At 40.8% G+C, this 445,000-nt stretch overlaps 7 protein-coding genes, 2 long non-coding RNA genes and 1 other non-coding gene across 21 annotated transcripts in view; 7 read left to right on the top strand and 3 right to left on the bottom strand.

Moving 5' to 3' along the window:
• The window catches only part of LOC136826299 (protein APCDD1-like), a 205,208-nt gene extending 147,450 nt beyond the window's left edge, over positions 1 to 57,758 (top strand). For all 3 annotated transcript variants that reach the window (XM_067083527.1, XM_067083525.1, XM_067083526.1), the window contains 5 exons: positions 32,837 to 33,040; positions 34,358 to 34,442; positions 37,077 to 37,412; positions 53,865 to 54,031; positions 54,436 to 57,758. In XM_067083527.1, coding sequence (XP_066939628.1) covers positions 32,837 to 33,040; positions 34,358 to 34,442; positions 37,077 to 37,412; positions 53,865 to 54,031; positions 54,436 to 55,012 — 1,369 coding nt within the window. In that variant the 3' untranslated portion in view covers positions 55,013 to 57,758. The remainder of the gene's footprint in view (positions 1 to 32,836; positions 33,041 to 34,357; positions 34,443 to 37,076; positions 37,413 to 53,864; positions 54,032 to 54,435) is intronic.
• Positions 57,759 to 62,613: 4,855 nt separating this feature from the next.
• Positions 62,614 to 96,675, top strand: LOC136826298 (gastrula zinc finger protein XlCGF7.1-like). Its single transcript, XM_067083523.1, has 3 exons — positions 62,614 to 62,783; positions 88,160 to 88,282; positions 92,506 to 96,675. The coding sequence occupies exon 3, from the start codon at positions 93,027 to 93,029 to the stop codon at positions 94,014 to 94,016; it is 990 nt and encodes a 329-aa protein (XP_066939624.1). The 5' UTR covers positions 62,614 to 62,783; positions 88,160 to 88,282; positions 92,506 to 93,026; the 3' UTR covers positions 94,017 to 96,675.
• Positions 96,676 to 108,379: 11,704 nt separating this feature from the next.
• On the top strand, positions 108,380 to 163,623 carry LOC136826297 (uncharacterized). Its single transcript, XR_010849585.1, has 3 exons — positions 108,380 to 108,508; positions 125,598 to 125,724; positions 163,486 to 163,623. It is a non-coding gene; the product is annotated as an uncharacterized lncRNA (long non-coding RNA).
• Positions 150,300 to 386,795, bottom strand: LOC136826296 (uncharacterized). Of its 2 annotated transcripts, none has more exons than XR_010849584.1 (5): positions 386,614 to 386,795; positions 332,412 to 332,562; positions 191,814 to 192,038; positions 153,097 to 153,217; positions 150,300 to 151,952 (listed from the first exon to the last, which is right to left on the bottom strand). It is a non-coding gene; the product is annotated as an uncharacterized lncRNA (long non-coding RNA). The 2 variants fall into 2 exon arrangements; XR_010849583.1 differs by having other exon boundaries at positions 191,897 to 192,038; positions 386,614 to 386,765.
• LOC136826292 (RNA polymerase II-associated protein 1) lies at positions 203,667 to 265,966 on the top strand. Of its 6 annotated transcripts, none has more exons than XM_067083518.1 (12): positions 203,667 to 203,805; positions 217,843 to 217,989; positions 218,155 to 218,250; positions 226,456 to 226,589; positions 228,646 to 228,838; positions 244,864 to 245,351; positions 248,099 to 248,261; positions 253,228 to 253,385; positions 253,545 to 253,739; positions 254,511 to 254,617; positions 254,773 to 255,016; positions 263,681 to 265,966. In XM_067083518.1, the coding sequence occupies exons 2-12, from the start codon at positions 217,848 to 217,850 to the stop codon at positions 265,847 to 265,849; spliced, it is 4,089 nt and encodes a 1,362-aa protein (XP_066939619.1). In that variant the 5' UTR covers positions 203,667 to 203,805; positions 217,843 to 217,847; the 3' UTR covers positions 265,850 to 265,966. The 6 variants fall into 6 exon arrangements, with proteins under 6 accessions (XP_066939619.1, XP_066939615.1, XP_066939617.1 ...); XM_067083514.1 differs by having other exon boundaries at positions 217,843 to 217,995; XM_067083516.1 differs by having other exon boundaries at positions 203,693 to 203,800; positions 217,843 to 217,995.
• Positions 287,799 to 317,736, top strand: LOC136826293 (gastrula zinc finger protein XlCGF57.1-like). The gene is made up of 2 exons (XM_067083520.1): positions 287,799 to 288,350; positions 313,975 to 317,736. The coding sequence occupies exon 2, from the start codon at positions 314,615 to 314,617 to the stop codon at positions 316,139 to 316,141; it is 1,527 nt and encodes a 508-aa protein (XP_066939621.1). The 5' UTR covers positions 287,799 to 288,350; positions 313,975 to 314,614; the 3' UTR covers positions 316,142 to 317,736.
• LOC136826294 (zinc finger protein OZF-like) lies at positions 331,173 to 361,248 on the top strand. Of its 2 annotated transcripts, none has more exons than XM_067083522.1 (2): positions 331,173 to 331,287; positions 358,244 to 361,248. In XM_067083522.1, exon 2 carries the CDS (start codon positions 358,928 to 358,930, stop codon positions 360,236 to 360,238), a length of 1,311 nt encoding a protein of 436 aa, XP_066939623.1. In that variant the 5' UTR covers positions 331,173 to 331,287; positions 358,244 to 358,927; the 3' UTR covers positions 360,239 to 361,248. The 2 variants fall into 2 exon arrangements, with proteins under 2 accessions (XP_066939623.1, XP_066939622.1); XM_067083521.1 differs by having other exon boundaries at positions 331,191 to 331,635.
• LOC136826394 (5S ribosomal RNA) lies at positions 344,725 to 344,843 on the bottom strand. The gene has a single exon (XR_010849597.1). It is a non-coding gene; the product is annotated as a 5S ribosomal RNA (ribosomal RNA).
• A 27,707-nt stretch (positions 386,796 to 414,502) lies between the features above and the next one.
• Positions 414,503 to 445,000, top strand: part of LOC136826288 (uncharacterized) — a 181,465-nt gene continuing 150,967 nt past the window's right edge. The window contains exon 1 of one of the 2 annotated variants that reach the window (XM_067083505.1): positions 414,503 to 414,907. The gene's annotated coding sequence lies outside the window, so the exon portion shown is untranslated. The remainder of the gene's footprint in view (positions 414,908 to 445,000) is intronic. The other variant, XM_067083506.1, reaches the window with a different exon arrangement.
• The window catches only part of LOC136826291 (uncharacterized), a 22,467-nt gene continuing 19,362 nt past the window's right edge, over positions 441,896 to 445,000 (bottom strand). For both annotated transcript variants that reach the window (XM_067083512.1, XM_067083511.1), the window contains one exon: positions 441,896 to 443,015. Coding sequence is in view for 1 of the 2 variants with exons in the window: in XM_067083511.1 (XP_066939612.1) it covers positions 442,773 to 443,015 (243 nt within the window). In the remaining variant the exon portion in view is untranslated. The remainder of the gene's footprint in view (positions 443,016 to 445,000) is intronic.

Raw genomic sequence — 445,000 nt, 5'->3', positions numbered from 1 at the left:
TAGTGAAGCTAGTAATGCCTACACTGCACCACGTGAGGCGCACTGACAGCACTGCCGCCTATCTTCCTCTCCATAAATTCTGATCTCGGATTTATCTGATTGCTTTGGGTAAACTGGTGTAACAATGCGTTGGTCAACGGCTCTTGGGATTAATGTTTTCTTTGAAAACAAATAAAAAAACATGGTGAAAAAATTGACAACAGAAACCAAGTGTGGCAGTGTTTAGCCAAGTGCGTGCTATTTATATTTGGGTATCTATAAACATTTAGGTCCCCATTCTGTTTTTGTTTTATTCTGACTTTTATGTGATTTCTATTCATTCGTTTTCATTTACTGTTTTTCCTATATCAATTATTTTTTCCTAAATATATGTCAGTATATATATGTATATATATATATATATATATATATATATATATATATATATATATATATATATGTGCGTGTGTCTGTTTCTATACATATGCACACACTCACACCACGTATATATTCAGAATCAGCACCATCACCTCTAACACTGTTGTCGGAACTAAGCTGAAATTGTCACGCACTATTCTCTGTGTATATACTTATATATATATATATATATATATATATATATATATATATATATATATATATATATATATATATATATATATATATATATATATATATATATATACATATATATATACATACATATATATATACATAGAGAATAGTACGTGACAATTTCAGCTTAGTTCAGGTAGGCACCAGAAGAACTTGATGACACCTATGCCTACTTAAATGAGGACAGTGAGAAGCGAGGCCGGAGATCTACTAGTCACTTTTTACCAGATAAATATGTAATTATAATAACCACAATTCTTTCCTGACTTCTCGAATTCTTCACACTTTGGACCTAATGCTTTGTAATGACAAGCGTATCCAAAAAGTGTGACGAATTCGAGAAGTTAAGAAGGGCTTGTGGTTATTACAATTACATAAATGTGTGCATATGTAAATATATACAGGTATATACCAATATGTATATATATATATATATATATATATATATATATATATATATATATATGTGTGTGTGTGTGTGTGTGTGTGTGTGTGTGTGTGTGTGTGTGTGTGTACACTGCTCACTTAAGAGTTGATATTCTTTGGTTTATCTAGTCTATACTCTTGAACTCATCTCCACCTCCTTTTACCAATGAATCGCTCAGTCACTAAACTAAACTATAAAACATTCACCTTATTCTATCATTAAATTCCTCATAGTCTTATAAGCAAATAAACTTCTGAAAATACAAATGATTTATGCGTCTGTTAATCACCGTCACAGCATCAAGGGCCCACCCAGTTTTAACCGACATCATTCTTTGCTTGTTTGCGTGTACAGTGCATCACACTGATATCGTTACACAGATTGCTAACGACTCCGTAGGTCACTTCATAAAAGAAGGTGCGCGCATGTATTCTATTCATTGATATGATAATCATTCATTCATGATTCCATAGTACGCCCTAATGAACAGCTAAACGCTCACAGTAAAGAATCGAAGCCAACACAAAAGCTTGTTCACTCTACGGGATTCTCTCATACAATTCCGTGTATCGCTACGAAAGCTTTATTTCTTTCTGTCAATAAAAGTCTTCAGCTTCTTCTTCTTCTTCTTCTTCTTCTTCTTCTTCTTCTTACACGAATTTAGTCCCATCTCCTCCTTCGGGTCGGCCGCTCGAGTCTTTCGCCTCCCAAAATTTTGATACTGGCCTTCAATATCATATGTTCCTGGTGTCAACATGCTTCTATCAATATTTCCCCACCTGAACTTTTCCTACCTTTTCCGTCTCTACGTTGTGCGTCGATGTTCCAAAACACTGAGCCACAGATTCAGTCTTGAAGAATATACTATGATCTACCACCCACCCAGTCAGTTGAGTTTATAATTTCTGTGTGTACTAACAGGCTATAATAAGACAGACACACACGCACACACATACATACGTACACACGCACGCTCACGGAGTTTTTTCAAGTTTGTCAATCTTGCTAAAATCCCATTTCTGTGTAAAATCGCCTTTGTGTGTGTGTGTGTGTGTGTGTGTGTGAGAGAGAGAGAGAGAGAGAGAGAGAGAGAGAGAGAGAGAGAGAGAGAGAGAGAGAGAGAGAGATAAAAATGGTTTTTTAATGCAAAATTATTACCAATAGAACTAAAATTAAGCATTTAGATAATCTTGTCTGCATTAGTATTGTAATCTATCGGGGAACATTTGACAATCAAGGTTATATTTATGTGCGTAATGACACAGTCACAGAGATTCATATGTGCATAGAAGTGGTGTTTTACAGTAATTTCCTCAACGAAAAACGTTAACTCAGAGTGACTCTCAAATATTCATGATGACTCCACCAGTGACAATGATGCATAAAGAAAAACTGTAACCTTCAAGGTGAGAAAAAGTAAGGTTAAAAGACTTTACGTGAGCCCCTTATCAAGAAAACTGGCTCATGCCATAGTCTGGCTAATAGTACGTTATTCGCTTGAGAGAGAGAGAGAGAGAGAGAGAGAGAGAGAGAGAGAGAGAGAGAGAGAGAGAATTATTCAAAGAATACAGTTAGGATTTACCAATTTGCTATTTTTTTGGTCACTTAAAGGATTCATCTTTTCTAACCTTGCAAGGGCTTCCAAATGATTTAATTCGTTTTACTCAACAGCTTTCCAAGACATTTGGCTAAAAGCTCTTGGCTTTTCTTTAAAAAAAGCTTAGTATTTTGCTTCAAGTACTGGAGGGTTCTAATGACTTCAGAAGGTCATGTTGGTGCGCCGTAGTCATTCAGGTTCGTTAGCACGATGACTTTGAGATGGCTTTGCTGGGGTTGATGAAGTTACAAGGGTCCTGTCAGCATGATGATGATGTTAAGAGGGCTCCTTGGCAGAATGAAGCTAGGAACGCCTCGTTATCATGAGGACCTCGAGAGGGTCCCTTTTACTGTAACGAGGTCCTTAGGCTGCCTTTGATGTGATTAATTTTAGTTGGTCTTGTTTGCCGGATGAAATCACATTGCTGTTAGAAAGTGAATAACATGAGAGAGGGGCACATAGATGCCAAGATGTTAAAAGGATCCTGTTGGCTCAGTGAAATCATGAAGGTCACATTAGCGAGATGCCTTTAAGAGGACGTCGTTGGAACAGTTATATGATGAGGGTCTTACTGGTGCAATGAAGTTATGAGATATCACTGGTATGAGGATTTTCAGTGTGTCCTGTTGGCACAATGAAAATGTGAGAGTTCCATTGCTGTGCTGACTTTCAAAAGGTCCTATTGACCTGGTGATGTTACTAGCAACACATTAATGTGGTAGGTTCGAGAGGATTTTATTGACAGAATGATGCTATGGGGTCCCACTGATGTGACTTGAAACCGTCCTACTGGCATCTTGATGATATTGAGGTCCCACCGTTTTGGTGACTTTAACAAGGTCCTGTTGGCTCACTGAAATTATGAAGACCCTACTAGTGTAATGAATTCTATAGTCCTGTTGAGGTCCTCCTGTTGCGATGGCTTTTGAGGATTCTTTTGGCATAAAGTTATCAGGATCAGATGAATGCAATGAATTTGACAGGTTCTTGTTGGTATGATGAAGTTATGAGGGGTCCCACTGGCGTGGTGCTTTCAGTGACTCTGACTTGGTGTAATTACTTTGAGGGGATCTTGTTGGCATAAAAAGGCTTTAAAAATTTTACCTTGAAATGGTCTGTGGATCCCACTAGTGTGATGACTGTAAGGGTGCCATGGAGCTATAATGAAGTTCTGGGGTTCCCACTGGTTTGATGACTTTAATAAGGCTCTGATGGCATGATGAGGCTTTGAGAACTTCATTGGTGTGTTAACTGTGAGAAGGTCATATGGACCTTCTCATGGTGTGGCAACTGAAAGATTCCTTCTTACACATGAAAGTGAAACGATTTCAAAAGGGTTTAGTTATTGTGATAAAGTCACAAGGGTGTCGTTGGAGTGGTGGAGTGACATCAAAAGAGGCCTGATGACGCAATGTTGCAATGTGCTAAAGAGTTCCTATTTGCACAAAGAGGCTGCAAGTAAGGGATTCGAGTGTGTGTGATGACATAAGGAGGGTCACACTAGCACACTAGAGTCTTGGGGTTCACCTTAACATAATGACATTAAATTTACTAGAGGGTCATTCGTATGATGATTTAACAGGGGCCTGTCGGCGTCATAAGTTACAAGAGGCCCATTGAAGCATTGACTTTGAGGGAACCCTGCCAATTTTAAAATGACAAAGGTCCCGTTGGTAGTATGAGTCACCTTCCAGGAAGGGAAGAATATGGTTGTAAAAATGGGGAGAGTACGAAATTCTCCTGTAACGAACAAGGAGGCTAGAGAAGTTCTCTAAAGGAAGGTGATACTAGGGCAGCAAGTGGTATTAGTAGTGTCACAGACTGAAAGAAGAGGACCGTTAGTTATTTGTCAATCATAGACAGAGAGATCTCCATAACAATTTTAGCATGACACGACTTCATTTTTAATTTTTTTTTTTTTTTTTTTGCACCAGAGATGAAATACTCTGTAACTGGACTAGGGAAGAAGATGGCGAAGTATTTTTAGTTACCTTATAAACTTGCTGGATTTTCTGGGGTATCATCTTGTCAATGAGTTTTCATGATCAGCTACAGGCCCAGAATTAATACATACCAAAGATTTCAGGTCAAGTGATACCAAGTGAGTCTGTCCTCTTTTTTTTTTTTTGTTTGATATACTTCAGTTCTTTCTCTTCCTTTAATATTCTTGGACCCCTTTACCTATCTCATTACTGTCTCTATTCTACTCCAACTCAAGGTACGAGCACTACTTGCCTAAAGGCCATTAGGTAGGGCATCCCAGGTCTAAATAAAACAAGAAAAAGAATGTTCTAGGATTTATGGGAAAAGTGTTTTTTATGAATTTAGGCTGTGAAGCCAAGCAATTGGGCACTTTCGACTTTTCAACGATGAAAACAGTGAAAAGAGGTCGTTGGAATGTTTGGGCAGAAAAATAAAACGATCCAGCAAAATAAAGAAGATGAAATACAAGGATTAAAGGTGGACTTAACAGTAAGCCCCACAGATGTACTAAATAAAAGTGAGAGAGTTCGGACAGAAAGACTGAAGAAAGGAAGAGGGAATGGAGATAAAGTAAAAGGCTAAAAAGTGGTTGCAGTTGGGCTCCAACGCTTGTACATACTAATTTCAGCATTGCTGACAGTAGCATCATTGAACATTTACATGGCCGGGCAGAATTTCCGATGAGTAATATCATAAATAATTTTTCAAAATCAAATAAACCTCCGTGAATTATGATCAAATGCCAAATCTTGATAAATGTTCAGAAAATGCGGTTAAATACACTTTCAGAGGCAAGATCCATTGGCTTTCATTTAATCAACATCAAAAGGTAGCTTCGGTATAACGCATGACTGGAGTTAATTGAAAGCAGGTGTCTCCATCATGCTCAGAGGATGGAAAAGGTGAAACTAATTAAAATTAAACACTAAAATTTTCTTTATTAAAGGAAATGCAATTCTGGGTCTCCTAGGTAGACCGTCTGTTTTGCCCTCTGCTCATTTTGAGTTTTCTGTGAAAGAAAACTATTGAGAAGGCTTTGACTGTCCGTCCGCATATTTTCTGTCTGCACTGTTTTTCTCTCCGCCCTCAGATCTTAAAAACTACTGAGGCTAGAGGGCTGCAAATTGGTATGTTGATCATCCACCCTCCAATCATCAAACATACTAAATTGCATCTCTCTAGACTCAGTAGTTTTTATTTTATTTAAAGTTAAAGTTAGCCATGGTCGTGCGTCTGGCAACGCGCTAGGACCAGCCACCACCGAGCCGTGGCTGAAAGTTTCATGGGCAGCGGCGGCTCATACAGCATTATACACTGTATGGAAAACTCGATTGCGCCGAAGAAACTTCGGCGCATTTTTTACTTGTTATCACAGAATATCATTTTTAATATATAACGTCACGAAAGGTTCTCGTTATGTTAAATTATTAACTTTTCGCCATAACTAGATTATGCATATTTTAATATAGTTTACCTATACTACAGTACATATTTCTGTGCAGCAGTATTTATTGCATACACTTCATAACCCGTAAGCAGTAGAGTTTAGCCTTTTATTTAAAGTTTTATGTTTGCTTATTTTTGCTAAACAAAGCATTTCTCCCCATTTAGTTGTAGTTCCTCGCCTGTCAGTTTTCTGATCTAGTCATAATATGAACACTGCCTCATTTTCTATCTTGCTCTGATCGCAAGTTGGGAAACCTATATCAGGTTCAAAATTATGAGAACGTTGCTGGAGTAATTTAGAGTAGCGCGGTTAAATGTATTTAGAAATGGCGGTTATTCCTTTCAAAAACAGGAACCCAGGAAAAAAGAAAAGTCAAATATTAGTAGAGAATCATTATTCTAAATTATTACGTATATGGCCATAATTGTTGTAGCCACCATCATAATAATGATGATGATGATGATGAATATTATTATTATTATTATTATTATTATTATTATTATTATTATTATTATTATATGATCAGGATTACCATAGATATGATAATATATATTAACATACTAAATACGATATCAAGTGTCATGAATACGTAGATGAAAGTTGTTACTGATATATTATAAAGGTTTGAATTTTTCGAACAATTAGCAATCCAAGCAATACAGTACTTTTGTATTTGTCGGCTTCTCATTTAATTTACCAAACTAACAAACTTCAAAGACAAAAATAAAGATGCTCCATCAAACTATCATCAGACTCATCACTATCGCCAACACCATCAGTCACCATCAGAATTAAAAGAAGTCAAAAATAACAACTCTTTAAGTATAGCCCGAATGGTGAGAGAAGAGTCAACAGAAGAGATTAGAAAAGTCAAGAAAAAAGCGAATGAAAACAGTCAACAAAATTACTTGGCCAAGGTACTTATTTGTACGTGAAACTCGTGGACGTACTGTACATATTATTGCACTCGTATGTGTATACAGGCCGTTGACACACACACACGCACACGCACATGCACACACGCACACACACAGAGTCAGAGAGAGAGAGAAAGAGAGAAGGTAATGTTTGCAAAATCCTTGGAAAGAGATTGTGCAATAATTATGTATAGAAATAATAATGACAAAGGAATACAATGGTGAACATATTGGAATAGAATAGAATAGAATAGAATGCCATGAAGTGAAAACTTAGGAGGGAGAGAGATAGAGAGAGTCTGATTTTGGAGGCAACGTCTGCACAATATTTAAAATAGGTAGTAAAGGAAATATGTATGGAAATGATAATGAAAAAATAATACAATGATGAACAGATGGGAATAGAACAGAATAAAATGCCATGAAGAGAAATGGTAGGTGTTTGTGTGTGTGTGAGAGAGAGAGAGAGAGAGAGAGAGAGAGAGAGAGAAAATAATAAAGGGATTTTCACTCTAACAGAATAGACAGACCTATACAACGAGAATTTTAACCACAGAATCAACAGGAACATATCAGTAACAAACTGTGTACGTTACATTTTGTTAAAATATTTCAGAGAGTAGCAAAATGACAGAAGAATATTGAGATTATATTATGCCATTCGCGTCTCTCTTATTTAAAACTTAGCGCTAGCTGCATGAAGTTAATTACCAGTTCGAAAGATTTGACTCGAAGATTATACAAAATACGAAAGATATATGTATAAATATATATATATATATATATATATATATATATATATATATATATATATATATATATATATATATATACATATACAGTATACATATGTGTCTGTCTGTATATGTATGTATATATATATATATATATATATATATATATATATATATATATATATATATATATATATATATATATACATATCAGTGTATAGATGTACACATAAATGTAGAGAGAGAAGTATAATGAAAAAGAATACGGTACAGAGATAAAAAGAAATTCTCCACTCAATGACAAGTAAATTCGTCGAGCTAAGACGTGACTCGGAATATGATTACCCCCACTTTCTATTTACATCCCCGACTCTTAACATGACTCTGTTAGTTTGGCCGGGTCACATCCACAAAAAAATGACCAGTGTAAGATTATGTGCACAAAAAATGGAAGCAAATAAATCGAGAAATTACTGTCATTGCGTGTTGTCATTTATCACAGACTTTTCATTTTATCGAAATTTGGAGTGAGTTGCGAATTTTATCAGCTTTAACGTGAGATCGGTCCCACGAGGGAGAAATTATTATTCTCGGTTCGAGAATAATCCATTTTGCATCTACTGCCCTTAGCAGTAATTATATCCATGATAGGTCACATCATGGTTGTAGAACCGTAAGGACAACTTCCATTGTAACCACCCCATATGTATATACATACATACATATATATATATATATATATATATATATATATATATATATATATATATATATATATATATATATATATATATATATATATATCTAATATATATATGATGCAAAAACCTATTGCTTTTTACATTTTTCTTTTTACATGCTTCTATCCCCTCTTTATTCAGTTTCTTATATTCGCAATTTATGTATTACATTTACAACACCAATCTGTTTATCTGTGTATCACTTTTGACAAAAAAGAATTCCGAAGATACCCTAAATTCTGTTGGATCCTAATTCCACGAACTCCTTTGACTAATCCCCAAAAGTCATTTCTGTAAGTTGAAATATCCACTCCTCTGATCATTGTGCCCTTATTTTACTAGATACGAAATTGGACTAGTTTATTTTCTTGGGACGCCTTGCCCTTGTGAAAGCGAATGACGTAGTCTACTTAAGGTTATTATAATCTTTGAAGGCAAGCTATCATATATATATATATATATATATATATATATATATATATATATATATATATATATATATATATATATATATATATATATATATATATATATAAGGTTATTATAATCTTTGAAGGCAAGCTATTATATATATATATATATATATATATATATATATATATATATATGTGTGTGTGTGTGTGTGTGTGATTATTATAACTTTTGTACGTGATTCATTTATCACACATTACCACAGGTGAAAAATGAGAAACGGGGTGTAGGTCCTGACCGGTTTCGACTTTATTTCCAAGCCATTGACGAAGGACTGATACAGAGTATGAGAAGTCACAAATATATATACTACAAGAACAGTACTACTGTCGCTTTCGTGTATTTTTTATCCACCTCATCTGGGTACAATATAAGAATGAAAAACAGCTTCGAAATTTCAAAGGTAAACATAAAAACGAAGAAAAGTAAAATACAGAACAGCCAAACAGCCTAACCAAGAAGCAAATGGTCCACAGCTAAGAATTACACTTAAAGGATAAATGCTAAAAAATGGAAATGAAACTACTAAGCAGTCTATATTACATATATACATATATATATGTATGTATATATATATACATATATATATATATATATATATATATATATATATATATATATATATATATATATATATATATTATATATATATATGTATCCATATCTGTATGTATATATATATATATATATATATATATATATATATATATATATATATATATATACATATACATATATGTCTAGCAGGTGTGAAAACGATAGCCAAGGTGTGATCTGTGCTAGGGTGAACCACAAAAATTCAGGCTTGCAGACTGGTGCTGCTCAGACGGTGACGTGGAGGTCTGCTCCCTCAAGGATCTTGCCCCTTCAGTGAAATGGATCGGTGGATAACCAAATCCAGTTTATTCGAGCCACTGCTACTTATGCAAGACTAATTCAGGGCTCCAGTATATTATCAGGAAAAGAATCTTGTTGAAACCACGAGTAATCGTTGTATCTTAGCTTTCTGATGTCCTCCAGGAGAGATAAACAAGGATCATCTTACCTCTGATACCAGAAGTCACATTCACGAAATGCCCCTTAACCGATGTCTCAAAGACTCATGCACAAGCACCCTAAGTTGTATGTTTCTTCTCTTCTTATCCCCATTGTTAAGCTTTTTTGCCAGTTATAAACTGTACATTTTTAGTTTTCTGTAAAAGAAAACTATTGAGATGGCTTTGTCTGTCTGTCCGCACTTTTTCTGTCCGCCCTCAGATCTTAAAAACTACTGAGGCTAGAGGGCTGTCAATTGGTATGTTGATCTTCCACCTTCCCAGTCATCAAACATACCAGATTGCAGCCCTCTAGCCTAAATAGTTTTATTTTAAGGTTAAATTTAGCCATGGTTAGTGCGTCTGGCACCACTATATTGCCAACAATACATGCCACCACCAGGCCATGGCTGAAAGTTTCATGGCCCGCGCTGACAGTTTTATGGGACGTGGCTGAGAGTTTCATACAGCGTTATACACTGTACAGAAAACTCGATTGGCCGAAGGAACTTCAGTGCATTTTTTACTTGTTTATTTTCGTAAACACTTCTCGTCCAACGTTTTCCTGAATAATCTTAATTTATGATTCATTAAGAAGAGTATTTTACCATTGTGGTGGCACAAAGATGAAAAATAACCGACGGCCAAAAGATTCATCTTAAAAAACGTAAGAAATACAAGGAGTTACAGGTAAGAGTGTTGATGTAAAGCCCAGAGGCTGTTTCACATTTGTTTGTTCTTCTTTTGATGCTGTGAAATCCTTGTTCTGTTTGACAGATGTAACAACTTGCCTGGTTTTTTAAAGGTAAACACACTAAGTCCATATTTCCTTGCCCAAACAGAACTTTTATAGGGCTTCGATGCCTAGTTCAATGATGTGGAATTTTCATAACAATATATATATATATATATATATATATATATATATATATATATATATATACATATATATACACATATATATCTATACATATATGTATATATATATATATATATATATATATAAATATATATATATATATATATATATATATATATAGAGAGAGAGAGAGAGAGAGAGAGAGAGAGAGAGAGAGAGAGAGACAGAGAGAGAGACAGACAGACAGACAGACAGAGAGCATTTTACAGTATATCTACATACATCCACGTGTCCTTATCTCTTATCTTTCTCTCGACCTCTATTTATTTATCTATATTTGTTCTCTCTCTCTCTCTCTCTCTCTCTCTCTCTCTCTCTCTCTCTCTCTCTCTCTTTGCACCCTTTCTTAAGAAAACTTTACCAGAAATTACTGTCGTATGGTCGAAGGCGACCTCAGATGAAGACGGACAGCTCAGCTTTTGCACTCTGTAGACTCATTACAAAAAATAATCATCTCTTATTGGTCGCAAAACCCATGACTTTTTTGGCGGGTCCGTGAAGGGGAAAGGCTGAAGGCGGGTGGGGGTTTATTCCTTTCGCTCATGTATAATCAGTCAGTATTGTGCTTTTCCTTTACAGTGTAACCTTTAACTGAAAGCTAAATAAAAATGAAATCGAAAACGCAAAACTCGTGTTTTTGGGGGGACGCCTGATAGGGGGAGGGGGAGAGGCTATTCCTTTCACCCATGTATAACCGTTTGTATTTAGCATTCCTTTACCGGGTAACCTTTAACTGAAAGCTAAGCAGAAATAAAAAACAAAATAAATTATTGCAGAGTGTTTTGCAATGAGTTCTCTGCGTCTGTTCAGAATAAGCAATTGCCGGGTCATTGACACGGGCGCTCATTAGGGCCTCATCTAATTGGGATTTTATTAAGCAAGGCGTCGTGTTTTTACTTTCTTTGTTTATTTATTGACGTTTATTTTGTTATCTCATATCGCATTTTGCTGGGCGCTCTTCAGAGAAATCTAATACAGAGCCTGTGAAGTCAAGCGCCTTGTTTATACTTTGTTTTTACTTTGTTACAGTTCATTAACTTACTGTCTTATGTTTCGTTTTGCTGAATTTGTTTTTAAGTTTGTTTTGTCCTATTCTTCATTTTTCTTATTTTATTCATTTTTTTTCATCTGCTTATGATTTCAGTTCTTTCTTCGATTAACATTCCATTTCTTGCACCCTTCCTTTTTTCGAATTAATTTTTATATCTTATTTTCCTGACTTTCTTATCCGTTTTTTATCCTGCTTTTTCATCTGTGCATTAAGTTTTGTTATTATATATCTTTTTTTTATTTTTATTTATAATTTATATTTTTCGTCCTTTTATGATTTTTATCACCTCAGTTCATATGATGCTTCTTTTACCACCCATTTTTCCTACTTCATTTATCTCCTGTACTCCTTGTTGTGATTTAATATCTCTCAGTTCCCAGATCTTATTCTTCTTCTTCTTCTTCTGAGTTCATTTTATTGTGAATGACATTTATTTCTTTTTTTATTCGTCTCGCCATGGCAATGTGATCTCCAAACGTCGTTGTCTTAATCCTTGTAATATGCAGCGTAATGGGTGTTTTGAAGTCTTGAGAAGGCAGAGAGAGAGAGAGAGAGAGAGAAAAGGGAGGGAGAGAGATCATATAATATATATATACATATGTATACTTATATATATATATATATATATATACATATGTATATATATATATATATATATATATGTATATATGTGTGTGTGAGTTTTGTTACGTATACGGTGACATTTTTATATTCATAAATAATAAGCTATAAATTCTTCTTCTTCTTCTTCGTTTAACGTTATCTTTTAATATCCAGTTCACTATACCTCGGGAATAACAGACACACACACACACACACACACACACACACACATATATATATATATATATATATATATATATATATATATATATATATATATATATATAAATGTGATTATTTGATAAATGCATACTCTCTCTCTCTCTCTCTCTCTCTCTCTCTCTCTCTCTCTCTCTGTGCTTCAGTACTAATCCTTTTGAAAATAAAGAAAGCAGCGCGGAGATGAATGCAAACAAAAGCATCACGCGAAGATGACCAACTGACTTTCACTGAGCGACGCATCTTGTTTTTCTTTTGCTTTTCGCCTGTCTGGATTGCATCCTCATCGTGAACTTTGGTACTTACGGTATTTTTTACCTGCGGCAATCATGATACGGATGGCTGTGGTTGTAATACCATCTTTTTTGATGAGGTTGATGAAAGATGCACAATAATTGATACTTGACACTAGGAGGGACAAGATCAGATGTGCTGTTCAATTATCATGAGACACAACAGTCCTTCCTATAATCAGCAGGTCGACTATTATCTTGGTAATGGGATATTTAGCTAAGGAAGGATGTACGAAAATAATACAACAACAATGATATTTTTTTATATTTTGGTATCAGGCAATCCATGACAGAAAGATGCCAGATTATCAATGAGTATAGTATGATAGGTTAGGCGAGGTTGTTGTCAGATGTCTGATGATCATGCGGAGCAATTTATGAAGGAATGCTGCCGGATGTACGATGAATGTATAGTGAGCAAGTTTGGATATGAAGACAGATGTATACACAGCTATGCTTTACATGGAAGTAACTCATGTTAGTTAAATCTTAAAAGCAATTTTATGGAGGAAAACTAAATAAAACTAAATAATTAAATCAGACCAGTTGATTTCACTGATGCAGTTCAGGTACGCTTTCATTGGTGTGACTCAAGTAGCATAATCGCATGTTCTAATTAAATATTTTATAATAAAATAGAACCCTTAAATCAAAATTTTAAAAAAATCTCTACCAGATCAACAGGATAATCTGATGCGTAAGATTAAAGACAGGTTGTGCCCTTTTGAACGTTCTGGCAACGAATAAAAGAAGCAAAGTGACGAACAGAGATGAAACATCCGATAAAACCCGCCTGAATAGAAATGACTCCAGGTACCGCAACTCTAAGCAACATTTACATCATGGGCGTCCTTCCTTCCTTCCTTCCAGGGCCGCTTCTGGAAGGAGGGAAAGTCATATCTTCTGGAACAGCTGATGGAACGAGTCTTACTATATATCATAATGAGCTTTATTATATGTATAATATAAACATTTTCAGAAGTCAAAATGGTTAATTTCTTCCGAAGCGAGGAGCGAATTCATTCCTGCTTCCTGTTGACGTCTCCTGAATTCAGGTATATCGGTTTCATTTGCATTCCCTCATATTTATTCATTTATCTCCTTTTCACATGACTTGTCTCTATGCAGGCTGATTTCCCTTTGGAACCCTCTTGGGTTTATGGTCTATTGACTCTGTTCCATCAGCATTTTCAGCTGAAGGTTTAAAAAAAGAAAGAAAGAAAGATACATTAAACACAATGGCATCTTGAAATCGATCGTCATTCATATTATTGTTAAGGATTCTATTCCACTTTGCGTGTGTGTTTGTATGTCGTTGTGACATTCACTCTGATCCTAAGTGCTGGTAAATAAATGTTAGTCCCTTTCGACTACTGTAAAGGGATTAGGCCGCAGCCTCAACTCTTGTGAAAGAGGCTTTTATCTCAACGCGAATCTGCAATAGAGGATCACACAAGGATCTGTAGTAGTTATGGGCGACTATGAAACACTTGGAATGGATGTTCGAAGCTAAGGAAAAATTATAATAAGCCTAAACGCAAAGAGAGAGAGAGAGAGAGAGAGAGAGAGAGAGAGAGAGAGAGAGAGAGAGAGAGAGAGAGAGAGTGACTCGAGTCTCTAAATTACGAGGATGTTGAGGAGGACGCGAAAGGAATACGTAGTGCTGTAAATTTAAACTCGAATTAAAATCTGAATAAAAATGAAGAGAGAGTTTATATTTTAAATAATTCAGGCTCGTTAGGGGTTTAGAGAGTTATGAAGGGGAATATATAATGTCTCATTAGGGCGCAAACATTCTGTAGCTCCAGAACAGCAGCAAATTCACGAACTGGAAGATTAAATTTGGATCTTATCTAAAAGTTGAAATCTTATCTAAAGATGACGTCACTTGAATAACATAAGGGGTTTAAGTGTAGGAGACTGTGCCAATTATCGGTAATCGTAACTTCTCAATGAATTCACCAAATTCATCTGCCATCTAGGAAACTGATCTGTGGCCTCAGACGAAATTAATGATGACATCAAAATCCATAATATAAAATTAATAAAATGAAATATCTCATTCGCACATTTCTGTGACTCAGATTTAAAATATGACGAATATCAGAGAAAACTTCTTCTTCTTCTTCTTATAAGGTGCTTTTTTTCCGATTTGTATGGGGTAAGCACGATGCCTTCTTTTGAAGGACTTTGATTTGGCTTTGGGGTAGACTTTGCAGTCTCGATCGGCTGCCCTGCCTGTCATCGCTTAGACTCCGGTAGCGTATGTATATGTATTGTACCAGTCACCAGCGCCTTTTCTCCCAGCAGCCGTTAAGGCAAAAATAAAAGAATTTTACTTTGTTATATTCTTAGCATTTTTTAAACAACAGTTGATGAATGCAAATGTTTATATGAATGAATGTTGATGAGTAATTCATCAAGAATTGAAGTTTTCTATAAAATTGTGGATAGTTAATGGAACAAGCGTCGAGGAATATAATCAAGTGACAAATTTTGCGAGAATTAATCAGTGAGTCCTTGACTAAAAAAACGTTGTTATTATTATTATTATTTTTATTATTATTATTATTATTATTATTATTATTATTATTTCCACAGACGAGCAGACTTTTTAGCTCTCCCAAAATGACATAATCTTTATACTTTTTTCAACTAGAATAACGAGAGAAAATAGCCGAACACAAATACAGACAAACGAAAACAGCTGCAAACAACAAGGTTAAAATGTACCGTAAGTTCCGCTCGTATGTCAGTGAGACGCTTAATATACTTTGCCCTTATTTATGCCTCCGTGTGATCGCACATAATAAATGAACATCCCTGAAAACCCGACTCTTTTTCAGGGCATCGCGTTGCCAAAATTCTTATCTGTACGAGACAGGAAGATAATGGTCTAAGATAAATAAATGTAATTTTTTTCCCCTTGGCGACGTAACGCATCAAGATTACCTTCAAGAAATCTTTTGTCAACGTAATTAAGTACATTTTGTTTAGACATTAGCTCCAAGAACCTTTGGACACTATCGGATGCAATCAGCTCATTTCGTTTCATGTTTGCACATTTGTCCAAGGCGCGGAACAAATACACGAACCCAACGTGTGCGAGTTTTGGCGGTTTTGCGGTTTTCTGTGCACATAATCCGAACCTTGATTACAAGGTAAATATCTTGTTCGTCAGTGTAGATAATTGGTTTCTTCATTTCCTGTGAAAAACGGCATTAATTCTAAGTTATAGATGTTGTCATTTTTTTATAATTATGTATTAGAAATACAGTAGATTATTTAAATTCTCTCTCTCTCTCTCTCTCTCTCTCTCTCTCTCTCTCTCTCTATATATATATATATATATATATATATATATATATATATATATATATATATATATATATATATATATATATATATAATATATATATATATATATATATATATATATATATAGTCTATATCTTGATTTATGTTTTTCTCCTCTCACTCCGTAAAGCCATGTCCTTCCTTATCTAAATCTATTATAGCTCCCAGAGGGAGAAGGAAAAACAGATAAAATAAGAAGAGGTTCGTTTCTTACTTCCAAGTGTCGACAGAGAGAGAGAGAGAGAGAGAGAGAGAGAGAGAGAGAGAGAGAGAGAGAGAGAGAGAGAAAGGTTCCTAAATAGCGAAGAGAAAGTGGCGCCATGTCAGTTGCATTGACACCTCGGTAAACATTACGCTCTTTGGCTGTCAACCTAGACCTAACACTCGAACGAACACACACATACAATGGACTCTATCTCTTCTTCTTCTTCTTCTTCTTCTTCTTCTTCTTCTTCTTCTTCTTCTTCTTCTTGAAATTAGTGGACTTTATATCTTATACTTTTCCTTTTTTAGAGCGCCTGAACTGAAAGAGCATTAGTTTTTCCGATCGAAGATTGTCGCATGTTTATCACTATATGTGGATGACTTGCCTCGATCCTCGCACACTTTAGGCCTACCCTCTAGAATAAATGGATCAGTTTCAAGTAAATTTGGCACATATGAGTAAAGAGGATTCTCGTTTGTTCAATTGGTGGCCTACACCCCCATACAAAAGGAGATAATTATGTAATATTGAATAAAGAGTGGGGTCTTTAAAAGGCCTTCTCCAAAACTATTTTTCCAGACATGACAAAACTTACGTGGGAAGGATAGGGCCACAACAGGACCCCAAATCTTTACAAAACGACATAAAAGAAAAATCTTTAAGAATATTATTCTCAAGAACAACAAATTAATCTTCAATCATCCACATGTGTAAAAACAAGTTCGTTTAAACCATCGCCCGGTAAGGTAAGTAAGGGTTGGGGCTGGCGGCAGCGTTTATACAACAGGGGTCCAAAATCTTACGTAGGATTATACTTCAATATATGGAAAATTTCAAATAATAAACCTTCGAATGCTGTAAGGTGACCCAGTAATATCACTGTGGCCTATGAGCAGCCTGATCTTATTCTCGGGACAATTTTTTACTGTTGTCAATGAAATTCTTATTCAGCCCTGTATTTAACTTACGTTTAAAGTCCTGATTTTCACAGTATTTGGACTTTTGCAATTTCGCTATATCTTCGTAATCTTCTTATCCACACATGATATCGAAAACATACAGGTCAACAGAGAAATGGACAAAATTAGATTCACTGAATAATGGCGGGATTAGGATTCACACAAAAAACTGGGCGAAGATGTACATAGTACCAAAATAATTAAATAATAATTCCAACAGGGACATCCAAATTTATGTCCTGTAGAATTGAAATAGACCAACAGATTAATATCTAGAATAATACTCATAAAAAAGATTGAAGGCAATACAGTACTGAAGTTGAATTGAACAAAATATTACACATAGAACACAATTAGGTCAAAAGAGCAACGATTAAAATAATACCTGTAAGAAAACAATTTCGTTACCTCAGTAACTGACAAGAAAACAGCTGTAGATATAATTTAGGTCCACAGGGTAAAGGCCAAACTAATACCCAATAGAAAGTTTTCGATTAACAGAGAAAGCCAGAATAGTACACTACAGAAAAGATTTAGGCCAATAGAGTAACAGCCAAAATAGTACCTGTAGCGAAGAATTGGGTCAACAGAAAAATGGTTCAAGTGACACCCAATGAAGAGAGAGTTCAGCAGATTAACCGACAAATAGTAACTATAGAAAAGGAATGCGTCTAAAGAGTAATGTCCAAAGTAATACCTGCAGTAAACAATTAGGATAACATAGTAAGTAAGGGCCAAATGAATACCTGTAGAAAGCTTGAGGCTGTTGGAGTGGCGACCAAAATCATACCCCTTGATAATGATTTCGTTACCAGATTAATAGCCAAATTATTACTTGTTTTAAGTATTAAGGTCAAGATAGTACGACCAAATTATAATATTTGCTTTTATCTATTTGACAGAACTAGGAAATGTGGAAATGTGATATTTCCGTGTTGTATCCCAGCAAAAATGGAAACAAAAAACTAAACCAATGATGCTAATAACGATGTTGATTTGTATTGAGTTTGAGAGAGAAAGAACTTATGAACATTATTATCGACAGAACCAGGAAGGCAGACTTCTTCACTGTGGAATGATTATAAAACATTTATTACCAGATTAAAATTTTAAGTAACTGTCTTTGCATCTGTATATACTCACAGGAGGAGCAAGAATGTTTCCAATTTTGCTTTGGGGTCTTGATCCACTTCTGATGGGGATTTCGTTGGAGTCTAGCTACAAGATGGAAGCTACCATGAGGAAAAAGAAATCTAGCTCTCAAATTTCCCCAAGAATCGGATTAATTTATGTTTGACATTTCCTTGAAATCTGCTACTTCCACTACTATCATTAATATGGCTCCAGCAACATGAATCCTGACGGTGTGCGCTCAAACGCGACTTTTCTCCTGGCACCTCCCCCACATCTCTTCACCAACACTACAGGTCTCTCTAATCCTAAAAAAATAAATTAAAAATCAAAAAACAAGAAGGCCGTTGGTCTCTTAAATATAGGTAAACTTACCAGTCTCTATTTGCCTCCTAGCTGATTTCCACTGAGAAGTCTGTTAGCAGATGTGCGTATGTTACTTGTCAGTTACGTTGATGCAAAGGACTGATATTAGTGTTGCAATAATGGTGTAAATTTGAGCCAAATTTTCTTGGATCTTGATCATTTTGAAGAGAAAATGTCATTGAAATTTATCAATAGGTTGGCGCCGTACCTTGCAAACAAAATCCCTAAGAAAAAAAAAAGCCCAAGCAAAAAAACTGAAATACAACGCCCCCACCCCCACAACCCCGTCCGCAACCCCCGCCTTGCAATGACGTCACCAGAGACAACGAACAAACCTAAGGAAAAAGAGAACCATTTCCGTAGAGGAGATCTTAGGATTGGACGACTGGGCGGCCAGTGTCAACACTTAAGGGAATGAGCGCGTTGTGGCTTCAGCTAAGATTTACTTTCAATGGGAGGAAGAGAGAGGGAGAAGGATGAGGAATTGGTGAAAAGTACGGACAGAAAAGTGAGGAGGAGGACAGACAGACAGACAGAGAAATTACATTTCTAAATGTTTTAGCTGGGAAAAGAGGTAAAGTAAGGAAAAATACTTTTAACCAAATAAGTAAATGAAAGTGACATTGTATGGTAAGGATTTACTTTCAGTGAGAGAGAGAGAGAGAGAGAGAGAAAAAATGAGCAATTGGTGAAAAGTATGCGCAGAAAAGTAAAGAGGAGGAGGAAGGAGAGAGAGAGAGAGAGAGAGAGAAATTACATCTCTAAATGTTTTAGCTGAGGTAAAGTAAGGAAAAATAAAGTAAGGAAAAATACTTTTAACCAAATAAGTAAATGAAAGTGACATTGTATGGTAAGGATTTGCTTTCAGTGGGAGGATGGAATAGAGAGATAAAACAAGAGAGAGAGAGAGAGAGAGAGAGAGAGAGAGAGGTAGTCAAGGAGAGTATTCTCGTAGCATTTAGGCTACACGACACCCCATATACCTCAACTAAAAAAAATAATTCTTCGATATATACGATAAATCTGAAATTAACGGAGTTTAGTCCGAACCTAATACACGTCGTTTACGTCAGTATACTCAGATACTACCTTGAATGTGAAACTTCATTAACAAATATTTTAAGCAATATAAAAGAGTAGAGGGAAGTCTGATTAGTTATTTTTTTCATGGAAAATTGATAAGGCATTTTTTTTTTTAATTCTTAAGTTCTGGACTATTTCCTTTTATTAATATCATAATTGACTTACTAGCTCTCTAGACGGACAGCTCTGTTCCCCTGATGATCGCAGAATGGAAAAATATGGACTAACTACTGTGGTCTTATCCCAAGTGCGCAGATTATTTTGCCGAATGTGTAACTAGAGATATGAAAATGGATGCAGCAAATTCATTGGTAACATTTGGCAACTGTATCACTGAAGTGTCGAAGCTTGTAATTTACTGCTGAGTCAAAGGACTTCATTGCTGTTTTATCTAATGAAAGTTTTTGAAGTGTGTACTTGTCTTTGGATAAAGAAATGACTTAATATGCATCACTAAAGCTTAAATGAAAATTTTACATTTTATGAATAACCTCGGTCTAATTTTTTTTTTATAAACAGTTTTTGGTTTGAAATATACAGCATATAAATCGCGACCAAGACGGCTTCTGTCAGTAAATTAAGGCGATACCTTGAAATTGTAGCCTAATACACCGAAGAAAAATTCTCTCAAGTGCATCATTTTTTCATGTACCCAATATTCAAGGTTCTTAAGACGACACTTACTTCCCTGGGTGGTTTTAATGGATAGCAATCTCTCTCTCTCTCTCTCTCTCTCTCTCTCTCTCTCTCTCTCTCTCTCTCTACTTCTATACTTTTCTCTGTTTGCCTTTTTAGCTTAGGTAGAATATTTAAGACTCTCTCTCGTTGGTAAAAATGTAAAGAAATGAAAGAACCTTTTTTTTTGCAATAAAAGGTAGATATATATATATATATATATATATATATATATATATATATATATATATATATATATATATGTGTGTGTGTGTGTGTGTGTGTGTGTGTATATATATATATAAATATTTCTCTCAGCCCAAAGCTACATAACATTAAGCGTTGAAAATAAACCCTTGTAAATTAATGATAAGTATTTGAGAGAGAGAGAGAGAGAGAGAGAGAGAGAGCGACTTTGGGGGGAAATGCCAGCAAGAAGCTGAACTTATTTAAATAAACTCCTGTCGCTGTCAAGCCCTTGCCTCAAATATCCCCTCTGATATATGCTCTATACCCTTAAACAAACACTGCCCCTAACAGCATCCTAAGGAGCTTGTTAAGTGAAGCCCGGGCTTATATACGGCCCCGAGAAGCGGGCAAAAACGATTAAACAAAGTTTTGAGGAAGTGAGTTAGTCGCGTGTTGACAGGGCGCGTTCCCTACACCCAGTTAAGTGGAATCACCCATTCGCCCCAAAATGAGGGCGCAAGAAACGCCCCCCAGCCAGCATTATGCGTGATGTAGAGCCCTTTTATCTGCGCATAAAGTCAAAACACAGGAGATTAAGCGAAACCAGAGAGTTCTCCCGCAATTTTACGCTCATTTTGCCATATTACTTAGAGACAAATACCGCCGCAGATTCACAAACGTACGAGTGGCAGAATCATGCTCAGCGTATTTTACAAAAATGTATATCCAGAGTTTTCCTTATCAACGTATATGAAATGATTTTTTACAAAAAGAGGTATCCAATAAAATGTAATAATTTCTAATAAAACGGGAATGTAGCCATTGCTGTAAAACTTGTACTAAAAATATATATATATATATATATATATATATATATATATATATATATATATATATATATATATATATATATATATGTATATATATATAATTATATGTATATTATATATATACAGAGAGAGAGATACAGAAATATATATACATATATATATATATATATATATATATATATATATATATATATATATATATATATTATATATATATATATATTGTAATTTCGAGGTAGAGTGAATTCAGTGGTTTTGACGACTTGTCTCGCTGGGCAAAAAATATATATATATATATATATATATATACTTGAATTCGATTCCTGGGCAAAAAACTTGAAAAAAAAACAAATATACCCTCGTTACGTAAAACGCTTAATACCTATCTTTACATAAGCAATCTTGAGTTGCGCTCTTTAAAAGGAATAGATGCTCAAGTGAATACAGAGGATAGGAGAGAGACAGAATAGAATGACACTTATGGAAGTGAGTATTGAGGTCCTACAGTAACTATTAATAGGTTTGAGAATGCGAAGGCACCAAGGGATAATGGAATTACAAGTGAGGGTTGCGAGACGGTGATGAAAGTGCAATTGATTGACTGACCAGGGCGTGAAAGGTATGTCTGGATGAAGAAAAGGTTCTGAAGACATAAGTGAGAGCAACTACTCCTTTGTATAGAAGTAAATATACAAGAATGGACTGTAACAATGATAAGGACATAACATTACGTAATATACCTTATAAAGTGTATGGTATGATTCTGATCAAGAGACTAAATCAAATAACAGATGTGAGGAAAAAAACAGTGTGAACTTAGGACAAAGAAGAGGGTGTGTTGAAAAGACATATGTGACAAACGTGAGTCAGAAAAAGCTTTTGGTAGATTGAACAGGGAGGCAATACGGAAGATGTTGAGACAGTATGTATGGGACAGAAGGTAGTTGTTTTCATAATGAAAGCGAAGCATTTGTTAAAATATGTTGACAAGAGAGGGGCTGATTCGCTGTAAAATTGGTCTGAGAAAAGGTGTGTTATATCTCCAAGGTTATTTAATAATTTTACAGATGGAGTTACGTGAAAGGTCAGAAAAGGAACATTTGATGTCGTTGCAATGTTCTCGGGTATTTGATGTAGAATAACCGATAATTCCAGATGATACATTACTGGTATGGAAGAAGTGCAGAGAAACTGAAGAAACAAGTGACTGAGGTTTAATGAGGCTTGCAAGATGAGAGTAAGGTATTATGGTAAAAGGCGTATAGGAATAAGGAGAAATGAATGTCAATATGAATGGTGAAGGAATGGAAGTGGCTGATTCACATAGGTAACCGGGAGTTTACAGATAACAACGATGGGGGAATGAAGAACAGGAGTCATAAAATAGGCAAAGTAAGGGAGGTACCTGACTGTGTGCTAAAGTTTGGGGGAAAACTTCGTGTCTTTGGAAGCCAATATTGGAATTAATGAAGGACTGTTGAGTCAGGTCTCTTTTATGAGGTGAAGTATGGATTTTGAATGTAAATAGAAACAAAAGTTGAAGCTGTTAATATCAATTGTTTGTGTAGTATGTGTGGCATAAGGACTGGAGAGGTGAGAAATGTGAAGATATATGAAGAGGTAAAAAGAATAAGCATAGGTGAATAAACGAAATTCGGGTATTATACGATAGTTCAGTCATGTGGATAGTAGGGAAGACAATAAGATGGTGAAAAGAGCATACAATTCGGAGGTGTTTGGGGAAAGGAGCTGAGTAAGACTTAGAAAATGCTACATAAATCGAAGCAATAGGAACTGGAAAAAAAGCAACATCTGTAAAATGCAAAAGTACTTGCAAGACAGAGATCATTGGCGCAGATGTGTACGAAATTCAAAACACAGCTGATAAGTTGATATAAGAGACAGAATTCAAGGGAGTTTTTTCCACAAAGGGTTCATCCATGTTTCAGCAGGTAGATTATGGATGTAGCAGTAACTATCTTGTTTATAGAGGTATCTGGAGGCGGTTCAATCTTACGTAACACTTTCTTTGCTCTCTCTCTCTCTAGCACAATCACAGCTTCCGCAAAGACAGAATCACTGCAAAGCTTTTTCTCTGTAGCGAACGAAGCTAATCATCAATTAGAGGGAGTAACGAGGTGGTTCTGAGTTAACAAGACCACCTGCTGCGGCCAATGCCCAAGGACCAGTACTTGTAGAAAAACCAGGTAGCCTGGGGTACTTCAAGGAGAGTATCTCTCTCTCTCTCTCTCTCTCTCTCTCTCTCTCTCTCTCTCTCTCTCTCTCTCTCTCATTTCCTTGTTACCTCGATTTTTTATGTGATTTACTTGGCAAATCCATGTGCATATGAGTAAAGCTAAGGCTTTCCATTAAAATAGTGAATTTAAGGAATTCCTCTGCCTTCTTGGAGTAGCATAAAGAAATTCTGTATGGAAATCTGATGATGGTAAATATTGCCAAAAAATTACTAGTTTACCTAGTGAGGGTAAGAAAACTTGTTAGGCCCGAAAATTATAGAGCATCCTTTATCACTTTTAATATTAAATCATCCAGATCAACTCCACTTGAAGTAGACTCGCCATATATCAAAAGGTTAGATATTAGGTCAACAAAATGTTCCCGCTTAAAGTACTGTGATGCAGATACACGGAGTTTATTTTTATCCAAAGAAGATTGTTTTAGTGTTTTCTGGAAAGGAAAGTCTCTCTCTCTCTCTCTCTCTCTCTCTCTCTCTCTCTCTCTCTCTCTCTCTCTCTCTCTCTCTCTGAAACCACCTCCGTCACATCGATACATGCCCACTCTCTCATTTAACGAAGTAACGCAACTTTTTCCCGGCGTTCCGAAAAGAGCGTCGACGCCCATGTGAAGACATCGCCAAGCGCTCCGTCGAAGAATCGGCACCCGGCGTTAGACGTTTATTACTCTTTAATTGGTTTTCGAACTAAGTTAATGAGGCAGTTATGGCGTCTCGGACGTCGCTTGATAATGAGTGAGAACATAAAGCGTGGAAATATGCTGTGTTTAAAAGCCAGACAAAGTTAATACGAAAAGAAAAGTCAGGGAGAAACAGAAGGCAGGTTAACTTGGAGGGTGTTAAACATGGTTAGGATCGGCAGTTGCCAATAATTGATAGTGGGAGAGAGAGAGAGAGAGAGAGAGAGAGAGAGTGCGAGTGCGACCTCCTGCCTTTCAGTGAACATTCCTTCTTCCTTGTTTTGTTTAGAATTAAGTACTGGTATCACGAGTTTTCTTTGTTGTTATTCATCCTGTTACTACTTAAACGAATATTTTCTGATCCAGGCACTAAGGGGTAAAATGGAAGGATGAAATGTTCGTTCAGTAATTTGTTTCTGATAAATTTCTTGAAATTGATACACACACACACACACACACTCACAATACACGGACATACACACCACACACTCATGCACAAACACACACACACACACACATATATATATATATATATATATATATATATATATATATATATATATATATATATATATATATATATATATATATATATATATATGTATATACATATATACAGTATATATATACATATATATATAACTATTGTTATAAATCATTTATGCGACAAATTCATAATGCATAGTAATAATTTTATGAAATAATATATATATATACTGTATATATATATATATATATATATATATATATATATATATATATATATATATATATATATATATATAAAATCTCAAAGTACCTAAAATGTGTCTCTTAAATTTCAGCTCATATTACAGAAATATATATTTGCCGGATAATAAGGGAAATTTTGACATGGCATTAAATTTCTGCAGCTTCTTCTCATGGTTATCACTTTTAATTCAGTAGTGGGAAAATGAAAATATAACTTAGGTGTTGCTCTTTTTCAAGCAATCCCTTTCGAGTAACGTCACTTTTTTAGATAAATACCTTTATTTTTTATGTACGTTCTAGCATGTGTGTGTGTTAGTACTTGGTAAATAATTTATGTGACTTCTTTTTAATGAGTTTTCACCAAGGCAGTAATAAAGAAAACACATCACATTGTATTTGTTTATGTTCTTCATTTTTATGAATAAGGAACTTTTTTTATCCAGCAATATATATTTCTATAATACGAATTTAAATGTAAGGGACACATTTTAGTTACTTTGAGACGGGAGGTGGCGAATGAAAACATAACCAGTAGCATTAACAGACAAGTAAAGAAAAAGACACAGAGAATTAATGAACAACTATGAAAAAAAAAATAGCAAAGAAAATCAAATATGATACAAAATAACAAATAACTTGAGTTACAATTTAGACTAGATAAGACAGCCGAGGGACTGCCACTTTGCTTATATCACTACTTAGTTATTATTATTATTATTATTATTATTATTATTATTATTATTATTATTATTATTATTATTATTATTATTAAACGAAAATAATATAATATGATGAAAACTATATGAAATATATCAACATCTCAATAACTTAATTACATAGTATGCAAAGCATACCAAAAGGAGCTCGAAAAAGAGAGAGAGACAAAGAGGGAGAGAGAGAGAGAGAGGGGGGGGGAGGGGGGGTTATGAAATAACAAGTTGAACTTTCAGATGCGGTAAAAACGTGATACCAGAATGAACCCCTTTCTGTGTTTAACCGCATCTCTTATTTTCCCACCGGACCGTTGTTCGGGTTTCTGCCTCTCGTCCGCCAATGTGTTAATGAAGGTGATATCCTTACCAGCGATACCCAACTGCAAAGAAGTCCTGGTGGGATCTAATAAGTGTCTGTTCGTTGAAAATATGCGCATAGTTCTGCTTATTGCAAGATTGAGTACATTTACGATTAATAAAAATCGTGCCTTAAGCATTCTTTTTATTAGTGTTGTCCCTTTCAAAATGGTTAGGAAACTTTCTAAAAATTTCATGACTGTTTTCATATATTATTATATTACAAATATTCTATATATATATATATATATATATATATATATATATATATATATATATATATATATATATTTACATTTATATATATATATGTGTATATATATATGTACATATATATATATATATATATATATATATATATATATATATATATATATATATATATATATACATACATATGCTTAATTGTCCCTAAATAGCGCGTGACAATATATTCAGCCAAGGCCACAGGAAAAATAAAAGAAGAAGTACCAAGCGCTTTCGTGTTGAAATAACACGAAAGTATCTAGAAGGAAACAGGAAAGTTTACTTGTGTTTTTTGGATCTTGAAAAGGCGTATGACAGGGTACCAAGAAGAGTAGTCTGTTGGTGTTTGAGAAAGAGGGGAGTACCAGAGAAGTTGGTAAGGTTAGTGAAGATGATGTATGAGGGTGCAAGAACTACTGCACAAACAAAATATGGGGAGACTGAGACATTCCCTGCGGAGGTGGGCCTCCATCTGGGATCAGCTCTGAGTCCATTCTTGTTCCTCGTCGTTATAGATACACTGACATCAGAATAAAGGAACAACGATGAACGGTGAGATCTGTTGTTTGCTGACGATTTATTCCTTATAGCAGACACAGAAGAAGAACTGCAAGAAAGGTTTTTAGCATGGAAAGGAACCCTAGAAAGGAAAGGACAAGTGGAAGATGGTACAGTGCCAAAGCAGAACAATGAGTTTAACTATTTGGGATCAATGATAACAGAAAAACGAGGTGGTGAGAAAGCAGTGAGACAGAGAGTGAACGAAGCATGGCGAAAATAAAGAGAAGTAACTGGAGTCGCCTTAGACAAGAAAATGCCATTAAAGCACAAAATGAAGATTTATAAGACAGTTATCAAGCCTGTACTATTATGTTTGGCAGAAACCTGGTCACTTAAGAGGAAAGAGGAGGGACTGTTGGAAAGAACCGAGATGAGGATGGTGAGATGGATTGCTGGAATATCACTACTGGAAAGGAGGGGCACTTAAGAGGAAAGATGAGGGACTGCTGGAAAGAACCGAGATGAGGATGGTGAGATGGATTGCTGGAATATCACTACTGGAAAGGAGGGGCACTTAAGAGGAAAGAGGAGGGACTGCTGGAAAGAACCGAGATGAGGATGGTGAGATGGATTGCTGGAATATCACTACTGGAAAGGAGGGCCACTTAAGAGGAAAGAGGAGGGACTGCTGGAAAGAACCGAGATGAGGATGGTGAGATGGATTGCTGGAATATCACTACTGGAAAGGAGGGGCACTTAAGAGGAAAGAGGAGGGACTGCTGGAAAGAACCGAGATGAGGATGGTGAGATGGATTGCTGGAATATCACTACTGGAAAGGAGGGCCACTTAAGAGGAAAGAGGAGGGACTGCTGGAAAGAACCGAGATGAGGATGGTGAGATGGATTGCTGGAATATCACTACTGGGAAGGAGGGGCACTTATGAGGAAAGAGGAGAGACTGCTGGAAAGAACCGAGATGAGGATGGTGAGATGGATTGCTGGAATATCACTACTGGAAAGGAGGGAGAGTCAAGATATAAGAAGAATGTATATGTAATGTAAAGTAGAAGGCTAGGTAAGCTCGTTTGAGATACTATGGCCAGGTAATAAGAGGAGAGGAGGTGGAACCAATCAAGAGAGCTAAGAACATGCCAGTGATGGGGAGGAGGAGTGTGGGGTGTCAGCGGATCAGATGGATGGATATAGTGAGGAGGGATATGGGTGAGGTGGGACTGGGGGAAGAAGATGCTAGGAATAGAAACAGATGGAGAAAGTTGACTCGAGCAGCCGACCCAGATATACAGTGGGACTAATAAGGTCGAAAGAAGAAGACTCCTTTTATTTTTCCTGTGGCCTTGGCTGAATATATATATATATATATATATATATATATATATATATATATATATATATATATATATATATATATATATATATATATATATATGTACATAATTATATATATATATATTGTTACGAAGTGATCAAGCACCTGGTTATTACACAAATAGGCTAACAAATCTGTTGTGCAAATGATAATACCAAAAGTTACCTCATATCGACCAGATGCTTGAAACCTCATAACAAAGAGTCGACTGAATATCTAAAGGTACAATGATACCATAAACTTACTTATCACTGGAGAAAATCAATGTAACTTTATCAAGTTATGGATGAGGTAACAATTATTAAGTTATATCCAGATTAGTGGAATATGGGTTTCACTTCAACCAGCACTGTAGCTGTCACTCTGGTTCTATTTTACCTAGATAAGTGTCAGGTGAACAAACAGATACATCACTTACCTTGTACACACTCATTAATGTCTGTAAGTACTGGTAATCAAAATGAAACGCTATGTTTTAAAAACTTTAAACAAACAGGTTTATTTCTAAGTTCAAAAGTTATATGTAAAGTTCACAATCTCAAAAGATTTATCATTAATTGACAACAGTGTAAGATTTAAGTATCTCTTAATCAAGTTTAATTCACAAAACTTTAATTTATCAAGAAAACAATCTGGTTAGGTAAAAATCAAACTATTAACTATCACTTAAGTGCCAAACATTTACCTGATTTAACAATTACAAACAATCACCAAAGTATTACTGATTGGAATCCACATAGCATTCTCTAAAATCTCTATAACAGTTAGGCACTAATAAAATATTAAGAAATCACCAGCAAAACACAGTAACAATAAAATCACAATAATATGATAGCACAAACATATAAGAATGCGTTATGCAAAAAATGAAAATACCACAATCACCAATAATGTGCTTAAAAATTATATCAATCTTTCACAAACTTTTACTTATGAAAGAAAAGTCAAACTCACGTCTTTCTAAGACTTATTCAAACACAACAGTTCTCTTTTACCAAGAATATCCCTTAACAAAACTCAACATTCACCACATTACCTTTTGTAAACATTAGACCAATATATATCTCCTCTTCAACACTTGCACAAAATAATATTCCTGATCACCCTCTACAAAATTAACACACTCCTGGGGTGAGTTTAACAAAGCTTTATAACAGATATTTTCTGTTATTCCCATATATATAATGGGACTATCGAGAGAGAGAGAGAGAGAGAGAGAGAGAGAGAGAGAGAGAGAGGCAGATATGTTTCTCTCAGAACCCTTTCTAGCCAACTACTGATGTCTTTTAGAAGACACTGGTTTTTAAGTCTTGTAGGCCAAGAATACACATAGGGTGTTCACAGAGAATACACATGTATGAATACACCTACACACACGTATACAGGGTATACCGGTACACACGATTGGGCTTCAAAGCGAAACCAATCTTATCTCTCATGATGGACACTTCCTGTCCAGGGCTACAAAATCTTTTGTCAGCCTGACCAGCTGGGTAAACAAATAAAGACGCTTTTAGACCAATGCGACACCACTCATCTGCTGTTCCTCTTTCTCTCTTTCTCAGATTACGAACAGAATAGGCATAGACAGAGTTAATAATGACGGAATAAACATAGAGTGATAAAGATATAAAAGTTAGCTCGCCGACTGGGTGACAGCTCGTCATGATAACACAAGTAAATGCTTTTTCCTTAAACACCTGATCAAACATGGAAGCTAGCCTTTATTCTCTCTCTCGGCAGACAGGATGTGGCGATCTGATAAGCATTTCAAAATACAATTTCAAAAGATTAAACAAAAAGGGAAAAATATCCCACAGAATCATAAGTTTACATAACGCACAACATATCTATGAGAAAAGACATTTTAAAATCACGTCTTCACAACAAATGACGAATCTAGCAAGCAAAAAATCAAAAAAATTTCACAGAGACATTATAAACAATTACAAAATGGTTATAAATATTATATCACCTTATAATAATATATATATATGTGTGTGTGTACATGTTTATATATAAATATATATGTATATATATATATATATATATATATATATATATATATATATATATATATATATATATATATATATATATATATATATATATATATATATATATATATATATATATGAATTTCCCTTCAGTGTTTATTCCAGATTACGTGAATTTGATATCAAACGGTATTTGCATCTTAATATTTGTGAATATAAAAAAGTGATGTCCTCAGGAGCGATATCCGACTGCAAATAAGTCTTGGTGGGATCTGATGAGGTTCTTTTAAAAATAAGCGACTTGTGATTATTAGAAGATTAAATGTGATTGGGATAGATTATAACAATCATTTGTCATTCTTTTACAATACCCCAGTAATCAGAATATTTATGTCTTCAAATTTATGACACAGTATAAGTATTTCTTGACTCTCTTCAAAGTGACAGAGGCAGATACAGATGTGACACTTCTTCTTAACAAAAATATAAAATAAATTATTAATAACTTCTCTATCTCTTCCATATATATATATATATATATATATATATATATATATATATATATATATATATATATATATATATATATATATATATATATAGACATAATGGAGCTGTGGAAATGCATTCTGTTTTCTATCCATTTATTAAAAGCCGACGTTTCGTATTACTTGATACATTTTCCAGGCTGATATAGCTATTAAAATAATAAACAGGCACTGGCCACCCTTGAATCTATAATGATCAAATTGACTGTCCCTACCCTCAATCACCAATCAGCATCAACCCAACTGTTCATTGCATAGTTTGCTCTTGTTTTTAGCCTCTGTGTCTGTGCTCCCCCCACGCCCTCTCGCTCTCCCCCTCCTGTTCTGCATTTCTTGTTAGCCTGGGTAGGTGTTTTGTGCTTCCTGCCTTTGCTTTTGGTTTTTTCCCCTTGTTCTGTTTTTTAACTGCTAATGTGGTATAAATAAGAATGTAATGTGTATATCTCTTATCTTTTATACGCAAATACTGTTTATTTTAATCGCTATTTCAGCCTGGAAAATGTATCAAGCGATACGAAACGTCAACTTCATAATAAATGGATAGAAAACAGAATGCCTTTCCATACCTCCATTATGTCTACTGTCTGAGTGTCTGCTCCCGCCTTCGTATATATATATATATATATATATATATATATATATATATATATATATATATATATATATATATATATATATATATATATATATATATTTATATAAATATGTATATATATAAATGTACATGTATAATATATATTTATATTATATAACCTGTTAAACCAATGTAGGTCTCCTTAATATGAATATAAAAATAACCTGCTAAAACCTTCTTGGTTTCTTCAGATATATATAAAATAATCTGTTGAACGGTATTTACACTCTTGTCGGTCTATTCATCATAAATATAGAACTGATAATTAAATCATTCTCAGTCTCCTCAACTTATAAAGTAAGCTGTTAAACCCAGGAAATGAATATAGAAAAAATCTTTAAATGATTTCAGGTGTCCTCAACGTAAGTAAAAAGTCTAGAACCTAAATATAAAATACTTCTGTAAACCCTTTTCTGTCTCCTCAGCATAGATATAAAACAAAATGTTCAGTTTTTCTCGGTACTCCACAGCATGAGTAAAAAAATAAACAGCATTGGGCTTTGGAAAATAGAAGTTGGGAGAGAAATCTTATAGTTTGGACGTGGAAAGGATAGAGTTCAGTCACGTGACTTCAGTTCAATTTAAATTATCTTGTTCCGTTAACAGGTAATTCTTCGCGATAGGAGAAACTAAAAGTATTTTAGAGACCTAAAGAATGGAGAGAGAAAAAGAAAACGAAGTTCAGTAGATCAAACAATAGAGAAGACTCTTCTCCTAATCCGTTGAGAGTTTTGTGGTTTTCTCCATAATATAAAAATCTCTAGAAGGATATATAATCCCCCCAGCAGTTTTAGCATATGACGCAGGCTACACAGCGAAGCTGTTCTTGAAAAGTTCAATAAGGAAGTGCCCCTTTACCCTACGTAGACTTACCCATAACATCGTTTTTAAGAATCAGAGAAAAAGAATCCCTAGAAAAGGAATCCGAGACGGTGGTCTAATTTGCATGTTTATATCTTTCAGCTGCGAGTCCCGCCCGGGTCCCCGCTACGTCCTGAGGTCCTACAGCTTCCACCGCGACAGCACCTTCCAGCTGGCACTCCACTTCTACAGGGACCCCTCTTGTGCCCACCCTGTCCACACCCTCTCCGCCCACGGCCACATAACTATGGGGCGCCCGTCCTGGGTCACACCGGGAGGAACGGAAGCAGAGTACACGCTGACGAAGTAAGGAGTTGCTGTTGTTGAATGTTACGGTGTGGTGTCAGTTTCATCAGAATTGCTTATTGCAACTGCAGTATTATCTCTTTCGATAACGACGCCTTCTGTTAACTGTTTAGCAGTAGCAGTAGGGCAGTGCGTCTATCAGGCTCTGCGTTTTTCAGCTACCATTAATGGATAATTAATTGACGTATTTTCTCATTAGTAAACATCCTAGCTCTTTCACATTTTAGTGATCGATTCTGTGAGCATTCATTTTTTTCTTCACCATTTCCATTGTAAGATCTACGATCCTCTATCGTTCCTTTCACCTTGCAAATTAACATTGCAGAATAAACAGTAGCTGGGCATTGTTCAGTGCTGACAACATTATTAAAAACGCCGGAACAAAGTGAGGCATGAATTCTGTTCATCTGTTGAACATTAGCGTAGTCTACAGGTCAACCAAACACCTCTTGAAGCCTCTCTCAAATTTTTCTAATTTCTGAGTTGAAATATTCATAAAGATACAATATTTATCAATTGTAGAATTACTTACTTGGTAGGTTGTGTTTACATAAAATCGACAAGAAATTTATGTAGTCAAGAATTTTATTTTTTTATATTTGCGAAATGCAGCTGCGATGTTTAGAGAGCTCGTTTTCAAGATAGCTTTCACTATACACACCATCAGACGTGCACGCACACGTAAACACACACACATATTTCTATATCCTTGAAACATTACCTGTGCATTATTATTTTTAAAGAGATCCTAGTCACTTCCCACTCAAGGAACGTTATCAAACATGTTTAAAATACCTAGACAATACTCCAGCTAGTCACTTTCCCTCAGCTGTCATCATTCCACTCGAGAATCTAACATAAAACTAACTTCAGAAGTAAAAAAAAAAGAAATTCGAGATCAATTTATCTCATTTTTAACAATGATCAGATCATATTCTATTAATAATTTTCCCATAGTTCACAGATAATAATGACTAAATGCCATATTATTTAATCTGTTCGTATTTATGCCTGTTTCTCCTTAGTGCTCGTCAGAAAATATTTACCGCACTCGTCCATTCTTTATTTACGTCAAGTTTATTTTTTACTATGATTTCATGTATATTTCAACATCCTAAGTGTATATAACTCACATCAATTAGTTCAAACCATCCCAGTTAAAATGACAGGTGACAATCGACCCATGATTTTATAGTTGTAAGGATATCCAACCCACATTTTAAATCCAACCTCATCGTTTTGCACGTCTCATCATTCCTTCAAATCATTTTAAAAATCACGTAATATCTTCTTCTGTTTCTCTTCCTATCTCCGCAGGGTCGAAGTCATAGCCCACTCGCACAGAGACGCGGCCTTGATAGCAGCCCAGGTCAACGCCACCTGTCCCGGGAAAGTGAACAAGGTAGGGAATATTCAGAGATAAAGAGTTGGGACTGATGGATGGACTCTCGAATTGTCTCTTGAGGTTCTTGAGAATTGATAAGGAGAATAATGCTACTTGTTTTGTGCTTCTGTCTGTGGGGATGTTTAGTTACAATATAGTAATAATCAAAATAATGGCAATAATACTATTAGGCAAGAAAATCATCATTTTTGGGAATTGTAAGTTCATGGTTTGTGATTAAAGCATTGAATTATTATTATTATTATTATTATTATTATTATTATTATTATTAGGCAATAATAATCTTAGGCAAGAAAATCATCATTTTTGGGAATTTTAAGTTCATGGTTTGTGATTAAAGCATTAAATTATTATTATTATTATTATTATTATTATTATTATTATTATTATTATTATTATTATTATTAATATAATCTTATCATCATTTTGGGAATTTTAAGTTCATGGTTTGTATTAAAGCATTAAATTATTATTATTATTATTATTATTATTATTATTATTATTATTATTATTATTATTATTATTATGGAAAAAGTTCCTCGTTGGACGAGTCGGTAGAGTTCTCGGATAGCACTGCTAGGCCCGAGTTCGAGTCTCCGACCGACCAATGAAGAATTAGAGGAATTTATTTCTCGTGATAGAAATTCACTTCTCGGTATAATGTGGTTCGGATTCCACAATAAGCTGCTGTAGGTTCCGTTGCTAGGTAACCAAATGGTTCTTAGCCACGTAAAATAGGTCTAATTCATCGGGCCAGCCCTAGGAGAGCTGTTAATCAGCTCAGTGGTCTGGTTAAACTAAGGCGTACTTAACTAATGGAAAAACTCCTTAACTAGGCTTAAATGAAATTGAACAAAAGTCCTTCAGAGGCCTTACAGAAGTTAATTGGGTCTAACCCGTTCTTTTTACTTTCACAGTCAGTAATTTTCTCCAATTCTCGCCATTACTAAATAGTGTCTCACTTCCAATTAGCTGAGCGGTTGGATCTCTTCCAGCCTAGCATTTCCCCACAGAATTTTTTGATGATCAAACCTTTTCAGTGACAAATGCATAATATTGACTGTTAATTTCTGTAGAAAATGAACAACACCTGACATGGCCTTTTGTTTCTATGGCTTCCCAGTGAATAAGCATAAAGCATTTATTACTTAACTGAGAGAAAATGTGGAGCTGAATTTCACTGGCGACGTTCCAAAACAGTCCACGAGGCTGCTTTGGAAAGTTATCAGTGGAGGCTACCTCTAAAAGAACATACAATGAGAATTTCATTGAATTCAGCGTTTGAATTTTCATTAAAAAAGAAGTTTTCAGGAAAAATTATTAAATAATTGTAACCTTAACTGACTGCAAAATATATAAGTAGCGCTTGACAAGAAAAATTGTCTCCATTAAAGTTCTCGTTTCAAAAACGAGGGCTTGGAAGTAACTAACACCTTGCCTTCATACTAGAATCTGCTTCTGACATGCTTGGAACCTTATTCCATCTAAGAGCCAATAAATCTTTGAAACTTACAAAATCTTGCTTGCTAGGCAGTGAAATTCCAGCCTCAGAAGCCCCGTCACTTTTTTCTATGTATATAAAATTTTTCTAAAAAAAAAAGTTTGAAACAGTATTCCAGAGCATTAAATAATTCTCGTTTTTCGTAGTGTTTTGTTTTAAATGCGCCTAAAGCCCCTGATTCAAAAGATTTACAGCTTTCTTTCTTATGAACTTAAACCCTTGCTGTCGACAAATTTAAAACCGTACTTCACAAAGATATCGGTTCTTGATTCCAAAATACTGAAAACCTTACTTTCAGAATTTTTAAAAGCTTGCTTCCAAAGAATTTAAGATAATTCCAAAATTTTGCTTTAAAATTTTCTGAAGTCTTAATTTCAAAGCATTTAAAGTCTCATAGCCAAAACACCTAGAGTTTTGCTTTATTCAAAACTCACTTATAAAGCATTTATGGCGTCACTCCCAAAAAATTTCATTATTTAATTTCTTTAAACCTCACTTACAAAGCACTGAAAGATCCACTTCCAAGGTATTTAAAGCTAAATTTCCAAAAACTTAAAACTTTGTCTCCAAAATAAGTGAAACTATTATACAAAACTTAAAAATTGCTACTATAATCCAGATTATTTTACTTCCTAAAACATTTAAAACTTTCGCCCAAGAGAATTTAAAACCTTGCTCCCAAACTGTTTATTGTTGTCTTCAAAATCATATAGTCTCGTTACCAGAGCATTAGAATGGCTTCCAAACCATTTAAGACACCATGTACAGAGTGATATCTTCAAACTCTGCTTCCAATAACAGGTAAAAGAAAGTAAAAGGGTAGACCATTACTTTGGAGTAAACACTGGTGTTGCTTCTGGGAAGGCGTCAATAACCCAGATGCTGTGACGCCGGTTTTAATAGCCACAAATCAGTCAATTACTTCTGGGAACATATTCTTTAGACATAACGTGGAATAGAACAGAGCAGTCGTCATGTCGAGAGAAACAGGAATATTGGTCTAGAAGTGAGGAGCACAGGAACAAGAAATGAAATACAGACAAGAGTAGGTAACAGGTGTGTTGTTTAATGATAATGCATGCAGCAGAAGTAACATTTTTATATCTGTTTGTATCTCTTTGCATCCACAGCCCTGGAAGCCCCACAGGCCTCACACGGTACTGGCCTACATGGAAACAACCAACGACGTCGCCCAGGACGAAGACTGCACCAGGGGCCTTGGAGGGGCGTGGCATGAGCTCCAGCTCTTGAGGGTCGAGGAGACGAGACTCTCAAAGCTCTCCGCTTCTTCTTCTTCTTCTTCCTCGAGTTCCTCCTCAGCTTCTTCTTCCTCTTCATCCTCCTCCCCCACCGTTACTTCAGGGGCCAAGAGAGAGCTGTTCCTCGGGGATCTCCATACGGATGTCAACAAGCAGGACCTCTACCGTCCTACAGGATACCAGACGCCTCTCGTCAATGCTAAACACGTAAAGCCGATTTTTCATTTCTAAGTTTTCCTCTTTCATTCATGAAACTGTTGTTTTTGTAGTGTTTAATGTCAAGAGCGTTCTTTTATGTGCTTGTGCGTGCGTGCATGTTAATGCATTCTTTTCTGCCTGTTCGCAGATCTGAAGTTACCTTCTGTGTTTGGTAATGATTTATGATTAAGGGTACCATTCATAACTGTATTTTATTTTATTCTTAGGTTTGTTAATGAAATGTTGGGTCTACGTCACTAAATTACAAACGTTCCAGGAGTTAGTAAGCCCAGTATGTTTAAAATAAAATATCAAATGTTTAAAAGAAAATATAAAACTCTCTCTCTCTCTCTCTCTCTCTCTCTCTCTCTCTCTCTCTCTCTCTACTTTAATGAAATGGGTGGCGCCATCTGGCATTCTGGCTTTTCCAGCCTTGGAACCGTTTGTTTTGACACAGAACGCTTCGGAATATGCACAATCTGTTGCGTAAAATAAATTATATGTATTGGTTATGTCTTCGCTTTCCCTGTCTAGCATATTTGAATTTTCTTCGAAATGAATTTCATATTTTTCCTTCCTGGTAGAGATGGCTGTAGGTATAATGTAAACGGCACAAGACGGCATATGTTGGTCTATTTTTTTTTTCTTAGGCACTTTAACCTTCTCTCTCTCTCTCTCTCTCTCTCTCTCTCTCTCTCTCTCTCTCTCTCTCTCTCTCTCTCTCTCTCTGCGTTGATGTGATGCCAAAACAAGATTAAAGTCAGTAAGTCAACAGATGAAATAGAAAATACAAAACTTCTACTCGAGAAATAGTGGGTCACTGAAACAAATCGAAGCATTATTTCTTCTGAAATTTATCACTGGACTAGAAATCTCCGAGTTATTAATAGATTAATTTATAGAGAAAATATTCAGTAAATTAGCCAGCTTTCATGTTCTCAGTTTGATTTATAGTTATAGATTGTTTTACAGGAAATTTGTGGTATTTCGAAAGTTGACTTTCCAGCAATCTTTGGTTTTCGGGCTAAGGAAAATGTACAGACATCCATGGAAACATCATTTACTGTATAATTTCATTATATGCACAGAGAATATACTAGACTATCCATGAAGAAATGAAGGATCAAATTAAAGAAGTAAAGTTCATTATTAGATTTATAATAAAAGTGCATCAACTGATAGACCTATAATCATCATCATTATTAGATGTTGGGTGGGACGTGTCCCTGTTTGCTCCCTGTCGGCTGACTGTTGACTTTAGCCCCGTTCGGTACACAACAAGACCCGGAGACGTGTCTTGGCTTATTGTCTCGAAGTCCACCTCCAATATTGTTCCAGAAACACCACTTTATTTTCTTGATGGAGGCCGTCTGCACTCTCTCTCTCTCTCTCTCTCTCTCTCTCTCTCTCTCTCTCTCTCTCTTTATTTATATGATTTGTTTCTTTCTTCCCAATAAGATGATACTGTTAGCAGAGTATCTGACCCACCATCAGCCTAAACACATTTCGTCACAGCCTGCGCGCTAAGAGCTCTTTCATGAGGGATCATCACTTTTTCTTTCATTTCACTGGCCCAAACCATTGATACTCCAAATTTATATAAAGAGAAGAAAATAACCACATAAGCTTATTTTATATTTTTTTCTGCCAAGTCAGATATTCATTTCCAAACTTATTTTATATTTTTTTCTGCAAAGTCAGTTATTCATTTCTTCAAAAACTAGAAGCAAAAAATCTCAGCTGTGTCCTTTCATTGGTATGCATGTTGCAGGATATAGCTCTCTCTCTCTCTCTCTCTCTCTCTCTCTCTCTCTCTCTCTCTCTCTCTCTCTCTCTGTAACAGGCATAACACGGATATCAACAAAAATCACACCATTCCTTTCTTTATATTCTTCCTAATAATTTCAAGATTCAAGAAAACATTCATGCTATAGTCACTTTTCGAATAAACATTTCACTTTCATGTAATTTCATACAATTGTATATCATCTTCACCTCATTCCACCGTAGTCTCATAGCATACACATAACGGTTATTGTCTGCGGAGCCGTTTTTTATACCAAGATAACGAACGTTCAGCTTCCCCTGTAACTCTGAGCCGAGTTGACAGCGGGATTTCAAAGACACGGAAACCATCTCGCCTTACAAGATTATTTGCGGCTATTTCTTCTTTTTATCTTACGAAATATTTGGCACTGCTGTAAGGACGCCTATGGCTGATCTAGCGGTAGTTACTAATCTCACAACATGGAAATGACATCCGTTAACAAGAGCTCTCTTCGGAGAGAGAGAGAGAGAGAGAGAGAGAGAGAGAGAGAGAGAGACTAGGACTAGTTATCGGCTCTAAGGATTTCCAATAACCATGTAGCTAACCATTGCCTTGTCTTCCTTTGGCTTCTTTCTTTGGCGTCGTGGAATCCTTTCTAGAATAAATCCCGGCCGGGGATTAGTCGTCCCCACAACACGGCCTCCCGGACAATGGCCCCTCTAATAATAATGTCATCCGGGAAATATTATGAGCAGGACTTAATCCCCTCGGGCGGGAAAGCCTTTCCCAGGTGCCCTGGAGGACGGGAGCCATCTTCCGTTCCCGTTTCTTCTCGGTCGCAATCCTTTCCCCCAATTACTGTCATTGTTTAACATCGAGCATAAGCGGATTCCATTGCTACGGTTATTGGGTCTACCAGTAGGCGTACACTTTTTTTTAACCTGTGTTTCTGGGAGAGTTTATTGCGGGTGTGTGCGCTTGTTTGTGTGTGTGTGTGTGTGCGTATGTGTGGGTTGGAGGCGTATATGGAGAACACAGAGGTATTATCAGCGCAGACGCATCGTTAAACCCCATGTTACCAAAGAGTTTCAATAAACATAAGATGACATATTTCCGACAAATGGAAAGAATTCAGAAGAGGTTACCTGTAGTTGTTTTCTATTATTAATTATTATAATACTAAGGAAAATTATAAACCGAAAAAAGTTCTGGTATCATTTGATTTGTCAAAAAGAAAGTTTACGTGATTTACATGATGATCATGCCCCAGTGTTCCAACATTAGAAATATATAAATACAAATTAATTGCAAGTTAATATGGGGGGTAACATTTGATTTCTTTTAAACACAATGTTGGAGCAAAAATACTCAGATAGGTGGTAACAAAACACTGCAGATTAGAGAGTTGATAAATGAGAAGTCATTTGATATACTACCTGCAGACGAAACGTGGCTTAATGATGACGCCCTTTCTCATACTTTCTGTCATTTTCCGAGAGAGAGTAGGCTTGGACCTTTTGTTCTTAACAGATGTTCTCATCTTACAGTTCTCAAGAAGATTTGGCTAACTAGCCTCGTATTTCTTGAGGCAAACTTTAGATTCTAGATCAGGGAATTTTATATGGGTTTTAATAGATCCCCACCGCCAAGTGTTAATTTTTTGTAACAGAAGACTGTTATACTCCTGGGAATTACTGACATGGTAGCGATAAAATTATATATCCGTGGGGACTTGAGTCTATGGATGGATGACCAGGGAAGTCACAATGCACTCGCCTTTAATAAATTATCGAAATCATATCAACTGGTTTTTCGGGCATTTAACAAAATTTGTAAATAACAGCATCAGACATTACCGTTGAGGAGAAGTGCACCATCTCTCCTGTGCATAAGCTTTTACGGTTAGAATACCAGCATCGAAAAGCAATGTGGCAAAAATAAATAAGTTCTCAGGAACAGATCGGATTTCTATCGGCAAGTTTTCATTAATGAAGAGACTCAGAGTATAAATGAAGATAAAGATACTCATTGTGGATCTAATGTGGACAGTGTAGATTGCCTTATGCGTGTTTATAATCGGGTGAATAAAAGCGCATTTAATATATGTGCCCTTTGATGAAAAAATGCATAACAGTTACGGACGCAGCCTTTTTCAACCGAGAGACTTAGGAACTAAGGAGGGGAAAAAATGACATAGATATGTAAAATGGTAAAAAACTATTCCAGTTACTTGATAACAAGGAGGAAAACTGAATATTACAATTAGGAAACCAGAGAATTTGCAACGAAAATTAATGGTTTCAGCGTTCAAGAACTGACTGATGGCTTTCTTGAAATTTTAAAAAACAGCTGTGACTTGTTTTTAAACGCAGAATCAATTTAGTACTGAACCTGATACCGGGGCAATACTGTCAATGTTTAATGTGGCAAATAATAATGACGTTATTTGAATTACTAGCAAAAAATTGCCATGGAAAACGTATGAAGAATGAAGGATTCGGGAAGTTGAGAGCTGACGGCGAACGGTCCATTTATGTGAACTGGGTGGGACACAATGCCATCCGGTGAAAAATATTCAAAAATAAGCTTACGACGGGCTTTATCAACCGGAAAATACTCTGAGTGCACTTTCAAATCATAGCTTCCGCGTGTAACAAACAGTTTTCTGATGCAGAAGAAACCGACACTTGCTGGCGTAATATATAAAGAAGTAAATTGTTGCAACATGTTTACGCGTGAACTTGGAAAGTATGACATTTCAGCAAATATAATGAATCATTTCCAAAGCTTTTATAACAAATGATTAGCCAACCAAACCTCCAGTAAAATCCTTTGTTAAATACATCTAAAAAACACTTTTTTTTTACCGAAAACATTATACAACAACCTATAACGAACGCACCAGGAAAATCTATAGCGGTAACGAAGATCTACGAGTATTGTCAACTCGGACGATACATGCGCTGATAAAAATCGAGTGTCCGAAGACCTCAGACGTCATTCTGTTAATATTTATGGGGTATTTACCTCTGTAGGACCACCAGCTGATTCTGAAGGATTCTCCCTTTTTGAAATGACGCCCAGGATCAACCACGAGGCGGTGGTCTAGCGGTGTCCTTCTTGTAAGCCACAAACTGGTTGCTTCTGCTATGCCTGACTAAAGTACGACTTAACCTGATAGTTATTCCCTTATTTCTTAGTAGATTGTTTCTACAATCGTTCTCACAAAGTTCTTGAACCTTTTCTACATCGTGCAATAAAAATATTAATATAATTAATGCTAAAATCCCTTATTAAACGTGCATAAGTGCATATTACAAACACGCAGCCACGTCTCATAATTCTGGCTGCAGGAATAAGCTAACGTAAGTCTAGCCAAATCCCCATCCATTACGGAGGACCACAGAGGCGTACCGAGAAGAAATTTACGATTCCCCAATTCCTAATGATAATTATTGTAAGAGGAGGTACATTTGCTATGCTGCGGCGGCTGTAACTTGTAGAGTAGGAGATATGGGAGGTTTAACTTAAAAGGACATTTATTTTGACTCGTTAAAACGGCATAAATCTTGGGATGAGAGCTGAGATGTCCAGGCGCATTATGGAGAGACGAGAAAAGGGATGTTTGGTTGGGGGTTCTGCGTAGACCTTGGGTCTATGGGTAACCAGCGGGAGGCTCTTCTCAATAGAGACGCAAATACATAAAAGGATCCTCGGTACGAGAGAGAGAGAGAGAGAGAGAGAGAACCAGTTTCAATGAAAAGGACTTAACACGAAGTGCAACAGATACCATTCGTAAGAACTTGACTTCGTTGACGAGAGAGAGAGAGAGAGAGAGAAGGGGGAGAGAAAATAAGAAAGACTTAAACATGTGAAAGCAAGAATTCCAGCTAAAAATGAGATCATTCATTATGATTTAGAAAAGTCTGTGCACTGAGAAACATTAAGCAATAGTCTCTTCTGCAGGTGTACCAGTAATAAAACTATATCATGAATTATGCCATAGATGCATCACTATTTTATATTTGTAGAATAAAACATTTCTAGAAATGTATTACACTGATCTTTGGACGTATTTTTGTAGATAAGTTTGTATCGGTCTCTGAACTTCTGTGGAGTATGTGGAGTATTTCTTAGCAAATAGGCACATTCTCTCTAACATTTTATTTATTTTATTTTTGTGAATTTATTTTATTTTTGTGACGGACACTTCTTCGCTCTCTTGTGAGAAAACAAGGAAAAATCCATCTTGACGAACAGTCAAGATGGATTTCTCTCTTGAATTTTGCTCGTAAATACATTCAGGGCTATTCATCAGCTGGGAAGGTACTAACTCACAGTGGTATTATTTGTCCAAAGGATTTTGTCTTAATATGATGTCTTGTCTACAAGATGAATATCAATAAAACATACCGAGTAGTGATTAAAAGTTATGCACATACTCTAGAATTATTGCTGAAGAATTTTACTGTAAAAACGCTTCGCGTGACAGATAGTTAACTGTCGAAGCTCATCTCTCATACCCGAATGACTGACATTTCCATATGAATGAGGCGTTTTTAAATATCTTCTTTCTTTCCGTCAAGAATTCTTGTCGTAGATTTTCTTTAGCCTTTTCAGATGAGGACATCACTTTTTCAAGTTAAATCTGCTTGAAGTAATCAGCCCTCACGCCCTCAAGTTCTTTCGGATAAAAGGAAGAAGACGATGCAGGAGTGATCGTTAAGACCAAGGTCTAGAGGTTAAGACTTGAAGAAGCATTCTAACGATTCTTTATGCTTGTAAATATTACTTGCTCGGTCATTCAACCCTTTCTTCACTGATATGTAATGTCTCTTAGTATTCAACTAGCACTTCAATCCCCCCCACCCACAACCTTTTTTTTAGATACCCAGAGCTACAACAACAACAACGAAATTTCTGTAGAGACACCAGTCCTTGGCACACGTTAGCTTCGTTTGACACACCTGATACGAATCTGGCCCATATTTCATAACCATGATATTAGATTTTCGTGCCTCTTTCAACCATAACGATCACTCTAACCCGTATCTTCGCCTTCCACCATGCCCTTAACATGGGCCTAGCGAGAGTGGGGCACCGGGCGACAATATCTTCCTCCAAATTTTGGCAGTTAGAAACGAACTAAATTATATGAAAATTATGAAGCTAAAAATGAAACTGGCTCATTACCATCTATGATATATACACTGCCATTGAAAACCGTAGCTTTGTAATTAGCATTGCTTTTTGAAACTAGCATATAGGACAATGTGTGCGAAAATAGATTTTTCCATCCCATTCCCATTGCGACTGAACTCACGGCTACTCCGAATCCCCTTAGTCCTAGCTCTTGGTGCTGACTAAGATAACTAACATGCAATGTGCAGTGTATGTGAATGGGGTAATACATTTGGTCTTTGTGGTAACTTACGTTAAGGACAGAGCACCCCCAATATATTTTTTGCCTCTTGCATCATACGAAAGCTCTAAGTGGTTCGCATCATTCAACAGTCATACGATAGTCAAAGATAAGTATGGTGTAAACCAAACCATCTGTGTGTTCATCTTGATCTCGCATAAACCTATTAGGCTTACGTGTTGAGACTATCTTTCAGTGCCTGCAATTTTCAGCCTTTTACTTTTTTTTTCAATATATACACCTTATTATCAGCATGATATTTAGGAAGAGTTGAAACACAAGTGTAAACAAAACTAGTGCTGGCGGCTAAAACAGCAGATTTATTTGATAAACAAGAGGGGATATGAAAGCCATCAAGATGTAAGAGACCACAACGAGGCAGAAGTGACAGAAAGAAACTCCTTACGTTGGTGTAAAAGTTATAGTATATTCTACATAATAAATTTTGTTCACATGCCGTCATATTTATTCTGATCACGTCTTGGTGGTCTTGTTTTTTCCTTTTTCTTCCTTTCTCTTCATCTAAAAACTGAAATATTTAAAAGATGCCTAGATTTATTGACGAAGGCTTCTCCAAATCACTGTCTGAGTCTGCGTTATATACTTATTAATATAATGCGTTACATAATTATGAATATTGTTTGCGGAAGAAATTGTGTTTATTTGGGTCACTATACTATATTGATGGCGCCAAATTTCACTTACACTATCTTATTGCCTTATCGATATCATTTGACAGTTTCATACTGTTGCTGAATTCTCTGTTAAAAAAAAAAAAGAATGTCACGGATTTTCAGTTATAAAAAGAAAATCTTTAATCTTGCCCCTGTCCAAGGAACCGTAAATCAAGATTTAAATGACAATAAATTCAAAACGACGAATGAAATAACTGTCAACATGCAAGTTGACTTTGAAGGACGTTCCTTCAACATCAAAACAAAACCAAACAAGTAAACAATGCGACGGAGTTTCTTCGGCGCAATCGAGTTTTCTGTACAGCGTATAATGCTGTATGAAACTTTCAGCCATGGAACTCTTAGCCGCGGCCTATGAAACTCAGCCACGGTCCGGTGGTGGTCTCAGCCACATCCCATGAAACTCTTAGCCACGGCCCATGAAGCTCAGCCACGGTCCGGTGGTGGCCCGTGTTGTTAGTACCTATAGCATGATCAACATATCAGTTTGCAGCCCTCTAACCTAAGTAGTTTTTAAGATCTGAGGGAGGACAGAAAAACTAAAAAGGGCCTTCAGTTTCATTGTGACCTGAAGTCATGTAAGCCTTGATTCTTTCTATCTCTTCAAAATTACATTTCACTCTTAAAAGAAAGACACTAATAAAAGCAATTATAATCTAGTTTTAGTAATAGTTACCATATAATTTTTTCGTGAATAATAATAGACATGTAGAATTTTACAAGTATATTAATTTATTGTTCGTTGCCTAGCTTTCTTGAACACACGCATTAGGAAATTATTGTTTTATGCGAATTCTTTACTTGTAAATGGGACATTCAACCTAATTCCATGTTGACAAAGTGAGGTTAATAGGTCGTTTAAGCTAAATTCATATAAAATTTTTTATAATCATTATTGGACTGCTGTTTCTCTTAAGACAAGCTTGAATCTTGGCTTTGAAAAGAATTTCTTCATTAAATTTCCAAATTTTCATTTAAGGCTTTTCAGTGAAAAACCATTAAAAATACTTGTGTATTAAGAAAGTAAGAAGTCACTTCTAATAGTCAAGATATTCGTCTCACTGGGAGAGGTCCAGGATCATTTTCCAAATGAGCTGGACCAAACACTCAGGTTCCGTTAAATCCTGATGTGCTTTTGTTGACCTAGGGCCTAGGCGGTGAAATATATGTATGTTAGTTAGTCAACTATAGTAGGCTGCTAATAAGATGTTTTATACATATATATATATATATATATATATATATATATATATATATATATATATATATATATGTGTGTATATATATACATACATACATACATATATGCATGTACATACGTGTATGTGTACTTGCGTGTGTGTGCAGGTGTGTGAATGTTGTACACAATCGAGCATGGTTGCCACCACAATGAAGCATTTGATACACCTAACTTAGGAATATGTAAAATATTAATAAATAAAAATGGAGTGTTACCCAACAATATTTCCACTTATTATTTTTTTACATCAAGTTATTGCTGGTTCTTTCCGAAAAAGGACTAAAATGAGAAACACTTGCGGTGACGTATAGGTAAACCTTATCTTGTCACTAGCTGGGATAATTCTCTCTCTCTCTCTCTCTCTCTCTCTCTCTCTCTCTCTCTCATATCTAGAAATAGTGTTAAATACTGTCTTGAAGCCACGTGGTCACAAATCAACTTCACATGTTTGAACCTAAACTGAGCCAGCCAATCCACGGGCATTGATTCCTCGTATACGTATACGTCTTCGCTTGAAACCGTAAACATTTGAATTAAACCGCTTCCAACACTTTGCGCTCACCGTATCGTCGTTAGCTTCCCTCCGAAACCCCTTTCACCGCTTCCCAAGTTTTTCTTCCGTCCTCATAGGAACCTACAAAGAAATTCTTATGCTAAATCTCACGCTTGAACCATCTGTGCACCCCCGTAGACGACGGGCTCGGAGAAGCCTAAACAGCCATATCGGCCTACGTACAGAAATGTGTGCGCGCTCGCTCGTGTGTATCTGTAGCCTGTCTGTATATGTGCGAGTATGAATGTGCTAGTGTGTGTGTGGGTGTGTTTGTGTGTGTGCGTGTGTGTTGGCAGGAGACGAGACACGCGCCATCAGACATCTGGGCTACATATTTGCATAGACCAGGTGTGGAGGGAGAAAGCGCAGTCATGATAAGACGTTTTTACGCCAGATTAAGAATGTGCCACTAGACGGATATGGTTCCGCCACAAACGCCGACGTACACACACCTTGCGTACAAACAGACACAATACACAAATCCGTTAATAATCACGCGTGCTACCACGCGCAAACACGAAATTGACCGTTCATGGGCGTGCGTGTCTGTTTGTGTAAACAATTGTGACAACGAGATTTCAATAAGATTTCTAGAGTATCTGCTTAAGAAAACGTTCTAATTGCAGTTTTTGCGATTTAATGATTCAGTAAGAATGTCAACAGAAGATAAATGTTGAAAAATTTTTTTTTTTTATCCATTCCAAAATCAAATCAAGACTCAGACCACGATAGCCTAATTTCCCTAGTGTGATATTTGCAGTTTCTACCCTGTTTCCTTTTCCACCTCTCTCTCTCTCTCTCTCTCTCTCTCTCTCTCTCTCTCTCTCTCTCTCTCTCTCTCTCTCTCAAATAGTAAGAAAAGAATTTTTTTGCAGGATATTAGGAAAAACAATTATTACGTACAGCGTCTAAGGAAATAGGAAAATAATTCCCACAGAATCAACGAAGGTCCAAAAACCTCTACCCATGGTTGTTGAAAGCGGAAGTTTAGTAACATTATCTCTCTTTTTTATCTCCTGAGTAGAACTAAGGAGGCACTTTTCCTGAAATCATAAGACCTTTCATAAATTTTATAAATTTACTGCATGATTTATATATTTATATGTAGATATACTGTATACTATACATACACACACACACACACACACACACACACACACACACACACACATATATATATATATATATATATATATATATATATATATATATATATATATATATATATATATATATATATATATATATATATATATATATATATAACATTAGTTTAATATCTTCATTAGAGGATATCTTCATGATATAGAGGATATCAGTCATGATATAACTAAGTCTCTCTCTCTCTCTCTCTCTCTCTCTCTCTCTCTCTCTCTCTCTCTCTAATCAACATCATCATCATCTATGACTTATTACTCAGACAAAAATACTTTAGAGAGAGAGAGAGAAAGAAAGAGAGAGAGAGAATAATGACTGACGCGACCCATAAACTCTTGCATTTCTGTCTTCATTCTTCCCCTGAACCACAAAGAAGAACAAATACACACATCTCAAAAGCCTTTTAGACATATGCCCAGATGTTTACATTCCATCACCACCACCTATTGGTGTCACCCAATTTAGGCACTGCTTAGAAAGAAGAAAATAGATTACCACATTTCATATGATTTTTTACCTCAAGGTTGAAGTATTTCGGTAAGGAAAAAGACATTGGCGAAAACCCTCTTGTTGGCTTTTGTTTCACAATGAATTTCTTGGCCTAGCGAGGGGTCTACAGACATCGAGTTAGCAGGAAAGGGAGGAAAAAAATAGTGAACAGTTGAAGAGAGATGGGGCAGGCCTTCTTGCTAATTTGGCGTTCATCAAAGAGATCCCGTAATGTAAAACCGACACGTAGGAAATCATTGTAATGTAATTCCTGAAATACAAGATAAAAAATGTAGTTTATTTCAGAGCAAATCATTCGGGTCTATCTGTGCCTCAATTGCTGAATTAAGATGGTATTATGAGATAATAGTCGTAATTCCGTTAAACCTCAAGGTATTAAATTTTCAAATTCAAATTTTCTTCAGTTACGTTACCAAATGTATAATAACTTCAGTAAAGGTTATTTCATACTAACTGAGATTTAAATAACTTAAAGTACTATCTGAATGTTTGTCATTCTAGAATGTTACACTGAATATGACAAAATAATTTCATTTGAGCATTGTCACCTACTGACTCGATTCTTGGAGAATTTCGCTTTGAGGTACCGGATACTATTAAAACTATATAATTAGCAATCCAAAAAATCTGTCACTTGGTGAAATATTTCGTTAGTCCAGCCTGATACTAGATGGAATAATTAACTGTATGATATAGATATGTTATTGGGTGTTGAGACTTTTGTGCGGTGTTATTGAGTGACGTCACAGATTTTGCATTGGTGGAGAATGACGTCATTCATCTCAAATTTTGCGCTTTTGCAAAACACTTTAATTCATGATAACTTTGAGATTTCATATAAGTTATATATATTCCAATCAATTTATATCATATAGGTTATAAATTATAATTTTATGTGGAGTTGTGATATGAAATTCAAAAGATCTCAAAATTCATTTAAATTTTCTGGTGCTAAACGTACTTTAACATTCATGATAGATATCTTTTAATACGTATAGGTCAAAGCTGAACAATTCCAACTTCACGCTGTCATTTCAGTAGGATATAACCAGAACAAAACAGTTTTATATAAAGATGGTAAGGAACCAGTTCTTCATTATTTCGCTCTGTTGGTGGCTATTTCAAGACTAGATTACTTCCACTTGATGAAAAGCTATCATTTTTTTATTTTATTTTATTTTATTTTTATTTTATTCTATTTTTTTAATATTTTGATATCCATAGATAATACAATAGCAATGAGTAATGCGACAGCGGAGTTATAAAGAAATATGTATAAATTTAATTTAATTTTCAAGTTTATGAATGACCACGCCTGCTCCCTTGACAATGACTTCATTCATTAGATGTGTTTATTCAATAAAATAAAGGTGCAGGAGTGATTATTTTTTGTTTGCTACTCTCCTATAAAGATTTTTTCCACTTACTATGCATAAGAGCATGCATAATCTTCTTATCCATTACAGTTTTATTGATCGAGTAACAACCTGTATTTACTGGTGTCAGATTAGTGTTAAGCCAATAATATTATTTTATCAATTTTATTAACAATTTTGAATCATTCCGTTTCATTAGCGGTGCTGTAGTTTCTTCCCAAATATCATTACATTTCTTTATGCACTAAATAATGCACTTCCATGATTAAAATAGTATTTTTTTTTTATTTATTATAGAAAAAGTAGAAAATCGTCTTTTAAGGAGAAAATTATACCAATCATCAGCTCAACTCTTATTTACAAATATAACTAAGGCAACTTTTTTTTCCCCACCTCCAGTGTCGTGGTCAGATGTTTTTGTGGCTTCATAATCAAATAGTTTTTTTTCTGCGTGGCTTACCTGTCAACAAAATAATGTTTACAAAGAAAGGTTCAAAAATAATTTTTCATCGAATATCGACAACTGTTCCGAATATCTTATAATTATTTTTCCAGCAGTCGAAGATAATGTTCTTCATGGGTGTGAAAAGTAAGAATATTCACGCATAAACTCGAGTTGGCAGATACCTAAATTTTAACCAGCCCAAACTATCCTTTTGACCGTCTGAGTATGTGTGCGTGTTTATTGTGCACAAACAGATCGTGATATATTTTTGCATGAGAAACTGATGTTTCGCTGATTTATGAGGCGGTCAAGACTAGGCTTACATTTAGAGCAGCAGCTTCCTTTCCATTTGTTACGATTTCCAAAGGACTTCGAAGTTTGGCAAGATCTACCCGAGGTCTCGTCTATCGACCTCAGATCTACCCGTCATGGAGATGGTCTTCGTTCTAGTGCCTTGATTTCGTCAACCGATTTCCCTTCCCTGCCGGCAGATCGAAGAATTAAGCGCGTTGGTAAAAGACGATGCTTGTTGCAAAATGGATGGTAAGGGATTCATTGCAAAAACCTCTCGTACGATATGGAATGAGAAACTGGAAAATGTCTATGTTCATTTTGAGTTATTTTTATGTATTAATTTATTTATTTATTTATTTATAACGTTTCCTTATTTTTTGCACAAAAACCTTTTTAATGGAAACATGTGGCTATTTTCATTTTTGTTTCGCTACTTATTTACTTATTTATTTATTTGTTTATTTATTCATCCATTTATTTTTTATTTATTTTTGCTCAGTTTCATCATCATCCAGTTATTTCGAGGGTGCTTCTTCCGGGCTACGTTTGGTCCCTCCAGCGGACCCCATTAGTCAGTTACAGTGCATAGTTTTCCTGAATGTCTCATTCATCCGTTGCGTAACTGATTTGATTAGATATGTCATTAGTTCCTCCTTAAACGTCTCATAACTTTTCACACCTTATTAGAGCTTGGCGTAACTAACTGAGTGTTCCGGGAACCACGTATTAAAGGGCCCTTTTTACAATAATTCTGTTGCATTTTTTACTCTGTTTGGCTATATTTGCCTATGCTCCCATGCGTATTTATGTTTTAGTTGGAATATTTCTTTAATAAAATCTTATAAGTATGTTGTGATTTTTTCGTTCTTTATCTTAATGCACTTTAATACATACGAGTATTTTACTTAAAATATTTCACTTACGAAATGGAATAAGTATGGGTAGATACAAGTCCCTGGGGATGTATACATCATTAATTTGGCTGCTTTATTGATTAAATCCTGCAGCCTCGTCAGTAATTAATTTAGTAGGCCATTACAGAGACTATTATAGTAGTCTAGTTTTATGATCACATAGTTAAATACAAGCATTTTTTAACGTATCATACTCAAGTGTTTCTTTATGAAGACTACATTTCAGACGATAATGTCCTGTTTTGGCCAGACTTGATATCTTATCTGTCATGCTTAGATTTTCTTCATTTCAGCTCCTAAATAAAAACTTAAATTGTTTTGATATCAAACTTTTTTAGACTTTTTTTATACTTAATATACATTCTGTTTTATCTCTATCCAGAATCTGTCTTTTTTTGTTCATGCAACTCTTTTGTCTTTCATATTTACTTATTCGTGTGTCTTTCATTATCCAGGATAATTCAATAGGTATACTCAGTAAGGTTCTAAGACACTTCCTTGAGGTACTCCGCTTAGCAGAGTTTTTTAAGCAGACGTGCAGTTTTCAGTTTGTCTTTTAAAAGTTCATCTAATGTCCATATGAAGTCTTCTGATAGTATCCTCGTGCATTGTTCCAAACCACACTAAACTTACTATTGTTAGTACTGCACACTTCTCATTATCTACAAGTTGTCTTTTATCAAAGAATAATACTGTTCCAGCAATGTGATTTTTTTTAATGAAAAGCTAACTGATATTCTTGTAAGATGCTGAGCCTTTCCAGATGTTCGACGAGGCACTGAAATAACACTGTTTCAATGTGTCTTCTTTGCGCAGAAATGATAAGTTTGATATTGGGCGATACGTTTCTGATGGTTATTTTTATGTCATTCTTGAAAGCTGGTTCTTCATGTTATTTTCTTCGTCCCGGTAGCTCTGTGGTTCTAAACTTACTTAACATTCGCTGTCTGCCACGGGAAATGGGTCATTGTCACAATATCTTTTTGGTTTACCGTATTTTTCCATAGAAATTTCTCAGTTTTTGGGGGTGGGAAGGAAGGTTCTGGGAGAAAGATATCTACCTAAATTTAATTTTATTCAAAGTCGTAATAAATATCCCTGATTTTGTCTTTCAAGAAATTTGCAAGCTTTCTGGAAGGCTCATTTTCTTTGCTTGTAAAATGTTCACAAAATGACACGACTTTTGTTCATGTCTGTTCTTGCCTTTGCTATTTTTATTTTGGGGAAGGCTAAAATGTTTTTTTTCCTCTTACTAAATCGTTCACCCCATTTCTCAGTCTTTTAAATGTCGCTTTTAACTCTTGAATTTTCTTTCTTCTTTAAGTATTTTCGGTGAGCCGTCTTTTTCTCCCGGTGTGTTTTATTTCATCGTGCCATCAGTGCTCCTCAGGCGGTGCACTTAAGGTTTTTTGCAGCGCTCCTTCGGCCCTTTTATTCCTTTTACTGGACCTCCGTTCATATCTCTCTTCCAACTGGCGTTCCACCCACTCCTAAAAAAAAATTTGTCATAGTGCAACTTCGAGGTTTTCCTCCTGTTCCACCTTTCAAACCTTCTTTACTCTCAATTTCCATTTCATCACTGAATGAACTCATAGGTCCCAGCGCTTGGCCGTTGGCCTAAATTTTATATAAATGGTGAATTTTCTTTTATTTCAATTTTTTGCGCAATGGTCAGAACGTATTAATTGCATTTTGAGCTAAACAATTTAACAGGAATTGGTTTTAAATAGGGAAGAATAAATGTTTTCCTTATATATTTCATAAACCGTCACACAAAAGATTATGCCTGACTGGTCTGAATGATTTGCTTGTTGCGTGGCATCGCAAACTTTGTTCACACGCGCAGGAAATTTTTGGGGCGTTAAATATTTCAGACATCAAGGAAACAATTCAATTAAAACCTTAAAATTCTGAGAAACAGTTTAGCCGGAGGAATCTTGAAAATACCTGCAAACAAACTTGTAGACAAAATTCTCGACGAGAAGTGGTCTCAGAACTTAATTTACTTTTTCTCCCGAAGAGGCATTTCTGATTTTTAAAACTAACCTATAACTTATTTTAAAACATTTATTGCTATGTTTTTCAGGCTGTGGATTGTGGCATCTGCAACGCCGTCGCCAGGAGCAGCGAAAGGAGTCCGCCTCACCTCCACGCAGGGCCAAACCTCCCGCTGATTTTGGCCGGATCTTGGGCCTCTTCGCACTGTGAGACTAGACCCTACGGCATGTTCCTGACGAGATATCTTACTTTCAGGTATATAAAAATCATGTGTGGCAATTCCTTAAATTTTCTGGGGTGCAGTTTTACCGCTGGAAAAAAGATTTACAGTAAATCATGGAAGACAGAGAAATTTAAAGCAATGTTTGTAAAATCGTAAAGTTCATCTGAAACTCATTCTGGGACTGGAGATTATCGTACTTCTAACAGCCATTTAACACAAATTTATGTTATTTCAAGTACAACTGATTTTTCATAGGTCTGTATGAGTTACATCTTTGCGTCCGTTCATCCATTATCGGAAGATATTGCAAATGTAATATTTTCTTCTTGCTGTCAGTCAAATTGAACAAAATGAGGTATCATTCAGATAGGATGCGACTAAAAAATGCTTGTATATGGTAGAGAACTAATTAACTAAAGCACCCATTCTATTTCAGTCCCGAAAAATCTGACTGGGCAATGACACTTCGATACTACCACGACCCGGAATGCTCCCGTCCATCGTTTACCCTGGCGGCCACAGGCTCGTACCGAAGGGCCAACCCGCCCCCCTATGCCTACGACATGAACGTCAACAGGCTGGTCCTCACGCCAGAGGACGCCGATCTAGCCAACGAACTCAACGCTTACAAGGGGAAGGAATGCGGCGACCCTGGGAAATGGGTGGCCAAGATTTCTCAGGACGTCACGCACACCGGAGGATGTCTGGCCGTGGGCGTGAGGGTTCCTACGGTCGAAAAGGAGATTATGCGCTCGGGAATCGACGACGCAGGAAGGATATGGCTCACACTGGGTCAGACAGCTACTTCTGCAAGACAAGAGGGAAACAATCCTAGGCCTACTAGCTGGGGTGCTCGTTTACTCCGCTGCCAGCCCTACGCCTCTCCTGACGATGATAACTCTCTCCTGCCCATGGTGGGAGCTCGTACGGCTTCTTCAGGAAGCCATAAGTCGGCCCTGCCACTGTTCGTTGGTGTCATGAGCTTCCTCCTTTTAAATTCGTTTACACCGTGAGAGCAAAAATTTCTCTTGAGTTTACCTCATTCTTTCACATAGAAAACGGAACATTGTTTTTTTTTTTCTCAACAAATTCTATTGGAAGATTTCGTTTCCAGTATCTACCGCGGACTCTTCGTCCACGACAAAAATATCTTGTCTGGATAATTATGAAATTCATGCCAGTCGGATCAGCAAATGAAGCAACTTAAAAATCGTTCCATTCAAAAACAAAATTTAAAAGTAAATACCAGGACCTGAGTCTCCTTGAATTAGAGACGAATACACATATACACACGCCTATACACACACACACACACACACACACATATATATACACTCAACTATAACCTCTTGCCCTCTTTTACATTATTAAGAGTAAATCCCGGATTTATGTTACAGTTTTTTTTATTAGAATAATGAGAAATGTATTTCGACAGAAACGAAAGTTTTGGCATGGCGCAAACATAGTGACTGCTTGCATAGGCCCAAGTATTAACGGTCAAGATGGATCTTCGATGCTTGTTTGACAGTCACATTCAATCAATTTTTTACAAACTAGAGTAAAGTAAGAAGTGTTTGCCCCCCATTTGATAAAAACAACATTAAATAAACACTCCATTCAAAATATAACTTTATGGAACACCGACAAGGGTAATTCTTATCAGGCATCAATTTGGATTCTAAAGAGTGCCATTTTCTCTGTACAATTTTCTTAGGTCATAAGAACGGGAAGCCAAAGCCCTTTTATTAAGCAGAAGGATTACGGGAGTAAATGAATAGATCAGTACTCATTTAGATACAAAAGTGTGCACGCCAAAGGCCTCAGTGTTATGGTCTGGGTTTGTAAGACGAGCAATAATAACCATTCGATCGTGCTGAGTTAACAAAGTTGCACACCCACCCCAAGCAGTAATGGTCGATGGAACAATTTATTCATTCATTTGACTTGGGTTAACAGATCTTAGAGAAACAACATACTATAACAAAAATAATAATAAGAAAAAGATCTACACCAATAAGTCAATGTTCTTGTTGAAACCAGATAGAAGCAAAAGAGAGCATTTGCCCCAAACGCAGTCTAACGAAAATTAAGGCCGTAAGTAAACAAAATTTGTGGTAATTAACGAGGAAATTATGACAAATTCAGTCAAAGATAAAGATTATCTTTATCCTAGATATAATAGATAATGTTTGATACTCATAAAGGGATGATTCTTGTGAATCGCCTGTAGATGTTTGTCCTCTGTTTGTGACTTAGATCTAGAAGTCTCTACCTTTCGATGTAATATTATTAATATTAATAATGATAATCATAATGATAATTTTAGATGCATTAGTGTTCACTGTTGTATAGAATTGTGTGTTCAGATAGAGATGTCATTTTGTAGGGCTTTCGAGTACTGCTTATTTTATTTCTTACATTTTCAGAAGAGATTAATTATTTTGTCTTCGCATTTCTGCTGTCCTTGATTGGATGCAATGACAGTAACTTATAAAAACTTGACTATTTGATTTTAATATGAATCCCTACCGTTACTCGTACGTATGACCTGCGTATCATGTCATTTCAGTTCCTGAACTTTGACCTGTATATTCTATTCAAAGTAGAAACCTGAAACCTTCTGACCTACCTCAATTGAAATGTCCATTTAGGTTGACCTATTACGTGTTTTTCATCGACATTTCCTTTTTTTTTGTAATGTTTCTCGTATATGTGTAAATTCTCGTGAATGTATATAGTAAAAAATTTCTTCTCTGTGCTCAGGCAGCTGTATAGATTTCTTAGGCAAAACCGTGCGTTGTGTTTCGTATCGTAGGATTACTCCTTTTTTTTAAGTAAACTTAAGGACATTATGATAAGTTCATAGGCCTAGGACGAACTGTACCTCCTTGTCTTTAGCTACGTGGGAGCGGTGGAAGATGGCCGAAGTCACACAAATCATTAAGCGGAATCTGTTTTCAATGACTTTTAGTGAGGGTTCCTTATTCAGATTTGTTTTTGGATGAATAATATTATTCTAAAGTGTATATCAAGGAAATTTATCCAGTGCTCAGAAACTCTTTAAGAAAGTAATTCCTTCTGTGTTACAGGCTCTCGGAAATGGAGTAATTTGTGTGACAGTTTGCTGATGTTTAACTGAAGTCACAGTTTTGAAGGAAAATTTATAAGCACTGTGGGTGACAAAGTGTGATTTCTTTTTGCCATTTCATTGTCCAAATGCAGCAATTGCTATTTCAGTATACGGTATTTAACATCTGATGTCCACCTTTTATATTCTCATGTGAAATTAAGAGGTACCTCTATAAAACCAATAGATATGAGTTAAAAATACAAGGATATTCAGATGATAAGCATTTTAGTATCAAGGATTTAAAACGTAGTAGTTTTCGACCTACAGTACATAGAAATATTGTGAATCTATCCTATGTAAAGTCACGAATTAAACCAGTGCCCTTCATTTCCATCTGAATAAGAAAGGTTCCCGAAACCAGAAAGTGGTCACCAAAACCCGTGATTGACTCTAGCCACCTAAAGAAGAGGAGGGACCTTTCCTTCTTGTTAGAACAAAGGCACAATAGTAATAATCTAAGAAGAGCTCCCGCCCATAGTTCATCTTTACATGTCACGTGTATGTAAGTAGTTTTGGGGGACGAATTTGCAAATTAGCTGTAAGTGGCTTCCATAGATGCGGTTTGTCATCTAGGCTCATGACTAATGATATCAAACAAAAATAGTGATGAATAAATCTGTAACCTGAAAGTCTTTTCCTTCGCCAAATTGTTTGTTTTTCCTGTGTTCTGACGTCAACTTTGGTTTCCATAGTACTGTTATCATGTGCTTTTCTTGATTTATGCCTCACCACTCTCATGGACTCACATTAGCCTAACGTTAAGAATCACAGAGTATTACCGTTGGCTTTTATGACTTTCGAGGGACTTCGAGTAATTTTTCGTCTTTGTGACTTCACATCAGGAAACGTGCCCCCTGTTTGAGAGATAATCTCTTGGTCAGTTCTCATCGAGGAGGTGACATCTGCAAAGGTCAGGAGAGTCCTCAGGAATGATGAAAATTGAAAAGCCACTTTTACATGAAAATACATTGTAAATACCTTTACTAAAAGGCAGGTGAGGAATGAGTGCGTTGTTGATCTGACCAGAATATATGAAAACGTGGCAAAGGAAGAAAATGGTACCGGGAGAGTAGGAAAAGTGTACTTTAACAATGATGCAAAGGAAAATGGGACAAACTTCATCACGGGAAGCAGTGATGAATATGATTTCTGGAGCTTGCTATGAAAGAGTCGTATAGTGTGCTTTGACAAAATAATGCTTAAACTAACAATTGTTACCGTCTCCTCTTTACCAGAGGAATCAATAAATATGGTATTCTTTACACTGAGGTTGCTGCAGGGGTTGTAACATGCGAACGACACATAGATTTATGGCTACTAAAACTGGCGTTACTACATCTAGGTTATTGACGCCGTGTAACATGCGAAAAAAAAAGATGTTATGTATGGATATTTGGCAGCATTTGATAAAGAACCAAGACAAGCAATCAGATGAACAGTGCAAAAATGGAGAGCATTGGTAAGGCTGTTTCTTATCGATGTTACCGAATACTACTATCATGTCTTCACTGAATTCAGTGAAATTAGATCAGAAGTGTAGTACCCACAAGCCAGCATGGAGTCATTTATTATCAGAGGAAAGGTCAAAGAAAAGCTTAAAAGACGGAAGAGCGGAAAGGAAAGGAGCCAACCGAAAATTAAAGAAGGCAAAACATAGCTGGCCTTAAATTACCTTAAACAGCCGTAACCTTGGATTCAGGTGATGACCTCGTTTTATTAAAGGAAGAAGAAAACTGCGCTCGGCAAGTTGTGTGCAGACTCCTCGACAGGATTGGCAACCATACATCACCTCACGGCTCGCTTTAGTATGAATCTTCATCAGGCTGGTAACACTGACGTGACTGCATGCTCGAGTAGATCAACCGTTCTTTAGATTACCATCTTCAGGAAAATCAACCTTGGAGAACGATTTCCACTTTCGAAGCGAGGACAAAGCTTGACCTGATACAAAGTCCCTATTTGAATCAAAATATTTTGGAATCCGGCAGGTATTAGGCTAGGTAGGAACTGAGGTTTTTTTCCCTTCTTTCATATCGTACATGGCAAAAACAATTAGAAGAAACATCACTTCAGTTCTGTACAAAAAGAATAGCTAATTAAATTTTCTTAAATTATTTAAATGTATATAAGAAATTTCAGTTCAGCTCTGTACAACAGGAATAGCTAATTAAAATTTCTTAAATGATTTACATTTCATATATGTAAGATAAAATTAGTAAAGCAAATAAATTCGGTTCTTTATATGCATAAAAACCAGGCAGAAGTAAAACAAATCAGTTTAAACCTATATACAAAGTTAAACTTGGACAGATTGAGAACAGATCTTTATCGAACAACCTGATTAGATGTAAAAAAAAATCTTCTCTGCAGAATCGATGTAAAAAATGAAATAATATTTTACATATGGAGGACACAGTGAGTAAATGTAAAACAAATCAATTCAGCTCTAGATCAGAAATTTAAAAGAGATGTAATTCAAAATTCAAGTCTAAATATTCGGAACAACCAGAGTAGATGTAAAACAAAAATTAAATTTTATTCATACACGATAAACAAAATAAAAATAGATTTAAAATCATTTCAAATCTATACAGGACAATAAAGATAAAGCGAGTGGATATAAAGCCAATGAAATCGGTTCAGTTCTATATAACAGCATATCTTGCATCAATCTTTGGTTTAATCATGTTTCACGCCTTTGTTTTAACCGTAGTTAATGTTGCAAAACCATTTCACGCTGATAGTTAGTTCCAATGGTAACAACAATTTGGTTGCCTCTTTTCCTACTTTTTGTGGAGCAATTGCAGGACAACTCATCCTGGAGGACTATAGGTAATGGTAACTATACTGTAGGGACACCTCCTCCCTGTAGGCTACTGTAGTGGAAAATTCTGCCAAAATTTTGCTAGCTAAATCTTGACGTCAAGCAGATGTTTTATTGAGAGAACCAACTGCACATCCTCTTGACCCTACTACCACATCCGTGGATTTCTCTTTTACGCATCCATCCTATTATCTCCTAGAAACCTTCAACTTTCTTGTTACAAGACCCCCTATAAGGTTCCTTCTTGTTGTTCACATAACGGTTTTACTCTCAACAAACTCGAGTACACGAGATCTGAACCCTGGTTACATTTTGTTCCCCTAAAGCAATGCCCTTGTATAACCAAGACAAATAAACAGTTGGAGGACAGCTTACCTTTTATGAGGTTTGAACCCGTGTCGCTTGTACTGGTATTCCCCTCAAGCACTCTCCTTTGCTTGTACAAGACAAGACACAATGTCTTGGATGGACAGTCGACCTCCTAATCCTTTTTCCACAGAGATGCCTATCAGACATCCCTGTGATCGAGCATGGCTTCAAGCATCAGTTGGTATAATTTTATTTTTTGCACAAATTTATAAAAATGGCAAAGTTATTGGTGTTTTCTATCCCCAGCCCTAGGGCACAATTTTCAGGAATCTGAAGGCGAATCAGCTTTGAAACTAGGGCGACCAGACGTCTTGCTTTTGAGCACTCTGTCCACTGGCATGTGCCACCTCCAAGAGGACGTTAATTTGACCTTCTTTATGGGGCCTGTAACAAAGACTTATATGAATTACTGATGTATTGATTATTATTATTGGGCAATGGTTGAATTTATCATCTGCTCTAATTAAACCCCTAAAGAAATCCCAAAACGAAAGCAACATTTAAATAGGAACGGAGCAAAGAATCTGGATTAATTGGTGAAGGCAGAATTTTCTACAGTATACCATTGCGATGTGGATATTAGAAGCATGGGAAAATTGTTGTTGAACAACATGCTGCCATAGTTAAATACAACTCTTAATTGCCAGAACGTCATCACTGCTGTCGTTTTTCCCTAAGCTCAATCATTCCATTAGTGATACAGAAGTGTTAATTGTTGGGTAAAAGTTGACAAAATATATAGTAGCGTATTGATGGCACAGTGAGTGGTGGAACATATGGAAAAACTGACACAAAAATTCTGTCCAGAAATATTCTGGTACAGTATTCTGCACAATACATGCGGAGTACATCGAAGGACATGGTTTGCTCTTTTCAGTAGCAACTGAAGCTTCAGGTGTGCAAAAACTACCTCTGAGACGCTTCCATGTTGGTCTCGTGTCGTAACTAACTTCCATGAGGGTCTCGTGTCGTAACTAACTTTTAATGGCTGCTATCTAAAATGAATGTCTAGTCGGATCTGAATAAACTAATCCAGCAAAATTTTGAGCAAACGATAGCCAGTTCTGTTTATCAAGAGCTGTACTTACATCAAATATAAGCACTATCGTTAAGGAAGTTACAAGTACGGTGAACCCTTCATTCGCGAGCTCTATCTATGACTCAGAAATTAATAACAAGAGACAAGAAATCGTACTTGAATCTGTAAGATCTGGCTTTTCGAGAAAGGTAGCTGACCTTTCTTTCCTGAACACAGCTCTTGATTTTTATAGACCTGAGTTAGGAGGTAACACGGGTGATCAGAATTTAATATATTCCCAAGAGAGCAAGCAAGAGAGAGAGAGAGAGAGAGAGAGAGAGAGAGAGAGAGAGAGAGAGAGAGAGAGAGAGAGAGAGAGAGAGAGCTGAATAGAACAGGTTAAAGCTTTAACAGTCCCCCAAAAACTTTAATACAGTGTATCTTTGATGCAGAAAATTATAATGAGGCTTGACATGAAAGAGGAAAAAATATCTTTGAGAACTGAACATTACTAATGAAAAATTATTTCATACAGAAAGATATAACATGTTTATATAACTGACAGGTCTTCCATGGTTAAATTTGTTTTAATAAAGAAAAAAGTACACAGACAGTGTGCTAACTGCAAAAAACCAGTGAAGGTGAGAGTCAAGGCTAAGAGCAACTGTGATTTACTTTTTTAATAAGAGCCTAAGGAACGCAATATTTTGCACGGAGAAGTAAAATATAAAGAGAAAGATTTATCAGCACAAGTATTGTAGAATAGAGGAGAAAACTGGATGATGGTGCCGAAAGTAAATCCAATCTTATGTCAAGGGGTGAGAGTTGTGGAGTTGTTGAACACAGATAGTAGAAAAATTGATCTGAATAATCACTGTAGTAATCCGAAAACAAATAGTTCTTAAATATTGAGGCCTAAATCTAATAATATACACAAACTTTCAATGACAGATATTATAAATAACACCATCAACTGAAAACTATCAAACGATGCGGTTCTGTGCTAACAAAAACAATTACTAACTACATCTTACGTTATTCTCCAAAATCACTATACACGAGTATAAGCAAAGCATGAAGATGTCAGTTGCACTCTATCTTAACAACATAAAAAAATCAGTTTCGTTTATATCATAAAAACCTTAAGAAATACGTAACTTTTATCCAGTCATTGAAACAGACTAAATAATAAAAGATTATATAAATTACAGTTCTTTTCAAACGAACTGCAGTAAGTGTATAACAAGAAGAAACTGCTGTTGTCCATGTCTGAGTCATTAAGCGAGTTCGGTTTAAAGAAGAAGAAGCATACCCTGTTAGAAATGTAAACATAGTTTGGAGGAAGTGGCAGATTGCTAGGTACCGTTTAAGGTGTTCGAAAAACTTAGCCGATTTATTGTATAAAAGACTCCATTCTGCGTTTGGAGGGGATCTTGTGTACAGGTACATATATACTGATGATAAGTTTAGTCATAGTTAAATAACTTACTCCCATTAGCTATTGTATAATGTGAACCATGTTTTCATTAAGGTAAGGTACTGTAGGCTAGGCTAACCTCATAGGCCAACGAATTTGGTCCAGCCTAAAGACAGATGAAGACTTCTGTAGGTTAAATGTGATGTTAAACAATTTTTTGATAAATATAAGACACATTACGGCAAATTTCTCACCAAACACATGAAGTAGCCTGTATTTATTCCTGTGGGAATAAAGAATAAATATGCTGACATTGGTCGTTGAAACTTGGTAACCGGGTAGGTAACTGGTAGTAGGTGAGTGGCGTTAACTCACTACTCACCTACTGTCATCAAGCACTATGTTTGTGGCCGGGGTCAAATTAGTTTAAGACTTCATGCTGCGCTCTGACTGACTGTCAAATCGAAACTTCTCTCATCCCTTATTATCATATGTATGGTGTTTATGTTGTTCGTTCAACATGGATTTGATGAGGTAAATGAACGGTGTAGAAGATATAAATGGGTATTTGGCTGCTCTATGTCTTTGTTGTAAGTGTAGGCTAACTAGTTTTGCATTTAGGCAATGCATTGGTGCTAAGAGTATACTGGATGGCATCCCTTAAATTAGAGTAGTTTGGCAGCAATGGAGGAAGGCCAAAAGATGTTCAACAGTCTTTTTGAAGTTAATTCAGTAGAAGTAGGTAACAGCTCCACATGGGGTATTACTTTGGAAATTGAGTTTCCTATATAGTATTTTGGTTGCTTATCAAGAATTGACCGTTATTTTTGGTGGTTGACTGTAATTAACCTGTAATTAACCTCAGAACTGATATGTTATAGTATGCTGGGCATCCTGGAATGCTAACGTGCATGTGCAGTGTTATAGGGGATCTTTTGGTAAAAATTGGAGTTTCCTTCACTGGGGGATCCAGTGGGAAGAGCCCCCGGCCAAGTAACACAACCTGCTAAATTAGGTTAGGTTAGGGTATGTTAAGTTAGTATAGTTCCTTTTGTATATAACAGGTTTCCTTAACCAATCCCCTCTTGAACATGTGACTCCCTAATGTGTTGTGCATGCATGGAACCATTCCATAACAACAGGGCAGTCCGGTCTTTCTCCCAACTTTTTCCCCCACCCAAAACTCTGCATTCCCAAAAGGTCCCCAACCTTGTTGGATAGGTATGAGGTTAATAATGATTGACCGACAATGAGCAACACCACCTTCTTCATCAGCAACAATCAATTTCCAAGGTAATATCTGTACAGAGCTGTTTTGTAGTTTTAGCATTAATTCCTTCACCTCTCTCTCTCTCTCTCTCTCTCTCTCTCTCTCTCTCTCTCTCTCTCTCTCTCTCTCTCTCTCTCTCTCTCTCTCTCTCTCTGTGCAAGGAAGTTACACATAAGGTAGGCAGCCAGTCCAAACTCTGCAACAGTACTGAATGAAATGCATGCGACAAGCTCTCCCCAGGTGAAACTGCAGTGCATGTTTGTATTTGTCACCACCTGTCAATGCTTCTTTTGGAGTGTCATGGGAGTACTAATAGATGTTTCTGTGCAGTATTTCAAGCAGTCTGTCTCTCACATCTGTTTTTGCTAAGGAACACAACACAGTTGAGCCTCCAGTGGCAATTGTCTGACCTGTAAGGATCCTGCTAAGTATCTTTTACAGGCTATATTCCTTTGCTATTGCTTCTTGAAGAGAGTAAGAATTGTGGACAGAGTATGGAGAAGGAACACAGGAGTGTCTCCTCTTCATTGTCTTCAGCAATGAGCTCTTTCTCCTCATCATCTCCTACTTCTTTCATATGCAAGAAAAAAGAAGTCTCAGAATCCCTCTCACGAGAGGTTCTATCGTACTTTGAGTGAGTGCCCTTCTTCTTCCCGGGGCAGGTGATGGCATTTGCTCACTTGTAAGTGGGATGTCTTCCATAGGTAAGGTTGACTTTGGGATCCCTGAGCATGCTTGTGAAACAGAGTCTTCCAATTTACAGCTGAAACACAAGGACTGTCCTGGACTCTCCTTGCTCATTCTTCAAGTGCGGTATGCAGAGATGAGCCTGAAACTGCTTTTGCCTCAACATGTCTTCTACTATAGCCAAGAAGAGTAAAACTGCTAGAACCAAGGAGAGTAAGACTTCTGGACATAGGCAGGGAAAGAATTGCATGTATGTATCTCCTCCTGTTTTTCTGCCTGTGCTTCCTTCCATGGGGAGAAGAAGATGAGGTCTCAGAAACCCTCTCACCAGAGGTTACATCAAATTGAATGAACATCTTGTTTCTTCAAGGGTTGACGAAAGCATTTGCTCACCTGTGGGCAGGATGTCTGCTTTAGTTAGAGTTACCACTGATCTCTGCAAGCATTCCAGGAATGCTTAATGGGTTTCTCAGAAGTGTTGAAAAGTAACAACACTACTGTGGTTTGCCATGCCAGTGAACTGTCTGAAAGAGTGAAATGGTCTGGCAGGCTAGATCTGTTGCTGGGATCAGGTAGTAGGGACAGAGTGATCCTTGAATGGTGGAAAGGTGGTTTGAGCTTGGGGCTCTGTTTATTTGAACAATTTTTCTGCCACACAGTTATAGGCACCATTGTCTGTACACCATGCCCATGGCAGGTGAGCTGGTCTGCAACAACATTTTCCTGCCCTGATATATCTGGCTGACAGCTCAGTGTCTTAGTAAGCCACCCACTCATGCATCTGCCTTATCAGCAGATGGAGAGGAAGGAAAAGTATCCCCATCCCCATGCTGATTCATAGATGCCACGGTGGTAGTGTTGTCACTCATCATGACTACGGAGTGGCCATAACTTGTTCTTGGAATACTGGCAGGGCTAGCAGCTCTGCTCATAATTCCAAAATATTGACGTGCAGATGAACACACTCCTGAAGCAACTAGGTTCTTCAGGTACACACCCTACCCCTCCATCTCTGGAAGTTCAGCAGAACGCCCACAGAGAGGTTCCTGTTGTTGAACCATCAGCTGAGGTTGTCACTCACTTTCTGGCCAAGGGACCCTCGATGAGAATGAGGATCACTGGATGCCAAGCACTGATACTTCAGGCACCACTGAAGTGGTCAGTGGTGGAGTTGCTTATGAGGCAAGAGGTAACCCAGAGACAAAAGGTATCTAAGAATGCTCTGCCAGAATTGTCGGTTGCTCCTGGTGTAACATAAACTTTGTGTCTCAGCATATCCAGGTATTTTGCCAGCTTGACATCCAACTTTTCCCAGTTTACCACAATCCCCTAATTGTGGAAAAATGTAAGTTGATCTCTGTCCAGGGAAATTGAACCTCCAAGAATGCCAGGACCAAGCAGTCGTCAAGAAAGTACAAGAAAGTGTGAGTGAAAGTGAAACTGAGGTGAACAGTCATATACGTAAACACCTTAGAAGCTTCACCAGTCCAAAGCACATAGCCTCGAACTAATAAGGGCAGTAAGAGGGGGTCTGCCCCTATTACTGCCGTGTTGCCCAATGGTATGTCATGCAATTTTCTTTTCAAGTCCAATTTTGACCTATACAAATCTTTCTTACTCTGTAACAAGATATCTATCCATTTCTTATCCCCTTGTTAGCCATAAAAAATATTAAACTTCTAAGTTGTGGTTCATATGGTTCCAAAGGTCTTTACGGTACTGTACATTGTGGGACTGATGGGTCATCGCACCTTAATAGCCACTTGGGTTATTGTAAAGTGATAGCTGTGATAATACTAGATAATTTACTTAAAACTTAATTTTATATACGTAACTTACCAAATAATTACATAGCTAGTAGTTTCTACTTTACGCTTCAGCTCAAAATTTAAAATTCGCATTAACGCTCTTTTGTTTTGGGTGTAGTTATGCTGCCCCACCCACTTTTGGGGAAGGATAGGTACAACACAGCTAAAGAGCTCATTTCATTTCTGCTGGTCAATGACTGAACTTTTGGTCATTGTCAGCTCTGATTTTGTTGTTTTTCACCGGACTGTTGCTGTTATCCTTCATTTGGTGAAGTACTTTGTTCTTTTTGGTAGCATGCTACTGTTAATTAGCTTAGCTGATTCAGAACTGTCTTTTTGTGACTTTCCAGTTGTTCGGACACAACATACAAACCGTCAGTCCTTTACGTTAGGAATTACTTTCAGTGGGGCTGGAAACGGCTGTTGAACTTTTGAACAAGGTGGTTATGCAGTTAACTACCATCTGGGAAGCAGGGGTGCCACCTGCCCGGATGTAAACATTCCAGTTTGCTTTCGGCCGTCGTGCGCTGCAAACGTGTTTTCTCACTCTCTGCCCTGATCGCCTTTGAGCTGTTTTTCCTGGTGGGATCTTTCTTGCTTTTGCTTGTTATTGAATGTGGACAAACCCCGTAAACCCTCCTTCCCCCAGCGTGTGTCTCCTGGGATGGGAGGGAAGAAATGTAATACTTTTTGTTCTAGCGTGGATTTGGACCCACACGCCCTCTGCCCCACCTGCAGAGGACGTGTGTGTTCACGTGTTTCTCCTTGCCGAGTATTGTTCCTGGTCTGCCGAGCAGTGGGCAAAGTTTGAGGGGAGGAGACAATACCGAAGGAAGCCCACTAAGAAGTCATGTGAGGGTTATACACCCCCAATGACTCCCTTGGTGGCTGACCCGTCGGGATAGTTTCTCCCTCCCAGCAAGCTTCCTCTTCTTGCTGCCTCTCCCTTGGGTGAGGACTCTCCCTCCCCTTCCCCATTCGTTTCGTCGGGTGTGGAAGGCCGCGGTGGAGTGGACGATCAGGACATACTCCCTGGGGCCTCTCCTCACTCCAGGAGTGAATTTTTCCCCAGAATGATTACAGTAAACCCCCCATATTTGCAGGCTGCTTACCGCACTTTTAAGCAAATAGCTAAAATCTGTGAATACTTAAAATCCCTCTAAAAACACTTAGAACTGCCTATTTTGATAATTTAAAACAAAAAAATCCCTCTAAAAATGCTTATACCTGAGTACTTTAATAGTTTTATCACAAAAAGTGCATTTAGTCATGAAAATTATATGAAAATACAGTAATTAGTGAATATTTCTCAATGAAAAATACCTTGAATGGGTGAATTTCCCGCAAATAATGTGTATGTACGTTCCACAGAGAAATCTGCTAATAGGTGAGTCCGCGAGTAGTGAGACCGTGAATACGGGGTTTACTGTAGAGGCTTCCGTATTTGACCCGACTTTTTCCTCAGGCTTGGCGGTGGAAGCGTCTCTTGGTAGCCAGGTATCTGACCGCACTTCTACCTGGCTGCACCTGGGTCTTCCTGGCATTCCATCACTGGAGGGTCTGGTATCCTATCTGTCAGGCGCTCTGGTGACGACCCACTCAGCCACCACATCCACAACCACTACCATCACCATGACATCATTCGGCAAGCTGCCTGTGACGGTGGCCTCACACCTGGGCACCCAGATATCCGCCACTCCTGCCACTCTCCATACCGTGCCACTGCCTCCTGGCTTCCTGGCCCCGCTGTCTTTGCCTGGCCCCTCAAGGATGGTGACTTCATTGGTGCCTTACATCTCCATGCGTGCTCCTGTTGCCACCCACGCTCGTTCCCGCTCGGGTTCTGGCTCCTGGTTACCCTGGCTTCCGCTCATGCTCCAACCATGTCCTCAACCAACGCACTGTCTTCTGGCTTTCCTGGCTCCCACGCTGCTCCACTTACCCCGGTAGCTGCTGGCCTGAGCACCAACATCTCCGCCACCTGGGTTACGCCCGCTTCCCTAGCTCCCCTGGCTGCGCCTGTGTCTTCTGCTGCTCCCTCGTGGATGGGGGACCTGACCATCATCCTAAAGAAGATGACAAAGAAGTCGAAGAAGAGGTCTAGGAAGGTGTCGTCGTCATCTTCGCTGTCCTCGTCATCTGCTGCCTCTTCCTCCTCCTCTTCTTCTGAGGCTTACCAGCCGAACAAGAAGAAGCCTGTCTCTCCCCCACAAGAAGTCTCGCCCCAAGACTTCTAAGGGACTGCCTCCTTCCACAGGGAAGGCAGTGGGATCTCTCGTTGGCTCTTCCCAGTCCACGGGCCAGGGAACCAATTTGTTGACCCCCAGGTCAGTCGTATTGGGAGCTGAGGGCATGCAAACCACCGTTTGTACTCCCCCTGCTGTGCCGAAGAAGCCCGCTTCTAAGGCCAGCGATTCTGTGTCAGACACTTGTTCTCAAGCTGCACAGAGTACCCAGGTCTCTAAGGAGACCTGAGTACCCCGGTCTGGTACTGGAGAAACCCCTCTCCATACCAACTCAGGCACAGGGTGGGAGAAAGAGTCCAGGCATGCAGGTGCTCCGACTCTTCCTGCTGGCACTTCTTCGAGTGCCAAGCCAGGTTCCCGGGAAAGTGCGCCGGTCCCTCAGGCCCAGACACCTGGTGAGGCAGAGAAGAGGTCACCTGCTCAGTCTTCCTGAGAGGTTTCGGCCTCAGAGAAGACTGGGGAGCGTCTAGAGGACAGCGCAAGTTCTCGCCAGCCAGCCGTGCACTCGACTCCCCCCAGTCCCCGGCCACGTTCGCATGGCCAGCCTGGCTCGGGGGAGCTGAGTGCGCAGTTCAACTCGTGTGAGCTGCTCTGCTCTCCTCGACACGGATTGCCGCCACCACCACAGGTTGGTGACCGCTCCTGGCCTGCTGCTCCTGTTGGTTCTGCCAGCAAGACCAGTGGGGGCGCCTGATCCTCCTCGCCTGTCCCCTCTACCTCCGGGACTCCTCCCAGGGGTCGTGAGTTGGACAGGGAGAACTCCGGCGAGTTGTCTCCCCAGAATTCTACCTTGGGGGTGTACCTGCCTGGCTCGGTCCTTGGCCCAGCCAGGTTGTACGCCCACATGGTGCAGGAAGGATCACAGGCTGTCTGCCTAGGTTCTCTCTCCTGCAGGGAGAGTAGATCGGGGGGACCACACCCTGGAAGGACTCGAGGGTCCTCTTCCCCAGGACGCGGACACCCCCGAGATTCAGAGGACTTTTGCCGAGGTAATTTCGCTGATTCGTCAGCATAACAACCTCTGGGAAGGGACCACGGCCTCATCTATGGATCATCCTTCGCGCCTCGAATCCTTTCAGGATCAAAGAAGGAACCCAAGGCTTTGGTGGGGCTACCATGGTCCACGCTTGCTGAAGGGGTTCTCGATCAAGTGAATGGTCTTGTGCCAGGGCAGGACAATTCCCTGCAATCTAACCGTTTGGACAAGCTGCTTCCCCCTCCTCTGCCTCGTCAGAAGCGCTTCTATACGCCATCGGAGAGGTCATTGCTGCCTAAGCAGGTTGACCCGGACCTGGTTCGTCTAGGCCCGGGTCTCTAGTTGCAGCAACTTACTGCGGAGAGTATTTCCCTCTCTCAGGAAGAGGCCACAACCCTGGAACCCACCACCATATTAGCTTTCCAGGCAGTCTCCTGGTTGGATCTGTTGTCATTCACAGTATCCAAAGTGGCTGCTCCCTCGGGCGCTATAATACCTGGGGAAGACTCCGCTTTCGGGAGACTGTGCCAGTCTGGAGGTAGAGCCATCTCCTACCTCTCCCTCCAGACGGCAAACCTGTGGGCCAACCTGGTCCTCTAGTGGAGACGCCATTCTTTCTCACTTCTCCAGGTCCGTGGGTCCCGAGTCGGCAATGACCCTGCGGAACTGACCCATGCTGGGGTCTGCCTCTCTCTTCCCTAGAGAGTTGGCGGACGCTGCGATGGACAAGCATCGAGCCAATGACAGTGACCACTTTGTTCACCAGGCAGTGGCCAAGACCTCCAGGTCTTCACATTCCATTGCAGCCAGGCCCTCGGGTCAGGCTAGCACTTCCTTGGCCCCTAAGAAGCCCCAGTCTTCGAAGGGATCCCGTGGGAACACCCAGCCTTCATCTTCCTCTGGAAAGGGTGGGTCCTCCTCTTGCCCCTTTCAGCCCACTTTCCAATCCAGTAAAGAAGGTAAGAGGAAGAAGGGGAAATGCTAGGGGCAGCGTTCCCCCCCCAACTGCTGCCAAAGGTGGATGGGTGCCTGTTGTGCCATTGGGCAACATGGCAGTGATACGGAGCCGAGACCTGGATAGTGGGTGTCCTTCGGGAGGGATATCTACTATCCTTCGAGTCTCAGCCACCCCTCACCAACACTCCAGTCTGTCTCCGCACCTACGTCCAAGGATCACTGAAGGACTCCGCACTACAGCAAGAAGTGCAAGCCATGCTGAGCAAGGGTGTTGTGGAAGTCGTGTTGAGTCGGTCTCCAGGCTTTTACAGCCATGTCTTCCTTGTAGAGAAAGCCACAGGGGCTTGGGGACCGGTCATAGACCTCTCTCCCCTAAACCGATTAGTTCTCCAGACTCGGTTCATGATGGAGGCAACGCGATCCATGCTCGCCTCCATCAGGGAGAACGACTTCTTGCTTACGGTGGACTTCAAGGATGTGTATTTCCAAATACCCATTCATCCGTCCTCTTGCAAGCTCCTCCGCTTTATCCTCAGGGAGACAGTCTTCCAATTCAGGGCACTCTGCTTCGGGCTCTCGACCGCTCCCCAGGTGTTCACGAAGTCTTCTCTCTCGTGTCAACTTGGGCCCATTCACATGGGACACGTCTACTGAGGTATATCGACGATTGGCTGGTCTTGGCGAGCTCCCACTCACAGTTGCTGCAGGACAGGGATCAGCTCCTCGGGCTTTGCCGCGATCTTGGGATCATGGTAAACCTCAAGAAGTCAGATCCCAACCCCAAACAGAGGATAAAGTACCGGGGCATGCTGGTAGACACGGTAGCAGCAAAAGTCTTTCCCTCGGACTCTTGTATCAGAAGGTTCAGGAAGGCAGCACAACTGTTCCTGTATCGACAGAAACAGCCAGCTCGGCAATGGCAAGTCGTCATCAGTCACCTATCATCACTGGAGAAGCTGGTACCTCATGGGCGTCTTCACCTGTGGTCTCTACATTGGAGGCTAAAGGAGTATTAGTCCCAGTCCCGAGACCCCCAGTCCTTTCTCATCCCTCTTTCCAAGGAGGTGAGAGAGGACCTTTACTGGTGGATGGACGACAGGAACCTCTTGATAGGAGTATCCCTACATACTCCCCCTCCGGACATGCTGCTGTTCTCGGACGCATCGACTGATAGATGGGGTGCACACCTGGAGGAGTTGCTGACTTCGGGAGTGTGGCACCGAGATGACAAGCACCTTCACATCAACATCCTGGAAATCAAGGTAGTCTTCCTGGCTCTCCAAGAGTTCCGAGGGAGAGTGATGGCGCACTCCGTGGTACTGATGAACAACAATACCACAGTAGTGGCATACATCAACAAGCAGGGGGGTCTAGTATCCCTCCCGCTCTACCAGTTGATGATGCAGGTGCACGAGTGGGCCTTGGCTCACTCGGTAGAGCTGTCAGCCAGGTACATTCCAGGCAAGAGGAATGTCATGGCAGACAAGCTCAGCCACCAGCATCAGGTGATCAGAACCGAATGGTCCCTTCACTCAGAAGTCACGGAAAAGCTGTTCAACCTGTGGGGGCGTCCAGTCATCGATCTGTTCGCCACCCGGCACAACAGAAAACTCCAGGGCTTCTGCTCAGTTGTGCCGGACCCATGGGCCTCTGCAGAGGACGTGTTCCAGCACCCATGGAACAACCTTGACGTCTACGCCTTTCCTCCTTTCTGTCTGATTTTCATTGATCAACCAGGCGATGATCACTCCGAATCTCAGAATGATTCTGGTGGCACCCAAATGGCCGCAGGCCGTTTGATATCCCGACCTGCTAGCCCTCCTCTCCGAGGCACCAAGAGAGATTCCCCCCTGGCCCAACCTGCTATGTCAACCCCACGTAGAGTGATATCACCAGGCAGTGCAGTCCCCATGTCTTCAGGGCTAGAGGCTATCCACCATCTCCTGCGAGCAGGAGGCTTTTAGCATCACGCAGCAACGGAGATGGCCGGGTACCTCAGACATTCCTCCACAGCAGTATACCAGGGAAAGTGGTCCACCTTCTGTGGTTGGTGTTGTGGACAGGGTATCTCTCCAGTCGGAGCTACTGTTCAGCAGGTCGCGGACTTCCTTGTCTTCCTTCACCAAGAGAAGCTTCTCTCCATTTCAGCTGTAAAAGGCTACTGGGCCGCACTTGGCTTAGTCTTGTAGATGAAAGGAGTAGATATCTCCTCTTCTTTCGAGATTCCCTACTGATGAGAAGCTTCAAAAGTTCTTGCCCACCCAGGGATCTCAGGCCCCCTGCGTGGGATGTGACTCTCATTCTAAGGAGCCTGACTCGTGCACCATATGAGCCTTTACGAGAGTCGTCAGACAGGGATCTGACCCTCAAGACCATCTTCTTGCTGGCCCTGGCACTGGCGAAGAGAGTTGGCGAACTTCACGGACTTTCCTTTGATGTTAAACACTCGAGGGGATGGGGATCAGTTACGCTCGATTTTGTCCCAGATTTTGTGGCAAAGACCCAGAATCCTTCGGTCCCTGACGCTCGGTTCGAGTCTTTCACGATCCCCTCCCTAGAAGACTTTGTAGGTAATGAACCAGACGAGATGCTACTGTGTCCTGTTAGAGTGCTGTGGCGCTATCTGAAGAGGACTCGACATCTCTGGCCTGAGTGTCAACGACTCTTCGTTAATACTGGCTTGACTAAGAAAGAAGTGTCCAAGAACAAAAGAACACGATCTCTTTCTGGCTTCGGCTTCGTGAGACGATAAGGAGAGCATATTCTGCTGCTGGAGAAGACGACACCGGTACGCTTCATCCGAGAGCTCACAAAGTCCTCAGCATTAGTCTGTCCCTCACATTCCGGAAGAACCTGTCAGTTCTACAGGTGTTGAAGGCAGGTGTTTGGTCCCAACAGACCACCTTCACTCCCTTCTACCTTCAGGATGTTCCACACAAGTCCTTACACTTTTTCCTTGGGTCCTGTGGTGGCTGCTCAACAAGTTGTGTAGCCTACCCGGCTCCTCTGATAGGACAGGTTGCGTCTCACCTAAAATGTACAGTTGTGATTGGGAGAATGAATGTGGAGTGACTGGCCTCTCTTCCTTCTCCTCATCTCGACTCTCTTCCCACAGGCAGGGAGCGGACATACTGTTACATGCTGGATCTGGAGGTCGATGCAGGTAAGCACCCAACTAGAGCTTCCGTTCTATTCCCATTCAGGATTATAGAAGCAACCCCTCTCCTTCCCCTTGCAAGGTGGGGGAGGAGACCATGACAATAAGACAAACCCAGTGGTTGTGATTGCCTTAATGTCACCGACTCCAAGTTCTTCCTAGCCTACTTTGCATGAACTGACGCTTCCTCTTTCATGCAAAGGGGCCCAGAAGTCTGACAATTGATCTTGCTTTTCCTACAACCCGATCATTTTGTCAGAGGCAGTTTTCCCTTCCTCGCTCTATTGACCAGGAAGGGGAACACAAGGTGTGGTGAACTCCAGTCAGTTCATAGAGACTCACTCAGATTCCTCCCCCCAACCAGTGAGTCTTCCTAATGTAAAGGACCGACGGTTTGTATATCGTGTCAGAACAAATCACAATTTTGTTCATGAGACTTACCTGTCAGATATATATATAGCTGTATTCTCCGAAGGACCGACAGAAGTTCAAAAACTTACGACACACGCAGTGGGGCCAGGTGGTTAGTACCCATTCCCACTGCTGGGAGGTGGGTATCAGGAACCATTCCCATTTTCTATTCAGATTTTCTCTGTCGCCGGTACTGTCAACACCCGTTGTCAATACCTCCATCGTTGGATTTCGAAAACTTTTTGGCACTTGAGCATTCTGATTGTCTTTTGGTTTTTTGACTTTGGAATTGTGGATAGGCATACGCTTTTGTGAACCGTTTTGATTTTGGCTTTGACTTTTCTTTGGTTACGATGTCTGGATCTAGTTCTGCTAGTTTCAGGGTATGTGGTGTGAAGGAGTGTAAGGTGAGGCTACCGAAAGCTGTAGATCCTCACACAGTATGCATGAGGTGTAGAGGGCATGCTTGTTTGATTGATGATCGCTGTAAGGAGTGTGAGACTTTGCCTGATGCCGATTGGAAGATTTATGATTCGCTATGAAGCGCAAGTTAGAGCGTGACAGGATCAGGTGGTCTTCCTCCAGGAGTGTGTCGGCTGGTGGGAGTCAGGGTAATATTTTGTCTCCTGTTAACCCTTCTGTAGACTTTGCTTCACCTATCCCTGTAGTGTTGCCTTATGTGAGGTTGCGTCTGCAAAGGTAATGCCCTGACGGAGATTTTGAACTCCATCCGTGCCTTGGAGTCGAAAGTGCTTGCCATAGAAAGTGTTGTGAAGTGCAGTGATCCCCCTAGTGTTGTGGAGGGGGCGTCAGATCGGCCCTATAATGCCTCTAGGCCTGGACCTCTGTCAGACTCCCAGGACTCAGGGAGTGGGCAAGTCGAAATAACCGCAAGAGGGTTTCAATTTAATTCTCCCCACCAATCTGACGTTCCTCGCAGGACCTGTTGTCGATTCCCAGGCTGCCAAGGATCGTGCTCGCGCACACATCCTTAAGGATTGCTTCTCGTCCTCCGAGGCGCCCTCCCCGCGCAAGGGGTCGAGCTCTCGGAGGGACTCTCACGCTTGGAAGAGAAGCTTCGGAGAGGAGGACGCTTCACGTCTTCTTTCTCGGAGTTTTTCTTGTTTCTTTGCCTGATTGGTTCGACGAGCCAAAACCAACTGCAGAAGAGGACCAGGACTTCTTCCGAGGAGGACGCTTTGAGCGTCCCAGTCGCTCCAAGAAAAGAGCTGTCGTCGCCTGGGAGAAGGAAGAGGCGTCCCCTCGCCCCTCATCTTCTCACAGGAGCAGCCCTTCGCCGGAGAGGGAGTCTTCTCCTTCTAAGCGACTTCTGCTTGACATGCAGCGGCAGTTGGCGTCCCTCCTTGCTGCAAAGGAGTCTGAGCCGCATCGACGCCGTAGTTTTTGAGGCTGCCTGTTAAGAGGTCGAAGAAGTCATCCTCTCCTGCTCCTTGTTCGTCTCTTCGCCGGCAGTTCTCCCGACGCCCTCATCGCTCGTTGGATCGCCATGACGCTCTGCATCGACCTGACGTTCCTCAAGCTGCTGGATCTGACGCTTCCCATGCTCGTCAGGACACCCCTCTCGCAACTCGGCAAGACGCTGGATGGATAGCGCGGCAGGAACCTGCTCGACACTGACTGGGCGCCTCCTCAGCACGCTCGCCAGACGCTCTACAGGACGCGCAAGACGCCGGGAAGCATTCTCGGCAGGACGCTCGTCAGGGCGCCTTTCTCAGTATTTATATTAACGCTCCAGAGCTTTCTGCATTAGATTCGCGGAAGAAGAGGTCCTTTTGCGGATCGGACCACAAGGCCTTAGACTTCCACAGGTTCGGAAGACTTCCTGTCGCTCCGTAAGAGGAGGGAGAGGTGTCTGAGTGAGTCGGAGTCTGCAGAGCAGGAGCAGCCTCCTAAGTCGTCTTCTACGGACTACCAGGTTTTGGCCAGCCTGCTAAGGGACTTGTTTGCGGATAAGTTTCAGCCTTCTGCCCCTCTCTCTCCCCCTTCGCAGTTAGCCTCTTCGAAGGTGAGAAAATCGCCGGGATTCCTTCAAATGAAGACGTCGCTTGCTACCAAGAGAGCGTTTAAGAAGGTCAACTCTTGGATGGACGATCGGAAGACACAAGGCAAGACTTCCTTTGCCCTGCCTCCGCCTCTAAATTCAACGGAAAGGCGGGAATGTGGTATGAGACAGGAGAAGAAATCGGTTCCAGAGTTCCTTCCTCTTCCCAAGGTGACTTCGCTAGTTTGGTCGATGCTCCAAGGAGGGCCCTCCTTTCTTCCGCGAAGGTGGCTTGGACACTTTCAGAGACGGACCATCACCTCAAAGGACTTTTCTGCACGATGGGAGTTTTTAACTTTTTGGATTGGTGCTTGGCGGCCTTGGACTTGAAGACTCGAAGTCCTGACTCGATCAGTCTGGGGGAGCTGTCCAGCGTGTTGGCGTGCATGGACAAGGCCGTCAGGGATGGCGCGGATGAACTGGCTGCTCATTTCTGCTCGGGCCTCTTGAAGAAGAGGGCCTTGTATTGTAAAATACACGGCTAAGTCAGTTTCTCCTTTGCAGAGGGCAGAATTGCTTTTTGCCCCTCTATCTAGCCATCTCTTCCCCCAGTCCTTGATCAAGGATCTCGCCTCCAGCCTTAAGGAGAAGGCTACTTAAGACCTCCTAGCCCAGTCTTCCAGACGTTCAAATGTCCCGTCCACTTCCTCTCAGGGACAAGCTTCTAAGAGGCAGAAGCCCTTTCATGGTAGAGCTTCCTCCTCAAGGTCTTTTCCTCGAGGAAGAGGGCTTTCCAGAGGCGGAGCCCCTTCTAATCCTAGGGGCAAGAAATGATGTACTGGACCTCCAGACACCAGTAGGAGCCAGGCTTCTTTTGTTTGCGAAAGCCTGGAGAGCAAGAGGGACGGACACCTGGTCCCTCAAATTCATCGAGAAAGGCTACAAGATCCCGTTCCTCGAGTTTCCACCACTGTGCTCAACGCCCAGAGATCTGTCGCCCTCCTACCACCCAGAGAAGCAACAGATCCTTTTCGATCTGCTCGACCAGATGCTTGAGAAGAGAGCCATAGAGCAAGTCCTGGAATTGGATTCCCCAGGATTCTACAACCGGCTCTTCCTGGTGCCGAAGCAGTCGGGAGGGTGGAGACCAGTCCTGGACGTCAGCAGACTGAACCATTTTGTAGTGAAGGAGAAGTTCAGGATGGAGACGTCTCAGTTGGTATTAGGAGCTTTAAGACCAGGCGATTGGATGGTTTCGCTGGACCTCCAGGACGCCTACTTTCACATCCCCATTCATCATCAGTCAAGGAAGTACTTGAGGTTTGTCCTGGGGGGACAAGTTTACCAATTCAGAGCTCTTTGCTTCGGGCTAAGTACGGCACCGATGGTCTTCACGGTACTGATGAGGAACGTGGCGCGATGGCTTCACCTAGCGGGCATAAGGATCTCGCTCTATTTGGACGACTGGCTCATTCGAGCATCGTCGGAGGAGAGGTGTCTGGAGGACCTGCATACGACGTTGGAGTTGACGAAGTCCCTGGGACTTCTGGTGAACTTCGAGAAGTCACATCTGATCCCTTCTCAGTCCATTGTATATCTGGGGATTCGGATGGATTCAGTGGCTTTTCGAGCCTTTCCGTCCCAGGAACATCAGCAGCACTGCTTAGACAAAGTTTCGGCCTTCCTGGGGAAAGAAACATGCTCGGTGAGGGAATGGATGAGTCTGCTGGGGACCATTTCATCACTGGAGAAGTTTGTTTCCCTGGGAGACTGCATCTCAGACCGCTCCAGTTTTTCCTTGGGAGAACTGGGCAGACAAGGAGGACTTAGAGGAGACTCTCAAGATCTCTCTCTGCCAAGGACCACCTAAGGTGGTGGCTCGATCCCACGAAGTTGGCAGAAGGGTTTCTCTCTACCTTCAGAACCCGACCTAGTGTTGTTTTCCGACGTCTATCCACGTCGGGATGGGGAGCAACACTAGGGGAGGAAGTGTCAGGCACCTGGAGAGGGGAACAGGTGTCCTGGCACATCAATCTAAAAGAATTGGGAGCGATTCAGTTAGCCCTCCAATTCTTGAAGATCAGGTTTCAGGCCGAGTGGTTCAGATCAACTCGGACAACACCACAGCCCTGGCGTACCTCAAGAAACAGGGAGGTACTCACTCTCGATCCCTGTTCTTGCTTGCAAGAGAGATCCTGCTGTGGGCCTATGCTCGGCAGATTACACTGCTCACAAGATTCGTGGCAGGAGTCGAGAACGTGCACGCGGATCTTCTCATTCGGCAGCGACAACTTCTTCCGACCGAGTGGACCCTGCACGAAGAGGTATGTCAGGAGCTCTGGAAGCTTTGGGGACGTCCCTTGGTAGACCTGTTCGCGACGTCGAGGATGAAAAGGCTGCCTCTGTACTGCTCTCCCGTGCTCGACCCAGGGTCAGTAGCAATAGATGCCCTCCTCTGGGACTGGAAGGGTCTGGACCTTTATGCCTTTCCCCCCTTCAAGATCTTGGGGGAAGTCATCAGGAAGTTTGCGGCTTCAGAAGGGTCAAGGATGACGTTAATCGCCCCCGTTTGGCCGTCGACAGAATTGTTCACAGAGGTCATGACATTCCTGGTGGACTTCCCAAGGACGCTTCCCATGAGAGTCGACCTTCTCAGACAGCCCCACTTCAGAGAGGTACCACAAAACCTCCCGCTCTGAGTCTGACTGCATTCAGACTATCGGTGTTGGTCAGAGCGAGGGGTTTTTCAAGACCAGTGGCAAGGGCTATTGCCAGCGCCAGGAGAGCCTCCTCCAATGCAGTGTACCAATCTGTGGGCCATCTTCAGGAGATGGTGTAAGGTCAAGGGGATTTCCTCAACCACGACCTCTGTGTCCCAGATAGCCGACTTCCTTTTTTATTTAAGGAAGGAACAAAAGCTGGCAGTACCTACCATCAAAGGTTATAGAAGTATGCTGTCAGCGGTCTTTAGGCATAGAGGCCTCGACCTAACAGACAACAAGGACCTTCACGATCTTTTAAGGTCTTTCAAACCACTAAGGTGGCTCAGCCAAGGCTGCCTTCCTGGAATTTGGACGTAGTTCTGAAATTCCCTATGTCCAGTTGGTTCGAGCCTCTACATTCTGCAACCTTGAAAGACGTGACTAGAAAGACTATTTTCCTAACTGCTCTGGCGACGAAGAGAGTTAGTGAACTTCAAGCTATCAGTAAGCATATAGGTTTTAGAGGCCATAATGCAGTATGTTCTCTAAGCCCTATGTTTCTTGCTAAAAACGAGAACCCCTTTTCTTGGCCCAGGACCTTCAAGATTAAGGGTATGACAGAAATTCTTGGACAAGAACCAGAGAGAATCCTGTGTCCTGTCAGGGCTCTCAAATTTTACTTGCAGAAGACTCAGAAAAGTCGAGGTCCTTCGGACAATCTGTGGTGCTCTGTCAAGAGGCCAGATTTGCCTCTGTCTAAGAATGCACTGGCGTTCTTTTAAGAAGCACCATTTTAGACGCACATTCCTGGAATCGTTCAAGACAGTGACATGAGTCTTTTGAAAGTCAAGGCTCACGAAGTGAGAGCCATTGCTACCTCAGTGGCTTTCCAGAGGAATATGTCTCTCAATGACATTCTGGGGCCACTTTTTGGCGAAGCAATTAGGTGTTTGCTTCAGACTACCTTACTGATGTGAAGACATCTTACGAGAATTGCTGTGCGCTAGGGCCTTACGTTTCTGCAGATGCGATTTTGGGGGCAGAGAGCGACACTCATCCTATCCTGTAGAAAATGGTTAGGAGTGTTTTTTATTTTGGTTATGGTGTTTTTTATGGTTGTTGGGTCAGCCACCGGGGGTGGACGTCCCAGTCCTTAGCTTATGTTATGGCATCATGACGTAGCTAGGCTTGGTCAGGTGGTTGTTTTTGTGTCGTTTGCCCTCATAGTATGGTCATATGGTCTAGTCACATTGTGGTCTCGCCCCCGTTGACAGATCATCTAGAACTCACCAGCTGTATAGGTCACTACCTTGCTGGAGACTAGTAAAACAGAAGCAGGCTTGGGTGACAGTAATCACGAAGTCAGCTATGCTAACAGGTAAGGAACCAAGGCGTCAATCGCCTACATATATTTGTTTTCCTAAATCCTATTCTATCTCTTCCCACCTCCAATGGTGGGATTCAGCTATATATATATCTGACAGGTAAGTCTCATGAACAAAATGATATTTTAATAATAAAATAAAGTTAGTTCATACTTACCTTGGGAGATATATAAATCATAGTGCCCACCCACCTCCCCTCAGGAGACAGTGGCACTAGAAAATCTGAATAGAAAATGGGAATGGTTCCTGATACCCGCCTCCCAGCAGCGGGAATGGGTACTAACCACCTGGCCCCACTGCAGTGTCATAAGTTTTGAATTTCTGTCGGTCCTTCGAGAATACAGCATATATATATATATATATATATATATATATATATATATATATATATATATATATATATATATATATATATATATATATATATATATATATATATATCTGCCAGGTAAGTATGAACAAACTTTATTTTATTATAAAAATATCATTTTTCAAAGTAAATTGTATTTTTCCTAACTATACAAACCCAAGGTCCTTTACATTACATTTCATGCCCACCTCATGCCACCCCTCAATCTGAAACCTGGGCCGAAAGGCAAATTTGAATGTTTACATCAGGGCAGGCGGTGTCCCCACCCCCCGGACGGTAGTTAACTGCCTAACCACCTTGTTCAAAAGTTCAGTGGCGATTTCCAGCTCCGCTGTAATTCCTAATGTAAAGGACTTTGAAAAATTGTGGTTTTTTAATATTTTGGTGTAGGTAACAGCTTTGTTATCTGGTTGTCTTGTGTCAGTACTGCGCCCTGGGCAGCGGCAACTTTGTGTAACTTGCTAGCATTCGGTGATGTCCTTCGCTGTAAGTCTCCCACTGATATAATAGGCGATCCAGGGCCATACCCCTCGCCTCTACTGAGTGACATGAGCGCCAACCAAAGGCAGTATCTTCCTGCAGCAGCTCTCTCACTAGGTAAGGAAACAACAAGCATTGTCCCAATGCGAGCAGATTTTCTGTTCTCAAATTCATTAGTACAGTGTTTTGGGGATAGAGAAGTTCATGTATCCCACCTCCTTTCATTGTGGAATCCGCTATGTAATTACTTGGTAAGTCACATATAAAAATGACATTTTTATAATAAAGTTTTATGTATACTTACCAAGTAATTACAGAATGAGAGCCCACCCTCCTCCCCTCACACGGACATAATGGCATAAACAAATTGAAGCCATTTGCTCAGTTGTTCCTCTTCTTCCCCGAAAGTTGGGGTGAGAGAGGACACTAGACACCTACACCAAAACAAAAGAATCGCTACTGCGAGTTTCAAATTTTAGCTGCTGATACTAGAAATTTTAGCTATGTAATTACTTGGTAAGTGTATATAAAACTTTATTTTATTATAAAAATGTCTTTTTTTTCATGTTGATGCAGGTGCATTTTAACAACCAAAAACCGAGTTTTTATATAAGTAACTTACCCATTAATTACTTAGCTAAGAGTGTCTAACTTAACGGCAGCTTCAATTTTGAAAATCGCGGTAGCGATAGTCTTTTGTTTTTGTTTATGTAGGTGACTAACCCTCCCACTTTCGGGATAAGAGAGAGAGGAACAACTCAGCCAAGAGCTTCACTTTTGTTTCTGCCAGCTGAACAGCAACACGGTGTTAAGAAAGCAGCTCGATTTTGGCTTAAGGTCTTACCATTTGGTGAAGTATTTTCTGCTGCGGTGGCCTTTGGCTTTTGTATTGAATTAGTTGACAGTGTTTTTTCCTTATTTTAAACAGTTGTTCTCTTGGGAGACTTGCTTATATTGACTTGTTTAACTAGTAGTTATGTCAGACTTTAGCGCATCGAGTAGTAGGTATTGCAGCAGAGACTGCAACACTCACTTAACTAAAGCATGTCATGACTCACACTTTATGTACGACATGTAGAGGACAAATTTGCTCGATTGACTTGACCTGTGAGGAGTGCTGTGAATGGGATGAGAAAAAATGGAAGACTTTAGCTTCTCACCTATGTAAATTAGAAAGGGATTGTAAGAGGAAAGCGGCTTCTAGGGCCGAAGTTAGGTCAGCTACTCAAGACATGACTCAGGAATCTAGTAGTGCTGATATTCCTACTGTCTCTTCCCCTGCTCAAGTAATCTCTCCTATTTCCAGCCCTCCACCGATCTCTGCTCCTGGTTCCCATGCTCCCGACCTGGATCACTATGCCAGCCTCGAATCAGAATTTGATAAGTTTGATATGCTAGCAAAGTGCCCAGAATTGAGTGCCCGGATTGTTCAGCACCCACTCCTGTTCTGTTATCTTCTTCATCGAAGTGCCTGGTGTCTTAGCCATCTCACTTGACTTCTGCTTTTCCATAAGGGAATATGGATTCTACAATGCCTCCCCAGTTTAGACTCCTCCTTGGTGCCACCTCAGAAGCAGTCAGATAGTATTTCAGGTCTTCTTAAGAAGTCAACTTCTTCTGCAGTAGCACCCGAAGATCCTTCATTGTCTCCAATCTCATCGGATGAAGAGGATTTAGGACAGGACTCCACTCCTTCGTATTATGCAGCTTTGCTGAAGTATTTGATAGTGAATTTTCTGGATTTCTTTTCTCCAGCAGCTCCTGTTGCTCTGGCTTCCTCATTTATGATGAGTGACCTGACTGCTGATTCATCCAGGCTTCCGAAGATGGTCTTATCATCCTCATCTAAGAAGGCAATGGGGGAAGTAGATAACTGGCTTTCAGAAATGAGACCTCAAAGCAAAGCGTGCTATGCTACTGGAGAGGTTCCCTCTTTTGGAGTGGCTGCCTCCTCTCAGGGGGACTTCTCCGGACTCATCGGTGCGACCCATAGTCTGCCTTCACTTCGGTAAAGACTGTGTTCTCTGTGCTGGAGATGGACCATTTACTGGAGAACCTGTTCAAGGTGTTTGAGGTTCTTAGCTTTGTGGACTGGTCCATAGGGGCCTTAGCAAAGAAGATAAGAGATGCTTCGAATCTTCCACAGGATATTGTGGCTGATTGGCATGATGTTCTCTCCTGTGCTGATAAGGCTGTCAGGGATGGTTCAATGGAGATATCTTCCTTTACGCCATGGGAATCCTGAAAAAGAGGGCGTTCTGGGTCTCCTTTTCATCTAAGGGCATGACTTCTCATAAATCAGCCCTTGAATAATACGCATCTTTTCCAGCAAGCAACAGTGGAGGAAATTGCTTCTCATCTTCACAAGAAATCAACACAGGACCTGCTTACTCAATCTGAGACACCTGAGAGAGTGGACTGCCGCCCTTAGCAAGTCATCTTCTCTTCAACCTTAGCCCTTTCGAGGTGGCAGGCAGAGGTCGCAATCAAGACCACGAGCAACCGTGCATTTCGCCTCACATGCATTCAAGAGATCCTCCTCCAAACCTACAGCTCGTAAATGAGGACTCAGTCCTTCATGCACCCATGGGGGCCAGATTTTTGGAAAAGTTGGAGAATGAAAGGGGCAGATCAGTGGGTGATCAAAGTTTTGAGGGAAGGGTATTCCATCCCCTTCAAAAAGAAGCCTCCCTAGTACAGCACTCCTGTCAAATTGACGGCCTACTCAGTAGGATCAAAGCGATATTTAGCTCTCTCGAAAGAAGCGTCTTCTCTCCTCAAGAGGAAAGCGATAGAGGTGGTGAACAGTATCGAGTCCAAAGGATTTTACAACAGGCTATCTGTAGTACCCAAAGCCACAGGAGGATGGAGACCAGAACTTGACTTGAGTGCACTGAACTTCTACATAACAAAGACGAAGTTTCACTTGGAAACTGTTCAGTCCGTCGTAGCAGCCATTCGTCGAGGGGACTGGATGATCTCTCTCAACATGAGAGATGCTTACTTCCACATTCCCATTCAGCAGAGTCAAGGAAGTATCTGAGATTTGTCTTTGGGGATCAAGTTTTCCAGTTTCGAGTGTTGTGTTTCAGCCTATCAACAGTACCACAGGTCTTCACCCGAGTGCTCGTCTCATTAGCCAACTGGCTTCATTTGCTGGGAGTAAATATTTCCCTATATCTGGACGATTGGCTGATTCGTTCACCCACGAAAGACAGGTGCATGGAAGACCTTCAGAAGACTTTGCTATTGGCACAGGATCTAGGTTTGCTGTTGAACCTTCAAAAATCCCAACTGAATCCTTCTCAACAGATTCTTTATTTGGGGATGGAGATCAATGCTCAGAATTTTCCAGGCTTCTCCATCCCCCAAAAGAATAGAAGACTGCCTGAAGAAAGTCAGCCTTTTTCTTTCTCTCCAAACGTGCTCAGCCACTCAATGGATGAGTCTCCTGGGCACTCCGGCATCCATCAAACAATTTATGAGGTTGGGAAGTCTGCACGTGAGACCTCTACAATTTTTTCTAAGAGTCAGTTGGGATCAAACGATAAATCAAGACTTGGTCTTATTCCTGATAACACAAGAGATAAAGGAGGACCTGTGTTGGTGGAACTCTGCAAGCAGACTATCAGAGGGAAAGTCTCTGTCCGTCGTGAACCCCGACCTAGACTTCTTTTCCAACGCATCAGATCTAGGTTGGGGAGCTCTCTTGAGGGGAAAAGAAGTTTCCGGAGTGTGGTCCCAACAGGAGAGAAGTCTTCACATCAACCTGAAGGAACTAAAAGTGATCCACGTAGGATTGCAACACTTTGCGAAGGGAATGCGCAACAAGGTAGTAACGGTATGTGCGGACAACACCACAGCATTAGCCTACATCAGGCTCCAAGGGGGAACCCACAATTCTCCCTTTGTGAGACAGCCAGAAGTGTCCTTCTTTGGGCAGATCAAAATCGGACTCAACTGTTAACACATTTCAATCAGGGAAAGTACAACATCTTAGCGGACAAGCTCAGCCGACGCAAGCAAATACTCCCTACAGAGTGGACTCTAGACCATCGGGTATGTTCCAACCTTTGGAAGTTGTGGGGAGAACCGACGGTGGATTTGTTAGCAACATCCAGAAACCACCATCTTCCATTCTGCTCACCCTATCCAGATCCTCTAGCCTGGGCGACAGATGCGATGATGCATAATTGGTCCGACCTGGATTTGTATGCCTTCCCTCCATTCAGGATGGTAAGAGAGGTCCTGAAGAAGTTCCAGTTGCACCAGAACACCAAGATGACCTTGGTAGCTCCTTTTTTGGCAGTGAAAAGAATAGTTCCCAGAGCTTCTCGAACTACTAGTAGACTTTCCACGTCTTCTTCCGGCAATCCCAAGTCTACTCAGAAAACCCCACTTCAGGAGGTTTTATCAGAACACATCCACTCTGGCCCTGACAGGGTTTTGACTGTCTGCAGACTCTTGCAAGTGAAGGGCTTTTCAAGAGCAGCGGCGGAAGTTGTCTCTAAATGTAGACAACATTCTACTAGCAAAGTCAACCAGGCAAAGTGGGCAGTCTTTAGACTTTGGTGTAAGAAGAATAACACTTTTTCTTCTAAAGCCTCTTTAACTCAAGTGGCAGACTTTTTTCCCTACTTGAGATCCACCAGAGGCCTTTCTTCTTCAATGATAAAAAGATATAGAGCTATGCTTAGCTCTGTCTTTAGACACTGAGGGTTAGACATTTCATCCAACCAGGTTCTCTCAGATCTTATTAGGTCTTTCGACATGACCAAGGTTAATAAGGAAGAAATGTGTCCTTGGTCCTTAGACGTTGTCCTCAGGTGGCTGTCAGATTCATGTTTTGAACCCATGCATTCATCTTTTCTGAGAAATCTTACTAAGACTACTTTTCCAGTGGCTCTAACCCTGTGAGGAGAGTGAGTGAGCCCCACGCAATAGACAAAAGAGTTGGTTTTTCCCTGGGAGGCACTGTCTGTTCTCTCACTCTGGGCTTCTTTGCAAAATACAAGAATCCCTCACAGCCTTGGCCTCATTCCTTTACCATAAAAAGTTTAATGGACATCCTAGGTCCAGAGGAAGAGGAAAGAGTTCTGTGCCTGGTAAGAGCGCTTAGATATTACATCAAAAGGACAGAGAAGATTAGAGACCCAACAAGGAATCTTTGGTGTTTGGTTAAGAACCCTTCCAAACCATTGTCTAAGAACACTCTTTCATTTTTTGTGTGAGGCCTAATTCTGGAAGCACACACTCAAATTGGAGAGGATATCCTACCTGTACTTAAAGTTAGAGCTCACGACATGAGAGCAGTTGCTACGTCAGTAGCTTTTAAGCATAATCTTTCCCGTGCTTCAATCTTACAGACTACATTCTGGAAATGTAAGTCAGTTTTTGTTCTGCACTATTTGCGAGATGTGGAGATGACTTATGAAGACTGCAGTACAATAGGACCATTGTCCGTGGCTGGCACAGTGTTCGGGAAGGGAACATAGGAAGCAACATTTACACTCTTCTGTCCCTTTGCCTTCATAGTGTGTTGAGCTCTTTAGGAGCCCGGAGGGTATAAGGTACCTAGAGTGCCCACCAGTTTTTTCTGTGTAGGGTGGTGGTTTTTTATATATACAGTATATGTTTTTTAATGTGGTGTAGGTGACTATATTCTCTGGTTGTTGTTTTTTTATTGTACTGCCCCCTGGGCAGGGGCAAATTCTTGTTGGCTTTTTTAATGATCGGATGTCTCCTTCATTGCAAAGTTTACATCATACAGTACTTCATTAGCGATTCCTTCGTTGCTGAGTCCCCCCACTTCAGTAGAGGCAATCCTGATGCCACGCCACTACTCGGTTGAGATGAGCACGAACCAGAGGCAGTATCTACCTGCAGCAGCTCTCTCACCAGGTAAGGAACAACAAGCATTGTTTCAATGCTAAGCCTTTTTATTCTGTTCTCATGTCATTAACACTATTAATGTTTTGGGGTACAAGATGTCCTGTGAATATGGATTCAGCTAAGTAATTACTAGGTAAGTTACAGTATTTATATAAAAATTATATTTTTTTGATAAAATAAAGTTTTATATACACTTACCCAGTAATTACGGACAGACCCTGCCCTCCTCCCTTCAAACGGACATTGGAGCACATACAAAAGTGAAGCTCTTGGCTGAGTTGTTCCTCTCTCTCTTACCCTGAAAGTGGGTTGGGTTAGTCACGTACATAAACAAAAGACTATCGCTACCACGATTTTCAAAATTGAAGCTGCCATCGAGTTAGAAACTCTTAGCTAAGTAATTACTGGGTAAGTATATATAAAACTTTATTTTATCATAAAAGTAATTTTTTTTTATTTCTGTTGCTTCCATCAGCTTTATTTCTGTTGCTTCCATCAGCTGATCTTGCTGTTTCAGTGCTATCAAGTAATGCACACCTACTCTCATATTCATGGAAGTCAAAAGATGCTCTTAAGAGAATTATTGTATTTGTTATTATTGATTTTGGGTCCATTTTAATAACCAACAAATGAGAATTCCTTTTTTATTTCCATTTTTTCTGTCAGCTGATTTTAAAAGCTGTTGTCATTTTTATAATTGAATTCAGGTGCATTTTAACAACCAACAAATGAAAGTTAAGTCAAAGAGAAAATCATTAATCTTATCATGAAAAAATGGAAAAGGTGGCGTACAAGGACTGATCACTCAAAGAGTGGGGTCTTGCTTGCTGTCAAGCATGCAAGATTTGAAATTCTAGCACAGTTGTGAATTCTGCGCTTAGTTAAACATTTTAAACAAGTGGACACAGAAGTTCTTGTCTTTGAAAGTTTGTCTGTAAAGGATTTCTTGTGTTCATAAAATTTAGCTTTTTGTTTCATGTTTATTTTCTTTACAGTAATGTGGATAGTAATTTTTGCAAAGGTAAAAGCATGGAAGATCTCATGTTTTTGTATTTACAGTTTTAGAAAATATAATGGAACCTGTGAACTGGACCAAGATTCCTGCATTCCATCCATTATAAGGTGCTGTAGCTTCTTTTTTTCCTGGGATGTATCCTGATATGCTGAAGTGAAGACTGTTAGGTAAGTCCGCTTTGTTTACCATACTGTACTGCTGCATAACAACTTAACGACTAGCTTCATTTATTAGCCAGTACTGAGATGCACTGCAGACTAGTTGTAAAAATGGTTTATTTCCTTACTGGCCTCTGAGGGTTGAGAATTTTTATTTTCTCTGTTCAGTGATATACTGTTGGTACAGTAATCTCAAGTAAGAATCTAGCCCATGATTACCTGTTAACATTTTGTAATCAGAATGGATATATGTAATATCATTTCAATCAGTCTTTTTACTGTGCAGAATAGAGTATATTTATTTGTTAAATAAGCTTTGCTTTCTTGGTTTTTAGGCTTATTTAAGTTGAATTGATGGGAACAACATTGTCATGCTCTACACGTGTTTCTTCAAGTACAGTACAGTACTTCAGCTTTAGAACACTGAATTTGCTTTCCTATTTTTATGTCAAGTTAAATTTAGTGAGGAACAGTAGATGATTGTAGCTGGCTCAAAGTGTCATCACCTTTATATGACTTGTCACAAAGACAAAAATTCTATATTCAGATTTACATTGAATAAAAGCCGAATTTAAATTAAAAAAAACTCATCATTTTGGAGCCTATCCATTTTTTATAAAAAGAGGACCAAACGGCAATTTATCTCACCTCATTGTTCGGTATAAAGCCCTAATTAGTGTATTGTTACTATAATCAGGAGCTTCCTAATAAGAGGCATAACTTAATGTAATTTTCCATAAGAATAAATGCTGAATAAAATAGTTACATTTTGGGCTTGTATAAAAACTTTTACATTGTAAAAATCTTTATTTAAATAGCTGTAGGCTGTTACATCACCAGTCACTTGTATGCAGTATCATTTCTAAATGTTCATTTAACAGAATTGTCTCAATTTTAGACATTTTTTGTATTAAATGTATGTTGTACAGCATTAAAGAAACATGTATTTGCATTTTCTTCTTTGTTTATTGGTTTATACTAAATCATAGTTAACTAGTAGTTTGGGTATCATGACTGATGTCTTAAGAAAGACCATTTCCTTGCTAAAATGCAGTATTTGTGTGTTTATTTCAAGTAAAATATGTTTGTTCCACCACAAACCCATTACTTTAAATACAACTTGTTTCATGCTCCAGGATGAAATCCTAGAAACCAGATTTCATATAGAAGCAAAAGGAAAAAGTTGAATGCTGGACATAGGCTAATGCATGTGCATTTAGTTCTCCCAGGCCCAAAGTACTGGTTCTCTGTCTTTTCATCTACTATCCAGTTTGCAGCTACAACAATCCTTAGACCTTAAGATTTTCATTCATTAATATTTAATGTTCCCACCTTTCTATAGTAGAATTTTGTGCAATGTCCTGTTTGATTTTATTGTGAGCTTTATAGTGGAATCCCAACTCTAAAGTCCATTATCTTCCTGAGATATATTCAGTAGGCTTGTCGTAAGTATGCCCTCTCTGCTCAGGAGTGATATTTTCTCCAGCTTGGCATTTTGGGCTGGTTTATTGTTCTGTAATTCTTCAATATACAGTATTACAATATTTATAGATCTTGAAAAGTCATTTAACAACAGAGCTCCAAGTTCAGTGGTTAAGTAGCTACCATGAAGGCAGAAGGTACTATCAGATTCTTCAAGCTAGTGATATTATTATACCCTAACACCAGATCAAGAGTGAAGGCTGTGTGGGGTGTCTCTCAAGAATTTGAGATCACTCTTCTATCCCTCAAGAGTCAACGCTGAGCTTTTTTTGCTGTTTATTTTCGCAATGGAGGAAGCTGCAAGGGAGTGCAGAAAAAGGGACCTTAATGAGCTACTTTGTGAGAAAGGTATGGTGGAAGTGTTTGAAGGGTGGAGGAGTTGGAAGGAGGGGAGAGAACTTAAATTCACCATAAGCCAAACAAAGCTGATGGTAACTAGAAAGGAAGCGAAGTATTACAAAAGCAGATCGGGAAGAGGAAGGAGATGAGAACCCTACCTTGGAGACAAACAGGTCTGTGAAGCAGGAATTCAGTGGGCAATATATAAGAAAGTAGCTGTAGCATCTATGAAAATGAGATATAACTAGACTACTGATAAATAAAAATATTAAGAAATTATTATTGTTTCACTTAAGTCTTACTATGGCCATGGTATTTTATGTGGTAATGAGTCAGTTGATACTCATCATTATGTGTATTTTTTTTCTATTAATACAACACTCATTTTGATGGCATTTTCAGTAAACTGGCACCTAAAATCTAAAATTCCCGCATCCTTTGTAGTTGTGCAAGTGGTCGCTGAATTTACAGTACCATGTTTGGATAAAAGATAAATTCTTGTGTATCTACTATGTGTTTTTAGGAACAGAAATTACCATCCACCAGGACTTGCATTAGAACATGAATTAATAGGAAAAAACTTGAAAGTGATGGTCACACAATTGAATTTTTTGGTCTGTCTTATTCTAATCTGTCATTCTTTCCTCTCTCTCAAGTTATCATCATTTAATGTACACTGTAATAAAGAAAATAACCTTTAATAAACTGTTATTGATACTCTAGTGCAATTCATCAAATTTACATGAAAATGTTCTCAGTTCATATGGTGATTAAAATAAGTTACAGCTACCATAAGGAATTGTATGAATGTCTGCTGTGTGTTAGTCTTTTTTCCCCCGTCCCTCTTCCAGTGTGTCATTAATATGTTCCAAGTTTTGAGAAAGTTGATATACCTAAATAACACTGTTTTGGGAGGTCTCATTTTATGAATTATCATACCTTACTAAATAAATAAAGGATTTTGACAAAGGAAAAATCTATTTCTGGGGAGGGGCCTGTGTCACCCGGTGAAATAATCCATTCAGCACTTATTTCTAGGTAATTCCGTTGCTAGATACCAGAGAAAAGCTAAATGTAAAGCTGGGGTTACTACCCCCTGAGTGAGCTCCAAGAAATGGAGTCGTATATGGTAAAGGGTGAGAGTGTCACAATCACGGGACCCTGCCCTATAAAGATTCCCAATGTCAAAAGTCCCAACGAGAGAGGTGCCGATAAAAGCCCATGCACCACTCACGGACTGTACACAAGGCAACACTAGTCGCATTCCATGTTAGCACCCACCCCACTAGAATGATGTTTACCATGGGAGGGAGAGAATGAAAAAACAGTGGAGGGTCACCAGGTGACACGGGCCCCTCCCCAGAAATAGATTTTTCCTTTGTCAAAATCCTTTTTCTGGATCGGGGTCCCGTGTCAGCCGGTGAAATAATAACAGAGAAATAAATATCATTCTTATGCTATTAAAGACTTTAAATAAAGATGTTGAAAACTAGGGGGGAATTCCACCCTGAACATTAGAAAGAGAATTCCACCCTAAACATGAGTAAGGTCCTCAAAATTCATGTAATGAAAATAATGTAAGTGGCCACCGTCTAAGATCATGAGCTTTAGAATTGAATCTGAATAGGCTTGTATTAAGAAAATATTTTCTGCCTAATAGCAGACACAATGACCGTACATATATCTTTAATATACTTCTTCTTTGCCTGTAGAGCCATGAGCTCTTACAATGAACCAGAGGGTTCTCAGGTGAATCTTACATTTGTAAATTAGAAAATTTTAGGTTCTTTGATTATTGAATCCTTCCCATCAAAATTGAGCTTGGGTTTCAGTATAAGTAAATGATTGGTCATGAAACAAATATTTTTGGGAAACAGTTTTTCACATAAAGCTGTTACTCACAACAGGGAGTTTCCTCCTCTTAACCCTGCTGTTTTCTTGCAGCTAATTATCAGACACCATAAAAATGTAGGCAGTTAACTGCTAGACTCAAAGATCTGTATACACACACATGGAGCTGTTGTCAGACTGCTGATTTTCTTTTATCTTTTTAAACAAGGGAATGAAGAATCTTTGACATTTGTAATTAGTGGGTTTGTATGTTAAAATTAATTTTGTCTTTAAAAATTACAATCTTTATCTTATAGTTATAAATCTGACTTTAAGAACTGCTGCCTTTGTTTTAATGTGTTAGTATTTGTCATGTATTTTTTTTTACTTACACTCCAGGACATTTTGTAGGCAGTGGGTTTTAACATAAAAATTAATTTTGTCTATCTTGTAGTGATAATTTTGACTTTATGCTGTGCTGCCTTTGTTCTGGTGTGTTAACACCTCTTTCATGTATTTTTTTAATTCATACTGGTATACGTGTCTGCATATTCTGATTTCCTTATACCTTTTTATTTCAGGGTATTCCAGTCAGTGAAAATGATCATCAGATTCTTCCCATAAAAACACTTGAATCCTTTTGAGTGATTTTATTTCATTATAATTTTTTCATTTAGTTTACAGCCTAATAAGAAAAAATAAAATTAATTTGTTTTTATAGATGATGATGAAAATATCAGAAATTTAAATAGTGTGAATTCCTCTGTAATTTTTCAAGTGATTTTTTATATTTTAAGGAACCTGTATGATGAAATATTGTTTAGTGTGTTAATTGTTATTTCCATGGAACTGAATTAATACAAGACCTGAGCTTTATAATAATGAAATTTTGGTAATATTCTTGTGAAATACTTTGCTTTTATGTGGGGGAAAATGTAGAAACTTATCAACTTGTGCATTTAATGAAGAATTGAATTGGTTTTCATAAATTTCTTCTGGGTGAATTGGATTCCCAAAAAGTATGAATTGTGAATGTAATATTTATGCTTTTGTATGATTAAAAGGTATTTAAAGGTCAAAATATTTAAGGACAAAGGTTAAAATGGATTCAGAGGTCTATCCTGAACTTCTTGTAAAGGTAGAAATTGCAGATCCATCTCCAGGTGAACATGAAAGTAGAGAGTTAGATGGTTACCATAGTACAACCACAAATGATACCCCTGTGTTTCTGGATTCATGCAGGGGAATCAAGACCGAGCCAGAAATATTTGAAGGTGATGGAAATGACATTCAGTACTCATTCAAAAGTGATTCCCCAGAGAATGAGGAAGACCAGGAAAGCTGTGATGGAGACTGTGGAAGTGAAGGAAGTGGAAAATCACTGACAGTTACCAAGCATGGATACAGTCAACTTTTCAAACTGAGTGAAAGTCAGTTTTATCAGAGAGAATGTCTTGAAAGTCAGCAGCAGACTCACAAAGGAAAAGAGGCTTTGTCATCCACACTATATGAAAAAAGGTTTTCAACAAAAGATGGTTTGAGGAAAGAGGGGTCTGCTCACACTAAGAAGAAGCCATTAATGTGTAGTGATTGTGGAAAACCATATTTTCAGAGAAGTGAACTCAAAGCTCACATGAGGATTCATACAGGTGAGAAACCATTCACTTGTACAGAATGTGGAAAGTCATTTTTAAGAAAAAGCCATCTTGTACGTCACATGAATATTCACACTCGAGAGAAATCATTAAATTGCAACATATGTGGAAATGCATTTTCACTGAAAAGCGAACTCAAATCCCACATGAGAATTCACACAGGAGAAAAGCCTTTCATTTGTACTGAGTGTGGGGAAGCATTTATGTGGAAAAGTCGTCTCATACCTCACATGAGAATACATACAGGAGAGAAGCCGTTCACTTGCAATGAATGCGGAAAGGCATTTTTGAGAAAAAGTCATCACAATGCTCATATAAAAATTCATACCGGAGAAAAGCCATTCATGTGTGATGACTGTGGAAAGGCATTTTATCGGAAAAGTCACCTTATGTTACATAAGAAGTCACACAGAAGAAAAGCTGTTCACATGATATAATTTTGGAAAGAGTGTTTCCAAAGATGTAGTCTTAGATCTCATGAAGTAAAATTACATAAAAACCATATACTTGCACAGAGTTTGATAAAGGGTTTTATAGAAAATAATTCTAGAAATAGTCTTAATAAGCAAATGATATTTATGCAGTTGAGAATTTTGTTACAAGTAAACAGGAAATGTACACCAAAATTCACCAAATAGTAACCATATGTAAGTAGTTAATGGTGAAGAATATTTCCATTAGGTTGAATATGACAGGCATGGGGGAATCCTAAGGGGCAGAAACAAAAGAAGCTAGTCATTTTCAGTGAATAATAGAAACTCTTTGTTTTGTATGCACCTTATTCTGCCAGTTGACAGATAGACAGGCCTAGACCCTCAGAAATAAAAGTAACTGCTTTTTGAGTACCAAAAATGACTACACAAGCATGGATGAGCTACCCTGGTAGTGGGAGTCACTGGCTTGCTACTGCACTAAGTGTCATCCTTATTGGTATCTCACTGAGTACATGTAACTGTATTTGTAGATCATCTACTTTTTGTACATTTAATCACTTGTTACTCATTGTTATGTGGACTGACTGACAAGGTTTTACCCCTTTTGTCACCTCAGAAAGAGTGATTGACAGATGTCTCCTCATTTGTGTTCTAAGCTGCCTACATACCTAATGTTTCATCACACACTGAGAGTTCCAGCAGAAGTTAAAACTTACTACTGTCAGTGGAGGTCTTCTATATCTAAAACAGAAGTGGTTTCCAGTCTCTTCTGTATTAAATGTTGTTTATCAGTCATCAAATTTGCTATGCTCAATGGCTCTTCTCTTGGTCACTGGCCAGCCTCTTAACTTTCTTTGAAGATCTAAAGAAGCTTTATCTCTCAGCTATAAAGGGGTACAGGACAACTTTATTTATTATGCAACATGATTCAGTTTGTTTCATGGCATCCACTCATTGATTGTTTTGAAATGATGGTCCTTCTAAGCCCTATCCATGTTGGGTCTGTTTTTTATTCTCCTGTGTCTTATGATTGCCTGTTGTGGACAGTACTCAAGCACAAAATGATGATGCTTTGTTAATTTTATTTGTCTACCTTGGGGAAGTTTTCCATAGAATTTATTATTTTTGTATAATTAGTCATTGACGAAAATCATTCTTGAATAGATAATACTACACTTTTATTTATGCATAACTCCATAGTAGAAGGGATGTTCAGTACTGGACTTGAGGATGCTTGCTCACCCATACTTACCTTGATGCCTTCATACACAGAATGAGGTGGTGGCTAGGCATGTAGCCTTAATTACTTTCACTTCATCTTCACTCACTCTGTCTTATTCTTCAGAAAATTCATACAACAGCCGAAGCGCGGGATGAGCGTTGAATTCTCCACATATGGAAGCGTAGGTTGATTTACCTATGAAAAATCAAAATGACTTTAAAAATTTTGTGTATTGTGGTTACATTGTCTGTTCATACTTATGAGTCAAGTTTTTAACACTTCCTAACCGTATGCATTACTTGACACATTTAGAGTTAGTAACTTGACCATTGCATTTGTGGTGGAGGGAGAGCAAGAGATAGTTGATTTTGACTTGTGAATAAACTCAGGTGTTATACTGTAGTTATAGCTACTTACCCGAGCTTTAACTTCAGAGATATGAAGGTGTCACACTGTTATTACCACTTTTGATTAACTAGTTTCAGCATGAAACTCCTTCCTTCTCATTGCAGTTCAAAAGATTCCTATCTTTCTTCAACAACCCATTTAAGCACATGTAATGTTTGAAAATAATTTCAGTGAAAGGACCATTTCAAAAGTCTGAAGCATTTCTGATGCAGTAACTTCACCCTTGTTTTTTAACAAAAATTCCCATCAGGTTTCATTTTTTTGTAGATTTTCTATTTTCATTATTAAAACTATCATAATACTTACACTATTGAACAGAGGGAAACCTGTTTTGTAGTTTTTACTGCACTGAAGTATGTTTTTTTTTTTCCTTGGGGAGGCTGCAATGACATGGGCTGAACTTGGAGTTTTTACATTCCCCAAATGGTCTTATGTTACCAATTTTAAAGCTCTATCTTTAAAATTGCTAAAGTTGTTCAAGCTTAAGGTCCAGAGAAGAGCAAGAGTAAAGTGAGCAATTATAATATAATTTTACATGGTGTGTTGATTAATAATTATTGGTAGCATGTTCAATGTTTCTACATCCTTACCATTCAAATGGACCATCCTGCCACAATGGAGTGATTTGCTTTATGTATATGGACCATTACTCTGCTTTAGAAATCTTTGCTTTTGAATTTCAGACAGTCTATTTCCCCCCACTTGTTGGATTAGTAAGGCACATGGAAAATTTAAGTTTGTTTTGGAAAATGCTATAGTACACTAATGCCAGGAAATAATAAAAATAATAAATTTTTAGAGTATATATCTGTAAGAATTTTTGTAGGATATTGGCAAGAGAAGGCATGTTTCTGTAGGTATACAGTACAAACCATATTCTTTACACTAAATAGACTATCCAGAAATTAAGCATTTTATGCATAGATGTAATGCTGTGATTATAGGTAAAGTTAAGTATAGCTTAGTTTTACCAGACCTCTCTGCTGATTAACAGCTCTCCTAGGGCTGGCCCGAAGGATTAGACTTATTTTACGTGGCTAAGAACCAATTGGTTACTTAGCAACAGGATCTACAGCTTATTGTGGATTCTGAACCACATTATAGCGAGAAATGAATTTCTATCACCAGAAATAAATTCCTCTAATTCTTCATTAGCCGGCTGGAGACTCAAACTCGGGCTTAGCGAGTACTAGCCCATAACATAGTGAGTTGTCACCTGAGGGAGCACTTTGTTCATCCACTGTTTGACAGTAGTTTTGTTTTTGGTGTAGAACAAATATTTATTCTGCTGGTTGCATTATCCTTTCACTTTCAATATTATTGATTTGTGTATACTGTATAACATAGATCTTTGCACTTAGCCAGTTATATCTTGCCATGTAAACATAAATATGTTTTGCTTTTTGTTGCTAATAAGCTGTTGATAATTGAAAAAGGGTCAAAGTACATGTCCTGTATTAGAAAGAGTCCCTGCAAAAGGCTCACATTTTAATCTGGATATTGACATTCATGATCGTCATACATTTTGCTGGAGATTAATCTTGTCGTAAAAGAATCATGTCATATATGCAAGTATTGTTTGGGAAATAAGACAAATGGATTGTATACCTTAGGTTCTAGGATGAACAGACAGACAAAAAATTATAAGAATATTTAAAGGCGTCAATCTTGCCGTTAATCTTTGCTATAACCCAGATTATGGTTTTGGTGGTCTCACTTTGGTTTGGCCATTAGCAAGAAGATCAAGTAGCAATGTGGAGATGAGAAAGTTTCTCTCTATGCCAGACTTTTCCCTGTAACAAACTTAGGGCCAAGATGAGAGTGAAATGTACATCCTAGGCAAGACATTGTTAATCTACTGGGCATTATGTATAATCAAAGCAAGTGTATTATGTCGAGACCAGAACCATGCAGAAGCTAAGTACAGGCGGTCCCCAGTTTACGACGGGGTTCCGTTCTTGCGCCGCGTCGTAACCCAAAAATCGTCGTAAGCCGGAAAATCGTCGAAAATCGTCAAAAATCATAAGAAAACCTTACTTTTAATGCTCTGGGTGCATTGAAAACGATGTAAACTGCATTATTATTGAGATTTACATAAAAAAAACCTTCAAATTATGATTATTCTGCCGTTTTGGGGCCATATTTCTTCCGTCGGATCGGCATACGATGCGTCGTAACCCCGGAACATGCGTCGTAAGCTGGGAAATAATTTCTGATGAATATATTTGAAAAGCGTCATAACCTCGGAACGTCGTAAGCCGGAACCGTCGTAAACCGGGGACTGCCTGTACAAGGTAGTCGGGTAAGGGAAGCACTGATTATTCCAGCAACAAATATGAACAGTGATGGTAAATGTACATTACGTTGAAGAATCATAAGATACTTTAAGTGTCTTCAGCCTGTGGGACGACACTCGGTAGGCATCTGTTGCCCTCGGTTCAGAACTGAAGTGAGTAACATTGCTACTTCTCAGCTGGACTTTATGACAGTTGACTCAAGGAAAGTATGAAAGCATTCTATAGGGAAGGATCAGCATTTGGACATAACCACTAACCAATTTGAAAATAAATGCAACATATTTTATGTATACATCCATTCAAGTTTTCTTCCCTGGACTCCCAGTCCTTATGAGTGCTGATGTGAGGAACTCGACTTGTGTACACTAAAAGGTTGCTAATCAAGACATATTGTCAGTGAATTGTCTAGGCCATACTTGTAAGGGACCAGCAAATACATGTAAAAGGCACTTCCACATCCTTGACCACTTGGGGAAGGAAAGCAAGCATGCCTGAGGTTTCATTACTCCTGTATCCTTAAGAGGTTCCACTAACAAACTTTAACCTCTAACCCACAATATTGAGCTAATGTGAATGCTAGTTGTAGCTTATTTGGCATGGATAAGAGATGCATAATTTTTCTACCACTTTACAGACCAGATTTACTGAACCCAGAGTCCTCTTCTGCCTGTTTACCATCTGCTGTGGTATACAGGCACTTGTTTCATGCAGGATACATAGATTCATATGCCTTTTTTAGTGATCAATTTAGGAATTGCAAGTCAGTAACAATGTAAAATTAGCTTCCTCACCCTAGTCACAGTCAGAAGTAGCACTAGCTTGGTTTTATGAATTGATAGGATTTGCTTCAGCCATGTCCAATTGAAGAAACACTAGTTCATTGTCGACTAGATGACTGGATAAGCTACACTCATGGTATGTGATGGGAGATGACTAGACACCGAGGTTTGGATCACTAAGGGTTCCACGGCATGTGCCTTGGACAAGGATGACATAATCAATAAAATGTCTGGCACAAATTGGACAGTGGCAAAGATCTAAGTAAGGCACTGGATAGGCTAGGCTCATTATGGTTATACCTACAGGTGTGATCATCATGGTTCTAGAACAGTGATAAAAGAAGATGGTTTGACTCACAGGTCTTATAGAAAACTAGTTGACATCATGATTATGTGACTACTGATGTGAATATATGAAATAGGTTTATTTTCATTCCCCCTAAGTTTGATGGTTATGATGAGACAGATTCTCACTTCTATAACCTGTAGTTACTTTTTTTGGTGCAAACTGCCAATGTAAGTCAGATCATCTTTAGTTCTGCTAAAGCTGATTGCAATGGTAAGTGGCTCGGCCACATCTTAAGACAGTCAGCCCTTTTTTTTTTCTTTTTTTTTTTTTTTTTTTTTTTTTTTCTAAAAGACATGTCCTTAGTCTTCCTGTGAATATTTCTCCTTTTCAATCTGCAGATCTATCTCTGATGAATTTTTCAAAAGGTTTTCGTGTTGTAACATTCAAGTACGAGAACCATTTGGCAGTTTAATTGGCTCTTCCAGTATTATCATAAAAAGATATATTTTTATGTTATTAGCACATTGCCTCTAATTTACTTCTAAACATCATTTTGAAAGTGTGGAAAAGACATGCATATTGAAATTCTTTTCAAACAATTTTCCAGTGGTAAGGTGAAAGTCTGGTTGGCAACTCTGTCAGAGAAATTTAAAGATTTAAAAATTTGATTTTAGTTAATATTCATGTTAGTGACAAATAATTTTTTGCTTTCTTTTAAAACCCCTTGAAAATTTAAGGTTTCTGTTGTATATTTTGAAGATTTTGCCCCTCCTCAAAATATTCTGTTAGCAGTAATAATATTATAGTACTGTACTGTATATGTTAAAAATAAATAGCTCAAGTATTTTACAATAGCACTGGCATTTGGACTTTACAATAGCACTGGCATTTGGACTTCTTTAGTAACATTCCACTTTTGTGGAGCATGGTTCATAGAACAAAAACATTGTGGCATTTGGCTTCCATCATCATGTAACCCATTTATTAATTTTTAAGAATTTTGTGTCAATTTTAGTAAATGCAATGCTTTAGTTTAATGTGTACTGTGTATTTAAAGACATTACACCCGGTAATTTTCATAAAAAATTAAAATGCCTCACTTTCTGCTAGAAATTTTAAAAGAAAAGACGTTGCATATGCAGCCATGAAACTAGTTCTTAGATTATTTAATCATTGTTCATTATTCTAAAATAATTTTTTATTCTTTGTATTTAAGGGCATTATATTATCACTGAAACAGTTAACACATTACACTGACTTTATGCTATACAGTAATAATTTTTGTGGTACAGTACTATGTATTTAGGGACAATTTGCTGTCATCATTGAAATAATTAATTTCATGACCACAGAATTTTTAGAGGCTTGTTCAATAATTTATGCATTTTTGTAATTTCTGTACACATATGTAAATTAGAATATTCATGAAAAAAAATTGGTAAAAATGGGGCTGACTTCACAATACAGGCAGTCTCCGGTTAGTGGCAGGCTCAGTTAATGGCAATCCGGTTTTATGGGGCTTGTCCAACGACGAAAATCTTCAATTTTTGGCGCCGATTTCCGCTTACCGGTGCCGATAATTGGGTATTGGCACCAACACATACCTAACAGAGGTGCCGATAACCGAAAATCACCAAATGCTGATAAGCCAGAAATCACCAAAAGCGGTCAGTGGCGATTTTCGGTTATCATCACATCCCCAGAACAGAACCCCCACTGATAACCGAGGACTGCCTGTATTGGAATGAACACTCTCTCAATGTTTTGGTGATGTTGGCATCTTTGAGATAAGACATACCTTCTTAGGGGACCATGATTCATTCACATTCCTGTAGTATATTGTCCTGAGTCAATTACTAGAGGATTTGAGGTTGAAAGCTGGATAGTCCTTAGTTCCCTTTTGACTAGAAAGCTATCTGTTGTATGTAAAATGATGATTTACACTTTGTATGAATATATAAAATTTGAAAGAAAAAGCTTTTGTAAACTATAAATTATATGAGCAGTGCCCTTCCTTCTCATAAATTTCATTTAGAAAATCACCTTGCTTAGAAGGTGCAAGAGAAAGTGAAAAATAGATAAATGAGAGTCATTAGATAAATGAGAGTCATAGTTCTGTAACCACTGCTAAAAAGGAAGTTTGAACCTGTCTGTTCGCTGGCGTATCAGTTATTAGTAGGCTGACCATTACAGGTTGTCACTCAGTCCCTCAGTCTTTACTGAGGATTGTGTAACATGACGGTTTATACGACCATAGAGATTTCTAAAAACTTAAAACACTTCCAAATGAAGTGTATACCGTATATTCTTTTTACCCCCCCTGTTTATTATGTGCTGTAAATTCTGCTTAACATGCATTTTTTACTATGGGAAATGGTAGTAACCAGCATAAACCTCTACAGTCATTTTATTCTAAACTGGCTATCATGAGAAAGTTCAGACACAAGTGAGGGAACATTGTAAGTCAGGGCATGAATGATATATTAGTTGATGGTACACAACAAAGCAGGGTTTGTACAATGAGAACTATTTCTGAGAATAAAAAATATGTTGGGACAATGATCTCTTAAAGCGAGGCCACGAAACTTGAGGATTTTCTTAAGACTATCTGACTGCAAGCAAGGAATATGGTAAATTGACTGTGTTAAGATTAGACTTAGTATCAACTGCAAAGGCAGCTGAGTGAGTGGGATAGGGTAACCTGATTAGGTTAGAGCAATACATTTTGGGCTTAAGTCAAACACTTTTGTAATAGTAACAAATCTCTGTTTGTTTCTTCATTTATGGTTTGTTCTGCCCACGTACTTGATTACACTTGAATATTAGGTGATGTGGTTCATTTTGTTATAATCCAGTTGTATGTTAGAATTCTCATTAAATTATTTGCACAACCTTGGGTCTCTTTTCTTCTATAATATCCTTTCTAAACTGCATTCTTTGTGTAACAGAAGAATGATGAACAACACATGGTAAACAATATAGTACAGTAATAGTTAATAACTTCAGTTCATTTCTGTACAGCATAATAAATTGATACTGTTTATAAGGAAAGTATCATATTTTGAAACATGGTGATTCATGAACTCCAGAAAACCTGTGATGAGCCAATTGTTTTAACACAAATCCCATCAGTCACAGTAGCACAAGACACCACAAGAAATAAGAACACCTCTCCATTAGCCAGGCAAATATCCAGGTACCTCAGCCTACTCTGTGAACAAGATTGCTATCTTCCTTTCCCTTTTGATAAAGGATTTAGTTTTATAAAAAATAGTCACTTTTATTGTAAATGTTACTGCCAAGTTTGCTTAACTGTGGTCCTAGTGAGGTCAGTGACCACTACGTGCATATTGTTATTGCTCTGAAAAGCATTTGTTCACCTTTCATTGGTAGTTAGATTCTTTGGTTATGAAGTTCCATTATTTTTAAATAATTTTTGTTCAGGAAGTTAGTTCTCTATAAACTTGACTTTGTACCATACCCCTGAAATTTTAGTAATTTTTTGTCATTTCAAATATGCAGTGCAATGTTTGACGTTATATGAAGTCGAGAATTATGCTTTAATGATGTTAGTAGTTTTGTTTTACATCAGTGCGATTACTGCTACTGTTATAAAAGATACTCGGTGTTCACATAGGATTATTGATAGTGTTGCAGCTATTATTTGTAAGTATTCATTATGGTGCCATGACTTTCTTTTACTCACAGTATTTGTATACTGTACCAGAGTCTCACAAAGAGCTTAAAGAAATAACTGTTTATTGTGCAGCACAGTACTTATAGTTGTCACTATGACCTCCTGACTTAGTTGTGGGGTTTTTAGGGATTTGCCACAATCACAATGAATTTTGCATAGCAGGAGGCAAAGGTGTAAGTTTAGAAAAAGGAAGTGAAAGGGTCATAATGTCACTTCAGAATCCTATAAACCACCTTCAGGTTTGAGAATATCAAAGTTATCTCTCATACAAGTCTGCCCCAAAGACCTGTGTAGATGTTTCTAAGCTTAGCAAACAGAAAAGTCTTCTAACTCCATCCACAAACAGATGAAAGGAAGCAAATTCAATTTTTTGCACTAGATATTTGCCACAGGATCCTTCAAATAGGGAGGATATAATTTTTCTAAATTTTGGAAGACAGTTTGCTTAGTCTGTAAGCCAACTGTTGTATAATACTTCATAATAAAATAAACTGCTTTGGGTAAGGCTGCTTTGAGATTAATCATAATTAACTTTACAAAACAACTTGTAATTCAAGTACAGTACCGTACTGTAATTTGTTAGACCTTTTGAACAGGGAATAGCCCTTTATTAGGTGTAGCATGAAACTTGAAATTTCTTGCATGTTACCAAAAAGCAGTTCAGATTTGCATCTTGAAGAACGTGATACTTGCCAAGTATGATTTACCTGCTGTCACCAACCAGGGACCTATTTAGGGATGGAAATAAAACTGTAAATTTTCATATCACATGAAATTATTCAAGGAGAGCAATGTAAAATGAAAAGGTGAAGGAAATATGCAGTAATGTTTTAAGACCTTTGTCTTTATGAACTTTAATAATTTAAGTCAGATACTTGGAAACTTCTAAATTGGCAAAGCAAATAAATAATATTAATGGCTAGCAGAAAAAGGATGTTCATTGGCAGTGCTTCAAACCTCTGTAAGTTAATTGCAGATGTTCCCTCTGTGAAATTGACTTTATTCAGTCCCCATTATTATTCCTTATTCCAATACCTAAAGGACATGTGAACTGAGCTTGCAAGATGCATTAACAACAAATTAAGCAATTAACAAATCAACAAGCTACCAAATTTGATCATAAAACAATTTAAAGGTGTGGTCACCAAAGAACTATATGATAACAGCAAAACCTTCCAACAAGTTACTCAAAATGTCATTCATTATACCCTACTTTCTAAAATGGTAATTTAAATACTATACTAGTATTCACAAAATTTCCAATCCTTTTATAAGTACAAACCAAAAAGTTATGTAATATGGTGTACAGTACAAGAACAACTTAACCAAAGACAGTATCATTACCCTCCATATTTTTAAATGCAGGTTTGGTCACAAGAGTCATTCAAGTAATAAATGGTACTATTATGGAAAAGCTTACAAGGCAAGTGCATCTTGCCCACTGCTGCCCTTTATATCAAATAACAGCCTGTTCAGAGTGAACTTAATAACGTCGTTGGCATTAACAATAAAAATTTTGTTTATTTGCCCTTTAGCAGCTTTTGACTATAATGATACTTTAACTGAAGGACTGGCACGGTCCTCCTTTGTTGATCTACCAGTACTGCCCTCTTCTGATCTCTCCATTTCATCGTCGGCTTCCATAACCCTACTGGAAGTGCCTAATTACCTTAAGAAGACTTTGGAAGTACTCAAGAATGGTTTGCCTCTTAGGTAAGTTTAGTAAATGGTAAATAATAATAAGATCCATAATTTCATACAGTGTTAGTAATGGAAAATATGCTATTCTTGAGCAATAAATTCACATTACTTTATAACAACATAACATAATCATACAACTAATTTTGAGGAAATTGTACAGAAAAATCCTCAATATACAGCATGTACAAGAAATGTGGTGAGGTCCACTTTGACTATTTTGTTGCAAGCATTCCCTGTCTGTATTTTGTATAGAACAGATCTGCACTGTAATTTTTTCAGGATTTTCTGGGTCTTTTTATGGGTTCTCATTGCTACTTCCATATCTACCAATTTTCTGCCTAGCAGGTCCACTGTGTCTCAGGGATTGTGGGAAAACATAAGCCAGTTGAGAGAAAATGTGCTACTTGCATATACCTGTGAGGCAAACAAACAGTATGAGGTATTATCTTACTTTAGGCCTAAGCCATTATTGCATTTTAGACTTGAAAACATCATTTGACTACGTTCTAATGCGTGCTTTAAACGTTCCTAACATTCGTTTCTTTAGTCAGAAACGCTCATAGGACACGTCAAAATATGGGTAAATGATATGTCAGAATTACCGTTATGTCCAAGCCCAAACTGCCATAATGTTTAAAGTAAAATTTCACCTTATAGTACTGTTTAATATCTCAGACCTAACCAAATGTAGATTAATATTACAGAAATTATTGTAACTGTTTACATCAAAAGTCACTCCAGGTCACATTAGTCAACGTGAAACTGCTTATGTTTCCTTAGGTAATAAATGCTTTGGTTATGACTTGGAGCACCGAGAGGGCTTTGGAGAAAGACGCCGTCACACCGCCTCTTCCTCTATCGCCAGTATCGCCAATGTGTCCTTAGAGGCAGTCGTGTATTAGCTCGGAATTCCTCATTATAGCGAGTGCAACCGAGTGACTATTGTGTGCGTGAAAGTTATGTTATTACTATTATTATTATTCGAAAAGAACGAGCATTTTTGAGGAACATTCGAGAGAACATCAAAACTGCTATCTTCTGCAGAATAGAATGCACATCTACGAAGGGATAAATAAGGCTTCGGAAATTTAAAAAATATATATATTTAGCAAATTAAACTTAAGATATAGATACTGTTCAAAGATGAACAGGTTTTTTGTCATAAAAGTGACCTTATTGGTATTTTTTTGGTGAATATGTGAAGATGTGCAGAGAAATACAAGTGTTCAGCATCCGAGGCCAAGAATAAGCATGAAAAATGGAAAGTATGCCGTGATTTTGTGATGTTGTTTCAAACACATTAAGTAGCACAGAGATAGTTTTAAGTTCATATTTATTTTATGTGCGTTTACATAGGTAGCTGTAGTGTCATTTGTCTACAGGGAAATATGATGCTTTTCCAGGGTCCATTCCTCAATGTTTTATCATAGAAAATATTTCGGTATGATGAGCAGAAAAGTGGGTGGATTAATATTATTTAAATATACTTTTAAATTTAGGAAGGAATGCTCCGGGATAGCCTACAGTCAATTGTTGCTAAAAGTATCTCATCCATAACCTTGACTCCAAGTTATATAGGACTTAAAATTGTTATTAACATATAAATAATTTTTGGTTCTTTCTCGGAAATACTTATCAGATCCCAAATCATAATTTGTCGTTAAAAAAATGTTTGCCTCATAGCTTCGCTGATGATTTTTTATAATATCAAAAGACCTCATGTTCGAACCTTACCTGCAGGGCCCATTAAGGCAGGAAAAGGCCCTGGCCAGCTTTTTGATTACCTGTTTGGAAATTTTGTTAATGGTTTAGCCAGATCACAGTTTAACTAAATGACAGGAATTTGTGGTGGATCTTATAATAAATGTTAGATTAATTATATACACAATTTCTGGAAGTGTTTTTTCTTTATTTTTATGCAATATTTGCACAATCTAGAAATTGAAACAAAGACAATGTTAAAGTAGTTACACAGCTACATGAGAGGGGATCATAAAGAACAGATGAGAGAAGGTAAAAGGAATATTTGAAACTTTCTACAATTCATATTTCAAAACACACTGCAGATGATCTTCTGTGGGGTGAAATAGTGATGGGAATACCTCCATATACATGCAAACAGAGTATGTGAGAACTATCTTACACATGCCCATTATCTAGTTTATTGCAACAGATTCATACCATGCTAATTTACATTTTAAATAGCATTAGTCTGGGAGATGCAGCATTTATGTGCTCCCATGAGTATCTCCCCACCTTTAACATCTTTTCTAGCGAATATTAATATAGCAGACTGACACAGCAATGAGGCTAAATTCCTTTTGATCCTATGTGACTTTCTTGAAAACATGAGAATCACTATTGCCATGCAATATAGATGTAATCCAGATGTTGACCTTTTACATCATGATATAAAACAATTAGAGATTTTTTTTTTTTTTTGTATGAGCTTGATTCTCAGGTAGACTGTCTGGGAGATTTATATGTTAAAGGAGCTCAGCATAGTTTATTTTGGTGGAATGCAATTTGATTCTTTCTAGTATGATTCTCGTTCTCAGCGTTGGTACTGATATTCAAATTCTTCCTTGTACAAATGTTTTAAAGATGATTTTCTGCAAATAAATTACACTTCATGAATACTGCATTTAGAATCAGATATCAGGAGTTAAAAATAGGATCGTGTTTTAAGATAAAGCCTTGTTGAATTTTCTCTTTTTCTTTCTGACATATTTACTAAAAAAAAATCAGCGGAGATCAATATAAAATATACTTTGAATTATAAACTTACAATCATAATTAGCAACAACCACGAATGTTGGCAATTTTGTTTAATGTTGAAATATCTAAGCAGGGTACTTATTCTTAAAAAAAACTATTTTAATATTAATAATATTAACTTTTTTGACAAGTAATGCATATAGAATGGTCTGGAAAAAATGGTGAAAGTTAGTGCCCATGGATATGAATGTGAAGGGTACTGAGGCATCCATAAATATATAAGGAAATTATACCTCCAGGGGTGTATCCATCTCCCAGGTTTTTTAAAATAAGATTTGGGAATGGATACACACCTGGAAGTATAGTTTGTTATTATTTACACACACACACACACACACACACACACACACACACACACACACACACACACACACACACACACACACATATATATATATATATATATATATATATATATATATATATATATATATATATATATATATATATATATATATATATATATATATATATATATATATATATATATATATATATATATATGTGTGTGTGTGTGTGTGTGTGTGTGTGTGTAAAATAGTAATAAACTATACTTCCAGGTGTGTATCCATTTCAGGAGTTTGTTTCTGTATATATATGTATATACACACACACACACACACACACACACACATATATATATATATATATATATATATATATATATATATATATATATATATATATATATATATATATAATAAAGTTAACCGGGCCATGTTTCAGCACGGGATCTTTTTTTAAATCAACTACGACGTTTAAAAGCGCTTCAGATACATGGTTGCAAACGCTAACTTTGAAAGGTGTAACATGACTTGAAGTACAGTTTTATTTGGCAAATATTCGCTATATTTAGTTGATATTTAACGCAGTAATTTCCGTGTTTACAACTAAATCTGTAATACAAAATCTTTTTTTTATATTTTTTTAATCCGTTAGTAGTTCTTATTAATTGACGGAAGCTTTTTATAAATTACTGATTTAAAGCAAAAAAAAAAAAAAAAGGGTATGCTGGCTCATATTTTATAAAATAGTGATTTATGCGAATATTCAGTAGACCTAATTATGTAGATAATGGATAGTATTATCATAAATTATTATAATATAATCGCTTTATATCATATAATGGATAAGTACTAATCAGTTAGAAGCTACGTACTTGTCGTAAAAGAACAAAGACTGAACTAGCGATGTATATATCCTAACCGTTTTCTATGATGGACAAGAACGATATTCTGACAAAGTCGCCAAAAATGGCCGTCCTTGATAAAAGGCCAAGTGTGACCCCTGTGTTACGCCGTAATTTGATTATTACACGGCTTTAGTAAGTGTTGGAACTTTATAATTAAATTTTAGTTTGTGTTTTTGGTAGAACTAGAGTTCTGCATGGGGTATTACTTTGGAAATTGATTGTTCCTAAAGTATTTTGGTTGCCTATCAAAAGTTTACCGTTATATTTTGGCGGGTGACTGCAATTAGACCTAACAGAAGTTGTACATTGGCCACCTGGAATGCTATCGCGCATGCGCAGTGTTCTAGGGGAGCTTTTGGTAAAAAAGTGGGTTTCCTTCACCAGCCCCACAGCTAAGTAACATGTCCTGCTAGGTTAGGTTAGGTTAGAGTATGTTAGGTGAGTATAGTTCCTTTGGTATTTATAGGTAAGAACTCCGCACAGACTATTACCTTGGAAATTGATTTGGTAATTCTATGTATTAGCTGCGCGCCTGTTTTTACCTTTTCAACTGTTCTGATACTGGCGGTGCATCTGTTTGTTGTTGGCCAAATGGAATGTCCCTTCGCCATGTTTAGTACTGGACCCCGGGGAGGTTGGGTACCCATATGTTAACAAGTTATTGCACTTGTCGGACGGGATATGAACTGTTCGAAACAAACATACCCATGCTCTGTCTTGTGAAGATTGCGTATGGAAACCCCTTGTAGGATGGACTTCAGGGGATAAATACAGGTTAATTACACTTGAGCGCCAAAAATTAAAGGTAAATTCATAATTAGCAACCAAAAAAACTGTAGTAAAAGTTAAGTTAGAAGGCAGTCGCCGCCACGGAGCTACTATATAGTTCTACCATTGATTTTTCCTATACTTTTAGTGTCGCTGATGAAGGAGGTGGTATTGTTTATTGTCGGTCAGTTAATATTAACCATATCTACCTAAAGGGAAGGGGACAATTTGGGTGGGGGAAAACATAGGGAGTATGAAGGTACCACTATCTTGTTGTTATGGAATGGTTCCGTGATCCACAGGTTGGTGCGAAAAAATTCAGTACAAGGGATTTTTTTGCTTCAAACTCCCACCGATTCTACGGGGCTGATAGAATGCCGGGAACTTACTAGACGAGGCATGTCATAAACACGACTGTTATTGCACATTTTGCTGAAATGCACGTATGGCCGCAGTATGCAACGTCATGTTTCGTCTTGTTGCTTGTTTGAGTGATTTGTTGTGAGTTTGGGGTCCTTAAGCCCAAGTAACTAGAAATGAGTTAGCCCAATTAGCAACCACCTGGACAGGGAAGTGAGACTGTCGCTCGCTGGTCTTGGTCTTGACGACATTCCAGAGTTCTCATTGGTGACAGATGTGTGGGTTGGGCTCCTAAAGGTTTTTGTAAAGTTAGCAACTGTGAGTGCTCCTGCATAGCTGTAATGAGAATGATTGGGTAAGAATAACTGTTTGAGCGTTTGTGTACTGTGGTGGCGTTGTGTTGGTTGTGGTTAGATTCCAGTGGTTTGTTTGAAGTTGAGGGCAGTTGTGTAGCCCAGGTGTTTCATGTTGCCGGTACGGAGATTGTAAGTTCGTTAGTGCATTTTTTTGTGTGATTGTTATGCAAGGGTGATGAATGAGATGATTTTATTTTTGTAAATAAATTGAGAAAACCTGGTACGTAATTTTTTTATACTTGCATGGGGGCTAAGTCACTTTCGTAGTTAGTGGGTTGATCGTGCAGTCTATCGGCACAATGAAAATACAGTGACGTCTGTCAAGGAAATTCCTTACACTGGTCATTAGGGAGCCATATGTTCAAGAAGGGATTGACTAAGGAAACCTATTATCAAAGGAACGGTAGAACTAAGGAAGAGTTACGCATAGAGTATTACTTTGGAAGTTGATTTTTCGTATAGTATTTAGGTTGCGTATTAAGAAGTTACCATTAATTTTTTCGGTTGACTGTAGTTAGGCGTAACAGAAGTTGTACATTGGCCATCCTGGAATGCTATCGTGCATGTACAATATAGGGGAGCTTTTGGTAAAAAGTAGAGTTTCCTTTCCTGGGGGGTTCGGGGGGTAGAGCCCCCGATTAAGCAACATGGTCTGCTAGGTTAGGTTAGGTTAAGTACATTAGCTTAGTACAGTAAAGTTCCTTTTATGGTAGAGTTAAGTATTAGCTCCGCATCAGGTATTACCTTGGAAATTGACTTTTTCTATAGCATTTTGGTTGCTTATCAAGAATATACCATTGTATTTTGTCTTTCGACTGTAATTAACCTCAGAACTGATTATATTTTTGCTATTGTGCACATGCAGTGTTATAGGGGAACTTTTGGTAAAATGTGGAGTTTCCTGCACTTGCTCAGTCTACAGCTCAGTTTGCTCGTCAAACTCTCTACATTGAACATTTTATCAGTTGTAAATCTTTGTTCACAAAAAACCTAGTCCCTTTAACACCAAACACAGGAACCATGCTATTACTTTGATTGCTAGAACACCACACGAATAATCACATAGTCAAATTAGAACCTTAGCCTCTCACTGCCTGCCCCTCCCTCCTAGTACCAATCCTGTGTGTGATGAAGGATTTGTCCCCCCAAAAAATGGATCCAATTCTTTTTTGCAACAATGGTGGTCTGGTCTTTCTCCCATTGTTTCCAAAAGTCCTGCGTTCCCAAAGGGTCCCCTACCAAGTTAGGTAGTTATGAGGTTAATAATTGGCCGACAATAAACGACATCACCTCCTTCATCAACAACACTAAAAGTATAGGAAAAATCAGTTTCCAAGGTAATAGTCTGTGTGGAACATTTGTTAGGATTTACCATGGTATTTAAAGTAACAGTATGACTTAATAGTAAGGTTAGACAAGTTAGTGTACATTCATTTGGGCTATTCCTTGGTGTGTCAGCTTGTTAACCATAGTATATTTGCTAACCATGTTAATCAGACACAAGTCTGACTGTCCTGGTAGGTCTTGGGACTGAATAGGTCCTTCTCTTGAAGTGTATATTAAAGATTGCTTGGAAAAAAAGTTCCATAACTAACATTTTGCTTAAAATGGGTGTGCCCTAACCTAGACTGTAGAATAGGCCATACCCATTGTGAGGCTGGTCTTGCTCTACCATGGTTGTTATTCAGGGTTTGGTCATTAATGGCATTCCTTACCATTGCCTGTTAAGTAAGCATAGTCCAGGGCTCCCTATTGCCATGCCCTAGATTAGCCTGGGAAGATTTATTTTGAACAAGTTCACTAGAGTTTAGTATGGTTAAAGTCCATAGGGTGTCATTGAACTTAAACTTTCTTATAATGCTTTCAGTCCTAGCCTGAACCATTGTAGTGCAGTGTATCACACCTAACCTGCGTAAAGGTGCCAAGACCCTAGCAGGTCACCAGACCAGAGATCTCCTCAGTGTTTGTCATCAGTTAGTCTTTCAATCAATGGCTTTTAAGCTTTTGGTTAGTTTTACAATTAGAATGATCAAGGCAAGAAAACTTGACTTTAGATGAAGCACACACATAACGTATATAGCTAGTTATAAAAATCTGAATGTTATGATTTCGTACATTTATTGAAAAGTGTAGTATGTATTCCAAATGATTTAATTGTGTTACACTAATGTGAGAGGCAAAGGACAACTTAGGGTATATGAAATCCAGTATAATAATTATCTAGAGTGCTGCTGGTCTATACAGGGACAGTGTGTAGTGTGTTTGGTAGGCTATTTTGGGAAGACTTGCTATGCTATTGCATCTGAGGTTGCTTCTATTTTGACATTTTTCCAAGTGAATTCATTATCATTTTTTTCCTGTCCAATTCCATATCATGGGACAAATGGGGAACGACTGGTACAGGAACCTCGGATGAAAACAAACTTAACCTTTCCTAACCAGACCTTACCTTCCTAACCTCTCTTAGGACACCGTGCCCTGACCATGGTGGGGACTTAAGGAACTGGATAACTGGGGATAATGTACAGTGGGCTGATTAAGTGTCCCAGGGAGCAAAGACCCCTCTGTCCCATATAGGCTTTGTCATCTTTAGGTAGTCTGTTGTAGGGCATTAGGATGTACAGTAGTTGTTTTAGGCTACATATTCAGCAGTCATGGAGAGAGCGCATGTGAAGAACCCAGTCACGTATTGGTACAGTACTCAGGACAGATTTTAAGGTACTCTGATAGCCATACATTAAAGATTTAAAATTGCAGCTGTTTGTTAAAGTTTTATATGTAAGCCTTGAAAACTCTGAAAGACTGGTTTAATCGTTTGTGAGAGAGCTTGGCAAATGAAACTGATGCATCTGTAAATCTTGCTAGAAGCCTGTGCCCTAGTATGGCATTATAACAGCTATTGTGGGTAACTGTCAGAGGTAATTTCATTAATTTTAGTGAATTTCATTAAAGTGAAGAGGTGTAAAGAGATGATTTTTTTGCCCAAGGAAAGTAAGGAATGGTTTTACATTGCCATGTAGTTTACAATATATTTTGTTCATGACACTTACTCGCGGCACACGCAGTGTGGCCAGGTGGTTAGTACTCATTCCCGCCGCTGGGAGGCGGGAATCGGGAACCATTCCCATTTCTATTCAGATTTTCTCTGTCACCGGTACTGTCAACACCTGTTCTCAGTACCTTCGTTTCTGGATTTCGTTACTTGCTGGTTTTCCCCTTAAGTATTCTCTTGACTTTTGGTTTTTTGGACTTGGATTGTGGATTGGCACACGTTTTATTCTGGACTGTTTTTGATTTTGCTTCTGATTGCTCTTTAATATGTCTGGATCTAGTTCTGCTAGTTTTCGTGTATGTTGCATGAGTGATTGTAAGGTGAGGCTACCGAAAGCTTCGGTAGACCCTCACTCGGTTTGCTTGAGGTGTAGGGGGCATATTTGTTTGGTAGATGATCGCTGCAAGGAGTGTGAGCCATTGTCTGATGCGAGCTGGAAGTCGTATGATTCGTATGTTCGTAAGTTGGAGCGTGACAGGGTCAGGAGGTCCTCCTCCAGGAGTGTGTGCAAGAGTCAGGTTATTTCTTCTCCTGATAACCCTAAAGTAGATAATGTTGCACCTGTCCCTGTGGTTTTGCCTTCGGGCCCTGAGGTTGTGTCTGCGGAGGGTTTGGCCCTGGCGGAGATCATGAACACCATCCGTGCGCTCGAAAATAAAGTGACATCGCTCCAAAGTGTTGTGAAGTGCAGTGTTCCCCCTAGTGTTATGGAGGGAGCATCAGATCGGCCCCATAATGCTTCTAGGCCTGGACTGCTGTCAGACTCCCAGGACTCAGGGAGAAGACATGTCGAAAGCCGCAAGAAGGTTACGGGGGCTTCCCACCGATCTGATGTCCCTTCGGCAGGTCCTGTTGTCGCTTCCCAGGCTGCCAAGGATCGTGCTTCAGCACGTATTCTCAAGGACTGCTTTTCGTCCTCCGAGGCGTCCTCCCCTCGTAAGGGGTGGAACTCTCGGAAGGACTCGTCCTCTGAAGAGGAGCTGATGTAAAAACATTAATGCTGATGCAACACATTATGATGGCAGTTGGCTCAGGGCAGGTCACCTTTTCTCTGGATTCTCTCTTGTCACCACTAGATGACTTTGTTATTTTATTTTTATAGGTTTGATTTTGGCTTTTATTCCACTGAACTTGAGAGAGAGACTGTTCTTCTCACGCAGCCTTATAGTAACCAGCTTGTTCATTGCTGTTGAATTCTCTACTTCTGTTTTCCCGCTATTAAAATTCTTATTAATGGCATGGGTTCATTGCTTCCTTCCAAGTTAAATCTCTTTTTATTATGGTCCCTTTCCTATATATATATATTCAAAATTCTTTATGTGACTGTCAGATTACTGCAATAACTACATGCGTAGGTACATGGAAGTTGGTTTGTCAGTTTTGTATCCAAAAAATTCTGTAAAGGGCCAATTCCTGGAAGGTTTGCACAAAAGTTTTGTTCTTCAAAGAGGGGCAAATATTGGAACAAGGAAAAAGGTCTTACCAACCAGCTGGGAGGACAACAGATTGAATGAATATACAGTATAGTTAAAAGGAAGCAAAAACCATTTAAGAATACATACATTACACTCTTGGTATATCCCCACTTGGGTGTATTTTGAGTGATGATACATGATTTCACTAGTAAATCTGATTAGCACTCCTTTTCATCAGGCTCCAGTGTTATCATCCTTTCACACTTACGAGAGGCTATAAAAGTCAATTTGTTCATGAAACTTACCTGTCAGATATATATATAGCTGTATTCTCCGAAGTCCGACAGAATTCACAAAACTTACGACACACGCAGTGGGGAGTCCAGGTGGTTAGTACCCATTCCCGCCGCTGGGAGGCGGATATCAGGAACCATTCCCATTTTCTATTCAGATTTTCTCTGTCGCCGGTGTTGTCAACACCTGTTGTCTGCACCTCCGTCATAGGATTTGCTTTTTTGCTTAAGTATCTGATTGTCTTTTGGTATTTTGACTTTGGATCGGTAGATCGGCATACGCTTTTTTTTGACTTTTCTTTGGTTTTGATTTGATTTGAATTAGACTATCATTATGTCTGGGTCTAGCTCTGCTAGTTACCGTGTGTGTGTGATGTCTGAGTGTAAGGTGAGGTTGCCGAAAGCTGCGGTTGACCCTCACACTGTATGTTCTAACTGTAGGAAGCATATATGCATGTTGAATGATAGGTGTGATGAATGTGCTTCTTTGACTGAAAATGAATGGAGAGCGTATGATAAATATGTGAGGAAGTTGGAGCGTGATCGACTGAGGAGGTCTTCCTCCAGGAGTGCTTCTCTTTGGAAGTGTTGATGTCGGCCCTAACTCCCTGTACCTTTAGAACCTAACCCTGTGGTTTTGTCTCCAGCCCCTGAGATCGTGCCAGTGGAGACTAATATGCTTTCCGCCATGATGGAATCGATTCGTGCATTAGAATCTAAGGTGTCAGCTCTCCAAGAAAAGTGTTGTGAAGTGACTAGTGCCCCAGTGTAGTGGAGGGGGCGTCAGACCGGCCCCATCATGCCTCTAGGCCTGGACCTCTGCTGGACTCCCAGGACTCAGAGAGAGAGAGCATGTCGAAAGCCGAAGGAGGGTGACGGGAACCCCACCAGTCTGGCGTCCCTTCGCAGGTCCTGAAGACGCTTCCCAGGCTGCCCAGGCGCGAGCTCGTGCTCGTGTCCTGAAGGACTGCTTCTCGTCTTCTGACACGTCCTCCCACGCAGGGGTTGGAACCGTCAGGTAGACTCTCGCCTCTTAAGAGAAGCTTTAGGGAGGAGGACGCCACGCCTCTCTCTCCTACTCTGTGCTCCTCGCCAGAGTTTGTGGATGCCCCCCAAAAGAAGTACAGGACGCCATCCGAAGAAGACGTGTTTGAGCGCCCAAGTCGCTCCAGAGTCAGAGCTCTCCTCAGGAGAAGAGGATTAGGACGCCCCTCGTCCCTCTTCCTCCAAGTTACGTAATTCTCCAGAGAGAGAGGCGTCACCAACGAGGACCCTTATTGCCTCCATGCAGCAGCAACTCTCCTCATTCATTGCAGAGAGAGAGTCCAGGTCCCGTACTCGTCGGAAGGATGTTAGACTTCCAGTGAAGAGATCTAGGCGTTCTCCTTCTCCTGCTCCTCGTTCGTCACCTTCGTCTGCTTCGCCTGCTCGTCGTGGAAGGAACTCTAGACTCTCGTCCCCGGAGGGTGTTGAGGAGGACCGTCTTGACGTCACCCCAGGACGTCCTCCTCTCCCTTCTCGCTTCTAGACGCCACGTTCACCTTTTTGTTGACGACGCCGTCAGGCTCCCATACGTGACGCTCTGGACGATCCTGACGTTCGTCATGCTGCCAGACGTGGCGCTCTAAGGGACGATCCTGACGTTCGTCATGCTGCCAGACGTGACGCCGATTGGGACGCTCAAGAAGCTCGCCATGCTGCCAGACGTGACGCCCGATAGACGTTCATGACTCCCTTCAAGACGCCCACCTGCCGTTGCTGTCGTCTCGTGTGGTTCCTGGTTCTCCTGCTGCTTTGTACGCCAGTTCCTCTTCCAAGCAGAGGTCCCTGCGGCGTGTTTCCTCTCCAACTTCTCTCTGCACTTCCCCCCCGATGTTGGAGATAGACTCAAGGACTCGGAGTCTGAAGAAGAGATTAAGATCAGTCCTCGCCGTCGGACTACCAGATTCTCGCCAAGCTTTTGAAGGAATTGTTTCCGACAAGTTTCTGCCGGCAGTACCTCTCTCCTCCTTCTCAACTGACTTCGACTAAGTCTAGGAAAGCCCGGGATTTCTGAAGATGACTAAATCGCTTTCCACTAAAGCGGGCCTTCAAGAAAGTCCATTTGTGGATGGACTCCCCAAAAAGCTCAAGGAAAGTCTTCTTTCGCCCTTCCCCTTCAAGACTCTCGGGTAAAGCGGCCATGTGGTATGAGACCGAGAAGACTTAGGCTTACGCCTTCCTTCCTCATCTAAGGGAGACTTCGCCTCTCTCGTTGATTCGAGTAGGAGGTCTCATCTGTCGACGGCCAAGGTTCCTGGACTCTTACGGAGATGGACCATCTTTTGAAGGGCCTCTTCAAGACGCTAGAAGTTTTCAACTTCCTTGACTGGTGCCTTGGAGCTTTGGACCTTAAGTCGCGGAGTCAGGACTCGATCTCCTTGTCGGACCTTTTGAGCATCTTGTCTTGCATGGACAAGGCGGTCCGAGATGGTTCTGACGAATTGGCCTCGCACTTTGCGACTGGAGTGCTCAAGAAGAGGTCACTCTTCTGTTTCGCCACGAAGTCCGTCTCCTTGGCACAGAAAGAGAACTGTTGTTTGCTCCTTTTCTAGTCATCTTTTCCCGGCTTCGATGGTAAAGGACATCGCTGCAAGCTTGCAAGAGAAGACCACACAGGACCTGTTGGCACAGTCATCGGCGCCCTGCGGTTCCCGTGGACCTCGACGACGCCAACCCGCCAGCAGTCACCCAAGATGAAGAAGCCCTTTCGTGCCGGATCATCTTCAAAGCCTTCTTCCCGAGGAAAGAACCTCTCGAGAGGAAAGCCCTTGCTAGAGGTAGGGGCAAGAAGTGATGTGATTCTCCTCCAGATACCGGTGGGTGCCAGGCTTTTTGCGTTTGCCGAGGCCTGGAAAGTGAGAGGGGCAGACAGTTGGTCCCTTTCGGTTTTAGAGAAAGGATACAAGATCCCTTTCCTTTCTCCCCTCCCTTAAGCCTTTCGCCCTTGGACCTCTCTCCGTCGTACAGTCCAGAGAAACGAGATCCTGTACGACCTGCTGCGGCAAATGCTTGTCAAGAGAGCAGTAGAACAGGTCTTAGACCTGATTCCCGGCTTCTACAACAGGTTGTTCCTGGTCCCGAAACAGTCGGGAAGTTGGAGACCTGTGCTGGATGTCAGCAGCCTGAACTGCTTCGTCGTGAAAGAAACTTTCAAGATGGAGACGGCTCAGTCTGTTCTAGGAGCCTTAAGACCAGGGGATTGGATGGTATCCTCGACCTTCAGGACGCGTACTTTCCACGTGACGATACATCCTCAGTCAAGGAAGTTCCTGAGGTTCGTCTTGAAGGGAAAGGTGTATCAATTCAGAGCTCTTTGCTTTGGCCTGTCCACAGCTCCCATGATTTTCACCGTCATCATGAGGAATGTAGCAAGGTGGCTGCATCTGACAGGCGTACGTGTGTCGCTCTCCTTGGACGACTGGCTGATTCGAGCGTCATCGAGAGAGAGGTGTCTGGAGGATCTACAAGCAACTTTGATCCTGACGAAAGAACTCGGCCTGCTGGTCAACTTCGGAAAAGTCACACCTGACTCAACACAGTCCATCGTGTATCTGGGGATTCAGATGGACTCAGTGGCTTTTCGGGCTTTTCCGTCCCCGGAACGTCAACAGCTGTGCTACGGAAAAGTCCTAGCCTTCCTAGGGAAAGAAACATGTTCGGTGAGGGAGTGGATGAGTCTGCTGGGGACCATTTCCTCACTGGAAAAGTTTGTTTCCCTAGGGAGACTACATCTCAGGCCTCTTCAGTTCTTCCTGCAAGACAACTGGGAAGACAAGGAAAATCTCGAGTTGTCTCTCAAACTTTCCTCGAGGTGAAGGAGCATCTCAGGTGGTGGTTGATCCTCGAAGCTTTCAGAAGGCGTGTCCTCAGCCTTCCAACCCCGACCTAGTGTTGTTCTCCGACGCCACAATGTCGGGGTGGGGAGCAACATTGGGGAAGAGAGAAGTGTCAGGCACCTGGAGAGGGGAACAGGTGACCTGGCATATCAATATGAAAGAATTAGGGCGATTCTTCTAGCCCTTCGATTCTTCAAGATCAAGTGTCCGGTCGCACAGTCCAGGTAAACGCGACAATACCACAGCTCTAGCTTACCTGAAAAGCAGGGAGGCACTCATTCTCGTTCCCTGTTCGTCCTTGCGAAAGAGATCCTGTTGTGGGCGAGTTCCAGGAACGTTATTTATCCTGACGAGGTTTGTAGCAGGCGTTCACAACGTGAGAGCGGACCTGCTAAGTCGTCGTCATCAACTGCTCCCGACAGAGTGGACTCTGAACCAGGAGGTGTGTCAAAAACTGTGGGGTTTATGGGGTCGACCCTTAGTAGACCTGTTTGCAACATCGAAGAACAACAGGCTTCCGCTTTCTACTGCTCTCCTGTCCTGGATCCAGGAGCAGTATCAATAGACGCCTTCTTTGGGACTGGTCTCGTCTGGACCTATACGCTTTCCCTCCCTTCAAGATCCTGGGAGAAGTGGTCAGGAAGTTAGCGCCGTCGCAAGACACAAGGATGACCCTGATCGCCTCCGTATTGGCCTTACAAGGAGTGGTTCCCGGAGGTAATGTCGCTACTGGTAGACTTTCCGAGGGTGTTGCCTCTTCGTCCAGATCTACTCAGACAGCCCCACTTCGAACGATACCATCAAAACCTCTCCGCTCTCGGTCTGACTGCGTTCAGACTATCGAAATGCTGGCGAGAGCGAGAGGTTTTTCGAAGCAGGTGGCAAGAGCGATCGCGAGAGCCAGGAGAACATCTTCGATCGCGGTTTACCAGTCGGCGGGCCGATTTCGACAGTGGTGTAAACGCAGAGGGATTTCCTCTTCCTCGACCACTATGAGCCAGATTGCAGACTTCCTTCTTTTTCTTAGGGAAGTTCCGAAGCTGGCAGTCTCCACTATTAAGGGATATAAGAGTATGTTGTCGGCGGTCTTTCGCACAGAGGAATAGATATCGCCAACAATACGGACCTGCATGACCTCATTAGGTCGCTCGAGACGACTAAGGTGCATCAGTGTTTGGTTCCGTCTTGGAATTTGGACGAGTTCTTAAGTTCCTGATGCAAAGTCCCTTTGAACCCCTTCATGCTGCTTCTTTGAGGGACGAACAAAGAAGACGTTATTTTTAGTTGCTCTCGCTACTGCAAAGAGAATCAGTGAGATTCATGCAATATCCAAGTTAATTGGTTTTAAAGGATACGATGCGGTGTGCTCTTTCAACCGTCTGTTTCTTGCCAAGAATGAGAACCTGTCTCACCCTGGCCCAAGTCCTTTGAAATGAAAGGTTTGGCGGGTATTCTGGGTCAGGAACCAGAAAGATTGCTATGCCCTGTTCGGGCTCTAAAGTTCTGCTTGGACAAGACGAAAGAGTCAAGAGGTCTTGCGGATAGGTTATGGTGCTCGGTGAGAAGACCTGACGTCCCCATGTCAAAGAATGCGCTGGCTTTCTTGAGGTCCACCATTCAAGAAGCGCATAAAAGTTGTCAGGAGAGTGACTTCAAACTTTTGAAAGTTAAGGCGATGAGGTTCGGGCTGTTGCAACGCCAGTAGCCTTTCAAAAGAACATGGCTCTGAACGATATTATGAATGCCACCTATTGGAGAAGTCATTCTGTGTTCGCCTCTCATTACCTAAAGGACGTAAGAACAGTGTATGAGTCTTGCTGTTCATTGGGACCTTACGTTTCGGCTGGTACGATCTTGGGGGAAGGAGGCAGTACCCATCCTATCCTGTAATGTTGGTTAGGAATAGTTTTTAAAAAATTTTTGGTTGTGTTTTTATGGTTGTGGGGTAGACTGTGGGGGCAGTCTTCCCTTTCCTTAGTTTTTAACTAGTCACGATGTTTGGTAGGCCAGGTGGTTATTTTTGTCTCTTTGCTTCCTTCTTGAGGGCTATGATCTGGTCACATAGTGGTCACGTCCCCGTTGGCAGATCATCTGGAACTCTCCAACCATATAGGTCTCTACCTCGTTGGAAACTCCAGTAAAGCAGACGCAGACTTGGGTGACAGTAATCACGAAGTCAGCTATGCTAAAAGGTAAGGAACCAAGATGTGTAATCATCTACATTGTTTTGTTTCTCAATCCTATGCTGTCTCTGCCCACCTCCAATGGTGCGATTCAGCTATATATATATCTGACAGGTAAGTTTCATGAACAAAATGATATTTTAATGATAAAATAAGGTTTGTTCATACTTACCTGGCAGATATATATTCGTAGTGCCCACCCTCCTCCCCTCAGGAGACAACGGCACTATGAAAATCTGAATAGAAAATGGGAATGGTTCTGATATCCGCCTCCCAGCGGCGGAATGGGTACTAACCACCTGGACTCCCACACTGCGTGTGTCGTAAGTTTTGTGAATTCTGTCGGACTTCGGAGAATACAGCTATATATATATCTGCCAGGTAAGTATGAACAAACCTTATTTTATCATTAAAATATCATTTTCCCCATTTGCTAGCTAAGATGTAGTTAAATAAAATATCTGCAGTAGTAGTACCAGCTTTCATTATATGATTATATTGTTATTTAAGAACAACAAAAGTAGTGATTGCGCATTTAAGATGTGCAATCCCTACTTTTGTTGTTCTTTAAATAACAATATTGGTCATATATAATGAAAGCTGGTACAGTCGCTGCTCATTAGTGACGATACTGTGTACTTTGATTATCGTTCACAAGTGAAAAGAATTATTTTGATTTTTTTATAAACTTATTTTGAATTATAAGAGCAACACAGTACATATATTAATACTATACATAATATAAAAATAAAATAAAAATCTTCACTACTCAAAAGTTTGCCTTTCTGGATATTATACACGAAATAAAACGAAACATTCTGAAATGTGAACGATAACATCAGGGCTGGCAACCACACGCAATCTCCCCCGGAAACAATAACAGCACGAGAAAATTCGCACCCTGACTCCGAAAGGTTGGCACGCCTGAAAAGCCGCCAAAGCAATGTGCAACTTGTCACGTGACACAGTGGTGGTGCTCCTGCTCAGTATTTAGCCTACTTCGCTGACCCGACTTCACGCTGTGATGATGGAGCATCTTGGGCGACTTCAAATAAATCCTGAAGCCAAAAGACAAGAAACCTCATTAGCTATACGGAGAGTCATAATAGAACTGCATAAAAATAATATCCTCCCCATAGAAATTAGCCGCAAATTAAATATCAGTCGGACAACAGTATTCAGGTGGATCAAACGGTTCAACGAAGAAGAGAACCTCCAGAATCAGCCTAGAAAAGGTCGACCCGATGCACTACTAGAGAGCAGGATGAACAGATCGTTGCTAAAGTTATCTCACAGCCTATAACAACTGCTGCGAAAGTGAATCAGAATTAGGTCTTCAAATCTCTAATGTTACGGTGAGAAGGAGATTACACAACCAAGGAATTCATCACCGCAGACCGGCAATCAAACCCTCCTTGTCTCAAAATCACCAAGAGCAACGAGTAGCTTTCGCTCTTCAGTATCTACCGCTTGAGTCAGGATTCTGGGATAACGTTATATGGTGTGATGAGAAGACTTTTGCTAGCTTACGATCATGGTATACTCCACTGCGGGCGACCTAATAAAACAAGGTAAGTAAATAATACCAATAGTTTTCATGTAGGCTTAGGCCTATGTGTATCATGAACTTTCTTTACTACACTGATTAAATACCTACAAGGTAAGTAATTAATACCAATAGTTTTCATGTAGGCTTAGGCCTATGTGTAACATGAACTTTTTTACTATATTGATTAAATAACTGCAAGGTAAGTAATTAATACCAATAGTTTTCATGTGGGCTTAGGCCTATGTGTAACATGAACGTTCCTTACTACACTGATTAAATACCAACAAGCTCCTTAAAATATAACTTTTCTTTTTGCTTTCAAGGATAACATTTCAAGCCTATTGAATTCTAACGAATTACCTATCGAGAGTGAGAAAACAATCTCAATATCAATGTAAATTCCTTATTGCTCATTTTTATTAATAGACTATTGGTGATATTCAGCGTTGATATTTTCTTCATTTATTTGCGATAACATTTTTTGTGTATCTCAATCTCTAGGTTCAATAAAGAAAATATTCAACCGTCGCGCGAAGTGGAAGAATTTCTGCAGGATTATGGGGATGGATGGCTGCGTGTGGACCAGGGGAACTGATTCCCATCGACGAGCGTTTAACCGACAGCAATATGTAGAAATTCTGGATGAAGTCCTGATCCCATCAGTGAGGAAACTTCTACTACCGGGTCATTTGCCAGTCTATCTTGTAATGGACAACTCTTCTGTTCACAACTCGAAAGTGGTCAGCGAATGGTTTGCTGAACAGAACAATGTTATACGATAGACTGGCCAGCTAAATCTCCTGACCTCAATCCGATAGAAAATCTTTGGGGACAAATGGTAAGGGAATGGGATACTGGGACAATAAAACCAAACCTGCACTGATCAAACACTGCCTATCTGTGTGGAGTCATTAAGACCGAAAAGAGGGATGAATAATTATTGTCAAAGGTTAGTAGATTCAATGCCAAATAGACTAAGAGCTGTGATTGACAATGATGGAGGTCATACTAAATATTAGACTAATTTTTTTGTTATTCATATTTATGTCATAGGTTAATAATGTATTATTTCATCTTTATAAAAAGGGAAATTTATTTACTTTTATACCAAAGGAATATTAATTCATATTATACCAAAGGAATATAAATTTACTATTACTTTTATTCACTATCATAATGTGTAAGACACAGTAGGAAAATTAAATTATTTGACGAACTGTTGTTAACTGTGAGAAAGAGAGACTATTTTTTATGCTTCATATTTCCGTTGTGTTCTTTGCGTGATTGCATGAAATATAATTTATATTTAGTTTCTTAGGGCATTTCACGTTTCATAATTCATTAAAATCTTTATGTGAATTATTGTTTCTATTCCTTTTATCCTTTATGATTCAGTTAAATAACAATAGACTTGCATCAATACTTATTATATGTAAGGTAAGTAGGCATTAAGCCTACAATGAACAACTTAATACAAACAAAATGTCAAGGACCAATAGGCCTAGTAATGTGATTTAATTCAAAATGAGAGCTTGAATAGTGAAACTATACATAATTAATAACGCAAAAGCTTTGCTTTTTGTTATTTTGCTTTTTACTTTTTAACTTTTTCTCAAGTAAAACATAGAGCCCGAAATCACAAGTAAGCCACTACGATAATTAGAAAGATAACGTGTCCCTTTAAATCAGTGACTCTCAGCAACTATGCTGCCCATGCACCCTCCCCATGCCGTAGTTGCCAGATGTTGCTTTCTATGTTGACAATTTGTCCGAAAATCTAGATTGAGAGTATCGTAAGTTTTGAACGTGACTGTACAACTATGCCTAGCTGCCAGTTGGTGTTGATTTTGATATTGGCAATGTCATCCCTGGGTTCATGTTAAAGTTTTACTTGGCCTATGATGGGAGTTGAAATTACCAGTTATGTACAAATGCAGAGGTGATCTTATTTTTTTGAGTAGTCATGATAAAGTACAGTATTTGGAACAAAGCATGGTAATGGTTACTTCTTAGCCTTTCATATACAGTAGGTGTCTGAGAGTTTTGGGGCACCAGTGTAAACTATGCTGCTAAGGTGACATTTTTTTATTTTCCAGTATCATTCAGCAGTGGGAATTTCACTCCCATCTTCCAGTTGGTTGAGAAGTTTGTGAGGTTCAAGTTTTCCTTGAGAATCTGTGAGGTTCAAGTTTTCCTTGTGAATCTGAAGAAGGCTTACATGAAGTGGTAGTTTGCAGCAGCTTAGATTTTTTTTTTTTTTTTTTTTTTCATTTACTGCTTCTGATTTTGGGTTTTACAATCTACTGCCTTTTACCAAAAGGATCTATTAGATTCTTTGTGGCTGGACACCACTGGTGATCTTATTGTATGTGAGGCCAGAAGATGAAGGCATTAGGTTACTCACCCTAACTCTCTTTTAAAAAAACCAGAAATATGATAAGATTAGAATACCCACACTTTACTACCTTACCCCAGATACACAAGTATACCTCAAAGAAGTAGCATCAGTTTTCCTTCTTTTTAGTTTTATTCAACCTTGATATAGAAAGTGAAATGGTAAAACAGTGGTTTTGTGTATATACTAAAAGGGTTGAGGAAACAGCTCAGTTTTTAAAAAGACTTCAGTAAACGAACAGATTTTATTGCCTGATAATAGTTGGGTTTTCCTTGAGCATAGTTGTAGACAGTACTTAATTTGATTTGCAATTAAGAAATGACAACATTAAATGCAACTGCAACTACTGTACTTAAGAGGGAAAACGACAAACTTGTGTGTTTAAAAGGCTATCATTAAAGTTGACATTCGTTACTAACGTGTTTTGTCTGTTAAATTTGAGGTTTTTAATCAAATTCCCTGCTTTGTTATAACCATTTATTCTCTCTGTAAACTGCTTCAAACATCTTTTTGTTTGCTTATAGTAAAACTCAGTTGGTTGAAAGTTTTTACATAAGTTTAGTTACTACCTGATTTATTCATTACTGTCACAGCTTTGAGCATACGTTGCTTAGTTTTATGCTATAGTTCACACAGAATGTTGAGGCACCATTTTTGCACAAGTAGGAGACAGTTATGTTTATGATGGAATCCATTTTCATCCTTGAAAATGTATGAAAGAAACAAAGAAGACTATATATATGTAGAATATTTGCTATTGTTTCTGTCTTATTTTGATGTTAGCAAATTTGAGAAGCAAAGTATATTAAACGTCTTTGTTATTTCCAGGCACTTATATATACAAACATCTTTAAGTGAGAAACCCATGTTTACTTTTTGTTTATGGTCAGTATTTAAGAGTGTATGTACATCTGATAATTTGGTGTCGTGATTACATATTGAAGTCTTAACTGAAGTACTTTTTCTCAACAGCTAAATGGAAAGATTAAAAATAGTTAACCTCCCTACTTGCACCTCTTGGATTGCATGGTGCAAGTGCAGTGTGGCCACCCACCTGAAGGAAGAGAAAGAAAAAGGAAGAGGCACTGGCAGGGAGGAGGTATGGGATCCCAAAGCATTTGTTTTTCACTCACTCTCTCATTCTCTCTCCTCCCTTTCTTTAGTAACTTTGAGTTTCTCGTATTCTTTCACTCAGTGTTTCTTTTACCCAAGTCTCTGTTTCAACATTTTCCTCCAGACCTTTGGTCTGAAATATGACGACTTTGCTTAGTATTGCTTCATTATTAAGTTTAATTTACTAGAATGAATATGGTGTTTAAGAGTGACCTTTGTATAGCTCTACAAGTAAGTTTGTCTCTGTCTAAAGTGACTTCTTGTAAAGTTTCTAATTAATGAGTGGTGAACTGAGGTTTGCTGTGTACCTGTCAAAATCATTTGTCAGTTACTTTTAATGAGTACTTATTTTAAACAGTTATTTTGTATAACTTTTCTAATGAATAAGTTTACTTTTTCCATGTGGTATTCCTGTTGTTTAAGCAAATATAAAAATGACTGTGTGGTTGTCTAAAGAGGTACATTATTTAATATACAGTATAGTGTATGAAAAATATGACTTTACATCAAAGTGTATTTGTATTTTAAATACTGTATTTGTTTTCCTCAAGGAGTATGAAGGGTGTACTGTCTCCCTGTAACTTATATGCAAGATTGTAATTACTACTTTACTGTATGACATATAGTATCAGGTTGAAGTTTTTGCAAGTCTAAAGAAGTTATGTAAGATGGGAATAGCTTTAGTGTTCTCGTTGGAAAGGGAATGTAAAATTACTGTTTCTTAGGCTTTTGTGGACAGTGTTACATATATTCAGTAGAGCAGAGATTCAGAATGTAATGTAAAGTATCATTTAAGTAAATGTCATATGAAATGTAAAGGTCACTTTTGTATGATGGTCTTAAAAGACTAAGAATGGCATTCTGTGGTAGCGATAGTTGAATTGAAGTTCTGTTTAATTGTCATTTGGAGTGCACGTCGACTGTATTTGCTGTTTGTGCAGACAGATACATTGATAAAATGAGTATGTTTCAGTCCCCTGGTTGGAAGGTGTTGTACAGAATGGGCTACAGTCAGTAATACCGTATAAACCTTTGTGGCCCTGTAGGAAATTCTGAATAGGGGTTTCATGTTGCATTCTTGTTCTTTTCTTTGTCATGTCACTGAACTGGTGGGACTGTTCCTCATTGTATGGGTGGGTACCGTTCTCAGCTAGCACTCTGCTGGCCCCGTGTTCAATTCTCCGACCGGCCAATGAAGAATTAGAGGAATTTATTTCTGGTATAGAAATTCATTTGTCGCTATAACGTGGTTCAGATTCCACAATAAGCTGTAGGTCCCGTTGCTCGGTAACCAGTTGGTTCTTAGCCACATAAAATAAATCTAATCCTTCGGGCCAGCCCTGGGAGAGCTGTTAATCAGCTCAGTGGTCTGGTTAAACTAAGATATACTTAACTTATACTTAACTGAACTGGTGGGTTTCCAGATGTCTGGGAATTTAGGAAAAGAAGTTGTTAGTCAAAACCTCTTGTCTGTAACAATTAATGTTGGTGTTATTTGTTACTCTTGAAGAATATTTGATGTTGTGCTCAATGTTTATGTCCCCATGTTTTTTGTTTTTTAGTGGATTATTACTGATAATAGTCATCAGTGTCCTTATACACAAGGAACAAGCCAAAATAGCCATCACTTGTCATCACATATAAAAAGAAGCAATTAAAACCAAGAGAAGAGAAGTAAACTACGGGTTGATATATCAAATAAAGTCACAAATGCACCACCTTGGGATAAACATTATGATCATACAAGATTTTCTACTCTACTGTTTCTTTGTCTGTTTTTTTCAGTGTTTTATTGCACAAGCACATTCACACAGTGCTAGAGCAAGTACTGTTGGGGCTCCTTATGGAGCCGTAATAGGGCTTATTACATCCTGTGGCTGCTTCTCTTGAAGGGAGGAAGGAAACACTATGTATAAGCTAGTAGGTTCATTTGAGTGTTTATATACAAGTGGACAGGGAGACTTCCGTCACAGGTGAAGACTGGACGATACACTGAATTCATGCAGTGGCCAGAGGAGGGAAGAATACAATGTTACCATATCCTCAGGGCATTGCTACACTCATAATGAAACAAAAATATAATATAAAGAACATAGGACAGGGGTGTCAAACTCAAATCCTTTCCAGGGCCAATTATGCACTTGGTTATGGTCTCGAGGGCCATCAAAGATTTGGTAATTACTTATTAGCAATTATAATATGAAATAAATTAATAAATTATTGTCATATGAATGAAAGGTAAAACTTATTATGTCTCGTTTTAACAGTTTAGTAACTTTAGTTAAATTTTCCTCAGTTCTAACAGTTGTAGTAGCTCGAGTTGAAAAATCTCTTGGCACCTCAACAGGCTCAAACTCTAAGACCATCCCAATATGTCACATTTGGCCCAAGCTCGGCCATAAGTTTGACACTCCTGACATAGGAGGTATATTTGTTATACATGAGACATCAGTAATATTCAAAGCAGGTATATAAAGGGTACATGATAATGTAATGAGTACAAGCATAGCAAAATGGTAGTTAATGTACAGTCTCACATTTCATTTATCTACACCTCTCTCCCCCCTCACGCTCTTAGTTCCACCTCAAGCAGGCTCTTTTTCATTAAGCCCCTGAGATCTGTGTGGGACCACTGGAGGGTTAGATGCTAAGGACTTTTCCATGTCCGTGCAAGGGGCCACAGGGATATGGGGAAGAGGGTCATCACCAGGGGGTGGCACTTGACATAGAAAGCGGCGATTACGCCACCGAACGCGGCCAGTGGGGAGACACACTTTGTAGTCCCTTGATCTGCCACAACTCATAACGATGCCAACCTTGTCCCAGCAGTGGGAAGTCGGATCCTGGATCCTTACTGTTTGACCAGTGTTCAACCTGGGAAGTGGGCGGGCATGCTGATCATACTGTAGCTTCATTTGTTCAGCGTGGGCAGATGCACAACATTCACAGTCCTCTGACTTGGCCTGCCACTCCTTTGAGAAAGACTGTGGATAAGCAGGTACGCAGGTACGGAGTGGATGGCCATTAGTGGAGCAGATAACAGAAAAATCGTGCAAATGATGATACAAGCATCAAATTTGGCACGTGTCTTCCAAGGTATACTAATCAAATCTGCCCAATTAGCCAATTGAAAATCCAAGATGGCAGCCATTTTCAAGATGGCCACCAAAATAACCACCCGAATTAGATGTTTTGCTTAGAAATATTTGTAGTTGTCTGATTTGCATGATCTGAGTGTGGATTCCTATGTTTTGAAGCCTGCTGAACTATATTTTCCTGTTTAAAAAGCACTCTGAGACATATTTCTCAAGATGACCACCAAGATGTTTGTCTTTCTTTACATAAGTTTTGTCCCAGCTAGTACATTTTCAAAGTTATGCATACTGTGCTGCTGTTTCTCGATCTGCTACTGTTCACACAAGATGCAGCTGCAGAGTGATGTGCAGGGAAGTTTGACTGAGAGCACTTGCATCTTCCTTTGCAAACCTTCTTACAGGAGCACTTTGTCAATTCTTGACAGCTTGCTGCAATCGGTGGTAGTGTTGCCCAATGTATCTGCCATGCTTCTCCTTTCTGTGTCCACCCCATTCAGCTGGACTGCTCATGTGTGGATTATAGTGGGTTGCCTGGCCCCTCTGATCCCAGCCTGGTAGGCTGCACACTTTGCATGTTCTCTGAGGGCTGCCTGTGTTGGTGGAATTGAGTTGTACAGCCCCTGCTTGCAGGCAAACAGATCTAGTCTTGCTTCGTTCACACCAGTGGCTGTGCTTGATCTGTCGTACTTGAGGACACCGAATCTTTCCAGCCTCTGCATGTCAAGATCACGAATCAGTTTTGGATGCTGGCTGAGATTGATGAATGTTTCAGTAATATCATCAAATACATTCCAAGTCTGCCATGCAGATTTCTTCGCTTTCATGGAAGGCAGACACAATGTCATATCCAGTGAATGCACCTGAAAGTAGGAGATCCTCTAGCTTTCTCAGCCCAATTGGCTGCTCAAACTACCTCATGGACTGGAATCCATCGACTCCAATTAACTACCAAGAAATTTTGAAAAAATTGCCCGGCATGATATAAAAGTTTGGTGTTAATATTTAGTTAGAAGAACATCTGAGGCCATAAGAAATCAATGTTGGACTTAATGAAACTCTTGCAAACTATCTCAAAATATTGTTTTTAAAGTTTTTTAAACATTCGCTGAGTACAACAATAGTAAAACATCTGTAGTAAATTTAAAGTTTTCCTTGATGTGCAAACTAGTAGTATGGTTTACCAGTATATTAGTATCTTAATTAACTCACTAAGCTGGACCAGTACTTGAAATTTTAGTACATTCCATTTGCAATACACTGAAGTTGAAATACAATAATATGATTTATGTAATGGAAACTATAAACACAATTATATTTGTTTTCACCATGAACTAATAACCAACATAATTATATAGTATTTAGGTTGCAAAATGTTACATATAATGAATTAAACATAAAAAGCAACTTAAAATAATACATAAATGTACTTTAAAAAATTACCATATGAGCAATGCACAGATATTCTTTTAGTATATTAAGGCTCATCATCCTCAGAGGAGTCAGTTACATATACAGTCCTACTACATTTTTCTAATTGTCCTAGACAAAGGCACCCTACAGAACAGGGAACATCAGCTTTTGCACAAGAACATCCCCTCAAACACTTGGATTTTTTACACTGGATTTTTTACACATGCAATGTACAAATGACTTTATATCAGGTTTTGCTGGCATAGACATTGTGATAGGAATTAGGATTCCATTTTGAAGCTTCCATCCAAAATCACAAGGTGAGGGGAGTGCTAAATTAATGGCACTAGCATTCTTGCTTGCCTGCTTATACAAAGTTAACTGGTACAAGGCACGCAATACATGAAAATGAAATGCATTCTCGGTTGAAGTACTCTCAGATCAGACTTTGTTGATGCAAATATGTGCTGGCAAGTGTGTTTAAACATGTTATACCAGTGTCGTTGTGTCCATAAAGTGCAATGAAATACTTTCTTGCATCATTGTATGTAGCATCCAGTTTTCCTGTATGCTGAGTTGCATCATAAGTGTCTAAATGTTGCAGTTGCCCCAACAGATTCAATCCCACCTTTGCAGCCCTACGTTTACCTCGCCTATATGGATAACTCACTGTATCACATCCACTGAGGATGTATGTGCTGAGTAGAGTAGCTGTCATCTCCTTTGGATTTCGTTCATATTTTTCACTCAACGATTTGACAAGGTTGTGCACAGGGAAAAATTTATTTGCTCCCTGAATCCAAAGTTCCTTTAATCCTCAAATCGACAGAAGTGGTACATACATAACATTGTAATGTCAGTGTCTGTTGCGTATACAACTGCACGTTCATATTTAAGATGATCCACACAGTAGGCAATATGTGCGATAAGCCTTGTGTCTGCTTCCTCGTGTTCAGCACAAGAGAGGCTCAGCAGATCAGTAGTAGACTGCTTTGAAATGGCAACTGTATGTCCGCTGTCCTCATGATCCATTCCACCTAAATGAAAGTAACATCATCTGGAAGTTCTGCTGAACTCTCACATAATGAGCAATAGAGAAAAGTGAAGGAGATTTGCCTTGTTCTTTGGGTTTGCCATTAACTGTTTCCATTCTGGGATATCAAGATTGCTGGATACACAAAATTCCTTTGAGTTCTCTGTCTGGCCTCTCCTTTTTCCTCTCATAAGTCTTCACACTGTGATCACTGTCAGTGTCATACCTATCACCAACTATATTAATACATGAACAACTGGTTGGCTTCATTTGGAGAATACGTTGGAGATAGGATTTGAAGAGTTCACCAAATGTTTTTGCACATGAATGCTGAAATCTGTTGACAAACGACATCATGTCTATGAGATACACTGTCTGTAAAGGTGAATCTGGCAGTGTTGGTTGTGAAATATCTTCTTCAAATCCTGCCTCTAACATTAGACTTGTTAAAAGTTTGACTTACAACCTTTGCGCATTGAATATCCTGCTGCAAGTGTGCAATTTTACATCAAAGAGTGACAGAGGATAAGCAGTCCATTCATGACTAAAGGCTTTTTCTTGTTTCATCATCTGCATTTTGAGCAAAGCACAATGCTCTGGTAACTGAGCTCTCATCTTTATATATGTCAACAAGGCTTTGAGTTTTAGACTTTAATTTTTTTATGCCTGATGCAAATGTCACCATATGTGGAGCTTCTAATTTGAGACCTGTATGTTCTGGTTTTACTCAATGCTTGGTTCCCTTTTGTTGTTCGTTAGCTTCTATCAATGTTGTGGATGGACATTTTTGTCCAGTAGCAACATTGATGAGGTCTGTTTGATTTGTGCAAGAAAAAGGATTGATCATTTTCTCAGTAATAACATTTCTGACTTTCTCTACAAGTTTTATATCCTGCATGGCCTGGCTGTGTGAATCGCCGTGATGGGCAGAATTGGACTGACCCATCTCAGCCATTGCTTTAATGCTTTCAGTGAAACCTTTGTCATGAATGGAGCTGCCTTTACATACTTTTCTCTGGATGCTGGTGCCTGAGAAATTCCCTTGAACAAAGAGGTTTTCCCTTCACTATTATAAGTTTGTTCAAGGGCCATGTCCGTCCAAACACCATTAAATTTACCTCCCACACAATGCACCGTGAAATGGCCCTTCATGAAGTTTGCATGAGAGTTTTCAGGATGTTTTTGTGGGAGCTCTTCCATGTCTTTTAAATATAAAGGAAGGCAAACCATGTACTTTGTGTGTTTTGCTGAAACAGTGTATGGTAACATCTTCCTTACTGAACTGAGATGTTTCATCCAATCTCCCGCCCTTTCAGCATGAATGTATTCTTTTAGTATACATACCATATCAATGTACATGCACCAATATTTGCCAGTAACAGTCATACTGTCTTTGAAATTATTCCATACGGTTGTAAGTGAAAACAGCTGTGCTTTGATTTGTTCACAGAGTAATTTAGAGTTTTGTGAATCATGTATCTTCAAATTGTTAAGAAGCATATGGAAAGAGTTGTACAAATCAATGTTTTCTGGATATATTTCTGCTCTCATCCATTCTTCAAAAGCCTCCCATAGTAGTCCAATCATGCTTTCACTTATTATTGAGTGGTATCTTACCATTTTATAATAATCTTTCCCTGCAATCACTTTATTTGCAGTTCCTCCTTGACACACTCCACTTTCAACAAGAAGTTCCTCAATGCCACCACCTTTCATAAAGAATCCAATGGTTCCCATAAAGTTTTCTGCTATGTGGAATCCACCCAGTCGCACCACCAGATTGGCATACAGCTCAGGATGTCTAGTTGTGATACCTGTAAGAAAAAAGACTTCAATGTGCTACACAGTATCTTTCTTAGTCTCATATTTTTTCTTGAAATTACATGGCTCAATTATCATGTTTTCATATTATTGATATATTAAAAACCCCGTAGTAGAGATGCGCCAAGAGTTGTTGACTCTTTTCCCAGTAATATTCATTTAAAAATTTTTCATGTATAGCTCCTCACACTATATGTCTGAAACTAAGTACAGTAATCAAGTCATTACTTATTTGTGCTAAATTATTCCTAGTACATACCTTTGACAATGTCATAGATGGCTTGATCAGCTGTGACTACAGTGCTTTTTTGTCCCAGTTTGTTTGATAGTGACACAAAGTAATCCAGATGCCTGTACAACTCTAGGATCTGTTGGTGACTGCGGAAATAGAGGTCCATATCCAATGACTGTAGAGTGCTTTGTTGTTTCGATAGTTTCTCATTGAACTGATTCCATGCTGTTGTTCTTGCCATATCACTATCATTCTCCTCCTTCATGTACTGCAACTCGCATTACTGCCCACGTTTTTAATCATTTTCTATCAAGCTTGAAATACACTCCTCCAGACTACTCAAAGGCACATTCTCTAAAGATCTTGCTTTTCGCCTATCTTTTATGCTGATACAACTTTCTGATACCATAAAGGTTGCAGGTTCTTCAATAGTTTTTCGTCTTGTTTTTTTCAGTGAAACAGATGCAACAGATGTTTCATCCCCTCTACATACTGATAAATGATATGGCTTGTTGCATGCAGTGTTGAGCCATCTGGTGTATTTTCATGGAAATCTAGATTGTCAGAATGCATATTGGGTAAATCGACTGGAAACAATTCCAGATGGGATAAAGTGTCCATATTCTATAGACTGCTGATCAACATGTTGAGCCTCTGCAGTAATGAACCTTTGGGTATTGTCATAACTGACTGTATGTCCGAACCTATTCATGATGTTAACCATGGTTTTGCTACCAGTTTGTTTCAAAATATGTATTGCCAGGCCCACCTGCTTTGGCATAGGCAGATTTGTAGTTTGAAACATGAGATCTTGTGCAATGTTCAGAACCTTGTGGTGTTGTTTATCTGGCAAAGCACCCTACCACATGGATCTATATCTGCACCAGTATTTGTAATTATCCATGCTAGGTGATTATAAAGATCATCTGGGATACTGTCAGAAGCAGAATCATAAAAATATCTCTAATCCAGGAGAATCTTCAACATTATCTACAGTTTATCGATGAGCTTTCTCCTACATCAGTTCTTTTTCTGTATAGCTGTGATTTTGCTCTTTCTTTCATCACAGACCTCAGATGTTTTGACAAACCAAAGAAGTCAGTCTGAGTACTTAAAGACTGGTTGATATCACTGTCACTTTCATCAGATTCTACTTGTATTTCGGAATCATTTAATTCATGTTGCAAGCTAGCCACTAGGGGAGCACATCTCTGACACTGTAATCTTTGATGAACAGACCAAACTTGCCTTTCCTCTTTGAGGCACTATCTGATGTCACTCCCGAAGTGATCAGCCAGACGTTTTTTGAAACCTGTCTGTTCTATATAAATCTGCATTGCCTGCTTTATTTTCTTGAAGGAGTTCCCTGTATCTGTTTCAGTTGAGTAATAAAAAAACCAGATCGCTCCTTTAATAAGGGTTTTGTAATTTCAGACACTAGTTGAGAGAAAGCATCATCATGAACACGATAAATAGAAACTGAGGTTTGTGTTGGTCTCCTGTTCATGAAATGATTCATACATGACTTATGATACCGAAAATCTGAAGCAATCATATCTATTGACTCTTCTGTATGACCTTGAATCTTGACTAGATTATCTTCATCTTTTAATTTCTTAGCTTTCTGGTGTATAGCATTTTGCCTTTTCTTTGTGGCTACAAGGATAAGCCGCCATTCTCCCTTTGAATCTCTTTTTTTTATTGCAAATAAAGCAACATGCCTTGAAGTTGACTGAAGACCTTTTGCATAAATCAACAGAGAGAGCAACAGAACTAGTTTCAGGGTTGTTTTCCTCAACTCTGGACTTCTTTACAGCATGCTCTGATACATATTTCTTGTGAGTATAGTTGCTGTCATGTTCTTTGACACACAGGTTTCATGGCTAGAAACATTGTTATCATCCATCATAACTGACCAAAGCCTGTCATAAACTTCATCTTGACGCATTTCCACTGCATATTTGAAGGCACCAAACCCCCTTTTCGTTAAGCTGTTTAGGTCACTGTTTGTGGCACTGCTTTGACAGATCACACACTTTGTAAAGTCAGTATCCTGGCATGAGGATCTTTTTGTTGTTGAAAACAGGTTCCATGTTAGTAACTTATCTAAATTTTTCACCTGGAAGAAAATAAAATAGTATGTTAATTGTTAATACGATATTTGATGCAAGATCTGATAAAAACATTGTAAAAATTCAAGTTTTATATCGTTTGTTTAATATATCCATTGCTACTTATCCGTTGGTACTCTTCGTAAAACGTAAATATACAACAAATAGATTAATATTTTGTACTCTTTAATTAATTATTAGCATTTCAGTACACAATACACATCTTTCCAGTTGCAACACTATAGTGCTTGAAACTGGAGCCAGTATTATAATACATGGGAGCAGAAAACTCTACGGATAATTCAGCGAATATCATCAGAGCCATACACCACTGCAGTCAAATAGATGTTGACCTACTTTTGCAATAGAATTTTGAAAGCCAACATTGGTTTTCATGTGCTGGAATGTGTCCTCTATAACCCTGAGGGGTCAAAATTTTTATATCAGAGGCTGTAAGGTTAGACCTGTTTTTTGCAAGCTAGAGATGTCTGGAATCCATCGCATATGGGCTCCTTGGCCAAAGGCAATCTACATTTCCTGAAGACCTAGTTTCTGGAAAGATGGCAGTACAGATATTGCAATGACTAGCACATCTGTGTCATTAGCCATGCTGATTGTAGACTTGCTCCCGTCAGTCGTTGCATCCCTAGCGTGAACAAACATTCATTCAACTGTCAGCTTCTTCGTGACAACATGGGGACACAGCATCCGGAGACTTCACTGTGTTGCTAATGGCATCCTCTCCTTTTGTGACAATGACTGTGGTTGTTGTTTCTGCTTCACACATCTTTTTGGCCAGGAAGTGAAACAGTTCAGTCTTGTTGCTGGGGTCACGAAGGAAGCTTTGCCAGTTTCCTGGTGTCTTGCTTGTTCCTGTCACTCTTCTTCTGATTCCTTTTTCCCTTTTTGACCTCGTCTCTGATTGGGGGTTTTGGTGATGTATGCTGGTCGAATATTGGTGTATGCTTCTGGAAGTTCTGGAACTTTTTTAACCTTCATTTTTGACTCTCTATCTGGTTTGAGTGGTGTGGTCGCAGTTGGATTATGATCTATGTTGTAATCTGGGGAACAGATTACTCCATCTTCCACATACTGTGCAACAACTGCTTCTCCTAACTGTGCTGAGATTTCTAGGACTTGGTAATATGATATACAACAAGAGACCAGGGCCCAGACGAACCAAGTCCGGGTCAACCTGCTTAGGCTGCAATGACCTCTCCAATTGCGTATAGAAACGCTTCTGATGAGGCAGAGGAGGGAGAAGCAGCTTGTCTGAGCGGTTCGATTGTAGTGAATTGTCATGCCCAGACACAAGACCATTCACTTGATCAAGAACCCCCTCGACAAGCGTGGACCATTGCAGCCCCACCAAAGCCTTGGGTTCCTTCTTGGGTCCCCAAAAGGATTCGAGGTGCGAAGGACAATCCACAGAAGAGGCCATGGTCCCTTCGCCGATGTTGAGGCACATACACCCCCGAGGTAGAACTCTGGGGAGACAACTTGCCGGAGTTCTTCCTGTCCGACTCGTGCTGCCTGGGAGGAGCCCAGGGGGTAGAGGGGACAGGCGAGTAGGATCGGGCGCTCCCACTGGTCTTGCTGGCAGAACCAACAGGAGCAGCGGGCTGGGAGTGGTCACCAATCCGTGGTGGTGGTGGCAAACCAGGCCAAGGAGAACACTTTCGCCTTGGCAAAGCATTCTCCCGAGGAAAGTGGAGTAGCTCATGCAAGCCGAGCTGTGCACTCGGCTCCCTTGAGCCATGCTGGCCACGCGAATGTGGCCGGGGACTGGAAGGAGTCGAGTGCACAGCTGGCTGGCAAGAACTTGCGCTGTCCTCTGGACTCGCCCCGGTCTTCTTCAAGGCCGAGACCTCTTGGGAAGCCTGAGCAAGAGGCCTCTTCTCTACCTCACCAGGTGTCCGGACGGACCCGAGGGACCAGCGCACCTTCCCGGGAACCTGGCTTGGCACTTAGGGGGAGTGCAAACCAAGGTCTGCAATCCCTCGGCTCCCAATACGACTGGCCTGGGGGTCAGTGTTTCGGTTCCCTGGTCTGTGGACCAGGAAGAGCCAACAAGAGATCCCACTGCCTTCCCTGTGGGGGGGGGGGAAGGCAGGCTTCTTCTTATTTGGCTGGCAAGCCTTGGAAGAAGAAGAGATAGCAGACGACGACGACACCTTCCTAGGTCACTTCTTCTTCGTCATCTTCCTCAGGATGGCGGTCAGGTCCCCCATCCACGAGGGAGCAGCAGAAGACACAGGTGCAGCCAGGGGGGTCAGGGAAGTGGGCGCAACCCAGGTAGTGGATATGGTACTCAGGCCAGCAGCTACCGGGGCAGGTGGAGCAGCGCGGGAACCAGTAAAGCCAGTAGACAATGTGAAGGTTGAAGGTATGGGTGGTGCATGAGGATCCAGGCCAGGCCAAGAGTCAGGGTAGCCAGAAGCCGGAGTGGGAGTCAGCATCTGTAAGGGGCCAGGCAGGGATAATGAGGCCAGGAAACCAGGAGGCAGCAGCACGGAATGGAGCATGGCGAGAGCGACTGACACCTGGGTGCCCAGGCGTGAGGCCACCGTCACAGGCAGCTTCCCGAATGATGACATGGTGACGGTTTGTGGTAGTGGATGTGGTGCCTGTGTGGGTTGTCACCGGAGCGCCTGACAGATGGGATACCAGACCCTCCAGTGACGGAATACCAGGCAGACCCAGGTGCAGCCAGGCAGAGGTGAGGCCAGATAGCTGGCTATCAAGAGATGCTTCCACCGCCAAGCCTGAGGAAAGAGTCGAGTCAAAAACGTAAGCTTCTACTCGCTCTGGGGGAAAAAATTCGCCCCCGGAGCCAGGAGAAGCCCTAGAGAGGATGTCCTGAATGTCACCCTCAGCCTTCCACACCTGACAAAACAAATGAGGAAGGGGAGGGGGAGTCTTCACCCGAGGGGGAGGCAGCAAGAAGGGGAAGCTTGCTGGGAGGGAGAAACGATCCCGACGGGTCAGCCACCACAGGGGTCGTCAGGGGCGTGTTACCCTCAGACGACGCCTTGGCGGGCTTCCTACGGTATTGTCTCCTACCCTCAAACTTCACCCACTGCTCAGCAGACCAGGAACAACACTGCACAAGGAGAAGCGCGTGGACACACACGTCCTCTACAGGTGGGGCAGAGGGCGTGTGGGTCCATATCCACGCTAGAGCGAAAGGTGTTACATTTCTTTCCTCCCACCCCAAGAAACACGCTGGGGGAAGGAGGGCTTACAAGATTTATCCACATTCACGACAAAGAACAAACAAGAAAGATCCCACCAGGAAAAACAGCTCAAAGGCAGTCAGGGAAGAGAGCGAGAAACACACTGCAGCGCACAACGGCTGAAAGCAAATTGGAATGTTTACATCCAGGCAGGCAGCACCCTTGCTTCCCAGACAGTAGTTAACTGCCTAACCACCTTGTTCGAAAATTCACCAGCCATTTCCAGCTGCGCTGAAAGTAATTTCCAATGTAGAGGACCGACAATTTGTATACAGTAAACCCTCCGAATTCGCGTTCTCACGATTCGCAGACTCACAGATTTCTCTTTGGAACGTATATACCAATTATTTACGGAAAATTCGCCAATTTGCGGTATTTTTTCACTGACAGATATTCACTAAATACTGTATTTTCATCTCATTTTCATGACTAAATGCACTTTTTGTGATAAAACTGTTAAAATACTCAGGTAATGCTCAAGTTACGATAATTCACCTTACGATATTTCGATTTTGCAATGGGGTAAGCAATTAATACCGATACCACAATATTATGTGTAAAATATTTTAAAATTTCGCGCGGGCGCAGGCAACAGCGTAATCAGGCAGTAAGAGAGACCAATTACAATAGACAACTTTTCTCCCATCTCTTTACCGCATCTTCTAGTTAAAAAAGTAGAAGAGAATGATAAAAGTATTGTTAGTAACATTATACTCTTGCGTAAATGTGTACAGCCATAAACAACCGACCAAGAAACTGTTTTGCTTATAACCGAATCAGATAACAAAAGCCTTTTACCTGGTATTTCAACCATCGTACGGTAATAAACAATTACCATACATTATGGCACAATTGACGTTAAGTACTAGAATAGCAAGATCAGCAAGGAAATATACTGCTAAATTTAAGCTGCAAGTTGTAGCTGAAGCTGAGAAAACAATGTTCAGGCTGCTAATGACTATACTGTAAATTATCATGCATCGGCAACATGGATTAAACTCAATCGTAAGTAATATGGGAGAGAAAGTAAATCAAAACTACTGTGAAAATAGTTGAACAGAAAATCATAAATTTTTTACAAAAAACAGAATCTTGAATTTTTTACACAAATGACTATCGTCATCTACTAACGAAAATAGATGAATTAATTTCACAATGAAATATATTTTACCTATATTTCGACTTAAAAACTCTTCGTATAATGAAAAATAACCTTGTCCCATATAAATAAAGTATCTAGAGATATATTTACACTAACTAGAAGCAAGAAAAGCGCTCAGAACTGAGTTAAATGCGGCGAAATAAACGCCTTGTAAACATTTCTAAACCAAAACGTTGATCGCCATGATCGCAATTTATAATACAAAAGCAATATAAGAATATATACAATATTATTGGATAAAGTGAATTAAGGCATAACATTTTAAAAGATCCATAGAAAAGATGCATATTTGTTATGTTGACATTTGTATAATACAATATGTGAATACAGTAGGGGAGAGTATAATGTAGGCTACGCTTCCGTGTATGTATATAATGTAGGCTATGCTACCGTGTATGTAAACAATATACCATAGTGTAGGCTAAGCTAATTCTTGTTTGTTATTCAATTTCTCTTTGTATTGAATTATCATAAGTCACTTTGCATGAACCTCCAGAATTAGCTGATATTAATAATAACCATACCTTGTATGTAAAAAGTATATGTTATAGTGTAGGCAAAGCTACCATATATGTATACAGTACATTGCACCAAATACCCTATTGTAGGCTAGGCTATGTTCAAGATACGTTTTGGCATTTCTTACATTTTTTCTAACAAACGATTTTTTTTTTTTTTTTTTTTTTTTTTTTTTTTTTTTTTTTTTTTTTTTTTTTTACCTAACCCCATCGTAAGTAAGCTAATACCTGTATAAGCATTTTTAGTTTGTTTTGAGTGTGTTTGAACTATCAAAATAGGCAGTTCTGAGTGTTTTAAGAAGGGTTTTAGCTATTCACGGGTTTTAGCTATTCGCGGGGGAGAGGTGTGGTATGCATCCCCTGCGAGTATGGGGGTTGACTATATTGTCGGAGCAGTTAAGTTTTTGATGTTTGTGAGGTCTCTGTAGCTTATTGGTCTCATACCTAATTATTTTGTTTCTGTACCTTGTAGTTAAAGTACGTTGCAATGCTGTATTTTTCCCTTTACGGAATACAATTTTGCATTCAACTAATTGAAAACATATTGAAATATCACATTCACTCATTTGATTGATATTTCATAAATTTGTTTGATTAATTTATAACCAAAAGTGTTTTCTGAGGTTGGTCATAAACACTTGTATTGATTTTAATAAGTTTATCTGAATTTTTTTTTATGTCAGCATTCTGCCATGCATGAACTATAGCCAGTTAAGATTTTGATATGCTTGGTCCATAGTCTACGCTGTTTGATATTCAGGTGATGTTTTCCTTGCATAATGATGACAGGTGTTTGGGGGTACTATGGTTCTTTCATTTTGAATTTGCTACAAGTCTAGTGTAAGAGGTTAGCATAGGGTATGGTGAATTACAAACTGTGGTTTTCTATGGAAAATTTTCTTCGCTGAAGTGATGGAAGCGTACTCATGAAGTATTTTGTGTCTGCTCTGCACACTTTGGTTTTATGGTTTGCTTGCATTCTGTAATGATGTGGAAATAGAAATATTTTTTGCAATTACTGCAAACATAGCCCATTGTATTTAAGTGGCTTTTACTTGCACTCGACTAAGAGTGATGTTTGAATATAAATTTGTGTGTCTCATCTCCTATGAATATTATGCATTTTCACCAAACCAAAGAAATTTTTAGAATGTGTATTCATTATCAAGTGCGTAATTTATCATTTTATAAGATTTTCTTAGAATTGTATAGTCAGATTTTTTAGTCAGACTGTAAGTAGTAAACAAGACTAAAACTTAATGTAAAATCTGCATATTAGAATAAAAAAAGGAAAAGAGAAAATTAAAATCATTCAAGGGCGTAGTAACTGTTTAATAGCATTAATATATAGATGTTTGTTACTATACTTGGTTTTTTCCATCTGTCCACCAGCCTGTGGTGCTCGCGCTTGGTAACACTGCATCCCGGGCTCTAAATAGTTACGCTATTTGTAAATTTTAGGTAAATAAAAGGATATCTGGGTGTACAGTTGCAACTGAAGTGTTTTAATGATTTACTGTATGCAAATTACACCGTTAATATTCGAAATAGGATTATTGTTGAATGCAAGCTGCCTTTTCTAGGTGGCGAATGGAACAGCCAGACGCAGTGTCGAGAAAATTGCTTCTCTCGCTGTTCACTACAGCAACAATAATGTATTAATAATAATTTCACTACATAAAATCATTATTATAAAATAATTATTATTTTATTATCATTATTTATCATTATTATAAATTATTATTTCTGGATCGGGGTCCCGTGTCACCCGGTGAAAAAGTCCATTCAGCACTTATTTCTAGGTAATTCCGTTGCTAGATACCAGAGAAAAGCTAAATGTAAAGCTGGGGTTACTACCCCCAGACCGAGCTCCAAGAAATGGAGTCGTGTATGGTAAAGGGTGAGATTGTCACAATCACGGGACCCTGCCCTATAAAGATTCCCAATGTCAAAAGTCCCAACGAGAGGTGCCGATACAAGCCCATGCACTACTCGCGGACTGTACACAAGGCAATACTAGCCGCGTTCCATTTTAGCACGCGATTTCGTTCACACGTAATTTCGTTGTGCTCCTTATTTTGTGCGTTTGTTGCGCTATTATGGCATCCTTTTTTATGGCATCCTCTTTCTTCAAAATCTTGAGTACCAGTGTTTTGTTGTTTTTAGGCAATTGAGGCTCCTTATTTTCCTTTAGTTTAATAATTAAAGGAATTTATAACGCCTGTCTCGATCTCCTCTCTCTGCGTCTCTTGACCTCTTGGTCTTGGGTCAGCATGTTTGTTTTGTGTAATTTATTAGTAATTTTTCTTGTTTGGGATATATTCCCAATTTGTGATTCCTGTTTAAGTGGGTTTGATTATTTTTATGTTTGTTCTGTGCCCATTTATTACGAGAAGTGTAGTTTGGCGTTTAGGCTACGAGCTTCCCCCTTGGGCCTATTCGATTATTGTCATGGCTTTATTATGCCTTAATTTTGTCCCTCACTTCTCTTAGCTTCTAGGAATCTTATTTTCATTAGTATTGTTACGTTTTTTGCTTTGTTTTTGCAATTTAGTAAATTTTGTGAATTTTGTGTTCCCTTGCTGGTCAAGTGCAGTCCTGCTGTTTAGGCTACGTGGTTCCCCCTCGGGCCTATTCGCTTATTATTATGGCTTTATTTTGCCTTAATTTAGACTCTCACTTCTCTAAGCTTATAGGAACATGATTTTCATTAGTACATTTAAGATTATTCTCTTTACGTTTGACCTTGTGCTCGGATGCTTTTGAATTTTGTTGATTATTTTGGATATTTTCATAACTGGAGGTTGGCCATTTCCCTTCACGTTCATGTCGTGTTGGGACTGCCTATCCTCCTACATGTATCTTTTAGTAATTTTCTGTTATGTTATATATTTATTATATATTTATTTTGGGTTGGTTAGTTAGCCTTTATCCCTCTCCTAGGCTTCCTTCCTTTGCATCGCCTCAGTTAGGTTAGCCTAGGGTTAGGCTATAGCCTTTTTTCCCTTCGGGGAAAAAACGTTGGGGAGGGGGCGATCTCGATCTGTACGTATGAGTTTTATGTCTGGTGCTTCCCTTTGTTTGGTTTTGGCTTGGGTATATAGCCTACGTCCACCCTCTCCCTGTTTCGGCTTTTCACTTAGGCTGATGTTCATGATAGGTTAAGCTGGAATAGCGAGGGTTTACCTCCGTAGCCTATCCTAGTTCAATCCTTCTTTGGGTTGCTTACCAACTATATTTTATTGTATCGAGAAACCCCTTCTTCCCCATTCCAATCCCTTTGCTCTCTCTCTCCCCTTGGTTCGTTTTCAAGGTTTGTTAACTTACCAAGGCTTGAGAGCATTTTATCCTTATTTTGTGCTGTAGCCTATATCCCCTCCCTCTGCATTGATTGGTTTGTCCCTTGGTGTTGAGTGTCTAACCTTATCGGTTGGCACCCCACCTGGACCTAGAGGTGACCGGGAGTGCTCTCCCCACTCCTGTTCACACTCCATTTACCTTTCTTTGCTCTCCTGGCCGTAGAGGTTTTTGCCCTTCCTCCCCTTTTCTCTCGCTCTTGTCGTGCAACACAGCTCACATAGCGAGGGAACGTATGAGGATCTCTGGGCGCCCGGGGAGTGCTGTCCCACCCCTGGTCGCTACTTTGGGTTACAAACCTCCTGGCCTATCCTTCCCTCCCCTTCCTTTTACATCGACTGTTTCCCTTCGTGGTGCCAGTCTGCACCTCGCTGTTGGGATCTCATACGAGGCCAGTTAGCGTTTTCCACCTAACTACTGTCTTCTGTTTTATTTACTTTCGGCGTTCCCCCTCCATTTTGCTAACTACCTGTTCGGTGTTTCATTATCTTGTTGGGCGCTCTCCTTGCTTACCGCTCTGGCGGTTATAGTGTTTAGCGGTCGGTGTTTATCCCCCCCACCGCTATCACTGAGTGCGCCCACTTCCGAACAGTTCATAACCTTCCCACTATATTTGTATCCGTCACATATATTTAAACATGGTCGCTCCGGAATGTTTCCGTTGACTCTGTTTTTGTGTCTATGAGATTTGAACTGTTAGTCCGGTTTTCTCTCCGGTTTACTCCGGGAGTTTTCATGGTCTGACTAGGCTAAAGTCGCTGCTACGGTACTCTGCTCCGGCATCCGTTCCAGCATACTCATATCTCATACGCTTTCAGCTGGTTTTGTTTAGTGCAGGAATGCTCCGCTATCCTGCAACAAGCCAGCGGTCACGGAGTCTGTAGTTCCCATTCCGGTGCGCGGTTTGTGTCAGAGAATTAATAGTTTGGCACCCGGATGGTTGTGATGTACGCTATGCTCTCTCTGAGCAGGCTACTTGTTGAATCCGTAGGTTTCATATACACCTATCGGTTTTACCTCCGCCAAACTCCGCCTCATATGGCTTATTAATAGTCGCTCCTTCGGTGTTTGAGCTCTCTCCGGGCAAGATTCTTGATGAATCGGTAGGTTTCGTATACACCTATCGGTTTTCCTCCACCAAACTCCGTCTCATGTAACTTATTAATAGTTGCTCCTCCGGTGTTTGGGGTCCTAATTTTCCCCCCTCCTGGAGGCCGGCCGCAAGTCTCGTAACTCTTCGCTTCACGCCCTCTAGTCCGGGTCAGCAGCTTCCGGGCGATTTTCGTGAGGCGGGAAATTCCTATGTCCTTTCGGTGGACATTTGTAATGTTCCTTTCCCCGGCGCCCAGATCTCAACGTCAGTTGCTGAAGAAGTTGCTGCCCCTTTGACTACCGGGGTCCAAGAGATGACCCGGTCTTCTTAAAATAAATTAGCTATTTTCGGAGGGTTTACTAAAGACGTTGCGGCCTTCAGTCTCGTTCCCGAACCTGTGAACATCGTCCCGGAGCGATAAGTAGGTGCGGGAATAAGTGAGAAACCTTTTCCGCTTAGCTCGGGAATAAGTGAGACGAACTTTTTTAATTGAGACAAGCTCTCTTCCTTCTTTTGCTTTTTTCCTTTCGGGGATTCGTTTGATCCTCATCCCTTTTGGACGGTTCCTGGTCTACCGTCCCTAAGGTGAAATCAGTCAAAGAAAGACCTTTTTAAAACCCAGAAGACCCGCTCTGGGGCCCCCTCGAGGACGTCACGGATATCTAGTCTGGTGCCGTCTACGAGTTAGGCCTCGTCTTCTGGAAAGGGACACGGCCCAAGCAGGGTAAGGCGGTTACCCCCTCCTTCCTTTGTTGCAGACTCTTTTACGGGTCTCCTTATAAGGAGCTCGACATGAGGGTCATTGACAACTATCAAAACTATCTAATCAACTATCTGCCTCATGGGTCCGTGCTTTCCCTTTCCCAGGAGTTTAAATCCCAAAGGAATTAATCTCAGGATTCATTAACAGCGGATCACCTGCAAAATCCTGCTCCGTTCCGGAACTCTACTCTGTTCCGGACACCTCCACCCCTTTTCCCCTTTGGTCTGGGGAACCTTTGGCGCCTAACCCTCTATGCTTCCCAGCATGAAGGTACCCGTCTATCAAGAGTGTGGGCACACGGAGGTTGGCGGAATTGCATTTCTTCCCTTCCGGTCTGGTATCCCCTTATCCGGGTTTTGCCAAACTGGCAGAAGAGCATGGTATCTATCTGACAAGATCCCTAAGGAAACCCTCATCTTCCCTAGGGACTGGGCACAGTCGTCTCTGTTGAGAATTGTAACGGAGTGGCAGGCGGAGAATTTCAAGCTCACGCCAGCTAAAGGGGTCTTTACTGTGTTCTCTTTGAGAGACCTGCTTCTACCCCTTGTGCTCCGAATGTAGCCCCTCTTATTAACAGGCTTATTTCGGAAGTAAACCACTGACACATCTCCGGGAGGCAGATCCCACAGATACGTTCACAGTGATCCTTCTAACCACGGAATACGCTTCTAATTTATTCAGCGTACAGCTCCCTAAGCTTCCGGAGTTGATTCCTGGAAGCTGAAACAAGGTGTAAGGACAGGCTTGCCAGGTCCTGGAACTCTTTGACTTTAACGGAAACAATGTCTGTGGTATATAATGGTGGTTCATTGTTTCGGGTCCTGATAAAATCCCTCTTGTCAGGTTTTCTGCAGGACCTGTTTAATTTCATCACAGTCTGGATGGACAGCTGAAAACATCTTTCGGCAGCCACGTTACGCCTTGAGCCGAAAAGGCTTATGAACAGTTTCACCTGGGGAATTAATCTTTTCCCCAGGTGGGCGTTGTTACGGTCTGTCCGGGGCTACTAATGTTAATCAGAGCCTCCGTTCTCGTTGGGGTCTACCCTACAAGCGGAAACAATCTGAACTTGCCGGGCCCTATCCCAAGTCCGGCAAAAAGTTCATGTAGTTCAAGCGCCCCCCTGCTCAGGCAGTGGTGCAGGCTCTTCAGGTTCCTGCCCCTGGACATCCGTCAGCCTCTCACTCCCAGCCTCCACCTCGATGTGTGCTGGTTCAGCCATCACATCAGCCCCTAGTGGCTCCCCCATATGTCTCCGCCTCCCCTATGTCTTCGCCGGGGTTTTCATTGCTTCATACGAAAACCCAAGGAAAGAATTTTCACTAGGCATTCTGCCAGAGGCACTGAACCTCGGGGTTATCACAGGGGCAGGGAAGCATCCTGCTCCTCTCCAAGTGGTATTTCTCAGGTGGGCGGGAGGCTGTACCGCTTTCGGGGCCAGTGGAACTTCAGTCCCTGGGCCTAGAGTATAGTTATCAAAGGCCTGGGGTGGAGCTGGACTGTTTGTCCCCTCCCCAATCCGGTTCTGTCAGCCCTCCGGCCAGGGATCTGGAAGTTTTTGTGAAAGGTCTGTTAAGGAAACTGGCATTAAGAATGGCACTTGTCAGGCAGACTTTTTCAGTCTGCCAAAGAAGTTCCCTTCCACTGGAAAATATTTCCAGACTTGTCCCGTTTATATTCCTCATTCAATGCGACAAGTCTCGGTTGCTTACAGTCTTGTAGGTTCGGATCCTACTGCACCGTGGAGCCGTAACCACCTCTATAGACCTTTCCGACACTTCCTATCACGTCTTAGTTGCAGGAAGGTTCTCTTCCTTCTTGGGATTCAGGCTCGGGAACAGGGTTCCCCTTCAGGATCATGCCCTCCTCAATGCAGCCCCAGAATCTTTGCCAGTTTGAACGATACCGTAGTTCAACAGCTCCGGTATTAGAAGGTTATGCTAGCTGCATATCTAGTCGCCTGGCTCATTTAGGCATCCAGCGTCGAGAATTGCCGGCCGGTCATTATAATCGGTTTTCTAGAGTCTCTGGGCTTTCAAGTACACAGGAAGGGATACCGCCTGATTCCGGAGGGTAGCCTTCAGTGGTTGTGAATCCAGTGGAAGTGGAAAGAGATAGCAAGGGCAACCACGCATTTCATCAACACAAGCGTACCTCTCGCCGTGCCCAAGAATAGGTCTTGGGCTCTCTTCAGTTTGCTTCAGTGACGGTTCTCCTTCTGAAGTCAAAGCTGGAGTTTATAAACGGGGTATAGCGGAGTCAGGGACGTGTCTCCCTGATTCCTCCTATTTGAACAAGGGCCTCCGACCTTGTGCAACAGTCAAGAGCTTATCGAAGTCAGTTCCTCTTCAGCTTCCCCCTCCGGCCTCAGTATTCCACACCATCACCTCTCTGAGCGGGTGGGATGGATATCTTTGGCTCCATGATGTACATGGAACTTAGTCGGCCACGTGTTCCGGCAGTTCCATATCAATGCTTTGGGGGCTGTGGCAGTCTTCCTGCCCTTGGGAAACTTCTTCCTCCCAGGAGGATTCATTTATGGCTGGTTCTGAACAAAACAGCAGTAGTGCGCCATGTAAACAAGTGGTTTTGGGCTCGAATTGAATCAATTCAGGTTATGGTTCATTCTTCTCCATAACCAACAGACACAAGTGGCATCTGTCTGCCACCCTTCTCGTAGGGGTCCAAAAGGTCACTACTTTTTCCCTATCCAGGGCCTCCCCTGGTGTCGGAATAGTCCTTAGACGGATCGTCATTCAGGTAGTTTTGTGATCTATTTCCGGACCTGGAGTAGGTCTGTTTGCAACCCAATTCAGCCACAAACTATCTTGTTGTGTGGCCCCCCAACCTGGACCCTCTAGCTCTCTCCACGGACACAGTGTCATTAGGTTTGAACGGGTGGAAGTTAGTTTATCTGCTCCCCGGTGAACCTGTTATTCAAGTCCTTCACAAGTTCAGAACATTCAAAGTAGGTCTAGTAACTCCCAACGGGCTGGAAGCCAGCTGGTTTCCACTCCTTCTGGGGTTGAAACCTTCGTGCTCCAGTTCTACGCCCAAACTGCCAAGTGGTATAAGCTCAGCCTGTGTCAGCCTCCTCAAAGTTCTGGTACCCTGGCTTTGTGGTTTTTGTGAAATTTACAGTTTAGGAAGAAACTGGTATTGGTCCTGTTATTACTGTCTTCCTAGAATCAGACAAGGGATTCTACTCTGCTGCAGTATGGTTCTGCAGTTAAGTAACTAGCACTCTTCACATAGTTTTTGAAGCTACAGTAATGATGCAGCCGCATCGGCCCCGAGGAAATTGTTTTGTTTAAATCAGGCTCACAGGCCCTTAACTTTCAACCCTAAGGCCTGTGTTCGTCTGAGACCAGTACTCCGTCCACATTCAGTTTCCTGGTCTTTGAGTAATGTATCAGAGTTAGCTTCGGTAACCAACAATCATCTTGTTCTTACCTTTCCTTGTTGGGGAAGACCCTAATTTTAATCAGCTTAGCTTCTAGTGCTAGTATTCCTGTACTGTCTGCCCTGTCTAGCGGAACCAACCATTTTGGTTTCCCCCATCAGGGGTAGTGTTGCGAATTCCTCACCCTAACTTTCTAGCTAAAGTTGAAGGTCCTCATTTTCGGTGGTCACCTTGGAAAGTACTCCCCTTTCACAAGGTCTGTCTCTGTGCCCAGTTTATTCCCTACAGGCTTATTTAGACAGGACCTCACAATTTTGTCAGGCCCTCTCTTTATTAGAAAAAAAAAAAAAACTGTCATTGTGTCTGCTATTAGGCAGCAAGTTTTATATTTTCTTAATACAAGCCTTTTCAGGGTCAATTCAATGCTCATGATATTAGACCAGTGGCCACTTACATTATTTTCATTACATGAATTTCGAGGACCTTACCAAATGTTCAGGGTGGAATTCTCCCCTAGTTTTCAACGTCTCTATTTGAAATCTTTAGCAGCTCTTAAATTCCCTAGGTGGCGGCAAGAACGTTGTCCCTGATTCTTGGTCACTTTCCCTTCACTGCCTAAGTTATTCCCTTACAAGCAGTTCATTGTCTTTAATACTATAAGAATGATATTTATTTCTCTGTTATTATTTCACCAGACACGGGAATCCAGAAAAAGATTTTGACAAAGGAAAAATCTATTTCTGGGAGGCCCCCGTGTCACCCGGTGACCCACCCCTGTTTTTCATTCTCTCCCTCCCATGGTAAACATCATTCTAGAGGGGTGGGTGCTAACATGGAATGCGGCTAGTGTTGCCTTGTGTACAGTCCATGAGTAGTGCATGGGCTTGTATCGGCACCTCTCTCGTTGGGACTTTTGACATTGGGAATCTTTATAGGGCAGGGTCCTGTGATTGTGACAATCTCACCCTTTACCATACACGACTCCATTTCTTGAGCTCGCTCTGGGGTAGTAACCCCAGCTTTACATTTAGCTTTTCTCTGGTATCTAGCAACGGAATTACCTAGAAATAAGTGCTGAATGGACTTTTTCACCGGGTGACACGGGCCCCTCCCCAGAAACAGATTTTTCCTTTGTCAAAATCCTTTTATTATTGTTGTCTAGCTAAGAAAATTACCCTAATGAACTGATGAATTAATTAAGGTTTTCATCTTTTTCTTAACCATAATTAAATTGTTATTTTATTGTTATCCCCCTCCCCTCTCTCTCTCTCATGCACATGCATAAGAAGTTTATCTCAATATGAAGAGGAATAGAAAATTTAAAATATAAAATGTTGTTTATTTAAAAAAATAAAAATAAGCTTGTACATCAAAAGTAATCATTCATACTTTCATGATACCCCAAAAAAATGTTCATAGGGTGATTGTTCTATAAATTATCTCATAGATTAAAATTTATTATGATGTCCTATTACATTCTTTCCTGCCTACTATATATATTACTGTTTATACTGTATAACCAAACAACCAATCCCATGCAGCCTATGAAAAACTTGCTTTATCCCTTTTATCACACACATGTTTTCTCTCTCTCTCTCTCTCTCTCTCTCATATATTACAACATTCATTCATTCTCTTCCTCAGTACTTTCATCTTATTGTAATGATAATAAAGTTTTCAATTAAATGTTCAACTGCTCTGTCATTTTTTCTATATTCTTCTTCTATCTTCATGGTGTGATGTATGCATTTTTTCCATTATTCAGAACTTAAATTGTTAATTGCCTCCCTCGTAATGTCTTCAACAATTTTCATATTTTGGTTTGCATTTGAGTTGTTCCTCTTCACTTTTGCCTTTACCTGAAGCCATATGAGCTCAATGGGGCTGAACAGACAGTGGTAAGGTGGAAGCCGTAGCACTTTGTGTCCACGATGATTAGCTAACTCAACTATTTCGTACTGCTGTTTTTGCTGGTATCTCTTACAGAGTTGGAGTAGTTCACTTTTCCTCAAGAGAAGGATCACATGGGACTTCATTATTTTGCATCCATTCAGTTATTTGATTTTTTCTATTGCTGGTACGGTGCAGTGTCCATAATAATCAGTGAATTTGGAGGAATATTTGGAAGCAGTTGATTTTCAAATCATTCCGTAAATCGTTAATGGTCCATTGAGTCGTGATAATCTCCTTTAGCGCCATTTTTTGGACCTGAACAAAAGCAAAGCACCTGGAACAAACCCCTTTTGACTTCCTGCATGAACTATTATAAATCTGGCTCCTTGTCCTGATTTTAATTTTGGTCCAGGTGAGCCCTCTTTATCTGTCCAGCACCTTTCAACACACATTCTGGTTGACCCATGTTTCATCCAAGTATATTTCCACTCAGGGGTCACAACTGTCTATTTTTCTTCATCTCCCTTAGGTACTTTTGACGAGCAGCCACTATGTCAGCCCTCTCCATCAGGATTTTTGGCTTCTTTCCACTTTCTTGTACTTAAAACCCATCAGTCTCACTAACTTGTATAAAGAGGAGCAGGATCCTTTAAAAGCAACAGGAGGTTTCTTCACCACGACTAATAATTTCTCCAAAGTTGGCAGTTCTCCGCGCTCATAAAAGGCCAGCAACTCCCTGCAAATGGAATCTTTATCAAAGTCGTCCACTTGACCCAGGACAGTGAGAGGTCGTGCAGTTGCAGGTGGTGATGCTATTACTCCATCTGGTGATGCATTCATTTCTGCCTTTATTCGTCTGATAGTACACACACACACCACAGTTGCTACTGCAGTCTTCTTTATGATGTCTATAGCTGTCATACAGGAACCTTCTTTAACAAAAAAGTCGTGGACATTCATGATGATGTTGCGTGCTTGACTGCTGTATTTATGTGGAGATGTTCTGGGGGTTTTCCTTTTAGGAGAGGCAGTGAGTGAGTAGTTCGTCGAAATCATCATCAGCATCAACTTCATCTGGCCCACATTCCTGAAATATATGTATATATATATATATATAAAATCTCTCTCCTGTGTGTGTGTGTGTTTTGTGTATGTACGTGTATTTTTTTGAGGATTATGAGATCAAATTCAGAATAAAACATTTGTTCTTGTACTTAAAATTTTCCTGAATACAATGGTGCTTTCAGATTTTAGATAAAAATTGATATAGAAGAGGAAATGATGGATTTGTATGAATATGAATATGTTGCATCTTGATATATGGAGGGAGTTAGAGAGCCGGGTGCAGTGTGCTGTTCCACCCCCCTCTTTCCCTCCCTCCCCTCCAGGACCGTAATGCAACTTACTCACGCATATCACTCAATTGATAAAACATCTGTTCGCCACTTCATTTTTATAGGGAAGTATTCGTTTTTCATCATTCATTCATGACACAATTTTCCAGCCAAGACTATTAGGGTGGTAATCCCTTAATCAAAGGAGCCTTACATTTGTTTACATATTCATTTATTAATAACATGTAGCCTAGCAGTGATACGTCTTTTTAACATAATTGTAATGTTAAATAAAAGGAGTAGCTACAAATTTCAGTCAACTACAAGAAATGAGTCATTACCATAGAATCATGTAGTGGCAGCAGACACTTTTATGTAAAAAAATCCTTAATTGTTTTTCCTTATAACTCTGCTTCTCATAAAGATATTGTCAGCATTGTATGATTACCACCCTAATATTCTTGGCTGAAAAACGGTCTCGAGAAAGAATGATGAAAAACAAATACTTCCTCATAAAAATAAAGTGAACAGATATTTTATCAATCAAGTGATTTGTGTGAATAAATTGTATTACGTCCCGGGAGAGAGGGAGACAGAACAACACACTCCACCCACCTCCCCCCTAATTCGTTAATCAAGATTCTTGCACCACTCTTGGGGTTCCAGCTTAAGTGAATCCACTATAATAACAGCAATGATATTGATGCCAGTGACTATAGCGAATAAGGTGACAGCTTGAAGTAAAGAAGCAGTACAACCAGAGCTTACTCCTTTCTAAATACGGTCAATGCAAAAATAACATTTCCACAAATTCCATTAAACAGATGCTAAACCAAGTTACATCATATCGTATCTGGCTAAAACGCACTTTTATAAAGTATATACTGATATACTTACGTGTAATGAAGTAACACGTAGCTTAGTAGCAGAGTAGGTACGGTCCAATAAAGTTGACATCTTGCCATAGTGAACAGCAAGAGAAGCCATTTTCCCGCGTCTGGCTGTTCCATTCACCAACCTGAAAAGGCAGCTTACATTTAACAGTAATAACAATATCCTATTTTGAATATTAACGGTGTAATTCACATACACTAAATTATTAAAACACTTTTCAGTTGCAGATGTACATCCAGATATCCTTTTATTTACCTAAAACTTACACACAGCGTAACTATTTAAAGCCCGGGATGCAGTGTTACCATGTGTGAACACCACAGGCAGGTTGACAGATGGAAAAAAAACGAGTATAGGTGGGCCTTGGTTGGGTTTTCTTTTTCTCTTTATCAGAAAAAATCATAGTTAGTCTTGGAAACAGCATTTCCATGTTCCTTCAAGAAATGGGTATGATATTTAAGATAATATACTCTTACAAGGTAACGAGTCAGAGGCTTAGTCAAGGTATTCTAATTTATTGACACAAAATCCCTGACAGGTCAAGAACTCTTGCAAGTGGAAAAGTAGTACAGTACTGTATTTGACATTAGGGAAAAACAAGCAACAGCTATATACAGGTCAGATATGTTTTCTTACACCTGAAAAATGGTGAACAATTCTATAGACAAATTAGGAAGTGTGTGACATAAGTTAGTAATGACAGTTCTGTAAAGTAGCTTCTGGAAAATGTGTAAAATATCACTTGAATCAGGAGTGCTGGATCTGTTTCTTGGAAGCGAGGGTGCCCTGAAGGTCTTGGAGACTGGTTGGGGCCTCACAGTACTCCCCCCACCCCAAAAGTAGGCCTTGGGGGTGTAGGTTGCTGTCAGGGATGTAGGCTGGTTTTAATCTGTCGGTGGAGACCCAGGTGATCCTCCCATCCATCAGCTGATACACTTTCTCATTTGCAGTATGGAATGTGGTCCCAAGTAGGCTGGGGAGATGGGGCTTGCATACTTTTATTCTTATGAATGCATATTTTGCTTTTTCAAGGTCATTGGGGAGTATTCTTTTCTTGCTAGTTGTATGTTCTCTCCAGCATGATCTTTTCCAGTGTGCTATGGACATCTGGAAGAGTTGTGGGCTCTGTTGGGTTTTGAAAAATGTCCGCCAGTGTTGTCAATGCTTGCCCATAGTGCTTCTGCCAGTGATGCATTGAATGCTGCATGTGGGGCTGTTCTCAGTCCCAGAAAGACCCACAGTAATTCCTTTCTCCAACTCCCGCCTTGACATCTGGCAGTGAGTGCCAAGGTAGTGGTGCAGCCGCTCCACCATGCTGTTCACTTCTGGGTTGTATGCTGTTGTGTGAATGAGTATCATCCTGAGGCTGGCGACAAGGGAGCTCCGTAAGGCGGAGGTGAACTTGGCTCCTCTGTCACTAGTTGTATATTGCAATGCCTGCTGACCCTGCCTATTAGTGCTCTCACACACTGCTTTCTGCCGTCTTATTGGTATTGCTTCTGGCCATCTGGTGTTCCTATTGATCATCATGAAGAGGTACTACCCCTCGGAGGGGAGCAGGGGTCCCAAGACATGAATGTGGACCAGTCGTCACTGTGTTGTCTGGAACTTGTAAGGTGTCAAAGAAACGAGCAGGTAAAAGTTACTGCTACTTTATTACAGATCCAGGCAGCTTATATTGCGGCCGACTGACGCCGGGCCGCGAGAGACAATGGAATTGACTGTGACCTGAGGTCGAAACAATAAACAATAATATGCAGTGAACGAGTACAAATTACAATACAAAACATACAGAGCTACAATATGGATACAGTCTTGATGCCTGTGAATGAAGAAACATGTGATACACAATGTGTGACATTTGTATAAATACGCATAAAGTAAAAATGATTAAAATGCGTGACCTGGCACGTTTTAGGCGTGACTAATTGAGCTTGAAGAAAATGGGAAGTCACCAAAGAAAACAAGCTCAGCGGAGACTTAATTAATGGCGCCGCCGAAACACTATCCTGGCGCCGATGTGGTGACTTTACAAATACTCCCCCCCCAAGACGAGGGACGCGTCGTCTGACTAATCCCTGTATCTGCTGGGACGCTGAAGGTGCCACGGCTCCTTGAAGATAACGGAGGGCCTCCCGCCTGTGAGGCTGCTGGTTGGGCGGTCCCTTCCTGGGGCGGCCCACGCCTGCGGGGGTGAGGGCGTGCTGGAGTGCGGTTGGGGCGGAAGGGGTGCTGCGTCGCTGCCGGGACTCTCCGACAGGAAGGCGGGCTTTAACCGGTCTATGGAGACCCAGTCGTCCTTGCCTGGGAGTGCCAGCTGGAACGCCTTGCTGTTTCGTTCCAGCACGCGGAAGGGTCCCCTGTAGGGCTTAGTTAGTGGTGGACGGACGGCGTCGACTCTGACGAAGACGTGGGTGGCGGATGACAGCTGTGGCGGCATGAAGGTGGTTGCTTTGTCGATGTATGAGCGCCTGCAAGGGGCGAACTTGCCGCCACGTCGCGGAGCCTCTGCAGTGATGGGGAGTGGCGTTCATCCGTCACAAGCTCTCCCGGCACCACGAGGGTCCCCCATAGGTTTGTTCAGCTGCGGATGGGGTGCCGTCGGCTCTGGGGCGGTCCTCAACCCGAGGAGGACCCACGGCAGCTGATGTTTCCAGTCCTCGGCGGTGCAGCGGGCCATGAGGGATGACTTTAGGGACCTGTGGAACCGTGGTGGTGTGGTGCGTGGTTCCCAGCAGTTGAGCCAGGGCAGACCACAACTCGGAGAGGAAAGCGGGGCCCCTGTCGGTTGTGATGTGGTCCGGGATGCCGAAGCGGCTAACCCAACTGGAGAGCAGGGCCTCGGCGCACGCGCTGGCGGTGGCTTCTTGCATGGGTGTGGCTTTGGGCCACCTCGTCGAACGGTCTACCACCGTCAGGAGGTATCTGGATCCGCCTGATGGGGAAGGGGCCCGACGACGTCGATGTGGATGTGGCGAAGCGGCGCCCTGGCTGTGGGAACTCACCTACCCCGACTGCGTGTGACGACCCACCTTACTGGTCTGGCACTGCAGGCACTGTTTTGCCCAGGCCGTGGCGTCCTTTTGCACCCGTGCCAGACGAACTTTTTTGAAAGCAGTTTGGCCGTGGTCCTGCCGGAGGGGTGTGAGAGGCCATGAATTATGTCGAATACCTGGCGGCGTGAGGCTGGAACCAAAGGGGGCGGGGCTGACCTGTGCTGATGTCACAGAGCAGGCTGGGGCCTTCGGGCGAGGGGTCACGTCCGCCACCTGAGGGGATGTGATGGCGGTGCGGTATGCTGGGGTTTCTGGGTCAGCGGCCTGTTCTCTGGCAAGGTCCTGGTAATCTACACCAAGCTGCACTGCGTTCAACTCGACTCTGGAGAGGGCGTCTGCTACGGGATTTTTCTTGCCGGGAGGTACCTGACGGAACAGGTAAATTCGGCCATGGCTGAGAGGTGGCGCTGCTGTCTGGAAGACCCATGCGTCCCCTGCTTCGTGAAGGCGTGAACCAGTGGCTGGTGGTCTGTGAAGATTGTGAAGGGCGTCCCCTCCAGGAGGAACTTGAAGTGCCGAACTGCGCGGTACATCGCGCAGAGTTCCCTGTCGAAGGTGCTGTAGCGGGTCTCTGCGGGACTGAACTTCTTGCTGAAGAAGGCGATGGGCTGGGGGGCGCCGTTGATGATTTGCTCCAGAACAGCACCGCAGGCGACGTTACTGGCGTCTGTCGTCAGCTGGAGGGGGGCCTTGGGATCCTGGTGTGCCAAGGCGGTTGCCTTGGTGAGGGCGGCCTTCGTCAAGGAAAAGGCCTGCTGCTGGCTGGGTCCCCAAGACAGGGACTTCGGTTGGCCTTTTAGGACTGCCGTCAGGGGGGCCGTGGTGTGCGCGATCCCGGGGATGAACCGCCTGTAGAAGTTTACCATCCCAAGGAACTCCTGGACGGCCTTGATGGAGGTGGGTGTCGGGAACTTGGCTACGGCTGCTACTTTCGATGTAAGAGGGCGGACGCCTGTCGGAGACACCTCGTGACCCAGGAATTCTGCTTTCTGGACGCCGAAGGTACACTTGTCGAAACGGACGACGAGGCCGTTCTCTTGGAGGCGCTGGAGGACTGCTTTGATGTGTCTCTGGTGTTCGCTGTGAGACCTGGAAAATATGAGAATGTCGTCGACGTAGCAGACGCAGAATTTTAGGTCCCCCAGGATGCTGTCCATGAGCCGCTGGAAGGTGGCCCCGGCGTTCCTCAGCCCGAAGGTGGAGAAGGCGAACACATAGGACCCGAAGGGCGTGATGATGGCTGTCTTTGGTATGTCCTCTGGCACAACAGGTACCTGGAAATAAGATTTAAGAAGGTCCAATTTAGTGAATATTTTGGCCCCGTGAAAGGAGGCCGTGAGGTCTTGCATGTTGGGTAGAGGGTAGTGGTCGGGCTCTGTTGCAATGTTGAGCCGCCTGTAGTCGCCGCAGGGTCTCCAGGAGCCGTCCGGTTTCTGCACCATGTGGAGGGGGAGGCCCATGGACTGGAGGCTTTCCTGCAGATGCCCATCTGTTCCATTTCCGCGAATGCTTTTTCGCCTCCTGAAGGCGCTGAGGGGAAGCCTGCGGAACTTCGCATGTGTCGGGGGCCCTTTAGTCACTATATGGTGGTATATGCCGTGCTTGGCTGGGGCCCCGGGGACTTGGCGAAGCTCAGGCTTAAATATCTCAGGGAACTCCGACAGTAGGTGTGCATACTGGTGGGGGGCGACGGCGCTGATGGTGGGTCTGGGTCCCGCCGTTAATGGGAGAGACCGGCAGGAGTCGGTATCGAGGAGGCGCTTTGCGCCCACGTCGACTAGCAGGCCAAAGTGCGCCAGAAAATCGGCCCCAGGAGTGGGGTTCCTACGTCCGCGACGATGAAGTCCCAGGAGTAACTCTGGCCAAGGATGGAGATCGACAGGAGCCTGGTGCCGTAGGAGAGGATGGGGGTTCCGTTGGCGGCCGTCAGGAAAGCGGCCGGGTCTGGTGTCTGGTTGCGGTCCTCTCTGGATGCTGGGAAGACCGATTTAAAGGCCCCTGTGTCGACCAGCATCATCCTGCCGGAGACGGTGTCGCGGACGTAAAAACCTACTGTTTTGAGGCCCTGGGTTCTTCGGCTGCCATGGCGGCCTGTCCTGCTGGCCGCCGCCACCCCGTTTTTGAACGGGCGAATGAACGAGCAGGGTGGCAGGCAGTTTCGGGTGTCCTTTCCGAACCACTTGTGGTAGCGACAGAAGCCGGGGACCTCCATCTGCTGTGGTTCGGTGGACGTCTGTTGGCGATGGCGTTGACGGGCTGCTCTACGTCCTCTTCAGGCTGGACAGAGCTGACCGGCTGTGTGGCCGGTTTTAGCCGCTGTGAAGCCTTGACGGAGTCTGTGAGGTGTTGCGCTGTCTCTATGAGGTCCTCGACAGGCATGGTGTAGGGGTGAGCGATCTGGTTGCGTACCTCCGGGAGGAGTTGGCGAATGTAGATTTCCCGTGTGAAGCTTATCTCCTGCCGCTTCTTTGTGCCACCCAAGTCTGGTAGTGACAGGAGATCTACGACCATGCCCCAAGCATCTCTTGAATTGAGGTCGTGGCGTGGGTTTATGGCAAGGTCGATAGCACGGGCGGCCCGCTCGGCGATGGGCAGGAGCAAGCTTCGAGGAGGAACTTTTTGTGGTGCTGTATGTGAGGGTGTGTGTTTGGTACTTTCGCGAGATGAGTTTTCTGTACACGTCCTCCGGAAGGGCGTTGAGCACTGTGTCGGCCTGTAGGATTTCGTCCGTCAGGTCCACGATTCTGAAGTGGCTCTCCACCCTGCGCAGCCACATCGATGGGTTCCCCTGCGTAAACGGCCGGCAGCTTTACGGTGAGGGCGGCCCGCGATTGTGTTGCCCGGCCGTCGTGTGTTCGGGGCGCTGGTGTGGAGTTGCGGGAGGGCCTCGATGCGGGGGCAGGCGCGGGTGTGATGGGAGGTAGGTAAACCTCCGAGTCCGCGGGGTCCACGTTTAACTGCATGAAGGAGGGGATATCCGCGTCCATGCTCGCTCCTTTGACCCCTTACTGGAGTTGGGTACTTGCGTCAGTCACGCACTTTCGTGCGCCGTGTGGTTCCGCTAGTGGCGCTGGTGGGGTACGCCGACGAGTCAGCACGCTCAAACGCTGGTTACAGCGCCGTGTTTAGGCCGCTAAGAGCGTTTTGGAGAAATCCTGGAGCCAAGACTAAGTCGCCGTGTGAGTCCGCTAATGGCTCCGGGATACTCCGGGGGTCACCACTGTAAGGTGTCAAAGAAACAAGCAGGTAAAAGTTACTGCTACTTTATTACAGATCCAGGCAGCTTATATTGCGGCCGACTGACGCCGGGCCGCGAGAGACAATGGAATTGACTGTGACCTGAGGTCGAAACAATAAACAATAATATGCAGTGAACGAGTACAAATTACAATACAAAACATACAGAGCTACAATATGGATACAGTCTTGATGCCTGTGAATGAAGAAACATGTGATACACAATGTGTGACATTTGTATAAATACGCATAAAGTAAAAATGATTAAAATGCGTGACCTGGCACGTTTTAGGCGTGACTAATTGAGCTTGAAGAAAATGGGAAGTCACCAAAGAAAACAAGCTCAGCAGAGACTTAATTAATGGCGCCGCCGAAACACTATCCTGGCGCCGATGTGGTGACTTTACAAACTCTCCTATCCCCGTTTCTGTGAGCCTAGTTATTTTTTATGTTTAGGAGGCATTCTCTTGCCCATTTTTTGTTGTTCACCTTCATTCCTCACCAGATGTAGTGCTCCGACAGGGTTCGGGCAGTGGATCTGCCTGATGGGTGGGACAGGTTGTAAGTGAGGTTGAAGGCTTTCTTTCTCAACCCTAATGGTAGGTATGGGTGAGGGCATCTGGTACAGTACTCGTCTCACAGGCGATGGTTGTCTCTCCATCATTGATTGGTAAGTCACTCCATGTAAGGGCGGGGTTCTCCCTCCGAAGTCGCAGTAGGTCATCATCCTTCTGAGCCAATGCCATTTCAGGATATGATATCCTGATCTGGACGGTGTTGATGGAGTATCGGGAAAAGGGCATCTGCCACATTGTTAGAAGAGCCCTCTAAGTATCTGATGGTGCAGGAGTGTTTGGCTATAAACAATAGGTGACGCTGCTGTCTTGCTGACCACCCACCTCCACTTTTGGTGAAGGTGTGTACCAACAGTTGGTGGTCCATCAGCACCAAGAATTGTCTTCCTTCTAGTATGTGTCAAAAGTGGCATAGGGCTCTGTGACTGCCAGCAACTCTCGGTTGAACATGGAGTACTTTTGTTCTGCTGGCAACAACTTCTTATTGAAGAATGCCAATGGGCGATGACCATCATATTTGTGTCGTTTGAGTACTGTACCCATTGCTGTGCTACTCATGTCCATCATTAGGGTGAGGGATCTATGGGGTAAAGGAAAGATTAGTGTGGCAGCAGAGGTGATTGCTTTTTTTGGCTAGCTTGAAGGCTTTAGCTTGTTTTTCACACTAATATAATTTTTTAGGTTTTCCTTTCAAGCATTAGGGACATTTCAGCAAGATTGCCTATGAAATGGTTGTAATAGTTATTCATTCCTGTATGAAATGGTTGTGATAGTTAATCATTCCCGCAAATTCTTGGACTGCTTTGATTGTTGTTGGCTTTGGGAAGTCGGTTGGACCTCCGTCGGGAGGGGCTTGACACCTTCAGGGCTTATTTGGTGGCCTAGGAGTTCCACTACAGTACTGCTTGTGCCCATTCACATTTGTCCTTTCAGACTATGAATCAGTTTTCTTTGAATATTTGCAGGACCTGTCTAACATCTTTCTTGTGCTGTTTGATGTTGGGCTGAATATCAGTATGTCATCCTTGTAGAAGGGTAGGTTGCCAAGGATTTCGTCCATCAGATGTAGGCAGGTCGCACCCGAGTCCTGAAGGTTGAAGCAGCTGTAGTTGAAGGGGTGTGCCAAAGGGGGTGATTATGGTAATTTTTTCTATCTTCCTTTGCAACCAGGACTTGGAAGTATACTACCCCTTCAGTAGGTCTTCATGAATATTTTGGTGCCCTCCATCTGGTTTGTTATGTTGGCAATGTTCGGTTGTGAGTACCTGTCAGGTACTGTCTTGATGTTGGGTCGCCATGTGCCGTCAGGTTTTGGTACCATATGGAGTTTACATGCCCAGGGACTGGAGGCTTTTTGGCGTATTCCTGTTCGTTCCATGTCCTGGAAAGCTTGTTTGGCATGGACAAATTTTTCTGGGGCCAAATGTCTGAAACTGGGGACCTTTGGTGATTATATGGTGCTTTTCGGGTTTGGTCAGGTTGTCCTTGAATACCTCCCGGAGCTCCTGTAGAAGGCGACTTATCTCTGATGAAATCGAAGTGATTGGGGCTGTGGGGGCGGGTCATGTGATCAGCTGCTTTTTCGGTACATCTGCCAGCATACTGTGGGCTTTTAGGAAGTCTGCTACATAAAGTGCAACGGTTATGTCTGCTGTGATGAACGGCCAGTTGTACTGCTTCCAAATGACAAATTCAGCAGGGTTCCACTGGCATTGGACACCTGTAGAGTGCTGGGTGTTGTTGGATTGAGGCGTTGGTGCGGGTAGGTTGGCACAAACGACTCGCATTGGTGTTGACCAGGAACCCTGTATTCGATGTTTCATCCGTGATGAAAACACATTGTGTACCTGGAAGAAAGACAAAAGAAAAGCAGGCGCAGTTTCTCTTATGTGGCAACAGGTCTGCCCACACAGACGTTTGGTTTGTTGGGTCACTTTTGCGACCCCTTTGCTTGTTATTTACATGCAGCAGTCATTTTCACATTTTTGGGCGTCATTCCTGAACCTCCAGTGGCAGAAACAAATGCCCTATGGACATTCTTGTTTTGGGCTTGTATTTGGGGTTGCTTTTCCACCTAGGACTCTGGTAGCAGTTTATGGGGGCAGTGGGGCCCTCTGGATCGCTGTCCATCTCTGCATCAGTCTGCTGCTGTGGCTGTGCAGCTACAGGTGGTTGTGTAGGCCGAGTCAACTTGTTGCCCAGGTGGACAGCGTTGACTGTCTTCTGGAAATTGTCGAGGTCCATGGTTGATGGGTTGGGGATGGCCACAACTGTTTGGCAGGGTAATTTTGTGAGTAGTACCTCTCTCACAAGGTCCAACGTAGTTTCTGGTCAGCCATCGTTGTCGGGGATCGTATCTAGCCATTGTAATTGCTTGTAGACGTGTGACGGCCATTGGTCTCCTGTTACTGCCCCTACGTTATCTAGGAATTTTCTAGCTCTGAGGGCAGGCAGCATGCTGAAGGATGAAACTTTGTTGGGCCTTCAGCGCTTCTTAAGTGAGGGTGGTCTGTTGGTTGGCGAGCCATTCTGCAATGTTTGAAAACATTGACTAGCAGGAACTCAAGGACAGCATCGGCTTTGCGGGATGAGGCTGAGATGATCTTAGACCTGAAGATGGTCTCCACTCTGAAGAACCAGGCCTGTGGGTTGTGATATGCAGTAGGCAGTGCTTGCTGCTCTGGCGGTGTCAGTCATCTTCAGGGTCACCAGTATACGAGGTAGCAAGTAAGGTACAGAGTCAAGATGTAATTTTTTTTATACAAAATCTGTGACAGGTCAAGAACTCTTGTGAGCAGAAAGTAGCATTTGACATTTGGGAAAAACAGGCGACATCTATGTACAGTCAGATGTGTTTGCTCACACTTGAAAAATAGTGAACAATTCTATATATGTATTATACAAATTACGAAGAGATTTCAAATACATATGGTTGAAAAGCTTGCAGCATCTGACATACGTTAGTAATTACAGTTCTAACAGTGACAAAGTAGCTTCTGAAAAATGCATAAAAGACTGTTTAAATCAGGAGTGCTGGATATCTGTGTTTCTTAGGAGTGCTCGGGGCATCATGTAGATTTTTGTTTGAAAGCAAGGATGCCCTGAGGTTCCCGGCAACTGGTCAGGACCTCACAATACTATATTACATTTAGCACTGACATGCACATTCAGGTGCATTTCAAGTTGTGGTTATTTTTCATGCAGTATATATCAAATAATATATAATTTTGAGACATGCATTTGAGTAAACTAAAAACTCCACAGGGTAAAGAGGATAAGTAATCATGTGAAAGTGTGTATGCTAAAGTAACCAAATCAAAAGAAAATGAAAGAAATTGATAGGCTTTGACACGCACAAAGCTAACCTTGGTTAACTATTATTTTTGGGAACATGATGAGGAATCACTGTGTATGGACAAAAACTTACTTGGAAAAAGTATTCAGAGGTTACTCTAAAGCATCATATTCCTTCTAGACCCTTTAATTTATAAAACAATACTGTACTAAGTAGAGTAATATTTCAGAGCAAGAGTATGGAGCTGAATACCGTACCTGGAAGAAAATGGTTGAAACAGATTAGGTGAGAGAAGCACTGAGGGGAAGAAAAGGATAAACTGAAAGCTGCTAAGGAATGCAGAGGGAGAATGAGAATGAGTGGAAAATAGGTGCTGGGATCCCCTACTACCTCCAAGTGGTTGACCAATCTGCACCTGCCTCCATACACAATCCAAATTGCATCATGTTTTTTTATACATTGTCTTTTGCATCAATATTATGGTTAATAAAATCACTGAGCAAATATTCATGCACTTTGCTTCCTCTTACAATTTAAGTTGTAAACTCCTCAATGAAGTAATTTTCTTGTTGTCCCAGTCTGCCTTGTTCTTGTACAAACTAGCTGAGTGGTTGATGTGTATGCATAATAAAGCAGACTGGAGCAAATTGATGTAGCATTTGAATGATAGCTTTTGTTAATGAACCTTGTAACATATGGAGCCTACACTAGGCTCCTTCTGTTACAAGGTTCATTAACAAAAGCTATCATTCAAATGCTACATCAATTTGCTCCAGTCTGCTTTATTGTGCATATACATCAATCACTCAGCCAGTTTGTACAAGAACAAGGCAGACTGGGACAATAAAATCACTTCATTTTTTGAATACCATTCAATGAGACTGTGGCAACACCATACAAAATTTCCAACCCACATCAGTAATTTCATACTACAGTGAACGTGACATATGATTATTTTACATCTCTCACCAGTATGAACGTAGAGCAAATGATACCAGCAAAAGTTCAAGAGAACAGAAAAGGTTATTATATGTACAATGAAGTAAGATAGAGGGACTACCATAGAACAAACTAACAAAAGGTCTTTATGTGAAGGTAGGTTTGTCAGTTAATACAGGACTACTGCTAGAACCTAAAGATGGATGTTTTGGCAAAAATGTTTGAACAATCATGATGTCTCCTCAGCAAAAGGCAATCCTGGATTAGGACTGCATTAGAAAAGGGATTTTGACGAAGGAAAAATCTATTTCTGGAGAGGGGACCGTGTCACCCGATGAAAAAGTCCATTCAGCACTTCTTTCTAGGTAATTCCGTTGCTAGATACCAGAGAAAGCTAAATGAAATGCTGGAGTTACTACCCCCAGAGCGAACTCCATCAGATGGAGTCGTGTATGGAAAAGGGTGAACTACAAAAACACGGAACCTTATCCTATAGAGATCCCAAGGTCAAAAGTCCCACAGGGAGGTGCCGTTACAAACCCATGTACCACCCGTGGACAGCACACAAAACACTGCTAGCCGCATTCCATGAAAGCAACACCCCACTAGAATGATGTTTACCATGGGAGGGACATGACACATGATGGGGGTGGGTCATCGGGTGACACGGTCCCCTCTCCAGAAATAGATTTTTCCTTCGTCAAAATCCCTTTTCTGGATCGGGTCCCGTGTCAGCCGATGAAAAATTAACAGAAAAATAAACATAATTCTTAAACTAAAAGATAAAAATTCTAAAGGGGAACAGAAGACCGAAGGTCCAAAAGAAACTTTTAATCACTAGTAACAATAACAATAATGTACAAAAGAAACTGATGTTAGCTTAAAATTAACATGACAATGTGAAAATGTACATAAACAAAATAACTATACAATATTGAAAACCTTATAACTTAAATGTGTCATTTAGACAAATACATGGATAACACAGCCAGGTGAGAAGTCAAGGCAAGCCTGACTGAAATGACCGTAAGGGGATAACTGAGGCAGTGGAGGAGGAAATGACTAGGAATCAGAAAGGGAACCAGAGGGAGGGACAACGTTCCCTGCTGCGACTGCTGAGAATTTAAGAGCTTCTAAGGATTTCAAATAGTGACGTTTGAAAACCAAGGGTGACTTCCAACCGGTGTACCTGGTAAGATCCGTGAAATTCATGTAATGAAAGTAATTAATGGAGGTGGCCACAGCTCTAATATCATGAACTTTTGGGACTGAGTCAGGGTTAGCCTGCTTGATAAAGTAAAGGATCTGTTGTCTAATAGCAGACATAGAGAGATTACCCCCTCCTTCCCTGATAAAGAGAGGCCCAGAAGAGATGTGAGAGGACCTGTCTAAATAAGCCCTCAAAGTATGAACTGGACACAGGGACAGGTCTAGAGGCAGAGGAAGAATTTTCCAAGGCGACCACCTATGCTGCGGATCTTCATTTTTGGCCAGGAAGGTAGGGTGAGGAATCAGCAAAACCTCCCCTGATGGAAGGAAGTCGACGTGGTTGGGTTTCCTAGAGAGTGCAGACAGCTCCGAAATTCTAGCACCCGAAGCCAGGCTAACTAAAAACAATGTTTTCCTCAATAAGGAAAGGTAGGGGCAGGATTGATTATCGATATCTGAGGCTAACTTCAACACGTCATTTAGAAACCAGGAAACCGTATGTGGACGGATTACTGGCCTCAGACGTGCACATGCTTTAGGGATGGAAGAAAAGTAAGGGTCTGTGAGGTCAATTTTGAAACCATACAAGAACACTTTATGTAGAGCCGACTTGACTGTAGTAACAGTACTAGCGGCTAAACCCTTCTCAAACAGTGATCTAAAAAAGGAGATTGCTAAATTAATGGTCATTACTGTAGCCTCAGATTCTCTTAAAAAGAGTGCTAGTTTCTTAATTGCTGAGTCGTACTGACGAAGAGTGGAGGCCCGCTTATCTGATTCTAAGAACATGGTATTGACAGGATCAACGTTAGCATCCCTTTGAGCATGCAAACTTCATAAAGTCCACAAAGCCAGGGCATTTTGGATTTTTGAGGAAGCTGACACAGTCTGAGTTTGTACTACTTGTGTTAGTTTCGGACTGGGGATTCGGATGTGGCGAAGTTTCAGTTCTAGTAGAAGAGGAAACCAGCTGCTCTTTGGCCAGTAGGGAGCCACTAGAGCTACTTGACCCTTGAACGTCCTCAGTTTGTGGAGGACTTTCAACAACAAGTTCACTGGAGGGAACAGATAGATCACCTTCCACCTGTTCCAATCCAATGACATTGCGTCCGTGAAAAGAGCTTGAGGGTCCAGGTTGGGAGCTACGTAATGAGGGAGCTTGTTGTTGAGCTTGGTTGCGAACAAATCTACCTCCAGACCCGGAACTAGTTGGCAGATCCAATTGAACGAGCCCCTGTCTAGGGACCACTCCGACTCGAGGGGAGTTGTCCTGGAGAGAGAATCTGCTACGACGTTCCGGACCCCTGCAAGATGGGTGGCAGATAGGTGCCACTTGTTCTTGCAGGCCAAGGAGAAAAGTGCAATCATTACCTGGTTGATCCTGCTCGATTTTGAACCTCCCCTGTTTATGCAGTGGACTACCGTGGCGCTGTCCAGAACCAGTCTTATGTGAATCTTCTTGGGGAAGAAGCTTTTCAAGGTAAGGAAGACCGCCATGGCCTCCAGAACATTTATATGGAACTGGCGGAACATGAGGACCAAGTCCCTGTACTTCTTGGTGTTGAGAATATCCTCCCCACCCGCTTAAGGAGGCGTCTGTGTGGATAACTAACGCCGGAGGAGGAAATTGAAGGGGGACTGACTTGGACAGGCTCTTGACAGTCGACCAAGGACGGAGTCGTTTCTTCAAGATGTGGGGAATCAGAGACACCTTGTCCCTGAGACTGATATTTGCCCGACTCCGCCACACTCTGTTGATATCCTTCAGTTTCACTTTCAGCAACAGGTCTGTCACCGAAGCGAACTGAAGGGCCCAAGACTCGTTCTTGGGTCCGCCGAGAGGCCCTTTTGGATTTGAGAAACTGTCTGGTTGCTCTGGCTATCTCCTTCCTCTTGGGAGGAGGAAGAGAGAGCTTGTGAGAATTCAGATCCCACTGGATTCCTAGCCATTGAAAACAACTGCTGGGAACCAGGCGGGACTTCTCCTGTTTACACGAAAGCCCAAGGATTCTAGAAAGTCGACCACCACGGATGTAACTCTCCGGCATTCCTCGGCGCTGGATGCCCAGATGATCCAGTCGTCGAGATCGCGCCAGCATAATCCCTTGAGATCGGGTTGCTGTACGACCGTGTCTGTCAACTTGGTAAAAATCCTTGGGGCTATGTTGAGGCCGAAAGGCATCACCTTGAAGGAATATGCCTGCCTTCCGAGCCTGAACCCCAGAAAGGGGAGAACCTTCTCAAACCGGGACGTGATAATAGGCGTCGGAAAGATCTAGAGAGGTGGTTACGGCTCCACGGGGCAGTAGGGTCCGAACTTGGGAGACAGTAAGCATCCGAAACTTGTCGCAACGAATGTAGGAATTCAGACGGGACAAGTCCAGAATTACTCTCCGTTTGTTGGAACCTTTCTTGGAACACTGAAGAGCCTGCCTTGGAACTTCAGAGACCTCACTTTCCTTATAGCCTGTTTCTGTAGGAGATCCTCCACAAAGTCCTCGAGATCCTTGGTCGTAGCCTGATAAAACTTGACTGGTGGAGGGGGATTGTCGATCCAACTCCAGCCTAGGCCCTTGGAAACTATACTCTGAGCCCAGGGACAGAAGGTCCACCGAGCTCGAAAATGGTACAGCCTCCCGCCTACAGGATGTATGTCATCGGTCCTGTGATTGCTTCCCCCCTCTGGAGCCTCTACCTCCCCTGTTCCTGGGAGAGGAGCGGGGGGCTCCCCTTCCCCGAGCGAAGTCACGGGGCTTATTGCCTCTGGTTGATTGTCTGGGGCGAAATTTCCCCTGACTTTCATATGCAGGATTGAAAGCTGGGGAGGAGACATAGGAAGGAGCAGCCAAAGACTGATGTGCTGTGTTTACCAGGACATACTGAGGTGGAGGATGGGAGGAAGAGGTCGAAGGTTGACTTTGTAAAGGAACCTGGACCAAGGACTGAGCTGGAAGACGTTTGAATTGTTTAAATTTCTTACTGGACTTGGTGGGAGGGCTGGCAAGATCAGATTGTTTCCTTTTATAGGGCAGACCCCAACGGGAACGGAGGCTTTGATTGACCCTAGCTGCCTCAGATAAGACTGCATCAACTTCTTCTTGTGGGAAAAGATTAGCACCCCAGATCGAACTCTTAAGAAGCTTATTTGGTTCATGCCGAACTGTGGCTGCTGAAAAGATGTGCTTCCGGCAGGCCAGTCGGGCAGTCATAAAGTCAAACAGATCTTGTTGAAAACTCGCCAAGAGAGATTTCGTCAAGACCTGGAATAATGGATCTTCTCTGTAAACCAAAGAAGTTGCTTCCGCTAAAGCCAAAGAGTTCAAAGACCTGGCGAGCCTTTCCTTAGTATCAGCCTCTGTTTTCAAGAGCGACTCCGGGATCTTAGGGAGCTGCTCACTGAACAGATCAGAGGCGCAGTCTGGGTCAAGCCGAGTCACCGTAAACGTATTAGGGGCTCCCTTCCAGAAGTCGGTGCCTCCGGGAAAGACGAGCGATGTAGGGTCCGTCTCACGGAGATGAGGAAGGGGTTTACCTTCGAAGCAAGCCTGGCTAGTCAGGGAGGCCACTTTCGAAGCGCAAGGGAGAAGGAGAACATCACTGAGAGTGAACATAGTGAACACTCCCTTAGCTGGTGTGAGCTTAGTGTTCTCCGCTTGCCACTCCGTAAGGGTCCTCATCAAAGACGACTGGGCTTGGTCCCTAGGATAGATGAAAGTCTCCTTTGGGACTTTATCAGACCTGTTCCAAACCTCTCCCTTCAGCCTGGCAAAACCAGTGTAGGGAGATGTCAGGTCCGGAGGATAGAACTCTAACTCTTCCACTCTCCTCGTGCCTAAACCCTCTATGGTAAGAGTACCTTCGTACTCGGGAGCATAAAGGGCGAGACGCCAAGGATTCCCTAGATCGAAGGGAGGGAGAGTGGAAGGGTCAGGAACAGAATGCCTAGAACGTTGTTGAGATTCCACCTTCTTTGAAAGAGAATGAAAAGAAGCAGCAAGACCAGACAGCTTACTGTCTACCCTCGTGTCGATCTTCTCAAATCTCGCGTCGATTCTTTCCAGGAATTGTATAATAATAATGTACAAAAGAAACTGATGTTAGCTTAAAATTAACATGACAATGTGAAAAAAGTACATAAACAAAATAACTATACAATATTGAAAACCTTATAACTTAAATGTGTCATTTAGACAAATACATGGATAACACAGCCAGGTGAGAAGTCAAGGCAAGCCTGACTGAAATGACCGTAAGGGGATAACTGAGGCAGTGGAGGAGGAAATGACTAGGAATCAGAAAGGGAACCAGAGGGAGGGACAACGTTCCCTGCCGCGACTGTTGAGAATTTAAGAGCTTCTAAGGATTTCAAATAGTGACGTTTGAAAACCAAGGGTGACTTCCAACCGGTGTACCTGGTAAGATCCGTGAAATTCATGTAATGAAAGTAATTAATGGAGGTGGCCACAGCTCTAATATCATGAACTTTTGGGACTGAGTCAGGGTTAGCCTGCTTGATAAAGTAAAGGATCTGTTGTCTAATAGCAGACATAGAGAGATTACCCCCTCCTTCCCTGATAAAGAGAGGCCCAGAAGAGATGTGAGAGGACCAATGAATGGAATGGATGGCCAAAGGCAGGTGCAAGACACTGCAGGCAGGATGCAGAAGATTTTATTAAACTATATCAGGCAAAACAAAGCTTTGAGAAGTGAGGCAATCTCATCCCAACACCAGCACCTGAAAATGTAACTATCCATGTTTAAACACTACAGTTTCTCGTCTATCGTGCAGCAACTAGGTGATATTTCTCTAGTCTTACCAGTACATGACATCTTGTAGTATTTCACAAACTTACATTCTTGGCTATCTTAGGGTTAACCATCAAGTCACTGAAATGGATATTTTAGTTTTAAGTTTTTCTCAATGAGGGTATTTTGAGTTATCAGAAGATACTGGCTTACTGTAGACCTCCTCTGGGATACAGCATCAAAGACCACTGAATTCCTATAATTTTCAAAAGATTTCACTTCATGGGAACCAGGATTCTGCACTGTTGGATGCTTACTATTTAAGGTAAAAATCCAGGCACTGGGTAGAAGGGTTTACAAAGTACCATGATGAAAAAATATCCAGGGAGGATGGCAATTTAAAACAATAAGTCATGTAAAAACATTCATGAAATCTGCAAGAAGTCGAATAACACTACCATACAATTTAACTATAATTCAATACAAATAATCTGATTTACTATTGGGGTATCCCTGTCAGCAATCAGAATATCCAGTAGAGCAAAATAACAAATTTAAAGGCTATTCTGTACCATGATCACCTGCTGACAACACTGGAGTTATAATAGCCTTCTCTTTTTGAGATGTGACATTGAAACCTGGGAGAGCAAAGAAAGGTTGTCTAGCAGGTGGCCTTATGATACTTAACTGAAGAAATTAAAAATGTAAATCAATGTTCATTAACAATGGCCTCATGATGATAATGTTCATTGTAAAATAGTTATCAGCAGAGAACTGCTGAAAGACATCAACAGTGTCTTCAGTAGTGGCAGTTCCTCGTTGGGTGAGTGGGTTCCGTTCTCAGCTAGCACTCTGCTGGCCGTGAGTTCAAATCTACGACCAGCCAATGAAGAATAAGAGGAATTTATTTCTGGTGACAGAAATTCATTTCTTGCTATAATGTGGTTCGGATTCCACAATAAGCTGTAGGTCCTGTTGCTAGGTAACCAATTGGTTCTTAGCCACATAAAATAAATCTAATCCTTTGGGCCAGCCCTAGGAGAGCTGTTAATCAGCTCAGTGGTCTGGTTAAACTAAGATATACTTAACTTTTTTTCAGTAGTGGCCTTAAAATAATTGTTTGCTGATAGTAACTGTTGCATAACCAGTACACAATTTTCTGTAGTTGAAAGGAACACTACTGGAGTTGACTTATATTCAAGACAGAATGGATGATAGAATTTAGGCCAAAGGCCAAGTGCTAGGACCTATGAGGTCATTCAGTGATGAAAGGGAAACAATAGAGAGGTGTAATAAGAGGAAAACCTTGCAGTTGTACTATGAAATAACTGTTTGGAGGGGGTGGGTAGCAAGGTGGAAGAAAGCAAATATGAATAGAGGCACAGTAAAAGGAATGCAAGGAGTTGCAGTCAACGGCCAAAGGGACACTGCAAGGAACCTTTAGTAATGCCTACAGTGCACTGCTGGAGGTACACTGACAGCACTACCCCACTTCGGGGCAAAAGGTCACTATTAATGAAGAAAATTTGAAGACCTACATATTTCCAGAATCAGCACTGTCCATAACTGCTATAAACAGGTTCCCCTTATGGGTCACTTTCGAGTAGTGTTAGTGCTGACAAAAGGGCTGACAGAGAACTGGACCAGACAAACCGTTACTTGCGATCTAAAGGGCAGCCGCTGAATAACTCTTTAAAGGGATAACAGGTCACAGAATTGGAGCTGGAATATGAGATTTAGGCCAAGCACTTGAACCTGTAAAGTCATTCAGTGCTGAAAACATTGAAACTACTGTAGGAGAGGGTGGTCAGTTAAGAGGAGAGAGAATATGAATGGAAGTACAATACAGTAAAAGGAAAGGGGTTGCAACTAGGGGACAAAATCAGTTGAATACACTAGTTCCATAATTATCAAGTAACATACAGTATCATTAAGGCTTTCAACTACAAAAGAGAAAACATAAAACCTCTGATATCTATGTCACTACAGGTATGAAGTTTTCTTAATAAAAGTATTGTAATACTTACCGGAACACCTGAATTAGCCCTTAATCCCACTAGCCCAAACAACTCTCAATTTCCCGTTCCACTATAGTGGGAATTTTAACAGCCATTGTCACCAACGCTGCAGGTAAAATCTGTCACTTGAGCTACCATAACAAACGGTTGGTAACGCTGACACAGGTGTGTGCTGACACACCCCACTTTCATCAATTGCTTTATTCAAGGTCAAAATTGATGTGGGGAAAGGCGGGTGGGAATCATTCAGGTGTTCAGGTAAGTATTGCAATATTAGTTTTATTATGAAAACTTCATACAGTATTGCAATACACTCCCTGAACACCTGAATTAGCCCGATTAACAACATTTAGAGGAGGAGGGATCAATTCTATTGCATGCCACTTTGACAACCGCAGAGATGGTAGCTCACCAATCTGCTCTGCATAAGATATCCGTTTAGTCATACACTCACCATATCAATCAATTCTTTCAATGAAGAGACATGTTGGAGAGTACTTTGATCGACAGTCAGGTCAGTACTCTTGGTCCGTCAACCTCCCATGTGGCTATTCATAGCCTCTCATGTATGGAGGGAAGTGAAGCAGTGTGCCGAGCCACTGATCCTCCGGATAAGGCCCAACGGTCAATGAGCGAAGAAGTATCTCGGTGCCGATGAAATAGTCTAGCCTACTAGAGCACCCCCTTGGACTCTCATAGGGAAACTATCAAAGACTAAGATACTTAAAAAATACTAAACCTATGTTCATGTGATTATACTATCACTGTTGCCTAAGAATTCTAAAGACTAAAAGGAATTCCTCCATCTGGTTAACCTAAGAACCTCATCACTAAGTGAATACTACCTCAGCTAAATGAATGTCCCTAGATAATAGACTTCGCCGCTACACATGGACTAAGAGAATAACCCTCCGAACCTCCACACTAAGCGAATACCACCTCAGCTAAATGAACACACCCTAGATAATAGACTTTGCCGCTACATGTGGACTAGAGAATAACCCTCCGCACCAAACGAATACCACCTCAGCTAAATGAACTCACCCTACATAATAGACTTCGCGGCTACACGTGGACTAAGAGAATAAGTGAATAACCCTCCGAACCTCTGCACTAAGCGAATACCACCTCAGCTAAACGAACGCACCCTAGATAATAGACTTTGCCGCTACACACTGTTAGAATTTTTTTTACTAATCTATTTACAAATATTAAAAATATTTACAATGCATTTTGTCAACTTGAACACACCTGCAATCAACTTGGTAAGGCAACAGTGTGATTAGCTTACACCCTCCTAATTCTCATAAATGTACAAAACAAGATCAAAAGAAAGGTATATTGCTACTTAGCCACACTGTTCCATTGTTCTATTGGTATCTTAGTATAATTTTAACGTCCCTGTCTAACATCTTGGAGTAACGCTTATACGGTATCTTCACTTAACGGTGGTTGCTACTTGACTACTACTAGTTTTTTTTTTTTTTTGCTCGAGCTAACCCACAAGGGAGGTTCCAGCAATATTTATGCTGGTTTAATTATTTAATTACTTAATTATTTAATTTGATTTACTCAAAGTTATTTTACTTTAAATTAATCCTAATTATAATTAATTCAATTAATCGATATCAAAGCCAAATACGCCATTATATTATTAAATTTCTAACGGTTTCGTTTACGCATTTAACACTTCAGTCATGAACAAAACTCAAGGGTGCGTTTTTAGCAACATTTATTACCTTTAAGAGGAACTAAATTTTTATTTATTAGGAATGCGTAATATTCGTTGTACAATTCCAGCATCCTGAAAGAATTTTCCAACATTCCCCTAGAGGATTGCAATATCATCTATTGCAATTAATATAATATTAAATTAATGAAATACTTAAATTACAACAAACACACCTATGTTATTGATAAAGGTAATTGAGATACTTTGATATTTAATTTTACATAAACCAATTATTATTTAATATTAATGTTTATGTAACTTATTTGTACATTATTTTATGCACAAGGTATTTCCTCTCTTCCACAAGAATGCAAGAGTAGCAATTTAAAGTCTCTTTTCTATGAGAGAAGAAAAGTAGCATTTGTCCTCACTTGTTCCAAGCAAGGTTGCTTCAAACAAGTGTAGCATTTTAGTATTGACTTACAAATACAATTTTACTAATCCTAAATGCTAATTTACTAAGAATATTTACATGTGAACAAACCTTTATACACTACAAATGGGCAATATGATCCCTCATCATTTGCTGAAATCGTTCTGTGGCCTTTCTTTATGGTCTGACAGACCTTTATGTTCCAGGGACAGCAGGCCCATTACTACCATTATTATTTATTATAATTACATTGGGCCCACTATCAGGAGGATTATCAGACACCACTGTATCAGCCCCAGCTTGAACACTTGACTGCCTAGTTGATATTTCCATAGGAAAGAGATTTGAAATAGAGTGGTATTCAATTGCACCATTTCCCTGCTTAAGCTTGACTGATCTTATTTTATTGCCAAAGCCCATTACAAGTTCCAAAACCTTCCCTAACATCCAAAAGGGTCTAGGTTTGTTAAAAGCTTTTATCAAAACATCACCACCTACCCTGATTCTATCTTCCCACCTACTCTGATAAATATTTCAAGAATGCTCCCTCAGACTTAGATAATTTTTGTACCACAAAGTTTTGAAATTATTCAATATTTCTTCCTGTAATACTAAGGTATTTTCCAAAGCACCAGAATCTTGCTCTCACCAAATTTCCTCTTCTTCCTTCCTCAAGACTAAGGAGGAATTTCCATGAAGTCTTAAAAATGAATTTTGAGTGATGAATTCAAGGTTGGCAGTACTAGATCTATAAGTAAGAAGTCTACAATTTATTGCTAATTTAATATTAGATAAGGTGGTTAACAAATCAAAATAAGAAAGCCTAGATCTTCCAATGGCTTTATAAAGGCAGTTTTTTACAATTCTAATCAGCCTTTCCCAGGCAGCCCCTACCCAGGCAGAATACAAAGGGATTCCGATATGTTTGACGTTACACTTTTCCATTTCCTCTCAAAATTCTTTAGTTGCTAAAGAGGATTCCAATATGCAACCACCTTTTACAAAGGTTTTAGCATTATCACTATATACATATTTAGGAACAGCATACATATTGCAGAACCTTTGAAAAGCCAACAGAAAATTACGGGTAGACATATCAGGTAATAGTTCAAAATGCACTGCTATTATATTAAGGCAGGTAAATATTAAAATGAACACTTTGACATTATTCCCAGTTACTTCATCCTTCACCCAGAAATGCCCTTTGTAATCAGTTCCAACATGCGTAAAGGGTTTTACCAAATTCATGTGGTGTTTAGGCATGTCTACCATTCTAGGATATTTGTAAGCCAATGCATTATATTTCTTGCACACTGTCAAATCAATAATAAGTAAATGCACAGTTACTAAACCTTTAGGTTTCCAGTATCCCTGTTCCCTAAGGTAATTTAAAGTAGTTCCCGTCCCCATATGTTGAATCTTGGAATGACAATAATTTACATATAACAAAGTAAATTGATGCCCTTTACGTAATAACACAGGGCTGTTTACATTATAATCAAAATACAAACATTTAGCTATTCCTCCTCTTGATCACAGGACCCCATTATCATCAAGGAATAAATTTAAGTTTGATACTAATATTGGAATATCTCTATCAGTTTTACCTTCCTGCTGTAAGAATTCTATTTCTTTGGAGAAGTGCTCAGACTGTGCCGTCTTAATCCAATATTCTAAAGCCTTAACCTTAGGATCCCCTCCCTTTACTTTACATTCAAGTTTAAACAAATAACTAGTACACTTTAACAATTGATCATAACTAGAAAATTTATTTATATTCAAAATGCCAGTGTTTACTCTATTCACAGCATTAACATAATTTACATTGTCACCTTACATTCCGGGGTAAATACTTAATAGCGGATATTTAGGCCAATTATCAAAATTATTAGATGGCCAATCAGGTCCTTCTCACCAACAATTCCTTTGTGACAAGTACTTTCCATATGACACTCTTGTAATTAAATCAGCTGGGTTCTGGTCAGTATGCACATAATGATAAACTATAGGGATGTCTAATTCATTGGAGAAATCACTAGCAAGACTATCTGCCTCCAATATCCGTTTCTTAAAAATTTAGATTTTACTTTAGGCTCTTCTGTTATAATCCAATTCAGCACTACTTGAGCATCAACACAAATATTTACAAATTGAAACTGAATATTATTATAAGTTTCCATTAAGGTTGGTAAACACTTCAAAGCTAAGACTACTCCCATTAATTCTAAAGTAGGTACACTGTGTTCGTTACCCCTTTTTAAAGGAGCGAGCTTTGCTTTAGCAAATAAGAAAGTACTTTTTATTTTCATCACATGCATACAACACAAACCCATAAGCTTCAGCAGAACTATCACAAAATATATGCAGTCCATAAGATTTCTGTTCATTTATGGTTTGTCTAGGAAATGGTAACAGAGTTAACATTTCAAAATCTTTACTGATAGTTTTCATTTCATTTATTATTTCTTTGGGCACCTTCTGATCCCATTCTATTCCTAACTTCAAACTTTGCGCATGAGGATTCTACCTTTAATAGTGACTGGTAAAACAAAGTTAAGTGGATCAAAAACCTTAGATATTTCTGATAAAACTTTCCTTTTGGTGTCAGCTTCTGCTTCTACCACACAATCAGCTATACTTAAAGTGTCATTATTTACATTACACCCTAATACCTTCTCCTCTGTGCATCCATGCTCTACTAACCTATCATCAGATTTCATGGTCTCCCTAAGAATTCCATGATCTCAAAGTGAATCCACCTACCTTCATTCTTGAAAAACAAAGATTGTATAGCTCATGTAATTCACCTATGTCACTGCTAGTCACTATCAAATTATCTACATAAAACTTGTTACCTAATATTTGCCTACACTTGTCTTGAGGATATGACTCATTATGTTGTTTCATTACATAATTCTTCAAGATAAAAGGAGAAGTATATCCAAAAACAATAGTTTTATATCGATAACAAACTAATTTATTTCCTCTTCTCCAAAAGAAGCTAAATCTATTCTGATCATATTCACTGGCCAACTTAATCATAAGAAAGGCAGACTTTATGTCGGCTAACATAGCATACTGATTAGTTCTGAAATAAAAAAGCAATTTCAAAATGGAACCCATCAAGTCAATACCAGTATAAGCAGCCTCATTTACAGATGGCAGTTCCTTTGAGGTTTTCAAAGAACAATTGGAAACTGGCACTATTTTAGCTGTTGTTCGTTCTTCAGTTCTGATTACTGGCCTATGTGGAATCCAAGTGTAATCTTCATAATTGGCAGGATCTACTAATATTTCTTCTATAATTCCTTCTTTCAATTGATTATCAAAGACTTCCTCATATTTCTTTACTAAACCATGCCTATTAAGAAGTTCCATAGTTCTATCTAACACTTTAAGTGCTAGAAAATTATTAGAATGTACTTTGGTGATTTTGTCAGCATACCAAGGTAAGTTAACATAATAATGCCCATCCTTTAAAGTAATTCCTTCTTTAAACTTCTCTATTTGTTGTTTATCAAAAGACACTAACACTTTGTCACTATTCTTAATCCCCATAGACTCAAAACTAAAGAGATTTTCAAGTCCATTATCTATTTCACAATCAGTTAGTATATGCTCAGGAGGGTATACTAAATTTACCATAGTCTTTGTTCTAGCACTAATATATTCAACATTGACAGGCTTTCTTACATGAGCATCAAACAGTTCCTTGCCTTGTTTTGACTCAAGAAAATTGAATACATTCCCTATAGGAGCTACCTTGTTATTTATAACTGAACAATTACCTCCAGCACATATCTCTTTATGAAATGAAAAATACTGAATTATATCAATACCAATTAACATTTCAATTTCAAATTCTTCATGATTCCCATGTCCATTGAAGGCTTCATCAGCTAATTTGAAATTTGCAGCCTTTAATTTATCAACCACTAAATTTATGCAAGGAATTTCAAACCTAATGCTCACTTTTTCATCTACCAATAAAGGACCAAAATAAACCTTATTTTCAATTTTTATGCCAGTAGACACCTATATAGGTACTAACATCATGATCAACACTATACAAATTGTCATAACTAGAACACAAGTCTATAGAAGCTCTTTTCATAATATGAGATCTCTGACTCCCGCAATCGATCAGGCCTCTTATTTTACGATACCTTTTTCCATCCTTAAGCTCTAAGGTCATAGTAGGCAAAATGTTTTCTATTCCTATATTGCGCATAGTATAACACAAATTTACATTAGTAATAGTAGGAGATTTTTTGTTTGGGCAGAGAGGGGTTATATGTTTTCTCCTTTTACACACCATACATGGAAAGTGCAATTTTCCCTTTTTTCCATAACACACTGATTCATTATGCCCAGAGCCAGCACATCTAGGACAAAGAGACAATTCTAATATTGTGGCTATTTTGGCTTCATAAGTTTTAAATTTCTCACAATTACCAAATGAGTGTCCAGCTGCAGCACATAGTTTACAAAAAATTTTAGATGGTTTACTAACTACTGATTCAAAGTTTTGCACAGTAGGAAACTTTTCCTCTTTAACCTGCATTAGGCCTCCAGCTACATTATTACTAGGTGATTTTTTTCTTTCTTTTATTCCTTTACTGGCTGCATTTGTCTTACTTAGGGTTTTCAGAGCATCTTTATAATTGTCAAAAATTTCAGTCAATGTAGGGTAATTATTAGAGGTTTCATTAACTCTCTTAATACTGCTTTAGGTAATTTGCTCACGATTATATGGCTCACAAATATATTCCCTGGAGTATTCTCCAAAAAATCAACCCCATAATATGTATGTACAACTTAATATTTGTGAACTTTGAATCATGCTCATTACTGGGAGTCGAACTTAATATATTCTTTAAGAATTTCATCAATAATAAAATTTTTGTCTAGAAACTCTTCATCAAGTAACTTTATTGCAGCAGCATAATTTTCATTACTGACAACTTGTTTAAGAGCATAACCTTTAAGATACCCAAGTAAATATGATAACTTAGCAGGATCAGAATAATGTTTCTTAGAACCAATGACATTATCAAACTGGTGCTTGAAATTGGGGTAAGCAAATTTATCCTTTTCTCTACCATTGAAAAAACTACACTGCAAAGGAGGTGGTTTCCCTTCTGACATGAACTCACTCCAACCCTTCATGTTCACATCAGAAGATGGAACCACCCTATCAACTAGTCTTCAAATTCATCTAAACTAATAGCTATATTTATATTGTATGTAGCTTGACAATCCAATTCTACATTAAAGAAAGTACTATCCTTTTTCTCTAGCGCTGTTTTTTGCATTATAAGATTAATTACCTCATCACACGCCTTGACTTTCGAAATTTCAGCATCAATTTCCTTTATTTGCCTTCTGCACAAAGTAGTAGAAAGTATTCCACTTTGATGTAACTCAGCAAGTTTCTTGCAATATATCGTTAATTTTCACTTATGAGAGGCTCTACTAGTTCTGATAGCACTTACTTTCTTTTTAATTACTTCCAAGGACAATTCAGCTGGTTTATCCCCAAGCTCCTGCAGTATTTCTGATTTAGCAGCCATGGTGAATGCACAGAGAAGAAGACATAGACCCAACAAACAAATAAACAATAATAAAAGGTCCGCTACTCCCCAACATCATGCACTTTACTGCCTTATGTTAAGGGCATACTTCACGCCATTAACCAACGCTTGCCTAAACTTGGCCAACCCAGCACTTGACAAGTGTACCCCATCAGCAGTGAACTGCTCATCACTCTCTAGATAGCCGTTACCGCCAAGCTGCACTATGCTGTCTAGCAAACCTTTACGTTTTATTTCCCCATTTAAATAAGCGTTTACTATATTGCGATGCTTTCTAAATTCATCATGCTCGGGTGCACCAAACCTATTTCCTTGACGAGGCCTTGCATTGCCAACCTGATGGCTCAACTTGCATTGCCAACCTGATGCAGCTCGGTGGCAAAACGTTGCTTAGCTGGCTATAAAACAACTTCAAATGGCCCTGCAATTCATCGTTGGTTAATGAACTAACTATCGAATTACCTCCAAAATCAACCGCAATGATGTCCGGATAAGCACCACCAACTAAGTTGAACAACTCTAGGTGTTCCAAAAAGTGAGAAAAATCCTTTCCCAGATATGATTGGAATTGTACTTCAAGGTCTACTGTTGAATTATCCTCTAAAAGCAACCAGGTGAACTGAGGCCAATTTTCCAATTGCTGGATATCACGTACATATGAATGGCCTAATATTAATAATCACATAATGCTACTAGGCCTAGGCTATATTAAACTGACTCAACAGACTGCAGAACTTCTGAACTCAATTGAGTTATGGAAGGACACACAGCTCATTAAATAAGTTCAACAACCATTTAATCCTACTCTATATACTATTACTATATTTACACAAAAATAAACTAAAATGCCGAATAGTCAAAACATTAGCTACTAAAAAAAACTTGTTTACATTGCAAAACTAAAATATATTAAATCTATTTTTTATTAAATATATTAAATACCTGTAGAACTTATGTTAGAATTCTTTTTCACTAACACCTATTTACAAATATTAAAAATATTTACAATGCATTTTGTCTACTTAAACACACCTGCAATCAACTTGGTAAGGCAACAGTGTGGTTAGCTTACACCCTCCTAATTCTCATAAATGTACAAAACGAGATCAAAAGAAAGGTACATACAGGCAGTCCCCGGTTTACGACGGGGGTTCCGTTTTTACACCATGTCGTAAACCGAAAAATCGTCGAAAATCACGAAAAATCCTAAGAAAACCTTATTTTTAATGCTTCAGGTGTATTGAAAATGACGTAAACTGCACTTTTATTGAGTTTTTCATCAAAAAACCTCCAAATTTTTATTATTCTGCCGTTTTGGAGCCATATTTCTTCCGTCGGATCGGCGTACGACATGTCGTAACCCCGGAACATGCGTCGTAAACCAGGAAATAATTTCTGATGAATATATTTGAAAAGCGTCGTAACCTCGGAACGTCGTAAGCCGGACCCGTCATAAACCAGGGACTGCCTTATATTGCAGCCACACTGTTCCGTTGTTCTACAGGTGTCTTCATAGAATTCTAACGTCCTTGTCTAACGTCTTGGAGTAACGCTTTACAGTATACGGTATCTTCACTAAACGGTGGTTGCTACTTGACTAATACTAGCTTTTTTTTTCCACTCGAGCCAACCCACAAGGGGAGGTTCCAACAATATTTATGCTGGTTTAATTATTTGATTACTTCATTATTTTATTTGACTTACTCAAAGTTATTTTACTTTAAATTAATCCTAATTATAATTAATTCAATTAATCGATATCAAAGCCAAATACGCCATTATATTTATTAAATTACTAACGGTTTCGTTTACGCATTTAATACTTCAGTCATGAACAAAACTCAAGGGTGCGTTTTTAGCAACATTTATTACCTCTAAGAGGAACTAAATTTTTATTAGGAATGCGCAATATTCATTACAATTCCATAATCCTGAAAGAATTTTCCAACAACACTATGAGGCAAATCAAATGTCTCTAAGAAAGTAAACACTGAGACAGACTTCCAAGTAGCTGCTTCCAGAATAGATGGCAGTGAATAATTCCTGGGAAAGGAAGATGAAGTGGACATACTCTGAATACTATGCGGTCGGGGAAATACAGAGCTGAAGACGACGAAGAACAACCCTGAGAAGCCTGGGAAATCACCTCCCTCCGAAAGTAACTAATCGCATTCTTTGACAGCGGACGGGAAGGATTCTGCAGAGAGAAAAGATGCATGTGAGGAAGCGGACGGAGTTTCCCAACCTTTGATAAATAGACTTTAATGCTCGCACCAGACATAAAGATATCTCCGCTGGATCGCCGGTAACAAACACTTGCAGATAAAGAACTTTAAACGAGTGAGGCAGAGTTTTAACCTCCGAATCTGTCTTCGCCGGAAATTCCAGAAGACAGACAAATACGTATCATTTCTCGCATAGGAACCCGACTTAGAAACTGCCTGAAGCTCGCCCAACCTTTTAGCTGAAGCTAAGGCCATAAGAAAAGGCAACTTCTTAGTGTCTTAATGTTATAGCTTCAATGGGTTCAAAGGCACGGGAACGCAAGAAATATATTGAAGTACTTCCAATAAGTCCCATGAAGGGGGCCTCGAGTTGGCAAAACAGGACGTTCAGTCTTAAAAGAATGTAATAAATCATCGATTATCTTATTACTTGAAACTTCAGGAACGTGGAAACTAATTGTACCGCTAATCGTTGAGCAGTAGTCAGCAATAGCTGAATACAAAAAACACTTGACTTTCCGAAGGAATAAAAGAAAATCAGCTATTTTGGCTATGGAAGGTCTAGAGATGGAATGACCTTCCTTACTACACTAACTTCTATACCTTGTCCAGCTGAACCTGGTAAGGCTTACGGGTTGACTTACTCAAGCTAAAAGAAAATATCTAGACACAGCTTTAGGGAGTCCGGACTGTTTAGCGGCTCTCTCTAGTCGCCCTGCAACTAGGTACAGCATGCAAGGGTTTGGATAATAATAGTGAGAATGCGGTCATCTGAGGAGAAGTTTCGCATAGGTAGGGACATCGGAACTTCCGTAGGGAGCTCTAGGAGTTCCGGAAACCAAGCATGTTATGGCGAGCAGGGAGCTATTAGTCATATTCGTCTTGACACTCGACTGCAATTTCCCTATTACCTGATGAATGGGACCAGGAAAAGTTATGCCCACTTTCCTAGAAGGGAAAAAGAGGGCTATGTGTTCCGCGATCTTCTTCCGAAGCCTGGGACTTCTTAGGAGTCAAGGGAGGCTGGCTTGAACTCAAGGTCGAGCCGAGATGACTAAGACCCAGAGGTCTTAGCCATTGTCCAAAGGACAGGGCAGTGCCCTGGTACGAACCTTGATTACCGAGGTATCTGGCAAATCTCTGAAAGAGAAAGGCAGAACTAAGTAAAGGTTCGTTCCTAAGGGTCGAGCCAACTCGGGTCTTACGAAACCGGAGATCCAAATTGGGACAAAGTCCTTCTTAGCACCAGAATTGCCCACAGAACTGTAGTCGGCAAGACCCTCCGAGGCAATTAGAATTCATAATCTGTCAAGGCAGGAGAGAAGCTTGGTGTCTCGACCTGAATGAACTCCTTGTCCAAAGAAAAGAATTCATCTGGTCGAGAACGCTCTAAGAAGCAAGGACCTTGGGCAAGGACCGCGGCGGCCCCCAACACTTGGCCCCATGGGAACTGCAAGGGGTGCAAGAGATGAAGATTACCCATTAGGGGAGCCGTGCTCCTGTCACAGGGACCCCTGTGCTGAGTTCTCCAAAAAACGAAGAGGAAGACCCACGCTGCTTCCGAAGCGTGAAACTCCTGTACCTCTCTCATTGAAAGGAGACCTAGACAGATCCCAAGAAACCTTCCTCGGCTAACTGGTTGTATTACAAGACAATCGGTCCCCTCACCCAAAGCACGCCATGAAGCCAAACTCCAAAGACAAATTCGTCAGAGCTCTCTCTGTCCATCTCGCGCCTCTTGGAACAACCGAGAGGAAAAGCGAACAGTTGAGGAGAGAGTGTACCCCTACCTGTCCTGCAACTAAGATAAGCAGAAGAGGCGGACCTTGAGCGGTAATCAACCGAAGGAGATTACTGCCACACTGAGGAAGAGAGCTCGTGCCGTGGCAAAGCGCTTTCCAGGGAAGAGCAGAAAGTTCACTCAAACAGAGCCAAGAACCCGATTCAGAAAAACTGAGTGGGGCTGAGCCAAGCCACACCAAACCGAGCCGGTAACACATACGCAATCCAGACTGGGTGGTATGCAGTGGACTGGGAGACAGGCGGGGTGAGCCAAGCCAGTCTCAAAAGCGCAACCAGGGGCTGGGCAGGGCGAGCAAGCCGAGCCGATCATGCGAACACAATCGGAACTAGACGGGGGGACCTCGTCTGCCGTGAACTAGCGCTAGTTCCTGAACTCTAAACTCCTTCGAGGTGGAGGCCCCTTGAGAAGAAGGTTCAAAGAGGAATTCTGTGTCTGCTATCCTGCATGCTCAAACCCTAAGGTTCGAGACACAAGGATGAAACCCGGCCAAGCAACCGAAGCAGCTGGCGGGCAGTATCGAGACACCTGCTGTCTCAGCACCGAGACACCTGGGTGTCTCGGCACTTTCTCTCATCCTGTGCCTCTCGTCAGGAGAGCGCTTGTGATTCATAGAATTTGAGCGACCTACAAGATACCCAAAAATCGGGAGCAGCTGCTTTCAGTTTCCTAAGAAATCGAAGAGAGCCAGGCACAGAACCAGTCTTAGACACAGACTTCTGAGACTGGCAACGAGGGTGTGGCCTCCAGGAAAATGCGAACAGCCGACAAGAAAAACTTGTCTCCCGGAAGAGAATGAGTCCCTTAGGAGTCCCCACAGGACTCCCAAAGGGAAACTCTTCCCTGCTTCTTCTGGTGTTCGAACCGATAGGATCGAGACACCAAGCTGGGAACCTGACCGTGCACCGGTAAGCACTCAGGGAGCCCTTGTGGTGCTGGCAGGAAGAACTGAGACACCTGGGTGCCTCAGCCCTTTCGCACAATTCCCGAACTGGGCCGGGGAGAGTACTCTCCAGACCAGATCTGGATACTTGATATTCCACTGAATCTCGAGCACTTGGAGTGGCTCGTGAACGAGCACCCGAAGCAGCCCGCGTCTTAAAGGCGGAACCTCTAGGACTGGGAACGGAATTGCCAACCGAGGTCTGCGCGCCAACAGCTCCCAAAACACAAAACTCAGGGGCATGTGAATCGGTTTCCTAACCCGGAGTTCGGGAAGAGCCAACGAGAGACCCACGGCTTCCTCAGAAGGAGGCAGTCCCTAGACATCCAAGGGAATCAAGGTCGATGGAGGTCTGTCCGGTTCCCGGGACCCCCTCGAACTTGGGAAAGGAAGGGAAGAGGCAGCAGAAGACAAAATCGAAGATAAGTTTAAGAAGATGGCGGCTACTTCCACAGAGCGACTTCCTTCACCTTCACTCTGACATCTTGTACTGGATGGTGACCATGAAACATCGTAACCTCCTGGGGAGCTAGGCAGGAACACAACGGAAGCGCCCCAGGACACGACCACCAGGAGAAGCACCAGGCACGATCAGGACAGCCGATGTAGGAGCTATGGAAGCAGTCTGGGAGGCAGGAGCTACCGCAGTGGCCAGGAACGTCACATGAAAGTCACCAGCAGCAACAGGAACGATCAGGACAGTTGCAGCAGGAGACCAGGAAAAGCCACCCAGAGACTGTCGTCGAGTTAACAGGAGCATAAAGCAGGAAACAGCAGGAGCAGATGGACCAAAGATATGCCAGAGACAGTGCCATAGCATACATGAAGGCCAGCAATGACAGCGATCGATCCACATCGTCGGGAACAGAGTTGGAACAATCCTAACGTGGAACTATGCCATTCCAACCAGGTACTGTGGTCGATCCCGAAGCAACACTGAATGAACGTCGGAACTCCTTCATGCAAGATAACCCCTGAGATATCCAGCCAACTACTGCTGTGCCTGCAATGCTCACTGTCAACCTGAAAGAAAAAGCAAAGATGATTAGTAGAGGGAGACAGACTCCTCTCGGCCTCGTGATCTTCGCCCCACGAGCGAGCAAAGAGGGCAAAGGAGAGATCTCTACCGAAGGAGAGGTAAGGAAGAACTTACAGTGAGAGAGAAGGAAGGAGGGAAGGCCACCAAGGGCGCCGTGGAAGAGGAACTTACCAACACCACCTGCAACCCCCAGCAACTCTATAGCGCAGGGGGCGAAAACAACACTCAGCACAAGTAGGAAGAAAGTAGTCATGCCCTTGTACACGGAGGGCGGGAGCCCAACAAGGGAAGGGAACTCTTACGTCACGATCAGTGTACGGAGTGAAGATATTACATCCCAATCTAATAACTCCAAACATACAGGGGAACGCCTTCAGTTTCTAAATAAAAGGCTACTGGAAGAGAAGCATTACCACTTGGTTATGCCCCTCTAAATACGCCCTTGGCCATCAAACCCAAGACACAGACGCAGGGGAACAACGGCTTATGCAAGGCTATCACAAATCATGGGTTTGTATTAATATCAAACACACGCAATATATACACAAAAATACAGGAGATCCCACCGGGATAATAAAGAGCTTAACGACAGTCAGGCAAAGAGATCCGAAAACACATCTACAACGCATGACGGCCAAAAGCAAACTGGAATGTTTACATCTGGGCAGGCAGGTATTCCTGCCTACCTGGCGGTAGTTACTGCCTAACCACTTTGTTCATGAGTTTAACGGCCATGTCCAGGTCCACCGTAAGTAATTCCTAATGTAAAGGACCAATGGTTCATATATCGTGTCAAAACAAAAGCAGCTTATAAAAAACAAAAACAGAAAGAAATATAAGTAACTCAGAGTATGAATCCAAACGCTGTTTTCCTCAACATAGAGTTAACGGTGTAACGTGAATGTTTGGATAATTATTTATAGGCTTCGGACCCCCCAGCCCTCCTTTTTCCTCAGTAAGGAGTCGGCCTGTGTACCAAAAGCTTCCCTAAAAGAGTGTGCATGCGTGGCAGCATTCGAAATAGTACTAGTAATGAAAGTATTCGTCTTAATAATGGCTACCTTTGTCGTCTTGTTCCTCCTGTGTTAGTGGATGGGTTTTTTGTCTCTGTAATGCCGTATACAGTAAAATTTGGTTGCCTTGTAAAGTCCCCGCTAAGCGGGTTTTCTATGGTGAACCGCCCGTTTTCTACAGTAACGCTCCTACGAGATTGGGTCAAGCAAAAATAGCCACATTTTATCTATGTAAATACGTATCTACTACTAATTCATTTGCTCCTGCTTTCTTTGTACATGTGTTAGAATATTGTTGTGTTAATTTTTAACTTACCTTTTGTGTTACTTGTATTTACCTATTATAATTAACACCGAGAGTAACTGACCTCGGGTCACCTGTATTCTATTGTAATCCTCTGTGTGACATCCGCACGCTGCCTTATAAGCGGCCTGCGTTCTGAATAAACTAGCAGTACATGTCCACCTGCTCATTATTTTGCACCTCATAGCTTCTCACCCCTTTGGCCTACCCCACCCATAACCCTGCTTTCCCTAGGGGTCTCCTAAATTGTAGGATAGTAACAAGCAGGGGAGCAAATCACCCATAACCCCACTTTCCCACGGATCCCCTAGCTTGTTGGATGAAGTTCTGTGGTTAGTTACTGGTTAATTACAACTGTGCAACAAAAATTGAAGGTAAATCCATAATTAGCAACCAAAAAACTGTAGGAAAAGTTAAGTTGGGAAATTGCTGCCGCAGAACTACTACTTAGTTCTACCCTCCCGCCTCCCAGACAGTAGTTAATTGCCTAGCCACCTTGCTCAAAAGTTGGTAATTCTAAGCCCGCTGTCCGCGGTGAGGTAGCCTATGGCAGTTGACGTTTTTCTATAGAACTTGACCTGCTGAACAAGAATTTCAAGTAAAATTTTGTCGGTCGGCTGTAACTAAAGCGTAATGAAGCTTGAAGACTGCACACCGGTACATGGGTCCCCTGCACTGGCGCATACAGCTCAAGGGTAAATTACAGTTCAGCTGCAGCCGACGGGCAAAATGTTACCCTAAACTCATGCAAAGCAAGCAAAGCAACACTGAAAAACGTCAAATGCCACAGGCTACCTCAACTGCACACTAACCGTTGCTTGTGACCGCGCGGCGAAACGTAAACGTAAACAAATCCGCCATCTTGGGTTACGTAACCACTAGGGAGCCATATGTTCAGCAAGGGGGAGTTGGTACTGCACAAAAGGTACAAGTTGGTAAAGTGACGTAGGGCTGTTATGTTGAAACATGGCGGTAAATGACAGTTACCAAAAATAATAATGCTCCTACGTGAAAAGCACTAAAACCTAATAACACCAAAACACAGGTGACCTAACTACCTAATAATAAAGAAGGTAGTTTAGGAACCTTACCTTAAAGGGGTGGAGGATACAATTCAGCCGCCGCCTTTACGAACGCTGGAGCCTCGTCTTCGGGTCATCGAGTGGATTTTAAAATATGCCACTGCCAAATACCCGACGCCAGTTGTACCTCCCTCGTCCGTACCTGGCGTCGTCTCACGGTTCCCTCCACCTCCTCTCAATAGTGTTTGTATGAGCACCAGTTACTGGGTCCACAAAGTTCATGGAGTGGTTGACGGTTAAGTGTACGTAGCCTTCGTCCTTCAGGCAGTCATAAGCTCTCCAGCAATCAGATACAATAGTTGTCCCGGTACAATGTAGTCCTTGATGACAGCAAGCAAAGTCGCGCTAGTTCTGTTGTCTACTGGCACCACAAAACTCTCGAGTCTGCCTGCAGACACCACCAAAACCCACTGGCCTTCAATGACCCTGCCTACATTATACTTGCGCTTACCAAACTTTGCTTCGTCAATCTCAACAGTTGTACCGGGGCCACCTATTTGCTTCTTCTGCCGGATACACCAATTTACTATGACCTGAAACCAAAAATTCGGTTAGGGAAGTGAATAAAGGTTGATCACAAAACCATCCACTAAAAAAAATAAAACCAAAAAAACTTACTTCCCTGCAGTAGCTGGACCAGTCATTAATAGCTACGTCACTTAAACCTAGTTCTGTCCTCACAACCCTATAGTTAAAGAAATCACTAACGTAAATGTAAGTGAAGAAGAGGACAGTCTCAACATCCATGAGGGACCCAGAAAACCAGGTGCCCTTAAACAATGAGAGGTAGTAATTGCACCTCCTTCTCTTCTGCTTCTGGCGTGGGGCATACGACCTGTCGCACCTGAAAGTAAGGGAAAAAAAAAAAGCAAATTGCTCGTTACAACCCTCAAAAATGAAAATATAATGAACGTACACAACGAATGGTATAGCTCTTTAAGGAATATTTGAGCCCACTTTAGTTTTGAAAACTGCATTGCAGTTAGATGTAAAAATCAACAGGTAAGGTGTAACTAATAACCTGAATGCCTTCTTCTGCAGGTCAAGCCTACACTCCTTGCCACAGTGAGGGCAAAAGGCTTGTTTCCTCAAAAGGCCGTGGTCTTGCGAGAATTCTATAAGGCGTTCATAATGCCCTGAGTAATAAGAAGAGAAATCCTTGTAACTAAGGAAGCAATTCCCACAGGTAAGTGGCAAATTCCCCTTGGTTACAGGCTCAGAAGAGCAGGAGGTTCCGGGAGTCACGTCCGCCATCGTGCTGGGTTGAAGGGTGAGTGAACTGTGCCGGTGAACTGCACCGGAACAGGGTAGGAAGGATGAAGTTGGGGGGTGCTAAAAGTGTATTTCTGCTTTCAGTTTTGGGGTAGCAGAACGGCGCTGCGCGCCTTATCCGCATTTTTAAAATAATCTGGCAGGCTCGTATGCTCTGGCAAGCGGTAATATTGCGCTGCGCGCGCCAACCACAGGGCTTACAAAATATGTAAAAAAAGGTTTCTGTTAACGTCACTGAGAGAAAGTGGTAGCGAAACGTCCTGCAAGACCCTTCTCCTCCTACCCCATATACATGCTTCAGGTGTCTGCCGACAAATGTAAAGTAATTTTGTAAGTTATTTATGGTAAAATCATGTTGCGAAGAGACGTCAATATATTTGTGAAGGGAAAAGTGCTGGAAGAAGGTTGTAGGCACAAGCTACAACGTATAGGAAACTGTTATAAAACAGTTTAGCAAAAGGAATACATGTAACTGAGTTTATGTATCCCCCAAATTCTCCACCTGGGTGAAACGTAACGTTGGGGTAACGTTGCAACGTGATTGGTTGGGTACAGCCACCCGCCAAAAAACCCACCAACTACTCTCAATTGGAGGCATTGGTTGAACCGAAAGCTCCCCTGTAAGACCGCGCATGCGTGACATGGCCTGGAATCAGCAGTAGTAGTGATATGTGAAAAGTACCTTTGTAATGGCTCGTGCTGTCCATTTATTCCCACTTATTTTTACGCTTGTTTTTCGTGTTCCAAGTGACATAAATAACTGGAAATACAACAATAAGTTGCCCAAACCTTTTCCCAAGTTATTTACCCCACCCAGAACCCCGGATTCCCAACGGGTCCCCTCACAGTGAGCTATTCTCGAAAGTGTTTTACCCACCCAGGACCCAGATTCCCAACCGTCCACCTTACCGTCGGCTACAGTTCTAAGGTAATTTACAGCTTAATTACAGCCGAGCGACAAAATATTACTTTAAATTCTTGTTCAGCAAGTAAAGTTCTATAGAAAAATGTCGACTGCCATAACCTAGCCCACCGCGGACAGCCGGCTTAGATCTACCCAAAAGTTCAACAGCCATTTCCAGCTTCACAGAACGTAATTCCTAACGTTAGGGACCGACAATTTGTACATCGTGTCGGAACAAACAATTACTGCACCCCCTGGTTCAGTAACTATCACTTAATGTGCAACACGGGTGCTGTGTTTAGTACCAGCCCCTGGGGATGAATGTAAAAACAAACTAAAAGGCAGCAAATATCACAAACATAAGCAAATGACACAAGCATAAAGAAAAGCAAAGAAAAACCAGTAAATATCCTGACTGGCGACTGGCAGGAACTAGGCCACGGTAGTAGTCTTCAGTTTACCCAGAATACTGCACATGGCACCCACTTGCAAGTAGCTAGTCTTCAACTTTATAGACAAAAAATGCCTTATGATTTTAAAACAAGATGTACTGGCTAGGCTACTTCCCTCCAGTCAACTGGTAAATAATACTATAAAACTTGAAATAACTACCGTGGCCTAATCACCCTCCCAAGTTCAACAACTTCCACTTTATGTGCTAAAAGGGTGCCATGTTTAGTACCAGCCCTTAAGGGGCGAATAGAAATACGCTGCCATAAACAAAAGACAAAAAATAAACAAGAACAAAAGGAGGTAAATATTCTGGTCAGAGATTGACGGGAACCAGGCTGTGGTAGTTCCAAGTTTTACCAACATTATTTCAAAAACGCAATCTGTGGACTGCCCTTAGGCTATGGTGAGGCCACCATTTTGTGGTAGAATAGCCTACCCAAGGTTTTGGTAGAATGAAAAATCTTTCTCCAAGGCATCGTTTCTTTGCTTAAAAATGTTATTTGCTGCACTCTCAGGTTTTTATTTGATTCAGATTATTTTTATTGATGCTTTTAGTTCTTAGTCTCTACACTGGCCTGTAGCTCTAGACGTGTCCGCTGATCTTTCTGCCGTTTTTACGTGTGCCTACCCTACCCTAGCCCGTGACTACAATAGTAAAGACGGAGAAAATTGTCGAATTTGGCACAATATGTAGGTTAGCATGTTTCACAGGTGTCATTTTGCGTATAATTAAACTTAAGGAAGTTGCTGTCATGAGCACAGTAGGCTACTAGGCTAGGCTTGCTTATGGGGTATCAAGTGATAAACTAGGCTGCGGCTACTGATACAAGGTTAGGCCACATAAAATAAATGGGTTTACATTATTTTACCAAACAATAAAAAAACAAATCACACTAGCAAGTTAACTTACTTTTGCCGGCAATAGGATCTTATGATGAAGTAAATGGGATTCTTATTCAGATTTACACGGGTAGGTAGGCATATCTAACTTACAACTTCAACGCCGGTGAAGGTTATGGTGAATCAAGCACAACGTCACGGACTATGGACTCCAGACTGGCGGAGGGACGGCTCGCTGGATTCGGGTGAGCAGAGTATTCGGCCAACTAACCGCAGTACCCAGTGCTTCCATCAGCTGAAATGAAAATTCCTTGTAGTGGCTGCCAAAATTCCTTGATTTTCCTTGACAGCCATTTCATTTTCCTTGATTTCTTCCTTAACTAATTTTAAACATTCACATACAGAAAAAAATAATAGAGTACACTAATTTCAAGCACTTACAGTAAATTTCACAGAACAATTGGGGATAAATAATATATATATATATATATATATATATATATATATATATATATATATATATATATATATATATATATATATATATACACATCTTATTAAAGAACAGAAGTAGGCGATGGCCAGTGGTATACATTAGCGCGAAGGTGGACCATGGAAACGTATTCATCTCAACATAATTCTTTATTTCCAACGTATCATAATAAAAAGCTTTATTACATCATCAGGGAATCTGTTAAATATTGAATAAAATTACTTTAAAAATTGCTCTTAAAATCAATAAAATCCATAAAATACTTCACAGTTAAAATACAAGATAAGAAAAACGAAAAAAACAAAAAAAGACATAAAAGCAAAATCAAAGACCGCTAACCAACCTTATATCAAGAAGGCAGAAGACAGAATGCATAAAAAAAGTTAACTCAGGTACAGCTGAGTGGAGGAGGTCTGGGTATTTAACACAACTAATGCATGCGAACTGCCTATCCTGGAATCATTATTTATTAAACAACTAGTTTCTCAGTTAACTTTTTTTATGCATTCTGTCTTCTGCCTTCTTGGTATAAGGTTGGTTAGCGGTGTTTGATTGTGCTTTTATGTCTTTTTTGTTTTTTCGTTTTTTTTATCTTGTATTTTAACTGTGAAGTATTTTATGGATTTTATTGATTTTAAGAGCAATTTTTAAAGTAATTTTATTCATTTTTTAACAGATTCCCTGATGATGTAATAAAGCTTTTTATTACGAAACGTTGGAAATACAGAATTATGCCGAGATGAATGCGTTTCCATGTTCCACCTTCGCGCTAATACATCTTATTACGTTTACTCTCAGAAACAAAATACATGGGTATCCGGTTTAAATTCAGAAAACACGAAAAAGAAAAAAAAATCATGCAGCTGCCCTTTCTCTCACATGTAACTAATTATAATATTTTTTGGGGGAGAGGGTGGCAATATGAAACCTATACAGATTTCTATCACTTACACTCAGGAATATAACTGAAATTACTCAAAATATTTGTAAATAAGAAAATAATATATATTAGGAAAAGACTTTAAATTAAGAAATGAGATATTTAAAGTGAATCTTTCTGATTCCTGATACAAACATAATAGATTCTTGAATAGTGTACTCCAGAATATTTCTCAGATTTTAGCAGGAGTAACTATAATTACTGGCAAAGTGACGATCTGATTGGAGGAGGAGGAGGAGGAGAGGATAGCAAAAGATAGTCACCAGATTCTTGATTTAGGAAACCGTTACTGTTGTTTAAGGGCTTCAGGAAACTGATTTCGTAGCTGCTGAGTTTCTTCATCATCTGCTTTAGTCTTCTTTTTCTGGTGCAGGCTGATCATGGCTTCTGGAGGGTCATAGCTTCCTGTACGAGTTTTTTCCTTGGCCTGCATAGTTATTCTCGTAGTAAGAAGTCCTATCAGACTTTGTTGCTTGAGAACTGATCGGTGATCATCTTTTATTAGATGTAAATGGCCGAACACTCTCTCAACCGATGCATTAGAATACGGAAACGACAAAAGAATGCTAATGAACTTTCTTAACTGGGTATGCATGAGATCCTATCACATTTTTTTCATAAAATATGACATGCCAGTAATCCATGACGCTCATATTGGCACTTAGTTTAGGATTCATGGCTTGCTGTCGCCATTCCAAATCAAGTTGCTGAGCATTAATGTCATCACTCAGATATGGGAATCTTGTCACTATGGATGTTAAACTAGGTATACTCAAATTGCAAGCAACTTCAGGGTACAAGCAGGATAAAAATTCAAAATATTCAACTCCGTCAAATCTTCCTCGAATTTGTTTAACACATTCGACAAGGAAATTTTTGCAATGTGTATAAAACAACCGTGTTTCTCCCATTTCTGTTGCTATACTCCGAATTGCAGCTGATCCCTTTAATCCAAGATAAACCTTCTTTAAGGGTACATATTTTTCATTACTTGGATCAGTATTCTTTATATCTGTACCACGCACATAGCTAAGTTCCATAAAATCAGAACACATATTCATAATGAGAGTGGTAAGTTCTTTTCTATATTTCAATTCAATAATATGAGGTTTTTAAGATAATCTTCATGAAAATTGCTGAAAAATTTAAAATTTCCTTGACAAATCCTGGAAAAAAACATTAAAATTCCCTGAATTTTAAAATTCATTGAAGTTCTCCTTGATGACCCAAAAATTCCTTGAATCAAGGAAAATTCATTGAAAGTGGAAACACTGGCAGTACCACCAACAGAAAAAGGACAGTGTCGTACTTCAAAATTTGTTAATCTGGACAAATCTCTTTTATAAGGGACATAATCTCAATAAAAGGTGTTAACTATGACAATAGAATTCGTTTTACATTATGATACGCAATCAATCTCTTTATTATTTTTTTAATCTTGGGAAAATAATTACGTCCGGCAGCTTCGTCCTGAGAATGTTGAAATTAAATCTGTAAAAGAAAACAGGTATGGATAGACTTCGATCAAATTACTCTTAATATATTAATGTCCATTTTTAGTGTTCCAGTAGTTAAAATAAACCACTAAATGATATCTGACGAAGATAATGTAATCTTACAGCAATCATGTGATATTTAAATCACCGTTCCACTGAAAAATCTCGTGGTTTTTAAAGTTTTTTCTTAATCTTAGAATTAGTTATGAAGTAATGCACGTCAAAACATCCTATTTTTTTAAATAATTTCCTAAAAGCTTTTTGCGCCTATAGAATTATTTTAAAATATAACAACTTACGAAAGAGAGGCTAGGATACTTTTATATTACATAATTAGAGATAATTATACAAAATATCTCTTAACTTGAAACAAAATAGCGAATTTTTACCAATAACAACTTTACTTCAAGTAATCTTTATTAGCTAACTACTACTGTTTGCAACTCTGTGATAGCTAAAATTTAAATACGGAGTACATACGCTCCCTGTGGATTGTGGGCTGCTCTAGAGCAAGAGCCAGTGCCAGCATAATGCTAAGTTCACACATTCACGTATCAAGTCACGCATGCGCACGCACAGCCGGAATTTGTGAAACTTGCGCATACGCAAGTAAATAAGCCCCGCCCAACTGGATACGTGTCACGGGACGATGTGCGTGATGCATGCGTATTATAGTGCGCCGCAAATGTATGCACTGCGTAAGGGTGACGTGACGCTGACAACAAGCGGCGGCACAGTCAGAAGTAGTGCGTGGCAGAGCACGTAACACCAACGTACGTATACCGTATATACCGTATGTGTTACGTTTTGCGTAACTGAGTTACGCAAACGTCACGTTGGCCCCACGTACTGCGGGGGTTAAACCCCAGCTATATAAGGGCCGGCAGCTGCACATGTGAGGCTAGTCAATGCCGTAATACCACAGCGACAAGACATACTACCAACGTGCTGAAGCAACATGGACAACATAGCTGAAATGCGTCAACTTATAGCTATAGCAAGTAGGGATAGACCAGAAATGTTGCCACATATGTCATTGAGTATGTGCACGTCATGTTATTGCTGGAGCTTGCAATGATTGCTGCAAAGCACATAGAGCAGAAAAAAAGGCGGCCAAGGAGGGTGTGGGCGTGGCCGTACCTGCAGAAAAGGATGGAGCAAGGTCATTATGACATGTGTTCTGCACAATATGATCATAAGAAGAAATGCACGAAGACAAGAAGATCAGGAGCACCCTGTCACACATGCTGTCATCCCTGGTAGCTGGAGTGACCCGTCCTTAGGAGCAGCCCTTCCAACCGTGACCGGCAACACTGCAATGAGGGATGCTAAGGAACAGCGTAACATGCTGAAGGAATACTTTTCATCGGCTGAAGGCTCCATGCACTGGCAGGAGAACATGATTTAGTAACTCTCCTGCATACCTGATTGTTGTAATTATTTAAATGTCTGTTCCTGCATATATTTTGGACTTATTTAAAATTCAATAATGTATCAATTCAGGATTATTTTGCCCTGTGCATTTGTGTACTTCTGTTTGTTTTAGTTGATTTAATAAAAGATATTGCTCAAATCCATGATATATTACTCTCATCAATACTTGGTAATTGGGAAGAGGATAGAGCGGGACATGACTTTGCAAATGTATGTTTAATCAATATGAAACAAACATACATATAAATAAAAGAAAGAAGATGTAGTTATTTTGCCCTTTTTAATAATTTCTTAACATGGAATCTATTCTGATATGATAATTCTATCATTTTTGAAAGTACCTTCTCTTAACATTGTTTCTATTCTGTTCCTGTATTTATTTTGGACTTATTTAAAAATCAATAATGTATCAATTCAGGATTATTTTGCCCTGTGCATTTGTGTACTTCCGTTTATTTTAGTTGATTTAATAAAAGATATTGCTCAAATCCATGATATATTACTCTCATCAATACTTGGTAATTGGGAAGAAGATAGAGTGGGACATGACCTGGAAGCGCGCCGCCTGTCCCTTTTATCCCAGGTCAAAGCATTGCCACATCTCCGCGGTTGCGGGGGATGCGGCAATGTTGCCGCGTCTACTCCCACGCCATTCTGACAGCCACGCAGTGCCCTGGGGCAGCGTGGGCCCCCAGGTAAGGGCGTGGCAACTGCGCGGTCAACCCGCGGGTGGCGCCACGCTACCTGACAGCTGACCTGGCCACCCACGCAGGGTTTTGAGCAGGTCGAAAGGTTCCTGCCCCCCGGCGCACGGCCAGGTGGTCCGTAACGGTCGCGCCGCATGCTGCCGCATTTACACAGTACTTACGGTACATTTACGTTGTATTTGCGTTGTGTTTACGTACTTTCTGGCTCCGCCCCGTTCGTGGCCGTGCGTGGGCATGCGTGCCTTGATACGTGAATGTGTGAACTTAGCATAAAGCCTGTAAAGTCCCCGCTAAGCTGGTTTTCTATGGTGAACCGCCCGTTTTCTACGGTAACGCTCCTACGAGATTGGGTCAAGCAAAAATAGCCACATTTTATCTATGTAAATACGTATCTACTACTAATTCATTTGCTCCTGTTTTCTTTGCACATGTGTTAGAATATTGTTGTGTCAATTCTTGTTAACTTACCTTTTATGTTACTTGTATTTACCTATTATAATTGACACCGAGAGTAATTGACCTCAGGTCACCTGTATTCTATTGCATTCCTCTGTGTTACGTCTGCACGCCGCATTATAAGTGGCCTGCGTTCTGACTAAACTAGCAGTACATGTCAACCTGCTCATTATGTAGCACCTCTTACAGTGGTGACCCCGGAGTGGTTCCCGGAGCCATTAGCAACTCATACGGCGACCTAGTCTTGGCTCCATGAACTACCTCCACCCCTAACGGACTAAACACGGCACTTTCACAAAGCGTTCGGGCATGCTGACTTTCGTCGGCAGATCACCAGCATCATTAGTGGACACACGCGGCGTGCTCCCAAGTGCATATTGACGTGAGTAACCCACTCCCAGTAAGAGGGCAATAGTGGATATGGACGCGGACATTCCCCCCCACATACAGTTAACCGCGAACTTCACGGACGCGGACATCTCCCTCGTGCACAACCCGCCCGCGCCCTCCCCCACGCCTGGGCTCGCGCACTCCTCCACGCCAATACCCACTCCCTGCACGCTGCCTGTCCTGACGGAACAAACAAGATCTGCCCTCGCCATAAAGCTGCCGCCCTTCACACAAAGCAACCCGTCATCATGGCTCTACAGGGTCGAGGGGCAGTTCAGGCTGGTGGGACTTACCGACGAGGTCCTGCAGGCAGACGCTGTGATCAACACCCTTCCGGAAGAAGTCTACAGGAAGCTCATCCCGTGGGTGTCTGCTGCACGTCCCGTCACCTACCCAAAACTGAAGGCCTCTCTCGTCGAGACCTGCTCCCTGCCGGTCTCCGATAGGGCCGCCCGTGCCCTTGATCTCTTGAACAACCCTCGACACGACAAGAATATCCTGGAGACTTGGGGCGTGATCCAGAACCTCCTCACCCTTCCCAAGAAGGACAGCAGCAGCAGGCAGTCGGAGATAAGCCTGTCAAGGGAGATCCTCCTCCGTCAGCTCCTCCCAGAGGTCCGGACCCAGATCCTCGAGCCCTATACAATGCCGCTCGAGGACCTACTCAAGACGGCGCAGCAACTGACAGACTCCACAAGGGCAGCAAAGCAGGCATCCACGCCCACACACCCCATCAGCTTCCTCCAGCCGGAGGGTAGCTCGGAGGAGGAGATAAGTGCCGTCACCAGGCGGCGGCCAACCTACCACCACAAGAAGCATCCACTGGGGCCTTGCTACTACCACCAGCGGTACGGCAAGGATGCCCGGAACTGCCAACCCCCCTGCTCGTTTGCCCATCCAAAAAACGGGGGAGGCGGCAGCCAAAAGAACAGGCCGCCCTGGCAGCAGAGGAACCCAGGAGCCCAAAACCAGTAGGTTTCTACATCTGCAACACCATCTCCGGCAGGATGATGCTGGTCGACACTGGGGCTGTCCAATCAGTGTTCCCGCCATCCAGAGGGGACCACAAACGCCCGCCGGACCCGGCTGCCTTCCTGACAGCCGCCAACGGGTCCCCCATCCTCTCCTATGGCACCAGGCTCCTGTCAATCTCCATCCTCGGGCAGAGGTACAGCTGGAGCTTCATAGTCGCGGACATAAGGACCTCACTCCTGGGCGTGACTTCCTCGCCCACTTCGGTCTGGCAGTCGATGTCGGTCACAAACGCCTATTGGACACTGACTCCTGCCAGTCCCTCCCCCTGGCGACGGGCCCCAGCGCGCCCGCCATCTACTCCGTCATCCCACACCAGTATGCCCAGCTGCTGAAGGAGTTCCCCAACGTCTTCAAGCCTGAACTGCGCCGGGTACCCGGGACCCCTGCAAAGCACGGAATCTATCACCACATCAAAACAAAGGGCCCCAATGCACGCAAAGTTTGGGAGGCTTCCCCTTCGGGGCCTTCAGGAGGCCAAAGACACTTCCGCCGAGATGGAGCGGATGGGCATATGCAGGAAGGCCTCCAGTCTGTGGGCCTCTCCCCTCCACATGGTGCAGAAACTGGATGGCTCCTGGAGACCCTGCGGCAACTACAGGCAGCTCAACCTCGCAACTGAACCAGACCATTACCCTCTTCCAAACATGCAAGATCTCACGGCCTCTTTTCACGGGGCCAAAATATTTTCTAAACTAGACCTTCTGAAGTCCTACTTGCAGGTACCAGTTGCTCCAGAGGACATCCCCAAAACTGCCATCATCATGCCCTTTGGGTCCTATGTCTTCGCCTTCTCCACCTTCAGCCTGAGGAACTCGGGGGCAACCTTCCAGAGGCTAATGGACGGCATCCTGGGGGACCTGAACTTCTGCGTCTGTTATGTAGATGACATTCTAATTTTTTCCAGATCCCCAAAGAACACCTGCGGCACATCCAAAAGGTCCTGCAGCGTCTGCAGGAGAACGGCTTCGTCGTCAGTTTTGATAAGCGCACCTTCGGCGTCGAAAGAGTTGACTTCCTGGGCCACGAGATATCCCCGGGGGGTGTTTGTCCACTTGCATCAAAGGTCGCAGCCGTCACCAGGTTCCCCACCCCTCCCTCCATCAAGGCCATACAAGAATTCCTCGGGATGGTCAACTACTACAGGAGGTTCATCCGCTGGGTTGCGCACACCATGGCCCCCCTGGCGGAGATCCTGAAGGGCCACCTGAAGTCCTTATTTTGGGGACCCAACCAGCAACAGGCCTTTTCCCTGACGAAGGCCGCCCTCGCCGAGGCAACCGCCTTGGCTCACCAGGACCCCAGCACTCCCCTTCAGCTGACAACGGACACCAGCAACGTCGCCTGTGGGGCCATCCTGGAACAGGTCATCAACGGAGCCCCTCAGCCCATCGCCTTCTTCAGCAGGAAGTTCAGCCCCACTGAGTCCCACTACAGTACCTTCGACAGGGAACTCTTCACAGTGTACCAGGCGGTACACCACTTCAAGTTCCTCCTGGAGGGTGTGCCCTTCACAGTTTGGACGGACCACCAGCTGCTGGTCCACGCCTTCACAAAGCTGGGGGATGCATGGTCCTCCAGGCAGCAGCGGCACCTTGCAGCCATCGCGAAGTTCACCTGCACCATCAAGTACCTCCCGGGCAAGAAGAACCCAGTAGCCGACGCCCTCTCGAGGATTGAAATCGACACAGTGCAGCTCGGGATCGACTACAAGGACCTCGCCCGTAAACAAGCCACTGACCCAGAGACTCCAGCCTACCACACTGCCATCACGTCGCTGAAGTGGAAGGACGTCCCCCTCAGCCCTGGAGGGCCAACACTGCTGAGCGACATAAGCACTGGCCACCCCTGCCCACTAGTGCCCGCCTCCCACTGTTGCTGGTCTTCGACATCATCCATGGACTGTCCCACCCCTCCAGAAGGACGACGGCCAGGCTGCTGGCAGAGAAGTTCGTCTGGCATGGCATACGGAAGAATGCAACAGCCTAGGCAAGACAGTGCATTCAGTGCCCAGGCCAGCAAGGTAGGGCGGCAAACCGAATCCTCGGTGGGCATTTTTCCCCAGCCGGGGAGACGTTTCAGGCGCATCCACGTCGACGTCGTGGGTCCTCTTCCCCCATCAGGAGGAGCAAGGTACCTTCTAACAGTTGTCGACCGCTCCACCAGGTGGCCCGAAGCTATGCCCATGGAAGAAGCCATCTCCAGTGCATGCGCAGAGGCCCTCCTCTCTAGCTGGATCAGCCGTTTTGGTGTCCTGGACCATATAACCACGGACAGGGGCCCCGCCTTCATGTCGGAGCTATGGACCACCCTGGCATGCCTGCTGGGGACCACTCACCACACCACCATCGCCTACAACCCCGCAGCCAGTGGAATGGTGGAAAGGTTCCACAGGTCCCTGAAGTTGTCCCTCATGACCCATTGCACCTCTGACAGTTGGAAATACCAGCTGCCCTGGGTCCTCCTTGGGTTGAGGACCGCTCCCAGAGCCAACGGCGATCCGTCTGCAACAGAAAAGGTCTTCGGGGAGACCCTCGTAGTCCCGGGAGAACTCATCACAGGAGAGCGAGACGACATATCATCGCAGAGGCTCCGCAACAGGGTTGGGAAGTTTGCCCCTTGCTGGCGGACGTATACCGACAGGACGTCCCCCTTCATGCCTCCCGGTCTGTCCTCCGCCACCCACGTCTTCGTCAGGGACGATACTGTACCCCCACCCTTAACCAGGCCCTACAGGTGGCCTTTCCTCGTGCTTGGGCGGAACAAGAAGGCATTCCGACTAGCTGTCCACGGGAAGGAAGACTGTTTCAATTGACCGTCTCAAGCCCGCATGTCTGGAAGAGGACGTCGGGGGCACTTCCCAAAGCCTCCCGCAGGAGGTGGCGCCCCCCCTGCCCGCCCCATCAGCAAGAAGACCTTATGGGCGCCCCAGGAAGATCCCTGGACCCGGCAGCAGAACAGCTCAATACAAACATCCACAGGACACCGTGGAGGGCGACCATTCCCCCCCCCCCCCAGCTGGCATCGAGGAGGCGGGGCCCCCTCCGCCGCCCCAGCAGATACCTGCTGTGATCAGACGTTACCTATTGGGGGAGGGGGGAGTATTGTAAAGTCCCCGCTCAACGGGTTCTCTATGGTAGACATGCCGTTTTCTATGGTGCCTTCACATGCGACCTAAGATCGAACGGTCGCAACCTTATTACCATTATTGTGAATTGTTTATTTATTACCTATTCATTTGCCCTTGTACCATGTATGTGTGACAGAAAATTTTTATGTCCAACCAGTTATTGTTAATCATGATGTTTTCTGTATGTACCTGACCTGTATTGCAGAGAAATAGTTTGACCTCAGGTCACATGTAAAATTTTTGTACTTGTGGTCTCTGCGTATACACAGACGTCCGCACGCCGCTTAATAAGCGGGTCGCTTCAATAATAAATTTCCCCCACCAAAATCACTTTCATGCATCATAATAAAGTTTTCATGTAAGCTACCCATCTCACAGACTCATCATCAACATAGAGTTACGGGCTGCTCTCAGAGCAAGAGCCCGTGCTGGCACAAGGCCAGCTAAATCTGCAACAGCAACAACAACATAATAAACTAGCAGTACTTGTCTTCCTGCTCTTTCTTTAGCACCTCTCACAGTATCAATAGACTCCCAGAAAGCTTTTGACTCCGTGGATAGAAGAAAACTTACTGAGGTCATGATGAAGTACGAGTGCATTTAAAGGTTATAAATACAAAAGCAGATATATACAGATGAATCAACAACACAGTTTCAATAATATAGAACAAAAGGAATTAATAGTAACAAATGCCATAAGACAAAGGTGTAATGAATCAGTCATACTTCCTAAAAGAAATTTACATGATCATTGAAAAGCTAGAAGGTTCAGCCGTAGGATTTAGGAAACGAAATTTCAAGACAAAGGACACTTCTCTACATAGGCGATGGACTGGGTCATTATCTGAAAACAAAAATAGAAAACGCTATAAAAAATTTCATAAAAACTGCTAGTGAATGTGGTATACATACAAAAAACGATAAGTTACCGGTACAGTGCAGATGAAGTAGAAGACAGGCAGTACAATGAAAGAATAACAGTTGACGGATAAAATTTCAGGTGTTGCAATCAGGCTGTTAAGAAGAGCACAGATCAAGGCAAAGTGGATGGCAAGCATGCCTAACTCATTCATAAGTAAAAGCTGCATGATGAAAAGAGAAGCTGTATTATAAGGGATCAGCAATGCTAACGTTTATGTGTGCTAGGAAAGTTATGAAGCTCACCAAAAAAGAGAGAAATATATAAACAACGAAAAATAGATAACCAAGTTTACAGGACAATACCGAAAGCATCAAGGTACACATCAAGCTGTGCTCTATGATCTGAAACGTGTTTCTTTCTGCCACTCAAAGGATAAGAGGTACACAATATTCAATCTGGACTGTACCCTCGAGAGTATCAGGAATAGTCCCTCCACGAGATCTTGGGTTTTGCAAATTAAATTTAAAAATTAAATTTAAGCAAAACTGGATCGATTAAAGAAAATCATTTAAAATAAACGATAAAATACAGTTAGAAAAAACACGGAACAGAGAAATATATGACAAGACAACACTGAACATCTACACTTATTTTTAGGAAAATATGAGAAGAAATTTGGTAAATTACTGAAATAGCTATACTGATTAGCATAGGTAGATTGAACACAACAGAAGTAAATGGCAGATGAAGATTAAAGCGGAAGACAGTAAATGTTTATATTGAGAAGAAGTTATTGAAAACCTACATTTCTTTACTGCCTAGTACACAACAATACTGCATTATATAGAACAAATCTAGATATATGCAGCAGCCATATCAGGAAGATAAAGAGGAACTAATAGCTACCCCACGGTATAAGTTTTAGCTAAAAATGAAATTTAAAACAATTGGAAACAATTTATCAAAAACAAAAACGTATGGTGCGCTAGAGACATACTTGAACAAACACAACCCAAGTCAAAAATAAAACGAGAGCCGGGAGCCGTTCCATAGCATGACTCTTAAAAATACTACTTCCACTACCACTGTACCAACAACAACAACACCACAGGAAGTAGTTAAGTTAGTTAACCGTTATCTATTATATATATTCATAAAAGTAATTTATTTAATACATAAGCAAGTGAAGGGTCACTTAAGGATTCTGGGTATTTCTAAGCAAGAGCTCCGCACGGACGATTACCTTGGAAATTGATTTTTCCTATACTTTTATTGTTGCTGATGAAAGAGGTAGTGTGTTTATTGTCGGCCAATTGATAATAACAATAATAACCTCACATGTACCCAACATGGTTGGGGCCCCTTTGGGAACGCGAGGTTTTGGAAACTGGGAGAAAGACCACCATGTTGTGAGCCAATGGAAAAGTGTCGCGAAAGAAAGTGCAAGTCATTAGGAAGCCATATGTTCAAGAAGGGATTGCTAAGGAAACCTATTATAAAAGGAACTGTACTGACCTAACGTGCCCTAACCTAACCTAACCTAGCAGGCTGTGTTATTTAGCCAGGGCTCCACCCCCCAGTGAAGGAAACTCCATTTTTTACCGAAAACTCCCCTATAACACTGAGTAGGCCCTATGCACAATAGTATTCCAGGATGGCCAGCGTACAACTTCTGAGGTTAATTACAGGTTAATTACAGTCGACTGACAAATAATAATGGTAAATTCTTGACAAGCAACCAAAACACTGTAGGAAAAATCAATTTCCAAAGTAATACCCCATGCTGAGCTATTGCTTAGTTTTATCGGACTCAGATTTCCAGATATGTGTTAGAATGAAATTAGTGTGCACAGTTTTTTGTTTTATAAAACTTTTGGTTCGAAGACCAGATAGCCAGAGGTATAGCCCAGGCAGTGATGAGATAAGCCTAGTAGTTTATTCATCCTAAAACTTGCAAATTGGGTTTTCATGACGGGGCTAAGGTATTGTTTTACTATAATACAATAACTCAAAGGAATTTATTTTTGCTGTTCCTAAGTCTCCTTAGGCCATGCTTAATATGAAAATCATACTAGGCTAGGCTAAAGTCTTGCCAGTGTACAGTTATCAAAATATTTACCGTCTTTTTATTTTTTTAACGTTCAGTCCCTTGGGACTGGTATATACTAAACACAGTGCTCCTGGAAGTAGCTGAAGTATTAGGCTAAAGTAAATATTTACCAAAGCTAGGCCTAGTTAAGGAACACAAATGAGTGAGACATCAGGATAGGCTGTTCAATAATTTAACCTAACATGGAATGCTGACTAAAGCTGCAGAGTTGCACATGCTATTTCTGTGTGATGTAGCCAGCTTGAAACCCAATCAGAGGCATAGGCTATCTTGACAGGATAAGGCTAAATTATAACCTAACTTCACTTATCCTAAGGTACTGTGCCCCAACTACCTTCCCAGTGGATAGCATGGGGAATCCTACAGGGGTACTGTTTTCATCCCATCCTCACTTGTGAAAACTATTCTCATCTGGGATTATATAAAGGACATACCTTAACTATAATCAGACTTGAATTAAGGTGTTCTCTCCAAAAAGAGTGTTTTATATAAGTAACTTACCAAGTAATGACATAGCTATCAGTCTCACTTAACCGCAGCAGTTCTAAGTTTGAAATTCGCGGTAATGCGCTATTGTTTTAGTGTAGGTAACTAGACCCTGCCCACTACTGGGGAAGAATAGGTACAACAGTGCTGAAGAGCCCAATTCGTTTCTGCTGGTCAACAACTGTACATGGTTGGTTGAGCAGCTCTGATTTGAATTTTGCCAGATGGTTGTGTCTTTCGCTTTTGGTGAAGCATTCATTTGTGTTGGCAGTGTGCTATTTATTAGCTTAGCTAGTTTATTCAGACTTGTGACTTATTGTGACTTAGTATGTGAGATTCTAGTGTCTGGTATTAGGTATTGCAGCAAAGGCTGTAATACTAGACTTACTTCTGCTAAATATGACTCGCACACTTTGTGTTGCCATTGTAGAGGGCAAATTTGCGCGTTTGAACTTAAATGTGACGAATGCAAAGACTGGGATCAGGGTACATGGAAAGTTTTGGAAGCACATCCAAATAGACTCCAAAGAGACAGAGAAAGGCGGCTGCTAGAGCCAAGGGTAAAGGTTTAGCTAGTCAGGTTTCTGTTCCAAAATCAGATATTGCTTCTCAACCTGTGCATTCTACACCTCTACCTGTGTTCTCCCTGATCACCAGCCCTCTGACTTTTCCTCAAACTCTGTTACATGGCTTCCATTCTTCTGAACCCGATGCCATCGCCATCCTAGAAGCTAGAATTGACCAAAAGTTTGGTCTGCTTGTTAATACCATAACCCAAATAGGGTCTTTGGTTAAGGCCTGTATGGATCAGGTAAGTGCAATCAGTGTTGGTGCAAGTGCAGTGCAAGTGGAGGAGGTAGCTACTCGTCCCACCAATGCTCCTAGACAAAGGTCATTGTTAGGCTTCCCCAAACCTGAGAGGAAGCAAACCAGAAGTCCAAGGGAAGTCGGTGGGGTTTGCCCACGGGTAGTTGCCCCCTCAGCTGAGCCTGTTGATCGAACACAGGACTCAGCGGTTCGCCATTGGACAGGCGTTCATACAGATGTGCATGCTCTGTCATCCTGTGATTCAGATACCAGTGCGGACAGGGGGCGTAAATGGTTTTCAAAAGCTTCAAGGCCATTGAAAAGGCATGCTCCTTCCACTGAGCACGCTTCCCCGCTCCCATGTAAGATTCCCAGGGAACAAGAGCACAGTTCTCATCCCTCCTGCAGTTTTTGGGCTAGCTCTGAGCAGGTTGTGCATAACACGGTGACGGAGAGCCAGTCTTTGACGTGGCATTCCTCACCCAAGTTGTCTGAGCATGCAGTGTCAAAGTGTTCTGTGTCCAAACGTCCAGTGTCTGAATGCCTAACTTCCAGTCCTGATCTGCTTGTGCATGACACTTCGATGACAGTGAGCCAGTCTATGATGTGGCATTCCTCATCCAAGTTGTCCGAGCGTCCAGCGGCTGAGCACCTGGTTTCCGAACTTGTAGTTTCCGACCGTTCTGTGTTGAAGCGTCCAACTTCCCAGCGAACAGTGTCCGAATGCCCAGTGTCGGACCGCATGATGTCAGATCACCCAGTATCTGAGCGATCAGGCTACGAGTACTTGGTGTCCAAGAGCCCAACTGCTGAGCGGCGCCCAGTGTCCGTACCCCAGTTTCCGAGCGCCATGTGCCAGAATTCTCGCCTCCGGTACGCTTGGCGCCAGAAGCCAAATGTTTGGCGCCAAAGCCTGCTGTCACGGCAGTTGGATAACATCCTTGGGCTTTTACGAAAGCAATCTGCAGCTACACAGGATCAGGCGGACATAGCTCCTTCTCCCATTACATCAAATGAGGAAGCCGATGAAGAAGCCGTTGATCAAGATCATCTACGTCAGTGTATTAGGCCCTCTTGAGGTACTTCCTATTCTGCTGTCCGACTTTCTTCTCTTTTGGACCTTCATCACCTTGTTCAGCCTTCATGATGAGACAGCCAGTAGAGGCCTCTTTAACTAATTTTATCACAAAAAGTCCTCTTTCATTCTCTAGGAAGGCATTATGGACACTGACAGTTGGTTAGCAGGAAAGAGAGAGGTGGGAAAATACAGCTGGGAGTCTCTGCCTCCTCCCAAATGGTACTTCTCCAGCCTTGTGGACGTACGAAGATCGGAACTAACTCCACTAAGATTATGTTCACATCTTCAGAATTGGACCACACTGTGAAAGATATTTTTAAGGTCTTTGAAGTATTCAGCTTCTCTCCAAGAGTGGACAATCGGGGCATTGGCCAAGAAAATAGAAGATTGTAATACACTTCAAGAGGACTTCACTGCAGACTGGCTGAGAGTTCTCTTGTGTGCAGTTAAGTTAGCCATAGAGGGATGGGTCCCAGGAGCTGGCTACCTTACCTCTCCATGGGGTTCTTAAGAAAAGGGAACTGTGGCGTACCTTTACCTCCAAAGGTGTGACTCTCTGGATGCAACGAGAGATCTGCTCTCCTGTTTGCACCTTTAGATCTGTCAGTGTTATTCCCCAGAGCTAAATAGAACAGATCATTGTGCAAAGAACATTTTTAAGAAGTCAAAGTAGGACCTTTTGTTGCAGTGGACAAGGTGTGCCATTGGAACCAAAATGGCACTAGTCTTTTCAGCATGAGAACTGCCTCCCCGTTGCAACAGCAGCCCTTTTGAGGCAGAAGAATGAAATTTCAGCCCTGCCCGCGCTCGAATCTGCAATCTGTTCGGCCAACCAAGAAGTCGTCCTCCAAACTGGCCTCTAGCAAGTGAGGTTCCAGTCCTCCGTGTTCCCGTAGGAGCCAGGCTTCTCCAGTTTTGGGACAAATGGGAAGCCTGGAATGCAGAACCCTGGGTAGTAAAAGTCCTACAAGAGGGCTATGCCATCCCATTCAGGGAAAAACCTCCTTTGACATCCTCGCCCATCAGCTTAGCAGCCTACTCGGAAGGCTCGGAGAGGTTTTTGGCCCTGAAGGAAGAAGTATCATTGCTACTCAGGAAAAGAGCTGTGGAGTTGGTCAAGGACATAAGCACAGAGGGGTTTTATAACTGTCTGTTCATCATCCCCAAGACATCAGGAGGTTTGGAGACCAGTCCTAGACATCAGTGCATTGAACCTTTTTGTGCAGACCACCAAGTTCAAAATGGAAACGAACCGTTCAGTCCTCTCAGCCATTCATCAGGGAGACTGGACGTTTACAATTGACATGGAGGATGCTTACTTCCATGTCCCAGTACATCCGGACTCAAGGAAGTATCTGCGGTTTGTATTCCAGGGCAGGGTCTTTCAGCTCAGGGCTCTCTGTCCCAGCCTCTCTACAGCTCTGCAAGTATTCACCCATGTCCTCGACCCTGTAGCGAGATGGCTCCATCTCATGGGAATCAACATCTTTTGTTCATGAAACTTACCTGAGATATATATATAGCTGTATTCTCCGAAGACCGACAGAATTTCAAAACTTACGACACACGCAGTGGGGCCAGGTGGTTAGTACCCATTCCGCCGCTGGGAGGCGGGTATCAGGAACCATTCCCATTTTCTATTCAGATTTTTCTCTGTTGCCGGTACTGTCAACACCTGTTGTCAATACCTTCCGTCGTTGGATTTCGAAAACTTTTTGCCACTTGAGTATTCTGATTGTCTTTTGGTTTTTTGACTTTGGATTTGTGGATAAGCATACGCTATTGTGGACTGTTTTTGATTTTGCTTTGACTTTTCTTTGGTTACGATGTCTGGATCTAGTTCTGCTAGTTTCAGGGTGTGTGGTGTGAAAGAGTGTAAGGTGAGGCTACCGAAAGCTTCGGTAGATCCTCACACTATATGCATGAAGTGTAGAGGGCATGCTTGTTTGTTTGATGATCGTTGTAAGGAGTGTGAGGCTTTGCCTGATGCCGATTAGAAGAATTATGATTCATATGTGCGCAAGTTAGAGCGTGACAGGATCAGGAGGTCTTCCTCCAGAAGTGTGTCGGCTGGTAGGAGTCAGGGTAATATTTTGTCACCTGTTAACCCTTCTGTAGACTCTGTTTCACCTAACCCTGTGGTGTTGCCTTCTAGGCCCTGAGGTTGTGTCTGCGGGAGGTAATGCCTTGACGGAGATTTTGAACTCTATCCGTTCCTTGAGTCTAAAGTGACTTGCCATCGAAAGTGTAGTGAAGTGCAGTGATCCCCTAGTGTTGTGGAGGGGGCGTCAGATCGGCCCTATAATGCCTCTAGGCCTAGACCTCTGTCGGACTCCCAGGACTCAGGGAGTGGGCAAGTCGAAAGCCGCAAGAGGGTTATGGGGCTCCCCACCGATCTGGCGTTCCTTCAGCAGGACCTGATGTCGATTCCCAGGCTGCCAAGGATCGTGCTCGCGCACGCATCCTTAAGGATTGCTTCTCGTCTTCCAAGGCGCCCTCCCCACGCAAGGGGTGGAGCTCGGAGGACTCTCGCTTTCAAGAGGAGCTTCGGAGAGGAGGACGCTTCACGTCCTCTTTCTCGTGTGCGTTGCCTCTTCACCTGAATGGTTTGGCGATTTCCACCGCAGAAGAGACCAAGACATCTACCGACGAGGACGCTTTTGAGTGCCCCAGTCGCTCCAGGGAAAGAGCTGTCGTTGCCCCTGGGAGAAGGAAGAGGGCGTCCCCTCACCCCTCGTCTTCTCACAGGAGCAGCCCTTCTCCTGAGAGGGAGTCTTCTCCTTCTAAACGAATTTTGCTTGATATGCAGCGGAAGTTGACTTCTCCTTGCTGAGAGAGGGAGCCTGAGCAGCGTCAATGCCTTAAGGATTTGAAGCTGCCTATCAAGAGGTCTAAGAAGTCTCCTCTCCTGCTCCTCATTCGTCTTCTTCGCCTGCGTTCTCCCAGCCGCCCTCATCGCTCGTTGGATCGCTGTCGACACTGGTCGCATCGATCAGACGTTCCTCAAGCTGCTGGACCTGATGCTTCCCATGCTCGCCCAAGACGCCCTCTCGCAACTCGGCAAGACGCCGGCTGGACGCGCGGCAGGACGTTCGGCTCAACGCTCGTCTGGACGCTTGGCAGCACGCTTGTCAGGACGCTCTGCAAGACGCTCGGCAGCACGCTCGTCAGGACGCTCATCAGGACGCTCGGCAAGATGCTCGATTGGTCGCTCGGCAGCACTCTCGGCAGGACGCTCGACAGGACGCTCCTTTCTCAGTTTTGCGGGTTGCCTTCAGAGCTTTATGCAATTGATTCTTCCCAAGCAGAGGTCCCATTTGCCGGATCGGACCACAAGGCCTTAGACTTCCCCAGGTTCGGAAGTTCTCCTGTTGCTCCCCGTTGAAGAGGAGAGGTGTCTAGTGAGTCGGAGTCTGCAGAAGCAGGAGCAGCCTCCCTAAGTCGTCTTCTTTGGACTACCAGGTTTTGACCAGCCTGCTAAGGGACTTGTTTGCAGATAAGTTTCAGCCTTCTGCCCCTCTCTCCCCTCCTTCGCAGTTAGCCTCTTCAAGGTGAGGAGATCGCCTGGTTTCCTGCAGATGAAGACTTCGCTTTCTGCTACCAAGAGAGCGTTTAAGAAGATCAATACTTGGATGGACGATTGGAAGACCCAAGGCAAGACTTCCTTTGCCCTGCCTCCGTCTAAGTTTGAGCGGAAAGGCGGGAATGTGGTATGAGACAGGAGAGGAAGTCGGTTCCAGAGTTCCTTCCTCTCCCCAAGGAGACTTCGCTAGTTTAGTCGACGCTCCAGGAGGAGGTCCCTCCTTTCTTCCGCTAAGGTGGCTTGGACACTTTCAGAGATGGACCATCACCTCAAAGGGCTTTTCCCGCACGATGGAAGTTTTCAACTTTTTGGATTGGTGCTTGGGGCCTTGGACTTGAAGACTCGAAGTCCTGACTCGATTAGTCTGGGGAGCTGTCCAGCGTGTTGTCTTGTGCATGGACAAGGCCGTCAGGGATGGCGGCTGATGAACTGGCTGCTCATTTTGGTACAACCCTCTTGAAGAAGAGGGCCTTATATTGTAACTTCACTACACGCAAAGTCAGTTTCTCCTTTGCAGAGGGCAGAATTGCTTTTCGCCCCTCTATCTAGCCATCTCTTCCCCCAGTCCTTGATCAAGGATCTCTCTGCCAGCCTTAAGGAGAAGGCTACTCAAGACCTCCTAGCCCAGTCTTCCAGACGTCCAGATGTCCCCTCCACTTCCTCTCAGGGACAAGCTTCTAAGAGGCAGAAGCCCTTTCGTGGAAGAGCTTCCTCCTCAAGGTCGTTTCCTCGAGGAAGAGCGTCTCAGAGGTGGAGCCCTTCTTCCCAACCTAGGGGCAAGAAATGATATTTCGGACCTCCAGACACCTGTAGGAGCCAGGCTTCTTTCTGTTTGTGAATGCCTGGAGAGCAAGAGGGACGGACTCCTGGTCCCTAAATGTCATCAAGAAAGGCTACAAGATCCCGTTCCTCGAGTTTCCACCGCTGTGCTCAACGCCCAGGGATCTGTCGCCCTCCTACCACCAAGAGAAGCAACAGATCCTTTTCGATCTGCTCGACCAGATGCTCGAGAAGAGAGCCATAGAGCACGTCCTGGAGTTGGATTCCCAGGTTCTACAACGGCTCTTTCTGGTTCCAAAACAGTCGGGGAGGGTGGAGACCAGTCCTAGACGTCAGCAGACTGAACCGTTTTGTGGTGAAGGAGAGTTTCAAGATGGAGACATCTCAGTCGGTTCTTAGGAGCTTTAAGACCAGGCGATTGGATGGTTTCGCTGGACCTCCAGGACGCCTACTTTCACGTCCCCATTCATCATCAGTCAAGGAAGTACTTGAGGTTTGTCCTGGGGGGACGAGTTTACCAATTCAGAGCTCTTTGCTTCGGGCTAAGTACAGCACCGATGGTCTTCACGGTGCTGATGAGGAACGTGGCACGATGGCTTCACCTAGCGGGCATAAGGATCTCGCTTTATTTGGACGATTGGCTCATTCGAGCATCGTCGGAGGAGAGGTGTCTGGAGGACCTGCATACGACTTTAGAGTTGACGAAGTCCCTGGGACTTCTGGTGAATTTCGAAAAGTCACATCTGATCCCTACTCAGTCCATCGTTTATCTGGGGATTCGGATGGATTCAGTGGTTTTTCGAGCGTTTCCGTCCCAGGAACGTCAGCAGCACTGCTTAGACAAAGTTTCAGCCTTCCTGGGGAAAGAAACATGCTTGGTGAGGGAATGGATGAGTCTGCTGGGGACCATTTCATCGCTGGAGAAGTTTGTTTCCCTGGGGTGACTGCATCTCAGACCGCTCCAGTTTTTCTTGGAGGAGAACTGGGAAGACAAGGAGGACCTAGAGGAGACTCTGAAGATCTCTCTCTCTGTCAAGGACCATCTAAGGTGGTGGCTCGATCCCACGAAGTTGGCAGAAGGGGTTTCTCTCCTTCAGAACCCAGACCTAGTGTTGTTTTCCGACGTGTCCACGTCGGGATGGGGAGCAAGACTAGGGGAGGAAGTGTCAGGCACCTGGAGAGGGGAACAAGTGTCCTGGCACATCAATCTAAAAGAACTGGGAGCGATTTTCCTGGCCCTCCAATTCTTCGAAGATCAGGTTGCAGGCCGAGTGGTGCAGATCAACTCGGACAACACCACAGCCCTGGCGTACCTCAAGAAACAGGGAGGTACTCACTCTCGGTCCCTGTTCATGCTTGCAAGGAGATCCTGCTGTGGGCCCATGCTCGGGGCAGATTACGCTATTCTCACAAGATTCATTGGCAGGGAGTCGAGAATGTTCGCGCGGATCTTCTCAGTCAGCAACATCAACTTCTTCCGACCGAGTGGACCCTGCACGAAGAGGTATGTCAGGAACTGTGGAGGCTTTGGGGGACGTCCCTTGGTGGACCTGTTCGCGACGTCCAGGACGAAAAGGCTGCCTTTACTGCTCTCCTGTCCTCGACCCAGGAGCAGTAGCAATAGATGCCCTTCTCTGGGACTGGAAGGATCTGGACCTTTATGCCTTTCCCCCCTTCAAGATCTTGGGGAAGTCATCAGGAAGTTTGTGGCTTCAGAAGGGTCAAGGATGACGTTAATCGCCCCTTTTGGCCTTCAGCAGAGTGGTTCACAGAGGTCATGACATTCCTGGTGGACTTCCCAAGGACGCTTCCCATGAGAGTCGATCTTCTCAGACAGCCCCACTTCGAGAGGTACCACAAAAACCTCCCCGCTCTGAGTCTGACTGCTTTCAGACTATCGAAAAGTTGGCCAGAACGAGGGGTTTTTCAAGACCAGTGGCAAGGGCTATTGCCAGCGCCAGGAGAGCCTCCTCCAATGCGGTGTACCAGTCAAGTGGGCCAACTTCAGGAGATGGTGTAAGCTCAAGGGGATTTCCTCAACCACGACCTCTGTGTCCCAGATAGCCGACTTCCTTTTTTATTTGAGGAAGGTACAAAAACTGGCAGTCCCGACCATCAAAGGTTATAGAAGTATGCTGTCAGCAGTCTTTTAGGCATAGAGGCCTCGACTTAACCGACAACAAAGACCTTCACGATCTTTTAAGGTCTTTTGAAACCACTAAGGTGGCTCAGCCAAGGCTGCCTTCCTGGAATTTGGATGTAGTTCTAAAATTCCTTATGTCCAGTCAGTTTTGAACCTCTACATTCTGCAACCTTGAAAGATGTGACTAGAAAGACTGTCTTCCTAACTGCTCTGGCGACAGCGAAGAGAGTTAGTGAAGTTCAAGCAATCAGTAAGCATATAGGTTTTAGAGGCCATAATGCTGTATGTTCTCTAAGCCCTTTGTTTCTAGCTAAGAATGAGAACCCGTCTACCCCTTGGCCCAGGACCTTCGAGATTAAGGGTTTGACGGAAATTCTTGGACAAGAACCAGAGAGAGTCCTGTGTCCTGTCAGGGCTCTCAAATTTTATTTGCAGACTACTAAGAAAAGTCGAGGACCTTCGGACAATCTGTGGTGCTCAGTCAAAAGGCCAGATTTGCCTTTGTGTCCAAGAATGCACTGGCGTTCTTTTAAGAAGCACCATTTTAGACGCCCATTCTGACTGTCAAGACAGTGACATGAGTCTATGGAAAGTCAAGGCTCACGAAGTGAGAACCATTGCTACCTCAGTGGCTTTCCAGAGGAATATGTCTCTCAATGACATTCTGGGGGCCACTTTTTGGCGAAGCAATTCGGTGTTCGCTTTGCACTACCTAACTGATGTGAAGACGACATTACGAAGAATTGCTGTGCGTTAGGGCCTTACGTTTCCGCGAAGATGCGATTTTGGGGCAGAGAGCGACACTCATCCTATCCTGTAGAAAATGGTTAGGTGTGTTTTTATTTTGGTTGTTGTTTTTTGTTTTATGGTTGTTGGGTCGGCCACCGGGGTGGATGTCCCAGTCCTTAGCTTATGTTATGGCATCATGACGTAGCTAGGCTTGGTCAGGTGGTTGGTTATGGTTCGTTTGCCCTCACAGTTTGGTCATATGGTCTAGTTGCATTGTGGTCTCGCCCCGTTGACAGATCATCTAGAACTCACCAGCTACATAGGTCACTACCTTGCTGGAGACTAGTAAAGCAGAAGCAGGCTTGGTTGACAGTAATCACTATGCTAACAGGTAAGGAACCAAGGAGTCAATCGCCTACATATATTTGTTTCCTAAATCCTATTCTGTCTCTTCCCACCTCCAATGGTGGGATTCAGCTATATATATATCTGTCAGGTAAGTCTCATGAACAAAATGATATTTTAATGATAAAATAAAGTTTGTTCATACTTACCTGGCAGATATATATAATCTTAGTGCCCACCCACCTCCCCTCAGGAGACAGTGGCACTAGAAAATCTGAATAGAAAATGGGAATGGTTCCTGTACTAACCACCTGGCCCCACTGCGTGTGTTGTAAGTTTTTGAAATTCTGTCGGTCTTCGGAGAATACAGCTATATATATATCTGCCAGGTAAGTATGAACAAACTTTATTTTATCACTAAAATATCATATTTATATCTGGACGACTGGCCACTACGCTCCCCATCGAAGAAAAGATGCATGGAAGACCTTCAAAAGACTCCTACTGGCCCAAGAGTTGGGTCTTTTAACCAATGTCCAGAAATCCCAATTTACTCCGACACAGTTGATTCTCTAGTTGGGGATGAGGATCAATGCTCTGACTTTTTGGGCTTTTCCGTCCCACAAAAGAATTCAAGACTGCTTGAAGAAAGTAAGAAAGTTCATATCTCACCCATTGTGCACAGCCAACAAGTGGATGAGTCTGCTGGGCACTCTCTCCTCCATCAAGAAGTTCGTGCCTTTAGGAAGATTACATACAAGAATCCTACAATTCTTCCTAAAGGCCAGCTGGCATAGGAAAACTCTCCCAGACTCCTTCATGTTCCGCATCACTCTCGAAATCAAGGAGGATCTTCAGTAGTGGCTTGCAGAGGACAAGTTCTCAATAGGAAAGTCATTGCTGAAACCCAACCTAACGTTGTACTCAGATGTGTCAGATCTGGGTGGGGGTGCTTTTGATCGACATGGAAATATCCAGGAAGTGTTTGTTGGAAGAGAAGAAATTACATATAAATGTAAGGGAATTGAAGACAATTCACTTGGCCCTTCAAACATTTTGCGACAGAGATTGGCCCTTCAAACATTTTGCGACAGAGACTTACGGCAAGACAATCACAGTCCACTCGGACAACACAGCCGCATTGGCCTACATCAAATATCAGGGAGGGACTCATTCCTTTTCCCTTTACGATGCGGCCAAGGATCTTCTTTTCTGGACAGAGATCAACTGTACCAGGATAATAACTCGCTTCTTCCAGGGAAAGTTAAACGTTCTGGCGGACGAGTTAAGTCGTTGCAGACAGGTCCTTCCAACAGAATGGACACTGAATCCACAGGTGTTCACCAACCTGTGGAAATGGTTGGGAAAACTGTCGGTAGACCTGTTTGTGACGTCAAGGAACCATTGCCTCCCTGCCTACTGTTCTCCAGCCCAGATCCTCAGGCATGGGCGACGGGTGCCATGCTGCAGGACTAGTCGGACTTAGATGTCTGCACCTTCCCACCATTCAGCATGGTGAGGGAAGTCCTAAACAAGTTCATGACCCACACCAATGTGTCCATGACACTTGTAGTTCCGTTTTGGCCACAGAAGAAGTGGTTCCTGGACCTTCTCAGTTTTAATAGACTTCCCCAGACTTCTACCTCAGAAGAGAAGCCTTCTAAAGCAGCCTCACTTCCATCGCTTCCATCTAGGCTTATCCGCTCTCACTCTGACAGGCTTCAGACTGTCAGGGAGCTTGTCAGAGTGAAGGGTTTTTCGAGAAAAGCTGCAGAAGCAATTGCCAAATACAGACGTCAGTCTTCCACTAATGTCTACCAGGTGAAGTGGACAATCTTTCGTGACTGGTGCCGAAGACACGGCGTATCATCTTCTAAAACCTCTGTAGCACAGATCACTGATTTCTTAATATTTCTGAGGTCCTCTCGAGATCTGACCACCTCTACAATCAGAGGTTATAGATCTATGCTAAACTCTGTGTTTAGACATAGAGGTCTCGAGTTGTCTGCTAAACAAGACATAAGCAATCTAATCAAGTCCCTAGATACTACGAAGCAAGAGAAGTCTACGTCAGTTGCCTGGAATCTAGATGTCGTCCTCAAATGGCTTCCCAGCCCTACGCTTGAGCCCCTTCATGCTTTATCACTGAGAGATTTAACCAGAAAGACTCTCATTTTAGTAGCTTTAGTTATGACAAAGAGGATCAGCGAATTACATGCCTTCAATAAGCGAGTAGGTTTTTGGCAAGGAGATGCGGTTTGCTCATCCACACTTGGATTCCTGGCAAAGAACGAAACCCCATCTACCTCTTCTAAGACCTGAATATCAATCACAGTGGAATTCTCAACTATCCTCTTGTCTTCATTTGTTCTGGTAATGCGTCTTAGGTTTTGTAATCCTGAGCACTTCATATGACACCTTGTGATACATTCAGGACACAGTACAGAGATCACCCTCACATCTTTCCCACAACAATTACATGGCCACTCACCTGTTTTTCCTTTGCAGTTACCATAGGTTTTGTTGTGCTTAAACTGATATTCAGCTCTCACCTCTCTATTCCATTCTTACTCCTTTTAAACATTTCCACCACCTCTTCTTCATGTTCTGCTGATAGCACTGTGTCATCCACATAAAGCAGCTCTCAGCGGACCCGGTTTCCACTCTCCTTTTTAGCTTTTTCCTTTACTGTGATAAACAGTTTCTGGTACCCTCCACATTCTTATGTGAATAAAATGATAGATTTTCCGTTTCATTAATCCACACAAATTTTTAAATAATATGGGTCTCATTTTTTATTGTAAGTCTCCTTCTTCCAACTTCACTGAGTAGATTTAGCATGTTGAGATTCAGAAATGACAGTTGATAAAGTAATAAAATGAGACTTTCCCCTTGTGTTGTGGTGTGCATCTCAAACAATATAAAATCTTCTCCTTGCTAGAATAATTCCATCTGTCACCTAATTAGTCCTGTAGCAAGTTATTTGCAGAATAACGTAAGGGTGTATGTCAATGAAACTTGACTATTGTATGATTTAGTAAACAACTTATTTCTTATCAGTTTTGTGAAACTGTTAATGACTTTCTGTATTCCTGAAGGCAACATGTTTCAACGACCTCATAAGGATGAAACGGATGAAGATTTACAAAAGCAGGAAGATGCATGGAAGTCACAACAATTCAGTCCTTCAGCAAAGGTCATTCACGTTAATAAACGCAAGACTGATGAAGATAAATCTCAAAAAGGTGCAGGTAATGCTTTTAATTTTCTTTAGAAAATAAAAATTGAAGTGCATTTTGGTTCATCTTTTTAAGCTTAAATTACTCAAGTGCTGCCTTTGTGTCATTTGCTTGCTATTATATAAATACTGTAATTAGCAGTGTACATGACAGCAGTTTCTTTTGTTACAGATGGAGGAGAGGGGCCGAGGTCAAAATTTGGCCGTGAGCGGAACTCTAAGAAGAAAAAAGGAAATATTGTTGACAATACAGTCCTGAAAGAAGCAGGTTTGTCACTTATGGAATGTGTTATCCCTCTATCAGCTTTTATTTCTAATATCTGAAGTGTACAGACACACTTGCAAACTTACTGGTTTTACAGTTAATGTTACTGCCATTTTTGTAAACATTTCTCATACTATAAAACAGGTTTTGATGTAGGAAAAACCTATTTTTGGTAGTCGCTGTTGAGTCCTCAATGAGTTACCTTCCATGGTCTACCAGAGCTCCATGGTGACCAAACTAATATCAAAGAATTCTCTTCTAGTTGGTCTTTTGGCCAGGTATTGTGTTGTAATGATTAACATTATAACACGTGATGAAGTAGATAATGGACTCAAAGATAAGAGGGCACTTCCTTATCTTCAGTGAAGCTGAACCCAGTTTTTCAATGTCAAAAGAACCTGCAAGAAAGAGAAGTGACTATTGCGCATGCGTATCCGCACTCTTATTTACAACCGAGCTGTTAAAAGACCAGGAGCCATTACTCTCTGTTGGTCAATGCAGGTTGATCCCTTGCCCAAATCCCATGCATTTTCGTCAGGGAAGTGGGAGGGTTTTGAGGACTCAAGAGCGACTACCAAAAATAGGTTTTTCCTAGGTCAAAACCTGTTTTTTGATAGCGTAGTCGCTGCTTCGTCCTCAAGGAGCTTTACAAAGAAATTGACAGGTGACGAAAACGGCTTAAGCTCTCAATTTTTAATCCCAGCACCCCAAAGGAAATAACATTTCCAGTCCAAGGTCAAGCCACAGATTTCAAGTCCCGATCTTTATTCCAAATACTCTTCATGTTTTGATACCAAGGAACAAGAAACTATACATGAACTTACGTTTTAGGATGTAGTTCTACAGAGGTTTACCCAAGCATGCTGGGTTTGGTTGTAGTACTGTTGCCCCTCTCCCAGCGATGTTTAGCATACTCACACGTCAATAAGACCCCAGGTTTTCTGCTGCGGCACCTAGGGAATAAGACTAACCAAGCCACCTACTGATACACAGTGTAGTCGAATTTGTTCGAGCATGTGGCAGTAATTTAACTGATGACCACCCTGTACATTCAGACTTCTTCGAAAGAGACATTTCTGAAGAAGGCCAAAGACGTACAGTACTTACTTTCCTAACATCATGTGACCTATGGAAAGAGTGTGGATTTGCCATTTTAATGAGAAACACTACAATGACTCTCAGCCTTTGTAGGGAGAGTGGTTAGTTTGTGCTAATGTGTAGGAAAATAGGACCTTCTGGGGTGTTTGCCATGACTTCTAGGTAAACCTTAAGTGCTTGGACCGGGCATAATATCTTGTCTGCTAAATTGAGTTTTCTTATTAGAATGGATTTCCTTTTTAAAGATCCATATTCTTGGCCGGGAACGATGGGCCAGGGGACAATAATAATTGATGGTCAGCTATTTGCATGATGCATCGTCCTCATCTAAGAGAGCCCAATTCACTAATAAGAGCTCCTGATGTTAATGCAATCAAGATCACCTTTTGTAGCCTGTGTGTAGTGGTTGTATTGGGTCCACTGAATTGAGGGGTTAATAGAAGTCTAAGCGCTTTGTTCAGGGACCAAGTAACTGGAAGCCTTTCGGGAGTGGGCCTTTGTAGAGCACAAGACTGCAGAAGGGAAGTAACAACTTCTATACTGGAGCCAATCCCGAATCCATAAAGTAAGGGTTCCATTAATACAGCCTTGTATCCCATGACTGATGTAACCACAAGGCATTTGTCTTCAAAAGGGTACATAAGAAAAATAAAGCGTTTCTATAGAAATCTCAACTGGGCTCTCAGTTTGGATATAATCTAACCATATCTTCCATACGGACTGTTAACGCCGGTTACATGTACGTAATTTTTGCACTAGGTGCCTGGCAATATTGGGTGAGTAATTATCACAGCAGATATTTTTTAAAAATCTATACGTGAAGGTCTCAGTTCAGAAAGGGGGATGCGTAAGAGACTTTCCCTCCTACTGTCTGGGACAGAACAGCGGACACTAGTGGAATTGATCTTTTTGTCCGTTGTTGAGGTAATAGGAACCAATGCCTGTTTGGCCAATTTGGGGCTATTAAGGTTAGAAGTTTGCTCAAAACCTTTGAAATCTGGGACAGTGGAGGAAAAAGATATCATTCTCCCCTTGTTCCAGTCTTAAGGAAGGCATCTCTTGCTGTTGCTTGACTGTCCAGGTTTGGAGACACATATATTAAGAGTTTATGATTCTAGTATGTGGCAAATAGGTCCATTTCCAGCTGTGGAAGCATGCTGGCTATTTTTTGAAAAGAGTGGTTGTCCAACATCCACTCTGTTGATAGAGGGTCTGCTATTACAATGAGACCCCCTGTGAGGTGAACTGCAGACATGTGCCACTTCCTTGCTTGTGCCATCTGAAGGATGGCTAACATTACCATATTGAGAGGAGGTGAACATGATCCAGGCCTCTTGATGTAGGATATTGTGGTTATGTTCTCTCTCTTCTGGAGGTTTGAGTTTTTGATTGACAGAAAGACAGCCATCAGCTCCAGGAAATTGATATAAAAATTCCAGAGTAGCTGATCATCTCCCTGCCACCTGATGATCCTCCCAATGTCCTCCCGAGCTGTCAACGAGGCATCTGTGTTTGTCACTCCTACAGACGGAAGAGTCGGGATGACCTGTTTTGCCAGAGATTTCTTCCAAATCCAAGGCTGAAGTATCTCTCCAACTCTTTTAATTCTTTGACGAAGTCGGTCTTGCATTTTTTTTCTTGCATGCGGTAGCCAGAATTTGTTCACATTTTTAGTTGCAATATATGTATTGGATCTATTATTGATGAGAACTGCAGCGGGCCCATCTGCGTTCTGATTGCCACCTGGAAGCTGGGCTGTGCAAGGAACCTTTTGAGGACTTGCCTCATTCTGTTTTGAGTATGATGGGGAGAGACAACAGGCCGTGGAGAATATCCCAACACAGTCTCAGCCACTGAAAGTGTCTGCTGGGTGTGAGGCAGGATGTTTTCAAATTTATAATAAAACCTTTTGACTGTACTATAGTCTGTTGACCATTGCTCTTAGGTTTTTCAAGCACTTTTCTTGTGGGCCCCCCAGATCTTTTTGTTCGAGTTCTCGAATGAATACTGTTGCTAATTTTGTAAAATATTCTTTAGGCAATGTTTAGCCAAAGGGCATGACTTTGAATCTATACGTATCTTTTCCTATCCGGAACCTTAGGAAGGGGCGGAAGGGAATGGCTATTGGGATGTGCCAGTGTGCATCTTTCAGATCTATAGAAGCTATCTGAGTCCCTTTTGGAATGTGATTCAATGTACTTAGGCAACGGTAATTGTCCAAAACTTTCGGCAGACAATGTGCTTGTTCAATGTTGATTGGTTGAGAATCACTCTTCTTTTGGAGGAATCCTTTTTGAGGACAATGAAGAGACGTACTTGGTGGCGAATATACACATGTTTCTCAATGGGTCCCATTAACAGGGCCTTTCTGTACATATAAAAAATGCTGTCCCCCCACAGGGAAAACTTCCATTGTCTGTGATATGATCAAAGCTGACCCTCAACCAGTATAATTCCTCTTGGTATCTGCCTCCTCCTCCTCTGCCTTTGCCTTTGATAGACATTCCAGGTGTTGTTTTTCCTTTTCCCCTCCTATGAGATGGTTTTTCGACCTTGTGAAAAAGGATGGCTGTGAAGTTGTTGTTGTCCCTTTGCAGGAATTGTCCCTTCTGACCACCTACCTGTTTTTGAGGAAAAAATTTTTGGGGTGACTGAAGGCTTATATGATTTTGATCAAAGTAAGCCTTTTTGGGGTTGGGTAAAGGAAATTTTGGGTTCTTTGTTTCCCTGAATTCCCGTTTCCCCAGAAGAGCGTACACTGTACAATTCTGGTGGTGGGCATGCTCATTGAGTTGAGCCACAACAGACTCCTCAGAGATCTTACATAAGGGGTTACAATGTAATAATGCAGTGACATTGGAGAGTGATTTGATGGAGCCCTCCAGTCCTTCCATTCGCACTTTTATGCGCCGTTCTAGGAAGTCAAAGATGCTTCCCATCATCTTTCATAAGACTTTTGGCCTCAACAGCAAAAAATTATCCTGGGATCTTCTGGAAGCCTTTAGGTGGCAACTTCCAGCAAGGTGGTAGAGGTAGGAGAGCTGTTAATCAGCTCAGTGGTCTGGTAAAACTAAGGTATACTTACTTACTTATAATACTAAGGCGTTAGAGCCTAGCATAAAATTCTGACGAGGCTGTCCCTTCTGAGAGTCATCTTATAGGGGTCCCAAACTGCTGATTAGCTATATCGAAAGGCAGCTTTTTCCTTTCAAAAGGGAGTTGCAGCATTGCCCAGTCCTTGGTGGAATTTCCTAAAACTGGGATGACTGTGGCAGATGGTTTTAATTCTGCCATTTTCTCTTGTTTTTAGGCACTACCAGTTCTGAAAAGCTGTCGTCACATGATTAATATTTTTGAAAGTGAAGGGACAGTAGGCTGGGGCTACTTGGTGAGCAACTTGGGTCTTATTCAAAATGGAAGTAGAGATCCATTTTTCATTGACCTGGTAAAGGGCAATTTCTATAGCTTTTAATGCTATAGGCACAGGTAAGAAAACCATTTCTGTTAGTGGTTTCTCCAAGTCTGGTGAAGATGGTGCCAGGTGCCATTCTGTATTAAGGAATGCTGCCGTTTGTAAATTCTACATTTACAACTTCGATCATAGTTTTTCTCTCATTAATTACCTACTTGCCATCGGGAGAGAAAGTGCACATTGAGGTGTCTCGCCAAGGATTATCAGTATCATCAGGGGTGAGTATTGGAGTCCCTATTATGTTTTGATCTGAAGTTCTGTATTCCAAAATGAATCCTAACATCAGACCTTGTTTGGGCGGCATTTGTATCTACACTCACTTTCCGGTTACAGGATGTAGTACTTTTACTCTCTGGTGTAGTACTTTTACCCTTTGGTGCACACATGACTGACTTACTTTGCTTTTGAGAATCATGCTTCATGTCCCTTATATATTGCTGTTCTGTGGCAAGGGCATCTTTGATGTTACTCAATTTTCTTATGGAACTGACCAAATGGCGCAAACTGTGTATCCCCTTTTGGGGGAACTTGCCGCAAACTTTGTATCCCCTTTGGCTGTGTATCCCTTTTGGGGGAGCTTGCCATAAGCTGTTTATCCCTTTTGGGGGAGCTTGTGCAATCTAACTGAGCTTCAGCAACTAAACTGTAACTGCCTGTTAATCAAGGGGCAGAAGTCCTGGGCAAGTTACTATACCCTTCCAAAAATGTAGACATTTCAGTCTGAGTTAGGTGGATTCCAGTATCCCTTTTGGGGGAAAAATCCTATTCAGCAATGATAGCTTCATGGGGAATAGAATTCCTTCTGAAAGGTTTCTCCCATGGCTAGCTTAAATTTGTGTCCCAATTTCTGGGTTCAGCAGGGCCATTTCTTTCTTGTAGGTTCTTTGATTGGAAAAACTGGCAATGTCCACTCCATAATTTATAATAAAAATGATAACTCCATGTAAAGATTCATCTACTGCCTCTTCAGGGTTAACCTGGGAGGTATTTGGGACTGATGTTACTGGGTTTTGGCTCAAACATTGATGTTTTTCAGAGGAAGGGTTTAACACACAAATTATAAATTCCAAAATTTTAAAACTAAAACTTTTAACTGGAAGTTAATATTGAGTTAAACAATTACTGTAGTTATGTTACAAATGACAACTATCTTGCTATTTTTGATCAATCAAAACGTTTAATATACTGCTGCAGTAACTTTATGCTGCAATTTGTAGGAACTTAAAGAAAAAAACTTGACTTGACTTTTTCAATATAAAGCTGGTATTATGAGTCAATAGAAAATAGCGACATGAAAACATGCCCCAAAATGGCCAGCTGCGATTCCGTTATTAACGCTAAATATAGACCAAACAGAGATAATAGCTCCTTGGTCTTTTTTAACGGCCTCTCTGAACTGAGTTAAATGCGTAAAATAAACTAAAACACCGCGTTATCAATTCCAAAACAAAAACATTGATGTAAACAAGAGTATACGCATTGGATCGGATGCACATGCGATCCATAGTCACTTCTCTTTCTTGTGAGGTTCTTTTGATATACGTTGGAAAAAACTGCCTGGTTTACAAACAACTCCAGTTTGTTGAGGCAGCTGAAGATAAGGAAAGTGCCCTCTTATCTTTGAGTCCATTATATACTCCATCACGTGTTATAATGTTAATCATTACGACACAATACCTGGCCAAAAGACCAACTAGAAGGGAATTCTTTGATATTAGTTTGGTCACCATGGAGCTCTGGTAGACCATGGAAGGTAACTCCTTGAGGACAAAACAGCGACTACACTATCAAAAAAGCTTTGTGTTAGGAAACTGAAAAATCATATATTTGTTGACGAGCATTGCATTTTAAAGAAAGAGTTGTTGATGGTACAGCAATAGTCAGTTGATCTTGGACAATGGATATTTATTAGTTGTTTTCAAATTGACTTTTGTTAGTTGGGTCTCACTGAAAAAATTTTGCTAAATTTACCTTATGGGACAGTGGATTTGATGGTTGGTCCATCGTATGGTATATGGTTGAAGCTTTCAACATTGCAGCATGTTGAATAAATGTGCTAAATTGAAACATTCAAAATGCCCCTCCCGCTCCTTACTGCCACCTGTACATGACTAAAAAATTGTTATAAAAATTAAACAAGTAAAAAATACACCAAAGTTTCTTCAGCGCAGTCGAGTTTTCTGTACAGCGGCTAAGCATATAATTAAGGCCACTGAAAACAGATCTATCTTTCGGTGGTCTCGGTATAATGCTGTATGAGCTGTGGCCCATGAAACTTTAACCACTGCCCGGTGGTGGCCTATCCTATATCATTGCCAGAAGCATGATTATGGCTAACTTTAATCTTAAATAAAATAAAACTACTGTACTGAGGCTATAAAACTACAATTTGGTATGTTTAATGATTGGAGGGTGGATGATCAACATACCAATTTGCAGCCCTCTAGCCTCGCTAGTTTTAAGATCCGAGGACAGAAAGAAAAATGAGGAAAGAAAACGGTGCGGATGGACAGACAAAGCTGCCAAAATAGTTTTTTTTTACAGAAAACTAAAACCTGAAGAAAAGATAACATATATTTAGCTCAGACCAATCTTGATATCTTTCATATTAAAAATTTTATATCCATTTAATTTAATTTTTGATGCAAAATTTTTTTTCTGATTTTTGTGCATGTTTACAGTTATCAGTTTATGGATACTATATTCTATGGTTACCAGTTTTAGTTGAGTAATAGGGTCTGTGAATACAAGAAAGGAATCCTTGTAGAATTTTTTTTTAACAAAAAGCAGAGCATTCATATAGATTCAGTAGAGCTGTGCTAGGTTAGCATAGGTGTGACATCAGAAATTACTAGTACTATTGAGATGTGTGCATTGTTATTAAAGAAAAACCTACTTTGTAAAAAAGTAGATAAATTTATTATGGTAATCTAAAGTAAACTTTAAAGCAAACTGTAGTTAGTTTGATGTAGCAATTGCCAGGCACAGTTCCTTTATGGTACTGATCAGTTTACTGTTTGTTATGATTGTTTGTTGATAGGAAACAATATTTTTTTATACTGTAATCTTTTGCATTTTCCATATAATCTGTCAATGAACAAACATCAAAATTTTAAATGGAATATACTAGAAATGTAATGAACATATGATTAAAAAATCATAGTACAGGCAGTCCCCGCTTTATGGCAGGGGTTCCATTCCCGGCAGCACGCTGTAACCTGAAAAATGCCATAAATTGGAACATCATAATAATAACGGGGATAAATGGCACCTGTGGTGCTTTCAGTGCCATAAAACTGGTTATGGTTTATGGTGCTGTAAAACCGCTTATGGCACCATAAAATCAGGTTAACTGCACCGTGAGCCAAGCACTGTAAAGTTGGAACATCATAACCTGAGACTGCTGTAACCTGGGGAATGCCTGTACAGTAAAAGTTTGTTTATAGATTTTACAAATAAGATTATTGTAGCCAGAGATGTTTTTTCCGGCAAGCGATGATAGTAGCTCACTGATTTGAGTTGTTGATGATTATGCCACGAGCCAAGCTAAAACGGGTGCTTGGTGTTATGTCTATTAAAACATAGAAAAACTTCTTGATAGTTAAGTACTTTTGGTGATTAATTTAATTTACTTTTAGTGAAAAAAGAAGAAACGGTGGCAGTCCTTGGTCGAATAGTGGAACGAGTAGTCTGCCCAGAGGACAGCTTAAGGGAGTGGCATCCTGAACCAAGTCCTCATGGCTTTCCAAAAGTGCCCAAACTATATTCCTTGGTAAGATATTTATGAATATAGTGACATCTGCATATTTTTTAAAGAAACCAATTTTATTAGTCACTCCCATGGCTTTACATCTTTATTACTGTTCATAGTGTTAAAACACAGTATAGTACTTTTTTGCAAAGGCATTACAACTATAGTAATACTTTGAACTTATGTGAGGTTAGGTTCCAGAACCCCTCGCGAAGGGCGAAGATATTGCATAAATTTGGTATGACCACTAAAAATGCTAATAAATGCTTATTTCTAGAGTTTAAACACTAAATATGGCCCTAATCATGCTCCCAAAGTATTAAGCTAACTTTTAAATGAAATTAAAGTTATTGTAATTTCATATAAAAGTTAGCTTAATACATTACCCTTAAAAAGGAAATAAATGGTTGATGTAAAAATTGAGTACAGCATACAGTTTAGTATACTAACATTACCCCTAATTCATGGGATGCAATTTTCTTTTTCACTCACAGAGTAAAAAACATACAGAGAAATACATATAACTACAAACAAGAGAGAGAGAGAGAGAGAGAGAAGAACCAGTCTAAGTATCTATTTATCTATCTATCAATCCATTTCTCACAATTCTACCCATTTTCAGATTTTTCAGCATTCTTTGTATGACAACATCTTTAATCCTTGCGGTCAGAAAATGTCAAGTAATTTTACATATTTGACAGGTTCGCACTTGCCCCCTCTTCAGAGCATCTACAAAAGATCGGAGGATGATATTTGTTTGTTTAAATTTTCACATAATTTACTACAGAAATGTATAAATTTTGTAATTATAGTATATTATTATTATTATTTTATTGAATATTATTGCTGCTTCAGCTGCATTTATTTTATAGAAGACTTTTTCTATTTTCCTTATTGTGGACTTCTCTTCATTGGAGGTGCATGCTAACAGCAGCAATAATATTCAATAAAACCTGTTTAAAAGAGGGTTCTGCTGCCAAATTATTATTATTATTAGTATTATTATTTTAATTATTATTATTATTATTATTATGTTATTATTATTATTATTATTTAATCTTATTAATATTTGAAAATTAGTACTGTAATTATTATGAGGTAAATCATTTGTTTATCATACAAAACAAATAAACATATACTATAAAAATTCTCTCATCTCAGTAAGAGAGAGAGAGTTATTATTTTTATTATTTAATGTTATGTAATTTACACATAAATGCTTGAAAACTTATAAACTACATCAAAAATTAAACATAAGCACTTCCATAGGGTTTCTTAAGGATTCGCAAATGTCATGTGTCTGTGAAAAAATCGCATATGACAGTGAGTTAGGTTCCAATGAAAAGTTTGTGTCTGTGAATTCATGTGCAACTCAAATCCGTAAGATCAAGGTATTACTGTAATTTGGAAAATATACTTTTACAAGTTGTAATTTTGCATGGGTTGTTTACAGGAAAATTTTAAAACTTTGGATTAACTAATCCATTATAAAGAAAAACTGTACCTTTGTTATGCATATCACAGATTTGTGTTTTAGCAGACATGTCAACCTTCAGCTTTTCTATAGTGCTGTGCTTTTTCATGTTAAACAATCCTTCATATCTTAACATGAATGAAAAATCTTTGACTTTTATACAAAATTCATTAAATAAACTTTTAACCATTCAGGACTACTTTAATACAAGCAGATCCGTTTAAGTGAACTTGATTTAATTCTTCATTTGGGAGTATTATTGTAGTTTTGCTTCTCAGTAATTTTTATTGTTTCATCAGCATGAAAGAAGGTAATTGATAATAATTTCTTCTAATAAATTATTTATTGGGTATTTATAACTGGAAATTTTTAATAGTTGGATACAGAAAACTCAGTGTACCCGAGGTACCATACACCTCTTGTTTCTTGTATTAAGTAAGCTTTAATGTATTGTTGTGTGACACTGCTAGTTGTGTTTTTTTTTGGTGGTGTTGTGCTAGTACAGTACACAAAAACAGACAAACCTGCCATTTAGTGAAATTTTGGCTTGAAAGGGTACCTGTATGTTTTTTACACAACAATCAAAAGTTATTTCCATTGCAGGGTGAAGCATCAACAACCACATCTCATACAATGCCAGGAATTAAAAAACCTTCTTTATACAAGCAACAGTTAATCAAGGCAGGAATCGTTAGTGAAGAAAAGCCTTCATACTCTCAGGACCAAGGTTTCAAAAAATCTTGTGGGTCAAGAGTCTCAGGCTCTGCTTTATATGATCCAAGGGTAACTGCCTTAGGTAGGTGATACTGTACAGTACTCTAAATTTTTGCCTTTCAGATGGATTAAAGTCAATAGTGTATATCCATTTACAGTCTTGCCCTCCTCTGTTTTCTGTTATATATTCCATCTGTTATGGCATTACCTAAATTTTGCTAAATGACTATGGATTATGATTCAAAGGTACAACATAGTGGAATGTCATAGTTGGCAGAAGCATATCAGTATGTTGTGGATATTACAATTATATATATTTTTTATCATTTAATGAAGATTTTTGTAACCTTTTATTGGTCATGGCTGTCATATAATGTAGAGATATGTTGGATTCCTGACCATGTAGGCATTGAAGGAAATTAAGAAGCTGATAAAATAGCTGAAACTATAAGTACTATGATAGGATCACATGTAGATATTACTATTAGTGACTATATAACATCTAAAATTCTGTCATAATCGGTAACCTGTATCTGAAACAGTGAACATGTAAGTAAAAATAAAACAAATCAAGCCCAATTTTAGAATACGGAGTTCATCGTTTTAAAAGGTCAAACATATGCAAGTAATATCAACTCATCTTAGAAGTGGTCACTCTTGTGTGAAGCATGGATATTTTATAAATAGCTCACATGATCCAATCCCTATATGTATTGACTATAGAGTAACACTAACAGTTAAAAATTTTTGTGTAAAAGTCCAAACTAATCAACAATGAATGTCCTTTTTGGATCTTTGTATCTTGCTGCCCAACTGCTCCAACTCCCTCATTTCACTGTCCTGAGCACTGAAAGGCTGGAAATGTCCCAGTGAACAGCACTGAAAAATCAGATTTAATACTGAGGCTGGTTTAGTTAATGCAACATAAAATGCTTAGGAAATTCTGTGGTAGAATAGTGTTCCTACCCATAAGAGTGGGAAACTTGATTTCACCGAGATGACTTTTAACCATCTGAAAAATCAGATTTAGTATAAGAGAAAATTATGGAGAACATGTCTAGTCATTGAAAATAAACTGAGGCTTTGACAATTCCTGTACAGTCGATTCTGCCAATTCAGTGATTTGCAGACTCACCCATAAATTTCTCTATGGAACACTCCCGGTTTACATTTCCAGCTGTTCGAGGTTAGATGACTTTTCAACCATCTGAAAATTATTTCCCATGCATGTTCCAGGGTACCAGCTGATAGAGAAAAAATCCGATGGAGAAAATATGGCTCAAAACGGCAGAATAATGAAAATGCTTTTTTGAGGAAAAACTCAATAAAATGCAGTTTACATCATTTTCAATACACCCAAAGCATTAAAAGTAAGGTTTTCTGGGATTTTGATGATTTTCGACTCACCTAAAACAGAACCCTCTATCTTAAACCTACTATATACACATTCTTCACGGAAAATGTGCCTATTCACAGTATTTTTCATAGAAATATTCACAGATTACTGTATTTTCATGTCATTTTGGCGACTAAATGCACATTTTGTGATAAAACTATTAAAATATTCAGGTATAAGCATTTTTGGAGGGCTTTTTGGTGCTTTGAACTTTCAAAATAGGCAGCTATAAGTTTTTTAGGGGTTTTAAGTATTTGCAGATTATCTATTCGCTGTGGGGTAGTGATATGCATTCCCCGCGAATACCAGGGGTCGACTGTATTGGCAAGTCATGTGATTGATTTTTAGTCATTACTGTCACTTTAAAGCACATTCCACTGTCAGGAATAGTAAGTGATGATCATTAAAAACTAACCTGAGGGTTCAAAGACTTTTTTCACTTGCATTAAGAAATTGGGTTTGTTCCCCCTACGTTTTTCTTCTTATCACCACATTGTTTTATGTTCAAGTGGCCTAAACTCTTAGAAGGTAGAATTAAGAAAAATTGGTGATATTCACTGTAAAGTGCTTTCAGTTTTCATATAAGTAACTTACCAAGTAATTACTTAGCTGTAGTTTCTAACTCGCGTGGCAGCCTTTATTTAAAAAACCATGGTAGCACTTCGATAGTTTAGTGTAGGTGACAAGCTCTGCCCACAACGGGAGTACTGGAAACAACTGAACAGAAAACCTCATTCTCTTTCTCCTTGCTCTCAAGTGACATCAGGGTTTGCTACAGATTTTGTTTACTGATTTTCAGTTGTATGGCTGGATTTTGGTGAAGTGTTATCACTTATTGGAGTAGCCTTCAAGCTTTAATAGCTTTCAGGATGATTTTCTTGTTCTTTGGTTATTACAGTAATGCTTTGAACTTACGCGAGGTTAGGTTCCAGAACCCCTCACGCAAGGCGAAGATTTGTGTAAGTTTGGTACGGTCCCAAAAAAATGCTAATACATACAGTAATGCTTATTTCTAAAGTTTAAACCCTAAATATGACAAAATCATGCTCTCAGAGCATTTTAATTTCATTTAAAAGTTAATACCATACTAATACCATTACAGTACTGTAATTCATTGTTAAATTATTTATGAATTATTTTGTAGAGAGAGAGAGAGAGAGAGAGAGAGAGAGAGAGAGAGAGAGAGAGAGAGAGAGAGATTGTCCTTACATTGTTAAATTATTTTTGAGATTATTTTGAAGAGAGAGAGAGAGAGAGAGAGAGAGACAGGGGTTATTCTTACGTTAGATATCAAAAGATGGAAATTCATGATTTATGAAGGAAGGAAAGAGAGGGGAGAGAGATTTTTCAGTACATAAACTTTGACAATCTGAGGGCAACACTCCCTTTCCCGGTCTTATGTCAAGTTAATTGACAGTTACCCTCCCCCTTCTAGCTCGAAGCCAACAAGAAAAGATTGGGAAAATCCTGGTATGATATGTATTTCTTTAAAATTTTAAAATATATAATTTACTATACAAATGCCAAAAGTTGTAACTATAGCATGGAAAATATGAAAAAAATTAATAACAAAGTAACATTACATTTATCTATACATAAAAAATCTCTCTTATCTCAGTGAAAGAGAGAGAGAAAGAAAATTACAACTTATACATCAAAGAAAATACGTATTATGTTTATATCACAGCTGTTTTGTGATTTTGATTGATTTACTGTATTTTAACTATGCTAGTATCATACAGAGTTAAGAAAACAGGTTTTAATGTAGGAAAAACTTATTTTTGGTAGTCGCTGTTGAGTCCTCAAGGAGTTACCTTCCATGGTCTACCAGAGCTCCATGGTGACCAAGCTAATATCAAAAAATTCTCTTCTAGTTGGTCTTTTTGGTCAGGTATTGTGCCGTAATGATCAACATTATAACACGTGATGGGGTATATATAATGGACTCAAAGATAAGAGGGCACTTTCCCTTATCTTCAGTGAAGCTGAACCCAGTTTTTCCAACGTCAAAGGAACCCGCAAGAAAGAGAAGTGACTATTGCACATGCACATCCGCCCTCTTGTTTACAACCGGGCTGTTAAAGACCAAAGAGCCATTACTCTCTGTTGGTCAATGCAGGATGATTACTTGCCCAAATCCCATGCCTTTTTGTCAGGGAAGTGGGAGGGTTTTGAGGACTCAATAGTGACTACCAAAAATAGGTTTTTTCTATGTCAAAACCTGTTTTTTGATAGCGTAGTCACTTGTTTCATCCTCAAGGAGCTTTACAAAGAAATTGATGTGACAAAAAAGGCTTAAGCTCTCAATTTTTAATCCCAACACCCCAAAGGAAAAAACATTTCTGATCTGAGGTCAAGCCACAGATTTCAGGTCCCATTCTTTATTCCAAATACTCTTCATGTTTTGATACCAAGGAACAAGAAACTATACATGAACTTACGTTTTAGGATGTAGTTCTACAGTGGCTTACCCAAGCATGCTGGGTTTGGTTTTCCTACTGTCACCCTTCTTCCAGCGATAGTTAGCACTCACTGTCAATAAGACCCCTGGTTTTCTGCCTCAGCACCTAGGGGCTAAGACTAACCATGCCACCTACTGATATACAGTGTAGTCAAATTTGTTCAAGCACGTGGAATAATTTAACTGATGACCACCCTGTACATTTGGAGACTTCTTTGAAAGAGACATTTCTGAAGAAGGCCAACAACATACTTACTCTCTTATCATCATGTGACCTAGGAAAGGAGTGTGGATTTGCCTTTTTAATGAGAAACACTAGTCATTCTCAGCCCTTGTAGGGAGAGTGGTTAGTTTGTGCTAGGGTGTAGGAAAATGGGACCCTCTGGGATGTTTGCCGTGACTTCTAGGTAAACCTTGTGCTTGAACTGGGCATAATGTCTTGTCTGCTAAATTGAGTTTTCTTATAAGAACAGATTTCCTTTTTAAAGGATCCTCATTCTTGACCAGGAATGATGGGCCAGGGGCAATAATAATTGATGGTCAGCTGTTTGCATGATGCATCGTCCCCATGTAAGACAGCTCAGTTCACTAATACGAGCTCCTGATGCTAATGCAATCAAGAAGATTGCCTTTTGTAGCATGCACGTTTTGGTTGTATTGGGTCCGCTGAATTGAGGGGTTGATAGAAGTCTAAGCACCTTGTTCAGGGCCCAAGTAATTGGAAGCCTTTTGGGAGTGGGCCTTTGTAGAGCAAAAGACTACAGAAGGGAAGTGACAACTTCTATGCTGGAGTCAATCCCGAATCCATAAAGTAAGGGTTCTATTAATGCAGCCTTGTATACCATGACTGTTGTGACTGCAAGGCATTTGTCTTCAAAAGGGTACATAAGAAAAATAAAAAGTGTTTCTTTAGAAATCTCAACTGGGCTCTCAGTATGGATATAATCTAACCATATCTTCCATACAGACTGGTATTGCCGGACAGATGATGTCTGTAATTTTTGCACTAGGTACCTAGCAATGTTGGGTGAGTAATTTTCACGATAGATATTTTTTAAAAATCCATACATGAAGGTCTAGGCTCAGAAAGGAGGATGCATAAACGGCTTTCCCTCCTATTGCTGAGATAGAACAGCGGACGGTAGTGAAATTGATCTTTTTGTCTGCTGTTGAAGTAATAGGAACCAATGCCTGTTTGGCCAATTGGGGGCTATTAAGTAAACTTTTCCTTTTTCCCCCCTATAAGATGGTTTTTGGACCTTGTGAAAAAGAATGTCCTTGCTGTTGTTGTTGTCCCTTTGTAAGGGTGACTGAAGGCTTATATGATTTTTGATCAAAGTGAGCCTTTTTGGGGTTGGGTAAAGGGAAATTTTAGGTCTTTTGTTTCCTGAATTCCCCTTTCCCCAGAAGAGCGTACACTGTACAATTCTGTTGGTAGGCATGCTCATTGAGTTGAGCCACAACAGACTCCTCAAGCAGGTCCTTACAGAAGGGGTTGGAATGTAATAATGCAGTGACACTGGAGAGTAATTTGATGGAGCCCTCCAATGCTTCCATTCGTGCTTTTATGTGCCATTCTAGGAAGCTACAGAGTGCTTCCCATTGAGTTCTCTTGAGACTTTTGGCCTCAACAGCAAAAATTATCCTGGGATCTTCTGGAAGCCTTTAAGTGACAACTTCCAGCAAGGTGGTAGAGGTTATAACACTAAGGAGTCAGAGCCTAGCATAAAATTCTGACGAGGCTCTCCCTTCTGAGTCTTCTCATAGGTGTCCGAAACTGGTTTTTCCTTTCAAAAGGGAGTTGCAGTGTTGCCCATTCCTTGGTAGAATTTTCCGAAACTAGGATGACCTTGACAGATGATTTTGATTCTGCCATTGTCTCTTGTTTTTAGTTACTACAAATTCTAAAAATCTGTCTGCACATGATTAATATTTTTGAAAGTGAAGGGACAGAAGGCTGGGGCTACTTGGTGAGCAACCTGAGTCTTATTCAAAATGGAAGTAGAGATCCCTTTTTCATTGACCTGGTAAAGGGTGATTTCTATAGCTTTTAATGCTATAGGCACAGGTAAGAAAACTGTTTCTGTTAGTGGTTTCTCCATGTCTGTAAATTCTACATGTACAACTTCGATCATAGTTTTTCTCTCATTAATTACATACTTGCCATCGGGAGAGAAAAAACACATTGAGGCATCTTGCCAAGGATAATCAGTATCATCAGGGGTGAGTATTGGAGCACCTATTATGTTTTGATCTGAAGTTCTGTATTCCGAACTGACCCATTTGTTGTTTCCAGTCGGAATTCTAACAGACCTTGTTTGGGCAACATTTGTATCTACACTCACTTTTCAGTTACAGGATGTAGTACTTTTACACTGGGGTGTACATGACTGACTAACTTTCCTTTTAGGAATCATGCTTCTTGTCCCTTATATATTGCCGTTCTGTGGCAAGGGCATCTTTGGTGGTACTCAATTTCCTTACTGAATTGATCAAATGCTGCTAACTGTGTATCCCCTTTGGGTAAGCTTGTGCAATCTAACTGAGCTTCAGCAACTGAACTGTAACTGCCTGTTAATCAAGGGACAGAAGTCTTGGGCAAATTACTATACCCCTCCGAAAATGTGGTAATTTCAGTCTGAGTTAGGTGGACCCCAGTATCCCTTTTTGGGGAAAGGTCCTATTCAGCAACAATAGCTGCATGGGGAATAGAATTCCTTCTGGAAGGTTTCTCCCATGGCTAGCTAAAATTTGTGTCCCAGCCTTCTGGGTTCAGCAGGTCCATTTCAATGGCAATGTCCACATCATATTCTTTAATAAGAATGTCAAAGCCATCCAAAGATTCTTCTACTTCCTCCACGGGGTTAACCTGGGAGATATTGGGGACTGATGTTACTGGGTTTTGGCCCAAACATTGGTGCTCTGAGAAAGGGTTAAATATCTGCTGCCGGAGTTCTGCCAGAAAGATCTAATCTCCCCCTTCCTTGTGCCTACTGAACCCTAGGACCCATTGAGACAGCTTAAAAGGAGCTGTTTTGTTCTTAAAACTTGCTGCCGGCTGCCAGGAGCATACTACAAATCTCTCCCACATCTGGCAACCAAGTAAATTTATTTTTTTTTTTCTTTTTCCAAGGACTATGCTCATGGCAGGTGGTATGGGCTGTACCCACTGGCAAAAAGTGAACTGAGAAATTTGCTACGGAACACTTGAACTCAGGATCCTGTCTAATGGCAGCCCTCTAGTGATATAAAGCAAGTTGTTATTAGAAGCTAGTTAGTATTAATTGTTTTCAAGTGAGGGACACTTCTTTAGTTCCTCATATAGTTTCCATATTACAGGTTAACTTGATTACAAGTGTGCAGTTGTAATACATTTAATTAAATATCTATGTTAACTTAAACCCTCTAAGGTTTAGGTTAGTTTTCATACCTGTATTACTTATACACTGTTAGTCCTTTTGCAATGGCCAAGTGAAATTTTTAATTACTAATTGCCTTGCTATTAACTTATACACTGTTAGTCCTTTTGCAGTGGCCAAGTGAAATTTTTAATTATAATCGTCACGCTATTCAGACTAACTGCTATGAACTAATTTGTTTAATTAACCCAAGCTACTGCTTTTTTTTACGACTCGGTAGCATGTCTGTAAGGCTACATTAGTACTAGTAGGATCTTATGTAGCCTATATCCTTAAAGGTGATATAAAGTTAGAACAGGTAGTAACCTAACCAGATTAAGTAGGAACCCCTTTTTAAGGAATATCATACTATTAGCCTAAAACAGCGATGGCCGAATATCAGGTAAACGGGTAGTCTCAGCCACATAAAACAGAAAACCAGATTATAAGAGGATTATTTTTTTATAGTTTATGTCCTTAAGTTTTAAATAAGTCTAGAACAGGTTAAATGAGAACCTTCTAAGAAATCCTCTATTCTTAGCTTAACGTAGATTATACTAGAAGTATTAACCTAAGCCATATAAAAAAAGTTATTTTATTGAGCTTAGGATACTGTTTTTATATAATCCTAGGCTTATTTGTTCTTTCTTAACCTAGTATAGGTTATTGCCTAATCCAGATTATTATAGATCACTCTTAAATGTATAGGCTAGGCTATATAAAACAGAAAACTTACTAATATGTAACCTTATAGTTAGTGTACTACTTTGTGTCTAACCCAGGTTGTTGTTGATATCCATTCATAGGCTATTTGGTCTACTATATAAAACAGTAACTCACTAATGTGTAACCTTAAAGCCAGGCTATAACTAACTCTAATCTAGGCTACTGCCTAATCTGGATTAATTCACACTTAACCCCTTCACCACCGGCCTGTCACATTGCCACTAATGCTTGTATACCGCATGAGACCCCTGTTGACCACGAGTATATTAATCATCACTTGCTCCCACTAAATGTTATGTTATTCATATTTTTCCTTTATATTCTTATGTGAAAACATTGTGTATATATCAGTGAATATTTTTTACCATATTGGCAAAAAAAAATAATAATAATAAGGATATCGGAAAAAAGAGGAATATTTAGTGGCAAAAGTAATTCTAGAAATAGAAACAGTTATAAAGTAGTAGGAATAGTAGTAAAGTAATAGAAATAAAGTAGCAAAAAAGTAGTAAAGTATTAGTAAAATAATAGTAGTAGTAATAGCAGTACGAGGCATTTTATTCACCCCCATTATCATCAGCAAGCTTTAAAAAACACATCTCATCATGAGTAACAAGCCTCCATAGAAGTCCATTCACCTTATGCTTTCCTGTTGAGCGAAAATACTCCTCTGCCTGAGCATTCATCCATTCACACAATCTGTCAATTACATCAGCACAAAAAAAATAACAAAATGCATCACTTGGGTAGGTGAAATCTGGTGTGTAAGCAGAGATCCCATTGTCACCCTAGGTGAAATCGGGGGGTGGGTCTGGGCGCACGTCACAAAATGGATTACTCATGAACTGCCAACCTTCATCGACAATAGGTTCAGTGTCTTCCAAACACTCGTTGTCACTGTCATCCTCTAAGAAACTATCACACTATCACTATAATCATGATCTGACAGATCTTGTAAGTACTCAGACCCTGACTCTGAAACACTTATCATCTGACATGACGCTGAGAAACGAAAAAAAACATAAAATGACCGCAATCAAAAGAAAAAAACATGATAATCCTTCTCAGATAATGGCCTTAGGCGCACTGGAACCTGTTGGATAATACCCCTCCTAATATCCCCATATGAAAATGACGTCACGACGTCCATCAGACACTCATTGGCTAGAATGAATAGTGGGTGGAGCTTCAGCACCTGTCTCATACACAATACTATGTCTGAAACCCGTCCAAGCTTGAGAAAACTGCTTTGCTTTTCGAGGAGGGATGAAAGACGTATAAGGATATGTTGCGGTCTTTTATTACTGGCCCGTAAAAGACGTACATGTGTACGTCCTGGTAGTGAAGGAGTTAAGGGTATGGGTTACATAAAACACAATTTGCCCACCTTAGTATGTAGCCTTAAGGCTAGGTTACCATCTCATCCAGCATAGATTACTATTTCATCTAGTCCTAGGTTAGATGGTCTAGGCTAACAATTTAGTTCAAAAATGGGATGTTTCATGAAAAAGTTATCACTTAACTTGATATAAAATAATGCCTAGGCTAGTCCTGGATTATTTAGCTCATGCTTAAGTGCACAGGCTTGTATAAAAGGAAAAAATTTATACTAATATGTAGCCTTATTGTTAGGCTATCGATTTACTTTGCCCAGATATTGTTACTATCTGATCCTAGGGTCCTCGGTCTAAGCTAGGCCACTTAATGATACGTAATCCTAGGACATAGGCTATGGACAACATCCACTATTAATCTAGACTAAATTATTCTTACTTACTGCCTAGATTATTGTAGACATTTATAATTTGAAAGGATTTTCTATATTAATGATAAGTTGTGGAACATTTCTTTTAGTTAAAATGTTTAGTTAGAATTTAAAACAATTTTCGCTTTATGAAACTAGGTAGCAATCAACGAGCTGGGTTCCGGCTTTTACAACTAAATTATCAACTCCAAAAGTTTAAAACTAAAACTTTTAACTGGAACTTACTATTAAGCACTTATCTTGCTATTTTTTGATGTTTCCATGATCCTCGATAATGGAAATAGAGAAAAAGTTGAATTTTTTCGGAGCGCTGGTAATGACGTGAACCATTCGCAATAGACCAAAGAGAGTTAATGGCTCCTTGGTCTTTAACGGCCCAGTTGTAAAAAGAAGGCGGATGCAAATGCACAATAGTCAATTCTCTTTCCTGCAGGTTCTTTTGATGTTGGAAAAACTGGGTTCAGCTCTGCTGAAGATAAGGGAAGTGCCCTCTTGAGTCCATTATATATTCCATCATCACATAGTAATGTTAATCATTACGACACCGGGCCAAAAAGACCAACTAGAAGAGAATTCTTTGATATTAGCTTGGTCACCATGGAGCACTGGTAGACCATGGAAGGTAACTCCTTGAAGACAAAACAAGCGACTACGCTATAAAAAATTAAACATAACCACTTTACAGGGTTTCTTGAGGATTCTGCAAATGTCGCGTGTCTGTGAAAAAAAACTGCGTATGCCAATTAGATAGGTTCCAATGAAAAGTTTGTGTGTCTGTGAATTCATGCAACTCGAACTGCTTAAGATCAAGGTATTACTGTATTATGTCTGATTCAAGTTCACCTAGTTTAGCTATTGTAGCGAAAAGTTGCAAAACCAGATTAATCAAATCTTCATATGATTCTCATACAATTTGCAGTAAATGTAGTGGGCAGAAATGTAGTAGGGAGAAAACTTGTGCTGAATGTAATGATTAGCAAGAGTAGAAAGTACGTTAATCTCAGCTAGACAAGTTAGAGAGGGATAGAAAAAGGAAAGCGGCCTCTAGAACCTAGAAACGAGCTTCCCTTAGCCTAGTATTCTACCCTAGTCTAGGTCAGAAGATAGTCCTGCTATTCCTTCTTCCCCTCTTCATAATTATTCTCATGCTACTAGTCTCCTTCTTTTAATCCACCTACTCCCGTGCCTGGCTCCCTTGCTTCCGAACGAAATGCCAATGCCGGTGTAGAGTCTAGGTTTCACAGAAAATTATCCTACTGGTGAATACAGTTATGAAGTTAGGTACATCACTGAAGGTGTTTATGGGAAAAGTACTCAGATGGCACCACTTCCTGCAAAGTGACAAGTGATAGTGTTGTGCGAGTGGAGGAGGTGACTGCTCATCCCATCGGTCCTCCTAGACCAAGGTCTTTGTCCTGCTCCCCAGAAGACATAACAAAAGTCCAATGGAGGCCGGGGGGTTGGCCCACGGGTAGTTGCCCCCTCAGATGAACCTGTTGCACGTTCCCAGGTATCGGCAGACACCCACTAGAAAGGCATCTTGACTGAAGAAAGTGTTATGCAAGTGCAGGAGGTGGCTTCTCGTTCCCCAGTTCTCCTAAACGAAGGTCTCTGCCCTGTCCCCTAAACCTGGGAGAAGACATGCTGGAAGTCCAAAGGAGGCCGGTGTGGTTTTCCCATGGGTTGCTGCCCTCAGTTGAACCTGTTGCACAAATATCCCAGATTTCGACAGACAGCCGCTGGAAAGGCATCTTGGATGTGCACCAGTTGTCATCCGCTCTAAAGACTCCAGCCCGGACTTGGAAGCACCTCAAGTGCTTTCTAGATTCGTCTTGTCCATTGAGAGGTATGCAGGCAATGCTGGCCACTCTTCTCTGCTGCCTCTTTGAGTTGTTTGAAGCTTTCAGTTTCTTGGACTGGATGGTGAGAGCACTAGCCAAGAAGATTGAAGATTGCATGATTCAGTCAGAGACTTTGTCTCGGACTGGCTAGGAGTCCTTTCTCATGCAGACAGGACCATCAGGGATGGCTCTCTTGAACTTGCAGCTCTTTTCTCTTTGGGGGTTTTGAAGAAAAGAGATTTTTTGATGCTCCCGTTCCACTAAAGGAGGCACTCAAACCTAGAAGTCGGACCTCCAATAGAAGTCGACTTAGGATCTGGTGCATTCTTCCAAACACCCCAAGACTTCGTCCGTGTTTGTTTCTAAGATGGTCTCTCCACTTCAGCAACACCCCTTTCGTTTTAGTAAGCCCAAGTCCAGTCTAGGACCTGCTCCAATGTCCGCTTCTCATCCAGAACTATCAAGAGGGGCTCAAGTCCTTACCCAAGAAATGACAAAGAAATCCTCCCTGCACAAGTGGGAGCCAGTCTTCTTGAGTTTTGGGAGAAGTGGAGTATCAGAGGGACAGAACAGTGGATTGTCAAATTTCTGAGGGAGGGCTACTCCATTCTGTTCATGGAGAGCCCCCTTTGGTCCCTTCTTCCATCGTTTTGACGGCCTACTCAAGTTCAGCCCTTGGAAAGAGAGCCATAGAATAAGCTGAGGACATCAACTCAGAGGGCATCTACTACCAACTGTTTGTGCAAGTCATCAGGGTTTGCAGACAAAGTTCAGCTGGAGACGAACCAGTCAGTCCATTCATCCATTCACCAGGGCGATCAAATGATAACCTTGGATATGCAGGATGCATGATTCCACTTCCCCAGCCATCTGGACTCCAGGAAGTATCTAAGGTTTGTTTTTCAGGACACTCTCTCAAGTGCCCCATGTCAAGGTCTAAATGCCTGTCTCCTCTCGGAACACCCGGCGCCAGCTTAATCTTCCAGTTTCAGGCTCTTTGCTTCAGCCTCTCTACGGCACCTCAAGTGTTCAATCGAGTCCTCCCTCCTATAGCTAAATGACTTCATTTAATAGGCATAAACGTCAGTCTATATCTGGACAACTTGCCTCTTCAATCCCCTTTGAGGGAAGAGTGCACGAAGGACTTGAACATCTCCTTCAGGAACTGGGAATTATCATCTACCTTCAGAAGTCCCAGTTGGCCCTGTCGCAAGAGTTCCTCTATTTGGGGACGAGTCTCAACTCTCAGGCTTTTCAGGCTTTTCTGTCTGCCAAGAGAATCACCAGCTGCCTTCAGACGGTCCACAAGTTTCTAGCCTCTTTGTCTTGCTCAGCCCATCAGTGGATGAGCCTACTTTGGACTCTGTCATCCATCAAGACACTCATCAAGTTAGGCAAACTCCTCATAAGAGTTTTGCAATTCTTCCTCAAAGCCAACTGGGACAGGGAAACACAGCCGGACACCTATGTGTTTCCCATTAACCCGAAGATCAAGTCGGACCAGCATAGTGACGGTCCGAATGTAGGCTTTTGGAAGGAAAGCCCTTCATCCTCTGAGCCCAGACCTAGACTTCTATTCAGACTCCTCGGTTCTAGGTTGGGGAGTCATCTTGGGAAATCGGGAAGTTTGTGGGATGTGGTCACCGGAAGAACAGAACCTTCACATTGTCAGAGAGCTGAAAGCAATTCATGTAGGGCTTCAGTGCTTCTCGACCCTAGTTCACAACAAGGCTGTGGTAGTCCAATCAGACAATACCACAGCCCTAATGTACATACAAAAGCGAGGCGGCACTCACTCATTTTCTCTGCCAGACAGCAAGAGACCTTCTACTGTGGATAGATCACATCAAGTGAGTCTAGTTGCTCAGTTTATTCCAGGGCAAACTAAATATTCTGGAGGGTGAGCTGAGCCGTCGAAAAGTAGGTCCTTCCCACTGAGTGGACCTTGGATCCCCTGGTCTATCAGAATCTGCGATACTGTGGGCCAGGCCAACATTGGACCTGTTTGCCATCTCAAGAAACCATCACCTTTCTCTCTTTTGTTCTCAGGCCCTGGGCCCTCTAGCATGGGCAACAAATGCCATACTGCAAGACTGGTTCCACTTGGACCACTACGCCTTTCTACCCGTCAAGTCTTGGGCTCATCACAACGTTATGATGACTCTCATAGCCCTGTTCTGGCCCATGAAAGAATTGTTCCAGGATATGCTATGGTTGTAGGTGGACATTCCAAGACTCCTTCCCCTAAAACTGTGTCTATTCACTTTAAGAGACACCAAGGGGTTGTATGCTCTTGCCCTGACAGGCTTCATACTGTTCGGAAGCTTGTCAGAGTGTAAGAGTTTTCAAGATGTGCTGCAGAGGCTATTGCAAGATGCAGACGTCGATTTCCTAGCCACATCTTCCAGGTTACTTGGGCCATTTTCCGAAGCTGTTGTCTCAGACTCAACATCTCTTCTGAGACATCTCTCATCCTCCACCATTAAGGGGTATTGGGCAATGTGTAGCTCAGTGTTTAAACATGGGTCCTGAATCTTGTGTCAGTCCCAGATCTTAACGACCGCGTCAAGCCCTTTGATACATCTGAGCAAAGAAAGGAAGATCCGGTCTCCTGGAACCTGGACGTAGTGTCAAAGTGGCTGATAGGTCCCTCTTTTGAACCCCCTCTTTCCTCTTCTCAGGGAAACATTACTCAGAAGACTCTCTTCCTTGTGGCCTTGGCTACTGCTAACATATTTGCGAGTTCCAAGCCATCAATAAAGGGTAGGTTTTTTGTTTTCACAAGGAGACACAGTTTGCTACTTTACCCTTGGTCTTTAGCCAAGAACGAGGACCCTTCCAAGCTCTGGCCCTGTTTTTTCTCCATTAAGACCCTAAGGGATACCATGGCTCTGAGGAAGAAGAGAGAGTTCTTTGTCCTGCTAGGACCTTAAGGTATTTCCTGAGCAGGACCGAGAACATCAGAGGACCATCCATTAACTTCTGGTGCTCTGTCAAGAACCTGTCTCGTCCTTTGGCTAAGAACACATTGTCCTTCTTCGTCAAAGACTTAATTTCTGAGACGCACTCTCAGATTCAGGAGGACATTTTGCCTACTTTTAAAGTGAAAGCTCTTGACTTCAGGGCAGTCTCTGCCGTATTAGTTTTCAGGCACGTACATCCGTCACTTCCATTCTACAGTCAGCCTTCTGAAAGTGCGAACCAATCTTCGTGTCTCACTATTTGAAAGAAGTTGAAACAGTATTTGAAAATTGCAGTACCTTGGGGCCATTATCAGTAGCTGGCATGGCATTTGGGGAGGAAGCATGGGAATCTCTCTTTTTTTTTCGATTATCTCTTTGCCTTGAAGTAGGGTGTTGAATTTTCTGGAGCCAACGGTACAATGTACCTGGAGTACCCACCAGTCTCAGCAGATGGGTTGTGGTGTTTTAAGTGTAGATAAAAGTATTGTCTGGTTATTTTTTATATTGGTACTGCAACCAGCGATCATGTCTATCCTCCGCTGCAAAGCTCCCACTCAAGTAGAGGTGACCCACGGCTGCTCAACCGCCATGCCATTACAGGTTCAAGATGAGCACCAACCAGAGGCAGTATTGACCTGCAGTAGCTCTCTTACCATGTAAGGAAACGACAAGCATTGTTTCAATGCTAGCAGTTTTTTTTATTTCAAAATCATTACCATGCCTTAATGTTTTGGAATAGAATGTGTCCATGTATCCCACCCCCATTCAATGTTTAATTACTTGGTAAGTTACTTATATGAATATTATGTTTTCATAATAAAATTAAGTTTCATATATACTTCCCAAGTAATTACAGAATCAGAGCCCACCCTCCTCCCCTCTCATGGACATAAGGGCACAAACAGAATGAGGTTTTCTGCTAAGTCATTTCCAGTACTCCTGTTAGTGGGCGGGGCTTGTCAACTACACTAAACTATTGAAGTGCTACCATGGTTTTTTAAATAAGGCTGCTGCACAAGTTAGAAACTATAGCTATATAATTACTTGGTAAGTATATATGAAACGTAATTTTAATATGAAAATATAATTTTTTATTTTGGAATTTTACATTTAATGCATTTTCTGTTGAACACAACACTTCTCACAATGTTAATGTATCTACTGTTATCTTCAGAATTTATGGAAGTTAGTGATCTATTGTTATTTTAATTTATTTTCATATAATTCACCATACTTTTGTTTATATACAACATTTATTTGATGAGTCTTTCAGCATAAATTGTAGGGCTGTAGAGCATTTTCAGCAGTTAGCACATTAGGATAAGCTCACTCTATTATGGACATTCTTTGGTTGAGCATGAGTGGAGAAATTGGAAAAGAATATTTTATTTCAATAACTGGAATGCTTTTCATGAACTATAAGATTGATTCATTCAAGTTTAGCACTGTTTCTGATTATTAAATAAAGAATGAAATTTTTCATATTTTGACCCTCATATCTTTCTTACATCAAAACACATTTTAAATGTTTATAATTAATAAATATTTTCTTCACAGGAAAGGAAAGTGTTATTATTAGCAATCAAATTATTCAAGATGATGATGCAAAGAAAATACATTCAGAAAATATTGCTAAAATCTCAAGCATGAGCCATGAGGAAAGACTGAGACATCAGAAAGAAATTCTTTCAAGTCTCGCACCTGAACAAATAGAATTTTTAAAATCTTTACGAAAGGCTAAAGAAAAGATCCAAAAGAAAGGAGCAAAAGAAGAATCACAGAGTCAAACACCCCACTCCAGTTCAGGAGGAAAACAAGAATACCAGGGTATGGAGTGTGACTCATCAGAAAATCATGGTAAAGACCTTATGAACAAAGAGAGCCTTGATGATTCTGTGCAAGGTGAAGGGAAGGATAAGAAAACTGTGAAGTTTTCTGAAGATGTTGAGATGAAAGAAGTACCTGGTGATGAAATTGCAGAACTAGAGAAAATGGGAATACCAATATCCTTGTCTGAGGCAAAGAAATGGTTTCAAATGAGCCAGGTTAGTCACAGGGCACACATATGCATGTTCTTATCTATTATTTTTTTTTTATTTGTCAGTGCTTTTTTATTCACATGGTGCTAAATGATGATGCTGCACTTCAGATGTCATAAATTAATTCAGGAATCATACCTATGAGATGAAAAGACATGAATCCTCTTGGCATTTGGCAAGACATCATCAATATCATCATTTTTCAGTTGTCTTCTGTCTTGTGAATTTTCTGCAAATATTCTCACCAAATTCAAGTCTTCATGTGTACACTCTCTTCCTGATTTTGTGAGCCTTCCCCTGCCATTTCTTTATTTACAAATTCTTCATAGATAATTATAGTTTTATCCTTTACAACATGTTCTCAAAATATATCACTTTTTTGTTTTTCGAATACCACAATTCTGTGCTACATCTTCATTTGGGATTTGATTTTCGAAGTCCACTCCAGCCATGAGTCTTAGTATTTTGTAATATCTTCCCTTTAGACTGTATTTTCTTTTCCTTGCAAATTCCCTTGTTTTTGTTGCATACAGAACTCAGGTCTTATACATTTGTCATAAATATTTGCTGTATTTACTAATGGAATTAATGGGATATAATTATATACTAGTGACCTGATTCTCGGTCATATAAAGGTTTCACCAGTACAAATGAAATGCATAAGGTACAATTAACACATGTATTTTCCTTATTAGTTACAGGGCTTTGTTGCTAATATTACGCTACTTGATAAAGCAATTATGGTCGGAAGGTACTCTGAGATGACACATGCCGATCACTGTCTTAGAGACACGCCCCAACCTGTCGACCACTAATCCCCTACAGATTATTAACTTTTCATACTGAACTTGCTTAGGTCATAGACCTTAGCTGATTGGTCTCTTTTAATCGAAAGGAACCAACAAGGGTCTTCGATGTGTGGCACTCATTTGAATTGCCCACGCCAAACCCCAACAATCGTATGGCATTTGGCGAATCAGCAGTATCTGTTCGTTACCCTCAGATCACAAATACGTACAAACAACTAGCAGATTTTCTGTTATGTCTCAAACATGAATTTCTATATAAATCAGTTCACCAGTAATACAGTATAGTACTGTAGTCTGTTTTCACCTCAACCAGGCTATTTCTTCTCTTCCTCCTATTGCCCTCCTGTATGCCAACAAAGTACTGTAATAGAAATATTCTCCCTCTATCTCCAATTCCATGCCTCTCCATTAGAACAGTCCTCCTCCATATCTTCATTATTAGCTCTTTTTATATATCTTGGGAATTGGAAATCGCATAGTCAAATACATTATGGAATTCTGAATATCTGTGACACCATCTGTTACATTTAATACATTTCTTAAGTACTTCATCAAAGTTTTGACCACCAGTCACATCTTAAAAACCAACTCCTGTCTGTTCCACCTCTATATAGATCCACCTGTACTAGTTTACCAGCTGATTATGATACTAAATTGTCTCACAATGTCTACCAAACTTCTTGCTTTTTCTTCTTGTCTCTTTGCGATGCACATACAACAACATATACACTACAGTTTTTTTAACAGAATTTCAATCTTTGTAATTCCTTCATTTATTTTTCTCATTTCTGTCACAGCTTCCACTTGGTTACTCTCCATATACACTCTCCTTTGCTTCCTTTTTGGTCACCTTGAGCTTGGTTATGCTAACATAGATTTTCAGTCCTCACTACTCCATAACAATTTTCCATCTTTTACATATTTGTAAGACCCATTGGTTTAATTCTACTTGATGGCATAGTGGCCGTTGCCTGCATTATTGTCATACAATGTTGGAAATACAAAGGAATGCAGAAATTGAAATCCTGTAGAGCAACTGATAGCAGATGACTTTGTGGTAACTACAGAACAAGAGGAAGAGATCACAGAAATGTTTAAAAGAAGGGAAAATAGAATGGAGAAGTGGTGATTGAGATTCAGTAGAAGCACAGAGGTTATAGTGACAGGAATGGAATTAGGGAAGAGAATCCAGTGTGTCCAGTACAGTATTGTGAAATACAAATGTTGCAAAGGACTTCTGATGCCTGAAATGTATGGCTGGTGAAGAGATGCAGGAAGAGAATCATGTTATAAGTGACAGTAAGAAAAAATAATACAGTAGTACTAGCCTGTTTGAAGTGGATAGAGGTTGGTGGTCCACTAGTAGATAAGAAATCTCAACACAGAAGAAATTTTTTAGTTTTTTTTAAGACTTTTATTGATACCTCTCAATGCAGTAATGACATGGTCACTTACAAAGAAAATGTAGTAGATTCTGGAAAGGTGTGACTATAAAATGTTGAGTCATGGGTGGAGTTCAGTGAGAAAATTGTATTATAAATGAAAAATTTGCTAAGTAATATGGTGTCCAGAGATTATGATTGGTTTGACCATGTGAGAAGAAAGGAAGAAGAGCAGTCAGTCAATAGTAGATATCAGTCAATAGTAGATATATAAGTGTTATGATGATCATAGTCATTAGGATGTCCCAGAAAATTATGAATACCTGGAGCAAACAGGAAGTCGGGTAGAAAGTACACAAGATACAAGTGTTGTGGGAACTACTAAGTGTTCAAGGAATCCCGATGTTAAAATATGAATGCTGAATGATTAGGTGTTTATTCCTATTTTATTGTTTAAATTAGTTCTTAGATAATTGACAACAATATCTCATGTCACATTACTGGAAGTACACTATACTAATAGTGTCTTGAAGTTTCTGTAAAGAATTGAATGTTTTTACAGGTTGAAGTGGAGAAACTGAAAGCTTTAACAGACATGCCAGCTCCCAAACCACTTAAAGACCAGGAAGGTTTTGTGGCCAGGTTTGACTTTGAAGGAAATATTTTGCCGTATGACAAAGATGTTTCCCATCTTGAAGCATTGCATCATCATGGTGAAGAAGCAGGTATGCAAGTGTATAATTTAAGATACCCTTTATAGGATGTACATGTACTATATTTGGAGTCTTTTATACAACATTTCACAAGTTTATTTTAGTGCATAGGAGCCCCGTGTGAGTCAGTATACCAAATGAATTTTGATAATTGTAATAAAAACACGTAAATTTTTAAAAGTTTATCAGGTGAAATTTGGTTAAAAGTATATACATATAAAAGGAGAAGGGATGGAAGTACTGAATATGCATATGGTGAGGTGATCGGTTTTAATGCATTTAGTCATTTAGTAGTTATTATTTATACTTACACATCATGCTATTATCATTTACAATATTTTATTTGTATTATGCTTTAAGCTCTATGCTAAAGTTCTTAATTTATGTATTTCACAAGGGTGGTCTTTTCTTCTAGCTACCCCTAGACATTTTATCAGTTTGACATGGTATTTGACTGGTGGAAAATCAGGTTTGGTGAAAACTATCATATGAAATAACTAGGTGTCTTTTGTTGGGATATGCTGTACAGAATCTCAAACAGAGAGTACTTTTGTGAGAATGATGCCATATACTCTAATAATTTTTTTTTACATATTCTGTATTTCACATTTATTAATTACTGGTTTTGTACCTTTAAAGATCTGTGGTGATTGCCTTTGGTGGAAGTATTTTGACACTTGTACAAAATTAGGTGGATGCCATTTTGTACAGATAGAATAATTAATGAATAGTGTGTTGAGGTTTGCTAACAGCTGTGGATCATGGTTCATATATCCATCATATTCTCGATGTCAAAATTTTACTTGATATTTTTATTATTAATTTTACTATGATAGTTCAGTTTACAGAGTAGAGCCATCTCTCTTAAGATGATTGAACAGGCAGTACCATCTACTAAATCATGTATATACTGTATATTGATATATTGTAACAACCTTTGATATGGAAAATTTTTCTAAGGCATTTGATGCTGTAAATATAGCAGTCATTAAAACTTGCAGTGGAAGGCACAATCATACTTCCTTGGTATTTCTCTTTTGGAATTACAGTAAATATGATGAATGTCACAGTCATAAATAAAATCCAGTTCTTATCTCCAGAATGATTAATTTACTGATATTAGCCAAGATTTTATTTGTTTGCAATTAGAAATACTCTTGATTTACAAATCATGCTATATGGAAATGTTGATTCTCAATATTTGTATATTTTAAAATATGGGGCCACATAATGCTATCCATTAAAAAATTATCATTCATATCTTGTGCATCTATAGGAATGATAATCTGAGCCATGTAAGTTAAAACAGATTCATTCAGGATGGTGTTTTTAGTAGCAAACTTTATTATACCTTTGCTTCTCTCAGTTGAAAGTTTGTTTATTATATGAATGATTTTCCTACAGCATTTGTGGTCCTATGTACAATCAGATCTTAGTTATTAGTGTGCAAGCATAGTTGGATGCCAGGTAGTAAGATTTGTGATAATTAATTTTAACATGGTCTATTTGTTTGTCTTAGTCATTTCTAGACATTTAATTTTTTATTAGAAGAAAAAATGATCTGCCACTGGTAGGTTGTTGCTAGAAACGTAAGAAAATCATACTTTGACTCAAGGACGTAAACCTAAGATAGCTTTCACATTTCTGGAAAAGGCTTTTTGATTGACTCCACCCATGAAAGTAGGTGGTTGAACAGATACTCTGTCCAGGGACCTGTAAGGTTGCTTACAGCAAACAGGTCAATCTGGCTCCCCTATGCAGGTAGTTACATACCCACACAGGTGCCTCCTTGATACGTTTGGGAGGCCATTAGGAGGATCGTCAGGTAGCTGGGAGATAATCATCAGTTTTAAGGAGGTGCCACATCAATTTTCTGGAACTGATTGCCATATTCATGTCTTGCAGAAGATTAAAGCCTTCAGCAGGGACCCAAATCCTTTTAGTCCTAGACAATACTATCACAGTGGTGACTTGTATCAGGAGGCTAAAATCCATTCTGTGCAGCCTTGCTGTCCATCCTGTTGATGGCTCATGCAAGGAAGTGGCACTTGCCCTTGAATAAGGTCATGCAACTTAAGTTATCGTAGTTCGGTGTTCCCAACATGACCACAACACGTGCTTTAAAAGGCAGTCTTCTTGACTGTCTTGCACTCAGGAGCCTGGATCTGATAGGGGAGAAACCACTTCATCACCTGCTGTTGTCCCCTAGATCATCATTTCTGGCTAAGATGAGGACCCGTTGAAGAGGAAATCCTGTATTCTTCTACAGGAAATCAGCATTGCAGATGAAACATTATGCCCAGCTTGATCACTCCAGGCTTGCCTAGATGTCATTGCTAACATCCCAGATGGTCCTCTCGTGTTTATACCTTATCACTAACAAGCTGCTCTCCCTACATGGGATGAGAATCATCTTAGTATCCATAAATTAAAAGGTGAACTCCCTCCCTCCTTTCCTAATTGCATGAAATCCACAAGGTGGGCACCTCCCTAGCTTTTCTTCAGATATGTCTCTTTAGAAAAAGTTTCTGGGTTTAGAGGAGGGTTATCAGGGACAGTGTTCCTCAAACATTACTATCATTAGATTGAAGAGGTTTGATTGCACTGTGTCAGAAGGTGCTATGGTAAGTCCTAGCCCCATAGGTCCCCTAGAGGGAAGTGACATGCTCCTCTGATGCCTTGGTACTGCTAAGATATTGTTGGGATTGAGCAGTTACCTCATCCCAACATGGTTAGTCAAGTCACTTCATTGTTGTAAGTTTAACTTAGCTACAAGTTCTCTCTCTCTCTCAGAAAATGGGGGACAGGGAAGCAGGGGGTTATATTGCATTGTGAAGAAGTCACTATATTGTTCTGAGGTTAACATGCCCACAGGTTCGTTATTCCTCTTTATTTGTTGTTAATTCCTCATAGAAACCCTTCACAGAAGATGGGAGATATCCCTCACATTACTTTTACCATGGACCATTCTCATCTTGGCAGTTGGGATTCTTTTCTCAGGGGCTGTGCTATTTTGTCACCTATCAGTGTTTTATATGTGCTCCTTTGAGGATGGGCAGTGGCTACACTACCAAAAAACAGGTTTTGATATAGGAAAACCCAATTTTTGGTAGCCACTTTGAGTGCTGAAACCCATCCACTTCCTCTACTGAAAAGGCATAGGAATCTTTGGTGGATGCTTCTTCCATAGACCAGGTGAGCATTGAAATCAGACTTGGACTACCAATTCTGTTGCCATATCTGCAGAAAAAGGGTGAATTGTAATCTTACGGATAGCCAATGTAGGCTGGATAAAGATCCTTCTATTTATACTCCATGACTTTACCAACAGTTGCACTATTTTTGCCAAGACCAGCTTAGAGAGAATTCTTGACATTATTTGGTCTGTCTTGTGGAGTCCCAGGTGGACTGAAGGATAACTCAACAGCTTTCAAAAACAGATTTTTCTTATGTCAAAACCTGTGTTTTTCCTAATATCTAAGTATATTTAATTGTAAGTACATTTTAGCACCAATACTTAAAAATTTAACTGAAAATATATTAAAATCTATAGTATAATCTCCAGAAAAATGTTTCCATATTTTCAGACAATTTGGAACACAATACAGTACACCCCTTTTCATGGAGTATCAGTACTAATGAGGGCGAGAGAGAAAATTTTTTCATTTCATGCTTTATTAAAATCTCCCCAGGCATTGTTGAAAAAAGTCACACCCCCAATAAATACACTTAATGTAGCACAGTTGAGTTAATGAATAGGTTTACAAACAAAGGGATAAGGAGGTCTGCTGTTACCAGCATAATACATGGCAGGCTTGTTTTATTGTCTAACCTTATTGTAACTTTTCAATCAACTAGAGTTTTTTGTCTGAAGATGCAGTTCTTGCAGCTTCTTTACAGATGTCATACTAGCTAATGCAAAAGACATTCAAAAATAAGTATATCTTAGTTTAACCAGACCACTGAGCTGATTAACAACTCTCCTAGGGCTAGCCCGAAGGATTAGATTTATTTTTTGTGGCTAAGAACCAATTCGTTACCTAGCAACGGGACCTACAGCTTATTGTGGAATCCGAACCACATTTTGACGAGAAATTAATTTCTATCACCAGAAATAAATTTCTCTAATTCTTCATTGGCCGGTCGGAGAGTCGAACGCTGGGTCAACAGCATGCTAGCCAACAGCTCTACCCACCACTCCAATGGAGAACTTACTGAGAGTTATAAAGGCAAGAGTGCCTCAAACACTTCACTCACAAATGCCATTTGTCAGCTTAACCAAACAAAGTCACAGTGACACAGAACTAAACAGTCATAAGTGAACCATGTGAAAGTTATGATGCCATGCACACGGTGGGTTAAGGGACCACAAGAGATACATGTACAAATATGGTGGGTTGGTTTGGGGTGAAATAAAGAATGTACCTAGATTATTAGGAGACCTTTGGTGGCATACCCACGAAGCAGCCCAAGATTCTGTATCATTTGGTGCATAATTTGGAAACTTGCTCATTGCCTGAAATTTTCATTCTTTTTTTCAGTATTATTTTTACATTTGTTTGCATATTGGTAATTAACTGGTGGATGCACAGTTAATAAAAAAAAATAAAATAATATCTCCTCTTAGCATTACTGTATAGAAAATACCAATCACCCCTGTAATTGCTTGTTTTCTATGAATCAAGCATTATTTTCTTTCATAGAAAGCAATAAGAATTGAGATTTAACGTGTTTAAGTTAGGACAAGCGGGGCTGTTGCTCATAACCACAGATTAAAGCAGCATCATAGAGAAACAAATATGGATTTTATTAGACTGCAACTTGTTAATAGCTCATTGTGTGTGTTGAGAGGACTCAGGTTTATCAGTAATGATTTTTCTTATAATTATTGTAGACCAAACATAATGTTTTGATTAAAATTGGTTAGTTCTGTGACCATGTAAGTTTATGATGTTAAATGGGCTTACATTTATTTCAGGTCGTCCTGGGTATAGCCTTGATGAGATATTCATTTTCTGTCGCTCAAAAGTCTTGCAACAACGTCATTTGGGCCTGCGCACCCTTGCTAATATTTTGCGCAATGCCAAAGAGGGAATGTATGACATTTGTGTTAATCCTCCAGTAATTAAATTAGCTGTGAGTTATCCTAGTTTTGATAATGTTCACTCACTCAGGTGAATAAATTGATAATGTTCAACAGATAATTTTTGCAAATATGAAAAAAAAGATTCAACCAAACAAAAATTCCACATGTTGGGAGTTTTTTAAGTCTTACTGTACTGTTTTTTTTTTCAGATTGAAGCTGGTGTAGTTCTCATATTACGATTTGCTTTAGATGAGACTTCTGAATTGGTTTACAAAGAGGCAGTGAGAGGACTCTACTACCTCATTGCCAGTGAACCAGATGAGCAGTGCTTGTCTTTAAGCCAGGCTTTTGTTCCTAGTGGTTTAGAACCTGGTGTTTCAAGTGAAATACATGCCAATGATGAGGTAAGATTGGTTTGAACCCAAAATCTTGCAATAAAACATGGCAAGAACACAGTTCTAAGTATCCCCGTGCTATGTAATTCTATTAACCATGTCACCAAACTGTCATTCAGTGGGTTTATTTAATTATTTTATGATGACACTGTATATTGTAATCAAATTTTTTCCAAGAAGTCTCACTTATATGGAGTATGATTTAATTTACTGTACTTGAATTTTGTAAATACAGTATTTGTTAGGTCAGCAATCATGACTACTTGTGTTAAGTTCATTTCTTGTTTTTTTTTAGGTTTGAAAAACTCCCATTAAGGATTGATAATTCTCCTTGAAATTAAATTTAGATCTGACATGAGTATCTTATTTGTAAGACCCAATCTTATTACTGTTACATGCTGTGCGTTATATGTCATGGTTTTTTATTGATCTCTTTAATATAACAAAGTAATGTAAAAATTAAGCTTTCAGTCAGTAAAAGTTCTCTTGTATATGAATGTGTGTAAATCTGATTGACTGATGTTTTTTTTAATGACTTTAAATGAGATGCTGTTAATCCATTGTTTTATACACCTTTATTAATAATAAATTTTTTATTTTTGTCTTGCATGTCTCTTTATCTTTCAGTTTTGTATTATAGACTTAAAATTTGTTGCTGATACTGAAAGATCTTGTAGAATCATCTTTAAAGAAAGTTCCATTTAATATCATGTTACTCCTTATGTTGAAATTTGTAGCCATTCTATTTATTCATTTACTGTACCATTTTACAACTGGCAGGCAAGACAAGAGCTAGACACAGAAGAGCAGGAACTGAAGGACATTGAAATTATTAAATTAGATGTCATCCGAGCATTGATCAGAATGGATACTCAGGCACGTTTAAGGTATTGCGAGCTCGTCATTTTGCTAAATTATTCACTGATTAATAAATGTAATATTTTGCTGTTCTTTTTTTTTTTTCTTAAGAGAAAAAGTGGTATTTCATCCAAATGTCTGTATTTCCACCAGAGATTGATGTCTGTTATGCTATTATAAACAGGTACCTCCTAGGGGTCACCAAACCAGGACCAGAGACAGTCATACAGATCATTGGAATACTGACACGTATAGCACGACATTCTCTAACTGCAGCATGGAAGCTATTTCAAACCCCTCACCTCATTTCAACCATACTGGAGAACTTTCTGCCACATAACTTATCTCCTTTACTCACTGGAGAGAATGTGGCTTCCATGACCTCAGTGTATGGTGTTCCATTGAAGCATGCCTTGCATTTCTTAAGGGTAAGTATGAGAGAATTAGAGGTCGTTGGTTATACAGTAATTGTACAGATATTTTTGTAAGAATTGAGTATGAAATTTTGTTAAAGGCACTTAGATGCTAGTGGGAAGGAAGGTCTCTTAGACTTACATATGATGGGAATGTTAAGATGCTCAGGTGATACTAGTAGTAGGAAAATTTACTCTAACCCCAAAACCACTTATATAAATTCTGTAAATTCAGCAGTTGTGTGCAGCTTGCTGAACATACACTAGAGGTAATTGTAGGGTTTTAGCTTTTATGATCTGCTTTGGTTATGGAATTTTTGTCTAAAACCTATTGCTTTTAGATAAAACAAGGAAAATATACTCCTTTAATCCTGGCCCTCTACCTTTTCTTGCATATTTTGAAGATTTTGTGAGAACTGGGTATTAGTTATGGTGTCAATAGATCATCCACAGATATGCTTAGTAGAGAGGGTATTGAGGTAGAGTGAAGTAGATTTTATTGTTGGCTGTCAAGGATGTTATCTGTTTCATCTGATTTTGAATTCTGTAATAAAACAAACCAGAAAATAGTCAGGGCCTCTCCAGATATTTGCATAGTATACTTCAGTATTGGTAAGTCCGAATGTTGATTAAAAATGTTTTTGATAGCATATCACTTGTTTCATCCTCAAGGAGTTACCTTCCATGGTCTACCAGAGCTCCATGGGGACCAAACTAATATCAAAGAATTCTCTTAATGATTAACATTATAACACGTTATAATGATTAACATTATAACACGTGATGGAGTATGTAATGGACTCAAAGATAAGAGGGCACTCTCCTTTATCTTCAGCGAAGCTGAACCCAGTTTTTCTAACATCAAAGAACCTGCAAGAACAAGAAAGAGAAGTGACTATTGCGTATATGTGTCCGCCCCTTTGTTTACAACTGGGCCGTTAAAGACCAAGGAGCCATTACTCTCTGTTGGTCTATAGCGAACAGTTTACATTGTTACCAGCGCTCTAAAAAAATTCAACTTTTTCCTCTGATTTCATTATCGAGGATCATGGAAACATAAAAAATAGAAAGATAAGCGCTTAATATTAAGTTCTAGTTAAGATTTATAGTTTTGAACCTTTGGAATTTATAATTTTTGTGTGAAAGCTGGAACCTGGCTCGTTGATTGCTAGTTTCGTGAAGCAAAATTTGTTTTAAATTCTAACTAAATGTGTTAACTAAAAGAAATGTTCCACAACTTATCATTAATATAGAAAATCTTTTGAGATTAAACGATGTCTACAATAATCTAGGCAGTAAGTGAGAATAATTCAGACTAGATTAATAGTGGATGTTGTCTGTAGCCTGTGTCCTAGGATTACTTATCCTTAAGTGGCCTAGCTTAGACTGACAACCCTAGGATCAGATAATAACAATATCTGGGCAAAATAAATCGATAGCCTTTTAGGCTACACATTAGTATAATTTTTTTCCTTTTATATAAGCCTGTGCACTTAAGCATGATCTAAATAATCCAGGACTAGGCATTATCTTATATTAAGTGATAACTTTTCACAAAACATCCCATTTTTGGACTAAATTGTTAGCCTAGACCATCTAACCTAGGACTAGATAAAATAGTAATCCGTGCTGGATGAGATGGTAACCTAGCCTTAAGGCTACATACTAAGGTAATTGTGTTTTTATAACCCATACCCATAAGGGTGAATTAAATAATCTGGATTAGGCAGTAACCTAGGTTACAGCAAGTTATAGACTGGCTATAAGGTTACACATTAGTGAGTTACTGTTTTATATAGTAGACCAAATAGCCTAGGACTGGATATAAACAACAACCTGGGTTAGACAAAATATAGTAGACTAACTATGAAGTTATATATTAGTAAGTTTCTGTTTTATATAGCCTATACATTTAAGAGTGATCTATAATAATCTGGATTAGGCAATACCCTATACTAGGCTAAGAAAGAAGTAAGCTTAGGATTATATATAAACAGTATCCTAGCTCAATAAAATAACCTAGTTTTTTTTTTACGACTCGGTAGCATATCTGTAAGGCAGCATACTAGTAGGGTCTTATGTAACCTATATCCTTAAAGGTGATATAAACCTAGAACAGGCAGTAGCCTAACCAGATTAAATAGGAACCCTTTTTTAAGGAATATCTCACTATTAGCCTAAAACAGTGATGGCCGAATATCGGATAAAAGGGTAGTCTTGGCCACGTAAAACAGACAACCAGAATACAAGAGGATTACTTTCTGTATAGTTTATATCCTTAAATTTAAGTAAGCCTAGAATAGGCAGTGGCGTAGAATAGGTTAAGCAGGAACCTTTTAAGAATCCTCTATTCTTAGCTTAAGGTAGATTATACTGGAAGCATTAACCTAAGCTATATAAAATAGTAGCTTGGATTAAACAAATTAGTTCATAGCAGTTAGTCTGAATGGCATGACAATTAGAATTAAAAATTTCACATAGCCATTGCAAAAGGGCTAACAGTGAATATGTAATTAAGCCATATGCAGGTATGAAAACTAACCTAAACCTTAGAGGGTTTAAGTTAACATAGATATTTAATTAAATTTATTACAACTACACACTTGTAATCAAGTTAACTTGAAATATGGAGACTATATGAGGAACTACAGAAGTGTCTCATTTAAAAACAATTAATACAAACTAGCTTCTAAGAACAACTTGTTTTATATCACTACAGGGCTGCCATTAGGCAGGATCCCCAGTTCAAGTGTTCCATAGCAAATTTCTCAGTTCATTTTTTGCCGATGGGTACAGCCCATACCACCTTCCATGAGCATAGTCCTTGGAAAAAATTTTGAAAATTTGCTTGGTCACCAGATATGGGCAAGATTTGTAGTACAGTATGCTCCTGGCAGCAAGTTTTAAGGATGAAACAGCTCCTTATAAGCTGTCTCAATGGGTCCTAGGGTTCAGTAGGGGTGAGAAAGGGAGAGATTATGTCTTTCCGGCAGCAGATATTTAACCCTTTCTCAGAACAACATCTATGTTTGGGCCAAAACCCGGTAACATTGGTCCCCAGTACCTCCTAGGTTAACCCCGAGGAGGAAGTAGAGAAATCTTTACATGGGATTAACATTCATATTAAAGAATTTGAAGTGGACATTGCCACTGAAATGGGCCTGCTGAACCCAGAAGGCTCAGGGAGACAAATTTTAGCTAGCCATGGGAGAAACCTTCCAGAAGGAATTTTGTTCCCCATGCAGCTATCATTGCTGAATAGGATCTTTTCCCCAAAAGGGATACTAGGGTCCACCTAACTCCAACTGAAATGGCTGCATTTTCAGAGGGGTATAGTAACTTACCCAGGACTTCTCTCCCTTGATTAACAGGCAGTTACAGTTCAGTTGCTGAAGCTCAGTTAGATTGTGCAAGCTCCCCCAAAAGGGATACACAGTTTGCGGCATTTGATCAGTTCCATAAGGAAATTGAGTACCATCAAAGATGCCCTTGCCACAGAACAGCAATAGGGACATGAAGCTTGATTCCGAAAAGGAAAGTAAGTCGGTCATGTACACCTCAAAATGTAAAAGTACTACATCCTGTAACTGAAAAGTGAGTGTGGATACAAATGCTGCCCAAACAAGGTCTAATGTTAGAATTCACACTGGAAACATCAAAATGGTCAGTTCAGAATACAGAACTTCAGATCAAAACATAATAGGGGCTTCAATACTCACCCCTGATGATACTGATAATGCCTCAGTGTGCCTTTTCTCTCCTGATGGCATGTATGTAATTAAGGAGAGAAAAACTATGATTGAAGTTGTACATGTAGAATTTACAAACGACAGCATTCCCTAATAGAGAATGGCACCTGATACCATCTTCACCAGACATGGAGAAACCACTAACAAACAGTTTTCTTACCTTTGCCTATAGCATTAAAAGCTATAGAAATCACCCTTTACCAGGTCAACAAAAAATGGCTCTATACTTCTATTTTGAATAAAACCCAAGTTGCTCACCAAGTAGCCCCATCCTTCTGTCCCTTCACTTTCAAAATTATTAATCATGTGAAGACAGATCTTTTGAAAGGAAAAAGCTCTCTTTGGATATAGCTATGCAGCAGTTTGGGACCCCTATAAGAAGACTCTCAGAAGGGACAGTCTCGTCAGAACTTTATGCTAGGCTCTGACTCCTTAGTATTATAACCTCGACCACCTTGCTGGAAGTTGCCACCAAAAGGCTTCCAGAAGATTCCAGGATAATTTTTGTTGTTGAGGCCAAAAGTCTTATGAGAACCCGATGGTAAGCACTCTCTGACTTCCTAGAAAGGAGCATAAAAGTGCGAATGGAAGCATTGGAGGGCTCCATCAAATCACTCTCCAATGTCACTACATTATTACATTCTGATCCCTTCAGTAAGGACCTGTTGGAGGAGTCTGATGTGGCTCAACTCAACGAGAATGCCCGCCAACAGAATTGTAGTGTACGCTCTTCTGGGGAAAGGAATTCAGGAAACGAATCCAAAATTTCCCTTTACCCAACCCCAAAAAAGGCTTGCTTTGATCAAAAATCATATAAGGCTTCAGTCACCCCCAAAAATTTTCCTCAAAAAACAGGTAGGTGGTCAGAAGGGACAATTCCCTACAAAGGGACAACAACAACTACAACAGCAGCAAGGACATCCTTTTTCACAAAGTTCAAAAACCATCTTATAAGGGGGAAAAAGGAAAAACAACACCTGGAATGTCTACCAAAGGGGAAGGCAGAGGAAGAGGCAGATGCCAATAGGAATTGTATGGTTGGGAGTCAGTTTTGACGGCATCACAGACAATGGAAGTTTTTCCCAGTGGGGACAGCATTATTTATATGTGCAGAAAGGCCCTGTTAATGGGGCCCATAGAGAGACATGCGCACATTCGCCACCAAGTACATCTCTTCAGTGTCTTCTAAAAGGATTCCTCTGAAAGAAGAGTGATCCTCAACCAATCAACATTGAACAAGCACATTGTTGGCCAAAAGTTTCGGATAACTACCATTGCCCAAGAACGTTGAATCGTTTCAAAAGGAATTTGGACAGTTTCTAGATCTGAAAGATGCATACTGGCACATCCCTATCACCGTTCCCCTCTGCCCCTTCCTAAGGTTCCGGATAGGGAATGATGTGTGCAAAGTCATGCCCTTTGGGCTAAACATTGCCTAAAGAATATTTTACAAAATTAGCAATGGTATTAGTTCGAGAACTCAAACAAAAAGGAATACAACTACAGTAATAGACTACCTAGACAACTGGTTGATCTGGAGGCCCATAAGAAAAGAGTGCTTGAAAAACCTAAGAGCAATGGTCAACAGACTACAGTCAAAAGGTTTTATAATAAATTTGAAAAAAATCCTGCCTCACGCCCAGCAGACTCTTTCAGTGGCTGGGACTGTATTGGGATACTCTTCACAGCCTGTTGTCTCTCCCCATCATACTCAAAACAGAATAAGGCAAGTCCTCAAAAGGTTCCTTGCACAGCTCAGAGTTTCCAGATGGCAATTAGAACGTATGATGGGCCTGCTGCAGTTCGCATCAGTTATAGACCCTATACTTAGATTGCAACTAAAAATGTGAACAAATTCTGGCTATCGCATGCAAGAAAAAAGATGCGAGACCAACCTCATCAGAAGACTAAAAAAGTTGGGGAGATACTTTGGCCTTGGATCCGGAAGGAATCTCTGGCGAAATAGGTCTTACTGACTCCTCCGTCTGTACAAGTGACGATACACACAGGTGCTTCGTTGACGGAGTGGGAAGATCGTCAGGTGGCAGGGAGGTGATCAGCTACTCTGAGGAATTCTTATGTCAATTTCCTGGAGTTGATGGCTATCTTTTTGTCTCTCAAAAAACTCAACCTCCAGAAGAGAGAGACAACATGACTACAATGTCCTGCATCAAGAGGTCGGAATCACGTTCACCTCCTCTCAATATGGTCATGCTATCCATCCTTCGGGTGGCGCAAACAAGGAAGTGGCACATGTCTGCAGTTCACCTCATGGGGGTTCTCATTGTAATAGCAGACTCTCTATCAAGGAAAATGACAGCCTCAACAGAGTGGATGTTGGACAACCATTCTTTTCAAACAATAGCCAACATGCTTCCACAACTGGAAGTGGACCTATTCGACACATATGAGAATCACAAACTCCTAATACTGTATATGTGTCTCCGAACCTGGAGAGTCAAGCAACAGCAAGAGATGCCTTTCTAAAGACTGGAACAAGAGGAGGACGATATCTTTTTCCTCCATTGCCCCATATTTTGAAGGTTTTGAGCAGATTCTAACCTTCAAAGGAACAGCTTACTTAATAGCCCTAAATTGGCCAAACAGGCATGGGTTCTCAATATTTCAACAATGGACGAAAAGATCAATTCCACTACCGTCCACTGTTCTATCCCAGACAGTAGGAGGGAAAGTCATTAACGCATCCTCCTCTCTGAGCCGAGACCTTCACGTATGGATTTTTTGAATATCTATCGTGAAAATTACTCACCCAACATTGCTAGGTACCTAGTGCAAAAATTACGGACATCATCTATCCAGCAATACCAGTTCTAATGGAAGATATGGTTAGATTATATCCATACTGAGCCCAGTTGAGATTTCTATAGAAACACTTTTTATTTTTTGTATATACCCTTTTGAAGACAAATGCCTTGCAGTTACAACAGTCATGGCATACAAGGCTGCATTAACGGAACCTTGCTTTATGGATTTGGAATTGACTTCAGGACAGAAGTTGTCACTTCCCTTCTGCAGTCTTTTGCTCTACAAAGGCCCACTCCCGAAAGGCATCCAGTTACAGTACTTGGTCCCTGAACAAGGTGCTTAGACTTCTATCAACTCCTCAATTCAGCAGACCCAATACAGGCAGTCCCGTTATCGGCGGGGGTTCTGTTTTGAGGGTGTGATCATAACCGAAAATCTGCTATTTTCAAGGCTTATCGGCTCTGAAAAGCTCTGATTTTCAGTTATTGGCGCTTATCTGTTAGGTATGTATCAGCACCAATACCCAGTTATCGGCGCTGATAAGAGGAAATTGGCAATTTTTGGTGCCGAAAATTACTGATTTTCGTCGCTAGACAAGCGCCGTAAAACCGGATCGCCATTAACCAAACCCGCCGTTAACCAGGGACTGCCTGTACAACCAAAACACACATGCTACAAAAGGCAATCTTGATTGCATTAGCATCAGCAGCTTGTAATAGTGAACTGGGCTGTCTTAGATGGGGATGATGCATCATGCAAACAGCTGACCATCAATTATTATTGTCCCCTGGCCCATCATTCCTGGCCAAGAATGAGGATCCATTAAAAGGGAAATCTATACTTATAAGAAAACTCAATTCAGCAGACAAGACATTATGCCCAGTTCAAGCGCTTAAGGTTTACCTAGAAGTCACAGCAAACATCCCAGAGGGTCCTATTTTCCTACACCCTAGCACAAACTAACCACTCTCCCTACAAGGGCTGAGAATGATTGTAGTTTATCATTAAAAAAGACAACTCCACACTCCTTACCTAGGTCACATGATATTAGGAAAGTAAGTATGTCGTTGGCCTTCTTCAGAAATGTCTCTTCCGAAGAAGTCTCTGAATGTACAGGGTGGTCATCAATTGAATTATTGCCACATGCTCGAACAAATTCGACTACACTGTGTATCAGTAGGTGGCATGGTTAGTCCTAACCCCTAGGTGCTACAGCAGAAAACCAGGGGTCTTATTGACAGTGAGTATGCTAACTATCGCTGGGAGAAGGGTGACAGCACTGCAACCAAACCCAAGTTCGTGTATAGTTTCTTGTTCCTTGGTACCAAAACCTGGAGGGTATTTGGAATAAAGAATGGGACTTGAAATTTTTGGCTTGACCTCAGATCAGAAATGTTTTTTCCTCTGGGGTGTTGGGATTAAAAATTGAGAGCTTAAGCCTTTACAATTTCTTTGTAAAGCTCCTTGAGGGCGAAACAAGCAACTACACTATCAAAAAACAGGTTTTGACGCAGGAAAAACCTATTTTTGATAGTCACTGTTGAGTCATCAAAACCCTCCCACTTCCCTGACAAAAAGGCGTGGGATTTGGGCAAGGGATCATTCTGCATTGACCAACAGAGAGTAATGCTCCTTGGTCTTTAACGGCCCAGTTGTAAACAAGAGGTTGGACGCGCATGCGCAAGAGTCACTTCTCTCTCTTGCAGGTTCTTTGATGTTGCAAAAACTAGGTTCAGCTTCGCTGAAGATAAGGGAAAGTGTCCTCTTATCTTTGAGTCCATTACCTGTATATATTCCATCACGTGTTATAATGTTACTCATTACGACACAATACCTGGCCAAAAAGACCAACTAGAAGAGAATTTTTTATATTAGTTTGGTCACCATGGAGCTCTGGTAGACCACGGAAGGTAACTCCCTGAGGACTTAACAGTGACTACCAAAAAGAGATTTTTCCTACGTCAAAACCTGTTTTAGTTTTATTTAGAATGGTGGATGGTGCAATAACTAGATAAACTTGTTATAACAATGGTGGTTTGCTTGCTCAGTCACCCATGCTCATATTTTTTGCATTGTTTTAAAATTATTTTCTTGACATCCATTGAGTAGGTTAAAGTGTGTTATTGTTTAAAGATGCAATATATAATGAGCTATCATCTTTCAGGTTTTAGCAGCCAAGGGTAGGCAGCTGGCATCCAGCTTGCTCAACACATATGATGTCATGAGTCAAGTGTTGACATATGTCTCACTTGAACCAAGTGAGATGGGTATGCCGCAACAGGAGGCTCTGATGCTTAGTCAGGAGTCGTACACATTATGGGCTACATTTTTGGCATATGGTCTAAACAAACCACAAGAAGCCTTTACTAGTTTCTATCCAATGTTGGTGAAACAACTGATATTTTATAGGGATAAAGTTTCTATTAATGAAGACACAGAAAAGAATAAATTCAACTATGATGTTGGGGCTTGTATCTTAAGTGTCATGGCCCGAGCTGTTAATGTTGCAGCTTCTCACTCTCTTTTGAAAAATAAAATGATCCTAAACCAAGGGACAATAATAGATACAGATGGCAAATCGCTGGTCTTGCCACCACCACTACTGACATGGGAAGATATGAATGATCTTCCGTCGTTAGTTGAGACATGTTTGAACAAGTGGCTTGTTGAGTTGATGCGCAGCACTGAAACTTCCTTTTCAGCTCTAAAGCTGGTAGGCAGTTGCTGTTATTTCTTGGAATGCTATTACAGCAAGTGGAAAGATCAAACTAGTTACAGTGGTGATGTGTGCAACAACAGGATTGTTAACATCTACAATAATATACTGACACCATTCTTAGTGTCTTCAGCTATGCAGCAGTTAATGGGTAAGCTTATAATGCATTCATCTTTGATTGCTGATCTACTACCTGGCTCAAGACGTGATCCAGTCAACCTTGGTTCATTAGGGTGTGTAACACATGGTGGCAAGATAATTCCTATTGTACAGAAGACTTCTCCTTTCCCTCTGTTGCTTCCTTTTGTATCATTCTGTTCATGTCTCCATTCTTTACACCCTGTTCTAGATCCCAAACCAATGGGTGCTATGTTAGAGTCTGAAGAACTGGAACAATACTTGATTAGATTTTGTAACTCAAACCATGAACTGCGCAGCCATTGGCTGACAAGGATTGAGGTTCACTTTATATACTATATATTGCAGCTTGGTGCCATGAAAGGCTGTTGTAAATATCAGCTCTTTCATGAAACTGCTCTGAGCCTTGTGCCATCTATTCATAAAGGTGATGAACTCCTCATCAAAGATCTCTTAGGTTCAGTTGTGTGTGCTCCTGAATTCTTGGCAGATGTAACTGAGATCAGTTCACGAGTTGATGATATAGCACTCAAGGATTATGTACCTTTAAAATCTCCTGCTCAAGTTCAGCCTGTTTTATCCCCTAAACAGTTGACAGACAATATTTGCAGCTCTTTAAAGTCTATGGAATCAGAGCTTGTTAGTTGCTTGGTAAGCAAGAAGGAGTATGAAGCAAGTGCTGTTTTGAAAAATGGCATACCATTCATAACTAATGGCATAACAATAAGCCAAACAGAATCAAATGTAGCTTTAGAAAAGTACTGGCCACTAGTTCCCATTAAGCGTGTTTATAATGCATCAAAGCAAAAATCAAAAATTTCAGAGAGCAAGGAGAAACCACCAACTAACAATTCCAGTGATCAGTCTGCCCCAGAAGATATGCTCACTGTTACCAGGTGTCTCCAGATGACATATTTGTGTCTGAAGTATCGAAGAAAGTGCTTCTTTTCAGAAACCAACTCCTTTGCTTGGTTGCAGCATCTAAGTCTTGTTTTCCTGGTTGCAAGTGATATGTTTTTAGATGCTAATGTCAGTTCATATCTCCAGGGGTGCATTGTTGAGCTGCTTCGTAACAAAGGATATGTTAATCTAGAAGCAGTTAACCATATCAAAGGTTTTAACTCCTGCATTGCTTGGTATAAAGAAATGCTGGAGCATTTCCAAGGGGTGTCATATGGAGATTCTACTTTTGCTCTCTTCCTTTTGATTCCTCTGCAGCAATATTGGGATGTGGAATTCCGTTTGCAGTTTTGGGGTGATATGTCAGATGCCTTGCCATTTGTCTTCCTTTCACCTGAAGAAGTCACTCAGTTTATTCCCATGAAGCAGTTTTGTGAGCCAGACGAGGAGGATGAGAGATTGATCATCAAATACAGGGGTAACTTGGGCTCTCGTGTGATAAACGAGAAACGGAACTCTTTCTTGTACAAAATTGCAGTGCATCATGTAAGGCAGTACATGGAGAAACAAAAAAGTTGAAGCAAACAGTGTGTTGTTTGTGAATAATTCTAATTTTTTTTCTACTGAGGAACTGAATTCTCTGATATTTTGCTGTCATGTGTAAGTTCAAGTGAATGAAATAAATATTAAAGTAAAGTATGAGTTTTATTTGGAATACTTTTTAGTAAGAAATTTTGAACAATAATGAGTTTGAGATGTTTGGAAATTGGAAACTGCTGTATTACTCATATGTATATGCAAGTTATGTGTGTGCATCACTTGATTTCAGCTCAATGTACTGTCCATAATGAACATTTAGAACAGTGCATTATTTGCTCCAAAAAATCAGTTTGTCTGTGGTGAGTGAATGAAAAGTATGATGATAAAGTGTTATATCTGTTTTATACTATAATATTGGTTTTATTTTCTTGGTATTTTTTTACTACTGAAAAAGCTATTTCATAAATACAGAATTCAATAAAACAATGTTTCATCCTGCAGCCATAAGTGGAATAGTTGAATGCTAAGAGCCCAGAGGTAAATCAGAGAAAGCAGCCCAACATGGAAAAAGAAACAGAAGTAAAGCATAAACTATGTCAGACAAACAATGAAGAAAAACAATTGTGGTAAAACTATGAATGTGAGTTTTCGCAGCTAGAAAACTATTTGCAATTAACCTGATGAAGTTCCAAGGATTCAACTACATATCTCAGCAAATCATTATATAATTTGGTCACAGCTGGAATAAAACCTAAATTATTTATTTCATGAACCCTATTCATTGTAAGAAGCCCACAGGGGCCATTGACTTGAAATTTAAGCTTCCAAAGAATATGATGTTCACTAGAAAAAAGTAACAGAAGGCAATGGGAAATACCGAAAGAAATCAGTTATTAGAAAAGAAAAAATAAATTAACAAATAATACTACTACATAAATATGTGAGTAAATTATTAAAATCCAAGGCAAATTGTTTTAAGGCAGTAATGCATTGCAGCTTTGGTTGAACTTCCGAAGGTCCAGTTGCACATCCTCAGGGAGGCTGTTCTACAGTCAAACGGTTTGAGTAGTAAAGAACAACTAGAACTGAAAAGTTTGACAGTGAGGCACATTAACTATCTATTGGTACTGCTGTTCAGCAAATCTGGTTACTCTTGACAAGAAAAGAGGATTAATTGGGAATGTGAAAGATCTCTGTTTAAATGCAACCTATGAAAACTGACAAATGAGACCATCCATCAATGGTCCAAGTCATAACTGCTCGTGTTAGGAAACGGGAACCTACCACCATGAACCACTCTATCTAAAAGAGGTAAGTCTCAGGCAGAGCCAGACATCCATGTCGGAGAACAATATTCTAGTAAAGGAAGGACAAATGACCTAAAACAGGTTGTACTGATTGCAGTATATCTATGTTATAAATATATGAGGCCTTACATACACCTAACTTTCATGCGGCATTTGCTGATACTTTCATTAGAAATTTCTCAAAAGTAAGATGTGAGTCAACCAAGAATAGTTAAAGCTTCAGACTCATTCAGTAGAGTCCCATTCACCTGAAAGAGAAGATGCGGTAGAAAATCTGTACGAGATCTGCAAATCAATAGCGTTTTTGTTTTGCTGGAGTTCACCCTCTTGCTCCAACTACACCATTTACTAATCCTCTCCAGGTCATGATTGAGACCAAGGGCAGCTTCATTTCTCATAAGTGGAGACTTTACTTGACCTATAAGTTTTGCGTCATTGGCATATTGAATAGTCTTGTTTTCCAGATCAACAACCATACCACTTGTATACACTAAAAATAACAGCAGACCAAGAACACTACCCTGTGGAACTCCAGACACAACAGGTCTTAGTTTGCTAAAGATACCATCAACAGCAACCCGCTGCTGCCCACCTGTAAGAAAATCTTGTAGTAGTCCTAAAACATACCCACCCACTCCATGATTTTGAAGTTTATAAATAAGTGCTTTGTGGTTTACTAAATCAAAAGCAGCACCAAAATCTTTTTGAATTACTCTACACTCAAAACCCTAAGTAAGGTTCTCTTGCAAATGGCATGTCAAATCTAAAAGAGCATAGCGGGTACTTAACTGCTTCCTATATGCATATTGACTATCAGCTGACAACCCTTTAGACTCCATGTACTTATATACTGTAGTGGCTTAAGGTAAATTTTTCTGCAACTTTGGAGAGCACAGGGAAAATAGAAATTGTCCTACATTTACTGCAGTCAGCAGATATGCCATTCTTTGGAATAGGCAATATCTGCTACGATACTACACTGACCTAAAAATCTATAGAATTACTATTCTTGGGAGACAATACATTAGAAACCTTTCTAAAATACAAAAGGGAGGAAACCATCATGATCTTCTCCACCCTAGCTAACAAGATTATTAAGAATTTTCTTAACATTACTAGAGTGAAATGCAAATCTTATAGGAATAGGTTTCTTTTATTATTATTATCAAAGTAGTTTAACCAGACCACTGAGCTGACTTTCAGCTCTCATAGGGCTGGCCGGAATAGGTTCCTGATGACAAGCACTGTACCAGGGAAAAGGACATCCTCATCTGATTGCTTAGCTTCAAAAGCTTGATGAAGCAGTTCAGCTTTTTCCTTAAGGCTAGTAACCAATCTACCATTATCCGTTAGCAGTGGTGGAATGGAAGATGAGCCTGACCCAAAGATAGATTATGCCAATTTGGTCCACCACACAAGAGGATGAGTAATTCCCTCAAGTTTCCACTTTAAGGAAACATTACATGGTGCTGAACCTCACAAAAGAAAAAAGGCAAAGCATTGGGAATTGTCGCCATATCAAGTAGTACATGGTGGATGGTATATTCTGGGAAGACCCCATGTAAAGGATGAAGAGAATTATAAAAATTTTATGAGGCATGCACAGTGAGCTAACTGAACTACAGTGCTAGAAATTAATGCAAAGATTGACTCAACTGAAGATGAAGTTGTAAAGTCACCACATCGGCGCCATTAATTAAGTCTCCGCTGAGCATGTTTTCTTTGGTGACTTCCCATTTTCTACACACTCAATTAGTCACGCCTAAAACGTGCCAGGTCACACATTTTTAACCATTTTTACTTTATACGTATTTATACAAATGTCACACATCATTGTGTATCATATGTTTCTTCATTCACAGGCATCAAGACTGTATCCATATTGAAGTCCTGTACGTTTTGTATTGTAAATTGTACTCATTCACTGTATATTATTGTTTATTGTTTTGCCCTCAGGTCACAGTCAATTCCATGGTCTTTCGCAGACCGGCGCCAGTCGGCCGCTATATAAACTGCCTGGATCTGTAATAAAGTAGCAGTAACTTTTACCTGCTCGTTTCTTTGACACCTCTTACAGTGGTGACCCCCGGAGTATCCCGGAGCCATTAACGGACCGACACGGCGACTTAGTCTTGGCTCCAGGATTCCTCCAAAACGCTCTTAGCGGCCTAAACACGGTGCTGTAACCAGCGTTTGAGCGTGCTGACTCGTCGGGCGTACCCCCACCAGCGCCACTAGCGGAACCACACGGCGCGCACAAAAGTGCGTACTGACGCGAGTACCCCACTCCAGTAAGAGATCAAAGGAGCAAGCATGGACGCCGGTATCCCCCTCCTTCATGCACTTAAACGCGACCTCGCGGACTTGGAGGTTTACCTACCTCCCATCACACCCGCGCCCGCCCCCGCATCGACGGCCCTCCTGCACCTCCACACCCACACCAGCGCCCCGAACACACAATGGCCGGGCAACACAATCGCGGGCCGCCCTCACCGTAAAGCTGCCGCCTTTTATGCAGGGGAACCCATCGATGTAGCTACGCAGGGTGGAGAGCCACTTCAGAGTGGCGGACCTGACGGACGAAATCTTACAGGCCGACACAGTGCTCAACGCCCTTCCGGAGGACGTGTACAGAAAACTCATCTCGCGGTACCCAAACACACACCTCACATACAGCGCCACAAAAGTTCCTCCTCGAAGCTTGCTCCCTGCCCATCACCGAGCGGGCCGCCCGTGCTATCGACCTTGCCATAAACCCACGCCACGACCTCAACTCAGAGACGCTTGGAGCATGGTCGTGGATCTCCTGTCACTACCAGACTTGGATGGCACAAAGAAGCGACAGGAGATAAGCTTTGAACGGGAAATCTACCTTCGCCAACTCCTCCCGGAGGTACGCAACCAAATCGCTCACCCCTACACCATGCCTATCGAGGACCTCATAGAGGCGGCGCAACATCTTACAGACTCCGTCAAGGCTTCACAGCGGCTAAAACCGGCCACACAGTCGGTCAGCTCCGTCCAGCCAGAAGAGGACGTAGAGCAGCCCGTCAACGCCATCGCCAACAGACTTCCACCGAACCACAGCAGGTGGAGGTCCCCGGGCTTCTGCTGCTACCACAAGTGGTTCGGAAAGGACGCCCGAAACTGCCTGCCGCCCTGCTCGTTCGCCCGTTCAAAAAACGGTGGTGGCGGCGGCCAGCAGGACAAACCGCCATGGCAACCGAAGAACCCAGGGGCTCAAAAACAGTAGGTTTTTACGTCCGCGACACCGTCTCCGGCAGGATGATGCTGGTCGACACAGGGGCCTTTAAATCGATCTTCCCGGCATCCAGAGAGGACTGCAACCAGACACCAGACCCGGCCGCCTTCCTGACGGCCGCCAACGGAACCCCCATCCTCTCCTACGGCACCAGGCCCCTGTCGATCTCCATCCTTGGCCAGAGTTACTCCTGGGACTTCGTCGTCGCGGACGTAGGAACCCCACTCCTAGGGGCCGATTTTCTGGCGTACTTCGGCCTGCTAGTCGATGTGAGGCGTAAGCGCCTCCTCGATACAGACTCCTGCCGGTCTCTCCCGTTAACAGCGGGACCCAGACCCACCATCAGCGCCGTCGCCCCCCACCAATATGCACACCTACTGTCAGAGTTCCCTGAGGTATTCAAGCCCGAGCTTCGCCAAGTCCCCGGGACCCCAGCCAAGCACGGCATATACCACCATATAACAACTAAAGGGCCCCCGACACATGCGAAGTTCCGAAGGCTTCCCCCTCAGCGCCTTCAGGAGGCGAAAAAAGCATTCGCGGAGATGGAGTGGATGGGAATCTGCAGGAAAGCCTCCAGTCCATGGGCCTCCCCCCTCCACATGGTGCAGAAACCGGACGGCTCCTGGAGACCTTGCGGCGACTACAGGCGGCTCAACATTGCAACGGAGCCCGACCACTACCCTCTACCCAACATGCAAGACCTCACGGCCTCCTTTCACGGGGCCAAAATATTCACTAAATTGGACCTTCTTAAATCTTATTTCCAGGTACCTGTTGCACCAGAGGACATACCAAAGACAGCTATCATCACACCCTTCGGGTCCTATGTGTTCGCCTTCTCCACTTTCGGGCTGAGGAACGCCGGGGCGACCTTCCAGCGGCTCATGGACAGCATCCTGGGGGACCTAAAGTTCTGCGTCTGCTACGTCGACGACATCCTCATATTTTCCAGGTCTCACAGCGAACACCAAAGACACATCAGGGCAGTCCTGCAACGCCTCCAAGAGAACGGCCTCGTCGTCCGCTTTGACAAGCGCACCTTCGGCGTCCAGAAAGCAGAGTTCCTGGGTCACGAGGTGTCTCCGACAGGCGTCCACCCTCTTACATCGAAAGTGGCAGCCGTAGCCAGGTTCCCGACCCCCACCTCTGTCAAGGCTGTCCAGGAGTTCCTCAGGATGGTAAACTTCTACAGGCGGTTCATCCCCGGTGTCGGGATTTTCTTCGACTTTTATTATTTTTGTTCTGGTTAGTGCCCTGATGTTATGGGCCGATGACAAGGCCTTGAGGAGGCGCACTCTCTAAAACTATCTGGGTGGGATTCAATAAAATTTGGTCAACAAATTACAGTTTTATTACAAAAAATAAACATTTAAACCCATTAACAATACTGAACATGAATGAAAGAGCATCACGGGCGGCTAAGCCAATGTGCATCAAGAACCAACACTGATTAATCGTTAATAGCAAATTTCCACTGCACACGCAGTTTCTTAATCCAATTCAAGGAACCTGAAAGCTCTCTGGGCTTTGTTACTTGGTAGCCCTTAGGGTCTTTGATATCACGTGCTTGAAGACACTAAGTCCACGACTGGACGAAAAAACACAACAAATCGAGAACTATTTACTCTAAACTACAATTAAATGACATTCTTACACTTGCAGCTTTCGTTTGCTGCGCAAATCAAGTTCCTCATCGTAAGGATGACACATCTATACATGGATAAAGATAACTCACAGTTACTACGGAATTCGACCTGGTATGGCGATGGCTGCCAGAGAATCGAGAGAGAGACACTAAAACATCACGGTACTTACAACGTTCAGGACTAGGGCAGGAATGAGGCGTTGCTTCGCCCTACTTCAAAGGAAACTTATGCTTTCCCGCGTAAACTACAGAATCCTTGTAATTCAGGCGGGAATCATTGCTTATTTAGGCATTACGGAGATCAATGAATCTACTTTACTTGTGAATAGGAAGAATGACAGTTAAGTTATCATCTGGGATCAATGAATTGACTCGAAGTTCTGGCTGAAGGCCGTAATCTGCAAATTCTTGAATGGCTACAGAGTCCTTGGCTCCAAATCTCTACATAGACAATTTAGCTCATACTAGGGAATAACAAATCATATTCATTAATGAAAATTCATAGTGTCTTCATTACGATAAGACGCGCTCCTTCCCCTCCAGGCATTTAAGAATTACTTCTTAACTCTGTCGCGTATTGGACAACTTTCTGCACAATGAACTGCCCGCGAGATCCCTCAGTCTTGCCCCAATTTAACGCAACACTTGTGAAGTTAAATGGCGGGGACTTCGAATGATCAGTTCGAAATTCCCGACATACTCCACACCAAAGTATGGGGCGTTGAAATGCTGGACAATTCAGGAAAGACTGAGCTCGGGGGGGGAGTAACCACTCCTACACTACTCAGTCAGGCTCGCTGCGTAGCGCTCCACAGCGACTCTAACAGAGTACACAAAAAACATGACATGGCAAAACAAAAATCACATCAATATCACACCCCGGGGTAATCAATGTCACACATATACAAACAAAATATCAATGGCAGATATATACATATAAATGTACCCATTCACATAGGTAGACATGAATCAGCATAGAAACTCATCAGGCAATGAGCCTGCAATAACATCAAAAGCATAAATGGAAAATCACAATCAAGGAAACATGAATATACACTCTCATAAGGCCATCTGCCTTTAACCTTCTTCATGCAACACGCATGTTATTCTTGGCGACACGTCTTCAATAATAACTCTAGAATGTGTGCAACAAGCATAACCAGTTCGATAGACCATTCGCCTTTAAGGAAACAGATTACACTGAATCAGTATGTACTCTTTCACGGGACACATGCCCTCAAAACTTTTTCACTTCTGTTATAAGAAGTACTCATTACTCATATACATTTTGGTAATTTACCTTGAGGGTGGGGGCTATCTCCGCACAACGCTCGACGCACTTCCATCCTCTGAGGATTCAACTCACCTACACTTACTTGGGTCCACCCTCCCTGCCTACTAGAATAAGGGACCTTCCCATTTTCTTTCTTCTGTTTCTAGCTATAACTTAGATATAGTCGCTTTCCATTAAGCGCTTCATTAACTTGCGCTGCTTAGCAGCAGCCTTTCTCAAAGGGCGTGCGGAACGTCTTTGTCCGCCTAACTGAACGTCAACGTCACTACCACTCGATACCTCAGTATCATTCACTTCAGCACTCTCACTTACCGCATTGGTATCGCTCGAATCGTTACCAACATCGTCAGTGTCTTCTACGTCACTCAAGACCTTTGTGGCTGGTTGTTCGGATGTTGCAGCCAGTGCCATCCCTTGGTCGTCCCCAGACGTCACAACATTTCCTGGAACACCTACTGCTGGGCTGTACGCCCCTCGTCTCGGACCTCTTCGTTGCCGCCGCCGCCACGCGCCATCTCCTCCGTCACACCATCAACATCGTCACGCCGTTCGTCTCCAACGCCATCATCGTCATCTGAGGGGGCAAGTTCCAGGGGGACCAAGTGGCTGACAGCACGCAGGGACTCAACATCTTCGAACAATACCTTGGCTGAACGCACGACACCGTCGTCGTCCGGGTACGTCTCCACGACGCGTCCAAGGGGCCACGTTGCCCGCTTTTGATTTTCTTGCTTTATTAACACGATGTCTCCGGGGTGTAGCTTGGCGGGTTCCCCAGACTGACAATCGTGTCGGGCTCTTAGGGCACTTAGGTACTCCTTCCTCCACCTCTCCCGGAAGGCTTTTAAAGTGTCTGTTAGCTTTATATATCGATCCCGTAGCCTCCGGGAGGTGAAGGTAGCATTAAGGTCTTCATCTGGTAAAACAGGTGCCATTAAGTTAATTAAATGACCTCATATTAAATGAGAGGGGTGAGGACCTCGTCCTCGCACTTGTCACCGCTTATACATCAACGGCCTATTATTAACTACCGCCTCCGCCTCTTTCACTAGAGTTAATACGTGGGCCTCCGCAGATACTTTCTCCCGAGGGCAATCTGAAGGGCACGCTTCGTAACACCAATCAGACGTTCGAAAAACCGCCTTTCCACGGCGCACGGGGGTTGAAATCGCCATTCTACACCAGTCCTCCTCAGGAACTGCTGGACTTCATCCTCTTCATAAAGTCCCTGAAGGAGGTTGCTGGCCGTCTTGAACGTTTGGTGGTTATCAGAAGTGATTAAGGTCGGGGCTCCATGCGTAGCACTGAATCTTCGAAGAGCTAGAACAAATTCCTCCGCTTCCAAGGAGGGGCAGAAATCTAAATACACGGCCCTGGTGGCCATGCACGTCACGAGGAGGATATAGCCTGGTCATGTTTCTGTTTGTATGGCCGCGGTGTGGTCCACGCCGACTGCGGCAAATGGTTTCTGCAAGGTGATCCTTTCCTTCGGCAGGGGGGGTGGCGGTGGTCGTCTCATCAGCGGTTGGAAGGCTAGCACGCACTCTGGACACTTCCATACAACTTTCTTAGCAATAGACCTCAGGCCCGGCGTCCAGCATTTCTGTCGAAAAATCGCCATTAGCGTATTGACATTACAATGGAGGTGCAAACAATGCAAATACTTTAAGTATGCTCTGACTAAGTGTCCCTTGGCAGGCAAAAGAATTAAATGTTTCATCTCTTCAATTTGGGACACTCATCCCCTAGTGCAAATCAATTTATCTACTATAATTAAATTTAATTGACTCACAAAATTCAGTTTCTCACGAGGGGGTCTGACCTCACCCTCCAAATATGCATACACAGTAGGTAAATAGAATCTTTGCTCTAATAAGACAAGAGCTCGAAAAGGATCCCTTTTCACTTTTGCAAACCTCAACACTAATCTGGTTACTCTAATCAAAATTGGAACTCAACCTCCTGAGTAGTAGGTCCCATATCACTCCTGGGGAATAGAGCTTGTTTCTTCCTCAGTTCCTGCACCGCTGCTACCACGGTTCTGATATTCGTTAGATCTGCCTCTTTGAAAGGAACAGGCTCTCCTGCGATTCTCAAGAACTCTGGACCCTGGCGCCAAAGAGGGTTCTGCTGCAATTGCTGGATTGTTGCGCCCCTAGACAAGACATCAGCAGGATTCTGTTTGCTGGGCACATACTTCACACTGAAATCACAAATCTGGCGGAGAAAAACAACTTCCGCCACACGGTTAGATATAAAGATATTTTTGTTGTCCTTGGAATCCGGGGATGCCACCCAGGCTAATGCCACTTTGCTATCTGACCAGATACTAATCTCTTGTGGCTCTATTAGTCCTTTAATCGTTTTCGCTAGCCTACAACCTAGCAGCAAAGCTAAAAGTTCTAATTTAGGGATGGTGATTTTGAGCATCCCTTTCGGAGTGATTCTCATTTTGCTGGTGAGTAATCTTACGTTACCTTCTTTATTTCTGACATACGCTACAGCACCGTATGCCCTACTACTGGCATCGGTGAATATATGGAGTTCGGATCTTCTGACTCCTGCCGCTCTAGGAAATGTTAAATCACTGACTGATTTCAACTCTGCTAACAGTTCTCGCACTTCTTTAGCCTTATCCTTACACAACACGTCATCCCATCCAATCTCTTGTTCCCAAAGTTGTTGGAGAAACAGCTTTCCCCTAACAAATAAAGGACTGACTAAACCTAGCGGATCGTAAATTGACACTAGTAAAGATAGTACCCTACGTTTCGTAGGTACCCATCCCTCCCCCAATTAACGAATCCTCTCACTCTCTTTCACACACAGACAGTCGACGTCTCGAGCCCATCTCAGCCCGAGCACGCTCACATTCACAGGTTCTTTCCACTCTCTCTCGCTATCGAAGGCTACACTGTTCGTTGCCCACCCTTCTAACGGCATTCTGGCCCTATCCAAAATTGCATGGACAGATTCTTGTTCTTTTTTCATCTCATCCAGACTTTCAAAGGTACTAACATAGTTATCAACGTAAAATGACTTGCTTAATTCAGGTCTTCCTTCTAAACTAAAATGATGACTCAATACTTGTTGTAACAAAAAGGGACTAGCCGTGATGCCGAACACCACGACTCTGAAAGCGAAGGTCAGCGCTCGACCTGCTACCTCTCGCCACAGGAATCTTGTATATTTGGCATCACGGGGATCTAATAATACTCTATGAAATGCTTTGCTTATGTCTGCAAGCATGGCGTATTTATTCATTCGAAACTTTAGAAGCATATTATAGGCCAACTCTACTAAATTAGGCCCAGGTAACAGGCATTCATTTAAGGATTTATTATTCTTAGCTTTGGATGAGGCATTGAATACGATTCTAAGGGGGGTCGTGCGGCTATCTTTTTTAATGCCGAAATGCGGCATGTAGTATCCTTCTATTTTTGCCTCCAGGTATTTGTCGATCACTCCCTGATATTGATTATAGTATTCCTTGTCTTTCTGAAATTTGGTTTGCAGCGAATCCAGCTGTGCTACAGCATTTCTAAAGTTTGTTTCTGGCCTACCTTCTGAACGGAACGGCAAACTTACTTGATATCCCTCAGGCTTCTTCGTTACACTCTGCGAAACCTTTCGCATGGCTTCCGCTTCACGGACAGTGTACTGCTCGGATGGGGCGATGCCTACGGTATCCAAACGCCACCATTCATCAACATCAAATGCAATTGGTTCGCTCGCGACCCTACATACCCTGAGCGTTCTCACATGATCTATCTTGTGACCTTTTAATAGCCACTGTGGCACTCTCCCATATGGCAACATGCCATTATGGGTCAGAAAAAGACTTATCCCGTCGATCTTTTCTACTCCAATAATGAAATAATTAAAGTAGTCTGCACCCACAAGAATGTGCACGTTTCGTAATTTATCGCTCTTACTGTCAGGATCTGCTAACGTGACTCCCTTCCCTACTAGGTGTTGTCTTACTCTTACATAACCTGCGTTATGAATCAGGGACGTCTACGTTCTCGTGAACAACTAGTTTCATTCGAACAATTCTGTTACCCATCTCTACCCGCAACTCACTACGTCATACTGGCCACTGATTTCTGCTGAACCAAAGGGAGCAATGTTCAATGCCACTTTGCCTACCACTGGCAGGCCTAACTGCTTTGCAGTTTTAGCGAGATAAAGCTTCGTTGACTCCCAGTGTCCAAAAACAAGCGAACCCGTTTACTCCCTGCTTGTGATGGATCTCAGCCATGGCCGTTGGCAAAATCGTACAGGAAGATCTACACTAGACGTTTGGGCTACTTTGGCGCTCTTACATGGTTCTGATTCTACTTTCTCTTGGGGTGGACGGGGTTTTCTATCGTGCTGCCTGGGCGTCGATTTACTACAGGGCGGGAGGTTGTAGCTTGACTGTTACTTACTAAACTGGGATTATTTCGGGACGAAGTGGAGGGAACGGAATGTGCTTTTCTGAAGCTGCTATTATCACAAATGGAAGTATTATGATTATTTCCACAACTTTTACATGAATTGGGGTTAGGCATCTATCACTACGGTGACCTGACTGAAGGCAATTAAAACACAGGCCCTTCCTTAGTAGAATGCAGCGCCTGGCAGCCACGTCACTTACTCGGGCGGCATCCGTGAGGCAGGTGCCGTTCATTGCAAAAGGGACAAGAATTATTCTGCATGGGTTTCGTTTTGGGTCTAACGCTGACATCGTTTTTATCAGATTCTAATTTCTCGCCTCGCTGTAACGCGTCATCTTCCAACATGCGAATTATGAAGTCTATAGCTTCAAAAAATTCTTCTAAACTATAGTCGCATTTTCTGAGGTGTTCGACCACCTTTCGATAGAGCTTACCTTCTGACAACTTCTGATTGATAAGGCTCATGACCATGCCATGGCCTATATCATTAGTACTCAGCCTCTTTATTTGCTCAATGATCACTGTTAACTCAAATCTGAACTTCTTCAGCTCTACGGGGTTCAACGAGGGTACGAATATGTTGGCAAGTTTTCGATGCAAGATCACGAGCGTTTGGTGTACATTACCATATTGCTTATCCAAGAGATCTAACGCTACCTGGTAATTCGCGCGGTTACACTTAGGGATTTAACGATCCTAAGCGGATCCCTGCCCAGAGTCCCTAACAAGTAAGTAAATTTGGACACGTCGTCCAAATCTGCCCTTCGATCCACGTGGATCGTGAACAATTCTCTGTAAGAAGCATATTCCTGCACTTCCCTTCAAAGGTGGGGAGAGGCAGCGGTTTCAATTTGGGGAGGGAAACATTCCCTGTCTGAGTGACTTTCAGTTTATCGATTCGATTCAACAAAAGGGTAGAAGCTCGCACAGCTTCTGCTAAGGCTTGCCTGATTCTGGCATCTAAGCTAGATTCTAACTTTACGACTTGATGTTTGTACAGCTCTCGAAGCTGACCTTCTTCTTGTCTCAACTGCGTGACCAAATTTTGGTACACGCTCTCAGAATACGTTTCTACTAACGCACGCTGTGATTCGGCCAGTAAGTCCGCTGTGAGACTCAGCGATGCCTTGATGTGGACAATCATAGCCACTGCCATTTTGGATAATGTACTCTACTTCTTGGGGGGCGTTTATGTAAACTAGGAAACTAGGATTTTTCTTACGTTAGAAAGACGGGGTACAAAGACTAGTGGCACGTGTGGCCAATTGCACATCGGAACAAGCTGAGCCTAGTTGTTTTGTCTGTCTCTCTCTCCTGATCAATCTCATCAAACGATTGAGGAACGCGTTACGGATTTCTGAATCAAAATGGACTCCGTCCCTTTGTTTGCCTTCGCGGTAGGCACGAGAGTTCATAGGCAAGTGTTGGACTCCATCCGACTTCTTTTGTAGCAGTATTTGGAGATTCTCGCATTAAAGTTCTTCACTTTCTTGACATATTCAACGGAATTGATAGCAAAACGATTATCAGGAGATACTCTCTGATCTCTGCGTCGCAGATAGCAATGATTTCACAAATTTTCCTCAAGCGCTCGATAAGAGTACGTAAATTATCCCAAACGGTTTTGGGGTGATCGATTGCCAGGTCGTTTCCTCCTATATATAACACGACCAACTCTTACCGTCTCTGCCAGAATGATAGACTACTATCTAAAAATTGACTGACCAGACCTCCTGGCCTTCTATAGATCTCAATCTGGTTATCTGAACAGTGGCAGATTCGGTGGGAGCTGACTGTGTCCTATCAGGGCTACCCTATAGACCATACTTTATTGAAATTTCCCTTCAAGCTCTAGAGAGCACTTGTCATCCGGTTCGAAGGACCAAATGTCGGAATTTTCTTCGACTTTTATTATTTTTGTTCTGGTTAGTGCCCTGATGTTATGGGCCGATGACAAGGCCTTGAGGAGGCGCACTCTCTAAAACTATCTGGGTGGGATTCAATAAAATTTGGTCAACAAATTACAGTTTTATTACAAAAAATAAACATTTAAACCCATTAACAATACTGAACATGAATGAAAGAGCATCACGGGCAGCTAAGCCAATGTGCATCAAGAACCAACACTGATTAATCGTTAATAGCAAATTTCCACTGCACATGCAGTTTCTTAATCCAATTCAAGGAACCTGAAAGCTCTCTGGGCTTTGTTACTTGGTAGCCCTTAGGTCTTTGATATCACGTGCTTGAAGACACTAAGTCCATGACTGGACGAAAAACACAAACAAATCGAGAACTATTTACTCTAATAAACTACAATTAAATGACATTCTTACACTTGCAGCTTTCGTTTGTGCGCAAATCAAGTTCCTCATCGTAAGGATGACACATCTATACATGGATAAAGATAACTCACAGTTACTACGGAATTCGACCTGGTATGGCGATGGCTGCCAGAGAATCAAGAGAGACACTAAAACATCACGGTACTTACAACGTTCAGGACTAGGCAGGAATGAGGCGTTGCTTCGCCCTACTTCAAAGGAAACTTACGCTTTCCCCGAAACTACAGAATCCTTGTAATTCAGGCGGGAATCATCGCTTATTTAGGCATTACGGAGATCAATGAATCTACTTTACTTGTGAATAGGAAGAATGACAGTTAAGTTATCATCTGGGATCAATGAATTGACTCGAAGTTCTGGCTGAAGGCCGTAATCTGCAAATTCTTGAATGGCTACAGAGTCCTTGGCTCCAAATCTCTACATAGACAATTTAGCTCGTACTAGGGAATAGCAAATCATATTCATTAATGAAAATTCATAGTGTCTTCATTACGATAAGACGCGCTCCTTCCCCTCCAGGCATTTAAGAATTACTTCTTAACTCTGTCGCGTATTGGACAACTTTCTGCACAATGAACTGCCCGCGAGATCCCTCAGTCTTGCCCCAATTTAACGCAACACTTGTGAAGTTAAATGGCGGGGACTTCGAATGATCAGTTCGAAATTCCCGACACCCGGGATCGCGCACACCACGGCCCCCCTGACGGAAGTCCTAAAAGGCCAACCGAAGTCCCTGTCTTGGGGACCCAGCCAGCAGCAGGCCTTTTCCCTGACGAAGGCCGCCCTTGCCAAGGCAACCGCCTTGGCACACCAGGATCCCAAGGTACCCCTCCAGCTGACGACAGATGCCAGTAACGTCGCCTGCGGTGCTGTCCTGGAGCAAATCATCAACGGCACCCCCCAGCCCATCGCTTTCTTCAGCAAGAAGTTCAATCCCGCAGAGACCCGCTACAGCACCTTCGACAGGGAACTCTGCGCGATGTACCGCGCAGTTTGGCACTTCAAGTTCCTCCTGGAGGGGACGCCCTTCACAATCTTCACAGACCATCAGCCACTGGTTCACGCCTTCACGAAGCAGGGGGACGCATGGTCTTCCAGACAGCAGCGCCACCTCTCAGCCATAGCCGAATTTACCTGTTCCGTCAGGTACCTCCCCGGCAAGAAAATCCCCGTGGCAGACGCCCTCTCCAGAGTCGAGTTGAACGCAGTGCAGCTTGGTGTAGATTACCAGGACCTCACCAGAGAACAGGCCGCTGACCCAGAAACCACAGCATACCGCACCGCTATCACGTCCCTCAAGTGGCGGACGTGACCTCGCCCCAAGGCCCAAGCCTGCTCTGCGACATCAGCACAGGTCAGCCCCGCCCTTTGGTTCCAGCCTCACGCCGCGCCAGATATTCGACATAATTCACGGACTCTCACACCTCCGGCAGGACCACGGCCAAACTGCTCTCAAAAAGTTCGTCTGGCACGGGTGCAAAAGGACGCCATGTCCTGGGCAAAACAATGCCTGCAGTGCCAGACCAGCAAGGTGGGTCGTCACACGCAGTCGGGAGTAGGCGAGTTCCCGCAGCCAGAGCGCCGCTTCGGCCACATCCATATCTACGTCGTCGGGCCCCTTCCCCCATCAGGCGGATCCAGATACCTCCTGACGGTGGTAGACCGGTCGACGAGGTGGCCCGGCCCACACCCATGCAAGAAGCCACCGCCAGCGCGCGCGCTGAGGCCCTGCTCTCCAGTTGGGTTAGCCGCTTTGGCGTCCCGGATCACATCACAACCGAGTTGTGGTCCGCCCTAGCTCAACTGCTGGGAACCACGCATCACACCACCACGGTGTACAACCCAGCGCCAACGGCCTGGTCGAACGTTTCCACAGGTCCCCGAAGTCATCCTCATGGCCCGCTGCACCGCCGAGGACTGGAAACATCAGCTGCCTTGGGTCCTCCTCGGGTTGAGAACCTCCAGAGCCGAGGCACCGCCTGCAGCCGAACAGACCTACGGGGAACCCCTCGTGGTACCGGGAGAGCTCGTGACAGATGAACGCCACGCCCATCACTGCAGAGGCTCCGCGACGTGGCTGGCAAGTTCGCCTTGCAGGCGCTCGTACATCGACAAATCAACCACCTTCATGCCGCCACAGCTGTCATCCGCCACCTACGTCTTCGTCAGAGTCGACGCCGTCCGTCCACCACTAACCAAGCCCTACAGGGGACCCTTCCGCGTGCTGGAGCGGAACAGCAAGGCGTTCCGGCTAGCACTCCCTGGGAAGGACGACTGGGTTTCAATAGACCGCTTAAAGCCCGCCTTCCTGTCGGAGAGCACTGACAGTGCCGCGGCACCCCTTCCGCCCAACCGCACTCCAGCACGCCCTCACCCCTGCAGACGCCGGGTGCGCGGCCGCCCCAGGAAGGGACCGCCCGGCCAGCAGCCTCACAGGCGGGAGACCCCTCCGTTATCTTCAAGGAGCCGCGGCACCCTTCAGCGTCCCAGCAGATATAATGATTAGTCAGACGCGTCCCACGTCTTGGGGGGGGGAGTATTTGTAAAGTCACCACATCGGCGCCATTAATTAAGTCTCTGCTGAGCATGTTTTCTTTGGTGACTTCCCATCTTCTACACACTCAATTAGTCACGCCTAAAACGTGCCAGGTCACGCATTTTTAACCATTTTTACTTTATACGTATTTATACAAATGTCACACATTGTGTATCATATGTTTCTTCATTCACAGGCATCAAGACTGTATCCATATTGAAGTTCTGTACGTTTTGTATTGTAAATTGTACTCGTTCACTGTATATTATTGTTTATTGTTTCGACCTCAGGTCACAGTCAATTCCATTGTCTTTCGCGGACCGGCGCCAGTCGGCCGCTATATAAACTGCCTGGATCTGTAATAAAGTAGCAGTAACTTTTACCTGCTCGTTTCTTTGACACCTCTTACAAAGTCAATAGTTGCAAACCAAACCTGAGAACACCATTAAAAGCACTGTACAACAGAATAAAAAGATGAAAACTTTTCCTCAGGACAGAAAGACTGGTCTCCAGTTGTTTACACAACTGGAGAGGACATGAACCACATATGTTTTTTAAAAGTGGATTTGTAGTGAACACTGACAAGTAAAATTGTAAATGAGTTGCATCTAGTTGAAGAAACATTGTCAATCTAAAGTTCATGTTGAGATATAAAATGTGTTATCCACACTTTGACTTTTGTTAGAGCTGATTTCATTACTACATATTTGGACCATGTACTACTTGTAGTTAAATCTCTTAAGAAAATCAGCAACAACTAATTTGGACCATGTACTACTTGTAGTTAAATCTCTTTAGATGATCGAGAACAAGAAGTCTGTAACAAGACCTGATTGATGCAAATAAAACAGAATCATCTGCCTAGGCAACCTGCCTGTTTTCTATGCCAAACCATATATGCAGATGCAATGTAAACAGTAGTGGGGTTAGGAACACAACCCCGATTAACACCTGATATTACATTACTGTAATCATCATAGTGTCCATCAAAATTGCTCTCTGCAATCTTAATTCAGTAATAATACTGAGAAACCCTACCCCATGGGGTAGAGTTTGAAAACTGGGCTTCATGATTAATGCAGTTAAAATAGCAATAAAGGAAACTCCAGTCATAAATTTTGGGACCTGAATCTGGATTTTTGTCTTATCATGGAAACTGAAAGACGCTCATCATAAACACCAAGGCCTTTGCAAAAGTCAAAATATAAATTAGGGAACAGATGATTACAGACATTCAGGCACTTTGCCATGTAACATTCAAAAACTTCATATTATATTGTTGCTTTATACACTTAGCAGTAATATGCTAGGTATGAGCTGCCACTCCTATATTTAGACAAGTTAGCAGCTAAGGTAGTAATCTACAGTTTTCATGAAAAGCAAAGAAAACATACCTTTAAGGATCTCCATATGCATCTAAGTCCAGTAACAGATTCTAATTTTCACAGAACTGGAAAACTGAATACTAAGTTTAGCATCAGGTTAACAAGAATGATGCACTGTGAGTTTGCAATGCTCTGTTTTCAAACACTGACTAAAAGGGTGGGTAGTTCACCATTTAGGTTGTCTAGTTGTACCTGATAGGGTTGTATTCATTTTCATCTGAAGCATAAACTCATAGCCAAGTCTTTGGATATAATTAAATTATGTTAAATCAGAGCTATTCATTTTCGAAAGATCATAAGCCTCATGTTTCTCTCATAACCACAACTACAATGATCACTGATTGACCATGCTTTTTCTTTACTGTGATATGCACAAAACTGGAGAGGAGCTTGCTCATTAATTCTAAAATTTTTCATATAAAAATTCTTAATATTTTATACACAGTATATCTTACAGGAGTATGACGCACCTGGGACAACTTGCTCAGAATTGCTAAAGAAATTAGGAGATCATGATCAAGTCCCAGTCTGAGGAGCAACCATGCTGGTTATAACCAAGGGAAATCAATGAATCCTAGATCCAAGTAATAAGCATACTCCTGTGTCTCCCTTTATCATTATCTCAACCAGACTCAAGCAAAGTCAAAACTTTTAATCCATAGCAATCAACTGGGCAAACAAAATTGAAATGTTCCCTATGGTGAACTTTAAAACTCCAACTAACTTAAACTAGCTGACTCCAAGCAAAGCACATACCCCCAGGCTAGCCACTTTAACTGGATGAAGGTAAGCAGTAGTATTCTTGAAAATGAAGACTGATGAAGTAGCTGGAAAAAAAAGGATAGGACAATCTTTTGATAAGCACCTGACACCCTTGGCTCATCTATGAAATCTCCCCAACATAAGACCTAACAAAATGAGAACAAGAGTAAACTGATAGAAAAATGTGTAAGTATACCTTCATCAAGAATACTCTAAACACAAGACAGTGGATGACTAAGGTACGCTGGGACCGATTTCAGAATGTTCTTCTAGAAGAGTTGCTTACCAAAGCCAAAAATTCTCTTCTACCTTAACCCTGAGGGCAAAATCATCATCCCCTATAGCAGCAAAAACCATTACTGTACTTATATAACCCTGATTCTCATTTTAAAGTGACGACAATTTACTCAGAGTTTAAGAAAGAATAGAGATTACACTTGGTAGTTAGTGATAGGAAGCCTTCTGTATGGTTGGCATTCACCCTGCCTCTCATCACCTTTCTAGGATGGAGATGCTATGCCCAACAGGAGGGACTTAAGTTTTGAGGTCCCTCTTTTTTATATTATAAAAGAACACAGAATGTGTTAAAATTAAGACACCAAGAAAATTTTGCGCAATTATCTGTTTTCCCTGTGTATTTAAGGTGACTAAAAACAAAAATTACCACAGGAGTACCATATATTTTATCTACAGAAGTGTCAGCCCAAACATGGTTTTCCAGTGTTAATGCACTCCTTTAGCCCTGATCATTTGCAATCCAGGCTGAAGTAATGTCAGCAAAACTGTATTATTTCAATGGTCAGCTCTGCCTTAGAAATCCAGGTTGGCAAAGGCATAGTAATCAAGTCTGAATCTGACGGGAATCTTGGCTGAGTTAAACTTGGAAACCAAGGTATGTTGGACATAAAAATCCAGTTTGCCTCTGATTATGAAATGATGGTTAGTTTTGACTTGGCACTCATGTTAGCTATGAACTGTAGGTCAAGATTAGCTCTGCACGTTAGTTTGACATTGGAATCTAGGGTGGTAGCTTTGACTTGGGGAACAAGTTGACCCTAACTTTGGAGTCCAGGTTTTATGTGGCTAAGGAATCGAGTTTGGCTTTGATCTCGAAGCAAGCGTGTGCTTTGGCTTACAAATTTAAATTAATTTTGCTCAAAACCCAAGTCAGCTTTAACTAAAGTTTGGGTTAGTGCTGACTCATGCGCCCGGGCTGGTTCTAACTTTGGAACCCGGTTCATTTTGACTTGGGAGATTACAGGCTGGGCTAGGAGACAGACTGGCTTTGACTTGAAAATCCAGTCTGCCTTTGGCCTGGGAATATGCACTAGCACTGACTTGGAAACTTCCTTTGGTTAACTGGGACATCAGCTCTATTGTCAATACAGTGTTGTGAATCCACAATGTTGATATCGGAAACTTTCGAATCCTGGTTGGCTTTAACTTTTGGAACCCACATTGGATTTTGAACTGAGGACCCACATTGACTTTTGAGTTGGGAATTCAGAATTACTATGACCAGAGAATCCAAGTTGTCAAGGACATGGTTGGCCCTAATTTGGGTACAAAGGTTGACTGTGACTTGGGATTCAAGGATAACTTAAAGTTTGGAACTAAAGTCAATTTGGATGGAAAAATTGGAGAAAGATGTCAGGTGTCTTGTGCGACCGCAGAATCAATATAAAGGTTAAAGGAAGAATGTACAAGACAGTAGTGAGACCAGCTTTGTTGTATGGAGCAGAAACATGGCCGGTAAAGAGAGTGCAAGAGAAGAAATTGGATGCGGTAGAGATGAAAATGCTCAGGTGGATGTGTGGAGTAACAAAAATGGACAGGATCAAAAATGAAAGAATAAGAGAAACTACTAAAGTTGTAGAACTATCAAAGAAGGCCCAGGAAAGAAGACTGCACTGTTATGGCCATGTGATGAGAAGGGATGAGACATATGTAGGGAGGAGAGTGATGCAGATGGAGGTACCTGGTGAGAGAGCAAGAGGAAGACCAAAGCGAAGGTGGATGGATGTAGTCAGAGATCTGAGAGACAAACAATTGTCAGAGGACGATGTGTTTGACCGAGCCAGGTGGAGGAAAGCTGTCAGAAACATCGACCCCACATAGAAGTGGGAAAAGATGCACAGAAAGATATATATATATATATATATATATATATATATATATATATATATATATATATATATATATATATATATATATATATTATCGTATATATATATATATATATATATATATATATATATATAAAATATATATTATATATATATATATATTTCTTTGTACAATAAAAGCATTCTTTGTCTTTAGATATGATACATTCAGTTACACCATAATTCACTGAATTTAGCATAAAAATCTTAATGTATTTGACTGATTTTACCTTATATCTGTACATTTGCAAGTAGGCCTACAGTATTTGTATCAGCCATTAGCAGTCGACGAAACAGTGTTATTTTTCTAATATTTTTCTAATAACAAAATATTTCTGTAACACAAAGGTTGCTTTGATGTAAATTAGTTTTGAATTAGTTCCGGCAAGGTAGTTGATAAAACATGTAATAATTGTATGAGAATCTAATACTGATATCTTCCTTCGTGTCAACATCTTTGAGCTTGTTTTCTCGTTAAAATATTGTGGTTTACTGTCTAATCTGCCTTGATAAAGCCTCACAAGAGAGCTAAGCACTGTAAAACCTAGATAGAAAAGTATTATTATTATTATTATTATTATTATTTTGTTTACAAACATACTAGCCATGACTAACGTTTTCAGGACGGAGTGTCTGTCTTCTTGAGGGCATGTTTCACATAATAGGACATCATCATCCTTTCATACTTCAGGATGTTAGTTTCCTCTATTATTCTCGCTACTTTTTCCTCCTGATTTGCAGAACAATCACACGCCAATAGGTTTTATTTCTAAAACTGCTCATGTTCGTAGCTTTCAAAAATTACTGCTTTTCCGTCTCTCCCACTGGCCACTGCTACAGAGATCGGTTACGACTTCGGTTTGCCAGGAATCTCTGTATTGGCTATTTTGGGTAAAGGTTAACAACAAGGTGGACAATTACCAGAAAACTAATCAGAGATCGACAAATGAGAGCGTCGAACTTTTTATATTTGAATGAGGAGGGAGTTGTAGAGATATATTTGCTTTAAAAGTCAAACAAAAATTAAATGAAATAATATATATACAGCAATCTCCAAGAGAGATAAAGAAATACTTTATATGGAACGTATTATTTATTGCAAATGTACTGGAAAAAACAAGACATTATCTTGTAGACAGAATGAAACGCAGGTATTGTGATGTGCTGTTGTAAGGACAACACTTTCTTCTATCAACTGTCAAAAGCGTTTCTCCTAACTTCGCGTTATAAAAGAAAAAAAAAGTAAACCGCTGTCGACCCCCTGTCGTTTCTCCAGTCATTATATTCTGCCAATGAACGATGAATGGCGTCTATAACTAGTGAGATTCGCCCTGTTGTCTGATTGGCAAGGTTAACTTGCAAATTAATCATACGTAGCTAAAGCTTATGGATTTTTGGTGAGTTAAATTGGTCTATCATAGTTTATAGGTAGAATATGCCCATGGGCGGATCTTGCCTACCAGTAGATTATGCTGAGGGGCGGCGCCGAGCAGGAAACAGCATTTACTAGAGCAAAAGTGGCTGCATATAATTTGTTTTCTGTTACCCCAGTAGAAATTAAGTGCACAAAAGCAGGAACAAGCCTACTCTAGGCTAGGCTACAAGTTTAACCACTATCCAGCCATTGTTACGTTCCCATCAAATGCTGCCCACTTTTGTTTTAGGAGTAGCTTAGTGTAATAATTGTTAATTCTAAGGAAGAACTCCGCATGGAGATATTGTTTATTAATGAAATTTTTTGACTGAACAATATAGAAAAGGGGTGTAGCCTATATGATGCAGTACAGGTGAGATAACTTGATAAATTTACCAAAATGATGTGAGAAATTTACCTTCTTTTGTTTGTTTTTACTGTAATCCCTGAGGGGCTGGTACCAAAGATGGTGTCCTGAGCAGCTTTTCTATGTAAAAACTTGAACAAAAGATGGTAAATTTCTCACATTATTTCAGTAAATTTTTCAAGTTATTTCACCTGTAATGCATCATATACACCGTTTCTATATTATCCAGTAAAAAAATTGAATTAATAAAAAATATATCAAAGTGAGGGTAAGATATGAATACATAAATCATTTGATAATTTTGTTCCTTTGGAAATACAAACTATAAGCTGGAAACAGTCACTGAAAGTTGGTTCTGAGGTGGTTAATTGGTGACAGGTGGATGACTCACCTGCTGTAAGGTAGTATTTTTTTCAGCAGTTGTTGAGAATGGATGTCTTGCTGTACTTAGACTGCCTTGGTGTAGCTTTGTTTTTGAATATTTCATTGATGAATGTGGACCCTAAAGTGATTCTGCTATGGATGTTACTGGAAAGAGTATGGCTGAGCAGCGTAGATGCGTAGGATGTCAGGATGTATGTTGCCTCTTTATGTCCATCATTACTAATGATCCTCACCAGTTCTGTTCTTTCCATAGGTTTTGCAGTCCAGATTCTCCCTGCTAGGAGTGTGCTGGCTGGTATCCTTTGCAGTGGAAGAAGTTTGGCGAGAGGTGCCAGAAGGCCAAAAGCGTTCACCGGTGTCTTTGACATATTCAAACCTTTCTTTCTTTCTTGCCAGACTGTCTTTCCTCAATCCCTACTCCTACTTGTTCTAGTGTGTTTCAGTCTAAAAGGACCACACAGGCAAAGTCAGCAGCCCAGCGCACACTTCAACAATGAAGATCCAGTTGTGACCCCAACGTGGGCTTGTCATGCATCTAGTCCTCCTCTTGCTTTGTCAGTGGTTCCAGGCTGTTTGACAGATTCTTGGAGTACTGTACCTGAAAAGGATGTGGCATTTTCCTGATATTCCTGGAAAACCCTCCTTTTTGACATTCTTGGACCACTTATGATGTTCTGCAAAGGGGTCTGCTGCTGTTCCTGGTTAAGACCTCAACCTTGTTGAACCTCCCATTGCCATGGGAGGTACCCTATGGTATCAAACATGGGGTACACTGTACTCTGGATTGTTGTTCCTCCTGCTCCAACTTCATCCTCTGCTGCATTAGGGAAGTATGATTCTTGGTAGGAATAATTCAACAGCAATGGTGTGTACTTTCCTCATCCTCCTCCTCCTCATTCTTTTTGAGCTCTTCCCCCTCTCCTTCATCTGCTTCATCTTTTAGAAAGAAAAAAGTCTGGTAACACCTTTCACAAAAAGCCTATTCAGGCTTCGCATGAGTATCTACCATTTCACGAGGTTAACCACACCACTCACCCTCAGGCAAGATGTTCACCACAGGAAGTGATGATACCAGATTCTTTGCATGTCCTTCTTATGAAGTATGTACAGGGGGAGCCAGTGCAATTTTCCACAGACAATGCTCATGTGGGAAGAGGGTTCATGTGTAAAAGGTCTTTGTTTTGTGATACCTCCAAGTATCTTGATCATGCTGATACTCAGCCCATCTCAAACCTTCGGAATGCATATGCTCGATAACACTCATGAGCTTTCTGCTAGACCTACTACTAGCTTGGCTTCAGTTGATTAAAGGGAAGACTTCAGGCAGGTTGATCATGATTTGAAAAGTGCTTGTTCCATTCACAAGTCAGCCTCAGCTTATGGTTCAGCTTTTGGTGCCAGTGGATACAACTGCTCATTTCACTGATTCTATGAACACTAACCAGGGCAGGTTAGTGTATCTGTTGCCTGAGGAACTAGCTTGTATTTAGGGGATCTGGTAAGACCCAAGGTCTTATCAGATCCCCTAAATACAAGCACCTTCAGTCCAACTTGGAGAGGCACTTCTAGATCATTGGGCTGATTCTTGAGTGCGATGATCTTGGGGAGATCATCATTCCAACTGCCATGGTCTCCTTTTGCTGGTAAATATTCTGATCTACCAGTCAGAAGGTTCCTTATTCGCTAGCAGATAAAGCACACTGCTTCCCCTGCCTCCCACAGGCCAGTGAAAGTTCTTAGTGTCAGAGGACTCTGAGACTATTCCCCTTCAGGTGACTCAGTTTGTGGACTGACAAACACCCTTCCCTTGGAGAGACTCCATCAAGAAGGTACTTCTTTCCTGTCTGAGGCATATCCAGACAGTACCATGGCTCAACCCTTGATTCATCTTGCCTGCTGACTTCACTGTCACTGGTGTCTTATTCTCAGATGAGGGTATGAAGTTTCCAAGGTTGTTTATGTTGGGTTTTTATATAGAAATTTGTTGGTTTTTATATAGAAATTGTTATTTTATATAAGTAACTTACCCAGTTGAACCTCCCATTGCTGTGGGAGGTACCCCTATGGTATCAAACATGGGGTACACTGTACGCTGGATTGTTGTTCCTCCTGCTCCAACTTCATCCTCTGCTGTATTAGGGAAGTATGATTCATGGTAGGAATAATACAACACCAATGGTGTGCACTTTCCTCATCCTCCTCCTCGTCCTTCTTTTTGAGCTCTTCTCCCTCTCCTTCATCTGCTTCGTCTTTTAGAAAGAAAAAAAGTCTGGTAACACCTTTAGGCTTCGCATGAGTATCTACCATTTCATGAGGTTAACCACACCACTCACCCTCAGGCAAGATGTTCACCACAGGAAGTGATATACCAGATTCTTTGAATGTCCTTCTTATGAGGTATGTACAGGGGGAGCCAGTGCAATTTTCCGCAGACAATGCTCATGTGGGAAGAGGGTTCATGTGTAAAAGGTCTTTGTTTTGTGATACCTCCAAGTATCTTGATCATGCTGACACTCAGCCCATCTCACATGGCAGCTTAAATTTTAAAATTCGGGGTAGCGATTCTTTTGTTTTTGTGTAGGTGACAAGACCCCGCCCACTTTCATGGTAGCCTTTCGGCATTGTTTGTTCTTGATTGGTTTTTTGTTACTGATTATGACTTTTTAGCTAGTTTTAGTGTGTCAGACACTAACTATTCCAGTTTCTGGTATTGCAGCAATGGCTGCAATACCCAGTTGATGGAAATTACCCATGACTCTAATACCCTGTGCACAAATTGCAAAGGGCAAGTTTGCACCATTGATTTGACGTGACGAATGCAGGGATTGGGACGAACGTAAATGGAAGACTTTGACTTCTCATTTGAATAAATTAGAGAGATCGCAAGAAGGCAGCCGCTGGAGCCGGCAAGAAATTAGCTAGTCAGATGACTCCTAGATCTAACAATGTAGTTATTCCTGCTGTATCTCCTCCTGTTGTCCTGTTTCCCTGTATCAGTAAATACTCCTAGACAACCTACTCCTGCTTCTGATTTTCACACCTCCGAGCCTGATCGCTTAGTCAGCATGGAAAATAAATTTGAACAGAGAATTAATATGGTGGTAGGTATAGTGGCATTTGTCCCGCTGATTTGCCTAGGCATCGGTCATTGCTATACTCCCCCGAACCAGGGAGGAGGCATACCGTTAGCCCAAGGAAGGTCAGTGGGGTCTGCCCACAAACAGTCGCCCCCTCAGACCAACCTGTTGCATCCCAGGTTGCGTCAAGAGACTGCTGCTGGGAAGGCGTCTCGGACGTGCATCAGCACCCGCTTGACGTAAGTGGGATAGCCCTGAACGTTTCTCCTCTCCTGGATGCCAGGAACAAGCTTTGAGTCACTTCTCTTCATTTAAGAAGCGTCTTCTTCCTGATTACAAGTGCCCCGCTTCTAGTGTACAACAAAGTTCTTCATTTGAGCACCTGGATTCGAGCGAGCACCCAGTAGCAGCCGAGCACCATATATTACCTGAACGCCTGCCTTCAATTAATCGCCATGTTTCGGCTAAGCTTCCTGCAGTGCTGAGCTCTCCGGAAGCACCAGAACTGCCTGTAGCACCCGATTTCCCTGACGCTGCAGCTCATGTTAGAGCTCTGACTCATCGTAGTGCATCGTCTCCTCCGCCTGCTGCCAGTGCTTCAGGGGAACCAACCAGTGTTTTGATATCAGCTTCTAAGCTTCAAGCACCAGCTTCGTGTAGTTTGGTGACAAATTGTCAGTCCGCTGCAAATTTGGATCCAGCTTTAGCTCCGCTTCAGCACAAGTTGGATAACATTCTGCAACTTCTTCACGGACCATCCACTGCTAAGGCACCCTCCATCGGATGCCCCCTTATCTCTGATTTCATCTGAAGAAGAGGATTTAAATAAAGATTCTCTGACTCCTTATGCATCACTTCTGAAGTTTTTACTCCAGAATTTCTCCAACTTCTCACCTGCAACTCCTTCATCCCCTGCTTCATCTTTCATGACCAGTAGTCAGCCTTTGGACACTGCTGGACCACCCAAGTTGGTTCTCTCGTCCTCATCCAAGAAGGCCCTTAGTGAAATGGAGAACTGGCTTTCCGAGAAGAGGGAACAGGGGAAGGTTTGCTTTAGTGTCCCTCCTTCTCGTCTTTCTACCTCGCTACTCATCGTATGCTACTGGGGAAGCTCCTTCCCTGGGAGTGGCTGTCTCCTCTCAAGGGGACATCTCAGTTCTTCTTTTCGACACAAGAGATGGACCACCTCCTGAAAAGTCTTTTAAATTTAAGACTTTTGAAGTATTAAGTTTCATGGACTGGTGTTAAGGCGCTCTCGCCAAGAAAGTTCAAATCATTGCTTCCGCCTGATTACTCGTCAGAACTTCTGGGTTTTCTCTCCTATGCGGACAAAGCAGTCACGGACAGTTTGCAGGAGATTGCTTCACTTTATGCAGTGGGTGTGCTCAAGAAAAGGGAACTTTGGGTTTCCTTTACGTCTAAAGTCAGCGCATTTATTTTCCCGCTAGACAAACATCATCTATTTCCGCAGACAACCATTAGCGAGATTGTTTCTAGCTTTCATAAGAAGCCCACACAGGATCTCCTGACACAGTTGATGAAGCAACAGAGATTGGTCTACAGTACCCACCAGGACTTCCTCTCCTCTGCTGTCTAGGCCCTTTCGGGGGGGCAGACAGAGATCTCAATCTAGGCCCAGAGGATCAGTTAGGTTCACACCCTGAGCCATCATGAAGTCATCAACTAAATCTTCAACCCGCATGTGAGACCTCAGTCCTCCATGCCCCAGTAGGTGCAAGGCTCCTTCTCTTCTGGGGGAGATGGAGTTCAAGAAGGGCAGACCAGTGGGTAGTCAAAGTACTCAAGGAGGGTTATTCTATCCCCTTCAGGAAGAGGCATCCCTTGACCACCACTCCCTCTGCATGGACGGCCTACTCTGAAGGCTTGGAGAGGTATTCGGCCCTCTCAGAGAGGTTTCCTCTTTCATCAGCAAGAAGGCCATAGAATTAGTCAGGAACTCCAAGTCAACGGGGTGTTACAATCAACTCTTCTTAGTGCCCAAGTCCTCTGGGGAAGGGAGCCCGGTGCTAGACGTGAGTGCTTTGTATACCTTTGTAGAGAAGATAAAATTCAAAATGGAAACAGCATCTGTCAGGGGGACTGGATGGTCTCCCTAGACATGCAAGATGCATATTTTCATATCCCTATTCACGAGGATTCAAGGAAATATCTCAGGTTTGTCTTCAGGAACCAAGTTTATCAATTTAGAGCTCTTTGTTTCGGCCTCTCGACTGCCCCACAAGTGTTTACAAGAGTACTCGTTCCCCTAGCAGGTTGGCTACATCTAGCAGAGGTAAATATCCTACTTTATTTAGATGACTGGCTACTTCACTCTCCCACAAAGGATCAGTGCATGGAGGACTTACAGAAGTCAATTCGCATGAGCCAAGATTTAGGACTTTTATTGAACCTCCAGAAACCTCAACTAATTCCCACTCAGAGAATTCTCAATTTTGGGATTCTGATAAACTCTCGGAGTTTTCAGGCTTCACTGTCCCCCAAGAGAGTGGAGGAATGTTTAAGGAAGGTGGACTCTCTTCTCGCCCTTCATTCTTGCACAGCAACTCTGTGGATGAGTCTTTTAGGCACACTAGCCCCACTGGAGCAGTTTTAAGACGGGGGAGTCTGCACATGACCCCACTACAGTTTTACCCGAGAGCCTGCTGGGATCAGAAGGTACATCAAGATCTTCACTCCTTTCCTATCACAGCAGAAATAAAGGAGGTTTTGCATTGGTAGAAGTCAGAAGATAGACTGACAGAGGGGAAATCTCTTCTCCCAGTGAACCCCGACCTAGACTTCTCCAACATATCAGAGCTGGGATGGGGAGGGCTCCTTGGGAACCGAGAAATCTCAGGAATTTGGTTCCCAAAGGAGAGACGTCTTCACATCAACTTAGAAGAATTAAAAGCGATTCACCTGTCTCAGTTATTTTGCAACAGAAGTCTGCAACAAGACAGTCAAAGTGTATGCAGACAACACCACAGCCTTGGCCTACATAAGACATCAAGGGGGAACAAACTCATTCTCTCATTCTCCCTGTGTGAGATAGCAAGAGATCTGTTGTACTGGGCAGACCAGAACCAAACCCATCTAGTCACAAGGTTTATCCATGGCAAATGCAATGTCCTGGCGGACAAACTAAGCCGCCAGAATCAAGCCCTTCCAATGGAATGGACGTTAGACAATTGGGTGTGCTCCAGTCTTTGGAGATTATGAGGACAACCAACCCTGGACTTATTTGGTAACGTCTCAGAAACACAGTCTACCTCTGTTCTGCTCCCCCTGTTCCGGACCCTCTGGCATGGGCAATAGATGCAATGATTCAAGGTTGGTCGAATCTGGACCTTTACGCTTTTCCACCCTTTGGAATGATGAGGGAAGTTATCAAGAAATTCTGCTCTCACAGCAATGCAAGAATGCCTCTAGTGGCCCCGTTTTGGCCACAGAAGGAATGGTTCCCAGACCTTCTGGATCTCCTCGTAGACTTTCCAAGGCTCCTCCCTACTATTCCAAGTCTTCTCAGACAACTGCACTGCAGGATTTTCCATCAAAGCCTGTCCACCCTGGCCCTGACAGGCCTCTTTCAACAAGCTCTACCAGGCAAAGTGGAAGTTTTTTAGGACCTAGTGCAGAAGAAACGGAGTTTCGTCTTCTCAGGCATCTATTCCTCAAATGGCAGATTTTCTTCCTTTCATGAGGACTTCTCTAGGAAGGTCTTCTTCCACCATAAAAGGCTACAGAGCAATGCTCAGCTCTGTTTTCCATCACAGAGGCCTAGACATTTCTGCTAATCAGGATATTTCAGACCTAATTAATCTTTCAACACCACCAGATCTAGAAAGGAGGAGAATTTCACTTGGAATCTAGATGTGGTACTTAAGTGGTTATCAAGTGACTGCTTCGAACCCATGCGCTATTCCTCTCTGAGGGATTTAACTAAGAACGCTGTTTTCCTTGTAGTGTTGGCCACTGTGAATAGAGTAAGTGAAATTCAAGCGATTGACAGAAGGATCGGCTTTTCAAATGGAGACACAGTCTGTTCCTTCCTATTAAGCTTTTTGGCAAAAAACGAGAACCCTTCACACCCTTGGCCTCGTTCCTTCACAATTAAGAGCCTTTCTGATATTTTAGGCACGGAAGAGGAAGAAAGAGTGCTTTGCCTGATGAAAGCCCTCAGGTACTACCTGCACTGAATTGAAAAATTAGAGGGCAATTTTCTAATTTATGGTGCTCAGTCAAAAATCCCTCTAGACCCTTATCTAAGAATGCTATTTCCTCTTTTTGAGGAACCTTATCAAATCTCACTCCCAAGTGGAAGAAAATTATTTGAAAATCATGAAAGTGAAAGCTCATGAGGTTAGGGCAGTTGCTACATCAGTAGCTTTCAAGCACAATCTTTCCTTATCCTCCATTCTTCCCGGATGTAAACATTCCAATTTGCTTTCGGCCGTCATAGAATGCGGACGTTGTTCTTCGCTCTCTGCCTGACTGCCCTCTTTTCTCCTTTTTTGGTGGGAAATCTTTGCTTTTTCTTTCTGAATCATGAATATGGACAAACCTTCCAAGCCTTCCTATCCCCAGCGTGGGTGTCCTGGGTGGGACGCGGACCCACACGCTCTCTGCCCTTCTTGCAGGGGGCATGTGTGTTCGCGCGATGCTCCTTGTAGTGAGTGTTGTCTTGGTCCCCCGAGCAACGGAGGAAGTTTGAAGGGAGGAGATGCTACCGTCGTAAGCTTGCCAAGGAATCGTCCGAGGGTAATACGCCCCCGACGACTCCGGTGGTGGCTAATGTGCCGCGTTCGTTTCTCCCTCTTGGCGAGCTTCCCCTGCTTGCTCGCTCTCCCTCGGGTGAGGACTCCCCCTCCCCTTCCTCATACGTTTCATTGGGTGTGGAAGGGCTTGGGGAGAGGTGGACTGGGACATCCTTTTGGGGGTCTTTTCTCGTTCTGGAGGGGAATTTTTTCCTCCAGAGCGAGTGGAGGCTTCCCAGCCTAACCCGACTTTTGCTTTAGGTTTTTGGTTGAATAGCCAGGCGGCAGACATATCATCAACCTGGCTACACCTGGGCCTACCTGGCGTTCCGTCACTGGAGGGTCTGGTGTCACATCTGTCCAGCGCTCCAGTGACAACTCACACTGCAGTGACTCTCACCACCACCTCGGTCACCATGTCAGGGTTTGGCAAGCTCCCCGTGTTGGTGGCCTCACACCTGGATACCCAGGTCTTGGCTTGCCCCTGCTGTACACCACGCAGTACCACTGCCTCCTGGGTTCCTGGCCCCGTTCACACGACCGGGCCCCTCCTTCATGGTGACTTCTACCCTGCTGTATGTGACTGTCCCTGCCCCCATTGCTGACCCTGTCCCGATCACGACAATGGTTCCGGCTCCTCGCTTCTCTGTCCAGCCCAGCTCTTCGTCTGTTTCTCTCCCCATACCTTCAACCCTGGCACGGCCCGGCCTGGCTGCCCGCACACCACCCGTGCCTGCATTCCCGGCCCCGCCTCCGTATGTTCCTGGCTGCCTTGTGGTTGCTCCCACCCAGGTAAGTGCTGGCCCGAGCACCGTGTTCTCTGCCCGGGATGCACCTACTGTTGCAGCCCCTCCAACTGCTCCGGAATCATCGGCTGCGCCTGCTTGGTTTGGGGACTTGACGGCGATCCTGAAGAAGATGGTGAAGAAGAAGAAGAAGAGGTCTAGGAAGGTGTCGTCATCTTCATCTTCGCCTTCGTCTTCGTCTGCTGCCTCTTCTTCTTCTTCCAAGGCTTCGCAGCCGAAGAAGAAGAAGTCTGCCTTTCCCCCCCCCCCCACAAGAAGTCTCACACCGAGACTTCCAAGGGACTACCTCCTTCCACAGGGAAGGTGGTGGGATCTCTTGTCGGCTCTTCCCGATCCACAGATCAGGGAACCGCTGCCCTGGCCTCCGGGTCAGTCGCATCGGGAGCCAAGGGCGTGCAGACCAAGGTCTGCAACCCCCTCCCGCTGTGCCTAAGAAGCCTGCGTCTAAGGCCAGCGAGTCCACGTCGAACACTCGTATGCGAGTTGCTCCGAGTACCCCAGGCTGATATGGGAGAAACTTCTCGCCGTACAGACCACGGCGTGGGGCGAGAGAAAGAGCCCGGGCATGCAGGTGCCCCGGCTCTTCCTACTGGCACTTCTGTGAGTGCCAAGTCAGGTTCCCGGGATAGTGCTTCGGCCCTTTGGGGCCGAACGCCAGGAGAGGCAGAGAAGAGGTCCCCTGCTCAGTCTTCCCGAGAGGCTACGGTCTCGAAGAAGACTGGGGCGCGTCTAGAGGGCAGTGCAAGCTCGCACCAGCCAGACGCATGCTCGACTCCTCCCAGTCCCCGGCCACGTCTGTGCGGCCAGCCTGGCTCGGGGGAAACAAGCACACGGCTTGGCTCACACGAGCTGCTCCGCTCTCCTCGGGAGACTGCTTCGCCTAGGAGAAAGCACTCTCCTCGACCCGGGCTGCCATCACCACTGCGGGTTGGTGACCACTCCCGGCCCACTGCCCCTGTTGGTTCTGCCAGCAAGGCCAGTGGGAGCGCCCGATCCTCCTCGCCTGTCCCCTCCGCCTCTTCGGTTCCTTCCAAGGGGCGCGAGTCAGACAGGAAGAATTCTGGCGAGTTTTCTCCTCAGAGTTCTACCTCGTGGGTGTACGAACCTGGCTCGGTCCTTGGCTCGACCAGGTCTTACGCCCGCGTGGTGCAGGAAGGATCATGGGGGTCTGCCGAGGTTCTCCCTCCTGCAGGGAGAGTAGATCGGGGGGAATGCACTCTGGAGGGACTTGAGGGTCCTCTGCCCCAGGATGCGGACACCCCCGAAATACAGAGGACTTTTGCAGAGGTTATTGCGCTGATTTGTCAGCACAACGACCTCGAGGAAGGGACCACGGCCTCAACTGTGGATCGTCCTTCGCGCCTCGAATCCTTTTGGGGACCCAAGAAGGAACCCAAGGCTTCAATGGGGCTGCCATGGTCCATGCTTGCTGAGGGGGTCCTCGACCAGGTGAATAGTCTTGTGTCTGGGCAAGACAAGTGACCGAGACCTGGATAGTGGATGTCCTTCGGGAGGGATATCTACTACCCTTTGAGCCTCGGCCTCCCCTCACCTACACTCCGGTCCATCTCTGCACTTATGTCCAAGGATCTCCGAAGGACACCGCACTACAGCAAGAAGTGCAAGCCATGCTGAGCAAGGGTGCTGTAGAAGTCATGTCAGACCAGTCTCCAGGCTTTTACAGCCGTGTCTTTCTCGTAGAGAAAGCCTCAGGGGGATGGAGACTGGTCATAGACCTCTCTCCCTTGAACCGTTTCATTCACCAGACTCGGTTCATGATGGAAACAGCGCAATCCGTGCTTGCTTCCATCAGGGAGAACGACTTAATGCTTACGGTGGACTTGAAGGATGCGTACTTCCAAATACCCATTCATCCGTTCTCTCACAAGTACCTCCACTTTGTCCTCAGGGAGACGGTCTTCCAGTTCAGGGCACTTTGTTTCGGGCTCTCGACCGCTCCCCAGGTGTTCACGAGTGTCTTCTCGCTCGTGTCAGCTTGGGCCCACTCGCACGGGATACGTCTACTGAGGTATCTTGATGACTGGCTAGTCCTGGCAGGCTCTTGCTCACAGTTGATACAGGACAGGGATCGGCTCCTCGAGTTTTGCCGAGATCTAGGGATGGTGGTGAATCTCGAGAAGTCAGATCTCATCCCCAAGCAGAGGATAAAGTACCTGGGCATGCTGATAGACACGGTGGCAGCGAAAGTCTTTCCCTCGGACTCTCGTATCAGCAAGTTCAGGCAGGCAGCACAGCTGTTCCTGTCATGGCAAGAGCAGCCAGCCCGGCAATGGCAAGTCGTCATCGGTCACCTGTTGTCTTTGGAGAACCTAGTACCTCATGGGCGTCTTCACCTGCGGTCTCTTCAGTGGAGACTGAAGGAGTATTGGTCCCAGTCCCGAGACCCCCAATCCTTCCTCATCCCTCTTTCCGAGGAGGTGAGGGAGGACCTTCGCTGGTGGTTGGATGACAGGAACCTCTTGATAGGAGTATCCCTGCATACTCCCCCTCCGGACATGCAACTGTTCTCAGATGCATCGACCGAGAGATGGGGCGCACACCTGGAGGAGTTGCTGATTTCGGGAGTGTGGCACCAAGACGACAAGCGCCTTCACATCAACATCCTGGAACTCAAGGCAGCCTTCCTGGCCCTCCAAGAGTTCCGGGATCGAGTGATGGGACACTCCGTGGTACTGATGAGCGACAATACCACGGTAGTGGCATACGTCAACAAGCAGGGGGGCCTAGTGTCCCTCCCGCTTCACCAGTTGACAATGCAGGTGCACGCGTGGGCCGTGGCTCACTCGGTGGAGCTGTCAGCCAGGTACATTCCAGGCAAGAGGAATGTCGTGGCAGACAAGCTCAGCCGCCAGAATCAAGTGATAGGGACCGAATGGTCCCTCCACTCAGAGGTAGCGGAAAGGCTGTACGACCTGTGGGGGCATCCAGCCATCGATCTATTCGCCACCCGGCACAACAGAAAACTCCAGGTCTTCTGTTCTGTCGTGCCAGACCCATGGGCCACTGCAGAGGACGCGTTCCAGCACCCATGGGACAACCTCGACGTATACACCTTTCCTCTGTTTTGTCTGATTCGCCGAGTGATGATCACTCCGAATCTCAGAATGATTCTGGTGGCACCCAAATGGCCCCAGGCCATTTGGTATCCAGACCTGTTAGCTCTCCTCTCCGAGGCGCCGAGAGAGATCCCCCTTGGCCCAACCTGCTGTGTCAACCTCACATAGAGCGGTACCACCAGGCAGTGCATTCCCTGTCTTCACGGCTGGAGGTTATCCACCATCTCTTGCGAGCAAGAGGCTTTTCGCGTCGTGCAGCAACAGAGATGGCAGGATACCTCAGACGATCCTCCACAGCGATATACTAGGGAAAGTGGTCCGTCTTCTGTGGTTGTTGTTGTCGAAGGGGCATCTCTCTGGTCAGAGCTACTATTCAGCAGGTCGCGGACTTCCTCGTCTTCCTTCACCGAGAGAAGCTTCTCTCCATTTCAGCTGTGAAAGGCTACTGCGCCGCACTCAGCCTAGTCTTACGGCTGAAAGGAGTAGACATCTCCTCCTCTTTCGAGATATCTCTACTAATGAGAAGCTTTGAAAGGTCTTGCCCACCCAAGGATCTCAGGCCTCCTGTGTGGGATGTGACTCTCATCCTAAGGAGCCTGATTTGTGCACCGTACGAGCCTTTATGAGAGTTGTCAGGCAGGGATCTGACCCTCAAGACCGTCTTCCTGCTAGCCCTGGCATCGGCAAAGAGAGTGGGTGAACTTCATGGACTTTCCTTCGATGTGAAACACTTGAGGGGATGGGGATCAGTTACGCTCAATTTTGTCCCGGATTGCGTAGCGAAGACTCAGAATCCTTTGGTCCCTGACGCACGTTTTGAGTCCTTCACGATCCCCTCCCTAGAGGACTTTGTAGGTAATGAACCAGACGAGATGCTACTGTGTCCTGTTAGAGTGCTGCGGCACTATCTGAAGAGGACTCAACGTCTCCAGCCTGAGTGTCCATGACTCTTTGTTAGTACTGGCTCGGCCAAGAAAAAAGTGTCCAAGAACACCATCTCTTTCTGGCTTCGTGAGACCATAAGGAGAGCGTACTCTGCTGTAGGAGAAGACAACACCGGTACGCTTCGTCCGAGAGCTCACAAGGTCCCCAGCATTGGTCCATCCCTCGCATTCCAGAAGAACATGTCGGTTTCACAGGTGCTGAAGGCGGGTGTGTGGTCCCAACAGACTACTTTCACCTCCCTCTACCTCCGGGATGTTGCACACAAGTCCTTGGACACTTTTTCCTTGGGTCCTGTGGTGGCTGCTCAACAAGTTGTGTAGCTTACCCGGCTCCTCTAACAGGACAGGTTGCATCTCACCTAAGATGTATGGTTGTGATTGGGAGAATGAATGTGGAGTGACTGGCCTCTCTTCTTTCTCCCCATCCTGGCTCTCTTCCCACGGGCAGGGAGCGGACATGCTGTTACATGCTGGATCTGGCGGTCGATGCAGGTAAGCACCCAACGGGAGCTCCTGTTCTATTTTCCGTTCAGGTTGATAGAAGCAACCCCACTCCTTCCTCTTGCAAGGGGGGGAAGGAGACCATGACTATAAGACAAACCCAATGCTTGTATTTGCCTTTATGTCATCTGACGCCAAGTTCTTCCTAGCCTACTTTGCATGAACTGACGTTTCCTCTTTCATGCAAAGGGACCCAGAAGTCTGACAACTGATCCCGCGTTTCTTACAACCCAATCATTTTGTCAGAGGCAGTTTTCCCTTCCTCGCTCTCCCGACCAGGAAGGGAAGACAAGGTGGTGAACTCCAGTCAGTTCATAGAGACTCACTCAGATTCCTCCCTCCAACCAGTGAGTCTCCTAATGTAAAGGACCAAGGGTTTGTATATTGTGTTGGAACAAATCACAATTTTTAAAGTAAACTGTATTTTTCCTAACTATACAAACCCGAGGTCCTTTACACTCACCTCATGCCACCCCTCAATCTGATACCTGGGCTGAAAGACAAATTGGAATGTTTACATTCGGGCAGGCGGTACTCCCACCTCCCGGACAGTAGTTAACTGCCTAACCACCTTGTTTGAAGTTCAACGGCCGTTTCCAGCCTACGCCTGAAAGTAATCCCTAATGTAAAGGACCTCGGGTTTGTATACTGTAGTTAGGAAAAATACAATTTACTTCAAAAATTGTGATTTCAGTCCTTCATGCCAAGTAGGGGCCAGACTTCTCTACTTTTGGGAGAAGTGGAGTTGCAGAGGGGTGGAGCAATGAACTGTCAAGGTCCTGAAGGAGGGCGACACCATTCCATTCAGAGAGAAGCCTCCGTTAGTCAAGTCCCCCATCATCTTGACTGCCTACATGGAATGCTCTGAGAAGTTTTCGGTCATTTCGCAGGAGGTTGACTCCCTCCTTCTCAAGAGGGCTGTAGAGGAAGTCAAGGATTACAACTTGGAAGGGTTCTGCAAATGTCTGTGTATTCCCCAAGTCATTGGGAGGTTGGAGACCTATCCTAGATGTCAGCACCCTGAATCACTTCATTCAGAAGATGAAGTTCAATATGGAGACGAACTATTCAGTCCTGTCATCCATCCACCAGGGCAACTGGATGATCACCCTAGACATGCAGGACGCTTACTTCCATGTCCCCATCCATTCAGACTCCAGGAAGTATCTCTGGTTCATCTTCCAGGGCAGAGTTCTTCAGTTTCTGGACTTGCGCTTCAGCCCCTCTACAGCCCCTCCCTCAAGTTTTTACGCAAATTCTCGCTCCTCTCGGCAAATGGCTCCATCTCCTTGGCATAAACATCTGCCTTTATTTGGACAACTGGCTTCTCCGTTCCCCGTCGAAGAAGTGTATGGAGGACTTAAATAACACTCTTATCCTGACTCAAGAGTTGGGCATTCTTATCAAGACGCAGAAATCTCAACTGACTCTGACACAGGAGATTCTTTAATTGGGGATGATCCTGAACTCACAGACTTTTCAGGCATTTCCATTCCCAAAAGAGTTGACTCTTGCCTTCAAATGGTCCGCAGGTTCCTCTCTTTCCCATCCTGTTCAACCAATCAATGGACGAGTCTCTTGGGGACTTGGGCCTCCATCGAGCAGTTGTTAAGGTTGGGCAGACTGCACATGAGAGTTCTGCAGTTCTTTTTCAAGGCCAATTGGAACAGGAAGACACAACCGGACTCCATCTTTTCCATCACATTGGAAATCAGAGCTGACCTTCAATGGTGGTTGTGCGAAGGAAAACTCCTGGGAGAGAAGTCTCTTCTTCCTTTGAGCCCCGACCTAAACTTTTATTCTGACACCTCGGATCTAGGTTGGGGAATCCTTCTAGGGAATCAAGAAGGTTTGGGAAGTGGTCCACGGAACAAAGAAACCTCCATATCAGTGTCAAAGAACTGAAGGCTATTCACCTGGTCTCCAGTCCTTCTTGACTCTGACCTTTGGCGAGACAGTGATAGTGCACACAGACAACACCACTGCCCTGTAATACATCCGCAAGCAAGGAGGCACACTCTCCTTCTCCCTCTACGAGGCCATGGAAGATCTCCTTCTCTGAGCAGAGTAGAACCAGGTGACAATCATCATTCAGTTCATCCAGGGGAGACTGATGTCTTAGCAAACAAGTTGAGCCATCGCAAGCAGGTCCTTCCCACAGAGTGGACCTTAGACCCCCTGGCCTGCAACAATCTGTGGAGGTTATGGGGCAGACCAACCGTAGACCTGTTTATGAGGAAGAGGAATCATTGCCTTCCTCTCTTCTGTTCTCCAGCCCTGGACCCTCTCACATGGGCAACGGATGCCATGCTTCTGGACTGGACAGACCTGGACATCTACACCTTCCCTCCCTTCGGTATGATCAGAGACGTAATCAACAAGTTCTTGTCCCACTGCAACATTTCAATGACCCTCGTTGCTCCATTCTGGCCCAAGAAGGAATGGTTTCCAGATCTGCTTCGGTTATTAGTGGATTTCCTGAGGCTCCTTCCACAAAAACAGTCTCTTCTCAGACAACCCCACTTCTTCAGGTTCCACCAAAGGTTGTCCGCTCTGGCTTTGACAGGCTTCAGACTGTCCAGAGTCTCGTCAGAGCGAAGGGTTTTTCAAAACCAACTGCAGAGGCTACTGCTAGATGGAGACATCAGTCTTCTAGCAAAATCTATCAATCCAAATGTACAGTCGTCTGAAGATGGTGCAGTTGACATAACGTCTCATCTTTTGAAATGTCTGTAAGTCATATCACAGACTTTTTGCTTTACCTGAGGTCCTCCAAGAAGTTGTCGTCCTCTACCATCAAGGGGTATAGAGCAGTGCTGGGTTCTGTCTTTAAACATAGAGGTCTAGATCTGTTCTCCAATCAGGATCTCAGTGGCCTCATCAAATCATTTGATACATCTAAGCAAAGGAAGTCTGATTACATCTCTTGGAATCTTGACGTGGCTTTAAAGTGGTTTTCAGGTCCCACCTTTGAGCCTCCTTACTCTGTCTCACTAAGGATCTTACCAGGAAGACTTTTTCTTGTTGCGTTGGCCACCACCAAACATATCAGCCAGCTTCAGGCTATTGACAAGAGAGTTGGTTTTACGCAAGGAGATGCAGTCTGCTCCTTCTCTCAGGTTCCTTGCAAGAATGAGGACCCGTGCTGGCCTTCTCTCACCATTAAAAACTTAATGGTCCTCCTAAGTATAGCTTAGTTTTAAGACCACTGAGCTGATTAACAGCCTCCTAGGGCTCCAAGGATTAGACTTATTTTACGTGGCTAAGAACCAATTGGTTACTTAGGCCCAGCTTATTGTGGAATCCGAACCACATTATAGCCATTAAAAACTTAATGGACAACTCCGGTCCTCGAATGGACTCAACCAACTCGGGACTGGAGGAAGAAGAAAGGCTTCTTTGCCCTGTGAGAGCTCTTAGATATTTACCTGCAAAGGACAGAGAAGATCAGAGGACCTTCTAGCAATCTCTGGTGCTGTTAGAAACCATTCTCATCCACTTTCTAAGAATACTCTGTCATATTTTTTGATAGACTTGATTTCTGAGGCACACTCTCGGATCCAAGAGAACATCTTCCCTGCCTTTAAGGTGAAGGCTCACAAGGTCTGGGCTGTTGCTACCTCTCTTGCTTTGAGACATAATAGGTCCCTCTCGTCCATTGAAAGATGTGGAAACTGTGTTTGAAAACTGTAGTACCTTAGGACCATTATCCGTGGCTGGCCTAGTGTTGGGAGAGGAAGCATAGGGAGCTCTCTTTCTCTCCTCTGTCTCCTTTCCTTGATGTAGGGTGTCAAGTCCAGGGGGACCCTGAAGTACATTGTACCTGTAGTACCTACCAGTTTTTTAGTGGTTGGGGTGTGGTTTTTTTTATTACAGTGTAGGTGACAACGTTGTCTGGTTGTTTTTATTCTGGTACTATGCCCAGGGCAAGGGCATCTTTTTGTAAGCTCTGCTAGCCATTGGCAATATCTTTCGCTGCTAAGTTGCCACCTAAGTAGGGGCGACCCATAGCCATACCACCATGCCACTACAGGTTAAGATGAGCACCAACCAGAGGCAGTATCTACCTGCAGTAGCTCTCCTACCAGGTAAGGAAACAACAAGCAATGTATTAATGCTAGCAACTTTTCTATTTCAAAGTCGTTGCCATTACTCAATGTTTTGGAGCAGAATATGTCCATGTATCCTGCCTCCTATCAGTGTGGATTCATCAAATTACTTATGAAAATGGTATTTTCATGATAAAATTAAGTTTCATATATACTTACCAAGTAATTACAGAGTCAGAGCCCTCCCTCCTCCCCTCGCATGGACATCAGGGCACAAACGAATTGAAGCTCTCTGCTATGTTGGCCCTATTGTTCCCTGAAAGTGGGCAGGGCTTGTCACCTACACAAAAACAATAGAAGTGCTACCATGGTTTTGGAATTTAGGCTGCCGTGTTTAGAAAACCTATAGCTAAGTAATTGCTTGGTAAGTATATATGAAACTTAATTTTATTATGAAAATAACATATTTGTTGCTGTTGCTGCCATATGTATGTCATAAATGCACAACATATCAGGTAGTACATTTTCTTTTATTGTTGCAAGTGCAAAATGTCTTAAAAGTAGAATATCTGGAAATGAGGAGTAGTTGTATAAAACTTTGTAATATATCTTAAAATAACAGCAAGCAAGGGAAGCTATCATCATACCAAAGGTACTTGAGCAAGAGGACAAACAGTAAACATTCAGCAACGGTCAGATGAGTTGGTCATATTGTGTTTTGTTTATTCTGGTTGGTAACCAGTACATATATAATTACGGTACCAGATGGGCATGTGTGATGCTTATCATAGTTAACTGATGGTATTTTGCTATTATCATTATGCTATTGGGGCAGTAAGTGCCAGACTTTGGGTCATGCAATACAACAAATGTAACTCAATACTCACTGCTGTATATCTTAGTTTAACCAGACCACTGAGCTGATTAACAGCTCTCCTAGGGCTGGCCTGAAGGATTAGATTTACTTTTACGTGGCTAAGAACCAATTGGTTACCTAGCAACGGGACCTACAGCTTATTGTGGAATCCGAACCACATTATAGTGAGAAATGAATTTCTTTCACCAGAAACAAATTCCTCTTGTTCTTTGCTGGCCGGTCGGAGATTCGAACTCGCGACCAACAGAGTGGCAGCTGAGAACGGAACCTGCTCACCCAGCGAGGAACTAACTCAATACTCACATTTTGAATAGAAACTGAGGGAGCAATCTTTTACACCAACATACTGTATGTGCCATTTTGCTAGCAATATCCCTTCAAACTTACTACTGTATTTGGAAATGCCATTTAGACACAGCGTGCCAGTGTTGATTACAAGTGTGACTTCTGAACATCATGAATATTCAGCTTGGAAAAGATTTAACACCTCCTTTAGGAATAACTCCATCTGTAGGATAACAAGTAATTACATAACTATAGTTTCAACTAGCGTGGCAGCATTTGTTTAAAAAATCGCGGTAGCACTTCGATAGTTTAGTATAGGTGACAAGCCCTGCCCACTAACAGGAGTACTGGAAACAACTTAGTAGAAAACTTCATTCTTTTTCTCCCAGCTCTTGAGTGACATCGGGGGTTTGCAGCAGCTTTTGTTTACTGAATTTTGCCTGTATGGCTGGATTTTAGTGAAGTATTATCGCTTATTTTGAGTAGCCTTCAAGCTTTGTTAGCTTTCAGGATCAGTTTTCCAGTTTTTGTTGTTATTCTGTCTGATTCAAATTCATCTAGTTTTCGCTACTGTAGCGAAGGTTGCAAAACAGATTGATCTGTCTTCATATGACCCTTGTAGTAGGGAGACATATTTTTTGCAGTAAGTGTAGGGTACAATAATGTAGTAAGGAGGAACTGGTGCTGACTGTAATGACTGCCTGAGCTCCCGAGTGCCCGCTCTCAAGCGCCCAGTGCCAAGTTAGCTTAAGTGGAAGGTACTTAAATCTCACCTTGAAAAGTTAGTAATAGGAAGGATAATGTGGCCTCTAGCGCCGAGAAACTTTCTTTTCTTAGCTAAGCCTAGGTTAGAAGATAACCCTACTACTCCTTCTTCCCCCGTTCCTGCTTTATCTCCTGCTACTACCGCTCCTACTTTTAATCCACGTACTGTGCCTGGCTCCCTTGCTTCCAACCCTTGCCACTGCCAGTCTTGAGTCTAGGTTTAACAAGATTTTAACCCAGTAGTGAATACAGTGAAGTGGAGGAGGTGGCTACTAGTCTCTTCGGTTCTCCTAGACCAAGGACAATGTCATACTCCCCTAAACCTGGGAGAAGACACACCGAAAGTCCAATGGAGGCCGATGGGGTTAGCCCACAGGTAGCTGCTCCTTAGTCGAACCTGTTGCGTGTTCCCAGGTATCGGCAGACAGCCACTGGAAAGGTGTCCTGACAGGAGAAAGTGTTATGCAAATGGAGGAGGTGGCTTTTCATCCCGCCAGTTCTCCTAGACGAAGGTCTCTATCCTGCTCCCCTGAACCTGCGAGAAGACATGCTGAAGTCCAAGGGAGGCCAGTGGGGTTTGCCCATGGGTTGCTGCCCCCTCAGTCAAACATGTTGTACATATATCCTAAGTTTCAACTGACAGCTGCTGGAAAGGCGCCTTGGATGTGCACCAGTTGTCATCTGACTCTCTAGGCTCCAGCCCAGACTTGGAAACGCCGCAAGCGCTTTCTAGATCTGTCTTGTCCATTGAAGAGGCACGCAGGCGATACTGACAGCTCTTCTCCTCTGCCTGATTAGCAGTTTAGGGAGTTGGGCACAGTCCTCAACCTTCCTGCAGCGCATGGGACAGCCAGAGCATTTTTCTCCTGAGCGTACTTCTGTTGGGTGCCAGTGCAGTATTTGGCTCCCAAGCGCCCAATGATCTCTCTCAGGTGCCTGTTGTCTTTGTTCACGTGCCCATCTCCTCACGAGCACCTGCCACCAGTTTCTGAGCTCCCAAGTGCCCAGCGCCCGCTCCCAAGTGCCTGGCACCAGCTCCCAAGCTCCAGGCGCGCTCCCAGCGCCCAGTACCAACTCTTCGGTATCAATTTCCTGCTCGGAGCACCAAGCTCCCATTTCTGACCATGGGTCTCCTAGCTTATGCAGCTCTCCTTCAATATTTGCGGGCAAGCTCTCCTACCCTTTTTTGGCTCTAGCTAGCCCTTGCTCGCCTTCCTGATGAGGAGCCACCCAGATGACAGACTTAGGCTCCCCACAATGGTGCTTTCCTCATCTCCTAGGAAGGCACTGAAGGAGATTGAAGTTTGGTTGTCTGCTAAGAGGGAGCAAGGTAAGGTAACCTTCATCTTTCCTCCCTCGCACTTAATCTGTAGGATTTTCTTTCCTATACCACCAGGGAAGCTTCTCAACACTCAGTGTTTTCATCAGTGAAAATTATGTTGAACCTCCAATAGAAGTCAACTTCTGGCGCATTCTTCCAAACTCCCCAAGGATTTGTCCACGTTTGTTTCTAAGATGGTCTCTCCTCTCCAGCTACATCCTTTTCATGGGAGTACGCCCAAGTCCAGCCTAGGACCTGCTCAATTTTCCGCTTTTCAGCCAGTTCCATCAAGAGGAGCTCAAGTCCTTGACTAGAAATGAGGAAGAAGTCCGTGCACAAGTAGAAGCCAGTCTTCTTGAGTTTTGGGAGAAGTGGAGTATCAGAGGGACAGAACAGTGGATTGTTAAGTTCTGAGGGGGGACTGCTCTATGCTGTTTATGGAGAGCCCCCTTTAGTCCCTTCTCCCATCGTTTTGATGTCCTTCTCAAGAGGCTCGGAAAAACATTCAGCCCTTTTGGAGGAAGTCTCCTCTCTCCTTCAAAAGAGCCATAGAAGAAGTCAGGGACACCAGCTCAGAAGGCTTCTACTTCCTTCTATTTGTGGTCCCCAAATCATTGGGGTTTGGAGACCAGTCATCAACATAAGTGCCCTCAATCTCTTCATCCAGAAGTTCAAGATGGAGACGAACCAGTCAGTTCTTTCATCCATTCACCAGGGCAATTGGATGGTAACCTTGGTTATGCAGGACGCATACTTCCACTTCCCCATCCATCCCCACTCCAAGAAGTATCTAAGGTTTGTCCTCCAGGACACTCTCTCTCAGGCACCCCACGTCAGAGTCTAAACTCCTGTCTCCTCTTGGATTGTCTAGCGCCACCCAAGTGCCCGGCACCACCTGAGTGCCTGGTACCAGCTAAATCTTCCAGTTTTGTGCTCTTTGCTTCAGCCTCTCTATGGCACCTCAAGTGTCCACTCGAGTCCTCGCTTTTCTAACAGATAACTTCTTTTTGTAGGCATAAACGTCAGTCTATATCTGGATGACTTGCCTCTTCGATCCCCTTCGAGGGAAAAGTGCACAGAGGACTTGAACATCTCATCTCTCAGGATTGGGAATTATCATCTACCTTCAGAAGTCCCAGTTGGCCCTGTCGCAAGAGTTCCTCTATGTGGGGATGAGCCTCAACTCTCGGACTATTCGGGCTTTTCTGTCTGCCAAGCGAATCACCAGCTGCTTTCAGACAGTCCACAAGTTTCTAGCCCTTTCGTCTTGCTTGGCCCATCAGTGAATGAGCCTAATGGGACTCTGTTGTCCATCAAGACGTTTGTCAAGTTAGGCAAACTTCCCATGAGAGTTTGGCAATTCTACCTCAAGGCCAACTGGGACAGGGAAACACAGATGGACACCTACACATTTCCCATAAACCCAGAGTTCAAGTCGGACCGGCAATGGTGGCGGTCTGAACGTAGACTTTCAGAAGGAAAGCCCTTCATCTTCTGAGCCCAGACCCAGACTTCTATTCAAACTCCTCGATTCTAGGTTGGGGAGTCCTCTTGGGGAGTCCTCTCGGGGAACTGGGAAGCTTCTGGGATGTGGTCACCAGAAGAACAGAACCTTCACCTCAGCATCAGAGCTGGAAGCAATTCACTTAGGGCTTTAGTGCTTCTCAACCCTAGCTCACAACAGGACTGTGGTAGTCCATTCAGACAATATCACAGCCCTAACATACAAAAGTGAGGTGGCACTCACTTATTTTCTCTCTACCAGACAATTAGAGACCTTCTACTGTGGACACATCAAAATCAAGTGAGTCTAGTCACTCGATTTATTCAAGGAAAACTAAATATTCTGGTGGACAAACTGAGCTGTCAAAAGCAGGTCCTTCCCACTGAGTGGACCTTGGATCCCCTGGTCTGTTGGAATCTGCAAAAACTATGGGGCAAGCTGACATTGGACCTGTTTGCCACCTCAAAGAATGATCGCCTTCCTCTCTTTTGTTCTCCAGCCCCAGACCCTCTAGCATGGGCAACAGATGGCATCCTGCTTGATTGGTCCTACTTGGTCCTCTACGCCTTTCCGCCCTTCAACATGATCAGGGAAGCGCTGAACAAGTCTTGGGCTCATCGCAATGTTACAATAACTCTCATAGCCCTGTTGTAGCCCATGAAAGAATGGTTCCAGGACCCGCTACAGTTGTGGGTGCACTTTCCGAGACTCCTTCCCCAAAAAACTGTCTGCTCAGACAGCCTCACTTTAAGAGATACCAAAGGGTTGTCTGCTCTTGCCCTTAAGAGATACCAAAGGGTTGACTGCTCTTGTCCTGACAGGCTTCAGACTGTCTGGAAGCTTGTCAGAGTATAAAGGTTTTCAAGATGTGCTGCAGAGGCTATTGCGAGGTGCAAGCATCAATTTCCCAGCCGCGTCTTCCAGGCTAAGGGGCAATTTTCTGAACCTGGTGTCTCAGACTCAACATCTCTTCTTATGAGATGCCTGTGACCCAAATTGCGGATTTCCTTCTTACCCGAGGAGATTTAGGAATCTCTCGTCCTCCACCGTTAAGGGGTAACGAGCTGTTTTAGCTCAGTGTTTAAACACAGGTTCTAAATTTTACGTCAATCCCAGATCTTAATGGATGTAGTGTTGAAGTGACTGACAGGTCCCTCTGTTGAACCCCTTAGTTCCTCTTCTCGGAGAAATCTTACTTGAAAGACTCTTTTCCTTGTGGCCTTGGCTACTGCTAACATATTAGCGAGTTCCAAGCTATTAATAAAGGGTAGGTTTTTTCACAAGGAGGTGCAGTTTGCTACTTTACCATTGGATTTTTGCCAAGAACGAGGACCTTCCAAGCCCTGGTCCCCCATTCTTTCTCTGAAGAAGAAGAGAGAGTTCTTTGTCTTGCTAGGGCTTTAAGTTATTACAGGTCCGAGAAGATCAGAGGACCATCCAGCAAAGAAAGCATTGTCGTCCTTCATCAAAGACTTAATTTCTGAGGCACAATGTCAAATTCAGGAGGACATTTTGCCTACTTTTAAAATGCAAGCTAGCTCATAAAATCAGGGCAGTCTCTACCTTATTAGCTTTCAGGCCCTTATGTCCTTCACTTCCATTCTGCAGTTGGCCTACTCGAAGTGCGAACTGATCTTCGCGTCTCACTATTTGAAAGAAGTTGAACAGTGTTTGAAAATTGTAGTACCTTGGGGTCATTTTCAGTAGCTGGCATGGTATTGGGGGAGGAAGCATAGGAATCTCTTTTTCCCCTACTATCTCTTTGCCTTGAAGTAAGATGTCAAATTTTTGGGAGCCAGGGAGTACAATGTACCTGGAGTACCCACCAGTCTCAGTGGATGGGTTGTGGTTTTGTCAGTGTAGGTGAAAGCATTGTCTGGTTGTTTTTTATATTGGTATTGCACCCAGGGCAAGGGCATTTGTGTATCCTTTGCCAGCAATCGGGCCTATCCTCTGCTGCCATACAGAGCTCCCGCATAAGTAGAGGCAACCCACAGCTGAGTCTCCATGCCACTACAGGTTAAGATGGGCACCAACCAGAGACAGATTCACCGGCAGTAGCCCTCTTACCAGGTAAGGAAACGACGAGCATTGTTTCAATGCTAGCAAACTTTTTTATTTTAAATTCATTACTATTACTTAATGTCTTGAAGTAGAGTATGTCCATGTGTCCCACCTCCTATCAATGTGGGATTCAGCTATGTAATTACTTGGTAAGTTACTTATTTGAAAATGTTATTTTCATGATAAAATTGTTTCATGTATACTTACCAATTACAGAACTGGAGCCTGCCCCCCAATTAAGTTTCATGTATACTTACCAAGTAATTGCTGTACAGAATCAGAGCCTGCCCTCCTCCCCTCTCATGGACATAAGGCACAAACAGAATGAGGTTTTCTGCCAAGTCGCTTCGTTAGTGGGCAGGGCTTGTCACCTACACTGAACTATCAAAGTGTTACAGCGATTTTTTAAATAATGACTGCTGTGTGAGTTGAAACTATAGCTATGTAATAACTTGGTAGGTATATATGAAACCTGATTTTATCATGAAAATAAAATTTTTGTAGTTATGACACAAAACTGGTTTCAATTCAACATAATTTTAATGTCAGATCACTGAAGTCCTGGAAAAGGATGGTAGTATATTTACTCTTCAAGGATGTTGTGATATTTGGTGTGATGTAACATCTGCTTGAATTATAATCATGACACTGTTAATATTTGATGGTCATTTAATCTTATGTTACAGCTGTAGTGAAGAGATGGAAATCAACCCAAGGTATCCTTGGAAAAATTTTTAATTTAAGGATTTTATTGTGATTCAGTTTTTTTGTACATAGGTTAGTTTCAGTTGCAGTATACTATCTAATTGTGAATTGTCTTCTCTATTTTCAGAGTTTCCCCGTCAAGAAATTAATCATCAAACTCTGGAATCAAGGGTACTGAAATTCATCTAATATTCAGTTTCTCAAAAAATGTAAATTATCTTTACCAGCTCAACTGCCATGGCCATAAGTGATATTGCCATTGCACTATAACCTAAATGAAATTCATTTGTTCATTTTAGATTTATGGTACCATTGACTAGGTCACATATGTCCTCTAGATATTTTTTCAAAAGCATAGTCCAAAGTTTTCCTTTCAAGGAAGTTTTCCACAAAAGTATTAAATAAACTTGTAGCTTTTATTTTTTCTTGCCATTCACTTCTGTGGAAAATCATGCTTGTGAATTACCACAGCTTTTGTTAGTTATATGACAATGTGATTGCATTCTGTGTTTAATTATGGTATTTGCTAAAAAAAGAGCTGAAAAATAGTCATTCCTTTGTAGTAAAAGTATTTCATGTGGAATTAAGATGTTAAGGGAACACCATCTGATTTAGAATTTGGTAATGTTTAGGAAAAACATGATTTATGATATTTCTTTTTCAAGTGTATTATTTGAGGATTTGAAGTGCAGTTTGATACTGATCTAATAGTGTTGTCAAATTATCAACAAAGACTACAGTACACATATTTAAGAACAGGAAGTGAAATGAATTCAGAACATACCCCTAAATTTCCTATTAAAGTGGAAATGGAAGACCCATTCTCACTTTCCCCTAACAGTCATGAAAGCCAAGATCTTTCTTCCATCAATCATGAAAACAAAGATTTGCCTGCTTGTGGTGCAACAAATAATTGCAGCTCTTTGTCTTTGGACCCATCAATGAAAATCAAGACAGAGCCAGGGATAGATGAGTCAGTAAGTGTGGATCTATCCTTGAAAGTCAAGGCAGAACCTGGAATATATGAAAGTGTGCATATGGATCCAACCTTCAAAGTCAAGGTAGAGCCAGGAATTTATGAAGAAGGTGTGGAATATTTATGCACAGCTGAATTAAAAGAGAGTGAGGACGAAGAGCAAAGTTCTGAAGAGGAAGTCAATGAAGATGAAACTGCAGATTTATGGACTTCTACCCAAGATAATTGTACAATACCTTTTGAGTCCACTGAGAAACACAAAGGAAGTCTTGAAAGCCACCAGAAAATTCACACTAAAAAGAAAAAATGTTCATCTCGTGTAAGCGGAAACAAATGCTCACAGAAGGAGGTTGAGGAAAGCCATCTTGAAAGTCACATGGAAGTTCATATTAGAGAGAAGCCTTTTGCATGCAATATTTGTGGAAAACAATTTGATAAGGAATGGCATCTTGACTCTCATTTGCTGACTCATAAGGGAGAGAAGCCATTTGCATGTCTTGAATGTGGAAGAGAATTTACTAATGCAAATAATCTCAAGATGCACATGAAAGCCCACTCAGATAAATCCTTCGCTTGCAGTGAGTGCGGAAAAGTATTTTCATGGAAAAGTAGGCTTACAGAACATATGAAGATGCACACTGCAGATAAGCCCTTCAGTTGCAGTGACTGTGGGAAGGAATTTTCTCGCAAATGTAATCTCACAGATCATATGAAGATTCACACTAGAGAGAAGCCTTTTCTCTGCTCTGAGTGTGGGAGAGGGTTTTCTTTGACAAGCAATCTCAGGAAGCATATGAGAATTCACACAGGAGTGAAGCCATTTACTTGCACAGAGTGTGGAAGAGGATTTGCTGTGAGAGGTATGCTCAGGAGGCACATGAGAATTCACACGGGGGAGAAGCCTTTCAGCTGCAGTGTGTGCGAGAAATCGTATTCTCGGAAAATTAATCTGACATGTCACATGAGGATTCACAATGGTGAGCACCCATTTGCTTGCTCTGAGTGTGGAAAAGGATTTCCTATGAGAGGATTGCTGAGAAGACACATGAAAATTCACTCAGGTGAGAAGCCGTACACTTGCCCAGAATGCAGAAGAGTATTTTCTCAGATGAGCAGTCTCAAAAGTCACATGCGAATTCACACTGGAGAGAAGCCATTCATTTGCTCTGAGTGTGGAAGAGGATTTTCTCAGAAAAGTAGTCTTAAAAGTCATATGAGAATTCACACGGGGGAGAAACCTTTTGTCTGTAGTTATTGTGAAAAGGCATTTTGTCAGAGACGCAGTCTCAAAACTCACTTGACACTTCACACAGGATGAAAGCTTTTCCTGTTTGTGTGAAAAAGGATCTTCTGAAGCATCAAGATACTTCAGTTATAAGAAACTATTCAGATTCAATTTATGTGGAAGAGGATATTTTAAGAGTACAAGTGAACTGAGAGATGAAAGTTGCATTCCTTGGCATTCATTAAGAAGGAACATTTTCAAATAGAATATATCTTTAAATTAGTGAAATTTATGCATGCAAAACCTATCCTTCAAAAATTTAGTTTTTTAAAAGTGAAATTAATTTTTTAATAAAAACCCATTATTTAAAATTAGCCCAAAATTGTGGTCAGCAGATTTCTAAAGTCATTTTATTCCTGAACCAAAGAAAGTTACTGACTGGTCAGCCACATCACACATGTGTTTCACAGATCCTGAGGTTCTTAGCATATACAGTAAACCCACTTTATTCGCGAGGGATGTGTACCACAATCCCCCACCACCCCCCGCGAATAGCTAAAATCCGTGAATACTTAAAACCCCTCTAAAAACGCTTAGAACTGCCTATTTTGATAGTTCAAACACAAAAAACCCTCTAAAAATGCTTATACCTGAGTGTTTTAATAGTTTTATCACAAAAAGTGCATTTAGTCATGAAAATATGAAAATACAGTAATTTTCCGAGAATTTTCCGCGAATAATGTGTATATACATTCCACAGAGAAATCCGGAAATAGGCGAGTCTGCAAATCGTGAGACCACGAAAACGGGGGTTTACTATAAATGCCTTATTTTTTAGTGTAGTCGGCACAAAACTGCAATACTGGATTTTTAAAAATTACATGTATTTTGTAACAAACCCTTTTTCTTTATTATTTCTTAACCCTTAAACGCTGAGCCTCTATTTCCGAAAGTGTCTGCCGTATGCCGGCGGCGTTCGAGAGTTAGCGCCGAAGCGGAAAAAGTTTTTTTCAAAAAATCACAGCACGCTTAGTTTTTAAGATTAAGAGTTCATTTTTGGCTCCTTTTTTGACATTGCCTGAAGTTTAGTATGCAACCATCAGAAATGAAAAAAATATCATTATCATATATAAATATTGAAATATATGACCGCAAAAAAAAATTTCACATATAATTGTATACAGATCGCGCTGTGAGCAAAACGGTCAAAGCTAATGAGTAATTTTTTTTTCTTTGTATTGTACACAAAATTGCGATGATTTTGGTATATAACAAATTGTAAAACGATCAAAGCAACACAGAGAAAATAATATCACAAAATGATGCATGAATTTGTAACGGGCGGTCGTAAAAAAAAGTTTTTTTCAAAAATTCACCATAAATCGAAATATTGTGCTAGAGACTTTCTGTTTCTTGCAAAATGAAGGTAATTGATTGAATATTAATAGACTGTAAGTGTTTTAGCTTACAATTGCAGTTTTCGACCATTTCGGTCGAGTTAAAGTTGACCGAAGGTCGAATTTTTTCTATTTATCGTGATTTATATGAAAATATTTCAAAACTGATAAAAGCTACAACCATGAGTTATTTTTGCTGTATTCTACATGAAATTGCGCACATTTTCATATATAAAACTTTATGTAACGACTAATATAAAATGGTGCAAACATTACGACAAAGTGACAAAAGAATTTCTGAGATGTTCGGCCGAGTTACCGCGCGCGAGACGTAAGGAAAAATTGTTTTTCAAAAGTTCACCATAAATCGAAATATTGTGCTAGAGACTTCCAATTTGTTGCAAAATGAAGGCAAATGATTGAATATTACTAGAATGTAAGAGTTTTAGCTTACAATTGCAGTTTTCACCCATTTCGGTCGAGTCAAAGTTGACCGAAGGTTGAAATTTTGGCACATCGTGATTTATATGAAAATATTTCAAAACTGATAGAAGCTACAACCATAAGTTATTTTTTGTTGTATTCTACATGAAATTGCACACATTTTCATATATAAAACTTTATATAACGACTAATATAAAACGGTGCAAACATTACGACAAAGTGACGAAAGAATTTCTGAGATGTTAGGCCGAGTTACCGCGCGCGGACGTAAGGAAAGAGTTTTTTTCAAAAATTCACCATAAATCAAAATACAGGCAGTCCCCGGTTTACGACGGTTCCGGCTTACGACGTTCCGAGGTTACGACGCTTTTCAAATATATTCATCAGAAATTATTTCCTGGCTTACGACGCATGTTCCGGGGTTACGACACGTCGTATGCCGATCTGACGGAAGAAATATGGCTCCAAAACGTTAGAATAATCATAATTTGAAGGTTTTTTTGATGTAAAACTCAATAATAATGCAGTTTACATCGTTTTCAATGCATCCAGAGCATTAAAAGTAAGGTTTTCTTATGATTTTTGATGATTTTCGACGATTTTCCGGCTTATGACGATTTTCGGGTTACGACGCGGCGCAAGAACAGAACCCCCGTCGTAAACCGGGGACCGCCTGTATTGTGTTAGAGACCTCCAATTTGTTGCAAAATGAAGGTAAATGATTGAATATTACTAGAATGTAAGAGTTTTAGCTTACAATTTTGTTTCTCAACCATTTTGGTCGAGTTTAAGTTGACCGAAGGTTGAAATTTTGGCACGTCGTGATTTATATGAAAATATTTCAAAACTGACAGAAGCTACAACCATGAATTATTTTTTGTTGTATTCTACATGAAATTGCGCACATTTTCATATATAAAACTTTATGTAATGACTAATATAAAATGGTGCAAACATTACGACAAAGTGACAAAAGAATTTCTGAGATGTTCGGCGAGTTACATACGCGGACGTAAGGAAAAATTGTTTTTAAAAATTCACCATAAATCGAAATATTGTGCTAGAGACTTCCAATTTGTTGCAAAATGAAGGTAAATGATTGAATATTACTAGAATGTAAGAGTTTTAGCTTACAATTGTGTTTTTCGACCAGTTCATTCAAGTCAAAGTTGACCGAAGGTTGAAATTTTGGCACTTATTGTGATTTATATGAAAATATTTCAAAACTGATAAAAGCGACAACCATGGGTTGTTTTTTGTTGTATTTTACATGAAATTGCACACGTTTTCATATATAAAACTTTATGTAAAGGCTAATACAAAACGGTGCAAAAATTACGACAAAATGACGAAAGAATTTCTGAAATTTTCGGCTGAGTTACCCCACGGACGTAAGGAAAAATTTTTTTTCAAAAATTCACCATAAATCGAAATATTGTGCTAGAGACTTCCAATTTGTTGCAAAATGAAGGTAAATGATTGAATATTACTAGAAAATGTAAGAGTTTTAGCTTACAATTGCATTTTTCGACCATTTTGGTCGAGTCAAAGTTGACCGAAGGTTGAAATTTTTTGTAGTCGACGTATGGCATGTCCGCTTGTCACCCGACAGACAATTTTAGTCAACTTACGATACGTCCAGTCGGCGTTTAAGGGTTAACAAACCCTTTACTTATTAAGAACCCGAAGAGCATCTTTGGAGAGGGAATGAACTGCTAAAATCCCATGAATTGGCTGACTTGAATAAAACATCTTTTTGAAAGCTTCTAGGCTTATGGCTCTGAAGGAAAACAGCATTGTTTCTATAAGGCTGAAACCCTTACAGTAACATCAAAACTAGAAGTTAAAATTGCAAGCCCATAGGTACTCTTAGGAGAAACTTAAAAGAGGGCTGTACTTACTGAAGGATGAAGATGAGAGGACTCAGTTAATGGTATCAAAATTACATTAATTTTCAATTGACATTAACTTGTCTCAGTGCTATAACAGGTCCCAATAAAAATATCCAGGTCATTTGTGTCATTCTCAAGAAGAGTTTACAAATGTTTGATGCCTCTATACGGCCACCTTATATACTTGAAGATAACTGTTTGACATTAGGAGAAATTATATTCCAGTTACTGATTTCTCTGACGTCATGTAGAAAAGAAAGACTTAAATGATGTGACCCTTCTGTAGTCCTTAGTTCCTTGAAGATGATGCATCACTCTGACTGTCGAGTAATGTACAGAGGCAGGAAAGTGAAGGGTACAGTGGTGTGATCCAGGCTACCTAGAGTTGGGTTCCATAGAGTTGAGTTCACTATGCAAAAATACTTCAGATCAGGATATCACTGTATCAACTGACAAATATAGTGTTCTCTCAAATCAGCTAGGAAAAATAGCACTTAAAATACAACTTACAAACTTTCAGAGACACAAACATCCGTGCTCACAAATTCAGTTTTTGTTCGGAGCACTCCGGCCTACGACCCGCAAGTGCAAATTTTGTTGTGAGGGCTTGCCTTTACTCTGCTGCTACCGACGCCGAACAGCGCTGTAGCTGATGTCACTAAGTATCCCAGATTCTTTGTACCTACGCTAGTGCTGAGACTGTATCTCCTGTGCAGCGATTCATTTGTCCCATTTACCATATCCGTTATCTATCATGGCTAATGGCAAGCGCAAGGCCAGTGATGAAAGTGGTAGTGTTAAAAAGCAGCAGGCCATCTCAGTGGAAACTAAAGTGGCAATAATATAGAAGTTGGAAAGTGGTGAAAAAATGGTTGATGTAGCGCACCATTATAATGTAAATTGCTCGACTATCGCCACAATTTTGAAGAACAAAGAGAAAATTATGGAACACGTGAAAAGTGCTGTGCCAGTGCAGTCAACAATTATAAGTAAGGGGAGGGGGGAGCAGAAGAAATGGAAAAATTTTTGGGCATCTGGATGGAACACCAGAGACAAAGTTATGTACCACCTAGCCTCATGCTCATTCAAGAAGAGCTAAAAGCCTTTTAGATGACTTGAAGGCTAAGGCTGGAGAAAGTGCTGAGGATGGAAAATTTGCTGCAAGTCATGGATGGTTTCATCGCTTCAAAAAACAACCCAACTTGCATCATATGTCTGTAAGCAGTGAATCAGCAAGCACCAATAATACAGCAGCCGAAAAATTCCCCAAGACAGTCAAAGAAATAATTGATAAGGAAGGTTATATCCCTCAGCAAATTTTTAATATAGACGAGACAGGCCTTTTCTGGAAAAAAAATGCCGGAAAAAACGTACATCAGCCGTGAAGAGAAGACGATGCCAGGATTTAAGGAGGCGAAGGATAGGCTAACATTACTGCTGGGTGGCAGTTGCTTGGGAGATATGAAGTTAAAACCTCCTTGTCTATCGTGCAGGGAATCCACGGGCACTGAAAAATATCATGAAAAGTTCTCTACCTGTAATCTGGATGTCCAGTAAGAAAGCATGGGTGACTCTTGCTGTATTTGAGGACAGGTTTTTTTCATTACTTCATTCCTGAAGTCAAGCCGTACTGCAGAGAGAATACATTCCTTTTAAGATTCTCTTAATTTTGGATAATGCCCTGGTCACCCACCGTACTTAGATGATTACCATCTGGATGTTCAAGTTGTTTATTTATCCCCAACACAACTTCACTCGTTCAGCCAATGGATCAGGGCATACAGTAATAGCAAATTTTATAAAATACTACACTGGCTATACATATAGTCAAGCATTAAAGGACATAAATGACCCATATGTGACCTTACGTGACCTCTGGAAGGGTTACAACATTTACAACTGTGTAAAGAACATGATGCTGCATGGCATGAATTAAGTGACATCAAAATGAATGGAGTATGGAAGGCCTTATGCCCACAGTTTGTAAATGACTTGTGAGGGTTTAATCAAGAAGAGGAGGAAAAGGAAATCCTTAACAGTCTCATTGACATAAGTGAAAAGTTACAGCTTGACATAGGGGAAGAGGACTTTTAAGAGCTGTTTGACAGTCATTCAGAGTTGACAAATGAGGATTTGAAGGAACTGGAAGAAATGCAAAAACAGAACATGAACAACGACAACTTGTTCCCTTAAAGAAGTTTGAAACAAAACTGATGGCTGAGGGATTTTCTCTTCTAGAAAAAGTGTTGAATATTTTTGAAAATCAGGACCAAAATGTTGAGAGATTCTCAAAAGTAGCTACAACAGTCAATGATGCTTTCCAGTGTTATTGTATCATATACTGTATGATGAAGAGAAAAGAAAACAATGCAGACTTACGCAGACATTCTTTAAACCAGTGCCTTCAATCTCAAGAGCCTCCCCCTCCAGTGACTGCTTCCTCCCCAAATAAAGATTAAAGTGATGAAGAAATCCTTCCCGAAGAAATTGAGGGAAATGAAGATGATGTTGATGACCCACCACCTCCTGTATTAATTCCACACTGCCCTCCCCCTCTCATTATCCATTATGACAAGCCTACAGCATCAGTTTCAAAGATAAGAAAACGTTTACTTTATTGTATTATTATCATAATTTTTTTAATGTTAGGTTTTATATATTTGTATCAATAGAATACTCTGTAAAATACAGTAACAGTACTAGCATTGGGTTGTAGTATGAAAAAACATAAATACAGTAGTACTGTACATATTGACTTTGCTTATACCAAGTTGAACTTATGAACAAAATTAACTTATGAACAGCTGTTCAGAATGTAATTTGTTCATAAGTAGAGGAGTGTCTACTTCCTTTCCTCTCAATACCAGTCCAGGATGATGCCAAAAATGCAGTGAAGCTCCACTCAACTGTTGATAAAAAACTTTGCATGGAATTTTCATTTAAATCTCTTTACTTATACTAGCAAATGAAAGAAATAAATTGAAAAAGAATGAATGTCTTCATGGTTAAAGAAAATAATTTTACAAAAAATACTGGTAATTAGCCAAAATGTCTAAGAAGGCATATGCCTTTCACCTTCACCAGCAGGCTAGACATGACAAAGATCTTCACAGTGGGGAACCAGATGATCCATTAGGCTTATGTGCAGTGTAGCTGACCAGTTGGCTATTTTCTCTTGAGCGGGAAATGAATTTTCAAGGTAATTTGCTGACCACAAATTTGGGCTAATTGTAAAATGGCTTTGTTGTGAAACAAAGTTTCTAAGACACAGAAATGGTTGTAGAGGACAGTAAATCAATTTCATATACTACTTTTAAAAGGTGTTCACAAAGCATAATTTTAAGTAATTATGGAAATTACCACATGACAAAGTGATGGAAAGCTATGTATGTTCAGTACTGTGAATTTATATAACTTTTTTAAGGTTAAAGTATTTAAAAAGGCATGATATGTATGAAAAACTTTCTTTTGTTTATACTCTATAACAAAAATAAAACTTTAAAAACAATATTGAGTTTTACTAGACACAAGTGTCGTAAAAATGTTGAATACCTGTGATTTATAGACCTCATACTTTAGCCAAGCCTGCAGCTTGGGAGAGTTCTGCAGCCCAATACTATATGTTAAAAATTCATTCATAATTTGTGAGTAATCAGGCGCCACCCTATTTCTGAACATTCAGAGATACAAACAAATGGGATCACAAATTAAAATTGTGTTCAGAGCTCACCCCTTTGCCACCCATAAGTTCAAATTTTGTTTTGTGCGCCTATTCTGTATATATGCAGTACTGTATGTACAGTGTGTTGTGTTTTAGGATGAAAAAACATACAGTACTATATTGACTTTATATCATACTGTACTTAAATAGGCATAAAGGGTACAATAACCAACTTACGAACAATTTAATATACAAACAGCCATCTGGAATGTAACTCGTTCATATGCAGGGTGATGTCTGTATACATATATGGAATGCTGAAAATGTTTATCTGCACTCTATGGACCACATGAGAAAATAAAAACTTTTTTAGAAATTTTATTTAGCAACAGAATAATGAACACAAATAAATACATTACAATGTATTGTGTTAAAAAGAATACATGGGGTCTCTGGTTATGTTTCAGTAAGCATCCCATCCTGTTTCCAGTAATAACACATTGAAAATATTATTTTTATGTTCTTAGTGCTATGGGTAACATTTTTTGATAGTATGGAAATTTTGTGTAGCAAGGGTTTCTTTGACAACACCACTCAATTAATCATTGCTAATGACTGGCACTTAATGCCCTTCAGAAATGTATTCAATTTTATCTTGTCATACAAGTTTTTTGTTCCTATAGAAATACATACAAACCATCACCTTTTATACTGGTGTATCTTTCAGCACGAGCTGGAGTGGTCACTGAACTGGTAACAAGGCATTAACTTGTGGAGATGGAGAAAGTAAGTCAGGAATACCTCTCACTTGCCTTACATCACAGCTCACTTTTTCCTTGGCTGCCAAGAAGAGTATAAGTGCTGTGCTTGCTCTTTTCTGTTTTGTAGTTGTTGAATGCTGGCTGAATAGTTCGCTGCTTTATTTTTCTCTTTACTGATTCTTTCGCTTACCCTGTTCTTGTTTTTTGTTTGGAAATGAAGAAAAAACATGACCAGCACTGTTGCATGGGGTGTGGTCATCCTCATGGGCATCTCATGTCTCCTGCAACGGTAGACCCTGCTGGTATTGTGCTCTCTGTAGGGGAAAGGCATGTACTCAATCTTCCCTCTGTAAGGAGTGTGCTTGTTGGTCTTTCCCACAATGGGAGAAGTTTTGTAAGAGGGGGGGAGAAGGATGAGAACAGTTGGCTGGCTTCTTCTGGGGAATATGCCCCTGAATCCCTGTGGTTATTTCCTTTCTCCTTCCATTCCTATCCTTCTGCCTACTAGTAGTGCTAACTTCCTCAAAGGGATAGCGCTCAAGCGGAGAAGTCTAGTCACAACCTGTCCTTGGAAGACAATGTAACTGTTGGTAGTCCTGCATCATCAACAGCTGTCTCACCTTCTGGTTCATCTGATTTCGATGTTCCAGGCACTAAGAAGATGTCTGTGAAGTACCTGCAAAAGATCTGGCCTATGCATAACATCCTTTATAGTCCATCTTTAGTAGCATTTCTTGACAATCGGGCAGAGGAGGAGGAGGAGCTGTCTCCAGCACCTTCTTCTGTAGTGTCTGCGGCTGTCCCGCTTCGCAACTACTGTAAGAGGTTCCTCCTGTTGAAGTAGTCCAGTGGCAGATTTGGTTGGTAATTCGTATTCCAGCCTTGACCTTCCCTTAGGTGTTGAAGACTGGCAAGACTCGGGAGAGGAAAGGGGAGAAATGCTTTCTCGGCATTCTTCCCGGTCTCTCTCTTCCTTGTCATTAAGTTCATCTTTGTCCTCCTTGTCCTGAAGCGCTGGAAGAAGAGAAGGAATTCTAAGGCCTTGTTAAGAAATCCAGGCAGACTTCTTGCATGCACTCTTCCTTCTCAGGGGAGAGTGGGGCTCATGGTCACTGGTGCACGATTTTCATACTTCTGGAAGGGCAGGTGGTGCTGCACCTGATTGCTTAGACAAGAGTTCTGCCCCCACCTTGTCCAGTCGTGACCTGAGCTCACACTGGATGAGTGTACATTTCCTGCTCCACTTCACATGCTTGCTCTTGGGACTGGGTGTGCATGGTTGCTCATGGCAACCCCTCTCCAAGTGCCACCTTGGAGACACACACAGAAGGGCATGCACAACTGATTAATTCTGTATGTGTGTGTGTAAGGTATTCAGACCCTGCACTCTCAAACTATTGAGTATACTCTGTGCCTCCTTGGGGGCATACAGGGGAAGTGCACTGTCTTTTCCCTCTGCTCGTGCGTGTTTTCCGGAATGGGCACACACCAAGCACTCTCACTTGAGGAAAAGGTCTTAATTGATCTCTTCCACCTTTTGTGTTCGCAGTGTGCCCACATTGGAGTGGCAGTGCAAGTGCTTGCTCTACTACAATGTCCACTAGTATGGTGGATTAGTATGGTGGATACTGAGTATAGGGGTAGTGGAAGGGCAGAGTCTAGAGTTGAACGATGTTCGTACAGCAACTCAGCTGGATCCTGTGCTGCTTCTCTGTCCGTCATGACATCGAAAGCAATGAAGGGAGCAGAAGGCTGGTACGTCATCCCCTTTGCCTGTAGCTTGCACCTCAAGGGATATCCTGATGGTCACACTCCTCCAGAACCCAGGGAGTAGCATTTTTGGGAGATTATTGCACTTATTCAGTCTTGGGGAAGCACCCTTGGTTTCTCACTTGCCGACAGTCTCATCTGCAAGCTTTTCTTAGGGCAAACTCTGATGGTCCCAGCTAGCTCAAAGTGTCTTGGATGAAGTGAATACCCTTATCTGCAGATCAATAGTTCCTCGGCATCTAGCAGATCGAGCAAACTACTCCCCCCTGATGCTCACATGTCAGAGGAGGCATTGTACAGTATGTGGAGGCTACTCCTTTGCAGCTGGACTCATCAGTTTATCAGCTGACAAATAACCTCCACCAGGAAAGGCCCCATCAGGAAAATGTTTCCTTCTCTGCTTGAAAGATGACTGCCATGGAGTCCATGTCTATGGCATCTCATCAGACTGTCTCATGACTCTGCCTATGGTTGAACACCTTGACAGATTTGGCTGTGACAGGTATCTCGCTTTGGGACAATAGGGCGATCTTCAGGAAGTTGCTGGTGTCAGGAGGGAAGGCTTCTACTTGTCTCACACATCAGAGTGCCTATGCATGGGTGAACTCTGTTCTTGGAAGGAGAGACATGGTGCTTCGCCTGCCTCTTGGCAGGTTTCCCATGAGAGTAGCTCCTCGCTGAGGAACAGCTCAGTGCTTAGCTCGTTGCTACTTTTTCTGAAGAGTAGCATAGAGATAGTAGTTAAGGTGAGATCAGATTTCTAAGATTCTCTGATCAACTTTGCAGTGCCTTCAAACCTAGTTTGGGGGCAAAGGAAGCTGCACTCAGGCTTCAAATGCAGCAAAGGCTTTGATGCTTGGGGTTGTGAAGAACCTTGCTCCTCCGAAGCCCAGACAGGGTGTTCAACCACCTTCCTTAAAGAAGGGTGGGGAATCTTTCCAGCCCTTTTGTCCTTCTCCCCCAGCTGTGGCTAGGACGGGAGAAAAGGGGGAGTTTCTAAGAGTAGTGATCCCCTTCCTAAGCTGCCACGTGTAGGGGGTTGCCTGTCTTGCCACTGGCTAAGTGGAAAGAACAGAACTATGAGTAATATCAGTCAAGAGATGCACAACTGGGCAGTTCACCATGCCATTGAGTAATCAGCCAGATACATTCCTGACATGAGGAATATTCTGGTGGATCAACTCAGCTCTCTTGGTCAGGTGGTAGGACAGTGTGGTTTCTTCACCTTCCAGTAGCATAGAGGCTATTTGAGCTATGGTGGTCTTCCATGCTTGATCAGTTTGTGATCAGGTTGAGCAGAAAACTTGTCTTCTGTTCCCCAGTCCCAGACCCTTGGGCAGTGATAGGCAAACTTTCCAACACTTATGGGACATGTTGGACATATACTCTTTTTCTTCTTTCAGCATTCTCTGTAGGATCAACAGCATTTATAACCCCCAGTCTCAGGATGACTCTGGTGGCTTTTTGTTGGACACAGGCCGAGTCATATTCTGATCTGCTGACCCTTCCGGTCAAGTGGACAAGAGATTCACCAGCAAACCTTCCAGTGTCAGCTACACATTTGCAAGTACCATTATGCAGTTCACTCCCTGCACCTTCATGCATGGAGGTTATGCAGTATATCTTGTGTGAAAGAGAGGCTTTTCTCATAGGGCTGCAAGAGAGATGTCCTGATATCTGTCATTCCTCTGCATATATATACCAGGCTATCTTCAGTGACTGGTGTCGCAGAAAGGTTATCTTTTTGGTCAGAGTGTCTGTTCAGCAGATTGGACGCTTCCTCACTTACCCCCATCAAAACGAGCTCCTCTCAGTTTCTGTTTGAGTCTCTGTTGCTAGTTTACAACAAAGACCTCACCCTCAAGACTATTTTTTCTTGGCTTTGGCCTCAGTGGGAAATTTGGGGGAGTTACATGGACTGTGCTATCTTGTTCAGCACTTAGAAGGGTGGGATCTCTCGTTTTTTTTTTTTTTTTTTTGTGCCTGAATTCATGGTGAAAACTCAAGATCCATCTATTCCAGATGAGAGATTTGAGAGTTTTTTATCCCTTCCCTCTTAGATTTCGTTGATGGCAACTCGAATGAAATGCTTCTTTGCACAGTTCACACACTGAGGTACTAAAGTATATGAAAAGGACCAACTCCCACAGGCCAGACATTACAAGAGTTTTAGTAGTACTGTACAAGAAACAAAGGAAGGGGCCATCAAGGAACATCCTTTCATTCCGGTTTTGTTAGGTAATCAAGCAGGCATATGACTCCTCTGAGGAAGAAATTGACCTCATTACTCACCAGCAAGCTATACACAGTGGAACAAAAGATTTCAAAGAAGACCGTTTTATGAATAACAACTAAGATTAGAGGGGTAAATTACCATTTTAATACATACAAAGGTCATGCATTTTGGTAGCTGCTCTTTAGGTAAGGAGCAGTTGTGTGGGATTAACTCAGGGACTGGATAAAACAGAGAGGCAAAGCACAATACAAGGATTAGTGAGATTCTTTATTTTCTCTCTTAGGTCTCCTGCGAACATGTGGAGAATGGGATCCAGAGTGTATAGTCCTTTGTTTAAATAAATATTACAGTATTTTTTTTTTATTTATTAGTGCAGATTCTAATAGATTTCCGGAAACAATATTTTTATGTCTTGTTATTGTAACACTATGGAATCCATCAGTCCAATGTGATTTTTCAATGGTCCTACAGTATTGTATATGACTTTTTACGTAGGTAAAAAAATTCTTCTTTAGACCATTTTCAATAAAATGTTTCTGTTGATTTACTCTGATACTTAATTGCACACTTATCTGGCCCATACAAAATGAATCACAATCCATACATGGGATTATGATGTGAACAAAGTTACTACCCTGGAGAGGACAGTTTCTTAAAGCATGATTTTACAGTTTTATTTTAGGAAAAGATTACATCTACACTGAATATTTTCAACAATGATTTTATGAGCTCAAACCCTATAAAATCAAGCAAAACAAAGGGTATTTATAGGCAATTCTGGCTTCCTTTCCTGTCACTTCTATCATAAGGGTGTTCGTAGCTTTATTGTAGCAAGTACCCAAAATATGAGCTGGATAACACAAGCCCAACCTATTTTTCTAATGTTCTGTAGTTCGTTCTCCAAGAATTCAGGACTGACAAAACGAAATACTCACAGAAGCATGGAAAAGTATACAGAGATTTTTTATATTTATATGAGGTACCGCATATGATGCACACAAATTATTTGTTCTTTTCTGTACGTACTAAATTTAAACTGGAAACGTTCGCATCTCATAATGTCTAAAAGGGGCAAGCAACCAACTTTTTTTTTTCATTTCTAACATGAATATAATTTTTCCAAAATGGTTATTTACATCTATGTAAAATAACCAAAATGTCTATATTGCAAGACCATCAGACCTGAATAATCTTAGGAAAAGAATGTTTGTCAAAACACTTCATTAAAAATTGGAGAGAACTGGTGATAGAACGTTGCCCATTGCTATACCAAACGTTTGTTTGTTGAATTTTCTATTAAATATGAACATACAATCACAAATAGACAATTTAATGAATTCCAAATTTTCACTTTGGAATGTAAAACAAATGGAATTTTCCAGCAAGCTAGAAACGATGGAACAAAAGGTATCAAAGAAGGCTCGGTTTTACAAATAACAGCAAAGATTAGAGGGATATAAACCATTTCCATGTGTACAAAGGTAATTAAATTTGAGACAGCTGTCCTGTTGGTGAGGAACAACTGTGCAGGACTAGCTCAAGTGCTGAATAAGTACAGGAGCGGCAAAGTACTGATATTAAAAGGATTACCGAGATTCTGTTACTGGTAAATTCAATCCCTTCAGTTCCATTCTGCGATATGATAATACTGATTCAGTTCGCACTTTTGTAAACAAAGAACAATTAATATTTTGTATATACGAGTGGGAATGAGGTCGAGACAGAAACCCGAGTTATAATGTCTTACTTTTCAAAACTTACCAATCCGCTGTCGAGACATGGTGAAACTGTTAATTTTGTTCTTTGGTCTATTGAATTAATCAAAAGGGTGACTGATATAGTTTCTAGCGGCGACGACAGCAGTTTTGTACAATATTTTGAACGTTTTTAGGAGACAGAGCTTGCAGAGGGATTTACAGGTCTCAAAGGATTATTTTTTATGCGTTTCACTAAGCCTTATAAATATACGAACGACGAATTATTAATGGAAAGTTGTAACAAGGTCTATTATTCTTCAATAATCTTTTTACAGTGCCCTTGAATAACTTATTATTTCATCAATTGTGTTCTTATTCAACTCCGTTTAAGTGCTACCCTCACGTAATGAATCTTCCATTTTTGCGACAAAAGTTACGTCATCCATTATTGCTACGGAATTTGCGTTATCGGCTGATGTCAACAAACCTGAGACACAGTGGTATTAATTTTCCTCAATCAGAAATTATGTTTATGGGCTACCCTAGAGTAAGACCCAGTGCCAGCACAAGGCTGGCTTATCTAAGACGAACGAACAAGCAGAAGTTATCATGCAAGGGAATGTGTTGGGAAGGTCATAAAAAACATGCACAAATATCATCAAAGGCTCTCAGGATGCCATCATCGCTTGTGATAAATCTCAAAGATACCAAGCGATGCATCAAACATTATAAAAAATATTCCATGGAGAGTTCCTTTTCGATTAAAGAACATATGATCAAGAATTTCTGGCTACCTATTGGTTTCTCTGTAACTGACATCCTCTATGGGTATAAACTTGCCCAAGCCAAGATGGCAGTTGAATTATGGGTATAAACTTGCCCAAGCCAAGATGGCAGTTGAATTACCCTCATTTAAGAGAGAGAGAGAGAGAGAGAGAGAGAGAGAGAGAGAGAGAGAGAGAGAGAGAGAGAGAGAGAGAGAGAGAGAGAGAGAGAGAGAGATCCAAGACTGTAGAGGTCGATCTGTATTGTAACTGTGTGAGGAGAATCATACATGAGTTTAAGGACGAAATTTACTCTACGCTCAGTCACTTAAGCTAAATGCCATATTTTTTCACTGATTTCAGTTTCAGAAATATATATTTTTTATTAGTACATACACTGATCTATAATGAAGAGAGCCACTGATCTCATGAAAATATAACTATGAGATCCGTACGTGTTCATTTTTAACTAGAAAGAGTGAAGAAGAAGAAGAAGGGGTGCAGTTACAAATCCTATGTCGGAACTCGCTAACTTTAAGCTAACCTGAGGATAGGTAGAGATACGATCATTCAAAGTTTACCTATGGTACCCTCTGCAGCAATTAAATCACAACATTGTAAGCTGTCATATTTGTTATATTCAAATGTGATAACATTAGAATTGTTACAGAAGCTTTTCAACTGAGCTACATGTAAATATAATCGAATCCATTCTAATAAGAACTCTAGAGAAATTGTACTACATCGCCCCTGATTGGAAAGCGTTAGGCCTATTTTTTTGGCTTCGAATCTTGAAAGTGAAGGAGGCCTTGACAGTGGATAGACAGTGTATTTACTTATGAAAGACATCAATCGCTCAATCGTGTGACCTTAATTAGTTTGGAAACGAATAAGAAAGAGTTATAAGGGCCCTTATCCTTACGGTAAACCAACAGTGAACATCAATAGCAAGATAGCCTAATCGGGTATGTTGACCCAATATTGTTTTCTGTAAATGAGGCTTTCTGTACTCGGTCAGTTTTCAATGGCAAGTTAACAGCTTATCCTCGGGTGAAACTTAACTTCAGTTGCGCGGCCCGATTTCCGCCAGTCGTCGACCGGGACAGCTTCCTCATACATAGCCATGAATAGACCTAAGCTTTCATATAACGCTAGGTCCTGACCTAACCAGATGATACCTACCTAACCTAACTTAGGGCGACGTGCCCTGACCTGCTCGGGGGGCCTCGCCTGCCCTGGATCGCCCCCAAAAAAGCTGTAACCTGTCCCGGTCAGTGACTGGCGGAAATCAGGCTGCGCAACTAAAGTAAAGTTTTACCAACTATGGCTCTCGGCATACCTTAGTGTAGCCTTAATGAAAAATAACAGCAGTATTAGGCTCTGTTAGCATAGTATCATGTAATAAAATGGAAATTTTGCATACTTTGACCTATTTAGGCCTATTTTTCTTAACCTACATTGAAAAAAAATGGTAACTTTGGTCAAATTCTATCTATCCATGCTAAAACTGGATAAATATATTTGTGATTCTAATGAATTTGATATTCATTTTTACTTGGTTGGCCTAACTGATCACCATTAGGTTATCAAAAGACAGCAAAATGGGGTGGGTCCTCTATTTCCCCCAACGGTAACATGCGTTTTTGGGTTTGGGCAAGGAATGAAAAGGGGTAAAAGACAAGGCTATACAGTAATCTAATGCCTATCGTAACCTAAAATAATTGAGGATGCCAGGTCCTACCTTACTTGGCTTAACTTCTCAGCAGCCATCCTCAGTTAGGTCCTACAAAGCATTACACCCGCTGAATCCTGTTGATAATAGCACACTGAAACAGCCTTATCCAATTCCTTGTTCCCTGGCTGGGACATTGCATTCCACTCAAGCCTCTTATCTGAAATTAAGAAAAAATCATATGGCATGCAGTACAGTGCTGAATGAAGGCTTATTATGTACATCCCACCATTCTTTCTTTATTGGGATCAAACAACATGCAAACTAAAAATTGCACATTAAGATGAAAATTACTGAACATTAGTTGAGCAAACTTACACTAAGCAACTAATGGCCACAGTATTTGCACGTCATAGTTTGTACATACATAATTACAGCATCATCCTGTATTTGTTTGGCATCGTTTAAAAGGTAAAGCCTAGATGTAAAAAACTACATGCTAACACATGTAACCTTTTTTCCAAATCTTTAACTTTAAATGACTTATTGCACTTGTTCACCATCCAGCTCAACAGGAAGCGCCTTGTCGTTTGCTTGCTCAGCTCTGGGATTGGATTATCTGGATGTCTGTGCTTTTCTGCCATTCATCCTGATTTGGTGGCACTTGGACACTTACCTACCTACCACCAATTAATCACCTTGTTATCAAGTTTCAGTCGCATTCATATAAAACACTGCTTTGCATATGCAAAAAAGAAAAACATTTTAAACTAGATATATAGGCCTTGTTTTGTCTCTTTGGGAATATTGCTTTCATAATTGCGATGAGGCGTGTTTTTCTCTCCTTTGTAGAATTAAGTCATTGGTAATTTATCTGATTAATGACACCACCACCACTACTTCCATTTCTGTCTGTCAGCTGTAAGTGGCTTCCTTCTCTTTTCTTTAGGTACATTTTTTGCCTCCTTTTTTTTTAGCTTAAGAACTACCTCAGAGCCTCCTGACAGCCATCAGACCACCTCTTCCCATACTTACCCTGGAAATCAGCAATCCTCAGACTGCACAGTGGCCAGTTTCTTCTCTGCTTCCAAGTTTTTTAATTCTGTTTCTTCTTTTATTTTTCCTAGCTCCTTTAGCTAACCTTAAATCCTTCAAGAGGAAGATAGTGGTTCCATGCTGCATTTGTTTTTCCTTTCTCCTCCTTGTTTTATGGTCTGTGATAAATAAGGACATTGCTTTGCATATCCAACTGGCCTTGGCATAAAAAAAAATCACCAGGAAGGTTCTGAGGCCCCAGTGTAATTGGAGACAGATATGGGTAATTGTGGGTCGAAGGGGGTGTTAAAACACCAAAAAAAGAAAGATGATAGGAAGGAAGTGTATACCTACAGCACTCATCTTCCTTCTCCAGTGGGATGTCTACTGACAGCCTTCAACCCGTGGGTAGTTCACATTTTTCAAGACACCTACAATGTTCATTTCTTTATAGAACCCTTCACCCATATCACCATCTCTAATAGTTTTTCAGACAAGAATGAATTAGACTTACATTGTTAAACAATGAGGATACCAGAAATGGGGAAAGTTTGAGGGAAATTGTAATCTCAAAAGCATGATCAGTTTGGAAACCAATGATCAGACTCTAGCTCCTCAACAAATTATTTCAACAGATGGTCTTCCTTGGTGGTTAGCATTCAGATTGGTCTGGATATTTGCTATGAAAGATGACATAAGACATAAGGACTTTCATGGATCTAACATCCAGGAGATAAGTGAGATTTGTGTTGAGCAAGATCATCCCAGTTCAAGGCCTCTGCTTTGGCTTATAAGCAAAACCTCAAATATTTATGAAGAAAATGGTCTTACTAGTGCATTGTTGGAGGAGAGGCCTGAGGAGGCTGAGCAGCTTAATGGATACTTTAACCACTAAACTTTAATCTGGTGATGAAGCTAATTTTTATTTAGTTGCTTTGAAGGCCTTACAGCCCACAGCATATCTGAGTGTATAAAATAATGGTACAGGTTTAGTAGGCAAGACAGGATATACAATATTGTTTGACTGTCTAACTCTTTCTGGCAATGTTGGCCCCACCGGCTGAGTTTGGAAGAACTCCATTGGTCACCTAGTGTTGTTAGAGATGGTTATCCTTGGGTGTATATCACTCCAGCTCTAAAGGAACTTATTATGAATACTGTACATGGGAATATTGTTTTTGTTAACAAATGCTAATCAGCAGAGTAAGCAAAGAGGGCCCACAGTGGTGGATAGAAAGTACAATATTGCAATACACTCCCTGAACACCTGAATTAGCCCTGGTTACCTACCAGCCCGAACTATATCCCCAACTCATTACCCACTAAGTGGGTAATTAACTGTCAGTGTTACCAACGCTTACAGGAAAATCCTGTCAAATGAGTTACCTAGCGTACCGTTGGCAACGCTGCTGCAAGTCCCGGCTGTGTATGGCCGAGAACTCCAATTGCTTTTTGTTCACCGTGCTGCTAGGACTTGTCCTACATCAGGCGAATTTTTGGTTATAAGCCCGACCCCTTTATTTTTCGTTTTTTTGGATTGGATAACGACTTGGACTGGTTTTGATCGCCCCCTTCTCTCCTGGATTGTTCTTTCTCTGGATTTTTGGACCTTCTCTCCCGTTTTTGACTTGGCCTGGCTTGGATTTTGAAATGGATAAAATGGATAAGACACCACCCTTGGACAACTCCTCGGCTTCCACATCTGCTTCTGCCGTGACGACGGAGATCGCTACCGCTGGAGAAACTGCAGCCCATCGTTCGTGTACCGCCTGCAAGAAAAGGATGAGTACCCTTAAAAACGACAGACATTCGTTGTGCATAAATTGCAGGAAGGTACAATGTAGCGTCACATTGCGATGTGACGAGTGTAGGTCATGGTCGACAACACAGATGGAAGATTATCTCAAGTATAGGAAATCATTAGCTTCTAAGAGTAAACGTAAGGACTCAGCGGTAGAGACTCAGGGTTTTGACAAAGAGGCTTTAGAGTCAGAATTATTTAGGAAATTAGAAGACAAATTGTCAGCCAGCATGTCTAGTTTGTTTTCAAGTTTCATGTCAAAACTAACAGAGATAAAAGATCAGGAAAAAGTTAATAGGGACACAGAACCTAATCGCTCTTTTTCAGCTCCCTGCCTGTTCCAGAACCAGCCCTAACGGGTGCCGGGGTCATGGAGAACCGCAAACCTCAAAGGTAGGATCTACCATTTCTGAACAGGCAGTGTCAGCAGCAGATTTCCCCTTTCACCCTGGTAACGTAAGTCCTAAGGTAAAATCTAATTTAGGATTGACGCAGACAGTTAGAGATAGGACGGTAGTAGAGAATCAGGAAGATAGGTTGAAGGTACAGTCGGAGTCAGGTGTCATTAAGGTTGCGGCTCCCTTATTGGATCCAACAGCGGTTCTTTTTCCCGCAGTAGGCTCTCTGCAACAAAAGGTTGCGAAATCGGTAGAGGATGATTCAATTTTGGTTCCTAGCTCTTCTGGTGTGGATAGGGTGGAAAGTATCCCTTTCTCTTCTTCTTCTAAGTTTCTGTTTCCCCCTCGGGACAAACCTTCGTCCCTTTCAGAGTCCAATTCAATAGATCAATTGCTGAACATTGCAGAGTATAATGCTGATCTGTTGGGACTCTCTAAAGGCTACAGATCTTTGGTCAGAAATTGTTTTAATATTGGGTTTTCCAACATTTTTGAGCATGTTTTGAAAAATCTACCTGAATTCACAAATGATGCTTTACAGGATTATCAGGGGGGAACAGAATCGGTCTATTTTCTTTCCTTAAAATCTATGGCCTCTTCTGTATCCACAGACATCTCTTCCCCTATGGTTTCAAAATCTTCTATGGCTTTTTCTCAACCTTCCGTTTCGGGTCATTCTTCGGGGAGACTTTCGGTTTCTTCTCTCGCTCATCCGAGCTCTCTACCATTAACGGACTTGCCTTCGGGACAATCTTCCACAAATCATATGACTTCTCATCCTCCGGAGCTAGTTGCTGGTTGGGTGGCATCTGGCAGTGCGACTGTTCCCGTATTCAAAGTTTCGGCTCCAGTAGTCTCAACAATCACTCCGGTAGCTAGGTTTACTGGTAACCTATCATCCACAATCGCTTTGGGTTCGGCACCTCGCAGTTTCCCATGCGAAACTCCTGTGAGCTCCGGCCCGCCTGGTGCATTCTCTACATGCATGACGTCATCGGCAGGGTCTCCGGTGGTTACCCCGAGTGTGGCTGCTTCTCTCTTCCCTCCTACTGTACCTCCCTTCTCTACCTTTCCAACAGGTGTCTCTGTTCCTCCGGTTAGGACGGTTTTTGTAGGTTCGGGTTCGGTTGCGGGTCAGCAGGAGTTTTTCCCACCTTGTTCTGCTTCCGCAAATTGCGGAGTGTCTGCTGCTGCGATTCCTCATCCGCATGCTTCTGTTATTCAGCCTAGTTCGGGGTTGGCGAGTATTGCGGCTTCTCCGTTTTCTGAGGTGGGCGTGGTTCGCCCAGGTGTGTCTGGCTCAAGCGTAGCTCCACCGTTGTTGGAGAGTGCGGGTTTTGCGCAACCCTTCTCGGCTGCCCGCAACATTGCGGCTGATTCCCCAGGTGTTCGTCTTGCGCACTCAGGTATTTCGTGTTCTGGGTTAACTGATCCAGCGTTTTCTAGGGGTCAGCCTGTCTCTGTTCCTGTCTCGACTTGGTCGGATCTTTCTGATAAGGATTTCTCTTGCGAGGAAGAGGATCCGGTATGTTTAGAAGCCTGTTCTCCTTCAGCGAACGAGAACGAATACAAGCGGATGGTGCACTTCATTCATGCTCTTTACCCACAGTCCAAGGCTCCGTAAGAACCTTTTCAACCTAATCAGGTGATGTTTGAGTCACTGTTTGCGACGAAACCAGTGGTGGCTCATGCACCAAAGAATCTAGTTTGGTTTGGCCGTGTCGAGCAGGCATTGAGGAGGCGGACGGTAGGTTAGCGGCATTAATTGGGTCGGGTAGGCAGGATTCCACCTTGCTTCCTTCTCGTAAGGGTTTTTACAAGGTTGCGGGTAACCCTTCTGCGGGTGTTAGGGTCCTCTTAATGAATCAGTGGAAGCTCTTCTATCTAGGGTCCCTTCTTCGAATTGTTTGGTTTCTGTCACGGCGAGAGAAGCAGGTATTTTGGAAGACACTTTTCCATACTCAGTCGGAGGCTCTATCCCCATTCGATGTGGATGTTATCTGGTTTAATGGGGTTCCTTAAACAGGACGGTTATTCTCCCTCGGACCCGGTTTTGTTTGACAACCTCATCACTTCGGTGTCAATGGGACTGGCCTATCAGGCAAACATTTCGGCCGGTTGTACGACCTTCTTCGGTAAGAAAAGGAGGGATTTCTTTCTGAACCATCTACCTCCGCATTATCCAGATATTCACAAAAGGGCTCTGTTGAGAGCACCTTTGGCGCTCAGCAACAGTCTTTTCAGGGAGGAAGATGTAGCGTCGATGGTAAATTTCGTTTCCTCTTCTTCAGCTGTCGAGTGACAGCAAGCCATGATTCGAGTGGCAGCACAGTCCTCTAGATCTCCGAGAGGTTCCAGGATGACATCACCAGCCAAGCGGACGCGTTCCAAATCACCAACCAGGTCCCCTAAGAAAGTCCGCTTCTCATCCAAGACTTCAGCTTCTGCTTCAGATCCGAAACCTTCTGTCCTTGAGAAGGGTTTTCGGAAATAGGAGACACTTCCCTCGTCTGCACCGGTAGGAGGTTGCCTAGCTCCATTCTGGGAAACCTGGAAGGAGTATGGCGCAGAGAGTTGGGTAGTGGAGGTGTTAAGGAGGGGGTACAGAGTCCCTTTTCGTTCTCTTCCTCCCCTATCCAGCTCACCGGTTCATCTTCCCAGTTATTCCCCTTCCTCCATCAGGGGAATAGCGTTAGCAGCAGAAGTCCGAGCCCTCTTGGAAAAAGGGGCATTAGAACCTGCTCCTTCTTCCCCAGGTTTTTACAGTCGGAGTTTTGTGGCTCCAAAGTCGGGAGGATCTTGGAGACCCATCATAGATCTCTCGAGTCTCAACCGGTTCATTGTCTCCCCGAAGTTTCATATGGAAACTTCTCAGTCGGTGCTGCGGTCGGTCCGGAGAGACGACTGGATGATTTCAGTGGACCTCAAGGACGCTTATCTCCAGGTTCCGGTCCATCCGGAATCTCGGAAGTTCCTTCGATTCTCGGGTCCAACTGGAACATTTCAGTTCAGAGTCCTTTGCTTCGGTCTGACCACAGCACCTCAAGTCTTTACGAGGATGATGTCTCCTATTTCAGAGATAATGCATCGTCGGGGTTTCAGGATGAGGCGATACCTCGACGATTGGTTAGTTCAGGCTTCGTCAGTAGAGGAAGTTTTGCAGGCGAGGACTTCTTACTGGATTTGTGTCAAAAGTTGGGAATACGATCAACTTAGAAAAGAGCTCTTTGATTCCAGCTCAGACAAAAACGTATTTAGGAATAACGATTCAGACGCGTCTTTGAGGGCTTTCCGACGGAGGAACGAGTTTTGGCAATTCTGAGCCAACTAGAAACATTCAGATCGAACAGAGCACAACCTGTGAGCCTATGGAAGAGCTTGCTGGGCAGGATGGCCTCCCTCTCTCTCCTAATTCCAGGGTCTCGTCTCCGGATGCGTTCTCTTTAGGCATGTCTCAGGAATCGCTGGGACTTTCGGAAGAGAACGCTCATAGTCTGGGACGATTCTTGCCTGAAGGATCTTCGGTGGTGGTCAGAAGAATATCATCTGACCATCAGCGTAAGATTGACTCCCCATTCCAGATTTCCATCTGTACACAGATGCCTTGGATCAGGGTTGAGGAGCAACCCTGAGGAATGTCAGGCCAGAGGCCTTTGGACGAATCTGGATCGGAGGGAGTCCATCAACCACAGAGAACTACGAGCAGTAGAAGAGGCTCTAAGTTGCTTCGCAGATCAGTTAAGCAACAGGACGGTAGCGCTCTTTTGCGACAACGTAACTGCTGTGTCATACCTCAAGAAGGAGGGGGGACAAAATCGCAAATTTTGAATCAAGTCGCCCAGAGAATTCTCCGCTGGTGCGAGTGCCACAGGACTACTCTCGTTCCTCAATTCGTGTCGGGAAAACTCAACGTTTTGGCGGACGGCCTAAGCCGATCGCAAGAGGTTCTAGGGGAGGGAATGGACGCTAGTGCAGGAGGAAGTTCAACTTCTATTGAAGAAATGGCCAGCAACCATAGACTTGTTCGCTACGAGACTAAACTTTCACCTCCCAGTATACTTCTCCCCAGTAGAAGATCCCATGTCGTTCGGGACGGACGCCATGTTGCATTCTTGGAACGACATGCAAACATATGCATTCCCTCCGTTCGGAATGATTCAACAAGTGTTGATGAAACTCAGGAACTCCTACAATGCCGAGATGACGTTGATTTGCCCTTTCTGGCCTCAAAGACCTTGGTTCCCGGACCTTCTCGATTTACTGATAGATGTTCCGGTTTTCCTTCCAGAGAGGAAAGATCTTCTCAGACAGCCGCACTTCCATCACTTCCACCGGAACCTCCGCGTGCTGAAGCTAGCTGCGTGGAGACTATCCAGCGAGCAGCACGTCATGCCGGACTCTCTAAGGCAGTGGCTCGCCAACTGTCTTTCTGTCTGAGAAGATCATCCAGAAAACTATATCAGGCCAAGTGGGCGGTTTATCGTGAGTTGGTGCCGGAACCAAGGTCATCGTATTTCACTTCCAACGGTCAATTTGAAATAGCGGACTTTCTACTTTTTCTGAGGAAAGAAAAGAAATTTTCATACTCTACGATCGCCGGTTACAGATCAATGCTTAGTAGTACGTTACGTTTCCATCTTCCGGAATTGGCGACCAGTAGAATACTTCACGATCTCTTAAGGTCTTTTAAGATAGAACGTCCAGTTCTTCCCCTTCGGGCACCATTGTGGGATTTAGCGGCAGTATTGACTCTCCTTAGGTCGTCAGAATACGAGCCATTAGAAGCACTGTCATTAAGACAGTTAATGAAGAAGGTATTATTTCTAGTTGCTCTGGCCACAGCTAGAAGAGTAGGAGAGATTCGGGCTGTCTCAAGAACTGTATCTTTCTCAGGGAAAGATATTTTTCTGTCATATTTGCCGGAATTCGTAGCTAAATCGGAATCGGAATCGAATCCTTTACCCAGAGCGTTTAGAGTAACGTCTTTAGAAGATTTTGTAGGAGGTGACGCTTCAGAAATGCTATTATGTCCGGTCAGGGCGCTGAAGGCTTATTTATTACGCACAGAAAAGATGTTGCCTCGCCCGAGAACGCTATTCGTTTCTCCCAGACGTCCTTCACACTCGATCTCGAAGAATGCTATTAGTTTTTTCTTAAGAGAGGTGATACAACAAGCGTCGGCTAATTCTTCGACTCTTTCGGAACCATTGAACTCCTCTGAACGCCCAAGAGCTCATAGTATTAGAGGGGTGGCGACATCGTCGGCATTTCTCAAGAATTTCTCGGTGTCGGCAATCTTAGAAGCAGCTACTTGGAAATCAGTATCAGTTTTCACTTCTTTCTACCTTAAGGACATTCAGTTCTCGTCGGAAAAGGGTTACTCGCTGGGTCCTTTTGTGGCGGCCAATTCAATTCTTTAGTAAAGGGTAGATTAAGGGTGGGGGTGGGGAGAGTAGGGGCAAGGTTAGACAGCATAAGATAGGTGAGTAGATTTGTCAGTGAATCGGAATTCTTTTACGAAACACAAGATGTTTTACAATTAAATGAGGATAGGTATATCCAGGTGGTTTTTCAGCTAGATTTATTCACCCTCTCGGCACAGCATTGATGGCAACGGACGGCAGTGATTCGGAAGCTCCGACTGCACACTCAACTTATCCTCCGTACATGAGAGGCTACAATAGCCACATGGGAGGCTCGTCGTTCCCCTCCATACATGAGAGGCTACCAATAGCCACATGGGAGGTTCGCCAGGCTCCACTACATGCGAGACTTTGATTAGCCACATGGGAGTTAGTTTCCCTTCTTCCGTGGGAGGTTTTCCTTGAATACCACATGGGAAGTAGCTCGACCCAGACAGTACCATGACTCGAGACTGACGTTAAGGGTACTCTCTCCTTTCAGGCATCCCCACCTGCCGTGTAGACTACCAGGTGAGGTTTGTTTTTTTATATGCATAGTAGACGATAATGAGTTACCTGCTTTACTTGTTGGTAGGTCGGTCTGACTTAATTGAACCCACCTCCACTAAATTTTGTTAATCGGGCTAATTCAGGTGTTCAGGGAGTGTATTGCAATATGATATTTTAATGATAAAATAAAGTTTGTTCATACTTACCTGGCAGATATATATATAGCTGTATTCTCCGAAGTCCAACAGAATTTCAAAATTCGCGGCACATGCAGTGGCTGGGCAGGTGGTTAGTACCCATTCCCGCCGCTGGGAGGCGGGTATCAGGAACCATTCCCATTTTCTATTCAAATTTTCTAACGCCACTGACTCCTGAGGGGAGGAGGGAGGGCAATATGAATATATATATCTGCCAGGTAAGTATGAACAAACTTTATTTTATCATTAAAATATCATTTTGTTCATGAGACTTACCTGTCAGATATATATATAGCTGAATACCACCTTTGGAGGGGGGTAGAGACAGCCAAGAATTAGGGAAAAAACCAATTTATTGGTAAAATTATTTTGGTTCCTTATCTGATAGCGTAGCTGACTGAGTGGTTACTGTCACTCTAGTCTGCTTCTGCTTTACTAGAGACCCCAGCGAGGTAGTGACCTATATAGCTGGCGACTTCTAGATGATCTGTCAACGGGGTGACCACAATGTGACTAGATCATAGACCATACAAAGAGGACAAAAGAGCATTACTAACCACCTAACCAACACCTAAAGCGTTAGTTTGCAAAGGATTGGGAAGACTGCCTCCAGTAGTCGACCCAACAACCATAAAAACACAATTAAAAGGGATAGGATCAGAGTTACCCCTGTCCCCAAGGTTGCTGAAGCAGCAATGTATGGTCCCAGCGAAAAGCAATTTTCGTATGCTACCTAAACATCTCGCCAAGAGTGTGAGGCAAACACCGAATTGCTTCGCCAAAATGTGGCACTGAGAATGTCACTGAGTACCATATTTTTCTGGATCACCATGGAGGTAGCAACTGCCCTCACCTCGTGAGCGTTAACTCTCAACAACTTGAAGTTGGAGTCGTCACAACTAGAGTGTGCGTCCTTATTGACGTCCCTAATGAAGAATGCCAGTGCATTCTTCGACATAGGTTTAACTGGTTGCCTCACAGAACACCATAAATTATCCAAGGGACCACGAGTGTCCTGTGTTCTTTTAAGGTAGCTTGAGAGCTCTAACTGGACATAGAACTCCCTCAGGTTCCTGTCCAATAAGGTCTGCTAAACCTTTAATTTCAAAGTGTCTAGGCCAAGGGTTAGAAGGCCTTTCATTCTTAGCCAAGAACTTAGGGCTTAAAGAATAGACAGCATCGTGTTCCTTGAAGCCCACATGACGGCCTTGAACTTCGCTCACTCTCTTTGCCATCGCCAGAGCCGTGAGGAATGCCGTTTTTCGAGTAACATCCTTAAGAGATGCAGAGTGGAGAGGCTCAAAAGGACTAAACATCAAAAAACTTGAGCACTACGTCCAAGTTCCAAGCAGGAGGAATTAGCTGAGGAACCTTGGACGTCTTGAAAGAGCTCGTAAGATCGTGGAGGTCCTTATTGTCAGACAAACCTAATCCTCTGTGTCTGAAAACAGTCGAAAGCATGCTCCGATAACACTTGATAGTCGGAACTGCTATATCGAGTTTTTCTCTTAAGTAAAGGAGAAAATCCGCAACCTGGCTCACAGTGATAGAGGAAGAGGAAAAGCCCTTCTTTCTACACCAACCCTTGAAGGTTGCTCACTTCGCTAGATATATCCTGTTAGATGAAGAACTTCTGGCTCTAGCGATGGCCCGTGCCACCTGGCCAGAAAACCCCCTCGCTCTGACCAATTTTCGATAGTCTGAATGCAGTCAGGTTCAGAGCGGGAAGGTTTTGATGATATCTCGCGAAGTGGGGTTGTATGAGCAGGTCTGCTCTCATAGGAAGGGTTCTCGGAACGTCTACCAACCAGAAGAGAAACTCCGAGAACCAGTGGTTCGAAGGCCAAAACGTGGGGATGAGAGTCATCCTTGTCCCTTGTGAGGCCGCGAACTTGCGTATGACTTCTCCCAGAATTTTGAGCGGGGAAAAGGCGTAAACATCTATTCCCGTCCAATCCCAGAGAAGAGCATCTATCGCAACTGCCCCCGGGTCGAGTACAGGTGAGCAGTATAGAGGGAGCCTCGCTGTTCTTGAGGTCGTGAAAAGATCCACAAGTTGGAGACAACAAAGTTTCCAAAAATCTTGGCAAACCTCCTGATGAAGGGTCCATTCCTTCGGCAGGAGTTGATGGCGCCGACTGAGCAGGTCTGCTCGAACAATTTCGACCCCTGCAACAAAACTTGTGAGAATCGAAATGTTGCGAGCATAGGCTCAAAGAATAATCTCTCTTGCAAGGCTGAACAGGGAACAAGAGTGTGTTCTGCCCTGTCTCTTGAGGAAATCCAATGCCGTTGTTGTCTAGAAACTACACAATTGCAAACTTGGACCTCGAAGAATTGGAGAGCTAAAAGATAGCCGCCAAATCTTTGATGTTGATGTGCCAGGACACCTGTTCCTCTCTCCAGGTTCCTAACACTTCCTCTCCCCTCTAGTGTTGCCCCCAACCTGTTGACGACCCGTCGGAAAACAACACTAGGTCGGGGTTCAGAAGCTTGAGGGAGATCCCTTTCTGCAATTTCGTTGGATCGAGCCACCACTACAGATCCTCTTTTACAGAAGGAAGAATTCTCAATTCCTCTTTCAAGTCTTCCTTGCTTTGCCAGTTCTCCAACAGAAAGAACTGAAGAGGCCTGAGATGCAGACTCCCAGAAAACAAACTTCTCCAGCGAGGAAATGGTCCCCAGCAGACTCATTCCTTCCCTCACCTAGCATGTTTCCTTCCCCAAGAAGGCCGGGACTTTTTCGTACATAGAAGTTGCCGTTCTTGCGACGGAGACGCTATAAAAGCCGCTGAATACATCTGAATTCCCAGACACAATGGACAGTGAGGGGATCAGCTGCGACTTTTCCACATTGACCAGAAGTACCAGGGACTTCACGAGATGCAGAGTCAACTGAAGGTCCTCCAGATACCTTCGCTTCGACGAAGCTCGAATCAACCAGTCGTCCAAGTAGAGAGAGATCCTGATGTGCGACAGGTGCAACTGCATCGCAACGTTCTTCATGAGAAGTGTAAACACCCTCGGAGCAAAATGTGACGCCAACAGCATCTGGTGTTCCCAGGCGGTCACCCATCCAAGTACTGACCAGACCCAACGTTGCTTAACTTCGCTGATCGGACGAGAAGCGGTGCTTTCAACGTGGTATGGCCGTAGTGCAGAGTCCAAAGCAGAGCCCTGAACTGGAACGTCTAGTCCCCCAAGACAACCTGAGATACTTCATCAAACGCGGATGAATTGAGGCGTGAAGATAAGTATCTTGGAGATCCAAAGATACCATCCAATCCCCGGGATGAAGGGCTCCTAGTATTGACTGCGAGGTCTCCATCTTGAACTTTTCCTTCCGGACCAAGTTGTTTGGCCTGTTGACGTCCAAGACGGGTCTCCAGCCTACTGAAAGTTTTGGGACTAGAAACAATCTGTAGTAAAATCCCGGGGGACTGCGAGTCCAAGACCTGTTCCGCTACTCTCCGCTCGAGCATCTGTTCGAGCAAGTCAAACAGAATTTTCTGTTTGACAGGATGGCAATTGGGAAACAAAAAACAAAGGAGGAGGAGACAGGAAGGGAATCAAGTAACCTCTCTCTAACAGTAGGAGGGACTAAACGTCTGCCCCTCTCTCTCTCCAGGCTTGTGCAAAATGAAGCCTGGTTGCTAATGGTGTCTGGAGATGAAAGGAGTCACTTGCTACCTCTCTTGGAAGTGACATTCCTTTCGGGAAAAACTCTCTCCTCGTGGTGCGGGTCTCGTGTTGCTTCCCATGGAAGCCCCTTCACGAAAACATTTAGGCTTTCGTTTACTTTTTAGCCAACTGAGGAAAAGAAGAGGACGTTGATGGGGCCAAATGACGTTTGAAGACCTGGAAAAAGGTCCTTTGTTTTCTTGAAAAAACGATAGCAGCAATATTCCTAACCAAAGTCTGGGGGAAGAGATGGCTCGTTAAAGGAGTTTGATGTTTTTATGACATAATGCGCTGGTGAAAACAGACTTCACTGAAAGAAATAGCAAAAAGCAATGCTCTCTTTTTGCAAAAGAACCTGATGAAAACTGAGACGCAAGTTCTTCAGAGCCATCTGAGCTGACGGCCTTGTCCATGCACCGCAGTACACTGGACAGCTCCCCAGACTAATGGAAACCGGATTAGTAGCCTTCATGTTCAAAAAAACTTCAGACACCAGTCCAAGAAGTTAAAGACCTCAATAGTCTTGAAGAGGCCTTTAAAATGGTGGTCCATCTCAGTCAGAGTCCAAGACACCTTAAAAGAAGACAAGTGGGATTTCAAGAGGCGTCGACTAGGATTGCAAAGTCCCATTGAGAAGTCAAGGGAAGCGTTAAGCCAATTTGCTCCCTGTCTTATACCAAATGCCTGCTTTGTCGGACAAACGTGAAGGAGGCAAAGCGAAAAAGTCTTTCCTTGATTTTTCCTGGCAGCCATCCAATCCTGACTTTCTTGAATGCCTTTTTGGTAGAAAAAGACTTCATCATCTTGAGAAAGCCAGGAGTCCTTCTCGCTAAGACAAAGACAACTGCTGTGAAGGTGGAGAGAGAGGAGCCGAAGGTTGAAAAGTCTCAGGAAACAGATCCTTAAGTAAAATAGCCAGAGTCTGATAATCAGAGGAAGAAGAAGACGTTTCTCTTCATCCAAAGGCTGTGACGAAAGAGGATGTTCTTCCCCAGCTGGCGGGTCTTGAGTGAAAGAAGTTCCGATTATTTGTACGTATGGAACTCCCGCATTTGAAGAAGTCACTGGCTAAATTATGAAGTACATCAGAAGTTGAAGCGGGTAGTTGTGCGTCATGATGTACAACAGAGCAGCGTCAACACAAGACTTTGAAGCTATACGGCGAAACGAAGCGGAGCGTCATGGCGTGGCGCGAGAGGCTCCGTGGCAAGACACGAGAAGAGAGTTCACAGCGTGGCGTGTGGCGTTTCATGGCTAGCGCGCCGAAAGCGTCAAGGTGAGGAGCGCGTGAAGCGTGAGAAGCGCAAGAGCAAGACACACGCTCCTGGCGCGTGTCAAGAGAAAAGTCCAACACCTCAAATCGGGAAGACGAATAGGAAGCCACTAAACACTCTCTCTAGACGACAGACGAAAGCCCCAAAACATCTAGCAGACGAGGAAGACGAAGCAGGAGACGAAGGTGAAGGTCTGTACCTCTTAACAGGCAGTTTCGAATCTTGAAAGGTTCATGAGAGCATCCAGCTGTTGTTGCAAACCCAACAAAATCTGACGCGTTGGAGAAGCAACTCTCTCGGGAGAAGGGCTGAACCTGAGAGAAGGAGAGGGGCGAGAGATGTATACTTCCTTCTCACAGGGGAAGAAGCTCTAGCCCTTGCCTTAGCGCGACAGGGGGGTCGAGTAGCGTCATCATCCGAAAAAACACTTTTCTGGATCGGGTCCCGTGTCAGCCGGTGAAAAAGTCCATTCAGCACTTATTTCTAGGTAATTCCGTTGCTAGATACCAGAGAAAGCTAAATGAAATGCTGGAGTTACTACCCCAGAGCGAGCTCCATTAGATGGAGTCGTGTATGGAAAAGGGTGAACTATAAAACACGGAACCTTATCCTATAGAGATCCCAAAGTCAAAAGTCCCACAGAGAGGTGCCGTTACAAACCCATGCACCACTCGCAGACAGTACACAAATCACCGCTAGCCTCATTCCATTTCAGCAAGCACCTCGGTCACACGTGTTTTTCGTTGTGCTTTTTATCTTGTGCTTATTTGCATCATTATGGCATCCTCACAAGGTCTTTCTTCATCAAAGTTGAGTACCAGTGTTTCTAGTTTTTTATTTGAGGCGATTGAGGCTCCTTTATTTCCCTTTAGTCTAGTAATTAAAGGGAGTTATAACGCCCGCCTCAATCTCCTCTCACGGCCTCACATGACCTCCATGCGTGGTTCGTGAACTTGGTCGCTTGTTTTTCAATCTTTCTCACTGTTCCTCTTCATGTTTAGGATATTTTTCCTATTCGTGAAGTCTAATTAGTGATTTTGATTGATTGACTTTTGTATCCCTTTGCTTCGAGAGTGAAGGCTGGTGTTTAGGCTTCGGGCTACCCCCTCGGGCCTATTCGCCTCTTATCATTTCCTTAACATGCCTTATTTTTGCCCTTCACTTCTCTTAGCTTCTGGGAATTTTATTTTCGTTGGTACTGTTAAGATTATTTGTTTAATCTTTGCCCTTGTGTTCGGATGCATTTGATATTTGTTGATTATTATGGATATTTCTTTTGTTAGAGGGCGACCATTTCCCTTCATGTCCACATCAGGTTGGGTATGGTCCTCCTCTTATATTCGTTTTGTTAGTTTTTATCCATTTATCATGGGTTGGTTGTTAGCTTTAGTATTACCTTTTTTGGGCGTTAGGCTAATAGCCCCCTTTTTTCCATGAAAAAGGGGGTGGTCGATCGTTCGCTTCCGTTCACATGTCCATCATTGTGTTTTGTGTATGTTTTTCCAATGCGATCTCCTTAAGTTTTGACTAGGGTCTTTTCATCTTATGTTTTCCTTCCCCTGTTTCAGGCTTTCCTCGTAGGCTAATAAGCCTCTTGTTTAAGCTGAAATAGCGAGGATCTCATGTTGCTTCCCTCTCCCTGTTTCCTGTTTTCGCTTAGGCTAATAAGCCTTTTGGTTAAGCTGGGATAGCGAGGGACATCACGTAGCCTACCTAGTTTGGTCATTTCTTAAGGTTAGTTTCCAGTTATTGGTTATGTCGACACACCCTTACCCCTTCCCCTCCCGAGTGCTCTCTCTTCCCTTGATTTGTTTTCAGTCTTGTTAACTTATCAAGGCTTGGGAGCATTCCTTTCCTTTTAGCCTATAGCCTGTGTCCCCTTCCTCTGCATTGTTTGGCCTGTCCTTGGTACGGTCTCTGACTTTACCAGCCTATACCCCCTCCTGGGACTGCTGGTGGCCGGGAGAGCTTCCCCTCTCCCGTCCACCATCTTTGGCCTTCTTTGCCTCCTCTCCCCCTTTCTGACCATGGAGGTTGTTCCTCTCCCTCTCCTGCTTCTCTTGCGCTTGCTGGGTAGCTGTCTCAGTCAGCGAGTGGACGTGAGGACCAACGCGCCGGATTGTGCATTCCCACTCTCTGGTCGCTTCTTTACGGTTCTTCCTCCTGGTCTATTCATCCCTCCCCCTCCATCGTCATCTCCCTGCAAATCGTTTAATTTGACGACACTCGGTTTAGTCCTATTCTCATGGCCAGTTAGTGTTTCCCACCTGACTGTCTTCTTGTCCGGACCTTTTGACGTTCCCTTCCTTTAGCTAACCACTGTCTTTCGAGGCGCATTCCTTGCTCCCCGCTCCGGCGGTTCTAGTGTTTACCGGTCTTCCGTTATCGCTAGTTTCAGAATTTCCTTCTTAGTTGCCGGGAATGCGCTTACTCCGGACAGTTTTAACCTTCCCATTTTATTTTGTATCCGTCACTTACTTTTATGGCATGTTACCCCGGCTAGTTCCGGTATATTTAGTATATTTATTATGTTTATTTTGTATGAGATTTTATTTTAATCCGATTACCTTCCGGATCATTCTGGCAGGTCTCGGTTTTATTTTATATACTAATGTGTTGCTCCGGCACACTACTCCAGCACCTTACACGGTGTACTCATAATCTCATACTTTTACAGGTGGTGCGCTGCCAAGAACAGGGTGCTCCGCAGCCCTCCACCAGGCCAGCGGCCACGGAAGTTTGTCGGTCCCACTCCGGGTGTGCGGTCCACGTGGGGATCTCATTGTTTGGCACCCTGACGGATGTGATGTTTGCTACGCTCTTACTGAGCAAGCTATCGATGATTCGGTAGGTTGTCATGCATCTTTCCTTTTTAGCCAAACTGTATTTTATAAGTTTTTATCGATTTCCCCGCCTTCGGTAAACCGCACAATAATGTTTTTCTTCCGCAGGCTGACCGCAAGTCTCGTGATGCTTCGCTCCAGGCCCTTAAAGTCTGGGTTAGCGGCTTCGACGCAACATAGGAGCTGGCAATCCATATATACTCTCGAAGGACATTTGCAATGTCCTTTTTCCCCAGCGCTGGATCACAGCTTCAGTCACCAATGATGTTGCTGCTCCGTTGATTGCCGGGATTCAGGAGTTGACCCAGCCCTCTCCAGACGGTTCGGCCCTGAGCGGTGGCGTTTGAAGAAGACGCCAAAATCTTGACCTTGGCCTTGAATCTCCGAACATTGTCCCGGAGCATCAAGCAGGTAAGGGGGTAAGTGAGGCAGGTTCTTCACTGTTTAGCTCTCCTTCTTCCACCGCTTCCTCTTTTAAAGGTTTCTCTAAATCCTCATACCTTCGGGCATGTCTGGATCTATTGTCCCGAAGGTGAAGTCTGTCAGGAAGAAAACCTCTACCTACTCCAGCAGGTCGATCTGAGGTCCCTCCAGCGGCCACGGGCGGTGAGCCCTTTTCCGTCCGACGAGTACAGCCTCCCCTCCGGGTCACAAGCAGAGTCTCAGTCGCGTCAAGTGGTTCCCCTCCTCCTGCTTTGGATACACCTCCCTTTCTTGAGCATTTCCTTGAGAGAATCGGGACCGAGGTTTGAGAAATCGACGCGGATAGGGTAGACAGCAAGCTGTCTGGTCTTGCCAATTCTTTTCAGTCTCTTTCGGAGAAAGTGGAATCACAACAGGAATTCATCCAAGGACTGGCCGACGGCGGATCTCATTCTAGGTCTCATTCTATTCCTGACCCTTCCACTCTCCCTCCCTTCGATCTGGGGAATCCTTGGCGTCTCACCCTTTATGCTCCCAGTGCGAAGGTACTCTCACCATAGAGGGTTTGGGCACAAGGAGAGTGGAAGAGTTGGAATTCTATCCTCCGGACCTGACATCCCCTACACAGGTTTTGCCAGGCTGAAGGGGAGGTTTGGAACAGGTCTGATAAAGTCCCTAAGGAGACCGTTATCTATCCTAGGGACCAAGCCCAGTCGTCTTTGATGAGGACTCTTGCGGAGTGGCAAGCGGAGAACACTAAGCTTACACCAGCCAAGGGAGTGTTCACTATGTTCACTCTAAGTGATGTTCTCCTTCCTCCTTGTACTTCGAAAGTGGCCTCTGACTAGTCAGGCTTGCTTTGAAGGTAAACCCTCCCCTCATCTCCGGGAGACGGACCCGACATCTCTCGTCTTTCCCGGGGCACCGACTTCTGGAAGGAGCCCCTAATACGTTCTACGGTGACTCGGCTTGACCCAGACTGCGCTTCTGATCTGTTCAGTGAGCAGCTCCTAAGATCCCGGAGTCGCTCTGCTGAAAGCAGAGGCTGATACTAAGGATAGGCTCGCCAGGTCTTTGAACTCTTTAACTTTAGCAGAAGCAACTTCTTTGGTCTATAGGAAGATTTTTTCATTCCAGGTCTTGACGAAATCTCTCTTGGCGAGTTTTCAACAAGACCTGTTTGACTTTATGACTGCCCGACTGGCCTGCCGGAAGCATATCTTTTCAGCAGCCACAGTTCGACATGAACCAAATAAGCTTCTGAAGAGTTCTATCTGGGGAGCTAATCTTTTCCCACAAGAAGAAGTTGACGCAGTCTTATCTGAGGCGGCTAGGGTCAATCAGAGTCTCCGTTCTCGTTGGGGTCTGCCCTATAAACGGAAGCAGTCTGATCTTGCCGGCCTTCCCAAAGTCCAGCAAGAAATTTAAACATTTCAAACGCCTCCCGGCTCAGTCCTTCGTCCAGGTTCCCTTACAAGGTCAGCCTTCAACCTCTTCCTCCCAGCCTCCGCCTCAGTATGTCCTGGTGAATCCGTCACATCAGTCTCTTGCTGCCCCCTCCTCTATCCTCCTCCCCCGGCTTTCAATGCTGCATATGAAAGCCAGGGGAAATTTCGCTCTGGGCAGTCAACCAGAGGCAACAGGCCCGTGGCTCTGTTAGGGGAAGAGGAGCCCCCATCTCTCCCAGGAACAGGGGAGGTAGAGGCTCGAGAGGGAGGAAGCAAACACAGGACCGATGACATACATCCTGTGGGCGGGAGGCTGTACCACTTTTCGGGCCCGTGGACCTTCTGTCCCTGGGCTCAGAGTATAGTTTCCAGGGCCTAGGTTGGAGTTGGATCGACGGTCCCCCTCCCACCAGTCAAGTTTTATCAGGCTCCGACCAAGGATCTCGAGGACTTTGTGGAAAATCTTTTGCAGAAACAGGCTATAAGGAAAAAGTGAGGACACTGAAGTTCCAAGGCAGGCTCTTCAGTGTTCCCAAGAAGGGTTCCGACAAGCGGAGAGTAATTCTGGACTTGTCCCGTCTGAATTCCTACATTCGTTGCGACAAGTTTCGGATGCTTACAGTCTCCCAAGTTCGGACCCTACTGCCCCCGTGGAGCCGAACCACCTCTTTAGATCTTTCCGACGCCTATTATCACGTCCCGGTTGCGAGAAGGTTCTCCCCCTTTCTGGGGTTCAGGCTCGGAAGGCAGGCATATTCCTTCAAGGTGATGCCTTTCGGCCTCAACATAGCCCCAAGGATTTTCACCAAGTTGACAGACACGGTCGGACAACAACTCCGGTCTCAAGGGATTACGCTGGCGCGTATCTCAGATGACTGGATCATCTGGGCATCCAGCATCGAGGAATGCTGGAGGTTACATCCGTGGTGGTCGACTTTCTAGAATCTTTGGGCTTTCGTGTAAACAGGAGAAGTCCCGCCTGGTTCCGAGCAGTTGTTTTCAATGGCTAGGAATCCAGTGGGATCTGAATTCTCACAAGCTCTCTCTTCCTCCTCCCAAGAGGAAAGAGATAGCCAGAGCAACCAGACAGTTTCTCAAGTCCAAACGAGCCTCTCGCCGGGCCCAAGAAAGAGTTTTGGGCTCCCTTCAGTTCGCTTCAGTGACAGATCTGTTGCTGAAGGTAAAACTGAAAGATATCAACAGAGTGTGGCGGAGTCGAGCAAATATCAGCCTCAGAGACAAGGTGTCTCTGATTCCTCCCATCTTGAAAAAGAGACTCCGGCCTTGGTCGACTGTCAAGAGCCTGTCCAAGTCAGTCCCCCTGCAATTTCCTCCTCCGGCGTTGGTTATCCACACAGACGCCTCCCTAAGCGGGTGGGGAGGATATTCTCAACACCAAGAAGTGCAGGGGACTTGGTCCCCCATGTTCCGCCAGTTCCATATAAACGTTCTGGAGGCCATGGCGGTCTTCCTTACTTTAAAGAAGCTTCTTCCCCCCAAGAAGATTCATATAAGGCTGGTTCTGGACAGCGCCACGATAGTCCACTGCATAAACAGGGGAGGTTCAAAATCCAGCCGGATCAACCAGGTAATGATTGCACTTTTCTCCTTGGCATGCAAGAACAAGTGGCACCTGTCTGCCACTCATCTTGCAGGGGTCCGGAATGTCATGGCGGATTCTCTATCAAGGACAACTCCCCTCGAGTTGGAGTGGTCCCTAGACAGGGCCTCGTTCAATTGGATCTGCAACCAAGTTCCGGGCCTGGAGGTAGATTTGTTCGCAACCAAGCTCAACAACAAGCTTCCTCATTACGTAGCTCCCAACCTGGACCCTCAAGCTCTTTTCACGGACGCAATGTCATTGGATTGGAACAGGTGGAAGAAGATTTATCTGTTCCCTCCAGTAAACTTGTTGTTAAAGGTCCTTCACAAACTCAGGACATTCAAGGGTCAAGTAGCTCTAGTGGCTCCCTACTGGCCAAAGAGCAGCTGGTTTCCACTTCTGCTGGAACTGAAGCTTCAGACATCCAAATCCCCAGTCCGAAACTAACACAAGTAGTACAAACTCAGACTGTGTCAGCTTCCTCAAAAATTCAAAATGCCCTGGCTTTGTGGACTTTATGAAATTTGCGGCTCAAAGGGATGCTAACATTGATCCTGTCAATACCATGTTCTTGGAATCAGATAAGCGGGTCTCCACTCTTCGGCAGTACGACTCAGCAATTAAGAAGCCAGCACTCTTTTTGAAAGAATCTGAGGCTACAGTAATGACCATAAATTTGGCAATCTCCTTTTTTTAGATCACTGTTTGAGAAGGGTTTAGCCTCTAGTACTGTTACTACAGTCAAGAATGGCTTTATGAAAAGTATTTTTGTATGGTTTCAAAATTGACCTCACAGATCCTTACTTTTCTTCCATCCCTAAGGCCTGTGCACGACTGAGACCAGTAATCCGTCCACATACGGTTTCCTGGTTTTTGAATGACGTGTTGAAGTTAGCCTCAGATATCGATAATCAGTCTTGTCCCTACCTTTCCTTATTGAGGAAAACGTTGTTCTTAGTTAGCCTAGCTTTTTGGTGCTAGAATTTCAGAGCTGTCTGCACTCTCTAGGGAACCCAACCATGTCGACTTCCTTCCATCAGGGGAGGTTTTGCTGATTCCTCACCCTAAATTCCTAGCCAAAAATGAAGATCCGCAGAATAGGTGGTCGCCTTGGAAAATTCTCCCCTTCCTCAAGACCTGTCCCTGTGTCCAGTTCATACATTGAGGGCTTATTTAGACAGGTCCTCTCACATCTCATCTGGGCCTCTCTTTATCAGGGAAGGGGGTAATCTCTCTATGTCTGCTATTAGACAACAAATCCTTTACTTTATCAAGCAGGCTAATCCTGACTCAGTCCCAAGAGTTCATGATATTAGAGCTGTGGCCACCTCCATTAACTACTTCCATTACATGAATTTCACGGATCTTACCAAATACACTGGTTGGAAGTCACCCTTGGTTTTCAAATGTCACTATTTGAAATCCTTAGAAGCTCTTAAATTCTCAGCAGTCGCGGCAGGAAACGTTGTCCCTCCCTCTGGTACCCTTTCTGATTCCTAGTCAATTCTTCCTCCACTGCCTCAGTTATCCCCTTACAGTCATTTCAGTCAGGCGTGCCTTGACTTTCTCACCTGACCGTGTTATCTGTATATTTGTCTAATTGACACATTTATGTTATAATGTTTTCAATTTTGTATAGTTATTTTGTTTAAGTATATTTTTATATTGTCATGTTAATTTTAAGCTCCCATCAGTTTCATTTGTACATTATTTGTTATTATTGGGCAATTAAAATTTTTGGTGGACCTTTGGTCTTCTGTTCCCCCGTACATTTTGTTATCTCTTGCAGTTTAAGAATGATATTTATTTCTCTGTTAATTTTTCACCGGCTGACACGGGACCCGATCCAGAAAAGGGATTTTGACAAAGGAAAAAACGCTATTTCTGGAGAGGGACAAGAGAAAAGTCACCAACACCCACCTCTGTCATGTGTCGTGTCCCCATAGTAAACATCATTCTGGTGGGGTGTTGCTTTCATGGAATGCATCTAGCGGTGATTTGTGTACTGTCCGCGAGTGGTGCATGGGTTTGTAAAGTGGCACCTCTTAACAGGGACTTTTGACTTTGGGATCTCTATAGGATAAGGTTCCGTGTTTTTATAGTTCAGCTGTTTTCCATACCCAACTCCATCTAATGGAGCGTTGGGGGTAGTAACTCCAGCATTTCATTTAGCTTTCTGGTATCTAGCAACGGAATTACCTAGAAATAAGTGCTGAATGGACTTTTTCACAGGGAAGACACGGCCCTCTTAGCGCCAGAAATAGATTTTTCCTTTGTCAAAATCCCTTTATTCTCTTCTGCGGAGGAATATCCAAGCAACTTTCGGGGAAGAGCACAAACGTCTAGAGGAAGAGGACGTGAAGCGTCCTCTCCTCTAAGCTTCTCTTAAGAGGGCGAGAGTCCAACCGAGAGCTCCAACCCCGAGGTGGGGAGGACGTGTCGGAGGACGAGAAGCAATCCTTCAGGATATGTGCCTGTGCACGATCCCTGGCAGCCTGGGTAGCGTCATCAGGACCTGCCGAAGGGACGCCAGATCGGTGGGAAGCCCCCGTAACCCTCATGCGGCTTTCGACATGCCCCCTCCCTGGTCCTGGGAGTTCGACAGAGGTCCAGGCCTAGAGGCATTATAGGGCCGATCTGACGCCCCCCTCCACAACACTAGGGGCACTAGCACTAACACTTTGCGCTTGAATTGCATTCACTTTAGTTTCAAGAGCACGAATTGACTCCAACACGAGAGCCAGGGTATTACCTTCTGCAGCAACATACTACAGGGTTAGTACTAATATTTATTACAGGGTTACTAGGAGGAGAAAACCCTGACTGTCCATCTAAGGATGCACTCTAGGAGGAAGATCTCCTCAACCTATCACGCTCCAATTTAAGCATATGGGCTTCATATTTCTTCCACTCACCCTCAGATAATCCCTCACATTCATTATACCGATTATCATAGCATTGAACACCCTTACATATCATACATAAAGTGTGAGGAACTATCGAAGTCTTCGATAGCCTCACCTTACATTCACCCAAGCTACAGACTCGATAGCTAGAGGTAAGACATCTTAATTATAAGAAAAGTCAAAAGCAAAATAAAAAACGGCCCACAAAGAGCGTATGCCAAGTCACAGATCCAGTCGAATACCAAAAAACAACCAAAATACTTAAGTGACAACAAATTTCGAAATCCAAATGGCGGAGGAACTGACAACAGGTGTTGATAGTCCGGCGACAGAGAAAATCTGAATAGAAAATGGAAATGGTTCCTGATACCCGCCTCCCAGCGGCGGGAATGGGTACTAACCACCTGCCCGGCCACTGCCTGTGCCGCGAATTTTGAAATTCTGTCGGACTTCGGAGAATACAGCTATATATATATCTGACAGGTAAGTCTCATGAACAAAATGAAGTTTTCATAATAAAACTAATATTGTAATACTTACCTGAACACCTGAATGATTCCCACCCTCCTCCCCACTTCAATCTGATTAATGAATAACGCAATTGGAGTTCTCGGCCATACACAGCCGGGACTTGCAGCAGCGTTGCCAACGGTACGCTAGGTAACTCATTTGACAGGATTTTCCTGTAAGCGTTGGTAACGCTGACAGTTAATTACCCACTTAGTGGGTAATGAGTTGGGGATATAGTTCGGGCTGGTAGGTAACCATGGCTAATTCAGGTGTTCAGGTAAGTATTACAATATTAGTTTTATTATGAAAACTTCATATTACAACAGAGGTGAACCCTGTTCCTTCATGACATATATGAATCAACTTAATGCTATGGGACTCACTTTGATGATAGAACATTACAACGTGTAGATTAAGTTTTCTTATGTCAGCACTTGTTCATAGCTCAGCTCATAACCCAAGAATGGTCTGTTCTTTTAAACAGGCTTAGGAATCAGTGCATAAATGATATTCCAATATGTAATTCAGTATCCCTCATGACACAACCCAACAGCAGTTGCCAATTGTGGAACTAAGGGTTTATCAAGGGAAAAAGAAAATCATTCTTCAGCAAGAGTAGGAGTCTGTTGGATTAGTTATTACAAGAACAGATATGCAAGCTCTCTGATTTTTCATAACTACCTTGATGACATGCTGATCCCTATTTCTAGGTCCACATCTGTTAATACAGTAGTCCTATCATACCTCTTTCTAGTGTTGTCTATGTTCAGAAGTTGTCATCCTAAGAACTTACTGATATTTAATCTCTTAATTAGCCTCAAAAGGATTCATACCCAGAACTCCTGTTCTTCCTATTTCATGCTCTTGGTGAACTGCCATGGACTAAGTTTTTTGAGAAGGCGGAACTTCAGTTCTTGATTCTTAAATTTGCTTTAGGCCTTAGGTTTGTTGTGAAGCAAATGAAATTTGGTAAAGAAGTTGATCTTTAATACTCATTACATATAATGTGAGTTTGTGCTTTCAAACCCTGCAATTTCTCACAGCTTATGGATCAGATGGCACAAATACTGACTTTTGTATTTTTGGGACCTGGGGATCTGCTGTACTATATATAGTACTACTGGCTCTCTCTCTCTTTTTTCAAGAGAGAAGTATGTGGGTGGTTTTATGATTATTATATAGACTTGGACCATTGATGGATGGTCTCTTGTTTGTCGTTTTTCTTAACCTGTATTTTAACAGAGATCTTTCATGTTCATAATTGATCGCGGACCCTCTTTTCCTGTCAGGAGCGACCAGATTTGCTGAACAGCAGCACCAGTAAGCAGTAAATGTGCCTGCTGTCGAACTCCTGTTCCGGAGGTCCTTTATTCCTCACACCAGTGGACTGTGGAACAGTCTCCTCGAGGATGTTGTGCAATTGGAACCTCAAAAGTTCAGTTAAAGATGCAAGGCTTTACTGCCCTAAAAAAATTCTTGTATTTAACTTATATATATTTATTTATTTGCTAAATTAATTTTTCCTTTCTAATAAGTCATCTCTTCTTTCATTATTTCCTATTACCTTCTATTACTTCCTTCAAATGAACACTGTATTCTAAGCTTGAGTTTCAAGTCAGTGCCCCTGCAGACCTGTTCCATACAAGTATGGTTCATCTTCTTAATAATAATAATAATAATAATAATAATAATAATAATAATAATAATAATAATAATAATAGAGTAATACAGTAATAGTAATAATAATAATAATTAGTACTGTACTGCAGTTGGTTTATATGAAGAAATTTATATTTTGAAAAATTAAATTTCCTGAAACAATTTTTATTCATAAATCTCTTTTAATTTGTTTTTGTACTTTTGATTTCAGGATAAATCAAACATAATCTTTACATCAAGTACTTTCAACAAATTGCATCAGGAGATGAGTACGAGTACCAGTGAGTTCTACATTAGTCTTACAGAATTTCAAGCAGTGATATCAGCAGTAAGAAAGTGAGAAGTACAAAGTTACTTTTCATCTGAAATGTGAATTCTGAGCTATGTTTGAAAGTTTAAAGCTATGTTTTTAATTTGTTCCAGAGTCCCATGATAGTCATTTAAATACTGAAAAAGGGTTTATATTCTAGATTAAATTACTGAAATGAATGATACAGAATATAAGGTAATTTTCTCGATACCATGAACTGGAATAATGTACATATAGTATTGAAGATTGTATGAACACAGGGTCTGTCAATTGTCAGTTCTGCCCTCACCATATTTGCAGTGTAATTATATTAGACTTACTTCCAAGGCTTTGACTTTAAAGTTGGAAAGTTCAGTTGAAGCATTTGTGAGTGCTGATAAGATTTATGAAGAGAAGTTGTTCTTCTTGTATCACTGAATTTTGAAAAGCATGAATTCATGAGTTAAAGATTTGCAAAGATGGTTCACTCATGCCAGAAAAATATGAATGGGTTTCACGAGGTAAGGCAATGGGTTACTTGAAAATTTTCTGAAAATGGTGATTTCATGAAGGAAATGTAGATTTCAAGCTAATTTCCCACTTTCAATGTGTGTGGAAATTTTTAGGGAGGCTAAAGTGTCTGAAGACAGAGAGGCTAAGATGGAATCCAAACTTAATCCTGAACTTCCTGTGAAGGAAGAAGGGAAATACCCTTTGTCACCGTCTTTGATTAAACAGGAAAAAAACGATTTGTTTGGTGATCAAAATTCAGCTGCTAATGATTGCTTTGTGTTTGTAGAACCATCTATTGTAATAAAGACAGAGCCAGAACCATTTAGTGCTGAAGAAGATGACAAAAAATGTCCGAGCAAAATTGATTCTGTAGAAAGTGAGAGAGACTTTTCAGACAGTGATGAAAATTGTAGAAAAGAAGTTATGCTGGAAGGAGATGTTAATTCACCAACAGACATTTGTCAAGTGAGCTTTTCTTCCCCAGAGGAAAGCGTCTCTGAAGATGTACGTCTCAACACCCCTGAAACAATGGATTCTGAAGACTATGAGTTCAGATGCACAGTTTGTGAAAAATCATTTTCAGCGTTTGGTCCTTTTTCAGACCACATCAAAGTTCATACAGACAGCAACCCATTAACTTGCAATGTGTGTGGGGAGGCTTTTCCAGAAATAAGTCAGTTTGCAGCGCACATGAAAGTTCACACAGAAAGCAACCCTTTAACCTGCAATGTGTGTAGAAAAGTCTTTACCCTGAAATATGAGTTCACAATTCACATGAGAACTCACACTGGGGAGAAACCTTACGTTTGCCCTGAATGTGGAAGAGGATTCTGGAAAAGAGGTCAGCTCAATGCTCACCGTAAAATTCATACGGGGGAAAAGACGTTCATCTGCAAAGAATGTGGAAGAGGATTTTATAAGAAGGACCATCTTAGCAACCACATAAGGACACATACAGGAGAGAGACCATTCCCTTGCCCAGAATGTGGAAGAGCTTTTGGTACAAGAGATCATCTTAAAGTTCACATGAAAATTCATACTGGAGAAAAGCCATTCTCTTGCACAGAATGTGGGAGAGCCTTTTATAAGAAAGATCATCTCAGCACTCACATGAGAGTTCATACGGGAGAGAAGCCATTCCTCTGCAGTGAATGTGGAGGAAAATTTTCTACGAGAGGTCATCTTAATGCACATATGAGAATCCATACAGGCGAGAAGCCGTATGCCTGTACATTGTGTGGAAAAGCATTTTCTGAAAAGAGTAAACTCACACTTCACATAAGAATTCACACAGGAGAGAAGCCTTATCTTTGCAGTGAATGTGGAAAATCATTTACTCAAAAATATAAGCATACTGTTCATATGAAAGCTCATGCAGAAGAAGCCTTGAGGTCACAGACTTGAAAATCTGTGTGGAAGATGAGCAAGACAAGTTATTTTCTTCTAGAATTCATGCAAAGTGAATGTGGGGAAGATTTTCAGAAAAAAAATCTTACTAAGCAAATGAAAATTACAGCGTGAATACCGTTACGTTCTCATGCTCATTTTACATGTACTGTACTTACAAGTCACCTAAGAAATCGTGAAGATAGCAAGCCATTGTTCTATGTTGAATTTAGATCATTGTTCTTTCAGGAATGTTAACCAATAGGTCACACAGTAATTAAGACAGGCAAGAAACCAGCCATTGATGTTTAAAAGTTAAATTACTTGAGTATGGGTAAGTGTATCTAAATTCCCACATTAGTATCCGTAGATCTGGAAAATTGTGAATGTATGATATATGGAAAGCATTCTTTCAGAGGTGCAGCATTACACATTTTAATTCTCACCAAGTACACATGGCAATATTGAATCTGAATATGTGCAGCACTTTTGAATATTTATAATGATGAAAAGTCATTAGTTACAAAAACTAAAATATGAACAAAAGTGCTGTCTTGTAAAAAAAACATTGTCATTCTTGTATGTCAAAAATTGTGTTTACTTAAGGTAAGAAAATAATGTTTATCAGAAAGCTAAGGAGGAATATACTTCGTACTATATAAACATCAATAATAGAAAAATGGGGGGAAAAGTTTTCACACACTGTGGATTTTACTTGAAACGATCACAAAAAGATTGAGATGAGAGAAACTGAATACAGTACTCATGTTTGGGTTAATCGTTGGTCATACTGTATCCAGAGTCATGTTTGAATTTCAGCTTATACAGAAAGTAATTTTGATGATGGACCTGCATAGGCTATACTGTAGAGGGTGTACAGAAAAACTACTCACCCTGCTTTTTGCTTTTATTTAGCTGCTTAGTCATCTTTGAATATGTAGATTTTTGTCATGGATGATTTTTTGTATATGGAAAGGGTGCTTGGTTGTAAAATAGTAAATTGAACACAACTTTTGTAAAGTAAAAAATTTAGGATTCTTCCACAAATGGATTTTTTGAAAAATGGTTTTTTATATCATATATGGGAAAACATTCCTTATGAGATTAAACCCATTGATGACTAAAAAAAAAAAAAAAAAAATTGGACTATAGTGCACTTCCACTTTTTTTTGTGACTGTGCGGAAACATTGAACTTAATTGTCAGTGATTTCATTTCCCATATTCTCACCTTTCATAGTCTGAAGTGCCAGTGATCCCCCTCCTATGAAGAGAGAATTTGTCACTCGTGTCCTCCTTTTACAAGAGAAAATGGCCTGCAAATACTGTGTTGTTTTAATTGTTGAGGATTTACTCTGTCTCTTTGTCTATTAGTCTTTTATTTTCCCCCAACACCATAAAGTTTGTGTGCCAAGTTCTACCTCATAAAATGGACCAAATGTCATTGTAAATCCCAATTCAAGGCCCTATTTGATGTAACATATATCCAAGACAGATTGCCTGAGTTCCTAGCTGTTGCATGTACAGTATACTCCTGATATTTTTTTTTTATTTCACCCTTTTCATGAAGCTTGATCAGTTACTCATGGTGAACAGAATTTTGAAAATATCAGGTTAGATCTTATGTTAAAGTTTGCTAGAAATTACTGTATATACAAGAGAGTGCAATGCCGTTGGAAAATAACATCTTCTGATAATATTTACGTATTGTGATATTACACATTACTGTATTATTTTAAAGGTTAATTGTGTCATTATAAAGTAATTTTTAATTTATGACACTGTAGAATAGTCTCGGTTTACATTTAGGCAATGCTAATGTAAAGTAGTCTTGAATAATACTGTATACTGCTGAGAGGTTTGTTTCGTTAAATGTAAGTGTCTGTCATGGATGATTTCCTCTTTTTGAAACTAAATTTGGTTTGTGATGCAGTCTTGCATATATGTCATAAAGTAAACTGAGCAGTGATATTTCAGCATTGTATCTTGGTGTATGCAAAATTTATTTCCACTCTTCTAGCATAATGCATGGCTTAAGACTTTATTAGCCACTCCAATTTTTAAGTGACTAAAATGGTTCTGTTCATTGTTGAATCTGTACTGTAGATGTGTATGCTAATTTCTTTTGAAGTTCCTAAGGTTTGAATGACATCAATAGAAGAAAATATGAAGTATAATGAATGGGAAAATGCCTCATGTAAACTGAAGATCATTGTTAAGATTGACTGAAAATTGTTAGTAAAAAATGTTTCTGAAACAGAGATAACTTTGAAGTTCAGTGCAGAAATCATATGAAACTGATCCAGTTGTTTAAATAATGCCTGTTAAATAATTTTATTATAACTCTTGATAATGTGATGAAATGCATTCAAGTATTTTGTTTTTTATAAGATTACATCAGGTACAGAAATATTATTGGATACTGTAACTGTGAATTAGTGGATGATATTACATGTATTAGATTGTGAACTTGGTGCCAACAGATGTTTTAAGTGTGGATTATTGAAATGTATATTGTGTTGACTGCTTAATCATCCACTGCTATCTTCATCATATTACTTGATACTAGTTATAAATTACTTGGCTGCAGGTTTGCAGTGTAGGTACCTAATGGTTTGTTGTATATTTGTTGTTAAAATATTGTATGCAAGTTAGGCATATGTCATTTTTCCATAAATCTGAAGTACCTTTGCAGCACTGATTATTCATTATAACCCATAATTGATTGGTAATCCTTTATTTTGTTCATTGCAGTATTTCTTAGGAATTTAATATACATTTTTTAATATAAAGGCTCTTGGAATGGAGCAGTCCAGTACCTTTATTGAGCTCTTGACTAATGGATGCAATAATAACAAGTACTAAGTGCGCCGAAGTTTTTTTGGTGCAATCGAGTTTTCTGTATAGACACTACAGCGTATAAACAAGGCAACCGAAAAGATCTATCTTTCGGTGGTCTCGGTATAATGCTGTATGAGCCGCAGCCCTTGAAACTTTTACCATGACCTGGTGGTGGCCTGTCCTATATCATTGTCAGAAGCATGATTATGGCTAACTTTAACCTTAAATAAAATAAAAATTACTAAGGCTAGAGGGCTGCAATTTGGTATGATTGATGATTGGAGGGTGGATAATCAACATACCAATTTGCAGCCCTCTAGCCTCAGTAGTTTTTTAGATCTGAGGGCAGACAGAAAAAGTGCGGACGGACAGACAAAGCTGGCACAATAATTTTCTTTTACAGAAAACTAAAAACCAGTAGGACCCTTGACCATGAAGGAAATGATATACGTACTTGCCTTTAAAAAAAAAAAGGGATGGAGTGACTTGAACACCCAGATGGTTAATTAGCCTTTCTGTCAAACCAAATATAAAAAAGCTGAATTAGAGAATGCACAGAGATATGGGTATGTATGGTATTGGAGTCATGTAATGTGACCAGTTTACTGGATCCACTAACAGACATGTTGCCAAGACCAGAATTGATAGAAAGCAAGAGCAATTTGAGATTGAGTTTGATTAACCTAGGATTGTTAGGAGGTAAAGAAGAATATATGTTGGGATTAAGTGCTGGAAAGTGTTCTGACAAAAAGACATGCTAGGGAACATCATAAATAAAGAGAGGAGGAGGAATGTAGCTGAGGGAACAGAGCCCTGACAGGCACTACTGGAAGTGGAATCGGCATTCATGCCAACTGTGCGTTAATCTGAAGTAAAATTATTTCATTTTAGTAAAAGATACAGTATCACCCCAGTTTGCAGGGGGTTAATATTTGAAGAGATATGTCTAATTTAAGATTTGTCTGGGTTTACTGTTTCCATAAGAATTAATGGCAAATGCCATGTTTGTTTTTCATGGCTGCTTAATTTCACCCATGCTACAGTTATTTACCTTTAGTCAGAAACAAAAATATACTGTATATAATATTTTGGTAATGCAACTTTACCAGAATACCTATTGTGTAAAGTAAAATGGTTATCTGGTTAATGCTGTTCTCAATAAAGGCTGCATATAAATATACTGATGTTATTTACATCGTTATTTATGTCTGAAACCAGTAAAAGTGATTTACCCCTGAAACCAAACAAAAATATTACTGGGCTGTAATTCAATTTGTGTTACACTTCCCTGAAATGAGATGTCACTTGATTAAACTAACTGGTAAATTTCACCTGGCAAGTCTAGATAGCCAAGGCAACAAAGATATTTCTACCCAGCAGAGGGGTATTGGATCAAGATATGGAGTATGGGAAATTGAATATCATAAAATAAAAAAATCATATTTTGATTTTATAGTATGTATACATATATGTATATATATATATATACAGTATTTAAAATGTTAAGCATACTTACAACACATCTGTCTTAGGGCTTTGAACCAATTTACCATGGATAATAAGGGACTACTTTGCGTACTTCATTATTGCTATTTATGTAGGAGAAAAATCAGGAAGTTGTTAAAAGGTGTGGTATCCAGAGACTGATATATGGACTGAAATTTCAAAGGATATGATAGTTCTGGCTTAATTACAGAGGAACTATAGATAATGACTACCAAATTGGGATTCAGGTGGAAAAGGCTCGAGGTACAAGAGAATGGAGGGAACTTTTTAATGTCCACTCCTATAACAGGCAAAGCTTGACAAAAAATATTGATACCGTAGCAATGATGATGATGCTGTGATAGTATGTAATACGTAATACTAGCAGTGAGTTGAAAATATTTTCCTTATGAAGGTAAGAGGCTCATCTGTTACTTATATCAAAATTATACTGTCCTGTATTCAGAATTGGTAAAAAACGTGTTAATTTCTTAAAACAATACATGTGAGGTAGTTAATACTGTACTGTAAATTCATCCCCTGCTATATGACTCGGTTATGTTTATCAAAAATTGATGGTAAGGTGATTGATTGTTTCTGAAGGCTTCATGGGGGATACATTCCTAGCCATTCTAAAATATAAATAATAGCTCATGAAAGAGCCCTCCAACAATAATAGAAAAACAATCCTGCACAAAAATAATATATTAAAGAATAATACATACACCACCCTGCATATTATGCTCTTTTACCCATAGTCAATCCTGAAAATATAGTACAAAAGCTATATCTGTCATAATTTTTTTGTGTAAAATAAAAATGACTAAACAGGTTTTTTATTTGCATTTCCAATACTGATTACACTTTTAATCAGTTGACAAAAAATGCTATTCTAAATAGAAACAACTAAGATGGGCTATATTACAGCAAAATGTTTTCATACACCTGTCTGGATGAAGCAAGTTTTCCTAATTACCTGTTTGGGATTTTGAAGACCCAGCCCAGACAGGTATGTGCATATAGCTATCTGGGAAAGTGGCCACCACCATAAGAAATAAGAATTTTAGCTCTGTGGTCCAATTAAGCTCTTTTCATAACTAGGGAGCTACCCACACGAAGAAGAAACTGGCTTTTCATTGATGTCCTGTATTAGTATCTTTCCTCCAAGTTGTTCTTCTATATATTAGTCTGATTTCTAGACTACCAATGGTCTCACACAAGAATTAAGTTTTAAATAAGGGGAAGGTAAATTAAGATTTACTGTACCACTAAGTGGGAAGAAACCAAAGGGTACTGGTGAAAACCAAAGGCAGAAAGGAATGAAGCTGTGCAAAGAGTTAGAATTCCAACAGCTAGGTCTGTATTACCATCTCTTAATACTTGAATTTGGCCCAATATATTAGTGCAACAATGTGAAAGGGAATCTTGTGATGAGTATCAAGATAAAAGAGGTTGGAGAATTTGTCTTAAATCCCTGAATTGCTTGAGGTTTTACCTGCTCAAGTCAAAGATAATGCTCAGAGGTAAGATATAATTTAATACTGAGTGTACCAATGATTTCAATGAATGATTATGATGATATGTGGACACAATGTTGTAAATACCTGTAATACTGAATTACACAAATTTTTTGTACAATTCATTAATACTGTCTAAGGCTACATCATTTAGCCTTATAGTAAGCATTTTAGAGTGATTATGATTGTGTTATTCTGTTTGTTGTGCATGTTATTTAGAGAGACCAACTTCAGTTTCTGACTGAAATGTGCTTCTTTGGTTCTGCATCAAATTACATTAGGTGTCTTGTTGTATTCTGGTAAAGCTCTACATTCTTTGTGTAAAAATATAACTGTTACTGTATTTAACACATACATTTTTCATTAAATTTTATGTAAAGTTTATTACTGTACTACTAAACAATGTTTCATGGTTGTCCCATCAGAACTGTATATCTCTTGTTTTTACTCTGTATTTATAGGCATATCTATAAATGGGCTCAAGCAAGCTGTATTAATAGATGTCCCCATGTTTATTTTAGTGATTTTCACTGTCTACTACTATGTCTAGATAGTTTCCAAGTTGCTTCGATGCTCTAATCATGTTTTATAATTTGGCAACATATACAGTAGCATGTTTATTATATTTTCACTGGCTGGCTCTTAGAAACAAGTTATAGGGGGAAGAAAAATACTTTTTCCACATTGCAAAGTCGTCTACAGATATAAGTTCTCATACTTTATAGCATGTGTAATTTGATAACTGAAACTCAGGCATCCTATCCCATATCTTGCACAGTGGGAAAAAATGACTAAAAAAGCACTGATACTGCTAATAGCAAAAGTGAACAAAGGTTTATCTAGCTGTTGAACTTCAAACAAACCTCATTTTCATGCCTCACTTTCATCAAAACTTGTTTTACATCTCTGGTTTCATTATTATGTTAAATATTTTTGTTACATTTTGACCTATACGTTAAAAGCAGCCATCTCCCAGTTGCTGGATTAGTAAATCATTGTAAGTGAAGACTTGTAAATAGGATTATTGTATAAGCATATCTAACCATTTCTGATACTGTACACAGTTTATATTAACATTGTTGCGTATGTTAATTTCCATGATAAATATTTTTAAACATTGCTGTACAGTAAATAAAAATTACAAACGTCGAGAATAAGTTGAGGATATTAAAATGTCAAAAATCATAGCATTAGGGACATGGAGAGAAACATTGCTTTTGTGCTAAGTCCTGACACTTCTGATTGATAAAGAAGTGAGTGGAAATTGGTGCTCAAACAGTGATAAATGAAGTAATGAAGAGGTTTGGTTGTATGATTAGAAAAGTGAAATGTACAGAAAAATTTAATTAATCAGAGAAGTTTGCAAAGAAGTCAAGGTTGAGTGAACTGAAAAATATATGTATAAATGTGGTTCACTGATTAACTTAACATGTCAGCTACTTGAAATCTTTACTGTTGTGATCTATGGTGAAAGAAAATACAATCCATTGTTGAATTCCAGGTGATTTTTTTTTATCTGAAAGTGGCACATTCTTTGGAATACATGGTGAATCAGCTTAAGCATGTAGAATAGAGCTGCTATAACTGCTGGTGTTGCTGTTTGATTTATTACAGCATTAGTTATACAGTTCTTGTAGTTTAAGTAAGGCAACCAAGCCTATTTTCTATACTGCCACCAGGCATGTGACAAGAACTCTCCTTGTTGTGCCAATGCCTCATTCACAAAGAATGTTATTTAGGTTCTCTAAGTCCTAGTTAGGTAAAAGATATTTTTCTTAATCTCCTCATGGTATCCTTACCATTGGTAGACTTAATGTAACCCATAAGACTCTTGTATGCATTTGCTTCTTTTAACTGGTCTTGTGAGTTCTCACTGACTTGTGTTGCTATCAACTAAAATAAGTTGAAGCTAAATGTGATCGTTCTAACTATAGCCTATACATCTGTAACTCAGCAAAGCATTACTTTTCCCATTTATGAATGTTAGTCCCATTAAAAAGGTTCCATACTTAATAAAGAAAGTAAGTCACTGATGCCACACTACTTAATTTCTTTACATGTCAGTAGGGTAGGAATTTTAATTGTAAACATGACCTTAAAATCATAAAACTTGGTCAGGCTTCAAGTCAATGCAGCAATGACTTCCTGTTGTAGATTATTATTATTATTATTATTATTATTATTATTATTATTATTTTCTAGGTTATTGTGTTTTGCTGGTAACACACCAATGTTCATCATACTTGGAGAGGAAAGCAGTTGCAAAATTTGATAGTTTTATTTCCAATGAATACACTATGTATATCAGTTACAGAATATGGAAGATGGACTCCCGATTTCAGTTACCATCATATTCTGTAACCAATACAGTGTATTCATCGGAAATAAAACTATCCAATTTTGCAACCTGCTTTCCTCTCCAAGTATGACGAACACTGGCATGTTACTGGCAGAATCCAGTAACCTAGAAAAATCATTTATCAGAAAAATAGAAAAATGACATTTTTATGATAAAAAAAGTTTTATATATACTTAACAAGTAATTCATAGCTACTAGCTTTCTACGTGGCAGTCTAAGAATTCAAATTTCGCGGTAGTACTACTATCGCTCATGTAGGTGAAAAGGTCCTGCCCACTTTCGGGACTGATAGGTACAACTCAGCAAAGAGCTTCAATTCGTTTTGGCCCTGATGTCCATATGAGGGGAGGCGGGTGGACTCCGATTATGTAATTACTTGGTAGGTATATATAAAACTTTATTTATCATAAAAATGTCATTTTTATATAAGCGACTTAACAAGTAATTGCATAGCTAATTCCATATTGATTGGAGTGGGAACATGGACATATTTTTCTCAAAGAAAAATGACTATGAAATAAAAAGGTTGCTAGCATTAGGATAATGCTCGTTGTTCCTTACCGGTAAGAGAGCTCCTGCAGACTGGTACTGCCTCTGCAAGGTGCTCATCTTAACCTGTGGAGGACGTGGCAGTATGGCCAAGGATCGCCTCCATTTCAGTGGGTACTTTGCAGCCATGAAACTTTACCAATGGTTAACAAAGATTAAAAAAAGGGCGCCCTTGCCCTAGGTGGAGACCAGAATAAAAACAATGCCATCACCTACACTAGAATAAGAAAACCTCTCCCCTAACCACTAAAAACTGGTGGATACTCCAAGTACAATGTACCTCCAGACTTCCCTTGAACTCAACACCTTACAACAAGGTGAGAGGATGGTACAGGGACAGAGAGCCCCCTATGCTTCCTTTCCCAGCATAGGATAAGGGTCGTAACTTGCTGCAATTTTCTAATACGGTTTCGATGTCTGTTAGGAACAATCGTTTGCCAACTGTTCCCTTGGTGGGTTGTTGCCTCCTTTGTTTGTATTTGTGTTTTTTTTTTTTTTGCTGGCGAGTTGATGTATGGTGGATGGTGTCAGACTTCGCCAGTCAGGTTTGTAGCAGCAACGAGTCAGGTCCAAGAAGCAGTGAGTCAATTGGGATAGCAGCAGCAGGTATTCATACCTGAAAGGCAGGTCTCGGCAGCAGAGCAGGGAGAGCATTTTTCGCCATGATGGTTGTTGCCTTGACTCTGTCATGGGCGCCCGGTATTGGAGGAGAACGTCGATACTGTTTTTGGGGACGAGATGGTTGCCGTGTCAGCTCAGTCATGGTCGTCCGGTGTTGGAGGAGGACGTCAGTACCGTTCTTTATGTTGCTTGATTTTGTATTTATTATTGAATGTTTTATTTTATGCTGCTCTATTTGTTATACCGCCTTGGTATTATATTGTTTATGCTGTTTGAATGTTATGTTGCTTGATTATTAATTATGCTGTAAGCTGTGCTTTCATATTATTTATGCTGCCTGTTGTTTATTTGTAATGTTTGTTGAGCTGCCCATGCTTATGATTTTGGTAATTTTTTGTTATGTTCATTTATGTACTGACTTTTATTTTATTTTTTGGTTTTGACTGTTGCTGCTGCTGTTAAGTGATTAATTCATTTGTCAGTAATGTTCATTTAATAGTTTATTTTGAATTGAACCTGACTCAACTGTAAATATGTATATAACTTGTTGTAAATAAATTAATTTTAAGGTCACTTTTTGGTTTTGTTCGGCTCCTCTCTCCCTGGTTTGTCACCTCTTGTTAGTCATGCAACATGAAAATAGACTTGGACCTCCAAAAAGTTGATTGCAGGACAGACGTTAAACACAAATTATGGCGAAAGGCAAGAGACGTGGTGACGGCCCAAACTTCATGAGCTTTTATTCTAAGGGAAGGAAAGACATTATCCTGTATCTGAGAATGAACTTGTTAAATAAGACTCCTCAAGAAGAACGAAAGGGCATTCTTCAACGGGCTGAGATGGGTTTCTCACAAAACACCAGAGATTATTTGAGGGCCCTCTGATTTTCTTTGTCCTGGGCAAAGCAATCTCTTTTCCTCCTCTGGTCCAAGAATGTCCATTAAATTCTTAAAGGCAAACGAGCGAGGCCAGGGATTGGAGATATTCTCGTTCTTGGCAAAGAAACCAAGAGATAGGGAGCAGATAGCGTCCCCTTGAGAAAACCCAACTCTTTTGTCAATAGCATGCAGTTCGCTAATGTGTTTGGCAGTAGCCAACCCCACAAGAAAAAGTTTTTCTTGAGATTCTTGAGCTAAACTGAGCGAAGTGGTTTGAAGGTAGAACCGGTAAGCCACTTCAAAACCACGTCTGAATTCCAAGCCACTGCACCAGGCTTCTCTTGCTTGGAGGTTTCGAAATATCTAATGAGGTCACTGAGATCCTGATTAGAGGACAGGTCCAAGCCTATATGCTTAAATACTGACCCAAGCATTGACCTGTATCCCTTGATTGTAGAGGGCGACAGCTTTCTGGAGGTCCTCAAGAAAAGTAAAAAATCTGCTATCTGGCTCACAGTCGTCTCAGAAGAAACTCTATTGCTTTTGCACCATCATCTGAAAATGATCCTCATAGACTGGCAGAGCCTGCTAGAAGCAGCTCTCCTGCATCTAGCAATAGCCCCAGCAGCTGTCGCGAAAAACCTTTTGATCTGACGAGGCTCCTGACAGTCTGAATCCTGTCAGGGCCAGAACGGACAACCCTTGATGAAACCTGAGGAAGTGGGGCCGTCTGAGCAGCGACTGTTTTTGTGGAAGAAGCCTCGGGAAGTCCACAAGAAGACGCCGAGGGTCCTGGATTCACTCCTTCCTGGGCCAGAACGGAGCAACTAAGATCATCATGACATTCTGGTGAGATTATACCTTGTTGATCACCTCCCTGACCAATCCAAATGGTGGAAAGGCATACACGTCCAGGCCTGTCCAATCCAACAGCATGGCATTCGTTGGCCATGTTTGAGGGTCCGAACGGAACTGGGGAGCAAAAGAGAGGCAGACAATGGTTCCTTGACGCTGCAAGGAGATCTATGGAAGGCTTGCCCCATATCTTCCATAGATCGAGGAAGACTAGAAGATCTGAGGTCCACTCTGTTGGCAGGACCTGACGGCAATGGCTCAATTCGTCTGCCAAGACGTTCATTCTTCCCTGGACAAAGCGAGGAATGACTGTGACCTGATTCTGCTCTGCCCAAAGAAGGAGGCTCTTCGCCGTCTCGCAGAGAGTAAAGGAGTGAGTGCCTCCCTGCTTGCAGACATAGGACAAGGCTGTGATGTTGTCCGCATATACTGCTACAATCTTTCCTGGTACCAGCGAAGTGAAATACTGAAGGCCCAGGTGAATGGCCTTTAGCTCTTTGATATTTATATGTAAGGTCCTCTGAACCAACGTCCATGTTCCTGAAACCCTTTGATTCCCTAAAAGGGCTCCCCAACCTAGATTGGAGGCATCTGAATAAAGCTCTAGGCTAGGGTTCAGAGGCAGAAGAGATGTCCCTATTTGAAGTCTCTTCTGACAACCACCATCGAAGATCCTCTTTGATCTCCGATGAGATGGGGAAGAAGAAGGTGTCTGGCTGGGTCTTCCTGCACCAGCTCGCTTTCAGATAAAATTGCAGGGGCCTCATATGAAGGCTACTCAACTTCACAAATTGCTCTCCTGAGGCCAACATACCCAGGAGACTCATCCACTGGACAGCTGAGCAAACTGAGAGAGAAAGGACCTCCCAAGCTGTCTGGAGACAAGACTCGATCCTTTTCAGGGATAGAAAAACCCGAAAACCTCGAGAGTCCAGAATCATCCATAAATAGAGAATCTTCTGTGTCAGAGTTATCTGTGACTTCTGAGGATTTATCAAAATGCATAGCTCTTGTCCTAGGCGAAGGGTCTTCTTCAAGTCCTCCATGCACTGAGCTTCTGACGTGCAGCGGAGAAGCCAATCGTCCAAGTAGAGGGACACACTGATCCTGAGAAGATGAAGCCATTTCCCAAGAGGAGCGAGGATCCTGGTGAAAACTTGAGGGGCCATGGACAGACCAAAGCAAAGGGCCTGAAATTGGAAAATTTTGCCTCAAAACATGAATCTCAGATATCTGCTGGAGTTCGGATGGATGGGAATGTGGAAACAGGCATCCTGCATGTCCAGGGTGACCATCCAGTTGCCCTGGTGGAGGGAGGACATGAAAGAGCAGGTTGTCTCCATGTGAAACTTCATCTTCAAGACGAATAAGTTCAGGGCGGTGGCATTCAGAACAGGCCCCCAGCCCCCGATGATTTGGGGACTACGAAGATTCGGTTGTAAAAACCCCCCGACGAATGATCCAGTGCTCCTCTACTGCTCCTTTGTGAATCAAGGTGATCAGCTACCTGGACAAGGGAGGCTTTTCTTTGAAAGGAATGCAGTAGCCTCTTCTCAGCACTTGGACTACCCAGGGGTCCACCCCTCTGCGACTCCATTCCTCCCAAAAGAGACATAGCTTGGCTTTAATGGCGTGCGAAGGACAGAAGCTTCATTTCTTTGCAGCAGGCTTGAAGGTTGACTTCTTGATGGACCTCGAGGGAGGGTGCAGGTTAGCTCAAGGTCTGGGTTGAGGTCTTGATCATGCTCCAAGAAAGGGCCGAGGCTGCAAGGGCGAGAAAGACGTGGAAACAGAGGGAGTTTCCTTCGGGCGTTTGGTGGATTGACCCAGAGGGTCCATAGTAGACTTCTTCTGAAGGGCCAACAACACTTCTCTAACTGTATCTTGAGAGAAGAGATGAGTCTAGTCTAAGGGAGAAAACAAGAGCGCCGATTTTTGCATAGATGTTACTCCCTTGGTGGCAAAGGAACACCACAACTTCTGTTTTTTAAGGATGCTCAATGAGAAAAGGGAAGGGAGTTTGGAGAAACCATCCCTGACTGCTTTGTCAGCGCATGATAAGACACCTAGCCAGTCAGAAGCGAAATCTTCGGCAAGGTCCGGACAGTCTTTAATTTTTCTCGCCAAAGCCCCCACAGTCCAATCCAAAAAACTGAAAATCTCTAAAGTTTAAAAAGATTCTTGATGAGAAAACATAATCTTGGCCAAGGAGAACACAGCTCGATGTGTGGCATCAACCAAACTGGAGAAGGTCCCTTGGGAGGAGGCAGAACCTCCCAAAGAAGGAGCCTCTCCAGTGGCATAGAAACAGTGTTTCTTCTTCAGGGGCTTAGAAGGAGGGAAGGCAAAGGTCGCTTTGCCTTGCTCCCTCTTTGAGGCCAACCAGTCATCAACCTCTTGAAGGACTTTCTTCGAAGAGGAGGAAAGAACCAGCTTGGGGAGACAAGCAGAATCAGTAGAGCGCTTCCTCATGAGGAAGGTAGACGCAGGCAAAGATGGAGAGCCAGGCTCAAAGAAAAAAGTTTGCCAAAAAGAACTTCAGCAAACTGGAGTAAGCTGACGAAGGAGTAGAGTCATGCTCAGCTTCTTCTTCATCTGGCGAAATCGGAGACAGAAGGGTCCTTGCCCTTGGAAGACGAAGACTTTTTCAAAGAGTCCATAAGATCCTCAAGCTGACAACTTAGTGGGGCTAAGGAAGAGTCCTCCTCAGTAGATGAGCACAGAAGGGGCGAGGTTGGTGCCGAGCAGACAGAAGTTGGCGCAGCGCAGGTTGAAGAAGCAAAGGCACTGAAACGAGCAACACATGAATGGCAGGAGACTGGCGCTCGTGAGTGCAAGACTGAAGAGAAGAGGGTGATGAACACTTTCGTGGAAGATCAGAGTGCTGAGGAACAAGCACTGGGTGCTCGAAGACCTTGGGAGACTTCGGGCTGTCTGGAGGTGGAATGGAGGAGCTGCACGAAGGCTGCGGAGTGACACTTGCCTCCTTATACCTCTGAACAGGAAGAGGAGAACTGTCTGCAATGGCATAATGCCTCTTCAAAGGCCTAGAGGCGACAACTCGGCGCCGTTAGTGCCTCCTGTTGGGCAGAGTCCCCGAGTCCGATGACAGACAATCAGCACTGAGACGTCTTTCCAATGGTGCTCTGCCGAAGCGCGGGAACGGGCAACAGGCTCGGTAGAGGGGCAACTACCCTTGGGCCAACCCCACCAGCCTCCCTTGGATCTCTGGTATGTCTTCTTCCCGGTGCAGGGGAGTGGGACAGGGACCTTCGTCTAGGAGCGCTGGTGGGATGGGAAGCCACCTCCTCAACACGCACAACACTGCCACTTTGCACGGCACTACTAACACTGGGAACACTGGAAGGCCTTTCCACAAAGGCTTTGAATGACACACCCAACTCCATAACCGTGTTGGCTACCAATTCAAATTTCTTGGCAAACCTAGATTTGAAGCTGGCAATGGTGTCGAGATTGGAAGCACAGGAACCTGGTAAAGGAGTATGAGGCAAAGAAGTCGGAGGGCTAAGGATTGGAGACAAAGCAGGGATCTGAGGAGAAGAAATAACACTATCTTCTATCACAGGAGGAGATGGAACAGGAGCTAAACTAGCCTTATTCTCGGCTCTAAGGGCCGCCTTCCTCTTTCTATCCCTATCTAATTTCACTAAGTGCGATTTCAAAGCCTTCCACTTTTGTTCGTTCCAATCCTGACATTCAGAACAAGTCAGATCTATATTACAGTCCTTCCCCCTACATTTCACACAGTGTGAGAATTAAAAGAGATCTTAACTAATCTAGTCTTACAACCTTCAGAACAGTACCGAAAACTAGAACAACTAGAGTCAGACATCCTAGCTAATTAGAATAAAGTTAACAGAGCTAACAAAATTACTAAATAGCAGAAGAAAATTTTTGGCGCACACTGAAAAAGCAAAATCCGAATACTTCACCAAAATACTGGACAAATATCCAAAAAATTATGATGATGACTGCACAAAACCACCAATGTTAGTCGGGAGCTGCCAGAAAACGAATTGAAGCTCTTTGCCTGAAAGTGGGCTGGACCTTGTCACCTACATGAATGATAGTAGTGCCACTGCAAAATTTGACTTCTAAGACTGCCATGTAGAAAGCTAGTAGCTATGTAATTACTGGGTAAGTCACTTATATAATAAACTCAATACAAACTGAGTGCCACTGATGCTGCTATCACCTTCAACACCAATGTTTAAAAGAGGGTCTACTACCTATTATTATTATTATTATTTAAAGATACCGTATATTAGTAAGCTCCAATTTTTAATGTTTAAAGAACCCACCCTACTGGCCAACCCTATAAGAATTTTGCTTGTTTCTATGGTTAAATTAATTTTACTTGTTGTTATGGTTAAATGACATGAAGTTATATTATTATGATAAATTAGTTTAATAGACATCTGGGTTATGCCTTGCCCATTGTTTTTTTTTTCTGAAAAATGAAATGAAAATGAGCAAGTTAAGGTTACAAAATTTGAGACAGGGAAAATTTAAAGCCAAAAAAGCATTGTACCTGAAGGGGAAGGAGCAATAAGACCTTATCATCTATGGTGGGCTGCACATGACACACTAACACCACAGCAAGAACAGAATTATTTTCATCTAGCCTCACTCCTTGGTGGGCATAATGGGTTAAGTGCACTGCTGAAATTTTCCTTTTGTTCCTAGGTGAACACAAACCATAACCTTTTATGTGAGTATTCCTCAGCAAAAGGTAGAATCAGTTTTTGAGACTCAGTAACAAGGTAAATTAACTGGTGGTAGGTGGGTAGGCAACCCCCTCCCCACCTCACAAACCTGCTTTCATCAAGCACTTTTCTTTGGCCATACATGGGCTAAGATGTCTTGCTGTGCTCTGACTGACCATCAGGTTTAAACTTCCTTCCTTGTTTTTAATTGCTGTATACGTATCGCACTTGTGTTTGTTGAATGTGAATTTAAACAAAAAAATGAACAATGAAAGATGTAAAGGATGAAAGATGTAAAGGATGAAAGATGTAAAGGATGTAAGTGGGTGTATGGCCACTTTATGCCCTTGGTGGTAGTGTAACCAGTATTGTTGTTCTGTATTGCTGCCAGGAGTGTGCTGGGTAGTGTCCCTTGTTGTGGAGAGCTTCAGCAGCAGCAGAGGAAGGCCAAAAGATGTTTGCCAGTTTGTTTGAAGGGATTACTCCAGTTTTGACCCTGCCAAATATTTTTGGCTGCATGCCAGACGACCCCCCACTCCCTCTCTCTCTCTCTCTCTTCATCAGCAGCTTTGCTGGGGTGCTGACAGACTTGCTTGGTGTTCCGAGTGATATGTCTTTCGGTGCTTTCTGCTAAGGAACTCAGTGCTGTTGAGACTACTGTAGCAATTGTTTTATCTTTGGGAACATTCCTGCACTATTGAGTACAGGTCTGTCTCATGATCATGATCAGACTCCTCTAGTGCTGCTTCCTGCCTTGACATGTCTTTTGCTGTAGTTTAGGAGAGTAAGACTCATGGAAGGAGTAAGGTGAAGAAATATAAGCTTGTATCTTCCTCCTCGGTGTCAAAATTTCCTTCACCTTGTCTTCTACCTTTCCCTTCTACTGGAAGAAGAAAAGATGGGTTCTCTGAATGCTTTATACAAGAAGTTCAGTCAGACTTTGAATGAGTGTCTTCCTTCTTAGGGCTTAGAGATGATATTCACTCACCTATGGGTGGGATGTCTTCCATAGGTAGGGTTGACACTATGGTTCTCTGCATTGGACTATTCCCTGTCTATTTTTCTGCTGAGGCACTACCTTCTTGCTTCTCCTTATTGTGCATGTAAAGAAACACACAATAAGTTGCTACAGTAAGATGCAGCTGGGTAGTGTCAATCTGCATGCATGTGACCATGCAAACCCTCAGGTGGTACCTGGTTTGCCCAGAACTCCCACTGTACAATTACATGATCCCAAGACCTTGTGCTGGCAACAGCAAGTTCATGCATGAAATGTCACTGCATTGCAATAACTGCATGGCTGAGTATCGTGGCAAGCCAGGTGCTCATGATCATACAGACATTCAGGGTGTTTCTGGTTTATCTAAGACTCCCAATGTGTGCATACATAATAGTAAATGTGAGTGTTCATCGGTAGCTTCTACAAGTTCAGTTTTGATCTATCTACACAAATCTACAGGCTTGTGGACTACAACTTTGAGCAATTATGAGTCAACCTAAACTTATCATATGTAAGTTTACCAGAGCATGGAACAGTTTCTAGTGGTTGCAAATCAACTTTGAATTGTTATTCAGCAACTGGTATCACTGTGCATGGTTGCTCTTGTCAGTAGGCAAACTTGATCCTGAAAAGATGTGTCCATGTCTACGTTCTTCTCCCGTCAAGTTTCAGCTGAAAGCAGTTTCACTTAGCGTAAAGGATTGGCCTTGGATTCCTCTTTATGCTTTCCAATGAGTACGGTGATGGTAGTGGAGATGTGATCTGTTAACTAGGTAACTTTGATCAACCATGTGGTCTCCTTAGTCCTCCAACACAACAAAGAGAATTGTGGCCATGCTTTCTATGTCTGTTGTCAGGAGGGGCATTTCTCCATGAAACCAAGACAAGGAACCCAGACTTTTTCCTCTAAGAAGGGCCAAGAGCCTTCCCAGTGCTTTCAGCCTCCCCCTCTAGTCAGAAGGGCAGTAAGGGGAAGGAGCGTGGGGGATGCTGAGGTTGGCAGTCTTATTCTCCCACTGCTACAGGTAGGGGGATGCATGTCAGATCACTGGTCATGTAGCAGAGACAGAGGGTGAAACCCTGGATAGTCTGTATCCTTCAGGACAATTACAGACTCCTTTCAAGGAATGATGCCTTCCCCATTTAACTGACCAGAATCCAACCTATCTTCAGGAATGCTGAATAGCCAAGAAGTGCTTGGCTTGACCGCTTAATTTACCAAAGTCCACCTATCCTCCAGGATCTCTGAAAGCTCTGACCCTGTCAGCAGAGGTGAAGGGGAGGTTGAAGAAGAGTGCTCTGGAAATCATAGATGACCTCTGTCCAGGCTTTTACAGTCACCAGTCTCTCCTACGAACAAGTTTTTCCTAGACTCGTTTAAGATGGAAATACCACATCCACACTGGATCCATCAGAGGGAGCGATTTTGTGCTTTCAGTGAATTTGAAGGACACACACTTCCAGTCCTCCAGGAAGTACCTCAGCTTTGTCTGCAATGAGACTCTCATTGCATACAAAGAATATTTCATCACAAAGGTATGTTCTTTGGTTAAGCATTGGTCCCAGGAGTTCAAGTGAGTGTTCGCCCTGGCATCAAAAGTTGGCTTTCTCAGCGGTGCAGTTGTTGTGAAACAGACTGCCTCCTCTCATTCTGTCATGACCTGGGGATCATGATAAACTGGGAGAAGTCAGAGCTCATGCCCAAGTAGCAGGCCCAAGACAGAGATATAAAGTACCTGGGCCTGATGATAGATATGACACGGCAAGAGTTTTTCTGTGAGAATCTAGCATCAGCTGGTTGATGAGGTTACTTGACAGTTTTTGTCATGATAGGAATAACTAGATTGGTTTTGGCAGGAGCATTCAGTCACTCTTGTTTCAGAAGCTCATTCTGCATGGGTGCCTCCACCTATGCTCACTTCAGTGTGGCAACTAAGGCAGCATTGGTCAACCTCAAGCAACCCTCCTTTCCAGCTCATATCCTTGAGCAGGGAAGGGAATACCTTCTTGGCAGGAGTTCCCTTAAATTCCTCACCTCAGGCAATGCTTCTGTTCTAGTAGGCATCAAAGGAGGGATGGGAGAGTGCTGAGTGGTTTGTCTATCATCTGCACATCAAGATCTTGGAAATGTGAGCAGTGCTGCTAGCCCTGCAAGCATTCCAAGATTGTAAGATGTTTTGATGACTGACATCATGGCCATCAGTTGGTGGAGCAGATTAACATGTAGGCATTTCACCATGCTGTTCAGTTGTCAGCCAGGTACATCCTTGCTAGACAGAATGTTTTGGCAGACCAGCTAAACAGCCAGAGGCAGTTAACTGGACAGACTAGTCTCTGCTTTCTTGCACTGGGAAAGTTTCTGATCTTTGGAGAACTCTAGTGATACACTTGTTTGCCACATAGTTATACAACAATCTCCTGGAGTTCTACTCTTCCATTTCAGACCCCTTTCTCCTGGTACATATAAATATTTTTTGCCTTTTCTCCTTTCAGTCTGATTCGTTGAGTGATCAACTGAGATTTTGTCACTCCAGGTCTCAGATAAACAGTTTTTCAGTGGATCTGTACTGAATATCCCAGTCTCCTAGCTCTTCTAGTCAAGGAGTCCAGATATGCCTCTTTGGCACACTCTTTGCAAGACAAACATTTTGAGGTAGCCTCAACTACTTTGCACCAGGGAGTAGAACATCTTCTCAAGTTGGTGTCACAGACAAGGACTTTCCAGTTACAACTGTTTTGCAGCATATCCCATACTTACTCATCCACTCATTGAGACATGCTTCTCTCACAGTCTCTTTGGTTAAGTCAGTTGCACTGCCTTGAACCAGGTTTTCTGGCAGAAAAGCATGGACCTCTCTTCCTTGGGAGAGTTGTCCTTACTCACAGGGGCTTTAAACAGTTTTACCCTGCTTGTTACCTTCAGTCTTTGGAGTGGGATTTGACTCTCCGCAACTCAACTCAGGCACCAGAGAGCCAATGGGAGAGACCACAGATCGAGATCTCATCCTCCAAACTTCTTTTGCTTGTCTTACCCTCATCTGTTGATGAGTTGCATGGGCTTTTGTTTCTTATATGGGTCTCTGAAGGCTGGGGATTATTCATGGCAAACTCAGAACCTTACAGTTTCTGGTAAGATATTTGAAATCTCTTAAGTCCCTTTCCTTCAAGCATTTGTCAGTTGGGTTGCATGAGATGCTCTGGTGCCCAGTGCAAGCCCTATAACACTATCTTATGAAAACCCAACCTCTTAGACCAGAGTATGGAGTCTCTGTGTAGTACTGCCAGGCGCAAGATGGTGTACATCAAGAAGACACAGTTTGTCCTGTGAGGGCAGTTCTCCAGTCAGGGTGAAAGTTCATGAAGCCATGTACATTAGGCCATTCCTAACCATTTTGAGAGCTTTTCGGTTCATAGGTAATGAGGGCAGGTGTTTGGCAGCACCATACTACATTTACTTGATTTAACCCTACCGATGTCACCCATAAGCCCTTGAAATCTTCCCCTTAAAACTTGTGATGCTACCCAACATTTTGTTTAGTTTCCAAGTTCTAGGACAAAATAAGAATCTTCCCTGAGGTACTCAGATGGCTTAAGGCTTGAGACTGAATGGGTGAGTGACTGGCTCTCTCCCTTTTTCCTTTCTTCCTTCCTCTACAAGGTACCAGTCAGGTTGAATATCTGTTGTAAGGTCCACAATCCAGTTAGACTTCACAGTCAGACATCCTGTCTTAAAACTTGGCAAATAATGTGACTCCTTCTACTCTCCCTTTAACCAAGATGGGTGAATGGGCGATGAAACTATTATCTGAACCCATCAATTGATGACTGACTTCTGATCCGTGCTACCCTAAATTAAGGGCAGCGCTCGGTTCTCCAAGTTTTTCTAGTGATATAGAGTTCAGATACATCTCTCACTGGATCAGGGCCCTATCAGTCTTGCTTTCTTAAACCAAATTGTATGGGATGTTACAGGAGTCTTGGCTACTCTGCTCACAACTATGACCAATGGGTATTTCTGCGGGGAGATTCATACCAGTTGCCTGAAGGACCATCCTGCCACCTTAAGAATAAGTTGCATACATAAAAGGCAATGGTTTGTATTCTCATAGGAACAAAATTTTTTTTAGTAATTTGCATTATTCCTCACTATATAAACCTGAGCCTTTTAGCATAGTCCCACCTCAACCACCCCAGTAGTTGATGATGCCAAAGGCAAAAGTGCTTAATGACTGCAGGTGAGTGGGGCTTCCCCTCACTCACCTGCCTATGACCAGTAAGTTACCTTGCTACAGAGTTTCATGGACTTTCCAGTTTGCTCTTATTTAAAAGGCAAAGATTTGTATACTACAGATAGTGCACATTACTTCAATAATATGTGATGTTTCTCAGCTTTATCATAGAACTGCAATTGAAATGTGCAATATTCCTGCCCATCAACAGGAAACGTATTTGTTTTCTGCTTTAGATTTGTAAAACATTATTTCCCAAGCCACTAGAGTTATTCATATACGTACTTGGGACACAACCTCATGTTGTCTTTCAAATGTTTTAAATCTGTTTGTGGGGCAAGTAGGAATTATAGGTACTCTCATACCTTCAACTTTTTATTTATTTTTAATTTTATTGGTAGAGGATCTATCATAAATCAATGTGCTCAATGTAGCAGTTGTTAAAGCCTTCACAAATGTTGTATAAGTGATTATTTTTCTTGATGTTTGCATTTATTGTAGATATAATCATTTGACTTGCTCTGCAGGATATTTTCACATTTCCCTATCTGTTTCTCTAGTTAGTACCAGTAATTGCTGCAAGCAGTGAAAATCTCCAAGAAGTCTTACACCATGTAATTCTTTGTCATTTCATAAAATCTTATTTTATATCAACATTTACGTAAACTTTATTAGCATCCAGTTATGTCAGTTTTTCTTGTAGATTTTATTTTTGTTTTAATAAAACCAATAATGGCTCATTTTCTTTTGATATCCTAGTTTCTCCTAATTAATTGATACAGTGTGCATTGCATTTATAAATAATCTGAAAGGATTCTAAATTAGAGTTTTTCCAGTTAAGGCTAAATGACTGCTGGTGAACTCTGGAAAAATTGGCTATTTTACTCTTACATTTGTACTGATTGCAACAAGACATAATTATGGTTGTTTTTTACTACTACCCTGTTTCTTTTTGGCTGTGAATTTTATGCTTTACCTATGTTTTTTAATGTGTTTTGAACGAATCTGACATTCCAAAACCATTAGAAATAATTTTTTTTTTTTTGTAGATAACCCCTCCCCCAACCATCAGTTTGGGGCCTTCCTAGTGGCAACCAGGATTTCTTGGGTGGGGGAACAACTGAAAACAATTTAAGACAGTTTCGAAGGTCAGATTCATTTAAAACATATAAAAAACCTTGTGGGAAACAAAGTGAGTGAACTACAGGGATGTGTTTAACCTAACCCAACCCAGGGTGCTGGGTCCTTAACTGGCCAGATGATCTTCACCTCCACCCGGGACCTCCTTCCTAACCTACCCTACAGCTCTGTAAATTAAAATAAATAGGTTGAGAGATGACCAAATCACACTTAACCCTACCCATCCTAACCTAGGAAGCTGGACCTTTACCCAGCCAGGGACTTTACCACCCATGGGCCCCCACCTAACTTAATCTTGAGGGTAGAATTACCTGGTAAATTACTCTTTTCCTGTTGTTTTCCATCCGGAGAACTCCCGGTTCCCACCAACATGCCCAGACTGACAGCTGGGGTAGGAGGTTTTACTAAAAAACTACTAATTTCCTACAGCTCTGAGGGTCAGAATCGTTCAATATACAAGGGTAGCCAGTGTAATTGTAAAAATAATACCATGATTTACCCTACAGCGCACAGTGAAAACATAATGACAATGACATCCCTTTCAATGAGTTAGGCTACACTAAAAAGCTCATTATGCATCCATGCCACTGAATATAAGATTGCCTTGTACACCACAATTTACGTGAGTGGGGAATTATGGCCATTTTTTTTATGAGCTTGAACATTGCAATGGTATTCAAGATCTACGTGGAACCTGTCTTGTGCCGCTTTTTAATTGTATTATATAAAGGATAGCATACTTCATGAAATTGCGATCTTTAAGTGCATCACCGATTTAATGTCAAATATATTGAAAATAAGCCGCGAAGAATGTATGGAAGGAGTTTTGGAAAAAAAAAAAATGAAACACGGAGCAAGAGGAGTCATTATAACGTAAACATTTAAGAACTTTCTGGGAATATGATAGCAATTAGCCAACTTTATCGAAGCGCAGTTATTCAAAGATGAATTCTGATTGGTCATAGGATATACCTACTGGGCAAGCTGGTTTTGTTATATTATCTTGGACTAAGATAGTTAATAGCGGCAGGTAGATCTGACATAATTTGGTCCTAAATAATTGCTCGAAACTTGACTAAGCTACTAAACTTTATCACCTCTTGCCTATTCTATTTTCACTAATGTCACCGTCAGGACTGACCCCGTGACCCTCAGTTGACAACACAAACACTTTAGTTCAGTGTAGATTAGATTACTCTTAGAAAGTGAAGGACGACGAGAATGGACGACATGGTTCCTAACCTGTAAAATTTGAATAGCTGATTAGTCGACGAGGCAAAAGAATCACGTCAAACCCCTGTCGTCAGTGTTGGGTCTGATCTTATCGGATTAACAACCTTTGAAAGAGCACTGGTGCGAAGACTAAGGGGGATGACAAGTTCTCCCAGTACAGCCACCTATTGTACAAAATATATCTTTTTGACAAAGATAGTTACTGGATGGTGAGCAGCCACAACTAAAAACAACTCGGTAAACAGTATGACCAGTAATTTAACAGATAATGTAAATACTAATTATTTAGACCTCATACTACTAACAGCTTTAAGAGGTAGTAATGATACCAAGCTGAACGGACAGAGAGAGCGACAGTGTGAGATTCCTTCCAAATACGATACCTAATAGAAGGGGTAAAATCACATCACTAAAAATAGCAATAATGAAATTTCCTAGGCGAAATTTGTCCCCAAAAGGAAGCCTCTTAAAACGAAATAGGGACACCAGGACATAGTTTCTTAAAGCTTTACATCACATAAAACTGCTGAAAATATGGCCTGACTCCAAAAGAAAACGTAATAATGAGCTAAAATGCGCACTCTGAGAAACAAATGATCATAAAACTATGATGAATCATATACAACATAGGCTAATGCATCAACCATGGCCAAATCTACAATGCAAGATCCAAAATCTATAAATTTTATAAGATCCGATATATATATATATATATATATATATATATATATATATATATAATATATATATATAATATATATATATATATATATATATATATATATATATATATATATATATATATATATATATATATATATATATATATATATATATATATATATATATATATATATATATATATAATATTAAAAGAGCGGTGCAGGAAAACAAGCAGATTCCATGCAAGTTAATTCTGTTTTCGTGACCCTTTGTCACATTGTTTTCTGTGAAAGATCGGCTCTGTCCCTTGACGTCGGGCATAGTATATGAGTATAAGTGTCCCGGATGTAAATCGGGTAATTATGTGGGTTCGACCCGACGTTTACTCAAGGTAAGAGCTGATTCCCATATTGGAATAAGTTATCGTACTGGCTGCAGACTATCCAGCCCAGAATTATCCAACATCAGAAACCATGCTAACAACTGTAAAACACCTATTAAGTATGATTATTTCAAAATTATAGGCCAAGCAAAAGAAACATAAGAATTGCTTATACTTGAGAGCCTCAGTATCAAATTGAAAGTCCCTTCTCTTAATCACCAACTACGGCTGTTTCACTGTTTCTTGCCTAATTTGGTTGTTTATACTTTCGGTTCTCTGGTCTGTAGGTTTACTCGAAATCTTAGCGTGCTTTTTACCCTTGCTTTGAAAGGTTGGTGTTTGTCCCTGAAGTGTGTCTGTAATTTTACTCATTGGTTTTGTTACTCCTTTTTACTGTGTAATTTTAAATTCTCTTCTTTTATGTTTAATTTATGTGTAATGTATTGCATAGGTTTTAGTTGTCTATGATTTTACTTAGTGCCTAATTCATTTTTATATAATTCTAACTCCGTGCCTTTTTATGTATAATTTTTAAGTGTAATTTAGTGCATATATTCTCATGTATTTGCTTAATGTGTTGAAAGCACTCTAATGTCTGATATTTCATTTATAGACGCCCCTAATGATGTGACAAAGGGTCATGAAACGTAGGATTAAACTCCTGTACATGGTATCTGCTTGTTTTCCTTCACCTGCTCCTTTTTAATATATATATATATATATATATATATATATATATATATATATATATATATATATATATATATATATATATACATATATATATATATATATATATATATATATATATATATATATATATATATATACACACATGTACATATACATGTATATATATATATACACATATATATGTATATATATATATATATATATATACACATGTACATATATACACGTATATATATATATATATATATATATATATATATATATATATATATATATATATATATATATATATAATAATGCTAAATTCAAGATCTTGGTACACAACACTAGTTTGGCCACAGGAAAAGAAAGATGTAGGTTGAGAGACAGGTTTCATCAATGCAAAACAGGGATCTCAGTTATGTAAACTGCAGCTAATCGAAACCCTGAAAGCAGTAAGAACAAGGATAATAATAAAGGTGTGCAATCAGCTAATAATTGCAAGGATACTAATACAAACTCAAAATTCAGAAGAGAAAATCTCAACAAAACATATTAAGTCCTTAATGACCTTCAGTCTGGAGAATCTGCTAACCAAGAAAAAATTACAGAGACAGATTTGCGTGGAAATGTTTATAAAAAAGCAACCGTCATAGACTCCCCCAGTAGAGATTTGGCTCAAGTGGGAGGGCTGCCTCCTTCTTAAGATTAAGTCAACTTGGGTGTCTGAGGCAATACTTAGTCCTAATCTAAGAACACTTAGGCTCAAAGATCAAAGCCGAACTGGATTCCCTAGCCATGTTAAACATGAATTTCAAGTTGAGGAACAAGTTTAGTCCCAAATCAAAGCTAATCTAGATTCTCATGAAAGGCTAAAGGTCAGACAGAGCTAATCTGGATTTCCAGCTCATAGCTAACATGGGCGCCTGAGGCAAAACTGACTTGGTTTTCGTTTTCAGATAATTCAAGAGGCAACTTGGTTTCACAGCCAAAACCAGCTACCTATAGGCCTACCTATAACTAAGCATTTTTAATAATGAGTGAGATCTTTTAGACTTAATATTAAGCGGTATATATAAGATTAATGATGTTCTGGTTTCAAAACTAAAATTGCGACTACGCTGACGTCCCACAGTAATATGCTGGAAATGACGTGCTAACAGGGAGAGTATCTTCGGCTGAGAAGCCACTTATCTGCCAAGCACAAAATTACAGATAAACAAAATTCAGTACGCTTTCCTTACCTGTGAAATATTGTTCCATTTTCTCTTGAAGAATTCCTGTGCCAATTTCTGCAATTATAGACTGCACCATGTACACTATCATTACGGTAATGAACGAAAAGAATCACGACACACCACGCAACTGCTCAATTTCTGCAGCTCCCGCGCTTTACGACTGCAAGCAGCGCCGCCCTGGTGGCAGTACATCAATCTACGTAGTTTGGTCTACCGATAGTCTTCAGCTACCATTGAACCTCGATGATATTACCATGAGAAATCCATGTTTTAGCTGACATCTCTTCTGCCGGAATATATATGGTGCTCCTGCGTTAATTTTGTTTTTAGTGACCTTAAATGCAACAGGGAAAGCATTAATATTGCAAAAACCAAATTTTTTAACATTTTATGATTTTTTACATGTACTATCCGTTGTTAATCTATATGAAGACTGTTTACCTTTGCTAATTTGCAGTTTTAGCGCTAAGAAAAAGATACATTTCTATATTCAGATGATCATCTCTCATTAACTTGTTTACAATTGCCTCCCCATCCTGTGCCTTTGATTTTAATTAAGAGGTGCAAAAAGAAGACAAGCAGGAAAGAGATACTGCTGCTTTATTGGTTGTTTAAAGAAGATGAGCAGGAAAGAGATACTGCTGCTTTATTGGTTGTTACAGATTAAGCCAGCCTTGTGCTGGCACGGGCTCTTGCTCCTGGAGCAGCCCGTAACTATGCTTTAATTTATTGGTGACCCAGGCGGTTTATATAGCGGCAGACTGACGTGGCGCCGCTGAATACAATGAGAACAAGGGTGACCTAAGGTCGATAACAATTAACAATAAATACAGTGAACGAATACACTTTGAATTATACAAATGGACAGAATTGAAGTTGAATACAATCTTGATGCCTGCGAAAGAAGAATACATGATATACAGATCGGAGACAGGTAAACAATTATATACATAATTTAAATGATTGGATTTGCGTGACCCGTCATGCCAGGTGTGACGAATTGTAGAGGCAAAGACAATGGGACGTCACCATAGAAAACTTGTTCAGCAGAAACTTTACATGATAACCAAATATACTAATTAAGTTTATCTGAGAATACGGAAATATAGGCTTATGCAAGGCAGAAAACACTACATAGACTAATAATTAGAGGAAGCAGTTCCACTCTCATGTTTCCAATTCAAATGCAGATCTCACGCATAGTTCAGTTGAGCTGACAGATTGACCCCATTGCTGAACTACATTCTACACCGTATAAACCATAGGTCCTTCCACCGTCCATGTAGGCGCAGGCAGCGCCACCTGTCAGAGTCGAGGTCGCCAGCTCTAGAACTGGTCGGCCGTCGAGCCATAGGCCGTTCTTGACTCCCAGCCAGTAGGCTGTTCCTGAGAATGCAGAGCAAGGTATTAGGTGGGGAAATATTGTTGTCATTATTTAGATATCCAGATTATTTGAATAGCATTTTAATGTTTAATTAATTCCTGTTTCATTTGCGAATTGACGACAATCATATTTTATTGACATAGTTAATACATTTTTACTCACCTCAATATTACATTGTAATTCATTTCCAAATGCGACATATATCTAGACAGATTTAATCCATATCCAAATCACTGTGGTTGAAAACCCAGCGCATTTATAATCAGGAATATTAAATAATTCTTAATATGTGAATAAAAATGTTTACGAAGAACTAGTATCCAAGAAAGTCTACGGATACCATGAGACAGATTTCATTTATTTTGTGGTTGATGAACTCACCCGGGACATTATCAACAGTATGGATATCATTTTGAAAGTATACACAAATTATCTATATAGAGAATAATATCTTGAGTTGGTGTTATTCTGTGTCAAGGTTATGCTCTGATTACAGTTAATTAAAAGAGGATAAACTCACATTTTCCTGTTATATATCGGTAGAAATGACCTAACTTTCCTGGAAACAGACATCTATTTTTCTGCCTAATTAAATTCCTATTTACCAAACGTCGAAACCTTGTAAGCAAAATATTTACTTTACCGCATACCTTTCTTTTCTAGTCCCACGACGTAAAGCCGCAGTGTCTCGAATATTAAGGGAGTCACGAGCCATGCGTTGTACGAAGAACAAGCCAACGTTGCAGAGGACATATTCATCTGGTTCTCGTTGAAGCAGAGGGAGCCAACGCCGGGAACATCAGCAAATCCTTGCCCACAGGATCGGTTGCTCCCAGCGGGGACGGTGGTCGTGCCTGTGATGCTTACCGCCGATATCATATTGTTGTTTTCGCTGGTTTCTGTGGTAGCTGTTGAAGGAATGAGTAAAATTTACATTTTTCTGATATCATCATAAACCGTAGATTTCATACATTACTTGGTTTTTATACAACTGTGGTATTAAATGGTGATGTTAACGGACATTCAAATGGTGGCTCAACTTAAATGCGGATGTTTAGTAACAATCAAGCTCAATCTTTCAATGAGCATTTCATGTAGGTATCAAGACTATAATATCACTATATCTGAAAATATCTAGAATTTTACATGTATATTATATTATTTAATTTGGATTATGAATGACTGTACTTTATGACGATATTTGAAAAACAGCTCTTTCTATGAAATTAAAAAATATTCATTTTGACAAAGGTACACATTTAGCATCCTTATGTAAATGCACATGAATCATTCTAACACTGCATTCTAACTGAAAAACTGGATAATAATTAATTTTTTAATAGTTGGATATTCTGCTTAATTATGATTTTTTTAAACTTGGTCGATAATTTCCAAGTCATTTTTTGTGGTATTTCTCGTGTTTAACTGCAGATGTATAAGTCTTACAAATGGGAAAAGCAGTAGTCACATGCATCTGTTCATTCCTTATGTCTCCCAGCTTATATCTCCCGACTTAGATCTCGTTGTAAAAAGACAGCTTAAAACCATCTTTTTAATAAAGTAATTTCATTCACACATTCCTAAATTATATCATTACTGAATTCTGATACCATTAATTCTTAAATCAAGTTCAGGCTACAAGTTATCATATATTGAAAAATAAGTAAAAGTAAAAGAGTACCTCTAATCCAGCAACTTCCAAGAATCAACTGTTATTTTCAAACAAAATGAACAGATCCGAAGAAGAGATCGAACCCGCTTCGGCAAACCTCAAACCTATTCTCACCGTTGTCTGTCCAGCAAGCTTTGAGGAATCCGTCGACGCTGGAAGCACCTCGTCGCGGCACTGTGACATCGTAGAGAGAGCACAGTTGACTCGTGTAGCAGAAGAGGTGGCACATTTCCTTCTGAGCTGCTTTCGCTGCACAGATCATTCTGCTCACATTTGTCACTACTTCAACGCTGGTGGCGTTCAGTAAGTCAGCGCTCGTTACTGCCGCTGGATAGTACATTCTGGTGTTGCTTGAGGAAGACCCTGTAGCTATAGAAAGAGTGTTATGTTGCATTTTTTTATTTAGATAAGATGACTAAATCTAAGCTGAAGTTTACTTCTACAGGTCCAAACTATTTCGAGTAACTAATAAGAATGACAAAGTCTTGCTCAAGTTGTCTAATAAGGATGCTTATGATTATTCCTATAATCCATTGATCAAATGTTGTTTGAATAACGAGGTGTCTTAGCTTCATGAATAAGAAATAAGAAATGAAACTACAGAGTTGCTCCTAAAAAGATTTAGATTAGTAGGACAGATATTAACAACAGGTTCACTGAAATTTGATGCTATTAGCGATGATTATGATAAGATTTACTCTAGAAAGAAGAAACATGGATGAGCTTTCGTTATTATTATTAAATGATATAAATAATTATAAAATAGAAGTCTGTTACAAATATTATGGGTTAAATTCTTAAGGAATCCTTTCATCTGGAGAGGCAAGTCTTACTAGGAAATGTGCCTATAAAAAACACCCTAAATTACCAAAATATTCTAACCATCGAAGGAAAGATAAATCTGGAAACAAAAAAAAAAAAAAAAAAAAAAAAAAACTTACAGATGTTGAAAAACACGTAAGTAATCAGGAGGCAGGGAAGATACTGGAAAAACATCTTCGCAGACATCTGGAAGGAAAGGTAGGTAGTAGCTCCGTCAATCGTGAAAGTTCCCGTCTCTTGAGGGTGTCCCTCGGAAAGGTTTCCTGTAAGCGAAACGAAAAAATGAAGCAATCTGTTGCTTCTAGATCAGTGGATGGAGAAATAATGTTTTTACATTAATATATACACTGATCTCTTTGAATGCATAAATGTATTATAACTCTTTGAAATAATTCAGAGGAACTAAAAGAAATTTTAGTTTGGCTGACTATTGCTTGTGGTCTGGGTAGCCAGAGGGGAATGCAGTTTCTTCAATATATTCAGTATAGCTGAAAGCAGAAGTGGGCGTTACGTCTTAGGTCCCGCCCCTCGCCTGTGATTGGTTAATAAGGTAAAATGTTTCGTATGCTGTATATTCGAGGGTCTTGATGCAGGGAAATATACAAGACGGGATTAAAGAGAATGAATATTTTTTTGCACTCTGTGCAATCTTGGACATACAGCTGGATAATTACGATAGCAATGAAATTTGAAATATATAGATGTGGAAGCTAGAAGGGTAGGCCTTTTGATACATTAATTAAAGCAAATCCGAAAAAAATAGAAATGAACAAGGAAACAAGTGAAGGTGCTAGGGCCTTCAACTTAGCAAGAATTTACAGAATAGCTTCCATAAGGGATGGAAATTTGTGGATTATTTACCAAAGTGACCAGTCCAGCAATAGGTGATCGCAACTTAGTAAATATGGGAGTCCATATCCTTTAGGATGTTATGCGTCGGCAAAGGGGAGGATGAGGAGGAAGGAGAAGGAACGTCGATTCCAAACAGGAATAGGGACAGAGAGGGGAAAATTACGAAAAAGATAAGCAGGACATCACGTAAGGACATAAGACCTGGGCAGTAGGTCAAATAATCATTTTATCCGGACCATACGCATTACGGAGTACAGAGCTCTGTACTCTTTTGATTGTACTACGTCTTATCATTGCAAGGTGCTTTAATATCTGGTGACAGAAGACTTCAAGAAGTATTCCTGATCAATTACACAATGAAAGGAAAGCACAGTTAACACGACACCCCCGAAAAGAGTATATCATCCTCAGGTCAGTTCTTGCAAACAATGATGGCAGGTAATTCCCTTTTTCTTTGAGTATTTCCGGGCAAAGTCTAGTCAGGTGCCCTGAATACCATATGGATATCAAAAGCGTTCTCAGGGAGACAACGAAACTTTCATCATCGAAAGAATATGAAATCGTGTTTATAATGAGGCATGAGAAATCGTCACGCTATGGAACGTTCTCGAATGGGAATTCATTAATATACCTTCTTTTGATATGACTTTGTCATTATTGTTATAAAGCGACTGAATTCGCCTACATGTAAGGCAGAAGAATGTCTCGTTGGGCAGTGCTTGTATGAAAGAACGTTGACTCAAAGGAGTCACAGAATTTTATGAGCAATCTCCCACTAATGAGATGCCTTTCGGAAAGGTAAAACCTCCTCATCTATGTTGAGTTGTAGGCTAATGAAACCCAGGGACCGGATTTTAATGGCTTATCGTGGAATAGACCTTCCTTTCATGTCTAGGAGAGCGTAGTTAACCTTATAAATCATAGATATGAAATTAAGAATACTAGTCCCAATTAACGTATAATAATCTAGATAAAGGTCTTGAATGCAGTCTTTTATGCGAACATGCATGTTGACTGTGTACCAAAACTGTAACAAACAGTGAATATTGGTGAATAGTGAATATTGGTGAATAGCGAATATTAGTGAATAGTGAATATTGGTGAATAGTGAATATTGCTGAGTAGTGAATATTGCTGAATAGTGAATATTACTGAATAGTTCAAAGAAAATAACTGAAAATTGCTCTAATGATTTCGCGATTACTTTGAATCACGAAAAAATTATTTATCTTTTTCAATTTTAGGACTAACGGTTTTCTGTCTAGGACATGCTGACATTAATTATGTGTTCGAAGTACTCTGTATTTTTGCAAATACACACAAACACACACACACGCATATATATACAGTATATGTATATACATATCTTTATATATACATATATATGTAAGTGCAAATTATTAATGAAACAATAAAACTATACGAACAAAAGATGAAATAAAACAAATATAAAATAAACAGAATAAACAAATGAAATAAAAGTTAGAAAATTAGATAAATAAAAATATATACATATAAATAAGTATATTAAGTAAATGAAATAAATAAATAAATTAAATATATAAAGAAAATCGATGAAATAATTAAGGAACAGAATAACTAAATACATAAACATCTTAAATATAAAATTTAACTTAAGAAAATAAAAAAAACTATCAAAATGAAAACAATAATAAAATAAATAAAATGATAAAACAAGACGAAATTAAACACTGAATATAAGGACTAGAATATACAGGTATGCAAAATACGTAGAATAAATAAAAAGAATATATGGGATAGTAAAAGCTATGTAATTCAACTGATAATAAATAACTCTATGGATAGCATAATTAAAATAAACCGGATGAAATAAAAATAAATCAAAATGAGATAAAGAATATAAAAAAGAAAGAAATAAAGATAAATAGATGAAAAGAAGTAAAATAAATATAACTAAAATGAAACAAATAAATAAAATAAGTAAATATATAGAACAGAATAAATAAATAAGTGAATAAATGAGTAATACCACAAAAATTAAGAAAAAGAAATTAACAAAATTACACAGATTAATAACCATATTAAGAAAATGAAATAAAAATAAAATTACGTAAATACAAACTGACATAAAAAGGGAATGGATAAATGAAATAAAGAACAGATATACAATTTTATGACTTTATTGTTATCTGTAACACTTTTTATTCTTAATAGCTTCATTTTTATCAGGTTCATTTCTATCTTTATAACATCAACTTTCATTTATTTCATTTTATTTTTTGTTTTTATTGATTCTATTTTTATTTTACGATTTTAATTTTTTGCTATCTTTTTATTTATATTAATTTTTATAATTTCATATTTTTATTGTAATTATTTTTGTTTTATTACTTTTAGTTTAATATTTCAATTTTTTATATCTATGGCGATGAACACATGGAAACGTGTTTCACAAAAATGAATTTCTGACTCACCACGGGACCGAACTTGAGCCAGAGAATTTTACCCAACTTCTCGACCCATCAGCTCTGGAATTGCTAACCGGGTTCGGTCCCGTGTTGAGTCAGAAATTTATTTCTGTGAAACACGTTTCCATGTGTTCATTTGCAGCATATCTTTTGGTGAAAGGGGAAAGTCGAATGAAATGGTAGCAATTCGACCGCTGATGGGTCGGGAGTTGGGTAAAATTCGCTGGTATGCTGGGCGCTGCGCGCTGGGCGCCTGCCCGGGAAAAACCTCAGGTACGTAGTACTATGGTTCCAAGTAATTTTATGACCTTTGCATCCAAATTGCTAATGCCCTGGAATCTCACTCGAAAGACCGGGGTTTGGTCCCGTAGTGAATCATATATATATATATATATATATATATATATATATATATATATATATATATATATATACAATATATATATATATATATATATATATATATATATATATATATATATATATATATATATATATATTTATCTATATATATGTATATTATACACATTATATATATATATATATATATATATATATATATATATATATATATATATATATATATATATATATATATATATACATATACACACACACACATATATATATATATATTATATACACTACATAAAACCGGAACATCCTATCCACTTCTCTGATTATCCAAATGCTAACCTTACACTGAAATCTAGTGGCTGGTTTTTACAGGAATCTTTTGGGTCTGAATGACCGAAAGCAATCAATCTTTTTTCGACATTTCTCACTCTCATCATTAATATGGGACTTTGACAAGAGGGAACGTCACTGAAATCTATCGATTTCGACTCGGCAAAATTCAAAAGTGGTCGTGGAGTCAGAGATTAGGTCACTCTCTTCACCCTCTTCAATTCTCTTTGTCGTAAATCGTCAATGAATTTTTATGTGGGAGAGAGAGACCTTCCCTGATTTAGGAAGGTAAATGAAGTATGCTTAATGGAACAGATGGGAATATGATGCATGCTCCGTAATTGAGGGCAAAATTGAAAGGGCTCAAGTATTGCCATCCTTTCCTGTAGTCTCAGTTTAGCTCTTACTCTCCATCAGTACAGCAGCAACTGGAGAACATGGACTGGGAGAACGTTACAGGATGCCTTAACCTTACCGTGGCTGAGGTAAGTCTGGAAATGACCAACTGAAATTCGTAGCCCCAAGATGAAAGTGACTCACAGTTATGTATACCAGATATTCGATAAATGAATTCCCTGTCACCTAGTTAATTATTTAGATATTTAATGAAATAGCTTTACTGATAAGGCTTAGTGACAAGTATCCATAAATTCTATTACTGTGAAAATTATATGCAGTTTTATGGTTGTTTATATTATAGCCTAAATCGAAGTAATCAAGAAGTAATTGGTTTACTGACAGTAACACTTGCATTATTCTAACGAAATGGTCACTATACAAAACTGTATATAAGTCTTTTCCCTTTTATATAATTTTCCCTTTTATATATATTTATCTGTTTCTTTACTTACCTATTTGTTTTGCAGTGGAACCCATTCACCATCTTCCTGAACGCCACACCACCGTATAAGGTTGTGGGCAGTGCCATAGACATCATAAACATCATATCAAAGAAAATCGGCTTCTGGTGAGTTACATTTGCTTTGGTGACCCCTGCTGCGGTCAGTTAAACACTGTACAAGGAAGCTGGATACTCAAAGAAAAATTAGCCTGAAAATGCAGAACATCATTTGAATAAAACTGTATTTCAAAAAATTTAATCGGTCAAGATTTATAATCTACAGAGAAATAGATGTACTTATCGTAAATGAAAACACAAGCTTCACTTTTTTATTAACTTTATATTTATTAACTCCCGCTCTGATTGCCGCCATCTTTGCTTATGATGTCTGTTAAGACACTTAAGTCGTATACCGATGTCTAGTATTAGGAAAAATGCTGGCCGATTGGCCGTATAAATTATTTCTTAATCTCATTGTCGTGTATGTACGTTTTCTCTAAATAGATATAATTTGGAAAAACTCAGTGAATAAAACAAAATTAGAGACAAATTGGCCAAGACCACTGAAGTTTTGTTGGATGTATTTGGCACTTCAGTTATCTGTCAGAGCAGCCACAGCTATTTTGCTTCCGATGTTGTTGACAATCAATTCTTGGAGTGGATGTCCATCATTGTAAGTTGATTAAAAAGGAATCATTTCGTCCCTGTTTTTGGTCGAACTGGCGTATCCCATTTTTCTAAAGTTTTTGAGTTTCCCAGCCAAAATGTCTCAGTGTTTGACATTATAACATACCAAAACTTCAGCTGTCTGTGCTGTCACATTTTCAAACCAAATTGCCCCAAGAGATGAGCTAATTAGAAGGTCTGAATGATATTAAATTCTTTGAAGCCAATTTTCTCAGAATGGGGAATAAATGGCTTACGCCAGTTCGTCACACTAGGGACGATTTTTCCTGACGCGTGCACAATACAACTTTATTAATTCGAATTTCTCCGTCAGCTATACTCTGGTGAGGGGTAAAGACACTGACTGGGGCCTGCAGTTGCCAAATGGTTCGTGGAGTGGCTCCATTGGCATACTTCACAGAGGGGTAAGGTGATGAAAATTTAACAGACAGATCACAAGCAATTCATAATTTCTTGTAGAGAAAGCAAATGCCTCTAAAATCTGCTCTGGAGTAGTCTCATGACCTTACTTTGTAGTCTCATGATTTTACTATTATGTAGTCTTATGTTCTTACTTTGTAGTCTTACGATCTTAGTTTGTAGTCTCATGAACTTCTTTGCAGTCTTATGATCTTTTTTTTTTTAGACATTTTCTTTTCCACAAATTTCTCGTTTCTCAATCCAGCCATCCGCCTTTTTTTAGACGTCCTGTTTATGACCCTGTACCCCCAGAATTCCCTGTAACCATAAAAAGCCGGTTCCTGAAACTTTCCAGCTCCCCACGAGATCCAGTATTGCTGTGGTTTTAATCTTAGCCCCTTCTTTTACAATGACTTCTAAGATGGCTCCTTCAAACTTTACTCTATCCCTTCACCTTCCCAATCTCTCTCGCCCAACATCGCAGCCAGGGCCGGCTCGTCCTTAAGGCGAAACTAGGCAGTCGCCTAGGGCGCAAGAATGAAGGGGGCGCAAGAACTGGGAACTAAATAAATAAATAAATAAATAAACAAATAAATATATATGCAAAGCAATTATATATATACAGAACAATTATAACAATTATACATAACTTTATATATATATATATATATATATATATATATATATATATATATATATATATATATATATATATATATATATATATATATATATATATATATTACAATAAAGAAAAATATACAGAAAGCTACAATGACTTTTTTTTTATAGTTCCATACAATGTTCAACTGAAATTAAACATTTTCTAAAGAATGACGCAGTTTTATACTACATACAAATACAAAAAGCAAGGATACATTTAGTTTACTTGAACTGAGTAATACTGAATAGACGGAAAACAAAGTAATGCAGTTAAATGTTCGAGTCAGTTGACAAATATTTCTGCACCAATTCTTTAAAAGAGAATTATTTACTTTTAATAACCTAATAATATTAATTTTAGAATGAATTATGATATGCTTACCATAAAAAAAATGACGAAGTCTCATGATATTATCGAGATTACATCATGCCATACGCGTATGGGCCACACAGAATCTCTCTCTCTCTCTCTCTCCGCGCGGACATTTTTCCAGATTTTTTTATTTTATTTATTTATTTATTTTTTTATGCTGCAACCCACATCGAGCAACGTGTATTATACAAGTTACCGTCTACTCCGTCTTACTAAAAGTAAAGTTAGTGTTTCCTCTGAAAGCTACAAAGGCACTTCACTTCTTTTCTTTGGTGAGTCAACCGTGAGGGGAAATCTTGAGCACAGACATACTGCACATTCCCCTACATGTCTACAAGTTGAGACTCGAGAGTGAGGCTACTAATAATTAATTCAAGTCTTCAACATTCCCGGGTAGACCGTAGAATCGTAGATCCTGCATATGATTCCACCAAATTCGTGATTCATCACTTACCAGGTAGGAATAGGCCTAATTTTTGGTCATTGATTTAACTTACACGGTATAGATGTCGGAGGGCAGCCGATAGATCACAACATCGACATAATTTTTTTTGCTAATATTAGTGCATGTAACTTGATATAGGCCTAGCTGCCTGCCTAAGGTATTATGGTGACAGAAAATGATTACTCGTATGATATACTGATAAGCGATAGTAAGATTTAGCGATGATACTTTTTAGCTCATTTTAACTGATTCCGTACAATATTATTGAGCAGATTCTCACCAAATTATATTTGAGGATAGTAGCTAAGCTTTATTTCAGAAAAGCTTTTACTAATGTTAGCATAAAATTGATTTTTTCTAATAAAAAATTCGAAAAAAAAATTAAACCCACTTGCAAGCGTGTGTTTGTTTTTTAAGTGGGCTTTTTTTTTTTAAGTTAATTGCCAGCCCTGATACACACATACACACACTATACTTTATTTATATAATATATATATATATATATATATATATATATATATATATATATATATATATATATATATATATATATATATATATATGTATGTGTGTGTGTGTGTGTGTGTGTGTGTGTTGTGTGTGTGTGTGCGCATAATGCATTTCAACTTAATATTTGGTAGCTGGATTTACAATTAAACTATCCCGAAATGTCACCCAATGGGGAGCTACTGACTACTGCTCACCCCAGATCTCCTAGCTGGTGGACCTGGGGGCGCAAATTAAAATATTAGCCTAGGCGCAGGAAACCCTAGAGCCGCCCCTGATCGCAGCCTTCTCCGACTCTGTCTCCAGTGATTTTATTCCATGGCACTTTCTTTCCTTGCCAGCGCCCATATGCTTCTCACATTTTTTTTTATCAAATTCACTTATCTTTATTAGATTCAGTTAAGTTTTAAATATTTACCTTTCATTCAAAAGAACCCTCTGTTCTGATACGTTTGCACCCTTCAGATTCATTCACTGGCACTTTATATTTGCTCAGACCTTACACCTAACAAATTATTTTTTTCACCACATCATTTTTGTTGGGTATGAATGTTTATTTATTATTATTTCTGCCCTCATAACTTATTTGGTCACTGGTGATTGTGATTGGCAAAAAGTTATTACGATAATTTTTATCTCAAGTAAAGACAGCCTTTGTTTTCTTTATTTTTTCAGTCTAAAAATACACCTTCCTTTGCATATAACCTTTTTACAACTGGTAACGAATTTGGTACAAGTACTATGCTTTATCAATTTTGATTTTTAAGAAGCTCCTAATTTAGAAACTGCTTAATTTTTATTATTATTATTATTAAAACTGCTCGCCTATTGAAACCCACCTGTCTTTAGTTTACCTTGATCTTGTTAAACTTTCCCAATGAACTCCGCTGGGTAGAATATTCCGCAGACCTTTTTCAAGTCCCTGGAAATGGCGAAACACTGTCGAATTCTACATAAAAGTGGAAGATCTACCTTAGTATGTCTTACTTAATGGGAAATCACTAACTGAAACAACTTCACCTTTAGAACGGATTCCAGAATGGAGCTATTTAGCATGCACTGAGAAGCACCACTACTGACGAATTTTGAATTCTTTGTGTCCTTCCACTAAGGAGGCGTCGATGTCAGCGATAGTGTACTCTGTCTCTCTTGCTCGATCTAAGGCCCTGGACTTCAGCTCCGCCGTTTTCTTGGATGACCAGACTATAGCTTACATGAGGCCACATTTTGTTCCACAAGTCGATAGCTTCGTCAAACCCTTCGAATTTCAGGTAAGAAACAGAGAAATGGTAAAGTGGCGACAGGAGAGAAATACGAAGTCGGTGGTCCTGTGGCAAAACAGGTTAGGAAGTCATGATTACGAAGTAAAACAGTACAGTATAAGGCATTTTGGTTATTTAGTGAGTCATGAGGATGAAAATGTTTAGCAATGACAGTGAAATAAGGGACAATATATGACTATGAGAAGATAGGAGGTCAAAATTGTGATCATAATATAGCAATAGAACACAAGGAGGGACCAGAAGAGGGACGAGAGAAAGAGGAAGACCAAAGTCCAAACATGTCATGTAACACCCATCAATTTTCTGCTGAGCAAAGCTTTGAATATCTCTTGTTAATTACAATAAATTTTCCAGTTGTTCTAGAACATCTGTAAGATGTCAAGGCGTCACGTCATACTGATCATTTGTCGTTTGGCACACAAAAGATTCTAAAGGCCCTTTTCAAATCAAGCTAGTAAGTATTACAGGCTTCTCATTACCGTCATCCAGGCTTCCGTTGGTGGCCTAAGTCATCTGTGGTCTCGCTGTAGCCAAGCTGGTACAATCCCGCGCTAATAAACTGCCATGTTAATCATGGTACAATTCAAGGTCACTCGTCACGATTTGACTCTGACTCGGAATGACTCTGATGTTATCAAATTCGTACGAGCAAGGGTGAATGTCCAGAAGAACTCCGCATGCATAAAGTACCAAAATTAAAAGTAAGGTAAAATGTAATATTTTTCATATTTAAAGCGTTTTAGACCACTTCTTATGATGAGGAAACACCCACAATTTTGCCACATTAGCTATGGAGGGGTTGGGGACAGGTATTGTCTAACCTTATAAGTCAAAAATCGAAAATCATTCGATGGGAACTAGTTTTTCTGAGAAACATTACACTCTTTCTGAGAAACATTACAGTAAAAAACCTCATTTTCGAACTAACTCCAGTAAGATCAAGTACACGAAGTGCTACTGGATGTAAACAAACGACTTAAAAATTTTCGAGGATGCCGATTAGATAATCATTAATATCTCGGATATGGTGAATCTCCTCAAAAAGTGTTCAGAGACAAAGTTTTATTATTTTATATTGTGAAAATTATAGTGTGACCTATTTTCTTATATCTCACCGCGGAGTTGTTCTGGACATTGACCCGAGCAAGGTCCGCATCGTATTTAACAAAATTCCGATTAATTTCTCATGAAGTAGTTCAATCAAGTTAGAGGTTCTGACTAAGTAGTAGGCTAATTCAAATATTCAAGTACAAGGAATGCTTTTCCCTCTTGGAGTGCTGATTAACCCTGTTCAAACCGTTGACTAGAATAATACGAGATATGTCAGTGAATTCTCCCTCTAAAGTCAGGCAACAAGAAACTCATTATTTCACTGTCTTACGAAAATTAGACACAGATGGAGCATTTACAAGTCTTCTCTCAATTGTCTGCAAAGCCCACGTAGTTTCGTGCTACATTTTTACAGAGTCTTATCTAATAGCAAGATTGAGGCTATAAATCTATGGGATCTTTCCTAGATAGTGACCCCCAAGGGTTTTCGGGGGTCGTTATCTAGGACTAATATTTCTTGGGGGTCATTGTTTTGATGATATCTACAGTATTTTGTTTATGTTTTTACGGTCATCCCCAACGGGCTTGTACTAAACACGCAGCAGAAGTGGATAGATACCGGGTTAAAACCCTTTGGGGGTCACTGTCTAGGAAAGATCCAGTTTATGAACTCAGCATTACAGGAAACAGTCTCTGCTTCCATTTTTCATTCTATTTTCTTTTTTGACGCAGAGCTGGGTGGCAATCTTCCTGACGATCCTCCTGGTTTACGTGGTCATCGTAACTGTTCAATTTTATCACAACAAAGTGATTATGTCTTCAGATCTGCCTGAGAGGTAAATAAATGATATTTGTTCTATGATATTTGTATGTATATATATATATATATATATATATATATATATATATATATATATATATATATATACACATATATATATACATGTGCATATATATATATATATAATATATATATATATATATATATATATATATATATATATATATATGTGTGTGTGTGTGTGTGTGTGTGTGTGTATGTATATATATATTCTCCTATATGCAGATATTTGTAAATTTTTGCCTAGTTTATTATTTTTCTGCTTTTTTTAACTCTCTTCACTCATTTTACAATTTTTAGAAATCTGTCACAACAAAAGAGATTTCTGAAAATGTATTCATATTCAGTTACACAATTACGGAGGGGTAGAAAGTGGGAGACGCCGATATTGTTATAATTCCGATTGATATAGACATGTAGCACAAATGGCAATTAAGCACATAATGCTATACGAGTAGTAATTCATGCCAATTATCCACACGCATTATTATTTACATACAGCATTGTCAACAAAATTAAGCCTTTAAAATTAATTCAACAAACAAAAGGACAAAACAGACGTATATCATCAGAACTGTCAACATAAGAAGCAAAATCAATGCCCCAAGGTCTCTTTATTTCTATGGAGATAAAAACAAAAAATTAGTAAAAAATGCGCCGAAGGAACGAATTTTCTGTGCGTCGTATAATCAAGGCCACCGAAAACAGATCTATCTTTCGGTGGTCTTGGTATAATGCTGTATGAGCCGCTGCCCATGAAACTTTACCCACCACGCGGTGGTGGCCTGGCCTATATCGTCGCCAGATGCACGATTATGGCTAACTTTAACCTCAAATAAAATGAAAACTACTGAGGCTAGAGGGCTGCAATTTGGTATGTTTGATGATTGGAGGATGGGTGATCAACATACCAATTTGCAGCCCTCTAGCCTCAGTAGTTTTTAAGATATGAGGGCGGACAGAAAAAGTGCGGACGGACAGACAAAGCCGGCACAATAGTTTAATTTTCAGAAAACTAAAAAACAAGTAAAATATAGGCCGAAGTTTCTTCGGCGCAATCGAGTTTTCTATACAGCCGCTAAAGCGTACATTCAAGGTCACCGAAAATAGATCTATCTTTCGGTGGTCTTGGTGTAATGCTGTGTGAGCCGCGGCCCATGAAACTTTAACCACCGCCTGGTGGTGGCCTGTCCTATATCGTTGCTAGACGCGCCATTATGGCTAACTTTAACCTTAAACAAAATAAAAACTACTGAGGCTAAAGGGCTGCAATTTGGTATGTTTGATGAGTGGAGGGTGGATGATCAACATAACAGTTTGCAGCCATCTTGCCTCAGTAGTTTTTAATATCTGAGGGCGGACAGAAAAAGTGGGGACGGACAGACAAAGCCATCTCAATAGTTTTATTTTACAGGGAACTAAAAGTATGAATGAACTTTGAGAGAGTGAGTTTGGTGGTTACAGCTCTTGTTTGCTTAGACAGTTGTCAACTTTCACACTCGATTCTCAATAGGTGTTAATTAAATATAAGTTTTAATACGCGTTCAACATACACTAATAATTTACATATATTTTGATTGATTGATTTATTTATTTGCTAATTTATCTATTTTTCTAATAACTGATCTCCTCTTTATGTATTTCCCTTTACTTTCTGTTACTTCTTTCGAATGAACACCATATTCTTTGGAAGCTTGACTTTCAAGTCAATGGCCCCTGTGGGCTTGTTCCATATTAATCGAGTTCATCTTTTGCATAATAATAATAATAATAATAATAATAATAATAATAATAATAATAATAGGTGTGATTTGTAATAATAATACGTAGGTGTGATTTGTAGCGTCTTAAGAGTTTCCTTACGTTTAGAAAACACGTCAGATTATTTCAAGACATATTTAATTCCAACAGGTCATCGTGATCTCTTGGATACTAATGCGGGATCGCACAAGCACATTTTCTGTATCTTTCAGCTTCTTGCCACCAAATTAGGACCAAGTAGCCAACTACTGATTGCTTTGTTTTTGTGAACTGGAGTCACAAAGTAGACCAGACCGGTAACAGGAACTGATTTATCGAAGTTCTTGTTTTCCAACATCCCTGTGACAAACATACACAACTTCGAATGTATATATAAGAAATGATCTTCGCTACTTGTTACAAAGTTTGGTGTCAGATTCTGAAAGATGCCGGGAAAGGTGGCTTTGAGATACTGCGTATCTTCTTGAATGAAAGTAAATAAGTTTTTTTTTTTTTTTTGTAATCGTCGGTCACTGAAGAATGTTTGATGTGCTCATTATGAATTTACCTTTCCGTATTACCTAGAGCTTTGTTAACCGAGTTCCTCTGGAATTACAAGGAATTAGTAACCTGACAATATGGGAAGAGTCAGATCAGTAAAACGATGCTCTTTATTTTCTGTGATTGTCTAACCTTAAGTTGCTTCATTAAAGAAATATTTTTTCTTAATACACTTTACAACTAGAATACTGAAGGAATTAGTTATTAGATTAAATTTTACTCTACCTCTGGCATTAATGTATAATCAAAATAGCATTATTCAAATTATTTTTCAACTGATTCAGAGGCAGTAGATAAGCTGAGAGAACGTGAAAGATTCATTTCGATAAATGTATTGCATCCCTAACAGCTTTTGTTATGAGAAAGATATCGTCCAAATGTTTAGCAAATCAATTAAATTTTGATTATCTGTAGGCATGCTCTCTGATTCTTCTAAGCCGTGAAATATCTACAGGCACAGTCTAACTTGTTAGCTATGAAAAGCATGTTATGAAACTGATCTAGATTTTCATAGAAATTTACATACTTTTTAACCATTTTTATGGATATTAATACTTGCCAACTTTACCCACACCCTCCTCTTTACTTTAGCTTTCATGGACCCTTGATTGACTGAATTAGTTTGTGGTATATAACGCTTAACTTTGTAAAATTTACTACTGCAGCTCAAGACATCTTAGGAGGTTGGGATGTGACAGCCCTTACTGAAATTCCTGCATCTGCACCTCTGTGTAACTAATTATTTCACTTTTTATGCTGATATTTCGTCTCAGTTACTCCTGACTTCTTTTCGCCAACAGTGAGAAGACAAAGCTGTGCAACCCCATCGGTTTCAAACACTGGCTGTGGTCTTTCACGGGGCTCATAGACCAAGGTAAGAGACTGTTTCTCATTTCTTTGTTAAGCTCCTGGGTACCCACATCAATGACTTACGGACTTAGGGGAAAAATGGGAGCCAAATTCAAACGTGGTAACCTTTTGCCGATTGCCATAGATGCTTAAGAGCAAAAAATAAAATCATATAATAAATATCTGAATTGTCTTTAAGTCTGGCATTTTTTATACTAAAGCAATCTAGTGCTAGGTATATCAGCAGTAGGTCCTGAAGAATTATCAGAGATGATAATTGAATATTGCTTTTAACAAGAAGGAATGAAGGTCTCATTACAATCGGACAGTTTAATAACTTAAAAAGTCCCGGGTGCTAAGGGAATTGTCAAAAGAATATTGTGGAAGAGTGATAATTTAACTGCCCTAATGTTTTAATACACATTGACATACAAAGAAAAGCATACGATAATTCACACCCAGAATGAGGAATTGGCAATATCTATATAAGAACTGTTCGCAAGACTCAACGTCTTAAGTGATAACAAATAGGACAAAAATTGCCTTAGTTCTTCCCAGTAGTTGTATTTCGTTTCTCTCTTAAGTATCGCACATGGGCGCGAGCTCTTTTTGTCTAAGCAACTGGATATGATCCGTCCTTTGTTTGAACAATGTAGTCTCTTTTAGTAGGCCACCACTATTTCGTGTGGGAAACTGGTTTTATCCTTGATAGGTATTATCTTAAAATTGTTATATTCTAGGAATCTTTCCTAGATAGTGACCCCCAAGGGTTTTCGGGGGCCATTATCTAGGATTAATATTTCTTCATAATATTTAGAGTCTTTTGTTTATGTTTTTACGATCATCCCTAACGGGCTTGCACTGAACACGCCATAAAGGTGGATACATACCGGGTTAAAACCCTTAGGCCTAAGGTCACGGTCTAGGAAAGATCCTGTTCTAGCCCCGTTGCGGACCATAGCAATTCAGACAAGTTACAAATTAATATTTGCCTCTGGTCTCCTGTAGACATATTAAGCCTCTGGTCTCCTGTAGACATATTAAGCCTCTGGTCTCCTGTAGACATCCGTTGGCAACCAGCTGGGCTTCCGGTGAGGACCATCGGCGGCTTCTGGATACTGATGGGTGCTGTCATCAGCATCCTGTATCGGTCGAACCTGCGGGCGTTGCTCATCACTCCCAAGATCGTGCTCCCTTTCACCGATTTCAGAAGCCTGGCTGCGACGGACATCAAAATATGGGCGCCCCTCGGTAGTCGATTCAACGAAGCCTTGAACGTGAGTTTTCTTTACCCCCTGTTGTTAAAGGATCGCATTTTGGCAAGCTTTTATGCACATAGAAAGGATTTGAAATCGTAAACGCTTTTGAACACATGAACAATCATATAGCCTATATATATATATATATATATATATATATATATATATATATATATATATATATATATATATATATAACTTTATCACATACACAATTGTTCTGTGCATTAGTAGAATTACTAAAGGACCTCATTCAAACTGGATGGTATCTACCATCCAGTTTGAAAGAGGTCCTTTTAATAATATATATATATATATATATATATATATATATATATATATATATATATATATATATATATATATATATATATATATATATATATATATATATATATATATATATATATAATGTTGTTTATGTGTGTATATGTATATATATAAAATATATCTAAGTGTAATATACATACATACATATAATGTGTGTGTGTTTGCGTAGTTTTTCTCTAACATTAAACTGTTTCCGCAAACGATAGGGAGGCTCCCAAGAAGAGAAAAGACAACGATAACCGCCATATTCCTAATTAAACTGTAGAGTCATGAATGAACCCGCTGTTGAAAACAATGTATGCATGTATGGTTATGCTTCACCATAATGGATACGATAAATGAACAAGATGGTGAAAAAACTGGAATGAAAAAACTTAAACCTTACCCTGCAGCAGATATACCGCATACTTACCTACTTATTGCTATTAATGTTTGTTATTATAAAAGGAGCAAAAAAATCTCGAGACCCAGACAAGGTAAGGTCTCAGCAGTTATGTGAAAATAGCTTTACTCTGCGTAAATCTATTATCATGTTAATATAACGTGATTTTATTCATTGCGAAGGAAAATCAAACAGCTTTGAGGTTAGTACTATGATGAAGTAGATAACGAATTATATGGTGTTGTTTGAGACTTCAGAATTTAATTGACTTGCCTGTCAGTTTCCCTTGAAATAAAGACAGAGTTCTGTGCCATGGCAAAATGGATTTACTTTGCCTTGTCTGTGACAACCATACTGGTTCCTGAGCTCTACATTTGGCAAAGGATAAAATGCCTGTGCCTCGCAAAACGGCTAAGCACATGAGCTTTTTCGTAAGTTTAATGAATTTATTATGTTCTAACAGCTGGCAGAACCAGGGTCCAAACTGGCAGGAGTGAGAAAGAACATCTTCATGACGAGAAACATTACAGAAGGACCTGAGGGACTCTTCAATGAGACCTGGGGTGTTGTTGACGTCCGGAGAGCCATCCTCTACTACATCCATAGTGACTTCTCTCGGGTTAGTCTTGGGAATTCGGCGTCACAGTGAACTTTCTCTTGGTTATTTCTTGCACCAGACTTTCATTTTTGAAAGGGTTATTTGGACATTTACGTCGCAATTCTTGTTGCAAAGGCTTTGATGGTGGATGAAAACTTGTAACAACTATTTCACCAAAACTGGTTTAAATGCAAGATGGATGTACAAACCATAGCCTTGAGACAAAACAAATCTTGTTCTAGCACAATAGTCGCAATATGCATGCTACTAACCTGCACTGTTTTCACGTATTTTGTGCGAAAGGAAGTGATATATGTTTTTATAGGTCATATTCTTTTCCCTAATCTTCTCTGGCATCTGATTTCAAAGAAATCCAAAATTTCGTCAAAGTAGCTTTCACATTCAACACTCAGTGCGACAATGATTGGGGAACGAAAGTTTGAAAGTGCCATGTACTCGTATATCAGTGAAGTCCCCTCCACTCCTTCGCCTTCTCTAGTGTACCGTGTCTTCCACGAAGATGGTAATTATGGAATTATCTCATGTTGGGTTATACTGTGAATGGGTCAGAATTATTATTATTATTTTTCATTTATTTATTTATTTATTTATTTATTTATTTTTTTTTTAGTCTCACAGTCATCCTATTCGACTGGGTGGTTTTTATAGTGTGGGGTTCAGGGTTGCATCCTGCCTCCTTAAGAGTTCATCACTTTTCTCACTATGTACGCTGTTATTATTATTATTATTATTATTATTGTAAAAATGTGTGCTTTATTCCGTGGAATCTTCATTTTTTCTCACGCTCTAAATGAGATGGGAAAGGCAATACTGAAGCGTGTAAGTAGAATTGCCTAGCAATTAAAAAATGTGTCCTAGTTTTCCATTTGTTTTCAAAGGAAACACAGAAAAAAATGTTAAATCTTTGTAAAGAAGCACGTGAGGTTTTTGTACCAGTTGATAGTAATGTATGACTCATCTCTATTTCTCTTTTCAGAGAGGATATTGCAACTACTACATAATCAACGATGGCGTCCTGAGAACCACTTCATTGGCTTTTGGCTTCCCGAAAGGGTCAACTTTAAGGACAAAAGTTGACAAAATGTAAGACGAAGGGTGATCGCTTTTATTTGCATGCTGACCTAATATGATCAAGCTTTATTGCCACCGTAATCCGTAAGAGTGTTTCTCAGTTAATGTATATGCTTACGTAATTACGCACACATGCATACATAAATACACATACATACACACACACTATATATATGCATATATATACATGTGTGTGTATTATATGTATATATACAGTATAAATATGTACACACACACACGCACACACACACACACACACACACACACACACACACACACATATATATATATATATATATATATATATATATATATATATATATATATATATATATATATATGTTATGCAAACTATCGTCTCCAATGCTTCATTCTTTTTCCTTTCATTTTCACTTAACATAAAAACTTCATTTCTTGCAAAAAGAATGCAATAGTTAAAAAAATGGATCATTGTTCTCAGTGTGGCTTGGTCATGTGGAAAGAATAGATTATCACAATAGTCTGGTGAAGACATATGGTTTAGAAGTGCTGAAAGGAAGGAGGGAGGAAGGTATAGAAAATACTAGACGGATGGAATAGAAAATACTGGAAGAGAAGGACCCTATTATCCAGGAGGAATTAGCACGTGTGCAAGATTGTGGAGAGTTGTGTTGTTTGTGTCGAAGGGTGCCATGCACTGCTGATGAAGTCTCGGTGAAAATAAATGAAGTCCATTGCTGTTGTGAAAGTTTTCTGAACAGTCAAAGTATGACTGTAACAGCGATAATTCTGCTCCGTAGGAAGGTACCATCAGTGCACCTCACACGGTCCACTGTAGGCATTAAAGATTCTTTGCAGCGTCCCGGCGGCCCATAGCTGCAACCCCTTTCAGTCCTTTTACTGTACCTCCATTCATATTCTCTTTCTTCCATCTTACTTTCCACCCTCTCCTAACAACTGTTTCAACATATTTTCAGCGTTGAGTGACTTCATAGGTCCCATCGCTTGGCCTTGGGCCTAAATTTTATATTCCAATTCCAGCAATAAATCTTGTCTTGTTTTCTTTCTGAATGCGCTCACGTTTCTCTCTACGTATATGAGCGTGTACAGTACAACCCATAATTGAGCAGGTCAATATTGTTGCAGATTAAGAAACCTGAGAGCCTTCGGCATCATCAACCATTTATTCAGCAAACGCATCCGGAACGCGACGGAGTGTCTGAAGTCGATGGACACTGGATATGCCAATTTGCTCCGGCCGATAGCCGTCAAGGATTACTACGGCGTTTTCGCTATCTATTTCACAGGTGGGGTTATTTGCACTTTTCCCTGAATGTTAATGTTTTGTTAATTGCTGGCTTCCTGTTATAATCAGGCTCGAATAAATAAAATTTAGCTAATGGCTGATATCTTATGACAAGCATACACTTCCCACCCACGACACACACAACACAATATATATATATATATATATATATATATATATATATATATATATATATATATATATATATATATATATATATATATATATCTTAATCACTATATATATATATTGTTTTATGCATTATAATATATATATATATAATATATATACCTCATACTTCAATAGATGGTATTTATATATAGACATTTGCTCAGATATATATATATAAGCTTATATATAGTTTGTCACTGGAAAAGCTTTTGTAACAATTAATAACACGAATAAATACAGGATGGTCTTTAGCTTAATATTTGCTCAGAAATGAAGTACTGTTAGTTTGTTTGTAACTTAATGAATAAAACAATCTTCGTTAATACCATCCTCTTTAATGAAGTATATATATTTGTATTAATATATATATATATTATTTATAATTAAGATATATATATATATATATATATATATGTATATATATATATATATATATATATATATATATATATATATATATATATATATATATATATATATATATATATATATATATATATATATATATATAGTTACTCGTAACATTTTCTTCTTTCAGGAATTGTTCTGAGTACATTGTCATTCCTCGTGGAGCACTTGGTCTATTCAGTTCTCAGGAGGAGAAGAAAGAAATTGATTCTTGTCAAGAAGCTGCTTCACTGACATAAGATCTTGAAGTATAGACCTGCAAGACATTTGAAAGATGAGAGACCATGGCAAGGCTTCACATTATGAATAATCATAATTTCGAGTTTCGTTTTCAATGTTTTTATTCTCTGTGGACGTGTGAAGTTATTTTTTGGATCTGTCTGACTATATCTGTCTGTCTCACAAACACATGCACATGAAATATCTCTCTCTTTCTCACTCATTCAAAAACTGACTTCAATGAAGAATTCATGTAATCGAAAAATTTAGGGTGGATTAAAACTAGCCAGATCGGATGCAGAGTAAATATAATTCATCTCAGCTTGTTACAGACAGATTAGAATCACCAAGAAATATTATGGACAACACATCACAAGCACTAGTAACAGCGACCTGAAGTCAGAATCACCACTAGCAAAAATGAAAGTTAATTCTTTTAGAAGGAAATGATCAGCAACTATATATTGTCTAAAAAGCACACTCTAGTAATGAGAACTGTCTACAGTTTTGAGAAATATTGACATCACCAGCTATGAATTGTTTCAAGACGTTCTAATATGCAACTAAGATAATACAACTAGATTAGATAATGATTATCAAATGTCAAGGATGTTGTTCTGGCTTGATAGCAAAGCTGGCACCAATCTGTTGACTGTATAGAACTAGCAAATCCTCTGATGAACCCTTTCTTTAACTGTAAATGAAGAATTCGGTTGTCATTTGAATCAGTACATTAATATTGAAATATTACAAGCGTTATCTCTTTATGTACTTATTCATCATCACCTTTGTGCTAAATCAAAATGTGTGACTATGGTATTTCATCAAAGGGAGATGAACAGTAAGTATAAGTATTCATTTCCCTTTGATGAAATACCATAGTCACACATTTTGATTTAGCACAAAGGTGATGGTGAATAGAGTGCATAAAGAGATAACTCTTGTAATATTTCAACATTAGCGTACTGGTTCAAATGACAACCGAATTCCTCATTTACAGTTAAAGAAAGGGATCATCAGAGGATTTGCTAGTTCTATACGGTCAACAAATTTGTGCCACCTTTGCTATCCAGCCAGAACAACATTCTTGACATTTGATAATCAGCATCTAATCTAGTTTTATTATCTTAGTTGCATATTAGAGCGTCTTGAAACAAGTCCTAGTTGGAGATGTCAATATTTTTCAAAACTGTTTACTTATAGTGACTGTTAATTCTTCAGTTTCCACTTTATTTAATGTTGGAATTCATTTATTATTTATGGTGCAGGAGAACATACTGCAGTTGTCTTGAATCTTAATTCCATAAGGGGAGGCTTAGTTGGAAAGCTGAAATGCAGAGTGCAGTTTATCGAGTATATGACGAATGAGGTTAACTGGTCATATAAGTATAGTAATCTTGGAAACAAATCCTCACGGCTCCCCCTTTACTTGAACGAATGATGAATGCTTAGATTCACATCGAATATTACTGCTCATCGTGTGCGCTCAGCTTGTCCACGTCAGCAGTTTCTAATGGTTCCTCCTGTCCCTCTGGCAAACCGTGGCCTCGGAAGAAGCGGTGGAACGACAAATGGACCTTCTTCTTAGAGCCACACGTCGCGGAAACACACAGTTCCCAACCAAAGACTATTATGCTCAGTACTGTTCCTGAACAAATGAAAATGAGGTTCAGTTACTACTTCTTAGTCTTAAGAAATATACATGGATTTTCATTGTCACATGCTAATTTACGATCCATCTTTGTATTGATTTTCTTTGTGTTGTATCAGAAAAATGAAACTATAATAATAAAAATAATAATAATAATAATAATAATAATAATAATTATTATTATTATTATTATTATTATTATTATTATTATTATTATTATTATTAAAATTGTACCTCACAGAATAATATACTGCAGCAATTCTGAGAAAAATTACTTTTAATTCTAAGCTATTTCCTAAGGGTCGCATTGATGATAATAGAAATTTTGTGTCCTGAAGGAAGTACATGCAAGTACAGATCATTTCTTTCTTTTATTGATTTTACGCGCCTGTACTGTATTGGGTCAAAACATGCGTGCACTATTGAGCAAATTTTACACGTGATTTCCGTAAGTAGAGAACAAAATCCTGTTTTATAAATAGCAAAAAAAAAAAAGAAAGAAAAAGAAATTGAAGTACTAACACTGCAAAATTAATTATCTAATTTCTAATATGTTTACCAAAGCTAAGCCTAAGGGCAGGAAATCTTCAAATAGTGACGCTCACGGGTAAGGAAGGAAAGACCAGCGTTGTGGAAATATTAACGCAAGCGGAACCCGTTTCGACCCATAGGAAATATACAAATAATTCATGCCTTCTTCAGTAACTTCTTGCAGTAAATCTGGTAATGTGGAGGCGCATCAGTGGTCTAGCTTGGGGGTTCTCTTGTGGAGGAATGCTCAATGGAACTATATTAGTATTAGTAGTAGTAGTCATTAATCAGTATTCCCTTGGTTTCGAAACAGCATTTATATTTTTCTAGGATTAACTACTGCTCAAACAGATCAAACAAATTAACGCAGAAAATAGAAAATTAAATTGAAAGAATAAACAGTGAAATAATCAAGTAAAAAAAAAGTGAAAATGAACAAACGAGAAATAAAGTTGACGAAATACCTCCCAAGTATATGGCAAACACTCCGTAGAAATCGGGTAATGCCATAGCGCGCTGAGCTTCGGAGAATCCAAACCCGATCGGTTTCAAGCACTCGGTGGCGTTTCGTACGCGCCAGCGAAACTTGTAGTCTATGATCCCAGACTCTTGGAGTCTGCTGACACTGCGGGGAGAACAGAGAGAGAGAGAGAGAGAGCGATCAGTTTCAAGCAATGTGAAAATATTTGCCTGTATACAATCACGTCAGTCGTCACTATCCTGCAGCTGTCTCCCTACCTGTCTTTTCTTTTCCACCACTTTAAATTGCCTTCTTCATGCCATCTTATTTCTCTCTCTCTCTCTCTCTCTCTCTTTAAACATGAATAATGGGAGGAAACTAAGAATTTTTACCATAAATTCTTTAGACCTATCATTTAATAAAGGCCGGTGGGACGCACGCTTTCATGCACTAGTCTAGGCCTACCTTGGCGGGTAAATTTTCAACATAAAGAGTGAAATCATGGTAGGCTATCTTATTAATTTTATCATTATTTCCAAATATGAAATGAAGAGGCCTCTGAGTACACACACACACACACACACACACACACACACACACACACACATATATATATATATATATATATATATATATATATATATATATATATATATATATATATATACTAAACATAAATATATATATCTGCAGTTTTGCCGTATATATATATATATATATATAAAACACATACCTTGTTTAGTACTGGGTATATATATATAAATACTGTACATATATTACATCCGCTGATTACACACACACACACATATACAAATTCATAGAGTTGCAGAGATATACATATTTATAGGAGTGCTTTTGAAAAATTTCAGAGGTATAGAGCATAAATTTGTTCATAATTTAGTTCCTCATTATGCATAATTATATAGTAATGCTATATGAAAGTATTTGAAATTGTATTCGTCACTTCCTGGCACTATGAGTTGTGTATATACACTGAGCAAAATAGAGGTGCTAGTAATTTCTTAACAAAACTTCTTGGTACTGCTAAACACATTCAAGTGTACTCTTAGGAATGCTCTTTACAAAATATGGATGAACAACATACTGGTTTACTTGTTTTGTGCAATGGACACCACCAACAAGCTTGCAAAATTATAGTCTTAAAAGTAATAACAAAAGCAAGCTTTGGATTTACATGACGTCCACTTTCGCCCGCATGGTTGATCCTTTTGGGTATCCGAAAGATAGGCTAGTTGTCCGCAGGACACCGTCGTCGATGATATAGGATTGGCAATATCCTTTCTGCAAAAAAAAAAAGAAACCAAGTAGGAACAGATTTGCAAGTATGGCACTTTGAAAAATATGAAGCAGTTGCTTCCTAACAAATGAGTCTAACCTAGTCTGGAACAGCCACTCGTGAAGGCAAACCTGTTACGAAGTCCGTGACGGTCAGTTGACGGTTTGTTATAATTGAGAAAAGTTCTTTCAACAATAACGAATTCGAATCTATATTTAAAAACAATAGATAGGTGAAAATCTGCTGAAGAGTTTCAAAGTATTTAGAAGTAAGAGAAAGAGTTGTAGTTCGACGTAGTTTGGTGCGCCGCCACTAGGGTGGCCGGTGGCGCTGCTTTCGGGGCTTCAACGAATCAAACTTCAAGCAGCGGGAACCGCGGGAGTGGAATAGTTGCTGTGTGTGTTCTGTGAATTTTTTCGATCATTATCTTCATAATAGTGCGTTATGCAGCTTACAGTTACAAAGATGGTTAAAGGAAGTCTTCAAGAGAAGCTGGAATAACGTTCCATCGGTAAGCAAAGTATACTGAATTTTATTTATCCATAATTTTGTGCTGGGCAATTAATGGCTTCTTAGCAGTAGATGTGCTTGGCGTATTAACATGTTACCTTTTCAACATATTACTGTGGCACATAACTGGAATGATGATTTTAATTTTGCAATCAGAACATCATTAATTTTATATATATCACATAACGTAAAGCAAACAAATATCTTGCTCGTTATTAGAAATGCTCAAAAGTATGTAGGCCTAGGCCTGTAGGTTTACTGGTTGTGTCCACTAATCTCGTCTTTTAAACATGCCACGTGATGTATAAGACACATAACTGTATTTTGTCAGTCATTATGAATTCTTTGCAGTAGGTAGGCCTGTAGGATACTGTCTATGCCATCAATTTTTCAGTTTTAGACATAATCAAGTCAGCCTTAGAGGTGTTGAACAAAAAGCAATTTTTCAATAACGGTTTCTCGACGAAATTCCCGGAGTATTTCATGGCGACGCAACCAGACCGTAGAAAGCAACTTCCATTATTCTGTTTAACGTAAACAGAGTGTGCTTTTCATGTGTAAAAAAAAAAAAAAACTAGATTATGTTTTCATCAAACAGTATGTCTCGCGGACTGGTAATAGCAAGAAAATGAATTTTGTTAGCCTAGGCTACACCTAGGCCAATGCCATCAACCAACTCATTTGGTACGAAGCTATACATTTAAACATTACTCTAAGCACAACCGAAGTTCGAATACATAAAAATAACTGTTATCGGATCGTGCCAAGGAAAGATAACCGTTAAGAATGGTAGCAACAAGGGAAAGGAGTCTTGGTCATGTAACACGAGAAACAAAACATGAAAATGTAGGTCACTTCACCTAGCGGACTGGTATATACCAGTCCTGGCCTGGTTAACCTTCGGGGAAGATTTCACGGCAGTTCGTCAATGGATTTTTATTTGTTTTTTGTTCTATAAATAGATGGAGCCAGTCAAAATACAACATTGAACTGTTTTTGAATTTTATGTAATATCCGGAAAGAGAAATTTCATGATGTTACCTGATTAGCATGAATTGTGAAATACATCGCCTTGAAATTGAAAGCTTGATTCAAGTTATACTGCCAGTCTCGGGTAGGGAATTACCAATCAGGTATGATGCATATATATATATATATATATATATATATATATATATATATATATATATATATATTTACCCTCCTCTTGTCCGTAGTCAGTTGTAAATTGGTTCATGCACCTTTTATGAGGAAGATGGTGGATTTCAGAATCGTCCTACAAAGGACAGGGCAACCGATGATGGCGGATTCCAGAATCGTCCTTCGAAGAATGGGTCAACCGATGATGGCGGATTCCAGAATCATCCTTCGAAGAACAGGTCAAGTGATGGCGGATTCCGGAATCGTCCTTTGAAGAATAGGTCAACTGATGATGGCGGATTCCGGAATCGTCCTTCAAAGAACATGTCAACCGATGATGTCGGATTCCGGAATCGTCCTTTGAAGAACAGGTCAACTGATGATGTCGGATTCCGGAATTGTCCTTCGAAGAACAGGTAAACTGATGATGGCGGATTCCAGAATCATCCTTTGAAGAACAGGTCAACTGATGATGGCGGATTCTAGAGTCGTCCTTCAAAGAACAGGTCAAGTGATGATGGTGGATTCCAGAGTAGTCCTTTGAAGAACAGGTCAACTGATGATGGCGGATTCCAGAGTCATCCTTTGAAGAACAGGTCAACTGATGATGGCAGATTCCAGAATCGTCCTTCGACGAACAGGTCAACTGATGATGGCGGATTCCTGAGTCGTCCTTCGAAGAACAGGTCAACTGATGATGGCGGATTCCAGAATCGTCCTTTGAAGAACAGGTCAACTAATGGTGGTGGATTCCAGAATCGTCCTTTGATGAACAGGTCAACTGATGATGGCGGATTCCAGAATCGTCCTTCGAAGAACAGGTCAACTGATGATGGCAGATTCCAGAGTCATCCTTTGAAGAACAGGTCAACTGATGATGGTGGATTCCAGAATCGTCCTTTGATGAACAGGTCAACTGATAATGGCGGATTCCAGAATCGTTCTTTGAAGAACAGGTCAACTGATGATGGCGGATTCCAGAATCGTCCTTTGAAGAACAGGTCAGCCTCAGTCAGAGTTTAATCTATAGACCTTGCCTCAGTCCAATGTATGGCATGAACGGTAACCCTCCCACGTACGAAATTCTCAAGGTCTCTGAACCATAACCTACCGATTGTTTTTGCTCCATTAATCATTGTGAGATGGGTCTGGCCTACCATGGGTCTACCCAAGGTCTAAAGAATACTAGGTCAACCCACCAGTGACCCAAGCCGTATCCTCTACCTTTGGTCTACCCAAGGTCTAGAGAATACACAGATATCGGTACCACGAAGAAAATACGAGTTCGCTTACGACAGGTCGAGTATGAGACGCTATTCGCTTTTTTCTCACCCTAACATAATTATCCTTGCATTTTAATAATTTATTTACATTTCTATCTTTATTAATTTGTTAAATTATTTTCTCTTTTTTAATAAGTGGGATCTCTTCTTTCTGTATTTCGCATCAACTTCTTACCCTGATCCAATTCTCCTTGCATACATTTTTATCTGTTCATTAATTTAATTTATTTTTTCTTTTTTCATAAGTGAGATCTCCTCTTTCTGTATTTCCCTTTACATCCTCAGACTTCTTCCTAATGAACACCATATTCTTTGGAGGTTTGAGTTTCAAGTCAATGGCCCCTGTGGGCTTGTTCCATATGAATAGGGTTCATCTTCTGAATGATAATAATAATAATTCATAAAAATCTCAAAAGAGCATGAGTCACTAAAACGGTGGGGAAATCCAAAATGGTGTAAATATCAATATATATTTCTAATATTTATTTACAATGACGCCATTTAGGATTTCTTTAACAACAACAATAATAATAATAATAATAATAATAATAATTATTATCATTAATTATCATTATTATTCATAAAAATCTCATAAAAGCATGACGTCACTAAACTGAAGAAGAAATCCTAAATGGTGTCAATATAAATATATATTTCTAATATTTGTTTGCCTGTACACCACTGTGGGTTTCTTTACCAATAATAATAATAATAATAATAATAATAATAATAATAATAATAATAATAATAATAATAATGGAAAATGAAGAAACCCACAAGATTCTTGTGTATAACTTGTTTACTGGTAAATATTTACATATATTACTTTGATCTCGAGCACTTTCAGGTCCTAACTGTGACCCTTTTTCAGAGATGAGGTAGTCTGGCTGGTTCAAGGCCAGCAATCTTCTGGAACTTCTTCTCCCTGTGTTGTCATTTATATGATGGCTGTCCTGGTTTCCATTCTTTTGAGAGTTGTTAATCTCCTCCTGTCGGTTTGATATCCTGATCTGATGGTCAGTGGTATTAATCCTTGTGGTATGTGAGTAGTCACCATCGGTCTGTTGGGCAGGAGACCTAACCTCCAGGTCAGAAGGGTCGATCTTAGCTTCTTTTAATATTAAAGATCGGCTTATGGGATCTTCTGAGGTAAATCCTTTGTTTCCTTCTATCACTTTAATCTGTCTGATGAGTGCCCTTCCACTACCCTCCTATGACTGATGTTATTGCTTTTGTATATAAGCCTGCTGTTTTAAAATCCATCCTATGGTCCTTTTCCCAACAATGCCTAGCTATAAGACTCCCCTGTGAGTTGAGTTGTACTGCCCTCCTGTGTTCTTGGATTCTAGTCCTTATTCCCCTACCTGTTTCACCCACATATTTGTCTCACAATTGTTGCAATTAATTATGTATGGTCCCCTACATCATCTGCATTACTATCTTCTCCTTCCAATTTATTTTTACATACTTTGTTTTTTTACAGTTTGTCAAATAATTTTAAGTTTCATTTTGATGGTTTCATTTAGGCATATAAGGAGGTAAACTATTTTCTTGTTTTCTGTATTCATGTACTCTCTGCATTTTCCCTGTAAAAAATCCTCCTAACTTTGTTGAGCGCCCTTTTTCTGAACCATTTGGGTATGCTAATGTATCAAAGCTTTTATCAATGTAATTTATTTCTTTATATATCTTACAAGGGTCACACGTTTTCATTGCCCTGAGAAATAAACCTGTTAGAACACCATTTTTATATCATGACTGTGAAAAGAGAAGAAATGAATATACGAGTTTGTGTGTGTGGGCTTTCTATATGTGCTGAATTCATATCTATTTCTTTCCTTTCTATCAAGATGTCTAATAAAAGGGCAGTTTATTATCGTTACTTTTTCTAGAGTGAATTGGATATTGTTATCAAAACTATTGAGTTCGTCTAGAAAAGTTTCTATTTCACTTTCATCACCCTGCAGAATGGCAAAAATATCATCCACATATCTCCACCAACCTTTCAGTTTCAAGTTAGGGACATTAATATTAGGAACTAGATTAGTCTCAAAATATTCCATAAATATATCAGCAAGTATTGGTGATAATGAGGACCCCATAGCTACTCCATATTTCTGTTTGTATACTTGTCCCTCAAACGTAAAATAAGTATCACTAACACATAATTTGATCAACTCCAGGAAGACACTTATTTCTATGTTTGGATTGAAAATGCTCTCATTATGCTTAGTTTGTAAAAATTCTAAAACTTTATCTAAGGGGACATTGGTAAATGAAAGCTACTACATCAAAACTAACCATATGTCCTTTATTATTTTTGTTTTAATCTTTCTCAATGAAATCTACTGAATTCAGTAGATTTCATAGAGAAAGTTAAGAACAAGAATATAAAGGGACATATGGTTAGTTTTGATGTAGTAGCTTTATTTACCAATGTCCCCTTAGATAAAGTTTTAGAATTTTTACAAACTAAGCATAATGAAAGCATTTTTAATCCAAACATAGAAATAAGTGTCTTCCTGGAGTTGATCAAATTATGTGTTGGTGATACTTATTTTACGTTTGAGGGACAAGTATACAAACAGAAATATTGAGTAGCTATGGGGTCCTCATTATCACTAATACTTGCTAATATATATATGGAATATTTTGAGACTAATCTAGTTCCTAATATTAATGTTCCTAACTTGAAATTGAAAGGTTGGTGGAGATATGTGGATGATATTTTTGCCATTCTGCAGGGTGATGAAAGTGAAATAGAAACTTTTCTAGACGAACTCAATAGTTTTGATAACAATATCCAATTCACTCTAGAAAAAAGTAACGATAATAAACTGCCCTTTTAAGACATCTTGATAGAAAGGAAAGAAATAGGATATGAATTCAGCACATTTAGAAAGGCCACACACACAAACTCGTATATTCATTTCTTCTCTTTTCACAGTCATGATATAAAAATGGGTGTTCTAACAAGTTTATTTCTCAGGGCAATGAAAACGTGTGACCCTTGTAAGATAGATAAAGAAATAAATTACATTGATAGAAGCTTTGATACATTAGCATACCCAAATGGTTCAGAAAAAGGGCACTCAACAAAGCTAGGAGGATATTTTACAGGGAAAATGCAGAGAGTACATGGAATACAGAAAACAAGAAAATAGTTTACCTCCCTTATATGCCTAAAATGAAACAAATTACATCAAAATGAAAGAAATTAAATATAAATTTGAGTATACCTTTGACAACACCGTAAAAACAAAGTATGTAAAAATAAATTGGAAGGAGAAGATAGTAATGCAGATGATGTAGGGGAGTATACATAATTAATTGCAACAATTGTGGAGACAAATATGTGGGTGAAACAGGTAGGGGAATAAGGACTAGAATCCAAGAACACAGGAGGGCAGTACAACTCAACTCACAGGGGAGTGCTACAGCTAGGCATTGTTGGGAAAAGGACCATAGGATGGATTTTAAAAACAGTAGGCTTATATACAAAAGCAATAACATCAGTCATAGGAGGGTAGTGGAAGGGGCACTCATCAGACAGATTAAAGTGATAGAAGGAAACAAAGGATTTACCTCAGAAGATCCCATAAGTCGATCTTTAATATTATAAAGAAGCTAAGATCGACCCTTCTAACCTGGAGGTTAGGTCTCCTGCCCAACAGACCGATGGTGACTACTCACATACCACAAGGATTAATACCACTGACCATCAGATCAGGATATCAAACCGACAGGAGGAGATTAACAACTCTCAAGAGAATGGAAACCAGGACAGCCATCATATAAATGACAACACAGGGAGAAGAAGTTCCAGAAGATTGCTGGGCCAGCTAAATCTAAAACAACAAGAAGATTGCTGGGCCTTGAACCAGCCTGACTACCTCATCTCTTGAAAAAGGGTCACAGTTAGGACCTGAAAGTGCTCGAGATCAAAGTAATATATGTAAATATTTACCAGTAAACAAGTTATACACAAGAATCTTGTGGGTTTCTCTTTCCATCTTCAGAAGAAAACTGAAAGAAGTTTTTGTTTGGTTAATAATAATAATAATAATAATAATAATAATAATAATCATCATCATCATCATTCATAAAAATCTCATAACAGCAGAAGTCACTAAAACAGTGAAGAAATCCTAAATGGTGTCAATATAAATATACATTTCTAATATCTATTTACACCACTGTGGATTTCTTTTCCAATAATAATAATTTTATAATAATATTGATAAGAAATTCACAATCTCGTGAGAAACACTTTGTGTAACAAAAATCCACAATTATATAGCAAACTGTATTTTACTAAATAAAAGACAAAAGAAGAGCGAAACAATATGCCAGAACGCGAGCATATGCAATGCAGCCAACTGAGAGGGAATATGGTCTTCCCTCGTGGTCGAACGAACGACGTTATATGGGGAAGGGTTTTGCTGGGGGGGCAAGTGATCAACGCCGAATATCCTAGAGAGGGTGAGCCAAATAGACGAGGTACCACCCAGTAACCACTCCCGACTCCTATAGCGGGGGTAACTGACCAAACAGTTGACCGCCAATGTCCGGAAAGTGAGGTACGCAGAGGGGACCCGGTTTTAATTTGCTCTCATCTCCATAGTATGCGGAAGGTGGCTCTGCAGCCTGGTAATTACGCAAGCGTCCATAGATACGAATAGCAAAAATTGGTGTGAGTAGTTGAGGAAGCTACCATGTTGGCTGGGGCGAGTTCGCAAAATTACGGTGGTTGTTTATAACTACAGTGAAACGAGAAGATCGAAACCAGGCGTGCATTTCTCACAATACGGTGGCTGTTATAACAATGGTGAAACCAGCGGGGTCTCAACTGGAAATGCATTTGTCACAACACGTTGGATGTTATAACAACGGTGAAACCAGCAGGGTCTCAACCAGAAATGCATTTCTCACAATACGTTGGATGTTATAACAACGGTGAAATCAACGTGGTCTCAACCAGAAATGCATTTCTCACAGTACGGTGGATGTTATAACAACAGTGAAACCAGCGGGGTCTCAACCAGAAATGCATTTCACAATACATTGGATGTTATAACAACGGTGAAACCAGCAGGGTCTCAACCAGAAATGCATTTCTCACACAATATGGTGGATGTTTTAACAACAGTGAAACCAGCGGGGTCTCAACCAGAAATGCATTTCTCACACAATACGGTGGATGTTATAACAACGGTGAAACCAGCGGTGTCTCAACCAGAAATGCATTTCTCTCAATACGGTGGATGTTATAACAACAGTGAAACTAGCAGGGTATCAACCAGAAATGCATTTATCACACAATACGGTGGATGTTATAACAATGGTGAAACCAGCAGGGTCTCAACCAGAAATGCATTTCTCACAATATGGCGGATGTTATAACGAGGAAACCATCAAGGTACAGAGCAGATCATTGAAAGGAAACATGTCTTAGTTTTTTCTGAACTAATTCAAGATTTAAAGCACCAATATGTTTCCGAACGATTCTAGCAAACTGTTCAGCAAAATTTTGATTTTATGGCATAAAACAAACGCTTGCATATATGGTAAGTTTAGGTACATTATATTTAGGTATTAATGGGTAAGTTTTTCCTCAAGAACTTTCTTAACAAATTTAAGTACTAGATGGGCAGGGAAACAGTTATTAGGAAAGTATTGCTTTAGGAAGAGAACTTCAGAATGAAAAGATTAGAACTGCTTGCTAAAATCGTTCTAAAACATACCGGTTTAAATATCAAATTTGTTAAGAAAAATCCTATTAGTTATTAGTATTACTTAACCGGGATAAACACTTTGTTGAAAGAATCGAAGACTTCGAACTCTCAGAAACATCAGCAAACGGTAGAAAATCCTATAATACAGTTAATAAAGATTCCCGAGAAGAGACGCATATAAGTCTATAATTCTAGGCGAAGATCTCGAGGAGAAACGCGCGTAAGTCTATAAGTCTAAGCGAAGATTCTCGAAAAGAGTCTAGGTGAAAATTCTCAAGATTTAACGCACATAAGTCTATAAGTGTAGGCGAAGATTCTCGAGGAGAGAAACATATATGTAAGCCTAAGCGAAGCTTCTCGAAAAGAGACCTTCTTAAGTCTATACGGCTAGGCGAAGCTTCTCGAAATTTGACGCCCATAAGTCTATAAGTCTAGGCGAAGACTTAGAAGAGAGACGCATATAAGTCTATAAATCTAAGCGAAGATCCTCGAAAAGAGTCGTACATCGGTCTATAAGTCTAGGCGAAGCTTCTGGAAAAGAGACGCACATAAATATATGAATCTAGGCGAAGATTCTCGAAATTTGACGCCGAGGCAAAGCTTCTCGAAAAGAGATGCATATAAATCTAAAAGTCTGGGCGATGATTCTCGAAAAGAGACGCAATAAGTCTAAAAGTCTAGGCGAAGCTTCTGGAAAATAGACCCACGTAAGTCTAGGCGAAACTTCTCGAAATTTGACGCACATAAGTATAAGTCTAGGGAAGCTTCTCAAAAAGAGATGCACATAAGTCTAGAAGGCTAGGCGAAGCTTCTGGCAATGCGATGCATATAATTCTAAAATTCTAGGCGATGATTCTCGAAAAGAGACGCACATAAATCTATAAGTCTAGGCGAAGCTTGTTGAAATTTGACTCATAAGTCTAGGTGAAAATTCTCGAAATTTTACGCACATAAGTCTATAAGTCTAGGCAGTGCTCGAAAGGAGATGTACTTAAATCTTTAAGTCTAGGCGAAGCTTCTCGCCAAGAGATGCATATAAGTCTAAAGTCTAGGCAAAGCTTCTCGAAAAGAGATGCACGTAAGTCTATAAGTCTAGGCGAGGTGTCTCGAAACGAGATGTACATGAGTCTAAAAGTGTAGGCAATGATTCTCGAAAAGAGGACACACAAGTCTAGGTGAGGAACCTCCGTCCAACAACTCACTTGAGAGTAGTCGTGGTGTAGGTAATAGATGACGGCTCCCCTCACATCGACCACGCCCCATTTCCCTTCGTAGAGCCCTTCGGGTCCTTCCGTAATGTTCCTCGTCAGGAGGATGTTCTTCCTGACGGCGGCCAGCTTCGATCCATCCTCAGCATTCTTCAGGAACAAGGAAATGTAGAATTCTTTGTAAGATTATGGAGAGTGATGGCAACAGATTAAAAAAAAAAAAAGTTATAAGTGATCGTTAGGTTAAAAAAAAATGTACATTTTTTGGTCGGTAAATAACAATAACAAATTGGTAAGAGTGATGTTAAAAATATATATCATACACATTCATATTATGTACAAGGTAAAGAAAACATCTATAAAATATTAAAGAGAGAATCAAGAACAAAATTGATTTCATTATGAATGCAATGATAATTTTTTAGATGCATTATTATAATGTAAAATAAACACTGAATTTAGCTAATTCACCGATAGATCCTTTCCTGTTCCTGTTGTGACCGGATGACAAAGACTGTGATCATGACCGATCTTCACAGGAAATTGATTATAATTTACTCTGAAATGTCAGTGATTCATGTGAGATAGAGATATATATAAATAAAATAAGCAGGAGGCCAACTTGAAATTCAGATTGGGCTGACAGTTAAGAAAAAGAAGTGACAAACATTCAATGCCTCGTTGAACCGACTTCCTTTGGGAGCCCACACGATGAAGTTCGTCTTCGCCAGTCCCCAGAAGTCGTTGAAAGGTAAAACTACTTTGGGCGTGATGAGGATGGCCCGCAGGTTGGAGCAGTAGTAGTTGGACAAAATGAATGCCATTAGAAGCCACATGGCTCCGAAGACCCTCACGGAGTCGCCCTTGGGCTCCCATTCTGGCGCTGAAACAAAACAAGTAAAATATGCCCCTAAGTTTCTTCGCTGCAATCGAGTTTTCTGTGCAGCGTATAATGCTGTATGAGCCGCGGCCCATGAAACCTCCAGCCACGGCCCGGTGGTGGCTCGTCCTATAGCTTTGCCAGACGCGCGATCATGGCGAACTTTAACCTTAAAATAAAATAAAAACTACGGAGGCTAGAGGGCTGCAATTTGGTATGTTTGATGATTGGAGGGTGGATGATCAACGTAGCAATTTACAGCCATCTAGCCTCAGTAGTTTTTAAGATGTGAGGGCGGACAGAAAAAGTGCGGACGGACAGACAAAGCCATCTCAATAGCTTTCTTTTACAGAACACTAAAATCAAAGACTTAGTTTGAATCATTATAAAGAAAATTTAGATTTTCTGTCATTTTCTATAAATCTTTATGAACAAGATTACAAAATCTGCATGGCAGGACTCTTTGTATTATGATAATAGTTTATAATATTACTAATTATTCGAAAACGCTTCCCATCTTGGTGAGCTAATAATAAAGATATTCATTATAATGAAAGTCAAAATTTCATAAGTGTTACGTAAATATGAGTACTTCAGAATTTAGCTTACCTTGTCCCATAAGGTTGCCGAAAGACCATTGGCAGTGATGAAATCCAACCGAGTCAAGCTGACTTTTCTTCTTACTGTATTTGGGAGGCAGGAAAATCGTGGTAAAGTGCGTACTGCTTTAGTGTTAACTTGGACGGAATATTCGTGGGAGGATAGGAACGTATGGAAAAGAATCACTGCTTGCAAATTCAGATAAAAATCCAAGGGTTTTTTCATGCAAATCTTTCTACTTTTCTTAAGCCGGGCTTACACTGAGGATGACTAGAAATGTGACTTATCACTACTCAAGACGTCTTTTGTGATCAAGCTAGTCCCCATGCAGTTTAGAATTTCAGGGCCACGGCCACTGATGTTACTGACCCTTCACCCAACAGAGATACCTCAGGAATTTACGTATCTGTCTCTTACTATTCAACTAAAAAGCAACTTTTGCATATTTCTATTCCAACTTTGATCGTATTCCCCATTGTATTACTATTTCACTAGGCCTACGCAGAGGTCTGCCCCAAAAGATCTCATTCCTCCAATGACGTGGGTCGGTGTTGACCAAATATAAGTTATTCATACCACTGTTAAATTGCTGCCTGCCTAGCGCAGAGCTACATCATCATCAAGATGAAAAAAATGTTGAAACATCAGTAACTGGTGCAAATTCAACCAGCAACAATCATAAACAATGATAATTGTTTTATGGAGGTGAACAAGGCTAGATTTCACCGCTGTTATCAAAAGTAACACTCCTTGAATGTCTCAGAGCAGTGCTTTTAAATAATCTTGCAATAGGTCCAAAATAGGTCTGTCTGTCACCCTATTCCCCTTTCGTAAAAATTGTCTTGATTTTAATAAAGGTAATGTGCCAGTCTTACCTTCCCTATAATTAATACATTTTTATGACTTGTCTAAAGGTAAATCTAATATATAGCTGTTGTCTTGTCGAAGGAGTCTCTTCAGATTTATGATAACTAACTTTATAAAACGGTCAAGGTATTTTTCATCGAGTCTTCCATAATCTACATGAAGTTCATAAAACCAAAAAGTTGTTTTGATGTTGTGAGATACTTTTTCTGTTTGGAAAAGTATCTCACCTTGGCTATTTGTTTGAAGTCCTTATATACTTGCCTGCATCAGAGTTTTTCTGGGAATTTAATATCCTGCTCCTAGGTGGTGTTTTTTTTTCACCATACTTATGGGGTTTAATTCGGAAGACCAGATACTGTAGAAGGTTTAAATGTTTGTGTAGGTCTTGAGTTGTCCTAGGTCTGGAAGGTTTCTTGACTAGTTTGGCATTGTCTTCCTTCAGTGTTATGTTAGCTTTATTCTTTGCCTCATAAAAGGACCCACGAAGAGCAACAAATAGATTTACTGGCTAATGATAATACAGGCCCATATCAAGATTCAGCAACATTGAAGATTTAAATAGAAATATGTTACATTGATTCAGTGGTATCCTTACAACATGAATGAAAACAAGCTTTGTAAGCTCTAATGGCTCATTTTGCGTAAGCTAATCTGTGAATCCTCGATTTTCTTCCTACTTACCTAGAAGGGAGATTTGACGTCATAACTATCCAGTTGTGGATAAACTGCACGATACTTATCAGTGCCCAGGCTGTTAAAATCATCGTCAGGACTCCTATCCATGTCTGTTCGAAAAGAATAGAAAATTTATATAATTTTGTAGAATATAAATAGGAATACTTATAAATTAACACATAAAACGTACGTATTGTTGAAATATTTCTCAAATCTGGGAAAGAGAGTCACAGAAGAATAAGATTTCTTTGCAAACCAAAGATAGACAAAGGTTATGTTTTCCAGTTATACAGTAGTAATTTCAGTTTATGTACATTTAAAAGGCAAAGCAAAGAACTTTTAGATACATGCTGATTAACAAGTTGAATGCCGTTTTGCTAAAAATAATTATTAATCGAATTATACAGTGCACATGTAAATGGGTCTATGAATGTTAGGTTTCAATTTCTGGGGACTGCCATATATATATATATATATATATATATATATATATATATATATATATGTATGTGTGTGTGTGTGTGTGTGTATGTGTATGTATATATATATATATATATATATATATATATATATATATATATATATATATACACACATATACACATACACACACACACACACACAAGAGATGTCCATAAAGTCTCTTTACACTTTAAAATAAAAATATATTACAGAAGCAAATGAACAGACAAATATGTGGAAATTATTACAAAATGAGGAATAGATATTGAAGTTTTTTGCCTCATTTAATACAACTCTATTGGGCACCATTAGTTGCATGAAGCACATCAAGACAGTACTTGATTTCTTGCCATGTTCGCTGTAGCATAGTCTCATTAGTGGTAGCAATGGCATCAGTGATGTCCTGTATCTTTGTTCGATACACTTTATCTTTAACATAACCCCATAGAAAGAAGTCCAGGGAAGTGATATCTGGTGAACGAGGTTCCAAGGGAATTGGGTCATCCCTGCCAATCAATGGTTTGGAACTGTTTGATTTAGGAACCCGCGAACATGCAGTCCTCAATATGGTGGTGCATCATCTTGCGGGAAAATGATGGTTGGTTGAATGTCATCTAGTTGTGGTGCCACATATTCAGTCAAAGCAGAAAAATGGACCAATGATTCGATTGCACATGATCCCACACCACACATTCGCCTTTGGACTATCTCGGTGAAGTTCCCTAGTCACATGGGGATGTTCTGATCCCCAGATCCTCACATTACGTGTGTTCATTTTCCCTGAAACATGAAAGGTTGCTCATCACTAAAACAAACTCGGTTGAAGAACCTTTCATCCTCAGAAATTCGTTCCAGCATGTTAACTGCAAACGCTGTTTTGGTTTATCATTTGGCTTGAGTGCGTGTATGAGTTGCACCATGTAAGTGTACAATTGCAAGTTCTTATGTAGGACTTGTGCACTGTTGAACATGGTAACTGTAAGTGCCTGGCAGCAGTACGGACGGACTTTGTAGGAGAACGATCAAAGGCTTGTCTTACATGATCAATGTTTTCCTCAGATATTCTTGGTCGTCCACTCCTCTCTTTATCCAACACTCTCCCTGTCCATAAATTTCTTGTGCCATGCACGAACTGACGGATGTGACAGTGGATTTCTTCCATACTTAGTTCTGTAGTTCTGCTGAGTCTGCGTATCCGATTTTGTTTTCATAAACCATTACACACATTGTGCCTTTTCTTGAGGAGTGTCCATTTTTTAGGGGCTCATTTAACAGTACCTCTTTCATCAACAGGGTACCTGAAATACACAAATGCAATGTGATTAAAAACTTTGATTACTGCTGAGTACATAGACCAAATCTGATTTAAGATATCTCATCAATGGCTTTTGTAATGTATTTTTTTTAAATTGTAAAGAGACTGTATGGACACCCTGTGTATATACATATGTGTGTGTGTGTTTTTGTGTGTGTATGGGTGTTTGTGTATGGAATACCGGCTTATGGCGGAATCTATCAAAATAGCTGCAAGAATCGTTGTTTCTTTATATTCTGCGTGGTAATAGATAAACAGTATTTTAATGCAAAAAATTTTATTCCCTTAATTTCGTGAGTACAATAGATGTCACCTCATTTACATCAAAAAGTGTTTATGCCTTTTATGAGTGTTCCAAAGTTTTGCATCGAAATTCTACCACCCCATTAAATAATTCTGGTAAGACCTTTTAAAAAATCCTATATTTTGCGTTAGAATAAGCTACCCAGAAACCTTAGTTTGGTGCTTAAGATATATTTCTGAAATTTGAAGATGTTGCCAATATCAAATGCTTAACTTCCCGAAACAATCTTGAAGCACTTGATTGATAGGAAAAAGGGAAACGTTCTGTCACATTTAACAGTTTAAAGAGAAAATCGTTGTCAATGATAAATTTATATATATATCGTCATACAAATTCACATAATGGATGTAGGTCCTGACGGGTTTCGACTGTATTTTTAAGCCATTGAGGAAGGAGTGATTCATTGTGGTATAAATTCACAGTATATATGCTAGGGGGACATAGCGAACGAGCTTACAGCCTGTTGGAGACTTAATATCCACACCTGACAGATGTCAGAGCGAAGAGCGCAATGTCTCCCTAGCATATATATTGCGAATTTCTACCACTATGTATCAGTCCTTCTTCAGTGGCTTAGAAATACAGTCGAAACCGGTCAGGACCTACACCTAGTTTGTGAATTTGCATGACGATACATAAATGTATCTTTGACAACAATTTTGTTTTCAAACTATCAAAATGTGACAGAACGTTTGCCTTTTTCTTATTAATCGAGTCTTCAAGATTGTTTCAGAAAGTTAAGCCTTTGATATTGGTCGGTCGCACCTTCAAATTTCAGAAGTATGTCTTCAAAACTTTCAGAAGTATGTTCTCTGAACACTAAACTATTTAATGGTTTTTTTCGATGCAAAACCTTTGAACACGCATTTTGATTCTAAAGCAAAATATTTTTGTATGGGGTAGGATTCTCCTGAAGAGTCTTCCCAGCGAGAATTATTTAATGAGACGTGTGAGATGTTTGTTATGTTTTATACTGTTGGCTTTGATGCAAAACCATTTGAACAAACCTATCCGTTGATTACATTTTGGATGAAAATCAGTCGGCTGCGGAGATGACATCTGTTATAAAAATATATATATATATATATATATATATATATATATATATATATATATATATATATATATATATATATATAATATAATATTAGTTCAGTTATATTTCCCATCTGCCTTTGAGTGCATTGTGTGTCTGTGTCTATGCGCTTATGCGCATGTGTAATGGGGTTAAGCTTTTTTGGCTCAGATCTGTTTTTTTTTTTTTTTTTGTGCGTGACTATTGCATAACACGAAAATATAGGTGTTTGTGACTAAAGTGGCATCAGTCGTTTTTTTTATTTCATTAATTTGCAAAACTATGCCAGCAGCTTTCCATTTCATTTTGGAAAATACTTTCGAAAGTATTTCGAGAAGAACCAGTTCCCAGAGCACTGACACAAAAAACACAATTTTATCTCCACCGTCAAGTGGAAAACTTCTGTGAAAACATGAACGTGATCTTACATTATAATGGAAAGGTTTGATGAAGCCAGAAACGTCGTGACCTAGAACAGGCCTTTTGAAAGCTATGGTCTGATCGTTGATGTATACAGGGGTGCCGAAGTCTATGGCTTTCGTCCTCTTGACAGACATTGAGTAGACTGTAGCTGACATAGAGGCCTCCTGGCGAGTGGGTAGAAAGAACTGTTATTTCTATCATTTTATATAATAAAAACTAATGCGGGCGAGGCAATTGGCTAAAGTTTTCTTTTTGTTATTATTATATATTATTCAGAAGATGAACCCTATTCATATGGAACAAGCCCACAGGGGCCATTGACTTGAAATTCAAGCTTCCAAAGAATATAGTGTTCATTAGGAAGAAGTAAGAGGAGGTAAAGTGAAATACAGAAAGAAGAGATGTCACTTGTTGAAAAAAATAATAGATAGATAGAAATGCATTAAAATGCAAAAGAATAGTATTAGGGCAGTAATGCATTGCATCTTCGCTTGAACTTAACTTAGAGAAGCGCCAATGTAGTAAAAAAAGGAAGGATGGATTGGTCGGAAATTATGAATGTTTAGGACCCACCTCAAAGAAGGAAAGAAGGACGCATCGGAGTGTTATGAGGAGTTTTGTTGTAAGGAGCAAAGGAAAGACGAGTGAAAAATGGAAAGAAATTCTAATTGTGACATCTTAACCACAAAGAGGGAAGGAAGGTCTAGAAATCTCTGCCTTGACTGAGTTGCAGCGTAGGAATGGTTTTTTTTTTTTTCAAGGGAGTTGTGAGCTGAGGAAGATTTAAAGTGAGTGTATCAAAAATTGTTGGTCTGTTGAAGTATTTGTTCTGTTTTGTCCTTCATTCAGGTTGGTAGTATATGATAGGTGATGCTATGGTTACTCTTGTTTCTTTTGAAACATGTTTCCCTTTTACGCACTTTATTTTTATTTCAGCTAAAAGAGTAAAAATAAATTGAATGCGTCAAATAACTAAGGTTTAAGTTTCTTAGTAGTAATGTTTCCTGCAGTTCTGTTCCATAAAAATAACTGTTTGAAGGAGCCTTGACTTTTATATGTTTTTAATTTTAGGGTGGGCCTTTTTATTTTGCTGGAATTCCGTAAGGAATCGATAATTCGACCCATGAAAAATCTTCTTTATCTCAGGTCCTTCACTTAGCTGTAGGTCTTACCTGTGTCTGTTTGGAATATCTCTTTCACATAATAACTCTTACTATATACCCAATAAAAAAAGATCTTGTTCAAAAGGGCTTTTATAGTTTTTAAGAATGCTTTAGGGCTCTTGAACGCCAATATTGATGAAATAGTTGTAAAATTTTTATTTATGTACAGAAAAGTACTATTACCCCTTTTTCTTTAATTGTTTGGTTATTACTTTTTACTTCCTCTGTTGATTGTTTATCATCGTTATTTTCTTTCCGACTTCCATTCGTTGCTATTGTCCGTTCCCAAAATATTTATAATCAAATGCACTTATTATTCATTGTTAATTCCTTCTCTGACATAAACCTTTCAGAGTTTGCGTTGAATATCATTTTTGGTTAACGCTACTCAGACTTATCCCCCTTTGTTTATAACTGTTGTATCTTGACGCTTACCCCTCTATGGAGTATTCCGATGGAGCCGCTCCAAGACCCGTCAGGCAGTTCCATGCCCCAGTCGGTGTCCTTTCCTCGCACGAGGTTGTAGCTGTCAAAAGAATCGTGATAATCAAATTATTCGTGAGACTTTGTTCAAGACCTTACCACACACACACGTACAGATTATTATAAGATATCAATCACTGGCTGGGCCGTGGTGGGGGGCGGGGGATTGCACCCGCTGCGTTAAATGTCTGCTGTACCTCTTTTGGCCTATCAGTAAATTAGCTACCTGAATGTTAGTTGGCTGTGATGTTTCTGGATCCAGCCCCACTAAATGGAAAAAGGCGTAGAGTAACAAATATATATCAGTATATAAAAATGCACATATTTTTGGCGCACACGAAGAGCATTCTGTCAATATCTTCGTGCTAACAGTCAGCTTGTAAGAAAATGTCTCAAGAGGATTACGCAATAATGATGTAGATCATGGGTGCACTTAATGCATAATTTACATAATTGTCAGACCTGGTCCAAACTTAACAAAGAAACCCTTCTGGCACATTTAGGACATTGTTAATTGTTTTTATTTAAAAAAAAAAAACGGAATAAATCCGAACCATGCCAACGAACTAAGCCAACTCCTCTCTGCAAAGATGGTGCATGATATCTCTTTGCTTTCCTTCCTTCTCCACTTGCGAACTTCATCAGCCGACTGATCACAGTGTACATTATTGTAAGGGAACATGCCAAGATCATTCAGTCCTGGCCCTTTCCCTTTCCTCTCTACTAGAAGTATCTTAACACTACTTACCAAAAGCCCATCTTCTCGGCGATGATGTCCACAATGTCTATGATGCTCCCGACGACCTTGTATGGCGGTGTTGAATTCAAGAAGATTGTGTATGGATTCCACTGCAATTAAAAAATTTCTTTGCTATAGAGAGATTTAGCCCATGTATGAAAAAGTCCTATGTTGTAGAGTAAAGAAATATATGCATATTAATTCATATAAAGCCATACATGAATTTACTGTAATGCATGCAGAGAATCATGATCTTCTGAACAGCAGAACAGTAACAAGTTGATTTTCTTAGTTTCTGCCTTATTGGTTTACCAGAAGCTACTACAGCAGAATAGTTCATGTAATTAATCTGAAGTCCTGTCAGCTCACTAATTTAATTTCCAAGGCTTACCAGTAAAAAAAAAATGCCATTTTACAAGACTTACTTCAGCAATGGTAAGGTTGAGGCATCCAGTAACATTTTCCCAATCCATGAGTCTTCTTCACCGTGCTCTGATTTAACACTGGCTCGCCCTGTGTCGACCACACCATCGTGAACCCTTGAAAATTGTTGTTACTGTTTTACACCAATCGATTCGTATTTCATAGAATACTCTCAACTTAACCCCATTGACTAATGCAGTTTTATCATTATTATTGCCACACAAACAAGCAATCCAGGAAACCAACGAACCGTTACTTTCTCAGTAAAAATAATCGACTTCCTTATTTTCTCTTTTGGCCAACTGGTTTATATTGCTATTTGATATGGACTGATACTTTCCGATAATTTGCATTTGGTGTACAACACTTCAGTCTTAAGGATGGAATTCCAGTATGCAATTATGGTCGACTTGAAAGCAGTTTCTCTAGTTTAGCTTTTGGGCATTGGAGGAATTGCTTGTTTATATCGAATCTGAACTCGAAATAAAATGATATAACATTTTGAATTTTATCGACATTAATTTTAAATCATTAAAGAAGTACAAGTATACGTTTTCAGATCTGTTAATTGTAATCATACACAGACACCTGCACACATATATGTACATATTTATATATGTTTATTATGTATATATACATTTATATGTATCAGGTGTCAGAGTGGTTACAGTCACACACACAGACCACACGCCTAAATATATACTGTATGTGTATATATATATAGACATATACATACACATATATTTATATATATGTATGTATGTTTATATATACACAGTATATATACATACATATAGACATAATGTATATATTTATATGTATATATATATATATATATATATACTATATATATATATATATATATATATATATACTGTATATATATATATATATATATATATATTATATATATATATATATATATATATATATATATATATATTGTAAAAGATTATAAAATACGCTATGAAAGCACCCGCCTTTCTGCTTTGCTCGGCCGATAGATAGGCCTATATTTTGAACCTGTGAGAGGTAAATTCTGGCTAGTTTGAACCAGAAGTCGACCCTTTCCGGCCGTCCTGCTCTCGCCGCTCGCAGATTCCTCCGCTGTCATGATTCTGCCCCTGCCTGAGGGCCGGTGAACTGAACTGCGCTGGTTAATGTCCGAGATGGCGAACAAAAGGGAGTCGCAGGGGTTATGAGCCCAGATGGCTCAAATTGACACTGCCAGCTCCTCTCCAGCCCCTGGCACATCTGCCCTCGCTCAGGCTCATGCCTTTATGCTCAATTGGGATCAAGGGAAATGGGTGGAAGTGTGTCAGGCGATTTTCACCCCAAACGTTGGAGACAACCCTGAGAGGCCAGATGAAAGAAGCAGGACAGACCTGGTCTGACTCTTTGATAGGGCCCTCTCTAAATGGCCAGACCTGGGTCAGGAGGACATCCTCGAGCGGTTCAAGATTAAAACTTTTATATTATGCCCCTTCTCCTTAGTAACCAATAAAAGGTCAGGACTTAGTGGAGTTCGCCTTGCTGACACGTGGGGACACAGTCACGCTGCAAGCTTTGGGACGCAAAGGTGCACCTGAGTGCACCCCCCAAGAATGCCCACTGCAGAAACCTGTTGTGCTTCTGCAAGAAAGCCGACATTCCACAGTGAGCAGTTGAAACAAGCCCCTGCACTCCCACCACCCCAAACCCACCCCGGGAATATACCAACTCAAAGACTGCAACTGGGGCAGTGCATGAAGTCCCAAATCCAGAGCTATTGCTCAGCTGCAAAGTTTATGACCATCATCCACATGGGCAAATGCACCAATAAATCAAGTACTCCTGCCATCGCCTTGGCAGTTACAAATCCAAAGTCCTTAGGCCTCCAGGAGGCCCATTTACATGAAACCTTATCGATGTAGCTACCTGCCAGGTCAAGGCATTTGATGACTTTGGTTCACAGATTTCTAAGAAAGACAAAGTTCCCTACATCAGCTACCATTAACGCCCCTGCAATGAGGTAAATCAATTCAAAATGATACGAGTTCAGTTGAGAATCACAAGACCTACAGATCCAAAATCCAACCTTGTAGCATTTAGGTTAAACTTCCTGGGTCAGGACTAGTCCCCATCTGGTATCCAGAACCCAGTTCCAAATCTTGGTCATTAATTAGGCACGAGCCCTCAAACGCCATTCATTCCTCCTTCCTCTGAGTCACGAAGTAAGTTGCTCCATCAAGATTGATTCCAGATGCCAGGTCCCGGCCCTGCCCCAGTGCCAGTGCCAAGGCCCCAAATAGATTCTTTCCAGAGATCCCAAAATCATTACGATTTGCCTAACCTGCCACGGTCCGTAACGATGAGCAAATTTCAGATAGGCCTGACCTTAGTGCCAGCGCCAGAGCATGCCCCCTCCCATTCAAGGTCCCAGTGTTCTGGCATTTCTCCGGCCTGGCTCCCCACTATGAGGAGGATTCTTCCGACCACAGCAGAAGCTAACGTGTTTCAGTTCAACCCGTTTTGAGCTGGTCATGGTCTTGTGTGTTCATGCCCAATACCTACCTATTCCCTCTTTCCCGTGTTTACACGCAGACTTCCCTTTGGGTAAGAGCCCTCCTCAAATGGCCAATGAACTCACGGAACTGTTAGAGTTTGTGTTTTATATGTCTGTTGGTTATTGTATTGCAAGGCCATTGACCTTAGTGCCACGGCTAAAGCACTGCATAAATGTGAGTTAATAACGAACCACCTAACGAAAACATGTAAAAAAAAAAAAAAATGCATATATTGGATGTAACAGCTATAAAAGTTATGCATGATTATTCTAAGATTTACCTTGATAAATAACCTATATTATTGTATTTAATATTTACAGAAACTTTCTTATATTTGTAATCTGTTCCAAATGCTTAATTTAAAACAAACGGAAAATTATGATTTATCGGCATTTTAATTGATAATAATTTAAAGGAATATTTGAGATTTCCTTGCCGTTAATTGAACTACTGTATTCCCTTCAACTTTCTCAGTTATCATGTGACGCTGAAAGGATTTAGTTTACAAATATACGAGTGTTGTGAACGGGACTAAAATAATGGCTTTGTCAGGCAGAATAGAGACATTAGCACCCGACTGAAGGTGCAGATTAAGAGAAAGGACATCTTTTCATGAACACCATGGAATGCTTGAAAGTAAAAAATGATTTTATCTCACGTGATAAGGAAAAAAGAAATAACCCTTAATCTTAATCCTGTGGATGACCTCCTCAACTTTCCTCTGAACATGTGATGCTTTTGTTTACAGACACGAGGTTGTGAGGAGACTCCGAGAGGCAGAATAGCTGGATGCAGATTAGCGAAAGACATCTGGCATTTCCATTCCCGATCCACGCGCATAGGGAAACGCCCAACCCTACCACGTGGCCCTATCTTGTAAGGGACCCTTGAGGGTTCTTAGAGACAGCTGAAGCCCGAGCGAGACACATCTCCTTCAGCCACCATTACTCAGAGAGCCACCTCTTCTACAAGGTAAAGTGATTTGTTGCACACGTTCTTCCAGTCAGTCACACTGTTTTAATTCTCGTATTAAACTCCCTATTTCCATTTCTAAGTGCCAGTATTTCCATATCAACCTTGCCTTGTTAGGGCAGTGTTATGTAAATGCCTGTTTAAATAATTACATAAAATTGTGTGTTCAAGGCTTCTTTGGCACTCTCAGCTCTCCTTGTCCTATGCATATTTTACTGTGTCCGTATTGGCTTTTAATTCGTAAATCTCTCCGTTTACAGAGGGTTTGTTAGCCGTGGAAATCTCTCTTGACTGTGCCTTGTATCAGCATCGTCACACCGAGTATGTCTTATTCAGACATATTAAAATTTGTTCATCATGAACAAACTAAGTCTTATTCAGACATTAAAATTCATTCATCACAAACAAACCACATCCTTTTCAGACATATTAAAATTTATCATCACAAACAACTGAGTCTTTTATACATACTGAAACCAGTTCATCACAAACAAACTTGGGTCTTTTCAGACACCCTGAAATTTGAGTCTTTTCAGACATATTGATTATCTAAAGGGTCACACCCATATAAGCGTTACCGTATCTCAAGAAGATGTCTACGACATCCAGAACCCAGCAAAATGAGGATTTCAAGTTCTATATGTCCTCTGGAAAGGACATGGGACTGTCAAGACAAGCCCTGAGGGAGTGGGTCCAAGAGATAATAGACGATGCCAAGGCAGAGAGAGAGAGGCCAAAATAAAGGCAAAGAGGGAAGAGAAAGATAGGTTAGATAAACTCGCAAAGGAAGAACAAAAGAGAAAGGAGAAGAATGAGGAACAAGAAAGGATGAACAAGAAGGAAAGGTTAAGAAGGAAGAGCAAGATAGGCTGGATAAACTCGCAAAGGAAGAACAAGAAAGAAAGGAGAAGAAGGAAGAGCGAGATAGGCTGGATAGACTTGCAAGGGAAGAACACGCAAGAAAGGAGAAAGAACAGGAATGAAAGGATAGGCTCGAAAGGGAGGAAAAGCAGTGGGCCCATGAGCTCCAGATGGCTCAAATTGGCACTGCCAGCTCCTCTCCAGCCCCTGGCACATCTGCCCTCGCTCAGGCTCATGCCTTTATGCTCAATTGGACCGGATCAAGGGAAATGGGTGGAAGTGTGTCAGGCGATCACAAAGGCGTACGAGATCACCCCCAAACGCTGGAGACAACCCTGGAGAGGCCAGATGAAAGAAGCAGGACAGACCTGGTCTGACTGGGCATATCAGTCAGATAGGGCCCTCTCTAAATGGCCAGAGTCCCTGGGAGTCTCCACTGCCGAGGACATCCTCGAGCGGTTCAAGATTGAAAACTTTTTATATTATGCCCCTTCTGCCTTAGTAACCCATGTATGCGAAAAAGCGCCTACGACTCTAGTGAAGTGCTGTCGCCTTGCTGACACGTGGGACACACATCACGCCCATTCAAGCTCATTGGGACACAAAATATGCCCTCCTTCTTTCACCTGAGGGCACCCCTCCACCCAAGAATGGGCACTCGCAGAAACCTGTTGTGTGTGGGTTCTGCAAGAAAGCTGGACATTCCACAGAGCAGTGCTGAAACAAGCCCCCTGCACTGCCCACCACGCCTTTCAAACCCTCTCCCGGGAATATACCAACTAACAAGCCTGCACCCTCCACTGGGGCAGTGCATGAAGAGATTACATCCAGAGCTATTGCACAGCTTGCAAAGTTTATGACCACTCACCCACATGGGCAAAATGCACCAATAAATCAAGTACTCCTGCCATCGCCTTGGCAGTTACAAATCCAAAGTCCTTAGGCCCTCCAGCCAAGGGTCCCATTTACATGAAACCTTATTGAGGTAGCTACCCCGCATGCCAGGTCAAGGCATTTGATGACTTTGGTGCACAGATTTCCCTCATAAGGAAAGACAAAGTTCCCTATGGAGCTACCATTAACCGACATAAACTCGTCACAATTGAGGGTATCAATCAATTCAAAATGATACTCCCTACTGTTCAGTTGAGAATCACAAGACCTCACAGATCCAAAATCTGCAACCTTGCAGTAGCAAGCTATATTCCTGGAGGTTATGATACCCTCCTGGGACAGGACTTCCAGTCCCCATCTAAGTTAAGTTACAGCAATCCAGGGGTCCAAATCCCCCAAATCATTCATTAGGCACGAATAAACCTCAAACGCCTGCATTCATTCCCCTGCCAGTCCCACCTGAGTACGATGTGCAGTTGCCCCCTCCATCAAGATTGATTCCAGATCCCATTCCGGTGCCCGGCCCTGCCCCAGTGCCAGTGCCAGGGCCCCAAATAGATCTCCCTCCAGGAGATCCCAAACTCAATTCACGATCTCTGCCTGTGCCACTTGCGTGCACTGAACAGTGCCACGCTCCGTCCGTCCCCAACGATGAGCAAATTCCAAATCAAATGATAGTGCCTGACCCTGCCTTAGTGCCAGCGCCAGAGCATGCCCCCAATCTCCATTCAAGAGATCCCAGTCAGGATCGCCTCTCTTCTCCCGGCCTGGCTCCGCTACCTGCGCCAGTATGAGAGACAGATTCTTCCGACCACAGCAGAAGCTCAACCGAAGGAGCGGCCTTGCAACCCGTGCCTGAGCTGGTCATGGTAACCTGCGAGCCAATCATGCCCACCACGACCTCTTCCCCTCTTTCCCGGTCCCCTGCAGACACGACCATGGGTAAGGATTCTGCCTTGTCTCAAATGGCCAATGAACTCACGGAACTGTGGCAACTTGGGGTAGAGCCTGCAATGAATGCCCCTCCTTCGGCCACCAAAGACCGTGTACTTTACATATTTGTCTGTTCTTCATTGTACTTAGCTTTGTGCCCATAAGCACCATTGACCTTAGTGCCACGGCTGGCACTGTACCGTCGACTTAACTAACGTGGCGACACCTAACGAAAATCATGTATACTTCATTGTAATCCCTCATAAAGGCAAACTAACTGTATGTCTTGGACTGTAACAGCTACTAAAAGTTAAGTGCATGATTATTGTGTTTAATATTTACAGAAACTTTCTTATATTTGTAACTGTTCCTGTTTCAAAACAACGGTAGCTTATGATTTATCGTATTTTAATTCTTATAATAATTTACTCATTTCTTTTGAGATTTCCCTTAAGGAGAAAATACTGAATTCTTAATCAAGTAAATTTTCAGATATCTCATATGACGCAGAAAGATTTAGGTTAATAAATATACATGAGTGCTGTTAACGAGGAAAGTAAAATAATATAAAGCATTTGTCAGCTGAATCCTTGGTTTGGTAGACATTAGCACCCGACTGAAGGTGCAAGATGTCAACTTGGGCGGGGAGTTGCTATATCTTTCCAAGCATCCCAGCCATCAAATGCTTAATTTAAAGCTGGAAAATAAAACAGTGCATTTTGGCACTACCTGATAAGGAAGGGCAAAAGGAATATTGGCCCCTCCCTTAATCCGTTAATCGCACTCTGTATATCTCTTCAACTTTCTCTTCTCGAACATGTGATGCTGCGGAGCCCTTTGTTTACAGACACGAGGTTGTGAGGAGACTAAGTATGGCCGTAGGCAGAATAGAGCCGGCGATGCAGATTAGGAGAAAGGACATCTGGCATGAACACCTGGATCTTGAGTAATGAATGATCCACGCGCATAGGGAAACGACACCAACCCTATCTACCTGTGGATGACCTCCTAACCCCTGACCAAAGTCATATAAGGGCCTCACTGAAGGGACAAGAGTGAGAGACAGCTGGATGCGAGCGAGACACATCTTCCCTCTTCCATTCCCACCTAACTCAGAGAGCCAAGCCCTACAAGGTAAAGTGATCTGTTGCACAGGTTCTTCCAGTCAGTCACACTGTTTTAATTCTCATACTAAACTCCCTATTTCCGTTTCTAAGTGCCAGTATTTCCATATCAACCTTGCCTTGTTAGGGTAGTGTTACGTAAATGCCTGTGTTTAAATAATTACATAAAATCGTGTGTTCAAGGCTTCTTTGGCACCCTCTGTGCATGCCTTGTCCTATGCATATTTTACTGTGTCCTTACTGGCTTTTAATTCGTAAATCTCTCCGTTTACAGAGGGTTTGTTAGCCGTGGAAATCTCTTGACTGTGCCTTGTATCAGCATCGTCACACCGACAGATATACCTTCAAGTTTTTCCAGTTATAATTAACCTCTCAGGCCTTGCGTGCCTGATTAGTCCATTTCATTTTCTGATAGTTCATTTCATGTAAATATACGTAATTTTAAACTTACCCTAACGTGTTTGCTTACAAATACCTTGTGATTAGAGCCCTCAGCTCAGTTAAATTCCCCCTTTTTCCTTGTTTTTTTTTTCATGATTTCCTGATTAACAGCAGTCAGATTTTATACAAAAATAGAGGTAAGTAACGAAATAATTAATTTAGAGTCTATAACTGGCTCATGATAAGCATTTCCCCAGGTTAAATGGTATAAATATGCATATAAATGTGTGTGTGTAAATGTGTGCGTGTACAGTATGTACCAATATGAATTATATTAACAAAACCAGTAAAAGGAAGCATCCTGTGCAAACGAATTCAAGAGTAGTGTCCCACTGTCTGGTGGATTAGGGTATTCTGGGTGAGCTACAGTTGATAATGTCATTAGAATTCTTTGTCTTTTATAAAGTTCATTATAGACCAAGCATAAGGTTAAGAAGTACCTCTTGTTGATTTTTGGAAAAAAATTTAATATAATCAACACACCCTTTGAAAGCATTAGGAATCCAGTTTAATGCTTTAGATGACAGAAAATGCTGCATTATCCGAAATTTTATGTTGATAGAAATTCGTAACCAAAAACACATGTTTTATAACCCTTTTATAACCCTTTTTGTTTTTTCCTGTGCTTAGTGTTGTATTTTACAGATCCACGGAGACATGCTACGTTCTTTACCTTCATGGGTTCTACTGTTTGGGAGACTGATTGCATGTTTTCACCAGTCTCTTAATTTGAGTAAAGCTTTAACAGATGACCCTGAAACTTTCCTTGAACATCTAATTCAAAAAGTGACTCTGATGATAAACTAGCTGCTGGTCTGAAACCTTCGACTTCTTTCGAAATGCTTAAAATCAACGACATCCTTACTGATATTGTTGCTGTTCTGTCTGCATCAAGACGCGACCTGTATCTAGTCCATTTATATATTTGCGCAACTTCGAATTTCCTTAATTTAGTCAACGAACTTTACATTCAAGCATACTTGTTTTTTCTGTTATTTATTTATTTTTTATTATTCCTTTTCTCACATACAAACAATCTGCTCTTTAGAAGTATGGCAGGCAAGATCATGGCTTTTAGGGTCGGTCCTTAAGAATACAAGCACATTTTGAATAATAATAATAATAATAATAATAATAATAATAATAATAATAATAATAATAATAATAATAATAATGATAATGATAATAATAATCTCGAAGACAGAGCATCGTTTGCTGAAAACATTCAGTAAATGCAAGTGTTCACTTTCGTCGTGGATTCAGCGCAAGTATCATTTCTGTCCTCTGAGATCTTAATCGATCTGAACAGAGACTCAGTTTTCAAGACCTCCTCATGTAAAATCCTTTGGTGTAGTCCCAGTCTGGCGAATTAGGGTCGTAGTACTCGCTGAATTCGTAGTTGTAGCAGCTGTATTCATAGTCAGTGTAGGACTTGAAGTAATCTAGCGATCCGGCGTAGGACGCCTCAGGGATGATGGATGTCATGTTGGCGATGCCGTGTCCGATGTACCGACACCCGTGGCAGAAGCGCTTCTGGATGTGGCATCCGATGCGGCTGACGTTCTGGAAGGTAAATAAAAAATGATTTTATAGAAACAGCCCAAAGGAGGATTTGTCGTCAACAAGAACCACGGAAGACAAGAAGCTCTCGTAATAAACATTAAAGACTAAAATGCTTAAGCTACCAAAGTCAAAGTGAAGAGAGATTACAAAATGCAATTTTTATATCATACGTTGTTCAGGAATGTCGAGAGTAAAAAAAAAAAATGAAAACAACTTTTCTAGAATGTTATTTTCCTGTAATGTAGATGTTAAATATCCTTTGTTCGCAACGACACGGAGCTTTTTCGACTATTATTATGATGTCAGGCAATGATTCAATCAATTTTGAAAGGTCTTCTGGATAGCTCTTGTTAGCTACAGCATACGGACAGGGCTCTTGTTCATCTCAGTGAAAATATGTCCAAACGTTTAATACTCCTTCTCAATTTCCGTTGGGACGTCACCGCTACACCTACTGACTGAAGGTATTATTTGTAACTTTCTATTCCCTTTTGTTTTTATTCTAATTTTCAGCATTTTAAGCGTCTCTGCTTCTTATTCTTAATAATTAAGGAGGTTCTTTATGTTTCTTTTCTCTTTTTGTAGTACCATATTGATGTCTGAATCGTGAAAACCTACTTTGCCTAGGTGCACCTAGCTGCCTATTTTAGTGCTACTAAGACTTTCCCGGTCTTAGGGTGCGTCCATACTATAGTAAAACATTTCATAATCACACGTCGGAAGCTTATCGGATACATATCACAGATAGGTTGAAAACAAGTCAACGGTTTTAAGCGAAGAACGAAACTTTGGCAAATACCGGATAATCGTATGCAGTACTGGTTAGAGCTAACAATAAGTCGTTGACCTGTATTCAACTTGTTCTTGATATGTGTGCAATAAGTTGCCGACATGTGTTTATGATGTATTTTTTTGCAGTGTGGATTGCGTTAGCTATTTCTTTGGAGTTTTACTTGCTTTTTTGTTTACTAATAAAAAAGTTTCGTAAGCTTCAAAAATAAATTATACTCGTATATGCAACCGTGGATGAGTCAAATAAATGTTTATCTTTTATAGGCGCCATAATCTCTTCCTTTTCGGTCGATATAAAACTTATTTCTTACTGAGAGAAATGTCTCAGTGCTTGTCAAATCGGAATCAGCAGTTCTGGTCTCAAAAATAATCTAGTAAATTCCTTTTTGTCAATGACTTGAGTGTTCTGTAGATTGTTGACACCCTGTATTTTCTTCTTTAAAGGGGATATATAAATATATAGTATATATATATACAGTATATATATATATATATATATATATATATAGAGTTTTAAGCGTGTGTATATCTATGTGTTGTGCGCATGTACCTGCGTGTATATATTACCAAAAGAAAACAAGGTCATAATTGTTCTCACAAGAAGTAAGATCACCCGTTTTGGCAAATGAAAATTTTTTAGAGTCACGGGAAGATTCACTGTCTCTTAGTCTGCCAATGAATCGTTAGTACAAAGGTTCCGACGATTTCATAATGTTTATTTACACCTTCACTGGATCTGACAGAATCAAACATAGAGCACGAATGAGATGAGTCCTTTTCTTACGCCCTGAACCGTAAGCAGGTACCGGCGCAAACTAGTAAACGTTTAAATCACGCGTTCCCTCCCTTACCGAGCTACGCCTAATAATTTTTGCCTAAAATGCATTTGAAATTGCTTTCGTAAATCTTGTCTTTCTCTGCCGAGGGAGACTAGTGTATCTTACATCGTCATTGATTTTGCAGGCTTTCATATATATATATATATATATATATATATATATATATATATATATATATATATATATATATATATATATATATATATATATATACAGTATATATATATATAATATATATATATATATATATATATATATATATATATATATACTTATGTATTTATATATGCACATCTGTGTGTATTTGCGCATACAAACGTATTTATGGATATGAATAGTAAATCTGAGAATATT

This window comes from Macrobrachium rosenbergii, chromosome 40 (assembly GCF_040412425.1).
Source record: "Macrobrachium rosenbergii isolate ZJJX-2024 chromosome 40, ASM4041242v1, whole genome shotgun sequence".
NCBI classification, from domain to species: Eukaryota; Metazoa; Arthropoda; class Malacostraca; order Decapoda; family Palaemonidae; genus Macrobrachium; species Macrobrachium rosenbergii.
This window is presented reverse-complemented; position numbering and strand designations above follow the sequence as displayed.

What these genes read in the sequence shown, in the direction of transcription:
- LOC136826294 (XM_067083522.1), top strand. Translation starts at nt 358,928, where the DNA reads ATGTGTGTGGAAATTTTTAGGGAGGCTAAAGTGTCTGAAGACAGAGAG.
- LOC136826292 (XM_067083514.1), top strand. Translation starts at nt 217,848, where the DNA reads ATGTTTCAACGACCTCATAAGGATGAAACGGATGAAGATTTACAAAAG. An exon ending in TGCCCAAACTATATTCCTTG is followed by an intron (nt 226,590 to 228,645) that starts GTAAGATATTTA and finishes TTTCCATTGCAG; the next exon opens with GGTGAAGCATCAACAACCAC. An exon ending in AATGGTTTCAAATGAGCCAG is followed by an intron (nt 245,352 to 248,098) that starts GTTAGTCACAGG and finishes ATGTTTTTACAG; the next exon opens with GTTGAAGTGGAGAAACTGAA.
- LOC136826293 (XM_067083520.1), top strand. Translation starts at nt 314,615, where the DNA reads ATGAATTCAGAACATACCCCTAAATTTCCTATTAAAGTGGAAATGGAA.
- LOC136826298 (XM_067083523.1), top strand. Translation starts at nt 93,027, where the DNA reads ATGGATTCAGAGGTCTATCCTGAACTTCTTGTAAAGGTAGAAATTGCA.